At 45.7% G+C, this 478,741-nt stretch overlaps 8 protein-coding genes across 17 annotated transcripts; 6 read left to right on the top strand and 2 right to left on the bottom strand.

Moving 5' to 3' along the window:
* Positions 1-18,210: 18,210 nt before the first annotated feature.
* On the top strand, positions 18,211-20,863 carry NEU2 (neuraminidase 2; the record flags this gene model as incomplete). The annotated part of the gene is made up of 2 exons (XM_081096338.1): positions 18,211-18,411; positions 19,925-20,863. 2 exons carry the CDS (start codon positions 18,211-18,213, stop codon positions 20,861-20,863), a joined length of 1,140 nt encoding a protein of 379 aa, XP_080952464.1.
* A 17,808-nt stretch (positions 20,864-38,671) lies between these two features.
* INPP5D (inositol polyphosphate-5-phosphatase D) lies at positions 38,672-133,349 on the top strand. The gene is made up of 27 exons (XM_081095252.1): positions 38,672-38,945; positions 48,988-49,051; positions 80,847-80,997; positions 83,289-83,460; positions 87,355-87,495; positions 89,963-90,050; positions 93,967-94,047; positions 94,208-94,279; positions 95,279-95,402; positions 99,567-99,673; positions 101,521-101,623; positions 103,154-103,350; positions 103,799-103,916; positions 106,744-106,840; positions 107,282-107,420; positions 109,020-109,128; positions 109,299-109,387; positions 112,437-112,518; positions 113,305-113,394; positions 115,684-115,797; positions 117,111-117,193; positions 119,661-119,748; positions 123,588-123,737; positions 124,579-124,675; positions 125,869-126,135; positions 130,076-130,688; positions 132,235-133,349. The coding sequence occupies exons 1-27, from the start codon at positions 38,812-38,814 to the stop codon at positions 132,235-132,237; spliced, it is 3,573 nt and encodes a 1,190-aa protein (XP_080951378.1). The 5' UTR covers positions 38,672-38,811; the 3' UTR covers positions 132,238-133,349.
* Positions 133,350-147,666: 14,317 nt separating this feature from the next.
* ATG16L1 (autophagy related 16 like 1) lies at positions 147,667-180,982 on the top strand. 2 transcript variants are annotated; one of them, XM_081095566.1, is made up of 19 exons: positions 147,667-147,950; positions 151,473-151,566; positions 156,045-156,150; positions 157,614-157,687; positions 158,577-158,828; positions 159,829-159,894; positions 162,639-162,725; positions 163,533-163,589; positions 163,812-163,862; positions 164,480-164,582; positions 167,329-167,434; positions 169,649-169,719; positions 170,405-170,476; positions 175,283-175,403; positions 175,661-175,766; positions 177,676-177,825; positions 177,949-177,996; positions 178,741-178,842; positions 179,526-180,982. In XM_081095566.1, exons 1-19 carry the CDS (start codon positions 147,836-147,838, stop codon positions 179,617-179,619), a joined length of 1,875 nt encoding a protein of 624 aa, XP_080951692.1. In that variant the 5' UTR covers positions 147,667-147,835; the 3' UTR covers positions 179,620-180,982. The 2 variants fall into 2 exon arrangements, with proteins under 2 accessions (XP_080951692.1, XP_080951693.1); XM_081095567.1 differs by lacking the exons at positions 163,533-163,589; positions 163,812-163,862 and having other exon boundaries at positions 147,669-147,950.
* Positions 180,983-185,533: 4,551 nt separating this feature from the next.
* SAG (S-antigen visual arrestin) lies at positions 185,534-213,982 on the top strand (the record flags this gene model as incomplete). 2 transcript variants are annotated; one of them, XM_081095568.1, is made up of 15 exons in its annotated part: positions 185,534-187,627; positions 191,496-191,556; positions 195,294-195,338; positions 196,948-197,141; positions 198,644-198,703; positions 200,390-200,466; positions 201,654-201,789; positions 202,733-202,817; positions 204,829-204,901; positions 207,570-207,707; positions 207,992-208,069; positions 209,361-209,384; positions 210,870-210,925; positions 213,459-213,474; positions 213,874-213,982. In XM_081095568.1, the coding sequence occupies exons 1-15, from the start codon at positions 187,553-187,555 to the stop codon at positions 213,980-213,982; spliced, it is 1,227 nt and encodes a 408-aa protein (XP_080951694.1). In that variant the 5' UTR covers positions 185,534-187,552. The 2 variants fall into 2 exon arrangements, with proteins under 2 accessions (XP_080951694.1, XP_080951695.1); XM_081095569.1 differs by lacking the exon at positions 213,459-213,474 and having other exon boundaries at positions 187,526-187,627; positions 213,874-213,923.
* Positions 213,983-219,956: 5,974 nt separating this feature from the next.
* DGKD (diacylglycerol kinase delta) lies at positions 219,957-334,126 on the top strand (the record flags this gene model as incomplete). Its single annotated transcript, XM_081095372.1, has 30 exons — positions 219,957-220,112; positions 253,759-253,869; positions 255,491-255,571; positions 301,659-301,763; positions 302,023-302,155; positions 303,454-303,560; positions 303,877-304,002; positions 304,128-304,230; positions 304,994-305,156; positions 307,970-308,078; positions 311,141-311,280; positions 312,101-312,188; positions 313,286-313,380; positions 313,512-313,611; positions 313,689-313,962; positions 315,354-315,503; positions 316,271-316,384; positions 317,374-317,470; positions 319,479-319,589; positions 320,350-320,446; positions 320,606-320,713; positions 321,739-321,852; positions 322,847-322,981; positions 323,268-323,419; positions 323,758-323,869; positions 323,954-324,046; positions 324,877-324,996; positions 329,818-329,932; positions 331,190-331,320; positions 332,105-334,126. The coding sequence occupies 30 exons, from the start codon at positions 219,957-219,959 to the stop codon at positions 332,192-332,194; spliced, it is 3,630 nt and encodes a 1,209-aa protein (XP_080951498.1). The 3' UTR covers positions 332,195-334,126.
* Positions 334,127-336,617: 2,491 nt separating this feature from the next.
* On the bottom strand, positions 336,618-411,975 carry USP40 (ubiquitin specific peptidase 40). 2 transcript variants are annotated; one of them, XM_081095374.1, is made up of 32 exons: positions 411,712-411,975; positions 411,051-411,270; positions 408,497-408,564; positions 407,045-407,158; positions 405,982-406,146; positions 404,152-404,298; positions 401,272-401,415; positions 399,026-399,154; positions 396,940-397,035; positions 394,862-394,969; positions 385,755-386,055; positions 381,873-381,954; positions 380,242-380,413; positions 376,753-376,837; positions 375,572-375,642; positions 374,571-374,887; positions 372,069-372,192; positions 370,489-370,546; positions 367,558-367,611; positions 366,612-366,700; positions 363,334-363,420; positions 358,363-358,399; positions 355,842-355,906; positions 353,513-353,587; positions 351,038-351,164; positions 349,193-349,287; positions 347,829-347,947; positions 344,319-344,384; positions 342,090-342,297; positions 341,882-341,977; positions 338,826-338,911; positions 336,618-338,151 (listed from the first exon to the last, which is right to left on the bottom strand). In XM_081095374.1, exons 2-32 carry the CDS (start codon positions 411,250-411,252, stop codon positions 337,923-337,925), a joined length of 3,816 nt encoding a protein of 1,271 aa, XP_080951500.1. In that variant the 5' UTR covers positions 411,253-411,270; positions 411,712-411,975; the 3' UTR covers positions 336,618-337,922. The 2 variants fall into 2 exon arrangements, with proteins under 2 accessions (XP_080951500.1, XP_080951499.1); XM_081095373.1 differs by lacking the exon at positions 411,712-411,975 and having other exon boundaries at positions 336,618-338,155; positions 411,051-411,661.
* Positions 411,976-418,199: 6,224 nt separating this feature from the next.
* On the top strand, positions 418,200-476,008 carry LOC308522453 (UDP-glucuronosyltransferase 1A6-like; the record flags this gene model as incomplete). Of its 7 annotated transcripts, none has more annotated exons than XM_081095942.1 (6): positions 453,768-454,564; positions 467,544-467,610; positions 471,738-471,869; positions 472,443-472,530; positions 472,809-473,028; positions 475,711-476,008. In XM_081095942.1, 6 exons carry the CDS (start codon positions 453,768-453,770, stop codon positions 476,006-476,008), a joined length of 1,602 nt encoding a protein of 533 aa, XP_080952068.1. The 7 variants fall into 7 exon arrangements, with proteins under 7 accessions (XP_080952071.1, XP_080952072.1, XP_080952070.1 ...); XM_081095943.1 differs by having other exon boundaries at positions 453,768-454,351; positions 467,331-467,610; XM_081095945.1 differs by lacking the exons at positions 453,768-454,564; positions 467,544-467,610 and adding an exon at positions 418,200-419,054.
* LOC308522352 (dnaJ homolog subfamily B member 3-like) lies at positions 459,812-460,519 on the bottom strand (the record flags this gene model as incomplete). Its single annotated transcript, XM_081095715.1, has 1 exon — positions 459,812-460,519. One exon carries the CDS (start codon positions 460,517-460,519, stop codon positions 459,812-459,814), a length of 708 nt encoding a protein of 235 aa, XP_080951841.1.
* Positions 476,009-478,741: the final 2,733 nt, after the last annotated feature.

Genomic DNA, 478,741 nt, shown 5'->3' on the forward strand with positions numbered 1-478,741 from the left:
TACACCCGACCTGCTCAACCAGGTGCCCTGGGGAGGGGGTGGCGGTGACTCCTTGTCACAAGGCCAGCAGGGGTTTTGATGACTCACTGCTCCACTCAGCTTTCTGGAACTGACCTCAGTGAGTCTGAAAATCTTCTGAAATTGTGTGCAGGGTGCGTGCTTGCTTTCACCACAGCCGAAGAGGGTCAAGGCCACTGCTCGGTAAGGTGCCTGCCATCCCATTTCTTGTGTTCACAAGTCCATGTGCTTTTAATTATAAATTAACCCAAACCTTGCCAGGTGGTTGGCAGGGCATATTCAACAGGTATGAAATAGCAGTGGTGGGTGTTTGAGGCCTGCCCCACCAAGGACAACCTCCAGGAGGCAGCTGGGCCTTCCCCACGAGGCTGCCGAACCCAAAGACAGCAGCACGGGGTGTTCTCTCCCCAGGGCTGGATCCCTGCCTCTGACCCTTTCTGACCTGAGCAGGCTCCCCTCTAGGCTTCTCCTGCTGTCCCCACTGACCGGGCTCTGGCCAGGGCTTTGAGCTTACACCAGCTCTTGAGCTTGTACCCATGGCCCTGCCTGGTGCCACCCTGCCCAGTCCCCTATTTCTCCAGGCCTATCTTCTAAGGGCCCACTTGTTCCTGGGTTCTAGAAGCCCGTCCACGCACAGCCCACCCACCCAGGTGCATGGACTTCTGTCCATCCATCGACCCCTTTCTCTCTCTGGCTATGCTGCCAGCTGTGACAATGAGGGAATAGGCCACAAGGCTAGGACTATCAACGGCCCCTGGAAGCTGAAAGCAAAGAAGCACTCTCCCCCAGAGGCTCCAGAGGAAGGCAGTCCTGCCGACACCTGGGTGTTGGCCCAGCAAGACCTGTGTGGAACTTCTGTCTTCCAGAACTGTAAGATGACAATTTGTGTTGTTTTAAGCTACTAGGGGCCTGGTCATTTGTCACAACAGCCACAGAAAGCTAAACTCACTCTTCCACAGATGGGACCCGAAATCTGTGTGGTTGGTCCACCACTAATTTCCTCAAATTGTTTCCACACTAGCATTTGCCAAATTCGATTTTTTTAAAAAATTTGAAGCACCAGCTAAATTTGCCAAAAAAAAAAAAAAAAATGCCTTCTTAACTAGAAATATTATTCACTAGAGGACTGATGCACAAAATTTGTGCAAAGGGCTCGGCCCTTGCAGCCACAGCTTCGTCCGGACGGTTATCTGGAAGGACATCTGGAAGGTCATTAGCATATTATGATCATTAGCATATTAGCATTAGACATCCGGTCTAATTAGTATATCATGCTTTTATTATTATAGATTGGAGGGAAGTGATCATCAGGTCCCCTGAGGCAACACCTAGAGGGTGGACAATCTTGCTGGTGGACATCAGGCCTGAATGGCCCATCGAGAGGAGTTTCTCAGAGTCGGCTGCTCAGAGCACTTAGGACAGGTGAATGCTTCAATAGAGTTTTCTGGCCCTGCCAGCATGGCTCAGTGGTTGAACATCGACTTATGAACCAGGAGGTCATGGTTCGATTCCCAGTCAGGGCACATGCCCGGGTTTCGGGCTCAGGTTGCAGGCTCAATCCCGTTGGGGGTGTGCAGGAGGCAGCCGATCAATGATTCTCTCTAATCATTGGTGTTTCTATCTCTTTCTTTCCCTCTCCCTTCCTCTCTGAAATCAATCAAGAAATACATATTTTTTAAGAGAGTTCTCTGCATATTAATACACTCCTATAGGTGCTAAATAATTGATGTAAAATGATAAATTCTCTCCCTGCTGCTCAAAGTCAACGTTTGTGTTGAAAAGAAGGATCTGTTTTATTTCTCAAGGCCTACTGGGATAACAATAGCTGAAGCTGAGTGTGAGCACCTTAGAATCGTCACCTCATGGAATACTCGGGCGATCCTATATGAATGGTTACGGTCCTGTCCCGTTTCCCCCATTTTTACAGAGGAGGACACGGAGATTCAGAGAGGTTAACTGACTCAGCCAGGGTCACACAGCCAGCCAGTGGCGGAGGCAGCCTGGCTGTGGCCGAGCGGTTAAGAGCATGACTGCTAAGCTATTTCGCACCCCCTTTAATTCAGAACATCCTGACCCACGGTAAACAGCCTTTCCTGAGAACACAGTCTTATAAGATCATGGAGATTCAGGGAGGAATAAAAGCAGACAGAAACAGCCTGGGTCTAAGCAGTAACAGGGGGGCCACCTTAGCCTCCACAGGCTGTGCCCGTGGTTAAAAGATGTTCCTTTATTTTGGCAATTTCTGTGATATTTCTCCAGTGAATACACACATCGGTGATGATAATGTTTCTCCAAACATTAGCCGGGTCTGTTTATCCTAGGCTGAACATCAGATGGCTTCATTCTAACCCCAAGTTAGAATCTCTCCATGTCTTAACCCTGACTTGGAACCCAAGTTAGCCGACAGCAAGTGGCTTTGATTTTGACACTGAACTGGTTCCAAAGAGGCCAGAAAACTGTAGAAAGAAAGTCCCAGGCTCTGATATCTGAGGCACTAGGGAAAATTGTCCATGTGCCAGATGCCTTTTTAATCCAGAAACAAAGAACCTTAATATTATTTCAAAGTTCACAGCTAACTTCTTTACAAAGGTACTCAACAGGAAATAAGTCTTTCCTCCAGCGTTCAAGGACTCACCAAAGAAGGTTTTTATCACTCAGATGAGAGCAGAAACTGTTTATAGATGTATTCCCTTTCTCAAGTGGATTTATGTCTATAGAGCATCATGGATGGGCCCATTATGCCAGCGTTTTGTCATCTTAAAAAACTTGGAAGTTGTTGTTTTTTTAAATCTTCACCCAAGGATATGTTGTTGTGTGTTTTTTTGTTTGTTTTTAATCCTCACCCAAGGATATTTTTCTATTGATTTTTAGAGAGAGTGGAAGAGAGAGAAATATCTATGTGAGAAACCATAGATATTTGGTTACTCTACTTATCTGGGCAGCAGCAAAGAGGGCAAGGGAGCTCAGGGGCTGGAATGAAGGTGGGGGGCTTGAGGGGGGGACAGCGAGATCATCCATCTTGTCACATCTTATCACTGCTGGCTCAGAGCAAGTGTGCAGCGAATGAGGTGCTGAATGAGGTGTGGCTGAATGAGGTGTTCTCTAAGCAGCCAGTCTGCAAGGAGCCCATGGTCATGGTGGGTTGAACTACCGAGACAGCAGGTCATATTGTATGTGAACTGAGCAACCCTCCCACCAGCCACTCAGGACTGACTCTTGCCACTTCCAGGCAGAACCTGGGGGCCAAGGTCCTCCGGCCCAGCTTGTCTTTCTTCCTTGTCCCTGCCCCAGTGGCTCCCAAGCTCCTCCAAGCCTTTTAAGCTGCTCATCCTCTGAGAACCTATGTTTTGAAGGGTCTGTCTCTGGTAGAAAACTTAGTCGTTAATTAATAACAAATCAGCACCCCATTTTACAACTCATCAAAGACCTAGATAATTGATGGTCAGAGCTGTGGCAGACACCAATGCTTGAGCTTAAACCTCAGCCAGGAGTGAAAAGGGAAGGGAGAATCTGAGGCAAAGCCAGCGGGCACTGGAGTACAGAAGTGAAGGGCAGTGTGCCCCATGAGACACGTTGGCCATACAGTGTGATCTCTGGGAGCCTTTGGGGTCCCATGCACTTTCCACCTTGTTAAAACCCTGCTGCCCCTTTCCTGTGCAAGTGTGCTATTTAAAGAACTTTCAACATCCAATTAGGGTGTGAAAAATTACTATCTCATTTTCAAGTTACAGAACCTTACTTTATATAAAGCCATATCCCTCAGCCTTCTCCTCTTGCAAAAGAATTAGTAAGTGATGTAAGATCATTTAATAATGTCTAGCTCAAAGGTCACCTCCTCCATGCTGGCCTCCCTGCTATTTCTTTGATGATCCCCCACTCATTTGAACATGTGATTTTATTTTTCCATTCCAAAAGTATGGTGAGTAGAAGTAGAAAGATTGAGAGATGGCTGACCCAGGTTCCCAGATGCCCAGGTCCTTAACGAAGGGTATTCTCAGAAAAAGCCCCCTTTTTAGTGCTCAAAATCTTTGCCCAGACCCAGTGCAGACTTCCCCAGAGCGAGGCCTCAAGGACTGCTGTCAACCAAGGAAAGGAATGCCAGTTCTTTGGCTTCTCTGGGCATTTCCTCAAGGTCCAGAAGCAGAGCTCTGCCTACTGAGGAAGTGGCGAAAGGTGACCAGAAAGAAAATTCCTTCCGAGGCCCAGGCTACCCTGGCCCAACAACCCCCAAAGATGCCAAGGGGAGTTCTGAATAAGACAGCCCAGAGTCTCAGAGATGTACCTCCTGCTCAGTCAGTCAAAATGCCTCTCAGTACCATAACCTTCTTTGGATGAGGAGGGTGTCCTGGGCCCCTTCATGAAGAAAGGGCCTCTAGCCTGGCCTCTGGCTTCTGCCTCTCCCACCTGTGTCCCAGCCCCTTTTCAAAGCCTCACCTGCCAGGGTGCTCAGCAATGATTTTTTTTTGGGTGGGGGAGGGGGGCAATGATTACATAAAGTAGTAAAGGAAGGAATCTATGCCATTTTAGGGTGGTGCTGGTGGTAACCTCAGAGAGTCAGAGCTGACCCTTTACTGGGGAGGCACTGGGTTCATGGAGAGGGGAAAGGACCCCTTCCTGGGAGATGGGGTGTCTGGTCTAGGGCTGTTGAGACCAATTATGACTCCGGTGTCCCCGGTGGAGCCAGCAGGTGGGCAGAGCCAGCAGTGGGCGGTTAGATTTGGCCTCCTCTGCTGAGTCTCCATGCTGTTTTGACCACTGGTGCAGGTTTCCTGGGCTGCCCCTGCCTGGGCCAGTTCCATAGGCAAACACTTATCTCCCTCAGCCTCTGGCTGCTGGGGTCACCTCGTCTCTCCTGTGGGGAGCCCCTCCAACGGTGGGTTTTCAAGACAATTTGGACTCCAGTAAGGAGTCAAGGGAAGTGGTTATTGTCAGCTTTCAAGGACCGGAAAGTTTAAGACACCCATAGAGACACTGGTCTCTACTAAGGCCAAGCGATGCCGGGGCAGCTGGAGATGTGGTGGGAGAGAAGCGGAAAGGGAAAACCTGGGCAGAAAGTGGAGAGGGAGAAGGGAAGGGGGACAAAGGGGACAGGGAGACTGGCACGTTCCCACCAGTGGTCTTACGACATTAGCAGAAGCACTTGCCAAAAGCCAAACCTGTGTTGGTCATCAGAGTAGGGCGGAACTGTCCGAAGGACAGGAGCCACAGCCCAGGTCTGTTCAGCCAGTGACTGTGAGCCTCCCAGACTTTACATCAACACAGAACAGAGGAGCCTACCCCACCACATCCGAGAAAGCCGTGTCCCCAGACGTGGAGTCGCACCAGGCTTTGGCTTGATGCCAGACAGGTGCACAGTCCAGAAGGTTCAGAGGGGCGGAGCCTTTTGTTCTCTTGAGGTGGGACCCTGAGCGGCAGAGGCCAATGTAGTAGGGTGGCCTTGCAGGGAGCTGTCACCTCATGGCTCCCAAAGACATCCCTCTGCGCACCTTCAGAGCCAAGTTCCACAGGTGTGCTTCCTGACCCTGAGAATGGAGCAGGCGCTCGTAGCAATCACAGTTTGTTTGTCACTTCACAGTTTACATGCAGGAGGTTTATAATTAGGGCTGGCGACATGGTTTGCGGCCTGCACGGTTGCACAGGGCCCTGCTCTTAGAAGAGCCAATCACTTGATTTAAGGCTCTGATGTTGCCATTCTTAATTTTAAAATTCTTAATTCTTGAAATTCAGAATAACTTTTGAACAAGGGGCCCCACATAGTCCCTTTGCTCAGGGCGCTGCAAATTATGTAGCCAGTCCTGCTTATTGTCTCACTTCCCCCCACAGCCATCACAGGAGAGGAGCCGGAGGGAAACACTACCCCAGTTCAAAGATGGTGAAATTGAGTGCTGGCAGGAAGCGGGGTGCATGAAGCCAAGACGAGACTGGACCTGGGGAGGGAAGTCTGGGCTGTTCTGTCTTGGAGCTGCCTCTCAATGAGCAGCGGTGGGATGGTCTCCTCTCCCTCACACACCCGCCTGGGGTCTTTCCAGTCCTGTCCTGGCCGCAACCTCCATTCCATCTCTCATTTCATCCCATTCCATTTTAAAAGTACGGAAACTATTTACTCACCTGCCAGTGAGGAGCTCCTGGGGCTGGGCCTCCCCGACGGCCCTTCCTTCCTGTCCTCTGTCCTGTCCACTGGCCTGTCCCCAGCAAGATCCACACGCCCTCCGCTCTGTCGCCGAGAGCCCGCAACAGACACTTTGTCCTCTCCTGCAAAGGCTCCCTGGGAAGCATTCCTGACCTTCAGACCTGCCTCGGCCCAGAGCTGGCCCCATGCCCGTGGCAATCACTTCCTGGCTGGGTGTTTACCTTCCTGGGCCCCATGGACCCAGCTAGGGTGGTGGCCACATACCTGACCCAGAGGCTGTGCGTGAGGGAAGGCATCACCCTTGCTGGAGGCTGGCGACAGCTGGTACTGTTCCCTGGTGCAAGGTAACTCTGATGGTCCCTCAGCACACCTGACCGCCCCGCCCCTTGGCCTTGGCCAGGCGGACACACAGCTCTTGAATCCGAGGCTTGGGAAAGGGCTTGGGGTCCTCTAGGGCTCCTTTCACTTCCTGCAGGTGGCCATCATGCCTCAGCTTGGTCACTTCCAGGAATGGGACACTTGCTGCTTTGGGAGGGAACTTACTCTATTATTATTATTATTATTATTATTTTCTAATATCTACCTTCTATTCAGTGACAGGTACTGGGCTTAGTATTTTATATAATCACTTCATGTAATCCTTTCGTAATCTCTATGAGAAGAGAATTATGCCCATTTTAAAGATGCAGAAACAGAGGCTCAGAAGTTGATGATCTTGCCAAAGCCGCACAGCTAGGAAGTTGGGGGTTCAAAATTCAAACTCAGGCCAATTGGTACCAAATCCTAGGCTCTTAACCACTACCGTCATTTGCCGAGTTTAATGGCCAAAATGTCCATTTTTATGTCAAACTCAAATCAGCCACTGTATTAGCCACTGATTGCTGGCGACAAATTAACACAAAAACAGTGGCTTCAAACAACACACATTTGTTTCCCACAGTTCCTGTGATCAGGAACCTGGCACAGCTAACTGGGTTGTCTGCCCAGGGTCCCTCACAGGCCAAAGTCAAGGTGCCGGGAGGGCTGGGGCCGAGTCTCAGAGCTCCACTGGGGAAGGATCTCCTTCCATACAAGGTTGTTGGCAACATTCAGTTCCTTGAGTGCCATAGGACTTAGCTCCTCACTGGCTGTTGGCCTAAGGCTGCCACAGAGGCCTCTCCACTATGCAGCCTGTCACCAAGGTGAGCAACAGAGAGAGAGTCCAGGAAGACAGAAACCAGTGTCTTTTGTAATCTTCTCGCAGAAGTTACATCCCATCACTTTTGCTGTCTTCTACTCATTAGGAGGAAATCATCAGGTACAGCCAACACTCAGAGGTAGAGGATTACACACAGATGTGAACACCAGGAGGTAGGATTGCTGAGGGCCATCTTTGAAAGCTGTCCATCACAGCCACCTGATTGATAAAACAATGGTTTCAATTTTGCCTCTGAAAGCCAGATAGAGGTAGTCTTTTATCCACCCATCCATCCATTAGTTCATCCATTCATTGATCCATCCATCTGTCCATTCATCCATCCATCCATCCATCCATCCATCCATCCAATAAACATTTGAGCAGGACATTATCAGCCAGACCCCACATAAGGCTCTGAAGATACCATTAACTTACTCTCCCTATCCCCAAAGACTTCCAGTTGAGCCTTCACATATGAAGGTTTGAGGTGGTGGTCACTGAATGCTCTGTTCTTCAGGGGCATTAGTTCTCTTTCTTCCAACCAGTCTTCATATGTCACACTCCTGAAATTCCTTTTCCTCCTGCTCACTCCCCTGTCTTTGTCTAATTCTTTAAAACAGCGGTCGCCAACCTTTCAGACTTCACGGACCACCGGTTGGCGACCGCTGCAAAAACCTATTTTAAGCACCTCCTAAGTGCAAGGTGTGTGCATGTTTGTAGGGTTAGATCTGATTTTTTGGGTTGATTTTCTCCCTTTCTCATTAGTAATTTTCCTGTCTCCCTTTAGCTCCTGAGGGAAGCAGGGCCACAGCTTTTTGGAGACACCCATCTTGCCATGTGCAAACAGGACCAGCTCAGAGTTGTGCCTGCAATTCTCTCACTCCAGACTCACCCTCCTGTGGATCCCATTTGCTGACTCTGCACAGGTCCTGGGCTGGGTGAGTGAACTCTGAGAAGAAGGTGACAAGGTCTGTGGAATTTGGCTCTTAAGATGCGCAGCGGGATGTCTTTGGGAACTGGAATTGTAAGTCTTTATATGGGAGACCATTCATTTCATGCGTTTGTTGAGCACCTAGAAGGTGTAGATATTGTGCTAGGCCCTGAGGGTACCACTGGGAGCACCTTGAAAGTGAATCTCATTTCTTTTTTTCTCCTCCACTCCATCTCTGCTTCAGAACATGCCCCCTCAGCTCTACCTGGACCAGTGGTCGGCAAACTCATTAGTCAACAGAGCCAAATATCAACAGTACAACGATTGAAATTTCTTTTGAGAGCCAAATTTTTTAAACTTAAACTATATAGGTAGGGACATTGTTATTAACTTAATTAAGGTACTCCTAAGGCTTAGGAAGAGCCACACTCAAGGGGTCAAAGAGCCGCATGTGGCTCGCGAGCCACAGTTTGCTGACCATCGACCTAGACCATTGCAATGTCTTTAATGGTCTCCTGGGTTCATTCTCTCCCAATTGCTTCCAGTCCTTCCCACCCCATCCCACTCAATATGCCATGTGAACATGCTGACACAGTCCTGAACCTGTCACTTTCTTCTCAAAAACATCTTATGTAACCTCTGTTAACAGTTTCCTGAGTATTCTAGAAATGTTCTCTCTACATCCTCTCTCTCACCCCCTGCACCCCCCTCTTACACACCTACATCCTTTTGTTTTATTTAGGCAGAACCACAGCATGTATGTACTATTCTGTATCTATTGTCTTGGTACTTTTCCAATTCAGCACACCTTAAAGTCCTTCCCTCTTTAATAATGGTCGATAGTTCTGCTATAGGAATATTCTGGGGTGATACTGAGTGCAGTAGACTGAGTGTTAGTGTTCCCTCAGAATTTAATGTTGAGACCTAACTCCCAAGGTGATGTATTAGGAAGTGGGGCCTGTGGGAGGTGATTAGGGCATGAAGGCGGACTCCTCATGAATAGGTTAGTGCCTTATAAGGGAGACCCCAGAGAGCTCCCTTGCCCTTCCACTAGAGGGAAGACGGCCACCTATGAACAAGGAAGCGGGCTCTCACCAGATACTGAATCTGCCAGTGCCTTGATCTTGGACTTCCCAGCCTCCAGAACTGTGAGAAATAAATTTCTGTTGTTTATAAGCCCCCCAGTCTGAGGTATTTTGTTACAGCAGCCTTAATGGACAAGACATGAGAAATCATTTCAACACCTGAGATGCCCTTGACCAGAAGCTTTTGTGATGTTTTCTGGGTGATAATTTCTGATAGATCATTAATGAACTTAATAATCATAAACCAGCTATTTTAAGGTGATTATTCCAATTGCACATTGGCGGGAATTGAGTGGTCAGGTATAATAAGCTTAATTCCTTATAAGAGATTTAAAAAAAGATTTTCTACTAACTTCCATGTAAAGTTTACTGTTGGGAGTGGGAAGAGGAGAGAAATGTAAATGTTTAAAATGTAAATGTTTTAGAAATTGCATTTTTATTTTTAAAAATACATTTGAAATACATAAAGACAAGGGACCAGGTTTGGTCAAGAAAAAGAACTGAGCAGAAGCTAGGATAGTTGCCATACATCTATTGACAACCTTTGGGCCAGGCTGTATTCTAAGCACTTTACATGAATTAACTTGTTTAATCATCACTACAGTCTTATGTTGAAGAAGCCAGACATACAGAGATTAAACAGCTTGCCCAGCGTCACATGAAATTTCCTGAACATACAGAAATGCTGAATGTAGACATATATGTATATATATGTCATATGTATGTATTATAAATATATATTTGATTTCAAGAGCAAGGAAGATAAATCTCTAGATGCCATAAGTTAATAGGTAATTCTATATCTACCCTGGTGAGTTAATGCTTCAGGAACTATTACCCACATGGCCAGGGATATATTTGTTTTAAGTTAACAGTTGTGGGGGAACAAAAATCAAAGCCTTTGAACTTGAACACAACAGGAAATTGGGAGAGAAATTACAGCGCAGAGGTTAAAAATTGTCCTAGGCAATTTCTATGAGTAGAAATAGGATTACTTACAAGAAAATAGAAAAGCTGGGTTTGCACATGAGGTTTAAACCTTCACCACTCATGAAGTACAAAGACTCTAAGATAGAAACAGAGGAAGAAACTTGAGAAATCGTGAGCCCTTAACACTGAGGCAGAGGCAACTTTGGGGAGGTTTCCACAATCTGGGGCACTCGTGGGAACACCTCCACCTCCACCACCTCTGAGAAATAATTTCCATAGAGGATGAGCTCACACACAGAAATTGTAAAACATTTGAGGAAGACCAATATGAAGAATATAAACAATTATGAATTATTAAAATAGATTATAACAAGTTATACAGCATTTGAGGAAATCCAATTGAAGAAAAGCATCCCAAAAAAATGGGGAAATAGAAACAATGGAGTAATATAAAAAGAGACTTAAAAATAAGTATATTTGAGGTGTTTAAAAAGATAAAGGAGTAAAAATCTGTAAAAACAAAAATAGGAAATCATTTTTTTAGAATTTAAAACCACTTTTTTAGAGTAGTTTTAGGTTCATAGCCAGATTGAGGAGAAGGTACAGCGACTTCCCATATACACCCTGTCCCCACATATGTATAGCCTCCCCCATTACCAACATTCCCACCAGAGCAGTATACCTATAATAATAAAAGGGTAATATGCTAATTAGACCAGACATCCTTCCGGACATCATTCTGGACAAAGCCAGGGTCAGAGGGAAGCCTGGATCCCGGGTGCCAGAGGGAAGCTGGTGCCGGCAGCTGGGAGAAGGAAGGCCTACTCTTGCATGAATTTTGTGCATTGGGCCTCTAGTTTGTTATAATTTATGAAACTACATTGATACATCATTATCACCCAAATCCATAGTTTACATTAGGGTTCAGGCAGTGTTGTATGTTTGGACAGATGTATAATGATATGTATCCATAGGATATTATACAGAGAGTATTTTCACTGCCCTAAAATTTATCTATATTTCTCCTATTCACCCTCCCATCTCAACCCCTAGAAATCACTGACTTTTCACTCTCTCAGCAGAATGTCATAGAGTTGGAATCATGCAGTGTGCAGCCTTAGCAGTTGGCTTCTTTCACTTTATAGTATGCTTTTAAGGTTTCTCCATGTCTTTTCATGGCTTAATAGTGCATTGCTTTTTAATGCTGAGGAATTTAGTTTTTTTTTTTAAAAAGTAAATTCAAAGAGGAACTAAGTAGAAATTGTAGAAATAAAAAACAGCAACATTGCGTTAGAAAACAACAACAACACCTCTTAGGTAGACACAACTCTAGATTTAGTGATTTGGAAGATATATCGGGTAAAGGACCCAGAATGAAGCATCAGGAGGCAAAGAGATGGGAAACATGAAAAATAAGTCAAAAGACATCTGAAGAACAAACCAAGTATACATTGGAGAGGCTGTTCTAAAGGAGAGAGGGGCGGAGAGGCAATGTTCAAGCATTAATGACTGAGCAATTTTCACAATTGAAGAAAGACTTATCCTCTGAGTTTGGAAAAGCATGCTGAGTCCACAAGGTAAATAAAAATGAATGCACACCTGGACAACCCATAGTGGGACTGCAGAGCATCAAAGGTAAGGAAAAATCATAAAGGTAAGGAGAGAAAATAGATTACTATCAAAATAATGATGATCCTAACCAGCCAGCACTATCCTGCTTCCTTGCTTCCTCAGACTCAAACTTTGCACCCACTACATGCTGCTGAAATGTTCTACCTCTGCTTCTGTAAATTTTACTTTTCTTCCTGGTCTAGCTCAGGTCATAAGCCTTCGTCCAGGACGTCTTCCTGACTACCCCTGTTCCCACTTCCTCTTGTTCTTAATCACTGTCACCATTACAGTCCGCCCCCAACTCCTGGGTGACTGGCTTCTGTTTCTTGGATGTTTGTCTTTCTCCCACACACAAATAATAAACACGGGGAGCTCTGGGACCTTATCCAGGATCTTTCTCTCCTCCTTCCAAGTTAGTATGGTGTTGGCTACATGTATGTGTTCTGTGAATACATACATATTTTAATATGTTTTTTATTGATTTTAGAGAGAGAGGAAAGGAGAAGGAGAGACAGCAACATCGATCGGCTGCCTCCTGCATGCTTCCTACTGGTTATTGAGCCTGAAACCTGGACATGTTCCCTGATGGGGAATTAAACCGGTGACCTTCTGGTCAACCAACTGAGCCATACCAGGCAGAGCTCAGTGAACATTTTTGAACACAATAAATTTATTATCCTTTGGAGTCAAATATAAGTTAAATTTTCATGCTGAGACAAGGTCATTTTTATAAGCTCGTTGGGCCCTTTTGAAAGCCCTTTTGATGGTCTGGCCAGGATAAAGTGAGTAGGCATTCTTAGGCCACATATTATTACTTATCATCATTTTAAAAATAATGTTTTGTTTTGTTTTCTTTTGTTGCCTGGCTGGTGTGGCTCAGTAGTTGTGTATCAACCTATGAACCAGGAGGTCACAGTTTGAGCCCTGGTCAGGGCACATGCCCTGGTTGTGAGCTCAGTTCCCAGTAGGGGGCATGCAGGAGGCAGCTGATCAATGATTCTCATCATTGATGTTTATATCTTCCTCTCTGAAATCAATAAAAAAATATTTTTTAAAAATGTCTTTTTAAACTAATAATTAAATCATATGTGCCTGGAAGAGTACAGGAAGTAAATAAATATCATTTGTAATCCCACTAGTTAAAACTGACTACCGATAGTATTTATTTATTCATTCTATATTCACTGGATATTTGCTAAGTATCTATTTTGTTCCAGGCACTGTGCTAAGTTTCAGGGGATACAGCAATACATATTTGGTATAATTTTTGTTTATTTTTAATATATAATATGCAGATTTACAAAAGTGGGATCCTAGTTTATATGTTATCTTGTATCCCAACATTTTCATGCATTATCTTTAAAACATGGTTTTAATTAATCAGCTGCCTAATACTCCATTTTATGGATGTGTTATGATTTCTTTAATGAGTCACCACCCTACACTTACCTCACTTTTAAAATACCCCTTCTATGGCCCATTGAATATAAAAGCATCAACTTCAAGGTGATTCCTGGACCTCCAGGGGATGTGAGTCAGAGCTGGGGTCTGGGTTTACTAGGGTGTTCACATGGACTTTCAAACATAAATTCCAAGGTCAGACCATGACCCTTTCTCTGCAAACTGATGAGAGGGTTAGACAAGAGCAGGAACAAGGGGACCCAGAACTGGCCATCCCGGGGTCACTCCGACCTGGGGGGCAGCCAAGGAGAGCTGAACTTGGCTCTGAGCCACAGGAGCCACCTAGAGCTGAAGATAATCATGGGAGAACTATGTCCAGTGGAGGGAAGGGAAATAAGTTAGGGAGGCCTCCTGCATCCCTCAGTTCTAGACTAAGCCAAGAAGTGCACTTTGAAGTGAATGGACTGCCTTCAGGTTTTTCCAGCTCCTGAGGCCTCACCCACACTGGCGGTGGACTGGGTGAGCTGGGTTATATTTTCTGACGGTGTGCCAGCTCCTGACTCCTCCTACTGAGAATGAACTTGGGGCCCATGGATGGTGCTGTTTAGACATGTTGTGATGGATCCAGAAGAAAAGGGCTTGTTGCCATGGCAGTCCTTACCATGAGCTGATGCTGCGTTAACAGATTTAGACAGGTTATCTAAATCCTCACAAATATCAGCCCTGCCTGGAAAGGCAGCCTCATCCATTCATTCACTGAATTGATGAGTATGGATAGAGCACTGATGATTGTCTGAAACGCCATAGGTACTGGGTTATAGTAACAGGTGAGTCATATAGTCTGCTCCAGGCAGCTTGGTCTACTGTGAGGTTTTTGTTCCCATTTTTCAGCAGAGGAAACTGAGGTCTCAAGAGATCAAGAAGGTTGCCCTGCTCACCTAGCTGGCCCAGGCAGATCCCAAAGAGGAGTTGCATCCTGGGTGGCTCCAGGTCCTCCTGCACGTCCACACCCTCCCAGGCCCTGGAGGTCTGTTCCCTGAAATGCACACACTTTGCCCACTGCATCCGTTTAAGAGGCAAGCCTGACTCAAGTGGCCTGAGGTTCATCCTGATTCAGCATGACTTATAGATAAGTCCTTCCCTGGATGATGAGAGGCAGTGCCCTCCAGGGCTGGGCTTGTACACTGACACTGCCTGGGGCCTCCCTCAGGTGTTTATAGGCACAGGCCCAGTAGTGGAGCCGTGAGACTCGGGGTGAAGCCAGGTGAACACAGGAGCTGCGCTGACCTTCTCAAAGCTGGTTCCCACTGCCTCTTCTCGCACGCTCTGACGTCCAATCCAGGCCCCAGGATCCAACCTGGAACACTCCCTGAGGTAAAGCTTCTCTTGGAATTGACCCACCTGTTCCTTTGTTGATATAAACAAGAGTTCTCCGGTATCAGGTAATTACAGGATGATGGTGCCACACTTGGGAATGCCTCAGACAGTGGCCATTTTTTTAAGTGTACTCATGGCCCCTCAACCCCCGATATGGTGCTCACTCTGTTTTGGGGGTATCCAGGGGACATGTTGGATGGGAAATGTGGAAGAAGGCTCAGATCAGCCAGTCCAGGAAAACTCTTCATTCTGCCCCCAAGTTATTGCTAGTCTGAGCTTCCAGAAGGCTGCTCAGGCTCCTGTCCTGGCGTGGGAGTTGGGAGAGCTCCTCTCAGCTTGGGGTGTGAATCCCAGCCCCGGGCCCAAGCTGCATTGAGCCCATGGATGGGGTTTTCTTGGAGGAGAGCGCTTTGGGCTTGCTGCCCCACACGCTTGCTTTCCTGGAACTGAGGGCAGACCACATGCGGGCCCCTGTCTGCTCTTTGGAGAGATGGCATTATTTCAATGTGGTAGCCAACAGGCCAACATTCCATCCAAAGTTGGCCCCAAGAACAAGGGCTATTCCTCTGGGGAAAGCTGCAAAGTGCACCTCTTTCTTACTCCCAGAAGCACTGGCTGTCACTTAATGTGGGCTTTGAAAGGGCAGGGACCAGGGTGGTGTGTTTACCTGTTTCCAGGTTCATGGAAGGTGTTCCATACAGATCTGAGTTGGCAAAGACGCCTCCTGAAGCAGGTGAGGGAATGCCAGCAGCCAGGGTGCTCCCAACAGGAGAGAGAAAGGAAGTGGGCAGGGGCCCTCCACCGCTCGCCTTTGGTTAGGAAGCATTCAGACCTCAGGGTCCCAGTTGTGGGTTTGTGGCAGGAGAATCCAGTGGTTAGGGGCATGTGTTCTGAAATAAGGCAGATCCAGGCTCAAATCCACCCACCTTCACTGACTTAAGGAAGTCATCCACCGCCTCCCTGACTCACTTCTCGGTTTCCCCATATCTGAGATGGAAGCACGAGAGCTGGCCTTGTAGGCAGAGTGAGGAGAAGTAAGATGCGTTGCTCCAGATTTGGTGCCCACAGACTACAAGCCATGTCAGTTGCTGGTAGCCTTAGGTGGGACCATCTGGAATCATCACTATTCAATCATTTTTGACCTACCAAATGGCAGTTTTTCATGGTGCAAACTGACATTATCATCTCTCTGGTTGCCTTTGTGCTGCTGTGTGGGACTGGGTTGTGCCAGGGCCCCTGCCCAGCCTCCCTGAAGGAGTCAGGACCTAACTCGGTGCCTGCTCTGGAGATGAAGGGGCCTATGCAATCACCTTCTTCAGCCCCTTTCTTGCCCGGTGGGGAGATGGACCTCCAAGAGGAAGGTTCTTGCCCAAAGATATACAACTTGCTGGACATGAACTTAGGCCCAGAATCTGATTCCTAATTCAGTTTTCTTTCCACTACCTTGGCCTGAAGCTGCTGCCACATTTGGAGCTAGGGCTGGGGCCAAGTGGGCCAGCTAGCTACCTGCATGCAGTGCTAAGGCATCGTGTGACAAGGTGCAGGAAAATGGCGCCTTCCAGAACTGCCCTGAGAGGCAGGCTGTGTGGGTCAGAAGAGTCTGTAGTCCCAGCTCTGACACTGAAGGGCTGGGTGGGCTTAATTTCCTCATCTGTACAATGGGCAATGTTAGCATCAACTTCATGGGGGTGTTGTGGGGATGAAATGAGTACATATTTGTGAATCATATTGTTAAATAATATAATTTGTAAATATAACTTCCAAAAAAACTTTTTTTAAAAAAATATTATAGAGCACTTAAAGAGTGCCCAGCATTTGGTAAGGGTCACTTTTGTGTTTGCTATTACTATTCTAAAGACATTTGGGGATTGGTATTGCCAGTAAGTGTGTGAGTTTGGACTGGTGCTGAGTTACTGAGAATAGAGAAGAGCTCTCTAGAATGGACCCCAAGACCCCCTTTTCCTCTACCCCATCCCCTCCTGCATCAGCTGTGGCTCTAAATCTTTAAGAGACAAATACTTATATTAGCAGCCTGTGGGGACTGGGGTTAGTTGTCTTACTCATAAAGTATCCCAAGTTCCTAAACAATGTAGGGCACAGAGTAAAAGCATAGATTTCTCAAACATGTTAAATAAGTTTTAAGTAGATAATAATGTACACAGTGGGGGGGAAATGCAGGCAATGGAAACAGGTATACAGAGGAGAGGTGGTGTGCCTCCTAGGGCAGCTGCAGTTGCCCTGGACCTGTGCTGGCCCTCAGAGATCCAGATAGGTCATGGGGCCAGGTCTTCAGGTTCTGGGCAGGCTGGCCATCAGATGCAGCCTTTCCTGGGGATGAGCAGGAGGAGGTTATTCGATGACAATCTCGTCCCTCCTGCTCAGCTGAGAGCCATCTGCTCTGCAGCCAGCACTCCCTGCAGCTGGGGGTTCATCCCCCTGAAGGGGACCCCAGGTGGCCTAGCATGGAGACCACTGTCACACACAGTCACCAAGTTACCTCGGGCCTCCCTACCCTCTTTGATCAAATGCTTTTTTTTTTTCCTTCTGGAAAGCAGCCATGTATAAAAATTATTTTTATTGTCATTATATCTCCAATAGCCCAACAGATTGCCAAACTTCCAAAAGCTGAAGGAATTGAGTCATCTGCTAGTCCAAGCTCAGTCTTCAGTCCCTTCAGAATCACTTCTCTCTTGGACATCTTTAACCTGCTGATATATTTCCATCTGACCAAGCATTTTTCTAGGCTGCGAGGTAAGTGAATAGAGCAATGCTTTCTATCTGGTCATCCCCCCTTGACTGTGTTTCAATGTCCCCAAGTTTGATTAACAGAACAGGGAAGTTGCCCTGAACTGAACTCAACACTATGGAAGCTTATTTTTAATTTTAATTTTATTTTTTTGTACCTCTGGAGGACCCTCCCAGCCCGAGTGAGCTGTTGGGAGCTTCTCTCTTCCCTTCCAGATGCTTCTCCCTCCCCCAGGGGTGGAGCCCCCACACTGGAGGTGGCTAGGAAGTCAGCCTCAGGCAGCCTGGAGAGCAAGCCTGCAAAATCAAGGCTCCCCGTCCCCCCCCTCTCCCGCCCCCCCCCCACACTTTTTTCCTTTTTTCTAAGGTGACTTCCAGGCCTGCAGTTATAAAAAGTTCTTATGTGTCCTTTTCTGGCAGTTGGACAGCTGCAGAATGCCACTTGGCAAACACTCTTATCCAACCCAAGGCTTGGCATTTGGTAGGAAAAGCAGCTGAAGGTTATCACAGATTTGTCCTAGCAAGGTTTAAAATTCAACACAAAATGTGCTTTTCCAAATACCCTTTCCCTGAAGTGTCATGGACAGAGCACTGCATAGCTCCATGGCAGGCATGTGTAGCATCATACACAGGCTCTTGGGAGGTAATAAGGGGGTCGAACCCCATGGGGAAGGAGGACAGGTCACCAATCTCAGCCTCCTCGCCCTTGGAGTGGGCACCCCCTGCCTGGGAGGATAGCTCAGCCCCATCTCAGGATGTGACTTCAGGGAACTCATCTTCTCTTTCTGCGCCTCCCCCAGGCCCCATGGCATCCCTCCCCGTCCTGCAGAAGGAGAGAGTGTTCAAGTCAGGAGCACAGGCCTACAGAATCCCTGCTCTGCTCTACCTGCCGCAGCAGAAGACTCTGCTAGCCTTCGCAGAAAGGCGCAAGAGCAAGAAGGATGAGGATGCAGAGCTGATTGTCCTGCGCAGGGGAAGCTATGATGAGTCCACCCACCGGGTCCAGGTAAGGCAAGATGAGGCTACACTAGCTCTGCCGGGAATACGGGGACCATGCCATTCTTAGATGGCTGGGGTCTGGGGGACAGAGGGAAAGGAGACATCGAAACCCAGGAGGGATTCAGGGCCTTACCATGGATGGGGCAGAGAAAGTGCCCCAAAGTGGTCACCCAGAAAATGTGGGTTCCCTGGGACCAAGTCCAGTTGGCCTGGCGGTATCAGCTTCAGTGCATGATGGGACAAGTCCAGGGAAACTAATGCTCAGAAAGGTTGTCCTGTGTGATTGAGAACCTGAGGGAGGACTAGTTTAGAATTCCATAACTGGGGTTGTAGCCTTTGAGTAAAATTAACCTGGGGAGTGGGACCTGGTTGGAGTGATTGCTGTGTTCTAAAGTCCCAGCATGTAGATCAAGTAATTGATTTTGACAAAGACATCCAAGGCTGGCGTATCACATATTACTATTAGTATTATCATTACTTTGTGGCCATTATTACATAGCAGCTGTTCAGAGCATGGGGTTTGAAGCAGATGGACCTGGGTTCAAGTCCTGGCTCTATCAATTAGAGGTATGGCCTTGGGCAACTCACCTTCCTTATCTAAGCCTTCCATTCTCCAGACATAAGTTGGAGATAGCCGAAACTGGTTTGGCTCAGTGGATAGAGCGTCGGCCTGCGGACTGAAAGGTCCCAGGTTCGATTCCGGTCAAGGGCATGTACCTGGGTTGCAGGCACATCCCCAGTAGGAGATGTGCAGGAGGCAGCTGATCGATGTTTCTCTCTCATCGATGTTTCTGACTCTCTATCTCTCTCCCTTCCTCTCTGTAAAAAATCAATAAAATATATATAAAAAAAAAGTTGGAGATAATGACACCTGTTCCCCAGGAGTTTAGGGGTTAGGCTCTTGGCACAGTGTCTGCCTTTAGAAGGCTCACTGGGGGACAGGCGTTAATGAATGGGGGTAGATGGCAGAACTGTTGCATATATGACATAGACTTTGGGATTATGGAAACTCCATGCAAGTTCTAGTGTCATGTAGCAGCCCCTCCCAGGCTGCATTAATAGAGTATGATTAATAGAAGATGGGAAGTCATTGTTATATTCTGTCCCACACAGGTCAGACTATTGTGTTACTACTAGGGCTTTACTTTTCAAGAATGGAAAGTTGGACTGGGCTGGTAGGTTGAGGGAACCAGAATGAAGCTGGAAATGGCTCGTGCCCAAAGGACCTCTGCATCTGAGGTCTAACCCACCATAGGTGCTCTGATACATGTTGGTGGGAATGGAGGCAGCAGACATTCAGGAGGAGTGGGCTGCTGTGCAGGGGGTGAGGTGAAGCCTGGCTCCCACAGCTCTGGGAGGTGATGTGAGTTGAGCGAGTGGTGGATGAACACTTTCTCCATGACCTTTGACCTAACCCCATGAGACGCCCCCCACTCCCACACCCCGCCCCACTGAGAGTACAGCTCTGTCACTGGTCATTTCAAGGCAGTGCTTGTCTTTCTTCCTCTCCTCACATTCAGTGGCATGCTCAGGAAGAGGTGGCCCAAGCCCAGTTGGAGGGCCACCGGTCCATGAATCCAAGTCCCTTGTATGACGAGAAAACGGGGACCCTCTTCCTCTTCTTCATTGCCATCCCCAGGCAAGTCTCTGAGCAACACCAACTCCACACCAAGATCAATGTGACACGGCTGTGCCAAGTCACCAGCACCAACCACGGCAAGTCCTGGAGCCCCACCAGAGACCTCACTGACTCTGCCATTGGCTCAGCCCACGGGGAATGGGCCACCTTTGCGGTGGGCCCGGGGCACTGTCTGCAGCTGCACAATGAGGCACAGAGCCTGGTGGTGCCAGCCTACGCCTACCGGAAACTCCGTGCCCACGTGTGGCCCAGCCCCTCCGCTTTCTGCTTCATCAGTCACAACCACGGGCTCACGTGGGAAAGAGGCAACTTTGTGGCCCCGGAAACCGTGGAATGCCAAGTGGCTGAGGTCGGGGGTGCAAAACAGAGGATGATATATCTCAATGCTAGAAGCCCCCGTGGGGCCAGGATTCAGGCCGAGAGTGTCAACGACGGGCTTGATTTCAGGGGGGCCCAACTGGTCCAGAAGCTTGTGGAGCCTCCCCATGGCTGCCATGGGAGTGTGATCGCCTTCCCCAGCCCCAGAGCGGGGCCTGGCTCCTCAGACAAGTGGCTGCTCTACACTCACCCTACTGACCCCCGGCAGAGAACCAACCTAGGTGCCTACCTCAATACACGGCCCCCAGCCTCTAACGCCTGGTCCCACCCGGCCCTGCTGGCTGAGGGCAGCTGCGCCTACTCAGACCTTCAGAGCCTGGGTGTCGGTCCCGATGGCTCACCCCAGTTTGGGTGTCTGTACGAACATGATAACTACGAGGAGATCATCTTCCTCATGTTCACCCTGAAACAAGTCTTCCCAACTGAATTTCCAGCTCAATGAGCTGGCCATGTGCTACCCCCTATTCTTGTCCCCCTGCTCATGCAAATACCCTATGACCCAGCAATTCCACTCGGAAGTATACATCCAAGAGAAATGCACGCATATAGCTGCCAAATACACGGATGAGGGTATTTACAGCAGCTTCATTCATAAGAGTCCTAAACTGGAAACAACCCAAATGTCAATTGAAAACAGAATGGGTAACTAAACTGGGGACTATTGATGCAATGGAATATTACCCAATAATAAGAGAATCAACTACTGCTATACATAATAGTATGGTTGATTTTTCAGATGATATGTTGAGTGAAAGAAGCCAGACTCAAAAGAATACATTCTTTATAATTCTATGTACATGAAGTTCAAGAACAGGCAAAACCCAGTCTATGGTATATACAACAAGACACTGGTGGAGGAATACTGTTCACTGCGAAGGGTCCTGGGAACATTCTAATGTTTGACCTGGTGCTGATCAGGAGGGTGCATCTGTATGTAAACATTCAATGAGTTGTACACACATGATTTGTGTACCTTACTGTATGCATGTTATACCTCAATAAAATATAAAAGTTGAACTGAATAGTGGATTTGCCAATTAAACCTCCAAATCAATATGTTACATTGGATTGTAAAACTTTGGAACAGAATTTTTTAAATAAACTTTTTTGGAGGAATAATGATAGATTTACAGAAAACTTGCAAAAATAGTATGGAGTGTTGCCATACATCCCACACCGAGTTTCTCCCAATGTTAGCATCTTACATAACTGGTGTATTAGTCAAAACTAAGAGATTAACATTGCTCCATTACTATTAACTGAACTCCAGAGTTTATTCAGATTTCACCAGTTTTTCCACTAATGTCCTAGGATCCAATCCAGGATATATTTAGTGCATTGAGTAAAACTGAATTTTTACTATACTTTGTGTCCATAGAGATACACACATACCCAGAGATTGGTGCACAGCTACAACAGGCCCCTCCCCTTCACCCACCTTCCCCTAAAAACTACTTGTTGAACAAATAAATAAGCAAGCAAATGCCAAGAACATGTACTTCAGGCCTGGACTGCTGGACTGCAAATGTCAGAAGTTCAGCCTCTAAAGCAGCGGTTCTCAACCTGTGGGTCGCGACCCCTTTGGCGGTCGAACGACCCTTTCACAGGGGTTGCCTAAGACCATCCTGCATATCAGATATTTACATTATGATTCATAACAGTAGCAACATTACAGTTATGAAGTAGCAACGAAAATAATTTTATGGTTGGGTCACAACATGAGGAACTGTATTTAAAGGTCCAGAAGGTTGAGAACCACTGCTCTAAAGACTCAAAAAGGTAACCCCCAGGTCAGTTACACCAGAGCTCCAGGTCTAGGCTGTGGCACATTGTCAGGGGGACTTGTCAGTTTTGAGCCCAAAGCTAACTAAACATTTTCCTTTATGCCATTGCCTGGGACATAGAGGACTGGTTTGGAAAGTGTGTGTGTGTGGTACATGGTCATTGTTCTTGCACTGCCCAAGTGAGAGGGAGTCTGGTAGAGCAGCTGTGGTTAATATTCTGCCTGGCGACCTGACAAGCAGGGCACAGACTCAGCAGGGAGCCTGATCTCACCAGTGTACTCCCCTTAGAGCAGAGCTCCAGGTTTGGGGAGCCCCCCTTGGTCCTGGTCCTTGCAGATATTTGACTCAGGGCTGCTATCAGCATGGAGGAGTTGGAGCTCTTATCACCATTAGGAACCCCCAGGGCCAGGTTCAACATTTCCACCATGTCCCCATTCATTTCTCCTCTGTGCTCAGTCAAGGCATCTAATGGCTCATTAAATGATAGTGGAGTATTAAGAGCTTCATGCTGAGGTCTCACCTATTGCCTCAAGTATTATAAAGACTTTGCAGAGCTAGTCCACTAAGGACCCTGGGAATAGATCGGGGTCCACACCACCCACTGCAGACACCAAGAGTTCAGTTTGTTCCCCCGGGGTGGCTGAAGGCCACCATTCCACAACGTTTGTGCATTGAGTGTCATTAAGAGACCAGATGTTGTTCTAGGAGATGAGGATTCAACAGTGACAAGACACCCTCAAGAAACCCTCTCTCATGGAATAAAGTGGACAATAAACACATAAACAACTAAGTAGGAAATGCAACTCTACTAATTAGTGATTAAAAAGAATATAGAAGGGAACAATATGACCAAGAGCAGTGGCTGCTGTACCTGGATCATCAGAGACCGCATCTCTGAGGAAGTAACATCTTAACAGAGGCCCAGGAGAGACAATACACTTGATTGTTCTCCTCAAGGAGCCATCACCATGGACCGAGGACCTGGGCAGGGTCTAGCTGGATATGGGCCCACGGACATATTCTCCTACCTTTCCCTAGGGTTGCCCTTGGAGCCCACTCACTGGGTTTCTACCTGTACTTAGAGTGGCCCCTGGAGCACAGCATCACTGGGGAAGTTGTGAGAAATGCAAGTCCTTGGGTCGTCCTGAGTCCTACAGACCCTTTGAATCTGAAACTCGGGGCCTAGCAATCTGTCTTAACAAGCCTTCCAGGTGATTCTGGTGTGTGCAAGATTTGAGAACCTGGAGAAACCCTGGGGTAAACCCCAACCTGGCCAGGACTTTGTTCAAGATGCAGTACGCTCCTCCCAGGTCTGTAAGACCACCTTGACCACCCTGGTGGTCTTACTGATACAATGGCTGCCTGTGGGGCTCAAGGCCTAGAATCTCCGGGGACCTCAGGTGAAGGTGGTTGATGACTGGGCTAGGAGTAAGAGGCTAACAAAGCTCTCTCTCTCTCTGCCAGCAGCACATGTAGATGGAGCAGGAAGAATGTACTGCTGGGGACATCCTTCTAATTTGGTCAAAAGCATTAGAAGAGGATGTGCTCTGGGCCTGGAATAAAGATCCTTGGGAACTTCCCTTGGTAACAGCGGGTGTGCATACCTCTCGTTTTCCGCTGGTCTTTTACTGCCTTGCTGCACCCCCATCCTCCGTAAGATGTGGTCCACCCCTGACCTGGCCCTTTCTCTGTCATACATCTATGCAATGAACTACAATATCAGTGGGCTCTTGGAAGGTATATCTGGCCCCTTCTTGGCCATTCTGTAACAAACATATGTTTCTAATTGACATAACTCAATAGGAAGGCTGGTAATGACTTTTTACATGATTCCAAAGTCGTAAAACTACACAAAGAACTTCTGCAGCCTTTGTGTGTTCAGGGCCCTCAGCTGGGGCCACCCCTGTCTGTTCTTGGAAAGTCCACCACCTGCCTTTGTTCCACTGACAGATGCATGTGCCAGGTGTGTGATGACCACGGGACATAAGCATACACAAAATCAGCCATTGGACAGGCTGTCCCATGACAGTGGAAACTGTCTGAAGTTTGCCAATTGATAATGAAAAAGTCATATTCAATTGACAAATTTGAAGAGTCATCTTTATCTGTGGTCGGCAAACTGTGGCTCGCGAGCCACATGTGGCTCTTTGGCCCCTTGAGTGTGGCTCTTCCACAAAATACCACGTGCGGGCGCACACATACAGTGCGATTGAAACTTCGTGGCCCATGTGCAGAAGTCAGTATTTTGTGGAAGAGCCACACTCAAGGGGCCAAAGAGCCGCACGTGGCTTTCGAGCCGCAGTTTGCCAATCACTGGACTAGGTCCACTATAGCCATATCAGATCCTGTCTCCTCCCCTAAGAATTGTAACCATGCCAAAGCCACACACACATGTGCACATGTATGCATATACTCACATAGAGTTTCTGCTCCTCTCCTCTCCTCCTCCAGGGACCAGCTTGTCATGTTGATTTATGCTGCAAAAGACTGTGCCTCCTAAACAGATGCCCTGGATGGATGCCAAGATGGCCTGCAATTCCTCCCAGGAGACACCCTCCTCTGCATTGGACACCTAGGATAGGGTGATGGTGGAGGTCAAGAAGGCCCCTGCCAGAAGTGCGTGCGAGGCTTAGGAGAGGAGAGAGAGGGCTGGGGCCTTGTTCAGGGTGCTCACCTTAGAAGGCCCAGAGCCTGCCCCTGTGAAGAGACTGGCGGGGTGGGGGTGGGGGGGTGCTCTGCTAAACCCAGTGGTGCTGATAGGAAGGGTCTGCCTCTCTCAGGACAGACCCTCTCTCTGCACAGCTGAGATTAATTGGGACAACATGTGGCCAAATAGACTACCTGAAGCGTGTCCATTCTTAGAAGTAAGGCCACACATAGCAACAAGACACAGATTAGACCTTTAGAGATGAAAGTGACCTTGAATCAAGTCCATCCGAAGTTTGGTGACTTCCTGAAGACCATATAGCCAGGTAGAAGCAGGGCCAGGAGAGCAATTGGGTTTTCTGAGCCCAGACCAATGTTCCTGCCTCTCTTCAAAGTTGTCTCTATTGTCTGTGCCTGAACATTCAAGAAGTGCAGGGTCCGTGTGTCCAGGTTCTGGGATGCAGAGTTCTGCTTGGTCTGTCTCCAGAGCCTGTGCCCTTAGCTCCTGGGCACAGTGCCACCTTCCCTGGCATTCTTTCATGGCTTTGCCAGAATGGGCAAGGAGATGGCAGCTTGGATGGCAGCCCTGGTCTGAGGACTTGCCAGTGCAGGGTATCTAAAAGGGCAGCGATTCATGCCCAGCCAGGAAGAGTGAAGAGCCCAGCGCTCCAAGGCCCTATTCAATGTCGTGAGGTTTCCATGCTGGAGCCAGATTGCCCCCCACCCCCACCATGTGAAGAAGAAAGGAAGGGATCCAGTATTTAAATGCGATACTTGCATCACACTGCTCAAAGAGGTGAGAAAGCTGACTGTACTTTTGGCAAAGTGTTACTTCTTCAAATTCCATTTTTGTACTGTTTTTAGGGGAGGGTTTCAAAGTACTAGATGCTGAACATTTGGAAGTGCAAAGAAGCAGGAAAAATTTCCCACAAATCCCACTAACCAGAGGCACATTTTCTTCTGGTCTTTCATCTGTGAACTTTTTTCCCTCTGGAACTGAGATTATGAAGCAGAGACAATGCAGGATGGTACTTTTTCTCCCCACTTGATATTATATATCATAAATATTTCCTCCATGTTATTTTCTTGCAAAAGACACATACCATGGATAATTTAACCATTCCTTGAGTATTAGAAATTGAAGTTACTTTAATTTTTTTCTATTATAAGTACACTGAGATGAACATCTTTGTGAGCAAGTCTTGGTGCTCATCTGTGATTATTTCTGCACATTGAATCCTCTAAAAGGAATTATCGAGTCAGAGATGAACATTTGAAATCTCCTGAAATGTGTTGCTTGTAGATGTAAAGTATAACTCCCATTGTGAGTTAAATTCTCCTGTCCTGAAATGGCTTTCTTCTTTTGTACTTTTAGACACCTGAGCTCTGAGCTCTGAGCGTTTGTTCTTTAGTTCATGTCATGGTCCTTGCTTCTCCCTGATGTCATCTATAATCTAGGAATATAATATAGAAAGTTCTAGAATCTGTAGAAGGGCCCTGAATATTCTTTGGTCTAACTTTGTTCATTTGATCAGAGTTTAACTCAGGCCTAGGGAGGTGAGTGGCTTGCTCAAAGTCATACAGTCCTGGCCTAGATGGTATCAGGTCCCTGCAGGCACCCCCGCTTCTCCACCTCTGCCTTAGACCAGAAGATCAAGATTCCCAGCAAACGCAGATGGAATCCCAACCATTGTCACCTCCTTTTCTTTTCCTTCACACCTGAAATGTCATTGGTTGAGTTGTCAGGCCCTCCTCCCTTCTGCACAAGGAGCCTCTGGGTCAGAGGGTACTCAGCTGGCCATTGTCATCTGAACATGTTACTCCCATGCATGGAGCATGTTCTTTCTTTTTAGATCTTTCAATGGCATTCCCAGTGTGGTTTTATAACATCAGGGCCACTTGGAATTCAGTGAGAACATAATTTCTAATGTGCTAACCACTTACACTTTTGTTGTTGCTGTTGTTAATCCTCACCCAAGGATATTTTTTCCATTGATTTTTAGAGAGAGTGGAAGGCAGGGGGAGAGACAGAGAGAGAAACATCAATGTGAGAGAGACACATTGATTGGTTCCTCCCGCACTTACCCAACTGAGGCAGGGGATCGAGACAGCAACCGTGGTAGGTGCCCTTGACCAGAATCAAACCTGTGGCCCTTCATTCCTCAGGCCAATGCTCTCACCACTGAGAAAACTGGCCAGGGCTACTTACACTTTTTTATTCTTTGATCCAACCAGAAAACATTTATTGAATACTCATTATGTGTTAAGTACTGAACTGAGGGTATTAAAAAAAAAGTCTTTCGGGACCTGACTGTGAACTGTCAGGCATAATCCTAAACCCTTTGTGTGTGTTCACTCTTAATCCTCACAACAACCCTATGAGACAGGCTACTATTATCATTCCCACTTTACAGAGGGAGAAACTGAGACACAGAAAGATTAAGCCACTTGACCATGATTTTACAAGCTGGTAAATGACCAAGCCAGGCAGTCAGGTTCCCATGCCTGCCCTTTCCCCCCTGGCTATGGAGGAGTTAGACTGAAGACAATTGCCGCAGCACAGGACAGAAGTTCCCACATGAGGTGTAAGCTCTGGAGGGCAGAGCGGTTTGTTCCCTGCTATCTCCCTGGAGTCTAGGACAGTGGCTGGGCACATGGTAGGCTCTTAGGCAACATTTGTTGAATGAATGAATGAATGAATGAATGGACACAGGCAAGGTACTGATTTAGTGGTATTGGAACCCAGAGTGAGTGTGGGAGAAGATCAGGAAAGACGGGCAAAGTGAAGGGCTTGGTGTGACCTGCCAGGGAGCTTGCATTTCATCCTACCATAGAGGGAAGGAGTGGCAGACTCAGATTTGCATTTTAGAAAGAGAGCCCTGGTACAAATGGGAGGACAGAGAGATGTGGGTGGGGTGGGGTGATGCCTGACAGAGGACAAGCTCATGAAAGTCCCCTTGAAAAGTCTGGGGGATGAATGATGCAAGGGTGGAACACAACCAGGGCTAATGCATCAAAGGGAGTGGATTCTAGAGGTTCCTATAGATCCGAGATCAATCAGATGTGGGCGGGGATAAAGATGTCATCTGAGTTCTGGCTTGGGAGACTGGGTGGATCAGTGGCAGGAATCTAGATGGGCAGAGCACGTAGAACAGGTTTTCGGTGTAAAGGTGGGATGTACAGATGAGGTGGGGCTTAAGTGTTGATTGGGTATTCATGGAGACAGCAGGAACTGTGGGTTGGAGCTCTGGAAGGTCAAGGCTAGAAATGAGATTTAGAAGTCATAGGGGGAAAGTGCCCTGGGGAGAGCAAAGGTTAGATCAAAGAGAAGCCAAGAACAAAAGCCAGGGAAACACCAATAGGGCAGAGGGTGGGGCTGAGACTGGATGGTCAGTCAGGAGAAGATGGGGAACTGGAGGGAGCAGTCAGAAGAATGTGGGGAGGCCACAGAGGGTAGAAAGATGTTGGGAGAAGGAAATAGTTGGAGATCTTTAATATATTTATATATGACTGATTTCAGAGAGAGGAATGGAGAGGGAGAGAGATAGAAACATCAATGATGAGAGGTAATCATTGATTGACTGCCTCATGCCCGCTCTCTACTGGGGATAGAAATCGGGCATGTGCACTGACTGGGAATCAAACCTGGTAGACCCTCAACCGCTGAGTCACAACAGCCAGGCTCATTAGAGATCTTGATGAGATTTCAGTGGGGCAGGGGGAAGGTGAAGACAGGCTGTAGTGGGAGGAGATGACACTGTGACGGTGAGAGAGGACAGTTTATCCAAAGGTCATCAGTTTAGGGCAAGGGTGGGGAACATCCGGCCTTCGGGCCATATAAGGCCTGGGGAAATCATTTGGTCTGGCCCTGCCAAGCCAACTGCAGGTTGGACTAAAAATTTAATAAATCTAGGAGCTTTTTTCATAGCAACATAAATTTATACTAAGTGAATGATATTAAGCAAATGATGTTATAAATATCCAAATGTCCCTTGGCAGAAAAAAGGTTCCCTGCCCCTGGTTTAGGATGAAGATATGGGACAATCCTCGAGCAAGAAGGAAGCAAGTGGGAGCTGGTTCTTAGTCTTGGCCACCCTCTGGACAAACCAAGGTATGCCAGGCCCCACCCAAGAGACTTCTGTTTAATTGACCTGGCCTGAGACCTTTCAGATGCACAGCCGGGGCAGAAAGCCTTTCGCAGGGAGTGTCTTTGTCATTGTTGTTGTTGTGCTGGTTGTTTTTAAGGTAGAAAAATCATAAGTTTGCTTATAGGTGAGGGGACAGAGAGGGAGACAGTCCGGGAGGGCCTGGGTGCTCTGGGTGCTGTCCAGTGTTGTGAGTGAACCTGCAGAAGTAGGGGAATGACAGGCAGATGTGGGTGCATTTTTTAAAAAAATATATGTTTATTGATTTCAGAGAGGAAGGGAGAGGGAGAGAGAGATAGAAACATCAATGATGAGAGAGAATCATTGATCAGCTGCCTCCTGCACGTCCCCTACTGGGGATTGAGCCCACAAACCAGGCATGTTCGCTTGACCAGAATCGAACCTGGGACCCTTCAGTCTGCAGGTTGACGCTCTATCCACTGAGCCAAACAGGCTAGGACTGTGGATGCATTTGAAGGTGGCCTTGGCACATCTATTTGTGGGCACAAAAGGGAGGGATTTCTTTTTTGATGGCTTCTAGAAGTGAGCTGCTCTGCAGAGAAAGAGGAGGTGAGGTAGGGAAACAAGATCGACCAGGAAAACACAGGCTTGAGAGTGGGAACCACTGAAGAAGGCAGATGGATGTTTGGAAGACCTTGGCCACTTCACTGGCTGGGAACTGTGGTTTGTCCTGGTCCTAGGCTGCCCGGCAGGGGATTTCTCTGGCAAGGTCAGTCGCCCTGTCAAGAGGGAAGAGTTTGGCTGGAGGTTTCCAGGGAGATGTGATGGGAAGAGTGGGGCTGAAGGTCCTGAGAGAGGAGTCCAGGGTGTGAATGCTGTGTGTGAGAGAGGCTGAGTGTTGTAAGCGGGGATGGAGCAGGACGGGGTGGGTTCGAGAACTGGGGCTTGTGAGAGGTGGAGGGAAGAAGACTGGTCTGAGGGGGTGGAGTGAGAGCCTGAGGTCAGGGTTCAAATTGCACATGTTCCAAGGGCTGTAGCTACAATGGGCAGAAATGGAAGTAGATGCCGATCCAGACACAAAGTAAGGAGGACTCCTGCCAAGTCCCCAGGACTTGGGATATAAGAAGAGAAGGCAGGTGGTGACCAAGTTAGAGAGTCTTTGCAAGTAAATAATTTGGGGCTTTGTCCTATGGGCAGTAAGAAGCCACTCAAAGATTTTCAGTACAGGAGTGGCAAGTCCTGGGAAGATGAACCTGGACATTCTTTGCAGTGTGGCTACAAAACAGAAACTGTAGATCTACGAGATTAAATAGGTCACGGCTGCATTGCGAATAAGGTCCTCCAGGTGGGAAGGGATTTGTAGTTTGACAGGTTCGACAACCAGCCAAGGCCCTGTCCTCTCTACTACACCTCAACCAGGTGGTCATCAAGACATGCTTGAGCCCAGCCAGTGTGGCTCAGTGGTTGAGCATCGACCTATAAAAAGGTCATGGTTTGATTCCCGGTCAGGGTTCATGCCCAGATTGCGGGCTTACTCCCCAGTGTGGGGCATGCAGGAGGCAGCCAATCAATGATTCTCTCTCATCATTGATGTTCCTATCTCTCTCCCTCTCCCTTCCTCTCTGAAAGCAATAAAAATGTATTTTAAAGAATATATATTTGAGTTTACGATAAAAACAGCAATAACTAGAATAGGGTGAGACCCATACTTCTTTCCCACCAGGAACCTATTCTAGTTCTGCAGTCCACACACATCTCCAGTGACCCTTAAAATGGTCATCCAAAACTCTTGTATGCAGGGGACCAGCACTCTATGCCTGGAACTCAGCTACTCCTTCATCTGTGCTACTCCAACAATGGTCTAGGTGTCACATGGGTGCCCAAGAGGATGCTGGTAAGAATTTAGGTGAATGGGGCAAAGGGTCTGGCCTAAGAATTTCGGAGTTCAGCACAGAATCTCAGGCTTATCTAGCTCAAAATATGTACTATGCATGGTGGCTATGAGATCAAACAGACATGAGCGAGAATCTCATATCTGCCACTAACTTGCCAATGAATTATTTAACCTCAATGGTTCTCAGTTTTTCTGCCAGTAAAATGGAGATAACAATAAGATCACCTTTGAAGTATCACGAGGATTGAGTGAGGCAACGCATGCTGAGTGGTTAGCACAGTGTTTCGCACATAGTAGCTGATAGAGACGAGCTGTTGTGACACTTTAGCAGATATTTACTGGACTGAAATGATTCCCTTCCTAATGCACATGTTGAAGTCCTAACCCTCAATGTGACTGGATTTGGAAATAGGGTGTCTAGGAGGTAATCTAGGTTAAATGAGTTCATAAGGATGGGGTCCTAATCCTTACAGAAGAGGAAGATCTCTCTCTCTCCTCCCCCCCCCCCTCTCTCTCTCTCTCTCTCTCTCTCCTCATACAGGGAGTGAAGAAAGGTCACATGAGGACACAGCGAGAAGGCCATCTGCAAGCCAGGAAGAGGGTCCTCACTAGAACCTGACCACTCTGGCACACTGAGTTTGGGCTTCCAGCTCCAGAGCTGTGAGAAATCAATGTGTGCTGTTGAAGCCCCCCAGTCTGTGCTGTTTTGTTATGGCAGCCCAAGCTGACTGAGATTCCTACTGCATGGCAATGCGGGTGGAAGCTGCAGCCTCAAGGGATGAACCAGACACAGGTGGACTCAGAGAGATGCATACAAAATAATGCAAGTTGTGATAGTGAAGTGCTCTGAGCGGAGAGCAGGCAAAGCTGGACAGGCTGGGGGCTTGCAGAGGAGGGGGTGCTCAGCAGAAGTGTAGTCAGAAAAGACTACAAGGCAGATGGACACAGACAATAGGGTGGCGAAGGCCTGCGGCGGGGGGTGGGGGTAGGCTGGGGGGGGTCAGTGGGGAAAAAAGGAGGAAATATGTAATACTTTCAACAATAAAGATTAAAAAGAAAAGAAAGGGGGGAAAAAAGAAAAGAAAAAACTAAAAGGCAGGAACAGCCCAGGGAAGAGGTGATGCGGGGAGCGGGCGGTGGGGGGGGGGGGGGGAGGCGGGGGGAGGCGGCAGGAAGGGTAGTGCAGGGCACCACAGAGGTGACTTTCATGTGGCTTTGAGAGCAGATCAATGGGTACAGATGCAGTTAGGAAAACCCCAGGCTTCCTGAGACCCAGGGTGGCCACACAAGAGGAACAGAACAGGAGACAACACTGGGCAGAGGTTCTGATGGGAATGAGGCTGGAACCAGCAGGGAGGTATGTTTCTTATTTTGGTGCATTGGTCAGAGGCACTGCTGACAGCACAGAAGAAGAAGCAGAATATGAAGCTGCAAAGGAGCTGATACGTAATCACTGCGGAAAGTGAGTGGCTATTGGCAGAAAATGCGTTTAGGAAATGCAGTCATAGGCCCTGCCAAGGAGGGTTGTCATGATTCAGGCTTGGGAAGTGCTCAGGACCGGAACAGAGGTTGGAGGCTGCACAGGGGCCTGGGCAGTGGCCGCCCAGCATGGGACAGCGGCAGCCAGGCAGGCTGACCAGTGCAGGCAATGGCTTGGCTCAGGACCAGAGAGTTGCTATCTCCACAGTTTGGCAAATCTGACCTGGGGGTAGAGAACTAGGAGAGGACAGTTGCTATGGCAACATGGCACCTTGGGGAGATCACTGGGGTGTTTTGCTTTACACCCCAGGTGTGGGCCTTGGCCACAAAGATGCAAAGTTACCAGGACCTTCAAGTTTATTGAGCTAGTACCTTCATATTTTCCATGTTCAGCCCAGGAAACATCCAGGCAGCTTTCTTGGAAAGGAAATTTATACATTTTTTGTAAAAATTCAAATCATATCATAGATACAGGGGACAGCTCATTTTTAAATGAAGACTGTGATGAAAGTCAAGAATCCTTTTTGAAAAAAGTCACCAGGGCCTGTTTCTTAAAATCTGTTTCATAAGTAGGATTTTCATGCAAGTCACTTACTTAAAGTGGTTGCTCCAGAATTGCCCCTCTGGGCTGATTCTCATAGATGGTGGGTATGGCAGCTGGTGCAACCACTTTATTTTATTTTTTTAAATATATTTTTATTGATTTCAGAGAGAGGCAGGAAGAGGGAGGAAGGGAGAGATAGAAACATCAATGATGAGAAAGAATCATTGATCAGCTGTCTCCTGCACTCCCCACAATGGGGATCGAGCCCACAATCCAGGCATATGCCTTGACCGGGAATCAAACCATGACTCCTGGTTCATAAGTCAACACTCAACCATTGAGTCACGCCAGCCAGGAGGTGCAACCATTTTAGAATATAATACTGTATAGTCCTAGCTGGTTTGGCTCAGTGGATAAAGTGTTGGCCTGCAGACTGAAGCATCCGGGTTTGCTTCCGGTCAAGGGCATATACCTGGTTGTGGGCTCGATCCCCAGTAGGGGGTGAGCAGGAGGCAGCCAATCAATGATTCTCATCATTGATGTTTGTATCTCCTCTCCCTCTCCCTTTCTCTCTGAAATCAATAAAAATATATTTTTTAAAAATGAAGACAATACAGCATAATCCATCAAAACTGAAAGTATGCTCTGCCTTTGAACCTGGGTTGCTCTTCTGGGGAGTTACCTAGCAGGCACCCTGACTGCACAGTATGCAGAGATCTGGCCACAGGTGTGCACTGTGGCGTGGTTCGTGATAGCAAACGTCGGAAACCCTCTGCGTGTCCAACAGCAGATTGGTACCATGAATTATGCTATGGCACAGAATGGTATGCTGGCTTTAAAAAAAAAGCGTGACCAACACAAAAACCTCCATGAAATGTTCAGAATATTGTTAAGTGAAAAGAGCAAGGTGCCTCTGGGCAAGCAGGAGAACTTACTTTTCACTGTGCTAGTTGAATTTTTAGTGTGAGCATGTGTTACTTTTTAATTTTAAAAAGATTAAAGAAAAAGGTCAGTCTCTTTATGAATCCTGCGGGATGTGTGTCTCTGGGGACTCCACCAGCAGTTCACATGAAGCCAAGCTCTCCCGGAGGATTTCACACACACTTCAGGTACCAGAGTTGTCTTTATTCATTTAATTGTATTATTACAAAAAGTAGTGTGTGGTCGTGAAGGAAACCTGGAAACGTAGAAGGAAGGAAAAAAAAAAAGTGCTTGTAGAGTTGTCACCTGAGCACTCTTCAAAATCAGTGATTTCCTGAAATAAAGTTTTTCCATCATTAGAATCAATCTCTTTCATTGGTTTCCTGATTTTTTTTAACTTACCATTGTACTATTATGAATACTTCCCCACGTCCTTAACAACCCTGGCAGAAGACCCAAGTGATTTTTGTGGATGTGATTTTTCCCAGAGTCAAACTCCTTATTGCTGTTCACCAGTTTGATTTTCCGGAATGTTCAGTGAAAGGACAGAGCAGCTCACTGCCAGGCCTTTGGTATTCATGGATGTCCTTGAGCACAATTAGGACTCTATTGGCCTTTGCACCTCTTGAGAAATCACCTCCATCCCTGTTGACATTGTTCCTATGGGAACATGAGAGTTGGGGCTCTACAGAACATCACACCTGAACTCTTGGATGGGGCTAGAGTTTCCCCCAGATGGCGGAAATCACTAGGCTCAGAACCTGACCCAATTAGGTTATTTTTAGTTGCAGATAAAGGGCACTTGATAGGATCCCATCCTCTTTCAAACCTGGGTTGGTAAGCCAATGGTGCATGTCACTGATACTGGTTGCAGGTTGGAGCCAACCCAGGCTCTGCCCTCCAGGCATCGATCAGGAGGGCCACCTCAAGACCTGCCTTGTTGTGAGCACCTACTTTGCACCAGGCACTTTCCATAATTGCACAGAGGCGCAAACTGAGATTCAGATGCTAGATATTTGTAGCAGAGCCAGGACTCAGACCCTGGCCTCACCTGTGTATGATTCCAGGGTCTGATTTACAGCTCAGAAACAGTTACCAGAGCCATGGGGAGCAGAGGGTTGACAGGACTGTGGACTGAGACCTCACCTGCCTACTCTTCAGGATGCTCCAGGCCCCAAGAGGCCCCAAGCTCAGGCACTGTTGAACCAAATTGGCACCAAATTTGTGTCTGCAGGGGTCCAGAAGAGGCTCTGGAAAGGCCTACTTGAAGATGCCAGTAGCAGAAGTGAAATTGAGCTCCTTGTGAGGAGAAGGAAGACAGGGGACACTACCACATAAGCTCACTTCTTCAACACTGAGGTTTCATCTCTTCTTCCTAGAGCTTCGAATCTAGACCAAGTGCCCGTGCCCTGGTGCCTGCCAGACCACCCTGATGCTGCTCACTTCCCTGACTTCCTAGAGATGTTCCAAGTCCCCTTCCAGCACCTGGGACTGGCCAGGGCAGGCAATGCAGCTGGGTCAAGTGCTCTGGTCTGAATCTGGGCCCACATGACCCCTGATCCTACTTTTTCCCTGTCAGGTGCTTTTCAACTCTCTCCCCTACATGTAGGATTGACCAGATGCTCCAAGGAGCTCTGAGACTCAAGCCTATGGGATCTTTCTGGACCCCCATGGCTAGGTGTGACTCAAGAGGACAGCCTTGGGCGCAGGGTAGTATTTCCTGTGTGTGATGGCACGAGATTGGGTGACTTAGAATGGTGCTGAGACACTGATTTGGGGTGACTCTTACATCAGACATAAGACACGTTTAGGGTTCTGGGCAACTAATGGTTCATAGGCCTTGAATTGCATATGTGCTCACAGGTCACCACTCACCTGCAGCGTTCCACCCATGGCGCTTCCTCCATCCAATAGCAATGAGGATGGCAGGGAGAGTGGCAGGTATTTGTTGCCCTCTGCACACCTGCCAACAGCACTTGGGCAGTCACTCTGCCCGCTCTAGAGGTCCCTGTCCAGGTGTCAGGCAGCAGCATCTCCTCTAATGGCTTTTGAAACCATTGCTCTTCTCTGCCTGTGGGCTCCTCCAATCAGCTGACATTGAGCTCTCCAGGTTGATCTTAATCATGCCTGGTGGGCATGGACATTCCTTGAGAATGGGACTGCTCTCCTGTGTGCAAGGCAGGGATGTTGTCATCAGTGAAAGAGATCACCATGTTGATTATGGCCTCCAAATTCAAGAGAAGCTGGTTAGAAGATGTGTTGTTCTATGTTTATGCTATAAGAAAAGGAGCTTTAACATGACCAGAAAATAAATTATTGTTAATAATTTCTTGCATGCTCTGGGCAAGACATGCATCTGTGTTTATCTATGAAGCAAAAAACAACCTCAGAAGGAATTCCTGGAAGCTGGTATTCACACTGGCACCATGGGTGAAGCAGCACCATGGGTGAAGCAGCATCATGGGTAATGAAGCACCCAGCAATAGATAAATGGTGCTAGGAAACGCAGAGGCAAGATCGTTGTCATCTCAAAATGGACAGGCTCACACCGCTACCTTCATCTCGCTGTAGGAGATACACAAACAGCCAAATGATGTTTGTCAGTAGGAAACTAAACCTGAACTAGAAAAGAGGACCTGACATCATGAAGACGCTTCATGTACACTGATTAGACATCAAATATACACAACTTACCTCCTCTCTGTCCACTATTCTAGATCTTCTTTGATAAATCACTACCTCAGTGGGTCCATTAATTTCATAATACAGATTTTTAGTACGTTGTTTATGTAGATGAGGCCCTGCAAAAAATGTTTACCCAGGCCTCACCCACTAAGGGCAGCCCTAATCTAGATGCTGGGATTTTCTGAGGGGGGAGGAGGGGAGAGATAAAAACAGAGGGACAAGGAAGCTGACCATGTCAGATAGCTTAGGCAATTGGGTTGGGAAGGAAGTGAAGATGGGACGGGCCTTACAAATTAGGGAAACGTGTGTCATGTATGTGTCAAGCAGGTGTCATGTGTGTGTCAAAGGAAAACCACATGAGTCAAATGGCAAGGATAGGCCCACTGGCCAACAAGTCTGTTGAGATGTAGGACTCAGTGGGAACAGAGGCATGAGAGAGGGAGGGTGGGAAGCTGGAAAGTGGGCGGGGGGGGGGGTGATGGTTATAGGTAAATAGTGATGGAGGGACTCTAGGAATGTGTTGGTCAAGGCACCAAGGAACCAGGACTTTGGATGGAGCCTTCTTTTGATGGACCCTAGAGTGACCCAGGGGCTTTGAGTCTGAGAGCAGGGTGGAAGGTGGTGCATTTCAGCAGGGAAGGGAGAACATGGTGGGAGCATCAAGGTGGGGTAGAGCTGAGGTGGGGATGAGGGAAGGAGAGGCTTCCACCAGTGACTGCTGGAGAGTTGGCAGACCCAGGGCCCAGCTGTCTTCAGAAAGGCCAGAGCATGAAGGCCAACTCTCATCTCCACTGAGTCTCCACGCCCACTCAGGGCCTGCCCAGAGGGCCCCTGATACGGGCTTGCTGAAGGTTCAGTGGGAGGAGCTAGGGAGGGGTGTTGGGGGAAACTGCTTGGGGAGGTGGGGGTGAGGATGGGAGTTCTCTGGACTCGAGTTTCCAAAAAGAACTTTGCCTGGAACCCAGAAGTGGGCAGGGGGCGGAACACACTTGCTCTGGGCCTCAGAATCAGAATGGGGTCAGTCCACCTGGATGAGAGCACTTTGCTCACTTGAAATCTCCTGCTGTGTGTGCTGCTGTGGGTTGCAGGGACTCTGTGGCACACATGAGCTCCTTTAGGGCTACTTTCCTCAAGGTAGAGGTCTGGCTCAGGCCCTGGAGGGGATTCTCTTGACATGTCCTGTGGGGAAGGCCTAAGTTTGGAGTTGGGGGGCTCCCTTGTGCAATAGGTCAGCACTTGCCCCTTCATCCTGGTGGGTCTGACCCAAGGATTGAGGGCAACCGTCTGGGGACCAAGGAGTGGATGCCACTTTGGAGTCCTCAATCTGCTGGTCCTGGATGGTGGCCCCGTGGAGGCAGCTTCCCTTGGAGCTGTGGGCAAAGACAGCCATGCCTGGCCACCCCTGATATAGAATGCAGGAAGGAGCATCATTGTTGGCCAGGTGACCAGCTTACCCCTGGGGATGTGTGGGTTTCCTGGGTGTTCTGGAAAGAACCATAGGTGAAAACCCAGCCTGCATTTATGTTGCCATGGAGAACAGGTTGACCCAGGTCCTTCACACTCACCAGCCCCTGAGGATGAGTGTAAATGTGTCACAGAGCGGCCACCTGGGCCCTTGGAGCCATCACGTGGTGTCACCCAAGGTCCCTCCAGTACCCAGGGCTGTATGGTGTCTGAATGACCGCGAGCCCCCGATAAGGGGAGGAGGGCTTGACGGTATCCCTCCACTCAATTTAGTTCAGCCCCGCGCGGCTGAGACCCAGCTGAGGAGCCCTGCCCTGGGAGCCTCCGTTCCTTTGGGTATGTTGCGGGTTAGAGGGTCAGTGAGTCGAAAAGCCCTGGGGGAGGGAAGAAGGCTGAGAGATCTGTCCAGGGTGTGGCCACCCCGCGCGGACAGAGGGACAGGTTTCTGAATGGCCCCCTGCTTTGGCATGTCCACGCCTGTCAGGTCCTGCTTCTGCAGAAGCCAGCTGAGCCTCCTGACACCAAAGGAGCTGCCAGTTCCCCCAGGACATCAGCTGGCCTTTGACCCTCTGAGGACGGAGTCCCATCCAGGAGAAAAAGGGCGGGCGGGTGGGGTGGGAAGGTGGAGGACCGGGCTCCTGCTTGGTCTCTGCAATGAGGAAGTTCTCTGCAGCTCGTTTCCTTTCCCTCGCAAAGCGCCTGAAACAGGAAGTCGTCGGTCAGTGAGCTGGTGGCAGCAGCCGGGGCAACAGAGAGGGGACAAGAGGGGGTGGCAGCACAGGGGCCTCCGCTCCCCTTGGTGGTGTGTTGGTCGTGGGGGAGGCTGCCGGCCCCGCCCGGCCTGGCCGAGGAGGCCCCCGCCCCGCCATGGTCCCCTGCTGGAACCATGGCAACATCACCCGCTCCAAGGCGGAGGAGCTGCTCTCCAGGACCGGCAAGGACGGCAGCTTCCTCGTGCGCGCCAGCGAGTCCATCTCCCGGGCCTACGCGCTCTGTGTGCTGTGAGTACAACGCTCGTCCCCGCCTGTGCCCTCCCTCCGCCCGGCCTGGCCTCCCGTGCCCCGGGCACAGAGCGGCGGAGGTGCTGCTCAGAGAGGGGAAACCAGCTGGGGGCTCAGCCAGGGCCCGGCACTGAGTCGGGGTCTCTAGGTCATGGCCTGGAGTGGTCCTGCGTGCACACTGCCCAGGTTTGTCGGGGCTGCCGAGGCCTGAGGTGCACCGCTGTCCCCGGAGTTCAGGCTTGGCAGCGCTGGACCCCTCCAGAACCACCCCGAGGCCTGGTCACACACCGCAGCTGCCCGGGCCGGCGGGCGGGTGGGCAGGCGGCTCCTCGGGGCTCCAGGGGCAGGAGAGGGGTGCGGGCTCCGTGAGGTTGGCGGAAGCTCAGGGCTCCATGGGGGTGGGTGTGTCAGAGCTCGGTCAGCTGAGGGGCTGCTCGCAGATGCCCGGTGCGGAAACGTCATGGAGAACAGATGTGGCAAGGCGGCCCTCCCATGCCCAGGCTCCAGGCCCCTGGAGAAAACCGTTATCAGGGGAACCACGAGAATGGGGTGGGTTCACTCCAGAAAGGACTTTCAGTTCACCCAGAAGTGGCATTTGGGGCCCTGCGCACAGAGGAAGTCACCGACACAGCAGCTACAGCCTCTTTCCTCCTTGTCTCGGCGCTTGGGGCCTCTCTGCTGCGTGAACTTCCCCGCTCCTCCACTCTAGATGTTGCTGAATGGGCCAGTTGTCCTAACAACTGAGGAACCAGACACTTGCTGAAGGTTCCTTTTTAAAATACCCTTCTTGACCCCTATCTACAGGAGGCCCTCGCCCCCGCAGCCCTGTGGTCCAACCATCCAGCTGGGGCCTCAGGCAGCATCAGGGCCCGGTGGGTGAAGGGTGTGTCCACAGGCACCTCTCAGCAGTGGCCCTGGGCTTGCAGAAAGGCCGCTCTGAGCTGGCAGGGCCCTGCCCTTCTCCAGGCAGGAGCGAAAGTGGGTCACTGAACATGGACCTGTTTCGAGCATCGTGTCTAAGCATTTGTGCATTATCCCATTTCATCCTCACGACAACCTGAAGTACGGGTCCTGTTCTCACCCACTTTGCAGATGAAGAAACTGAGGCTCAGACAGGTTAAATGCACGACCATTGTCAAAGCCAAGGCCATCTGCCCCCAGTGGCTGCCCCAGACAATCAGACTTCTGTCCTTGTCAAGCCAGGTGTGAGGATAGGTCCCAGGTAACAGCCAGGGAGCTCAGAGTGTTTACAAGGGCCAGCTGGGAGTACTTAGAAAATAACCCAGGCTCACAGCGGCCTGACCTACCAAGGCCAGCTTCCTGAGCCCCACCCCCTCCGCCTCCTCTCATACTCCGGGCAAGAGTCTCAGGCCCAGACTTCCCCGCAGACACTGCTCCTGTGGGGACCCACCAATGGGGCCTTGGAACCGGTAAGGTAATTCTTATGGGACTCCACTGGCCCATGTGGATTTGTCCTCTGTCCCAGCAGGATCGTGGTCAGGGCTGATTCCTTAGGTGTCCCTGTGTGCCAGCCTTCTGCAGGGAGATGGCTTCCGCTCCCTTGACGGGCTGCACATGTGCTCAGGCTGCACATGTGGAATGCCGGTATCTCTCACTCCAGACTGGGAGTGTCATGCCAGCCAGAGCTGGGGCCAGACGCCTCGAGAATCTCTGGTCCGAAGGCCCCTGACTTTGCAGGTGAGCAGATGGAGCTCGGAGGGCTTGAGGCCTTTGTCTAGGCTGCCCTGCTAGCTGGTGGCAAACTAGGGTCCAGGCCTGGTTTCCCGTGTTCATTCTTCCACCTCTCCTCCCTCCACTCCCCTCGCACGGATCGAGTTCCTCTCAGGCCCACAGCAGATGTTCAGGGTCTGCACCTTAGGGAAGGGGCCCATGGTGCCCTGCCCACAGATGTCCACCTCCCTCTTAGCCCAAGTCTGGACTTGTCCGCCTCCCATCCCCAAAGCCCCAGACACCAGGGCTGGAGGCCTCCCTGGGAGCCCCGCCCCTTGGCCAGGTTTCACCCCCCAGGCCCAGGGCTCCCCTTTCTCCTCTTTTTGTGGGGAAAGCCACCTTCCTGCAGGGTCAGGAGCCACTGGGGGCTGGGGGATACCATGGACTCCAAATTTCCCCCAAAGCTGGGAGACCTCATTTTGCTGTTACCCTTAATTTTGCCAATTAAAGAGATTTAAAAACTAACTAAATGAAGGACAGCTGCCACCTCCCAACAGCTCATTTCATGAAAGAAAGCGTCCTTTAACACCAAAGAAGCAGGAAGAACACACTCTTTAAGACAAAAATTTAAAAAGCCAATCCTTTAAATCAATAGGTTTAATTTCCTGAAAAATAACCCACCATCCTGTTTTCTCTGTTCCCCACGTTCGGTGAAAAGCTGGTCCCACACCATCCTGGCCCCGGCCTGCTGTTGGGGACCCTGCTGGGGGAAGAGCAGCTGGGCTTTCCTCAGCTCAGAAGTGACGCTCACCCCTCCGCTGTCAGGAAGTCAGCGAGGGTGCAGGGCCCTGCGTGGTGCAGCTGTGAGGTCAGGGCCTCGTAGTAACCCTGCTCTAGAAGTGAGCCAGGGCGGCTGGAGGAAGCCACATCTCCTGCTCTAGAAATACCCACATGGAAAAGACCTTACAGGCCAGGGTGCCCTCACCTCATCCTCCTGTGCCCTGCCATGTGGCCAGAGCTTCTTCCTGGTGCCCCCTTGTGAGGGGGCAGTGGGGGTCCAACTGCTGATTTAGGCAGTGTGTTCGAGCTCCAGGAACTGAGTGTAGCTCCCCAGAAGTGGCCTTCATGCTCAGAAAAGAGGACAGGATTTGACTATTTAAATGGAACTGGGGGCGGAGGGCAGGGGACACCAAAGATAAGGCTGTAATTCAGTGCTGCCCGCGTGACCTGAGAGTCACATTCACCCCAGGCCTAGCGAACCTGCACTTCCTCTGGGGAGGTCAGCCCTGCCAGCTGCCACCTGCCAGTGGCAGGAAAGCCCAGCTCTCTCCTTAGCAACTCAGAAAGCTCTGGTTTAGGGATACCCTGGGGACCCATCTTTGGGTACAGAGAGCTGGAGGGGGAAGATCCCAGGCTGCTGACCACATGGTTTGGGTCTAGCTCTGTCATCTATGATGAGGGTGTTGAGAACATGAGTGACAGTGGGCTCTCCTGGGTAAGGTCTATGTCAGCGTTACTTGGCCCCACTCAAAGCTGCCAGCAGAGTTGGTCCCACTGCAGGGAGTCTACAGGGCACTTGGGGCTGCCCAGCCTGTCCTGGATGAAGGATGCCAAGAGGCCGTCAAGGTCATGCCCTCCTCTCCTGCCAGGATTGTATTTCCACGCAGGACCCAGTGCACCTGTCAGTTGTGTTGTGCTGCAGAGAAGAAATAAGCCTTTGGGAACGGGGGGCAGGGTCCATCAATGTAAGGGCCAGCCAGGGACGGCCTCCTCTTGCCCGGGCTGCACAGGCAGAATGAGAACAATGGTCCAGGGTTGTTGGAATTACAACCTGCCCACCCTTTAAGAGCATCCTGGGCCCCCAGAGCTAGGACTGGGTTCATCCTCCAATATGGAGCTGCCTAGTTGGGCGGTGTTCCCACCAAACCACACTGGTGAGAGTTGGCCCCCCTGCTGGGGGAGGGGCATGCACTGCTGCCTTTGGCTCAGAAGCCGCAGCCTGGTCCAGCAGCTGTGGCAGGGAGGCAGCCTTGGTTTTCCTCAGCACACGGCCTGCCCAGTCTCCTTCCCAGAGACACTGTGCCAGGCAGCCTGGACTTGGTGGCCTTATTGGCAGAGCCAGAAAGATGAAAAAGCACAAGAAGGACACAGCCATCAAAGTACCCTAGAGAGGGCATTCTACTTGTTTTGGGAAGAAGAGTGTGACAGCCCCTTGAGAAAGAGCAGGCTCCAAACCTTGCTCCACTAACAAAAGGTGTTTAGTAACCCGTTCTGCCTAGAAATGACAGCAAAAGACTCATAAAGGGTGTAATGTGTGCCAGGCTCTATTCTGGGCTCCTTCTGTGTATCGCCAGACAAAGTAGACAAAGTGCTATTATTATTCCCACTTGACAGATGCAGAAACTGAGGGAGATTAGGTGACAAGCCATGTTTACAGGATTAATAAATGGAAGGGCCAGGACTTGAACTCATGCTGTTCTTGGGGAGGAGCCAGCAAGCCTGGTTATGGGTGGGGTTGTGGGAGGGAGGCCTGGAGGAGAGACCCCTGGTGAAAGAACCACAGAGAGGGGCTTGGGAGGGCAGAAAGGTCCAGGAGAGGTATGAAGGCGTTTCCCCTGGTGTGAATGGTTGTGATAGAATCCTCTTTCCTTCAATCCCCTTTCAAAGACCTGGTAAAGCTGACACTGCTCATTAATTACTTTTGTGCAAATGCAAAGAAAAATGCTGTTTTTTTGTACCTGATATTGGCAGAAAGCAGGGGAAATGCTGGCACAGACAGTGGCCAGTAGCAGAGCTGGAGGACCACAGGCTCCTGAAGTCTGGTTTGCATAAGAGTCTTTCCAAGGACAACTCCACTGAGTTTTCCCTCTGTGTGCAAGCCCAGGAGGGAAGGGAGGCCACAAAGGCCTGGGATCGTCTATGGGCAGTGACTTGGAACAACTGTGGTCAAGTCGAGTGTCTGTGCCCATGCCCAGCATCCGAGAGCCATCCTTCCATCCAGTGTGGACTCTGGGTTTGGTGCATTTTGCAAGTTTGCCTACCTAACAGGTTAAACTCATCTGTGCACAGACATCAGCTCTTCTGCATTGAATGGTCCCATCTCCTGGAGCGTGAACCCACGCATGGTGATGAGATGTGCTCCTCCCAGCCAGGGCTTCCTCCCCACCCAGTGATGGAGGTCTGCTCTCTCCCTAATTCATGCCATGTGGCACAGTCCTTATGAGGGAGCCCTCTGTGGTTGCTCTGATGTGAATTCTAGCCTTTGTGAGATGCTAGCCTCCCTATGCTCTCCCAGCATCCTCATTGGTGATATGCCCACTCATGGGGTTAATTTTTCTACTGGGATAGAATTTACATCCCATAAGATCACCCTCTGTACAGTGTACAATTCCGTGGTGTTTAGTCATTCATAATGTTGTGAACCATCACCACTTTCTAATTCCAGAATATTTTCATCATATCATCCCCCAAAGAAACCCTGTACCCTTAGCAGTCATTCCCTGTGCCCCCTCCTCCCAGCCACTGGCAACCACTAGTCTAATTTCTGTCTCTAACCATTTGCCTCTTCTGGGTATTTCATAGAAATGGAATCAGACAATATGTGGCCTTTTGCGTCTGGTTTTTTTCACTTAGCATAATGTTTTCAAGGTCCATCCATGTTGCAGCACAAATCCTTCCTTTTCATAGCTAAATAATAACCTGTTGTGTGGAGACTTATCTGTTCATCAGCTGACAGACATTAGGTATTTCTACTTCGTGGATACTGTGAATAATGCTGCAGTGAACATTGACATACAAGTTTTTGTGTGGATATATGATTTTTATTGTCTTGGGTGAACTGCTGGGTTATGGGAATTCTCTGTTTAACTTCCTGAGGACCTGCCATGCTGTTTCCACAGCAACTGCACTGTTTTACATCCCCACCAGCAGTGGAGGAGGGTTCCAATCTCTCCACATCCTCACCAACACTTACTATTATCTTTTTGATAATAACCATCCTCGTGGGTGTGAAGTGGCATCTCATTGTGACTTTGATTTGCATTTCCCTGATGATTAACCATGTCGAGCGGCTTTTCACGTGCTTCTTGGTCATTTGTATCTTATCTCTTCTTTGAAGAAATGTCTATTCATATCCTTTGCCCATTTCAAACATTGGGCTATGTGTCTTTCTGTGGTGGTCATTGGATTACTCAGAGGATAGAATGGGGGAATGTGGTAACACGTATAACCCAAGGCCAGCACATGGTAAGCACCTACTGAACGTGGCCGCTCTTGTTTATAAGCTATAATGTGAATGTGACATCTCAGGAGTACAGGGCCCATCTGTGAAGAGAATTCAGAAAGAAGGAGCAGAGCGGAGGCAGTGTGTCACTTCTGTAACTTCCTGGAGGCCCGAGGAGCCTCCGGGAGACACCGAGCTGTCTTGTGGGGCCTCCTCAGAGGAAGTGCTCAAAGAGATGACGCAGGAAGAGGACTTGAGTGACACACTGTGGCGGTGGCTGCTGGGACCAGGGTTCAGTGCCTGGAAACCTGAGGGAGAAAGTGGCCTGTGCGTGGGAGGTGAGGTCAGTGCTGGTGGCCGCAGCGGGCCTGGGCCCCATGGGAGGTGGCGAGAACAAGCGTCAGCAGACCAGGTCCCTCCTCCCTGGCCTGCTCATTGTACATTCCCCTGCCCGTTAATTAGAAAAACATTGTATTCCCATGTACCGGGACCCAAATGGTTTAGGTTCAATTATGTATTACAAATAACACCTCTTCTGGTGTTTAATGCTGACTCTGGGACTCCAGGTTACCCTTCTAATTAGATTTCCTCCTCTCACGTTGCTCAGTCTTCACAGTTGATTTTTCCAGACAGCAATGGGTATGTTGTCTGGATTATGTTTTAGAGTAGTAGTTATAAAAGATGATTTAACTCTAAATATTTTCCATGTAAGAGTCTCTCTGTGTGTGAATACACACACACACACACACACACACATACACACACACTAGAGGCCCGGTGCACAAAATTTGTGCACAGGTAGGGTCCTTAGGCCTGACCAGTGATCAGGGCAGATCTGTGGGGCGACCAGTGGGGCAATGTGGTGGTGGGGGGCCACTGGCACCTGCCTTGGCTGGCCTGGGGCCTGTGGGCTGGGAGCAGCTCCTGCATTGAGCATCTGCCCCCTGATGGTGAGTGCACATCATAGTGACCAGTTGTTCCACCAGTCATTCTGCCATTTGGTCGATTTGCATATTAGGCTTTTATTATATAGGATATATATAGTATCTGTGTGTGTGTGTGTGTGTGTGTGTGTGTATATGTATATATATATATATATATATATATATATATATATATATATATATATGCATTCTGTGTATAGGCATGTACATGTGTATGCATATAGGACCAGACTGAAATGCAGCTGCTGGTGGAAGAAGCTGGGGAGTGCCCCCTCCACTTCCCTGTGAGCCCCCAGCACCCCATGGTATGCAGTCTGGAATGACTGCTCCCCTGTGGGTTGTGTGCGTGTGCGTCAGTTTCCCTTGAAGATCTAAACTGATTTGGCCCCAGGAACACGGTATCTGCCCCAGGCACTGGGGCGGCTGAGATGTGACTGTCCAGGGCAAAGTGTCCCTCTTCCTCTTGTACTTGCTTTTGATCTATTTACGTCATGTGGAGCTGCTTCATTGTTTCAGTGTTTCTGGAACATCTTTGAAAAAGTCATAAAGGGCCTTCCTGTTCTGTGCGGCTGTCTCTGTCCCTCTCCTTGTGACTATGTTCTTCCTTTCTGCCTACAAGCTAATGTTTTGGCCCTGCTCAACCTCTTCCACAAATTAGCTGCCCTCAGCCGCTTAAGAGGCGGTTCTTGTCCTGCCCTCATTTGCGTGTTCCCAGGAAGAAGTGTCATTAGAACTAGAGGTGAAAGATAAAAGCACAGTAGGGTTCCAGCTATTTGGCATTAGTCTGGCAGGCTCTGAGGAGGAGTGGAGGCTGGAGGTGATGGGGCTGGGGCAGACATACCAATAGCAAAACATATGAAAAAAAGAAATACCGATAGCAAAACATATGAGAACATGTTCAACCTTTCTCATAAAGCAAGCTATCACCTCTCAGATTTGCAAAGATTGAAATGTCTGATAACAGTCAGTTGGCAGGGTGTGGGGAAATAGACACTTTCATATCCGGTTAGCGGAACAAAGAGTGACACCATCTCATTGGGAGGCGATTGCTAGTTTCTATCAGAATAGAGCCCTATCCTTTAGCTCAGCTGTTCTTCCCAGTGATTAGTCCAGGATCACCAGGAATCTCAGCGTGGAGTATTTAGTGTGGTCAGGAAGGAGGTGGGAGTGCTATTCTAAATGTTTTTCTTATATCAATTCACTAGTCTGCACGACAACAGTAGATCCCATTGTTGACCCTGGGTTTACTGATGGGGAAACTGAACTTTGAACTCACCAATATACACAAGGTATAGGAACAGATATGTTCGCGGCAGCATTATTTACAATAATAAAAAGCATGGTCTAGTCAAGTAAATGATTGTATAGTCTAAAGGTGGAACATAACTTGGGAAGACTTCTAAGATTTTTTGTTTTGTTTTTTTTTGGTGAAAAAAAGTATGGTTTTGGCACTGGTCAGTGTGGCTCAGTTGGTTGGAGTGTTGACCCGTGCACGGAAAGGTTAAGGCTCAATTCCTGGTCAGGGCACACATGGGAAGAGGCCAATCACTGTTTCTCTCATACATTGATCTCTCTCTCTCTCTTTCTTTGTCTTTCTCTCTCTCTCTATTCTCTTCTCTCTAAAATGAGTAAAACATATTCTCTGCTGAAGATTAAAAAGAAAAAAGCACACTTCTGAACAACAAATATTGTATAGTATTATTTGCATTTAAAAAGACATGCATCTACCCCAGCTGGCATGGCTCAGTGATTGAGCTTTGACCTATGAACCAGATCATCATGGTTCGAATCCCAGTCAGGGCATATGCCCAGGTTGCGGGCTCAGTCCCAGTGTGGGGCATGCAGGAGGCAGCCGATCAATGATTCTCTCTCATCATTGATGTTTCTGTCTCTCTCTCTCCCTCTCTCTTCCCCTCTGAAATAAATAAAAACATATTTAAAAATAAAAAAACAAAAAGTTTGTGTGCATGTTTAAAAGTTCTGGAATGATTTACAAAAGGGGGCGGTAAATCTAAGAAGCTGGACTTACAGGAGAAGGGGTAGGAGACATTTGCTTTTTATTTTTTATCTTTCTATATGGTCTTAAAATTTTAAGACAAGTGTATAATTTTAAAAATCTAGTTAGACAGTAACACATATGAAAGCTTAGTGAAGTGCCAGGCACACAAGCAAGGCTAAATAAGTGAAAATCCAGGCGCATAAGCAAGGCTAAATAAGTGAAATTTTTGTAATGAGGTATTTATTCATTGTCTTGATCCCAGAAATAAAATGAGTTTCTGTGAGTTGGAGTGTGGTCCCCACCTAGAGGTTCAGCAGGAGTGAGTGGTTCAAGGTTCTTGAGAATCTCAAGTGGAGGAAATGGGGGGAGATTATGGTGGATGAGAACAGACCAGCAGTTTCAACTAAGTGTTCCCTGAAACTCCCCACGCCTCTGGCCCAGCTGGACCACCCCCAATGTGTTCTCCCAAGATGCTCAGACTTGACAACTTATCTTACTCTCAAAGGTATTAGGAAAGTAAAAAGTATCTCCTCCTCATCATCATCCTTTCCCTCACATTGGGGACTCCTGAACAAAAGGAAAGTGGAGCTTCTAGAAAGAGAAGAGAATCCAGGGCCCCTGACTCTTCCGCATTAGAAGCAATCCTAAGGCTCACTCACCAGCTGTTGAGGAAAATCCAGGTCGCTGATGGGATGGTGGCTAACCTTTGGGAGTATGAACTTATGGGGCCAACTGTCCAGGGACAGGCCACAGGGTGGGAGGGTAGCTCAGGAGGAGGGAGGTGCTCCACCCAGAGCCTCTCCTTGGTCATTGTGGTCCTCTCTGTGGCTGTGTCTGACACCATTCAGCATGTCCCCACCTTGTTTAGCCCCATGGAGTCTTATTTACATTTGAAACATCCCATCTGGCTCTGTTCTTTGGCCAACATGACAGCTCCAAGGTTGTGGAAACCCTTCCAGCTGGTGGATGGCTTTAGCTCAGACCACGGAGCTGTCAAGCACCAATGTAAATCATGCCCCAACGACCCCCCTGCCTTTTCCTCACGCTCCACTGGATGTCAGGGCTGATCACCCCTCAGAACAGTCAGCTCCAAAGTTCAGAGACTTCACATTCAGACTCCTCGAGCCATGTCAGGAATTCTTGTCATTTCAGGTACCAGAAAAATGTTCCTGCGTGGGTTCTAATAAGGTCTTTGGTCTATTTCAGGTATCGGAATTGCGTTTACACTTACAGGATTCTGCCCAACGAAGATGATAAATTCACTGTTCAGGTAAGCCCGTAATAAACCTAGAAATCTGAGCTGATTAGAGCCTATGTTGGTGGAGAAAGAGTGAAAAAGAGGGAGAAGAGAAGGGGCCCCAGGTAGCCTAGACAGGAGGGCCTGGCTGAGCCTGTCTTCCTCCTAGAACTCCATGGGTGGGAGTGGCTTAGCAGGGGAACTGTGACCCTGCTCTGTGACATGACGGAGCAGGCATAATAGACATTATTTGCATTCATGGGTGTGAAGGGGAAACAATGGTAAAGAAGGACCCAGAAGTGAAGGAAAGTTAGCTGCTGTGGCTCCTGCATTATTTTCTTCTGTGGCTGAAAGGAGTGAGAGTCAGTGGACCAGGAAGGAGAAAAGGAGGGGAACTTGCAGGAGAATAGACCGCCCTTTCCAAGGGGCTAGAAGGTTGCCCAGAGGATTAGCATGAAACAGCACCTGAAAAAGTACTTTCCATTTGTAGAGGTCTGTCTTGTCAAAGGTTGACGGATGCTCGTGGCATCAGATGCACCATGTAAAGTCCGAGTGTGTAAAACTGGCTGTGAGATGTCAGAGAAAAACCAGTGGGCGCCAGTCCAAGTCGGGAGGACCACCCTACTCTCAGTTTGTGTGACAAACAGCAGGGCTTTGTGTGACCACAGTGCATGACAACTGAATGATGTGGAGGCCAGGGGAGCTATTTTTATCTGGCTGCATGAAGAGAGCAGGGGGTGGGCAGAATGAAGGTGGTGACACTCTCAGTGTCCTCAGTGGGGGAAGAGGAGTCACTCCTGGCTCATTGGACTAAGGCCAAGTGCACCCACATGGCAGCCAGAGCAGCCAGGATAGACAAGAGTTGGGACACTGTGTCATGGAGGAGCAGTGACAGGGTCTGCGGGGTTTAGTTAAAAAGAAAATGGAAGTGGAAGGGAAACAACCCCTGATTCCAGAATGGTAAGGGGATGGTGCATTTTGTGCAGGACTAAGATGCAGTAATACAAACAGAGCTGGCCTCAAGGGCAGGACCCTGTCACTGTTGAATAGAATGCCTCTAAGGAGGCTAGTTCTGTGGATCAGAGGAATCGCTTGGATCAATGAGCCATTTGGGACCGAGAGTGAGACCTGGAGAGTCATGCTTGAGCCACACAGGTAGTCATGAAGCTGTCTTCTCAGTAGTCAGGAGCTGTTTGCTGCACAACTTCCATGGGAGATGCAAGTTTGGGCTCAAGCGGAATTGCTCCACCTGATCAAGGTCAGGCTGAGCATTGCTTCTGGCTTCTGCCTCCCTCCTATCTGTGCATCTGCACCAGTATCTAAAGAGTATCCATTTCAATGTCTTAGCTAGTCTGGGACACCCATATGTCTTGGCCTGCTCCCCAGAAACAAATGTTGGCACGCCTGGTACACGACCATCCTTTCAAGTACTTGCTGGCGTTAAAACAGTCATCTCCCACATGGGCTTCACCTTCCAGGGATGTGGCCAGCGAGGGGAGGGCTGCATGGGGCAGGCAGTGTGCCTCGATGGCCTCTTGGCTGGGTGGCATCCTTGATAGGTGCTTTGATGAAAGGAGTCTAAACTCTCTTAAGTTAAAAGTTGGTTGATGTGTTTGATCTTTTTCCCCTTGTGGTTTGTTCTATTCCTTCAAAGTAAAGAAGACTTTAATTATGACTAGGCCTTAAGCTGGAAAAGACGTGACTTTGCACCCAGGGCTTGTAAATGTTAGACTCTGTCTAGCATCTGTTTCCTCTCATCTCCACGCATTGTGTGTTCCTGTGAATTGCTGCCAGTCCTGCAGCAGCTTCAGGATCAGGGGGCCTCACTAGGTTTTGGGGGTTGCAAAGAACAAAGACTCGGTTTGGCTAACTCATGTAAGGGGTGGGAGGCCTTTGCGGGGGATGCACAGAGCAAGGAGGGAGAAGGCCTGGGACCAGAAGGGTTTGGGGCCCCACACCGCACATGCTACCTGCCACAACTCAGCCCTTCTCTGTGGGTCTGCTCTTCTCCCACTAATAGGCTCACTTCTCAGTTCCCAGTCCCAAGAGGGACTATGGTTCGATTTTCTATGTGGGCCACTCAGAGGCCACAAGTCTGTGCAAAAATCAGTTGTCTTGAAGCAGGTGCCCACCCACCACTCTGAGATGGAGGTAGAGTTGTGGGGGCAGAGTGTGGTTACCTGAGGCCCACACTCGGTCAGGGTGATGGGCAGGCAGGTTTCCTAGGAGAGCTGTGGCTCTGCTGGACATGTCTGCTCCTGGCCCCAGCACTGGGCCTGTGACCTCCTTGGTGGCCAACACCGACTAACCAGGGGACAGCGAGCTGTGGGGGCTAGATGGCCCAAGGAAGTGCCCACCCCTAAGATACACCTTCCTATAAAAAGACAACACCTTACTAAAATAATAGGAGTATATGCCTCCTGGGAGCGAATTAAGGCAGGCATGCAATTAGGCGGAGTCCCATGTTAACGTAAAAACATTCAAACCTGTAAAGAATATTTGTGAGTTTATTTGAGCCAAATTGTCGACAATTGCCGGGAAGCAGTATCTCAACAGATTGGGATAATGCTCCAGAGAATGGTGGTTTTTCATATATTTTTTATACATTGCAATCAAAGGAGGGTGGGTTACATGACGTAGGTGGGTTACATGAAATCCACTGGTGATAGATAAGAGAGGAGGGAGAAAGCAAAACAGGGGGAAACCCTTGGGATTGAATAAAAAGTAAAATGATAGACACATACTTAGGTGGGTGCAGGATAGTTAACAGTCAACAATTAACATGATAACAATAACAATGAAGGAATTTGTGTTATCTGTCCTGGCACCCAAGCACCTTAGGTTGTGCCCCAAGGGGTCTGGAAAAAGGAAAGTTACAAGTTACCCAGACATTTCAAGGATGTGTTATCATAGATGTAAAAAGACAGATAGGCTCAGTTACGGTAAAGGTTGACCTTGTCAGTGAAGATACCAGCCTAGGACGTAACTGCCCACCATAACTGCTCTTAAAGTTTATTTCAGGCCATCCTTTGTGGTTCCTTTAGGTCTCTGAGTTTGCAAGCCCACCTGCAGGCCTTCCCTGAGCTTGTCAGGTTCGCATGCGGCCCCTTTCATCCACACCCAGCTCTGGTGGCGCTTCAGCAGGATCACTGCTTATTTTAACTCGAGTTCCTCTTTTCATGTGGAGGCAAAACCTCATACTCTTTTCTGAGCTTAGCCACAGTTTCTAAACAACTCATTCCTTACACCTGAGTCTGCATGGGCCACCAAATAAAACAAGGCTCCCAAGGTATGAATCTGGCCTGAAACATTGCCAAGTGTGGCACCAAAGGCTCCCATCGCTTTCTTATGTTAATTACCTTAGCTCTTCTCAAGGGGCTGCCCTCTTTCTGTGAAAGCCAGCGCCCCTGCATCTTCATTCTCTGCAGGGCGACCTGGAGAAGTGGGACCACGCACTGTGGCCCATGACAGCCCCATTTCAGACAGGAAGAAGAAGAACCTGACACTGGTGACTTTAGTCTCACTCCACCTTTGCAGACTTATGGAAAATCAGAGCTGGGTGGAAAAGATTAAGCTACTAGTAACTTCACTGGGACCCTTGTTTAAGTACGTTCAGAGCTGAGAGGGCAGGAGGTGGAGGTCACAGCAGCAAGTGTATCCAAACCTGGCTGGGCGTGGGATGCCCTGGGGTAGGATGGACTTGGCCCCAGGAGGACAGGGAGGCAGGCGATGTAGCTTCTCAAGGAGCGAGGCCTCTTTCCCTTCCCACGGTGGAGGTAACCTTTGATCACAAGTGGCGTTTGGTCTTGTGGTGAATCGGAGAGGGACCTGGAGCCAAGATCGGCCCCTCTGTTCCCAGCTGGTTCAATTCCAGATTTTGCCAGTCATGTGGCCGTGGGTGAGGATGTAATCCACTGGAAAGTGGAAGTCACACACACGTGCCTCTCTGAGCATGGGTAAAACACCCAGCCCAGGTGGGTTGGCATGGGGAGCTGCCGCCGCCACCGTGACTGCCTCTATTTGTTGTGAGAGGGAGCCGACATCCAACAAACGATCTCGTCTGCTAACCAGCATAAGTCAGGTCTGTCTCCTGTTCAGGTGAAGAGAGGAAGGGAAATGAGGAGAGAGAGGGAGAAAGAGAATGGGGAGAGGAGAGAAGTAAAGAACAAATGAAAAGAAAAAAGGAGAGGGAAAGAGAAAAGGAAGAAAAGGTGAAGGAAGAAAGAGGGAGGAGTAGAGTGCATGAGGGTTAGGGGCAGTTTTGACAGAAGAGATGGAAATAGGTGTTGGGGCAAAGGCTGGCAGAGAAGGGGGAGGTGGAGGGGAAGGGAGACAGGTGGTATTCTAGAAGATTCTAGGCAGCACCTGGGTGGCAGATTCTGTGGCCAGCAGCTCTGCACCTTGGAGGTCTGTGTTAAGTAGTTATTCAACAACCCCTGTGACCCTCAGACCCAGAGAACCTTCTGGACTAGAGCCTGAGCCGCTGGTCCTCGGGGGTGGGCATCGCTGAGGGCAGGGGAGGCCAGAGGAAGGCAGGGCAGCTCAGCCCCTTAGGCCCGAGTTCCCTGCACCAAGAGTGGGTTTCTTGTAAAACCCAAACTCCTTCCCTGACTGGAAAGGGAAGTGACCTGCTCTTGGAGTCTGGGTCCAGTACAAGCTGCTAGGCTCCCACTGCCTTTTAAAATGACTTCCTGCCCTAGCCGGTTTGGCTCAGTGGATAGAGCGTAGCTTGTGGACTGAAGGGTCCTGGGTTCGATTCTGGTAAAGGGCACATGCCTGGGTTGCAGGCTCAACCCCCAGGAGGGGGTGTGCAGGAGGCAGCCATCAATGATACTCTCTCATCATTGATATTTCTTTCTCTCCCTCTCCCTTCCTCTCTGAAATCAATAAAAATAAATTAATTAAAATAAATAAAATAAAATGACTTCCTCCCTGGGAGACCGAGGACAAATGAGTTTGAGGCAGTACAGCGTCCTGATGGGCCAGCTGGAGCGTGAGTGAGGGGCGGCCACAGGGTTCATGAAGTGGCCTTCAGGTTTGTCACCTAACTGGCTACCCCAAACCCAAAGCCACAAAGTTCATGGGGCCCCTTGAGAAATGAGGCCTCAAAATAATGGAGGCTCTATTCCTACAACCCTGCCCCCCTGGCTTTTTTTTCTGACACCTTTCCTACCAAGAAGAAGAAACAGCAGAAAATAAAAACCAGCCCTAGTCCCCAGTCACGTCAGTATTTGCTGTGAACTTCCTGTCGTTTCTCATTTGAGATCTTATCCAGTATACTAAGTCAAGACGAGAACACACACAGCTTGTGATGCAAGCGTAGGTGAAGAAGGAATTTGAAACTATCAGACGCTTTCGGTATTCTTTCCCAATATAGAAGAAAAGCCAGTGGCTGGAGCCCTGCGTGAGACTCATGACTCAGTTCCTGGTCCCTGATGGCCCCGGGGGCGGGGGGGGGGGGGCTGTCATGTTGCTCTGGGCAGTATGGCTTTCGGAAAGAGACAACAAAACAACTTTCTAAAAGCCGTTCCATCACAAGTGTCCGGGTGGGTAAACGGTTTAGCCATTGTTATTAAACTCAGGAAGAGGGTGGCAGCTGTTATTGTTCTGCGTGGTCACCGAGTGAAGTAAAGATTCCGTACGAGCCCCCGGTGAAGGATGTGGCTCTAACGCACACTTCCTGACATTGCACAAGAGGGGGCAGAAAAGATGCCGGCAACTGCGCCAGGCAGGCAGGCCTCCGAGGAGGCAGGTGGCCCAGCGGGGGTCCCCAGTGGCCAAGCAGTCCCTTTATGCCTTGACTGCCATTTCTGGAAGCCTGCATTTTTATTTGATTTTATTCTATTATTTTGTCAGGTTCTGTTTTCCAAGCTTCTGGATATCTCAAAACATCTTCCAGTTGCCTTCCCATTCAAAAGGGGAATTTGGTGGACAGAAAATCCTTGGGAACCAAGTTATCCCTCAAAATGCCATCCTGGTGCTCCACTGCCTTGAGAAATGTAGTAACATAAATAGCCGCAAAGGCAAAATCCAATGCATCGCAGGGAGCCAGGTTTTTTCCTGCCCTGAAGCTGGTGGGGGTTCCTTTCCATCCCTGTCATTTTCCCTGTCATTGCTAGTTCCTGGAATGTGTTGAGCCTGTTTGCTTTGCAAACTTGGGTCTGGCTTTGGCTCAGAGGACTTTCCTTCTGTCTGGTCTTTGTGTACATTTCTATTCCAGTCCTTCTGCTTTCCATTTGCCATCCTACCTACAAACGACGGTCTTTACTCCCCCGTCCCCACCCCCCGCCATCTTGTCCCTGCTTCTCAGGCTCCGAGCCTCTGGCTCACCTCACTCCAGGACCTGGACCCATTTCCTCTTTGTTGCCCAAAACAGATCTCACCCGGCGCCCACGCCAGCTGTGGTTGGTGGGTTTAGGCACAGGATTAGGATGCAGTTGTAACCAATGAGATGTGAAGGGAAAGTTCTGCAGGGCTTCTGGTAAAGGTTGATTTGTCTCAGGTGAAACGGTCCCTTTTCTCCCTCTGGAAGCCGTCACAGGAGGTGATGGCTGGGGCTGCCGCTGCCGTCTTGCAAGCACAAGGGCAGGGGCTTGGAGAGTGAGGCAATAAGCAGAGGGCAGAGCAGAAAGATGAAATGAGCCTGAGTCCTCAATGATGCCACTGAATTAATGGAACAGAATTCGCCAGCCTGGCCGCTGCCCTGCCTCCAGACTTCCTGTTTGTGAGATAATGGATTCCTTTTTTGTTCAAGTAGCCAAATTAGGGTTTTCTGTTACCTGCTGCTAAAAGTATCCTAAGGCACAAAGGCTTGGATTATCCTATGGGAATTTCAGAGCAGAAAATGAAAATTTAAATTGGACATCAAGTGTCACTGCACCACAAGTCATGGTCTGGCACCCATAGTTCCTGACTTTCTTCTCTCCGAGGCTGTGGCCTGCACCATGCTGCCGGGACCATTGCCACCTCCCGGATATTCCCTCCGATGTGTCTGATGTGTCTCTAGGCCAAACATTCTGGGGGGGTGAGGGGGAGGGGGTTAATATTCCTTTCTCCAACTCTAGCCAGAAAAAGCTCAAAAAACAATAAATATTTTAGCGATTACTTATTGCAGAATGGTTTAACATCTCCTGTCAAGGTCACCCTTCAAGATCAGGTTCTGGGGCCCTAGCCAGTTTGGCTCAGTGGGTAGAGCATTGGCCTGTGGACTCAAGGGTCCTGGGTTTGATGCCAGTCTAGGGCACATGCCCGGGTTGCGGGCTCGATCCCCAGTAGGGGACGTGCAGGAAGCAGCCAATTAATGATTCTCTCTCATCACTGATGTGTGTGTTTTTTTCTCTCTCTCCCTTCCTCTCTGAAATCAATATATATATTTTTTAAATTAAAAAAAAAGATCAGGTTCTGGGCCTTGGCCAGGTAGCTTAATTGGTTAGAGTATCATCCCAATACACCAAGATTGTGGGCTTGATCCCTGGTCAGGGCGCATACAAGAAGCAACCGATGAATGCATAAATAAGTGGAACAACAAACCAATGTTTCTCTCCCCCACGCTCTTTCTCTCTCTTCCTCCCTCTCTCTTTCTAAAATCAATTTTTAAAAAAATCAGGTTCTGGGTCTAAACTTCAGATATGCAAGAGGCTGCTTAAAGTTGCCCAACAGAAGAGAATCTTTCCTCTAAGAAAAGACCTCACCCGAGAGGCCTTCCCTGTCCCTCCCTAACCCCTCACCTGCTCTCTCTTCTTCATGGCACTTGTAACTACCTAATTTATATACTTAGTACTTGATGTGTTTATTGTCTGCCCTAGAACTGCTCCTGATATAGGGTGGCACTCTGTAAATATTTACTGAATGAATTAATTCTGCTGCCCCCTTAAGAATTTAGAAAAATCTGCATGTTTCATTCAACGTTATGACTTGTTTTCCCTTGTTTCGTTTATCATTCTTTTGTTGTTGTTAATTCTCACTGGAGGATAGTTTTCCATTTATTTATTTATTTATTTATTTATTTATTTATTTATTTGAGAGAGTAGAAGGGAAGGGGAGAGACAGAGAGAGAGAAACATCCATGTGAGAAAGATACATCAATTGGTTGCCCCTGGCCAGGTCTGGGGATTGAGCCTGCAACTGAGGTACCTGCCCTTGACTGGAATCGAACCCATGACCCTCCAGTCCATGGGCTGGCACTCTACCCATTGAGCCAAACCAATCACCAAAGTGTCCGCCGCATCTGTCGCCTTGTTGCTCTTGTTTCTCGTGCCTTGGTTGGTTTCCTCTGCATTCTGGGCTCAGTGCTCTGGTCCAAAGTCTCGCTTGTGCTCTCACTCCCTCCGACGTGGGTTTTGATTTTGACGTTGAGCTTTTCATTTTGGTGCCAGCCTGCCTTATGTGGCCAACGCCCTCTGTAACTGGCCCTGCTGTCTGTCATCTTTCCTGTGGGTTTTTAGTCCTGGGTATTAAAGGCTTTGCCTTTTCACATCCACACGAGGATGTCAGCTGCTTCCCAGCATGTTTTACTAGTTCCTGCGCAGCATTTTCAGAGAAGGCTTTCTCCGGTCTCATTCTCCCTGGCCTCCGTTTCCTCCTCTGAAATATTGGGGTAATGGTAGTGCTTCTCATGTAGGGAGGTTCCCAGGACCAAAGCCAGGGTTTACGTGAAGCACATAGTGCAGTGCCTGACACATGACTCAATGAATCATTGTTGAGTAATCAATGAATATGCCTGCTCATTGGGTCTATGTCATCCCATCTTTGAAGGACTGGGGAAGACAGAGGCAGGGGACAGGGTAGGGGTTGGTGCCAGGGGTCTCAGTAGGCAGCAGTAAGAGAGACCCTTGAGGATACCCAGGGGTTCAGAGGTAGGATCCCAAAGCTCTCAGGGGGGGCCCACCTCATTATCCCTTTTCATCATTGCTCTCACTTATTGAGCCCTCTTTATTAGGAGCCAGACACTTGCTCCTAATATACACTCTTTAACTGAATACTGTGAAGGAGGTATTATCATTATTCTCATTTTAAATACAAGGGAACTCAGGCTCAGATGGGCAAACACTGTTTGCTTGGTTCATAAAACAAGCCAGTGACCTGCCATGTTATGGCCAAGGGTCAGACCACTGTCCCCCTCCTTGGCTTGGCCCTTGATCATTGAGGTGCCACAGCTGGAAGGTGAATGCCAGATTGGGTCTGGTGCCGCTCTCACATGTGGCTGCTGGCCTTTGGTACCCGAGCCACAGAAGGCTGGGGCCAGCTGTGGAAGCAGCTGTGAGCTGTATGGTATTTGAGCCATTAGCCTTCTTGAATGAGGCTCAAGATGGCCCTACTCTTAAGCTGAGTCCAGTCAGGGTATAGCTGCATCTCCTGACCATATTCCTTGAGGGTTAGCATGACTTAGCTCCGAGATTCCCCGGAGCTACCTGTCATCTGCTCATTCATTCAGAAAATATTAGTTGGGCACTGGTGATACGATAACCTTATAGACACAGTTCTTGCCCTCAAGGGACATTCAGCTGAGAAACTGAAGACAAGTAATTATCAAGATCATCCCCTAAGCCCTAGCCAGTTTTACTCAGTGGATAGAGCGTTGGCCTGTGAACCAAAGGGTCCTGGGTTCGATTCAGGTCAAGGGCACATACCTTGGTTACAGGCCCCTCCACAGACGCATGCAGGAGGCAATCAATTGATGTGTTTCTCTCACATTGATATTTCTCTCTGTCTTTCCCTCTCTCTTCCACTCTTTCTAAAAATCAATAGAAAAATATCCTTGGGAGAGGATTAAAAAAAAAAAGATTATCCCCTGAACCCCAGATCTATATAGCTTGAAGTAGAGGTGATCAGTTAGTCATTTTTACAAAGAGATTCACCATAAGAGACTAGGAAGTTCCCAAAGTCCCTTCATTTTCGGCTGTTCTCTGGGAGGCTGACGGCCCATCCGAGTGTCTGCCTGTCTGTCCACCATAATTTGGCTCCCTCATGACTTGGGAGAAAGGGTTCTGAAATCTTGAAATGAAGAAATGTGCTTTCTAAAATCCAATGTCTCTAGCAAATGTACACTCTTAAGTCTCTAAGAAGAGGCCTTAGCACCTGATATTGGGACAAGGACAGGACATGAGGACATAGTCCTGGGCTTTAAAGAGGGAAACCAGACATCAAACAAGTAGATTAAAGGTTACTCAGAAATCTGCAGGAAAGACCACTTGTTGCTCAGGAAACCAGACAATAGAATGGTTCTCTCCTCCTGGGAAGACATTGAGGAGATAGTTACCCCCATGAACAGAAATTCCTCCCTGCCCAGGGATCTTAGCATTTGCTCTGACCTCTGCCTAGAACTATGACCCCCAGATCACCATGTGCCTGACTGCCCTGATGTTACTCCCAGGTCTCCCCATATAAAGTCATGCCCTGCCCCGAATATCATTCTCCATTATACACCTATTTATTTTTCTTCCTAGTCCTTAACACTGTCTGCATCAGTATTAGTTTCCTGTTGCCACTGTAGCAAATTACCACACAGGTAGTGGTTTAAAAACAGCACAAGTGTATTATCTTAGTTCTGGGGACTGAAAGTTGGAAATGGGTCATACTGGGCTAAATCAGGTGTTGGCAAGACTGAGCCTTTCTGGAGGCTCAGGGGCAGATTTGTTTTCTTGCCTTTTCCAGTTTCTAGGGGCCACCTGCACTCCTTGGCTCGTGACCCCTTTCTCCACCTTCCAAGCCAGGCCATCTCCCTGGTTCTGCAGCTCCTGCAAGAGCATCTGGCACATAGCAGGTGCTCAATAAATATTGGCTGAATGGTTGAATGAAGGGGTAAATTTGTAATGTGAGCAAGGGAGGAAAGGTCTCCATTTCTTCACTTCTAAAAGGAAGGCAGTGGACTGGAGACCTCAAAGGCCTCATGCTCTGAATGGCTGTGATTCCTCCTGTAACAATGACATCAACAAAGACTTACGAGGGTGCCTGTTTCATAATCTGCTCTGCGGCTTCGGGCACAGTGACTGCCATAGGGATAGGGTCTGGGGTGAAGTGAGGGCAGCAGGAGAGTGTGGGGGTGAGCTGCAGAGTTCATTAAGGGGCCGCGCCAGGCTTCAGCTCCCCCGAGGCAGCTCCTCCCCAGGCTGACTCCCAGGAGAGGACTCAGAGCTTGTCTGCCAGCTGTCACTTCTGTCTGCCAGAGTACCTAGAGAGTTTCACAAAAAGAAAAGAAGCAAGCATCTTGGGGATATGTAGCTAAGGATGAAAATATTCCTCTAGGCTCCTGCAGCAGGGAAATGGAGAATGCTCCTATTCTGGGACCATTGGGACCAGGGCGGCTTCCGAAAGATGACCTGTCCGGATCTTTCGTATCGATGAGCCTGTGCAATGATAAACACCATCTACATCCCACAGGCCTGTCGGTGTGAGGGTCAGTCTTGAAGGAAAGGTGCTTCAACCATGCAGCCTCTTAAATAATGGCCCTTTGCTTTGGGTCATTATTTAAGAGAAAAGGGGAAATGGAAACAGTGATGAAGATGAGCTTCCTTCCTCACATGTGTCAGAGGGAAATGGCTCTCTTAAAGGCAAATGTTGAATATTGGAGGGGGAGGAGGACTTAGAGACTCCCAACCGCACCCCTTCCTCCCCCCATTTCCCACACTCTCTTCAGTCTTTAGACGGATTGCCAGGCCTCGGAGTCGAGGCCCATGACTGTCTCTGGCCCCCAGGTGCCCAGGGATAACTCCTCTGGTCCCTCATCTCCACCTTGCACCCAGCCCTCTGTGCCCCTCGGCCCCACCCCGTGCTTTGACCTGCTGATGTGGGTAAACACATTTTGACCCCGTGGTGAAAATGGTTGCACAGGAAGAAGCAGAAAGATCAAATAGCAAGTCCTGAGAGAAATGGGGAAGTAGCCGACTTCCGATCTGTGTGCTGCCCACGTCTTGCTCTCTATACAGCCTGCCTTGGACCTTGGAGTTACTCTCAGGCTAACTTTTCTTTTCTTTTTATATGAAGAAGGATTACTGCAGATCAACATGTGTTATCTCTGCTTTGTCTCTTAGGAAGGTAGCCTGTGAGGGTGCGGAAGTTCAAACTGAAAATACAAAATAGAGCTAAAATCCCCCAATGCTGAAACAGGCCTTGCTTCTTGGGACCCTGTCAATGCAAATACATTTCTCTAAAATTTAATTTTACCAGACCCAGTAATGTTTTTGGCATCTTGAAAAATGGTCACAAATACTTTATGTAAAGCACTTGGATGCTCACCGAGGCATTCTTTAAATGTTGACAGTCCTCTGATATTTGGGGGAGAGAAGATTTGCAATAATTTGGCAATAATAGCATCATACCTAGTCAACTAGAACAAACTTTGAAAAATTTCAAGTATGCTATGATTCCCTTTCAAAATTAGTGGATGGCCTGGCCAATGTGGCTCAGTCGGTGGGCGTCATCAGTGCATCACCCGTTCCATTCCTGGTCAGGGCACGTGCCCAGGTTGCAGGCTCAATCCCCAGTAGGGGCCTGCAGGAGGCAGCCGATTGAGGTTTCTCTCCACCTCCCTTTCTCTCTCTCTAAAATCAATAAAAACATGTTTAATAAAATAAAATAAAAATCACTGGGAGAAGGTAGTCAAAAGATACAAACTTCAAGTTATAAAATAAAATATCCTGGGGGTGTGACACACAGCATGGCAACTCTAGTGAATAATATGGTATTGTTCAAATATGGTATTTGAAAGTTGTGGAGAGAGTAGATCTTAAAAGTTCTCATCCCAAGGAATAAAAGTCACTGGGTGGTGATGGATGCCAACTAGACTTGCTGTGGTGATTATTTCACTATATATATAAATAGCGAATCATTATGTTGTTCACCCGAAGCTAATAGAATGCTATATGTCAATTATAGCTCCACTTTTTAAAATGTAAGAAACAGTTATTGGGAACATTGCCTAGGAACAGATAGTAGTAATCATATTAATAATAACATCATGGCTTGGAGTCCTTATGCCAGACACAGCTCCCTCCACTGTCAGTCCCATGGTGGCTACAGGCAGAACCCAAGAGATGCTCTAGGGCAGGGCAATGGGTTCAAACAAAACAAGCACAGAGAGCAGAAAGTGAAAGCAGGCCCTCGCCATCCCCACCCTTCTCTCCTCCAAGGGGGTATGGCATTTCCAGTTTTGTGCATTTAAATAGAGATACGAGCCTATACGAATAAATATACATATACATATAAATATACATATAAATATAAATAGGATGAGTTGTACATATTGCCCGAAATTTTCTTTCTGCCCATAACAATATGCCTTTCAGATCTCTCCAAGGCAGTTCACATACCTCTGTGCTTTTGGGGGTGGGGCAGGGGAGGGTATTTTATTTTCTTTTTTCATGAGATGTAATCAACACATAACACTGTATTCATTTTGGGTCTATAACCTAATGACTTGATATTTGTATATGTTGTGAAATGATCGCCACAGTAGGTTTAGTTAACATCCATCACTACACAGAGTTCTGAATTTTTTTCTTGTGATGAGAACTTTTAAGATCTGCTCTTGTAGCAACTTCCAAATAAACAACACAGTATTGTTAACTATAATTTTTTAGCTATTGTGTTTTAACTTTATGCTTAGCTGTCATGCAGTACGGTTCACCATCCTCCCACGGGTAGACATTTAGACAATTTCCTCTTTTTTCCTCTGGTTATTAGTACAATAAGCAAGGCTTGTGTGTGCCTCTGTTTCCTTCAAGATGAAATATTACTAGGTTGTAGGAATGCATATTTTTACTGTAGATACAGCAACGTCACCCTGCCAGAGCTTCTTCCAACGAGCCAGCACCCGTCTGGTGTCACGTGATGTCTACCATGTCCCCACCTCCTCTCATTCCCGGATATTAACAGTCTCTGCGATTTTCACCAAACAGTGGGTGAAACATGCAACCTCAATATTTTATTTTGTATTTCCCTCATTAGAAATGAGGAGAAGCACATTTTCATACCTGGATTGGCCGTTTTATATTTCTTTACTCGTGACCTGCCTATTTATATTCTTTGCCAGTCTTTCCCTTTTTTAAAAACCTGACTTTAAAAAAAGCTCTTCATATGTTTTGCATAATAAGTTTTGGTTACGTATGCTGTCAATAATTTCTCCCAGTCTGTCACTTCTAAAAATATTTCCTTTTAGTTCATTTGTGATACGGAAGTTTACAGCTTTTCTATAGTCAAATGTTTTCATTTATGGACTCTGGGTTTCATGAGTCACTCATTTCAATATTATTTATCCAGGGAAAATGTCATTTTTCCTAGCACTTTGGTAACATGCTTTTATGTCTAGCTCTTTATTTATTTTTACATTTAACCTGAGATAGGGACTATAACACTGTCCTCCAAAATGGATAGCCATACCATATATTAAACAGTCCATCCTTTTCCATTGATTCAAAATGCTGTCATACCACATGCTACATTCCCCCATAGTCCTAATCTGACTTTGGTCTCATTCTGTTTCACTGGCTGGTAAACCTTCCCTGCCCCAGTTCCTACAGTTTCATTCCTGTGGCTTTACTGTGTGTGTGCCCAACCATCCAACCAAATGCTTATTTATTGTTCTCTTTACTCCTTGGTGGTCCCCATGTATGTCCTTTTCCAGGGGAATTTTATAATCAGCTTGCAAAGTTCCCTAAAAGTTACAGTTGGGATTTTTATGTAATTGCATTGAATGTATGGGTTAATAGGAAGGCCACTCAGATCCTTGTAGCACTGAGCTCTCCTATTAGCGAACATGGCATGTCTCTCCATTTATTCAGATGTTCTTTTGTATTTGGTTTATGTTTGCTACATATAGTTCCTTTTTTATTTGTAAAGATTTTTTATTGATTTTTACAGAGAGAGGAAGGGAGAGGGGGAGAGAGAGAAACATCAATGTGAGAGCACTACATAGATCCCCTGCCTCCTACACACTCCCTACCAGGGATGGAGCCCACAACCTGGGCATGTGCCCTGACCAGGAATTGAACCAGCAACTTTTCAGTGCATAGGGGCAATGCCCAACCAACTGAGCCACACCGGCCAGGGCTCTATATTGTTCTTACATCTTCCCTGTTACTGGGTGTAAAGTATTTTTAGTGACTTTGGCAAACAGAAAACACGACATTTTCTGATTGGGTTTTATTGATGTCTAGGAAAGTTATGGTTTTCGGTGGGTGTTCTTACCTGTATTTCTGAATTAGCTCACCAGTTTTAATCATTTTTGTTGTTGTTTTTTAAATATGTTGTTATTGATTTCAGAGAGGAAGGGAGAGGGAGAGAGAGATAGAAACATCAATGAGAAGAGAGAATCATTGATCAGCTGCCTCCTGCACACCCTGCACTGGAGATTAAGCCTGAAATGTGGGCATGTGCCCTGGCCAGGAATCGAACCATAACCTCCTGATTCAGGTCGACACTCAACCACTGAGCCATGCTGGTGGGGCTTAATCTTTTTTTTTTTTAATGTATTTTTTTTGGCTTCTCTGGGTACATGATCTTGTGATCTGCAAATAATGATCGATTTGTTTCTTCTTTTCAATATGGTTAATTTGGGGAAAGGAGAGTCGTTTGGGTTTGTTTCACTCTGGCTGGACCTGCAGTGCTGTGAGGCAGGTCAGTGGCAATGGCATTCATCATTGTCTTGTTTCTGATGGCCGAGATGTTTCTGCTCTGGAAGGAGGATGCCAATCAAAGACAAGGAGTAAAATGAGAGTGCCAAGAGGAGGGCATCCACCAAACCATGCCCACCTTGGGATGGAGGAAGGATGGGAAGCTGCTAAGTACTGCCCAGTGGTCGGTGCCCAACGGGACCTTGTCTCTGACCTAGCCCATTGCTCCAGACCACTGAGCTCTGTTTCATCTTGGTTCTGCCTGTCACCCAGCATATTTGAGATGGCCCCTAGCTTGGGCCACCTCCTAGATCCTAATCTGAATCACTGATGGAAATGAGAGAGAGAACCTAACAGTACCAGAAACCTATATCCAGTCTGACATTGGTGTAGTCCAGCCGTGGGCAAACTACGGCCCGCGGGCCGGATCCGACCCGTTTGAAATGAATAAAACTAAAAAAAAAAGACCGTACCCTTTTATATAATGATGTTTGCTTTGAATTTATATTAGTTCACACAAACACTCCATCCATGCTTTTGTTCCGGCCCTCCGGTCCAGTTTAAGAACCCATTGTGGCCCTCGAGTCAAAAAGTTTGCCCACCCCTGGTGTAGTCTCATCCTAGCCCACATTCCTTCAAAAATCACAGATGAATATCACAAAATGCTCTATGGAAATCTATATATATTATGTCAAAGAGCACAAATTCATAGCCCAACTTCTGTTGGGTTTGGTGTTATTTGCCTGACATATGTTTTTAGAAATTATGAGCTAGTTAAAAGCATTTCTTAGAGTTCAATGATTTTATATAATAGTCTGAATTTTCAGCCTCCCTTGAAAAATTTGAACATCTGGTAACCTTAGACCTATATTACCCCCTCGGGGATGTAACAGAGTATAGTGGAAGCATCCCCTTTTCAATGAGGTATTTCTCTTCAATGTGCCACAGTCCCCACCTCTCCCTACTGCCTCACTTCCATACTGTTCCACTGGTTTACATAATCTGCCTGGCCTCTGTCGGCAATTGAACTGTAATCTCTATCAGATGCAACAAATGATCCAATTCATTAGGCTAGCAAACATACATTGACCTGCTATTATGTAAATAAAATAAGAAAAACAAGTTCACTTGACTTGTTCTGTTCCCAGTGAACTCCTGCTGGTTCTTAGGATCACTCCTTGCTTTGGCACATCTTACAAACCCTACTCGTAGTAATCTGATCTAGATTCATCTCTGGGGTGGACATAATGCTCACTCAATTATAAACTACAGAAGAGCCGTCTTACCTATTGTGAAAACCACAGCTTTGCTGGCCTGCCTTCAGCCAGCTGGTCCCCTCCTCTTCACTCTCTGCCAGTTGCGAGCACCCGTGGTTGAGCTCTCTCACCCAGACTTCTCGTCCTCCCCTGGGATGAGGCTTGGATTTTGTAGAGCAGGTATAGTGGCATTCCCCTTTTCTGTCTGGGACTTCGGTCCCATGACAGGAGTGCCTTATCACTTCCTCAGAGCAGCAGGAGCCTGCAAACGGTGACTTTCAGTTCCTCTGCCGGGCACATGTTTACCAGAATCGGCCTGTCTACTCTGATCACCTACACAGAGCCTCCCTCCCCAAAGGTCTAGAGTGAGCCCTGCTGGGGAGCTGGAGGATTCACATTTGTCACTCCATCTTACCAACACTTTGCTATCATCCCTTTCCAGTTTCTCCCAGTCTCAGACAATCCTACCTACCCATGAAGGCAGACTGGAAGCTTCCCATTTTCTAGGCTCTTGCCATCTTTAAGTGAAAAAGTATTTTTCCTAACTGAACAGTAACCCCCTCCATTACCCATCTTGTGTCGACAATATTTTTTCCTGACCCAGTATTTCTTCTAGGGGCCATGCCGACAGAAAGGTCCATGTGCAGAAAGGTCAGGCTGGGGCCTGTAAGAATTGAAGGGATGATTTTGCCTAAGTAGTCCATGTCACTGGGCTACCTGCAGTGGCAAACATTTGACAACCAGTTCCCCAGGGAAGAAAACAAAGCCTGATTTGCAGTGGTTGCCAATTTCTGCGGTGTAAATACTCTCACCATGGTGGCCACATTTAACAACCAGCTCTTGGTGTTCTGGAAAAATTGGGTTTTGAGCCAGCACAGGTTGGCACAAGCTGGCATAAGCCAGCAGCAGCTCACACCAGCCTGGGTATTGTAAACGCATACCTGCTGCTGTCCTGGTGAAGTCTGCATGCTGCTGGGACTGTAGGTGTCTTTATTAGAGACTCTGGTGGCTCATTAGCAGGTTAATAATCACTTCTGCCTCACTTGGAGCCCATTAAATCCCCAAACCCTTGCTTATAAGTTATTTTCTTCCATTTTTCCCATCCTTTTTTATCACATTTGGGGAGGAGATATATATGTAATATATTTTATTGATTTTTTACAGATAGGAAGAGAGAGATATAGAGAGTTAGAAACACTGATCAGCTGCCTCCTGCACACTCCCTACTGGGGATGTGCCCGCAACTGAGGTACATGCCCTTGACCAGAATCGAACCTGGGACCCTTGAGTCCACAGGCTAACGCTCTATCCACTGAGCCAAACCAGTTAGGGTGAGGATATATTTTTTATACCTGACTCTTCTACTTAATTTTCCACTCCTCTGAGCATCAGTGGTTTTTTTTATCTGAAAAATAAGAGCTGATCATATATCAGCATATTCAACACACAGCAGGGACACAGCAGGTGCTCCATGGTGATAATGACTCTTCCTGACTGAGAGCCTTGCCCTGGATTTATATGAGCTTTTTAAATCATCACCCAAGTTATGCTTTTACTGATTTTAGGGAGAGTGGAAGGGAGAGGGAGAGAGAGAGAGAAACATCAATGTGAGAGGGAAACATTGATCAGTTACCTCCCGTCCATACCCCGAACAGAAATCAAACCCACAACCTGGGTGTATGCCCTGACTGGGAATGGAACCCACAACCTTTTGGTGTACAGGATGACACTCAAACCAACTGAGCCACACTGGCCAGGGATATATGAGCTCAATTAAATATATGGTTGAGTAGGACTTAGAATCTTCATTCATGGATGAGGAAATTGGCTGAGCCTTAGAGAGTTAAATATCATATTCCAGGTCACACAGCTTGTTAGTGGTGAGGTTAGGATCTGAATTTGTAGCTCACATGGTGTTTTTAAAAAGTTAGGTACAAGCATTTAAAAATCTGAGATTTTATCTAAGAATCTGGATTTTTACCTTCGCTTGAATATTCTGAAATTCTAACAACTCTAGGCCTATGTTACCCCATGGGGATAAAACTGGAGCTAAGTGGAAGCCAATCCCTTAAAAGGACATTTCTTCAATGTGCCACAGTCCCCAGCTCTCCCTACTGTCTTACACCCTGCCTGCTTCACTCGTGTCAGGCTTCAGATTTTGTGCTCCTACTTATGGACCACACTGCTTTCTAACTAAATGTTATTTCCCCTTGCCAAGTCCTTCCTCCATACTTGACCAAGGTAGAAACAGACACAGAAGATTTTGGTAATTCAAGTCCAATCAGAAAGGTCACAACAAAGTGAAGAACCCATCTTTCGTAACTGGGCCTCATGAGCAAAACTGCTGTGCGGCAGTGCAATCTCACTGTAAAGCAAGGTCTTTACCACTGGTTTGATCCTTCTATCCCCATAGTGCACTTACATAACCCTTCCTTTAACAGGCAACTGTTTGAGTGGGTGTCTTTATTTGAATGTGTTCTTTTAAAGTGTTTTTTGCTGTTTTGTGTACATGCATTTTTAATTCACTGAGGTGATTTCATAGCTTTTATTCTGATTTCTACTTTCTTCATTTAAGGATCTTTTAAAGAGCTTCCATGTGGCTGCGTATACATTTAATCTTTGTTTCTGACTGCTGCCTAGCACCCTATGTCCTCCTTGAGCACACCTTACCTGTCTGCTGTCCCAATCGTGGGCACCCAGTTTCCCTCCAGGTCTCTGCCACTGCAAATTTGTGATGACCCTCCATATAGATGGCCCAACGTGAGCCAGGGGTGAGATCACTGCGTCATAGGGTATAAACATATTTAATTTGTCTACGTTGTGTCTGATGGCTCAGCAGAATGGCTGCACTGGTCTGCACTCCTGGGATTCTCTATAAAACACAGACTTTAAGGGAGGAATGACAGGAGAGAGGACTTTAAAATATATAACATCCATTAGTTCAAAATAGCTTGCTTGCCTCATACCCGGGTGCCAGAACACAGGCAGAGAAATGGGAGAATGGCAACCTTTCGGAATCCAGGAGCACAGAACTTACAGTGAAGGACCCAAAGTCCTGGTGCTGTCACCTATAGGGAAAGCCACTGGGCCCTTCTGAGCCTCAGAGTCTTTATCTGTAAAATGGGAAGACCACCAGAAACTTAAGTCAGGTTGTTTGGATACTCAAAAAATATTCATCTTTTCATTCGTTCATTCTCAACATGCAGGTAAATACATGAGGCATTTTGTAGATGTTGGGTTTTGTGTGTGCCCAGTCTCATCTAGGGCATCTTTTTTCCTTTGTCACTGGCTAAAGGATTCACAGGGCCAGAGGCCCAGCTACATGGTGGGCTTGGAACTGGTCTGTGCAGAAGCTAAGGCAGGATGTGTGTTAACCCCGGGGCAGGGGTGGGACCGGGGGGAGGTGGGAGTATTGGTCCTCACAGGTAGCCATGTTTGGGAAGGAAGCTAAGGAGTACAAATCTGATCAATTCCTCCATAAAGTGGGGAGGAGTTCCCGATTCTTTGCTCTTGGAGAAAGGCCTGAGGATAAATCCTCGGATCAGCTGTTGAGGGAGGGCTTGAAATAGGCAAGTAAAAGGACTGATTTGAGAGTTGACCATCATAGGTCAAGTTCTCCCAGAAGCTGACCCTGAGCTTGGGTACCAGTAATTCACTAAAGAATGGCTTTCAGGAGAACCAGTAAGAGCGAGAAGGATTCAGGACAGTGGAGAGAGGCCAAGCAAAGGTGCATTTTCAGGTGAAGCCTCAGGCCTGCCTAATCCCACAAGGAGCTCCGAAGTGTGGATGTACCTGAGGATTTGTCCTGCATTGAGGCAGAGCTGGGCTTTTGCACATTCACTCCAGGCACATGTTGGCTACCTGCGGTGGGCCCAGGGAACATAGAGCTCCCCAGTTTCTTCTCAATGTCCCTAGGAATGAGGTTGCCCCAGTGCCCGAGGATAATCATTTCAGGTTACAGGTTGAAGCCTTTAGTAGTGAAGCACAGAGCCCCCAGAAGAGGGAGGTTGGGAGCACAGAGCAGTAAGGGATCTAGAGGAACAGTGTAGGACACCAAAAGCATTCGCTGAAGGACCTAACTATAGCCACAGATTTATATGAACACCCAGACTTGGCACAAGCTGCTCCCTTGCTCTTTGTCTAGACAACTGCTACCATCCTTTGCATCTCAGCGTAAGTGTTGCCTCTTTAACAAATAATTTCCTGACCCACTCGGCTAAGTCCCCTTGTAATAATAACCTCCCAAAGTGTTGTCTTGCCCACACAGCCTCTGCACCTTGTAATTATTTACTTCATTGTTTATTGTCTCATGTCTTTTTTCTGGGTCTGTGTGGATCCCTGCTGAATGCCCATGGCCGAGCCCCAGGTGGGGCAGATGGTAAGAGGTTAATAACTAGGTATGGGCTGCCTGTGGCTAGATGAGCCGCCAGGCTCTGGTTTATTCCAGCCCTGCTCAGGTGCAGGAGGTGGACTGGGGACCTGATCCTTAGTCACAGAGAGGGCCTACACAGGGAGTGGAGGGTGACATGGGGCAGGTCCCTGGTGGCCACAATGGGGTTCAGGCTTGTCAGAAAGATGATGGGGCCCACAGAGGTCTGAAGGCCTACACAGAGAAGGAGATTGAAGAATGGGGGCCTCTAGGAGACTACACGCTGGGAATGAGGACACAGAACTTGAAGATTTGTCCCTTGTGGGGGTGAAGTCCTGCTAATGAAACAAGTTGTATGACACTAAACAAGTTACCAAATCTCTTGAAGTTTCAGCTTCTTTGTGGATAAATGGAGATAATTTATGTCATAAAGTTTCAATAAGAGGAAGACTCAGGAAAAGTCCATTCTTCCCTTCAAATTTGTATTTATCAGTGTTTGCTTTGTAACAAACACTCAAAATCTCAGTAGTTAATAAACATTTATTTTCCTCCCCTGGGTCTGCAGGTCAGCTGTGGCTGGCTGATCTGAGCTGGGCTCTCCTGGACTCAGCTGGACTCCAGGTTTCCAGTCAGGTCCAGGTCTGCTCCTCATGTCTTTATTCTTGGCCCACACTGAAGGGCCGAAGGGTCTCGGGGACAGATCACCGGGGCCCAGGAGGGGCAAGCAGAAACCCACAATACCGGAGAAGCCCAAAGTTTAGAACTGGCACTTTTGCCCACATTGCCTTGGCCAAAGCAAGCCGCATAGTCAAGCCCAACCTCAGTGGAACAAAGACATGAATTCTTGAGTGCAAGATGTCGCAAGGTGCCATGATGAGGATGTGGCTGCAAAGTTCTATAGCAGGAAAGACGCACTCTGCCACTGCCTCCTTCCTCCTCTCCGGGCTTCTGTTTATGTGAGCTCTTGGAGAAAGCACAGCAACCTTTTCCATAGTTAGCTGTCAACCTGACTGTGATGCTAGGTATGAGGCATACATTCGATTGTGATTCTACTGACAGAGAGTTCATCCTCTCCCGGCATCTTCACTGTGGGCTCAAGGTCCCCAGATGAGAGTTCCACTGTCTACACACCCAGACGACAGTGCTGCCAGAGAGCATTGTCGTGCCCTACCCCCTTACAACGACTGTGGTGACACCACCAACCTCAGAGGACACATCTCAGCGCTGTCATTTCAGTACCAGCCGAGGTGTGAATTTCCCAGCCTGTAGCTCCTTTGATGTCAGAGGTTCAAAGCACTTTGTAAGACACTCAGGTCTTTGAGGAAAGCTCAGCACTTACTCCCATGCACAGGTATCTGGGAGTGAAAGGCAGAGATTTGGGGCTCCCAGGGGGATCCCAGCTGACAGGTGACAAAGCGAACAGCCTATGGGAGCTGACCTAGCATTGAGGTTTCCCCATTGGGAGAGTGTAGTGGGCAGGGCTGCTGTGGCTGCCGGCTCTGTTGGGGCCTCGTGAGGGATTACAAGTCCAAGGAAGGGGTTAGCTCTGAGAATCTGGGAGGGATATAAATTTCAAAGTGAGTACAAAGCCTATGCCAAGTTGTTCTGGGAAGTCTGCCCAAAACAAAGCAAGAGAGAAGCTGAAGAGCCCAGCTTCTGAAAGTGGGGGCTGGAGGCAACGTGGTAGGTGGGAGATGCGCCTGCCAGCTGAGTGTAAGACAGAACCCACCCGAGTTCCAAGCCCACCAATCCTGGTGGAAAGGGTCCTGTGGGCAGCCTGCTAGGAGCAGAGAGCAGCGATGTTCCACTGGCGACAGCTGGTGGGTGGGGCTGGGCAGGCTTGGCAGTTTCCACTTTCTTCCTTTAAGCTTCATGCCTCCTCCCAGAGCCTTCGAATCGCTCCCTTGTGCACAAAAAGGACTTCGAATGAGCCTGGTGTCATCTGTCACCCTCTCCAAGCCCTAGACATGTGGTTTTGGGGACCCTGCCATGGGGCAGGCCAGTGGAGACAGGATTGTGCACAGACAGCAAATGCCAGCCTCTGCACCATCTCCACCAGCCATCACCGCCTGGAGGGCAGGCCTGCTGCCTCCCAAGATACAAGCTTCTCCCACATGCCGGGTTTCACACCACCCAACCCACCCCTGAGCTGGAGGCTTGAGTCTTTGGGAGAATCTCTAACTGCCTGGTTCCACCCGAGCTGGCAGCTCCTACACCCCCTCCTGTCTAACTAGCAAGTCGTGGATGCCCACCCACAGCCTCTCTTTTTTTTTTTTATCTTGAAATGTCCCCTGAGTTTCTGCTCTTTTGACAATGTCTCTGACCACCCAGGCAAGTTGTAGATGTCTCTGAGACTCAGTTTCCTCATCTATACACTGGAGCTATGGTAGCCACCTGTAATATTAGATAGAATATAAATTAGATAACATACCCAGCACACCTGGCCCAGTTCCAGTTTCTTCCATTTGTGTGTGTGGGGGGGGGGTCCTCATCAGAGAAGAGCCAAAGAGGAGACCCTTCAGATGGACCTTCCCCTGCCCCAACACAGGACACGACAAGAACTGTGTGCTTGCCACCATGACCTACATTGTGTCCTAAGTGACTGATTCAGGGGACCCGTCACTGTTTCAAAACAAGACCTGAGGAAAGGTGGAGACCCCACTCCCCTAGACCTGGAAAGACCTCATTCCCCACCCACCTCCTCTGCCCATCAATGCCATTCCAGCCCACAGCCTTCCAGCCCACGGGCCTACCCCAGGCCATTTCCAAAACGTGGCAGCTCCAGCGCTCTGCGGTCTGACTGCCAAAAAGCGGCCCCCTCAGGAGGTTCCAAGAATAGCTCTAGGCCATCCTGGAAGACCCCTCATGTGCCTTCCACTGGCCGGCCAGCTGCAGGAGCCACATGGCGTTGTCCCTCTCTCCATCAGCTGCTGCTTGTGTGGCAAGACACTTGAAGAAACTCCACACAGCCCCTGTGCACCATGAGAACCCCAGGGTCCCTTTCCCTGCCTGGGGCTCTGTGCCAGGTGCCTAAAGCTCTGTCCACCAGTCTGCCAGCTTTGGCTCCCCAGAAGTCCATATCTAGCACACCTGGCCCAGTCCTCTGCCTACCCCCACCCTGTCAGTCTCTCGCTTTTCCTAGTTATAAAACAGAACCTGACCTGCTTGTCCACGAATGGGACCGTTGCAGGAGCCCAGCTCAGCCACACAGTGCCCAGGGCACCTGATTTCCGCCCCAGCCCGCAAAACCTGTGTGATCAAAGCAGGTGCTGCCCCTCCCCTCTGGTCAGTGGCAAGAGCTCTCACATCCACCCAGAGGCTGCACCCACCACGTGGTTGGTTGTGGGGCTGTGGCTACTACTTCACCTCCGTCCACATGTACCGGGAGATTCTGTGATTGTCTTTCCGTTTTTGGTATGTGAATGTTATTATGGTTATCTGAGCCTCAAAGATGTTTCCAAGATATTATTTTTGTACAGAAACCTCTGGAAGGATATGGACCAGGAATAAAATTTAAAACAAACAAACAAAAACAGCCCTAACTGGTTTAGCTCAGTGGATAGAGCGTAGGCCTGGTGACTGAAGGGTCCTGGGTTCAGTTCCGGTCAAGGGCATATGCCTGGGTTGTGGGCTCGATCCCCAGTAGGGGGCATGCAGGAGGCAACCGATCAATGATTCTCTCTCATTATTGATGTTTCTATCTCTCCCTTCCTCTCTGAAATCAATAAAAATATATTAAACAACAACAACAAAAAAAAACAACCTGATGCTTTTCGACAAAATGCCTTTTAAACCCATCTAACCTTTGGGCGCGCGCGCGAGTGTATGTTCACACATAATTAAATGAGCTAGGTTACAGGAGCTACATGTTTATTGAACTTATTGGGGTGACATTGGTTAATAAAATTATATAGATTTCAGGTGTACAATTCTATATACATCATCTATATATTGTATTGTGTGTTCATCACCCCAAGTCAAGTCTCCTTCCATCACCATTTATTTCCCTGTACCCTCTTCTACCTCCCCACCCCCTACCCCTCTGGTAATCACCATACTGTTGTCTGTGTCTATGAGTGTTTTTTACGTGTGTTTTTTAATCCACCTTTTTCATCCAGACCTGAAACTCCCATCCCCTCTGACAGCTGTCAATCTGTTCTCTATCTATAAGTTTGTTTCTATTGTGTTTCTTAGTTTATTTTGTTCATATGGTAGCTCTGTTTTTAATTTTTTGAGGTAACTTTATACTGTTCTCCATAGTAACTACACCAGTCTGCATTCCCACCAACAGTGCACAAGGGTTCCCTTTTTTCCACATCCTCACCAACAGTTGTTGTTTGTTGACAGGTGTGAGGTGATATCTCATTGTGGCTTTAATTTGCACTTCTCTGATGATTACTGACATTGAGCATCTTTTCATATATCTATTGGCCATCTGTATGTCCTCTTTGGAGAAGTGTCTATTCAGGTTCTTTGGCCATTTTTTTAATTGGATTGTTTGATGTGTGTGTGTGTGTGTATGTGTGTGTGTAGTTACATAAGTTCTTTGTAAATTTTGGATATTAACCCCTTGTCACATGCATCATTGGCAGATATGTTCTCCCATACAGTGGGCTGTCTTTTCAACCAGAGCGCCCACGGAGGTTCACCCTTGCCCTCTGCCCTCCATGCTCACTCTCCTGCAGGGGCCTCGGCTGCTTCTGCCCAAGCCGGCTTCACTGTGGCAGCCAGGACTGTGGGTTGATCAGGTCCTAAAGACAATCTTAGAGTTAAACTCTCATCTTGCAGTCAGTCTCCCTTGGGGGTGTGAGAACAGCTCTTTGTGTCCTGCAGCACTCGCAGACGGTTAACGTGCGGACTCGTCTTCCATCTTCAGAGGGCGCTCCTGGTTCTCGTCTTACCCACTCAACTCTTCACCTCTGGGTGCACACTTCTGAGAGGGCCGGCCTCCTCCTCCGCCTGTTCCTACTTGACCTCCATCCACCCCGCATTCTCTGGAGCCATCCTGTTTTTATTACAGCGTATAGCTCAGAAAGGTGTCCCCGTTGGCCCAGCCAGAGAGGTCTGAAGGCCTACACAGAGGAGGAGATTGAAGAATGGGGGCCTCTAGGAGACTGGGGGCCTCTAGCTGACATGTAATCACTGTTCAGGTTAAGATATAGATAATTTCCAACCTCTGACAGTGAGAGGTGGATGGGAAGGTGGTGCCCAGCCCCCACTGAGCTGATCTCTGCATGGAGGACACACTGCCGGGCCTCGGCTGAGAGCCTCAGGGGCAAGAGTGATGCTCAGGGCACAGGCTGGGCGCCTCTCTGCCCCATCCGTGCGATGCCTCCCTGGATGGGTGGGAGCCCCGGGTCTGGGGGGTCTGAGCCTGAAACCAGCTCTGCCCTCCCCATTGCCCCCGAGGCCTCCAACACCTTTCCCACCTCCACAGAAAAATAGAAAAGAATGGCATCAGCTACCCACAACCACCCTTGCCATTCTCTCCACAGCAGCCAAATGGTATTGTCACCCTGCTTAAGACCTTTCTAGTGGCTTTCTTATTGAATGTGGAAAAATGCTTTGCCACAGTGGGATAATGATACTTAATAGTTTTCAATCATTTGTAAAATTTCCACAGTGCTTGTATATGCTTGTTAATTTAAAGCAAAGGCTGGCAGAACCTTGAGGAGGGTGTTGTGCAGTGCCCCTCGGCTCCCACCCGCTCCTGTGCGGGCTTCCCCCTGCGAGGTGCCTCTTTCGGTTCCCATTTAGGACAGCGGACAGTGCTGGAAGTAAAATTACCCCCTGGGAGAGCTCAGCCTTCCAGCCTCCCTGCCCCTCCCCCACCTTTGCAGGGTGTCTGAAAGTCACAGGCCAACAGCTGTCTCTAGAAACATCATTTCTCAGAATTCACAGCCCAGGGCCTCCAACAGACTGGATGTTAGCTGTCCTTTGTTCTGAAGACCCCAGAGGTGGTCTCTTCTCCAACCCAGGGCTGGAGGTGGCCCTCTCCCCTTCCCCTGTACCTTCCCCAGGAGTATTGGCTCAGGGGTGAAGCCATCAGGAGAAGGGGCCCCTCCCTACAGGACCCCGCTTGGAATCCACCTCTCTGTCTCCTGCAACTTTTCAACCATCAGGTCCGTTTTATGCAACGTGCCCATCTCCCCAGACAGCCACGGGGCCTGTCAGGACCCCTGCTAGGGGTCTGGGGGACTAGATGAGGCTGGGCTGAGCAGGGTCTCATTCCTTCCAGGATTTCTAAGCTTGTGGGGATGCAGGCCCAGCCGGGCTTGGTGGGGCGCTGTCTGCAGGGCCTTTGTGGAAATGACCGTGCTGGAAAGATTTTAATGGGAGGCAGGAGAAGAGATGGGTATTTTGTTTCACCATCTGAGCTAACCCCTATCACATTGTGTTCTGTGTGACTTTGGTGATGAACATAAATAAATTCATGTCCATTCTGTTGATCTCATAAACCCCGAAGGGACGTCTGCTCTGTGCCTTGCACATCGCAAGTTGTTAACAAGCCGACTGAACTAGGAAATGCTGCTCTTTGCTGTTCAAAATGGCGCCTTGGTTATGTGCTCCTGGTACCTGCCGAAGACAAGGAGTTCGTTCCGGTGCCGGGAGAGTTGTCGCAGAGCAGAAATGCAGTCACCCGTAGGCACTGCCCTGGGAGTGTCTGTCCCTGTGCTGGGCTCACGTTCACAGCGAACGGCTAGGGTGTCAGGGTTTCCTTCTCTGTTTCAAAATGACTTGATAAATCTCTTCAGGAAGCCAGTGGCTATGGAATGAGGAACAAAGTCTGGAGGCCTTGACCGTTAAGGATCAAGGGCCACCCCCTCCCTGGCAGCAAATGTGGTTCCCCTCCTGGTGTGAGCACTGACTGTGCTTGCAGGACAAACAGGCTCTTCTCCCATGGACTTGCCGTGCTGAGTGGCGGCTGTTTGTCCGGGCCCCTCCTTTCCAGCTGGGCTTGGCCGGGGGCGGGGGCACAGTCAGGTGCTGAGAAGGTGGAGGTCATCCTGCCCGGCTCCAGCTCCAGGGGGGTGCAGCACCTGCAAGGCCGCCCTCTCCAGTTCCCATGCCTCCCCCTCCCCTGTGGCCTGTCCCAGGGTGGTAACTGCTCCCTGGTGCTAGCTCTGGGTGTGGCACCCCTCTTATTGGTATCCCTACACCCTGTCCACTAAATTCTCCCCAAACTCCCCAGTTTCATGTGACATCTGCTTCCTGCCAGGACTTGACTGATATACATGATACTTCTTTTGGACATTTTGCATTTTAAATGATTGAAAAGCAGTGGTGAGGGGAGAGTTGCTCCCTGCTATCTACCTTCCCCCGTGCCCTTTCTCTGCATGCCCAGTCCCTGACCTGCCTGGGGTACAATCACCCCATCTCTCCTGGCTCCAAATGCAGCAAGTCCATCCAACCATTGATTGCTGAGCACCTCCAACTGCCGGGTGCTGCAGCACCATCTGGGGTACATCAGGCGACAGGTGCACAGTCAGGTGGACATGCACTGGATCATCCCCACGGAGCCCCGTGCTCCCACCAGCCCATGGTCAATGCACTATTCACCAGAAGGCCCAACTCCCTCCTCTCGCTTTGACTGGCCGGTTTGTTAGGCCACGCCCAGGTGAAGCTGCCCTTTCTGCAGACCCAGAGTCTCACTGGCCCCCTCCCTGCCCTCTTGGCCATCCTGCCTTGACAGAGGGTCTTTCTAGGCCCCGCTTAGGAATAAGAATTCCTTGACTGGCTGCTCCTGTCTGTGCAGGGCCTGTGGAGCCCCCATCACCGGTCTAGACTGTACTCCTCACCCACCCACCCCCAGTCTGGGCCTCTGGGTCCTTGTACCTCATTGTATTTGTAGGGGTTAGATTAATTTTATTTGGGGGGTTTGGTTAACTTTAGAGTGTTCTATTATTCTGCATGCTTAGTACACTGCATATTTCATCAGTTCTAGAACCTTTATCTTTCCATGTCTCTGAAATAAAATGTGGCCACAATTGACGGTGTATGGTAGTTTGCATGTTAGCGTTTTAGCAGTATGTAAAGCAATGTCTTAGCACCAGCACCTTAAATTCCCACATCCTATGTGCTTTCTCAAACACCTATTCCCCGGCTGAGAACCCTCTTCCAGACTCACACACCCTGCGTTTCACTTTGACTTTCTCTGATATTTTCAAATCCTTTCCCCACACGCCTAAAGGCCTGTCATCACTAGCTGCCCATTCTTTGGCAGGATGATGCTTTTATCACGACTGCTTTAATGAAGTCAAGCTCATTGATCTTGCGTCATGGCAAATTATTTTTGTTATTCTGCTCATTTTTGGTGCCGAACCTATTTAAGTTACTTTCTAGAAGGCCTGGCTGCCCCTACTCAGATATTTCTGGTTCAATAATGCCTGAAGGAGATTGCTTATCAGGGGGCTTTGTGAAAACAAGAGAATTTATTAAAAAGAACTTTTTAAAACCCTTTTGTTAAACTTTCTACAAATGTACTGAATAACTTGAGTTGTACACTCAAGCACGCACACTCAAGCACACACACACCTTTCCTGCACAGACTTAGACACGCGTGCTGTGTATATGCACATACAAACACACTTGGAGAGAGAAAGAGATGCCAAAGGGAAAGCCCTGGGTTAAGCTGAGAGGTTGAGCTGGGTTCGTTGAAGGCAAATGTACCCTCAGTGCAACGTGGGGTTAACCACCAGGAATAAGGAAGGGCTGGGGACAGGTTTGAGTCCTGGTCCATTCCCCGAGGTCTGGGTCTGGGTCATCCATCCTAGTCTTCTTTCCCAATGCCTCTTACCTGTAGCCCTGAAGACCCTCACACCAGAGCACCGCCCCATCCTCCCTGCTGGGCCCAGTCATGCTAGAGCAGGAGGTACCCGGCTTAAAGGTGAATGAGTCACGACGACCCAGCCACACACAGCCCTAGACCCTGCTGGTTCACCAGGGTGGACTTTCCACCCCCTCCCTTTCTGCCTATTGGCCTCCTTTCCCACCAGCGATGGGACCCAGTCCCTTCAGTAAGAAGGCAGCTGGCAGTCCCTAGGGGAGAGTTGGACCCCTGACCTCCAACTCCAAAGATGGCACCTTCTCAACTCATTTTAAAATCGCATGACTGTCTTTGACCTGATGGTGGTTATGATAACAAGGGTGAATCACAGGCACTCAGTGTTGGGACCAAGGGTGCTGTGCCCCTTCGAGGCCAAGGAAGCCCCATTAGAGAGGGGTACCTCCTTGGTACTCATCCCTGTGTCCAGGCCCCTCTCTGGAGCCCAGCTGCATCTTCCTCCCCTACCCAAGGCTGCAGCCCTGCTCAGCATCTCCCTGGCTGGACCAGGGACACCCTGCCTCACTGTCTACCTTTGCCCTTTGTGCCAGAGGGAGGGGAAGTCCAAGATGCCTCTGGATTTCTGGCTAGGCCAATGGGGAGATGACAGTGCCACTCTTCGAGACAGGGGATGCCAGGCAAGGAACTGGACAGGGAGGCTCGATAGGACACTGGGACCTGTTGGGTAAGGAGCTATAGGGTACAGCATTGATGAGAATGTAAGTCTTCTGCTGGGAGTTGTCCCATCCACCCTGCTGCCTGATAACCCCTCAGGGGGAACCAATAGGGGTGGGGCCTGGGGTGGGGTCTCAGCTAAGCAGAGCCTCAGTAAGAGGAGCTGACTGCCCCTGGACCTCCTGGAATTTCCTGCTGAAGTCACAGAACTGGAGGAAGAACTGGCCCCAGGGCATTTGAACAGCCCTGGGGAATTGTCATCTGGCTCCTCTGTCATCAGCAACAGAGATACAAATCAGGGAAGATTTTTGTGCTAACTCATCTTCTGGGCTTTGATAAAACAGAAGTATGATAAATGAAACAATATAGGAATAAAAGCCAAATAATTGCTAGAATAGATTTTACCTGAGTTTAAAAATAAGTGATTTTTTTCAGAGGGGTGGAGGGATAACTTCTCCGCCAAACACACACACACACACACACACACACACACACACACAGAGACAGAGAGAGAGAGAGAGAGAGAGAGAGAGAGAGAGAGACTAAAAAAACATTCTAAACTATTGAAAAGTTCTCTCAAGGTTGTGGGATTACAGGTGATTTCTATTTTTACCAAAAAAAAATCTGTATCTTCACACAGACAAGAGGGTGCTGAAGGCCTGGGGTGGAGGAGGAGGGGATAAGCTGGAGGGGGTCAATGGGGGAGGGGGGGAAGGGGACATATGTAATACTTTCAACAATAAAAAATTATTTTTAAAAATTCTGTATTTTCTAATTTTGCCATAATGAAAATATATTACTTGTATAATAAAACACTTTTTAAAATAAAAGGGGTTTTTTTTAACTAAAAGAAAAAATTTTTTCCAACTGTCCTATTTGTGCCTTTTGCAGACTGGCTCTTGGGGGCTGCTGGTCACAGGATGTGAGGGTGTGGGCGTGGCAGGCAGGCATGCCCAGGGCTTTTTCTGGATCGTGGTCGCCCCCTGGTCTCTGCTGCAGGTGGCCTCAGCCTCCTGGTCTCTGCTGCAGGTGGCCTTTGTGGTTGGGTGATGTCCCAGCCAGTCAACCATGCTTTTGTTTGGGGTTCTGTGCTCAGGCATCTGAAGGTGTCCCCATGAGGTTCTTCACCAAGCTGGACCAGCTCATCGAGTTCTACAAGAAGGAAAACATGGGTCTGGTCACCCACCTGCAGTATCCCGTGCCACTGGAGGAAGAGGACACCGGCGATGAGCCAGAGGAGGAGATAGGTAGGAAGGAACACCGGGCAGAGGTGGCGTGTTTCTCTCACTACAAGCGTTCATAGATGAGGTGGGTCTGATTATCAGGGGGAAGAGAGTGTGACACAGTGGTTAAGGACAAGTAAGGACACAGGCTCTGGAGCAAGATAGTCCTGGGTTGGGCTTCCTACTCTTCAGCCTCTTAGCAGTGTGACCTTGGGTGAATTACTTAACCTCTCTGAACCACAAACTTCTCTTAAAGAGACAGTAAAAATAATATCTACCTCTCAGGGTGTCATCAAATGAGTCACTAAACATAGAGCCCAGAGCCTAGTACATAGTAAGTGCTCAATAAATGCAGGTGCCATCATCATCAAAATAATTAGCTGCATTTCACTGGGAAAAAAGTGAAGGAGGGGAAATCCTTGCTGCTAACTGGAAAGGAAAGAAAGGTGTTTCTTTTTGTCATCATTAAAATAAAATAAAATGTGCAGACCCTTAAAAGCATGGGTGAATCTGCCCTGCCCTGTAAGCCGCAGAGGGACAGACAGAACAGAACAAGACCTGGCAGAGAAGGCCCTGCAGTTGGCAGCACATCTGGGTGGCATCCTTCTCTTCTGTTCCCCCTAAAAGTTTACTTCCTAAAAGAAAACCCTGAGATACTGAATTGAACCCTTCAATTTAGAAGGTCAGGGCTCTTTCTAAATTCCAGGGCCTGGAAACAACCAGGCCCCCCAGGGTAGCCCCCAAGGGAGGGCAGATTAGAGCAGAGATGCTGAGGTCCCTGGCTGTCTCCCCTCCTGTCCCTGGCAGGCTGCTGCCAGCCATGTACTAGACACCCTTCTCATCCCACTGCCATGGGCTGGCTTGTGGGTCCCCACCCACCTTCTTCCCTGCTTCCTGGCGACCCACTTTGAGTGGCTACACAGCTCACCCACTGTCTCTGAGGGTGAACTCTCAAGGCGGCCTTATCAGCTCAGTGGAGAGGGCAGGGCCAGGCAAAGGGTTTCCAAAAGACCACAGCCGTGGAGGCTGAGGGGGACCTGGGCAGGCCACGTCTCTTCTCCCTCCCTCAGCCCAGTAAGAGGTGCCCTCAGTTGTTCAGAGTTGACCTGTCCACGTGTGAGTGCAGGGTCACTCACCAGGGCTGTGCCACAGCAAATGTCCCCCAGACGTCCCCCAGATGTGCTTGCCCTTGGCCTTGGCACTGAGCGACCATCCTGCAGAAATGCCCTCCACACGAGTGTCCTCACTTGCCTTGCAGCCCCAGCCCAGCTTTTCTGCCCCTCTGGGGGTGGCCATCTGGGAAAGTCCCGAGACCTGTCAGAGCCAGAAGGAGAACCAGTGTCTGCCAACTGCAGGCTTTACTTCCCCAAATGAAGCCCAGGTCTCAAGGCGCTGCAGTCCCCGTGGGGCTCATAACAGATTCAACCCTCTAAACAGCCAGAGAGCCCTGCGGGAGAGAAAGTGAGGGCTGATCCTTCCAAGAGGTGGCTCTGTGGCCAAGGCCGTGGGGCAGCCATTTGGTGTGCGGAGAGGCTCAGGCAGAGGTCCTGGATGCAGGGGCTCAGGACCCTCGCCCATGTGCGGTGTGGAGGGTGGAAGTCCTCCTAAAGGTGAATGGGCAGGAGTTTCACTTCCCAGGCCAGTTCAAGTCATTTGTGTCATATTTCAGTTCCCTTGTGAAGGAAGACCCCTCAGTTGCTTTGTTTTATTTATTTATTTATTTATTTATTTATTTATTTATTTATTTATCTCTGAGGGCCTGGGGTTCAGGGGAGAAGGAGGGCAGAGGCTGGAGAGAAAGCAGAGAAAGGGGGCAAGGTAGGAGAGGGATGAGCTGGTGTCGGCCTGCCTGCTCCCCACCCTGCTCCTCCTGTTCTGGGAATGGGTCCTCTCTCTGCCTGGTTCAGGGCCTGCTTCAGCCTGGAAAGCTGGCCATTCTGCTGAGCTGCCTAGGGCTGCGGGCTCCACCTGCCCAAAGCCAGGCGCTCTGCCTGGCATGGCCATTGGACTCCAAATGTCAAGTGTTTGCTGGGTGCCTCAATGGGACAAACCATGCTAGGCCCCCCTAGCCAAAGACCACTAAGACTAGACCCCTGGCCTCAGTGGGCTCCCCGTCCAGTCAGGGAGGCAGTGAGGGGATGGGGATGACAGGGGCAGTGTGGGCACAGATGGGTTTTGCATTTGGGTGCAGTGGCCTGCGAGGTCACTGCTCAGAGGACATAGTGCATCAGCTACGTGGCCCTCTCTGTAGGCGAGTGATCCAGAGAGAAGCTAAAGCTTAATCCGAATGACATTTCTGCTCTTCTCTTGGGTAGAAGGTGTTCCATCTCCACCTGAACTGCCACCGAGAAACATCCCTTTATCTGCCGGGCCATGTGAGGCCAAGGAGGTGCCCCTCTTGAGTGAGAATCTGAGAGCCACCGAGGTCAGCCGGCCATGCCTCTCTGAGACCTTGTTTCAACGACTACAGAGCATGGACACCAGTGGGTGAGTCTCTACCTGGTGGGTCCCCCCAGAGGCCAGCCTCAGAGCCACAGCCTCCAGGCAGCCCCGTCAGAACTCACTCCTGGAGGTACCCCTTCCACCCCAGGACAGGTGGTTGTAGAGCCCACTGGCCCGCCAGAGGGCATGGTGTGTCTGAGGGAGCCCAGCTCACCTGGTGGCTCTACTGCATGGGCACTGGTGGCCTTACTCAGAGGCTCCGTCGCACAGCCCAGCAGTGTGGCGGGAGCTGGCTCTGGAATGACATATATCTGCTGACGTCGGTGTGGTCCAGACTTTAGGGACCTGTGCTGAGACTCCCTTACTGGGACTTGCCATAAACTACACCCAGCATCTTTCCATCACACTGCCTCTAGAACAGTGGTGGCGAACCTATGACACGCGTGTCAGAGGTGACATGTGAACTCATTTTTTTGGTTGCTTTTTCTTTGTTAAATGGCATTTAAATATATAAAATAAATATCAAAAATATAAGTCTTTGTTCTACTATGGTTGCAAATGTCAAAAAATTTCTATATGTGACACGGCACCAGAGTTAAGTTAGAGTTTTTCAAAATGCTGACACGCCGAGCTCAAAAGGTTCGCCATCACTGCCCGAGAACAGTGGTCGGCGAACTCTTTAGTCAACAGAGCCAAATATCAACAGTACAACGATTGAAATTTCTTTTGAGAGCCAAATTTTTTAAACTTAAACTACATAGGTAGGTACATTGTTATTAACTTAATTAGGGTACTCCTAAGGCTTAGGAAGAGCCACACTCAAGGGGCCAATGAGCCGCATGTGGCTCGCAAGCCGCAGTTTGCCGACCACGGGTCTAGAACCACCCCATCTACTGAGTGAGATGGCCCAAGAGAAGGAGCTGCCTGCCCTGCAGCCTGGACCAGCCGCACAGCCTTTCCTGCTCCGGGCCCCGCTCAAAGGGGGCCCCCTTCCTTGTCAACAGTAAATGGGTGAGAGCAATAGTTCCATGTGTGGTACGGACTGTGAGGTCTGCACAGCATGGCGCTCCTTCCTTTGTGATGGAGGGTGTGAGATGCTTTCATTCCAATACTCTAAGTCTTACTTGCTCTGATCCAGGGTTCTCAGCATACTGGCTGGTCCACAATGATGAGGTGCGGGGCTCCTTTGCCCTGTGGTCCCTCTCTTAGCAGGCCCAGCACTTGCAAATCAGAGGCCCTGACTTCCAGGCCCTGGGAACGGCTTCAATAGGAAGGAAGCTCCATGAGGATCTTGTCCCCAGTGCCCAGCATGTTGCCTCGTGTATGAATTAGTTCGTACCAGTAACTTCCCTGCATTAATAATTTAGAAACATTTTTGTTTCTTTGTGAGAAAAGGGGCCCCCAAAGAATATCCCAGGGGCAGGCTGCTGCAACATCTCCAACTTGAAAGATCAACTTGAGCTGCTGAGGCTGCTCACTTACCACCCAATCTGACAAAATACAAAGGAAATGCCTGCAGGTACATACGAGCCCCCGGTTGCTAAGATACCTGGTGTTTCCTGTTTCCACCCCGACACATCCCCTGATTCTTCTCCAGGCCCACCATGCTCTGCACACTCTGAGTTACCTGTACTTTTTATCAACGGGCTACACATCCAATGCTTTGAATATGTTCATACATTATCCTGATTATCCTGATATATGCATCTAAATAACAAATGCTTATTAAAATATTTCATGCAGAGCCCATTGTTGATTTCCTTGAGTTTGCATTTCTCTCCAGGTTTAGATGCCAAATGCAGTGACTTCCTTGAGGAAATAGGCAAGGAGCCCAGTGGTGCCACCATCTCCCCAATCTTCCCGCCTCTCCCACATCTACTGACTCCATCTCCTCTCCAGTGCCTCCTCTCTAGGGACAGGTGTTCTCTAGGGCCCAGTGGAGCAGGACAGTGTATGCAGCGGAGCCTCTGGGCAGCCTCCTGAGGAGCCTGGGGGCGGCCTAGGGCTTGTGAGCAGGGGGAGGCATGCTCTCTCTGGTTTTGCTTCTCAGTTAACATGCGGCAGTAGAACCTTCCTAAAACTTCTGCGCGGAGCTGGGGATGAGTACATGGCGCATGGTGGAGGGACCTTGGTGACACAGTGCTGGCCCTCTCTTCTCTTCTGGGTCATGGAAAGCTGACATTCTTCCTTGTGTTTGGAAGTTAATCAATTTTGCTGGTAAAATAGCTCTGTACACAGAGGACTGCCTTTAGGTTATTGTTAATTATAAGACGACCTGCACAGTCTTATGTGCAAGTGAATTAGATCTAATCAGTTAGGTGTTGGTTAACATAAGACCGCTGAGTAAAATTAACCTCTGAACAGCAGTTTCCATCTTACGTCAACACGTTTCTAACGACAAACATTTGAACAAATATCGCTTCCTATAGCAAGGCTTCTTGGTCTCCAAGTTGTAAATCAGTAGTCATTAGAATGACTAAAAATACACATCTTAATATATATGGAGATCTTTATGATGTCAAGACTCAGAACAAGTATAGATTAAACTTAAATGTTCTGACAACTGGTATGTAAATAGTTGCTGATTTCTCAAACTAGAGAAGTAGCTAGTTCACTTCTCTCTAATCTTAAGAGCAACAACTTTTCATTCTTTCAAGGATCCTCAAAAGAAGCCCCAAAAACCTGTGACCTCCAGTTTGAATTTGATTACCTGTCAAGGCTGGAACAAAGACTTTTAAGGCTTGCAATAATTTTCTTTTCACACGGGTATATCACCATCCTTGAATCTCAGCTTCCTCGTTTGTGAAACAGGAATAATAATACCTGCCTCATAACATTGATTTGGGGATTAAAGGGCAAAATGAGCATAAAGTGCTTAGCAGAGTGACTGGGGTGTTAGACTCAGGAAATATTTGCTGTTATTAATGTTTAATTATAGGAGCCAAGATTCAAAAGTTATCTAGAGCCCTGTCTGGTGTAGCTAAGTGGTTAGAGCATCGGCCCATGCATTGCAGGGTCCCAGGTTTGATGCCCAGTCAAGAACACATTGCAGATTCAATCCCCAGCCCTAGTCAGGGCACGTGTGGGAGGCAACCAATCAATGTGTCTCTGTCACATCGATGTTCCTCTCTCTCTCTCTCTCTCTCTCCCTTTCCCTCTCTCCCTCCTCCCGCTCCCTCCCTTCCACTCTCTCTAAAAAAATCAATAGAAAAAAATATCCTTGGGTGAGGATTAACAACAACAAAAAAGTTATCTGGGAAAAAAAGGTGCTGGGACATAGAGTAAAGGTGTGATCAGATATGGCCTGGGCTCTCCTCTGCTGGGCCGTGGTGTTCAATGAGCAAGTCTGACCTGCAGTCCATGAAGGGGCTGGACCAGAACTGGGAGGGAGGCCCAGGGCAGGGCACCTGGGCTGTCACTACCACATTCCCAGCCCCATCTCTCATCACAGAGACTTCATTTCCCACGGAGCCTAGAATGACTTGGAACTTCCCAACACCGGGCTCCAGGTGGCCGTTGGCTGTGAATTTGCAGTTGGCATGTGAGCTGGAACCACTTGCCATCACTCAGCCCTCAGATTCCACGCTTAGGAGTAGATGAAGTAGTGAAACAACTCCACAGGACAGTCTCCAAACTGTTTTATCTTCTTTTTAGAGGATAAACATTTCTGAGCATCACTACCTTCCAAGTGCTGGCTTGGGCAAAAGCCTTTATGGGTAGGTTACCAGACCCCCTCCCTTGCCCAACCCTTTAATCTTGCTACAACCTATTTTTCTAGCCCTGGTGAGCCCCAGGAAACCAAACAGATGGAGATGATCCCCTGAAGGACCTTGTCTCAGCAGGAGACTCAGAATGCAGATTTCTTCTCCTTTTTGCTGGTGTCTGTGGCCAGGGGAACAGGACAAGCATGTTTTTATTTGTGTGTGTTTTTTCCCTCAGGCTTCCAGAAGAGCATCTGAAAGCCATCCAGGATTATTTAAGCACTCAGCTCACCCTGGATGCTGATTTTGTGAAGACGGGCTCCAGCAGTCTCCCTCATCTGAGGAAACTGACCGTGCTGCTGTGCAAGGAACTCTATGGGTAACAAGCCGGTGGGGCAGAGGGCGGGGTCCTGGGCAAGAGAGTCAGCTATTAGGGTGACCCAGGGCTCCCCTGGCTGCTCAAATACCTCTGCTGTACTAGGAATAATCAGACAATTGGTGGGGCTTAGAAATCTTCATGGTTGTTTCAGGTTTGTTTGTATGGTATTTGAATTGTAGTGCCTTTTTTTTTTTTTTAAACTGAAGTTCCTTGGAGGCCAGTTGCTATGGGAAGTGGTGGGCAGGAGGTTCTCCATTGGAGATATTTTTCCATTTGATGCTGTTGTTATCATTCATTTATCACCAAGGAAAACATATACACATGATACTCTCTTTTTAACAAACAATTTCATGATGACTAGTAACAAGCTTTTTTTTCTGCTCTAATGGAAATCCCACTCTTTGCTCCTTCCTTGTCCAGAAGAAAATATACCTTTAAGTCTCTCCACTAAGCTTCTCCAATATCTTCAGCACATGGGCAATGTTCCCCGGCAGCGGATTGCTACCTGGATCTGGGTCATTCAAGGTCATAGAATTAATCACATGCCTCTACTTCAAAAAGGATCCAAGACCTTGTTTTCCCCCAAATTTTTGAGTGCCGGTGATCCTAAAACTAAGAACCCAGCAGTTTACTGAGCAGCTAGATATGAATACACTCAAAGCAAAAGTGTTCATCCTGTACTCCCAGAACACAATATGATGAAAACAGAAATAACTAACAGAGCTAGCCATAACCACTCAACCATCTAAACCTTTTTAGATGGTTTCCTAAATCACAGCTGAGTTTAGGAAGAAACTGGCACAGTGATAGGCCACCTGGTGTAGGTGAGGGAGACTGAGTGCAGCAGGTCCACAAAAGACCCGTAAAAAACATAACTTTTAAAAAGGTGAGAGACCACCCTGGCTGGTGTGGCTTCATTGGTTGAGTGTCATCCCATGCACCCAAAGTTCACCAGTTTGAATCCTAGTGGGGACACATGCCTGGGTTACGGGCTCAATACTCAGTTGGGGGCGGCTGATCAATATTTCTCTATCACATAGATGTTTCTCTCTCTCATTCTAGCTCTCTCTAAAAATCAATAAAGACATATTTTAAAAAATAAAAGAGTGAGAGACCAATTTAAAATGAGCAAGTAATTGCTCACTAGTAAATACTGATGATAAAGTGTTGACTAAGGTAAGCAAAAACATTTTACCAAGGAAAAGATGAAAAATGGAACAGTAAGAAATTACAGATCACTTTATAATGAAATCCAGCCCACCGAGGATGAAAATAGCAGAATGGAAAACAACAACATCTAGATTAAATAAAAAGCAAAGCAATATATGAAGTTTATACCAAAATTCCCAATAGAAAACTAAAAAAGGACATCAACAGTTTGTACAAAGAGAAGTACAGTTGCAACCAACCTTGTAAAAAAAATACTTAATGACATTAGAAATTAAAGATATGTCAATCAATTCACCAGCATTGAAATGCAGCGCTGAGAGAGAGAAAAGAAAAGTAATTGAAGGAATTCGGACAGCACATCTGGCTTGGACAATGCTGATGACCTTATAGTTGATACTATTACTCAAAGGCTTAGAAATATTGACCAAGCGCTGTAATCTCTGGTTATCCTTAAATTGCAATTGAGAATAAGAAAGGAAAAGCTATATGAACAAAGCTGTTCAGAGAAGCCTTTATTTATGATCCCCAAGATCTTAAAATAATCTAAATATCTACAACAATTTGGGCACATTTAGCCCATAGATTATTTGGAAACCACTAGAATGTCAAATTTGTAAAAACATTAACAGTTTTTGGTGAAGTAAGTGAAAAGTAGAACTCAAAATTGTCTGCCCACCATGCTGACAACAATTGAGAAAGATGAGAAGGGAAGGAAGAATCCATAAAGCTCTAGTATTGGCTCATCAAGGATCAGGCCAAGGAAAGTCTCTCTGGGCATCCATCTGAGCTTGGAGGACGGGACTTGAACCAGGAAGCACAGATTTCCAGCACAGGGAGCCCTGGGGCACATATTTAAAATGCAGATTCCGGACCAAATCAGGTTGGGACCCAGAAATTTGCATTTTTAACACAGGTATATGTGTGTGACTGTGTGTGTGTGTGTGTGTGTGTGTGTGTGTGTGTGTGTGTGATTCTTAGTAACAGTAAATGTTGGAACCATGGGTTACTAAATGATTTCAAAGTAGTTTTGAGATTCTAGATCAAAATTTTCTACAGGCCTTGTATGACTAAGCACAGGTAAATCAGGTCTACAAATCACAACTCCAGTTTGGTCCGCCGCTGGGTGTGGGATGGGAAGGAGTGGAGGTCTGGGGGATGGGCAGGCCTGCATCTTTGCAGGGGCTTGTTCTTCTGGGTAGGATTCTTGCCTTTGCCAAATGGGGCTCAGATGGAGCCAGAGTCTCCTACACTGGAGTCCTTACTAATCCTTGACCTTCACCTTGTCCCCTGCCCCCAGAGAAGTCACCCGGACCCTTCCCTCCCTGGAGTCTCTGCAGAGGTTGTTTGACCAGCAGCTCTCCCCGGGCCTCCGTCCACGGCCTCAGGTAAGGCTCTGTAGGTTGGAAAGATGAGTTTGATAAACTGGGGTTGGGGGTGGGTTATCGAGGTTGCCAGAGTCCAGATGGCTGGACTGTCAGAGTATGCTGTGGGTGAAGGGTGAGAGCCACAGAACTCTGCCCATCCCCCCCCCACGCCACCCCCCTAAGGCATTTCCCACTGCCTGATTTTGATTTGAGAAATAAAGATTTTAAATTATGCACCCATCAGCAAAAGAACTTATTAGTACTAAATAAGGTGGCAGGGCCTCTTCCCAACATTTTCTTCAGAAACCTAAAGAAACACATGAGGTGCCTAAATTCTTGATCCTGCCTTTGCCCCAGGAAGAGCAAGGAGTACATGCACCTCCCTCCCACCACAGTCACCTGCTCCCGGCCTAGCTGGGGGCCAAGACCAGGTGTCCTTTGAGCAAAGATCTGTGTGACAAGAAGTGCCATCTGCAGAATTAAAAACAAGGAAACTAGTATCTCAGAGAAAGTACTTGCAGCCAAGATAAGAGACAAAGGATTAACGTGTATTTTTTTTCAAGTCTATAAATAATTCAGTCAAAACAACCCACTTTTTAAAATGGAGAAAGGATATAAGGAAGACTGTTTTACTGAAGAACTTGGAATGGCCAACATACACATGAAAAGATGTTCGACCGTACCTCGTTAGTAACCAGAAAATGACATTCAAAACGAGGAATGTGTGTTCTTGCATATCAGATACGCAAAGAGCTGATTGGTGAAGTCAGGGTTTGGCTGTGTGGGGACCAGGAACTCACGAGGGCTCACCTGTCCACACCGCTGGAAGGGAAATGGATTTTCTGAGAGACTAGTTGGCCATGTGCATTATTAGGGAAGGGAGAGCATTCACTCCCTTAGACCCTTCTTTAGTTTTTAACTGCTGGACTAGTAATAAAATAATACAATTGACACAAGACTAGATTAACAGGAGAAAAAACAATTTGGCACATGCATATGGGAAAGCCACAGTGAGATGCTCAGGTTATAAAACGAGGCTCAAAGAAATGATCAAATGAGGCACCTTTTTATAGTTTTTAGAAAAACACATTTGTGAGAAACTGACAAGACAGAGAAAGTCACTGCTTATTAAAAGGAATATATGCATGCATATAAGCATAACCAATGGACACAAAACACTGCGGGGTAGGGGAGGCTGGGGGAAAGTCAAGGGGGGAAAAAAGGAGACATATGTACTACTCTTTGAATACTTTAAGCAATAAAATAAAATGAATGTAAGCAGGGCTTGGGCTCAGGTGAGATAGGCTTGTTGACACAGCTCTCTCATTCCGGATTCCCAGATATGATAAGGTTTGTCTCAGCCTTCAGGAGCAGGGAGGACACCTGTCCCTCCAGGGAGAGCTATCTCCTACTTTTGGGGGCACAGAGGAGCATAGGACTCCTTCAAGTAAGTGGTGGAACAGTATATACAGTATGTTGTGGAAATTGGACCAGAAAGATTTACACCCACAAAGCGCTAAGTGAAATTGCACATGTGAGCCATCTGAGTGTGCTGGACTCTTACCAACATGAGACCCTTGCTTTTAGGTGGACAAGACTCCTGGACCCCTGTGTAGAATTTATTTGAGACTGCCTGGGGGATACAAAATGTAACATTATTAAAATGACTGCTGGCCTGAAGGTTGAGGAAAGACCCGAGTCTGCCCTATGTGAGAAAGAAGAGTCATTGACTTTGGAGCCCACACCCTCCTTTAAAAAGTCAGCTGAAAAGCAAAGTGAAATAACTCGTCAATTTATGTAAACCCACAGGTGGTACTCAGACCAATTCACCCACTTCTAGGCAGAGCTGTGAATTATGTCCTCAACACCCAGGCTAGTGACATTTTGGCTGGATCATTCTTTACTGTGGGGGACTATGCTGTGGCATTATTGGTTGTTAACACATCCTACCCACTAGACACCATTAGCATACCCTAGTTGCAACAACCCCAGTGTCTCCAGACTTGTCAAATGTCCCCTGGGGGGCAAAATTGCCACCACTGAGTTAGATCTGCATTCAAATCTCTGGGGGACACTAGCTGTGTGACCTTGGACAAGGTGACTCATCACTTTGACTCAACTTCCCCACCTGCAGAATAAGGATTATAAGAATAAATATACATGCAGATTAGATGAGTGAATATGTTCAAATTAAGATGGATTTGAACAGTGTTGTAAGAACTCATTGGATCCTCCTGTGTGTTCCACTGAATAAGACTCAGACCTATGGACAAAGCTCTAGCATCATTCTCACACCTTCCAGTCCAAGAACTCACCCCCGGTTTGTCAGGAACTTCATTTATAGTCTGTGAGTTTTTGCCAAGCCTGCTCCAAAAGACACAGATTCAGCAAGAGAGTGAAAAACACCAGCCTAAAACTGTTACTTAGAGGGAAGAAAAAATGACAGCCAGGTGACTATCCCAGGTAGCAAGCAGGTAATTCCAAGTGTCCAAGAGGAAGGATAAGGGGGTTAAAATCTGTTCTCTTTTCAATCCTTTATGGGAAAACCCTTAAAACAAGGGGATCCTAAACTGTCTCATTGATTGACCAAAGCAGTCAGAGAAAGTGTTGGTAGGTGTGATGATGATGGTGATAGTTGTGGTGGGGGTGTGGCTACTGGTTGGAGGTGGTTGTGATGGTGCTGATGGAGATGACAGTGGTCATGGTGGGGAGGGGAGTGATGGTGATGCTGCAGATGGTGGTGCTGGAGTGATGGTTGATTACTGATGGCAGAAGTAGTATATAACGTGGCTGGGTGGGAAATTGAGGTCAAAAGCAAAGGGTGGGGTCAAAAGGCATCACTTGGTTGGAGATAACCCTGGTTCTGTTCTGCTTGGTATTCAATTAATCATGCATATGTTTGACTCTCATTCTACTTCCGGGGGGCGGGCGGGGGGGAGCAGGGGTGTCTTATTAACTCTGTACCTGCAGCACTGGCAGTGTGTCTGGCACAGAATAGATGCTTTAGAAAAGTTTGTTCTGGGAATAAATGCTTGAGACTGTGGATTTGGTGCCAGGTCAACAGGATTCAAGTCCTGCTGTGCCATTCACTAGCTGTGCGACTTCCAACAAGTAACTTCAGCTCTCTGGGCCTCAAGTACACCTTGAACAATTGTATTGAGCATCTTCCCTGGGCAGGCACTGTTCCAAGCCCCAAGGTTGCAGCACTGAACAGAGCACTCTGGTCCCAATTCTCATGGAGCTTGCTTCCTAGCAGGGGAAACAGTGAACAAATAAATGATTGTGGTGATTGATATGCAACAAAGCAGGGTGATTTGGTAGAGATGACTGTGGCTGGCTACTTTAGCGTGGTCAGGGAAGACCTCTTTGTGGACCTGAGACCTGAGTGATAGGGGATGGCCTTCCCAGATGAAATTCATGTCTCTGGGGATTCCTCAGAAAATGTAGCTTAAGGCAATGGGAAGATCAGAAGTGAGGCTGAGAGTGTCTGGGCATGGAGGATTAGATTATATGGTCTCTGGGGGCAGGGTAAGCAGTTTCCCTGTGGTGGGAAGCAACTAGTCAAGGGCTTTCAGCAGTAGGGTGGCTCTATTTTGGGAGAAGAGCAGGAGCAGCGATGCAGTAGACGTAGGAAGAGGAAGGTAATAGTCAAGGCCAATCCTAGAGTTTTGTTTAAGCAAATTAGTGGATGAGGTGTGAAACTCTGGGGAGAAGCAGATTTAGAGGGAAGGAAAAATGACTTATTTTTTGGCCATGATACATGTAGGTGATTAGAAATATCCTTGATTTCTTCATCTGCAAAGGGGGATAATAACAGTACTCCTGGGGTTGTTAGGGGATGAAATGAGATGAGGCCTGGAAAGCGCTGAGTGTTACACCCCTCAGTGACAGGTCCTCTGTGACTGTGTCCGTCTTTGCTTGTTTCCTCATCTCCCAGGTGCCTGGTGAGGCTAATCCGATCAACATGGTGACCAAGCTCAGCCAACTGACAAGTCTACTGTCCTCTATTGAAGATAAGGTACTTGGGGAGGGGAGAGGGGTTCCTACAGCTTCTCTTGGCATCTCGTTGGTCCCCTCTTTGCTCAGAGAATGCAGACTGTGCTCCCTTTGACTGCCCCAAAGATGCTGCCTTCCCTTCGCCTCCCAGCCTCAATGGCTTTGTACATTTATGCCCACAGGTCAAGGCCTTGCTGCATGAGGGACCCGAGTCTTCCCACCGGCGTTCCCTCATCCCTCCAGTCACCTTTGAGGTAAGTGGCTGTGCCCTTGTGCTTTGCAGTTGGAGGCTGAGGGACATTCTCTTTCCTGTGGAAGGAGGGCTTTGGGCTCACCTGTACAAGGTCAAGGAGCCCAGCAACTGAGATAAGCCATCAGTGGAGCCACCTGTGAAGATGTTTCAGCTTTAGAATGGGTGCCATATGAATCTGTGGAATCTCCTTCATGGGGAGGCTCCTCAGGAAAGATTCTCTTGGCCCAAGATGACTTAAACTTTGTCCTCAACAGGGGTAGTGAGTGACATCAAGTGGGACCTTCAAACTGGCTGCATAGTGCCTTAAGGGAGGATTAGGGGGAAAATGCATATCCCATGATTTCCCCAGGAGTGAGTGAGTTAAAAGCCACAGGCTCCGCCCAGAAATTTGTTTTTCTTAATTATCCCCAGAGATTCTGATGCATCCATTGCAGCCCTGGTCCCATATTCAGAAGCACAGAACAAGAGGTCCCAAGATGTCCCTCCCCACAACATCCTTTCTAATCCTGATGATAATTCTATCTTCTGAGCATGGCAATTGTATTTTTCCTAATTGTTATCAATCAATGTTCAGTTATTAGTTGTAACAAGGCTCAGGAGCTTAATTCTATTAGTAAAATCCTTCCTGGAAGTAGACGACATCAAATTAATGAGTGTTGTCAGACTAGGCAGTGAATGAATAATTTTCCAGTAGTTCATCTGTTTCCTCCACCAAACCTGTTGGTAGAAGAACTAATGTGCACACAGCAGACTGGCCACATTTTAGCAATTCTTGGGAGCTGCCAGTGGAAACCTGGGTGCATGACCCTGGGCAAGGGAGGCTTAGAAATAGAAACCAGGTGGCCCAATATGGGACACCGAGGCTGAATTGGCCAAGGGCTGCCCAGCCATATGGATGAGGAGCTCATGAAAGCCTGGACAGAGAAGAGATAACCTACATCTCTCCCCACTCTTCTTCCCCTCCCCTAACCCCTCCTTTCTCTTCTCCTCCTCTTCATAGGTGAAGTCAGAGTCTCTGGCGCTTCCTCAGAAATTGCAGCTCAAAGTTGATGTTGAGACTGGGAAACTGATCATTAAGAAGTCCAAGGATGGTTCTGAGGACAAGTTCTACAGCCACAAGAAAAGTAAGACCCTCACACCCATAATGCTCTCATCTGTTAGTGCTCTTACTGATGACTGGTCAGCAACAGGCGGCTGAGGATGCACGTCCTGCCAGGCACATGCCACCCCTATGCTAGGATACCCTCTGCCCCATCCTGCCTGTGGAACCCCCCACCCAGCTCTAGGACCCACCTCTCAGGGCCCCTCCTTCCTGAGGCCTTCCCTGTCCATTCTGCCTCCTTCCTCTGAATCCTGGGGACATGTGGCAGCTCTGTGATGCATTCCTCCCCAGTGGGGGCCAGGTTGATGCATACAGTCACCTCCCAGGGCCTGGTCCAGAGCCCTGCATGCGTAAGGGCTCTGGCCTGAATCAGGCGGCATCTTTACTGTAACAGAGACTGAGAGACAGTTTCAAGTACAGGGGCTCTGAAACCAAACTGTTCAAATTCACATCCCAGCTCTGCCTCTTAGCAGCTGTGTGACCTTAGACAATTTAACTGCACTGGACTTCAATTTCCTCATCTGTGAAATAGGTTGAAAAGGATTAACTGAATTATCTGCATGTAAGGCTCCTTAGGAGTCTAGCATATTGGAGCCACTCACAACACCCGAGGCTTTCTACCATCAAGTAAACTCATCAGTACAATGGGAAATGTTCACATACCAGATGATTATAGGCAAGTTACTGTGGGCCAAGCACTGGGGATCCAAGGCCTCTACCCACACGGAACTTACATTCCAGAGTGTTGAGTGACCATAAATACTCAAAATACAGGGTGGGGCAAAGTAGGTTTACAGTTGTTCATATTAAATACAATACAATAATTAATGAACAATAATAATACAAGATTAAACTCTATTTTGCATACTCACAAGTGTAAACCTACTTTTGCCCATCCTGTCTCTCAACACAATGATGTCAGCTATTGACTAAGTGCTGTGAAGGAAAACATCCAGGGTAGTTGTGAGGAAGGCAGAATAGAGCAGCGAAGATGGATCAGGAATGAAGTCCTTAGACATGACTGTGACAGGCCGTCATACTCACGCAGAGTTGAGATCACAGTGTTTGGCAGGACCACTCTGTCCACTGCCGAGTTGGGCAGGAGAGATGGGGATTTATTGAGCGTTTGAGCAGGAGGGGACTGTGTTGAAAGTGATCAGCTTAAACCCATACTTTCCTCTTACCTGTCACAGAAAGTGAGTTAAAACTGAAAGGGCGGTCCCAACTCTGAGAAGAGGAAGGAGAAACCTACCATGAGTGAAGAGATTATCAAAGAGTGCCTGATTGTTCTAAAAAAAAAAAAAAAACCTTGAGGTTTCTGGGTTGAAAGAAATACCTCCCAGGATTCTGAAAAGCACTGTGAAGTCTTGTCAGCTTAATTCAAAGACTTTTTTTTCTGAACATCTTCCAAAGGCCAGATCTGACTTATAGACTTTCCTTCAAAGCATTAGCAATTTCAAGGTAGAAGCTGACATGTGAGCTTGTTTTAGAATGTATGTCAGAGGCAGGGTTGGCCTGGCAGGAGGATTGATTAGCTCAGCTGTTGGGTGGTGCAAGGAGGCTTCATACCACAGAGATAGCTCTGTCTGGGCTTTGAAGAATTACTTCACCAAGCATGAGGCAGGGAGGGCACTTGGACTAAGACACTGGCATGTGCAAAGAATAGAGCAGGCTATTAGGGGAATTGCATGTTACTTGTGGCCCTAAAGAGAGGAGCAGAAAGAAATGGGGTCCCAGATGTGGGGCAGGGCCTTGAATGCCAAAGTCAGGGCTGGAGATGTTGTCTTGTGGGCACTGACCTATTTACCACCAGTTTAGAACAGTGTTTAGCACAGAGTAAGTGATCAATAGATATATACTGAGTGAATGAATGAGTGAGCTCTAGACCAGTGAAATGCCACAGTTCATGTGGCCGTGTGTTTAGGTGGCTTTTGTAACTGGCAGTGTGGCTGGCTCCGTTGGTTGAGCACTGTGCGATTCCTGATCAGAGCACAGGCCCAGATTTCGGGCTCGATCCCCAGTATGGGGCATGCAGGAGACAGCCAATCTCATTGATGTTTTTTTCTCTCTCTCTCCCTCCCTCTCTCTAAAATCAATAAAAGCATATTTTTTAAAAAAAACTTGAAGGTGGAAAGATAAAGTTGAGGAAAGCTCCCAGAAAGTAGAACAAATGGACAAAGTGAGGGAATAATAGAAAAGATTTTTTAAAATTAGAAGACCACTTAGTAGGTTCATTATCAAAATAACGTGTCAATAAGAGAAAATGGAGAGTGAGAAAATTTATTAAAGAAATAATTTAAGAAAAATCTCAGTACTGAACAACACCAGTTTCCAGATGGATGGGAACGGTCCATCAAGTGCCCAGCACAACAAAGGAAATTGTTCTACCCTGATACACACACAACATTGGGAATGCTTACAGCACTGCATTCAAAGAAAAGATCCTGAAAACTTACACGCAGAAGATAGAATTACAGACTGTGTTTGGGGTCCCCAAGGTCACCTCCAGGTTCAGTGATTCTCAGGAGTCTGCTCCTGGTGCAGTCCCATGGGACACACAGTTGCTCCAGCAATGAGGTGTGAACACACATGTGAAGAGCTGTCTACCAGGGAAAGTCATAAGAGATTCAGGTCCAGGACTTTTACTGGAGCTGGTCATGTAGACGCTCTCTTGCCTGGCACTTACCCAAATTTCAGACTCCTAGGAGGAGAGCAGGGGTTCAGGCTAAACTATGTTCTTCGTACCACGTAGGCACCGTGAGCTACTTTTAGCAGCTCAGCAAATGCTGGGACCCCTCCCCAAATCCAAGTTCCAGATGCCAGCCCAGGGCCACCTGGAAAGCAAGCTTTCCAAGGATAGCAGTCAGGCCTACTGTGTGAACTCACGCACACAGGCAGATCAGAACAACACTGAGTTGCTCAATAGCAATGCTATAAGCTAGAGATGATGAGACAAGGCCTCCAGGGTCTGAGGAAAATTATTTCAGGCTTAGGGTTCTGTTAGTGAAGCGTGAGGGTAAAGTTTTCAGACATGCGAGGCCTCCAAACATTTATCACCTATTCCCCCTTTCTTGGGAAGCTACTAGAGATGTTGCTCTACCAAAATGAGGGCATAAACCAAGAAAGAGGAAGACACGAGATCCAAAAAAATGGGATGTAATACAAGAGAGACAGGTGAATGGGTTCTTAGATGATGAATAAGGAAGGCCTAAGGTAATGACTATGTGTCCAGAGATCACCTTTCTAGGGAAGAGAAGGCCCAGAGGCTCGGGGAGAGGCTCCCCCAGGATGATAAAACTGATAAAAAGTGCTTGATCATGTGGAAAAGAGAGTTACAAAGTTAGGACCAATGAAAAAACATGGCGATCATTAATTCCAGGAAAAAACAAAAATCTGTGTAGAGAAACAATCAGGACTTCTCTGTCGGTAGCATTTTTATAGTCACAATACAAAACACTGACTAGTTACCCAGCCATAATTATGATATAATTATTGGAAAGATGATAGGGGGACCGGCATTATGAATTGGTGGGGGCAGGGGGATGGCGAGAGGGGGGACAGGCTGTATGTGTGAAAGAGAGCTAAACAGTCATCTTCCATAGTGTGAAGTCAATATGCAAAGGAAATATTGAAATATTTTAATCTGAAACACCAGGAAATATCAATATAGACATGTTATTTAGAGATGGAGTAAAATTCCAAAAGAACCCATTAAGAGAATTGAAAGTGGTTGTTTCTAGGAAGCAGAACATTAAAGGGAGGTGAGATGGAGGGGTACTATTATATGTACAAATCTTATAGAACAACTTGAGTCTTTTAATCATTGATAGAAATAAAACATGTTAATTTAGTTATAAATTAAAAGCAAAGCAAAAGTAGGAAAGGAGACAGGGAGGAGGATAAAGAAATAAAGAAAGGGGGAAAAGGGAGGAAGACGAGAAAACGATAGTCACGGTCTCTCTGCTCCGACCAGGCCACCTCTTGCCACTCATTCTAAGCATGAGTTTCTCCCTGGAAGAGCAGCCAGGGACAAAGGGACCTGGGAAACTAGGCACACATTTGGTGCTCTGCCTGAGGATGGGAGAGTCAGGGCTGTGGATGGTCAGATGCCAGAATGTAGTGGACACTCTGTACATAGCGGGTGATGAGTAGGTGAATGAATAAGTGAACTTGCATTTCTCTTAAGTCCTGCAGCTCATCAAGTCTCAGAAGTTTCTGAACAAGTTGGTGATTTTGGTGGAAACAGAGAAGGAGAAGACCGTGCGGAAGGAATATGTTTTTGCTGACTCCAAAGTAAGTGATGATTACTAAGATAGCCGAGAGGGGAATGAGGGATGCATGTTTTCCAAGGCCGGCTCTGTGCCTAGAAGTTCGTACCGAGAGCTCACTCAGTTCTCACAACCCATTTTCCACCTGGGAAAGCTGAGCCCAGCTGGGATTTGAGCAGTCACAGCCCCATTGTCTTTCCCCTCCTTCACACTGTCTGCCCAAGAGGATGCATCTTTTATTACTGTGTTTACCCAGGCCCACTGGGAGGCCGTTAGCTTCCCTGAGCTGTACTAGGAAGTGTTCTGGGGCACCTCCTATTTAAACCTGAGTCCCAACCTGTGCTCTTTTCATTTCTACACACGGCCTCCTGGAAGTGCGAATTGATTTGTGTGCCTCTCAGTTTTCCAGAAGTAAGGTGCCTGTTAGGACTGGCTCTTGGAGTGAGAGGTAATGCAGGCCAATGGGGATATGCGGGGACTTCGGACATCGCCTGGGCAGGGTTCTCTGTGACCTGATCTCACCTCTGACATACCAACCAGGGGCCGAAACCCACCATTGTAGCCTATGAGGCAGGACACAAAGGGCTCCCAGGGCATCCGGTGTCAGCTGGTCACACGTTGGCACTGTGGTAAGGCTCAGGGACAAGGGCTCCCAGTACAGGTTCACAGTGCCCTCTGGGTGACATGGCAGGGTTGGGCTGGTGGGAAGCCAGTGGGGGGCGGGATCTGAGGGTGCCCAAAACTGGCCAAGAGGATGGGGAGGACTATGGGGAATGATAGGGAAGGGGCTGGGAGAAACAAAAAAGTGGGGCCAGACAGATGATGGAAGGCCTGGCTGGGCATCCTTCTGGGCACAGGGACATAGGTCCTAAAACCAGTGCTACCCAATGCTGCAAGCTCAGAAGGGTTGAGACATAGCAGTAAACTGAGGCTCTAAATTTTGAGTATCCCAAACTAAAGGCAGGTTTCCGGGATAACAACATAAAGACTACTAAGGAGGCTCTGACAGCCTTCCTGTGTTCTATTCAATTAGTTTCTTCACTTTAAATTATCTTCGTTACATAAGTCATCTAGTCTCATTAGTGGAAAAGTTACAAATAAGCAAGAAATTTAAAATAGAAATGCCTGTCTACCACTAGTAAACCTTGGACAATATATTTCAGGATGGGTTTTGTGTTTTTTTATTAAAATGTAATGATGCTGCCCTAGCTGGTTTAGCTCAATGGATAGAGCATCGGCCTGTGGACTGAAGGGTCCCGGGTTTGATTCCGGTCAAGGGCACATGCCCAAGTTGCAGGCTCAACCCCCGGTAGGGAGCAGGCAGGAGGCGATGGTTCTCTTTCATCATTGATGTTTCTATCTCTCTCTCTCCCTCTCCCTTCTTCTCTGAAATCAATAAAATATATTTTTTAATGATGCTACTCATATTGTTTTGTCAACAGGCTTTTTATACTTAACAATATATTTGCCCATCTATCCTTCTTGACAAAGTATTTCTGCACCACAATTTTTGAACCCTATAGTATTCTAGTGTGTGGATGACCCAGAATACCATTATGAATTCATTTCCTAAGATTGGACATTAAGGTTGTTTCTCATTTTTTCCATATTGAAACACATGCTATAGTTCCTCGACATGGTGGGGCCCTTGTCCAGTTCCTGAATATTCTCCTGGAGTCTGGTCCCTGCCGCGGCACGGCTGGTCACAGAACAGCCACTTTCTTAGTCTTGGGATCCATTTCCCCATTGCCCGCCTGGAAGTGCGGATTGATTTGTGTGCCTCCCAGTTTTCCTGAAGCTGGCCAAACACTGTGAGAGTGTAATGTGCGGGTGCAGAGGCCCTTCTGAGTCTGTCTGCCCTTCAATCCCTAGAAGAGAGAAGGCTTCTGCCAGCTCCTGCAGCAGATGAAAAACAAGCACTCGGAGCAGCCGGAGCCCGATATGATCACCATCTTCATCGGCACCTGGAACATGGGTAGGTCCAGCTGCCTCCCCTCCCTCCTGTCGCCTCCCCGTGGGTTCTGCTTCCTGCATCCAGCATCCTCAAAAGCGGGGGTGGGGAACCCGTCTCCCCGACCCCAGCCCACCTGCACAGCCTCCCTTCTAGCATTTTCTTGAGACAATAGGTAAGGGGGCGAGTCCTGGGACTTTTACCCCAAGAGCCACTGCAGTGGGTTACATTGTGTATCTAAGTTGGAGAATATTAGGTAAAGAATCTTCATGTGTAGCTGAAGGGGCTTTCGGACACCTGCCAGTCTTAGGCAGCCCAGCCCGCCAAGGGGCCCCAGACCCGAAGAAAGAAAGAACTTCCTTGAGTAGCATTGCCAGAGAGAGAGAGAGAGACAGCGAGAGAAGAGAGAGAAGATGCCCAATTAAATTTGAATTTCATGTAAATAACAAATAATTTTTTGGTATAGGTGTTTACCTAGAAATGCATACATACTAGTACAGGGTGTCCCAGAAAAAATGTATACACACTTTGAATAATTATAAAGGCAGTATTTATTAAAACATATTTCATTTTCAAAATGTAGTAGAATCTACAGACCTAGTATGTATACATTTTTTGGGACACCCTATATATACTAACTATATATTTCACTAAATGTATATATTTATACATAAATATATATTATATACCAAATATATAAATATTATATGCTGAATGTAAATTTTACTAAATATTTAGTATAACTCTGCAGCTAGAAATACGTTCTAGATATATACTAGCTATGTACTATATACTTATATACTAATATATATTTATATACTAACTGTAAATTATATATTTAATGTGAGTATTCAGCTCAAAATGAAAATTAAGTAGATATAGGATGCCAAATTAAATTTGAATTTCAGACAAACAGATATTGCATAGGATATACTTATTCTGAAGATTATCTGTTGTTTATCTGAAATTCTAACTTAACTGGGTGTCTATCTCCCCAACCTGGTCAGGAACAGAGTCAGGCCCACCCTGTCCTGAAGCAGTGGATAGTCACCCAGCAGCATCGGGAAAGGAGGGAGTGAAGGGGCGTCTACACACTCCTCCTGATTCTCTGGCTAACACCCTCACATCAGACCTTGGCTGAGATCTCTCTTTTGCAAGGAAGCCATTGTTGTCTCCCAACCGTGGGCTAGAAGCCCCATCCCAAACCTGTCAGCCTTCGGGGTCATCTTGACAACAGAATGTATATTCCTCAAGGACTGTTTCTCAGTTCCCAATGTGGCTTCAAAGACCAGCTGGTGTTTGACCTCATGTGCAACTAGTTCAAGACACCATGTGGAAGCTTCTATGTTTCTAGTCCTTTAAACTTCACATTATCTTTAAAAAGAAATGTATCTGGGGATGATAGTGCCTAGTTCTCCATCTAAGGTATTTTGTTGGGTGGCCTGAATGGTTTTCATGTCTGTGTGACTCCCCCACCCCAATCCTTCCCCCACCTCTGTTTGAATTCTTCTGATGTACCTGTGACTCACTTGGTGTTGGGTTTTGCTGTTGAAGGTAACGCCCCCCCTCCCAAGAAGATCACGTCCTGGTTTCTCTCCAAGGGGCAGGGGAAGACGCGGGATGACTCTGCTGATTACATCCCCCACGACATCTACGTGATTGGCACCCAGGAGGACCCCCTGGGGGAGAAGGAGTGGCTAGAGATACTCAAAAACTCCCTGCAAGAAATCACCAGCATTACTTTTAAAATGGTGAGCAGCTGGCCACGGCCCCAGCTGGGAATCTAGGGGAGCGGGCTTTGCAAGGCCAGCCAGGACATCTTAGAGGCAATGGTGGGCTCAGCATGTCAACTCTCAACTTACAAAGTTGCCCGGGTGCTCAGTGGTTCTCCCCTACCTTCCAGGGCCAGAGAAGGGAACCTGTATTCAGAAATTGATGGGGCCCATGGGTGTTGCTGAAAGTGACAGGTTCCTCCCTCTGCCCTACCTGTGCTTTACTTCATTGAAACTTCGTCAGTCCCGGCTCTCATCTTTAAGATACTTTGTGTCACCTGTGGGACATCCTCAGGTGTCTCCCAAAGTTTAGGGCTTACAGACAGGGAACTCCACACCTGGGAGGTGAGGACTAGGTGTGAATCTCTTGCTCCGGGGTCAAGCAGTACGCCCTGGCCGAGAGTCACACCATTGTCCTCCCCACCAGATCGCCATCCACACCCTCTGGAACATTCGCATTGTGGTGCTGGCCAAGCCTGAGCACGAGAACCGGATCAGCCACATCTGCACCGACAACGTGAAGACGGGCATCGCCAACACTCTGGGTGAGCAGAGAGGGCCATCTTATTCATAGCAGGCTCCTGCCAACATGCCCATCCATCCTGTCTGGCCCCACTGGGACGTCCCCAGATTAAAAATGGAGTCTCAGATCCTGAGACCCCCTGGTCCTGGGCAAACTCATCTGGGTCGACACCAGCACTCCAGGGATCTGGCTGACATGCAGGTTCTGACTTAGCAGGTCAGGTGGGGCCTGACTTCCTGTGTTTCCAACCAGGTAGTGTCAGTGCTGATCCATAGGCCCCACCTTGAGTGTCAGGGACCTAGGAGGGGGTCAGCACATTTACTGTGAAGGACCAGAGAGTAAATAATTGAGGATTTGTGGGCCATATGTAACTCCTCGTCCCCACTGCTGTCACACAAAAACAAACACAGATGCATGAAATGAATGGGAGGAGCTGTTCTATAAACTTTATTCATAACACAAGCTGTGGGCTGGAGTTGGCCACAGGTGTAGGTTGCCGACCCCAATCTGGATCTAGACCAGCCGTGGACAAACTACAACCCGTGGGCCAGATCCGGCCCGTTTGAAATGAATAAAACTAAAAAAAAAAAGACTGTACCCTTTTACGTAATGATGTTTACTTTGAATTTATATTAGTTCACACAAACACTCCATCCATGCTTTTGTTCCGGCCCTCCGGTCCAGTTTAAGAACCCATTGTGGCCCTCGAGTCAAAAAGTTTGCCCACCCCTGATCTAGACTGACTCGGGTGGGATGTGACTCTGAGCTGGTAGGACTCATTGGGGTGCTTCAGAGAATCGAAATAAGAGCAGAGGACCCCATGAGTGTGAGTCTGTGAGTGTATAAGTGAGTGTACACATGAATCTTTCTGTGTGATTCTGTCTGTGAGTGTGTGTGGCAGGTGCCTCACGTGGGTGAGGGCAGAGGTGAGGGTGAGGCCAGTGGTTTCTGGGGTTGGAGTCAGGGACAGGACAGTCTCAGAAAGAACAGGAAATAGAAGAATTGTTGCAATCCATCTTGACAAGCTCTCTCAAGTTTTCTGCTGACAAACCACACCTGCCTGGGTCCACACCCCCTCTTGCCTCCTTCCTTCCTGTCTCAGTAGCTGCCCTTTCGTGAAGCCCACGCCCTTCCACTGCCCAGGAACCTCTTTCTAGTGCTTGCTCCGTCTCTGCTGGGCCACCCCCCTCCCCCACCTGCCCCTTCCCAAAGAGATGGTCCCGGCTTATCCCCAAGGCCCTTTCAAAGCTCATGCTCTGCCCAGGGCTGTCCAGCCCAGACAGAAGGGGAGCCATGTGGGGGGTTTAAATTTTCTCTTAGCTACATTAAAGAAAGCAGGCAAAATCAATTTTTTAAAGGTATATATTTTTATTCATTTCAGAGAGAAAGGAAATGGGAGAGAGAGATAGAAAGAGATATTTTAGGCTCTGCAGGTCATGCAGTGTCTGTTGCACCCACTCAGCTCTGTCTATGGGTGTGGCCATGTTCCAATGAAATGTTGTTTATTGATTCCGAAACTTAAATTTCATATCACTTCAATGATGAGAGAGAATCATTGATCGGCTGCCTCCTGCATGCCCCTTGCTGGGGATCAAGCCCACACCCTGGGCATGTGCCCTTGACCAGAATCGAACCCAGACCCTTCAGTCCACAGGCCAAGGCTCTATCCACTGAGCCAAACCAGCTAGGGTCAAAGTCAGTTTTAATAATAAAGTTTATCAAGCCTCATACATTCAAAAGATTGCCATTTCAATAGGCATTCAATAAAGAAAATTATTAGAGTTTCCACTCTGTTTTTCTGATGTGTCATTGACACTCAGGGCTCATCTCAGTTTGGATCAGCCACGTTTCAAGGGCTCTGTACGTAGGCTCATCGCTGCTGTATTGGGCAGACCAGGTTCTCAGACTTCATGTATCAAAATCACCTAGAACAGAGGTTGGCAGACTTTCTCTAAAAGGTCAGATCATGAATATTTTAGGCTCTGCAGGTCTCTGTTGCACCCACTCAGCTCTGTCTATGGGTGTGGCCACGTTCCAATAAAATGTTGTTTATGGATTCTGAAATTTAAATTTCATATCATTTTAATGTGTCACAAAATATTCTTCTTTTGATTTCTTCCAATTCTCTAAAAATGTAAAAACCATTTTTAGCTGGCGGTGGACCAGTGTTCATCTACCCCTGACCTAGAGGACTCGGCAAACCCAGAGCACTGCGCCCCACCCCAGATCCAGCCGGTCCAGGGCAGGGCCTGAGAATGTGTACTTCCCACACATTTCCGGGTGATGCTGATGCTGCGGGGCCAGGGAACACACTTTGAGAACCGCTGGTCTAGAAGAGAGTAAAGCTGATAGAAAAAGAGGTGGTTTAGGTGCAGGTTTTGGTCTCACGGGAACCTGGAGTTAGCTGGGTAGAAGGTCACCCCCCACCCCGCCACACCCGCACCCCTGGCTCCTCCTCCTCCTGAGTCTTCTTCCCACGGCTTCTGTCTGCTTTTCGCATCCTGCCTACATGGCCTGTGTGGTGACTGAGAGCCCCTACTGGGGAGATGCCAGGATGGGTTACACTGGCAACCTCCTCCCTCGGCCCTTCAGAGAACCCAAGGCTGCTGACCATCCCCTTGCTTTCTTACTCCCCTGGCAGAGTCTCATCCTCTAGGCTGTCACCTGTCGCATCCCCCGCCCTCCCGCCCCCACCCCCGACCCCTCCCCACACACACACAGGAAGCTGTTTTGCTTCCTTCTCTTCCACTTTCCCACACCTGCTTCTGCCCCTCTTTCTTCACCTTGATGTCCTGGTAAGCGGCAGGTTTGCCTGTTTGACATTCTGACTTCTTTCTCCCTCTCTTCAGGGAACAAGGGAGCCGTGGGGGTGTCGTTCATGTTCAATGGAACCTCCTTGGGGTTTGTCAACAGCCACTTGACTTCCGGAAGCGAGAAGAAACTCAGGTAATAAATAGCATTTGTTCCCGAGAGCCTGTGTCAGGTTTCCTGCCCAGACAGACCTCACGCCTCTGATAATGGCTTTCCCTGTGGTCTCTTCAGAGGCAACTGCAGCTCAGTAGTGACCCCCCGTGTGGAGGAGGGCAGAGCAGACATTTCTTGTGTCATTAACCGAATAGACACCTGAAAACCACTTCTTTCTAAAGGGGAGAACCTCACCTGGGGCACACTGACAGATGCCAGTGGGTCGTGAAGATAGCCATCTAGAACATTCCCATTGAGCACATGCTCCCAGGGCCCAGGCTGTGGTCTCCTGCAACAGTGCCAGAAATTCAAGTCTCGGTCCTGCCACCCCCCCCCACCCCCCACCCCCCGTGCTCCTCTGATGTCTCACCACGGTGGAGTAGGGAGCCCTGTGCTAAGATGGCTGTTTTGTCATTTAATCAGGCGAAACCAAAACTATACGAACATTCTCCGGTTTCTGACTCTGGGAGACAAGAAACTGAGTCCCTTTAACATTACTCACCGCTTCACCCACCTCTTCTGGCTCGGGGACCTCAACTACCGTGTGGAGCTACCCACCTGGGTAAGGAGCTCCTTACCCACTGGGGCTGGGGCTGCGCATCTGGGTGAGGAGCTGTCTGCCTGGGCCTGGGGCTGCCCACCTGGGCGGGGAGCTTTCCATCTGGGTGAGGGGCTTCCACCTGGATGACCAGTGTCTGACGGGCTGGCCTGCATGGGACAGAGGCTCCCTTGCATTGTCTCAGGGCAGAGGACTATGGAGACACACAGACCGAGCTGGGCCAAGGCAGCTACTCCACCTCTGGGACTCAAAGCTATTCCCATTGCGGAGTGTCCGCCTTTCTTATGGGTTGCCTGTGCTCATGCCTAGTTCCCACATGCCTGTCCCTGCTGCCTCTCTTCACCCCCTCTCTGCCACTCTGTCCTCCCACTGGCGGGGCACACCCCTCAGCCTGCAAGTCCTAGGTTTCCAGGAGAGGCTGAAGTCTGACTCGGTCAGCTTAATTTTCTCCACAAATCACAGGTCACTGCCCAGCCTAGGGAAGCCATTCTCTAAGTTGGATGCCCACCCCTGGTCCAGTGAGCAGTGGTCAGAGGGCCACGTGGCACAGATGCAGCCTTGCACCCTCGGGGAGGGAAGGGGGTGGACAGGCATGGCCATTGGCTGCATCTAGAACCAGATGAGGTTGTTTCCGTGTTCCTGGAAGGAAGATGGAGCAGTAGCCAGACCTAGGAGCAGAACCGAGCCCATCTGCCCAGAGACCTTGGTTAACTGCCTGTTGTATCCGTGTCTAGCTGCCATCCTTTGAGGGGTGGCAGGGGTGGCCAAAAGTGACCTACTTTTACAGAGCAGAGAGAGCCCTGGGGCACAGACAGGCCAAGGAAATGGCCTTGGGCCTGTTACCCATCACTGACAAAGCTGGAATTGAACCTGGACCTTCCCACTGTCCCACATCCCTCAGCCGCCTCCGCCTCCCACTGCCACAGCGGCTCTGCAGAGACTGAGCAGCTTGGGGTCCACCGTGATTCCCTGGCCACTCCCTCTCCCCTCTCAAGGTGCTTCCCATGGCCCCTTTCCTCCTACTGAGCAGGCAGATGGGAGAGGGGTGGATATCTCAGTCTAAGTGGCTGTCACAGCCATTCACACCCCAGGAGAGGACCAAGTGCATTGGCCAGAGCAGAGGTAACAAGTCTTGGGAGAGAGGACTGCTGGTTTCCAAGGCCAGCACATCCCCTGGATGTCACACCGACTCCCTGGGGTCCCAGCCCAGATCACAGAGGCCCAATGGGATTTCACATCCTTTCATGGCCTTACAACAGGCTGGCTCAGTTCCCAAAGAGAGAGCAATAGAGACATACCTACCTACCTAATGAAGTGTTAATAAGATGATATTAAAAGACAGTATGAAAAAATAAAATGCCCCTCAGCAAACTTGGAATAACCAGGAACTTACATTATCAGGTTGATATTTCACTATTGCAGGATTTTCCCTGTAAAAATGGTTGAGCTAAGCAGCACCAACCTAGCATCCCCAGGTGGGGGCTAGGGTCTGGTGCAGCACCAGGGTTCTGGGGTCTGGTGCAGTGGGCAGCGGGCAATGGCGTGCCTCCTGAGCATGTTGGTGAAGAGGGGTTTCTCACAGTGGCCATGTCCTTGCTCCAGGAGGCAGAACCCATGATCCAGAAGATCAAGCAGCAGCAGTACTCAGAACTCCTGTGCCACGACCAGCTGCTCATGGAGAGGAAGGAGCAGAAGGTTTTCCTGCACTTCGGTAAGAACTGCCATCCTCCCCGGGACCCTCTCAGCCATCTTTCTGTCTCCCCTTCTCCCCAAATATCCTCACGGGGCAGGGAAGGGAAGGGGAGGATTATGCCTGGAGGAGAAGGAAACTTGGCCAGATGTGAAACGTGGGAATGAAACCAGGGTTTTGTTTGGTTTCAGAGGAGGAAGAAATCACATTCGCGCCCACCTACCGTTTTGAAAGACTGACTCGGGACAAATATGCCTACATTAAGCAGAAAGCCACGGGGGTGAGTCCTCATAGACCCCTCCCCTGCCCTCCACCTCCACACTCCTTGTACATTTCACCGCTCTGTTCCTATAAAGGTGAACAGATGGATGAATGTCCTTTTCCATTAGGCAACAAGAAAGAGAAGAAAATTGGAAATCTCATGTAGATTATGTCACAGAGCAAAAACCTCTAAGGAGAGGCTGGGCAGCCAGATTTAGACACTGTGAAGAGTTAGACTAATAAATCCTACAGTATTTACCTTTTATCCAGGTACTTGAAGATTCTGAAAGGACTTAAAGTGTTATTTCTTTAACTGGGTTCTGAAGCTCACTTAGCAAATATATATGCTAATCTGCCAAGTGATTCATCATTAAACAAACTTCTTGCTGTGGGACTTATTGGAGCCTTTGTGGACTTATGAACATTGTATTTCTCCATGTGGAAATTCAGTGCCAAACTTGATTGGTTATGGAATACCAATTAACATCATATGAGACCACTTGTGTTCCAAATAACTGTGTTTGGGGAAAGCTACAATAAAGCATTTATTTATTTTTGTTTGACAGATATTTACTGATGACCTGTAATGGACTGGGTACTCTGCTAGGTGATGGGAGATCAAAGAGGAGTGGGGTGTCTGTCCCCTAAGAGTTTAGAGTGAGAAAGACAAAACAAGATAAATAAACTATATGACTGTGACAATGATGGATGCAGATCAGATTGCCATGTATTAAAAACCAGAAAATCAGAAGGCAGAGCTGGCTTAAAGGGATAAAATAGAGCTTATTTTTTAGACTTATTATACAATATTTGTGGAAAATCTCAGAAAACATCCAGAAGGCAGTTAAAATACTAGATTGGTGCTAAAGAGAGATGCCAGGGCTGGGTCATAGATTTGAGAGTTGTTGGCAGAGAAGACAAGGCGTGAGCAGAAATTAGTATAGAAGAGCTAGGGACAGATCTGAGGGCCATCTATCTTCAGAAATGAGAGAAAGAAGCAGACAACAAAGGAGATGGAAAAAGTATGCTTGGTAGGTGGTGGGAAGACCGACTGCACAGCTCAGCCTCACAGACTTAGTGGTAACCATTATGAAATGTGAGTCGAGAATGTGTGCCGTTCACATGACCCTGCCTGAAGAGCAGGACTTGTGGCTCAGAGTTTTCGGTAGACGTTAAAAGAACAGTGTGCACAGAGTCTTAGAGATGAAATCCGGGCTGCAGGAGGACAGGGTAGCTCTTCACCAAGGCTGTGCAGATGAGTCACTGGTGGAGTTTTTCAGAAATGCAGTTGTCTGGGACTCATCCCCACAGATTGTGATGCAGCAGATCTGGAGTGGAGCCCCACTTTCCATGTCTTTGTGAAGCTCCACCAGTACTTCGCTGGGTGGCCAATGCTGAGAACTGTAAGGTTAAAGAAATGACAGTTTGGCAGAATCTATGAAACTACATATGCATCTACCCCATGATTCGGTTGTTCCGCTTTGGTTTATACACAAGAGAGATCAGTACATTTGTTCACTGAAAGACAAATACAAGAATGATTAAAACAGCTTTGTTTACAATGTCCGAAAACTGAAAACAATCCTACTTCCATTAACAGTAGAATGGACAAATGTGGTGTACACATACAATGCAATACAACCACAGTAATTATGTGAAAGAACATCTATATGCAACAACACGAGTGAAAGAAGCCAGACAAAAAGAGTATGTAATTGTCCCTTGAACAACACAGGGGTTAGGGCGCTGACCCCCATTCAATAGGAAATCCATATATAACTTTTAACTCCCCAAAAACCTAACTACTCATAGCCTACTATTGACCAGAATCCTTAACCATAACATAAACAATCGATTAACACATATTTTGTATGTTATATGTGTTATATATTATATTCTTACAATAAAGTAAACTGGAGAAAAGAAAATGTTATCAAGAAAATTAAAAAGGAAAAGAAAATAGATTTATAGTACTGTGCGTATTTATTGAAAAAAATCCACGTGTAAGGGACCTGCGCAGTCAATCTGTATTCTTTGAGGGTTGACTGTATATTGGATGAGTCCATGTTCAAGAGTAGGCAAAATTAATCAGTGGAGACATTATTCATAATAGTGTTCACCTCGAGGAGGTGATAGTATTGACAAGGAAGGGACAGGGAACCTTTTGTGGTGACGGAAATTTTCTAAACCTTGATCTGGGTAGTGATAAAATGGATGTATACTAATGTAAAAATTCCTCAAGATATACATTTAAGATTAGTACACTTTATTGTATGTAAGTTGTACCTCAAGTTTTTAAAAAAAAACACCCACAAATGGTCAGTCCAAAAGTAGAGGTAAAAATAGAACATTCTTGAAAGAAAATTGGTAAAATAAGAAAAGAAAAATATTGAAGGATGTGGCAAGGGTAGGTTCTTTTAGGATGAGTACCTTTACATTCTTAGGCAGAGGAGAAAGAGCTGGAACTTAAGGAGATAAGAATATTGATTAAAGAGGATTATTATCATTGCCAGGTTGCCTTGTTTACCATATCCAATAGTAGTCTTGCTCACCAGTATAGTCTTAAGAGGGCTTGTACACATTGTGTGAATGATTGGATGGGTAGCTGGATGTGTGGGTGGGTGGGTGGGTGGATGGATGGATGAATAAGTAGATAGGTGGATGTATGTGTGAATGGGTGGATCAGGTGTACTGGCCGGAGTATGTTATTAAAGGAAGTAGCTGGAGAAGATAAGCAGAGACTAGGTTGAAAATACTGGCAGAGAGGTTTATCTGAGTTAGAAAAAAATAAGAAAATATAAAAATACATGAGATTCCGAAATAATGAGGAGAATAAGTAAGGGAGCACAGCCAGGTGAATCATTCTTTGTTCTAAAGCTGGAGTCCAGGGAGTCTGAGAGTGTGGGGCATGGCAGTGGAATTGGGACTTGCAGCAAGCAAAAAGGGTTTAAAGCCACCTACGGGTAATTCCATAAAGAACCAACAGCAGATGAAGCCAAGGGTTATGAAGGCCACAAGTTCTTTTAAAGTTGCAGGCATTTTACATAGCTTGTGACTTTGATTTGCAGATGAAATACAACTTGCCCTCCTGGTGTGACCGAGTCCTCTGGAAGTCGTATCCCCTGGTGCACGTGGTGTGTCAGTCCTATGGTGAGTGGCATGCTGGGATCTGTCCATCTGTAAAATGGGAGAGCTCCCTGTAGCCCTAGTCAGGTTGGTCACCTGAAGAAGTGGGTGTATCCTCAGTATTTCTAGAACTGTGTTTTCTCTCTTGCCCACTCCAAACTGCTCTACTGCCTTTCCCCTGGCTCCTTAAAAGAGTTGTCTACCCTCTGTGTCTACACTTCATCACCTCCACCCTCTCCTGATCCTGCCAGTCATTGTGGGATGGGGGGGAAGTGTCATCTCTTTTACCAATGAGCTCAGTGACCTTAAACCCCCAGCCCATTCTGGGCCATGAGCTTCTCACCAATACAACAGAGTGCTTAGACCAGGGGTGGGCAAACTTTTTGACTCGAGGGCCACAATGGGTTCTTAAACTGGACCGGAGGGCCGGAACAAAAGCATGGATGGAGTGTTTGTGTGAACTAATATAAATTCAAAGTAAACATCATTACATAAAAGGGTATGGTCTTTTTTTTCAATGGTTTTATTCATTTCAAATGGGCCGGACCTGGCCCGCGGGCCGTAGTTTGCCCACGGCTGGCTTAGACCATGAAAATGTAGCATAGGCACATTTTAGCTATGGAGGAGACAGTGTCACACACAGTTACTGAGACTTTTGAGTGTAGTTGTGCAAGGTCAGTGAAATGACAGGTACAAAACTTCTGGAGGCTTCCATCAGTGTGAGTTGATTTCTGCTATGGGTTTGCCATCCTTGGTTTGACCAGAAGGGTTTCTCTTTCCCTGCTCAGAAATGCCTTCCCTCCCCTGCAGGCAGCACCAGTGACATCATGACAAGTGACCACAGCCCTGTTTTTGCCACATTTGAGGCAGGAGTCACCTCGCAGTTTGTCTCCAAAAACGGTAAGTGGTGGGCAATGTCCATCCCTTCATATTCCACAAAGACAGAGGCCTTGGGCACTCGTCTTCTGGTAGCAAGAGTCAATTGTCTGCATTAGATGAAGGCCCCTTCTTCCAGCAAATCCACGGTCTGTTTATATGGTTTCTTCATGTCAAAGCCACATCATGATTTCAGCCCAAAGCATTTTCTTGCTCTCTGTGGCAAATACATCAGCCTTTTAAGTCTTGGGTCTAACACAGTCTTTAAACTTGGGTAAATGAGTGTTTTCTAAGTTGTGGCATGTCTACCATCAAAGACAATCCTATATGGGTCCTTGACACCATTTATTAGTAATGCATTTATCTTAATACGTTTTAAGTTTATCTCTTCTGTGTAAGGCAAGCAACTCTGATTTTCCATTTAGTCTTGTGATGGATATTCTTAAATACATTTATGAAATTTTAAAAAGTGAGGCTAAAGAAAATTTAAGTCGATATTAGTGCAGCTTAATGGTAGGCAGAGATAATAAAAATGTTAAAGTGGGATGCAATGACTGAATAAATAATACTTAGATTTACAGGTAAGTTTTCAAAAAACCAGCTCAGCCCTGGTCACCGGGCCAACCTCATCCTAACAGGGGCTGGTGTTCTCTCTGGCATGTCAAGCCCTGGGCCTAGGTGACTAGGGAGCCATGTTATCACGTTCTCTGCCAACCCCCACTTCTGTGGGCAGCAGACAATCCAGACTCATTTATGAAGGCTGAGCAGGGGGCTCAACACAGGTTGGAAAAGCCTGTATCACTGTGTCCTTTGCACTGTGATGGATGTAGATGAGGCTGCAGCAGTCTTCCTGGGATGCTTCTCCATGCTGTTGGGTCTAACATTCCTGGCCCCAGCGATGTGGCCTCCCCTCTCCATGCAACCATGACCCACCATCCTGTCTCCCTCCTAGCTCTGGCCACTGTGGCTTTCCAGAACCTTCCACCTCTTCCCCACCTCCCACCCATCTCCCCTTTCTCTGAGTTCCCGCAGCATTGATGGGTGGCCTCTGCCATTGCACCCTCAATGAGGACCCTCATCGCATCCTCAGTGTCAGGCTTGCCTTCCACTGGGACTCAGCCACTATACATGCTCATAAGCCCCCATGACCTGCATTGAGTGTTGGTTGAACATCTACCTAAGCAGAGCCTGGCCTATATGCTGTGGGCTTAAAAAAAGAAAGGAAAGCTAAGCAAAATAAGCCAGACAAAAGCACAAGTACTGCATGGAATCACTTATGTGTGGAAACTTTTTTAGAAAGCAGATTTCATAGATCATGGAAACAGAACAGGATGGTGGTTGCTGGGGGGTTGGGGGGGGGGTGAGGGAAATAGAGAGATGTAGGTCAAAGGGTACAAACTTCCAGTTATAAGATAAAGAAGTTCTGGGGCCCTATTCAGCCTGGTGACTATAGGTAATAATACAGTATGACAGTATTGTATACTTGAAATTTACTGAGAGAAGATCTTGAGTGTTCTCACCACACCAGAAACGCCCTCAAAACAGGTAACTGTATGTGGTGATGGAGGTGTTCATTATCTTGGTCTTGGCAATCATTTCACGATGTGTATGTGTATAAAATCATCATGTCATACGTTTTAAATATGCACAATTATGTTTGTCAATAACTCCTCAATAAAGCTGAGGAAAAGAAAAAAAAAAACAGAAAAGAAGGAAGGATGGGAAAGACAGAGGAAGGGAATGTCTGTCCTTGCTCTCAGGTGGCTCAGAATTTATATGGAAGGAGAGAACACATGTTCAAAACCAGCCTAAGGATGTTTGCAAACGCATCTTCTAAATGAATAGCTTTGAGAGCAAGTTCTCAGCATGAGTGAGTGGAAGAGCTCGGAGGTCACGGTGCCTGAGGAAGGAAGAGCAGGGATCCCTCACAACCTGAACTTAGAAACGAGCTGGATTTGGGTATTCAGCCGCTGAGCCATCAGACAAGCTCTCTCAAATAGGGAGACTGAGGCAATGAGCTCCAGGGCATTACCTGAGGCCATGCAGCTCTAGTAGCAAAGCTGAGAGCAGCTCTGATCCTGGAATTCTTGGCGGTTCTCACTCCGTCCCCACCAGTTTGTGATTCATCACAGAGGCTGTTACCACCATGGGGATACTCAGTGTGGGTGGTGGGACTTCAGGGAAAACCTCTCTTCCCCCTGGACTCTCACCTTCCTGGACCTCAAGAAAACATGTTGGGGGTCTGGGGCTGATTTGAAATGCTCTATCTCCAGGCACACTGTGGAACCCAATCTCTGTTCTCACCTGTTCCAGGCCCCGGGACTGTCGACAGCCAAGGGCAGATCGAGTTTCTCAGATGCTTCGCCACCCTGAAGACCAAGTCCCAGACCAAATTCTACCTGGAGTTCCACTCGAGCTGTTTAGAGAGTAAGGGGTCGTTGGGCTTCCTTTGGTTGTGGCAGGCACGACTCCGAGTCATAATGATACTTTGCCCCATTTCTTCCCTCTGGGATGGGCTCAAGGGGGATCCGAGAAGCAAGGCTGTAGATGGAGGATACAAAGGGACCCCTATTATGTAGCCTGTGTCTAGTGGCCCCAATATTTCTGAATGGATTTCAGTTCCCATAATGGATCGTGGAAGAGATCTAGAGGTCACCTTGGCTTTACAAAGAAGGAAACTGAAGCAGACCACTGCTGCTTCAGGGACAGGGCAGTCACTGATACACTGATCCCTCAGCCTTGTAGGCAACTGGGCAGCTGGATTCTTCCCTTGCCCCTCAGGGCAAAGTATAGCCCACTTGAGGGTCCCCCCAATCCAGGTTCTGACTCAACCAGAGTGTCCTGAGTGAAGGTCCAGAGGTACTGGAGGCCAGCACCGGCCCCGAGCTGCCTATTCTCTGTCCTATACCACGGGCACTTTCCCAGGTGATCTACAGCATCTGAGAGCAAGCTGGACATGACCAGCCTCCTCTCTGCCAGCAGTTAGCACAAAACACTCTTTCCAGGTGGCACTTCTAGGCATGTTATCTAAAGCTGTTCTGTGTGAAAAGACCTATGTGGTGTCTAGCTCTCCTTGCTGAGATGGTCCGGGTAGTGGTGGTGGTAGCAGGGGTAGAATCAACTCCATCAGAAGAGGTGACAGGATGATGGAAGCTTCCAGAAATCGGGAAGAAGACCTGAGCCCCAAGCTGCAGGCTGTTCCACCCCCGACTCACCTCGGCCCAGTCCTGGTGAAAGGCCCACCTTCTCCACAAACTCTCTAGGTCCCAGTTCACCAAGCAGGGCCAAAGCTCTTCCAAAAATTATGAGGATTTTCATGTGGGTGTTTTTAATAAACTATCGAGACATTTGCATGCATTTCTATGGAAACAGCATATTCTATGGAAGCTTAAATTAGCTTTTTAAAAGGCTGCTATCTTGAGTGGCGTGGGAGAGCTGTCATGTTTCCTAACCTCCTTGTCTGAGAAGTGATGATTTCTAGTTGCCTGGTTTGTTGCACAGAGGAGCCAAAACAGAGGGAAATCTGATTTTCCTAAAAATAACTAGAGCCCGTTGGCAAATGACCATCCCCTACACCAAAACAGAATCCCCAACAAGCCCGACTCCTAAACGATGCTGTGGCCCCTGTAGAGATAAGAGGCAGACAGTATCTGCATTGATCCAGTGGGCCGGCCCTGGGAGTCTGTTCTGTCTGGTTCTTATTTTGTCCTCTGAGAACCAGCCGTCTTGTCCTCCAACAGGTTTCGTCAAGAGTCAGGAAGGAGAAAATGAAGAAGGAAGCGAAGGGGAGTTGGTGGTGAAGTTTGGTGAGACCCTTCCAAAGGTAATTCAAGGAGAGCACATTCCCAGGGAGGATTTTGCAGTTACCCAGCCAGCAGGGTATTTGCTGGGTATTGCTCTGGGGGATATGACCACAAGAAATGGGCATCCCAGGGGACAAATGTGGAAGAGGCTCCACAGACCTACCCACCTCTGGGCCAGCTCCCTTTTAAGGTGGTCTGTGGCTCGCTTTCAGCGATGGTTAAACACGAGCCTGTGTCTAGTGGCCCCAATATTTCTGAATGGATTTCAATTTCCATAATGGATTGTGGAAGAGATCTAGAGGTCACCTTGGCTTTACAAAGAAGGAAAGTGAAGCAGATCCCAGAGAGGTTTGTTCACGGTCACATGATTTCAGCGACAGACCCCTGAGGCCCAAACTCCCCTGCAATACTTCTTGGCCTGGTCAGCACCAGCTCAGAGGGTCAAGTGAAGGTGTAGAAAGGAGTCCATTGGCTCCTATGCAAAGACTGAATGCAGAGAGAACTTGCTACGACCATGACCCGTGTGAGCGGAGGGTTATAATTAAAAACATGTAGGGAAAATTTAGTGGGAATACATTCATATTTATTGCAGAAAAAAAAATGGTTTTCTAACTGAAACCTAGGACTGTTTTTCTGATGTGAAATTTATGGTGGACACATCTGGATGTTCATGCTGGGTGCACAATGGAGAAGGACCTGCTTCTTTGTCCCATAACCAGGGAGGGGTACATCGAGGGAAGGTACAAAGCTGGGGAAATCACGTGGGTGGGAGTCTCAGGCTTCCCCTGGAAGTTCCTCAGAGGTGCCACTGGAGATGAGGTTTGAAGGATGGCCTTTAACAGGTAGAAGGAGCCATTCTCTCCCAAGGCTCAGGTTTCAAGGGCTGGGCTGGGCTGCCCACACTGACATTAACTGTTGATTGGAACCAACTTTTGGCCACAAACACAAAGGCCATATCATCTCAGGAGCAGAGGCCAATGCCTGAATCACAGTCTCCTAATTCAGGTACACTCTGATCGGGGTCCTCCATGAGGCGGGAGTGAACTGTCAGGGTCCTGGGCTGTTTTCAGGTACTGAGTCCTGGTGCTCTTGGCTCCACGGTGATATCCTGCCTTATCCACCCTCCCCACCCTCCTGCGTCTTCTCCCAGCTGCTCCCATGCAGCACCCAAATGGCTTCTTTTTGCCTTTGTCGGGAAGGATATCAGCATCCCAGTCCCTGCAGCACACTGTCCAATTCCGAGACCTGATGCTCCTCCTGTCTCTATCCCTTCTTCTCTACCCACCGCCACCTCCCCAGGGTCTCCATCCCTCCTTTCTTCTTGCTAAAGCATCCTGATTCCTGATGAATCTTTCTGGAATGCCCACCTCAGCCTGGCATACCCTTCTTTATCCTGTCCATTCCCTGCTGTCACATGGGATGAGCCCAAGCTCCTCGGCGTGGCTCCCAGCCCCTCCGCCATCTCCAGCCTCATCTGCTCCCCCAGCACCTTGGGGCCTCACTCCCTCCTGCTCCCTGAACCCTGCCACCCACCTCTCTCACCTCCTCGCTCTTCATCCTCTAAAACCCCTCAGGACGCCTTGACACTCTCTCTTGCCTCCCTTCCCGCCCCCACCATGGTGAGTGTGCACCCACAGACATTCCTCAGACACCAGCCCCTTGCTCCCGCTGCTGCCTGAGAGGGCAGGGTCTTCCTGCATCTGCTGCACTGGCCCAGGGTCAAACTTTGAGCTGGCCATCATGACAAGTCAGTGAACGGAGTGGTTGGTGTGGCTCTGGAACCCCAGAATGCCTCAGAGCCCCACTGCAACATTTGTTCTGGAACTTTCTGTCATCAACATGGCACCAGGCCTGCACCAGGGGTCTCTGTGTATCTGTGGGTGGGAAGGAAGGGGACAGCCTGGAGCAAGATATTCGGGGACTGGGGACCTGTGCCTGTCATCCTTCAACTAGCTACAGGACACTCCAGACCCACCCGGGGGCTCTGCGTGGGTGGACACAGAGGCCCCCTCTGCCCAGATGGGCACAGCCTTGTGGTGCCACCTTCCCTGCAGCCTCCATCCTGGGAGGGGCTGAGGGAGAATTGTGCCCTGCTGGGGAGCCTGCAGTGGGAGTGGGTGCATTCAGACTTGGTTTCTGGTCCTGTCCCATTTTCTCATCAGCCTGGCCCCACTCCCAGGATCCTGGGGACTGCAAAGGAGGGAAGGGAGACAGAAGGTGGGGCATTCTTGGGGTTAGGCCCTGTCCCTGGGGCCCGGAGTGCAGTGTGATGGAAGGGGACAGGAAAGGAAGCTAATCCCGCCTGGCTGTGTAGGGGGTACCCATGGGCTCCTTCCTGCCCTCTGGGCATGAAAAGCAGAGATTCAAATTTGTGTAATGACAACATCTACAGGCCTGTTTTCTCCAGCATCCCCTCCTCTGGCCTGGCAACCCTCACCCGCCTATCCCCAACTTGTCACCTCTAATCCCATGACCTTCTCTTTGCAGCTGAAGCCCATTATCTCTGACCCCGAGTACCTGCTGGACCAGCACATCCTGATTAGCATTAAATCCTCCGACAGCGACGAATCCTATGGTAAGGGTCCCACAGGTGCCATAGGTGCCACACCTGCTGTTGACTGGTGGCCTCTGATGTAACGGGGCATCTCCATCACAGAAAGCCCACCTGCCTTTCCCCATCCTACTCTCCTGCTGATTCTTTCTCCATCTCAGGGCCGCAGGCGGACAATAACTCCTAAGTCATCCTTCTAGCTCCCTTGGGCTTCTGAAAGTAACGACTAGTAGCCACAGCCCCTCCCATTTACTGAGACTTTCCTGTGTCAGAGTCTATGCCCAGGGCTTTGCAGGAATTTTAAAATTTAATTCTGACAAGACCTTAGGAAGCAGACACTATTCTCCCAATTAGTCGATGAGAAAACTGGGGCTCAGAGAGGTTAAGTGACTTGCCCACATCACATGGTAGGAACTGGCTGAGCCCTTATTGGAACCCAGGCCTGCCCAGCATTGCTCAGTGCTCAGGCTGGTGGCCCCGCCAACTGTCCTACTGGAGAGACTGTCTTCTGTAACGTCTTCAGCCTGCCCATGGCTCCTGCCCAATGTCAGGTTCGCCCTTACACTTGGTACATTCAGGGTGGCTACAGCATGGAGTGAGAGGGGTAATGGCCAGAGGGAGGAAGGTAGGAGCCAGATCAAGCAGCTCCCTACAAGCCAGGCTAAGGGCAAACACTTTATCCTGGGAGCAGTAGGAAGTCATCAGAGTCAAACAACTCAGTAATGTGATCAGCTTTCCATCTTACAAGTATGTGTTTGCAGTGATCAAGATGAGAGACGAGCCCTGGCCGATGTGACTCAGCAGTTAGAGCAGGGGTCCTCAAACTACGGCCCACGGGCCACATGCAAATACAAATATTGTATTTGTTCCCGTTTTGTTTTTTTACTTCAAAATAAGATATGTGCAGTGTGCATAGGAATTTGTTCATAGTTTTTTTTTAAACTATAGTCTGGCCCTCCAACGGTCTGAGGGACAGTGAACTGGCCCCCTGTTTAAAAAGTTTGAGGACCCCTGGGTTAGAGTGTCGGCCCATGCACCGAAGGGTCATGGGTTTGATTCCTGGTCAAGGGCACATACCTGGGTTGCAGGTTCAATCACTGGCCCTAATCAGGGAACGTGCAGGAGGCAACCAATCAATGTCTCTCTCACATCGATGTTTCTCTCTCTCTCTCTCTCTCTCTCTCTCTCTCTCTCTCTCCCTCCCTCCCTCCCTCCCTCCCTCCCTCTCTCCCTCTCTCACTCCCTCACTCCCTCCCTCCTTCCCTCCTTCCCTCTCTCTCTCTCCTGATACCGCCCTGCTTTCCACTCTGAAAGGAATGGGGAAAACATCCTCCAGTGCGTATTAGCAACAACAAAGTCACAAAAAGATGAGAGATGAGGGGGCCAGAGTGAAAGCAGTGACAGTAAAAATGAAGAGACGGGATAAATTTGAGAGGTGTTAAGAAGGGAAATGGTTGCCCAACTGGCATGGCTCAATGCTTAAACATTAACCTATGAACCAGGAGGTCACGGTTCAATTCCTGCCCTGGCTATGGGCTCCATCCCCAGTGTGGGGCATGCAGGAGGCAGCTGATCAATGATTCTCTCTCATCATTGATGTTTCTATCTCTCTCTCCCTCTCCTTTCCTCTCTGAAATCAATTTTTAAAAAATTTTTTTAAATAAAGAAAAGAAGGGAAATGGCTTGGCCTTGGGAACTGAGGCAAGTGGGTTGTTGAGGATGACATCCCCACACCTCTGGTTTGAGCAGCTGGGTTAATGTCTCATTTCCTGATCCGGGTCAGCTGTGGTTTGGAACAGGCACAGGAGGTTGACAAGGCACAGCCAGAGAAGTGGGAGGACAGGCTGTGGCGCTGGGGACACTGTCAGAGTTGGTTTGCGAAGAAGGCAAGGTTATAATAGCGGATGTGCCGAGAGACCCAACGAAATAAAAACCAAACAGCGGTCCTTAGACAGAGTGACTCCGGGACCATCCGCATACTTGGAGAGGCCGTGTTCACAGGCAGTTAGGTGAGAACGGTGGCGAGGAAGCAGAGGGTGTGAGGCAGGCAAGAAAGTGAACCTGGTCCAGGAAGGGGGTTGTTTTCAGTGGAGGAATTCGAAGGTGCTCAGTGCTGATGGTGGAAGTCAGGAAACAGAAACAGGCAGAGACACGAAGGGTGCCTGTGGGTGTTGGTCGCCCACTGTTCAGGCTCTGCCAAAGCCCTGGGATTTAGGTACAGTCACTGCCCTTGTTTGCAGAGGTGAGGACTTGAAGTGACTTGTTCAAGGTCATGTAGCTACTGCGTGACTTTGACAAGCTACTGTGTGACCTTGGACTGGAACCTAGGCAGCCCAGCTCCAGAATCATTCCTTTTACCCCTTCCTAGTGTAGCACTAGAAAGAGGGTCCCTGAGCCAAAGCAGGGGCAGGCAGAGCCTGGGGAGTGTTCTGGCTCCAGATCTGAATCTCCTGTCCTTCTCAACGGGGCAAAGAGAAAAAGGATCCATGTGGATGCCGGAATGTTTGAAGGTTCAGTGGCAGGAAACAGGAACTCAGGTCCGATGGTTCCATTTCCTTGACCAAATACTGTATTCTTCCTTTGTTTGCTCTTTTTGATATTCCTACTCACAAACAGCAAATCAGGAGAATAACAAGGGAAAAAATCGACCAGCAGTCTCATTCCCCTCTACAGAAATCCTTTTTATTTTGGTTTCACACTTCTATCCTCATCCATAGGCATAGGTCCTAGATTTCTAGATTTCTAATCATCACAAAGATACCATTTATATTCTGCTTTCCTCGCCTCGTATTAGATAAGACCCATTTTCCACAACCCTCCTACATGGTCTTTGTGATTGTGGCTTTTCATGGCTTCGTAGTATTCCCTGGATTTGCTGTAGCCTCATTTTTCACAGTCGTCTTTATTACTGTTATTGGGGCTCTGCCAGTTACTTTTATTAGTGTTACCAATAATGCTGAGATGATCTCTTTGGGGGATATTTTTTTGTTCTCCTGAAGCTACATTTTTTTATTCTTTTGGATCATCATCTTAGGATGAGATCCATATTTGCTGGTCAAAGGGTATACATATGCCCGTGATTCTTGGCCCTTGTTATCGAACCAGTTGCCCGAAAGGCTGTCTTGCCATGTGGACCTTGCCACGTCCCAAGGTCCAGGCTTCCCTGAGCCTCGCTGGCGCTGGGTATTTTTCTTCCTTCTGTTTTGTGCTAAGTTCATGTCTGTGAGAGAGTCTCTTTGTGCTGCTTCATTTGCATTTGTGATGGCTTTTGAGGCTGAATGAATTTCCATTTATTGAAACTAACCAGCTACAGTTCTCTTTTGTGTGAAATGACTGTTTGGGTGATCTGCCTATTTATCTGCTGGGGATTTAATTTTGAGGAGTTCCTCCTGAGTTCAGATAAAATCCCTGCTTTGTGAAGCTGACTGCAGAGAATGGTCCCAGTCAATCATCTCAATTTCCTGTGGTTTTTTCCCCCTCTGTGTAGAAGTTTTAAACTTTTATATTCTCTTACCTGTCAGTCTTATTTTGTCATTTCTGACATAGCTTCAAGCCTTAGAAAGTTGTCATTCCCTCCAGCTAGGAGATTAGTGTTTAATTCTGTTTTTCTGCTGGATTACCTATGATCTAACTTTTTTTCACAGCAGCTCATCTCCTTGGAGTTCATTTGCTATAAATTTTGAGATGTTTTCCCAGATTGCTGAGGGGTTGTTCTAAAACGTTTATTTGATGATCCCTGCCTTAGCCATCATCTTGAATGACTGTCTTTGGTGGTAGAACTAACTCTCCAGGCCAAATTCATGGTGTTTCTCCTGCAAAATGGCAGGGTCTTGACATTACTGTTGTCCCCTCCATGTCCCCAGGTGAGGGCTGCATTGCTCTGCGGTTAGAGGCCACGGAAACACAGCTCCCCATCTACACGCCTCTCACCCACCACGGAGAGATGACAGGACACTTCCGGGGGGAGATCAAGCTGCAAACCTCCCAGGGCAAGATGAGGGAGAAGCTGTATGGTAAGTGGCCATGACCCCCCACCCCCAGCCCTCGTCAGCGCTGCGGGGTTAGACAGGAGTGAGGGTTCTCTCAGCAAAGCTGTTGAATATTCTCTCTGAGAGCCAGGCATCATCCTTGTTTGGTAGATGGGGAAACTGAGGCACAGAGAGTTTAAGTAATTGACTGAAGGTCATATACCAAGAAAGCAGCCAGCCCAAGGTGAAGTGCAGGTTCACCCAGTGCTAAGCTGAGATTGTAAATGAGATGGGGTTCTGCCTCACGTGGACAGTGAGACAGCAGGGCTCCCTACATGTGGACCCTCTGGCACCCTCGGCTCCTCAGAGGGTGCTGGGCCATCAGGGGTGCTGCCTCCCATGGATGTGGCCCCCCTTCCGCCCTGTGGGAGCTCCTTTCTCTAGCAGGACTGTGGGTTGGAATGAGGAGGTGTCGGCACCTCTGCAACCACACGTCAGTCAGAAATGAAGACAGGGTCCCAGCTGTCCACAAAGAGGTTGGCTTTGGTACTGGAAGCTCTGCTGGAGCCGCCTTCTTCTATTTGTTTTATTTGGATCTGCCCAGAACAACTGGCTTGTTTTGTCCTTTGCCAACACCAACAGGTGGGAAATGTCACATTAAATGACCCCTCTGGGTCACACGTGTCAATTCTCCTCCCTCTGAAGCTGACAGGCATAACTAATCAATCCCTGAACTCGCAGGAGGTGTCAGAATCTTGCTTAGCCCGCCTCCCCAGGCAGCAGTATTCACCGTCTGGCTCTGGCATGTCAATGGGAACCTCTGCCATCCTGGCCCAGACCTGCACGCTGGGCCCTCACATGCTTCTTCCTGGCCCTTTCCTTGCAGACTTTGTGAAGACTGAGCGGGATGAGTCCAGCGGGCCCAAGTGTCTGAAGAGCCTCACCAGCCACGACCCCCTGAAGCAGTGGGAACCTGCCTCCAGGTAGGGCAGGGGGGTTGCCAGGGCTTCACAGACTAGCTGGCCTCTCCAGCCCGTTCCTTCGTCTATGTCCAACCTCTGAGGGCTGTAGCCATGGATGCTAAAGTATTCCCTCTCCATCTTTTTCTCCCACTGTTACCCATCAATGAAAGCATCATAGCTCTCACATGTCTGCTCTGCTCCAGAGTCAGGATCAGTGTAGGTCTACAAATTATTTTCCTTTTGACTAGTATTAGAATTAATATTTGTTAAGCAGGCACTGACGGCTGAGAGTGAGCTGTGCACAGAACCCGGCTGGCTGAGCAGAAGGGAGCTGGGAGGCTTCATTATAAACTGAATACTCAGAACTCTGCCTGTTTGTTCTCATGACAGCCCTGTCTTACAAGGATAGCACTTCTGTCACCAAGAGGCAGCACAGTGTTGGTGTCTCAGGTCTCCTCACCCGGGTCTGGGCCATCCCCTTGGCAGCTTTCAGCTGACTTCCCATATTTGAGACTCCAGCCTTGACCTTTGTCCTCTCATCTTCAAATGCCCACATGGCCACTTCCATTCTCACGCCTCACACACAAACGCTGATGTGTCTCAGGTGGAGCTCTCCATTTCCCCCTCCCCAGCCTGCCCTCCCCCATGGTCACTCACCCCACCAGCCTCAACAGCTTCTCATTCTGTTCTCCCCACTTGCTCATAGGCCCTCCGATGGTTCCTGGAACAGTTAAGGGCCATTGCAATTGCTCTTACCACTGTCTCCCCCGCTTCCTTCTTACCTGCCTCCTCAGTTAGGCCTTCCCTGGCTACCCTATGCCCAGTGGGTCCCAACGCTCCGGCAGTCTATCCCTGCCCCTTTTGTGGCTCTCATTCAGACTTCGGCACTGTATAAACCCCATGTGTCTCAGTCACTGAGTTTTGTTTGTCTCCCCGACCAGATGAGATCCATGAGAACAGAGACTACGGCTGCCTTACTCACAGCCATATTCCCTCTGCCTGGCCCAGGGCCTAGTGCACACTGGGCACTCAGAAACTATTTGTTGTATGAATGAATGAATGAATGAATGAATGAATGAATGAATGAACGAACGAACAAATCCACTGCCCAAAAAGTGAAGGAGTTGAGGAGATCCTGAGGGGTCCTGCAGAAGAGCAGAAGGCACCGTCCTCAGGCTGGGACTGACTTGTGACTTTATATGTCTCCCCCACAGGGTCCCTCTCTGCAGTGGCTCCAGCATCACAGAAATCATCAATCCCAATTACATGGGGGTGGGATCCTTTGGGTACATAAAACAGACCCTGTCCCCTGACCAGCAGCCCACAGCCTGGAGCTATGACCAGCCACTCAAGGACTCCTCCCTGGCATCTGGAAGGGGAGAGACCCCTCCAACACCACCCTCCCAACCGCCCATATCACCCAAGAAATTTTCATCCTCCACAGCAACCCGGGTCCCCTGCCCCAGGACGCAGGAGTCAAGGTGAGTGTTCTCTTCACTAAGACCTCTCCCTTCCCTACGTTTTCACTGCTGGGAAATGCAGCCCTAGAACGGAAGCTGCATGAGGGCAGGGGTGTGGGTCCACTTTAGTCTCTGACTCATCCTTGGGACCTGGACCACAGTAGACATTCAAGAAATACTTGTGGAATCTCCAGTCCTACTCTATTAGTGTAAACTTGATTTTTTTAAATAGAAAATTTTAAAGATATGGTCAAGAAAAATACCCTCCTATAAAAACCACATTTGTTGAAAAATACATTTCTATAACCAGTGAACCCTTTAGGCAGTCTCTCATTCCCTCGAGGCCCTGGGGCACAGAGCTGGGAATTTCCATGGAAAAGTCCCTCTCCAACACCAAGTTCCCTTCTCTCTTCTTAGCCACGAGGTGCCTGTCCCCAGGGGCAGCTTTCCCGTCTCTCCTGTTAAGGATCGTCAGCAAAAGCCACAGCTGAGCCTGGGGATGCCAAAGGGAGAGAGCAGCTAGCCTGCAGAGGGAGGGGCTTTGGCCGTGAAACTTCAGCAAAACTTCAGCAAAGGCCAGGAGGTTAGAGAAAGATGACTCAGACAGCCTGTGTCAGGAGGAGGGAGCCAGGGACAAGCCCAGGCCAGGTAGCCAAAGCCACAGCCACCTCTTGGACGTGCCACCGTAATCAAGCAAACCATTCATAAGCATCTCATGGAAACATAAGATAGGGAGTCATGCAAGTTTCTAGTAACCATGGATGACAGATGGAAATGGAAAGTGCAGAGCCCAATTAACAATGATCAAAGATACACAGATTATCATTCACATCATCTTTCCTTGGTGGCTTCTTTCTTGTTTATAATGACTTCTGGGCGCTGCTCTCTTTTGTGAGCGCTTACGTTTCTCAGTGGTGTTTTCTGTCACTTCCTAGTATCCAGGGAAGGCAGTGCTGTCAAACAGTATTCTCCCTCATCTCACCACTTTCCCACCTTTTTGAGGGGCAGTTTACAGTTTTATTCTTTAAGCTTTTTATCTAAAAAAAATTTTTAATATATTTTGTTGATTTTTTACAGAGAGGAAGGGAGAGGGATAGAGAGTTAGAAAAATCAATGAGAGAGAAACATCGATCAGCTGCCTCCTGCACACCTCCCACTAGGGATGTGCCCACAACCAAGGTACATGCCCTTGACCGGAATCGAACCTGGGACCTTTCAGTCCACAGGCCGACACTCTATCCACTGAGCCAAACCTGTTAGGGCTAAAAAAAAATTTTTTTTTAGTGGATAAATGAATGGAAGGAAGGAAGGAATAGAGGATGTGGCAGGTGGGACAGGAGAGGACAGGACAGGATAAGTGTGTGGGAAATGTGTTCCCTCCAGTTTCATGGACAGTGACAGCTTCGGAACAGGGACATCTGTAGGCAAGGGGCCCCCAGGGTGGCAGTCTAAGCTCACTGCTCACCAAGGAGGTGATTAGAGGCAAGAAGCCAGCAGCTCCCACCCCTGCTTACAGCCCTCTTAACTGCTCTCAATCCCTGGCTCAGCCTGAGCAAAGGCTGTGGAAAAGGGGGTGTCACCGGCATCCTCTATGTCACCTCACCATTGCTCTACACCCAAAGTAGGATGACCAGCCATCCCAGTTTGCCCAAGACTGTCCCTTTTTTGCACTAAGAATCCCACATCCTGGGAGCCCCTTGAATCCTGGGAAAACCTGAACAGCTGTTCACCCACCGAAGTCATGTGGTTAGGAAGATGGCTCTTCTCAGCCCCTGCTCGGTGCTTCACTGCTTTAGAAAAGAATCGACTCCAGAATGGATCTGTGAAGTGGAGTCCTTTTGCCACAGGAGTTAACTCTGTGCCATGGATATTGGTCGGTTTGCTTACTCCACAACCGTGGCCCACTATGGGAATTGGTTTCCTGTCACCTTTGGTCACGGAAATAAGACTTTTACATTTTTGTTGTGATTTTCCCAGTCTCCCCTTCCCCAACCAAGCTTTCCCCTCTGCAAGAATGACAGCAGCCCCTCCCAAAGGCAGAAGTTGAGTTGCATCGTCTCTGCTCTTGTCGTTGGGGAGTGAGCTTTGGAATTAAAAAAAGGCTCACATCCAGGGTCCTGCCCCTGATTCTCAGAGGCAAGTCTCTCCTCCTGCTCAGCCACAGAGAGTGGGCTGTAAGGTGTCAGATGTTGAGTTTTTCTCTTCTCCTTGCCTCTTTATTAGAAGCTGATGGTCAGTGCCGCTTGTACCTTCCCACACCTTCCTTCCTGGGGCTAACTCATAGCAAAGGTCTTCGAGGTTCCAGACGGGGACAGAGGGTGGCCTGTGGTGGAGAGGCAGCTTTCCAAAGACTTCCTTTAAGGCTCCAACATTCCTAGTTATACAACTGCTTCCAGGTCTTTCCAAAGAGGAAAGAGCCAAAAACTGAGTTGACAGTCAAGCCCCCATTGGCATGTCCCCGAGGCTAGTCTCCCTGACACCCCCTGTCATCTTGTCTCATTGGCACCTGGGCAAGGATGACATCTCGCCCCGCCCCCTGAGCCCACACCTTACTCCCCAAAGAGCCTGTTCGCCATGGCTTCTGAGCAGTGTTTCAGCCCATCCCATCAGTGAGAAGTGCCATGGCTGAACAGTCCGTGGGTTCCCAGGGACCCACATTTTCTTCACGACAGCCTCCTTTTTGCAGAAAGTAGATACCAAAGACTCTCCAGGAGATTATGCCATTGGCCAGAAAGTAACATGTGGTCCCATTCCTGATTCTCATAATTTGCTCTGCAGGAAATCGCCTCAAGTAAGAGCCATAGAAGCCAGGAAACAGACGGAGGCAGCGCTTACCTGCTTTGGCCTATGATAGGCGCTCCCTCTCTGGCCACAAGTCAGCAGGCCCACTTGCTTGCTGCTGGCCTGTTTCCCCATCGCTCCAGGTTCCCTCTGATTTCCAGCGTGACCACTGTGCTTTCCTTCCCACCCTACATGAGGCCATGAAGGAAACTGTGGTCACTAGGAGCTCTCCAGGGAGAGTCTGTGCCTTAGGAAGAGAACTGTGTTAATTGGAAACATCAGCCCCTGAGCCCAGATTTTGTCCTGTTCACTGCTGACTCCTGGGCCTGGGGCACACAGTGGCTCATACATATCTGTTAAATGGCACTCCTTGACCTGGGACTCTCAGGTAGCACAGATGGTGGCTGAGGGTGTCTAGTCACCTGCAAGGCTTTCATTCCCCGGAGGGTCAGAGCAGAATTTGCTAGAGACAGCAGAAAGGCTGTGGGATCCTTGCGGGGAGCCAGGAAGATGGATCTGTTAGCAGTAGTGAGGGGCAGGCTGTGGAAGGCAGGCCCCTCTGATGAGGACTGAGGGGCCGGTTTTGATATTGGCAGTGCCATGTAAGGCCTCTTCCTCTTCCTACAAATCCTTCAGCAAACTCCCCTTGCTCACCAAGGCTCTGGTGGCAAATGTCCAGGCGACAACTGAGATTACCTATGTGAGCATCAACATATGACTAACACAGTTCCTTTTCCTTTCATTTTTAATATTTTTAATTTATTTCAGAGAGAGGAAGATAGAAGGAGAGAGGAATGGAAACATCAATGATGACAGAGAATCATTGATTGACTGCCTCCTGCATGCCCCCTACTGGGGATCGAGCCTGCAACCCAGGCATGTGCCCTGACAGGGAATCACACCATGACCTCCTGGTTCATAGGTCGATGCTCAACCACTGAACCACACCGGCCAGGTTCCTTTCATTTTTAATTTTGTTTTTAATTGAGGTGAAACTCACGTAGTATAAATTACCCGTTTGAAAGTGAACAATTCAGTGGCATTCAGTATTTCACAATGTTGTGCCACCATCGCCTCCATCTAGTTCCAAACATCTTTATCACTCCCCAAGGAAAACCCATAGGCTTCAGGCAGTCATTCCCCATGTGTTTTCCCCATGTGTCCTCTTCTCACGTTCCAGGCCCAGTGACTTGGGGAAGAACGCGGTGGAGCCTTTGCCTCAGGAGGACCCCAAGCTGACCAAGCCTGAGATGTTTGAGAACCCACTCTATGGATCTGTGTGTTCTTTCTCTAAGCTGGTTCCCAGGAAAGAGCAGGAGTCTCCCAAAATGCTGAAGAAGGAGCTCCCACCCTGCCCAGACCCAGGAAGCTTGTCTCCCAATATCCTGCTCTCCAAAGCCCAGGAGGCTGAGGGCAACAAGGGGACAGGCAAGCCGGTGCCTACACCTGCACCCACACCCTTCATCAGTCCCACGCCTCGGCTCCGCTCCTTCACTTGCTCGTCTCCTGCCGAGGGCCGGCCGGCCGCAGGGGACAAGAGCCAGGGGAAGCCCAAGGCCCCTGCCAGCTCCCCAGTCCCAGTGCCAGCCAAGAGGCCCATCAAGCCTTCCAGGTCAGAGCTGAGCCAGCAGGCCCCGCCAACCCCGGCCCAGCGTCCTCCCCTCCCACTCAAGAGCCCAGCTGTCCTACACCTGCAGCACTCCAAAGGCCGAGACTACCGTGAGAATGCCGAGCTCCCCCACCACGGCAAGCACCGGCCCGATGACACACCGCTCAGCAGGACTGCCATGCAGGTGCCCTGTGGGGGTTCATGTGTGTGTGCGTGTGCGTGACACAATCGCCATGCTAAGGAGTGCATGCACATGAGCCACGTGCACATATGTGGCACAACCACCATGCCCAGGAGTGTGTTCAGATGCACAAGCAAGTGGGTGTGCGTGTGCACATGATACAACTACTGTGCCTAGGAGTAGTGGGCCTGTGAGCTCATGTGCATGTACCTGCGTGTGTATGATATAACCTGTCAGGACCAGGAGTGTGCTCAGGTGCACATGGGCTGGCATGTGTGCATGTGAGTATGAATGTGCATGATCCGACCATCCAGCCTAGGAGTGGGTTCTAATAAACAGTGGCTCTGGGAGCTGTTCTGTGAGGAAGGGGTGGAGACGGGATTTGAACCCAGGCCTCCTGTGTCTTAGGAATAAGGTTCTAGACATACGAAGAGCCCAGCCCTAGCTGGATTGGCTCAGTGGATAGAGCACCGGCCTGCAGACTGAAAGGTCCCAGGTTTGATTCCGGTCAAGGGCACATGCCCAGGTTGTGGGCTTGATCCCCAGCAGGGGACGTGCAGGAGGCAGCTGATCAATGATTCTCTCATCATTGATGTTTCTATCTCTCACTCCCTCTCCCTTACTCTCTGATTAAGAAAATAATTAAAAACAAACAAACAAAAACAAAGAGCCCAGATCATGTACATTTCATTCTTATCATCATTAGTATTAGTACTTAAAAATTTCCCAGTGCCCTTCCTTTTCATAAAATAGATTTCTTTTTTAGCAGAACTAATAATGCTTAGAACAGATTGTGGGGCCAGAGTGTCTTAGGTTTGAATCCCTGTTCTCCAGCTTCCTGGCTCTGTGCCTTGAGCCTCAGTTGACTCATCTGTAAAAAGGGGGCTATTAGTGGAACCTGCCTCATAGGCTTATAAGGAGGCTTAAATTTTATTATATACTAGAGGCCTGGAGCATGGATTCATGCACTGGTGGAGTCCCTCAGCCTGGCCTGCTCCCTCTCACAATCCGGGACCCCTCAGGGGATGTCTGAGAGCTGGTTTTGGCCTGATCCCTACAGGCCAGGCTGAGGGACTCCACCGGTGCACGAATCAGTGCACTGGGCCTCTGGTATGCATATAAGATCTCTGGTTAATCTTTTCCTGCCCTCCCCCCTCCCCCCTCCTCCCTTCCCTCTGAGATTCATCAATCTGTTCCATGCCTGTGGTTTCTGCTCCTGCACTGAGCATCTGACCCCTGGTGGTCAGTGCACATCATAGCTACTGGCTGGTCGGCCAGTCACTTAGACTTTTATATATATAGATTATTGCTATATGTTATCGTGTACATCTAAATTATGTATTTACATGCTATATAGTCCTATAACATAAGCATAGAACTATATAACATATATTTAAGGTACTTAGGCCTTTACTAAGTGTTGGCTCTTTTCAGCACTCTGTTAAAGGAATCCTGACCTAGACCACAGCGTGCGGGGACATAGGGACCTTTGGTTAAATGTGGCCTGGTGAGAATGCAATGCTGACAGTCTTCTGTCCTTGGCCCACAGTGAAGGCCCTGGTGAGCTTCGGTGAGATGTGAGCCCAGAGGAGCAGCACAAAGCCACTTGGACCCTCCTCTCCTGGGACTTCCTGCTGGCCTCTCCTACCCAGCTTCCTGTGCAGGGCTTCGGACTTTTCAGGAGAGGCCAGCTTCTGCATGGTCGGCAGAGTGTGTTGGCTTCGAAACTTGGCCCCGAGTGCTGAGGTTGGAAGGAAAAGCACACCCGAAGGGCAACAAACAACTCGGGCACCTGGGCCCCCAGCTTGATCTTGGTACTTGGGACCCAAGAGCCTTGTTCCGATTATCATTTTGAAGAAAGGAACTAAAGCGCTGATTTCCAGGTGGAAATATAAATAATAATAATATCAATAATAATAATGGCTGCATGTACCACATGCCAGGTACCTGCTAAGTGATTTACAAACATTATGAGTTGAGTCTTCTTCAGCCCACCAAAACCACGTTCCCAGATCCCCCAGTTCAACACAGTATGTTCTGAGTGGTTTGGACAAAGCATTAAGCATTAAGGACAGTGCCTTCCTGGAGTGAGACAGGGCTCGGCCTGCAGGGAGCTGGAGAGTCAGTATTAATTTAGGGTACAAGAAACCTGACCTGGACACAAACTGCATTAGCTAAAGCCCCCAGGAATTCGGGCAGAGCTGGTGCCGAGATCAGGGGTCTCTCTGGGTCCTCTCAGTTCTTTATTCTGAAAAAGGACAATCAGCTCTTCCTCTCCGTGGGAAGTGCAGCTTCAGCCTGGGCTAGAGATGCCCAGGCCTGAGCCAGGTCCCCCATGCTCTCCCTAATGTGGGCAGCCACCACCAGGCCAGCCCCCAACACTCCTCCCATCATGCGAATACCTGGCTGCCTGGAGGGTGAGCCTCTTGGTGCCCAGCTCTCAAAACTGTACAGCCTTTTCTTTGAACTCTCATGGCTTTTGGCCCTGCTTCCTTGGTTACTAGCATAGATCGGTGGCGTCTTTCCTTGTTTTGCTTTTTCACATAACAGAATTAATGCAAGAAACCAAATCCAGAAAAGTGTGTGAGTGCCTGAGACTGGATAAGCACCCACATCCCCTTGTGTGCAGTCTGTGTGATCAATAAATTGTGCCTCTCTCACTCAGCTCTCACCCGTGTGGCCTTTTTTCCTAATATTCAGCCGCAAACAATGCTTCTAGGCTGTTGGGGATGTAGAGCAGCAGCGAAGGAAGGGGAGGATGTTGAGGTTAACAGTGGCGATGGGCAATCTGGTTAGAACCAGTTTGAAGTTGGTCCTGGACCAGGAACAGCAGAAGATGTCACACATCTTCGAGGAATTCCAGGCACCTGCAACCGCCCAACTTCCACCAGAGTCATCCCCACAACCACCACCTGCTGTCCTGCACTCACAAGTTCCTCCTGGCTTTTGTAAGTGTTCATTGCTAAGCTGCAGAGACAATAGACACTCCCCAGGTCGTGGGCCTTCAGCTCCCTGCATTTGGGGACAGTGTGCACTGCCCACGGGTCAGGGAGTGGCCCCCGTGCAGAGAGCCAGAATGGGTGCTGCTTGGCCTCACCTCCAGGGTACTTTGGCCTGGGCTGCTGTTCCCACCACCTCTGGCTACTCAGCCTCTGCTCTGTTTCAGACCGTAAGGGAGTGGTGTTCTTGGCAGCCACGGAGCAAACCATTCACTGGCCTTCAGCAATGGCCTGTGGAGGCTGCCAAGGTGCACTGGCATGCTGGGAGTGAGAACAAAGAGCTTGAGCTCCCACCTTCACTGAGAATGAACATCCAGACCCTCACCACCATTTTTGAAGGTTCCCAGGAGAAGCAAGTTGAGCAGCAGTGTGGGGTGCACCTTGGACTCCTGGTCATCTTTTGCTCTGAGTTCTGGTGGCCTGAGCAAGCCCAGGGCCCGTTATGCCTCTCGCCAAAGCTCCGACACAGATGTAACTGTGCAGGAACCTTATTTTCTTTAGCCTTTGTTTTGATTTTCTTTTGCCTTTGACTCAAATTGGCTTTACCCAGCACCTTGACTCACCCACCTCCCTCTCCCTTGCTTAATCATTAAACCCTCAGGACAACTGGTTCTGGTCAGCATCCACTGGTCTTAGGAACAAGGTCCTGGATCTGTTGATTGTAGAGACAGAGTTTTCAATCAAATTGAAGACAATATCTTGGCCTCAGTTGTGTTTTAGCTCTTGACCCAGGAAAGCGGAACAATCTCACAGAACAAATCCTTGTGAAGCTGGACAGACCAACTCCAAGGCTGAAATCAGGACAGATGCAATGATCCATTACCCCCTACCCTAGCGCCAACCAATTAGTAGAGACCAGGACCCTAACTCCTTTAGTTGCCATGATTAATGATTTTTTTCTCCTCTATAATCCATGCCCCAGTCTTTGAGCATGAGCTATCTGCAACTCCGGGCATGGTGTCATTTCCTTAATAAGTCCTTACTTTCTTGGCTATAAACTCCTGTTCATACCTTATTGGGCATTGATGCGAGCAGGCAAACAGACCCTTTCTTTTGGGTAACACAGGCTGTGTGAGCACCAACCAGGCTTTGTCTATAAGCTGGTGGACAGCAGAGCCCACTACAATGACTGGAGCCGAAACGCCGTGAAATTGAAAAACTTTTATCCTTGTGCCTTTAACCGCTCAGCCCCACACCCAATCCTCGAGATCCCTCACCACCTATGTCCCTGAGTTCTGGTCATCACCATCTATTGCGGGCCCCTATAGCCAGATTTCTCTGTCATCTCTGCCTTGCTCCCAATCCTAGGCCTCCCAAACACTCCTACAGCAGGATGAGAAGGGACCCCATAAATTCCTACCACTTCATCACCTAAGTAATTTATAGACAGTCTCTGATTTGGGGTGGTTCGGTGGTTCAACTTACGATTTTTTGACTTTACAAAGGTGTGGAAATGATACACACTCAGTAGAAACTGGACTTCGAATTCTGAATTTTGATCTTTTCCCAGGCCAGTGATATGCAGTACCATACTCTCTCGTGATGTGGCTGCTAGCCATAGCTCCCAGCCAGGCACTCCATCTCCAGGGTAAGCAGTCAATATTGTGTTGTTAGTGGTTTTTGGATATAGTTTTCTGAGCACCTTTAAGGTAGGTTGGGTGAAGCTATGATGTTTAGTAGGTGAGGGGTATTAAATGCATTTTCAAATTACGATATTTCCCATTTGCAAAGGGTTTATGGGGTTGTAACCCCGTCATAGGTGGAGGAGAATCTGTATTTTATGTAAGCTTTTCTTCACCAAGTTCCCAAACCAAGCAGGCGGGCTCATGAGAAAGCTTCCTCACCAAAGTGCCCCACACCCAGATAAATTCTGCAGTCTTTTGAGATTGCGGAGGCTGCTACAGTCACTTTTTTTTTTTAAAGAAGCAAATTTTTCCTTCTTTGCATGATTATATGAATGCTGGTTGAAATCAGCAGATTTTTGTGCCAACAGAAAGGTGCTGTTATACAGTGGATATTCTCTAATAGCCCCTGGATGGGCACTGGGCACCCTGCTCGGCCTGGAGGCCAGCAGCTGCCCCGTTTCCTAGGGACTAACAACCTTCGGACTCCTCCTCCTTCCTGGGTTTTGGTTCTCTTCCATCCTGATAGGAGGGAAATTAGTCTTTCAGAAAAGCTCTCTCCCACAGCTACCTCCCCTAACTCTAGCCTATAGGTTCTCTCTTCTCTTGTCCTTAAAATAGCTGCCTTCTCTACGCAAGCTAATTTCCATGGAGATCCAGCTATCTGGGGGCCTAGAAGCTTTCTGCAAGGCAGCAAACCCAGCTCTCAGCCTTCACTCCAACAGAAAGAGACCCTTAGTAATACAAATGCCTGGTCTCACCCGCACAGACACTCCCCCAACCCCCAATGGGCGCGCGCGCACACACACACACACACACACACACACACACACACACACACGCACTCCAAGGTCCCTTTCTGGGAAACCTGCACTATGTCGGAACAACACTGGCAGGTAAAGTCCAGGACAGTTGAAGAACTTTCATCCTTGTCCTTTTAACCACTCCTCAAGGTCCCTGATCACCTTTGTCCCTGAGTTCTGGTTGTCGCCATCTATTGGGGCCCCCTCCAACACACACATTATTGTATGAACAGATTTTCATGCCTCTCATTTTCTGTTTGAGTAACTAATCTTCACTGGTCAGTTCTCTCTCAGGTCATAGTCTGGGCTTCTCCGTGAGCACTTTTATCCCCACCATGTATGGCTGGCAATCTTCTTCATTCCCTCAACCACATACATGTTGATGGAATGTGATTGGCCTTGGGAGTCAACACATTTATTAAGGGGACCACGAGTGGTGGGGGAAAGGGTGGTACATCCTGGGCTGTGGGGTCAGACATAATGGAGTTTAAATATCTTATTTTTCATTTCCTAAAAGTATGATCTCATACTGGGCACTTAGGTCTTCTGAGTCTCAGTCTCCCCCTCTTTAAAATGGGGAGACGGGTGCCTAGTGCATGGTGTGGTTGTGTGGATTCCTGAGCTCTGGGGAAACTCACCCTGCCTTTTTAGACATTCATGGACACACATTAACTCTAGCCCCGCCCTCTCCCTGAAGACAAGATTGGGAGGGAAAAGATCCAGGCAGCCAGGAGGGAGGCAGCTGAGCAGGCACTGTAGGAATGTCCTGGAAGAGGTAGGTAAAGGTGAGAGGTAGGTGTAGGCAAGAGCATGAAACAAGTCAGGCAAGAAATCAAGGGGAAGGTTGAGACTGGGAAAGCCTTGAAGACAAAGGGCAATGAGAGGCTAATTGAGGCCAAGGAGGAGTTAATTGAGGCCAGGTGGACTAATTGAAGCCAAGAAGATGCTAGTTAATTGAGCCCAGATGAACTAGTTTAGGTCAGGGAGACTGGTTAAGACCAGGGGGACTAGGTTAGGCTTGAGTAGGGGATAGCTGAGGTAGGGCAGGGGTGAGGGGCCAGTTGGATAGCTACACATATCAGAGCTGCTCAGATTCCCTGAGCCAAAGGGAGTGCACCTCAGGGACTCATAGGAAGTCCTTTTGCAGGTGCCCAGCCATGCTTCTCGGGGCAGAGCTGGCCAGTGCTCCTTGCCGTTTGGATGTGTTGGCAGTTCCAGTCACCACACAGCAGTTCTGTGCCCTTGGCAGTTCTGGATCAGCCTGTTCCTGTGAGACTCAGCTCCAGCACTCCTGTTTCTCCCTCCTCGGGCTTCTTCCTCCTTCCCTTACCACATAAGTGACTCCTGGCCCATGCTTCATCCTGCAGGGACTGGAGCAGTGACAGGAGGTGAGTGAGGTGCCAGATGCAAAAGGTAAGTGGCACTCACTCTCAGGCGCCCACCTGAGCTTGCACTGTCTTAAATGTAGTGCCCGATGCCTCACTTGCTTCACCCCAGCCCTGGCCTGCAGAGAAGGTGGGAGGAGGGAGCACTGGATTCCTGGAGGAGCTGAATTCCTGTGAAATGACAGGGTGCAGGCTCTGCAGCACTGGCAGGGCCCGGGAAGGAGGGGGAGGGGCAAAGGGGCATATGGGAGAGCCTTCCTTTGCATTATGTAGAATCCTGTTTTTGTGCATCGGATAGAAACTGAATTTTCATGCCCAATTTTGAGCATATCCCCAGAAATTGTCTTGCTTCAGTTATTTTAAAAGAGCCTTCAGGTTAGGTAGTGACCAACAGCCCAGACTCTGGAGCCTGTAATCTGGGCATGTGCCCTGATTAGGAATTGAACCACAAACTCCTGGTGCATGGGTGGACGATCAACCACTGAGCCACACTAGTGGCTATTATACTGCCGCACCCACCTGGTGTCTCCCCACCCCCACCCCCCAGTGTGGCTTATTATTTGCTCATCCAAAATATAAATATATTAAGCCCTTCTGTGTGCTTGTCATAATATTATATATATAACACCCTGACAAGGTTTTTTTCAGACAATAAAAAGTATTCTCTCCAGATCATCTTATTACTAATAAACACTGGCCCACCCTAAGGCCGGCTTAAGAAACCCGTATTTTCTGATATGAAAAGATGTTAAATGTCACTAATTAGAGAAATGCAAATTAAAACCACAATGAGATATCACCTCAGCCGTGTCAGAATGGCTATCATCGATAAAACAACAAACAAGTGCTCATGAGCATGTGGGGAAAAGGGACCCCTCCTGTACTGTCGGTGGGAATGCAGATTGGTGCAGCCACTGTGGAAAGCACTATGGAGTTTCCTCAAAAAATTAAAAATGGGACTGCCTTATGACCCAGTGATTCCACTTCTGGAAACCCCAAACACTAATTTGAAAGAATATATGCTCCCCTAGGTTCATTGCAGCATTGTTTACAATAGCCAAGATATGGAAGCGTTCTAAGTGTCCCCTGATAGACAACTAGATAAAGAAAATGTGGTACATATATACAATGGACTATTACTCAGTCATAAAAAGGAATGAAATTTTACCATTTGCAACAACATGAATGGACCTAGAGGGTATTGTGCTAAGTGAAATAAGTCAGACAGAGAAAGGCAAATATCACATGATTTCACTTACGTGTTGAATTTAAAAATAAAAATAAATGAATAAACAAAACAGAAACAAACTCTTAGATACAGAGGAAAACTGATGGTTGCCATGCCCTAACCGGTTTGGCTCAGTGGATAGAGGATCAGCCTGCGGACTGAAGGGTCCCAGGTTCGATTCCGGTCAAGGGCATGTACCTTGGTTGCGGGCACATCCCCGGTAGGAGGTATGCAGGAGGCAGCTAATCGATGTTTCTCTCTCATCGATGTTTCTAACTCTCTATCCCTCTCCCTTCCTTTCTGTAAAAAATCAATAAAAATATTAAAAAAACAAAAACAAAAAACTGATGGTTGCCAGATGAGAAAGGGACTGGGGCATGGGTAAAAAAGGTAAAAAGATTAAGAAGTACAAATTGGTAGTTACAAAATAATCATGGGGTTGTAAAGTACAGCATAGAGAATGTAGTCAAGAATATTATAATAACTAAAAAAAAAAAATGAAAGAAAAGAAACCCAAGTCTGAATTTAAAGCATTTTTGCTGTCATCTATTGTTACATAACAAACCACCCCAAAACTTGGTGGCTTAAAACAACAGCGACACTTACTTTGCTCACAAATCTGCAATTTGGGCAAGGCTTGGCCCAGCTCCACTCACGATCACTGCGTGGGCTCGAACCATCTGAAGGTTCATTCATTCACAGGTCTGATGGTGGATGCTGGCTGCCAACGGGAACACCTGTGGCCTCACCACTGAAGTCACGCAGAATCACTTCTGCTGTCTCTTACTTAAAGAAAGCCCACATTCCAGGGAAAGAGAAGTAGAGTTCACCTTTCAATGGGAAATGGGTCAAAGAACCTGCAGACATGTTTTAAACCCCACATCCTTGAAGAGAAATGCTGATCATAACTGATGGGTAGCCAGGAGAGGAGTCACACTATATGATACACGGGAAACTTCTTTAAAATTCTCCTTATCACTGTAACCGGTTTGGTTCAGTGGATAGAGCATTGGCCTGCGGACTGAAGGGTCCCAGGTTCAATTCCGGTCAAGGGCATGTACCTTGGTTGCGGGCACATCCCCAGTGGGGAGTGTGCAGGAGGCAGCTGGTCGATGTTTCTCTCTCATCGATGTTTCTGACTCTCTATCTCTCTCCTTTCCTCTCTGTAAAAACTCAATAAAATATATTTTAAAAATATATATATATTTTTTAAAAAATTCTCTTTATCATCTCTCTCCCAAGGAACCATGCATCCACACTGTGTGGAAGCCCTCAGCTCCTCTACTTTCTCAGTCTCCCACCCTCCCCTCTCCATCCAGCTCTACTGTCCTCTCTCTATCTTAGCTCATGCAATCTCCACACCCGCTTTTTTAATGTTAAATTTAGACTTTCACGTTTTCCCTTTCCCCATGGTTCGTCTTCATCAATTTCCTCAAAAAAAACCTGCAATAAGTCTTTCCTTCTAAGGAAGATAGGAGGGATAGGTTGTTGTTCTTTAATATTTTCATGTATGTATATGTGTATGCATTTGTGTATGTATATAGTTTCATACTAGTATTAATCCAGTACTTGAGATAGACTAGAGATCTTTGTTTGCACATAACCCATGAATATAAATAGATGCGCCTGAATGTATAGGAAACAGGGCACATTCAAGGGAGACCTTAATTAGAAGGTTATTTACAGAGATGCTGGCAGACACGTGAGAATTACCCAAGGATGCTGAGGCATCCAGGGACTAGCAATAGAAGGGAGCCATCATCTCCCTTAGATCTGAAGGGTCCAAGGGTGGTATTACCAAAGGCAGTGAAGAGCTGGCGCCATAAAAAAAAACAAGAATAGTAGGGAGACAGAAAAGGTGTGAGTTAAAGATACCTTGACCTCCCTCTTCTCCTGACCTTTTATTCCTATTGTCCAAACCCAACCAGAGGCCAGAGGGCAAGGGAGCCCTGGTGGTGGTACTGTCATAGGGGTTAGCCTTCAGACTGAGAAGGGCAGAGAATGGATGGGGAGGACAGTGCAAAAGGAGAAAACCCAAGGCAGCTCATTGCAGAAATGAGTAAGATCACCTTTTGATGGCAACACTTTCAAACTACACATACATTGGGAGGAAAAGATGTTGGGGGGACCACATGTCTAAACAATTAAGAAAAACAGACATTGATAGCAATTGGCATGACAGCCATTCTTAATTGCATGAGCTAATGAAGTGGGATCCCTGGCATGACTTACTCCAGAGTAATTTATACTTGGCTTAAAAAGCAAATGGTTTTTATAACAGATTTTTCTCTAATTATGTTTCACTTATGTTAATATGAGGCTTTGATTCCTCGAATAAATACCACAAAGCAAGATGGCTTGAAAGTACACTGAGCACCAGGTGGAAGCCAGACTGGGGTTTGCCCTTCGCTGCACACCGTGCAAAAGTAAATGGAAGTTTTTGCTTTGGCTTCATGGGGCCTGCTCTCTGCAACTAGTTTGTAAAGGCATGAAGGGCCACTGCTGTATCTCATGCTTCTTCTGGATCCCTCTAAAATAATAACACTCAGACTTTACCGCGTGTGAGTATCTCCCACAGAACTTGTGGGAGTGCAGGTTCCCAGGCCCACCGGTGTGGTGGATTCCCTTGGTCTGGGCAGGGCCCAGGAATCTGAATTTCAACAAGCATTCCAGCTCATTCTGCTGGAGGTTAGTGCATTACATTTGGGGGAATGCTGTTCAAAGGCTGGCCACACGATTCATACACAGAGGAGGCAAAGTGGTGTGATAGATGGAGTGGGGAAATGATTTGGGGTCAGAGCTGGGTTCAAATGCCAACTTCACCACTGGTGAGTTGAGGCCACTTACCTTCTTTGTCATCTGCAAGAAGAGCATAATGCATGTACACTTGGAGGTAATAACTGAAGATCGAAAACAATGATTAATACACAGTGGCACTCACTGTTTGTACCCAGAAGCTTCTTGAGCAACCCTTTCTCAGGATGATACGGTTCTGGGAGTCCTACCTTGAAGACCCATGAGAACCATCCTGAGATACTGTATTCCAGTGATGGCGAACCTATGACACGCGTGTCAGAGGTGACATGCGAACTCATTTTTTTGGTTGATTTTTCTTTGTTAAATGGCATTTAAATATATAAAATAACAAAAATATAAATCTTTGTTTTACTATGGTTGCAAAGATCAAAAAATTTTTGTATGTGACACGGCACCAGAGTTAAGTTAGGGTTTTTCAAATACTGACACACCGAGCTCAAAAGGTTCGCCATCACTGCTGTATTTCATACATTTCAGAGTTTTTGAGGCTCACTCTTTTCTTGTTACACTCAGGAAATTACTGTTCATCCTGCAGCATATGGATAACAGGTTTCCTACCCATTCTCTCTTGCTGTTGGCATCATATCATTCGACAATATGATGTTAACAAAAAATATTAAAACTAGCCGTGTTAAATTTTTGGTTCTGGTTCATCTTGTAGCATGATGAGAAGGAAAATCTTTTGCACAGCCCTAGTGGTGCAGAAATGTTAAGAAATTATTCTAAATATAGACTCCAAAGACAGAGGGACTGTTTTATGTCATTCTGTGATTTCTTTTTCACAGTGTGTTCTGTGTGCTGGAATACAGATTTTTAATGAAGCCAGAATGCTAAATGTAAGTGAACCTTTGCTCTCTGTTCATTGCAAAAGGCATTTGTTACATTTCATTGTCTGTGCATCTTAGCATCAGCAAAGCAAAAATCAGACCTCATAATGCAACAGCCTTGATTACGCCCAGAATCTAACTACCACTGTGGGTCTTTCCTAATCTACTTAACTGACCTTCAGTGAATACATGTACAAAGAGTTTCTAATTGTTCATCTTAAATCACCCTAATTGGACATGAGTAGGTGATAATATGTGACTTGAGGAATATTTTACATAATATAATTACTAATCCTAGATGATACATAATAAGCTTCCATTTTTTCTGCCAATAAATAGCCTACGAATTCTGCTTGTTATGGGAAATAAATTTGAACTGCAAGCTGTTCCAAGCAAGCCGTTCAAAACATTTACTTAAAACTTAGGTACAAAGTCTAGTAGCCTGTTAGTGACTACAAAATCTGAACAAGCTCTAGATCCATGCTTCTCAAACTTGGGTATCCACAGACTCACCCAAGGGGCCCCCTTGGCAATGCAGGTTCTGGGGCCACTCACAGGGTTTCTGATTCCGTAGTTCTGAGGGCGGAGTGAGGTGAAACCTGGAACAAGCGTGTTAAAGAACTATGCAGGTGATGCTGATGTAGCTAGCTGGGGACCAACTAGTCCATATTTCCTGGAGCTGTTCCTTCTCTCTTATATGTACCTGCCCATCCCCTTACCTGTGAGCAGGTTCCCGACCCAGGCAACCTCTTCAGCACTGGCCGGGAAGCAGGTATATATCTAAGATTAAGGAATATTCTTTGAGCTTTTCAACTTTTCTTGACCTGATCATGACAATTCATCACAAACAAGGTAAATTCTTGAAAATCCAGCAGGTTACCTATCTCAGGGATTGTTCAGAGAAGGACTAATACCGAATGCTTTTGTGCCAAATGAAAGTTCATTGTCATATGTGTTCTGTGCTCGATCCTCACTGCTCCATAGGCTGGGCCTTAAGTGTATTTTATAGAGGAAGAATCTAAGGCTCAGGGAGGTTGAGGCACTTGGCAAAAGTCACACAAGAAAGGCGGAGAACCACGTCTCCTAACCGTGCCTCCAATCTCCAAAGCTATTCTTTCTAACAGCATGTTATGAGTTTGGTTACAGCCCTGGCTGGTGTTGCTAAGTGGTTAGAGTGTCGGCCCGCACACCAAAGGGTCAAGGGTTCAATTCCCGGTCAAAGGCACATGACTGGGTTGGAGATTTGATCCTCAGCCACTTTTGGGGCACATGCAGGGGGCAACCAATTGATGTGTCTCTCTCATACTGATGTTTCTCTCTCTCCTCACACTCTCTCCATTGCCCTCCCCACTCCCTTCCACTCTATCTAAACATCAATGGGAAAAATATCCTCAAGTGAGGATTAACAAAAACAAAATTTAAAAAAAAAAAAGAGTTTGGTTACATTGCCAGGATATTTAAAGGTGGGTTAAGCATTTTACATTAAAAATGGGGGAGGGAGGAATTACTTCTTGGAATTAATTTACATATAAGAGAAAATTACTTATGTATTCTTCTGCAAAGAAAATGATTAAAACTCTAAGAGAAGTCTCCCTCAGTCTCTATTTTCAGACCTTTTACAATGCTTTCATACCTATTACGGGTAGGTATGAAATAGAAAAATAAGTTGAATCCTGATTTGCCCTTGGTTTTCTAGTCCTTTGGCACTGCCCAAGGACATGCTGAGTTGGCTCCCTGGAGCTGAGCTGGGCATTTCAGGAACTGTTTCCCCCATGGGATCAGAAACATGATTTCACAAACCTAACTTTGTAGAACTTTCTAAACTGACATTTGTAGTTTGGATGGTTTTGTAGTCTTGATGGTCTGCTCAGAGCTCAGTTTCTGATGAGAGCCCACTTCCTGGTTCACAGATGACCATTTTCTGGGGGTCTTCACAAGGCAGGGAAAGAGGGTCTCTCTTACTCCTCTTAGGAAGGGATACCAAGCATCCTATCGGATTAGGGCCCCACCCTTATGACCTCATTGAACTTTATCTCCTAAAAGCCCTATTTCCAAATACAGTCACATTGGGGTTTAGGGATTCAACACATGGATTTGGGGACAGTGGGGGCAGGGGGAGAGGGGTGTGACACAATACAGGCCGTAGCAGATGGAGTCAGTAATTTTCCAGGAAAGATGCAAATGGACAGCTTTCCTACCAAAGACAGAAAGTTCTGTCTGAGAAAGTAGCCTTTCAACACTTTTATGGCGAAATGGCCGGTGGATCAAGAAGTCAACGTGTGGCATTACCAGTCCTTATGTGGGCACCCCAGAAGATGCTGTGGCTGCTGACTCTGGCTCCCCAATGTCTTAAACAGAATTATATGCAAATCAATCCATAGGTGAACACTTCCTGGCAGGCATGCTTTAGTCAATGGCTTCCCTGCTGGGTTTTGGGCAAATCAGGTAAGCTCTGGCCTTAGGGCTGCCTTAGGCTGGGTTCCCTAAAAGCTGAGCCTGAGACTGGGGTCCTTGTACAAGAGATTTGTTGGAGAAATACTCTCAATCTGGGCATCAGGCTAAGCCAGAGGAGGTAGGATAGGCCAGGGGAGGAAGTTAGGCAGAACTGTAGTTTTAGGAGAAATCTCACCTCAGCCTGCCCTGTGGGGACCTCCAGACATACTCTACACAACAGAGAGTGTCCCCTGCAGAGGCAAGGGCACAGGGTACCTTTGCCCACTCCCAACTGTCATTTGCTTGGTTTAGAAATTATATTCTCTATTCATTCAAAAAATGTTCCCGATGAGGAGCCAGGGACACATTTATTTTACATAAATTGGATTTATACCACATACTGCTTTTATTATAAACATTTTTAACAATATATAATAGTCATTTACCTCTTATTGTTGAAAACATAGTTTTCAACATCTCCATTTTTTTTCCCCCAAGGTTCTCTATATATGGACATTAATCCAAATATTTCTTGGCATCAATTTCTACAAGTGGAATCACTGGTTCTGCAAATTTGTTAACATATTTTCATCATAACATTGTCTGGAAAATTAGTATATTCAGCTGTCAAGATCTGATGCTATGTTATGCTATGATCTTTTGAGGTTGGTATGGCTGTTACATTTGAAGGCATTCTTGGAGATTTTCAGAACCTGCTTCTTAATTTTCTTCAGTGTGTGAGGAAGTCCCTTCTGTTTCTGATCTCCATGGGTCCTTCCTTCAAGTTCAGATCACTCCGTACTGGCGGTCAACAAAATATCCTTTTCAACAGCTCTGGAAGCATGACTGTCCTAGTCCTGGGCTCCATAGAAGAGGAAGGGCTTCCATATCTGCTGCTGAAGGATCTTTCTCTGGACTAAGATACACTGGAAGATAAGCCAGTTTCTGATATTCCTTTCTTCTCCTCTGGTCCCTTACTTTGTCCAGTTCCATGTTCATGTACTAAATTCACCAACTTGTGAAAGGCAGGTGAAGTTCAGATGATTTGATTCCAGACTGAGGTTTTCTATTCTACAGAGTTGATAGATGCCATTTCCTCCTGAGTCTGTCTCTCCCACCTCCCCTTTCAATATCTAGCAAATGGTCCTTTTTCTATTTCAAAGTCCTGTTTATATCTTTTGTTACCAGAAAGGGACCAGGCCCGGAGCGGGTCTGCCTCAGGCAGGCCTGTAGTGTGGGGGTTCTTACCTTCATGCAGGAAAGATTTTACAACATGAGTCCAGATGATTTTGAGAGCACGTTTATGAAACCTGGGGACAGGGCCCTGGTCAATGTGGCTAAGTGGTTAGAGCATCAGCCTGCCCACCAAAGGATCTGAGGTATGATTCCCAGTCAAGGGCATGTAACTGGTTTGCAGGTTTGATCCCTGGCACCAGTCAGGGCGCATGCTGGAGGCAACCAATCAATGTGCCTTTCTTATATGATGTTTCTCTCTCTGTCCTTCCCTCCTTCCCACCCTCTCTAAAAAAAATTAATGGAAAAAATATCTTAAGGTGAGGACTAACAAAACAAAACAAAAAATTAAAGCTGGGTAAAGTGAAATAAGGACAGAAGAAGCAATGAGAGAAAGCCTAGGAGGGGCTGCTTTGGCTCACTGAGAAGTCAGAGACAAGGGGGCCTTGAAGACAGACAGGTTCAGCTGCAAATCTCATGGGGATCCTTAGAGTTTAGGAGATGCACGCTGGGGGATGAAAAGGAGAAGGAAAGGAATGACACTGCTCCCAGGAGGAATTTAAAGACTGGGCTTTGCGGGAGGTCTTAGAAAAGGATCTCAATAGAATATTCATCAGTTTTATGCTGATGTGCCAAATGAGATTTATTCCCTTAACTCCATCTGTCCTTGGGTGTGGTTGGCAAATGGCACTAGTTGGATTTCTGCTACCTATTTCCCCAAGTAGAGTATTTAAGCTATTTACGCTCTGACTGGGGAGAAGTGTAAACCACTTACTCTTAAGTGCCCTTGGTAGGGAAGATAGGACTTCACCACTTACTGATGGCTGAACACTGCTTGGACGTTTCCCCGTCTGTCTCAGTTTCCCTATTCCACTTGTCCTGGCTTACTGGCCTGTCTCATCTTGACCCTCAGATTACCTTCCAACCCAAGGACCCATTTACCGTTAGGCCATAATTGCTAGGTTTCTAATGATTAACGTAGCCAATCTATTCACACCTTTAACTATTCTTTGCATTTTTCTTCTTTGTAAAAAACAAACAAACCTGTTTACAAGGTCAGGGGGATGCTCTCTAAAGCAGCCAGACTTTGGGCAGGCCTTGGAAGGATGCTGGGTGTCTAGGGAAAGTTAGGCTTACCATGGGCCCGGCACAGTGCTAACTGCATTATATAGGGCCTATATAAAAGAAAGAACCTATAATATAGGTTCCTTTAAACCTCAAGACAACCCTGTGAGGTAGGTATCATTACGATCCCCATTTTACAGATTCGAGGCTTAGGGAGGTTGTCATTCATCCACAGTTCACAGCTACTATGCGGACCCCACTTCTGCTTGTAAACTAAGGCGATGAAGAAAAGGGAGGCAGGCCAAGAAGTAAAATATAAAACGGAGTAAGAAGCAGAGGAAACGTAGGCAGGCGAGCGGATGCAGCCTCTTTCCGGTCTCCTTTCCAGCCAGGGCTGAGCCAACACGATGCCCCAACGCCTCCCAGCGGCCGCCTCTCTCCCCGCAGTGCTTCCGGCCACGGGAGGGTGTCATTGACGAGCGCGACTGCGTCGGCGCAGACCACGTGCGTGCGTGTGGCGTAAGACGTCGTCGAGGAGGCGGGTCTTCCGGTCCTGGCCCAAACTATTTCCGACAGGAGCCGGAAGACCATCCCGGATGGCGCCGGGGGTGGCCTGCTGGTGGAGGTGAGCGTGGGGCCGCCCGCCTTCCCGCGCCCGCGGGTCGCCTCATGCTGCGGGCCGCGGCCGCCAGTCCCCGCTCGGATCGGCGGTGCTGAGGCGCCCGGGCCGCGTGCACCATGTCGTCGGGTCTCCGCGCGGCCGACTTCCCCCGCTGGAAGCGCCACATCTCGGAGGAGCTGAGGCGCCGGGACCGGCTGCAGAGGCAGGCGTTCGAGGAGATCATCCTGCAGTGTGAGCGGCGGGCGGGCCCCGGGAGCGGGCGGACGGACGGGCCTGCAGAGGCACGTGGGGCGCCGGCGGGGACCGCGGGGACCGGAGTCCGAGCTCCCGGCGCTGCCCGTGCCTCGGACGGCCCAGACCATTTTTTTTTTTAGACCTTCTCTTTCATTTTATCCTTGGGTGTGACTGTGGAGGGGTTCCTTTACTAAGTCGTGCGCTCTTCGGAGGCTGGCGCCGTGCACGCTGGCGTTTGTAAATCCCCGCAGCTCACGCAGCGCTTGCTCCAGAAACGTCCTGTTTCTCGGGCATCCGTGTTTTTGAAACGGGCACTGACTTTAAGCATTAACTCGCGCAATTAACATCTTCTGAGTGTCATGAAATGTTTAGCCTTTCATCCTTTAGACCTTCCTTATTCCAACTTGATATTCTTTGACGATTGAATATTTTGAGGCTTAATATACTTTAAATTTGGGGCAACATAGTTTTTGCTATTACTGAAAACTTCAATATAAGAAAGGTAGTTAGTTTCGCCTTAGCCGATTTGACTCAGTGGATAGCGTTGGCCTGCGGGCTGAGGGGTCCCAGGTTCGATTCTGGCCAAGGGCACATGCCTGGGTTGCGGGCTGGATCCCCAATGGGGGTCATGCAGGAGGCAGCCGGTCAATGATTCTCTCTCATCATTGATGTTTCTATCTCTCTATCCCTCTCCCTTCCTTTCTAAAATCAATAAAAATATATTTTTTTAAAAAAAGAAAGGTAGTTTCCTTCCACCACCGGTGCAATATGAGTAGAAAAATGTACCCTTAAATGCGTTCTAATGAGCACTTCCTAGCTCCCCCCTTCTTCAATGTTACCATAACTGATGACACATTTAGGGTAAGAAATGGGCAGTGTTCAGTCCTGTGGTTTCATCTACCCCCTTGAAGCCTGACAAGTCTCTCCATTTATATTGATTGATGAGATTTGTAATACTAGTAGTTGACCTGTGTTGAGTTCTGATTGCACTAAATCAGTGGTTCCCAAACCTACCTGTATGTCAGAATCACCTGGGGATCTTATAAAATGTGCCGACAAGTTTGAGTACTGTAGTCAACATTTGGCATTTATCATTTCACTTAATCTTCCTGAAAATCCTACGAAGCAGGTCCTGGTGTCCATTTTACACGAGGTGGAGAGAGGTTAAGTAATCTGTCTGGAAAGGTACAGCAGGTTAACCGTGGGGGCCTAGAATTGAAGGTAGATTTGATGGCTCCCAACTTGGATTTGCTGTTCTCCCTTGGTCCCCCAAGAAATGGCCCTTAGATGGGAAAGAAAGGGAGATGGTGGAGCCCTGTTATGGCTTGTACTCAAAGGCCCTGGCAGACCAGTATCATTTCAAAAAGCCAGCGGCACAGGCAGCCCTCTTACTCAAATGTGATTCCTTAGCAGGTCATCAGGTATTTACTGAATGCTTGTTCTTCAAGAGCTAATGCACATTGTAAGTCAAATTGGGTTGGAGATTGGACTCCACTCCTTACTAACCATTTTTTACACTTGCCTTTCTGAGTCTGGTTTGCTGCATCTATAAAATGGGGGTGACGCCTGCTCTGCCTGCTTCATAAAAACAAGGCTGTGCATGTAAGTGCTTTGGAAGCCATGTCCATAAGTCTATAAATGAAAGGTGCTTGTAATCACATTGGCACAATTTGAATGTTTTTCTGCACTTTAAAAATGGGCATCTTGATGGGGTGTGAGGATGTAGAAAAGTCAGGAGAGATCCGTCCTGGAAAGGGAACATATCTTTTAATGAGCTGTGGTGGGCAGAGAATATCTGAGGGGCTAGAAGCGGGTGGGAGAGCAAGACCACCTTTCTTTACGCTGAGGATTGACATTGGGGAGATCACTTCTAGTTTGACCTTGAAACGGCCCCACTCCTCCTTCCAGCCTTCCCAGTCAAGTTCTGACTGTCCATCAGCCCAGAATCTCATGTTCAGTTCCTGCCTCTGAGCCTGAAGAGAAAGATGAAAAGAGACTGTGGGAGCAGTGGGCATCTTCATCCATATCTCTCTCTTTCTATTTTTTTAATAATTGGTGTGGGGTTTTTTATTGATTTCAGAGAGGAATGGAGAGGGAGAGAGAGATAGAAACATCAGTGATGAGAGTCATTGATTGGCTGCCTCCTGCAGGCCCTGCACTGGAGAGCAAGTCCACAACCTGGGCATGTGCCCTGACTGGGAATCAAACCGTGACCTCCTGGTACATAGGTTGATGCTCAACTACTGAGCCACCCAGGCTGGGCCTTCCTTCTCTTTAGTGAGAGGAACTTTAGGAAGGATGCCTCAATATCGCATGTCCTTTGAAAGACCTATTATTATCACAGGGCACCCAGCTCTGCTGTAACATTTGAAAGATCTTCTTAGAGCCCTTTGACACTGGTGAATATCTGAAGTTGGAGCCACTTCCCTGTTCTGACTAGTTCATTAAATTAATGTAGATGAAGCGAGTGTTTCTTTTTCTGCCAGTAATTCCATTTTCAGATATCAAGAAGAAATAGAACTCAAGACTCTTATTTACTTATCCTCATTGGAGGATGTGCTTATTGATTTTGGAGTGAGAGGAAGGAAGAGAGAGAGAAACATCAATCGTATGCATCCTGGGGATAGAACCCACAACCTAGGTATGTGCCCTGACCAGGAATCAGACCTGGGACCTTTCAGATGCAGGGTTCAATGCTCCAACCAACTGAGCCACACCAGCCAGAGCTGAACTCAAGGGCTTGAGAACCTTTAAGAAAATAAAAAAGCTCTTCTAACAGGAATGGTCACTAGCATAAACCCTATCAAAATTTTGTTCTTAAGCAGTTATAATCTTGGACTTTTAGGGTATGCAACAACCCCCATCAAATGTAGCTATTCTGCAAATTCCCCATGGTCACTCTCTTGTTCTGGTTAAACCCCCCCCCCGGCCCCCCCCAAATCTGATCTTCCTGGGCCCCATGTGCCTGTCATTACTAACTACAAGTCCATTTCTAGCTCGGACCTTTCTTTTGAATTCCTGCACTGTGTTGCTTGTCACATTTGCTAAGTTCAGAAAGGGAACTCATTTTCTCCCTTAAGCTCTCCACTCATGTGTTCTCTGATACAATAGCATCTTCCACGCAGTTTCCTGAGCAAGAAATCTCAAAATGATCTTTGACTTCTTAGTTTTTACTCCAGGGTAGAAATGGGTAACTGTGGGAGTAGAAAGCATTTTCCATGGCCTTTAATAGGGTGAACATGGGTCCCTTGACTGGGTTGCCCTTGCTTAGGCCAAGCAGCATCTAAGGAGTGTATGTTCCTGAATTTTGGATAATTGCTCTAATTGGTGACAAAGTACAGTACCTAATACTTTGATACTTAATAAAAGTGAAACCATTTATTTAGGTCCAAGTCTTTGTGTGTGTGTGTGTGTGTGTGTGTGTGTGTGTGTGGTCCAAGTCTTTATATGACATTAAGTAGTAAACACACGTATGTAGGTTATAATAAATAACTTGATTTTCTCTCTTTTGGGGGGTAGATAACAGGTTGCTGGAAAAGTCAGATATTCATTCAGTGCTGGCCCAGAAGCTACAAGCAGAAAAGCCGGACATACCCAACAGGCATGAGATAAGGTATTTTGAAACTATCCTGTATAATTTGTACCTCTCATGAACTGAAATTAGTCTCAGTTCATTTCTCTAATTTAGAAGCAAACCAAGTACTGTTTCTGCGCTCTAGTTTTTGTCAGCTCTTTTTAGGTAAGATTCTGAAGCCAGATAACTAAAATATTTTTTAGAGGTTCTCCCACCTACCCACCTTGAAGGGTTATTGGTAAGATGTTAGCTAGAGAAATTGCTTAAGGCGGTACTTGGCCAGTTCCTTCTCCAGCCAGTCAGGGTTCACGTTTTCTAAATAATCAGACAAGTAAGCATTCCTGAGCAGATTTACATAGATCTTGTTTAATACAGATTGCCATAAGTTGCTTTTTCTACAAAACAGGTCTATTTGATCCTTTTTATTCATTGTTTTTTCAACATATTTTAGTAGATTGTGAAATTAACAGGTTGCAACAAGTCTTTTTCTTTTAAGAAAGATTAGGGGAAAGGTCTGCATTTCTATAGGAAGGATGAGTATTGTCTTGTTAAATATGCATATATGAGTTCATGATGAGGATCTGATGTGTTTACTTGGGTCATTTATGTAAACTATATTTCTTTCTGAGGGTGACGGTCCAAAAACCTGAAAGCCAGTCTTCAAAGCAGGGTAATTGGAATCATTCTAGAGTCTTACTGTCTTTTTCCATATGCTCATGTTGCCATATTAAATTTGATGGTTTGTATGAGAACGGTAGCCATTATTGCTCTGAAATTCCATTCTTATTTGCATATTAGTTAACAGTTTTAAGAACAAGGTTAATGGTAATTTGGGGTTTTTAAAAATCCCACAAATGCTAGATGTAGCTTAAGACGTATCTTTACTGCTGTAGCTGAATGGGCTGTGTAACTGCCATGCATGTTTCCACATCTGGCCAGATGGGAAAGATGAACAAATGGGCTGGCCCAGGTTCCATCCTTGCTAACAACAGTTCAGCAGAGTGTGCCTGGCTGGACCCTGTTGGGAGTCTTCTGTAGCATTGAAAATACTCGGTTCAGTCTTCTAGTCAATTTCAGGTATAGAGAATACCATTTCACCTTTTCATCTAAAATCAATCGATTGAAAACTTGAAGCATTTTATTTCTACCAGGCTAGACTCTTGGTGACTATATTTCTGTATATATTTTTTTTTCTGATAAACTCATTTGCTTGGAAAGGTACTATAAGTAAATGTAAAAACAATTATTTTGGCTGAATATCACAGGGGTGGTAATTTGATTGGGGGTCTTTCCTTCCCCACAAACGTGTGTCCATAATCAGGCCTCTCCTGACTGCCTGGTTCTTTATTTTCCATGAGTCATCTATGGTTCCTTTTTCCTTCACTGACCTGCCCCTCCACATATAGTCAGTTCCCTGGGCCTGTTGGTTCCTCCCACAGTCTCGAGTGCATCTGTCCTTTATTTTTTTTATTTTTTTTTTTTATTTTTTTGCTGTGCCCCTCTCCCCTTCATTTGTTACCTGCCCTTCCATTCCTGCACTGTGACACCTTCTGCACTCAGACATTGTGTGACTGTAGTGTGAGCCAGGTATTAGGGATATGGAGGCGAATAAGTCAGTGCCCATTTTTAAGGAAGTGGGTCTAATGGGGGTCACCAGTTCAAGGGGTGTTTGCTAGTGTGATAAGTTATGCACAGAATATGGCTACCTGGGTGATTATGTTTTTAAAAAAATTCAATAGTAAATTTGGAGAACTAATGGGATTTATTAAACAATTTGTGAATCTGGCAGCATCCCATCTAGCAACTGGAAGTTGTATAAAATAGGAAGTTTTTATAGGAAGGGTGGAGCAAGGGATTACAAACAAAAGAAAAGAAAGAATTATTATCCCAAGGATTTTTATCATGCAGATAGCCTCTTTCTTTGAGGAGGGAGGAAATGGAAAGGGTCCACCTGACAGGTTACCTCTAGTTGTTGATCAGAAACTTTTAAACTGGCTGACTCATATGAGAGAGATTGAAACTGCAGTTAGATCAGATATTAAATGTAGGTTTGGGATTATAGGCTTTTAGCACAAGTGATCCCATTTTGGGCCTTTTGTTTTTTAAGTTTCCTTTCTCCCTCCTGTCTCCTTAAGTCCTGTGCATCTTGTCCTTATTAATCTTAAAAGAATTGTACAATTGAAACCTATTTAATTTTATTAACCTGGGTCTCTCCAATAAATTTAATAAAATTCAAAAATACTATCAATTATCTGACTTCCCTCGTCAGTGTTTTAATCCCCTTGCTTACTAAATAGATTAAAATTAAACTCTTCAGCCTGAATATCATGGATTCCAGTAATTTTCCAAGTATGCTTCCTGAACAGCAGCATCTGGGAAATTGTTAGAAATGGAAAGCCTTGGGTCCTTCCCCAAACCTATTCTTTCAGAAACTCTGAGAGTGGGGCCCCATTAATCTGTTTTAAGAAGCCCTTTAGGTGATCCTGATAACCTCTAACTGTTGAGAACCACTGTGTTAGTCCCTGGCTACTCAGGAGTCCTTGTGAATCAGCCAGTGGACGTAAGGATTATCAGCTCTATCTCAGACCTGTATCAGTCTGGGGTGGGGCTCGGGAGTGTTTAAACATGCCTTCTAGGTGACTCTTACCTACCTAGTGAAGCACTGTTGATGGACTATTGTTAGAAGTTTGACTTTTATTTTGAGTAAAATTGGAAGTAGTAGGAGGCTTTGAAGTGGCATGAGTGACCTGTATCCTTGCCCTAGTCTCCAGCTCTTCTTTAGAATGCCAACTCCTTTTAAGAGGGCTTTTACATTTTGCATAGTCCCCATTGCTCTGCATTAACATAAGGAGATTTGATAAAGATAATTTCTAATCCACATATGCAGTTAATCACCCAGGCCTGTTGATGATTTCTCATAAGATTGGGGAAGCACTAGGTCGCCTCAGAAGATGAAGCATTGTGTGCTTCAACTTGTGATAAAACTTTAGAGATGGAGATGGGAATTGGAGGGAGCATCGTGCTCTCCCCCCTCCCACTTTCCCCTCTGTATTTCCTTATCAGTGGTGGAGGAGGCAGTTCTCCCCTCCGTTCAGGTGGTGGTATCCCAGCTTTCTTCCTTTCCTCCATTCATGTACATACCCTGGGCGATGGTCTGATAATTCACATCTGTAGCTCCAGCTGAGACCCCTTGCCTGCTGCTGTTTCTGAGATACTGTGCAAACACCTGCAGAGTTCCCAGAACCCCATTGGTCCTTGAAGCAGTCTGAACTCAGTTGCTACATGTCAGCCTCCAGCTAGAACCTCTTTACTTGAAGTTCAGACTCCAATTTCCACTTGGTTGGTGGACATACCTACTTGGTTATCCCCACCAAACTCTTCAGTCCTCCGCCAAACCTGCTTCTCCCATTGTCCCTCCCATCTTAGTAGGTGATGCCTACATTCTATCAGTTGCTCAGTCCAAAACCCTGGGAGTCATTCTTTATTCCTATCTCTGATACCCCACATCCAATTTAAGGGCACATACTGTCATCTCTCTTCAGAATGGATCTAGCTGGGATCTGACCACATCTCACCCCCTCACTGCTACCACCTTCATCTGAGCTGCACTATCTTAACCCAGACTGTGGGCTGTATAATAGCTCTAACTGGTCACTCTGTTTTTACCCTTGTCCCCTGCATGCTGCTCTCCACCCAGCAACCATAGTGATCCTTTTAAAACCAAAGTCTCTCCTCTGCTCAAAACCCTCCAATGGCTTGCAGTCATACCCAGTAAAAGCCACAGTCCTCCGGCCTGTGAGGCTCTGCCTGACCTCCTCGCTCCTCCCCAACTGGCTCTAGTCACACTGTCCCTGGAGAACGCCATCTGTGTCCCTCGTCTAGGCCTTTCCAACACTTGCTGTTCCCTCTGCTTAGAAGGGCCCCCACGGACCACAAAGCTTGTACCTCACCTCTTTCCCGTCTCCATTCTTGTATGACCTTTCAGAGAAGCCTTCTTTAATCACCCTGCATAGAACAGGACCCCTGTCACTCTGTACCCGACTAAGTTTTTCTCAGTACATCGGACCACCTGCCTTTATGTAGTTACTTATTGTCTGTCTGCTCTTAACTTCTTGTCAGTCGCATGAGAGCAGAGCTCTGTGCACTGCTTTCGTCAAGCTGTAGGAGCAGTGCCTGGCACAGAATTGGTGCTCACATACTTGCCTGGTGAGCAGCCTGCTTGTCTCTTCCATAGTTACCTAACCTTTATTCTGGAACCTACCCTTTATTCCTGAAAGCACGTGGTGGTTTGGGTAGTGGTTGGTCTCCTGCTTTCTCCATCAGGTTTATGTGGTGTATAACTACACTGGCCTGGAGAGACTGGCCTGCTTTATTGGCTTTGTTGTCATGTTCATGGTTGAAATTCTGGAGTTATTGTTCCACTACCTGATTGAAAAGGGTCTGATTCCCCCCCCCCACCACCACCCTTTTTTTTTTTTTTTGCACATTCTCTTCATCTGCCTGGTTTGGGAATTCAGTCCCGGACATGATGGTGCATGGAATGATGGCCAGCTACAGGAAATGGCCCACCTGAAGATGAAACACCAGGAAGAACTGACTGAGTTGCACAAGAAACGTGGGGAGGTAAAGATAGCTGCTCTCCTTGTCTGTTTTCTGCTCTCTGTGGGTCTTTTAGTGGGAGGATGGGCAGGCTGGCTTCGTGTGGCATCACCAGCTCTATCTGGGGGAATGAAACAACGGGAAAGGTGTGAGGGCCTTGTTTCCATCAGCAAGAGGGCAAGCCATTGAGATAACTGCCCAGTTGTCATGCTCTAAGATAGCATGGAAGGTACAAGTGGAGAAATTTGAAAGGAAAGAAGTTTTCTGCTTGGTCCACTGAAGATCTAAAGCTTTTTAGAAGCAGATAGTCGATGGGTGGTTACCAGAGACAAAAGGAGGGGGTTAAGGGTGAAACAGGTAAAGAGGTCACTTATATGGTGATGGATGGAAACTAGACTTTCGGTCGAATTATATATAACAGTGATGGCAAACCTTTTGAGCTCGGTGCGTCAGCATTTTGAAAAACCCGAACTTAACTCTGGTGCCGTGTCACATATAGAAATTTTTTGATATTTACAATCGTAGTAAAACAAAGATTTATATTTTTGATATTTATTTTATATATTTAACACATTGTATGCGGGAACGTATTTATACATTGTACGTTGACTGGTAGTAGAGCGCGGGACACGTATTAATACGTTTTTTTATAGACTAGCGGTAGAATGCGGGTAACGTATAAATACGTTTGTTTTTATACTTTTTTATTGCTCTAAAGGGATGCTAACATGCAGATATACGAATTCCAAAGGACAATATTTGGGTCTCTAACACATACAATGGTGAATTATATATGTACTTCCAGGTATAACGGTTATCAATTTATTCAACTGCAAAAATGGCCCGTGCCACCTGTTAGCACGTGATAAAAACTACCTGCAAATAATGTGTTAAATGCCATTTAACAAAGAAAAATCAACCAAAAAAATGAGTTCGCATGTCACCTTTGACACGCGTGTCATAGGTTCGCCATCATTGATATATAATGTTGCACACCTAAAACTTCTATAATATTATAAACCAGTGTTATGTCAATAAAGAAAATAATTTTTTTAAAAATCTTTTGAGAGTGAATCCTGAAATTTCAGAAAGAATCGTTAGAATTAAATCCTGAGCTATGTTAACTCTCAATGGTATTGTGATGACACATTATGAAAAAGTACAATAAAATTTACAAATTAACTGAAGAGTCTGAAAAGATAGCTGGGGTGCAGGGGTGGACAGAGTCCTCAGCAGGAACCTATCAGTCACCTAGAGCTCTTCTCACCCATCCGAGCCTGCCTTCAACAGGGACCAGCCCCCACCATTCCCATGAGCATCCTTATGGGCCCTTCAGCTCCTCTCCACCACCCAGCTCGTTTCTTCCTGCCTTGGCTCAACCCACAGGCACCTTTTCTTTCTTAAAAATAATTTAACCCACTGTTATTTAGTTTTCAACGAGGCTCTAAAATCTCTTATTTATTAAAGTATTCTTCTTTACCCCCCAGTTAGCTCAGTTGGTGATTGACCTGAATAACCAAATGCAGCAGAAGGACAGGGAGATGCAGATGAATGAAGCAAAGTGAGTAGAGACAACACCTACTTTGGGACTGGTTGTGGGATCATGCCCCTGTTTTATCTACTGTACTCTTGTGAGCAGGGCCAGTGGTGATCAGTGGCAAATGGTAGCCACGTTGGACTCAGCAAGAGTTTCATTTTTGTGCAAGTATAGCTTGGGATCTTTTTTCCTGCTCTAAGGATGGAAAAGGCCAGGACAGAGCCCTCAATCTTCCAGGTTCCCAACACACTCCTGGGAAGTACCTTCGGCCCTTGCAAATGTCCTTGGGGCATTCACAGTTCTCCCCATGGCCGCTGGGTATGGGAGCTGGTGTCTTCTGTGGTGGAAATGGCCCAAGATAAAGAGTGTGTGGTCCTTGAGAGCAGGGATGAGTTTGTGGGCAGGATTATTCTTGATTGGAGAGAAGCCTGGCAGATAAGATAAACAGACTCAAGCCTGAGTCATTGTGCCTTTTTCCTTAACGTGCAGAGAGGGATATCTAGAGGCTTAGGAAATGGGGGACTTCCTCAGGCATTCTCAGTCAGTGAATGATAGAGCTGATGGAATACACAGGATTTCCAGCCTCTTAAGACCCTGTTGACCGCTCACATTAAGCACCAGAAGCTTCCTCTCTTCAAATTTTGCTTTTCTGAAAAATGCTATGATAGTCATTCATTATCTGGATGAATTTGACCCCAGATGCTTCCTCTCCTAATGGGGTTGTCCTGTAAACCATTGGGACTGGACTCTAAGTGAGGTGTAATAACAATGAAGTCTCCTGCATGGTGCCTGATGTGATGGCTGAGGTCACTGCTGGTGCCCGAGCTCATACAGCTCCAGCACCTGGCCAGGTCCTCTGGCCCCCAGCGGGGCTCCTGCAAAGTGCCATTTCTTCCCTGTGTTGTGCTTTCAGAATTGCAGAATGCTTGCAGACTATCTCTGATCTGGAGACAGAGTGCCAAGAACTACGCAGTAAACTACAGGACCTGGAGAGAGCCAACCAGACCCTGAAGGATGAATATGATGCCCTGCAGATCACTTTTACTGCCTTGGAGGAGAAACTGAGGAAAACTTCGGAGGAGAACCAGGAGCTGGTCACCAGGTGGATGGCCGAGAAAGCGCAGGAAGCCAATCGCCTCAATGCAGAGAATGAAAAGGATTCAAGGTAGGAGATGTAGCCATAGTTAATAGGTTTCTTTTTTGCCAAAGTGGAACCTAGGTCTTTGAAAAGAAGGAAACAAACCTGGCAGCTCCTACCACAGGGTGGGGGAAAACATTAATAAAAATAATTTTGAGAGTGGATGCAACTGTTGACAGCATTAAGATTTTGCCACAGGCGAGGCTTCTGTGTTCAGCCCTAATCTCATTTGTAAAATGGGAATAATGGCGCTTAACCTCAAAGCATTGTTATGAGGATTAAATGAGTTAAAAACTGTAAAGTAATAAAACTCAGCTAGGAACAAGTAAATTGTAAGTGAAGCTTAACTATTATTGTTCATGCTCTTGGTATGTCGGTGTGAGGCTGTTTGCTGTAGAAACTAAGTTGCAGCCATGACTAACCCTGTATACACTTTTCTGTCCTGAGAGGCCCTGGGTCCCAACAGGCTTCTCCCTTGCTGGTTCACTGCTTTTTCTAATAACACTAGAGGCCCGTTGCAGGAAGATTCCTGCAAGAATAGGGCTTCCTACGGCTGGAGCGAAGCAGAGAAGGGAGCAAAACCCGCTGAGGCGGGCTTCGCTCCCATCTCCGTCGCCCGGCTTCTTTCGCTCCTGCCTCCACCTCCCGGCTTGTTTTCAGCCGCCTGGCTTGCTTCGCTCCCAGCCGGTGTATGCAAGGTAACCGCCATCTTTCTTGGCGGTTAATTTGCATATCGTGCTGATTAGCCAATGGGGGGGCATAGCGAAGGTACAGTCAATCACCATGTTTGTCTATTATTAGATAGGACAATCCTCCCTCCAGGCTTTGCTCTGACATCCTTTATAACAGCATCTTTACCAGTGTTACCAGTATGGATTTGGGACTTTGGAGTCTTTGCTCAGGGCAGTTGTTATTTTGAATGCACTGAATATTTAGATATATTATTAGAGCTAGTTTATTGAGAGCCAAAGCCCCATGCATTTTTTAAGCAAACATAAGTAGTGGGCTTTCTTTTCTTTTTTAATAGGCGGCGGCAAGCCCGACTGCAAAAAGAGCTTGCAGAAGCAGCGAAAGAACCTCTACCAGTTGAACAGTAAGTAGAGATAAGCAATCAAAACTGCTCTGAATAATTTGATTCTCTCTTTTTAATATATTTTTAATTTCTATAAAACCATTTTATGGATTGCTGAAAGAAATGTAAAAGATTTAAGGAAGAAAAGAACCCTCATTACCTTCCAGAAAATTGTTCCTCTTTACATCCCTCATGTGCTGTGAGTTCTAACTACCTGCACCTCTAACTCATGACAACCTCCCTGTTTTCCTGTTGCTACTGACCCACTTTCTCCCCCTGCTTGGGGCAGTGTTATGCTGGGCAGGGTTCTTTTGCTCTTGGTTTGTGGCTTTAAATGGATGTTTGGGCAAATCCTTGAAGCATAAGTGAAGACTAGGATCTGTTGGAACAAAAGGAATTGAATCAGTTGGAGTTTTTCCTAATCTGGAGACAGGGTGGAGAATCTTCCCTGAGACCCAAAGCTTTGTTTTGAGGTGGTGGGAGCTTTCATGACTGAATTCCTTTTGTCTCTAATTCAGAATGTGTTCTTTTCCTGTTGAATTATATTCTGGAATATGGCATTAGAATTATGATCTGGTTTTTAAAAAGTTGCTTGCATATAAATGAAGGGGGGGTGGTTGAAATTCATTTAGGAGTCACCTAGCAGACAAAGGTCTTATTTTATAGGGAAACAAGAAGGTTCTCATACCAAGCCTTTGCTGTAGATGCAGAATGGACATTTCTTCTGTAATTGTAGAGGTGGAAAATGAACCTGACAAAACTGCAATGTAAATAAATTAATTGACCTGGAAATGAGGTTTGATTTCTTAAAAATTACAGCTTTGTTATTTTTGTCCACCAAAGCATTGATTGTCCATCTATTTGCCAGCATAAGTGGGTGACTAGGTGTGACATGATGTAGACAGATGGAGCATCCTGCCCAAGATCACCCAGAAAGGGGCTGAGCTGGGATGCAAAGCCAGGGGTGTCTGTCAAGGCCTGTTCTTAGTCTCTGTGCTTCCCTAAGAGAGGAGTTTCTGGAGGGAAGGACATTTGCATCTTTGAAGGGTTTTGATAACCAATTGCCAAACCCTTGTATTTTCTGATGGCCCTGGGCCATCAGAGTTCAGAGTTCAGAGTACCTTTATGGCTTTAAAATTCTACTTTAAAGCATTTACATGATCTCAACTCATTTTTGCTACTCTTGCCATCTCTGCTGGTCTGTTGTCACCCTTGTGTGAACACAAGTGACTTCCAGAACCACAACCTAGAAGAAAAGAAAGCCCAGCCTTGTTCTCTTCTTCAGACCTACCTTTGTTTCCCTGTACATCCTGGCCCAGGCTGGGTTCAGTTACACGGAACCCTAGATGCAATAGCCAAGGAAAATAAGTTTTCTTTGACTTGGTTTAACTTGCTTGATAACAGGTCCTTACGTATATACTTACCTAATCCAGATAATCATGGAAAAAATCTTGCTTTCAAGCTTCTATGAATCCAAAAATTAGTTGATACAGTCTTGGGTTATTACATTTTATCATTTTACTTCTCCGTGAAGATTGAAACTCGGTAGGAGGTCATTAAGACCAAAATAATTACTTGACTTCCCCCTACCAGGAAAATGGGGGGGAGGGCGGTGGATTCCAGAGGCGCTCTTGCATCCATAGGATGAGCAATAGCAAAGGAGTGTGTTCCTGTGACTTGATGGCGTTGGACTCTCCAAATGTCAAGAGCACCAAGGACTTAATTTTTTCTTCTTCTTCTTAATCCTCACCAGAGAATATTTTGATTGATTTGAGTGGGGGGCTGGGGGGGACATCCATGTGAAAGAGAAATCAGGAATTGAACCTGAAACCTTTTGGTGTACTGGATGACACTCCAACCAACTGACACCCGGCCGGGGCAGGAGCACTGAGTAGTTTAAACATGAACTACCCAGAGTGTAAGTGAATTATGTTTAAATTTTGCTTTCCTGTTTTTTATATTATTAAAGTAATATTTAAAACAGTTGTTAAGGCAACTATTGATTTCATTGCCCTTTTATGGGTCCCTTTGCTTATTCAACAGGACCTTCTCCCTTTACTTGTTTTCTTATACTTTGTAGCTGCCCCTATCTATCTGTGTCCCTTCCCTGTCTCAGGGAACTATTTATTGGTGAGTACAGTCCAGTTGTTCAAGGGCAGGAGGCCTTCAGCTGCTCGCCAGACTTCTGATGGCAAGAAGTTATGTGCTGGTTATGTGGTTCTGGGATTAATAAACCATTATTTGCTTTCTAAGTGGGATCTGAAAAGATCAAAAGCTCACTTTTAAGGTTGTCTTCAGCTGAATTCTGGATATGATTTAGGCAGGTTAAATGTTTCTTTTAGTATTGTTCAGAGCATGACAGCTCCTTTTTCTCCAGAGAACCCTTAAACATTGATGTCGTAGCAAAGTCACATAAGTGGTATGTTACTGGGAAATGTTGTTGGCATTTGCACAGCAGACTCATCATAAAGATCCTGTTGAGCCCAGCCTGTGTGGCTCAGTGGTTGAGTGTCAACCCATGAACCAGAAGGTCACAGTATGATTCTTGGTCAGGGCACATGCCCTGATTTCTGGCTCGATTCCCAGTAGGGGGCATGCAGGAGGCAGCAATCAAAGATTCTCTCTCATCAATGTTTCTATTCCTCTCTCTCTCTCTCTCCCCCTTCCTCTCTCTGAAGTCAGTAAAAACATTAAAAAAAAAAGAAAAATCCTGTTGGTCCAGATTGAGCAGAATCAAAGACTCTACTTCTTGCCCTTCTTTCCAGAGATGATGACATTGAAGTCATTGTGGATGAGACCTCTGATCACACTGAAGAGACCTCTCCCATGCGAGCCATCAGCAGAGCAGCCACGTAAGTAGATGGGTTTGGCCAGGAAAGGAGAATGCAGGTGCAGTTTCACAGAGCACATTTGTGGCCACGACAGCAATCTGATGCACCCAAACCTCTGTGCTGGGGCACCGTTCCTCTTGCACAACCACAGAGATCAGTAGGCTCCTCAGTGACCCCATCTTGCAGTCTACTTAATGGAGGCAAGCCGTCCCCTAATGTTGCCACCTGCTGTGAAGGGAAGCAGAAAAAGTTCAATGGTTCCTAAAAAATGACAGTTCCACCTTATTAGGCAGGGTGATTGTTTAGATCAGCGGTCGCCAACCGGTGGTCCTCGGACCACTGGTGGTCTGTGAGGTCCGAAAGGTTGGTGACCACCTGTTTAAGGAAACCTTTGGAGCAGCGGTCGCCAACCAGTGGTCTGTGAGGTTGGAAAGGTTGGTGACTGCTGGCTTAGATCATACTGTTTAATTCTTATTGGGATCCAGGATTCTTTTATTTGGTTAAGCAGGACTGAAAGAATGGGGATTGGATATTAATAGCCAGAAATTATTAGGTCAGTTAGACAGTTTCATTGTCAAAAGCATTATTGCCAAGGAAGTTAATTTAATTCTAGAGAGTCTTGTTTCTTTTAAAACTTTGAGGCTGGGTTTCCCTCCAACCTTCCCACTGCTGTCTTGTGGTTTGTACTGCGATGGGTTTCTCAGCTGGGGTTTGGGAACTTGTGGGAAACATACTCCCAGGTAACCTATTTTTGTGGACTGTTTTTATTGATTGATTATTTGGGCAAAATGTTCCTAAGGTTTAAACCTATCCTCCCCTCCTCTTTAGTAAGCGACTCTCGCAGCCTGCTGGAGGCCTTCTGGATTCTATCACTAATATCTTTGGGTAGGTTAGAAACCTTCACCTTTCCTGTTGATATGTATGTAAATATACCAAAGTATATATGTACATGATTTATTATCTTTTTTTTTTTAATGTACACCAGAATGTCAGTGGTACAGAATATACAGATGCCTTAATTTCAGCTTTTCATTTAGCTTCTTTCTTTTTCCTCAACTTCCTTTCTCTTAATCTTGCTGCGTGCTGATCTCTGGCCTTATCCTTTAGTCTGTCCGACTCTCCCATTTTGGGACATCACTCTTCTTCTGATGCTGCCAGGTGAAAATATTATCTACTCTTATCCCAGCATGTGGGTGTGGGTCATTGATAATTGAGCTGATCAACGCTTCACTGCCCTCCATCATCTATGTCCATGTTCTAACCAAGATGCTTTGCATGTTCCTAGGAATGCCGGCAGCCCTCTGAGTGGGGGCGATTAGGTTGAGCTCTGTACAGCAGCCACGCTCTCGCCGCTCTTTCTTGGCATGTGTTCAACTTGCCTTGACCACAGTGTATGCTGAGGATGACTGACTAGGCATAGAAACGTCTTTAAATTGTTTTACAAAAATACTGAGCTCTTTCTGAGCTCGCACTTAGATTATGTTCAGAAAGTCTTCAGTAGTTTATGGACTGGGAAGCAGTAGTTCAGGACTCTTCTCAATGTTGAGTTTTGGAATCCATGAGTTAGCAAACAGGGGAGTACAAGTATGTGCTGCCTATTTTCCCAGTTATCCTTGAGTGAGGGTGTTTCTGATTTGGCCAGTCATTTTGTAGTTTGAAGGGTCTAAAAGGGAAAAGAAGTTATTGATAAAAAGGTCTTTGACTCCCTTCTGAGGTTGATGGACAAGTAGCCTTGTGCTGTCTTTTCTAACGTTCTCCTTTATGTTACTTCTTAGGAGGCGCTCTGTCTCTTCCTTTCCGGTACCTCATGAAAATGCAGATACTCATCCTGGTTCTAGTAAAGAAGTGAGAGTCCCAACAACTGCAGTGTGTGTCTTTGTAAGTATGGTTTCTCCCCAAACCCACACCAAGCCTAGTATGGTAACAGTGTGACAATTAAAGGGTCCTTTCTCCTGCTGCAGCTAATAAACTCTTGCTTTATTTATATCAGGCCTTTGCCCCTGTCTCTGTGTGATGAAAGGGATTAATACATTTTGCTTAGCTTCAGAGGATAGAATTTATTACAGCCACCCTCCGTAATACAGGACTGACTAAGAGAGGATTGGAAGCATGAGGGATGGGGCATGGGCAAATAATTAGAGATGTGAGAAATTAGTAACTCATGTGATCGCTATCACCAGTTGGCTCCAATTTAGAGTAAGAGTCTAGTCCATGGTCTGTTTGGAAGGGTCAATAGGGTGACTATTGGCTTCATGATTCCCACCTCTATCTGTGGGACTTCTGACCGTTAGGAGCACATGGTTGGAAGCAGTTCTTGGCAGAAGCCATTGTGGTATCAGGTACTGTCAGCTGGAGTTCAGAGCTGGGTCCTAGTACCAAAGGATAGTGTGGTCCCTGCTGGGGAGGCTGAGCAGACACTGAAACAGCATGGAAACAGGAGAGTGCCTGGCTCAGGGCTCAAGTGAAGGGGGGGGGTGGGGGCGGGCAGACAGGAAGAGCAGATCCCAGTCAGTTGGGCTGACACTTGCAGTGAGGTAGAGGAGCCAGCTTTCAGGGAGAGAAAGACTTGTTATAAAAATGAGATGGGATTTATATGGGGGAGCTTTCCGTTCTAGGCATCAGGAGAAACTTTAGTAATTGGATATTTGCACACAGTGAACTACCTTAGATGTAAAGAAAGTCCCACTGTACTCCTGTGGTTCCCTGGCAGGCCTGGCACCTCACAGAGGTCAATGATGATTGGTAAAAGGTCTGATTGCACTTAATGTCACAGTCCCTTCCTTGCCCTCAGCTCCCAGCAGCCCATTTTTTTCCTCCTATCACATTTAAGTCATGTGCATGGGATAATGGAGCAGCTGATAATTGGGATTCTGTCAGTGTGTGTTTCTGAGAGTGGTCAGTTCACAGCTGACAACTATCCAACAGAACCAGCCTTCAGGAGCGTGACGAGGGCAGCATGGGTGTGATGGTGCATGATCTCAAGTTTTCAATCTGAGACCTCTTCAATAGAAAGACATATTCTTTTTAAAAGACAAGGAAGGGAATTACAGGAGCTAAAAAGTTTGGTCTCCTGTCATACAGCTTTTTAGCAGTGGATACAGGAGGGACAGGAAATCAGATCACCAAGGAAGGAAATAATAAAGTGATGTTTATATTCAGTTATGCTCGAAATAGTATGTTAAGTAAGCATCTTTTTCAGTCCCAGGCAAATGTGAAGATCAGATTTTGTCTTCCCCAAATAACCTTTTGGGCAAATGATTGATGACCTAATGATCTAATGTTTATAATCCATTTTTTCATGGTCTTGGTTTTTTTTCCATTTTATTGTGGAAATTTTCAATCATCAGAGTGGAGAGTAAAAAGAACGTTGGGGTACCATCATCCAGTCTGGCAGCTTCATTTAGCCACGTTTCTCCATCTTACTGTCTCTCCCCTGCACATTCTTGTTGGAGCAGAGTCCCAGACATTGTTTTATCCATAGATATTTTAGTATCCATGGTCTTTTTTAAAAAATATGTTTTTATTGATATTTTTAGAGAGAGAGAGGGAGAGGGAAAGAGAGAAACATGAGTCGGCTGCCCCCTGCACAACCCCTACTGCGGATCAAGCGACCTCTTGGTGCATGGGTTGATGTTCAACCAACTAAGCCACACCAGCCTAGCCACGGTCTTTAAAATAATTTATTTTATTTTATTTTATGTTTTAATTACAGCTGATATCCAATAATAATTTTATTCCGTATCCAGGGTCTTAAAGAGAAGAGATTATAGCAACAACTTCTGGCATTTTCTCCTCTCAGTCTAGGATGGGATGCTTTTTGCTTGGTTTCCTTTATTATCCTGACCACAGATGCCATTTTGTCATATCATGTGTTCCAGTGTGGAAGCCAGTCTTAGTAATTTCCCTATGATGAACTTAAATTCTCCCAACTAACACCTGTTAACTTTTGTTGAAGGTCTTGTAGTCAGGCACAGTCCTAGGTCACAAGACTTCTGGAAGTCCTTTTTTATAGATGAGCAAACTGAGGCTTCAGGAAGGTAAGGAACTTGCCAGAAGTCACACTGCTCATACATGTTAGTGCCCGCATAGAATCTCACTCTAACACTGCTGTGCCTCAGTAGCACTGGCATCTGCTCATATTGGGACTCCATGTTAGAATATCCTTGTTAGGAAAGCCATAAAAGCTTTCTTTATCATGAGAAGTCATGCTGTATGTTAATTAGATACATAAATGTGATGTGTATTCATGCAATCTGGACCAAAAGGAAAGCAGGTAATCACACTCTTACTCTAAAGCTATTGAGATCATACAAGAATATAAATTGAAATTTCTTATTCTTAAAAGAAATAAGATTAATGTGACAACAAACTTGAAGCAGTTTACACAGATTTTGAATCCTGAAAGGTTGCACTGTATTTAAATAAGTGGAACTGTTAGCTATAAGAATAAAATGATAGAATCTTAGGAAAGCCTGTGCTAGGAACCCGATGTAGTTTATGATGAGATTCTTCTCATTAGGGATGAATGTTCAACCTCGTGAGACATTCAGAGGGCTCACTTGTATTGGGCTGTCTCTTCCTGGGTATGGCAGTGATTGGGTCTGAAAGGGTGCTTGTCTTGCAGGATGCTCATGACGGGGAAGTCAACGCTGTGCAGTTCAGTCCCGGATCCCGGCTGTTGGCCACGGGTGGCATGGATCGGAGGGTTAAGCTTTGGGAAGTGTCCGGAGGTGAGATCTCAGAGTGTACAAAAGGAAGCTGTGACATCTGATTGACTTGGTTTCAGGCAACCTTTGAATTGTTCATCTTCTCAAAGCACAGTTTGTGTAAGGATCCTGACCAGAGCATCATTACTGTCTCAGTTGCACTTTATAGCTGATGATGTTTTCTCTGCGTTTCCAAGCAGTGACTGGAAAATACTGTAAAGTTATGGATATGTTTGTGTCTTACAAATATATACTAATCAGAACACCTTCCAAGAAAGTGCAGGTTTTTAAAGGAAAATTAAAAGCAGCTTATCAGACAAGGACCCTAAGATCAAGACACGGTCTTTGATTAGACCTTGTTTCAGAATTGATCTCAGAGCTCTCAGAAATGGGATGGCATTTTGAAAGATGGGAGTTAATGAACCCATCTCTTAAAATGCTGAAGCTACAACATAGCCCACTTTCAACATTTTGAGATTCAGTTAAATATACATATATCTTTAATAAAGCAAGGTCAAAGAATAGGCTGAAGGTTTTTGTAGGAACCACTTTGTCAAGTTTCGAGTCCCTTGTTTTCTCCATGACAGCCTCCCCTAAGCTGTAGAGTTGCTGAAGAACACTGTAGATCACTGTGGTTACAGAAGAGCAATCTGTCTGTTAGAACAGGTGGTCAGTAAAGCCCCAAGTGTGTCTGCCCTGGCATTTGATTTTCAGGAAAGTGGCTCATTAGTTAAATCCCTGTCAGTTACAACTAGTTGAAGCCCATTAGAATTAGTCCACAACAGCCTGTTCAGTCTGCAGTTTTGTTCCTCTTGGCTAATATTTACTGAACCTTGGAAGGTACAAAGTCCAAGAGACTGTTTATGAAATAGTTTGGGGTGTCCTGTTTTTACTCTTTTAAAATATCAGAAGAATGGCACTCTCCACCCAGTAGGAACACCCATCCTTGCTCTTTCTATCAAAGCAGAGGCTCCATTGGTAATTACTTCTATAAACAGCGTTAACATAACCTCCCTTGGTGCCTTCTAGATAAAAGAGCTTTTGACTTTTAACAAGGTGTTTGGTCTTTTGAGATCAGTCTCTTGTGTGGAATAGCATTTATCAATCACTTCTTGCATTTTGGCTGCCAAACAAGTAGACGACTATTTTGGGCATAAGTCAGAGAGCTGTTTCTTAGAATTTGCAGTAATAATTTGGTCTGTAAAGGTGTAATCTAAATAAAGACCTTAATTAGTGGATGTTGGCCCTTTTTTACTTTGGAAAATCTAATGAAAGCTAAGATCCAGGAAGAGGCATATAATGTGCTATATTTTTCAGTTAAGTATAGAGGTGGAGTTCATAGACCAGGTTAGTAATCCCAGCCCTAAATCTGTTTGACAGCTCCAAACCAGTGTTCATATTGCTATTATTTAGAAGTGCTGGGCAAGAGATAACATTGGAATGTTTCTCGTCCTGCGCTCCCCTTTTATGAACTTGATTTAGAATGGGTCCCTAATTGTTTTCCTAGCTTGTCTATATAGGTCACCCTTAAGCCACCCTATAAAAAAGGAATATAATCACTTCATCATCGAGACTTGTAATCCTGTAAGCTTATGTCTGCATAATTGAAGTTTCCGTGTGTGGGGCCAGCTCTGTGAAAGCGGGACCCAGGAGCGGTAGCTGAGTCTGTTGGTGAGGGAGGGAACACTGGCAGGCAGCTGGGTTGCCAGAGTCTTGGGGTTCATGGAAAGAGTAAGTGCAAGGACAAACTCCAGAAATTTCAAACTAGCTAACTGGAATTCTAATGACTAGTCATTTACACCTAACTAAGCAGAAGCTCTTTTCAGACATTCCTGAAGTGATCACACCTGGATTCTGAAAAGTTGATGGTTCAGAGTTAAGTTGGTCCAAACACGGATCAAACCCAAAGATGTGTTTATGATGTAAGTTAGAAAATTTTACTGAGAAATAACAACTAAATGAAACTCAGTCTCTAAGTCGATTGACATGGCCTATATACACTAAATTTCTCTAAAAGGACAGCTTAACACACATGCAAAATGCTAGGCTCTGCATCCACATATACCTTCGTTGCTCTTAGAAATCTCTCATATTCTGTCTGTCCTGCTGGTTGATTCTGTGATGGTGCAGGAATGCTGTTTTGACAATATCGTTGGCTTCCAGTGTTTCAGGTGCCCCATTTTAACTTACATAATGGCTTTACCTTCTTGTCTTTTCTCCATCTTTCTTTTTATCCAGACAAGTGTGAGTTCAAGGGTTCCCTCTCTGGCAGTAACGCAGGAATTACAAGCATTGAATTTGATAGTGCTGTAAGTATCTAACACCCAGGGAAATAGGTGCGTTCAGAGGTGTTTAGAAACAAGACATCTGGTTTTCAAAATTTAAAAATAACTCACCTGGTTTGCTACTTATCTTGAGTAAAATCGGTATTAAAGAAAGATGCAGGTAGATTACAAATTCTGTGTTGATCATGACTGGGTTGGGGAGGCAGGTCTGCATTAACCCAGCTGATCTCTGCAGACTTGATAAAAGTCCCAGTTTGGGCTGAGGTGTTGTGGGTGGAGAGGAGGGCATCCAGCTAGACCTGCACCAGAGATGAGCAGATCTCCGAGGGGGTAGCTGGGAGGTGAGACAAGGGGAGAGTCAGTTCCTGTGGGCTTTCTGGCTGGAGCAGCGTGTAGAGAATTAGTATTTGCTATTACTGAAGGCGGGCAGCGGAGGGAAGTGAATGCAGGAGGCCAAGTTCCATTTTGAGCTGGAGGGTCTTCAACCTTCAGGCAAGATTGAGCGAGCTTAATAGAAAGGTCTGAACGTAACGGGGTGGGTGAGTTGACAGACACTGGTGGTAATAGTTGGTATTTGGATCAGGTATATAGTTTTAGACATCTAGACCTTCTTGGACTTGATTATTGGGGAGTTTGTATTGTGTGAACTAAATTCCTCTATTTTGGCTGAAATTTGTGTCTCACCCTCCCTCTCCCTTTATTTCAATAGGGATCTTACCTCTTAGCAGCTTCAAACGATTTTGCAAGCCGAATCTGGACCGTGGATGATTATCGGTTACGGGTAAGACCCAGTTAGGAAAATTAGTATAATCTCCTAACTTCTCATGGTTATCAAAGGCACAACAATGGTAGGCAATAGCAGGTCCATTTAATCTGCAATAGGAAACCTTCACTTTTCCATGAAAGACTCAGAACATTCCTATTCATAAGAGGAGGTACTTCCATAGATACCAGTCTTAGCTTAATTTCAGTGATCTTGATGACAGCATATAAACTGACTTAGTAATTACCTCCCAGAGTATAGCTGGAAAGTAGGATATATAGACATACATATGGATGCACTGTGATTGAGAGAAAACAACTGGTGCTAGGAGTCAGATGGAAGGGGCAGGGGGAGGGAGTGTAATGGGATCAGATGTGGAGGAAGCCTGTATCTGAACCCAGACTTGCCGAGAAGGCCTGTGGATTCCAAGACAAAGACCAAAACGTGAGGGTTATATTGCCTTTGTTCTAATGAAAAACACATCATTTGATTTGGAGCCTGGCTTTTCTCCTTAAGCTTGAAGGAGTCTTCCCATGAGCTCGTTAAATAAGGGCTACTGAAAGCTAAGATGGAGGGCGAACTTGACATTGGTAGGCATTTTACCAAAAGACTTTGACAGCAGCTCTGTGTGTCAGCCCACACAGAAAACGGCATGATATCAAGATGAACTTATTAAAGGTAGATGCAGGGAGGTGGGAGCTGCGCTGGGTGGTGTACGGTGGTCTGTTTTGGTGACGCAAGAGTGCAGCTAGAAGATTCATTAAAAACACAGTGAATGGATCCCTTAGACTTTCCATTTTCTTGAAGGTGCTGTGAAAAATGATCACAGTGGTAATTCTTGACTCTTAGTTGAAAGAAGATCCAGGGCTGCACATATAAAGTCTAAGGCTTGAAGATGACAGATTATGTTCTCTGAAAGCTGAAGAGCCTGCCTGGGTTCTTGTCTGAGTGAAGGAGTGGAAGTGGACTGCTGGCACCCTCAGGCAGCGCTAGGCTCGCCTCAAGCAGCAGTTCACGTCTGTTCAAATATTTGAGCGAGTTTTCAGCTTAAAGCGTGAGAGTTCACGCTAAACATGGAAAGATACCTAGCCTGTTCTCGTAGCAGTTTTTTAATTCGTTCTGTGGTCTGCCATGTTCTGTATAACTGCCGTGTAAGACAGTTGTATGCGTCTACAATCATTAACTTACCTAAAGGAAGGTGGCTTTTCTTGAGTGGCCTCTGTATTAGACCCAGTACCGAGGGTGTTATGTGCATTACTGCTGTTGTCCCCAGGGAGGCTCCGATTTGCCCGAGGTCACATAGTTAACAAACAGGTGAGAACTGGAATTGAGGCCTGTGCTCTTTCCTGTGTTGGATTGGCCTGGATTATTCTAGACTGGGAAGCAGCTGAAGTGTTTAATTGAGGGACATACAGCTTTCCTTACATTTGCGGCCCTTGGAGGGAGGACCCAGGCAGGCAGTTGATTCAGTCAGTTGTGCAGGATGTGTTTTTCGTTGGTAGAGTTCTTTACAGGTGGGCATCACCTTTGGGTCTGACATAAGAGGAAGAGGATCTGCAGGTGAGGTAGCTCTGGAAGACAGGTCATACTGTTGGGAAACTTTTCTCAAGTGCACTAGTTTGCAGAGTTTTATCAGAGAGGGTTCTGCAGGGTTCTGCAAGCTGGGCTCGTGTTGGGACCATCGTCTCCTTTGCTGGACTAGCTGGCTCTGTGGCCTCAGGTCTTCTCACAGCCATGTCCTGTCCCTCAGTAAATGTGGGAAGAGATCCAGGAGGCCTTTTTCATACATCACACCCTTACCAAGGCCCGGAACTAAGTGGGCTTCCTGTTTTAGGGGCTGTGGCTCCCACTTAGACCCTCTTTACAGAGGATGAATGGACACCTATGGTCTAAAACTCAGATCCAAGCTCTGGTCAGTATCTCTTTAACTTTGATGATAAGTGAATAGTGTTGGGAGAGATTAGAGCAAGAAGCAGCTGGGTGAGTGCTTGCTTTAAAACCCTTTCAGTAAAGGGCCCCTAGAAACAGCCTGGCATTGAAAGGGGCCCATGACAGGACTCCTTCAATACCAGGTGTGTTAGACTCCCTTAAAAATCTAAAGTCAGTGCCAACTGGCCCGGCCACTCTCTGAGCTGTGACTTGAGGAACTGGATTGAAGAACCCACCCTGTTCAGTTCTCTGGCAGTGACATGGAGAGGTGGCCAGAGGCAGGACTGGCTTTCAGGTGGTGGTTATTATTTCAGAAACTTCCTCATCAAGTTCTGCATTTCTCTGGCATCAGTGGTCTTCGGTTGATATTAACAGTAGCTGCCTGCATGGTGGGCAGCCCTCAGGGTCTGCCCCGGAACACGCAAGTCTGGGCAGAGCGCTAGAGAAGAATGCCAAACCTCCCTCCCATGTGGGGCTCGAGCTGCTGCAACAGCCGAACCCACTGTGGCATGTCTAGTGAGTCCTTGTTGAAAAGACTAAGGTAAAACTTAAAAGTAGTATTAAAATTAAATATTATAAGTGATTACAAAAAACTGAGTGAATGATAAAATTTTTAATCTGATCCACTTAGAATAAGCACTTTTTTTTTTTTTTTTTTTTTTAGAATAAGCACTTTTTAAATGGTAAAAGTGAGTGCTTGTAGGAGGCTCAATTCCTTGCCGTTGAGAACATGGAGATGGAGCTAGTCAGCCTCAGGCAGATCCATCTGGGTTTCCACCAAGAGCAAGATTCGCAGAAGTCCAGACTTTAAAAAGCAAGCTAACAATACATATGAAGGGCCAACCAATAAAAACATTCCTTTTCTTTAGTCCATTAGTCCAGCGGTTCTCAACCTGTGGGTCGCGACCCCTTTGGCGGTCAAAAGACCCTTTCACAGGGGTCACCTAAGACCATCCTGCATATCAGATATTTACATTACGATTCATAACAGTAGCAACATTACAGTTATGAAGTAGCAACGAAATAATTTTATGGTTGGGAGTCACAACATGAGGAACTGTTTTACAGGGCCAGAGGTTGAGAACCACTGCATTAGTCCAATAGTTCATTCCAGGAAATAAGTCAAGAAAAAAGCTGTGTGCTCATAGTGTTCATTGCAGCATTATTTGTCATCATGAAACTTTTAAAGCAACTTACGTGTCTGCTGGCCAAGGAAATTTCAGCTAAATTGTCACCTCACCACATACAGATTATTCAGCTATTGAAGTATTTATGAAGACTTAAGTGTGAGTGTGCAAACAGGAAAAGAGTTAGTGCTGTCCACATGTGCCTACTTCATACTGCTAAACCAGCGCGAGAAAGAGATTTGTCTTCCTCAGTTTAACTTAGAGGCCCAGGCTGTGTAGAGCCACATCAGTGTGACCCCAAGCCCATGTGTTTTCAGCTATCACATGAAAACCTGCTTATACTATAATGTTAAAAATAACAAGAAATATACAGAAATGTGAAAGTGTGCAAGAGTGAGTGCGTTCGCATAGCCCATTCATGAGCGATGTCATTTTCTCCCTATGTTGGTGAAATGTGATTACAGACAGTGCATATACACAGAACTAAGGACTTAATTTACATTGCATGAGAAGTACCTACCCAGACTCCTGTCTCTTCTGACTTGTACAGATTGGATGAGTTGTACTGAGTGGACTCACGTTCCTGTACTGTGTGGAATGTCAGCTTTGGTGTTGGAGTTGCTTTCGCCAGCAGGATTGGTGGCAGCTTTCACACTGCTACAGCCCAGCCGCCACCTGCTGGCACACTGTAAGATCAGTCCCAGTCTCAGAGAGGTGTCGGGTGAGGGATGTGAGAGAAGCCGAGCAGACTTCTTAGGAAGGGAGAAGTACGCGTGCCCTAAGTTTCTGTTCCTGTACTAAATGCAGTCCCTCCACTCAGTGTAGCAGAGAGACGGGACTCTAAAATTTCAACACTGAGAACTTTACACGAAACTCTGAGGTCTCATCTTTGGGAGTGAGGTTGAAAGCCATCATTACCAGTGGAGTAAGTATACTAGGGTCTTTTAAAAAGGCTTGTTTTTATTAGAAAGAAAACATCAGTGAATACCTTTTGAGCCTTGGAGGTTTTGCAAATATAAAAGAGGTCAATGATGACTAGTAAAAGGGCTGACTCCCCAGGTCCCCTCCCTGCATCCTCACCATCCCCAGCCGCCTTGCTCCCATCAGGCTCCAGTAGTGCTTTGATGAGTAAAGGGGCAGCTGACACTCTGTGATGTCCCAGGTCTGTGTTCCTTGGCGAGCCCAGGGAGGACACGTGGTTGACATCCCACAGCCAGTCTCGAAGGGATGTGATTACTCGGAGTGTGGTACCTGTGGTTCTGATCTGACTTTCAAGCTGAGACCTCTCTTTGAAAAACCCCCCAGGGCTTTTAATTGTTTATTTAATGAGGCCTGATGTTTCCTTTTGTAAATTGTGTCTATTCTGACTTTTAGAGGCACTGTCTAAACCCAAGGCTTTTAAAATGTTGTGATTTGATATAATACAGTCTTATAAAAAGGTGCAAGAATAGTGCAGTGTTTCAAAAAAGTCCTCTGGTTGCCCTTGCTGGTTTTGAGGATGGGACACGTGAACTTTGTACTGGTGATGTTTTTGTTTTTTGGTTTTGGGGGTTTTTTTTATGTTATTGTGGTCAGAGATTTATCCTATTCCTCTAATATACCTCACCTCTGGGCAGTACCCGTAGATAGATAGGCTTTTTGGGTGTTTCCCTAGCTACTGGTCCTTCTGCCTCTGATGTTCCTGACCAACCGTTGGGTGTTTGGAGAAGCTGGCTCTCTCGCAGTGTGCTGCCCGCAGGCTTATCCCGCTGTATTTTCTCTCTCCTAGCACACACTCACGGGACACAGTGGCAAAGTGCTCTCTGCCAAGTTCCTGCTGGACAATGCGCGTATTGTTTCTGGAAGTCATGACCGGACCCTCAAACTCTGGGATCTGCGCAGCAAAGTCTGTGAGGAAATTCAGTCTCTCTGTTTATATGTGGGATTAGACATTAACTGCGGAGGTGTTTGTTTCTACATCAAAGCCTGCATTTAGTGTGATACAGTTTGAATGCAAGTGAGAATGGTGCTGAGGTGGTGGCAGTTTTCCATGTTTGAAGCTTCATGTGAATGAGGAGTTCTCTTGGCTTGGGGTCTGAGGGAGTGAGGTTATGTGGACAGCCACAGAGGAGCTCTGCTTGATGACTGATGTCCGGCTTTCTTTCAGGCATAAAGACAGTGTTTGCGGGATCCAGCTGCAACGATATTGTCTGCACAGAGCAGTGTGTAATGAGTGGACATTTTGACAAGAAAATTCGTTTCTGGGACATCCGGTATGATACCCAAGAGCTCCCTCGGTGGGGAGGCATGTGAGAGGGTCTGTACGTGGTAGAACTGTGAATATTTATATATCGGTTTTTTTAAATCCCTGGAAATGCAGAGATAAGCTCCAGTCCACATTTACTTTAACAGTTTGATATTCTTTACCATGAAGTCGACAGTTGTGGTCAACAACCATGGATTTGCACTGTGTACTCACCGGTGCATGATCAGCAGAGATGAACACCTGGGTGGGTGGGTAATTAAATGCAGTAGGTGGGACAGACACACAGGTCTGCCCTGAGTGCTGAGGCATTCAGAACCAGCCCCTTTGTTCAGGGATGTTAGACTCATCTTGAGAGGAGAGCAGGCTTCTTATTGCAGAAAAGCCCCCGAGAGACATTCTGGGCAGGTGAGACTGATACTGTGTGTTGGGACCAGATGACCAGGGCCTTTATAGGCCATTTTGTAAAAGACTTGATCTTAGAAGCCATTGGATGTTCAGCAAAGGATTGCTTCCCAGGAGTCTAGTAGATTGTGTGGGTGGCACTTTTAGAGGGAAATCAGTAGAGTTGATGAGGATCTGAACTCCAAGCAGTGGAGGAAGAAGGTGGGCATCCACTTGAGTGAGAATTCTGGCAGGATTTGGTGACAAGTTGAATGTGAAGGTAGGAAGGAGAAAACTAAAGCAAGACAATAAATGACAAGTTTAGGAAGAGGGTGCAGAGAATGTGTTCAGCTAAGGACATTAGTTTGTGGTTTCTAATAGGCATTTGGGAAAACAAAAGCAGAATTTTTGAAAGAGGTTGGAAGTCCTCAGGAGAGGACTTTGGAGGCATGAGAACAGATTACTCAGACACACGTAAAGCAGTAAGAAGATAGCACTTAGGGGTCCGTCTGAGGAGGAGGAACTAGAAAGGGCAAGAGAACCAGAGTCCTGTGGATGGGCCACGGCTAAGGGAGTAACGGGGTCAGGTGGCAGGAGGGGTCCAGTTGGATGAGGCTGGTTTGATAGGAGGTGGTTGGTGATCCGATTGAGTGAAGGGAGGGCAACTGGGGCAGAAGCCCAGTTGTTGAGCAGTTGTGGACAGAATGGGGAGTGAAGAGCCTTGGCTATAGATGAGGCTTTGAAAGGCCTGGGATGATGCTCCTGACTCCTAGATATAACTTCAAGTTTTACTGCTGTAGCCCCTAATTTAAGAGATGAAGACCCCGAGTTCCAAGGCAGTGAAGTGTCTTGCCTCCAGCCACATACTTACCAACACTAAGATAAAACGCTCTTACTTAGTTATGGTTTGTGGTAGGAAATCATCTCCTTAATCGCTTGCTAGTGCACCAGAATGCCTGCAGAAGGGTCTGCACCTCCTTCACCTGCATCAGCAACAGGGTCCTGCCCAGGATTTCTGTTCACAGGCCTGGCTATGGACGGGCCCAGGTGAGAATCTAGAGAGTGAAAGAGAGAGGGCCTTGCAGAGTGTGGTGACTGCCCCGGAGTCCCAGTTTCACATCTAGCATCACCAAGAAGTTGGGGGCCCCTGAGCTGAACTTAGTGTGGCAGGGAGACTGTGAGAAAGCACAGCTTTCTCCATATTTGGATAGGAGCCCTGGTTGGTACATGCTGATCAGAAGCTCCGATTGGCATTTATCGTATGGTTCCAAAAGTGGGCAGGGAAATGAATCCTTACCAGATTTAGAGTTCTAGTTCTCAAAATTATTACCATAGAGTCTGTTGATGGAAAGATAATAAAAGCAACACTGGTTATTTTTATAAGGCTGGGAACACATTCACTGCCTGGAAGAGCTTTGCATTCTGGTTGACTTACCTTTTCCCCTTCTCTGCTCCATGGCATGCCATCCTGATTCAGATGGGGAAGTCTGACATTTCTGTGGTACATTTTCTCAGACTTTCCATCTCTTTGGTAGGTCAGAGACTATCATCCGAGAGATGGAGCTTTTGGGGAAGATTACTGCCCTGGACTTAAACCCAGAAAGAACTGAACTCCTAAGCTGCTCCCGTGATGACCTGCTAAAAATTATCGATCTCCGAATAAATGCTGTCAGACAGACATTTAGGTAACTAAAGCCACGCTGGTTTGGGGCTCCTGAGGGTTGCATGAAGACCAGAGGCCCTGGTTTGCTCTCAGACCCTGAGTACTCTGAGCTCTCGGGGTGACGGTGCCCTCTTGTTTGTTTCAGTGCTCCTGGGTTCAAGTGTGGCTCTGACTGGACGAGAGTCGTGTTCAGGTTAGTGGTGATGCTCCTTCTTTCCCACCTCACCCCCAAGCTTGGTTCACCACAAAGGTTAGGCATGGGCATTTTCCCGCTGAGAAAGTGAGCCAGATTTATACAGTGTCTCAGCTGAGCATCCAGGAGTGAACCTGTAGATTCAGTGCTAGAGGTCACTATCATGTCCTTCCTCCCTCCTGTTCCTTCGTGATTGCACCAAAATGAACTGGTTGCCCACTTGGTTCTTGCTGGGCACGGCAGGTTCGCATCTCCATGCATTTAGAGAAGAGCTGTTTGAGAGCTTTTAGGCAAGTGTGGGAAAGTCTAGTGAAAAGTTCCAGCATCGCAGAGAAACTTCTCCACAGTTAATGCTTCTCTTTCCTCTTCCCTCTTTCCTACTTTCACTGAGCCATGTGACCAGGCAGTCTGCCAGACAAAAGAAACCCTTTGCCATTCAGGGGTTGACTTGATCTCCCTGTGTGTGCTGAGCTGGAGTCTGAGGTAGTGAGGGACTGTGGCCTCAAGAAGTAACATAGTGGCACTGTTCTTCATTGGGTGGGTGAGGCCAAGATAACAGGGTGAAATAGCTTTGGTGTAACAGTCGTGAGTGTCAAGTTCTGATTTTTTGGGTATACAGGCCCAGCCCTGTGTTTGTCTCATAAATGAAGACTAAACATTGCTTCTTGCCGGGAGGTCCATGAGGATACTGGGGGGGCTGGGGGGGGGGGGGTGACACCATTTCCTGTCTTCTGTGTTCTCCAGCCCTGATGGCAGTTATGTGGCAGCAGGCTCTGCGGAGGGCTCTCTCTACGTCTGGAGTGTGCTCTCTGGGAAAGTGGAGAAGGTCCTTTCAAAGCATCATGGGTAAGATGACCCCTGGGAGCCCCTCTGAGGTTGTGAGCAGGTCCTGTGACTTCATCCCAGGAGTCATGCTCTCTTCAGGCATGGACCTGAGTCTGCCCCACGAGGGCAGTGTGCACTCATGTGCTCTGCTGTGAGCTAGGTTAGTGGAGAGAAGCAGCCAGTCCCCCCAGTGCAGCCTGCTGCAGTGCTCTGCTGGTATGTTTATACAGAATCTTCCAGTTCGAGCCATCAGAATAGTGGCTGTTGGAGAAAAGAGTAGAGAAACATTCTCTTGTCTCCCCCTAGGCTCCTTTTTTTCTTAGCTTTGCTCCATCCACCCAGGCCCAACTGCTAGTTAGAACACAGTCCCAGGGTTCCTCCACAACCACCTCTCTCTGTGCCTCAAAAGCAGTGACAATTTCTACTCCTCAGTCAGTCGTCCTGTCTCTCTCTGCTTCATTCACCCAGAGCTGTTCGCTTAGGGTAGACTTGATCGGGCCTGCTCCTTTCATTCCCAAACTGCTTCCTAAAACACAGTGCAGGGTTCCTTCTGCATTCTTCTGCTCTTTACTAAGTGCCTGCCTGTGAGCGGGAGCAGCCGGGTGAGTAAAACAGCTGTGGAGAAGGCACAACCCCCAGGAGCGAGGGAGCCTGGTGCCGAGCTCACTGAGGCCTCACAGATGTTCTGACCTCTCCCTTTGAAGCTCGTCCATCAATGCGGTGGCATGGTCTCCCTCCGGCTCCCACATCGTCAGTGTGGACAAGGGAAGCAAAGCTGTGCTGTGGTCAGAATACTGACGGTGTCTCCTCAGGAGAGAGCAGATCCGAAGCCGGAGAAGCACTCAGGCCGCAGCTCTGTCCTGGCAGGTGGCGTGTGGGGTGTAGCTTTGACCTCCAGAGAAGAGCCAGCCAGGCGACTTTCCTTTGAGCAGGACTTCTGAGGATTTGGGCTGCAGTCTCTAATGACCTGGAGGAATGACGCTGCCTCTGCAGCTACTTAGCAGAGGTGGGTCGCTGCCTCCATTCTGTGGGAAACACTACTAGCTCTGACCATCCATACCTCAGCGGGGCAGGCAGCACACGCAGTGCCAACAGCACCCCACATGTGTGTGGGGGGGGGGGGGGGTCCTCCCGCTTATTTCTTCCTTCAGAGTCAGTTCTGGCCAACGCATGTCCTGTCGCCTTGGATCATTTTCCTGGTGAACTTGCTTTAATCATTGGATTAACAGATACCCAAACAGGATTACCCCTGTCCTCAGGTAGCCCGCAGGGACTGCCCTGGTTTCCAAGGAGACATGGGACTGCCGTCCTCCCTGCTGGTTCGTATCATTATTCCGAAGCTCTTAGTGTGATCTCCTGATTACGGTTGGCATTTTCTTAGGTCTCCTAAACAATTCTTGGGAAGTAACTGTTCTTCAAAGCTCCTGATTCTACATATCTATTTATTGGTCAAAACTTAAATCTCAACTTGGTTACAAAATATTTTTTTGAGAGGAAGTGCAAAAACCTTTTTTTCCAGAGAAGTGTGTGTGTGCTGCAGGAGTAGGTGTCTTCCTAGACCCATCTGTCCCTTCCAAGAAAGTGGGTGCATGCCACGGTCTTTGGGTACAGCTGCTGGGACTCGGGTGTATCTCTGGAGCCAGCAGCTCCAGGTCACTGCCACTGTGCCAAGCCCATGTGCAGTGCCCTCAGTGCTGGAGCACAGGAAGCCCATTCCAGGAGGCGGGAAATGAATATCACCTTCCATTTCAGGAGCTATGATTGAGGTCAGGGAAACTGGCCTGGGGCATTTTTTTTTAAGCATTTCCCATTTTCCTTGTGTATAAAATTTTGGTTCCTCGAGTGACTGAAACACCAATAGTTTTATCACTTTCTAATTTGCACTTTATTTGTTTCCTCCCATACTTGCTCTCTGGACAGATGTTGGTGTGAGTGCTGGAGCCTGGTGAGGGGTGGGGGATAAGGGGTGCCTTTCCTCCTACAGGGCAGAACTCCCCTTCCCTCTTGCCCACCTTCATATTCTCTTTTCTGTTCAGAGAGCTCGAGTTGAGGGGAGTTGAAATTTATAGGCCAGGGCACATCTTTTATTTATTTAACTGTGTTGCCCAACAGAACTTGATTGTAAATAAAAAAGAAATCTGTTATATACTTTTCAAACTCCATGTCTCTTGGTGGTTCTTTTATTCTCCTTTATCCTGGGGGGGGGGGGGGTGCTCTTTTATTTATTTTCCTGGCTTTTATTCATTTGTAAGTAATGGAAATACTTTCCTGGTGTCTTTTTCTCCTTGTTCATTTAAGTCCAGGTTGTCACTGCCTATAAATATGAACGTCCCAGCTTCCTGTCATTTGCAATTCTTAAACAGGAAAAGGGTGTCTTCAGAACTTGGGGAGTTGTGTTCTGAGAGCCCCATGCACTTCTGTCACCCCTGCAGTTGGCTCCACAGGCAGCAGGACACGCTCCTGGGCCCTGCACTGGAGACTTTGTCCACAGGATTGATCATGAACTCTCCGTGTCTCCAGGCTCCTCTTTGTTGAAGGGGCATGAATTACCTCATTGAGGAGTGACTTTTAAATGGCAGCTCAGATACCTAGCAAGCATCCTTCTGCATTAACAATTAGGATCTCCCTGGAATCCCCCCTTAAGCCAGTTGCATCACAACACTGTGTTTACCAAGGAGTTGGCCAAACATCTGCTCAGCCCAGCAGCTTGAGTCAAGATAACATCAAGATCTGACATCTCAGGCAGCACTCTCCAGAAAGCTGAAGAAACCCTTTGCAAGTGGGAGTCTTTTTTTTTTTTTTTTAATGTTTTTACTGACTTCAGAGAGGATGAGTGAGAATCTTCAATTGGTTGCCTTCTGCCCGCCCCCTGTTGGAGATCAAGCCCAAAACCCTGGCACGTGCCTTGGCTGGGAATTCGACCATGACCTGGTTCATGGATCAATGCTCACCCACCAAGCCACACCAATCAGGCAAGGGAGTCATTTTTAAAGGAGACCCAAAGTAAGCATTGCAGTAGCCTTTGATTATCCTATTTTCTTTGAACTTGGAGGGGAGCATTCCTGCTGTCTCTGCTTTTTAAAAAAGTTTCAATTAGAGGTTCATCCACACTGAAGCTTTTCAAGTCACCTGGCCACCAAGATTGAGTTGATGGTGTAGACTCACTGCAGTGGAGTATGGCTTCCATCCAACTCATGGTCTTCACCCTGACACCTTTGAGGTTATCGGGGACCCTACCTGTGCTACTGGTTTCGTTGGAGGGTGGGAGGTGGGCAAAGGACTCTTGGGTGGTTATAGCTAGTGAGCTCCCTTATCAGTGTTGATGCATGCGTTAACATGTCAGAAGTTGAGAATTTTAAAACATCTTAACTATTTCCTAAGTCGTTGCCCACGATAGTGTAGTAAATCAAGTGTGATGTCTTACTAAAGCACAGACTACGCATACTTGCCTTTATCCTAAGAGTCTTGTAAAGCCCCTCTGATCTTCACATGATGGCACACGGGACATTTTGTGTGGACATGGGGAAACGGAGTGGCCCAGAGTGGGTGGGTGGGGAAGTTCCAGATCACGGAGTGTGCCAAGGTGCGCAGAGCTGCCTGTGTCTTCACAACTGTGTTCTTGGGGAACTGGACATTTTAAAATGTAGACTTGAAACTCATCACCTATGGGGCATCCAGAGAGGAGAGTGGCCATGATAAAGCACCCCATGCAAGACTGCTGGGCTGCAGAAACCAAGTGTTTCTGGCCTGGCCAGTGTAGCTCAGTGGTTGAGCATTGACCTATAAACCAGGAGGTCATGGTTCAATTCCGCTCAGGGCACATGCCCAGGTTGCACCTCAATCCCCAGTGAGGGACATGCAAGAGGCAGCCCATGAATGATTTTCATCATTGATGTTTCTCTCCTCTCAAATCAATAAAAATGTATTTTAAAAAATGAAATTATAAATGGTATCTCAAGTGGGCAGAGTCCCTTGAAAAGCATTTAGTCTACACCCCATTCCTTGCTTGGATCTCTTCTATAATAGCCACAAGAAGTTGTTGAATGCTTTCAGGGATGGGGAAATCACTACCACCTTTCTTTGAAAAAGCATGAAGTGTGAGAAAACCAAACCAGCCTCCACTCTACTTCTCTCTGTTGCTCCAAGTTAATCTAATTTCCTCCAGAAGTGACTATTATAATTAGAACACAGGTGCTTATTTTTCATGGGCACTGAAACCCTTTTGCCACCCTGGGGTCCTACCGCAAGACAGATTTCAAATGTCCATCTTGAGGCAACTTGCCGAGAATGTACATGATGCTCCTGTTCTCCTTGCAGCAGGAGCATGTTGTACAAACAGCCCCAGACTGGAGTCCTGGGTTCTGAGGCTCACTGATTTCAGGTATAAGTAGCCCAACCCATAACAGCCCTCTATTCCCCAGGTCCATTGACTAAGATCATCTTGAAATTAAGGTGGCTTTTAAAAGCTCCCATTCTCTGGCACTTTTCATAAATAGAGTTGCCTCAAACTTCTCAAGCACTCTGCTTCAGTAAAACGAAGGCCCTGAAGAACAAGGCTTTCATTCTGTAGCTGATGGTCAGCAGAGTGTACCAGCTTTCCTCATGCATGTGCCCTAATGAACCCCTGGATGATAACCTTGCCCCAAAGCCCATAAGCTTCTTAGCTGAACATCCCCACCCCCACAAGCCAGGGCTGGGGTTGGTGGCAGGAGAGGAAACCCAGGGCATGTTAGCTTCATCTCACAGGACGGCCAACTCCAGAGAAACAAGTATTGCTAGAGCCCATGGTGGCCAGACTTTGAGAATTCACAGACCAGTAAATTTCCAAAAGAATTGTAGGAGAAGGATAGCAACTTTAAAAATTTTTTATCCTCACCTGAGGCTGTTTATTGATTTGAGAAAGAAGGGGGGAGAAAGAGAGAGACAATCAGTTGCCTCCCGTACTCACCCTGATCAGGGATCAAACCTGCAACCTAGGTATGTGCCCTGGGCAGAAATCAAACCCAAAACCTTTTGGTGTACTGGACAGTGCTTCATCCAACTGAACCACCTGCCAGGGCAGGTTGGCAACTCTTCTCTACTATTTTAAAGTTCATAAATAATAGGAAATGCAAAACTAATGACAGAGGCAAATCAGTGTTTTCCTGGGTTGTGGGGAGGGGGGTGGCAGAGGAGGTTGGTGGAGGAGTTGACTAAAATGGGGCCAGGGAACTTTGGGGTGATGGAAGTGTTCTGTGTCTCGATCATAGTGGTGAACTCGTCAGACTGTATATTGAAAGTGAGTAAATTTTGTTGTATGTCAAGTATACCTCAATAAAGAAGGGGGAAGAAACACAATATTTTAATAACAAAAATTAGAACCTGCCCTGGCCAATGTGCTCAGTGGTTAGAGTGTCAGTCCACACACTGAAGGGTCATGGGTTTGATTCCTGGTCAAGGGCATGTACCTAGGTTGCATGTTTGGGAGGCAAGCAATTGATGTGCAATGTGTCTCTTATCCCTCTCCCTTTCACTCTAAAAATCAAAGGGAAAGTATTCTCAGGTGAGGATTAACAGAAAAAAAAAAGTTGATAACCTTGCAAGGAAGGTTTGCCAGTTTGATTCCCCTCGGGGCATATGCCCAGGTTTCAGGTTTGGTTATCAGTCAGGGGTGCACACAGGAGGCAACCGATTGATGTTTCTCTCTCACATTGATATTTCTCTCCCTCTCCCTCTCTCTCAAATCAATAAAAATATATATTTTTAAAAAGTCATAATTAATATAATCAGTTGGTCAAATAATGTTTTTCTAATTTTATCATTTGTTTTCCATTTATTAGCTGACATTCCTCTATTTAAAAAGAAGTTTTCTCCCTTAGAAATTAAAAAAAAAAAGGTTCCACCCTAACCGGTTTGGCTCAGTGGATAGAGCGTTGGCCTGCGGACTGAAGGGTCCCAGGTTCTATCCCGGTCAGGGGCATGTACCTTGGTTGCAGGCACATCCCCAGTAGGAGGTGTGCAGGAGGCAGCTGATCAATGTCTCTCTCTCATCAATGTTTCTAACCCTCTATCCCTCTCCCTTCCTCTCTGTAAAAAAATCAATAAAATATATTTTTTTTAAAAAAAAAAGGTTCCCCCAAGTTTATTGCCAGCTATTACACTGTTGCAATCCAATGGCTCATTGATTCACTCAAAGAATATTAAGGTCCCTATTCTAAATGCTGGAGATAGGATAAGTAAAAACATTTTTTAAAAGCTCTAAACTCTTGGAACTTATATTCTAATAATGAAGTGTAGGGGGGCAGACAATAAACAAGATTAAGAAAGTAAATTCTCTTGTATGTTAGATGACAATGATTGATATGGAGAGGAGGATAAAAGATTTGGGAAAGGGTATAAAATAGGATGTAAATGAATAGGGTGACATTAAAGTGAAGACCCAAAGGAATGAAGGGCTATCGGTGGGAAGAGTGAGTGTTCAGAAGAGGGAACAGTGAGTTCAAAAGGCCCTGAGGCAGGTTTGAAGAAAAGCAAAGAGGCCAGTGGACGAGCTGAGTGGGTGAGACGGTGAGAAATAATGTCTGACAGCAGGAAAGCCAGGTCCTGCAGGACCTCGCAGAAATTACCACCTTAGGCGGGAAGCCACTGGCATGTTTTGATAGATGCTCACACCCCAAACAAGCTTTCTACATATGCTCCCTTCATTCCCAGACATCAGGTAAAGTCCAGCATATGAGTAAATGGGTTAGTGGCCATGTCGTGCCATCCATTCGCTCCCTGGGTGTTCTTGGGAGCAGCTGTTCTGGGAACTGGGATCCAAAGGTGGAAATGCAGCGGCTTGAGTGCCTGCCCTGGTAGAGCCTAGAGCAAGTGTCACGTGCACTGTGCCTCTAACCTAGTCCTGGAGGATGGGTAAGGCTCCCCTGAGGAAGGGCTCTTGAGCTGGAACCTGAAGAGGGACTGAGTCAGGGAGGTGAAGAGAGGAGAGAATTGTTCCAGCACAGAGAACAGTAGGACTGGGGTTCAGGACCATGCAGAGAGGTGGGAGAGTTTTAAAGATGTGTGCCTGTGTCCTGAGAGCAATGGGACATGGTAAGCAGGGGGGTGCAGAGCAGGGCTTGGAAGGGCCTGGAGGGTCGAGGTAGATGGTGCAGTCAGACACCACAGGGAAGCAAGGTGGCTGCTGTGGACTCTGGGGGAGGCTCTGGGCCCAGAGAGCTGTGGACAGATTCCAGAGACACTGGGGACTCAGGAACTAGTCCATAGGACAACAGGCTGGAAGAGAGGGACCTGTCTAGTTTGGCTTGCCTAGCACAGGGGTTCATCTTGAGGTTGACATTTCTCCTTGACCTTTTTGTTTATATCCCTGCCCCCAAGGTTGTATTAGCTGCCTACTGAGTTTAATCAAGTGTGTTGAGCACTTGAAAATCCCCTGTCCTTTGCAGGGATAATCAGTCTATTTCCAGAACCCAAAGAGGGTTAGGATAAAAAGCCGCTTTCTTTGAGCCACTGTGCCTCCCTCTAGGCCCTCCCCACTCAATTGGGGGTGGGGGGGCGGGGCTCCTGCATCTGAGCCCCTCTGGACAGAGACCCTGGCCTAATGCCTAGAACTGCTGAAACGGCCAGTTCACCCATCTGGACACTAATCCAATTTTCACCCTGATCCTTACATGGGATTTGACTTTGAGACACTGAGACCTGGGTGCTGGGCCCCACTCCAGATCCCCTACAAATTCCCCATACACGTCAGCCAGGGGCCTCTCTGGGGTTATCTGGTTAGACAGCGAGGGCTGGCTGCTATCCCGAGGCCACAGAGACCTCCTCCCCTGGGCCCAGCCACTGGTTGCACAAGGTATGTGACTGCCCTTGCACAAGCCTTCTCAGACATTTGGGGCAGGCACAGGGAAGAGCCAGGGCCAGGATGACAGGAGTCAGGTTTTCATGGAGTCAGCCTGTCCCCATTTCGCCTGTTCCGTGTAGCTTCCATGGACTTTGCTTGTTGGGGAGACTTGGAAGGCATTGAGCTCCAGAAGCTAAGACGGCCTCTTCATGGTGCAGCTGGGCAGGGGGGAGGAGGAACAGGAAAGCACCACCAGCTACAAACGGCTGCACAGAACTTTTGGGGGGATTCAGTGCATTTGAAAAGGGTATTTGTGAAGGGGCTCTGTTGTGCTTTTCCGGAAACTTTTCTATTTTAATTGCCATAAGACGGAAAACCTTAGGACAGAAAACCTTCTCATTGGAAGCCAGCTAGACTTCCTGGAGAGGTCTACTCAGAGGTCTCTGGCCCTAGCCAGTTTTGCTCAATGACTAAAGGGTCCTGGGATTGATTCCAGTCAAGGACACATGCCCAGGTTTCAAGCTCCATCCTAGTGTGGGGTGTGCAAGGGGCAGCCGATCAATGATTCTCTCTCATCATTGATGTTTCTATCTCTCCTTTCCTCTCTGAAATCAATAAAAATATTTTTTTTAAAAAAAGAAACGTTTGAGGCTTAGCAATAAAAATAAAAACACAGCTTTAAAAAGTAGCACACTGCCGGGCAACACAAATTAGACAAAGACCCTATTTATAAATCAAACATGGAGATTGCGGCAGTAGCAGGAAACGTCTGATGGATGTACAGCATCTCACAAGTAGGTTTTCTACCCAGAATGCTCTTGGCTTTATATTCAGGATTGATTTTACCGTTCTCTAGCCCCCTAATACCCAACGTACATCCCAAGGTGGAAGAAGCTGCCAGAGACAGATAATATGGCTGCCAACGTCAAGACCAGTAAGTCTACACCACACCATGTTATCTTCAAGAAGATCTCCCGGGACAAATCGGTAAGTGGCACAGAAGTGAGTGGCTTGTGGAAATGTTTGTTTGTTTGCTTATTTGTTTTTTAAAGGAGCCTTTTCAAGAATAGATATGATCGACATCAAGACCCTGTGAGGCCAAAGGAAGCTCTATGTCTATTTTCTATCTCTGCCTGAGATGGACGATAAGTGAGATATAAGTGAATAAGTGAATTGCAGAAACACAACTTCTCTTCAGTTGCAGCAAGACTTTAGTCCTGAGACCCTTAATTTTTTTCTAATCACTCATTCTCCAACCAACCTCCAGTTTTACTTCTTTTCCTAACCCAACCCCCAATTTTATTTCTCTTCGTAGCCAGCCTTGATCCCATGACTTACCATTTCAAACACTGTTTTGCCAATCACTGTATTTGGCCTTTTGTCTATCACCTGCCCAGGGAAAGCCCTAATGCTGCTTTGACACAACTCTCTACTCCTGTGCACCTGCAATGCTCTCAACCTCGCTGGGCCTTCAGGGCTACGGGGTAAGGGAACATGACGGGCCACTCCCTTTCCACCATGCTGCCCTGTGGCTGCGTGGCCACCAATATCCCGGCAAACAGCATACTAGACACAGATAACACCACTGTTGGCTCCCTCAGAGGCACATTAGCTGGTCTAGTTGTGCCTATGAACCTCCTGGCAGGGGAGACCGGGGAAGGTCCACCCCAAAGCCTCTGTGGATGGCGTCTCCTTGCTCCATTCAATGGCTTCTTAGGGGCCAACGATCTCACTCAGCACCATCAATTTTAAATTTTCTAATAGCTGCATTGAAAAAGTAAGAAGAAACAGGTGGAATTCATTGTAATATTAAGTTTAATTAACCCAATATATCAACAAACTGTCATTTTAGCATGTAAATGATATAAATATTATTGAAAACATATATGACATGCACTTTCTGGTGTGCAGTCTACATTTATAGCACACGTCCATTTGGAATGGCTGTATTATACCTATAAGTCATCACCTGTAAATAGTACCTACCATATTCGACAGTGTAGCTCTAGGTCCTTCTTCCAGTTGACTTCTGAAGCCTATATGGGGCCATCCAAAAAACTCTCTGATCTTTATGGTATTACATGAGGGAATCGGGCTTTGTAGTCTCTCTCTACCCTCCTTTCCTTGCTGAGGAACTCCATCATTTTCATCAAGTGCTCTGATTCTTTGGGGTGATACGTTGGGTGCTCCTCAACCTTTCACTCTTCAAATTCTTTTCCAACTTGTGTCTTTCCAGCATGCTTTATCTTGGCTTCTGGCAGAAGTAGAGAGAAACCACTCCTGCTGGGCCATATCATTTATCTACTCTTTTGTTCCCCACACCTAAATATGCATCCTTTGAACCAAGACATTTAGAATTTTTTGTAAATGTAAAAAATAATTCGTCAATTGATGTCTCACAGATTAGGATCACTCCAACTGCAACCTCTGTATGGGTCCTGGCATGGAGTGCCAGGGCTCAGGGGTCACTTCTCTGTGATTCTGTCCACTCGGCCCTCTTTCGTCATCTTCACCCTCCAGCTGGTGGCTGCCCCAGCTCCATGTGTCTCTCCCTCTCTTCCAAGAAAAGGAAGAGGCTGTTGCTTCCTGGGGTCTCTTTTTAAGAGAAATAGGCCCTGGGCCTGTGTGGCTCAGTTGGTTGGGCATGGTCCCCTGCACCCAGAGGTTGCTGGTTCCATTCCAGGTCAGGGCATGGGATGCAGGCTTGATCCCCAGTAAGGGACATGCAGGAGGCAGCCGATTGATGTTATGTTCTCACATCATGTTTCTCTCTTTCTCTTAAAAATCAATGAACTATTCTTTAGAAAAAGAAGAAAAAAGTGAGGCAATATTTTCCCAGCAGAATTCTGTCCTATATCGTTGGTCAAAACTGGGCCACATTCCCTCCCTAAGCCAATCCTGAGCCGTAGGAATTGGATGATCATAATTGGATCCAGCCAGTCAAAAATCATCCTCTGGGGCTGGTCTCCTCTTAGCACAGGACCACATTGGGGATGGTGGACCCTGCCATAGTTGGTGACTTTCATCCAGGAAGAAGGAGCATGTGGCTATTGGATAGGCAAGCAGCAGGTTGGCTACAGTCTCACATTCAGTTCCACTTCTCTACCTGTCCCTGTCCTTTCCCTTCCCCTTCTATTCCCACGGAAGAGGTGCCTTTGCTCCCATCTGAGGTTCACATCTCTCATACCCTGCGTCTCATGGTCCACCACCTCCTTAGAGTCCTCCATCATCAGCCTCCCTCCTGGGCTATATCTGCAGCCTCTCCTTCTCTACCAGGACTTTGCCTGAGCAGCAAAACAAGTATTGACCGTATGCACCTTAAAAACACCACCCACTCCCCTTGACGCTTGTTCCCTTTCTAGCTCGCTGACCTTCACAGCCAAAGCATGAAAATGGAGATAACTCCCACTCCTGTCACCAGCCCTCTCCCCTCCCACTCACTCTTCAGTCCTCCCCTTCCTGACTATCTCAGCTGCCTAACTGGCCCTCTTTCCAAACCTGCCAGTTCATTCTCCATTTTTCTGTTGACGTGATCACAATCTGTATTCTCCTCTGTAAAACGGGGTTTATTCCCATCTCAGAGAGTTGTTGTGAGGATTAAATGAAATAATGTAGCCACAAGGCTTAGCTTGGTGCCTGGTACAAGATAAACACTCTAAATGCTATTTAATTGCAAATTTTTCATCCAGCTACAAATGCTTCACTATCTTCCTTCCTAGATTCTTTAGGGTCAGTTCCCCTAAGACGCTTTCTGGCATCAGTCTGCATCCCCATTCAGTGACCATTCACCTGCAGATGAAAGCATCCTTTTGGCTGTGGGCTTCGTACACACAATTGTTTTGCCCAAAAAGCATCCCCCACCACCCAACCTCTCATCCCCCATCTGGTCACCTGCCCATGCTATTCTCAGGTGCTTTAACATCAATCACACAAATAACCTAAGACTTGGGGATTCACTCCAGGACATCTGATGGGAGAGGGTAGATCTAGGAGATGATTTAAAGTCAACAAAAATGATTTGGGAGTTTATGGAAATAAAAATATGAATTTAAGAGGCTTAGGGAAGAAGGGGGTTAGCCATTCACTGGTGCACTTAGCAAATGTTGATTGAATTCCTGTTACGTAGCAGGTACTGTTGTAGGTACTGTGATGGCTGAAGGACAGAATTCTTGCCATCGAGGCACTCAGTACCTCAAGTTAAAGTGGTGACTGGTGGTGAACCAACCTGTGCTCTCCCACAGAGGGTGATGGTAAAGAGACCTTTGCTGCCAGGGGCGTGGAGGTGGACAGGATGAGGGCTGAGGCAATGATCCTCTCCCTTGCACCCAGTTCCACCCTCCCCTATCCCTCAGAGCACAGGTTCAGGTTTACCTGTAAGGAAGCTCACCTGGTAGGATTTCAGAGCCTTCTCCGAATTCCCAGCTCTTTGCTCAGACTAGAATTTCTTTTAACGAGGAGAATCTTTTCGCTCATAGCTAGACATTAAAGGATTAACATGCAAATGTGTGGGAGAAGCCTCATTTGCATAGATGTAACTTTCTACTAAAGTATTATCAGTTAATTCAACCAGTTGAACTGGTCGATATCAGACCTGGGCTTGATGGGTAAAGGTGGAGAGAACAGGGTGCACCCAAACCGGTGGGAAGGATTCCTCGGAGCAGATTTATGAGGCGGAGGCAAGTCCATCAGTCCATCATTTCTGTCCACAGCCACACAGGGGGAGAGTGGGCTGAGAACCCAAGTGGCTCCTCTTCTCAAAACTCATTAAAAGGTTTGGTTCTTGCTGATTATTAAGATGAATGCCTTAGGTTACTGTACTTTGGCCATTTAGAATCCATACCTGTTCTTCCCACAGGTGACCATCTACCTGGGGAAGAGGGACTATATAGACCATGTTGACCAAGTAGAGCCTGTGGGTAAGTTGAGTTTAGAGTAAAATTTCCATGCTGATGTTCCTTTAAGTTATCAGACAACTACTTGTTTTGTATTTATAAAAATCAGCTTGCTAATAATCTAACCAAAGAAATGCAGATTAAAGCATCAGTGAGGTGCCACTGCCTGATTAGAAATAATTTTAAAGAACATGGAGGAGGAGGAAACCAAGATGGCAGCATAGGTAAACACTGGAAATTGCTGCCTCCCACAACAACTTCAAAAATACAACGAAAAGACAAAACGGACATCATCCAGAACTACAGGAAGGCTGGCTGAGTGGAAATTCTACAACTAGAAGGAAGGAGAAAAGCACACTGAGACTCAGAGGAGCTGCGGAAGTAAAGTGCAGAGGCTGGTACCTGAGGACGCGGCTTTCTTTTTGAATCAGGAGGGAATCACAAGCTCCTGACTGCTCTGAACTCCAGTTCCGGGAAGTCTATGGGGATCCAGGACTCATACGGGGAGAAACTGGACTGTCTGGCAGTGGGCAGAACTCAGAACTTGAGGGCGGCTTTCCCTCAGAGGTGCTTGCAGCGATTACTGGGACACTGAGACGCGAGGCCCCTTAGGGCAGGGCTGAGGATCAGCCATAGCTGCTTGCTCCACCCTGTTGATTCCCTGAAACCCACTCCACCCAGGCTGCGGCAGAGGCTTTTGCATATGAAAGGCCTGGCCCTTTGCAATCTGAAAATTACCTCATGGATTGCAACTGGGCCAGACAGACCCAGAACTTCCAAGAGAAGGCCCGGGGCCCCACGGCAGCTTGCATTGCTTCACAGCTGGGCCTCATCTGGGCACTTCCAAACCCCCCAAAAAAGAAGGGGAATCTGCAGATCTCTTCGTAGCTCCTGCTGGGTAGCCTCAGGCAGAGGCTAAATTAGTGCCTCCTTAGATCCAAGAGCTAGTGTGCCCAGTGGTCAGAGTGGGACCATCCAGATTGCAACTCCTCAGATCCATAAGGGTCACACTCAGGGGGCAGACTCAGTGAGCACCAAAGCCCCACTGAAGCAAGTCTTGCCCCATATGGGTGTCTTCAGCACAGAAGTTGTCCCACTGCAGACGCAGCTGATTCTCACAGCCAACTGGCCTGGAGGTCAATTCCTCCCAGCGATACCTACAACAATTAAGGCTTAACTACAACAAGACGTGCACAAAGCCCACAAGGGGGTGAACCAAGAGTGTCCACCTCAGCTAATTGGGGAGACTGAGCCACTGGGCCCTATAGGACATCTAGCACAGAAAGCCACTCTATCAACACAGGGAAGCAGCCAAAATGCGGAGACAAAGAAACAGGACACAAATGACAGAAATGGAGGAAAGCAAACTATTGGATATAGAGTTCAAAACCACACTTTTAAGGTTTTTCAAGAACTTTCTAGAAACCACCAACAAATTTAGTAAGACCCTCAAAAAGATGGGTGAGACCGCTGATAAATGTAGTGAGATCCTCAAGAAATCTTGAGTGAGGCCCGAGGGCAGGGTGGGAACCGGGTGGAGGGGAGCTATGGGGGGGGGAGGGGGGGAGAGAAACAACTGTAATAATCTGAACAATAAATATTTAATTATTTTTTAAAAATAAAATAAATAAAAAGATTATGGAGGAGACAAAAGACTCATCTCTAGACTATACAAAGAACACTCAAAACTCAACAGTAAAAGGAAAATAAAATCTAATTAGAAAATAGATAAAAGACATGAGGCATTTCATCAAAGAAGACATGGATATCAAATTAGCACATGGGAAAATGTTTGACATCATTAGTCAATAGAAAAATGCCAATTGAAACCACAATGAAATATCATTATATGCCTGTCAGAATGGCTACAATTAAAAATACTGACACCACCAAATGTTGGTGAGGATGCAGAGACACTGGTTCATTCACGCATGGCTGGTGGGAATGCAAAATGGAAGTCACTCTAGAAAATAACTTGGCAGTTTCTTAAGAAATTAAACATACACTCACCGATGACCCAGCAATTGTATCCCTGGGCATTGATTTTCCCCAGAGAAGTGAAAACTATGTCCACGCGGAGACCTGTACACATTTGTTCACAGCAGCTTTGTCCGTAATAGCCCCAAACTGGAAAGAACCAAATGTTTCTCCATGGATGAAGATGGTTAAGCAATCTGTGGTGTATCCTAGCATGAGATTCTGCTCAGCGATAAAAAAAGAAGGAATGGCCCTAGCCAGTTTGGCTCAGTGGATAGATCGTTGGCCTGTGGACTGAAGGGTCCCAGGTTCGATTCTGGTCAAGGGCATGTACCTTGGTTGCGGGCACATCCCCAGTGGGGAGTGTGCAGCAGGCAGCTGATTGATGTTTCTCTCTCATTGATGTTTCTAACTCTCTATCCCTCTCCCTTCCTCTCTGTAAAAAAATCAAAAAATGTATGTTTAAAAGAAAGAAGGAATGGCTGACTCATACAACCGCTTAAGGATCTCCAGGGTGTTACGCTGAGTAGAAAAAGCCAGTCTCAAAAGGCCATGTACTGTAGATTCCATTTATATAGCATTCTGGAGATGAGAAAAATTATAGAAATGGGAAACTGACCAGCAGTTACCAGGGGCTAGAGGGGTAGGGGTGTGGCTCTAAAGCAGCAGTTCTCAACCTGTGGGTCGCGACCCCTTTGGCGGTCGAAAGACCCTTTCACAGGGGTCGCCTAAGACCATCCTGCATATCAGATATTTACATTATGATTCATAACAGTAGCAACATTACAGTAATGAAGTAGCAACGAAAATAATTTTATGGTTGGGTCACAACATGAGGAACTGTATTTAAAGAGCCAGAAGGTTGAGAACCACTGCTGTAAAGGAAGCACCTGAGGAAGAGCCTGGCTCGAGGGAGCAGAGCTGTCCCCAGGCTGGAGTGGTGGACACACAGCTCTGCACGGGCGATGAAATGACAGAACTGTGCACACATTGTACCCATGTCAGCTTCCTGGTGGTGATATTATGCTATAATTATCTAAGATGTAACCACTGGGAGAAACTGGATGGCGGATGCACAGGGACTTCTCTGTACTATCTTTGCTACTTTCTGTGATTCTATAATTATTTTAACTCAAATAGTTATTGAAAGAGAAAAAAGGAGTGTACAAAACAGGCATTTTTAGGCACTGAGGATGAGCGCGTCTCTCAGCATAACGTCTCTGGAAGGTGGTTTGGCAGTGTGTTATCGAAGGCCAACCCAGGTCTACCATGGGTGCCGACGAAGGTGTCTATGAGGATGCTCATTGCAATATTCATTACAATGGAGAACACTGGAAGCAGCCTAACTCCCCTAACAAGAGGGGGGTAATTAAAAATTTATGCTACATTTAGTCTTTGGAGCAATGTGTAGCCATTGAAATGATGAGGATACAGTGTGTGTGTGTGTGTGTGTGTGTGTGTGCGCGCGCGCGCGCGTGCGCATGTGTATAGATGTTTGCAATATTGTTGAGTGAGGAAAGCAGTTACTGAATAGTATGTGTAGTAGGATCTCTTTTTCTTTAAAACATCCATGTAAGTGCATATACATCTGGGAAAAAATTCTGTACCAATGTCTTGACCATGGATATCTCTGTGGAGTGGAAATTTAGGTGACTTTTTTCTCTTTGCCTAATTTTCCTATGATGAACATAGTTTACAAATGCAAGTAAAGATCTCTGTCTATAGAGAAGGCCGCTGGTCTCTCTTGTCTCCCCCAGCCTCACTGTTCTCTCTCTTTGCTGCAGATGGTGTTGTGCTGGTGGATCCTGAGCTTGTGAAGGGAAAGAGAGGTGAGAAGCTCTCTTCCTCTGGGAACAGTGGTCTGGGCTGGGCTGGCGCTGGGAAGGGGTGTTTGTGTGGCAGGAGGGCTGGGCGCTGCGGGGGCTCTCCTGCACACCGTGCTGCCCTCCCTGGTATCATCCTCAGGAGCCGGTCCTGCTCACAGCAGAGCTCACTGTCCCCATTTCTCAGATGAAGCTGAGGACTCAGGGAAGCCAGGTGACTGAGGTGGCAGGAGAAGTAAATGGTGACAGGGCCGGAGCCCAGGTCTGTCGGCTCCATCAACTCTGCACGTGTCCCCATGTCACGTAGTTCTATGCCACAGCCAACCGCAGGCGGGCTCCTTGGTGGGTTTCTCCAAAAGGGGGAGCTGGAGCCTGCAGGAAGGCAGGGTTGGCCTGCTGCTCAAGGTGGTGATTCTGAACCACAGCATCACAACTGCCTTGAAGATTCTGGCAGTTAGGAAGTGTGGCAGGTAATTTGGCACAAATAACAGTTCGGAAACTAAATTAGAACAGATTTGAATTATCCTTGTGACAATGTCACAGACTCAGTTCCATTCTGAAGATGCCTTTTTAACTAGTTGCTACTGGCAACCATGAGGCATTGTTCCTAACCCTGGATGTGCCCCGGGAACTATGTCAGATGTGGGGCCATCAGCAGCGAGGGGGCCTGGCAGAAATGGGGCTGAACATCGCCACCCCTGCTGTCTGCTCCCTCCTCATGGTGCCCTCGCCAGGGAAGGGCTCCTGCTCCGAGGTAATACCACGTCACCTCAAGCGATCCGTGTCTCTTATCCTTGGGACAGACACAGACAAAATCCTCAACTAACTCCCTAGGCCCATGGGGGACCACTTTTGTATGCTTTATGTTCTAGAACAATGTGTGGTTTTATTTACCACATTAAAGACAGTGGCAACTGTGTAGGTTCGTGTAATTCTTTGGTCCACTGGGCACAATTTACATCATTCAATCACATTGAGTCTCCAGCAGTGGCCACTGCAAGCATGTCAAACTCAAAGGCTAACACAGACCAAATAAACAAGGCATGCGGCCCGTGGGCTGTGAGTTTGACATGCTTGACTTACTAGTAGAGCATGCTGGTTTCCCAGCAGTGTGGGAAGAGGGGTTTCTTCCTGCATTTGACTCCATCTCTTCACTTGGTCCAAAAGCCTCTCTAGTTCCTCTCGCAGACCCACATCCAGCTCTGGCACAGACCTGTTTGATCCCTGGCACAGCTTCCCTCTGCTTCTTACCTTTGTCCTCAGCTCCATCTAGACATCCTCCTCTCAGAACCCAAGCGATCTGCACTGTTTAAAAGCCTCCTGAGGTCACTGAGCTGGGGGTCAAGAGGAGGGGGTGGTGAGAGATGGAGGAAACGGTGCGGTCAGGTGACAAAGTAACAGGTTTCTTGGGAGGTGCCCCCAGTCCCCTGGCATGCCCCTGTACAGTAATTAACACACACCCTGGGAAAGGTGTGTGGGCCAGCTAGGTGGTGTGGTTCTCAAACCCCATCCCCTCCAGAAGCTAAAGGTTGGATGCCGTTACTGATGGTGTCAGTGGTCGCCCATGCTCACTCAGCCGACGGGCAAGCCCACCCTTCTCTTGCCTGCCTTCCAGTGTATGTCTCCGTGACGTGCGCCTTCCGCTACGGCCAGGAAGACATCGACGTGATGGGCCTGAGCTTCCGCAGGGACCTGTACTTCTCTCGGGTCCAGGTGTTCCCTCCTGTGGGGGCTGTGAGTGCCCCCACAAAACTGCAGGAGAGCCTGATCAAGAAGCTGGGGGCCAACACGTACCCCTTTGTACTCACGGTGGGTGACCCCTACTATGTGCACACCCCTGCCCTGGTTCCTTCACCCGCAGCACCTTGTAATGTGACCCAGAGCAAAGGAAAGGGGACAGGAGTGACTTCACATTTGTGGGCCTTCAAATTGCACCCTTGGAGGAAATTCTAGATTGCACGGGCTGTGGTTGTCTTTTTTTAAGCCCTTGAAAATAGCCTGTCAGCCTTTGAAGGCACCATTTGAACCAACGGCTTAAATATTTCCCTTCATCCGACTACCTAATTACATGCGCATGTTATTCCTTAACTTGCCCAGCTATAAAAAGAAAGACGTGCCCCTCCATTGGTCCCGAGAAATTCTAAACTGAAGAGTTACTTATGGGACAGGAGATCTCAGTGAAATAAGAAGCCTTGTCTATAGCTCTGTGAGTCATGTCAGAGAAATCGCCTCACCTCTCGAGGCTGCATCCCCCCTGGGAGCACCTGGCTCCCCAAGGGCCAGTCTGCCTGCCCTTGAGACTTGGCGTGAACTCTGCTAGTGTGTCTTATGATTATATGCTCCTCCAAAGTTACATGGTTCAGCCTAAAAAAAGGAAAGAAATTCTGATACACGCTACAACATTATGCAAAGTGAAAGAAGCCAGACAAATAGTATGTGATGGTTCTCATAGGAGGTCCCTAGAGTGGTCAGACCCATAGATTCCGAAAGCAGAATAGAGGTTGCCAGGGGCAGGGGAGAGGGAATGGGGAGTGAGTGATAATGGGGACAGAGCTTCGGTGTGGGATGATGCAAAGGTTCTGGAGGTGATGGTGAGGATTGTGCAGAACAGTGTGAATATACTGAATGCCACTGGACTGCGCCCGTAAAATGATAAGTTTCATGTTGTGTATATTTTATCACAGTGCTTTTTAAGGAAGTCACTTTAACAGTGTTTCCTGGTCCTGGGTGGTCCCATGCACTGGTGCTGGGAGCCTGAAGTGACATTACCTTTTGGAGATAACATGTCAACGTGTATCAGAACCTGAAAAGTGTGATTTTGACCTGACAGTTCCCTTCCCAGCAGAGTAGTCTCTGGAATTGATTGACACTGTGCTGAGGGGGATGAGGAAGGGTACTTACCGCGACATTGCTGGTTATGGCAAAAAAGTCAAGACCAGCCAACGAAGGTGTCTCGGGAGCCCTAGCAGAGGTGGCGCAGAGCCATGACTCGTGGCGGGAACATTGTCCTAGCACAAGCCCATCCTGAGGAGTAGGATCAGGGTCAGTGACATGAGCAAGCCAGATGGCAGAACACCCGCATCACATGGTCCCATGTCTGAAATCTCCCCGCCCCATGCATATTTGTGTGTTCGGTGTACACAAGACTCTCGGGCGGTTTTGTTCACGGCGTCCTTCTGGGAATTGGGGTCGTGCATGAACATGTGTTTCCTTTTCCCTGCTCCTCACCCTCGTTTTCTAGGTTTTGTGCGATGTGCATACTTTCCCCATGGAATCACCTCTGAAAGAAGTGATCTATTGTTTCTTTCCAGTTTCCTGACTACTTGCCCTGTTCAGTGATGTTGCAGCCAGCTCCGCAGGATACGGGCAAGGTGGGTTCAAGAAGAAATGCCATGGATTCGTTCCTTCAAAAGACTTTCAAAAATGGCTTTTTTTTTAAATGGAAAATTTCAAAAATACACAGAGAGACAGTCTAATGAGCCTGTAGCTTGTCTTCAGCAAGTATTAACCATGAGTAATCCTGTGGACAAAATGGTAGAGTCCCTCCCCTCGTAGGTCTCACAGGTTGATGGAGAGAAACAGGCAAGAAGCAAGTAACAAATACCTATGGTGCATTCGAGGATGCCGGGCGCTCTGGAGAGCAGGAGACTGTGAGAAGCAAAGGGAGCCTGGAGGGTGCTTGTTCAGGATGTTTAAGGACGGCCTCTCTAATGGGGTAAAGGAGACGCCATTCCCTCCTAGGGGACAGCCTTCCAGGCAGAGGAGATGCTGCGTGGTGTGTGCTGGAGCGGGAGGAGCAGAGGTGAAATGTGGGACCAGGTCAGAGAGGTATGGGAGGTCTGGCCAGATCGTGAAAGGCCTCAGGAACCGTGGTGTAGACTCGGACTTTTTCTGAGTGAGATGGAAGCCCCTGGTGGGCTCTGGACTTAGGTTTCCAAAGGATCGCTCTGGCCACTCAGTGAGAATGGGGTTGGAGTGGCCAAACCTGAGCTGCGAACCGACAGAGAAGCAAAGGGGCTGAATCTGTGCAGGGGAGCAGTGGCCATGGTGGACCAGGGACTCCAGGCAAGGAAGGAGGACAGGGGACAGGAGGAGGGAATGGAAGGTGCTGGGACCCAGGGTTACTGGTGAAAGAGTCATTGGCATCTGGGGTACCTGGGGGAGGGAGCTAGACACATGCCAGGTGAGGGCAGAGTGGCAGGTCTACACCTGGATGGAGGGTACAGTGACAGGCAGTGAGGGGTACAGGGCAATGCTCTCCAATGTGGGTGTTCTGCCTCCGTGTTAGAGGTTGTGAAATCAGTGCCATGGGCCCGCAGTGGCATTTAAGAAAAGTGGAATGGAATGAAACAGAAGAGAGCGGGAAATCTCAGTGTCTCACATGCAGCAAAGCTCAGGGATATTTTATGGGAGTTGTTTCACATGCACGTGTCTGTTTGCTGGGCCACACTATAAACTTGACTTCTTACCATGGTGGTGAGACATTTGAAAGCCACTGGTCTAGAAAACCGGGGGTGGGCAGCCCAGATAGAGGAAGATGAGGTCACTAAATCAGACTGGGGGACACTGTAACAGCCAAAGTGCCACCTGTCAGTCCATCCTGGGAGAGGAAGTATCAGAGCTCAGTGTGAACTGAGGCCAGCAAGGCCCAGGAGAGGGGGCGTCTGCATGCCTGGGGGGGTCCCAGGGCCGTACAGCTGAGGAGACCTTTGTGCTGGGGCTTGGAGAATACACAGGAGTTTGTCAAATATGAACAAGAGAGAAAGAGGAGCGTTAAGCATTTCAGAAGAAGGAATCGTGTGTGCCCACCGTAGACTGGTGAAAGACGTGGCTTGTGTAGGAAACGCACACGGTGGGAGGGCAGGGGGGCCAGAAGCGAGGCGTTGCATGGCTAAGAATGCCGGGGTGATGGTGGGTAATGACATTTTTATGGCGAACCCTGAAAAGGATAAGGCTGAGACCAAAACAGAAGGTGCAAGTGACACTCCCAAGTGCCATATAACCTATCCAAGAAGGGTGGTCCTGACCTTGATCTTGTCTGCTCTCTGTCCCTGCAGTGCTGTGGAGTCGACTTCGAGGTCAAAGCATTCGCTACAGACAGCACCAATGATGAAGAGGACAAAATTCCCAAGAAGTAAGTTGTGGGAGTTGGTGAGGGGCCAGGGTGGGAGGTGGTAAGAGACCACCCTTCAATTTGTGTCTATGGCAGAACTCTTCCCAGGGGGCCTGCACGTTGAGGATAATGGAGCCTCCCTAGCCCAGGGCAGTTGGGACAACCTCTACCCAGGCTCCGAAGGATCAGTGACTGATCATTTGGGGGAAAAACCAAGAGAGAATGTCGGGAGTTAGCAACCTCAAGGGCTCCTGTAAGGCCCTGAAAGCCTCCAGATTCCTTCTTTCGTTTTCTTCTTCTTTTGCCATTTTTTTCATGTGGTAAAACATATATATCACGAAGTTTACCATTTTAACCATTTTCAAATGTACAGTTCAGTGGCATTAAGTATATTCACTATGTTGTGTAACCATAGTTACACACAAAATGTCTCATTACTCCAAGCAGAAACTCTGCTCATTGAGCAATACCTCAAATCTCTCCTATCTTCTCAGGCCTGGTCTCCCGTTTTCTTTAAAAAAATATATATATACATATATATTTTTTTTTATTTTGTTTGTTTTTAGAAAGAGAGAGGAAGGGAGAGGGATAGAGAGATAGAAACATCAATGAGAGAGAAACATCATTCATTGGCTGCTTCCTGCACGCCCCCTACTGGGCATTGAGCCCACAGCCCAGGCTTGTGCCCTGACTGGGAATCAAAACAGTGACCTCTTGGTTCTTGGGTTGACACTCAACCACTGAGCCACTCCAGCCGGACTTGTTTTCTTCTTCTTCTTCTTTTTTTCCTGTTTTCTTCTTATACCTGAACACAGTTTCCAACTCCGTCACCAACGCTTTCTCCTCATACTCAGCACACACCTATTGCTGCCATAGTAATGAGTAGCAGTGATGGAGCACACATTTGAAGCATGTCATGTAAAGCACATGACATGAGTTCCCACATCAGCCTCCCCCAGAGGAGGCGGCCCAGAGCCCTAACCCAGGATGTGAGAGTGACCCCCGGGAGAGCGGATGGGCCCCACACCACCCAGCTGGTGAAATCACAGAGAAAGGCCTGGAAACCAGGTCCCCGGGCCCCTTCTCCATCCCTCATTGGGTTCAGCTGTTTGTTGGTTCCCAGGGTGACTATGGGAGAGAGACCTGGGGGCCGTCCTGAAGAGGCCCGAGCACTAAATGCAGGACTGTCTGTGACTTCCCGTCCACAGGAGCTCTGTGCGTTTACTGATCCGTAAGGTACAGCACGCACCGTCCAAGATGGGTCCCCAGCCCCGGGCTGAGGCCGCCTGGCAGTTCTTCATGTCCGACAAGCCCCTGCACCTCGCAGTCTCCCTGAACAAAGAGGTAACCCATAGGCACTACTGTGCTCTGTGTGGGAGCAGGTCTGGGGGTGGGCTCCGCCCAGTGCCCTAATGGCTGTGGGCGTGTTTCTAGGGACAGTTTAAGTACCAACCTTTGAGAACGATTGGCTCTTTTTCTTCATTTGGAGCTAGTAAAGGTGACCATTAGAATAAGGTCACACTGACTTGCACTCCACTCATTGTCAGTCCTGACCAACTGGCCATGGGAGGGGCAGAATGTCACACCCTGACTCCAGGCTATCTTTACCCCTCTCTGCCCTCATTTATTAGTGTGGCATAAATGTGTGTGGTATTGCAAACTGTTTACTTCCCTGGAAAATTCAACCATGGGGGGGCGGCCATGACATAGGTTAATGTCATCTATGAGGTGTGTCATAGACAAAAAAGGTGAGGCTGTCTCTGGCCCTTCTGGTCACCAAGAGTCACACACACGTTGGCAAGAGCCTAAATACTCTGTGTGCACATGGGTGTGTGCCTGCATGTGCATGTGTGCACGTGCAAGCATGTGTATTCACACATGTGCAAGGGCTTGCCTGCCTGGACCCAGGTTACACAGGCACCTCCACTGAGGAGAGCTCTACCCCACTGATTTCATTCCATTTCATCGTTCTGCCCCAAATAACCTTATGGTTCCACCCAGAATCCCAGGGCTAACTCTGCAGTGAGTCTCAGGACTTGGATATTCCGGTCAATTCACTCTGTTCCACATTAGTCACATTTTCCGTCTCAGCACCCACAGATGGGCAGAGCGTGTTCCAGCCCCTCCTCTAGAGTAGACACATGGCTGTCACTTTATCTTCCTTGAAAGTATGGGGATCCAGCCACTCATTCTAGTTAAAGAATGGAGATGAATTTAGAAAACCACGAGATTAAAGATACCACCACACTCTGTCCCACTTTTCTGATTTATCTGTTAACGTTTTCAGGTCTACTTCCATGGGGAACCCATTTCTGTGACCGTGACTGTGACCAACAACACAGAGAAGACAGTCAAGAAGATTAAAGCATTAGGTAGGACCTGCTGCTCAAAGCTGGAGGGTGGAGTCTTCTGGAATTTCTCAACCTAGTCCTATTCCCGAGGGTCTCTCCTCTGGTCAGATAAGGCCCTCCTGGGTCCTTGGAACTACCTGTTTGCCTCTGTTGTCATGGACAGTAGGGCCTCACAGGGAGGAAAGCCCTTTGATGTCATCTCAGCTTAAGGCTGACTTTGGTCTGGGGACAATTTCCTGACAGGTGATCTTCCTGAAGGGGCCCAGGGCCAGGTCTCAGGACAGCCTGGACAGGAGTTTTCTTCCTGGGATCAGTGATGAGTTGTGTTGACAGATCAGCACAGCATGGTGGGAAGACACTGGCCTGAGGACACTGGCTTCCTGTGGGCTCTGCTGTGTGCATCCTCTCCAAGTCCCACTGGCGTTCATGGCAGGGGCTCCTGGTCTACCTCCCTGGGTTTTGTGAGGGCCTTTGTAAATGGTAAAGTGCTACTGTTGCTGGTCATGTTGAATCCCCACAAGGTGATGGCTAAGCCCCACCAATACTAGAGGAGAGGCACCACCCACTTGCTGTTCCGACACTTCCTCAGCTCAAAGGGCATCCACATGCAGGAGATGTCTTATATAATGGTCTTATATGGGCTACATAAAAAAAGACACGACAGAATAACATAGGTGGGACACCTCCAAATTCGCTTCCAACTCAAACATTGGATGACTAAGACAAAGGTAGACTTTGTGTGTTAGGGTGATTTACCATTCCAGGACTTTCAGGCTAAAACGAGGCCAGCCCCAGGCAGACCAAGATGGGTCACCCTATGTGTCATTGATAAGGTTCAGGAATTTTGCTGCATGAATACTAAAGAATTCTAGGTATTTCCTGATGCTAATATGAATGTTTAATTTATGGCTTGTTTTATATTGGTTTAGTTCATATGCCTTTAATTCCTTATAGAACCTGACTTATTTATATAGTGTTCAATACAAAGTAACATGATTGTGAAAGTATCATTTGATACTTTGATTTCAAATTATTTCTCAAAGTTTTATAAATGCTAACATTAACACCATTAATTTTTTAAAGAAGCTATTAAATTTTCGGCTCTGTGCTGAGTGCGTCAAACAAATTATTTCTTTTAATCCTCAATTTTTATTATTATTATTATTTTATATATATATGTATATGTATATATATATGTATATTATTGATTTCAGAGAGGAAGGGATAGGGAGAGAGAGATAGATATATCAATGATGAGAGAGAATCATTGATCAGCTATTTCCTGCACACCCCAGATTGGGAATCAAGCCTGCAACCCGGGCATGTGCCCTGACCGGGAATCAAACCCTGACCTCCTGGTTCATAGGTCAACGCTCAACCACTGAGTCACACCAACTGGGCTCAATTTTTATTTTAGTGGAGATTAAAATCATCTTTTTAATCATCACAACACCCATATGAGTTTGATGCATTTATCACTCCCATTTTGCTGATGGGCAAATTGAGGCTTAGAGGTGCTAAGTAACTCACAGCTGACAGCTAAGCTGGGATTTGAACTCAAGTAGTCTGGTTCTAGAGACCACCCTCCTGTCCACCATGTGCACCCACAAGCCCATCCTGAGGGGCCTCCAGATGGTTTCTGGCTTGGACACCTGGAAGGAGATGCTCCTTCAGTAAGACAGAGAATGCTGGAAGGGGTGGGCTTGGAGGAGAAGAGCAAGTGGTGAGTTATTTGATGCTGGAAGATTGTGTGCCTTGGGAGGACACCCAGAGGCACATCAGAGGCTCAGCAGAGAGGAGGGGCCTCCCAGGAGGTGCAGTTTTAGGAGACTTGCTCATGGGTAGGAGTTGTGACAAAGCAAGTTATATTGGTGAACAGAAGTGGCTTTAGAAATCTCAGCCTTTAAGCTTTGAGCTGAGAAAGCTAAGCCTGAGAAGCATGAGAGAAGGAAGACCAACCGCATCCCCAGAAGGCCAGGCACCTGCATGAAGGACCCCACATGAATCGCCCACCCCTGTCCTCCCTCTGCAGTGGAACAAGTGGCCAATGTGGTTCTCTACTCGAGCGACTATTACGTCAAGCCGGTGGCCCAGGAGGAAGCACAGTGAGTAACTGTTGGGTTTCTATTTCCTGGGCGGCCCAGGCTTCTTTGTCAAGTTCCCCTTTTGTCCATCTTGACAAGGGAAGTGAATGCTCAGCTAGCTTGCCAGCTCTTCACTTCCTTCCCTTTTCTCACTTCAAGGGCTGCAAAGAAGGTTAGCGTCTTCATTCCATTCTCACTCCCAAGAGTCCTGAGAGATCGGTCAAGCTAAGACTTGACGGAGAGGAGAGAAATAAACCTAGAAATGTCACAATGGGAACAGCTGGACCTTGTATGTATCCTTGGAAGACATTGCTAGAGACTTGATACTATTCCTTACCGCCCTCCCCGCAGCAGATATTCAAACAGTCTGTCAGCCCAGGGAGGGCTCTCTATCTTTTGATCTTCTCCTCAATTTGAAAATCTCATACCAATTGGATTAGCATGCTGGTTCAAGTCTCAGCCCCTTATCACGAATGACTTTTCTTCCTTTATTAGAACCAAAACCAAGAATCAACACTGCGATAGCTTCTTGGTGGAGGGAGAGGCCTGCCCATTCTTGCTTTGTGCTAGGCAGGCAGATAGAGACATTAAACACACATGCCCCAGGGAGGACCCTTGGGAAGGTCTTTGTCTAGCTGGCATGTTCTAAGTACTGATGTATGCAAACAGTATTACCACGGTTAGAGGAAGGGGTGGTGAGGAAAGACAAAATGATTCGGCAAGATAATATTACCCAATATTTAAAAGGTAACTTTGGGATAAACTATTACCCAAAGCAGATCCAGTTATGCAGGAAAGAAGCATAGCTCACCAACCAAGCCTAAGGTCTCTTTTAGGAGCATCTTTGCACACTGTGACCTAGGAGTCTTCATGGCTCACCTTTAGGCATATGCTCAACAGTGATAGGAGGGAACGGTCCTCAGCTGAGTTTCCACTAATATACCCCATAATCTGGTTCTCTTTTCAGCTCTCGGTACATTTTTCGACCAAATGATTCTCAGGAAACTAGGAACCAATCTAGGGCCCCCTAGAAGTGGCAGGGAGACTGAAAGCTAGGTGGGAATGTGCTAATGGGTCTCAGACCAGAAGCCACTCAGAAGGCAAGGGCAGCAGAGCATGGCCCTCGTCCTGGAACCCTGGGGCTCCCTGGGCTCTAGTGGGTGGTCCTCCATCACTCATTCAGGAGTACTGCCCACCATTCAACCCCAGGTCCTAAGGGCCTGAGAAGTGCCTTGCTGGCCATCCCTCTTCCTGTTACCTTCCCCTTAGGATATAATTTCTGCGTTTGTCATTTGTGGCTCAAACCAAACAAGTTAAGAGAGGTTCCTGCCCGGCCAGCATGGCTCAGTGTTTGTGTCAACCTATGAACCAGCAGGTCACAGTTCAATTCCCGGTCAGGGCACATGCCTGGGTTGCGGTCTTGACCCCCAGTGGGGCATGCAGGAGTAGCCAATCAATAATTCTCTCTCATCATTGATGTTTCTATCTCTCTCTCTGTCTCCCTACTTCTCTAAGATCAATTAAAATATATATATATATATATATATATATATATATATATAGAGAGAGAGAGAGAGAGAGAGAGAGAGAGAGAGAGAGAGAGAGAGAGAGGTTCCCACAGGGCCCAGATGGGAAGGTGGGGGCCATCTCGTGCTCCAGCAGAATTCTGTAATGAGCATGCCCAGGAGCTTCCCGTACACACTGCAGGTGAGAGAAGCCACAGCTGCTTGAAACTCCACAGGGGGCTCAAATAGGGAAACCATTCTGAGTGTGGTAGTTCAGACTCCCAGCCTGTCTCAGGGCAGGCTAAGGAAAGAGTTAAGGCCCACTCCTGGGCACTGTTTTTAGGGCCCAGCCCCGCCTACCCCTGGCCAGATACAGGGGTAGGGGGTGGGGGTGCCCGGCATGCTTCCCTGGTTGCAAAGTGGAGATCCTGCGAGTGCCTACTCATTCATAAGGTTGGCAGGGAAGTGGTACAAGGCCACTCTGATGGCTCAGTGTGGCCTGGTGTCAGTGTGCAGATGTGTGGCAGAGCCACTGGGATCAGTGAGCTGGGTCCTGCTGGCCTGGAGAAACATGCTGCTGTGTTCCAAGCTCCATTTCAAATCTACGCTTTGATACCAGTCTCCTTTGTCTGTCAGATGGTGGGAACACCTCCGTCCGACTGACCATGGAAAAGATCTGGGAGCATGCACTGCTCTGAACCCAAACCAGTGCAGTCTCTGGTTCACAAATGGAGAACCTTGCCTTCCCCTTTTCAATCACCCACCACCATGGGACATGCTGACCCCCCACTTTGCCCCCCCAGAGTGACAGTTTTTGGCAACAGGTGGCCTTGCAGCCAACTGTGTGGTTCACAGTCTCAAGAGGAGATCGGTGTGGTCCTTGACCCTTGGGCCAGTCGGTATCATTTAACCCCACAGAACATTCTAGAATTCAGTGATTAGAGCAGACCAAGGGACTCGAGGAAATGTCGTACTGTTGCTGGCAGCCTATTTTGACTTGTCAGTAATACTCCTCTGCCTCTCGTAAGGCAAATGCACAGGTACCTGAACTACATTTTCAATGAATCGCAGGGAGCTAAGATCTGGAACATGCTTGATGGCACACAGGGGCTCCTGGGATGGATGGTGGCTTTATGGCTGTGAGAGCAATTAGCCAAATCGCCTCTCTGATTATCTTCCTACAGAGAAAAAGTGCTGCCAAACAGTACTCTGACCACAACACTGACGCTGGTGCCCTTGCTGGCCAACAACCGAGAACGGAGGGGCATCGCCCTGGATGGGAAAATCAAGCACGAGGACACGAATCTTGCCTCCAGCACAATGTGAGTCCTCACAGCTCAGGAGATGACTCAGTGTAAGGCAGAGCAGGGAGAACCAGGAAGCACACCCTGTCCTTGAACTTCCAGAGGGGAAACACCAAGCTACAAGCAGGAGAAGAATCCCTCTGCCCCAAGTATAGAAAGTTCTAGGACTTTGACAGCTTGGTTGAGTTCACCAGTTCCTTGAGAAGACGCCCCCATGATGGTGGAGATGAGGGGTTGGTTTCCCAGTCCTTGCTTTCTGTTGCTCCCCTGCAGTCTTTTACTTTTCCTTCCTGTTTGTGCAGCATCAAGGAGGGCATAGACCGGACCGTCCTGGGGATTCTGGTGTCTTACCAGATCAAGGTGAAGCTCACAGTGTCAGGGTGAGTGTCCAAGTCCCACCACTCTGTTGGCCCTGTCTTGGCCTTTGATTAAATTGTTTCCTTCCTGAATGATGAGACAGAAAGCACAGGAAGGGCCACAAATTCTACCGATTACCGAGTAGAGTTTTGGAAAGACTCTGTTGATTTAGTTTCATATTTCTGTCTGATAGAACAGCACATGGAAAAGGGTAGAAAAGTGGATGATGAAATATGTGTACTGTTAGTACCACATGACAAGAGGGGTGTGCCTATGCTCATGTGGTAGAAGTTGACATGCAAAAAAGGATGATGAGTTCAGTGTGGTGCTGAACCTCAGGAAGGAATGGTGGCTATCAAGGGAGCTCTCTTAGACCTCAGGGAGGCATCCGTCCATAAGGAAGAGATCTTTCCTTCCCTTCCTAATGTGTAATCACAGGATTTGGGAGTTTCCTTGTTATTCAAGAGCACAGATATCTCAGAATTCCAAGGAAATGGTTTTATCTTTTTTAGTAAAATGAATTTCATCCATTTTTAAAAACCTTTTCCAAAAGAGAAAAACTTGAGCCCTGGCCGATGTGACTCAGTTGGTTGGAGCATTGTCCCATGCACAAAAGGTTGCTGGTTCAAATTCCTGGTCAGGGCACATGTCGGGGTTATGGCCTTGAGCCCCAGTAGGAGGCATGCAGGAGGCAGCTCCTCCCTCTTCCTTCTGATCTCTCTAAAATTAATTTTAAGAACATATTTTAACAAAGGGAAAACTTTGAATTCTCATTTTCCTTTTCAAATTCCATTGCCAATGGCTCTGGCCTCTAACCTATATGAGCCTTGGTTAGTTCAACCATCAAAGACAAGTCCAGGCATAGATTCCGTAATTCTGAGTAGATAAAGAGTTGCCCAAATTTTGGTTGGGACAACAAAGTAGAACATAGGTTGATTTTGCAAATTTTGTTAACAGTGTTTGTGTTCGTTGTGTGTTTTTCAAGATGTACAGTGTTTTCTTTCATTTTCTCAAAGAGGATATAAAGCAGAGTAGAGTTTCTCTTACAATAATCTTTGTGGCCAAGAGAGAAATTCTGATCTGTGGTTTACTCTTAAAACAGTAGGGCTTGAACCTAAGTGCCTCCTCATTTGAACTAATCCACTTGAGAAATCACAAATGGAGAGGAATAGTGGAATATTCAGGGACACAAAGGTCCTAAAAGTTGTGAGTGAAGGACAGGACTGGGACACGTCCCTCCTCTAAGTAATGGGAAATGAGGCCATGCTACCATGGTGGGCAGTCACCACAGCCCTGTCTGCTTTTGTTTCCTAGCTTTCTGGGAGAGTTCACCTCCAGGTAAGCCTTGTCACCTTCCTTCTCGCTTGATTCCAGGGTATCAAAGGAACAAACCTGGGGTTCATAACAGTCACTGTGGAGCCTGGTTTCCTGGCAGCTGTGCTCAGAGCCGTTATGAAACCATGCCCTCTGCCTTTCGGGTGCATCATGCAAAACTTGGCCAAGAGCTGGGGATGTTTCTTTGAGACCACAGCTGAGCCTACACCTGGGCAAGGACACAAACACACACACTCAGGAAACCGGCACACTCCATACAGCTGCCTTGGTTTGGCTGTGTGTTTGATAAAATGTACATAACATGAGGTTTACCATTTTAATCCTTGAAACTGTACGATTCAGTGGTGTTGGGTGTGTTTACAGTTGTTGTGTGATTGTCACCGCCACTGAGCTCCTGTACATTTTTACCATCCCAAGAGAAAACCTATATTCTCTCCCTGGTCCCTGGCAACCTCTAATCTGCTTTCTATTTCCAAAAGTTTGCCTATTCTGGACATTTCCTGTACACAGAAGTAGACAATATTTGTCCATTGGTGTCTGGCTTCGTTCGCCCAGCATAGTGTTTTCAAGGTTCATCGTGTTGTAGCGTGTGTCAGTGCTTCATTCCTTGTATGGCCAAATAATACTCCATTGTATGGATATGCCACATTTTGTGGTCCTTTCATCTTTTGGTGGACATTTGGGTTGTTTCCACCTTTTGGCTATTGTGAATAGTGACAGCTGCCTTTCATACCATGTGCAAAGAGGCAGTCTCACATGTTGGAGACAGGCACTGAACTTACATACTCCTTCATCCTGACTCTTACCATCTCATTCCCTCACGAACCAGGGTATGCATCTTCTTCTAGACCCCATCTGTATGTCTGTACTGGGGTGTGGTGACAACGGCCTTGTAAACATGTGCTTTGACCAAAGTGGTAACTGTGGGGCGGGAGGTAGTGGGTCCTAGGTGAAGCACATGCTCTCACACACACAGACGCCCACACACCCTTGCCATTCTCCCTTTGTCTAGATTTCCCTTCTGTTTCCTTCCTGACTCCTTTCCTTCCTTCTTTTTATATAAATTCCAATCTGCCCCAAAGCCCTTTAGCCTCTGGAATTTGGCGATCTCTGTTCATCTTTATTCTGCTCTCTATTCAAGAGACTGTGTCCCCAGTCCCCAACCCACCAACCTTACATAGAAGATGTAACACATACAAATTGTGTACATTTTTGCAAAGGATATTTTTCAAAACTATTCTCCCTCCACCTGTCCTCCACCACAGTATGGTGTCACTGAAACTAATAACCAGGAGGAAAGGGATCTGAAAATCCTAGACGGCTTGGCCGTGAGTATGTGAAGTTTCTGGACCACCGGCCAGGGAATACATTTAAAATTCTTACTTGATCACTTCTTGACATCTGGTTTGTTTTGCTCTGAATCTCACTGGGTCCTGTGCAATTTATAACTGTGTATGTGAGAACAATCTGCTTTCTTCTCTTCTGTAGTGAAGTGGCCACTGAAGTGCCGTTCCGCCTCATGCACCCGCAGCCCGAGGACCCAGGTCAGTCCGCAGTGCCCTGACTTTCTCTGTCATTCACAACTTTCAGATTGATTACAAATTCACTGCTAGTCTTTCCTGACCACACCTGTGAGCACGGGCGGGCATGGCCATGTCATCTTCAAGGTTCCCGGCCCTGGAAAGGCATGCTCACATGCTCAGTCCTGAGTCAGGTGCTTGTCCACCCTCCGTGAGCATGTGGAGGACGTAGCAACCCTGGGCTCAGACTTGGGCAATCTTGTTAGGTTTTGTCAGGAATGATTTAAAAGCATAGGTTCTCCTGTTGAACAGACCTAGGTTTAGATGTAAAGAAAGTTTAAGGTGAAAAATAATTTTGAGAGCCTGTGTATGGCCATTTCATTTGAAAACATTAGCAGGCCTTTGGAAGATGAGTGTTTTGACAGTGGAGATTGTGATGAGAAGATAGAAAATACCAGGAAAGAGGGTCAGGCTGGGGTCCTGACACCGTGGCTCCTGTGAATTGTAACTCTATTGGCTCTCATACAGGTGTTAAAAGTAAATGAAGCAATGCCTATACGACTCTGAATGTTCTAAAAACTGTTGGCCTATACACGTGAATGGTGAATTGTATGCTATGTGAATTGGATCTCAACAGAGCTCTCTTAAAAAAGATGGATGAAGCAGCAAAAATAATACAGGTGCCATCTGGGAAATTCTGAGAAAAATTCTCCACTGAGTGTTCAGTGGCTTAGTTGTCAGGACAGAGGAATGGGCCTGCCCGAAAGGGAATCTCGCAGTTACAGCAGTAAGGAACATTGGGAGTAAAAGTGGTGTAAGCAAGCAGGATTTCTTTTTTCCTTATACTTTATATCTAGCTTTTATGAAATGGATAATGAAATGACATCTGAACAGTAGAAGGGGCCCCAGATTCATTTGGGTTTGTCTCAAAAATATTTTGTCTCCAAGCATCTTTTCCAAATAGTTTGGATTCAAATGCTCAGTGTGCTTTGCCAAAACCTTCCCCCGGGGGAAACATACAGTGTAGTCATGTTTATTTTATTCACTTATGCTTGTGTCATTAAAATACTATTTTGAACTATGTGAGATTGAGATGCATTCTGGTCTCTTTCAAGGACATTTTCAAAGGTTATTTTTAAACTGTGGCCTGAGGAGATGTCACAGTTTATGTGAAATTGTTTTCTGCAGCTGTGAACAGACGTTATGGCTGAGCTGGGGGGAAGTGGCATTATTCCTTTTCTGGGTATGACATTTCCATGTTCCAGTCATTCTGGTCCTTACATTGAACATATCACACATCTGGACTCACCAATGATCTTTTTGTATACTATGAGATTTCAGGGGAAAAGGACAAGTCACCCTATGGCCTTGAAATTCTGATTTCCAGAGATTTATGAGTCACTCAGTTTTATTCATGGATGCATGCTCACGTCTCACCTGCCTAGGTCCCTGCTTCCTGGCCTGGATGACAGACTCCAAGCAGAGGAAGCGTTAGGTTGCGGCTGGGAAACTCTGCCAGGGCCAGGGGCCAAGTAATTTGCATGTAGTAAGTGCTGTAGAAATGCTACCAAGCTTTTATTGTCCCCTGTCAAGAGCATCCACGAGGACCGAGGAACGCAGGGTGTTGATTGGATTCTCTTCTGGGCTGATGGTCCCACTTAGTATAATTTTATGCTCAGCACTGAGGGGGTCCTGGAGGCTTCTTGCCCAGGGGATGTTTTGATGAGTCAGTCTCTCCATAGGCTTCCTGTGGTTAGCAGCCCACACAGGCACTTCCCTCTCAGGGCTGGCTTCCAGGTGGGCACGAGGCACAAGAGCAGTGGCTTGCCATCAGCATGGGGTTCCCGAAAAACCATCTGGAGTTGTTTAGCATCACTTCCCTCTTCCTGGCTCACCACTGAGGGTTGCACCAGTGCTTTACTAGGAAGACAGAAAGCTAAAAAAGAACAAAAAAACACCCCAAATGAATAGCAATTAACTGGGGCTGCAAAACATACATGAGAATATAACCCAACAAAATGAAGATCAATATGCTAACAGAGAAATAGAGAGGGGCCAGAGGTAGTTCTCAAGGTCTAATGCCCACCCCAACTGCTGGGGATGCTGGGTAAGCATGAGGCCTAGGACTCACCCCTCAAGAGCTGAACGTGTGGATGGTTTGAAGTGGGTAGGCTTGGGTCCTGACAGCACCTGGGGACTCTGATCTGGAATGGTCCTAGGGACACGGAGGGAGAGACGCTTTCAAAGAGAAGTGTGACATCAGAGAGAGTGAGGCCAACCAAGGACAGGGTTCTGGAGGTGAGATTGTGGCTTGGTCCCCTTGAGCAGGTGAGGGTTGTGGCATTTTAAAAAGAAGCGATGGCTAAAAATGCAGGGAGAAGGCTCTCTGAGCAGGAAGAGGCAAAGAAGAAGGAATTACATGCCATTATCATGAAATGTATGTATCTAGACCTTTTATTCCCCCAACTATAAATCACTAAACAAGGAAGACATTTTCCAGGTGCAGCCAGTATACAGAATTTATGCTACTCTCTCTCTTTTTCATTCCATGCCGCAGCTATGGCAAAGGAAAGGTGAGCCACTGCCCACTGTTGCCCTGTGTTCTGTGACTTTCTCATCTGGCACCACCATTTTTAGGGTCATTTTGTACACACCTCATACTCTTGACACAGGTTTGGACCCTGGTTTTCCTTTTGTTTCCTAGTACTAAGACACACAAACAAACACATGCACATACATGACACATGCATGCACGGATATAGTGGGTGTGTAGTCTGCTCTTGGGTTTTCACTCTTTTTTTGCCTGTTAAAGAGATTTTCCATGAACAGCTATGAGAAGGGTGGGGTCCTGTGTTCATCATGCAGGAAACTCTCCATCGGTTCCTTTGTTGCAAAAAGATCTGTTTTGCTCGAAGATTTCATTGTAAGCCTCATAGTGTGCCATGATCAAAATGTTCTTTGTTTAATTTTAGTTTTCAGGATGAAAATTTGGTTTTTGAGGATTTTGCTCGTCAAAATCTGAAAGACTCAGGAGATCCTGAGGAAGGGAAGAAGGACCAGGAGACAGCTGCAGATGAGTGAAGATCGTGACTGAGGACCGGAAATGGGATATTCGCAGTCCATGAGCAAAGCTCCACAGTTAGCCCTTTAGTTATGCTAAATACCAAAGTGTGAGTCTCTTCACAGAAATAAACTTTGCCTGTTCTGTTGGGTCCTCAGTCAGGCTTGCTTGCTGGGGAGGCTGAGTGATGTCACCAACAGAAGCTGCAGCCTTTAGGGTACCTGAGTTTGGGATGGGGAGGGCAGCATCTAAAAAAGAGGACAACCTTCCCTGCAGCGGCTCAGCTCTGGCTCTTCAAGGTGAGAAGGCAGCTGAAATGGATGTGCTCACCTGTGGGGCCCAGTGTGTCCTGGGCTTTCTCCTAGGGTCCTGTGTAAGCCATTTCCCTGGAAATATATAGGGGAGGGGCAGTGTTTCTGATCACTTTGACCAATTCTAGCTCCAGGACCACAAAAGAACCTCCTGAGATCAACTGGACAGAGGACAAATGTGGGCCAAACACACTTCACTGATTCAACGCTGGGGGCCAAGTCCCTGTTTGAGCTCAGGGTTGTTGGCTAAGTTTCTATTGAATGCAAGCAATAAACTCAGATTTGGCTGGTGTAAGGTGGGAAAGGAATGCATTGAAGGACCTTGGAGTGGCTCAGAGAACTGAATTAAAGGAAGAACCTGAGCTGCCATTTCTGGGTTGGGCAGAAATTGGAGAGGCTCCAGGGGTCCTGCCATTTACCCAGAGCTGTGGCTCAGCACCAGAAGCTCCTGGTCTCGGTCAGGTGGATCAGTGCCCTGTGGCCCACTATGGCAGAGCCAACCCTAAGACCGTGTTGCCCTAGAAGAGGGGCTTCATTGCAAGCCTGACAGGCTTCTTGGTTAGAGTATCTTTATGGAGATCCGGCTTAGAAGGGGTGGGGCAGAGAGAGTGCTTTGTGTCAGGGAAAAAGGAGGAGCTGCAGGGGGAGGAGGGAAAACCAAGGTGATGCCAGGGCCCTGTCCTTCATGGAGTACCCTCCTGGCCTGTGGTACCCAGCCTGGGGGCCTGCTAATGATGCAGAGAGAGCTCTCTTGGTGGCCTGGAGGGACTTGAGGGATGGGTAGCTATAGTCCATGCTCCATGAGCAGGATAAAAGGGGTTTAGAGAGTTCTGCACAGTTCAACCCACTCACAGGAGGTTGGAGGGTGAATGGGAGGGGGTCGTGTAAGGAGTGACACTTGGGGTCAGGTCTCCAGCACCAAGAGCAGTGGCAGAGGGCTGGATAGCAGTGTGGGGTCCATGCACACGAAGGTGCCCAGAGCTGGGGTGGTTCTGCCAGATGCCAGGCTGGTCTGTGTCTTGGGAACTGGGATTTAGACCAGAGGTTCCACCTGGGACTTTGGACAGGAGTCCACATACACAAAGCGAGGTTTTAACTCTTGTGTTGAGTTTGAGGCACTCATATTGACAGGGATGAATATTCATTCATTTCTAGAGGAATAATAATAATAATAATAATAATGATAACAGGAAGATTGGGCCTTTGGCTTGTGGGTTTGCAAGGTCAGACACAATTTCTTCTTCCTTATTTTTCCCATCCTAAGAGGACACAGCATATGACCCCCTCCGGCCTGGGCCTCTCTCCCCGTATACTCAGGAAAGGGATGATCAGGGTGGCAGACTCCTCTGGGGATCTGAGCCCTTCCCCTGCTGCCACCCCTCCCCCAAAGTCCAGAAGCCAGCGTAGTTGGCTCACACCGAGATCTTGGGTAAGCCAGGGACCTGGGATTCTTCCCTGGAGTGCCTGCTGAGAGAACCAGCTTGCTGGTTCCTGCATTGCTTGACCCCAGGACATCCTAAGTTAGGGTGGATGTTATTAGGCCTGACCTTTGCAACTGTGTGGGTGGGAGAGACGGAGAGAAGAGTGAGCAGGCCAATTCCTGGAGACCAGAGGTCAGAACAGCCCTTGCCCTCCAGGTTATTCTGGTACCAAAATGGCTGACTTTCGGATTTCCAGGTGCTGGTTAGTTTATGGCCTGCAGTTGGCCACTGGGGAGGGCGTGGGGGCGGGAGCAGGAAGTGAATGGCTGGCCAGCCCAAAAGGGATGTGGAACTTGGCTGGGCCTGCACATGCATGGTGTTGTGTCTGCTGGCGTAGTCCCTGCTGACAGGATGTCCGTGTGTAGGTCGGATGTGTGACCCAGGGTTTTCCAGGTGAGCGCAGTGCAAGAAATAGGGTACAAAGGAGTTGAGGGTGCTGCATGGAGCAAGTGGTGGGTGGGAACTTGGGACAATGTTCTGCAACCACAACCAAAGGGCTAGAGAAGTAGGGATCCCTGCTATGTATTGAGCACCTACCTCGTGCTGGCCATTTTCCATATTACATCTAATCATTCCACAAATGCTTGCAAATTGGTACTGTCATTCCATTTGTTGGATGAGGAAATTGCAGTTCAGAGAGATCATGTACCTTACCCAAGGTCATATAGCTAGTGAGAGTCAGAGTCAAGATTTGAACTCTGGATTCCCTGACTGTATAACCAGACCTTCGTTCACCTTCTGATGCTGAAGTGGATGAGAGTTTGGAGGGTCAGAGGGGGAGATTAGCATTTGTGACTTTACAATGGCTGCCCTTAAGTTCTTTTCTTAAATTGCAAATTTTATTTATTGAGATAATTGTAGATTACATGTAGTTATCTGTCCCCCAAGGGGTAACATTCTGCAGAACGATAGTACCTATCCCAACCAGGATATTGACATTGGTACAATCCACCCATCTTACTCAGATTTCCCCAGTTTGACTTATACGTGTGTGTATGTGTGTGTGTGTGTGTGTGTGTGTGTGTGTATTTAGTTCACTACCGTTTTATCACATGTGCAGTTAATTTCTTTTTAGAATGTCTGTTTTCCTACTCCTTCAACATGTTTCATCACTTCCCTCCCAATCTATTGTCACATCCCTAATGGTTTAGTTTACTGAATCTTGTGGGTGGGATAGATGGGGAGTTGGACACATTTGGAAATGTATGGGGGTGGTTCAGGTTGCCACCATGCCTGGGGGCCAGGGAAACTGTATACCACACCCAGTGAATAAATGTCCCGCTCCACATGTCAATCATAACCCTAGTTCAGGGGAGAATGAGACCATCCCCCCGTTTTCAAGTGCATTGTTTTTCTCCTCTAACGGGAAGCGGTTCTTTTTGACAGGAGGTGCGCTTCTACATTGACAGGTCGAGAAGAAAGATTAGGTTGGATGTGAAGTGTGTTATTACTGCCACCTTGATATGCCCTTAAGGTGGGGTAAACATAGGGAGCAGCGTGTTGTCAGAGATGATTCACAGCATGACTCAGACCATAAAGCGGCACTGGGGAGAATGTGCCCTTACAGGCCTGCCACTCCGGGGAGATCTCCAAGGGAACAGCCATTACAGTGAACATAAAGGCTTCTTTGCTCATCGGGGAAACATCCTTATAAGCTTTTAAAGATTACACATTTTATTTTCAAATAGTTTTAGATTTCCAGAAAAGTTGACAAATAGTACAGAGAATCCCCCCATACCGTTTTCTCTATTATTAACATTGGAGGCTACGTTTGCCACACTTAATGACTCAACACTGACATTTTATTATTAAGCTAAAGCCCATTCTTTACACAGATTTTCTTAGTTTTTTACCCAATGTCTTTTTTTTTCTGTTCCAGGATCTCACATGACATTTAGTTGTCATATCTCCTTAGGTTCCTCTTGGCTGTAACAATTTCTAGTACTTTTTCATAATTGCAAATCTACTTCCATCCAGCCACAATATCTACCTGCCAACTCTGACTTGCACTCACATTCATGCCCATGGCTTTTTCACCTCTAAAATGATGGTTTCTAGGGCCCAGATGTCCCCTGAGCTTCTGACATGTGCAGGCAACAGCACACCCAGGGACTGCAAACTCAGTTTGTTCAAAATCAAGTTCATCTCTTTCATCTCCTCTAGGGCTGCTCATGCTCAGTGGGGCTTCATCCCCTGGAGCATCACAAGTAGTCCTGATCCCTCATCTCCTAATAAGAAGCAGTTGGTCCAGGTTATACGTCCTCTTGCACTCCTTTGGAGTGGTATCTAAGCCTCTAGAACAGCGGTTCCCAACCTGTGGGTTGCGACCCCTTTGGCGGTTGAACAACCCTTTCACAGGGGTCGCCTAAGACCATCCTGCATATCAGATATTTACATTACGATTCATAACAGTAGCAACATTACAGTTATGAAGTAGCAATGAAAATAATTTTATGGTTGGGTCACAACATGAGGAACTGTATTTAAAGGGCCAGAAGGTTGAGAACCACTGCTCTAGAATGAGACCATCGAGCTTATCTGCGGGGCTTGTGTGAAGACTAGACTTGCTGGTCAAGTGTTTGGCATGTCCCCGGTGGTCAGCACAAGGGCACTGTGTGCGACAACAGAAATGTTCTATATCTGTGCTGTCTATGTGGTAGCTTCTAAGCCACATGTGGCTACTGAGCACTTGAAATGTGGCTAGTATCACTGAGGAACTGAAAATTTAATTTTAATTAATTGAAATTGAAGTAGCCACCTGTAGTTAGTGATTATAGTATTGGGCATTGCAGCTCAGTATACCAGGGGCCCTTGGCTTGTCCCAGAGTGTTTCTGAATTAGACCCTTACATGCTCTGCCATGGATATGAGTCCATTCCCCTGGCCATGTCCCCATGCTGGATGCTACTCTGTGGCCTCTTGGGGTCTTCATTTGTTTTGCTCTAGAAAGCATTGCCAAGTGCAGTAGGGGCCAGAGAAGGCTGTCAGGTGGGCAGGCCAGGGTCAGCTGAGTTTCCAGCAGTCCTTTGAAAGAGGATGGGGACACTTATTTGTGCAGTCCCCTAAAGATCTTCTCCTCTTGGATGGCACCACGCTCCTGTCAACTGGATGTCCCAAGGGCAGCAGAAGCTCAACTGATTTCATCTGCAACTGTAGGCCCCCAGGTGAAGGGCCCCACCAACCTACCCTGCAGCTCAGCCCAGGGCCTCTGCTTCTGCCTACAGATCCCTCCCATCCTGAGTCCACTTCTCTGTGTTGGCAGCCACTCCCAATAATCCAGGGTAGCTACCTGCCCTGATTACCTCATAGCCTGATCACAAGTCCCAGTTTTGTGACCCAGCCCCGCCCAGCTTCCAGTTGCCCTCAGGACTCAGCAGAACAGACTTACCCCATTATCAGGTTCACAGAGTCTTGTCTGACCTGCCTGACCTAGGCTTATCTCCTCCTGTTATTTTCCTTCCTGAGGCTACAGCTGCTTCTTCTTCGTTTTTTTTCTTCTTTTTTTTGAAGACTTGTTCTTTCTTGTCTCCAGGCCTTTGCACAATCTGGTCTCTGCCTAGAGCACAGATCCTGGGGTTCTCTTACCATTAGTTAGAGATAACTCCTGCTGGCATTTCCCTTAAACATCATTTTCTCCAGGAGCTTTCTCAGATGGCATCGTGTTCTGGCATCCCAGAGGTCCGTCCAAGTAACTTCTTTCTCTCCTGCATTCATCCACTGCCCAACTGTTTATCGTGCAAGTAACTACAAAAACCAGACTCTGCTTTAGATGCTGGCGGCACAATGCAGGTCCGGGGTCTCCTTAAGGTCACTTATATTCTTTAAAAAAATTAAAAAAAAATATTATTGTTGGTAATATTACAGATGTCTCCCCCTTCCCCTTTACCACGCTCCTCCCAGCCCCTACCCACCCGGTCACTTACATTCTTGAAGGGGAAGGTTAAAGATTAAGAAAAAGTGAGCATAGATACAAAAAACAAAACAAAACAGAAATTGTGTCCTAGGAAGACAAACAAATGCTAAGATCAGGGCCCCGGACACCAATGGTGGGGGTCCGGTCCAAAGCACTACTTGCAAGGGACACAGAGGGCCGGAGCGGGAGGTCCGCCTAGGCCCGGCCCCGCCCCCCGCCAGGACAGGCCCCGCCCTCCAGGCCCCGCCCCCGTCCGCCCCCAGCCGCCGTGCGCGCGCTGGCCGGGCAGCATGGCGGCGGCGGCGGGCGCCCCTTCGCCGGGTTCGCCGCAGCAGCCTCCGCCGCCGCCGCCCGAGGAGTCGTCGGACAGCGAGCCCGAGGCGGAGCCCGGCTCTCCGCAGAAACTCATCCGCAAGGTGTCCACGTCGGGCCAGATCCGCCAGAAGGTGAGACGCGGCAGCGGCCCGGGAGCGCGCCCCTCACGCCGAGGCAGCCCCGTGAGGCCCGCAGCTCGGCCGGAGCGGCCGCCCAGGCCCGGCCCAGGGTCCAGCTGCCGGGGCGGAGCGCGCTCCGCGGGGTAACGGGCTGGGCTCCCGGGCCGAGCGCGCCTCCGGGCGGGGCGGCGGCGGGGACCCCGGGCCGGGGCGCAGGTGGGCTCTGCGCGGGGCGGTGGGCGGAGAGGAAGCCCCGCGTCGCAAGGTCTGGGAGGGAGGAAACTGGGGCCTAGAGGCGGGGTCGGGGGGTCGAGCGCGCCAGAAATGGGGGCGCTTGGTTGCGCCGCAGGCGTGCACTCCCGGAGCCTGGGGTTCTGCCCATTTCTGATAACTGGTCGGGTCATTTCCCGCTGCCTGCTCTGCAGACCCTCACCTGTGGTCTCCTTATAAATCCAGTGGATACCGGGGTGGAGGCTCGTCCCTGCACTCGACTGCGTTTTCGTGCCCGAAAGGGAAAGGATGCCCGTTTGGTGACCGTCTCTCCCCCTCTCCTCGGGGAAGCGGAGACGGGGTTTCCCCTGGCTGTGCACCTGCTTGGCACCTAGAGCTCCGTGGAGAACTCTAGACGCCAACTATTAGCTGCAGAAAGACGCATTTCCTTTCTGCACGAGGAAAGTTGCACCTTTCGTTTTCCCATTGCGGTTCCCGTGGAAAACTGATTACGGTTTTTGCAGTAGGTGAGCCCTCCCTGTTAGAATTCGGCTTCCTCAGGCAGGTGGCCGGACAGGTGGCCGGACAGGTGGCCGAGGGCAGGCCGGTCTGTGGGCAGCCTCGGCAGATCCAGCTGGCACCGACTTTCTCATCCTGCTGCAGTGCGCTTTTCCTCGGGCCGGTTAAGTTCAGCTGTTACTTTTACCGTGGGAGCCATTTCTCTCATTATCTTCTGCTGGCTTTTGATACCCGTGGTGGGTTAGCCCTTAGCCCCGACATGCTACGAAGCGGGTTTATTGTGATGCGCTCCCGTTATCCAGCAAATAGGTATTGAACACCTGTTCCATGTGGAACAGTGATAACTAGTGATAGCAAGTCTTCAGTGCTTGCTATGTGTGCCAGGCACTTTTCTTGGGTTAACTTTACAGCACGTGACGTGGGTTAGCTCATTTAGTACTGGTGATAGCTCGTGGAGTTGGGTGTTACCTATCATCCCCATCTTATGGAATTGGAAATCCAGGTAGAGAACTTAAGGGACGTGCACAGGGTATCACAGGTAGTAAGTGTGGACCTGGATGTGAGCCGTGGTCAGAATACCAAGGTGGAAGGCCGTTTCTCCACCCAGGGGTTCCCAGTCTGTAGGAAATGGACACCTGTGTACTTGACTGTGTGGCATAGTAAGTGCTGTGGAAGCTCATAGGACTGAGAATCCAATTATCCTGGGAGACAGGGATAGAGAGGTGCCTTTTAAGACAGGATCTTGAGGGAAAGGATTTGCCAGGCTAAGTGGGAAGGGAGGGCTTTCCACATAGTTTACTGTCTAAGGTTTAAGCACACCTGGGAATGGTGAGAAGGTGAATACATCAGGTTGAGAGGAATTAGGGAGAGGAGATGGGAAAGGTAGATTTCGAAGGGCTAGCCTGGGCTTGGGTTTTTGGCCTTGGGCAAGAGTGAGCCCCAGAGGGTTATTCAGAGTATGGGAGTGACCAGGTCAGATGTGTTTTTAGGAAGATCTCCAAGCGACCTTAATCGTCACTGATAGGAGTTGCTTTCTCCTGTTGATGGGTCCTCCAGCATGTTATGTTCCTAGTGTAGGGTAGATCATGTGATTTACAAGTGTGATTAAGATTTGATCTCTCAGAGATTCCAGTGTTTGACCAGAATTCTGTTCTTTGGAGATGGGTCTCCTCCTCCCCAAAACAACAACAACAAAACAATAGTAGCTGCTATACCAGCTGTTCTGATTGAGGAGTGATGGGGAGAGTGTTAAAAATACACTCTGAGGCCTTGAGTTTCTGAATACAGTTACATCTCCTGTACAAATAGCTTAAGACTGATTTTTCTTTTTGGTAGTTAGTGATTGTCAGAATGTGGGAAATCTGAGGTTTACTGTGTGTGCAATAGCCCCTCCTCCCCCTTTTAAGCCAGTAAGCTTAAAGAAAATTCTCTGCTGAGAATTCTTAAGTGGTGCATAAGAGAACTATTTAAAATGTATGGAGTATCATTCTGGGCCCAAAAAGGAAAACAGAATCCACTTTAAGTATTTAGAACAGAGGGAATTTAATGTAGGGCATGCTTGCATAGGTGATGAAGAATTGAGAATGCAGACAGTGGGCAGTGAGGCAACCCTGAGATGAGGCAACAAACAGGAAACTACTGCTACCCCGGCTGACTCCCCCGAGGCTGGGACCACCCTAAGTTGTCTGGATGGGGCTGGAGCCTTGGGGAAGACACAGCTGCTGCTGGGGACTCACCCATCCCTTTCCTGCATGGGAAACTCAGCCTGCAAACATCAACCCCTCCACCCCTTGGAATACAGCAGATGAGGAATGGAACTGAGGACACGCTGGCCCAGGACCAGAGCTGTATGTATGTCAAGTTTTGAAATATTAGTCCAGCAGCTAGAGCTATCTTAATGGAAAAAGAAAAGGGAGTGTCTTAGGACAGTACTTCTCAAATTTGAATGTGCAGCAGACACATCCCTTGGGGATCTTGTTGAAATGCAGAATCTGGCTGAGTAGGTCTGGGGTGGGGTCTGAGATTCTGCATTTCTAATCAGCTCCCAGGAGATGCTGCTGCTGCTGGTTCAGGGACCTTATGACATGTGTAAGGAGAGGCCGTACCAAACTCCAGATCTTTAGTTTATGGGTTTCTTTTAAGACTTCCCCAGGTCTTCAGCATACTGAAAATTCGATGTGTGTAGATTGGGGATGGTTATTTGTTAATTTAGCATTTCATTCATGTCTGATATTTTTATATGTTCCAGTTTCCCCAGCAAACAATTCATTTGTATTTCCTAACCATAATACACAATAATGATTCTATAGGACTGCATAGCTAGAGTGGAAAAAAGAAAATGGAGCTAATACACTGGTAAATTAATTCACCAGTACATTATAGGGTATGATGAAATTTGAGTAAAAGTAGTGTGATCTGTGGAGCTTATCAGTTAAGGTAGAGTTTAATTTATTTAAAAGCTTTTTAAAAGTTAACATTTTTGGCTTTGTGCATAAAAGGGCTTAAATTCATGATTTCAAATTTAAACAAAGCACTTTTCCATTGAAATGAAGACTACTAGAAATTAGGTAAAAGCTTAAAGTTATAGAAGTCTTAAAAAATGACATCTTTATTAAGATATAATTCACACACCACACAGTTCACTCATTTAAAGTGTATAGTTCAGTAGTTTTTAGTATCTTCACAGTAGTGTAACCATCACCACAGTCAATTTTAGAACATTTCATCACCCCAAAAAGAAACCCCACAACCATTAACTCCCCATTTCCTCCCAACTCTCTCAACCTTAGGCGACTGCTAACCTACTTTCTGTTTTTTGGGTTTGCCGATTCTGGACATTTCATATACTAGTAAGTAGAAACATGCAGTACATACCTTTAGTGCCTGGCTTTGGCTTCTCTTATTTATTTATAATTTTTTGAAAAATTTAAATAAGTCCTCACCTAAGGATATTTTTCCATTGATTTTTTTTTTAATATATTTTATTGATTTTTCACAGAGAGGAAGGGAGAGAGATAGAGAGTTGGAAACATCGATGAGAGAGAAACATCGATCAGCTGCCTCCTGCACATCCCCCACCGGGGATGTGCCCGCAACCCAGGTACATGCCCTTGACCGGAATGGAACCTGGGACCTTTCAGTCCGCAGGCTGACGCTCTATCCACTGAGCCAAACCGGTTTCGGCACCATTGATTTTTTTTTTTAGAGACAGTGGAAGGGAGGGGAGAGACAGAGAGAGGGAAACATTGATGTGAGAGACACATCGATTGGTTGACCCCTGTGTGTCTCTGGTGGGGAACTCAGGTGTGTGTCCTTGACTGAATCAAACCTGGGACCCTTCAGTTTGGGGGCTGACGATCTATCCACTGAGCCAAACTGGCTAGGGCTGGCTTCTTCATTTAGAATAATGTGTTTGAAGTTCATCCATGTTGTAGCATGTGCCAGTACTCTTCCCCTTTTTATTCTTGAATAATATTCCATTGTATGGCTATACTACATTTTACATTTATCAATTGATGGGGATTGGGGTTATTTCCATTTTTTGGCTGTTCTGGATAATGCTGCTATGAACAATTGTTGTACACGGTTTTTGTGGATATATGTTTTGTTTCTCTTGGGCATCTACCTAGGAGTAGATTTGCTGGGTCATATGGTAACTCTGCTTAACTTTTGAGAAACTGCCAGATTTTTCCACAGTAGCTGTACTATTTTACATTCCTACCAGCAATGTATGAAGGTTCCAGTTTCTTCATGTCCTCAGTTACTGTCTTTTTGATGATAGCCATCCTAGTGGGTGTGAAGCGGTATAAAAGGTTTTCAAAGCTAGTGTTCAGTAGCATTTAATATCCTGAACTTTGGTGTCAAATCAAGTTGATTCACATCCTGCTCTTCTGCTTATAAGACGTGATCACAGACAAGTTTCTAAATTTCTCTTAAGACTTGGTTTCCTTATCTGTAAATAGGGTAAATATTAGTTCTTGGGTTGGCAGCAGTGACAATAAATATTAGCTGTTTATTTCTGAGTCTTAATTTCCATATCTGCAAAATGGAATGATAATCATAGTTTTCAGATCTGTAAAATAGAAAGGAGGATAACTCAGGGTTAAATGGAATAATCCATGTATAACACTTAGCATAGTGCGTCACACATTGTAAGCATGCAGTAAATGGTTGCTTTTATGATTATTTCTGTCTTTCTAATTATTCACTTTTTGTACCTCATATAGTAGCCATCTCCCTAAACCTGTCCTTCCCTAGCTCAGGCTGATCTGGGTGAGTCTCCATTTCTGTCAGCTGGAAGAGCAAATAAAAATGAGTCTGGCAGATAATTAGCAATGAAGATCTTTTAAAAAAATTGCTAATTTCTTGAATACTAGTGGAAATACATGGGCCAGGCATTATTTTCCTTTTTTCACAGATTCAATTTAACTCAGCAAACATTGGAGATCTTAGGCCCTGGTCGGGTAGCTCAGTTGGTTAGAGCATTGCTTGGCTATGCCAAGGTTGTGGGTTCAACCTTCGGTCAGGGCACATACAAGAATCAACCAATGAATGCATAAATAAGTGGAACAACAAATTGATCTCTCTCCCCCCCCCCTTCCTCTCCCTCTCCCCCCACCCTTTCCCCCTCTTTCCCCATCTCATCCTCTCACCTTCCCTCCAGCTCTCCCTCCATCTCTCCCCCTCTTTCTCTCCCCCCCCCCCCTCGCTCCCTTCCTCCCTCTCTCTAAAATAAATTAAAAAAAAATTGGAGATCTTAAAATTATTAAGTGTGCTAGGCACTTGGGGTACCTTACTGAACAACAACAAAAACACTCCTAGAGCTAATAGTCTGAAAACAAGACAGACATTATTAAGATAATCACATTTAATGTGCTGTTGTTGACAGCAGTGAGTGCTAAACAGGAGAGGGCTGGAGTGCTCTGGGAGGCTACAGTAGATGAATTTGACTTGATACTCAGGGAGGTATGGAAAGGGCTCCTTGAGGAAGGGACTGTTTAGTTTAATCTGAAAGGTGGGTAGGAAAAGGTGACTTCTGGTAATGGTGGGCCAAGCAGCTGACTAAGCCATTCTTCTGGGCACTGTCAGCTACAGTGATGGCGAACCTATTGACACGCGTGTCAGAGGTGACACGCGAACTCATTTTTTTGGTTGATTTTTCTTTGTTAAATGGCATTTAAATATATAAAATAAATATCAAAAATATAAGTCTTGGTTTCACTATGGTTGCAAATATTAAAAAATTTCTATATGTGACACGGCACCAGAGTTAAGTTAGGGTTTTTCAAAATGCTGACACACTGAGCTCAAAAGGTTCGCCATCACTGAGGAGAGAGCTAAGATAATGTAGAATTACGAGGTTGGGATTTGGGGAGGATGTAATTTGAGGAAGTGAGCATGACACTTGGGGCTGCTTTTTACCATGGGATCAATAGTGGGGTCTATAGTGGGAATAGTGTTCCCTCAAAATTCACCCGGAACCTCAGAATGTAACCTTGTTTGGAAATAGAGGCTTTGCAGATATAATTAGTTAAGAATCTTGAGATGAATCATCTTGGATTTAGGGTGGACTCTAAATGTAGTGTCTGGTGTCTTTATAAGAGAAAGGGGAGGGGGAGTTGGACACAGGAAACACAGAAGAAAAGAGCATGTGAAAGAAAACAGAGATTGGAGTTCTGTTACCACAAACTGAGGCCTGATGGGGCTACTGGAAGGAGTTAATGAATGGAATCTCCCTGGATCCTTTAGGCCTTGTTGACACCTTTATTTTATTTTATTTTATTTTTTAAAAAATAATTCTTTATTGTTGAAAGTATTACATATGTCCCCTTTTCCCCCATTGACCCCCTCCAGTCCGCCCCCACTACCCCCTCCCTGCCCCAGGCCTTCAGCACCCTAATGTCTGTGTCCATGGCTTATGCATGCTGACACCTTGATTTTAGACTTCTAGCCATCTGTGTCACAAGGCTACACATTTCTGTTGGTTAGGCCTCCCAGTCTGTGGTACTTGGTTACTGGGCAGCCACAGGAAATTCAAATAGGGCCATATACTGACTCTGAAGGGGAAACTGAGAGGCGGAGCTCTGCGAGGCTGTCAAATGCTTTGGGGGAAGGAGGAAGCTGAGGTAGCAAGGTCTGCCAAAGGGCAGCAGTTCTGGGTGAACTCCCTTAATTTGGGTTGGGATCCCAAAAGCCACTTCCAAGATATGAGGATGAACCAGAAGTAGGACTTCCTAAGGACTGCAGTCCTGCTTCACATTGTGTCCTGTCTCTGAAATTAATCTTTTGTAGAAGCGATAATACCATACAATCCTTCAGTCATTTTCACAAGCCCTGTTGTAAATTCAGTGTCTGGCTACAATAAAAAATAGACAAACAGGGAGGCAAGGCTACTTGAGTTAAAACAAATACAAACAATAGACTATGAAGACGGTTTAATAGGGGCTCCAGATATCAGATGCAGACTTTCAAACAACTATGCATCTCAAAATCCTTGACTGATTATGTTGCAAAGACCCCATTTCCAAATAAAGAGGAGATAAAGACCAGATTGAGAATTTTGGCAGAGACTTAGAAACTAAAAAAGAACCAAATGAAAAATTTAAAACTGAAAAATGTAATAATCAAAGCTAAATTCTCAAAGGAAGGGTAAATTAGACACAGCTGAAGAAAGAATTTAATGGCCAACAGATAGCTCAACATACCCACAAGAAAGCCTGGAGACATGGAAAATTTAGGTGACAGGGTAGGAGATAGAGATAATATGAGAAGTCTAACGTGTGTTCAGTTGTCATCTCAGAAAGAGAGGAGAGAGAAAATTGGGCTGAAACAGTATTTGAAAAGATAATGCTTGAGAATTTCCCACAACTGTTTAAGGTACTTACGTCCACAGAAACGATAACCCCATGAACACAAAGAAAACCACAGCCAGTCACTTCATGATATAACTGCTGAAAACCATAGATGAGAAGGAGTCTTGCAAGCATCTGGAGACAGATTACCTTCACAAGAGCAACAGTTAGATCAACAGCTGTGTTCTGAACTGAAACCATGGAAAACAAGTCGACTGAAATTTAAGTGAAAGAAACTGACTGTGAACACGGAATTCTTTACTCACCAAAGAAATCCTTCATAGAGACATTTCAAATAAATAAAAACAATTTTTTGGTGAGCAGACCCACGTTAAAGGAAACACTAAGGTATTTTTTTCTTTGTTTTTGGCTGAAGGAAAATGATCTCTGGTGAAAGGTTAGAGTTGCAGGAAGAAATGAAGAGCAACAAAAAGTGTATTTATGTGGAAAAGACCAAGTGATTATTGACTGTAAAAATTAATTATGTCTTTGGGTTTAAAATATCTATAGATTAAAATGTACAACAATGGAGTATAAGTCAGAAAGGAGATAAATGGAATAAAACTATTTTAAAGTCCTTGCATTTCCAGGAAAAAGAACCATTAATGTTAGACAAGTCTCAGATACATGTAATCTGTGTGGCAGCCACTAAATTGTGAAAGACTATATTATATTAAAGCTAAAAGGCAAGTAAAAAATTGAATAATTTCTAAATTTGAAAGAAGGCAGGAAAGGAGAGAAAAGGGAACATTGAGCAAGCAGAACAAATAGAAAGCAAACAGTGAATTGATAGACTTAAATCTTTATGTATCAGTCATCACATTCAATGTAAATGGATTCTAATGCTCCAATGAAAAGACAGATTGTTAGGTAAGAAAACAAAACCTGACTAGGGCTATTTAAAGAGACATTTAAAATAAAAGTACATCAAAAGATTGAAAGTAAAAGAATGGAAAAAAATACTACGCACACACTAACCAAAAGAAAGTTGATGTAGCTATTTTAATATCAGACAAAATAGGCTTTGAAGGCAAAATATATTAGAGATAAAGATATACTGATAAATGTTAAATGGTTTATTTCAGGTATAATTAAAATCCTCATGCACTTCAAAAATCAATACAACTGTAATAGAAATAAATCCGCAATCAGTGGGGTTTTTTTGGTTAATCCTCACTGGGAGAATATTTTTTCCATTGATTTTAGAGTAGAAGGGAGGGAGGAGGGGGAGAGAGAGCCACATCAATTGGTTGTCTCCCGCACTCCCCCAAATGGGACAGGGAACCTGCAACCCAGGTGAATGCCCTTCACTGGACTCAAACCCATGGCCCTTTGGTTCTCAGGCTGACACTCCAACCACTGAGCAACGCTGGCCAGGGCCATAGTGGGATATTATAACATAACTGTCTCAGCTGCTGTTATGATAAGCAGTTAAAACGTTTGTAAAAATGTAGAAGAATTGAGCAGCATAAGTATTAAACTTACCTAGTGGACATATATAGAGCACTGTATCTAGCAATTGCAGAATCAAATTATTTTCTTTTTTCTTTCTTTTTTTTTTTTAACATATATTTTATTGATTTTTTACAGAGAGGAAGGGAGAGAGATAGAGAGTTAGAAACATCGATGAGAGAGAAACATTGATCAGCTGCCTCCTGCACATCTCCTACTGGGGATATGCCCGCAACCCAGGTACATGCCCTTGACCGGAATGGAACCTGGGACCTTTCAGTCCGCAGGCCGACGCTCTATCCACTGAGCCAAACTGGTTTTGGCTCAAATTATTTTCTTAAAAAATATATATATTTTGCCCTAGCTGGTTTGGCTCAGTGGATAGAGTTTCCACCTGTGGACCAAAGGGTCCCAGGTTCGATTCTGGTCAAGGGCACATGCCTTGGTTGCAGGCTCCTCCTGGCCCAGGCCCTGGTGGGTGCATGCAGGAGGCAACCAATGATGTTTCTCTCACATTGATATTTCTCTCTGTCTTTCTCTTTCTCTTCCACTCTCCCTGAAAATCAATGGTAAGTGTGTGTGTGTGTGTGTGTGTGTGTGTGTGTGTGTATATATATATATATATATATATATATATTTTTTTTTTTTTTCAGAGAAGGGAGAGGGAAAGAGAGATAGAAACATCAGTGATGAGAGAGAATCAGTGACTGGCTGTCTACTGTATCCTGTATGCCCCCTACTGGGAATTGAGCCTGCAACCTGGGCATGTGCCCTGACCATGACCTCCTGGTTCATAGGTTGACCCTTAACCACCAAGCCATACTGGCTGGGCAGAATAAAATTATTTTCAAATGCACATAAAAGTGCATTTATGCAGTATAAAAGGCACATTATGCTGGCCACAAGGCAATTCTCAACAAATATGAAGTGATTGAAATTATATAGACTGTTCTCTAACAACAATGGAATTAAGCTAGAAACCAATAAAATGAAAATTCCCATTTAGAAATTTAGAAATCTATTTTTAATTAACTTATGAGTCAAAGAAAGCTAGAAAATATTTTGAGTTGAATAATAGCAAAATATCTATCTATCTATCTTTCTATCTATCTATCTAAAAGCCTAAGCAACCGTTCAACCGGTAGCTATGATGCACACTGACCACCAGGGGGCAGACACTCAGCGCCATTCAGCTGATCAACAGGTGCCAGACACAGGGCTCATGACTGGCAAGTGCAGCTGTAGTGGCCTGGGCCTCCCCCTGCGCGCCCCTCCCCCATCCAGACTGGGACCAGCATCAGGACTAGCGGCCCCTTCTTGGTCATGGGCGTGGCAGTATCGCCCTAGGACTGGGCGCACCAGAGACCGCAGCTGAGTGGCGGCAGCAGGCGTAGTGGGGCCCGGATGAGCGGGAGCAGCTAGTATCATATATAACTAATGGAATACAGCTGAAGTCATCTTTAGAGGGAAGTTTATGCCTTTAAATGCATTTATATTGGAAAATAAGACATGCTGAAAATCCATGAACTAGGTATATATGTATCAGGTAGTTAGAAGAATAACAACACATTAAATTCAGAGAAAATAGCATGGAGGAAATAGCGAACAGTATTTAATGAAATGGAAAACATTAGAGAGGATCAACAAAGGCAAAAATTGATTAGAAAAATCTGATAAAATTGACAAACTCCAGCAGGAATAATGTTAGAAATGAAAAGGGACATCATAGAAGGTCCTACAGACAATTAGAAAGAATTAAAATGTATTACAAGTACTTTTACAACTAAAATGAAAATTTAGAAAAAGTGGACAGATTCCTAGAAAAACACAACTTAAAACTGACACAAGCAATAGAAATTGCATATTGTTTTATAACTATTAAAGATATTGAATCCATAATTTAAAATCTTCCAGTAGATCCAGATGACTTTTCCAGTGAATTCTAAGTATGTAAGAAAGAAATAACAACAGTGTTACATAGTAAACACTTCCAGGAAATGGTAAAAGAGGGAACACTCTATATCTTTTTATGAGACCAACAAAACTTGAATAGTAATGTTAACGTAAGAAACATTCAAACTTGTAAAGAATTTTTGTGAGTTTATTTGAGCCAAACTGTCGACAGTCCCCGGGAAACCAGAGGGTGGTGGTTGTATAAATTATCATCAAAGGAGGAGACGTAAGTGGGTTACATGAAATCCATTGGTGATAGATTAGGGAGGTGGGAGAAAGTTGATTTTCCTCAGGGAAGATACTGGCCTAAGATATGATTGACTACCCACTACAAACTGCTTTTTAATTAAAACAGTTTAAATTTCAGACCATCCTTTGTGGTTACTTTAGGTCTCTGAGTTTGTAAGGCCTCCGCATAGGCCTTTCCTGATTTAGTCAGGTTAGTATGTGGCCCCTTTCATCCACAGTATAAAACTTGATATGGTCATTACAAGAAAGGAAGAATTTAGACCAATATAACAATGAACATAGGTGAAAATTTCCTAAACAGAATGTATGATCATCTCAATAGATGCAAAAAACCACAAACATTTTGAGAAAATTCAACATTCATATTCAAATTGGAATAGGGAGAGTGTCTGTAAAGGGTCAGAGAGTAAATATTTAAAGCATTGTGGAATATATACATTTCCTGTGGCAACTATTTAGCTCTGCTTTGTAGTGTAAAGCAACCATAGACAATATGGGCATGGCTGTGTTTTTTACAAAAAAGGAGGATGCGCTGGGTTTGCTCATGGACTGCTTTGCCCTCTTCTGGAATAGGGAAACCCCCATAATCTAATCAGGAGTGTCTACAAAAGCAGCAAACCTCAAGCCTAGTGATAAATGTTGATAGCTTTCCTCATGAGATGGGAACAAGAAATGGATGTCCACCATCACTATTTCAATTCAACATTTGCAGTAATGCAAGAAAAATAAATAAAGGTATGAGGATTGGAAAGGAAGAAAATAGCATCATTATTTGCAGATGATAGAAACATTGCCTTAGGTCTACAAGTATACAGATAAGTTATAATAAATAAATGAATATAGCAGGGTTGCTGGATTCAAGGACAGTGTACAAAAATCTGTATTTCTGTGTGGTATAATAAATATATTTGCTCTTTGTCCCTGGTTCCTGACACAGAGCTCCTTGGTGATAGGAGTGTCTTTCCCTATTCATAACGAGCCCCTTTTGACTATATTTGACTTTATGCTAATGAGTTGACTCAGCGTAGGGACCCCTTCAGGATGGGAGCTGGTCACCAGAAAGACCAAACAAGTGATTAGAGGTATGAACTTTCAGCTTTACCTCCTCATCTTCCCCGTAGCAGAGGCGGGTTGGAGATTGAGTTGTAAAAACTCTCAAACCGGAGAGATTGAGGGTTGGTGAACACATTAATGTGCTGGGAGGGTGGCATATGCAAAGAGGGCATGGAAGCTCGGTCTATGCCTATACCTTTCCCTATGCATCTCTTCCGTTTGGTGTCTCTTCCAGGTATTGGTAAGGATGTGGAGCAGTGATGGCGAACCTTTTGAGCTCTGCGTGTCCGCATTTTGAAAAACCCTAACTTAACTCTGGTGCTGTGTCACATATAGAAATTTTTTGATATTTGCAACCATAGTAAAACAAAGATTTATAGTTTTGATATTTATTTTATATATTTAAATGCCATTTAACAAAGAAAAATCAACCAAAAAAAGAGTTCACATGTCACTTCTGACACACGTGTCATAGGTTCGCCATCACTGATTGTGGAGCAAAGCATGTCAAACTTGCGGTCGGCAGACCACATGCCTCGTTTATTTAAATGTGGCCCTGTGGCTGAATGGAGCAAGGGACCACTCATCTATTAAATTGGTAACACCACTTTAGAAGACATTCTGGCAATTTTACTTGCAAGTATATATCTAACAGCTTATATAAGCAAGTGTACTCCAAGGGGCATGCACAAGAATATAATTAGTGTTAGTAGTTGTAATAGCTCAAAAGTGGAAGCAACTCAAATGTCTACCTATAGTAGAACAGATAAATGATGGCATGTCCTTATAAGAGAACACTACACATCAATGGAAATAAATTGCTACTTGCTGATTTAAGGATTAATCACTGCATTAAAGTTGTCTGGCCAAAAAAGCTAGACATGAAAGAATATGTTCTGTATGATTTCATTTATATCCAGGTCAGAACAGAGAGGATACTAAGGGGTTTAGGCTTGCCTGCTTGTGTATTTAAGCTTATGTGCAAGGAAATGATTACCAGCGAATTCCTGATGGTGGGAAAGACGGGTAGCGATTGGATGGTCCATGGTAGAAGGAGCTTGTGGAGTGCTGGTAGTGTTCTGTTTCTTTTTCTTTTTTTTTTTTTTTATTATTAGTTAAGGTATTACAAATGTGTCCTCATCCCCCCCCCCATTAACCCCCAACCTCCCCCTCGCCCCCCCCCCCCCCCGTTCTGTTTCTTGACCTAGTCCTAGGTGGTGGTTAGTTGGGCTATCAATTTGTGATAATTATACATTTTTGTTTTGTGGACTTATGTTTATATGTGCTATTTTATAATGAAAAAATTTTGTTTTTAAGGATTAATAAATGAATGAAAAGGTGGTAGCTGGTCAGAGTCATGCAAAGGCCCTGTGGCCAGAAAGAGCTTCGGGAAATCTAGGGACTAAAAGAAAGCTGGTGTGGATAGAGTTAGCAAGCGTCAAGGAGACCTTGATTGTGCTGTGAGGCTGGGAGCTGGGTAGGAGAACCATGTTAGTAGTAGTGGGCTGCTATTGCTTTAAGATTTTAATACACAGACATAACCCGATCCAGGTTGAACAGATTGCTCCGGCTGTGTTGTGGCTGCTTGAGGGATGGTGGTAAGAGATGATGGTAGCTTGGACCAGGGTTGTGGTGGTGGAGAGAATTGGTTGGATTTGACATGGTCAGAACTTGGTGATGGTTTTGGTGTGGATGTTGGGGAAGAGAAGGCTTGTGGTTTACATAACTAGCTGGGTAATGGAGCTCTTTTCTAAGATAAGGAACTGTAGTTGAGAACTATTTAGGACCATCTTGGATTTTGTTCTCTCTGAGCTCTGCTGCCTGGTATCCTGGGTCCTGTTATGCTCAACTACCCTAATTTCACAGTGAGGGATATAGACTTGGAGCAGTTAGGTGACTTGCCAGTATGCCAAGTCTCATAGATTCCAGGTTGTACCTCTTCCTACGGTAACCTCCAGCCCCTCACAGTTTTGTCCAGTTCCTCTGAGCCTGAGTAAGAACAGTGAGCCAGTGGCAGAGGGCCTGGTCAGGCTCTGGTTGTTGGCGTTTAGGAAGTGGGCGGGGAAGAGGACCAGTCAGAGTAGGAGTGGGGAGATGGAGTGATGGGTAGGAAGGTAAGCCGCTGATCTCAGCACCCAGAGCTCCACCAGCACTATCGTTATGACTTTTGTATTTCCTTCTCCACTCTTTTCTGGATATGTATAATTTAATTGAAATGAAACTGTGTAAGTTTTTACTTAAATGTTGTAAGCATTTCTCCATGTTATTAAAATCTCTTTATTCTTATCCTTTGTAATAGTTGCACCAGTCTGTGAAGACTGTCTTTACAAAGAAAGCCCTTTAAAAAATTTTTTATTATGAAAAATGTAAAAATAATAATAGTAGTATACACCCAATATACCTACTACCAAGATTTAATAATTAATGTCTCCAAATAATGTTACCCATAGGTATTGAATATAATAATAGTAAATTCAGTGGTTATAATAAAAATTTGCTAAACCTTTTGAAGGTGATTTGTAGACATCAGGACAATATACCCTTAAACAGCTCAGCATGCATATCTTAAAAATGACATATTCCTATACACCATTATTACAACTAAACTCCTAAAAATAAGGACTTTTGCCTTGACTGGTATGGCTCGGTTGGTTTGAGCATCAGCCTATGCACCAGAACAGTGGTTCTCAACCTTCTGGCCCTTTAAATACAGTTCCTCATGTTGTGACCCCAACCATAAAATTATTTTCGTTGCTGCTTCATAACTGTAATTTTGCTACTGTTATGAATCGTAATGTAAATATCTGATATGCAGGATGGTCTTAGGAGACCCCTGTGAAAGGGTTGTTCGACCGCCAAAGGGGTCGCGACCCACAGGTTGAGAATCGCTGCACCAAAAGGTGGCAGGTTTGATTTCCGATCAGGGCACATACCCAGGTTGCAGGTTCGATCCCCAGTAGCAGTGCATGTGGGAAGTAACCGATTGATGTTTCACACTGATATTTCTTTCTCTCTGAAATCAATTAGAAATAATAAAAATAAGGACACTTAAAAATAAGGAATTTTTCTATATAGTATTATACCTAGACAGTTAATTGTAATTTTCTAATATCCACATAGTTTTTAGATTTCCCCAACTGAACCAAAAAATGTCTTTCATAGCCTGACTTTTGGGAACCTCATACCTGTCAAAATTTATGCATTGTATTTACTTGTATCTCTTAGTCTTTTAACTAAGAACAGCTCTCCCCACAAACCTTCTCCCTGCCCTCCCCTCTATGACACTGACTTTGAAGAGAGGAGGGCAGTTGTCTTGTAAAGTCTGTTTCTGGATTTGTCTGATTGCTTCCTTGTGGTTTCTTTTTCATTGTTCTTTCATCCTCTGTGTTTGCTGTAAACCGAAAGTAAGAGGTTTGAAGACTGCTTATATTCAGGTTGATGTGTGTTCATTGGGTTTATGTGCAGATGCTAGACATTTCCTTTGGACATGTGGATCTCCCTCTTGGCAGTTAGGAAGTAATCTATGAGGTGATAACTGTACACTGTGAAAATATCCTTTTGTCCAACAACTGATAACCAAATGTTTTTCAGCATTCATACATGATACTTGCCTGAGTCAGTTTTATTGAGAGAGTAGGCAAAATGGAGATCCCCACCATGCTGTTTCTTCCATTGCTTCCACATTTATCTGTTGGTTTTCTTCTGGAAATTCTTCCACTTAACTGGAGAAGCTAAAAAGTCAGGATAATTGCCAATCCTATCTAATAAAAGAGAAACTTGGTAATTAGCGTACGACCGCTACCCTTCCCATTGGCTAATCAGGGCGATATGCAAATTAACTGCCAGCCAAGATGGCAGCCGGAAGCCAGGCAGCTTGAAGCTAACATGAGGCTTGCTTGCTTCAGTGACGGAGGACTCCAACGATCCCCGCCTGCCTTGCCGGCCTCTGAGCTTGCAGTTTGAAACATAGTTACAAATATAGAAGCTAAACAAAACCCCAGCTGGGCTTTCAGCCAGCCGGGATCTCAGAGCTGGAGTTGATACAGTGTTTCGATTATAGAAAGCAAACAAACCAGATACCTGCTTTCAGCAGCAGAGGCCTCAGAGCTGGAGCCAGAGCTAAAGCTGGCCCAGAATAAAAAGAAAAAGAAAAAAGGGAGCAGTTGGGAGCTTCAGTCACCCCCAGCCTGAAAACAGCCCTCATCCCCTCACCCAGACTGGCCAGGCACCCCAGTGGGGAGCCCCACCCATCCAGGACACCCTTCAGGGCAAACGAGCCAGCCCCCACCTGTGCACCAGGCCTCTATCCTATATAGTAAAAGGGTAATATGCCTCCCGGCACCGGGATCAGTGTGACAGGGGGCAGTGCCCAAACCCCCTGATCGCCCTGCAGCTCTGTGTGTGACAAGGGGCGAGGCCACAACCTCCCTATCCGCCCTGCTCTGTTCGTGACAGGGGAAGGCGTCCCAACCCCCTGATCAGCCCTGCTCTGTGCCTGATGGGGGGGGGCTCCCCAACCCCCTGATCGCCCTGCGGCTCTGTGTGTGACAGGGTGCTGCGCCACACCCCCCACCCCCCCACGGGCCCTGCTCTGTGTGTGATGGGGTAGAGCCATAACCTCCCCATCGGCCCTGCCCTGAGTGTGAGAGTGGCGGTGCCCCAACCCCCTGATCGGCCCTGCTCTGTGGGTGATAGAGCGTGGCGCCCCAACCGCCCCCCACGGGCCCTGCTCTGTGTGTGACGGGGTAGAGCCATAACCTCCCCATCAGCCCTGCCCTGAGTGTGACAGTGGTGGCGCCCCAACCCCCTGATCCTCCCTGCTCTGTGTGTGACGGGGGTGGTGCCCCAACTCCCCTATTGGCCCTACTCTGTGAGTGACAGGGGGGAGCTCCCCAACCCCCTGATGGGCCCTGCTCTGTGCGTGACGGGGCAGCGCCCCAACCCCCTGATTGGCCCTGCTCTGTGCGTGACAGTGGGTGGCGCCGCAACCTCCCCATCGACCCTGCCTTGAGTGTGACCGGGGGCGGTGCCCCAACCCCCCAATTGGCCCTACCCTGAGCGTGACTGAGGGTGGCATCACAACCTCCCGATCCGCCCTGCTCTGTGCATGACGGGGCGGCGCCCCAATTCCCCAATCAGCCCTGCTCTGAGCCCGACCAGGGGCTGCACCTAGGGATTGGGCCTGCCCTCTGCCACCCGGGAGCAGGCCTAAGCCAGCAGGTCGTTATCTCCCGAGGGGTGCCAGACTGCGAGAGGGTACAGGCCGGGCTGAGGGACCCCCCTCCCCCCCGAGTGCACAAATTTTTGTGCACCGGGCCTCTAGTTTGATATATAATTACCAATTTTCAAAGCAAGGATTTGGTACAATAGTCATCCCCAATGGAGGCAAATGTCAATTTCCCTCTCCTCCTCTCTCTCTCTCACTCTCCCCCCTCTCCTCTCTAGGGTGTGTATGTGTGCCACTGTGGATTCATGGCTGTTTTTATTCAGTGTTTGACTGTCAGTCATTCTTTCTGATGCTCACAACATTATCCCCATTTGCCCAAGAGAGCCTCCTCAGGCTGGCTCTTTGGTCTTTGAATGTTTGCTTACTGTAACACAACCTGTCTTTTAATTTTCTGGATGTAAACCAGAGGTGGGGTTGCGGGGCAGAGTGGACAGCTTTTGCCCTGTGGCTGAGGTGGCTGGCCCAGGGGCCACGTGTGCCACTGCCCGTCTCTCCCCTATGCCTGGGATAGACAGTGCCCTGTGATTTCAGCACATGAGCTCTTTGCTTTTCATTTTTTGGTTGTATTAAAATGAATTGGAGAGTTTTTGTCTTCTCTATCTCTGATTTTTGAATCTTTATTTATTTTGTATTTCTTTTAGTTGGTTCTTTATTACTGTTGGTTAGGCAGTCTGTCCCTTCACCAGGAGCTTTTCTCATCTCTGCTCTGTCCTACAACATTCTGTGAGCATCTCCATTTTGCTCTGTACACCACCAATGACATTTTTTTCAGTGTACACTTTTCCCTTTTGCCCCTTCCATGTGGATTTTAATTCTGCTGAGGTGTGATGATTTGCTTCCTTTTCTAATCATGGCCTTTATCTTAGCTTGTTTCCTTTAAATTCATCCTGTTCTTATTTTGTTTGTCCCTATATTTAAAAAGAATTAACTTAAATTTGTTAATAGAGGCACTAATCTTCATGTAATCTTACAAGAACATATTGCCCGGCTGGTGTGGCCTAATGGTTGAGTGTTGACCTATGAACCAGGAAGTCATGGTTCAATTCCTGGTCAGGGGTTATGCTGGGGTTTTCGGGCTTGATCCCCAGTAAAGGGTGTGGAGGAGGCAGCCAATCAATGATTCTCATTGATGTTTCTATTTCTCTTCCTCTTCCTTCCTCTCTGAAGTCAATTAGAAAATCTACTTACATAAAAACCCTGGGTGTAACATCATGTCCCGAAGCTCGACCAACCAGAAGGAAGTTAGCTTGCAGGGGTCGTCTTGAAAATGGCTGCGCCTTCCCCCAGCGAGGTTTCAGGCAGGAGCCCGCCCTCAGAGCGGAGCGTGGAAGTACTTAGTCTGGCCTTCAAACCAGACCTTGACAGTAGGGAGGAGGCAGCCCATTCCTCACAGAATCTGCTGTTGGATAACTTGCTGTCAGTGGCCTGCCAGCCAGGAACCCCATTCACCTGCACCCCGGACCCTGACAGGAGGGAGGAGGGAGCCCCATTCCTCACAGAATCGGCAGGTGGCCAGCTTGCTGTCAGGGGCCTGCCAGCTAGGAATCCTGTTTACCTGCATATCTGTATAAAGTTTTAATACATTATATTAGAGGTCGTGGTGGTACTGTTTTACCCACAGTGTCTATAGGAATTGTTGCAAATTTACTTCTCGGTGGAAGCACCTTTCATTCCGAATTTAAATTACTGATTCCATTAAATGAAACTTCAATTTCTAGACTCAATATAAAGAGTGAAGTTGCTAAAACCATTAAAAAGGCCCAACTCATTATTGATGAATGCACTATGGGATCCAGTCATGCTATAAACGCCATAGACAGATTTCTAGGAGAAATTATGAGTTTGAATGTTGTATTTGGTGGGAAAGTTCTCCTTCTTGGAGGGGATTTTCGACAATGTCTCAGTATTGAACTGCATGCTATGGAATCGGTCATAGTACAAATGAGTTTAAAGTACTGCAATGTTTGGGGATGTTTCAGAAAGTTGTCTCTTACAAAAAATATGAGATCAAAGAGGATTCTGCTTATAGTGGATGGTTAGTAAAACTTGGAGATGGCAAACTTGATAGTTTTCATTTAGGAATGGATATTATTGAAATCCCCTGTGAAATGATTTGTAATGGATCTATTATTGAAGCTACCTTTGGAAATAATATATCTATAGATAATATTAAAAATATATCTAAATGTGCAATTCTTTGTCCAAAAAATGAGCATGTTCAAAAATTAAATGAAGACATTTTGGATATACTCGATGGAGGTTTTCACACATATTTGAGTGATGGTTCCATTGATTCCACAGATGATGCTGAAAAGGGAAATTTTCCCATCGAATTTCTTAATAGTATTACTCCTTCGGGAATGCCGTGTAATAAATTAAAATTGAAAGTGGGTGCAATCATCATGCTATTGAGAAATCTCAATAGTAAGTGGGGTCTTTGTAATGGTACCAGATTTATTATCAAAAGGTTACGACCTAACATTATTGAAGCTGAAGTATTAACAGGATCTGCAGAGGAAGAGGTTGTTCTGATTCCAAGAATTAATTTGTCCCCATCTGACACTGGCCTCCCATTTAAATTGATTCGATGACGGTTTCCCGTGATGCCAGCATTTGTGATGACTATTAATAAATCACAAGGACAAACTCTAGACAGAGTAGGCATATTCCTACCTGAACCCGTTTTTGCACATGGTCAGTTATATGTTGCTTCCTCTCGAGTTTGAAGAGCATGTGATGTTACAGTTAAAGTTCTAAATACTTCATCATGAGGGAAATTAGTCAAGCACTTTGAAAGTGTTTTCACTCTTAATGTGGTGTACAGGGAGATATTAGAATAAGTTTAATCACTTTATCAGTCATTGTTTGCATCACTGTTGTTTTTATATCATGTTTTTGTTGTTTTCATATCATGTTTTTGTCATTTTTATATCATGCCTCTGTTATATCCTTTTGTTACTGTTTATTTATTAATAAATTTATATATTATTTTCATATACATTTTACTAATTTCCTTTCATCTCTCACACTTCTATTATAGAGAAAGGGCAAATAGCAATATTAAAATATCTCCGCTAATTAATTCTCTTTTAATGTGCACGAATTTCGTGCACCGGGCTACTAGTATATATCCTATCTAATAAAAGAGAAACATGGTAATTGGCGTACGACCGCTACCCTTCCCATTGGCTAATCAGGGCAATATGCAAATTAACTGCCAGCCAAGATGGCGGCCGGCAGCAAGGCAGCTTGAAACTAACATGAGGCTTGCTTGCTTCAGTGATGGAGGACTCCAGTGTTCCCCGCCTGCCGCTGCAGGCCTCTGAGCTGCAACTCTAAGCAACTATGTAGCAAATATAGAAGCTAAACAAAACCCCAGAAACCTGCTTTAGTCCGCTGGGCTTCAGCCAGCAGGATCGCAACATTGTAAGCAAAGGCCAGAAACCTACTTTCAGCAGCGGAGGCCTAAGAGCTGGAGCCAAGCCTCAAAGCTAAAGCTGGCCCAGAATAAAAAAAAGAAAAAGAAAAAAAGGAGCGGTTGGGAGCTTCAGTCACCCCCAGCCTGAAAACAGCCCTCAGCCCCTCACCCAGACTGGCCAGGCACCCCAGTGGGGACCCCCACCCTGAAGGGTGTGTGACCAGCTGCAAACAGCCATCATCCCCTCACCCAGGCTGGCCAGGCACCCCAGTGGGGACCCCCACCGTGATCCAGGACACCCTTCAGGGCAAACCAGCCGGCACCCACCCGTGCACCAGGCCTGTACCCTATATAGTAAAAGGGTAATATGCCTCCCAGCACCGGGATCAGCAGAGCCTCGAGGCCTCCCGGCACCGGGATCAGCATGACAGGGGGCAGCGCCCAAACCCCCTGATCGCCCAGCGGCTCTGTGTGTGACAGAGGGCGGGGCCACAACCTCCCTATCCACCCTGCTCTGTTCGTGACAGGGGAAGGTGCACCAACCCCCTGATCAGCCCTGCTCTGTGCCTGATAGGGGGGAGCTCCCCAACCCCCTGATCGCCCTGCGGCTCTGTGTGTGACGGAGTAGAGCCATAACCTCCCCATCGGCCCTGCCCTGAGTGTGAGAGTGGCGGCGCCCCAACCCCCTGATGGGCCCTGCTCTGTGCGTGACAGGGGGCAGCGCCCCAACCCCCTGATTGGCCCTGCTCTGTGCATGACAGGGTACAGAACCCCAACCCCCCTGATGGGCCCTGCTCTGTGAGTGACAGGGGGAAGTGCCCCAACACCCTGATTTGCCCTGCTCTGTGAGTGACAGGGGGTGGCACCGCAACCTCCCCATCGACCCTGCCTTGAGTGTAACGGGGGATGGTTCCCCAACCCCCCAATCAGCCCTACCCTGAGCGTGACTGAGGGTGGCATCACAACCTCCCGATCGCCCTGCTCTGTGCATGACAGGGGGCGGTGCCCCAACTCCCAATCGGCCCCGCTCTGAGCTCGACCAGGGGCTGCACCTAGGGATTGGGCCTGCCCTGTGCCACCCGGGAGCAGGCCTAAGCCAGCAGGTCGTTATCTCCCGAGGAGTCCCAGACTGCGAGGGGTCCCAGACTGCGAGAGGGCACAGGCCGGGCTGAGGGACACCCCCCCCCCCCCCCCGAGTGCACAAATTTTTGTGCACCGGGCCTCTAGTATATATATAAAAGCACATATTTTCTAAAGTCTTCCATTTTCTATAATAATTCATTTCAGATTTCTGTATGTGCTTTATGGTATATCTCCAACCACCCACCCTTCCACTTTTTTGTTCTGATTTATTATCCTTGAATGGTGTTTGCTAGTCTGTGGGTTTGAACTGCCGTTAGCTGTTTGCTTGGCTGCCCCATCTGAGACTGGCCACAGTGCTGACCACTATTGCTCTGAGCAGGCTTCCCTGCCCCTTTGGTCTGAGTAGTGGGTTGTTTTGGGTCACCTGCCACCTCCTTCTGGCTGGCTCTGCGTTTCTGCATAGAAGGTGAAGGGTGCCTATGTTGGTGGTTTTCCTAAACCTACTTCCTCTGGCCCCATTAGGGTGAGGCACAGCGCAGGCTCCAGGATGAACAGTGATTTGTCCTGTGGCAAGAAGAGGGCCACTCTCTTTTTCTTTTTTTAAAATTTACAATTTTAACCATTGCAAATTTACAGTTCAGCGGCATTAAGTATATTAACAATGTGTGCAGCTATCACTGCTATTTAGTTCCCTACATAGGAACCCCTTCCCCATTAAGTAGTCAGTCCCCATTCTCCCCTCTGTCCCAGGCCACCACCAATCTGCTCTCCATCTCTATGGATTTGTCTGTTCTGGACATTTAATAAAAATGGAGTTATCCAATATGTGTCCTTTTGTGTCTGCATCTTTCCCTTAGCATAGTAGCATGTGTCAGTGCTTCATTCCTTTTTTAACAAAAATACATTTTTATTGATTTCAGAAAGGAAGAGAGAGATAGAAACATCAATGATGAGAGAGAATCATTGATTGGCTGCCTCCTGCACACCCCCTACTGGGGATTGAGCCTACAACTTGGGCATGTGCCCCAACTGGGAATCGAACCAGTGAACGCTTGGTTCATGGGTCACTGCTCAGTCCATTGAAACACGCTGATGGGCAGTACTTAATTCCTTTTATGGCCGAATAATATTCCGTTGTATAGATAGGCCACATTTTATTTTTCTGTTCCCCTGTTGATCTATCTTAGAAATGCTTTTACCCTTTGGCTGTTGTGAATAGAGCTGCTGTGAACAAGTTATTATTTGGATGTTTCCTTTCCGTTCTTTTGGGTATATGCTCAGAGAGTGGAATTGCTGGGTAATTCTGTGCTTACTTTATTGAGGAAGCTTCAAACTGTCTTCCACAATAGCTGCACCATTTTACAGCAATGTTAAAGTGTTCCAGTTTCTCTGCACTTTGCTAACAACACTTGTTGTCTGTTTTTTGTGTTTTTGAATTAATGGCCATCCTGATGGGTATAAAGTGGTATCTCATGGTATTTATTAATTTTCACTTCCTTAATGACTAATGATGCTGAGCATCTTTTCATGTGCTAGTTGGTCATTTGTATATTGTCTTTGAAGAAATGTCTATTCCAGTGCTTTGCCCATTTATTTTAAAATATATTTTTATTGATTTCAGAGAGGGAGAGGGAAATAGAAACATCTATAATGAGAGAGAATCACCGATCGGCTGCCTCCTGCATGCCCCCCATGGAGGATTGAGCATGCAATCCAGGCATGTGAACCAGGAATTGAACTGTGATCTCCTGGTTCATAGTTTGACACTCAACCACTGGGCCACACTGGCCAGACAAATTTACTGCACCTTTAAATATAAAAAGGTGAAAATCCAGAAACACTCCAGTTTAGGACTCAGTGAGTTAATGACAATAGGGTGACACCTGTTGTGTGCTGGTCCTGCACTGTGCACCATGCAGAGTGGTCTGACTTCACCTTCATGACTGCTTGACCATCGATTGCCATGAGGTGGCTGAGGCTCCCAGCAACCCCAGGTCACATAACTGGGGAATGGTGGAGTGTGGTGCTGTTCCTGTGCCTAATGAAGCCATGCAGGTGATTGAGGAAGGCAGTAGGGTGTACGGTACTTGGAGATGTTGGGGAAACAGAGAGGCATTGTGTCACAGGATACCATTCAGCTGTGTACAAAGCACGTGCAGGGGAAGGAAGACAAAGGAAGTGTGCAAACTGATCTCAGGGATTGTGCTGGGTGGTGCAATTGAGATTTCTTTTATTTCTATTTTCCTTCATTTTCTAAAATGAGCATTATTATTTTATATAAAACACAAGCATGGCATGCTACCCTTGAAGTGAAGATTCCTGATGGTGGCATGGTGACATGATGGTTTAGAATGCTGTGCTCTTGTAGCAGAAGATGGAGAAGAGTCTGCCCTCAGTCTCCTCTCTCGAATGTCCTAAAACACAGTTGGAACGGTTCCAAATGTTGGATCAAAACAGATTAAATTTAAGGAACCAGATATACAAAAGGGCATGACTTGTAAAAACAGGATTTACATTTCATAGCATCCTAATAAACGTATACAGTTTATGGAACATCTTAGCTATGTTTTCCTTTGCCTCAATTTTTAACTCCTATGTTGAAAATAAATCTAAACAGGGAGTTCAAGGACTTGATATAAATTAGCCTGACACTGAAATGATTTTTTAAGAAATCCTCACCAAGTATATCCTTAGAGAGAGGAAGGGGAGGGGGCATTGATGTGAGAGAGAAACATCCATCACTTGCCCCCTGTACATGACTGGGGATCCAACCTGAAACCTAGATATGTGCCCTGACAGGGAATTGAACCGGCAACATTTCTGTGCAAAGGACAGTGCTCAACCAACTGAGCCACCTGGCCAGGCAACACTGAAAGTATTTGATGTACGAAACATCAGTTTCTTAGATATGTTCATAATTATGCCAGGATACATTTGAATAAATTAAGTAGAAATAGGCTGTAGAGAACAAAACAAAATAAAAGCAGAACAACATATGGTTTGGGAAAGCAGCTTATTAAATAATTTGTGTGTTCTGTAACCCACTTTTTTAATACACTGAAAACATACTGGAAGGATCTTACTTCAGGTTGTAGTGGTGGGTGTTAGCAGTGACTGGACTCTTGAGTGTTCTCAAGTAAAGTAATCGCCATCCAGTATGCACAGTGGCCTGGCCTCGGGCTGTTTAACAAGGGACTTTATTTCCACCTGATATTAGAAAACAGCAGGAAATAGTGGACCGAGCGTGCGCCCAGGGAGGAGGATAGTGATAGTTATGATCTTGCCGTGCATTTATTTGTGCAGCGTTTGGTTGGATATGAGTGTTTCCTGCTCTATACAGCACCCCCTGAGGTGGGAGGGGCAGATCGGGAAACTGGAGTGTAGGAGAGTGGCTGCTTTCAGCTCAAGTAGTTCCAGTTTCATGCCTTGAATTCCAGCCTTGGTGTGTTTCATTCACTTCTGAGTTACCAGAGCATCCTGTCTGTACCTCTGTAATGGAAATTTCCTAACTTACACAAAAGTAGGGAGAGAAGTTGGATTAATCACCCAGTCTAAACAGTCGTCAGTGCGCTGTGTCTTGTTTCATCTGTCCCCACCTCCCAACCCTACTTTTTTCTGTTATTTAAAGCAAATTCTTATGGTACTTTTTACTTTGTAAAAGTATCTCTCTATCAGCATGCAATTCCTTAAAGGTCAAGGGTCCCCGTCTCTTTCATCATATTCCCAGCAGTGCTAGCACTTAAGTGTTTAATAAATATTTGTTGAAACAAAGAGTGCATTTCATTCTACTATCCATAAGGAGGCAGATTTTCCTTTGTAGGCTCAAAGATTCCGGTGAATCTTTGGTGCCTTAACTGAACCCCACTGCGTGTATTGTGTGTATTTGGGATGTTGCACCTGCTACTGGTGACTCAGGTTGGCCCACTTCCTGTGTGGAGAACTTGGGTTGTGCCTTGATACATGCACACTTATCCATACTTTTACCCCAGAAAAATGGGAGGAGTTATGACTATAGTTAGTCTTGCTTACTGGTAACTTGTAAAAACAAAACAAAACAAAAAAACACAAAAAAAATCTTTGCTCAAGCACATATTTTTTTCACTTGATAATGAATCTTAGAATTGAAATCAGACAGACCTGGGTTTGAGCCCGACCTCTGTCCCTTCTCTATTGATACAGGTTCTCTCTGACCCTCAGTTTCTTCATAAGTGAAATGGGGTGGTAACTGTTCGCAGGGTGGTGAAGATTAAATAAAATGCTGATGATAACTAAGTTCCTGGTATAGAGTAGACACTCTACAAATACTGACCCTGTCTCGCATCTCCTTGCCCATGTTTCTGTGAAATTGGATGTTTACCATACCTCCCTTAGGATGGTGTGTAGATAAAGTGGGATCATCTGTGGAAAGCTCTTAAACCCTGGAACACCAGCATTAGTGATCATAGTGGCCACTGATGGTGACCCAACTGAGCTAGCTCAGCCTACCCACCTTTATTAGACAGGAATGCATTTAGCAGATCGATGACACCGGTAGGATCCAGATTATTTCTGCTTTACTACCAGCATTAGACTGTTGCTTGCCACCTCTTGATCTCAACATGGCTGCTATAGCTCTATACACAGTGACTACATTCAAGGCAAGAAAGAAGGGGGAGTTGAAGCCACGTGTGTTCCCAGGTATTAATGAAGCAACTCCTATGCAGGATTTCTGTGTAGGTCTGTTTGACCAAGACTGAGCTATGTGGCCAGAACTGAGGAAGTGGGATTAGGACTGTGATGATGGGCAACATTTGGTACAACCAGTCCACTTAGAACTGAGAACGTGTTAGCAAAGAGGGGAGGGAGACAGTAAAAGATGTGCCCTCAGATGTAGGGAAAGAGGCTGTGGACTCCAAATGAAGGGCAGATCTGTGAGCAGCCCTTTTGGGGACTTGGGGATTACATTTTGGGCTACTTTTAGGCTCTTCTGCTTGTCCTTCGTCATATAGTGGGGACAGGAATGAGGCCTTTCCCTTCCTCTCAGTGGAACCTCTAATGCAGGGGTCCTCAAACTACGGCCCGTGGGCCACATGCAAATACAAATATTGTATTTGTTCCCATTTTGGTTTTTTACTTCAAAATAAGATATGTGCAGTGTGCATAGGAATTTGTTCATAGTTTTTTTTTTTAATCTATAGTCTGGCCTTCCAATGGTCTGAGGGACAGTGAACTGGCCCCCTGTTTAAAAAGTTTGAGAACCCCTGCTCTAATGACATAGGGGCTTTGGGATGTGGTAGCTTTAATCTTGGTGGCACTGCATTGAAGGAGGCAAACCAGTGGGAAAAGGGAAATTATGTTCTCTTGATTAGTAAGAAAAGAAAGGCAGTCTTTTTTTTGGGTTTTGTTTTAATTTTTATTTATTGATTTGAGAGAGAAACAAACATCGATTTGTTGTTCCACCCATTCATGCATTCACTAGATGATCCCCTTTTGTACCCCGACTGGGCATCAAACCCATCCGGATGACGTTTCAATCAACTAAGTTACCTGGCCAGGGCAAGGCAGTCCTTTTTCTCTAAGTTATTATTTTGGGTCTTTAGGAAAAACCTAATGTGGGGTGCTTTTGAATCAGATTGGCAGCATTCGATGTAGAACCTGGCTCTGAAAGTTGAGAGGAATTCTCCAGCAGAGCAGTTACCTACGTGTCTCTCCTGCTGGTTGTTGGTGCCACGCAGACACAAATATGTGCAGCATTTGGTGTGGCCCTTTGTGTGCAAACATCCTCAGCTTCTGATAGGCTGTGATAAGACCACATGGTAGGTAGGTTGTCAATAAGTTGCAGGTAGTTCGGAATCAGGATGAACTAGTGGGTGGTGTTTTGAATAGGTAAAGGAATTTACCTTTGCCTAATTGAATTAAATCAGATTTATCAGTAGACTTTTATGCTGGTTTCATTTTGCCAACAAATAGTTTTGGTCTGGTTGTGCAGGTCTTCCATTTACTGTCTGTGTGGCCTTGCATGAGTTAATTCTTCTGTTTCCTAATATGTAAAATGAGAACAAATCTCCAGAGCTGGTATGAAGGTTAAAAGGTAAAAATGGCTCATCTGTATGTAGTAAATGTGATGAGTACTTAATGTTTAAAATAACCTGTAATTCTTTGAATATGTTGTACATGCTTTATGCTTTTTGAACAGATTATTTTTTATTGTTTCCTGTTTATGAATTATGGTGTTCATAAACTATAAACCATAGAAGAAGGTTCGAAATAAGAGTAAGGAGGCCTGACATTTCTTTTGTGGTCTGTTATGAGCTGTTTAACCTTGAACATATTACTCAGTCTCTTGGTAACCAGTTCTCTTATTTGTGAATTGGAATATTAGTGTCCGTTTTGTAGACCATAAGTGTTGTATTAAGAAGGCAAATAGATATGAAGATGCTCATGAAAAGTGCTCTGCACATTTAAGGTAATAAGTTTTTCTAGCTTCTTTCCATTGAAATATTTTAATAGTCCTTTTGTATATTAATGTTTTATGCTAACATTCCTACTTTTTTTGGACTTGGTGAATTTGGATGGTATTGTCTAACATAGTTAGTTCCATACCATTTTTTTGTTGAAGGACTAAAAACATTTAAGGACAAGTAGATGATTGAAGTGAACATTTGCTTAAATTTTCACTCCTTTTATTTTATCTCTATTCCCCCTTCTATTACCTGGCTTGCCTGCAGCCTGTCTCCTCCCTCAGGCAGGTAGTGGTCAGGAAAATGGGGAAATTTCACACTTGCATGCATGAGACACTGATAGCATCAGCAAAGCTCTGCCTGGAGTTGTACTTCTATCCTTTTATTGATTAACTTTGTTTTTCCTTTTTTTAATTTTTTTTAACAACAGACAACATAAATTGTAATGTATGTAAATAAGCTGTACACACATGCACCCACGCACCCAACAGAGCACTAGGATGTCACCCTCAGGGCTCCTTTTTGTCAGGCCCATGATTCAACATCTTTTAGTCACCATTCTGCTGACTCCAGGTCATGCCTTTTGCCAGTTTTCCTTCTAATAGTTTCTTTTTCTTTGTTACTGTTGTTTTTGCAGAAGTTATTAGAATATTCTGGATGCTGGCTCTCACGTATCTTCTCCCAGAAAGTGGCTTCTCTCTTCTCTTTTTTTGTTAAGGTTCTGATGAGCAGAATTTCTCATTTGAAATATAGTTGGCTTTAGTAGTCTTATAGTATAGTATTTTTAAAAATCCTGTTTAAGAAGCTTTTCCTAGTCCCAAAGTCGTAAAGAAATTTTCCGATATCATTTGCTGAAACTTTTAAAGTTTTGCCTTTTGCATTGGATCTGTAGTCTGTCTGGAAGTGACTTGTCTGTGGTTTGTGAGGGAAGGGACCATTGTGTTTTGTCCTTCAACAGCCCATGTTTCAGCCCCATTCACTGACTTGTCTCTCTGCTCCTCTAACCTGTGATGCTGCTGCTGTCAGTTTCAGGCCTATTTCTGGGCTATCTTTGATCCCCCAATTCTACTTCTAGTAATTTGCTCTGAGGAATAGCCCAAGACAGTGTATGCATTTCGTTATAGCAGTATTCTTTGAAGTATTGTTGATGGTGCTGAGCAGGAAGTATTCTAAATGTTCTAGCAGTGGAGTGAGACACATCTGCACAGTGAAATATATACTCTGTAGCTGTTAAAAATATGTTTACTAATATGAAAGGGTGCTGACATTATAGCACGACAGAAAAAATAGGAAGTTCAAGTACGGTATGTACAGTCTGATTCCATGCTTATAAATAGTTAACGTGCATGTTAATAAAACAACCCTTTCAGTGCACTTTGATCTGGCTTCCCCCTGGCAGGTCCTCCTCTGACTTCTCCCATTGCCACCGTATTTGACATCCACGAGGTCTTCCCAGTGCTTTCTCATCTGCTCCCTGGTTTTTTGCTCACTCTTCTCATCCTGTTTTGGATTCCCGCCTCCTCCCTGCACCAGTGTTGGTGTCCTGGGGTTCCTGGTTGGGTCCCTGGACTTCCTCTCATTCCATTCCTTATCCATAAGGGACTGCCTTTAGGTTTCTCTCCCATAAACTTTCTCTTATACCCCCCACCATATATCACTCAGCTGGCCCAGCATTCTCAAGGCTCCTAGAGTCAGGATGTCCAGAGGGAAGCCCACATCCTCCCCATGAGGACCCTCGGAATCATTCTGGTTTTCTGGCCTGCCTCCTTGCCTCTGTCTGTGGTGGGTCTTCTTCCCTAACATGCATGACTATGTCATGTCTCTTCCTCCCAGACGCTTGTTGCTGGCTGCTCTTTTACAAGAGTTTCTGGAGTATTCTTCCTGCCTCTAGGTTTTATGCCTTCTCTCTTTGCTCCACACTGTGGCCAGAATCATCATTCAAAAGTGTATATATACCCCTTGACCTGTGGCTCACAGGCCTGGCTGTCAGTGATCTAGGCCTGTTCCTCACCTTCCTGGCCATTGTCCCTGCCTTCCTGACCCTCTCAGGCTCTGTGCAACCAGTGCTGTGACTGTGGTGGGAGTGAAGGACTGATGAGGGAGGGGCTTCCACTTCCTTACTAGAGAGGGGCATCCTCACCCTGTGACTGGGAACATGCGTTCCCTCAGAGACAGAGGAAATCTGGTGGGCAGGTGGGTTTGACCAGGTCTCACCCGGTCTGTTTTTGCATTTCTCTGCCTCCTGGTTGAAGCCTCTTTTAAGGACATTTCCAGAGCTGCCTTCCTCAGTTCTTTCTTTGTTTCTGAGCTTCCCCTGCAGCAGGTGACTAAGCAGTCTCGCTGTGGCCAGGCACATGTCTGTCTGGGCAGTGGGTGGCTTAGGCTCAGGCTGAGTGCTCTGCTGGGTTTCACCTCTGGAGTCCAGCTGGGGATTTGCTTCCTCTCTGTCTGGATGTGGGCCAGTGCTCACATTCTCACTTGCTACTCCATCTGATTTTCAGTGCCTGTGTGTGTACTTTTCTCGTCTCTGGTGGTAACGAAAGTGTCCTGGATTGCTTGTAGGACAGAGTCAGCCCTCTTGTTTGTGCAAAGAACGTGACAGGATGATTCTGAGAGCCTGGCTGCCCAACATGCCCTGAGCCAGCTGCAGTTGAGATCTGGGTGTTTGAATCTGGCTCTTTGCTCTGTGGGGTGTAAGGAGGAGCCCTGCCAGCCCTGCAGTTTCCTGTGGGTGCTCGTTACAGGCTGCCTGATGCAAAACATAGCGGATTATTCAGAGGTGTTATTTTCTTGACCACTTTTGGTTCATTGCTTTTGACCGAGTGTTTAAAAATACTCTGCAACACATCTATAGTATTCACAAGCAGTGAATCAGGAGAAGAAATGTAGTTTCTGAGAAAGCTTCAAAGAAATACCGACTTTATCTCTTCCCCAGCCTTTTCCGCTGAAACCCACCAGTCTTTTTCTGAGCATTCTTGTTCTATAAATAGAACAGCAGCTCTCCTTGGGTAGCCCACGATCAGTTCTCATTCGGTCTCTGAAAGATGTGTGTGTGTGTGTGTGTGTGTGTGTGTTGGATTGTGTTTTAATTTTGCTTTTCTTATGTGTGATATGTGTAGCCGGAGATGCAAGAAAAAATATTCAAGTGTTTATCCTTTAAAAATAACTCAGAACTTTTCTGGGTCTGTGCTTGTTTTTTTTGTTTTGTTTTTTTAAATTTGCATTTAAGAAAGAGATGGAAGAGAGTCCTTCCCCTGCAGAGGTAAGGAAAACTCATGGGCGAGGAGAGGTGCTTGCTCCTGTGAGCAAGTCCTGTGGGGTCAAGAGGAAAGGCTCTCCTGCTGTGGGGTGCAGGCGTCTGAGGTTCTGAGCTACTGTGCACACTAGCTGGCCTGTGTCTTTGAAGAGCACATTGAAATGAACATCACCATGTAAAGAAGGGGTCTGCAAAGAAGGTCAGGAAACTCCCTGGGATTGGAGGTTGGGCTGTCTCGCAGCCTGGGTTCTGTCAGGTTCTGGTTTAGCATATGTTCCCGCGCTTCCAAAAAGCCAGGCCTTTGTTCAGTTAAGGATGGAGGTTTCAGATTCTGACTGTAGTTGGTGTGTCTCTCCTTTTGATCACTGGGTGATGTTGTGTTCCTCTCTCTGGAGCAATTACCTGGGAGAGCAGGTGGGCGACCTTCTTACAAGTAAAGGTGCAGGTATACATCACAGAGTGAGTAGGTAGATTCCTCAGTAGATTTTCTCCTGGGTTGGTTCTCTTGGGAGTTGAGAGCAGCTTCCATCATACCTGGCCTGTGGTTGTGAGCCGGCATGTGCCTAGGAAGTTCATAGAAGGGACGTCCTGTAGCGGGGTAGGAGAAGAGCATGCTGTCTGCATTCCCAGGACACCCTGGACTGCTGTGCTGCTTAGGTGGGGGTTCTGCTGCACAGCCAGGTGTGTGTGGTGTGTGTGTGGGACAGGGGCTTTCTTCATTGTCATCATCTGGGGGCAGGTAACATTGCATCCTGAGTTCTGCTCCCTCCCTGGTTAGGAGTAGGCCGATGGAGGGAACAGATGACTAGTGCTCTGCTCTTACCTTCTGATGTATTTGGGGCACAGGAAGTTTCTATGTCTGGTTTTTTCTTATGTCATCTGAGGTGGACCCAGATACCCAGATGCTTCTTACAAATACTTTTTAAAAAGTTACTTAAAATTACTATGGGATTAGGTGATTAAACAAAAGCTTATTTGAACCAATATTCTTGTCCTTTAACAGAATTTTTGTACATTCTGCCTCCATTCCGTGATGAGACTCTATGTAGAATGGACATTTCTGTTAGGTGGGGTAAACCATACCCTGCAGACTCTGAGAGCCAGGCTCTTGTTCATGCATCTTGTGTATTAGTTTTGACCTGTGTTAGTGGCTCCTAGTGGTTCCATGTGTCAATGACCGGGTAGACTCTGGAGCATTTAACTTCTGAGTGATCCGCTGGGCTCTCTCAGCCCACTAGGTGTCCAGCCCATGGGATGCAATGTGAGGGGAACAGCTCCAGGATAAGCCATGCCCGATCTTAGCTTTCATTGAGACGAGGTGAGTAGACTGCCGTCCACCTCTTGATTCTCTTAACAAAACTCCTCAGATTTACAGGATGAGATAAATTTTAATGACTTCGGCTATCCACTTATCTCTTACCGTGTGGACAGACACATGTGCCTGGCCTGTGAATATGGGTGAGGGCTGAATGGGGCGCAGGTCTGGAGCCGCACTGAACCCCACAGCAACCTACGTCGACAGTTTTGGCAACAGGATCCTGAGAAATGGCAGGAGGCCAAAGAGCATGGAGACGAGGCCAAGAATAACTAAAAAAATACCAGATGCTGAAGTTGGAGAAGGCGCTGGCCCAGGCCGCTTGCTGTGGTCCTTCTAACCTTCTGTCCATTTTTGCTGCACCCCAGGCATGTCCAGGGCACACCTTCGGCCTCTGAAACCCCCACTACTTAGGCATGCCATCGCCCCACAGAGAATTGTGTTAGCCCTCCCCCAGCAGTGCGCTCGGCCTGTCCATAGGTCAAGGTCTGGGGAGAGTGTGAGAAATATTTCTGTTAGGCTGTCAGCAGTTAGAGACGCGCATGTACCAGACCGTCAGTGTGCAGCTTGGGTGGATGAGTGCAGTGGTGCTGTGAAAACGCGTGCTCATGAGTTCGTTTCTGTGCTTTCAGACTGTCATCAAAGAGGGAATGCTCACCAAACAGAACAATTCATTCCAACGATCCAAAAGGAGGTACTTCAAGCTGCGAGGTCGAACACTGTACTATGCAAAGACTGCAAAGGTAAGGAGAAGTACCGGAAACTTCATGGGAGGAAATATCCGGGGACCTGCAGGGTGCTGGGTCTTCATCTGGGAAGAAATCTTCGATTTTTAGAGCTGTGTTTTCTAGAGAAAATACTCTAGGGTTCTAGATTTTATTTGTTTCCGTGGAGATCTAGGTGCTTATAAACATTGAGTTTTATTTATTTTATGTTGTATGTCACCAACGGGGAAGGAGAAATGTCACAGAAATAACCATATTACAGCTGGATATCTTTCCTGCAGGAAGATTAGGGGTCACAGACTTATATATCTTTTATGGATTAGAGTGTATTTTTAAAAAGTACTTTGAGGTATAATTGGCATACAGAAAGCTATAGATATTTTTTAATGTATACATTTTGATGAGTTTGGAGATAAGTATACACTGATGAAACCAGCACAAAGTATTTTTGAAATGTAACGGGCTTCTTGGTGTGTGAACAGCAGTTCCTTATCCCTGGGCTCTCTAGCCAGGGTACTTCCTGCCGGGTGTCATGTTGCACGGAAGACTGAAAGCTAGAATCACCGGGCAGATGCTGGGAAAGAGGAGGAGACGGTGGGAGTCACTGAGTTACCGCCATGTTTAAACAATTGTGGTCTTATACTTTTCAGATATTTGTGTGTTTGTAAAACTAGTTTTTGGTATTCTGAACACTAGTATTTTTGTATCATGTTGCTGTCAATACTGATATTTTGGTGTTAAGAAAAATCCGAAATCTGAATCATTTGCATTTTGAGGTGTATCCTTAGAGAGTTAGTACATTAAAATTTGAAATTGAACAGAGCACCTTGTTATAAAGGGTTCTGACCATGTCCCTCATTTAAAAAAAACAACCTTACAGTTATTTTAGTTCTATGGGCATTAGGGGTTGGGGAGAGGTTATTTAAAAGGCCAAGCCTCTTTTCTGGGTTATTATTATTTCCTCCAGGGGTTCCCTATGGAGTCCTCGTAGAGGGGCCAGTAAGTTTAACAGGAGGTGGGGACTGTGATGGTAGGTTTGAGGGTAGAGGAGAGGAAAATGGGGCCTGTTCCCAGGCCTAGATTCCATACCTTTTTCTGGAGCCTTTCTCTCTCCAGGACTAGATACTTTCCACTTTGCTCCCTCGTTTTCTTTCACAGCCCAATGTCTTCTCTTTGGGTCAGTCTCTCTTCACTAGAATTTATTTTAGTGGGGACCTTTCTTCCAAATGTGCTTACTGGAGAAGCTAGAGCCAGGAGGACAGAGGATCCTCAGTCCAGACCCCTGCTCTCTCAGGTAGATCCTGTCTGAGGACATATTTCCCATTTAAAATGAAATGCTGATATTACAGAAAATAAATAACAGAATTATATTATTACCATTATTTTTTCTACTAATGCAATCACTAGTGAACTCACTGTTTAAAAATAAAAAATCACGGAGCCATGCCTGTGGCTAGATGGGGGGATGTTGTCAGCGCTTAGTTAGGCAGCAAGCCTCCAATTTCAGGGTCCTTGCCATCTATGGATGCTTGACCTGGATTGAGGAGAGTGGTGGGCAGCATTGGGCCAGGGTTTAGGAACGTGCCCACCTCAGAGGTGCCTTAGCTTCATGCTGACTGTGGTCCCTGTGTCTCTCCAGTCGATCATATTTGATGAAGTAGACCTGACAGATGCCAGTGTGGCTGAATCCAGCACCAAAAATGTCAACAACAGTTTTACGGTAAGACTCTGGACACACATCTTTCCTGATTCTTCACCATATCTGGTTTCCCTTTTTAATTTGAACAAATGTGTGAGCATTTCAGACTTTTTCATCCTTTTCACTCTGATGGGAACGATTCCTGGTAAATATTGAATTTAAGGCTTAAAATAATACTGTGGTTGGTGAATAACGGAGAATTTGGCACTTGTAAGCACAAAAGCTTGGTACAAATGAAAATTTTTAACATGTTGTAGTTTATATTTCTCTAACAGTTTTACATAGAAGTTTGTTTTTCATTATTGTAGAAAATTTGGAAAATACAGGCAAGTATGTTGAAGCAATGTAAAAATAGCCATAATTAGGCCACCTCAAAACAGAATGTTGATATTTTGGTGTATTTTTCTTTTTTTAGTTTTAAACTACCCCCCTCCCTCCCATTTATAAAAGTTTTGTGCTTTCTGCAAAAGTTCTAAGTGCATAAAATCATATGACCCCCCCCACCCCCCCCCACGACAAAGGTAGCAACTGTGCACTCGAGTGTTTATCTTTATTTCTAAACTAGAGGCCTGATGCACAAAATTCATGCAAGAGTAGGCCTTTGCAGATAGGGAAAGTTTTCTGTCATTTTTGTCTTCAAATAGGTTTTCAATATCTTGCTCCCTTCTCCTTCTGACACCTCCATAATGCAAATGTTGGTGTGGTTGAAGTTGTCCCAGATGTTCCTTATAATATGTTCATATTAAAAAAATATATATATACACACACACACACATATAAATACATACACATACATATATATATACACATACATACATACTAGAAGCCCAGTGCACAAAAATTTGTGCACTCGGGGCGTCCCTTAGCCTCGCCTGTGCCCTCTCGCAGTCTGGGACCCCTTGGGGGATGTCCACCTGCTGGCTTAGGCCCGCTTCCTGGGGGGATTGGGCCTAAGCTGGCAGTCAGACATCCCTTTGGCAGCCCGGGAGCCCTCGGGGGAAGTCCACTTTGCCAGTGGGGAGCAGGCCTAAGCTGCATTCGGACATCCTTAGCGCTGCTGAGGAGGCGGGAGAGGCTCCTGCCACCACCGCTGTACTGGCAGCCGTCAGCCTGGCTTGTGGCTGAGCAGAGCTCCCCCTGTGGGAGCTCACTGACCACCAGGGGGCAGATCCTGTATTGAGTGTCTGCCCCCTGGTGGTCAGTGTGTGTCATAGTGACCAGTTATTCCCAGTCGTTCTGCTGTTAGGGTCAATTTGCATATTACCCTTTTATTATATAGGATAGAGGCCTGGTGCATAGGTGGGGGCCGGCTGGTTTGTCCTGATGGGTGTCCCGGATCAGGGTGGGGGTCCCGCTGGGGTGCCTGGCCAGCGTGGGTGAGGGGCTGAGGGCCGTTTTCAGGCTGCCCACACCCCCTTCAGGGTGGGGGTCCCCGCTTGGATGCCTGGCCAGTCTGGGTGAGGGGCTGATGGCTGTTTGCAGACTGGCCACAGCCCCTTCAGGGTGGGAGTCCCCACTGGGGTTCCTGGCCACCCTGGGTGAGGGGCTGATGGCTGTTTGCAGCCTGGCCAAGCCCCCCAGCGGGGACCCTCACCCCATGAGGGTGTGGCCATCCTGGGTGAGGGGCTGATGGCTGTTTGCAGGCTGGCCACAGCCCCCAGCCACCCAAGCTCCCAGTGGAGGCTGGCTGGAAGCAGGTATCGGATTTATTTGTCTTCTGTAATTGAAACTTTGTTGCTTTAAGCGGAGCCCACAGCCCAGGGCAGGCGGGAAGCTTGGCTTCCTCCATCGCTGGGGCAACCAAGCTTGCTCCAGCTCCGTAGCTGCTGGCCGCCATCTTGGTTGGGTTAATTTGCATATAATCGCTCTGGTTGGCTGGTGGGCGTGGCTTGTAAGTGTAGCGAAGGTATGGTCAATTTGCATGTTTCTCTTTTCTTAGATAAGATGTATATAAATATATATTAATTTCAGAGAGGAAGAGAGGGAGAGAGAGATAGAAACATTAAAGATGAGAGAATCAAAACATCAAAGATGAGAGAGAATCTTTGATTGGCTGCCTCCTGCATGCTCCACATGGGGGATCGAGTCTGCAATCTGGACATGTGCCTTAACTGGAACCTAACCAGGATCTCCTGGTTCATAGGGCAATGCTCAATCACCAAGCCACGCTGGCCAAGCTGTCCTCATATTTTTTTATTCTTTTTTCTTTTTGCTCTTCTGATTGGGTGTTTTTTGCTTCCTCATATTCCAAATCATTGATTTGATTCTCAGAATCCTCTACTCTACTGTTGAATCCCTGTAAATTATTCTTTATTTCAGTTAGTGTATGCTTAATTTCTGACTGGTCCTTTTTCATGTTTTTGATGTTCTCACTAAGGTTCTTGTAATTCTCACTAAGATCCTTAAAATTCTCACTAAGACCCTTGAAGCTCTTATTAAGTTCCTTGAGCAGTTTTATAACCATTGTTTTGAACTCTGTATGTAGTAGTTTGCTTTTGTCCATTTCATTTAGTTCTTTTTCTGGAGATTTCTTCTGTTCTTTCATTTGTGATTGTTTTTTTGTCTGCATTTTGGTTGCTTCCCTGTGTTTGTTTCTACGTATTAGGTAGAGCTGCTATGTCTCCTGGAATTGGTAGAATGACCTTGTGTAGTAGGTGTCCTATAGGGCCCAGTGGCTCAGACTCCCCAGTCACCTGAGCTGGCACTCTAGGTGCACCACTGTGTATATTGTGTGTACTGTCTTGTAGTTGAGCCTTGGTTGATGTTGGCATCACTGGGAGGAATTGACCTTCAGGCCAATTGGCTGTGAGGACCAGCTGCCACCACAGTGGAAGAGCTGCTGTGCAGGAGACACCAATATGGAGCAGGACTTGCTTCAGTAGGGCTTAAGGTGCTCACAAAGTCTGCCCCTTGAGTGTGTTGCTCATGGATGTGTAAAGTTGTAAGTTGGTATGATCTGAAGCTGTCCACCTGGTGCACTGGCTCTGGGGCCTCTTGGGAGGTGCAAAGTCAGTCACTGCCTAGGTCCACCTGCCAAGAGCTACAGAGAGATCTGTAGATGGCTGCTACTTGTATTGGGCTTGGAAGTGCCCAGGTGAGGCCAAGCTCTCTTGGGCCTCTTAGTGATAGGTATGTGGCATGCTGACTCCAGCTGCTGCTTGTTTGGGAGATTTTAGGAAAAACTGAAGCCTAAACTAGGACAGGCCATTCATAAGGAGAAGCTGCTGTAAAAAGCTTGGGTGGGGGCTCAACGAATCACCAGGGTGGAGCAAACAGTGTGAGCCAGGCTGATGAAAACTCAGATATGGCTTCCAGTCAGCTCTGCGATGGGAAAGGTCTCAGCATAGGAAAAATGACCCCTGCAAGCACCTCTGTCAGGGAGAAAGCTGCCCCTGAGTTCTTGCTCCAATGTCAGACAATTCAGTTCTTCCCCATATGTCCCTGAATCCCCCCTCTCCCCCAGCCTTTGCCCCAGTGCTGGAGTTCAGAGGGAGTGTCCGAGTAAGTTCATGTGCCGGCCCTTTAAGAGGAACCGCCTGGGACTCCAGGTGCCTCCGGGTTACTCAGTCACAATCCCTGCTGGTTTTTACAGCCCGAAATTACTGGGACTTCTCTTCCTAGCACTGGTACCCTGGGCTGAGGGGTCTGGTCTGGGGCTGGGACCCTTTGCTCCTCACAGGAGCTTTCTGCAGCCTAAATATCCCTTCTGATTAAAAAACATGCCACAAGTAGGTGTCAGACCAGCCTGTTCAGCACCTCCATCCCTTCTACCAGTCTTGATGTGTTTTCTTCTTTATTTCTCTAGTTGTAGAACTAGCTTTGTTTTTCTTGTCTGATTTTTTTAAACCCTGTCTTTTTTAATTTTTAAGAGAACCAGTTATTGGATTATTGATCAATCCTGTTTACTCATTACCTAATTCAATTTCTGTGAATATTTATTGTCCTTTCTTGTTTTTCACAACTTTATTTAAAACAACTTGTTGATTGGCTTATTTTCATATACATAATGTCATATATATATATAACATAAAAACATGAGGGACTGAATTTAACTGAGTGCCGTTTTGTTCATATGCCCAAAGTTGTTTTTTTCCCAGTAGAAAAATGTTATTAAAGACAAATTATTTTTTGTTGATCATTGAAGTTATTGAAGAAAACTTTGAAGTATCTACACTAATAAAAGAGAAAAATGGTAATTGGTGTACGGCAATACCGTTTTCATTGGCTTATCAGGGCTATATGCAAATTAACTGCCAACTAAGATTGGCAGTTAACTGCCAACAAGATGGCGGCTAATTTGCATATGTAGGCACAATGCAGGGAGGCGAAAGGGAAAGCAGGAAGAAGACCCCTGCCACTGATAGTGATCTGAAACCCAGGGGGGAGCTAAGAGGTGGGGGGCAGGGCAAAGGCGGCCCTGGGGCCGCCTTTGCCCTGCCCCCCAGCCATGATCGGAGAATCAGGCGCCTTTGCCGCCCTGGCCAGTGATAGCAGGAAGTAGGGGTGGAGCCAGCGATGGGAGCTGGGCACGGTCAAAGCTGGCAGTCCCGGGAGCTAGGGATCCCTTGCCTGGGCCTAAAGCGGAGCCCACGATTGCGGGGCCGCTGCCACTGAGGTCCCCGCTGCCTGGGCCGGACGCCTAGGCCAGAGGCGTTAGGCCTGGGCAGGGGCGGAGCCTGCAACCGCGGGGAGCTGGGGGTCCCCTGCCCAGGCCTGACACCTCTGCCAGAGGCCTCAGGCCTGGTCAAGGGGCTGATCCGGTGATTGGTGATCGGAGGGTGATGAGGGTCAACTCCTCTGGCTGAGGCATCAGGCCTGGGGGGGGGGGCGGAGCCGGGGAATGGGGGGATATGATGGTCCCCTTGCCCAGGCCTGAAGCCTGGGTCAGAGGCGTCAGGCTTGGGCGGGGGGTGGAGCAAGCGATCAGAGGGAGATGGGGGTCCCCTGCCCAGGCATGATTCCTGGGCCAGAGGCCTCAGGCCTGGGCGGGGGCCAGAGCCAGTGATCGGGGGGAGATGGGGGTCCCCTGTCCAAGCCTGACACCTCTGGCGGAGACGTCAGGCCTGTGCAAGGGGCCGATCAGGCGATCGGAGGGTGATGGGGGTCAACGCCTGAGGGCTCCCTGTATGTGAGAGGGGGCAGGCTGGGCTGAGGGACACTCCTCCCCCCCCCCCCCACACCCAGTGCACAAATTTCGTGCACCGGGCCCCTAGTATAACTATAAATAGGAAATTTGAAACCATCCGTATTGCTATTACCCAAATATACCCAGTAATATATTTTGGTTTATGTCCCACCAAATACATTTTATAAAATGCAATTTTTAACTTTCTTCACGTAACAGTGAGCTTTTTCTCTTGTAATATCCTTTAAAATCTTATTGATATTTTTAGTATTCCATCATATAAATGTATAAGTTTATGTATTCAGTCTATATTAAACATTTCAATATTGTGATGTACATTTGCACACAAATCCTTTTGTGCATTTCTGATTATTTCCATAGTATAAATTATTGGAAATGGAATTACATTTGAAGTAGAAAACATAAACTTTTAAAAAGCTTTTGAAAAATAAATGCGGTACTGATGCTTGTTACAACTTGAATGAGCCTTGAAAATAACTAAGTGTAAGAAGCCAGACACAAATGGCCACATATTTTATGATTCCATTTATATGAAATGTCCGCAATAGGCAAATCTGTAGAGACAGGAAGTAGATTAGTGGCTTTGAAGGGGCTGAAGAGGAAGAATTGCCTGCTAAAGTGTGCAGGATTTTTTTTTTTTTTTTGAGGGTGACAAACTTCTAAAATTAGATATGGGAACTGGTTGCACAACTTTGTGAATATGCTGGAAACCACTAAACTGAATACTTCTAAAGGGCGAATTGTATGGAAATTTTATCTCAATAAAAATGTGATGGAAATAGTATGCATTTTGGGACTATACTTGTTACTATGGAGCTGTCAGTCTCATCTGAGAATGAAGCCTGACTTATATTTCATCTCTGTGGGAAAATTTGTGCAGAGGACCAAATGCTCAGCTTCCAGATGTAGAGCTTGTTCTATGTTGGAGCCTTTGGAACTCCATTTCTGGCTGGTAGTCATGGGTGATTCCCAGCCCTCAGGGAAGAGGCACCTATTCTTTCACATTTATTTCCTATTTTGTTACTGCTCTAACACTGCCTTTTCATCTGAGGATGTGTGGAAGGACAAGAGAAAGAAAGATTCATACTGAGTTCCCCAGAAACATTCCAATATAAGGAAGCTCATCCCTTGAATAATCTGTGATGGTGCATGGAATATGGAGATAAATGGGGAATGTTTGGTGCCCAGTCCCCTAGTCACGCTTCCATAGAGTCAGTAAGTTCTGGGCACTGGGGCTTTAGGTGATACAAATATTTTCTTTGCTTAAAATTCACTTTTAGTGATCTGGCCCAGTTCTCACCCCCTGCGATATTTACTGTCTGACCTCTGAACCTGTCACTTACCATGCAATGAATGCAGGAGTCGTGTGCAGGTGTCTCTTCCATTGGCTGTGCCCATCTGGAAGGCAGCACACGTGCTCAGGGAGTGAGTGCAGAATGAATCAGTGGATTCACCCAGAAGCTACTGCACTTTCTGGAATATCTCATTTGGTTTTCCAGCTATTCCAGTAGTGATTTCCAAGCTCTACAACTGCTACTAAAATTTGATGCCTGGTACAAACTACCAGTCAACAAGAACTACTGTTACCATGAATCAACCAACAGATAGAAACGTCTAAGGGAGATGGGCGGAGGTACTTGTAGGAGAGGAGAGGTTTTGAGACAGGCTTGATGGAAGAAATGGCATGAATGAGCTTCATGTAATTGGACAAGGGTCTGCCTCTTGTTCTTTAAGGACAGTGAGTCGGGATGAAGCTAAAAACATAGAGATTGCCTTTAGATTTCTGATAGGCAGAGCGGTGGCACTGGGTGCTTTCAGAAGGTCGGGGAGTAGAGCAGACAGTGGGACCAGCCCCTTACAAGGCCAAAAACACAGCAACATGACGAGAAAGAAAAGGGGCTTTACCAGCTGCATGTCTCAGCCTCTGCAATAACATCAAATTCTATGCTTTTGATGATTAAACATGTTAATGCTTTTCTATGAAGACTAAAAGACTTGGTATATTATTGCCAAATTCCCTTAGAAATATCAGTAAGACTTCATGAAAATGCTTATTTTTCTATCCTTTTACAAATACCATGTGTTCACATTTTAGAATATCTTTGCCACTTTGATAGTTTAAAAATGGTAATTTTCTTCTTCAATGATTAAAGTGAGTTGAGCTCAAACATTCCTTGCTGTCCATTGGCCATCTGTATTTCTCTTTATGAAATGATTTTTTTTCATGTGCTTTTAGATAGTAGTGTATTTGTAGGGTTCAAAGTTACCTTTTTCTCTCACTCTTTGCCCTCATGGGCTATAATAGTTTTAGTGCCTTTTTTTTTTTTTTTTTTTTTTTACCTAGATTTCATACACTAACAGTGTGCTGACGTTACCAGGTAAAATGTTTTTCATTATCTAACATCTATTTATTTATTTTATTTATTATTTTTAATTGATTAGTTAATTCTGTTATTTTTTTCTCAATTTTCATCTGAGGATATGTTTTTATTGATTTTTAGAGAGAGAGGGAGGGGAAGAGAGAGAGGAACATTGATCCAACCAGGGAATTGAACCTGTAACCTTAGATATTTGTCCAGACCAGGAATGGAGTCTGTAGCCTTTTGTTGCACCGGACGACACTCCTACCAACTGAGCCACCCGGCCAGGGCCTAACACATTTTAAAATTATTTTCAGCTTTAGGATCACAAAATTTACAGATTTGTGCTGACGGTATATTTTTACTATCATAATTTTTCAAAGGAGTTTGTTAAAGCAGCATTTCTGTTTTATTGAAACTATATATTTTAAATAAATTTTTATATTGAAATGTGACTTCCAGCCTGGCTGGGGTGGCTCAGCAGTTGAGCATTGACCCAGGAACCAAGAGGTCTCCAGTTCGATTCCTGGTCAGGGCACATGCCCAGGTTGTGGGCCCAATCCTTACTGAGGTTGGGTGCAGGAGGCAGCCTGTTCCTCTCTCATCGATGTTTCTATCTTTCTATCCCCCTTCCTTCCTCTTTTTCTAAAAATCAATTTAAAAAATTTAAAAAAACCAAATATGACTTCCATACCAAAAAGTGCATAAATATGAATACAGAGTTTGTTGTGTAACCACTATGCAGATCAGGTGATGCAATGTATCCAGTTCCCCGGAAGCTCCCCTTCCCACATGTAACAACTGTCCTGACTTCTGATACTGTAGATGAGTTTTGATTGTTTTAGGTATTTGATGTAAATTGACTCATAATGTATATTCTTTTGTGTCTGTTTCTGATGTAATTCCTGATTTAATGGCATGTGGGGAATTTTTCTAGTTGTATTATTACTGATCTGTAGCTTAATTTTACTGTGATCAGAGAATAGAGTCTGTGATTCTAATCTTTTGAAATTATCGAGACTTGAATACCTGTTGGTTTTTATAAATGTTCCATGTGCATTTGAGCAGAACTTGGATAGTAGTTCTTTATCTTTTTTTTAAAAATAGCATTTAGCCCTGACTGGTTTGGCTCAGTGGATAGAGCGTCGGCCTGCGGACTGAAGGGTCCCAGGTTCGATTCCAGTCAAGGGCATGTACCTTGGTTGCGGGCACATCCCCAGTAGGGAGTGTGCAGGAAGCAGCTGCATGATGTTTCTCTCATCGATATTCCTAGCTCTCTAACCATCTCCTTCTCCCTTCCTCTCTGTAAAAAAATCAATAAAATATATTTTTTAAAAATAGCATTTAAAAAATCAAATGTTTTTAGAGAGAGAAAGGAAGGGAGAGGGAGAGAGAAATAGAAACAAAAATGAGAAACATCTTCATTGATTGCCTGCCTCCTGTGCGCCCCCTATTGGGGATCCAGCCCACAATCCAGGTATGTGCTCTGACGGGGATTGAACCAGTGATCTCTTGGTGCATGGTTCAGTGCTCAACCATTGAGCCACAACGGCCCAGCAGATTCTTTATTTTGTTGATTAGGACACAAGTTTAGACATTTTTCTCAAATCTTTTATAATCTACTGATTTATTTTCTGCTTGTCCTATTAGTTATTGAGATATATTAAAATATCCTATTGTGATTGTAGACTTATCTCTTTTTGTTTTCTTTCTGTTAATTTTTGCTTTATATATTTGGAGGGTTATTATTGAGTCCATACAGATTTAGAATTTATATTCTTACTAGATTGACCCTTTTATTATGAAATAACCATTGTTATCAATCTTAATGTTTTTTGCCTTAAAGTTTACTTTGATGTTATTATAGCTACAATAGCTTTATTTTGGCTAGTAATTGCATTACAAGTAATGGTATATAATTTTCCATCCTTTTACTTTCAACATCTTTGTTTTTATTTAATGTGTGATTCTTGTAAGCAGCATATAGTTTTGTGATTTTAATATTATTGTATATTTAATTTGATTATGTCTTCAACTAGATTATGTTTAATCTATACTTAATTTAGATACTCTTGTACTTGGGTATAAATTTAACACATATTATTACTTGTTTTCTCTGTCTCACATTTTGTTTTTTTCACACCTTTATTTTTTTAATCCTCACCCAAGGATATTTTTTCCATTGATTTTTTTTCTTCTTTTTTTAGAGAGAGTATAAGGGAGGGAGGGATGAGGGGGGAGGAGAGAGAGAGAGAAAGAAAAAGAGAGAAATATCGATGAGAGAGGGACACATCTATTGGTTGTCTCCCACACCCACATGCCCTTGACTGGGAATCGAGCCTGAGACCCTTCAGTGCTTGGGCAGGTGCTCTAACCACTGTGATACCACCAAAAGCAGTGCTTTCATCACTTTTAACCTAAGTCCTATTTTATTTTTATTTATTTATTTATTTTTGATTAATTAAATCTTTATTGTTCAGATTATTACATTTGTTCCTCTTTTTTCCCCCCATAACTCCCCTCCACCCAGTTCCCACCCCACCCTCCTCCCTCACTCCCCACCCACTGTCCTCATTCCATAGGTGCACGATTTTTGTCCAGTCTCTTCCCGCATCCCCCTCCACCCTTCCCCCCCCAAGAATAGTCAGTCCACTCCCTTTCTATGCCCCTGATTCTATTATAATCACCAGTTCATTCTGTTCATCAGATTATTCACTTGATTTTCAGATTCACTTGTTGATAGATGTGTATTTGTTGTTCATAATTTGTATCTTTACCTTTTTCTTCTTCTTCCTCTTCTTAAAGGATACCTTTCAGCATTTCATATAATACTGGTTTGGTGGTGATGAACTCCTTTAGCTTTTCCTTATCTGTGAAGCTCTTTATCTGACCTTCAATTCTGAATGATAGCTTTGCTGGATAAAGTAATCTTGGTTGTAGGTTCTTGGCATTCATCACTTTCAATATTTCTTGCCACTCCCTTCTGGCCTGCAAAGTTTCTGTTGAGAAATCAGCCGACAGTCGTATGGGTACTCCCTTGTAGGTAACTGCCTTTCTTTCTCTTGCTGCTTTTAAGATTCTCTCTTTGTCTTTTGCTCTTGGCATTTTAATTATGATGTGTCTTGGTGTGGTCCCCTTTGGATTCCTTTTGTTTGGGGTTCTCTGCGCTTCCTGGAGTTGTAAGTCTATTTCTTTCACCAGGTAGGGGAAGTTTTCTGTCATTATTTCTTCAAATAGGTTTTCAATGTCTTGCTCTCATCTTCTGTCACCCCTATAATTCGGATGTTGGTACGCTTGAAGCTGTCCCAGAGGCTCCTTACACTATCTTCGTATTTTTGGATTCTTTTTTCATTTTGCTTTTCCGGTTGGGTGTTTTTTGCTTCTTCATATTTCAAATCTTTGACTTGATTCTTGCGATCCTCTAGTCTGCTGTTGGGAGTCTGTATAATATTCTTTATTTCAGTCAGTGTATGCTTAATTTCTAGTTGGTCCTTTATCACAACCTCGAGGGTCTCATTAGATTTCTTATAGGTCTCATTAAGTTTATCGGCAGTTTCTAGAAAATTCTTGAAAAACCTTAAAAGTGTGGTTTTGAACTCTATATCCAGTAGTTTGCTTTCCTCCATTTCTGTCATTTGTGTCCTTTTTCTTTGTCTCCGCATTTTTTATGCTTCCCTGTGTTGATAAAGTGGTTTTCTGTGCTAAGTGTCCTCTAGGGCCCAGTGGTTCAGCCTCCCCAATTACCTGAGGTAGACACTCTTGGTGCACCCCCTTGTGGTCTTTGTGCACAGTCTTGTTGTAGTTAAGCCTTGATTGTTGTTGGTATCACTGGGAGGAATTGACCTCCAGGCCAATTGGCTGTGAGAATCAGCTGTTTCTGCAGTGGGAGAACTTCTTTGCTGGAGACACCCCTCCGGGGCAAGACTTGCTTCAATGGGGCTTTGGTGCTCACTGAGTATGCTCCCTGAGTGTGTCCTTTATGGTTCCACGAAGCTGCAAACTGGATCCTAAGTCCTATTTTTTTTTTTTAAATATATTTTATTGATTTTTTACAGAGAGGAAGGGAGAGGGACAGAGAGTTGGAAACATCGATGAGAGAGAAACATCGACCAGCTGCCTTCTGCACATCTCCTACTGGGGATGTGCCCGCAACCCAGGTACATGCCCTTGACCGGGATCAAACCCGGGACCTTTCAGTCCGCAGGCCGACGCTCTATCCACTGAGCCAAACCGGTTTCGGCCTAAGTCCTATTTTAATAAAGACTTGATGAAATGTCATCACCTCCTTTACTGTTACTTAAAGTTTCAAAATGTAGCAAAAACAAAAGTGGTGGGGTACACCATACCTCTGTTCTCACAGTGCCCCCCCACCCCTGGCATCTCTCCGAGAGTCATCACTGAGTCCATTTGGCTTATTTTGTTTTGTTATAATGCTGTCATGGATGCTGCATGAGAGCAAGGATTTTTGTCTGTTTTTTTTCACAGCTTTCCCCAAGTGCCAGCACAAAGTAGGTGCTCATAAGTACTTGTTGAAGAGTGACTTCGTCAGCACTAGTTTCAGGATGATGTGGGCCCTGTTCTTGTCACTGATGTCACTCAGCACAATGCTTTCAGTGGCCCAGGCTTTTCTTGATGCAGCATACAGTGCCACAGGGGCGGCAGGTAGTGCCGATGCAGGAACAACAGGCCATCAAGGAGAGCTTGGCTGCAGTGGGGGTGCGGGGTCAGGGAAGACCTTCTGGGCTAAGGAGGATTATGGCTAGTGATGCCAAGTGTCTTAGGTGCAAGTGGTTCCTGTCAGAGGGAACAGGTGTGTGAGGTAGGCAGAAGTCAGGGGTGTAGTACTTTCTTGGCTTTGGGGGGATTAAGACTTTTTTTTTCTAAATGTATTGGGAAGCCATTAAGATTTTTAAAGCTAGGAGTGGTATTTGTTCTGATTCTGGCTGCTGCTAGAGACTAGATCTGCAGAGAAGAGGTAGCCAGAATGCGTGTGAGGAGGTCAGCCGGGTCCTTTACTGTGGCCAGGCAAGGGATGTGGAAGTTTGGCTGGAGCCATGAGGTGGGACACAAGGGGCTGGGTGCAGAGCAGGGCAGTGCAAGCAGTTAAACTGTTCTCCTTGTTACCAGTGCCATTCTTTGTTTTGCATGACTTGGGAATTCAATAACCGTATTGAAGAACACTGGGGAATTGAGCAATCCATGGTAGATGGCTTCCTAGAAAGCATCTGGTCACATTGCACATGGCGAGACTCAGGCGGCTCCGTACTCTCCCTTTACCAGGAACCCATTGCTGGCCCCTTCCAGTTTCAGAAACTAGACCTCTTCACCTCAGAGACTGACTACCTGGTGGCTGGTGTCCAAGGCTCTGTTCTTTTTGAGGAGGCAGAATTAGTGGAATTCAATTTCGTGAAGTTTTTCTAAACTTAGTATGACAAGGAGCTCGCCATCGGAGGTAGAGAGGTGCTCCTGAGGGATTGCAGGAAGCAGGTCAAAGGCTGAGGGCAGGTGGGTGTAGGCTGCAGCCTGGCCTGTGTCCCTTGAAGGGCAAGGAGCCTGGAGCATGTGGGGATTGTCAGACATTCATGCCCACAATGTGGGCAGAGGATGGCCCACATTGCCTGACAGAGGACAGTGGCTTTTTTTTTCTCCTTCATTTATTTTTAGAGAGAGAGGAAGGGAGAGGGATAGAGCGATAGAAACGTGGATCAGCTGCCTTCTGCACACCCTCTACTGGGGATTGAGCCCACAACTTGGCATGTGCCCTGACCAGGAATTAAACCAGTGACCTCTTGGTTCCTGGTTCAATGCTCAACCTCTGAGCCACACTGGCTAGGTGAAGATTGTGGCTCTTGATGGAAGTTTCACTCCTTGGAGCTCTTCACTTCATTCAGTGTGGCCCTCTCCACTTGCTGTCATACCACCACCCACTTGTTGCTCTATGCCGTGGGGGACTTGCCTGAGCCTTCTGCCTCAGACCCCTCAGGTTGTGGTGCTGGCGTTGGGCGACACATTGGCCCTGGGTTTGGCTGAGGCACACATTGGTTGGGGATTGGACACCCTCCCACAGGGGCCTCTAGATCCATCACAGTCACAGTTGACTGAGCAGCATGATTATAGGCACTCTATCTATTCAATGAGTTAATTGAAAGCAATTACCAAATAATTTATTATGTCATTTGGTACTTAATTGGAAATTTTTATTTTAGTTTGGTTTACTTATATTACTTAAATGAAATATCACATACTTTTTCTGTTTGTTGAATAATAACTTTTAATTAAACAAGTCACTGTGGATTACTCCAGATTTCACTGGGCCTAGTGCAGCTGATGTTCACTTTTACCCTTTGGGTCATGGCAGCAACTGCAGTTGAGTTGGACCTTAAAGAGAAAAGACAAGTTTTATTGGAATATATCTAAAATACAAAACCATTAAAAAGAATCATTCTGCTCATTGTTAAAAGCACTAACTCATCCGGTGCCTCCTCATTTCTTACCTAATGCAGTCCAGGGATCTGTGCTCCCATCCTCCTACCCTCCTGCCCAACATGGACCTGCTCTAGCCAAGCCTGCCCTTTGTAGAGAATGACTGCCCTGTGTACAAGTCACCTGGTCTTCATGGGGCCCCTCCATCTGGAGCCCTCTCCCCAGTTCTCTCTATAGATCTGTCCATTCTTCAAAGGTAGGGCAAAAATTTTCTCTTTGGTAAGATCTCCCTGTTCACACCGTGGCCTCTGCTCCTTTGGGGCAGTGGTTCCCAAACTTGGCTGTGCCTGAGCACTCTATGGTACTTAAAAATGGTTCCTGGCACCATCCCCAGAGATTCTGGTGCTGTTTTACACATGGATGATTTGTTTAAGTTTTCCATGATTTTAAAAACATATTTTTACTGATTTTGGAGAAGGGGGGGGGGTGGAGAGAGAGAGAAACATGATGTGAGAGAGAACCATCAATTGGCTGCCTCCTGTATGCACCTTGACTGGGGATTGAACCCACAACTCAGGCATGTGCCTGACACCCTTTGGTATATGAGATGGCGCTCAACTAACTGGCCAGGATCACTTTCCATGATTTTGAAGTGTAGCCACCTTTGGGACACTTAGGTGACACTGCATGAGCACAGGCTCCAAGTGATCTGTGCACTTGGTCACACACACCTACTTCCATCTTGCCTTTCACACTTGCCGTCCCCTGTGCAAGATACACGCTGCTGTGCCAGTCAGTGGGAGCTCGAAGTCACTTCCTTGCTCATTTCTGTTCGGAGAGGATGTTGAGTCGTTTCTTCTTTGCAAAGCCCTGCGGGAGAAATGTTCATTATTGTGGCAGATCCTGTGGACCAGCCCCATAGATTAGCTGTACCCACTTACCCACACCTTGAGTGCCGGAGTGAGCAGGACCCAGGAGCTTCTCTGACTGGGGATTGAACCCGTGGGAGGAGCCGGCTCCCTACTGTGTGTGTGTGTGTGTGTGTGTGTGTGTTTCCAACAGGTTTGACAGTTTGAAAACTTCTTTACCCCTGGAGAATATAGGAATATGGGACAACAATTATGGCTCTACCCTGGCAACCTAATTGCTAAAATCAAACACAGAAACCAACTGGAAAAAATGCATGATGTAGAAAGACTAGTTGTTCCTTCTTTTAACAATACTGTGTTGTGGCAAACCCTGGGTGCCTGAGGGTGGACAGAGGTGGATAAATACTTTCCCTGTGATTAGGGACTTCACAGCCTGTTGGACATGAAAAGAAATAATTATAGTCCCTGTGACAAGAAGAAGTTTCAAAATAGAGAGGGGATGGGGAGGTGGGGCTGGGGAATGGAAGCTTCCCAGAAGGGGACATGTGAGCTGGACCTGAGAGGAGACTGTCTCTTGCAGAACAGCGTGGGAAGAGCCAGCAGGTGCCTCGAGTTCAGAGATCCGACAGACTAGCAGTGTGTCCCAGGTACCCGAGGCCGCTAATTTATTTCCTGAAGTGTTCAAATAATAAGTAATGATTTTAGAGAAGATTTAAATAGGGAAAAAAAAAAAGATCCCACAGTAGCTCAGCAGCTGCTTCTTTTTTCCAAGTTCCCTTCAGACTTTTTATTTTATAGGCAAACACTAAGTGATACATATTGTAATGCACACGTCATGTATGTACCTGTATAATTTATATTTTTGCTTTATTATTTCATCATAAATGTTTCTACCTCAGGAGTCTGTAATGATCGTTTTTATAGTTGCAGATAATTCATTGTGTAGATAGATGTGTCATAAATGATCAAACTTCTCAAAGTATTTAGGGACTAGGTATGGTTTTCATTTTTCCTGTTGAAACTCTTCCTAGAGTGAGCATCTTACTAGTAGGTCCCAGGAAGGACATTTGGGAAAATGCATGTAGTCTCCCCAGCAGAGCAGCTCTGATGCTGAGCCCCCTTCCCAGGAAGGTGGCAGTTTTCCCTGAGAGGACGGCCTGTGCTCCATCTTTTCACCTCTGTCACCTGCCCTTGAAGTTGAGAAGATAAAACTTTTTTTGCTCTCTTTGATTTGGGTTTGGTTGTGGCTTATAGCTTCACTTTTGGGCATGAGTACTTTTGTATTCCTACTTCTACTTACATTGCTTTAGATGGATCATGATTGGATCTTTCGTGTTTCTAACCCCCCAGAATCTCTGGTGAGTATGTCGCCTGTGATAAAGGAATAGAGGAGACCGGGCTGGGTTTGATGATGAGAAAGTGGACAGATCAAGGGGCCCTGGCATTAAGTGACCGAGCTGGTGGAGGAAGAAACGTGAACAGAAAGCTGGATGAACATCTGCTGTCCAGGCAGTGTGGCCCAGAGAATGGTGGTGGAGGAGTTGGAATGTGCTGGGGTGAAGGGTGAGGGGGTGGTTGAAGGGGACGGAAGGAGCCTGGGCAGAGGGCGGAAAGTGAGGACTGAATACTTGTTGGTGTCATAGGAGAACAAAATGGAGAGAAATACATGCCCCAGGTTTATTTTTAAATTTCAGGAAAATGGATTGGTCAAATAAAGGAGATTGAAAATAAAGAGGGTTTTCAGTATAAACTGAATGAGAATTAAGTCTAATATCTACATGTTAGAAGGTTGCTTCTGCATAACTTTATATTTAACACTGCATACACAAAAGGGAATTTATGTTTAATTCTTAGCAGTTAATGTTTAGAAAATCATAAATATGTGTTTATTAGAAATAGGTCCTGCTGCCCTGTTAATTTCCTAGGGCTGCCATAACAAGTTGCCATATGGCTTATGCAACAGAAGTGTATTCCCTCACACCTCTGGAGGCTAGAAGTCTGAAACCCAGGTGTCAGCAAGGCTGCACTCCCTCCTGACGTCCTAGGGGAGATCCTGTTGCTCACCTCCTCCAGCGTCTGGTGGCTCCAGGTGTTCCTTGACTTGTGGCCACATCACTCTACCAGTGGTCCTCAACCTTCCTAATGCCGCGACCCTTTAATACAGTTCCTCATGTTGTGGTGACCCCCAACCATAAAATTATTTTCGTTGCTACTTCATAACTGTAATTTTGCTACTGTTATGAATCGTAATGTAAATATCTGACATGCAGGATGTATTTTCATGGTTCGCGACCCACAGGTTGAGAACTGCTGCCTAGTCTCTCCTCCATCTTCACATGGCTGTCTCCTCTTTCCCCTGTGTCTTCTCTTATCATTGACACTAGTCATTGATTTAGGGCCCACCCAGATAATCCAGGATGATTTTATCTCAAGATCCTTAATTACATTTGCAAAGATTCTTCCAAATAAGCTCATAGGCACAGGTTCTGGGAATTACAGCATCATGGACATATCTTTTGGGAGGCCATCATTCAACCCACTGCATCTGCTTGTAGGAAAAAATGCCAAGATAAGAATGGTGTAAACATGCGAAGTTCATTCTTCCATGCAAAAAGAAGGTAGTTCTTGTTCACTATGGCAGTCCTCCAGGGCATCTGGGTCCTCCCAGAATTTGATTCTCCTGGTTCAAGATGCTGCAGAGTGCCAGTCACCCCCATGTCCCCTTTTGGGAGATGGGAGACAGGGAGGAGAGAAGACTGTAGCCTAGCAGGGGTTTGTAGCTTAGGTTCATGGGTTTCCCCAGTTTCTAAAGAGTCTGTGGATATGACTATATTTTATTAAAATTAGTTTCCATTGCAGTCCTAAGTATTTTATTTTCTATATTTAGAGACATTCTGAGAAGGTTTGTATAGGCTTTATCAGACTGCCAAAAGGGGTCATGGCACAAAAATATGTTTTTTTATATATGCACACACACAAGTATAACGTATAAGTTTCAATGTAAATTGAATGAGAGTTATATTCTTATGTAGGATATACAGGTTTAGAAGGCTGGCTTCTGCAAAATACCAGGTTGAAATCTTGCATGACTTCATAAGGCTGTTGGGATGGGGATCTAGCAGGCTTCACTCCTAGCATCATCCTAGTGATTGCCTTGCAATGACCATGTCAGAATGACCATGTCGTACAAAGAGAGGACTGGTCTTTCATGCCTGTGTTATAACTTCCTTTTCCCCAAGTGATATTGTTGAAGTATTTTATGGTACCCAGAAGTTTTGTGAGATATTATAAACGTGTTCTTTGTTAACTGTGTGACTTAGGGTAAGACGCTTCATCTTTTAAGGCTTCGTTTTCTCATCTGTGAACTGGGGATAATACTGATCCATCTCACAGGTCATTTTATTAGGTTTGCAAAAAGTGCACTCTAAATATTTCCGGCTTTTATCTCCACCACCACTCATCACTACTAATAGGAATGTGATAGGTTCAACTTGCTAACACAGCAGTTATTCTGATTTAAAGGGATTCCAAAGGATTTCAGATGAAGTCAGTTTTCTAGACTTCTAAAAAAACAGCATCTGCAGTTGCAGAGTAGATATCCGGAAAGAATTGTTATCCTTAAGAGTTCGTAGGCTGCACTACTGTAAACAGGAAAAATGAAATATAGAGAAAACCAAGTGTGATTAAAAATATAAGATGCCTTTATTTAATTACCTTACATTTTAATTGCATTTGGTTTTCCTTGTATTTTCCCTGTTTTTTATTACTCTAAATAAAAAGGAAGCTATGTGATAGTTTAAGTAATATTTCTAGTTTTTAAAATCTTGCCTACTTGGCAATCATGTTTGTTGAATGAATGAAAGTTCCTTATTAAGCCTGCATAGGGTGAAACTGCAGACCTGTTTCTCACGCTGTTTCCAGCAGATGTCAGTCTGTGGGGTGGTCAGGGCTGCTCCTTTGGTGAGGATCCATGACCTTTACCCAGATTTCAACATCAGTTTTCCCTCTCAGCTTGTTTGGAGCTCAGGTACTTCCTGGGCAAAACCCCTGGGCTGGTCATTTTGGCTTGGAGAGAGGAAATGCTATATATATAATTGGCAAATTTCCTTGCATGGAAAAACTCTTCCTAATTTTTTTGACTGCCGGCCAGGATCTGGGATGGGAGAGTTGGACTTGTGGGTTGGACTGTCTCATAAGTCCTCTGAGGCCAGAAGCCCTGCCAGATGGGAAGCTCTACCTTAGGGAAGCAGCACCTGCCGCCTAGGCTCCCTGCCATGGGTGAGCCCACCCGGTTCCTGGTCACGTGGAGGGCTCCAGGAGAGCCTGACCTCACGTCCTTGCTGTGCCAGCTGTCAGCTGTGGGATCTCAGTTCTTAACACCTGTTGCTTCATCCTCCCATTAGCACAGTGGGGGCAGTACTACCTTGCCCATGGTGGTGGGGCAAGCACCAGGCACATAGTAGGTGCTTAGTGAATTAAATGCTGTGATTGTTAAAACACATCTTGGACAGTAGAGCGGGACTGAAAGGGCAACTGCAGAAGGAAGTTAATCCAGCAAATTCTATGCTTTATAATCTACTGTGTTCTCAGTTTCAAGAAGCAGGAAGAAGCAGGCATCGAGCCCAGTTGGTGGCTGTGTGTTTGCTAAGTGTGGGGTTTTGCTGAAGCAGCACCTGCTCTGTGGCACAGATGGTCTGAAGAGCCAGGGACTCCACGTGAGCACTTGGGATTCAGTTCTTACAATTGTTCCAAGCAGGCAGAGAGAGAAGACACCGTCTTCTGCTGACAGCCTGGCTGGTGAGCAGTGGAACCAATTGTGGTGTCTATTAAGTGGATTCAGAGTTGGGGGTGGGAGAAGAGGAGTTGTCTGGGTTGTGTGTTATTGGCAAGTAGGGAAATTTGTGAAGTCCAAGCTATTTTCACAATACTGTTTTTGTGTGTGCGCATGTATGTGTTATATATGTGTGTGTATATGTCTGCATGTGTGTTAATTATTAATACTTCTAATTGTCTTTATTTACTAATGACAGGAAACCCAAACCTCAAAAAATAGATAGTTGACAGACCATAATTTGACTATTGTACTTTTGTAAAGCAAAGAGTTCTTTAAGGAAAAAAAAATGGAGAAAGTACATGGATTTGATTAAAGTTTTTTCTTTGTGTTTCTAGGAAATTAATAATTTTAGTCTTTCTTTACCCAGTATTCTTTGACAAATACGCCAGGGATTTGACTGGGCCAAGTCCTGTTTGGCTGTGTTTTTCCTTGAAAGTTGGGAAAATGATATCATTCTGTACCAGAATGAGCTGGTATTTCAGAGCATGTTGAGTGGTGAGATCTTTTTATTTCCTTGAAACAGTTTATTAAATTAAGATAATTCCCTGCTCTGTGGTGGGGAGGCTGTACTATTATTTATTGACTCAGTAATTCCTCCCCTCCAAAGCTAAAGCACCTGGTTTGAAATGTAAAATCAAAAATAAAACATGGGATTTTTCGCCCACCCCCTGCCTTTTCCCCCCTCCAGATGGTGGAGGACTGTAGGAGCTGTACTAGTTCTGTACAGGATATTTAGCTAAACCTTAAGACCTCCGCCCAGTGTGGAGGTGCTCAGATAAGGCGCCCTACTCAGGGCGACTCCATGGCTACTCCCAGGCTCACCTCCATCCCTGGACGTGTATTAGAAAAGCTGGTTAGTGTCAGGGTGCCTTCTTCTCTATAGCCTTCACTGGCTGCAAAGGTCTAAAGACAGTGGGTCAGAGTAATTAGACATTTGGAAAATGGGCATGGGGGTGGTCCCCACCGCATCATTGGAATGGCTGTAGGGACACTGATTTTGAGGCAGGAGCCGTGGTGTCTGTTCTGTCGCTGACACTGGAAAGCAGGACCACTTCCTTGCCTGGAAAATAAGGGCTCAGGCATAGCTGAGCCTAGAGGCTATTGCCAGCTCTGGTTCTGTCTTCTGAGAAATGAACTTTATGGTTCGCTTTATCAAGCAGTATCTAATCACACCAAGGAATAGAGTGGGTATTTGTTGTTCTCAGAGTCATAGTGCTGGTTTGTCCAGGGCACTGCCTGTTCACACACCCTGTTGTAGATGAGTTAACACCTGTTCATGATTCTTAGCACCCCTTTGACTTGCAGAAGTTTCCTGGCTTGAGTGATAAATTATGTGGTCACTTTAGTCATTCAGAAAAAGGTTCACCCTGTCTTTTAAAGAATATTCCAGTACACTAAGATATGTAAACATTAAAAATATTTTATAACTTGGTTGAGGCATAATTGCTGTACAGTGACCTGCACTATTTGAAATGTACAGCTTGATGAGTCCACACACAAACACACCACCTATTGAAACTGTAATCGCAGTAAGGATAACAAGCATTCAGTCCCCCAAATTTCCTTATAATCTTTCCCTCTCTACCCCTCGATCCACAAGCAAACATTTCTGTTTTTGCAGATCAGTTTGTATTTTTTAGAGTTCTGTGTAAGTTGAATAATGGTAGTATGTTCTTTTTAAAAAATGTCTGGTTGCTTTGGCTCAGTATAACGATTTTGAAATTTTCCTTATCAGGCATATCAATAATATGTTCCTTTTCCATAATTTGTTGATCCATTTACCTGTTGGTGGGTGTTTGAGCTGTTTCTAGTTTAGAGCTATTGCAAATAAAGCTGTTCATGAACATTCATATAATAGTATATGCCTGTGTGTGGAGGTATCTTTTCATTTCCCTTGGGTAAATACTTAGTAGCAGAATTGCTGGGTCATATAGTAGGTGTATGTTTAACTTTTTAAGAAACTGCTCAACTGTTTCCCAAAATGCTTGGAACATAACATTCCCACCTGTAGTTCCAGTTGCTCCACACCAACTCTTGGTGTGGTTGGTCTTTTTATTTCACACTAGAGGCCTGGTGCATGAAAATTTGTGCACTGGTGGGGGGGGGGGCGGTCCCCAGCCCGACCTGCCCCCTTTCACAGTTTGGGAGCCCTCAGGGGATGTCCTACTGACGGCTTAGGCCCAATCCCTTGGGGAGCAGGCCTAAGCTGCAGTCTGGCCTCCCTCTGTGGGAGGCAACAGGGCCGATCAGGGAAAGGGGCCGCCCCCATCACTATGCTGCCGCTGCTGCTGTAGCCACTGCCGCCTCTGCCACCGCTGCTGCCGGCCCTCAGCCCTCGCTTCTTAGCGCTGGCCCTGCCCCCTCTGCCCACTGGGGGGTGAGGGGTGATCTGGGGCCAGGCCGGCTGGGGAGGGGGCTGTGGTAGGTTGAAGCACAGCAGGTTGCACCCTGTCCAGCCTCTGTGGAGGCATGGTGCCAGGACCGGGCCCGAGCTGCTGCCTCTGTGGCTATCTCTGTGGAAGGGGCAGCACGGGGACTGAGACCATGTAACCTCCACTCCCACTGCCTCTGTGGAAGGGGCCGTGGTGCTGGACCGGCCTGCGCTGATACCTCTCCCGTGCCACCAGCCCTTGGCCCTCGCAGTTGCTGTGGCTTTGTCTGGAAGACGTCCGGGCTATCTGATCTGATTAGCATATTACCCTTTTATTAGTATAGACTAGAGGCCCAGTGCACAAAAATTTGTGCACTCGGCGGGGAGGGGGAGTCCCTCAGCCCGGCCTATGCCCTCTCGCAGGAGATGACCACCTGTTGGCTTAGGCCCGCTTTCTGGGGGGATTGGGCCTAAGATGGCAATCAGACATCCCTCTGGCAGCCCGGCAGCCCTCGGGGGATGTCCACTTGCCAGCGGGGAGCAGTCCTAAACTGCAGTCGGATATTCTTAGCGCTGCTGAGGAGGCAGGAGAGGCTCCCACCACCACCGCTCTACTGGCAGCCATCAGCCTGGCTTGTGGCTGAGCAGAACTCCTCCCATGTGAGAGCGCCCTGACCACCAGAGGGCAGCTCCTGCATTGAGCGTCTGCCCCCTGGTGGTCAGTGTGTGTCATAGTGACCAGTCATTCCCAGTCCTTATGCTGTTAGGGTCAGTTTGCATATTATCCTGTTACTATATAGGATAGAGGCCTGGTGCATGGGTGGGGGCCAGCTGGTTTGCCCTGAAGGGTGATCTGGATCAGGGTGGGGGTCCCGCTTGGGTGCCTGGCCAGCCTGGATGAGGGGATGATGGCTGTTTGCAGCTGGTCACACACCCTTCAGGGTGGGGGTCCCCACTGGGGTGCCTGGCCAGTCTGGGTGAGGGGCTGAGGGCCGTTTTCAGGCTGGCGGGTGACTGAAGCTCCCAACCTCTCCTTTTTTTCTTTTTTTTTTTTATTCTGGGATTTATTTACCTTCTATGGCTGCCACTGGAGCTGAGAGCCAGCTTTAGCTCTGAGGCCCGGCTCCAGCTCTGAGGCTGCGGCTGGCTGAAAGCAGGTTTCTGGGCTTTGTTTAGCTTCTGTAATTGAAACACTGTTGCAGCTCCAGCTCGAGGCCGGCTGGCTGAAAGCAGGTTTCTGGGGATTGTTTAGCTTCTATAATTGCAACATTGTTTCTTAGAGTGCAGCAGCTCAGAGGCTGGCAGCGGCAGGCGGGGAACCTTGGCTTCCTCCATCACTGGAGCAAGCAAGCCTCCTGTTCACTTCAGCTGCCTGGCTGCTGGCCGCCATCTTGGTTGGCAGTTAATTTGCATATTGCCCTGATTAGCCAATGGGAAGGGTAGCGAAGTTACGGTAAATTACCATGTTTGCCTATTATTCGATAGGATGTTCTAATATATATGTAGTGGTATCTCATTGTGGTTTTAATTTTCATTTGCATTTCCATGGTGACATATTACATCAACATCTTTTCATGTGTTTATTGGCCATTTGTCTGTCTTTTGTGAAGTGTATGGTAGAATCACTTGCCCATTTTTCTGTTGAACTGTTTATCTTATTATTGAGTTGTAAGAGTTCTTCACACATTCTAGATATAAGTGTTTTGTTGGATATATGTTTTGCCAGTGGTTTTCCAAATCTGTGGCTTGCCTTTTTTAAAATGATATCTGCAGATGAATAGTGTCTTTCTTTTTGGTGACATTGAATTTATAAGGTTTTTTTTTTTCTTTATGGTTCATGCTTCTTGTGTTCTGTTCAAGAAACCTTTTTGTACCTGAGCTTTTTCTAGAAGTTTTGCAGTTTTAGGTTTTACAGTTAGGACTATGATTGATGTACAGTTAATTTTTAAAAAAATATATTTTATTGATTTTTTACAGAGAGGAAGGGAGAGGGATAGAGAGTCAGAAACATCGATGAGAGAGAAACATCCCCCTACTGGGGATGTGCCTGCAACCAAGGTACATGCCCTTGACCGGAATCGAACCTGGGACCTTTCAGTCCGCAGGCCGACGCTCTATCCACTGAGCAAGACCGGTTACGGCTGTACAGTTAATTTTTGTGTAATGTGAGCTAAGAGTTAATATTCATTTTTTTTCATATGATCGATTTTTCCAGCAGCATTTGTTGAAGCGACTTTCCTTTCCCCATTGAATTACCTTGATACCTTTGATACAGGACAGTTGACCATGTATTTGTGAGTGTATTTCCAGATTTTCTCTTCTGTTCCATTGATCTATATGTCTACACTTACCCTAATGCCACATTTTATTGATTACTGTAAATTTACAATATATGTTGAAATAACACAGGGCAATTTCTCTAACTTTGTTCTTTCTTTTTTACTTTATCTCTCTCTTTTTTAACTTTGTTCTTTCTTAAACTTGCTTTTGTTATTTTAAGTCCTTTGCATTTTCATGTGACTTTTAATATTAATTTGTCAATTTCTAAAAAATAAGTCCTCCTGGAATCTTGATTGAGATTGCATTGACTCTATAAATCAGTTTGTGGAGAATGGTATCTTAATAACAGTGAGGTTTCTCTTGAATGTGAGAAAAAATTCTCTCAGAAAGTTTTATAGTTGTCATGTAGACATCTTTAACATCTTTTGTTAGATTCATTTCTATGTAGTTTATTTTTGCTTCTATTAAATGAAATTTAAAAAATTATTTTCCAGGTGTTTACTGCAAAAATATAAGAATATAATGGATTTTGTGACCTTGGAAAATAACTTATCAGCTCTAGTAGTTGTTTTGTAGATCTCCTAGATATTTCTATGTAGACAGTCAGCATGTGCAAGTAGGGACAGTCTTACTTCCTCTGACCAGATGCCTTTTATTTCATTCTCTTGCCTCATTGCCAAGGCTGCCAGTACAATGTTGAAGTAGTGAAGCAGTAGTCCTTTCCTTTCTTCCAATCTAAACAGGAAAGAATTCAGCTTTTCAGTGTTAAGTATCATGTTAGTTGTAGGCTTTTTTTTAAATCCTCACCTGAGGACATGCCGAGAGAGAGAGAGAGAGAGAGAGAGAGAGAGAGAGAGAGAGAGAGAGAGAGAGAGAGAGAGAGAGGCGGGGAAGAGAAACATCGATTGGTTGCTTTCTATATCCTCCCCAGCTGGGGATCAAAACCAGAACCCAGGTATGTGCCCTGCCCAGGAATTGAGCTGGAAACCTTTCAGTACATGGGACAATACTCAACCAACTGAGCCACTTGTAGGTTTTTTTATAGGCACTGTTTATCAGTTTGAGGATTTTCTTGTTTGCTTATAATTTTAATTATGGTGTATGTTGAATTTTGTCAAATACTTTTTTGGAAATATAAAAGTAATCATGTTTTTTCCCTCCTTTATTTTTTTAAAAGGGCAAATTAAATTGATTGATTTTCGAATGTTAGACCAACCTTGCATTCCTGAGATAAACCCTATTTCTTCATGTTGTATTATTCTTTTATTTATTATTGGCTTCAGTTTGCTGTTATTTTGTTAAGGATTGTTTTTTGTTTGTTTGTTTTATTAATCCTCACCTGAGAATATTTTTTCCATTGATTTTTAGAGAGAGTGGAAGGGAGAGGGAGAGATAGAGAAACATGTGAGAGAGAGACACCAATTGGTTGCCTCCTGTACGTGCCCAACCGGCACTGGGGATTGAGCCTGCAACCAGCGTACGTGCCCTTGACCTGAGTTGAACCCATGACTCTTAAGTCCGCTGGCCAGTGCTCTAACCAACCAGCCAGGACTGTTAAAGATTTTTGCATCTATATCCATGAAAGATAGTGATCTTCAAATTTTTCTTTCTTTTCCTTGCCTTTATTAGGTTTTGGCACTTAGGTTAAGCTGGCTTTATAAAACATAAACTAGCATCATAAAATGAGGATCATTGTTCTGATAAAGTATGGTGTTATTCCTTTCTTAAATTTTGGCTATAATTTACCAGTGGAACTGACTGAGTGTGGAGTGTTTTGGGGTAAAGTTTTTGATAGTACCTTTGAAATTTTTTGATAATGAATTAAAATTTTTAATGGATGTAGGCCCGTCAGGTTTTTTGTTTCTAATGTCTATATAGACATTTTATGTATCGATTTTTGTTTGTTGGAGGAAGAGATAATAAACTTCCTGAGAGAAAGAATGTCCTGGGAATAGTCTTGGGTTAATTGGTTTGTTGTTGCTGTGTGTCTATCCCTTGGCTTTTCTGTCTGGGAAGCTTTTGTGTCTGCTCCATCCACATGGGACTGTCACAGCTGTGCCATGACAAAGGGAGGTGCCTACTAAGTCAGGCCAGCTGGCCTCGGCTGACCCCATGCCATGGCTCCCCCTGTGGCTGTTCAGATATCTGTGATTTGTCCACAGCCCTGGGAGACAGATCATCTGGGTCAGAGCTTGCTGAAGGGAAAAAATTACAACATTTTTCAGTTTTAGTTTTTTAAAATGTTAAATCCTTTGGTTGGAGTGAAGTTTTTGAAATATATTTGAAATACCAGAGGGAATACAGGAAATTTGGTCAGAGGAAAGGGGTAAACTGGCTGAAGCTTGGGAAGGGGGTTATAGATGAGAAGGGTTATCCTGAAAGGTGGTGACTTTGCATGTGATCTACCTGCCTGCTGGGAATGTGCTCTGAGATACTCTTTCCTGGATCACTTACAAATAAAAGCCCCCGACTGAGTATATTAGTCACTTGGGGAGTTCAAGGCAGGCTGATTTGGACTGGACATCTCTGAGAGGACATGACTGCTGTGGCTGTGTCCTCCATTTAGGCCCCCAACATCTGGAGGGGGTCTAGTGCCCACTCCCCCATTGCATCTCAGGGGCTGGTTCTTTGTGCACCTGCAATAGCTCCAGAGGTTGGGTGTGGGAGCCAGGGCTCCCTCATCAGGGCTTGGGGCAAAGGACAAGAGGACAACCATGCTCCTCATGGTCCTATCTCCTTTCTGGGTCGAGATTCGAAGGACACAGGCCCCCATGCGAATTAGAGTGCTGTGTGCATGTGCTGGCACTCATGGCTCCCCAGGCCATGTGTGTCATTGGGTGGGCACTCCATCCCTTGAGGAGGGAGCTCCATGGGCCACTATGTTCCCTGGATGTGATGATTTGGCCAAATCTCTTCTGGCCCTAGATATGTCCTACCAGCAGGGTGGCCTTGAGGAGTCCCCTGTCCTCTCTGGGCTTTTATTTTCCAATGTGAGAAAAGGGGTTAGAATAAATGGTCATCCAGTTAACAGGCATATGCACTAGTCTGTGACCTCACCTTCCAGCTAAACCTGACCATGTGACAGTCATCAGCTGTGAAGAGAACTGGCTCAGATCCAGCCATCCTTGCTTGTCTCCTCCTACAGCTTTGTTCCACAAGCATCACATTTGAATACCATGTTGTGGTGTTTTTTTTTTGTTTTCTTATGTGAAAGTAACATGTCTGTAGACATTTTTCTTAGACTTAGTTCTGGGGGAGAGGAGATGACTTCCCCCTTTGTCTTGCATGGTGGATCACCTGGGAGGGGTGAGGCCATTTCATGGCCAGGTTCCCACTTGAGGACTCTGCTCCTGCTGGCCTTGTTCTTTACCTAGAGCAAAGCTTGAGAGCATCCTCACACAGGTAGCAGTGTGGCCTCAGCATGGGGTGTGGCCTTCGTCCCAGACAGTTAAGCTTCCAGGCTGAATCGCAGTCAAGTCCACAGGCTAAAACTACATAGAAATGTTCCTGAGAAACCGGTGTGTTAGGGGAGTTATGCTGAAGTATTTATCAGTGTAGTGTTTTTCACTTTGTGAGGCCTTTCACTTTAAATTGCTTACTAAATGTAAGTACACATACACAGTTTTCATAGGTGACTCTGTAAGTGGGAAGTGTTCAATTCTATGAGTTTTTATTGAGCACGTATTACCTGCCGGGCACTCAGGGATTCCTCTGGGAACGGCACTGAGACCCCCTCCTTTGTGGAGCCAGAGGCAGAAGGGACAAGGTACAAGTTCCATCTCTTATGCAGCAGATTGCATTTTACACCTTCACTTCTAATTATCTTTATGCCCTTCCTAAGGTATATTGTTGTAATGTACCCCGCGAATCACAGAAGGACGCCTCAAGAAGTCGAATTAAAGAGTCACACTTATTGCAATCAAGGACTATGAGGTGGCATATTGCTCTCCCAAATCTCATAGTAATAAGATGGTCGCAAAACCAGACTTATATAGGCAAAGATCACAAAGGTATTAATTACATCCCAGGGTTTGGAATGAGGAACCTGGTTCACAAAAAAGCAGTTTGCAGAAGCAGATCAGCATGTTATCTAAATTATAGCTTGGGGGTCTCAGGATCACTGAATTGGCAGAAACACATTATCTAGAGCCCTCGGCTCTGGAATGAGGAGCCTGGTCAGACTTAAGCATGTGATCTAAATTACAGTTTTGGGTCTCCGGGACACTGAGTCAACAGGGACACGTTAACTGGAGCCTCTGACCTTGGGATAATTGTGCTGTCCTTCCCAGGCAAAGGAACATGTGCTTTCTAAGGCCAGTATGACCACAACCAATGAGATATTCACAGTACAATCAATAGGGTATTCAATCGAATGAGGTGATTTTTATAATTCAGAAAATCAAAATAACTTTTCTATTATTTTAGCGAACAAATAAGTACAGAAACCAAACAGCAGGGTTAAAGTTAAACTATAGTTTCTACCCGAGATGATTGCTACCATACTTCATTATGGGACCAATAATTTACATCAGAGGTTAGTGATAAACTTTTATAGAGAGCCATGTATTTTCAGGCTTTGAGGGCTGTAGGGTCTCGGGCTATATGTAGCAGCCAAAACAATGTCAATAAGTGGGTGGTGGCTTCGTTTCAGTAACTTTGTTTAAAGAAGAGGGGACAGGCTGGAATTTGCCCAGCCCTGACTTGAGTCCTCAGATTTGGTCTGTGGGGTTGTTATTTCAGCCTTACTGGTATTCTCTGTTAAATCAGGCTTCCTTAGTGTTGCTGCCCATTTGAGTTGAGAGTTTTGTTTTTTGTTTTTTTAAAAGAATATAGTTTATTGATTTTTTACAGAGAGGAAGGGAGAAGGATAGAGAGTTAGAAACATCGAGAGAGAAACATCGATCAGCTGCCTCCTGCACACCCCCTACTGGGGATGTGCCCACAACCAAGGTACATGCCCTTGACCGGAATCGAACCTGGGACCCTTCAGTCTGCAGGCTGATGCTCTCTGTCCACTGAGCCAAACTGGTTAGGGCTGAGGTGAGAGTTTTGAGTTCTTATGAAGTAAATTAAGCTATTTACCTGGAAGATAAGGAAAACTCAAGTTCTGTGCCTCAGCTTTCTCTTCTATGAGGTGAGGGGCGTGGTGCCTCAATTCAGATGAGGTTTTGGATGTTTAACAGAAAACACAGGTAATAGTGGTTTGAGTAAGGTAGAGGCTTGTTTTTCTATTTTTGAAAAAACCAGGGCCAGAGACCAGGCTTTCCCTCTCGGTTCCCTCATGGCAGATGCCACAGGAGATGCCACAGGGAGACAGGGAGGAGGTAGCCCCGGACAGGAATGGCTGCCGCTGCTTCCCCCAATGATGGCCCTAGCTGCAGAGTGGTGGGAAATGTGCTGTTAGCTAGGCCAACAGAGGCCACCAGGCACAGCAGGGTCAGTTTGGAGCAAAGAAGAGGAAAATGCTTGTAGTTTTTGTCCCAGATGTTGATTTTGTAGGAAAAAAGAAAAAGATAGGTATATTTTAAAACACTTTTTTACTGTAGAAAATGTAGAAAATACAGAAAACCAGAAGGAAAAGAAAAAATAATCCCTTAACCCCAGTACCTGAAAGGTCAGTTTCCAGTTTTCCAGGCTGTGTGTCTTGCCCTTTAATCAGCCTCCCTCCCTCCATCCTTTGTTAGGCAGTACTATAATATAAAGATGCCTTCTCAAACATTCCTTGTAAACCTGGCTTTCCCCTTTGGCAGTTCGTTTGTTTTCTGGCTGCATAGCATGTTGCCTGGTTTACTTAGCTCATCAATAAAGGCATGCATAAGATTGTTCCAAGGGTGGCCTCCTGGTGAGTCAGCTCTTGCAGCATTTTTTCCTTGGGCCTGGGATATCTTACTGCCTAATCAGATTGACCTTTGGTGGTCAGTAAAGTGCTTGGCTGACCTTGGACTGCAGAGGTTGCTTATGAACCCCTCCCCTCCCATTCCCTCCCCTGCCCTCCCCTCCCCTCTCTTTCCCTACTACCAGTTACTGTAACATTACTTGGGTGTAAGCAGATCTACCATCAAACCATCCCAGAGAAAAACAGATACATTATGACAGCATTGTGGTGGCAAGATTTAAAATTGCCAAAGCCTTTCTACCCTCCTCCCTCCATCCCCATGATCCACTGTTAGGGTACTTTGAATTAGATTTCATGACCACTGGATCAATATTAGTTTGAGCTAATGACTTGGAGCTCATTGCTCCCTCTGTGCAGTAGCCAAGAGGGAGATGCACTTAGTCCTTTTTGCGGGGTGTGTTTCTCCAACAAAAAGTGCACTGGCCCAGTTGTGATCATTAGATGCAGGAGGAGGCCGGCCAAAGGGGAGCACAGTTCTGGGGCTCCCCGCCTTCAGGCCCTGCCTTGGAATTGCTTATTGTGTCTTAGATCTTTGTTCATTTTGCTCATAACTCCACAACTCAGCTGCAGCAACTCTCACTTCTTTTTAAAAAGGTAAAGTTCTATATTTACTGTAGCATTTTCTTATGCACTAGTATTTTTATTAGGATTGCTGTTATTTGTTAATGCTTGGTTACAAAATTGCACAGGTTTTGAGTGCTCTGCCCCATCTCATCCTTTCCCATGAGACTTGTTTTTATTGTGCCTTTTTATAGAGTGTGAGGGTTTACCGCATTGCCTTATAGCAGTGATTTTCAACCCGTGAGAGAGAATTTTTAAAACGTGCAATACTGACTATTTCATCAGGGGCACTGAACTCTTTTCCCATAGATTGTCAAATAAAAAAATGACAGTGGCCAACAAAACAATATCTGCTTGGTGTGAATGAAGTATAATTATACCAATTTTTTTTTTGGTCAGATTGGCAAAATAATATATTTTTTGGTGTGTCACAGAATTTTAGTAATTTGTGTGTCATAAGATGAAAAGGTTGAAAATATCTGCACTATAGCAAAAACACTTGTAATGTTTTACCAATGCTAGGATTGTTTTTTATTCACCTTTATATACAAACTAGAGGCCTGGTGCACAACATTCATACACTTTGGGGGGGGGGGTGTCCCTCAGTCTGGCCTGCACCCTTTAGCAGTCCAGGAGCCCTTGGGGGATGTCCAACTGATGGCTTAGGCCTGCTCCCCGTGGGGAGCTGTCATTTGGACATCCTTAGTGCTGCTGCGGAGGCAAGAGAGGCTCCCGCCACCACTGCTGCGCTCGCCAGCCATCAGCCTGGCTTGTGGCTGAGTGGCGCTCCCCCTATGGGAGCACACTGACCACCAGGGGGCAGCTCCTGCATTGAGCCTCTGCCCCCTGGTGGTCAGTGTGCATCATAGTGACAGGTCGTTCTGCTATTTGGCTGATTTGCATATTGCCCTTTTATTATATAGGATACTAGAGGCCTAGTGCACGGGTTTGTGCACTGGTGGGGAGGGGGCATGGCCTGCGGGGATCTGCCTGCTGTGGGAGCACTGCTCATCCTGGTCAGCTGAGAGGCTGTGGACCTGCCCTCTGAGTGGCTGCTCGATGAGGAAATTAGTCTGAGCTGATATTTCGGGCTAATGTCTTGGGTAAAGGTGTGTTCTGTGTCCTGGAGGTACTTGGCGGAGAGCTTTGCACCCCAAAGTCACTCGGTGAATGTCCTTGATATGTGATGCCAGGTTGGTTACACCATTGGGGATGTTCAAGGCAGATGTGCTCCAAGATCCTCAGCCATCAGGACAGCCTCCCGGGGGAGTCCACAGTCACGCGCCCTCTTGCCATCCGCTATGCCAGCTCCCCACGCTCTTTCTAGAACACACCTTGGAGGGGCTGCATTAGCTGGTGGGGTCAGGCCAGAGATTGTCTCAGGTACTTGATAGGTGCAGAGACTCGGCCTCGCCCTGGGCCTGCTGGCAGCTGCTCCCGCTGTGGGATCACACTGACCACTAGGGGGCAGCTCCTGTGTTGAGCGTCTGCCCCCTGGTGGTTAGTGTGCGTCATAGCGACTGGTTAACCAGTTGTTCTGCCATTCGGTTCCTGGGCTTTTATATATATAGATGAGTAAGTAAGTGCCATAACCCAAACAAACAAAAGGACTCCCAGGTCTTATCACTGAGATTCTAGATTTAAACACTATTATAGAGACCATGGTTCTCAAACATGGGTGGGATAGGGGGTGAGGGAGTGTGATCAGCCCACAGAGGACTTTAGTAGTCAGAGACATTTTGGGTTGTGATAACTTTGGGATGGGGAGTATGTCCAGGATTGCTGCTCAGCATCATACAATGTTGTGGGGGACAACAGAGAATTAATTGGCCTCAAATATCAGTAGTACAGAGATTTAAAAACCCTAACATAGACATATAGTTTTTTAGGTGTTTCCTATGAATATCAATACATATGCAATAGTTTCACAAACAGTGGGATCAGTGATACACATACTAATTTGTAACTCACTTTTTAAATTTCTGTGCCTCATCATCCTTTTAACAATTGGCTGTAAGGTATTCTGTTGTATGATCGAGTCATCATTTATTTCACCACTCCCTAGTTTTGGAGATTTAGGTTATTTCTAGTGTTTTGCTGTTGGAAACATGCTAGATTTTTTTGGTTTGTATTTTGCCTTCTTTGTGCCTGTTTCCTGTTTCCTACCTGCTATTGGGGAAGTGCCTTGTGGGGCACCACCTCCATACCTGGTGCCCTTCCTGTGGTGGTGCCCCAGGGGCTCTCTGCCTCCACCACCCATGCTCAAGGTGGGCTCTGCTCTATCTCTGAGGTTTCCCACACATCAAACACATTGCAAGGCTTCATGAAGCACTGTTGAAATATTGAATAGATGAATAACCCCAAATAGGTTTTTCATGTTTCAGTTTTAGGTATTACTTCTTGCTTCATTTTACTTTTTGTTCCTTTTTAAAAATCTGTCTTCTGATAGATTACATGTGATTTTTAACCTCTGGCCCAATTGGCTGTGCTGCCTGCCTGGGCGTCATGCATTCCTGGGTGCTGGTGTCCTCAGGAAGGCTGTGAGGTGGGGCAGAGCCAGGAGGAGGGTGCTTGGCCTTGACTGTCTGCTCCGGGCCCCTGGGCAGGTCAGTTGCTGTGGTGGTGGTGACCCCATCACCACTTTGCCCCCAGAGATTGGAAGTGAGGTGCGGATTCAGGGAGGAAAGTGTTCCATCAGCAGTTCATGCCTGGCTCCTCTCTGGGGCTCAGGCAGCAGGCAGAGCTGAATGCCTGGAGGTCTGGACCTGCCTTCTGGGGCTTCTTTTGCACGGGGACCTTCAGGAACTTGTTTGCGTGTGTCTATTTTTGTGTTTCGTACGGCTCTCCGTGAGGAAGTGCGTTGTCTACGCACATCCAACTGTTTTGAATAGTCTGTGTCTCAGGGGGCTTTAAGGTAGGATTTGTGTGCACCATTCCAGGATTTTGGGCAGCATCTGAACATCAGGATGTGAGTAACAGGAAGTGACAGAAATTACCGAGTGTGTCAGATGCTTATTCTCAGCCACTTTTTCAAGCCCTGCAGACCGGGGAGCTATATTTAGGAGAGCGTTTCCAGGCTTCTGGTCCTGTCCCAGTACTGTCGCTTTTCCCCTCTTCTGGTCAGTGCTGACCTGCGTGGGGCTGCTTTGTTACTCTGGCGTCTCTTCTCCTCTTTGGTGGTCCACGGGTTCGTCTTGTCCATTGATGTTAAAACTCAGTTTTTGATTTGCTGGACCACTCTAATTCTGATCCATTTTGAGCAGTTGGATAATGTTCTGAAAGAGAGGAGAGCAGCAGGTAAGAGTTCCAGATGATGGTGGGCAACATGGGAAGCTGTGTGGGAAAGAAGTTACACTGTAAGGATTTAAATGAAGTGAGTTGTGGGCTCAATCCCTGGTGAGAGGTGGATCAATGATTCCCTTTCATCATAGATGTTTCTATCTCTCCCTCTTGAAAATCAATAAAAATATATTTAAAAAAATAAAATGAAGTGAGTGGAAAGAATTAATAGATTATTGGGTCTCTGGAGGGTTGACTTTTGTATTTCTTATAAGAGGAAGGCTGGGATTTTTAAAGCCATTGGCTTGGTATATGACTTCACCTATATGTGAGAAACAGCCTTTAGTCCCTATCTGACCAGACAGAAAGCCTGCAGGACAGGTAAGCTTTTCTGTGATGAATTCCTGTTGTCTGAGCTTTGTCACAGGAGAAATTTCACCCTTGATCTTCAAAACAAGCACGGTGGAGCCCTGGAAGTCACCTGCCTAGGTGGAGCGCCCACTCCTTACTCGTACTGCTGTAGATGTGGGCGATCTTTGCCCAGTGGTGTTGGACGGTGCTTTAGGCAGGTGCTGACCAGATGCCCACATGGGTTGCTCGGTATCCCCTAAGCCCAGGTGTCTGCTGTGGCTGTCCTCGCTGCAGGAGTAGCTGGGGAGCCAACCATTTGCTCTTATGCATCGTCTTATATGCCCTGACCTGTGCTGGGCCTCATTATGGCTCCTGTTGATAGCAGCAATAATGTTCTATCTCCTTCCCTTTGGAGTGATCTGAGGGCCAGGCACCGGTACTCATTTTGCAGGTTAAGAAGTTGAGAACTAGAGAGACAAGTCATTTGCACCAGTGACTCTGACATTTTAGTCTATGTAACTTTTGCAGTATTGCTCCTGTGCCACACACCAGTAACCCTCACCGAAGCTTATTGAGCTGACTTGTCCTTTAAGCTGCAGGACACATATCTCTGTGCTTTGAGGATCCTGAAAAAGGAGTTTCCAGGGTTCAGTGTTAGCTTCCAATGGCTGCCACCCTAATGATTCATGGAAGATGGGTTATGTTGGGAGAGAAGGCTTTTTATTGGTCTCTAAAAGCTTCCTTCTGAGGGGTCCCACCAGTACCTCCCTCTTCCTCCTTTTATAAAGCATGCCCCTTACTTTCACACACTCAGCCAGCTCTATAAGATTAAGGATTCTACTCCAGGATGAGATATTTGAGAGGCAAGTTAGGCACAGTAGTGTCTGCCATGAAATGTATGGCAGCCAGTGGTGCCTGTCTGGTGTGAAACTGCCAGAGAATGCCTGGTGACGGTATTAACTATGGTGAGAATGCAGGTATGGAAACCAAGTTCCAGCGCTGGAGAGTTCCCCAGTTTCACCAGCAGAATCTGTCTGCAGGCATGGCTTCAGGCTGACCCATTCCCTTTTGTAATGTTAAACTATACGCTTATATAGTATAACTAGAGGCCTGGTGCATGAAATTCGTGCATGGGAGGGAGGTGTCCCTCAACCGGCCTGTACCCTCTCCAATCTGGGACCACTTGGGGGATGTCCAACTGCCGGTTTAAGCCGGCACTACCCTCCCCTGCAGGCCTGGTCACCCCCAACTGCTCTCCTCTGCCAGCCTGGTTGCCCCCAACTGCCCTCCCCTGCTGGCCATCTTGTGACGATGTTGTGCAAGGGCATCGTGCTATGCCACCTAGGCTTTTATTATATAGGATAAACTATGTGAACTGTATATGTGTGTATATATACATAAACATAAATACTGTAAACTACAAATACAAGACATGCTGTATGTGTCACCAGCTCTGGCTTGGGTATTTCAGCTTATTTTTGTGCCAAAATGTTTAACATTTTAAAAATCATTAAATATTTTAGACATTCAAAAAGTAATATAATGGCCTGGCCAGAGTGGCTCAGTTGGTTGAGCATCGTCCTGTGTACCAAAAGGTTGCTGATTTGGTTCCGGGTCAGAGCACATACCTGGGTTGCAGGTTTGATCTCCGTTGAGGGCCTATAAGGAAGGCAACCAATCGATCATTCTCTCTCACATTGGTGGTTCTCTCTCCCTCTCCCTCTCCCTCTCCCTCTCCCTCTCCCTCTCCCTCTCCCTCTCCCTCTCCCTCTCCCTCTCCCTCTCCCTCTCCCTCTCCCTCTCCCTCTCCCTCTCCCTCTCCCTCTCCCTCTCCCCCTCCCTCTCCCCCTCCCTCCCTCCCTCCCTCCCTCCCTCCCTCCCTCCCTCCCTCCTTCCCTCCCTCCTTCCCTTCCTCCCTCTTCCTCTCTCTCCCTCTCCCCCTTCCTCTCTCTAAGTATGTCCTCAGGTGAGGATTAAAAAAAAAAAAAAAAGAAAGTAACATACTGAACAACTGTGTACATTTCCTGGCCTGAGAAAGAAGCATTATGGATGTGCTCAACATATATGATGAAAGGGAATCATTGACCCACCTTGCAGTCCTTTGTCATCCCTTTCCTGCCCTCCTGCCCTTCCTCCCCAGAGTTCACCCCATGCTGAGTTTGGTGTCTATCACTTGTTTGCATGTTTTTAATACTTGCTCTACTCATATATGTAGGTACAAACAATATGTAGCATTTTTCACCAGTTTCAAATTTTTGAGTAAATGGTGCAACCTGCTTTTTCCACCCAGCATTGTTTCTGAGATTTATTCATGTGGCCACATCCATCTCTAATTAAGTAGTTCAAAGTTTAAAACAACTGATTCCTGGGGAGTGGGGAGTGGGATGTGAATCTCACAGTTACAAGCGTAGCCCACGTTGAGGACCACAACGCTTAATTGTTAGTGTTTATGGCTTATGTATACAGTGTCCTACTGTTGACTTGGGTTTCCCCAGTTTCACACTATAAACAGCACTACTGTGAAGTCATACTTGTCTTCCTGGGCACTTGGGCACAAGTTTCTCTGGAGTGTGTTTCTGATGGTAGAATTGCCAGGTGTGTATGTCTTCTGCTTGACGAAATATTGTCAGATTGCTCTTCTAAACGTCACTTTTTAAACTACTGGCAGCAGTGGTAATTTATAAGGGATCTCCTTTCTTGTTTTAATGTAGCCAAGCTGCTGGCAAGGTAAAGAGCTCATGGGTGAGATGACATTCTGGTAAGACACCTCAACATGTCCGAAATGGAACTACTGGTCCCCACCCCACAGCTGCAGAGCCTGTTCACAGCTTTCTGTCCCAGATAGTGGCTCCTTTTCCAGCTGTTCAGGTGTTGCTGTTGGCTCCTCTGCCTCACAGCCAGCCAGCCAGCCGTCTATCCGTCCGTCCATCCATCCATCCATCCATCCAGTCAGTCTGTCAGGAGATCCTGTTGCCCTCAGCATACTTCAGAATGCACCTTCCCTTTATCTCTTGATGGGATCTCTGAGCTCCTTCCAAAGGGTTTCCTGACTTCTGTCCTGGCCCTTACACTCAGTTCAATAAAGCAGCCAGAATGGATGTTTTTAAACCTAAGTCAGATGCCAGACTTTTGCACAAAAGCTCTGTGGTTCCCATTCCACTCAGGAGTAAAAGCCCAAGTTCCTAAGGTACCGGCATGGCTCTCTGTGTCCCGTTGTTTCTCCAGGCTCTCTCCTGCTCCAGGCCTTTGCTCACCTCTTCCTGCCGTGCCCTTTCAGCCTTTTCCAGTGAGGCCTACCTTGGCTCCAACCTCGTTTTTCTGATCTTTTTTCTATAGACTTATCGCCAGCTACTATTCCATACTGTATAATTTCTGTTTGTTTTTTTGTTAATCCTCATCTAAGGATATTTTTCCATTGGTTTTTAGAGAGAGAGGAAGGAAGAGGGAGGGAGAGACAGAGAGAAACATCGATGTGAGAGAGACACATTGATTGGTTGCCTCCTGCACGCATCCCGACCAGGGCTGGGGAGCCTGCAACAAAGATATGTGCCCTTGGCCGGAATCAAACCCAGAACACTTCAGTTCACAGGCTGGTGCTCTATCCACTGAGCCAGACTGTCTAGGGCTATAGTTTATTTCTTTATTATGTTATTTATTCCCTGCCTGCATTTGAGCAGGGATCTTGTCTGTTTGTTTAAATGAATTTATTTCTTAGAAAAAAGGAAGAATTTGGAGCTTGAGGCCTCCCAGCTGGGTTGGGGTGGAGAGTAGTCAGCCTGAGGACATGTCTAGGTATGTGAGAGGGGCCCCTGATGGTTCTGTCTGTTGGGCAGTGGGATCTATGGGTTTGGAGCTGGGGAGGCAGCTTGTCTTGGTGGCATTTCTGGTAGTTTCCAGAGTGCACCTGCTGTCGATGGGGTTCACCCCCCAAGGAAGCACAGTGCTGTGTGAGGCAGGACCTGTGGTTCACGACTGGTGTGAAGCACAGCCTGACTGATTTCTCAGGCACTGCTGGTGTAGAAACGAGGCCTGCTATTTCCGGGGCTCTGCCCTTCACAGGCCACGTGTCGCAGCCAGCGGCAGCACCATGGCCCTCCTGTGTACTCGGGCACAGGCATATGCAGAGGATGTGGTTTTCTTTGGGAATGTGTGCCAAAGGTGTGTCGCATAATGTTTCCTTGGCAAGTCAGATGTTTCATGAGCTTGCACTGCCTACAAATAGGGACTTTAATAAGATAAGATTACACTTTTAATTTGTGCTGAGAACACAGATCTCCTTGTCCTTAAGAAAGATGGCATTGTTCTGGAGTTACTCCCAGTTTTCCCACCTTAAACATGTTAGATGTTAGAAAATGTTGTTGATTGGGGTTACTTATTTTTGGTGTATAGGATGATGCTCCAACCGAGCCACCTGGCCAGGGCGTGGTTGCTTATTTTTAATTAAACCTTTTATTTGGAGAGCAATGTAGATTTACACGGAATTGAAATAATACAGAGATCCTTTGTGTCCTTCACCCAGTTTCCCCAGGAGTAAGGTCTTGCAAAGCTATAGCAAACTTCACAACCAGGATGTTGACATAGACACAGTTAAGATCCAGAACATCTTCATCTCCACCGGGATCCTCTGGTTTCCTTTAATAGCCACACACCCTTAACCCTCCACAACCACTAATCTGTCATTTCTATACTTTTGTCATCTCAAAAGTGTTCATGGGACCCCACAGTATGTAACCTTTAGGGACCCGCACTTTTCACTCCGGGACGCTGCTGGGGGTGGGTGGGGGGAGGGGTCAGCAGTCAGGCCTGGAGCCAACCTGCTTGGTGTCTGGCCCCTCCTTCATTAGCTCTGGGACTCTGGGCAGGTGACTCGGTGGGCCTCAGCGTTCTCTCGAAAGCTACTTCGTTAGGTTGCAGAGAAGATGAAACAAGCAAATACCTATAAACACCCAGACATCCCCTGGGCTACTAAGTGCCCACCATGGTAGCTGCACTGTCATTTGGCACCTTTGTCATACCAGCTAGTGTCTTTATAATTCAGGAGTCCGCCTTCTCATCCAATTACACATCACATCTGTATTCTTCCAGCATGTCTCCTTTTTCTCCTTGATTTCTCGAAGAAATCAAGGCTTAATAATCTTGGCTAATTCTTCCCAGGACCTTGGAAGATATTTGTCAGGCTTCAGTGTCATAGACTCATTTGGAGTCTCCAGATATTTTATATTTCCTGGAAGTTCATTTTTTGGAAGCAGAAGTTCTTGTTTCAAATAGAACTTTTAAAGTTCTTTTTTTGGTATTTAGCATGTAATTCTAAACTTAAGAATATAAGAATATGATATGGCTGTATAGTATTCCACTATAGCAACGGTTCTCAACCTGTGGGTTGTGACCCCTTTGGGGGGTCGAACGACCCTTTCACAGGGGTTGCCTAAGACCATTGGAAAACACATATATAATTACATATTGTTTTTGTGATTAATCACTATGCTTTAATTATGTTCAATTTGTAACAATGAAATTGGGAGTCAACACAACATGAGGAACTGTATTTTTAAAAAATATATATTTTATTCATTTTTTACAGAGAGGAAAGGAGAGGGATAGAGAGTTGGAAACATCAATGAGAGAGAAACATCGATCAGCTGCCTCCTGCACACCTCCCACTGGGGATGTGCCCGCAACCAAGGTACATACCCTTGACCGGAATCGAACCCGGGACCCTTCAGTCTGCAGGCTGACGCTCTACCCACTGAGCCAAACCGGTCAGGGCGAGGAACTGTATTAAAGGGTCTTGGCATTAGGAAGGTTGAGAACCACTGCACTATAGGAATGCTCCATAATTTATGCACCAGTTGCCTACAGATCTTTTTTTTTTTTTTTAATTCTCACCCTTGATGATATGCTTTCCTTGATTTTAGAGAGAGAGGAAGGGAGAGGGAGAGAGAAACACCGTTTGGTGGCCTCCTGTACACACCCTGACCAGGGACCAAACCTGAAATTTGGGTATATGCCCTTATTGGAAATGAACCCATACGGTGTATAGGACGATGCTCCAACCAATTGAACTACACTGGCCAGGGCATACCGGTTTTATCTTGATCAATATTTGAGTCATTTCCAATCTTTTATTTTTACTATGAATATTGCCATGAAAAACTGTGTATATATATTGTATGTCACTTCGCATGAGGCATATTTGTAGTGTAAATTTATAGAAGCACTGTTGATAAGACAAAGATTTGTATTTTAAAGTTCGCTAGATTTCACCCTGTGTTCTCCATAGGAGGTGTATTAATTCATGCCCCCAATATAGCAGGTTACCAGACTAGTCTCTCTCTGGGAGATTAAAAATAAAGGTGTGCCCCAGCTGGTTTTGCTCAGTGAATAGAGAGCGTCTGCCTGTGGACTGAAGGGTTCCGGGTTCCATTCTGGTCAAGGGTACATGCCTGGGTTGCAGGCTTGATCACCAGTAGCGGGTGTGCAGGAAGCGGCCGATCAATGGTTCTCTGTTATCATTGATGTTTCTGTCTCTCTCTCCTCTCTTCCTCTCTGAAATCAATAAAAATATATTTAAAGAAGAAAAAAAAGTGTCTCATAATTTTAATTTGCATTTATTTTGTAAGATTGAGCATTTCTCATGTATTCAAGATCCATTTCTAACACTTTAATATTTAATTTCTAACATTAAAAAAATAGCTCTGCCAGTCTCTCATATTCATTTATACTTCTGTCTTCTTTTGCTTCAGCATAGTAGAATTCATCATGTTACTGCGGTAGCCGTGGTGGGTCATTCTCGTCCTGTACTAATCTGAATATCACTGTGTTTCAGTGTGTCCACTTCACAGTGCTGAGTGTTTGGGTGTGTGCAGTGCAGGCCTGTGAAGAGTAGTGCTGCTGTATTTGATGAGGATGGCACATTTGTATTGCTGTTGTGTATGTGGATGGAGTTCCCGAGCCATGGGGTGAATATAAAGTCAGCTTTACTGTTTTCCACAGTAATTGCAACAAAGCGCCTTCCCACCAGCATGTGAGAGTTCAGGGTGTTCCGCATCCTCACCAATCCTGGATATCTGTCTTGTTAGTGTGCCACCTTGTGAACATGCCGGGTTTTAATTTTCATTTTCCAGATGACGTGTGAAGTGGAGCACCTTTCCATGTGCCTTTCTGGCCATTTGTGAAACAACTGTGATGAAATAATGGTTCAAGTTTTTGTTCATTTTTTTTCTTAGTTGGTCTGCTTTTTTTCTTACTGATTTTTAAATGCTTTTACATCAGGATTCCAGCAGGAGTAAGAATTAAAGTCCACTAACTGCTCTTCTAGCTTGCCTCAGGGAATTATGTGAGAAATGCTTTTTACCATTTCTCTCTTTCCCCTTCCTTTCTGTTTCCCTCTGTCTCTTGTCCTTCCAGCTTCAAGGCCTGGGGTGTGCTTTCTCTCAAGCTTGTGGGTTTCCATGTAGCTGTCTTGCTCTGTGGTACTACTCTGCTCCTTCCCTTGGTATCAAGTCTGCTTATTCCAGCCATGGACCCTGGCCCGCTGAGTCTGGGATGTCACTGACTTGTCCTGTCACATTCACGGTATTACCCTGGTTTTAATTTGCATTTAAATTTTAAGTTGATTTAGTTATGTGAGCCATTTTTTTACGTTACAACTTTGCTTGAAAAATATAGACCAAAAACATTCTTTGGTCTGCAAAGCTTTTCCTGTGTGAAAGCTCGATTTTAGGGATAGTCCTAGCTTTCTCGTACCATCTTTAGTTTCTAGGAGTTATGGTATTGGCTGCAGTCCAAACGAAGGGACACTCTTATTATTCCTTAGAGTGTCTCCTCTAAATCCTGCCTTCTTTTGGTGATGTGGTGAGCAGCCAGGAGGGAATCACCTGAAGGTCTCTTCCAGCACCTGCTTCTCTCCTGGGTCCTGTCCTGGCTGCTCTGTTCCCAAATCAAGGGACTGAATAGGGAGCCCTGCCCAAGACATCTCTCTTAGAAAGCCTCTCACTTCCCTTTCCTTCCGAGGAGGCCCTCCCAGCCTACCTGTCTCACTCTCAGTCCTGGGTATCTGAGGTGTGCAGACTGCTCCCTGGTGTCTGGGAGGCTTCTCATGGGCTGGAAGGCGATTAGGGATAAGGAGAGGAGTCATGCCTGGTCCGTGGGTGGCTAAGAACTATGAATTCTGTCTCAGGTGGCAGAGTGTGACCAGACAGAGGCAGAGACTGATTTGTGTGTGTGTGTGAATCCTCTCCTGAGGATATTTTTTCCGTTGCTTTTCAGAGAGTGTAGAGGAGGAGGGGGACGGGGAGGGGGGGAGGGAGAGAGAGAAACAGAGAAACATCAGTGTGAGAGACACATCGACTGGTTGCCTTCCACACACACCCTGCTGAAACTGATTTTTATTTAGTGGGTGGGAGTCTTCTCTGATGATTCTCGTAATCTGGGAGGTGGACTCTTGGCCCCAGAATGGCCTCAGAAAGGTGGGTCCACAGGGAAGAGCCTGAAATAGCACTGAGAGTGACAGTGGGACGTGCTTACACGTGAGTACTGTTCTCAGCACTTCCGGGTTCCCGCCTAGAACCTCACAACAGCCTGGTATGTGTCCTCACCATTAGTAGCCCCAGTTTTCAGATGAGCAGATGGAGGCACAGAGAGGGGAAGCACCTGTTCCAAGTTGCACAGCTTGTGAGGGCTTTGGACTCAGGATGTGTCCTGAACACTGTGTGTTGGGTCCCATGCTTGGTTCTGTCCACATTTGGTTCCATTTAATCTCATAACAGCCCTGTCAGTTAGCTTTTATCACCCCCATTTCCAGAAGAGAAAATAAGACAGTCTTCCCACGTGTCCTAGCCAGTCAGTGGCCAGGTCTGAGGCTTCCATCAGGCACAAGTGTTTCTTGAAATAGCTGAAAACCAGGTTCTTAGACATTTATCTGTTGGTCAGTGTTTACTCCCTGTAAATAACTGCACAGATTGAGGAAATGACATCATTTATCATTTGTTCCATTAAGTCACCATCTTTAAACATAACAGTTTGTCTGTAACTTGCTGTCCAGTGGTGCTAGTGCCCACGAAGCTATTCCAGTAACCCCCCTCCTTCCTTCGGCATGTGGGCGAGGGAGGGCCCAAAGGTCCACCTGCTCCGACCACAGAGCTGAGTTCTGGAATAACATGCACACTTGATCTTGTACAGGTTGTCACGGGAGTAGTGGAAATAAGGCTTAAAATAGAACAGGACATGAAAAATCTCATTGTTCTCTTCTGTAAATACCTTATTGCATAACCCCCAATAAAATCCCCAAGTTATGCAAAATAAATTGTATTATCTTTTTGAAATTGTATTTATTATACTGATAAAAATGTTCAAATATTAAAACTCACCCCGGAGTGAGTAAAAAGAAGTGTTTGCTGAGATTTTATAGTTACTGATGAAAAGTCCTGAAGCACTGACCCAAGGCCTTGTCTATTGCCCAGCTGTCTTATGGCCTTTTCTGACCACCCTCCAAAGCACCCATCAGCCCCATTCCCATGATCTGCTTTGTCCTCATGGCACATGTCAGTTTCTGAAATGTCGTTTTTGCCTGGGGTGAGTTCTTTGTGAACAGGAACCTTGGCTTGTCATGGTCTTTGAGACACTCAGCAGGAGTTTGCTGGGTGGATGGGTAGGTTCAGTGCTGGGATATAGGCTATATGTGGTGCTTTTGAAGCTTCAGAGACAGTGGCTCCCCCCCCCCCCCCCGCCCCCCGGAGGGCACTCACTTCTCCAGTCTTCTGTTTTCTGTCTTTCAGGCTCCCTTCACCTTCCTCTAGCTTCGCCTCTTTCTACACCCAGCCTGGCCCCCTTCGTGTAGTTATCCCAGTTACCCTGGTTACCTAAAAGAATCAACAGTACCCTGCATCTGTGACTCACTTCTGATTATCCTCTTCTCTGGTTAAGCTTTGTGGGTAGTTTATGGAAATCACAGAAGAGATAATCTACAAAACAGCAGAAATCCAGAAGTTAAATAACATACTTCATTGGTGAGCCCCTGGGAAAGCTGCCATTTCTCTAATACTTCAGATGGGAATGCAGAATGGCACAGCCCCTGCAGAAGGGAATTTGGCAATAGCTACAAAATTACATATGCATTTACTCTGTCACCCAATACACTGGTACATATGAAAAGATCTGTGTAAAGGCTGTGCATTTCGGCACTTTTGACATGCCAAAGGCTTTTCAACAACATAATACCCATTAATAGGGAACGGGTTGAACAGACTGGGTACGGCTACAAGAAAGACCAAGGAAACACTGCATGCTGCTGAGGAGTGAGGGCGGGGCCTTATACTCAGAGGGAAAAGCAGAGGAGAAGGGCGTCTGTGGTGTGCTACTGCTTCTGAAGGGAATTGTGCTCACACATGTATTAGCACATACCTTACACATGGAATGATAAACCGTAGTTTCGTTTATTTATTTTTAGGGCTCCTTTGGCATAGGGAGGGAACCAGGATGGAAGGAACAGATACAAAGCTAGACTTTTGAATGTACTGTATTTTGTAGATTTGACTTTGGAACCATGTAGATACTTTACGTCATTATAAAACAAAATTAAGTGAAAGGCTGTAACTTTAAAAAATTTTAATAGACATGGCCAGTTTTTCTTTTCCCACCCTTTTTTAAAAATAATTTTTTAAAACTGTATTTTTATTTATTTCAGAGAGGAAGGGAGAAGGAGGGGAGAGAGAAAAACATCAGTGATAAGAGAGAATCATTGATTGGCTGCCTCCTCCATGCCCCATACTGGGGATCGAGCCCACAAACTGGGCATGCGCCCCTGATCGGAATTGAACCTGGGACCCTTCAGTCCATAAGCTGACATCTATCGGCCAAACCAGCTAGGGCCAGTTTTTCTCTATAAAGTTTATATGCTGTTTACCTCCTGTCAGTGCTTCAGGAGAACTCTTCCTCCCCCCCCCCCCCCCCCCCCACACACACACCCCATATCTTTGAAAACACTGGATTATCATCTTTTAAAACTTTGCCAATTAGGTGAAAATAATTTGTTATTTTCATTTGCATCCCCTGATGGCTAGAGTGGTTAATCAAGCATCTTTTTATTTGTTTATTAGCCATTTTGTATTTCTTCTGTGAAATGTAAATTTATAGCCTTTTTTTCTGTAAGAAAGATTTATTCTGTTGGTATATAAAGACTATTTTATATGTTGTGGATATAATTTCTAGTTGTTGATTATTACCAGGTTCAGTTATGTTGCTCAGGCCCTGCATGCAGTAGCTGGCTGTTATTCCATTGTCATGTATTCAAAGGTTTTGTGTGAGAACACTTACATGTGGTACATATGAAATGCCCACCCTGTTCTTTGAGTAACTTGGACCAGACTGTCCCTGAACTATGTCAGTGCAGGATGTCACCCCATGAGCGATTTAGAACAATAACAGCTGTTTCTATTCCTTTAAAAATTTTTTCCTATGGCTTATTACTGTGCCTGAGTAGTAAGTAGATCATAAGTGTCCACTTAAGTTGATTTTTAGTGAATGTATAACCTAAATATGATTGTCTTTTGGTTTGAGATTGTTCTTGTTTTTCAGTGATTCATGATAACCATTTTTATGCTCTGTTCAATTGAGTATTTGAATGAAGCAGTTATTTTTCACTAAAATATATATGGTGAAAGTAGGCTTTTAAGATGTTTCTATAGTTGTTAGCATTTGTATTTTGTTCATAGATTTGTTGAATATGTTCCTTTCTTTAGGTTATCACTCCATGTAGGAAACTCATCCTGTGTGCTGACAACAGGAAGGAAATGGAAGATTGGATCGCAGCGCTGAAGACTGTCCAGAACAGGGAGCATTTTGAGGTAGAAAGGAACTCTTCTTGTTGCCCTTTCCTTAGTTGCTGCTGTCTGGGTGTCCCTCACGTGTGGGTCGTACAGCTCTGGACTTGCGTTCTCAGCATGGTCCTTGTAAACTAAGGTCGCCCCATCGTACTGCGACCCTGTCTTTTATAACCTTCCTCCTCTCCTCCTCTGGATACTTTATTGATTCCTGTTTAAGTTACCACATTTAAGAATGTCAGAGGTTCACCTTCTCTTTGCTGCCTTTATTTTCTTCTTCCAGCCGACCCAGTACAGCATGGACCACTTCTCAGGGATGCACAATTGGTACGCCTGTTCCCACGCGAGGCCGACCTATTGCAACGTGTGCCGTGAGGCTCTATCTGGGGTCACGTCCCATGGACTGTCCTGTGAAGGTGTGGACGATGTGTTATCTGCTTGGAAAGGTGGTCTGACCCTGAGGTCCAACTGTAGTCACCCCACATCTTTAGGAGTGAAGTGATTGCTGTGACCCCATGCTTATTTATTGTGCCTACTGAGGAGTCTTTGATAAGTTCTTTTTTATAGTAATGGGTCAAAGGAAAGAAGGGAGGCAGTAATAAGGAGACATGGAGAAGAAAGTAGAGGCCACGGAAGGAAAGAGTTGAAACTGTCAGCCCCAGTGTAGTTAAACCCCCTCTTGGGGTGAATTGGGCTGTGGATAAATGGATTGAAAGTTGTCTTCTAGATCTAGAGGGCAGGGTTCCAGTGTTTGGGCAGGATCAGAGAAAGGCAAACTGTCTTCCTCGGGCCAGATCCCACCTGTCCCCTGTTTCTGTGCAGCTTGCGAGATTAAAAAGGGTTTTACATTTAAAAAAGAATGTTTTTACTGATTTTAGAGAGTAAGGGAGAGGGATAGAGAAATAGAAACATTGATGAGAGAGAAACATAATTTGTCCACCTCTCACATGCCCCCCACTAGGAATCCAGCCGGCAACTCGGGCATCTTCCCTGACTAGGAATCAAACCCACAGTCTCTTGGTTTGTGGGTCAACATTCAACCAACTGAGCCACCACTGACTGGGCTGGTTTTACATTTTTATTTTTATTTTTATTATTTTTAAAGATATATTTTATTGATATTTTACAGAGAGGAAGGGAGAGGGATAGAGAGTTAGAAACATCAATGAGAGAGAAACATAGATCAGTGGCCTCCTGCACACCTCCCACTGGGGATGTGCCCGCAACCAAGGTACATGCCCTTGACCGGAATCGAACCTGGGACCTTTCAGTCCGCAGGCCGACGCTCTATCCACTGAACCAAACCGGTTAGGGCTGGTTTTACATTTTTAAATGGTTGGAAAAAGTCAAAAGAAGATGACTATTTTGTGACGCAGGAAGTCATGGAATGGACATTTCAGTGTCCATATGTGAAGCATGGTTCATGGTGGTCCTTGGGCTGCAGGGGCAGGGTGAGCAGTTGGGATAGAGACTGAACTGGTTACTCTCTGGCCCTTTCCAGAAGGTCTGCCGACTCCTGGCTATACTGGGTGTCTAGTCTCACCGAGATCAGTCCCTATCTATGTCTCAGTAGTTAGATCATAACACAGGGAGTGCTGTCTGTTTGTTCCAACTGTCCAGGAGGCTTGGGCATTTCCACTGGACCAACTCCTCAAGCACAGGAAGCAGCTGCCATGATTGAGGCTTGAAGGTTCATGTGTTCATTCTCTCACAGTGTGCAAGTTCAAGGCCCACAAACGGTGTGCTGTGCGTGCAACCAATAACTGCAAGTGGACCACACTGGCCTCCATCGGGAAGGACATCATTGAGGATGAGGACGGGGTACGCAAAGGGGCACTGGTCAAACTATTGTGGCTCTCCTCTCCCTCAGTTCTCTTCCTTGAGGTTTTGAGTTGCTCCCACTCTGCATTTGGGGGCTCACTGTGGGCTTTTGTGCTGCCGAGTTCTGTCCAGTCCCTGTGAGTCATGCTGTGCCCGGGGTAGGAGTGTGGGTGGGACAACCCTGTTCTCCCTCTGCTTGTGGTGAGAAAAGTGTCTTGGTTGAAGTCATTTTGGAGCATCTTTGCCCAAGGTCTTCTGTGCCCCTGTGTGGGGTGCTGGGACATGTCCCTAGTGCATGTCTCTGCTTGGTCTGCAGATCGCCATGCCTCACCAGTGGCTCGAAGGAAATCTACCTGTGAGTGCCAAGTGCACGGTGTGTGACAAGACCTGTGGCAGCGTGCTGCGTCTGCAGGACTGGCGCTGCCTGTGGTGCAAGGCCATGGTGAGTGAGCGTGGCCCTCCTGAACCCTGTCAGTTCCTCAGTGGGAACAGCCCATTCCTCCTGCAACTGTAGGCCGTATTTGAAGGAGGCTGTGACCCCTTGTGATGCATGGATTCTTGTTCCAGGTACACACGGCGTGTAAGGAATCCTTAGTGACCAAGTGCCCCCTGGGCCTGTGTAAAGTGTCGGTCATCCCTCCCACAGCTCTCAACAGCATCGATTCCGATGGTGGGTACAAGGCTCTCTCCTGGCCTGCCCCGTTCCTCATGCTCTCCCTCGTGCATTCTCCTTCCTCACTCTAAAAGGCTCTGTTGGTGATTTTGAGATGTGGTGGGGAAGAGGTCAGACCCAGCCATCAGGGGAGAGGACTTATGTACAAAGGTGGTAAATGGTGTCCTGATGGCCACTGGGCAGGCTTAGAACTCAAGGCTGGTACCTTGGTTAAAGGTGATGGATCCAGGAGGCTGTGAGTAGACACCAAGTCAAAGACTTGTGTCTGTCTCTGCTGTGAGCCATTGAAATCATGTGCTACGTCAGCTGGTCTCCATCTAGCAGCAGGTATTAAGTAGCACGTGATTCCATGCTGTTGGCACTTGTCCAGAGCATGTTTGATGATGCATATTAGTGAGTCAAGCATGGCAAACCCTCTGGCCACGAGTTTGACATGCTTGTAGTAGTGTTTGTTGGAAAGGTGGGAAACGGGCCTATATCCGGGAGGAAATCAGCTCTTCAGAATAAGAGCAAGAGTGAAAGAGCAGTGCGGTGCCCCTTCTTTCTGAAATTTAGAATCCTTGTAAATATGAAGTCAGACTGGATGGGCACTCACTCTCTTCTGTAGGGATAGTGGCGATGTGGACATATGCTGATTAACTCTTGCTGGTTCTGTGTAAGTTACAGGGCCCTCGGGTGATTACTTCTTACAGGATCAGGCATGCCCATCTGTCTTTCATGGCTTTGAGTCTTCCTCTGCCCTTTTCCGTTCTCAATCCAGGCTTCTGGAAGGCCACATGTCCTCCGTCCTGCACAAGCCCCTTGTTAGTCTTCGTCAATTCAAAAAGTGGGGACAACCAGGGCGTGAAGTTCCTCAGAAGATTCAAACAGCTGCTGAACCCTGCCCAGGTTTTTGACCTCATGAACGGAGGGCCACACCTCGGGTAAGCTTGTAAAATAGATCTTTCTTGGAGTTAAAACGTTTTTTGAAGATAATGCATGTTTATTACTAAGAGATTCAAACATACATTTTTAAATAGGAAATAAAGGCCGTGTTTCTTGAATCACCCCCTCGTTCCCCAAATTCTACTCGCAGAGGTACCCACTCAATAGTTAATAGAGTTGGGTGTCCTTCCAATTTTCAAATGTGTATTTCAGGCGTGCACACACACTTTTGAACTGAATGTGGTGCGTTGTTGCCTGGCATTGTGCAGTATACTGTTTAAGGGTGTCAGCATGCAATAGGGTGGGCGTTTTCTGATGTCAGTGGTTACAGACTTGCTTTGTGGCTTTCAGTGGCTGCTTAGTATTGGGGAGGCATTCCTCCAAGGAGGCCAAACAAGAGAGTTTTCATTTTGGAGGCACAAGAAGATGCTCACCTTGCAGGTGCAGTGACACATGCAGACGTGCGAGGGCCCAAGTAGCTGGAGAGCTGATGTGTCTTCTTCCTAGTTTTGTGCATACTATAGGTTTGTAAAAACATTTGCTTCTGTGAATTTTGTCGTTTGAACTAACTCCTTCCTCATTTGGAAGCAGCAGTTCAAGGTCGGCGCCCTAAGCCTCCTAGCTTGTGAGGGGATGGATCATCCAGAGTATTTGTAGTGGGAATTGCTTGGGGGCCTGTTCTCTGGTTTGTGTTTTCTGGGAGGGTGCTGTGTTTGGAGCAGGGGCTGATGTAACAGGAGCTTCGGGGAGGGGAGAGGATGTGCACATACCCCCAGGGCCTGATGTGGGGGTGTTCCCATGGCAGCTGCTGCTGGAGAAAAGTCCCATGGCAACTTTCTAGCCTGCTCCCTCCAGGCAGCACTCCCGAGATGTAGATAGGCGGACTCAGTTAACTGAATGACGCAGGAGCATATTCACCCCTGGGTTTAGAAAGGAGTCTTTTTAGTTAAAAAATGGGGCCAGTGCTCTGGCCGGGTGGCTCAGTCAATTGGAGCATTGTCCCATACACCAAAAAAGGTTGTGGGTTCAATCCCCGGTCAGGGAACATACCTAGGTTTTGGGTTTGATCCCTGGTTGGGGTGCATATGGGAGGCAACCTATTGATGTTTCTCTCTTTCTCTCTCTCTGAAAGCAATAGACATATCCTCAGGTGAGGATTAAAAAATAGGGGGGGGGGGGGAAGGCGGGACAGTGAAGGGATCAGACAGCCCTTGTCCTGATATACTAAACAGGTAGCGAGGCACCGAGAGTGTTGGACGAATGCTGTGGAATGGCTTTGGACAGGGAACTTGAGAGGAACCAAATATTCCTTGGCTGCATGCAGACCCGTGTTTGGGGTGGTGTTGTGTAGGAGATGGGGCCCCACAAAGGCACAGGGGCAGTTGTTTTAGAAAACTCTTATTTCTGGGAAGCAGCTTCTATCTCACATTTTATAAATAAACTTAGGCACACTGTTTCATTTTCTTGATTCCTGCCCTTGATGTGTCACCTGTCCTTGGAGAGCAGGAGGCCTGGGAGAGGTCAGTGTTCTCAGAGAAGCACCCTGACAGTCAGAGGCAGCCTTGCTGCTTCAGAACCTCACCTATGTTTATTCCCTAAGTCACGTGCATCCCTCATTCCCTTTTGTCTTTCCAGGATGTCCTCTGGCTCAGATTCAGCTAGATGGAAGGCCTACTAAGGTGGGCCCCTGCCTGCCGGGAGTGCAGCACATGGACACATAGTCAAGGTTACATGACAGCGTGTCTGTCACCATGACAGGGAGGCATGCAGATGCTGTGGGAACCCACAGGAGGAGTTTATAAATCAAATTGGGGTTTCTCAGTTTCTCCCTGAGCCAGTGTTTGAGGAGAATTGGTGTCATGGGGGGAGGGAGGTTTGGAGCCTGTTGGGCAGAAGGTACTGTGTGTGCCAAGAGGTGAGAAGACAGTGGGATGTCAGCTGCTGGCCAGGGAGGGTTGTGGGTGCTGGCCGAGAGGTTGGAACCTTTCCTGTAAACAAGTGGCAACTAGTTAAAGTGAGACACTGGACAAGACTTGTTTTGGGAAGATCATACTGGTAGCAGTCAGGTATTCGCAGGAGACGTGAGCTAGGAAGAAGGCTCTTGTAGTGATTATGAGAGACGCAATGGTGGACGGGACAGCGGGGTCTGGTCTGGTGACTGTTTTGATGGTAGCTCTGCTCTTTTCCCAGGAGGGGAACCTAGGACACCCGAGTGACTCTTTTGGTAGACAAGTGCAAGTGTTGTCCTTCAGGAAAGCCTGGAGGTCATGGTTTAGGGTCACTCAGGGTCATCGGCATATGTGTGGTCTCTGAAGCCAAAACTTGGATCAGGCCACTCAGGAAGTGGGTGAGGAGTGAGCAGAGGGGGACACTGCATGCGAGGGGCAGGTGACCATGAGGAGCTCGGGAAGCAGATGGAGGTGGGTTACGTGGGGAGGAGGGATGGGTCACATCACCTGGGAGGATGCAGTGGCCCAGCGGGAAGGTAAAGTGGACATAATTGTGCTTCTTGGGCTCCTCAGCTGCCCATGCAGGTTCTGGCTGCGTGTGAGGACTAGGCAAGTGGGGCGTGGGGACTAGGCGAGGGGGTAATGGGCACAGAGGCCTTGGGTGGGTGGCTTTTGCTCTCAGGTGCCCAGTGGCCCCAGCAGGCTGAGTCTGAGCACCTGGGCTCTGCCTCTGACAGACTTAATCACAGGGAAGGTGCAAGGTCGGCCTGAGGGCCACAGAAGGGGCCCTCGCCCAGGACTAACTGGCCATCATTTGTCATTTAGAATGCACCTCATCTCATTACATTCTCTTTTCTTTGCAGCTTACGCTTATTCCAGAAGTTTGATACATTCCGGATTCTGGTTTGTGGTGGGGATGGCAGTGTTGGCTGGGTCCTCTCCGAAATCGACAGCCTCAATCTTCACAAACAGGTGCCTGAATGTGGAGGAGCCCAGCCCTGGGAATGGGGCGGTGGGGGGGTGATGTCACAGTTAGAGAGAAGCTGGGCTGTCTTGGTGACACTCCATGTCCCCTTGGAGTACTGTTCTCAGGCAGGGGTCAGCTAAGGTCTGGAAGGGAAGAGCTGGTAGCTCGATAGCATCATGGGGCCGGGGGCTGGGGCTGGGGCTGGGCTGTGACAGGGGAACAGGAACTTCACAGTTAGAAGTAAAGGTATGACCTTTTTGTCTACTTAGTTGGGCAAAACGAATAAGATGAACAATGGACAGGTGTGGGAAAGGACACTTTTGTGGCATCAGGAAATGAGATTGTGCAGTCTGGAAGGACAGCAGTGTGGCAGTACAGATCAGAGTCTAAAGGTTGGATGCTCTTTGAAAGAGCATAGTTGGGAAAGGGTCTCTATGATTTTCACCAGTAGTCGTTATGAATGCCCAGGTAGGGGATCATCAGTGGGGTGAGTGAGCTAGCTCAGCGCAGAGCTTTGACAGGTGGAAACCACCCGCAGATCTCCACTTACTGCCAGGGGGCGAGTGCAAGATGCCACAACATGCTGATTTAGAAAGTGCAGGCACGGAACAGCATGGGTGATACGAGTCTGTTGTTGATAGAGCGAGGTCCAAGGAAGCCTAACTGTGACTTGCAGTTCCAGTAAGTCTATTTCTGTCCCTTCCTGCTCTCCCGGGTATGTCTTATTTTTATTTCTTCACTACTGGTGAAATCAAACATCTCAACCGTGAATTTTTTTTTCTTTTTCTTTTTTCAATATGTTTTTATTGATTTCAGAGAGGAAGAGAGAGGGAGAGAGAGAGATAGAAACATCAATGATGAGGGAATCATTGATTGGTTGCCTCCTGTGCGCCCAACCTGGGCATATGCCATGACCAGGAATCAAACCATCACCTCCTGGTTCACAGGTCGATGCTCAACCACTGAGCCTTGCCATTTGGGCTAACCATGACTTTTTAAGTGAGTTACCTGTTTATGTTCCTTGCCTACATTTCAATTGGGGTATTTGCCTTTTAAAAAATTAAAAATATTTTAATTTTTAAGGATTATTGTCATTAGGGATGTAAACTCTTTGTTGGTGACATTTTTTCCGTTTGTCATTTGCTTTCAACATACTTTTTTCCAGATCTTCGACCTGACTCTCAGGTGGGGTGGACTGTTTTTAGGCATTTTTTAGCCTCGGGCACTAAAATTTTGTTGGAAGTTGGACAGTGAACTCTCCAGCAAGGCCACTTGCTCAGGAAAGAGAATGCTGCCCTCTAGTGGTAAAGTTAGAGCACTACACTTAGGTCCTGTGTTCTGTTGACTTCCAGGATGATCTACAAGTTTGTCACTAATCAGGAAGGCAGGTTTCATCCACTCAGCTGAGTTCAGTGAACACTATCTCCTTTGGCTTCTCTGTGGCACTTGATTCTCTGGTCAGCCACCTTTCCCCTAGCTTTCCTCGGTGTTTCTCGTCTTCCTGGCTGCCCCTTCCCACCTCAAGCCCAACATTTCCAGCACTGAGCATACCACTCAGCCCTGCCCGCCCCCCTTTCTTTCCTTAGAGTCTGAAAATTATCATCCACCAGACGTCCAAGCCGGAGATTTGGCAGTTGGTCATTCTTGATTCTTCCCTTGCCCTCCCTCCTCATTTCTACTTAGTTGCTAGACTCAGTCCTGCCACCCCAGAGTGTCTAAGCTAGCCCCTGTGTGCTGCTGCCCACCCTCCCCGGACTTTCACCATGGGCAGTTCTTTGGTGGCCCCTTGTCTTTAGGACAAAGTCCAGACTTCGTAACACAGCTTGCTAGGGTCCCAGTTGGGCTCCCTCTTCCTTTTCTGCTTCTCTGGTTCACAGGTTGACACTCAACCATGGAGCCATGCTGGCTGGCTCTTCTCTGCTTCTCTGACTTTTTCCTCACTACCCTCCTCTTGATGGCACTCTGACGTGGCAGGGGCCACCTCTCGAGCTGGACCATTACTGTCACCGCCACTGCTTGTGCCTTTTCTTTCAGGTCCCAGGGAGCCAGTGCCAGGACCTCTCCACCTAGTGCCTGGGCTCCCGGTCCTCACCCTCCAGCTTGCTGTCCCCGCAGGGTGGCAGGGCCTCCCTTGTGCTGGAGCAGGTGACCACTGGCCACCCTGCACCCTGCATGCAGACCATGGAGGTGGAGAGGTCTCGCAGCCAGTGTCTAGGGAGCTTCCTGAGGACTGACTGCCTGTGGTGGGAGCTCTGGGGTGGGAATTCCAAGGGGAGGGTTGAGACCTGAGCAGTGCAGGGGGGGGTGGTCTCTCTGGGGAATAGCATGTAGAGGTATGTTGGCTGAGCACTGGGTGTGCTTGAGTTTTGTGACCGGATGTCCTGGTGCCTGTTCTGATGGGACTTAGAAGCCACTGCCGATGTTTTTAGAGGACTAAGATGACACTAGTGGTGTCTTTAGAAGATGAGCTTGGCTTCAGTGAGTCAGATTTAGTGGATGGAGGGACAGGCGGCGGGAGTTACAGAATCATTCTTCAGGGGTTCAGACACTCAACAGTCAGAGACAGGACTGTGGCCATAGCTGTAAAATGGGAGGGGAAGGGATTTGGGAAATGTAGATCAGAGAGGTACTAGAGCAGCGGTTCTCAACCTGTGGGTCGCGACCCCTTTGGTGGTCGAACAACCCTTTCATAGGGGTCGCCTAAGACCATCCTGCATATCAGATATTTACATGACGATTCATAACAGTAGCAACATTACAGTTATGAAGTAGCAACGAAAATTATTTTATGGTTGGGGGTCACCACAGCATGAGGAACTGTATTTAAAGGGCCAGAAGGTTGAGAACCACTGTACTAGAGGGTAGTCAAAATGTAGCAACATGTGAGATGCAGCTTGTGGGAGAGGGAGGACTTTTCTGTGGGATTAGAAAGGCCTTGGGCTCTGTGGCTCTGCCTGGGATGGAAGCCCCACCCCTTTTGGAGCAGGTCTCTTCCACTGAGTTCAGCCACCATTGTCAGCAAAGAGGAGGGGGCTCAATACTGTATCTTCCCACTGTGTTCTGCCAGTGTCAGCTGGGAGTGCTGCCCCTGGGCACAGGGAATGACCTGGCTCGCGTGTTAGGCTGGGGCTCGGCCTGTGACGATGACACCCAGCTCCCGCAGATCCTGGAGAAGCTGGAAAGAGCCAGCACCAAGATGCTGGACAGGTGAGTGGGGCGCATTCTCGTGCTGCACCACAGGAGCTGGTTGGAGACAGGTCACCTCGACCAGCTGTTCTTACCTGGGGTCCCTGCGAACCATAGGCCTTTTACAAATAGTTGTAAAAATTTGACCTGAGCCGGAATTCGTTTTTCCTGGGAGTTAAGTTTTGACCAGGGTTATGAAAAAGATAACAGACAGGTTATGAACTGAGTGCTGAGGGCTTCTCTTGAGGCCAAGCCTGATCCACTGGGCTGTTAAAGAAGGTGGCTCTGTCCCCTTGAGCCATTGCAGCCGTCATCTGGTGCCTATCAGTAGAGTGCTCATTATCCATAATTGAGCAACCCCATTTTCTCATGTTCTGTTCCCAGAAGGAACCTAAGTATTGGATACATAGTCTCTGTGTGTTTAATAATCCTTTGGCATCCTTCTTGGGTGAACTGCTTTGAGTTCTGACTCATGTCTGAAATCCTGCTAACCAGAGCCTGTGGTGGATTGATGTCATTGAAAATGCTCATGCTCTTCACGATCCTGTGGTTGCCATGAGCAGGTTTGATCACGCGTCCACTCAGCTGCCCCTCCCATGTTGTGCATTTGATGAAGAGCTGGCTGCTGGCTTTCTCTTCCATCACTGGAGCCATAGTGACTAAGTGGTGTAGCATTTTTTCTTAGCTATGGGAGGAGCCAAGTTAGGGACACAAGCCAAGATAAAGGACTTACAGATGAAGTTAGAATTGTTGTAAGGTCAGGTCTCCAGGACACAAGGAGGGAGGTGTAGGGCCTGCCTGGGAGGTGGAGCATCCTCCTGGGAGCTGCCTTTGTGTGCAGGTGGAGTGTCATGGCCTACGAGACTAAACTGCCCCGGCAGGCCTCCTCTTCTACCGTCGTCACCGAGGACTTCAGCGAGGGTTCCGAGGTATTTTCCAGTTACCTCCCGTCCCCTCCCCTCCCCGGCACCCCAGTGCTCTCATGCCCAGCCCTAGGTTAGACCAGGAGTTCAGGGTCAGCTCAAGGTTGAGGTGGAGCCACATGGACTCTGACCTCCCCAGGCTTTGGGTCATCTGGAGGCTTCCCAGTTGTCATCAGGATTTGGGGCCTTCGTGGTGACACTTCCCTAGGACTTCCCACCCTCCCTGCACCTGCTGCTGCCCCACCATCCTCTTCGTTGCCTCCCTTTGCAGCTAGCTGTGCCAGTTCAACCATTCACTCTTCTTTTTGTTTTAGGGCTGTTATGTCTTAATAGTTCATAAGGGCCTAAACTTTGCCTTCCTTATTTTATATCCTGCAGTAGTGCAGTCCTGGCACATAGCTGTGCTCATCCCCACTGGGCAAGTTGCTGCTGGCTGAGCAGGAGAGAGAACTCTGCCAGGGGCCGTCTGCTCGCCAGCAGGGTCAAGGACAGTGGGCTAGATCAGCGGTAGGCAAACTGGCCCCCAGGCCACATCTTCCTGGGCCTGCTTTGACATGGCCTGTGAGCAGAGAATGGTCTGTACCTTTTAAGAGAGGAAGACTATGTGTACAGTCTAGCTGATAGTAAAGTTTGTTGGCCCTGGGCTAGGGACTAGGGATTACACAGCATCAGATCTCCCATTTCAGCAGGCAGAGATGAGTGAGGAAGGGGGAACTTACATTGAGAGAAGGAGGTGGGCCAGGCCACATTCCCAACCAGGTAGACAGATGTGTTGTCTGCTGTGAATGGAACCTGAGTTAAGGAGTGTTGCCTATGGGAACAGGATAGAAGATCCTAGTTCCTAGCACAGGCTGCTGGTGGTGAATCTCAGGCTAAAGGACAAAGAAGCATGAGATACTTGTAAGTCTTTATCAATATGCTCTTTTTTGTTAAGGCCCTTCTGTCCACATCTGGATGAAGCCTTTGACATCTTTCAGATAACACTGGCAGGTCTCAGATTGTTGAAGGAAGTGAGCTGAGGCCCGACTAGTGGGCACAGTGGGTGAGGAGTTCACTGGGTGAACTTCCTACAATGATCCCACCCTGTTTTGGGGTAATTGTAGGTGCAGCAAATTCTCTTCTATGAAGATTCGGTCGCGGCCCATCTTTCCAAAATCCTGACTTCCGACCAGCACTCGGTGGTGATCTCATCAGCGAAGTGAGTGCCAGCTGCCTCGGGGAGTGGGGGGCGGGGGTGGGGGGGGGGCAGGGGCGCCCACACGGGGCCAGTCCGCAGCCAGGACTGTGTCTAGAAGCGATTTTCTGCGCTTTCTCTGCGCTTTCTCCCAGAGTGCTTTGCGAGACGGTGAAGGACTTTGTGGCTCGAGTGGGAAAGGCCTACGAGAAGACGACCGAGAGCTCGGAGGAGTCTGAGGTCATGGCCAAGAAGGTCTGTTCCCTGAGCCCCTGACTGGGAGGGTGTCAGGATGAGAGGCACTCCATTCCACTCCATTTGTTCCCGTCCAGTGCTCTGTCCTGAAAGAGAAGCTGGATTCTCTCCTCAAGACCTTGGACGACGAGTCCCAGGCCTCGTCCTCTCTGCCCACCCCGCCGCCCACCATTGCTGAGGAGGCAGAAGATGGAGACGGAACGGGCAGCAGCTGTGGCTCAGCTGTGGACCGCTCGATGGGGTCAGCGTGCCCAGCCCGGCCGCAGATATTCAGGCCTCGGGAACAGCTCATGCTGAGAGCCAACAGCCTGAAGAAGGCGATTCGTCAGATCATAGAACACACAGAAAAAGGTAGCTGGTCTCTTAATGACAAAGGGAGCTTTCTTCAGGCAAGTGCTGGGCACGCCCGGTTTCCTCCGAACATGGTGCTGGAAAGGCATCCACCACGCAGGCCAAAGCCTGATAGCCCGAGGTCACTTCTGGCTTAGCGGTTTATCCCTAGGCTGCCTGACAGGAGGCAGCACCTCCTACCTGAGTGCATGCCTGCAGCGTTTCTCCCTGCTCACCTACTTGGTCTGATGTAAAGACTGTGGAAAGAGCACCCAGGAATCCAGAAAGTGGAAGGCAGAGCTGGAGGGCGCCCCTGGCTGGTGAAAAGGTGCCTCATGGGCATACGCAGGGGGCTCCTTGGAGAAACTGATCCCTGAATAGGGGGCCCACTCCCTAGAATGGAGCTAACCTGTGGGAACTCTGCCCAACCAACCTCGGGTGCAGCCCTGCAGGATGTGTGTCCTCCAGTTGGAGGAGGGGCTGCCCTGGGGGAGTGTGTTCTGAGAGAGCCGTGGTGCTTAGAACTGAGGTGCTCTTAGGACACCTGGAAAGGTGGGCCCCATCCATCAAGTCAGTGGACAGAGAGAGGCTGGAGGTTGGGGGAGCCCAGGGAGGTGGTCAGAGAAGTGGGGGGACCATGTGCACCATGGTGTCTGAGTCAGGACTGCTGCAGTGGTGGAGGGTGCCCAGGGCCTGGGCAGGTCATTGGCCTGGCGTGCTGACTGCCCGCCATCAGCCTGGGGCCTGGGAGAGGTAGATAGACCACAGAGGATAAAGATTCGCCTGGCTAGTCACTCCCTTTCTCCAGACTCGGTTTGCTAAGCTTAGGTGAGAATGCTGAAAAACCACACTGACCTGTGAACTTCATTGCCTCCAACCTTGCCGGGACCCCCAGATCCCTCCTCGGCAAGTTTTTTCTTGTCTTGGGTCTGTCTTGTCTGTCATTACCCTCGGAAACGATTTCACACGTCCACACCCCTCAGATGCTTTCCTAGCCCTCACCTTTTCACTCTGAGCAGATCAGCCTGCTTCTTGCTTCCGTGAGAAGAATAAGTCGTGACCTCCTACCTACATACTGGTGGATGCACGAGGTGGAGCCCTCACCACATCTCCCAGGGCTGCTCTAGGCTCTCAATCTTTCACTCACCTTCTTCCCACATCTTCAGCCTCTGGGCCCTCCTCCCAGCCAGCTGGCACGGATTCCCGGTGCCCATGGTACTTGCAGTGTGCTAGGCCCAGGGGGACAGTGGGGATGAGGTGGGAGCTTCAGGTCTAAGCTCTAGCCAAGAGGACATTTGAAGGAAAATCAAACTGGTAGATGAAGAGGGGAGTCTGTTCAGCAGACCTCCATCAGGCTGGCCTTGCCTACAGTAATGTCCTTGGGCTGACCTGTGGACATTCTTTCCATGCAGCTGTCGATGAGCAGAATGCCCAGACCCAAGAACAGGAGATGATTGTCTTAGGTCTCTCTGAGTCAGAGGAGAAAAAGGACCTGAAGTCAGAGGACACCATGTGCCACAGTGAGAGCTGCGGGGTTGCCAAGCATAGAAGTCTCCGCAAAGGTATAGCCGCCAGCCTGGGTGACCCTCAGTCCTGCCATCGGCCTGTGACACTCAGAAAGCTTAACACATGGCCTTTCCCTGTACCACCTGCTGTGCGTCGTTTGTCTGGGGGCAGGTGGGAGGGGGTGCTGGGGAGGGGGGAGCCTTGCTGCTGAGGCTCCCTGTGCCCCAGACCCAATAGGGCTCAGAACCTCCCTGTGCCCCAGACCCAGTAGATCTCAGAACCTCCTGGTTGCAGCCAGCCACATGCCATGAACATAGGAAATTTGTTCCAGCCAGAGCCAGCCTGGCCTGGCATTTAGGTCAGGGCATCGCCCAGCCCCACGGGTCCTCTTCCTGTGCCCCTTATCTGTCCTGGAACGGCTCAGGCTCCAGGTGTGGAGAATGTCCCTGCCCCCCCGGCTGTTCATGGCCCCTCCCTTGTACCCAGACAGGCCAATAAGAGGTACCTGTCTCGGAGTTCACTCCATGGTCGTGACCACTTAGAGCACTTGGCATGCGCCCCCAGTGTGCGGAGGGTCCAGCCCCCCCGGGCCCCGCCCCAGCCTCACCTTCTTGAAGGCATTCAGACCCACTTGCCTCTGGTCCCCTCTTTGTCTCTCTCTGGGCCTCTTTCTTGACCTCCCCAGCTCCAATGGGCTGACCAGTGGCTTGGAAGCTCCTCCCTTCCCCCGGGCCCTCCACCTGGCATTTCCCTAGTGAACTTTCCCAGTAGTCAGTCATGGTTTGTTGTGAACAGTCTGGGGCTTTGTGTCCTGTTTTTATAGTGTCCAAGTCCCCATGTGAGAAGCTGATCAGCAAAGGGAGTTCTGCCTCTCTTCCTCCCCAGCCAGGAAGCCGGGATGGCCTGCCAGCGCTGAACACGAAGATCCTCTTCCCGAGTGAGTGTTCCCACCACCAGGTGGGCACAGTGGGGAGCTGTCTGTGGGAGGGTGTCTCGCCCGTCGCTTTGCCCGGCACTGGGTCTGTGGGAATAAACGAGACCGGGTCTCTGTCCTCCAAGAGTCTATAGGTCCTTGGGAAAGTAGATAGAATTCAGAGTTAGGTCACGGTATGACAGTGCTCTTATTCATTACAAAGGGCAGATGGCACCTAGATCACCTTGGGGGTGGGGATATGGGGGTGGGGCTCCAGGAAGGCATGTGAAGCAGGCAAAATAGTTGTTCTGAGTGAACAAGGAGGGTGGCAGGCTGTGGGTGGGACTGTGGAGTCGTGCCTCTGTTTCTAGCATGACTGCAGCAGGAGCAGGTAGCCGCCGGGAGGGCTGGCCCAGTCCTCTTCCCTGCCCTTGCTCTCATTTGCTGGGATGAAGTGCAGGCAGCTCCGGGGCAGTGGTGACAGACCTTATCTTCATAGGAAGGAATGCCACAAGGGGTTGAAATTGCCAGCAAAGCTCCCTTAACCAGCTTCAGGTAGAGTCCGGAGGCCTCCTAGCCACACCGTGTACTCCTATAAGTGATTTGTCAATTTCTAGTGAATCTCCACTAAATAAAAAGAAAATTCCAGAAACCCTTGGGAAGTGAGCCCTCGGAAATGAGGAGCATTTGGGTAGCCAGTGATAAAGATATTACTGGAGGCATGGATGGGCAGAATATTCAAAAATAGGTTTCATCTCTGCCTTAATGTGTGATTTAAAGATTTTAAATAGATGCAGGCGGCTTGAAGGTGTTTATTTCTCATGACTGTAGCCTTCCAAAGCTGGATGACTGGGCTCTAAGATGAGTCGTATGAAGAGCTCATTCTGGCGGAGCTTTGTACATTTAATGAGGACTGTCTTCACAAGCCATTTTTGTACGTGTCGCACAGGTGTTGATTTCTATCACCAGTATGTTTGCTTTTGTTTCATGAATATGGGTTGTCTCCCTCACAGATGTTCGTGCGGGGATGTCTGGTTCCTTGCCTGGCGGTTCAGTTATCAGTCGCTTATTAATTAATGCTGATCCCTTCAACTCCGAACCAGAAAACCTGTGAGTGTGGCATGAACCAAGGGGGCATGTTTGTAAAAGAATGCCGGAGCCTAGAAAAGTGATTTGGCATTAACTGGAGTAATTTGTGAGCAGTTGACTAGGAGACCCCCTTCCAGCTGGTGTCAGCTGGTAAGGAAACCCCAGAAATGGGACGATGGGACGATGGGATGTAGCCTGTCCTGGCTCATTTCCGATGGTCATGAGGCAGCGTCTTCTGAATATATGTAATGTTCTGAGTTTTTGGCAGGTTCAGAAACTCCAGTTGGGAACTAACTTTCCACTTGTTCTTCATTATCACTGTTTGGTAACCTCGGCTGACCCTGTGCTGGCGCCTCTTCCTGGCTACTTCCTCCCCACCCCCCTGCTGTTCTGCTGCTTTCTCCTATGGGGTCTGCTCCCGTTAGAGCTGCAGTCACAGATCCCTGGGCTGGAAGCTCCTGGTGGTCCCCAGGGAGACACTGTCCTGGGCTGAGATGTGTGGGGAGGAGAGTTCCAGAGCTGCTTGGTGCTCCCGCACTGTGTCCTCTGCCCCTGGCCTGAGGCAGTGAGCAGTGAGTACAGCAGTTCAGTTGCATCTGTTCCTGTGTGTACATGCCATTGCAGACACAGATGGTGTTTGAAAACCCATTCTTCTAGGTTTTCCTTTCTGCTGGCTGATAGCAAATTCTGGGCAGTTAGCGACAGGTGGTAGTGATTGGTTAGAAGTTGCCAACCATGTGTTTGGTGTGGTTGGGGAGAGCCGATGAGAAATGTGCGGTTACAGAGACTCTGGGTTTTGGGAAGGTGAAGCTGGAAGTACGCAGAGTGGCAGTCCTGCCAGGCCAGTTGCCAGGGAGCCGCCTCTGTTCAGACACCTGTTGCCATGTGCTGGCCTGCCCAGTGCTTGGGCATCCCATCTAGGACCTGCCACTGCCACCTACAGGCCTGTCTGCTCCTCACTCCAGGCCCCTCCCGGGGTTGCCTGGGCTCTTGTTTGGACCCTTCCTGACATTGTTTCCTCGAAAAGGCCAGAGCTATTGTCCTGTGAGCAGTGTCCTGCCCCCCCTACCCCCACAACTCCATATTTTGTTTGTTTTCTTAATCTGAGATCTCTGAGGTTCCAAGTCTGGCTGCCACAGCCATTGGTCTATCTTTGATCTCTCCTCTTCAGACTGGGGAGACTTCTCCTTCACCTAGGGAGACCAAAGCTTCTTTCCTCCTCCACCCAGGCTGGGGACCAGGCCGCCGCCCGTCACCCCAGGACCTGGTCATTCTGTCTGTGCTGCCATGGCCTTCTGTGGCCTGCCTGTCCACTTCCCAGGCCCCCGAAGCCCTGCTTCCTCCAGGCCCTGAGCCCTGGGAACACTGTTCAGTGAAGGGAGCCAGACGCAAGAGCCCCATGTTTTGGGACCCCATTTCTATGAAACATTCAGAGGAGGCAGATCCATAGAGATAAGAAGTAGATTAGTGGTTGTCAGGGGCTGGGGAGGGGTTGAGAGTGCTGGCTAACGGTGTGAGCTTTCTTTTTGGGGTGATCCGGTAATTCTGAAATGGATTGTAGTGATGGTTACATGACTCTGTGATTGCATCAAAATTGTGTTGTAGTCCTAGCTGGTTTGGCTCAGTTTTCAGATGGTCGGACCCATGGACTCAAGGGTCTCAGGTTCCATTCTGGTCAAGGGCATATACCTCAGTTGCAGGCTCTATCTGCGGTCCTGGTCGGGGTTTGTGTGGGAGGCAACTAATCGATGTGTCTCTTACATTGATGTTTCTCTCTCTTTCCCCCTCTCCCTTCCACTCTCTAAATATCAATGGAAAAGTATCCTTGGGTGAGGATTAAGAAAACAAAATGAAAAACAGCCCCCCAAAATTTCATTGTACATTTTAAGTGAGTAAACTATATGGTATATGCATTATTTCTCAACACTGTTACAAAAGAAAAAAAGAGTTTTGCCTTCAGGAAGAACTGCTAGAGGTTAGGAAGCTGCTAAACAGGGTTGTTTTAATTGCTCTGAAACCCCTTTTGCAGAGAGTATTACACAGAGAAATGTGTCATGAACAATTATTTTGGCATTGGCCTGGATGCGAAGATATCCCTGGACTTCAACAACAAGCGTGATGAGCACCCGGAGAAGTGCAGGTGGGTGACACCTGTGTGCACACCTGTCCTCGAGTCTTCCTCATTTCTCCTGGTCAGTAAGGTAATTTTTGGAGTCAGCAGATAAAAGGATGTGCAGTGTGCTACCTGAATGCCTTGTGTCTGCAAATGGAGGGGCTTTCAAAGGTGGGTGGAAGCAGGTGAAAGTCCAGGAGGCCAGCTCAGAGGAGGCTTCCCCGAGGGTTGTCCAGGTTTGGGCAGATTCAGCATAAGAAAGCGAGGGACCCCAGTCAGTGCGAAGAGGACTGAGTCTCTTAGGAGACTCCTAAGGCTGTGAGGTTCCTCGCCAGGGGCAGGCAGCACAAAGTGTGCTAAGAAGTGGACAGTGCGTCAGGAGATGGCAGGCTGGTTATTCCACCTGTAAATCGCACACCCAGAAAAGACAGAAACCCCCGGCAGCATTGATCACCAGCACTTACAGATGTGCTTTCCAATTGTCGGGTGGTACACATAATTTTATAGTCAGAAAAGCTCATGGTTATAAAATTTTTGTGAAGTTTCACCTTTCAGGGTATGATTACTTTCTTGAGAAATACTACTTTTCCAGTCCATAAACATATCTCTGTGCCTTCCCTTCATAGACACTAACAGGAATATGTCCTTCCTGAGGGGTCACTGCCACAGGGAATCGCTGAGTCGCACCCTTTTGTGATCAGATGCCACCCCCACACTTTTTAGCAATGACTGTAGTTAACTAGAAAGAAAGCCATGACCTACGCCCGTTCTGTTATTCCTTCTCTAGGAGCCGAACCAAGAACATGATGTGGTATGGGGTGCTGGGGACCAAAGAGCTGCTGCACAGGACCTATAAGAACCTGGAGCAGAAGGTCCTGCTGGAGGTGAGCTGGAGGGCTTCCTGTGAGCACTGCTCCCTGTGGACCCCTCGGTGGGAGCCCCCCACAGCGGGGCCTCCTCGGCCCTGGGGCGGGTTGCCTGTGAGGAAGGACTGGTTGATGCCCGAATCTCTCCTTTCCTTGTCCTGCTTCTCCACCGCGCAGTGTGATGGGCGGCCCATCCCGCTTCCCAGTCTCCAAGGAATTGCTGTCCTCAATATTCCCAGTTATGCCGGAGGGACCAACTTCTGGGGGGGCACCAAGGAAGATGATGTACGTACAGGGGTTCTGGTTAGCATGGGCCTGAGCTTGGGGTCAGGGAGGCGGTGACCAGAGAGGCAGCCCCTTCAAGGAGCATAGGCCACTTGGGGCCCTGATAGAGCATCAGCACTCGGGGTGCTCTGTCAGTGATGCAGGGGATGGATGCACACCACCTTTCTTGTACTGGCAGTGGGGGCACAGTGGAGAGCAAGACAGGTGGTGTCCCCTGCTCATGAGAAGGGAGGCTGACTAGAACAGATGTGCTCAGAGGCACAGGTGTGACGCAGAAGCCAGGCCCAACCCTGACTGGTGGCGATCTGGGAAGGCTTCTAGGAGGAGGGGACATCTATGTTGAGTCCTGAAGGATGATTTGGGGTCAGCCAGGTCAGGTGGAGTGTTGGGGGAGGGAAGAAGAGGAGGAGGCTGTTCCAGGCAGAGGGAGCAGCAGATGGAAGGCTTAGTGGCTAAACAGTGACATGGGGCAGAAGTTGTCTGATGGCACTGTGCTGGCGGGGGGGTGGGGGGGTGCAGAGAAGTTAGAATTCACATGGGGTTGTATAAGCCAGGGGAGAACTTCGGAATTTATGCTGAGGACTCTGGGAGGCAGTGGTAGTTTTTAACCAGGGGCATGGCTTCCTTTGTACATAAGAGCTAATAAAAATCGTTAACACTAATTGGACACTAATATGTGCTGGTCACTCTTCTGAGACTGTGCACATAGTCCTCATAACAACCCCTTGAGGCATGTACCAGTATTTATCCTACTTTACAGATGAGGAAACTGAGGAACAGGGTAATGAAGTGACTTGCCCGGGTCACAAGGCTAGTAAGTGGCAGATCCGGGATTTGATCCTAGGCAGCTTGGTTTCAGGATCTTAGTAACAGGTTCATACTGTAGCTGCTCCTTCAGTTAGGACGCATCACCTCCTTGTAGGGGCCTGTCTGCTTTCACCAGAGCAACAGCCCTAACAGGGAGAAGTATGTGGCGTGTGTTCAGGGAAGTGGGAGCCCAGGTCAGCTCTGCCTCCACCTTTCAGACCTTCGCAGCTCCGTCCTTTGATGATAAGATCCTGGAGGTGGTCGCTGTGTTTGGCAGTATGCAGATGGCTGTCTCTCGGGTCATTAAGTTGCAGCATCACCGGATTGCCCAGGTACTGGCTGTGGTCCTGGAGGCAGGGAGGGCCTGGGAGGCCGTCTCTGGGAGAGCAGGACCTGGCCCAGAACCACAGTCTCGACACTGCACTCTCCCCAATAAATGCGTCCTGGTGCAGAGCCCAGAAGAGTGGGTGCTCAAAATTGGGACCAATTAGCACCCAGCCTGAGCTCCCTGCCCTGACTTTTTCTGGGGGTGCCCCCTGTCTACCCCTCTTGCTGAGGTGGGATGAGATGAGACAGGCCTGGCCTGGATTTGGACCATGCCTGCAGCTTTCAGAAGTGGCAACTTGTGCTTAGGAACAGAGGCTGAGCATATATGTCCGGTGGAGAAAGTGGCCTCGCCTAGCTACTCTGAGGCCCAGTGCGGGAGGGGATGTAGCGCCTGCGCCCCGTCCCCCGCCCCTCCCCGTTACTTATTTCTGGTGTTGGTTTGGGAAGGGTCTGTCAATCTGTGGGGTGGGGGAGGGTGGTGCTTTATGCCCAGAAACCTGGGTGGGAGCTGACACACCAGCTGACTTGAGCCGCAGCCTGTGTTGCCCCGCCTGTTCCCAAAGGAGGCTGCTGGGATTTCACTGTTTTAGGTCTTTGACTGCATTTTTTGTTGCAGAGAGGAGCAGTGCATTCTTTCCTACTTGTGGGCTGTTGGCTCTGTTCGGTGTTGCATGTGCTCAGGGACCCAGTGGCTCTTGGAAGCCATGCGCCCCGACCCTGGGCCTGGTGTTTGTGTCTGATCACTGAGATTTCCTCTGCGATCACAGAGGCAGTTCTGGGCGAGGGGACAGTGGGGCTAGGGCACAGACCCTAAGGCTCCCTGAGCTTCGACCTGGACAGGGATGCTCTGACTGCAGGGTTGGCTGTGGGTGTGGTGCCTGCTGCTCCGGAGGGCAGCTGCCTGTGCAGGGTGCAGGGCAGGAAGGTTCCTGTAGTGCTCAGCGGCTGTGAGGCTCCTTGGTGAGCTCTGTGCAGAGTAATGCTGTGATGTTTGCTCAGTGTCGCACGGTGAAGATTTCCATCCTGGGTGAGGAGGGCGTGCCTGTGCAGGTGGACGGAGAGGCCTGGGTCCAACCTCCGGGATACATTCGGATTATCCACAAGAACCGGGCCCAGATGCTCACCCGAGACAGGGTAAGAGGCTGCCTTTGGGGCCAGGGCTCACCTGCAGGCACACCTGTGCTGCTTCTATAAGAAGACTCGGGGGTTTTTAATGTTTAGTTCTAGGAAATTATTCTTTTTTAGATGCCAGTATTAAGCCAATGGTGTAGGAATTCCTAGGACCGTTTCTCTTCCCCAGGGTAGAAGAGTCTGCCTCTCCCTCTCTGGGAGCCTAGCATGTCAGGTGTGCTTGTCATTGGTAGAGACATGCTCACCCAGAGGGCAGTAGAAAGTGTAACTCTGGGTTCTCGTGCCCTAGGCATTTGAGAACACGCTAAAGTCGTGGGAAGACAAGCAGAAGTGCGAACTGCCTCGCCCGCCGTCTTTCTCCCTGCACCTGGGGATCCTGTCCGAGGAAGAGGCCACCCAGATGGACCAGTTTGGGCAGGCGGCGGGAGCCCTCATCCACAGGTCAGTTTCCGCTCACTGGAGCGCCAGGGCTCCACTGGCATGCATGCTCAGCTGGCATGCATGGGCTGAGTTCCTCCTCCCAAACCCTTGGTGCTGGTTGGCCGCCTTCACGCAGCCCCGCAGGGTTTCTGCTTGCCCTTGGCTTTGCTTTATTTCCACCGATCCTCTTTGGAGCTACTCAGTTTACGTAGATGGAAGTTTAAAATCTACGGGTGTTTTCAGAGCCAGCTCACAGATCTGCACACCTGTCCTGGATTCCTAGGAACAGTGCACTTACAGCTTCCACTTTAGACCACCCTTCGTCTGCTCTGATGTGTGGTGTTTCTCGTTTTCTCTAGCATCCGAGAGATAGCCCAGTCCCATCGAGACATGGAGCAAGAACTTGCCCACGCCGTCAACGCCAGCTCCAAGTCCATGGACCGTGTGTACAGCAAGCCCAGAACCACGGAGGTACCTGCCCGTTTCCGGTCTTGCTCCTCTGGGCATGTGTAGCCCTCGGGCCTCCTCCATGGTGTCTATCCTGGTTGTTCTCAGGGGCTGAGCTGCAGCTTTGTCCTGGAGCTGGTGAACAACATGAAGGCCCTGCGCAGCGAGACAGAGCTGCTGCTGTCCGGGAAGATGGCCCTGGTGAGCTGAGGAGCCGGGCTCTCGTGGGATGTGGCCATTGTCGCACATTTCAGTCCAGATTTTCTGGCTTTAAGAATCTAGACTCATTGCTGGGAGGGGCCTCAGAGCTCCTGTGACCTGACTGTGTGGTTGGAGCGCCCACTTCTGGCCACACCTCCCCACGCCATCCCTAGCGTGTCAGATTCCTGCAGACGTGACCGCCTTTGTCATCGTAGACAGAATTCTCCCTTAGACGTCTGTAGGTCGGCAGCCATCCTCCTGGGCCCTGGTAGGCACACGAGCTCACTGCCCATCCTCACTCAGCCCTGCAGACCTGGCTGAAGCCGCGGCTCTGGGGAAGCACTCGGGGTGGGGAGGTTACTGGGTCACAGGAGCTGAAATAGGGAAAGGCCGAGAGACGGCCTGACCAACCTTCTCGTTTTAAAAAATGAGGACTTGGAAGGCCGTGGAGGCGAAACAACTTGCTAAAAGTCACACAGCCGGAGAATGGCCCCAAAAGTCTAGTTTTAATACCCTCTGCTCTTCCCTCCAATGTGCCGCGCTGTCCTGGAATGGAACGGCATTTCCTGCAGCTGGTGCCGGCGGGCTGGTCTGTCCCTTTTGACAGAGGGCCCACGGCACAGGGAGGCAGGTGAAGCGTCAGCCCTGAGTGTGACTGTCCGGCAGGCGTGGTTTCCTCCACTGTTTATGGAGGAGAGCTTAGTTCGCTCCCCCAGCACTCCTCAGAAGGGGAGGTTAGAGGACCTCTGAGTGAGCTCAGCCCTGGGGACTGCGTGGCCCCAGCTCCACTGCTAATAACCAGCGCGTCTCTCTTCCCCACGCGGGAGCAGCAGTTGGACCCCCCTCAGAAGGAGCGGCTGGGGGCTGCTCTTGCCGAGATGGACCGACAGCTCAGGAAGCTGGTGGACACCCCCTGGCTGTGCCAGCCCATGGAGCCCAGTGATGAAGAGGTATGTGGGCACAGGCCTTCAGCGTGGGCACCCTCGGTGCAGGTATTGAGTGTGCTCTGTACAGCTTTGGGGTTAAGACAGGGGTGGGCAAACTTTTTGACTCGAGGGCCACAATGGGCTCTTAAACTGGACCGGAGGGCCGGAACAAAAGCATGGATGGAGTGTTTGTGTGAACTAATATAAATTCAAAGTAAACATCATTACATAAAAGGGTACGGTCTTTTTTTTTTTTTAGTTTTATTCATTTCAAACGGGCCGGATCCGGCCCGCGGGCAGTAGTTTGCCCACGGCTGGGTTAAGATGATGTCAGTCTTGTAGCCCCTGATATGGCTTCTCGAGTCTTCTTTAGTCAGATGCTGTGGAGAGAGGCTGGCGGGAGGAAGGAGTTGGGGGGTGGTATCGAGAAGGACCGTTGGTAACTGGGCATGTGTTGCCCTTGGAAGCAGAACTGCTTGCTGACCCGGGAGTGGGTAGAAAGAAGGCTGAGCCCAACCTACTGTTTCCCCTCCTGTGGACAAACATTGGTCGGTTAAATGGCAGCTTTTTGGAAGTTTGTTTTTGACAGGGACAGAGTTGGTGTGTTTGACACTTACTCACACTTTTCTTCTTCACACATTAGAGACCCCCCACTTGGCACAGGTTCTAGAGTTGGACAGACAGGACCCCAGGCACATTGCACCCTGGGATGCAGTCACCTCCTGTCGCGGAGAGCAGGCAGAAGAGCCCAGACAGGTGCTTGCCAAAGGGTCGTTTTTGTGGGCAGCGTCTGGATAAAGGCAAACCCTAGGCTGCCTTCCTCTCAGGGATAGCGAGCAGAGTGGGCCAGGAGGAAGTTCACCCTGGGTGACACATCCCACAAGGTAACTGCTGGGCACCAACATTGAGCAGCACAGTCCTCAGCACAAGGAAGCCTCAGATGCTAACTCAGAGTGGAAATTGTGCTCCTACGTCCGGCCCTGAGCACGTCGGGGCTCCTCCCTCCACACAGATTTCCTCTGAAGATGGAGAATGGAGGGCTAGGCTTGTCTTCAGCTCATGGGCAGAGGAGCAGCTGCAGCCATGGGAGGCTCGCAGCCTGGTGCATGGCTGCAGGGTCACCGACCCACCCTGTGTGTTTGGGACTGTCTGGTCTTGGTACTAAAAGCCCATGTCACAGGGATTATAGCTCCAATGCTTCAAACCTAAGAATGTTTTCAAAACAAATATCACCAAGTGCTGTGCAGCCGCCACAGAAACAAACACAAACCACCACAGGTCGTCCCTGGGGTGATCCTAGAAGCATGTCTAGAGCCACTGGTTTCTAGGTTCCCGGACATGGGCTCAAGGGATAGTGCAGGTGTTAGTTCTTGCAGGAGTCGGTGGGAAATAGTACAGGTAGGTGGAGCCTAAGAGCAGGTTTAGTTACAAACCAGAAACGCTCTGCACTCAGGGAGGGCAGCATGCAACGCAGGGAGGGGCTGGGGCACTGCCCTCATCTGATGGAACCTGAGGCCAGAAATTGCAGCCAGATGTCCTCGGAGCAGCACTGGGCCCTGGGCTTCCTGCGGCTCCCCTGCTGGCCGCCTGACCACTCAGTGCTCCCTCCACCGGGCTCCGGTCAGTCTCCCTTGCGAGGGAGGAGATGGGGGTGAAGTGCAGAGGCCCCAAGGAACCCTGGAGGGGATGGTGGCATTTCTACTAACAAAAATAGGAAAGTCATTTACTTGAAAGAAAAAAAATAAGGCAAATCTATGAGCTGGGTTTTTGGGAAAGTAAAATAAGTCAAACCACTCTCTGGCAAATATAATCAAAGGAAAAATGAACAGAATGCAGTGTTGAAGGGAATGTAACAAAACACAAGAAAATAAAGCAAGTTAGAGTAAAAGAAATGGTAATAAATTTTAAAATCTTGATGAAACTGTTGATTTTTCAGGAAAAATTTAAACTATACAAATTGAAATCTGAAGACATTTAAAAAAGAAAAGCCACAGAACAACTTGCAAAATAATCCAAGTAAATACAGCTTCCAAAGGCAAACTGCCAAGGAATGTGTACTTCCACATGTAAGAAGCAGCATTAAGCTGGAAAAAGACGGACATTGTCCCAGCTCATTTTTTTAAATTGTGGGGAGAAACATAAAAGGTGCCAGTCTCTGTCCTGTCTAACCTTAGTGTTAAGTGCATTCACAGTATTGTGAAACAGGTGTCCAGAACTTTCAGTTTACTTTTTAAAATTAGCACATTGATTCCAAAATTCAGTGTTATCAGTAGATCCGTACAAGTCATTTCTTTAAATCAAATAATTGATGAAAGAGCTGATTTTTAAAAGAACTCTAGCTGGAAAGTGCAGCGGGATTAAAAGGTCACTTTGTGTCCCCTGAGAAATACTGGCATAGGCAGGTCATTGGTGGGGAAGGGAGGGGTGGGCTAGCCAGTGACCTCCTCTTGCCCAAAAGTGTCCATGTCCTGAGCAGCCTTGCGCTGCAGGGAGGAGCAGGGAGCCATCAGCTCTTACAGGACAGACAGCTGGTTTGTTGGTGGGTGAAGCGGGGCGGGGGGTGTGGGGGGAGAGACTGAGGTTGCTTGGGGACCTGGTCAGGGCCCTGGTTCAGATCAGCGCACTGAGGACAGACTGACCTTGAAGCAGTTGGGGAGCTCGGGCACAAGAAGAATTCATTAGCTATACATGGATTGCTGGTGGTGGTTTTGCGTGATAATGGTGCTGTGATTGTGTTTAAAAAAGAGAGGATTGTCTCTTAGAGTTGCTTATGAAGTAGTCTTGGTGGAATAATTTATCTGAAATGTGTGTATTTTAAAAGCCTGGGGAGTGCTCCCTTTGGCAGCACATATACTAAAATTGGAACCATACAGAGAAGATTAGCATGACCCCTGCGCAAGGATGACATGCAAATTTGTGAAGCGTTCCATATATATATATATATATATATTTTTTTTTTTAATAAAAAATAAAAGGCTGGGGAGACAAAGTACGATAACATGTTGATAGTCAGCCTCATTCTACTGGTCTCCTGTCATGAATGGATGAACATATCCACATTAAAAGTTAGAAATAAATGTAATGCCCATTTACATTAATAAAAATTATATAAACTCAGGAACAGGATTTTGTTTGGCTCCTGCAGGAAGCGCTGCGAAGTGCAAGGTGGGTGCCAGCCTGTGTGGGGGACCCATGAGCCGGGCTGATCGCCTGGGAGCTGAAGGTATAGCAGAGCAGCTGTTAGAATCAGTGATGGACAGTTTTGCTGAGTATAAGGAATTTGTAACTGTAAGTTTCTTGAGTGGTCGGTGAGAAAATATCTTGGTGAGATCTCTTTCATAGTAGAGGACTTAAAACTTAGAATGCCTATGATAGGAAGTCCATGAAGGCGACCCTGAAGGGCGTGCAGGGAGATTAGAGCGAGCGGCTCCACAGCACATTCCCACTATGAGGTACTTGTCATTTCCAAACTCTAGGTTTGGTGCAGCGCCAGTGAACATCCCTGTGCAGTTTTTTCAGTGTGACCCAGTGTCCCTATCATAAGCTGCCTGGTCTAACCGTGAGGGTCAGTGTGGGGATGTAGCGGGCTGGGTCCTGGCGTGGATTCCAAGCCGGCGAGGGCAGGAAAAAAGGGGCGCAGCTGGGGAATAGGGAACGTGGCTTTATTTGCAAGTGCAGCCAGTGACACACGCTCAGCTTGAAACACAGGTATCTGTGTGCACGGAAGACAGGCTACCAGGGCGGAAGGAAAGTCGAGTGAGGGATGCTGGGCAGTTGGAGTGCGCTATGGAGCTGTGGCTGTCCAGTGGGGGTCAGGGTCACGCTTGCTCCCCTTCTTGACAGTCTGCCTCCAGGAGTAGATCCAAGGGAAGAGTGCAAAGTGCAGGAAAAGCTTTATTTAGGAAGTTGTGCATGACACGGTTGGGAAAGCAAGGCAGTTCTGTAGCTGCAGACAGATGACTCCTGCAGGCCACAGTGGCGGGGGGTGTGGGTGGGGGGTATGGAGGGTAGAGGGGGGGCATCAGCCTGGGAAAGCACTAGAAGATTGGCTAAATAACCTATTTAATAATCTCCTTATAATGGTACTGATGTCTATACTAATAAAAGGGTAATATGCTAATTATACCAGGTCAACCAAACATCCTTCTGGACAAAACCATGATGGTGGGGGCTGAGGCAGAGGCAGTTAGGGCCAAGATCAGGCTGGCAGGGAAGAGCATTTAGGGCTGAGATCAGGCTGGCAGGGGAGAGAATTTAGGGGCGAGATCAGGCTGGCAGGGGGTTAGGGGCTATCAGGCCAGCAGGGGAGGGCAGTTGAGGGTGAATTGGCCTGCAGGGGAGGGCAATTGGGGGCAACCAGGCCGGCAGGGGAGGGCCGTTGGGGGCGACCATGTCAGCAGGGGAGAGCAGTTGGGGGCATTAGACAGGCAGGCAGGTGAGTGGTTAGGAGCCAGTGGTCCTGGATTGCAGGAGGGATGTCTGAGGGGTCCCAGATTGCAGAGGGTGCAGGCCAGGCTGAGGGACAACCCCCACCCCCCCACCCCTGTGCATGAATTTCATGCACCGGGCCTCTAGTTTAAATAATATTTACAAAGCTTTTTAATCACATGGGAAATGCATGGTGTAAAATGAAAAGTGAAATGTGAAAATACAGCGATCACTGTGAAACCACTTCTAAAAGGCATTAGAAATTAACAAACACTAGACTAAAAATAAAGGAAAAACACAAGAATAAGTAAATTTGGAACAAAGCATCTTTAGGCCCCGCTGCCTCTCTGATCCAGGTGTGACTTGGGGCTCGGTGCCCTGGTGTCTGATTCTCAGTGTTTCTTGCTTTCCACACAGAACGTGATGGATCTTTCCAAACGCAGCCGCAGTGGAAAATTCCGCCTGGTGACCAAGTTTAAGAAGGAGAAGAGCAGCAAGAACAGAGATACCCACAGCAGCCTGGGAGCCCCGGGTACCTGCCTCCTTCCTCTGGCCGTGTGCGCCGCTGTGTGCGCCTCCCAGCCTCCCCTTCCTCCCCTGGTCCTGTGGCTCTTCCCGAGTCGCCTGTCTGCAGCTACAGAACTGTGCCTTGCTTTCCCCTCTGTGTTGGGTGCTGACCGTTGTCATTTCCTGCCCTGAACTTGTTCCCCATGTAGACTAGGTGACTGGCCACTGCGCCACCTGCCTGCCTGGATTGGGGGTTTGGGGTGGGAGGACAGCAGAGGTGACGAGACAGAGACACAGAGCTCCCACTCAGACCTGCTTCCTCTGTGGGGCTGCTGATTACCTTTCAGCTGGTTCACTGATCAAGGCCCCTGCCCCTCGGGGACCTGGGCCACCAGCTCTTGTGGGCGGTGAAATCAATAGAAAATGATACTAAAGGAAATTTTTCGTTTGGGTCAGCAAATTGGTGCTTAAAGTCTCTGTCTGAAGAGTTGGCCCTGAGCACTGCTGTCCCCAGCGCCCTCGTGTGCCAGGGCCCAGCCTGGGCTTGGGTGGCATTGGTGCCCACTGGGGCAGTGCCCTTTGATTATTCTTTTTCGCATGTTTGTCCAGAAATTGGGTTTCTTTTAATGATCGTGGCTCTGACTACATGAACTTTCTGCGTGTCTCCCTTCCTGCCGTGGCTCAAACTGAACTGAACCCTCTTACAACAGCGATTTTCAACCAGTGTGCTGCGGAATGTTTGAAAAACGCAGTGCCTGACCTCTTTCCCTTAGATTGTCCAATTAAAAAATAATCATAGCAGCCATCAAAACAATAGCCATCCGAAATGAATAAATCAAAATTATGCCTATATTTTTTGTCAGATCGGCAAAAAATATACTTTTTGGTGTGACGCAGAAGTTTATGTGCCAGGAGGTGAACGGCTGAAACTGCTTGAGGTGGAGGGAAAGCTGGCTTTAGCTGCACAGCCAGACCCACTTTCCCTCCATTTGGTGCCTCTGACTCCTCTGGGGACACGGGGACAGGGCTGCAGGGACAGACACCAGCTCCTGCCGCAGCTGCACCCCTTTCTGCACAGCTCAGGGCAGTGCCAGTTGCTGGGGCATCGTGGGTGCTGGCTGCTGTGGTGCTGGGGTGCCTGTTGGGGTGTCGTGGGTGCTGGCTACTGTGGTGTTTCAGGGTGCCTGCCGCTGGGGTGTCTGGGGCACCTCGGTGCCTGCTGCTGCCTGCCTGGTGCTGGGCGCTGGCACTCACTGCTCTCCTGCTTTTCCATCTCTGACAGTTCACCTCTGGGGGACAGAGGAGGTTGCTGCTTGGCTGGAGCACCTCAGTCTCTGTGAGTATAAGGACATCTTCACTCGGCACGACATCCGGGGCTCCGAGCTCCTGCACCTGGAGCGGAGAGACCTCAAGGTACTTCCACACCTGGGCTTGCCTGCGGCTCCGTCTGTCCCCTCCCTCTGACCTGGCCATGTCCCAGATCAGGATTCTCTACGTTTCTTCTCGGCCCTTTGTGTACAACGCGGGGTGACGCATGCCACTCGGGGTGACGTGTACGACTCGGGGTGACGTGTGCGGGGCTCTGGGCAGTGATGTCTCTACCCGCCATACCCAGAAGGAGCCAGAGCAGACAGGCGGGGGGCGGGGGGACTTGGCTCTGCTGAGCCTGGTTGGATGGGAACTGTTGTCACGGAAGAGCTCCCTGTGGTGGACTCGGAACACAAGAGGTTCCTCTGTCGGTGACACAGTCAATTAGAGTCAGGGAGACCCTGTGGCTGCTGGGGGCCTGGCAGCTTCTCCAGTGCAGCCCTTCTCACCTGTGTCCATGCGCACGGGCTTACATTGCAGGCTGGGCGCCTCGCCTCATCTCAGGGGACAGGAGAGGGGGCGCCTGACCCAGCTCAGGGGTGTGGTCTCGGAGCCATGTCCTGGGCAGTGGTGCTTGGGGAGGGAGGGTTTTACTTGCTGCCGGTTGTGTGTGGTCTTTGTCTTGGGTGGTGTTCCCTCAGCAGCATTGGTGACTGGGTCACAGGAGGGGTGTGGAGGCAGCTGCACACTTGTCACTTCTTAAGCCGTTCCTGTCCATCTGGTGTCACCATCACTTCCCTCATTTGTGTGCAGAGTTGCTGGGCAGCTCATGGTGGCGCCCGGGGCCTGGCTTGCTGCCTGGCATCAGGGTGCTGTGCTCTCGTTGCAGGACCTCGGCGTGACCAAGGTGGGCCACATGAAGAGGATCCTGTGTGGCATCAAGGAGCTGAGCCGCAGCCCCCCTGCCACCGAGGCCTAGCCTCCGCCCTCTCGGCCTGCGTCCTCCGTTCCTCCTGCGACTGAGGCGGGGCCCGTCCTGGGCCCTTCTCATGGTGCTATTTCTACGCCCTGTGCTCGTGACAGGAAGCCTCTCGGACACTGTTCCTGGCCAGCTCCAGGGCCTCGGGCACACCAACATGGCTACCTTTGGACACGCACCATTCTAACCCAGTGGTGTACGTGGTGACCGTGCCACCACCTCTCTGCTCGCTGACCTACGTCCTGGGCCAGGTCTGGCCTCCCTGGCCCCCGGCATCCCAGCAGAAACAGCCTGGCAGGGCTGCACACAAGTGTCCCAGGGCTCCTCTCTGCCCTTTCATAGCGCGTTGTCAGGCACCGTCTCCCGCCAGCCACTCATGGTTCTCCACGGAGCCCTACGAGGCCGCCACCCACTGCAGATGTCCCTGCTCATTATGAGGTCCTGCCTTCCCTGGTTCGTAGGCACCGTGGCTGCGTTTCCAGTCCTGTTCATTCAAATGTGACGTGAAAAGAAAGGAACACTTGCTCCTCCTGGAGCTGGTAAACAGGTAGCCACGTTCTAGGGCTGATAAAGCCCTGCCCCGTCTGTCTCGGGTCCCTCCTGAGCTGCGGCGGGGGACTTGGTCCTGTGTGTCCAGGATGCAGTAGCCTCGGTGCTGCCCGGGGCCGGGAGCACCCGATGGCCAGTGGCCTCCCTGCAACGGAGGCTGTGTGTTGCGCGGGGTCAGTATTTCTCTGGAGACAGCATGTCCATCCTGTGGGACAACAGGCTGCTGCCCGGGCTGTCCTGAGAGCCTCTGACCTGTGGGTGGCTTCTCGTCTGGTGCTGCCAGGCCCCAGGTTCCTGGAGGTGTCGGTGCCTGTGTAGCTCTGCAAGCCGTCACTGCCTTTGACTTTGCCCCTTGCTGCCCTTCCAGAGACAGTCACACCTTACAGGGCTCTCTTCCACCCTGGAAAGGGGGTTCTACGACCCCCACCCCTGGGTGCCAGTATCCCGCATCCCAAAGGGGAGGGCTGACCTTGTGAGGGGACTGGGCAGGAGGCCTCAGGGCGCTGTCCAGAGTCACCCATAGGGGCCCCTTGGGGACTCACAGCTGAACAGCATTTACCTGCCACTCACTTTGCAGACCCCTCTGACCAGCGTGCCCAGTGGGTCCTCCCTGGGCCTGGCCAGGCACCCGTCTCTGGTTTGGGGGTGCTCCCACTGGTGGTTCTTCTGGGTGCCCACTCCCTGTGCTCACGTGTGGCATTGTGGCGGGGTTTGGAGAGCCCCGTGTTCTGCACATACCTTCATTGGAGGTGAGGCCAGGTAGCTGTGTCTGCCTTCCCTGCCTCGTGATTCTCTTCCCCATCAGAACAGCTGAAGGTGAAGAAAGGCACTGCCCTGTTCGAGGTGGGCACCTGGATTCTGAGGTTCCCAGGGCGTCTGGATGGGACGGGACAGGCTGGAGCTTGGGGAGTTGCGGGGGGAGTTAGGTTTGGGTCGTGTGTGGTATTTAAAGTTAACACTTTGTCAGTGATGAAAGCAGCACTGTTTACATAAAAGCCATTTTTAAAAATCTCGTCAGTTAGAAGCAAAGGAATGAACGTCAGTTTTGCATGAAGGTGCGTCAGTGAAGGGCGGGTGTCCGTGCCTTGTGGTGTCTTTGTGGTTGCACGTGGGGCTGTACCTCTGCCCGCTCCAGCACCCCTGCTGTGTCCTAGGGTGGGGTGCCTGTCAGTGTGGGGGCAGGAAGGATCCCTGGAGAGTCTTGGAGAAAAGGTTTTGTGTTCTTGGGTGGACTCACCCTCATATTTATGATCTTAATTTATACAGCACTCACCGTGGAGCATATGCCTGCTGTGTTGCTATGTACATAGTCCACGTCAGGGGTTGTAAATAAGTGGTTGTGTGTGTAAATAAAAGAAGCCTGTTTTGGATCTCTCATTGTCTGATTTCTTGTCCTCATTCCTTGTACTTTGACATAAAATGTCGGTTGCCAAAATCCTTCCAAACTGCATCAGAATGACATTTTTCAGCTGCTCTAAAAACAAGTTGAATTTGTTCATCATAGGCTTTTCTGCATTAACTTTGATTTCCAAAAGTATTGTCTTGAAAATGATTTAGCTTGCTTACTGAGTTTTTGGGTGCCTTTACATTTTGTGCCCAAGGTCTCGCCGTACCCTAGTGCTGGCCCCGTGCTGTGTAATCTAATTTTGAGCATTTCTAAGATTCTTAGCTTTTGTGGAAGCCACTGCTTGATGCCTGCAAACACCAGGTCTCCTTTCCTTCCTGCACCGTAGTGGGGAGAGGGCTGCGCCCAAATATGCCCTGCTGCTGTGACCATGTGTCCTCTGCAGCTTGACTGATGTGACTTAATTTTGGTCAAAAAGATTCAGTATTTACTGGGATTTCCAGAAAGTTTCCTTAAAAACCTGGGAGCATGCCTTTCTTTCCTCCTGCTGCTGGCCTGGAGGGTGGACTTGATGGCTGGTCCTCCAGCAGCTAGCTTGGGCCATGGATGGCTTGAGAATGGAGGCAAGTATTGAGGTTGATGATTCTGATTGGGAAAAGCAAAAGCTTTTTTTAGAGACATGAGTTACAGTGATTTTGCAGGTGTGGGGCCAGGGCCCCTACAAGAGATGGGTGAACTGGTGCAGAGAAAGCTGAGCAGACTGGGCACATCTGAGCAGATGGTTGTGGTGTGAAGGCCTCAATGGAGGCGTGGTCTGAGCACTGAGGTGGGCTGCACAGGGGAGCTGCTGGGGGGGGGGGGGCGGTGGGTGGAGGGGCAGCTCTGACTGTACCAGCCCCGCCAGGGTGCTGGCCTTAGAACCTGTCTGTATCAGGCAGAAGCGAGTGCTCAGCCTCCTCAGTTTGGATCACAAAAGCATGAACGGGTTGTAGACACATGGAAGGTGAGCACTGGCGGGGAGGTAAAGGCTCCCTGGCTCATGTTGTTCAGAGGTAGATTCAACCATAAGTCTCTGAGCCATTAAGGAAATGGTGTTGCCAGCCAAACTCCAAGCTGGCAGACGAAAGCCTGTGCTCACTTGGTCCCCAGGCACCTCAGCCCCTAGGCCTCCAGGATGAGCCGCCTCGGGAAGGCAGTGCCCAAGTGTGAGGTTCTCCCAACACCCATGGAAGGTGTACCCACAGGGACCATGGGTGTGCGAGCCTTTCTGGAGAACAGGGTGGCCAGCGCAGAGGGCAGGGGCTCACCGCACAAGTGGGCAGGGAGTTCGTGCCATCGTGTAGCAGCTTGGGCTGTGACTGCTGCACTGGGCGTCTTGTGTTTCTCGGAAGAGAGGTTTCATTGTGGTCATACCACTCATTGTGTACTTGGTTCCAGGCTGGGCTTCACATGTCATTTAGCTGTAGATTGAACCTTGAGGTGTTACATCCCAGAGGACCTTGTTGTCCTCCCCCGAGATGGTGGGGAGCAGGAGCTGCCTGTGGAGGGGGACGTGTGGTCTGCTGGTAGGTGGACTAGCTGTTAACATCAAGTTGGGTGCTGTCACATTTGATGTTTCTGTTTGGGGTCTCTTGTGGGCAACCCCACCTGCCTTGCTCTCCCTCCGCTTTTATTTGAATGGAGTGACAGCAAGGTGGGCAGGGCACCCACTTTGAGCCCATGGGTGTCAGGCCCAGGACTTTTACAGGCCCTAGAGTGAGGCAGAGTCTGAGAGGATGCCAGTGTAGTGCTGTTGGTGGCATCTCGCCACCTGGGGGAAACCTCTGGGAGGTGGAAACCAGCAGAGAAAGGCACTAGCGCCTGGAACAGCTGCCGCAGCTCTGCTGTGAGCTCTGAGGTTCATGAGCCAGGAGTCCTCAGGCCAGCCAGGCTGAGGGCTGGGTCAGCGCCACAGGGTGCCTGGGTGGGAGGGGTGAGCACTGGAGGGAATGTAGACATTTCTCCCTCCCGACCTGTGTGAATTTCACTGCTTCACTTTCCTCTTTGAAAGGTAGTGAGTCCCCAGAACACAAAATGAGTTTGTTGTGTACCTGACTCGCATTACTGCCCTGCTTTAGATGTGACACAAGAACAGAATCAGATGAGCTGCCGTGCCCCTCCCCGATGGGGTGAACGGCCTGTAATACTGCACAGTCAAGTCCGTTCTAGAGGGAAACGTGCCTGTGAAGCCATAGTTATGGATTACTGGAATTCTTGTAACCCCTTTTGGCAGAAAAATGTCAGGGCGAGTAACCGTCTTCTGCACCCTGTGCCAGTTCTGTTCCCTAGAAGGAAAAGGCCACTGCAGTTTCTTCACAGTTTTTCCCAGGAATCTGAACTTATTTAAAACCAAAACATGCTTCTGTTGTTTCTACTGTGGTCCCGATACAGTATTTCCAAATATAAACCATGCTTATTTAGCATCTGACATGCACTCGGGAAAAAAGTCCAAGTGGAACATGAAGCAGTCAGCTTAAAATGGAACGTGAAGACACTTTATTTGTTCTTTATTAAATTGTACAGCTCTCTCTGCAGCCCCAGTGCATCGCAACTTTAAGAAAAAAGGGAGCTGGAGGCCCCAGCCGCTCATTGCGGACGCTAAGGCACACCCACCCATCCCATCCCCCCCCTCCCCCCGCCCCCCTCTTGGTGAGTCACATCCAGTGAGGTGTCTGGCTTCTCAACAGCAAAGCTTTCAGTTATTACATTACTTCATTACCTTACAATGACACGAAGGGTGCAGCAGAAGACATGTCAGTCACAGTAAAAGGAACAGGAGAGTTTGCACGGAGGGCTGGGCTCCCAGCCACCCCGAGCTCACAGTCCGGGATCTTCACAAACATGCTGCCACCCCAAGTGCGCATCCTGAGACGGGCTGAGTGTTGAGAACATGGGGGCAGCTTGCTAGTGAAAGTCCAACTTCTTACAAATTAGCAGTTTAGACCCAACAACCTCAGACAAATAGGAAGGAGACTGAGGGTTCCAGCTGGTTCTGATGAGGCTGGAAGCGGGACAGGAGGCAAAAGCGGGCTCCTCCAACCCAATGTCCACTTCCTCTCTCAGCGAGCGGGACAGGAGACCTCGTCCGTCCACCTCTGAACATGGAAGTGCTATCTTAATGTCGGTGACGAAGGGCTGATGAGAGATTTGTGTGACGTTGTAACCGGACTTCGCCTTGTTGGAGGCATAAAAGTGAAGAATTTACTTTCTTTTCAGGAATCCCACTTCTGACGGAGTTAAGTGAATCGTCTGTGTCCTAAGTGTCAGTCGGCTCGTAACACAGATGCAGCATTTGTCATAAATGCAGTGACACCTTGTACATCCAAGCTGGCCATGCTGAAGGGAGAGGAAAAGGAGCTTGTGCACGTTTCCCTTGTTTGTTTCAGGAGAGGTTTCTCGGACCATTAGCTCAGCGCACAGGCTTCCGGAACGTTCTGATCATGGACGACACACTTTGAACTAGAACAGACTCCCTGTGTGTCCTGCACCAGCCTGGCCAGCCCATCCGCGTGCTGAGCTCTCAGAGGCTCTGAGTGCAGACACTACGTTGTCTGGTCAGTGAAGGGAGGAGAGTGGACTGTGTGCACTTCACTGGCCAACATGCTATGCGAGCCTGGAGTCGATGCAGAACTAGGAATGTTCTTGTAACTGTGGTGGCTGGGTCCAGTGCAGTCTAACTGGCACCTGTGAGACAGCCCAGCTGGGAGTCCCTCGGTGGCCATGCTGTGCAGGCCGGTGAGAAAGTGCACTTGCCTGGCCTGAGACCAAACGTCCCTTTAATAAAGTGGAAGCAGCCTACAAGCCTGCTCTCACGGAACCACAAGCAAAGTTGGCAGGGGCGGAGTCCACTGCTGGCCAGGCCCTGGTACCAGTTCCGACTGGACCTGAGCCCACAGGGACCTCAGCGGTGCCGGCGCTATCTGAAACTCCCCACGTGGATGGACAGAGAAGCTTCTGGTCTGTGGGGCCGGCCAGGTGTCTCTGCACTGGAGAGAAGGCCGTTGCTCTGCACGCGAAGTGCTTCCTGGCTGCGGGAGACAGAGGCTGTCACCAACTCACAGTCACAGACACGGGGTCCACCCAGGTCGGGTGTGGAATGACTTCAGGAGACCAAAGTGGGGAGTGAGTAAGGAGGACGGGCACCCCTGGTGTGGCCTGCATGGAGGTGACGACGCAGTGGTGAGCTGGGTCTGGGCACTGGGGTTTGAAGCGTGCGTTTCAGAGGATGTTTGGAGGTCCTGGGAGGTACAGGTGGCCCAGAGGCCAGGGGAGCAAGCCCACTGTACACAGAAGAGGAAACAGGGAGAGCAGGGGGACTTAACCCCGGAGGAGCCTGGCAGGAAGAGGTCAGTGAGGTGAGGCAGCTCTGGAGCAGCCACTGGGGGCAGGTGACAGCTGGTGGACTTGTGATGGGGAATGCCCATTTTCAGGTGACTGAGACCTCTGTGTCTGAAGGAAAGACCCAGAAAGTTAAGGGGGAGGAGGGAGGAGATGAAACTGTGTGGCTGCGTCCTCGAGGTGAGGCTGTGAGCATCTTTGTCCCAAGCTCACAGGCCTGGTTCATGTTCTAAAGGACACGAAGTTTCTCCAAAGTGCTCAGCCCTGTAATGAGACCTGAGGCTTCGGCCAGAGCTCTGAGTAAGAGCGAGCCGTCCAGAGGCCTCGGCGTCCATGAGACAGTGAGAAACCTCACGTTACCTTTTCCTTTTTCCCAGAGCAGGGTCCTCCCTCCCAATGTCATCTCGGACTGTGCTGAAGTCATCGTCCTCTTCCACCAGGAGATTCTGCATTTCAAAATAAGGAAGGAGCCACGTATTCAGACATCGTTTTAGTCTACGTTGGAATAAAGTTTGTAAATTTATGTGAAAATTACCTAAACCAACGTAAGGATATATCCACCTTTACGTAAACTGGATTAATAACTGACAGGAAACACTCTAGTGCCTGATGACAGACTGACTGGCAGGCAGAGCAGAAGTGACTTTGGAGCCACCCAACCTTTGCTTGTGACTAAAAACGCTGTCCCTGGAGTGAGTCCCGCACAGGCCCCATCAGAAAGACAGGGAGAGGCAGAAACACACTGTGGTCTGGGGGCAGCCATGTCCACCTGGCACCTCCAGCTCCATTGGAGCTGCTGAAAGGCGCACCCGTCTGACTTCCTGGGAACCTCCTGGAAGTGTCTGGCAGTGCGTTATAGACGCAGGACGCTCAGCATGGCCTCCTGAGGGACGAGCGCTCTCCTAGTGCTTGCCGTCAGTTTTACATCTGAATTTATTTACCATAAATACTGGCCACCCGCAGTGTGAACCAATCAGAATGTTAACCTGAAGGAAGATAACCCCGAAGGACAGCACAGGTCAGAGGACCAGATGGCTCTGGGGAGCTGACTGGGTCACCTCGGCTGGGACCTACACAACTGCAGGGCTGCCTGCTTCTGCTCTCGGGAGGAACTACCCAACAAATACTGTCATCTCCAGTCCAGGAACTTGTACATGATGTGCTTTTGTGAAATCATGAAAATACAGAGATAATGGGACAGACACCATGTCCCAGGGTAGTGAGGGCTGGGCATGGCCCTGCAGTTAGCTCCCTCCTTCCCCTGGCTGCCATGAGGAAACCCGAGTAAATGTGTACATGGCCTATAATAGAATTATCAGTGAAAGTTAGCAATTAGTGCTAAACTTTCACCATATTTGCTTCATTTTAGTATTTTCCAAGGAAAAGACAGACTCGGTTGATGCCCACCCCTGCTCCAGGTAAGCCCATCAACTGGGTGCTAGTGTCCTGTCTGCATTGTCATTCGATGGCAGCACAGGAGGCGGACTCAGCATTTACATGGCTTAGACTTTCTGTGAAAAACAAACATCCTGGGACATCATTTTCTATACCAGATATGTTCACCTGGATGCACAAAGCTCTGGTTTATAAATTTTAACTGCTGTGTTCTATACCTGTTTCAGTATTTTTCCCCATTGTATCCCCTTTCTGAGGGTCATTTAAGTTCTTCCCAGTCTACGCTGTCACTCAGTGGACATTTTTGTGTCTCCTCGCTCCCAGTGTGAGTTTTTCTGGGGTGATGACTGAGTGGAATTACCTTTCCTGAGTGCTGCCGACCGCTTCCAGAGCGGCTAGACCAGGGGTGGGCAAACTTTGTGACTCGAGGGCCACAATGGGCTCTTAAACTGGACCGGAGGGCCGGAACAAAAGCATGGATGGAGTGTTTGTGTGAACTAATATAAATTCAAAGTAAACATCATTACATAAAAGGGTACGGTCTTTTTTTTTTTTAGTTTTATTCATTTCAAACGGGCCGTAGTTTGCCCACGGCTGGGCTAGACGCAGTGCTGGGGGTCTGGCCACAAATCACTGCTGACTCGCAGCTCCCTGGCTACCGGAAGATGCCCACCTTTTCATCTGCTTGTTGGCCATTTAGTTGTCTGAGAATTGCCAGGTATTATTCATCTTTGCCTATTTCTCCCCGATTGTATTTTTTTGAAACTGATTGGTAGAAGTATTTTACATTTGGATAATGATCCTTATTAATTCTATTGTTGCATATATCTTTTCCTATTTGTGGCTTGGCTTCTGATGACGGTTTCTTTTGATATATGTTTTTCCTTTTAATGTAGTCAATTTAATTAATACTTTGAGTTGTGCATTTTGTTTCTTATTTTAAGAAATCCCAAGTCAAATATTTTCTTCCATCTATTCTTCTGAAGATTGGAAAGCACTGCTTTTCACATGTAAGCCTTTACACTGGCTGCTGTGCTTGGTGTGCGTCGAGGTGCACAGATGTTATGGGACCTGGGGCTAATGTAAGCTTGAGGGCCCTCTTTATGAAAACCAAAATGACTGCATTTTTTTCTACATGGAACCAATTTCCCCAGAACCACTTACTGACTAATCATTTTTAATGTGGATCTGAAATACCTGTCAGTTCCCTGTCTGCGGGGGTCGGTTTGGGGGCTGTAGCATCCGTCCTAATGCTGACCAGGCAAGGACGCTGGCCGAGCTCTCCCACGTTTATCCTCTTTACTGTAACCCGTCTGGGTTCCCGGGACGACACCGTTACTGAGAGGCTTCCTTCTGAGAACATGGTACAAACTGAAGCGTTAGCGCCACTCAATGTCTGTGGTCCTCTCCAGAGAGGCCTCAGAGGCTTCTTGTTGGATGTATTCCTAGTTACCTTAGAATGTTATGGATGTTGATCTTGTGGTCTCTTGAATGTCCTATGCAGAAACATGGCAGGTAAACAGCCTTATTTACTTTTTAGGGAAGAGGGTCAATTGTCTAATACAGTGTTGACTAGAAGTGGTGATTAAGGGATTAAATCAATTTATTATCAGTAAATAGTTCACTTAAGAATTAAAGAATTAAAAAGTATTGGCAACAAACTAGGTTTGTCGGAGGAATGTAAGAATGGCCCATGTCAAGGACGCGTTTCTCAGTGACACTGATTTTAATGATTTACAACAAAGAAAGCCAGCTAGGAATGGAAGGAAGTGTAACCTAATGCAGGGACCTCCTCAGACCTACAGCAGCATTTTACTCAGGTCAGACCCACAGTTAGGGTTTTGGTGCTGAGGCCCCACTGGCCACACGAAGAGCTGTCTGCTCTCCCTTTTCAGGTTCTGTGCTCTGAACAATTTATATACAAAAGACTCTGTGCCTTGAAGATTTCATAAATCATTTCTACGAAACCATCTAATCCTGGTGTTTTGTCAAAGTGGGAAGGTTGCTGTTAAAAAACTTACCTTAATACCAATAATATCTCCATCTTTCAAGTAATAAGGTGCACCCTGCAAATTATCTTGCTTTTTCTTCTTTTTCCTCTTGGTAATTTGCTGGTTCTATAGAAAAATCAAGCATCTTGAATAAAGAAACAACCTCGCATTCTTACTAAATTCCCTCTGTGAAAACTTGCAGGGAAGCTGTTGTTATGCAGGAAGCCCCACACTTTACCCAGCTGGACACTGGAAGCCACTCAAACTTGTCAGGAAAGTATTTGGCAATTTCAATCTTCTCTACAGGAAGGGAATAGAAGTCAGCCACTCGCTGCCGCAGGGAGCTGGCAGTGCCCCGGGCAGCGTCCCACACCACGTCCACGGGCAGGGCATATGCCCGTTCGCCAGGGAGGCGCATCTGTGTCCTCAGCAACATGTCCTGAGGGCTGCACCAGAAAACAGTAAAACATCAGCTTTGAAGTAAAATGAGGAACACACGATAGATACGAGGGAGGTGATGTGTGAAGCTTCCCCTCCAGCTCTTCTCATTTTTTAAGAGGTTGCCACTAAACCCTCATTTCCTTTCATCCCGACCCAGGATGGAGTGAAGCTCCTCCCAGATGAGAGGTTCCCAGCCACAGTGGCTGCCTGGGCAGCGCTAAACATCTGACTGCTGTGGGGTAGCCAGGGAGGAGGGAAAGAACAGTCAGAAAGATGGGAGTAAAAGATCTATGGAAGCTGTTATGTACATGAAGTAAAAACTGCAGGCAAGACTGGAAGCTGGAGGGGGAGAAATGAAAACTACTCTTTCACTTGTTTTTAGGATGGTGTGACAATGAGTGATTTTAAAGATTACTTCTGTTATATTGGTGTTTTTACCAAAGGAAAGAGTGATGCAATGGGAGAAAAGGAGTAATTGGAGGAGACCGAACCTTCTCCATGAGGGAGTGGAGGGTCAGCACAGATGCTGGGGTGAAGAGGGCGATGAGGAACCAGAAGCTGGTTAGGGGTCTAAGTAAGTGGAGAGCACAGGCTTCAAGGGGATACTGCTTATTGAAAACAAAAGATCCTGCTTAAAACAGACATGCAGAAAGAGCTCACACACGTTAGACCCCATTAGAACAGGCAAAATGTATGAAAGAATTCACAAACTACAAATGGCTCACAAGCCTTTGAAAAAAATGCCCAATCTTAGTAGCAATCAAAGCAATGAAGCAAACCTTTAAACAATGACAATATTCAATGTTGATCTGAGGATGAGGTGAAGTAAATACTCAGAAACACTGTGTGAACATAAATTGATATAACTTATCTGGAAAGGAATAATTTATTTTAAAAGGTTTAAAATGTCCATATCATTTGATCCAGAAATCCCCCCGAGAAGCTACTGGTAACACAATTTGTATTAAGACAGTCACATCACATGAAGGTCAGTGTGGCTGAAAGAGCGCGATCAAAGTTACTGGATGTCAGGTGAAGGAATCTTAACACTCGGTGATGCTAACAAGACGGCTTATTCAGTTAACTGCCACGCGTCCAAAATGGAAACCATCCCCACACGCCATGACATTTTGAATTTAATTTAAAAAATCAATTTGCAATGAATATTATAAATATAAATATATTACAATTCACGTGTTCTTGAATATTCTCAGCTGAAAATTCTCATGAAAAATGATTTTAAAGTTGGTCAGGGCTGCCACTTAGGGAAGACATTTTTTTTTAACAGACACATGTGGGGAAGGTCTGCCACTGCGTCTACAGACGCTTATGGCGTACAATATAAAAGATTCTTCTAGCCCTACCCAGTTTGGCTCAGCGGATGGAGCGTCGGCCTGCGGACTGAAGAGTCCCAGGTTCGATTTCGGTCAAGGGCATGTACCTTGGTTGCGGGCACATCCCCAGTAGAGGGTGTGCAGGAGGCAGCTGATCGATGTTTCCCTCTCATGGATGTTTCTAACTATCTCCCTTCCTCTCTGTAAAAAATCAATAAAATATTAAAAAAATAAAAATTAAAAGACTCTTCTATAGTGAAAAAATAACAGAAAGAAACTTTGGGGTGCTTCTTTATTCAAAAAATACTTTGACTATGACAAAGGCACTGTTCTAGATATTGGTGATACAGCCATGACCAAAAAACAAAGTACTTGCTCTCGCAAAGATTACATCCTAGTCGTGGGAGACATAATATGTCAGGTTTGATATTAGGATGAAAAAAGTAGAATGAAGGGCCAGAGTGAGAGGTGCTATAAGGCAGTTTGACTTCAGACTCTCCACCTGCATCAACAGAGCGGAACACAGCATCCTGCTTGTCTTTCAAGACTGAGTGGCCTTAGTGTGCACTTGGACTTACTGAACAAGTCTAATTGCTATGGAAAATGGGTTCCATGTTACACAGAACAAAATCTGTTTTAATCTGCCACACTACTGAGAAGCCACCCACTGTGATAAGACATGGAATTCTTACCCTAAGTGTTCTTCTTTCTGAAGGGGTTCTAAGCAGATCTCAGTTCTCCTCCCCAACTTATATTCCCTGATAATAAAATAATAGTGACATTTAATTTTTTAAAACATTCTTTTGTCAATTTTAAGTTGTCTTAATAAGCAAAGTATTATACATTTAAGGCGACTATGGCCCTAGCTGGTTTGGCTCAGTGGATAGAGTGTCGGTGTGTGGACTGAAGGGTTCTGGGTTCGATTCTGGCCAAGGGCATATGCCCGGGTTGCAGGCTCAATCCCAAGTAGGGGGCGTGCAAGAGGCAGACGATCAATGATTCTCTCTCATCATTGATTTTTCTATCTCTCCCTCTCCCTTCCTCTCTGAAATCAATAATATATATATATATATATATATATATATATATATATATATATAGAACTTTAATACTACTATGAACAATTATACTCCAACAAAATGGAAAACTTAGGAGAAATGGGTAAATTCCTAGGAACATGTAACCTACAAGGATGAATCATGAAGAAATAGAAAATACAAATTATTACTAAGGAAATTGAATAAAAAATCACAAATCTCCCAACCAAGAAAAGTCTAGGACCAGATGGTTTTCACTGATGAATTCTACCAGACGTTTAAAAAAGAATAGTAATCCTTCTCAAACTCTTTCAAACTTATTTTATGAGGGCAGCACTACACTGATATCAAAGCCAGACAAGGACACTTTAAGAAAAGAAAATTACAGGCTAATATCCCTGAGGAGCATAGATACAAAAATCCTCAAATTAGCAAACTGAATTCAATAATACACTACAAGGATCATATACCATGATCAAATGGGAGTTATGCTAGAGATGGCTAGGTTGTGTCAAATATCTGCAAATCAACTAGTGTGACATACCACATTAACAGAATGAAGGATAAAATCTGATCACCTCAATAGATGCAGGAAAATACATTTGACTAAATTCAACATCTTTTCATGTTAAAAACTCAACAAACTGGATATAGAGGAAATTACATGAGAAAGGTCATATATGACAAGCCCACAGTTAACATACTCAGTGGTGAAAAGCTGAAAGATTTTCTCCTATGATCAAGAACAAGACAAGATATTTGCTCTTGCCACTGTTATTCCGTAGTACTGGAAGTTCTAGTCAGAGCAATTACGTAAGAGGAAGAAGTTAAACTTTCTATTTGCAGATGACATGGTTATATTTAGAAAAACTTAAACCCTATACCAAAAAAACCTAAAACTAATAAATAAACTTGCAGGATACAAAATCAATATACAAAAGTCAGCTAGCTACATTTCATACACTCTCAGCTATCAGAAAGAGAAAGTTCCATTTTACAACAGCATCCAAAAGAATAAAATACTTAGGAATACATTTAACCAAGGAGGTGAAAGGTCTGTCGACTGAAAACTGTAAGACATAGATGAAGGAAATTGATCAAAACACAAATGGAAAGATATCCCGTATTCATGCACTAGAAGAATACTGTTAAAATGTTCATACTACCCAAAGAGTTCCACAAGTAAAATACAAACCCTATTAAAATGTCAATGGCATTTTTCACAGAAATAGAAAAATCAATCCTAAAATTTGTATGGAATTTGTATGAAATTATATTATGAAGCTATAATAATCAAAACATTATGGTACTGGCATAAAAACAGACACCTAGATCTATTATGGAATACAACAGAGACCCCAGAAATAAATCCACATATATGCTTAATTAACTTACAACAAAGGCACCAAGAAAATACAATGGGGAAAGAATACTCTCTTCTATAAATGGTGCTGGGAAAAGTGGACCACTATCTTACTACACCATACACAAAATCTACTCAAAATAGATTAAAAACTTGAACCTAAGACTGGAAACTATAAAACTCCTAGAAAAATAACAGAGCTCCTAAGTTCCTTGACATTGGTCTTGGCAATGATTCTTTGGATTTCACTAAGAGCAAAGGCAACAAAAGTGAAAATAAACAAGTGGACTACATTAAACTAAAAAGCTTCTGCACAGCAAAGGAAACCAACAAAATAAAAAGGCAACCTATGAACTGGGAGAAAGTATTTGCAAATCATAAATCTGATAAGGGGTTAATACCCAAAATATATAAAAAATCCATACAACTCAATAGCAAAAACCCCAATTTGATTAAAAAAAAATAGAGGAAATGAACAGACATTTTTCTAAAGAATACATACTAACAGCCAATAGGTACATGAAAAGGCGCTCAACATCCTACACTAGTCATCAGGAAAATGCAAATCAAAACCACTAGTTTTCACCTCACACCTATTAGAATGGTTATTATCCTATATAATAAAAGCCTAGGTGGCATCACGCCCTCACGTGATGTCACCACAAGATGGCCAGCAGGGGAGGGCAGCTGGGGGCCATCGCCGGCAGGGGAGTGGTTAGGTGTCAATCAGGCTGGCAGGGGAGCGGTTAGGGGCAATGAGGCAGGCAGGCAGGTGAACAGTTAGGAGCCAGCAGTGCCAGACTGTGAGAGGGATGTCCCAGATTGGAGAGGATGCAGACTGGGCTGAGGGACACCCTTCCCACTACCTCCCCCCCACCCCATGCACGAATTTCATGCACTGGGCCTCTAGCAAACAAATAAAAAAAAAACCCAAGAGATAAGTACTGGTGAGGATGTGGAAGACAGGGAACCTTTGTGTACTATTGGTGGGAATGTAAATTGATACATCCATTGTGAAAAAACAGTATGAAGGTTCCTCAAAAAATTAAAAATAGAACTACCATACCAAATGATCCAGCAATCCTACTTTTTCAGGATATCAATGAGAAAGGAAATGAAAACAGGCTATCAAAGAAATCCCTGCACTCCCATGTTCATTGCAGCATTATTCACAACAGCTAAGATATGGAAGCAACCTAAATGTCCACCAACAAACAAATGCATGGATAAAGATGACGTGTGTACACACAAACACACACGGCTATTTTCAGCCACAAGAAAGAAAGACATGCTGTTGTTTGTGACAACATGGATGGACCCTCAGGGCACTATAATAAGATTAAGTCAGACAGAGAAAGACAAATACTGTATAATATTTATTTATTATAGAATCTGAAAAAGCCAAACCCATAGCAGTAGGCACCAGAACGGTAGTTACCAGGGGCTGAGAGAATAGATATTAAATGTTCTCACCACGAAAAAGAAATTATGTGATGTGATACAGGCGTCAGCTAATGCTATGGTGGTGCTAGTTTTACAATGTATGTGTATCAAATCAACATGCTGTATGCCTTAACTTACACAATGTTATATCAGTTACAGCTTAATAAAGCTAGAAAAAACACACTCAGAATTCTGTTCACAGCCTCTGGAACATAGTAAACTTACATGAAGCTACATTTTATACTTAATATGGAAACTGAAGCTGTTCCAGAGTTTGATTTATGGTAAGAAGCGTCACCCAGTTGACATGTGGAATTGCCAGGGTCGGGCTTTGTTACTGAATTCAACAAGGAACCCACCTGAGCTGCTGCTGGTTTTTTCGTAAAAGCCTCCCGGGGCGCTTACTGTCCACGGTCCAGGCTCTGAGGAAGGCAGGGGACGGGATGAAAAACTCCGACAAGGAGGGCAAGGTCATAGCCTAGAAAAGAAACAGGCATATGTAGAAATTTGCCCGAGGGTTTGGAAAGGCACTCTTAAAAAGATACTGCTTTAGGAAGAAATGAAGCACTCTACAAGAACATCTGAGGGAAAGAGTATCTTGAGTAATGGTACTATCTACTGAAACATTCCCAGAGCTAACTCAGACTAATCAGCTGAGAGAGAAGTGAGTTTTCGATTTCTAAATCTGAGCCCAAAACTCTTTTTTGATCAGAATGTTTTAGAAAATGAAACTTTAAAATTAATTTTTAGATGAGTCTAACTCACAAGAGCAGAGGTCACTGTAGAGGAAGCAAGGGCCTCGTCTACATCCATCCTGTGATTCTCCAGCAGGGTCTGCATGGCCCAAGAAGTATCTTTTGATTCTGAAATATTTCAGTATCTTTGGATCCTACTGCTAGCCCCAAACTGATGCACTAATTCTAGAGGAGTAGGCAATTATTTATATTATTTAGGTTGCAGTATATAAAATGGCCAATATTCATCCATTTTAACCTAAAAACAGCAACTTTGTATCTTTCAATCCAGTATGAGGAAAACAGGTCTCTTCCTACTTGGCCTCATGATAATTAAACCATCTGCTTTTTTTGAGGACACAGGTCAAACGTTAGTGACTGATACTCTTATTGTCTGCCCCCACATTTTTCCCAGAGGAAGAAGGGATGCTCACTTCAGTCCAACAATAGTAAGATGCTTCTGAAACATTTAGTGTTGTATTCAATTTAGTCTTTCCATTTGGACAAAACACTCTTTCTCTATGAATATTAACACACAAGAAGACACTATAATCTGACATAAAGCTGATATTCTGACCTGGGAAATGGATACTGTCTCTTTAACAACATATAACACATGGATCACAATGATACAAAAACAATGTAAAGGTTAAACTGAATGTTTTACAAATGTTTCAATAAATCATGTTTACCTAAAAGGTAAAAATAAACATAAGCTGCAAGTCACTGAGGGTATATTTGAATGAAAGCACAGCATGCCTGTCAGAGGAGGAGGAATGAGAGCCGCAAGGGCAGCTGGCGGAAAAGAAGACCAGGGAGCTGAGCCGTGTGCGTGTCGCCTGCTGGGTACTTACCACTGAACATGGCATGTAACACATGCCATATCAGAACAGACTGTAAGTGAGGGAAGAGGAGATAGAAGAATAGATTAATATCTCACTGGAAGCAGCCAGACCCCCACTCAGGTACGCTGCAGGAAGAAGTCTGACCTGAGCCTTCAGCTCCCCTAAGGTGGCATCTTCTGAGATTTTGACGTCTCCCAGGTAGCGGAGGGGAACATCCGCATGCACATCACCAGCAGCACCTGCAGAGGACAGAACCAGATGTTAGAAAGGAGCTTAAATGCATTTATTTCATATTTTTAAAATATATGCCATGTTTTGATGTTGTAAATACTTTTAATACAATTCCATTCATGTAACTCAGAATCAGTTCCTCCAATTCAGGCCTCCTGCCTTTGGAGGGGAGGAAACTATTGGCACAGGACCATGGCTTTCTCACTGGTGGGGGTTTGAGGAATTTCACACATGTGTCTACTAGAACGTTCTTTTTGATACTCCTTCCTTAAAGAGTACTTTGCCCTTATTCTTTGTATCACCTTCCTGTTTCTTTCTCATATCACACCTATCCCACCTGTTTCTGTCTGTTTTCTTGCGCGTGTATAAAGACTGCGACAGTCAGGGAGGGCAGACCTGCATGCTCACTGTCTGTCAAGTATGTGGCAGGGTGGGTGTCATGTGGTTGATGTTTATGACAGAGTCCTTGAGAGTAAGAAGGCCTTCTACATTTGTTATAAAAAGGGGGAAATAAAACGCTATCTCATCTAAAATCCTGGGTATAAAAGTTTGGCAACTAAATTTAAAATTCAGAATAATTTAACTCATTTTTGCTTTAATTAAATCTCTTAGTTTATTGTTGGGCACACTGCTAATATACAACAAAATTAGATTGTAAATAAGTTAAAACAAAAAGCTTCATGAATGGTTTTTCTTGTATCTCAAGGACACCAAATGCTAACAGATACTTTTTGGAAACTCCAGATTTAAAAATGTTTCTCATGTATTGTTATATAAAGAAGGACTATCAAACAATGATCCTGTTTCTTCACTTTCATGGAAAAACTCACTGATTAAACACACTTTTTATGTTTGTAGCCAACTCTACATGTAACTATTATTCTATTACCATAGCATTTTTAGAATTAGTTAACACATCTAATATGACCCAACCAAAAAATAACTTAATGCTAATTTCATAGCTAATTCAACATGAAATTATTTTATTGGTCTAAACATGTATTCTTAACTTCAAAGAGTAAGGAGAGAAGAACTTGATTCATTTTTAGTAGTTTCAATACTGAGGTTTAAAAGATAAAAAATAAATATAAGTATATAATACTTTACCCCCCCCCCCAAAAAACAAAGCTAAATAACTAAATAAAGCATGATTAACAATATATAAAGAGTTGATCCTAATAATATATCTACAGTTACAAAGGAGACTGATTGGTGTTTTCTTTATAACAAAATGGAAATCCACTGTTGACAATGGAAAATCAAACTCGCTACCTGTGATTTCTTGCTCATCGTGACATGTGCTGAATTCTGTCTGTGGAGAAACCACTTAGAAGCAAAGCAGAGCATATATACTGTTCAGAAGGCAGTGAGGGTGTGGAATGCCCTGCAGGCAGTTCGGGGGGGAAGGGGGGAGCGGTGAAGGGTACAGGGTGCAGGGGACAGACTCCAGCCCTGCCTCTGTCCCAGCTGCCTCCATATCCTAGTCTACCAGGAGAACCCTGAGAGAGGGCATAAAAATTCCTTGAAAAAATATACTGACATAAAGACTTTAACAAATTGTACCTTATAGTGAATGGTTGGTTTTAAAGCACTGCATAAAAGGATGGTGTTACTGCTTTGGAGTGACTTGTGGAATAAATAGGTTGATTTTCAACCGTACATTTAAAAAAAGAAATAAATGTCATTTGCCCTCAGAGCAGAAGCAGTCGTTCTATTTTCTTTAGGACACGTAGGCCACTGCGATTCTGCTGGTCTCACCTGGGGTGGAAGTAGCTCTCCAGACCCCGCCTTGAGAAGGGGTACAGTTCGTCTGGTCCAGGTGTCTCTTCCCCTGACTCTTGGGCCCCAGAGGCTGGTACCACCAGATGGGCACGTTCAGGAGACCCTGGAGAAGGGAGCATTTCTCACTGCTATGAGGTACACAGATTAAGTGAACTTCCATTGCTACTTCCATAAAGAGGAACATCTTGACAAAAAGTGTTCCCAAACTTATTGTTTTTCCTTTCAGATGTATAACTGCTATATATTACACTTTTGTTTTTACAATCAAAAAGTTTAAGTGATAAAAATAAGACTAAATGTTCATTGTTTAGAAGTAGCTCACTAGTTACAGACATGAACAGTATAAACAAAATAGAAAATGTTTGACAGAACCAACTATATGAATATATTCAGGCCCCGTGAGAGCAGCAAGGACCCAGGTCCGGCTGTTTTCATTCATTCGAGTTCCCAGGGGAACTTGAGAGAATCAACAGCCTAATGGTCTAAGCTGGATTCCTGTACACACACTACAGGAAATAAGCACATTTCCTTAAACCTGTCTTGTAATTTTAGTTTTACTAATGTAACTGGTTCTTCACTAACCTTTTTTGTCTGTTAGTAAAGAACTTTAATAGTTTTATTAGGGATTAAAGATGTTACAGAAGATGAGAATGTGAAAAAACCATGTAAAATATTTTAAATATATATTTCAAGAAATGCATATTAAAATAACTTGTTTATTAAGTAGGTGAAGATTAATAAACACTCAACCTCCATTCAATGAAATAAATAAGTATAAATCAGAAAAACAAAATTCTATTTTTTTACGTATCAGACTGTCAAAAACCAGAAAGTTTAATAATATTCTATATGTTGTTGAAAGTATGGGTAAATTGGTGGCAGAAGTATAAACTTGTAGGAGAGTTTTTGGAGAGTAATTTGAAATTGTCATAATTTAAATGCCACGCCCTAGACCTGCCATCCATGGTGAGAATTTGCCTTCTGATGGACGAGCCCTGAGACAAAGTCACAGGTACAAAGACAGTCACTGCCAATTTTTGATGGCAGCAGAATAGAGTGGTAGGTCTAGGAATTTATTCTGTAGATAAATGGACATTTATATTTTTTGCAGTGTCATTTATATTAACAAAAGACTGTAAGCAACCGAAATCTTCTTTGAAAGAGATTGGTTAAATTATAGTACCTCCATACAATGGGAGATATAGATACCACCTATAGAATGAGATGACTTGATGTGTATTGCTACACATCAAGGTGGGTGGGCAAAGGTGGGTTTACAGTTGCAATGCAAACAATAAATTAGTAAATAATAATACAAGAATAATTTTGTATTTCATGTACTCATAATTGTAAACCTACTTTTATCCACCCCTATATATGGATAACAAATATGTATATATGCACTATGTACACACACAGACTTACTTGTGTGTTGACACAGAGGCATCTGGCTACCTCTGGAGGGACACACTGAGTGGCTGGGGGGCAGGGAGGATAGTTATTTTTCCTGGTTCAGCTTTTTATACACTTTGAATTTTGTATCATGAGTATTACCAATTCAAATATTAACTTTAAAGAGCATGTATGTAAAATACCACAGAATTTCATGAAGTCATGGAAAAGAATAAGGTAGGTCTGTATGTGCTGAAAAAACCAACAGATATAAAACACTGTATGGAATATGATCCCCTGTATGGAAACTTTAAATATATATGCATATATTTACACTCAGCATACAAACAGGTATCACTTTTCTTCTTGAAAGGACAAGTAAGTTAATTGTGGCTCTTTCTGGGGAGAAAGACAGAAGAAACTTTTGTTTTCCATTTTATATAGCCTTCTAGGCTGTGTGAATTTTCTAATCATAAGCTAATGGATATCAGAGTGCTGGAGTTTGGGGTCAACTTTTAAAAAAAAATCTTTACATGTGTACACATTAAAAATACAAATAAGTAATTAATGGGTTTAGAAAATGGGAACATGCAGTGTTTATGAAAGAGGAGGGAAAGGAGCCCTCATATCTGCTGGTAAGACTGTAAATCTAGTACAACTCTCTGGGAAAACAATTTGGCAACATACATTCTCAAGTCTTTAAAAAGTTCATGCCCTTTGACTTGTTAATTCCACTTTAGAACTATCTGAAGACGATTTCGTTTTTAAGTACTATAAGAAAAAATTTAAAATAAGATAAATTTCCAACAATGAAGATAAAAAGTGAATTAAACTGTGATAAGTCATACATTGTAACTGTTTCAGGTTCACAAATTAAATAGAAAAGGTAGAAAATAAAACTGTATATACAACTGATTTTATAGGAAGGAAATACCTAACATGTAAAATATGATGGCTGTGTCTGGTAGACTTTGGGGTAAGTTCTTTGTTCTCTTTCTGACTGTCGACAGAGACAACAATAACCATTATTCACAGTGTCTATTGGAAGCAAAGTCTTACCGGAGAAGGAAGTTTTCCTTCAGTTAAAAGCAGAGTGTCTCCAGAACATAGCATAAGCTCTTTCAGTGTTGCATCCTGGGAATATGGAAATTCGTTTTTGTTACTTGTGACTTCTGCAAGGAACAAACAGACCACTGGACTTTTGTTTGTGAACCCTATGCCTCTATTACCCTTGAAATAAATAAATGAATAAATGATAAAGCAGATGTTGAATAGAAAATAGGCTTATAAAACAGTCTATTATTATATATCAAATTATGAGTAGGAACTATAAGTATCATAGAAGATTAGAGGAAAGGGAGAGGTGAGAAATAATGAGACTGATTTACAGAAGATGACATTTTAGTTAAATAATGAGACTGATTTACAGAAAATGACGTTTTAGTCCAACCTAAAAAGATTCGTTGGATTTGGAAAGGTGAATGAAACAAGAGAAGAAATTTCTCATGAAAAAATGAACAAAGTCAAGGTCATGTCAAGAATAAGTATGGGCCTTAGCCGGCTTGGCTCAGTGGATAGAGTGTCAGCCTGCGGACTGAAAGGTCCCAGGTTCGATTCCGGCCAAGGGCACAAGCCTGGGTTGCGGGCTCAATCCCCAGTGCGGGGCATGCAGGAAGCAGCCGATCAATGATTCTCTCTCATCATTGATGTTTCTAGCTCTCTCTCTCATTCTCCCTTCCTCTCTGAAATCAATCAATAAATATATTTTTTTAAAAAAGAATAAGTATGGCTATGTTAGGGAAGAGCTTAGACTAGACTGATTAGAGTGGACAGTATCAGAGTAACGGGGGGGGGGAGGGGGTTGGATGGAAAGGGTGGTCACAGATCAAAGGGATGTGGAATAGAAAAAAGGGAGCTTTTAGTTCCTTTGTAAACAGCCACTCAAGACTTCTGAGGAGGAGTTTTTGAAAATCAATCTGGCTGCTACATGCATAACACACTGAAGTGGGGAACACCTGGGCTCAGGGAGGCCAGTTGCAATAATTTAGGTAAAAGGAAAAATAAATGGCTTGAACCAGGAGGCCAGCAGTGGACTCAGGAAGGAGTGGAAAAACTGACAGGCCTTTGAAGGCCGAGCCCAAATAAGAATGTGGCAGGTAAGTTGGATTGGCCACATTTCAGGCTGAAAAAGATCAGGATGGGAAAGACAGGCAGGAAATCGGGAAGAGAGCAATTTTGAGGGTAATGAGTTTGCTCTAGACAGTTTTAGAACTGTTTGATACCAATTTGGGACTTAACAGAGAAGAAAATCTGGAAACTATGTGACTACATATTACTCTTGACATCCAAACTATACTAGTATGTCCCGAAGATTCTTTTTTTTAAATATTTTTATTGATCTGAGAGAGGAAGAGAGAGATAGAAACATCAACGATGAGAGAGACTCATTGATCGACTGCCTCCTGCACGTCCCCTACTGGGGATTGAGCCTGCAACCAGGCATGTGCCTTTGACCGGAATAGAACTCAGGACCTTTTAGTTCACAGGCTGACACTCTATCCACTGAGCCAAATCGGCTAGGGCCTGAAGATTCTTTAGGTCCACTTCTTACTCTGGGCAGTCAAATCCCTGTCCAAGATTCAAGAGGGTCCTCTCTCCATACTGTTATTGACCACGACACAGCAAAGAGTGTTTGAGGGATGACCCCAGTACACCTGCTTCAATCAACCTCTGTTGATGTTCACTGCCACTGTATATTACTGAACAGAAGCAGGCAGATAGGGGAGGGGTGGCTGACCATGTTTCACTGTCTAAACATTCTCACAAAGCTTCATTTTGGGTCTACTTCTAATGCCGTGAGGTTGGATGCTATTTGGGTAAGATTAACCAGACCCCACCTATCCTGTGATATAACCGTTCCTGAGGCTACCCTAAGAGTTTGGCTGGATCTAGAGATGTAGTTAAGATCAGAGCCTAAGTAATTGGTTGGTAAGATGAATTCTGCCATCAACTCAGAGATTAAAATATTCAGGTTTCAAAATTCAGAGTGTATCTCCAAATTCTTTCATTAGTTCAAATGTCTTCTGTTCGCTAAAGTTCTCTGCTTCCTAATGAAGAACCACCATTCCCAGGAACACACTCTCTTACCAAAAGAGGACTTAACACAGATGTCAGAAATAGTCCCACTTGGCTGAGACCTTCTCTCTGAATGCTCTCAAATAACTACAGGAAGGGAAGAGTAAAGGTAGATGCATGTATACATTTTTGAATCCTAAACAAATTAAATCTTTCTCTAGAATTTATTCATGAGTTAGGATGAGTATCCTGTATGAAAATACCATATAAACACAATCATTTTAAAGAGTGAAATATATAAAAATAACCTTACTTCTTCACACAAAGGCTCCCCAGCTTCATAGCACCAATCCATTTTCCTTAAGTGCCACGTATCACCTGTGAAAGAAGCAGAATCAGAATGAAAAAAAATTCACAAGAATGTGTTTTAAGAGTTTGTCAGGAATGACCCTTCTGGGTAAATGAAAATTGAATGGGATTTGATCTAATAATTAACTAATTTTTTAAAAAAAATTCCCTCGCCTGGCTGGTGTGCCTCAGTGGTTGAATGACAACCTATGAACCAGGTGGTCACAGTTTGATTCCCAGTCAGGGCACATGCCTGGGTTGTGGGCTTGATCCCAGTGTAGGGCAGGAAGCAGCCGATCAATGATTCTCTCTCATCATGATGTTTCTATCTCTCCCTCTCCTTTCCTCTCTGAAATCAATAAAAATATATTTTAAAAAATGAAATCAATAAAAATATATATTTAAAATAACATTCTCTCTTCCAGAGCATGAAAAGTTGTTTCCCCAATTTGGTTAATCTCCTATTCCACCAAGAATAGATGTATAACTGTGTATCCTATACAATAAGGAGGTAATATGCAAATTTACTGTCACACCCTTGCACACACGATGGCCACCCCTATGTGGTCACAAGATGGCCATGCCCATGTCATCACAAGATGGCCGGCAGGGGAGGGCAGTTGGGGGCGACTGGGCCAGCAGGGGAGGGCAGTTGGGGGCAATCGGGCTGGCAGGGGAGGGCAGTTGGGGGCAATCGGGCTGGCAGAGTGGTTAGAGGGTGATCAGGCTGGTAGGCAGAAGTGGTTAGGGATTATTAGGCAGGCATGCAGGCGAACGGTTAAGAGCCAGCAGTCCCGGATTGTGATCGGGCCTAAACTGGCAGTCGGACATCCCCTGAGGGGTCCCAGATTGGAGAGGGTGCAGGCTGGGCTGAGGGACACCCCCTCCAGTGCACTAATTCCACACCGGCCTCTAGTAATTATATATTTGCAAATGAAAACACTTGCTACTATTACATGATGGCTATGTTACGCCTTTGTTTACATGTATACACATATCACACATGAGTATAAATATATGTACATATACATATAAGTACAGAAGTTAAGTTTCATTTCACTGTCTTGGCTGAAAGTATATGCTAACATTGCTCAGCAACTGATAATGTGTTCAGCAAAACTGGTGCTATCCAATTAGCGGTTAATCTAACAAAAAATAGTACTTTTGGAATACATTTACTAAAGTTGGTATAACAACACTTATAAATGTAAACAGTCTAATTAAATTTCTGTTTTTCACATGCTTGCTGCACTGAGGAAATGGGAAGAAAATTTTTTGAAGGGAGCCGAGTCGAGCAGAAATTGGAAATCCTGGTTATTAAGTTAAACAGCAACATCTTAAAAATAGTCAATTCCCCCACCCACTGAAAGAAACTACAGCCAGAGGAATAAACCTAGATCTCATATTCATCCTGCATAGGCCATAGGTTTTGAATCCCAATACTCTTCTTTGCAGACCCTTTTTGTCATTAATTCTAGTTTTAAATACATTTAAGGCCGAAACTGGTTTGGCTCAGTGGATAGAGCATCAGCCTGCGGACTGAAGGGTCCCAGGTTCGATTCCGGTCAAGGGCATGTACCTTGGTTGCGGGCACATCCCCAGTAGGAGATGTGCAGGAGGCAGCTGATTGATGTTTCTCTCTCTCATCGATGTTTCTAACTATCTCTCTCCCTTCCTCTCTGTAAAAAATCAATAAAATATATTTAAAAAAAATACAGTTAAGATTTACAAGAATATTTAACTTAATCTAAGTATATGTATTTTTTGCAAACACACCAGTAAGTTAAAAGTGAACACCATTACTTCATAGCACAGCAAGATGGAAAGAACTCGGGTTCTGAAATCAGAGAGGCTGTGTAAATTACACTTGCTGTGTGACTCTGGGCAAGCCATTTAACCATTCTCAGCCTGTCCCATCCTCTGTAAAATGGGAACAGGGATGATCCCTGCTGGGAACACTGTTGTCAAGATGAAATGGGACAACGCATAGAAGCTCCAGAGCACATTACCTTCCCTTCCAGACAACGAATGCAGTCAGAGAGTGGCAAAGCACTCCAATGAAAGCAGTGTGATGCTCACTGGCTGGGTTCCCTGGTAGCTACTTCAGACATCCTGCATTTGTGTGTTCATTCATATGACATTCCCTAATCTATACTAAAACACACAGGTATGAAGCACAATCACCAACATTCTGAATCAATGAGGTTTAAACAGAACCAGCGAAAGATTGGAGTGATTCCACAAGGTAATCTTAACTTCATCTCTTTTATGTTTTTGTTGGATCCTCAGTGGTCAGCTAATTTACAACTAGTGTTCTTCCAGCTTGCAAACAGAATCAGGAGAACTTATTATGTACACACAGATATAAAGTGTAACAGATAACCCTGAGAAAAAAAGGGCTGAAACATTTTCATTAGGCTTGTAAGTACTTTCTTATAAGTCAAGGATGTGGATAAGATTCTACATCATCATGGCCTGTAACTTACCTGGTAGGCCAAATTTCTCCAGCATTATCTTCAAACACTGTAAAAAAAAAAAAAAAAGAAAAAGTATGTTCATTAGTTTCCTGTTTCAGAGTTACAGTATTGAAAGAAACAACCTCTTTGGATCCTGGGGCCTATTTAAGTCTGATCAAACAGATAATACACATAGTTAAGAAGATGACCGAATAAGCTCTCCTTCCTAAGAGCTGGAGGGAAAAACCCCAGTTACGTTTTGAGAGAAGACCAGGAATGCTGTTGTGGGTGTGCTGTAATTTGGGATGACAATCAAACAACCATGTAGCAGCTGGTTATGTAAGCCTGGAATTTTGAGGTGAGATCCAGTCTAAGAATTGAACCCTAAGGTGCTCATAGCTGGAGAGAAGAGGAAGTAGCAAACTGAGAAGGGGTAGGAAGGGAAATCTGAAGAGCTGCAAGGCACAGTCATCACACATAGACCATGCTGCCGAGAGAGAGGGAGCGAGATGAAGACTGAGAACCGCCCGCTGCACTTGGTAAGAGCTGTTTCGGTGGTGTGGTGGGAACAAGTTTGCCTGCGATGAGAACAGAAAGATACACACATCGCTCCTTTGTAAAGATTTGTGATTTTCTTTCTTTGAAATTAAAAACAAACACAACACTCAAATTCAAGAGAGAATCCACAAGTGAAAATGAAAAACTCAAAATGAAAAACTCCAAAAATATTTTCAGCATGTAACAAGACTAAAGGAACTTACTAAAAAGGTGTTTTCTCATGGAACTCTTTAACCACATGCAGAGGATCGTAAAATGACGCTCAAGTCTCAATTGCTGCTGCAGCCATTCGTGTTTGTCAGTACCCCAACCCACTTCTTGTCTTGTATCCCAGATTCTTTTTTTTTTAATTAAATCTTTATTGTTCATATTATTACAGTTGTTCTTTCTTCCCCCCATAGCTCCCCTTCACCCGGATCCCACCCCACCCTCTGCCCTTACCCCCACCCCCCCCCACTGTCCTTACCCATAGGTGTACGATTTTTGTCCAGTCTCTTCCCGCACCCCCCATACCCTTTCCCCCGCCCCAAGAATAGTCAGTGCACTCCCTTTCTATGCCCCTGATTCTATTATAATCATCAATTTATTCAGTTCATCGGATTATTTACTTTTTAGATTCACTTGTTGATAAATGTGTGTTTGTTGTTCATAATTTGTATCTTTACCTTTTCTTCTTCTTCCTCTTTTTTTTTAAAATATATTTTATTGATTTTTTACAGAGAGGAAGGGAGAGAGATAGAGAGTTAGAAACATCGATGGGAGAGAAACATCGATCAGCCGCCTCCTGCACATCTCCTACTGGGAGATGTGCCCGCAACCCAGGTACATGCCCTTGACTGGAATCGAACCTGGGACCTTTCAGTCCGCAGGCTGACGCTCTATCCACTGAGCCAAACCGGTTTCGGCCTTCTTCCTCTTCTTAAAGGATATCTTTCAGCATTTCATATAATACTGGTTTGGTGGTGATGAACTCCTTTAGCTTTTCCTTATCTGTGAAGCTCTTTATCTGACCTTCAATTCTGAATAAAAGCTTTGCTGGATAAAGTAATCTTGGTTGTAGATTCTTGGCATTCATCACTGAATATTTCTTGCCACTCCCTTCTGGCCTGCAGAGTTTCTGTTGAGAAATCAGCCAACAGTCGTATGGGTACTCCCTAGTAGGTAACTGCCTTTCTTTCTCTTGCTGCTTTTAAGATTCTCTCTTTGTCTTTTGCTCTTGGCATTTTAATTATGATGTGTCTTGGTGTGGTCCTCTTTGGATTCCTTTTGTTTGGGGTTCTCTGCGCTTCCTGGACTTGTAAGTCTATTTCTTTCACCAGGTAGGGGAAGTTTTCTGTCATGATTTCTTCTAATAGGTTTTCAATATCTTGCTCTCTCTCTTCTTCTGGCACCCCCATAATTCGGATGTTGGTACGCTTGAAGCTGTCCCAGAGGCTCCTTACACTATCTTCATATTTTTGGATTCTTTTTTCTTTTTGTTTTTCCGGTTGGGTGTTTTTTGCTTCTTATTTCAAATCTTTGACTTGATTCTTGCGATCCTCTAGTCCAGGGGTGGGCAAACTTTTTGACTCGAGGGCCACAATGGGCTCTTAAACTGGACCGGAGGGCCGGAACAAAAGCATGGATGGAGTGTTTGTGTGAACTAATATAAATTCAAAGTAAACATCATTACATAAAAGGGTACGGTCTTTTTTTTTTTTTTAGTTTTATTCATTTCAAATGGGCCGGATCCGGCCTGCGGGCTGTAGTTTGCCCACGGCTGCTCTAGTCTGCTGTTGGAACTCTGTATAATGTTCTTTATTTCAGTCAGTGTATGCTTAATTTCTAGTTGGTCATTTTTCATAACCTTGAGGGTCTCACTAGATTTATTAAGAGTCTCACTAAATCTATCGGCGGTTTCTAGAAAATTCTTGAAAAACCTTATAACCGTGGTTTTGAACTCTGTATCCAGTAGTTGGCTTTCCTCCATTTCTGTCATTTGTGACCTGTTTCTTTGTCTCCACATTTTTTATGCTTCCCTGTGTTGATAGAGTGGCTTTCTGTGCTCAGTGTCCTATAGGGCCCAGTGGCTCAGCCACCTCATTACCTGAGGTGGACACTCTTGGTGCACCCCTTTGTGGGCTGTGTGCTCAGTCTTGTTGTATTTAAGCCTTGATTGTAGTTGGTATCACTGGGAGGAACTGAACTCCAGGCCAATTGTCTGTGAGAATCAGCTGTGGTTATGGTGGGAGAACTTCTGTGCTGGAGACACCCTTCTGGGGCAAGACTTGCTTCAGTGGGGCTTTGGTGCTCACTGAGTCTGCCCCCTGAGTGTGTCCTTTATGGATCTGAGGAGTTGTAATCTGGATGGTCCCACTCTGACCACTGGGTATCCTGCTCTTGGATCTCTAACGAGGTGCTAATTTAGCCTCTGCCTGAGGCTACCTAGCAGGAGCTACAGAGAGATCTGCAGATTCCTCTTCTTTGTTTGGGGTTTGGAGGTGCCCAGATGAGGCCCAGCTGTGAAGCAATGCAAGCTGCTATGGGGCCTTGGGCCTTCTTTTGGATGTTCTGGGTCTCTCTGACCCAGCTGCAGTTTGTTAGGTAATTTCAGATTGCACAGGGCCAGGCCATTCATATGCAAAAGCCTCTACGAACAGCTTGAGTGGAGCGGGGTCTCAGGGAATCAACAAGGTGGAGCAAACAGCTATAGCTGATCCTCAGCTCTGCCCTAAGAGGCCCCGGGTCTCAGTGTCCCGGTAATCGCTGCAAGCACCTCTGAGAGAAAGCCGCCTTCGAGTTCCTACCGATGCCAGACAGTCCAGTTTCTCCCCATATGAGTCTGGGTCCCCAGAGACCTGCCCGGAACTGGCGTTCAGAGCAGTCGGGAGCTTGTGTCTCCCTCCCAATTGAAAAAAACAACCGCGTCCTCAGTTGCCAGCCCTTTCCACGTGCACCTCCGTACGTGCACTTTACTTCCGCACCTCCTCTGAGTCTCAGTGTGCTTTTCTCTTTCCTTCTAGTTGTAGAATTTCCACTCAGCCAGCCTTCCTGTGGTTCTGGATGATGTCCGTTTTGTCTTTTAGTTGTATTTTTGAAGTGGTTATGTGAGGCAGCAATTTCCGGTGTTTACCTATGCCGCCATCTTGGTTTCTCCTAACCCAGATTCTTTTGAAGCAAATGTCAGCTATCATATAATATCATTTATTAATATTTACATAAAGATAAACATCCTTAAAAAAATAACCCTAAAACAATGACATTTAAAAAAAAATAAGAATTCTTTAATAACAATTATCTAGTCAGTGTTCAAATTTCCCTACTTTCTTCCAAACTATTATTAGTTCTTCTGATTTGAATTAAGGGCCAAATGAAGTCCACACCCTGCCCTGCTTGCTGTTTCTCCTAAGACAAGATCTTTTAACCTACAGGCCCTCTCCCCTGTAGCCGATTTCTTGAAGAGTTTTCCACTTTTGGACTGGGCTAACTGTACTTCTAGGTTTGATCAGACTCAGGCTGTTTGGGGGTTTTGGGGGGCAAAAAAAGGATGGGTAGTGTTAAACTTCTATAATGCCTGAGTGTTGTCCTTTTTGGGTTGTGCGCAGGCTTTCAGGATCACTGCCTTCAGGCGTCATTCGGAGTTGAAAAACTGAGAGTTTAAAATTCTTTCTTTTTATTGGTTGGGATTGTTTATTTAAAAACCTGTTATCATTCTAGTTGCCCTGCAGTATAGTCTGTAAAACAAAAACAGGACAAATGCTCGATACTTTCCTTCATGGTTCCCAAGCATCCACTTGGTTACCCATCGGTACCTAATGAAGATGGCATTTTTAGGGTCATATGAACTCAGACTATATATACCAGTCAACTTTCATGACCATTCCCACTGAGGTCCAAGCTGTCTCATCTTTGACCAGAGGCAGCCTCTTCAAGTTGGCTTCTGTGTTTCTTTGCCGACGCCAGTCATCTTTGCTGGCTTCTTTGCTTTCTGTTCTGACAAGATGCGCGCGCGCTCTCTCTCTCTCTCTCTCTCTCTCTCTCTCTCTCTCTCTCTCTCACACACACACACACACACACACACACACACACTCACATTTCTACCTCTGTGTATGTAACTGTGTGTGTATATAAAGTAAAAACAAAGGAAATATGCCACAATGTTCATATTATGGGATAAGATATGATGAGGGGTTTTAATGTTTTTTAAAAATCTATTTCTACATATCCCAAAGTTCTATGATCAACATTATTGATAATAATAAAAAATAATCTAATGTAAAATTCCAGTTTGCTCACCAATTTTCAAGCTCCCAAAACTACTCCTTTAGTGGATACACAGAATTATTTAAAGTATATTATGTAAACCCCTAGCCTTAGGACATCAAAATCCTAATACAGGTTATTCCTGTTCCCCATATCAGACACCCACAGACTCCCCTCCTCCCCCCAAGTAAAATAACTTACTTCTCTCACAGAGATTGTTTCTTCTACTATGATTTCCATCTCTGACCCAGGCTGGATATCACTTCCCATAGCGAAAAACAGGAACAGCTAAGATTGAGACATAGTGTGAATGCAACTCAGTCTAAATTTTAAAATTCTACAAATGTATTATTTACTCCCAAAAAAGAAAAGTTTCATGTAACCCATGAAACTTTAATAAAAATATCAAATTATGTAAAACAAAACTATGTTGGGTAATATAATGTTACAATTTAAATAATAATCTCAACTACCTAAAAATGTAAGATGCTTCATCACCAATGTTTTTACTCCTAAAAACCTCTCTCATAGATATTCTTTATTCTTCCATGATCTCCATCTTTCTTGGTCATTCCTCAAAGGGACTTGCAATTACTATACACTATAAGCGTAACTGTGTTTTTCTCTGAATCATTTGGTTTCTGTCCATATACTATGATTCCCAAGACTCTACAGGAAAAATGTGAGTCTGATCTCTTGTCAACTCAGCTGCTTAGAGCCCTATTTTCCTTACCCTTTTAAAAAATATGTCTTTATTGATTTCAGAAAGGAAAGAAAGCGAGAGAGTGAGAGAGAGAGAGAAATGTCAATGGTGAGAGAATCATCGATCGGCTGTCTCCTGCATGCCCCCTATGCTGGATCAGGCCCGAAACCCAGGCATGTGCCCTGACAGGGAATCGAACCATGACCTCATGATTTATAGGTGGACGCTCAACCACTGAGCAACACTGGCCGGGCCTACTTTTCTTTGTAACTCAACTTCACATGTCACGTTTTCCTTCTCCAGCTTGTTCAGGGAAGAAGAAATTAAAGAGAGGTGGCTGGAAAACGAATGAAGTGGATCCAGACAGAGGGTTCCTGATATGAACCAGCTAACCTCGACACAGTCTTAACAATAAGGACATAAATATGACTTTGGGACTGTAATGAAAGTTTACTAAGTAGGTAGGGCTTCTGGCAAAGTCAAACAGATGGTATTTATACAGGAAATGAATACTGATAAAGACCAAGCTGTTGTGAGATATTATTGCAGAGAAATTACAACCAGAATTAATATTCTGTATTTCATTAAATCTAAAATTTAATTAGCTATTACTCATTGCTTTATGTACCACGAAAAAAGAAAACACAGTGCTGGCTATAACTGTAGGATGCCATGGACAAAAGATGCAGCCTAATCTCACAGATGTTAAAAGTTGGGGGGAAAAGGGCACATTTCAGAATTTCTGAAATATGGTTGAAACTGGTAGCCATAACATTCCCCTTAACCAGTTTCCACAGAAAAAGAACCTTATGACTATGCTTTGACATAGTATTTTTTATTTACAATCTTTTATTCTCACTCGAGGACATACTTAGAGAGAGGAAGGAAGAGAGAAACATGGATGTGTGAGAGATATATTGATCTTCCGCATGCGCCCTGACCTGGAAATCGAACCCAGCTATATGCCCTCACAGGGAATCTAACTGGCGACCTTTTGGTGCACTAGACGACACTCAACCAACTGAGCAACACTGGCCGGGCTAGTATTTTTTATTTAAACACAATATTCCTAAAATAAAAGGTTATCATTTAAGGAAAATAAAATGTTTAAGAATTACAGTTTTACTGGAATAGTTAAGGTATCCTAACTAATAAAAGAGAAACATGGTAATTGGCGTACGACCGCTACCCTTCCCATTGGCTAATCAGGGCAATATGCAAATTAACTGCCAGCCAAGATGGCGGCCGGCAGCCAGGCAGCTTGAAACTAACATGAGGCTTGCTTGCTTCAGTGACGGAGGACTCCAACTTTCCCCGCCTGACTTGCCGGCCTCTCAGCTGCAACTCTAAGCAACTATGTTGCAAATATAGAAGCTAAACAAAACCCCAGAAACCTGCTTTACTCAGCCGGGCTTCAGCCAGCCGGACTGCAACATTGTACCAAATACAGACGGTAAACAAAGGCCAGAAACCTGTTTTCAGCATCCGAGGCCTCAGAGCTAAAGCTGGCCCAGAATAAAAAGAAAAAAAGGAGTGGTTGGGAGCTTCAGTCACCCGTCAGCCTGAAAACGGCCCTCAGCCCCTCGGCCAGACTGGCCAGGCACCCCAGTGGGGACTCCCACCCTGATCCAGGACACCCTTCAGGGCAAACCAGCCAGCCCCCACCCGTGCACCAGGCCTCTATTCTATATAGTAAAAGGGTAATATGCCTCCCGGCACCGGGATCAGCAGAGCCACGAGGCCTCCCGGCACTGGGATCAGCATGACAGGGGGCAGCGCCCAAACCCCCTGATCGCCCTGCGGCTCTGTGTGTGACAGGGTGCAGTGCCCTAATCCCCTGATCGGCCCTGCTCTGTGCATGACAGGGGGGAGCTCCCCAACCCCGTGATCGACCGTGCTCTGTGTGTGACAGGGGGTGGCACCGCAACTTCCCTATCGACCCTGCCTTGAGTGTGACAGGGGGCGGTGCCCCAATCCCCCAATCGGCTGTACCCTAGCGTGACTAGGGGTGGCATCGCAACCTCCAGATCCGCCCTGCTCTGTGCATGACAGGGGGCGGCGCCCCAACTCCCCAATCGGCCCTGCTCTGAGCCCGACCAGGGGCTGCACCTAGGGATTAGGCCTGCCCTCTGCCACCCGGGAGCAGGTCGTTATCTCCTGAGGGGTCCCAGACTGTGAGAGGGCACAGGCCGGGCTGAAGGACCCCCTCTCCCCGCCCCCCCCAGTGCACAAATTTTTGTGCACCGGGCCTCTAGTCCTATATAATAAAAGCCTAATATGCTAAGTGTCCAGTCATCCCTTCAACCCATCAAAGCATAATATGCTAATAATATGCTAAGGCCACTCAACCGCTCCCTAGGACGTACACTGACCACCAGGGGGCAGACACTCAAAAGGTCAACCAGTTGCTAGGATGTGCACTGACCACCAGGGGGCAGACGCTCTGACCAGTAGGTTAGCTTGCTGCTGGGGTCCAGCCGATCGGGACTGAGTGAGACGGCCAGATATGCCCTGGAGCCCTCTCATGGTCCCTCCCCGCTGGCCAACCTCCTGCGTCCCTCCCTGGCCCCGATCGTGCACTGGTGGGGTCCCTCGGCCTGGCCTGCACCCTCTCACAATCCAGGACCCCTCAGAGAGCCAGTTTCGGCCTGATCGCGCAGGCCAGGACGAGAGACCCCACTGGTGCACGAATTGGTGCACTGGGCCTCTAGTGAATTATAAAGTGAAGAACTGACTGTGGGCAGGTGGGTGTGGTGGCCAGGCGATCTCATGTTACCTGAGAGGAAGTTGGTGCTCTTCCAGGACAGAGTCCCAGTGAACTCCCCATCTTCAGTTCTGCTTCCTTCAACGTGTAACTGTCTGGCACTACAAAAATTTTTTGTAACAGAATGAATATTATTCATTCCTACCTTTCTGGGCAAAATACTATACTTAAATCAATTTTTCTTTTGAAAATCAAGAATGTCAAGAAAGACAAAGTTACACTCCATGAAAAAGGGTTATATATATTATTGTTATGTTTGATTTTCTATTTCCAAATGCTAGAATATATTATTCCTGTTATCTGTACAACAATGCTAAGATATGAGGTGACTATGAATATTCTAGAGCAGGGGTGGGCAAACTTTTTGACTCGAGGGCCACAATGGGTTCTTAAACTGGACCGGAGGGCCAGAACAAAAGCATGAATGGAGTGTTTGTGTGAACTAATATAAATTCAAATTAAACATCATTACATAAAAGGGTACGGTCTTTTTTTTTTTTTAGTTTTATTCATTTCAAACGGGCCGGATCCGGCCCGCGGGCCGTAGTTTGCCCACGGCTGTTCTAGAGTCTACTGTCAATAATTAGACTCAATTACATCTAATGACAAGTATTACAGAGGTTAGAAGACTCTATTCCACAATAGATATCTCAATAAAGTTAGCAAATTAAAAAACTGACAATAAATCTATAAGGATAAAAGTAGATCAAAAACCCATGACTAAAATGAGGATCAGCTAATCGGAAAGACAGCTGTTTCAAAACAGAAGTGTCTGAATTTTGGTTAAGATATTCTGTAACATATGAGTAAGACACCTGGATGAAAGTATGTCCTATAAATCAATTTCTAAAAGGTAATTAAAGAATATTAGGTATTGGAAGCCATCATTTAAGGTAAAAGTGTTAAGAAAGTTAGCATGAATATGTGTCAGCTTTTGAAAGCTACCACAAAGATTTACCTGGACAAAGAAGCTTCCCATTTCTATCAATAGGTCTCAAACAGCTGTTCTCAGCTACAAGTAAGAAGAAGCTGGTCAGTGCATCAAAGAAAGGAAACTCAAGAGCCTCTACTGTGTTAATTAGCAGGAAGCTATGATAAGCTAAAACAAAAACAATCCCTTCTTCCCCCAACAACCAGAGAACAAGTACAGGCAGTCTTCACCTTGTACTGCAGTAGCACAGGACTGTAAGAATGCCTTGCAAGCTGAAACGGTGCAAAGCAATCTAAACAGTGAGAAAAATTACAATTTTCTTGCCCTTTAGAAGATACTGTCTTATTTCTTTGAATAAAACATGTCAACAGTGTAAACAGGGCTTGCTTTCTTCAGCTCCTCATATGACATGCTACACAGTGAGCATCTTTTCATTTCACAGCGAACTGTCATACTCAGATTTCTAAGTTTGGATCAGCTTCCAATATTTTACATTTTGTGCTTTCACTCATAAAATATGCCCAAGAGCCCCTTTAATGTGAACTGTTTTTTTTTTTTGCTAGCATCACTTCTCCTGGGACAGCTTCATTCTATCTGTCACAACCACGGTCCTCACTTCTATGGATAAGTGCCCATTCATAAGTTCCTCCACCTGCGTGGCTAGTCTCTTGAATGACTGCACGTCAACACCTCCATGTCAGCTACTACTTCTATCACTCCACGTGCTTTGTTTCTTTGCAGCACTTTTCTCTTGGTTAGCAAGTTTGATGACCTGTCCTTATAAAATGTCACATGGGTTTACCACTGGGAGAAAAGGAGGCAATGAACTATACACACTCTACTGTCTGTGTGGTGAAATTAATGATCAGACATGCAGTGATGTACGTTTGTTATTTCTGTAGTGATCTGTGGACTGAAGCTGGGAGCCACGTTTGCGCTTTACGCAATTACGCAGTTAAATCCAGTGGTAGCTGGAATTTGAACTGTGTTTCTAGGTCACTGTTACATAATAAACTGTGATAACTGAAACTTGTGCACATAGGAACTTTGCAGAGACTGTCTCTTTAAAATGTTAGGTGATTTTTTTATGCCCATTAAATGGATTAGGGCAGGTGTGCCCTATTTTTGAGGATGCAAATTCCTGTTTTGTGGGAAGGAGTACACCAGGTTTGGTCCAATCAGAATTCTTACAAAGTTGGACATGAAGTGGGGAGGTTGGGAGGATGGAGCCTTCTGAGAGGGAAAGCATGGCATGGGTCTTAGAAGTCCTAATTTTATTAGATGTTGGCAGAATCTCCTTTCTGAGATTCTTGAGTTCTGTATCCTATACTATAGTCATATGAAACTAGCATATAATTCTAATACAATATTTTTTATTGTTAATCCTCACCCAAGGATAATTTTCAATTTATTCTCCCCCGTCCAACCCAAAAAACCACCTTCTAGGATTTTGAGTGAGATTGCATAGGATCTACAAATTAATTTTGAGAGAATTAGCCTCAGCAATATTGTCTTCTGACCCAAGAACATGGGACATCTCTCCATTTATTCAGGTTGTTTTTATTTTTCACAGCAATGTTCTCTAGTTTTCAGTGTACAGGTCTTGCACACATTTTGTTAAATTTATCCCCAAGTATTTTATGATATCTTATTCTAAGTGTTTTCTTAATTTCATCTTCCATTTGTTTTTTGTTACTAGTAGGTAAGCATACAATGGACTTTTGTATATGATTTGAATTCCTAATAAACTCACTTATTATTTCTAGTAGCTTTTTAATAGAATTCTTAGGATATACAAATGGACCATAGCACATCAACAGTGCTCACCATCACTGCATAAGGAAAATACAATAGAACACACCATGATCTACCAATTCATATTCACTAGAATGGCTATAATAAAAAATACAGTGCAACTAGTGCCCTGACATATTACTGGTTCAGCCACTTTGGAAAATAGTATGGCAGCTTCTTATAAAGCTAAACATAAATTTGCCATTTGACCCAGCAATTCTAATCCTGCATAAAACAGGATGTCCACACAAAGACAGTGTTTATAGCAGCGGTCGCCAACCAGTGATCCTCGGACCACTGGTGGTCCATGAGGTCCAAAAGGTTGGCAACTGCTGGTTTATATCACACTATTCATAAAAGCCAAAAAGTGAGTGAATCAATCAACTGGTAAATGAATAAACAAAATGTAACATATCATAGAATGGGATACTAGGAAAAGGAACAAATTACTGATACACAGTAAATCATGGATGAATCAAAAAATGGAGTGCTAAGTAAAAGAAGCCAGACATAAAAAAACAACTTATTATATGGTTCCATTTACATGAAATGTCCAGAAAAGCAAATCTAGACAGATAGAAAGTTAGGTGAGTGGTCATCAGGGGCTCAGAATGTGAAAAGGAATGAGGGATTGTTTTGGAGTGATGGAAATGTTCTAAAACTCAATTACAGTAAAACTATATACCTCAACTAATAATCACTTAATTAGGCTTCCAACAGGTATTTGATATATAAACTGTGGTATATAAACTGTACCTCAATAAAAGACTATTAAAGAAAACCCAATGCTAGGTGAATAGTGAATTTATAGAATGCTATACTCAGTATCTTAATTTATGTAAGTGTAAAAACACAATATACACATACACATATATAAGGGAACATAATATATACAATACGAGTCCACAGACTAGACACACACCCAAATCAGATATAGTGGTTGCAACTGGGGAGGGAGAGAGAGTAGGTCTGAGGAGGACACAGAGGGCTTTGTAATGTTTCAAACAAAAACAAACACATGCCAAAATGTTAACATCTGTCCATTTTGGGTGGTACGTGCATGAGTTTTCCCTAAATTATTTTGTGTACTCTCCCATAATTTTTTCAATTAAAAATCAAAACTAAAATTAAACCCCAAAGCCAAAAGCAAACATAAACGATTACCTAGTTCCTTCATTAATTTTAATTCCTTTATGGCTTTAATTCGAATATCAAACACCACCTAAAATAGAGAAATAAACTAATGACTGTGTATAAGTTGAAAACAGTGGGAGGAGAAGAAAATGGAGATTGTCAGTGAGTGCATGTACAGATTGAATTATTAATTACCTGATATTTGGTAGTTTTTGCCTACTTAAAAAAAATTATTTTCATCCCTGAAATTCCTTTTCTCTCTTCTACAAAGTCAAAATAAAAAACTTAGATTTTAATGGTCAAGTTTTTACCAAACTGATGTTAACTGGAACAGAACTCCTATAGAGAATCAGAGAAACAATTCTAGCTAGAAAAAACAAAAACTGACAAACCAGTAACCTTTTTGATGAGCGGAAACAAAAGAAATTTCAGGTCATCACCTTCCTTTATGTTAAGAATGATATATTCAGTGCCAATAAGCATAAATTATATAAAAACATATAATACTAACCCAAGGGCACTATTTAAAATGTTTAAATTACTTTATTTTAGAACTGTTTTCATTTTAGTTTAGGCTAACTGCCTCTAGGGCAGCGGTCGCCAACCGTTTGGACCTCACAGACCACCAGTGGTCCACGGACCACCGGTTGGCAACTGCTGTTCTAGGGCATAAAATTGTGAAAATTTAGGTGTAAAACTGATGTCAGAGATCCACTCTACCCTCACACATTGTGCTAAGAATGTTCAGGGATTTCACCAAAGTCTTCCACTTAGGGTCAGGGTGGTAGGTCTTAAACTTTCCCCTTTACTATACCAACAAATATTAATGCACCTTAAGAAATCATAATACTCACAGAAAAGAAATCATTCTAATGGTTCTTTTAATGCTATAGAAAAAAAGCAATGAACTGAGACTACATAAATAAAAAAAGATGTTTTCTGAAATAATGTTTAAGGAAACTAGTATCACAGTCTTCAAATGAAAGACTGGAGGACACCCTTTTAAAGAGAGGATGGCTTTATATAGAGCGGTGGTCGCCAACCTTTCAGACCTGACGGACCACCAATGTCCACGGACCACCGGTTGTTGACCACTGCTCCAAAGGTTTCCTTAAACCAGCAGTCACCAACCTTTCAGACCTCACAGACCACTGGTTGGCGACCGCTGATATAGAGCACAGAGTATAATGTAGAGCAATTTCAGTTAAACTTAAAAAACAACACAACACAAAACATATATACCTGTTTTAAAAATTACCAAAATGACCCTTGAAAACAGCATTTCACATTTTGATAAAGATAAATATACGTTCATATTTTGATACAGCATTACATATTTGACAACAAAGCCAGAGGATTCCATTCCAGTTACATAGCTAACTCCCACTTTCTAATTCTAGGCTTTGGAGGGGGAAAAAAGGCACATATTTTCTTGAGATATGCCAAGGACTAATAATAAGTAAACAAGCAATAATCAAATATTAAAAATAAAATATTGATTTCTTAGGATTTATAAGTCTGAAACTTTTCTGAAAGAGTAAGGTATTGCTTTCTAAATAAAATTGTTAACTAAAACACTGTCAACTAAACTTTAATTATAATCTACTCACTGCGTTAACAGTTGCTGATATTTTAACTTGCTCCTCTTCAGATTCTAATTGACATAAATTATTAACTTGGACCCAGTCAACCTCATTCACAGTAGTGATCCATTTCCCTTGTTTGGTCAACAAACTGTAGGTAAAAGATGTTTTAAAAAAAAGTGTCTTTACAAAGCACTTTTATGGATTAGGAAGAATCAGAAAATCAATAGTGTTTCTCTGGCACCACTTCTAAAATCTGCCTTAATGTGACTCACTGAAGGTGACCAACTTCTACTGAGCTGGCTTTATGAAAGTTGACTATCTTTTTAGGACAGTGTCAGGCAGTACTCTATAGAGTTTATACTCTAAGGAATCTGTATTAATGACTCAGATATTCTTTGACTTAGACAAATAATTTGTTGCTACACTTTTCAAAGAGAACTGTTGTAATTGAATAATCAGCTGTTGACTCTGCCTGCACACTTATAACAGTAGGAGGGCTTTAAGAGCAGCTTGCGCAAGGCCCACCCACAGGACTCCGATTTAATAACAGGACAGCCATGTACAGTTGTGCAGACCGACACTGCATCAAAGTGCCACAGCTAAGGGGTATCACTTATATCATACTCACTGAATACTTATATTTTTATTATAGAGTGCTATTTTATGATAGCAGATAGCAGTAGAGTGTCTTGTTCTAACAAGCCTTTCCTACAGGTAGTAGTAAAGGATCTTAAGAAAGAAGTGACTTCTTTCTCATTCACATGGAGGCACTGAATGGCTAGTGGAAGTCCTCTTTGGGAGTGCGTATCAGAGCCCTGAAATACAATCCTACTCTTTATTTCAGTTATTCCTATTTGGACCCCACGTGAAGTTAGCAATCCTAAATACAGCAAAGTTTTAAGCACAAAGATGTTCCCTGAAGAAACCCTTAAAATAGTGAAAAGCTGATGATGGCAATGATGATGATGCTAAAATATTCAGCACTCACTATGTGCACACTCTGTAAGCACTTAACTCTTTCAATACTTACACCTTTATGAAGTTGGTACTAATTATTATTTAACTTCTTTAAGTAGGCAGAGAGAAATGAAGTAACTTGCCCATGGTCACACTGTTAGGAGGTGATAAAGCTGGAAACAGATCCAGGCAGCTGGTTCCAGAGCCCTTGTCCTTACCCACTACCTGTACTGCCTCCCACAGGAGCAGCTGGGTATACTGTAACATCAACACTGATTCTTATGTAGAATGAGTTTTATGAAGAGTCTACAAACATGGGGAAAGCAAAATATTGCTATCTGCAAAATAACTGGCAGGTTCAAAAAGAAACATTTTCAAAACAAAAAACCAATGATCCTAGCTCAGACAAACAGGAAAGCTAACAATGACTGACATGCTTGGGAGGTGCAGTGACACTGTTTGTTGCCAGTCTCCAGTCTTCAGTTCTGTATTTCCCAAGTCCTAATAAGTGTATTATTTTTAAAAAAGAAATATATAATAAACTTTTTAATTAGATACATATGGTGGGGAAGTAAATGTCTGGGAAACACCCAAAAGAATAATAATGATAAATCTTACACAAAATTAGCATAATCACAAATGCTCCTCTGTGTCGCAGCCACTAAATAATACAGAGGCTCTGTAATCTAAGTATATTCACAGCACTGATGAAGCAGGGAACTGCCTAGGCTTGTAACTAAAGTCTCCTATATGTGGAATTTGGGGGGAGGGAGGTGTTACAGTATGTGACACAATGACTACAGAAACTGACACTCTACAGCAGTGGTTCTCAACCTTCCGGCCCTTTAAATACAGTTCCTCATGTTGGGACCCAACCATAACATTATTTTCGTTGCTACTTCATAACTGTAATGTTGCTACTGTTATGAATCGTCATGTAAGTATCTGATATGCAGGATGGTCTTAGGCGACCCCTGTGAAAGGGTCATTCGACCCCCAAAGGGGTCGCGACCCACAGGTTGAGAACCGCTCTCTACAGTGTCAAGACATGGATAACAAAAATGAAGAGAAGCAGTGTTTCTGGGTTCCAAATGCAACTTATGGAAACAAGGGCATAGTTCCCCATATAACTGCCCTATGTGGGCAGCTGGGAGGAGCTCAAGAGTCATAAAAAGGATGAAAAACTGAATTGCTGTACGAGATTTTTGTGACAAAATAGTCAGGTAAATTTAGCTATGATCTTAATATAATTCTCATAAAAAATTTCAGGAACTTTGTGAGACTATGTCTTCAATTTTATAAGGAGCGCTAATCAGAATTCCTCAGATAGGATTCTGCTTTATAGCCATCTAATCTTGACTGTATCTTGTTTACATCTATATTACGTAGTTATCACATTACAGTATCATTTTTCTCCAACTTGCCTAACCTAGAACATTCCTACTTACAAAACACAGAACATAATGTCTAGAAATAAAAAGAAACATTTAACTCTTAGTAAAATAAAGCTTTAGAGTTCTAAAAGATAGTGCTCTAATTTAAATAACTTAAAATATTTTTTCGAGTTACCTGTTATTATCATTACTGGAATCCTGAATCAGAATCGAGCTTCCATTTCTGAGGCCTTGTTCTCTGAATGTCTTCTTCAAGTCCTCCTTGGGAATGGCAGTCCAGCTCTCTCCACCTACAGATGCAGTATTGCTGGTGAAGATGACACCTCCTGGAATTGCTAAGGCTGTGAATACTGTGCCCACTTCTGCATTAGCTGGGAAGACCTGTGGAGATTCTACCAACTGCCGACACTCTTCACTGCCTGTTGCCGGATGAAGAACATTTAAAAGCAGAGGTTCACAGTCGCTACCAGTGGGAATCTGGATTCCGCCAACCTACAATAATGCCAAGACAACCATTAGTATAGTTTACATTTGCCAACATGAAGTCAACACAGTAACAAAAGACTCCTCTTGCAAAATAATTCTCATGTTTTTTCTTTTCAAGTGAAGTTCTCACAAATGTCTTTTAAGTATCAGAAAAATAACTTTAGATATTTCATTTGAAACTTTCTCTTAGCCGTCTTTTATTTTTTAGGAGAGAAATCTGGAGTGGGGACAAAGATGATGAGTCCTCGGTGGTGGTAGTGAAGCCTCGGGAATAAGTGCGAGGGAGACTTCACTGAGTGGCTGAGATGTTCCTCGCCCTTTTCCTGACTTAGAAATAGAAAGTTCACTCTCCTCTTACAAGTCACCTCTACTCCCTAATTCAATAGAGCTATAAGCCCCCTTCTGAGTTCCCACAGGGAATATGCACAGACACCCCCTCTCCCCAGCAGTTAGTGCAGTTACACCATAAAACCTGAATCTTTGTATTTAGCTTCTGACACCTAGCCTGGCAGAGAGGAGGTGCTCAATAAATATCTCTTTAACACATAACTACTACTAACTGTACCTAAAACTTATTAAATATTTCAGTAGTTTTCTAATACCTAATTGCCTTCACATATGCTGAATAAAATTTCATTACGACTTAAAAAATCCAAAACTATCATGAATATTTCTTCAATATTTTCTTACCTCCACTCCATTCCATACAAAGATGTCTTCCTCATCAGCAATTTCAATGTCACACAGTGTCAGATCGTCTCCTAGGACGAGGAGGTAGTCAGTGAGACCATTCATCTAAAGAAAGAGCTGAGACACTTAAATATGTTTTTTTGAAAAATCTTTCCCATTAAGAAAAATTAAGAAGGTAGTAACTATATTTATTATATCACTTTTATCTTTATTTCTCCCAACACACCCTTTAGTTTTTTTCCTTATGTAAGCATTTCCCCATGTTGCTGCATAAGTTTTGTGAGCATGACAGCAGGAAAAGAGTATAATATAAAGTCAACTGTACTTAACCCTGTGAACAGAAGTAAGAATTAGGCATCAAATGGTCCAGCTCCACTACTAATTAGCTGTTATGTCCTTGTGTACTTCAAGTCTCTACACTTCAATGTTCTCATGTATAAAATGGGGATAAAGGAATTTTGTAACAATCAAATGAGATAATTTATATAAAACACTTATCTTAGTATTTGGCAGAGTGAAGGCCAAAATAACTGTTACCACTGTGACTGCGATTATTACTGTTTTGTTGTTATTTAAAGAAAGTAAATACTTTCAAGCTCTCAAAGTACATTTGTTTGTTTTACTACAAAATGTGAAGCTAAGAGTTGGGTTAAAAAATCATGCTACATAGCCCTGGTCGGGTGATTCAGTTGATTGGAGCACTGTCCTGTACACCAAAGGTTACAGGTTCAATTAATTAACAAATTAATTTGGTACAGAGGCAGCCTTAAATTTCAGAAAATATAAAATGTTTCCATGTTAGCAAAATTTTACATGTTACATAAATTGGACACATTATAAACTGGATAAATTACATAGTTAACCTCGATGAGGGGGTGGGGGGATGAGAAGAGATAAACCAAAGAACTTACATATTTATATGCATAGCCCATTGACATGGGCATTAGGGTAGTGAAGAAGGGGGAGGGGGAGGGGCTTAGAGAAAGGGGGGAAAGGGGAGGAAATGGGAGATACTGTAATACTATCAACAATAAAAAAAATTTAAAAGTAAATTGAAAAAAAAAAAAAAAAAGAAAGTAGTAGGTAGCGGGGAAGACTGACCAGGAGTAGAAAATCATATATGAGCCCCACAAAAATATAAATATATAAAATGAACTGCTGTGTCTTAATATTTATCTTACCATCAAGTGTCTGATAGATGTGAAGTCCTGCTGGTACAAACTTTGCAACACTAAGGACCATGTCTCCTTCCCAAAATTCTAACAGCTACAGAATATTTGTAAAAGAAAAAGAGAACAAGAAAAATAACATATATCACATTTCCAGATTAAATAAGACAGGTAATGTGCCAATATACATATGTGGAAGATACAGAGAGCAAACAAATGAATACCCCCATCCCACCCAAAAGGGAAAGTAAGGAAAGAAGATATCACTCATTGTTACATCAGAGATGTTAATCTCCCCCATTAGTGATGGAAAAATCTTGGCTTACACAAAGGGCACAACAACCATCTAAACAATTCTATGTAACTTATGGGAAGACACTTTTATCAGAGGCAAACTGACCAACATGCCAGCCCAGGAATCTGTCCAAAAGAGCAAAATGATTTAATCAGTCCTGTTCAGAAAAAGCGGCACTGACTCTAACACCTGAAAGGAATGCTTCCCACTATAAATTTAAACCGTGTAACAGATTATCGGGGGTTTGTTTTATAAGTTTGTAGATCCAAGACTCTGGGGACTGTGGTAACCTCTACAAAATAACATCACCCATAAAGATTAGTTCTATTTAGTCTCTCTCCACAATACCACAAAACAGTTCTCTTGAGAAGAAATTTCATATTTATAAGCGATTAGTTAACTGTCAATCTCACAGCCTCTTGCCAGTGGCTGGCTTCTAAGATAACAGACCTGCACTTAAAGGTCCTTTTCATTTATCACCTAATGTCATCTTAGGGTCAGATCCCCAACTCCACTTCATCAACACTGCCAGGACTGGCTCCGAAATAAACTTTTAATGCAAAAGTTCAGAAATATTAGACAATTTTTGAAATCCTGATGCTGATCCAACATTTAAATATAATTCAAATCAACTAAAGTTAAAAAAAAACTGGCCTGCTTTTCTTTGTACAATAGGAAAGTCAAAAAAGGGCTAATAATTTTAGTAATTGATAGTTTTTCAGAAAATTCAATTATTTCCGGAAAAGAAAAAAAAAAGCTTACATTTTCTGTTTCTCTTTTCCTAGATCAGGAAGTACAGTGGGGAGAAGAAAAAGTAGAAAGACCAGGACAGGAATCCTAGTTCCACCACTAACTAGATGTCTGACCTCAGACAATCACAAATAAATCACAATCTCTTCATCTTAGGGTTAGCTTGTCCCAGGAGGTTAAAGAACCAAATGACATAATTAATATGAAAGCCCTGGGGGTAAAATAAAGAGCAGTCTTGTTATTGTCATTAAAATACAACTGGATAAATTATTTGGAAAAAATGATTACAACAATGTTTGACTATAAACCAGTAGGTATTTTCCTTCACTTAGCAATCCTATTAATAAACTAGAGGCCCAGTGCACAAAATTTGTGCACAGGTAGGGTCCCTAAGCCAGGCCAGTGATCAGGGCTGGCCAGGGCCTTCCTTCATTCCGCACCACCCCCTGATGATCACTGCACATCATAGCGGGCGGTCAACTCCCAAGGGGACAATTTGCATATTAGCCTTTTATTATATGGGATGCTATTCTGTACTGAAAGGTAGAAGTGAGCTGCTTTTATTTGTTCAGTAGTTCTTAGTTTTAGACAATATGCTTATTTTTATCTCTTCATTACATTTAAACACACTTTTTTAAAAAATATATATATATATATTTTATTGATTTTTTTACAGAGAGGAAGGGAGAGGGATAGAGAGTTAGAAACATCAATGAGAGAGAAACATCAATTAGCTGCCTCCTGCACATACCCCACTGGGGATGTGCCCGCAACCAAGGTACATGACCTTGACTGGAAATGAACCTGGGACCCTTGAGTCTGCAGGCCGATGCTCTATCCACTGAGTCAAACCGGTCAGGGCTAAACACACTTTTTACATTAATTTTTCAAAAAAGAGACAACTTGGTACTCTCACCCCAAAATAAAATATGCCAGTTTGATTCTGCCCCTGCAAAGCTCCTGCAGGACTATGCCTTGACTGGCAGAGAAGCCTCTCTCTAAAAGACTGACCAGTGAGGGGAGAACACCTGAGCCATCCCTCTATGGAACTGGCCGATTTTCCTAGACAGCTTTGAAAAATAGTCATATCCTATCTAATAAAAGAGAAACATGGTAATTGGCGTACGACCGCTACCCTTCCCATTGGCTAATCAGGGCAATATGCAAATTAACTGCCAGCCAAGATGGCGGCCGGCAGCCAGGCAGCTTGAAACTAACATGAGGCTTGCTTGCTTCAGTGACGGAGGACTCCAACATTCCCCGCCTGCCGCTGCAGGCCTCTAAGCTGCAAGCAACTATGTAACAAACACAGAAGCTAAACAAAACCCCAGAAACCTGCCGGGCTTCAGCCAGCAGGATCGCAACATTGTAAGCAAAGGCCAGAAACCTACTTTCAGCAGAGGCCTAAGAGCTGGAGCCAAGCCTCAAAGCTAAAGCTGGTCCAGAATAAAAAAAAAAAAAAAAGAAAAAAAAGGAGCAGTTGGGAGCTTCAGTCACCCCTAGCCTGAAAACAGCCCTCAGCTCCTTACCCAGACTGGCCAGGCACCCCAGTGGGGACCCCCACCCTGAAGGGTGAGTGACCAGCTGCAAACAGCCATCATCCCCTCACCCAGGCTGGTCAGGCACCCCAGTGGGGACCCCCACCCTGATCCAGGACACCCTTCAGGGCAAACCAGCTGGCCCCCACCCATGCACCAGGCCTCTATCCTATATAGTAAAAGGGTAATATGCCTCCCAGCACCGGGATCAGCGGAGCCGCAAGGCCTCCCGGTACTGGGATCAGCGTGACAGGGGGCAGCGCCCAAACCCCCTGACCGCCCTGTGGCTCTGTGTGTGACAGGGTGTGGCGCCCCAACCCCCTGATCGGCACCCCAACCCCCTGCCCTGAGTGTGAGAGTGGCGGCACCCAACCCCCTGATCGGCCCTGCTCTGTGCGTGACAGGGTGCTGCGCCCCAACCCCCTGATTGGCCCTGCTCTGTGCGTGACAGGGGGAAATGCCCCAACCACTTGATTGGCCCTGCTCTGTGCATGACAGCGGTGGCGCCACAACCTCCCCATCCACCCTGCCTTGAGTGTGACAGGGGATGGTGCCCCAACCCCCCAATCGGCCCTACCCTGAGCGTGGAATCACAACCTCCGGATCGCCCTGCTCTGTGTATGACAGTGGGCGGCGCCCCAACTCCCCAATCGGCCCTGCTCTGAGCCCAACCAGGGGCTGCACCTAGGGATTGGGCCTGCCCTCTGCCACCCGGGAGCAGGCCTAAGCCAGCAGGTCGTTATCTCCCGAGGGGTCCCAGACTGCGAGAGGGCACAGGCCGGGCTGAGGGACCCCCCTCCCCGCGAATGCACAAATTTTTGTGCACCAGGCCTCTAGTCTTAAATAGGATTTTTGAAAAGAAATCCAGCTTGAGATGGACCTTAATGTCTAAATTAAGAGGAAGTGCAGCTAAATTACCTGAAATATTGATTGTCGAAGATCTCCCAAAGTTTTTCTTTTATCAAAGGTTAAATCCCACACACTTTCTGTTTGAGAGACTACTGGGTGCAGGGCTCCATTGGAGAAATGATAATGAGGGCCCAGGTGGAGATGCACTTCAAAGATATTGTTTGTAGAATCATATTCTGTCCTTTAAAGAGGCATAAAAAGTATATAAATGCTATGTTTTTACAACAAACAGGTTCATTTCAAACCAAAAATATTTGATTTACAATATAAATAAGTTCTCCATTCCACCTAAGTTAATTATAATTAACATCATTTTTCCATGCTCCAAAATGACTCATTTCAGCTTCTCAATAGCAAAATTTCAGCTCTGCCACCATGCATTCCAAGGAAAATGTATTTTAACGTACATTGTACAATGTTACTCTGAATACTGACACTCAAACTCTTCCAATCCTGAGATTATAAACAAAATGCTAGAAACTTGCTCCTAATAACTGTAAGTGTCAGATTTACAAACTTTTAATTCATCCTGACTTCCACTAGCTCCATAGAGTTTCCCTTGGAATATCTGAGGTTGAACTAATAATCCTCCTGAGTCTACTCCCTCCAGGCCCAATGTCCTCAGCAGCAGCCTTGAAGCATGGTGCCCAACACTCTACTCCAGGCAGTTGGGCCAATGGAGAGTGGAGGAAACTTTTGCCACCATCCAGGTACTTCTGACAAAGTCTATTAATGTGGTCAAAGACAGCATCAGCTTTTTTGATGACCACATGACTAAAATCTCTTGGTGTTCTTTTGTTTGTTTGTTTAATACCATCTGCTAAGCCACACCACTCATGCAGGTTATTTTTCATCCTTAAGATATCTTACTCTTTTAAGTTTTTAAATTTTTAGTGTCTTGATTCTTGAGATTTCCTTTCATCTTGGCTTGCCATTCAATCTACCTGCTATTTTCTCCCCAGGTTCAAGGCAATGATAAAAATGTTGAACACACACACCCCTGCTACATAAGCAGCCACCTCGGTCCACGAAAAGACCATGGGACTTCCATTTCTCTAACCCAATACCCCACAGACTATGTCAGAGAGCAAATAAAGAACCAATTCTTCAGGGGCCAAGATTAGACATCCAAAGAAAATAATGCTGAGACCATTAAGTTATCACAAAACACCCCCTTAATAATCCATTACAAGTTTTTGACCAAGACTGACAGTAAGCCCCATAGTTTGTAGAATCTACATTTCCTTCCTTTGCCCACTTCTGTTCTTCTGCCAGTTCTCCACAACTACTTAAATATGAGGGGTGATTTTCACAGCAGGTTCTCTTTGTACCAAAGGAATAACCTGACAGGCTAGGATACAATTCATTTAGCTAACTATGTGCTCACAGATTTCTCTAGTCTTAGGCTTCAATTCTTACTTAGCAATGGCCATTTACATGTCATTATTTCGTTCACTCTCACACAATAAGGATAATTTCAAAGTCAAAGATAATCTCACTATACAGATTCAGCTGAAAACAAATATTGGCATTAACTAGATGACTTTTTTCTTTCTTAATTTTCATTATTAAATACTTAAGACCTAATTTAGATTAATTCTCCAGAAAAACCATTCAATCTCTAAAAGTAAGTTAGTTACCTTTTTGTTTGCAGTTCAATGTTGGCTGCATCCATTTCATTCAGCAAATGACATGGAACCCTGTATCTTGGATTAGCTCGAGCTGTGGACAAAATTTTTCATTAACTTGTGCTGACTAAATGAAAACTGGTTGCTGAAAATTAGCAAGGAAAACTAGAAAGCTTTATCTGTGTGAACAACCATTTTCTCTGAATCTCAGTTTTCCATCTGAAAAATTAAAACATTAGAACAAATGACAGGTACACAGTTCCTTAGGTCAAGTTAGAAGAATTCCACTTTTTCAACTCTCCTTAAATATACCTTTTAAAATGAACACCAACTATTTTCTTTTTGATAATAATTGTAATAATCTGTCACTGTAAAAATTCTGAAAATCATTTAAAAATTGATATTACCTATAATCTCATTCCCAAAAGATACCGCTAAAATATATGCTTTTGGTCTTTTTTTCTATACTACACAGTGTCTTGTACACACACACACACACACACACACACACACACACTTATTTAAAGCAATTAAATTTGTTACAAAATGGAATTATTTTCAACGAATTTGTAACTTGCTTTTTCATTGCATATACTGTTGAGTATTTTTCCAAAGCTTTAAATGACTGCAGAGTTGTCCATTCTTTAAATAGCATAATTAATCTAACCAATCTTTCTGTTAGACATTAAGGTGATTTCCATTAGTCATTATTACAAAACAATGGGGTTAACAAACATCTTTGAACATAAACAGTTATACACAGCTCTGATTATTTCAAGACAAATTTGTAGAAGTAGCATTAATTTAAGGGTTTTAAACACATACAACCAAATTGGCTATATTACTTTATATGCCTACTAGCTGCAGAGGAAATGCCAACCGTTGAGCATCAGAATCTTAGAAATATTTGACTTGGTAGGAAGAGTGTCGTTATATCAATGCTGTGTTGTTGTTATTTAAACCTCACCTGAGGATATTTTTTCCATTGATTTCTCTCTAGAAATCAATGGAGAGGGAATGGGGGAGAGAGAGAAACATCTATGAGAGACACATTGATTGGTTGCCTCCCCTACACACCCCTACCTTTGGTTCCCAGGCTGATGCTCTAACCATTGAGCAAAACCCAGCCAGGGCCGAAGCCGGTTTGGCTCAGTGGATGGAGCATTGGCCTGCGGACTGAGGGGTCCCGGGTTCGATTCCAGTCAAGGGCGTGTGCCTGGGTTGCGAGCACGTCCCCAGTGGGAGATGTGCAGGAGGCAGCTGATCGATGTTTCTCTCTCATTGATGTTTCTAACTCTCTCCCTTCCTCTCTGTAAAAAATCAATAAAGTATATTTTTTAAAAAAAACAGCCAGGACTCAATGCTGTTTGGATTCACATTTTTTATTATGAGTTAGGCTGATTTTTTAAAAATTTTCTTTCTTTTTACTAATTTCTTTTTTATTGTTTAAAGTATTACATATGTCTCCCTTTTCCCCCATTGACCCCTCCCCGGCCACTCCCACCCCCCAGGACAAGCCCCCACTGCCCCAGTGTCCATGTCCATTGGTTATGCTAACATGCATGCATAGAAGTCCTTTGGTTGATCTCTTATATCCCACCCGCTCTCCCCTGCCTTCCCTCCAAGGTCTGACAGTCCATTTGGTATTTCTGTCTCTGAATCTATTTTTGTTCATCAGTTCATTATATTCCACTAATGAGATCATGTGATACTTATCTTTCTCTGACTGGCTTATTTCGCTTAGCTTAATGCTCTCCAGGTTCATCCATGCTGTTGCAAATAATAAAAGTTCCTTCTTTTTACAGCAACATAGTATTCCACTGTATAGATGTACCACTATTTTTGAATCCACTCATCTGCTGATGGGCACTTAGGCTGTTTCCGAATCTTAGCTATTGTACATTGTGCTGCTATGAACACAGAGGTGCATATATCCTTTCTGATTGGTGTTTCTGATTTCTTGGATATATTCCCAGAAGTAGGATTACTGGGCCGACCGGGAATTCTTTTTTAATATTTTGAGGAAACTCCATACTGTTCTCCACAGTGGCTGCACCAGTCTGCATTCCCACCAGCAGTGCACGAGTGTTCCTTCTTCTCTGCATCCTCGCCAGCTCTTGCCCTTTGTTAATCTGTTGATGGTAGCCACTCTGACAGGTGTGAGATGGTACCTCATTGTCGTTTTTATTTGCATCCCTCAGATGATTAGTGACTTTGAGCATGTTTTTATATGTCTCTTGGCCTTCTGTATGTTCTCTTTCAGAAAGTGTCTAAGTCCTTTGCTCATTTTTTGATTGGATTGTTTATCTTCCTTTTGTTAAGTTGTATGAGTTCCCTATAAATTTTGGAGATTAAACCCTTATCGGAGATAACATTGGCAAATATGTTCTCCCATGCAGTGGGCTTTCTTGTTTTTGTAATTTTTTTATTTGCAGTTTATTGGTTGTTTCTACTTTTTTATTTTGCATATTGCTTATTTATAAATATACTTTTCCCAATTTACTACTAACGACAATGGAATATATATAAAAGCACTCTACAGATAGCAAAATATGTGACAAATGTATTTCCTCTATTTTCCATAGCTTAATATTGTTGGTTTATATCACTTTTCCTTAAATTTTTTCCTTTCTTTGCTTTTAAGCTTAAAAAGGTCTTTACCTTAAGATTAGAAATATTATTTCTATTTATACATCTTAAGTTACTTTTTGCATAAACATTAAAAGAACTATAATTTAATTCAAGTGATTACTATAATCATAGCTTTATGTTTTTACTGAGAGCAAATTTTCCTTCAATAGTCCATTTTTCAATTTTCATTAATTTATCTCTACGTAAATTTCAGAAGCACTTTGTCAAGTTCCATTCCTTCATTCCCCAGAAAAGTCCATCAAAATTTTGGCTGGACCTTTATTCAATTCCCAAGCTAATTAGAAAACTGTCATTTAGTACATATTTCAATTATGTACTAAACTTCATTTTAGTGAAAAAGACAACACTCCATCTGAAGATAGTCTTTTTCTGTTAATATGTTTTTATAACTGTGACTTCTGCTCCACGATATATTTATGAGAATCATTATCATATCTTTTTTCCCCTTAGAAAAGTACAAAGCCCTTTCTGGTCAATAGAATAGTTATGTAACTGTTTCAGATCCAGAAAGTTAATTTCTTTTCACTGACATGCAAATTATTTATTCTTTGTTCTTATTCTTTATAAAAAATGATCACCTTTCTCATTTTCTAACAACAGTATCCTCATCTCTAATCATATCTTTAATCTAAAGAGCTTTCTAGTTAGGATGTTTTACTTTTGAGTAGATCTTAGGAAGTGATCAAGTCTTACACACTGATTTAATACGTTAGTGCCTTAAATTAAAAAAATTATCACTGTGTGTCTCAATGTTTAACCTCTTGGTTCAAGCTCTCTTAGATGGTTCAACAACGAGTACATCAAAGATACTTTAATTGCTCAGAAAATATTACCTTGAAGGAAAGATACAAGAAAGGAAAATAAAAGGGAATATATGAAAATGCGACCAAAGCCACTAACAACTAAAAGGCAACACATGGGCAGATGACAGAGTCACACCTGAGGACAGGGCAACAACACTCAAATCTGCTCACAGTATGTGATCCAAGAAAACCCAATTCTGAAAATCTGACTATGGCCTCATATTAGAGAAAAAAAATAATTAGAAATATAGGTTCTTAAAATGTGACAGATGGTTGGATTTCTTTCAGCAACATATATTTCTTACTATTAGCTTAAAAATATTTTTAAGTGTTTCAAGAGTAAACCTCCTTTTAAAAGGGTAACAATACAAATAGAATTTAATATTTATCTTTTTAAACTCATCAACTTAAACAAACAGGAACATTTTTCTTTCCATACCTTCAGGTGGTCTCTGCAACTGGGATTTCCGGTAAAACAACATATAGGCGCTCTCTTTGCCCTGAAATTGCTGTTTAATATCCTTTTCCTCAATGGGTTGGACCTTGGAATCATTTATATCAAACCAGTGGGAACAGGAGGTTCTATCATTTAATCCTGGGGATTCTGAAGTAAGTGTCTTGAAAATTTGTTGATCCTTCCTTTGCAAATCAGACTCAGCCTGCAGAGAAGAGTTCTTCAATAGACTGACTTTACTTTGATCTGAACTGAGTAGAAAGATCTGAGAATGAAGCTGTAAGAACTAGACAGAAACAAACAAAAATACTAGGTTAACAAAAAAAATTTTTAAGATTGGAAGTGATTTTTTAAAAAACCTTCATCTTCTTTTCTGATATCAGATATTTTAACTTCCCTTTTATTTTTGGCCTGATCAGCTATGAGGGAAAAAACAGCCATTTCAGCCATAATAAAAACATTTAATAAAAATCAAAGTTCTCTCTGTTAATCTAATAGATGTATCAAGTAAGTTGTCATGCCACAATCTAAAAAATATTTTCATTACACCTCAATAATGCTGTTTTAAAACGTACTTTATGGAAACAGATTAGGAAGAACAAGCAGTTTTGAAGTATTTAAAGCAACGGAAACAAAGGACAAAACAAAGGCAATCACATGGTGAAGCCTCAGAGAAGATAATTTCAAGACTAGTGACTCAGACTAATTCTGCTGGCATAAATTAGAAATTGCAAGCCTAAATTATTGCTTCACATTAACTAAACTGAATGTTTTCTGTCCAGGAAGCTGACAGGCTAGACTAGCTCAGGAAATCAAAACATAAAAAGGCTTGTCATAATCCCAAAGACCATTTCTCAGGTGCCTCTAGCTCAGTGGTTCTCAACCTTCCTAATGCCGTGACCCTTTAATACAGTTCCTCATGTTGTGGTGACCCCCAACCATAAAATTATTTTTGTTGCTACTTCATAACTGTAATTTTGCTACTGTTATGAATCATAATGTAAATATCTGATATGCAGGATGTATTTTCATTGTTACAAATTGAACATAATTAAAGCATAGTGATTAATCACAAAACAATATGTAATTATATATGTGTTTTCCGATGGTCTTAGGCGAATCCGGTGAAAGAAAGGGTCGTTTGATCCCCAAAGGGGTCGCGACCCACAGGTTGAGAACCACTGTTCTAGCTAAAGGATTAGGAAGAACACTGTTCTCTCTCCACTGCCTATCCCACTGCTTCCTCCCCTACTCCTCTTCTCTCATTCCCTAATCTCTGTGCTGCCTTGCATCTCCTTTTCTCTCAGTACAAAGTTATCTTATATAGGAAATCACTTGGCAGGTATACGTAACATTCACTGAACTCATCAATCATTATGGAAAAGTGAAAAGCTTCTCTTGCAAAGAAATAATCTATGATAATGACAACTCTCAAATCTGAAGTATTATTTTATTACAAATAGAAGGGCATATGGTATATGACAAAATATTGTTAACACTGCGTGTAACTGTTGATAAAACAGGTTTGTAGCTAACTTGTTTTAGGTACAATAAAATATCAAACATTTGAAACCTCTGAGTAATGAGCTTTTTGAAAAGTTAATTTTTTCTTTGCTTGATAGTTGAGATTAACTCTTTTAAGATTCAAACTTCACTGAAGTCAGCTCCCAGTAGAAGCAGAGAACTTTTACTGAACTAACCCTCCTAATAAAAATAATAAACTCTAGATAAAAGAATGAAAACTTCTGTTTGCAGAGTAACCAAAAGCAGGCACAAAGTGGAAGAAACATAATCCTTCAAATAACAGACACAAACTAGACGAGTTTTACATTAATAAACCACTTTTTGGTTTGTATCAGTGCATGGCAGAGGAGAGTTCAAGCAAAGTCTCAATAAATTTAAAAGAACTAAAATCATAGCATGTCCTCAAAGCAAAAGGGAATTAATTAGAAATAAATTTCTAGATATAACAAAGATAACTCAGACATCCCCCAAATATTTGGAAATTAAGCAACACACTTCCAAAATACTCATGCATCAAGGAAAGAATCAAGAGGAAATTACAAAATATTTTGAACTAAATTATAATGAAAACATCAAATTTAGCTACAGCTAAATTAGTGATTAGAAGGTAATTGATAGCTTTAAAAGCATGTGTTGAACCACAAAAACCCCTTGTTCTAAACTCTGATGGGACTGCAAGTGGAGCCTACTTTCCATAAGAACTTATCACTTTGTTCTTCAAGGAAGGTGAATTCCCCGACACCAGAAACCTCAATTTACTTTATGAATAAAACCCAGAAATGAAGATGGGCTTTAGCCTACTGCACTTGATGGATGACTAGGGAGTCTATACATTCATTCAGCTTTCTCAATACCTATATAGAGTATTATACTGTATATTGTGTTATGTAAAGGAAGTAACTAATTAAGTGCCAGATATGTAGACCCAACTTACTGGGTTCTCATAGTATTATCTCCATCCATCCCCAATTAGTATCACTTACTCTTCCGAAGCACTGATCAAGAATATAGACTTCACAAAAGTTTTATCAACAAACTTTAATGAAAACAAGAATTATTGTGATAACTGCAGTAGTGACATTTATATCACATTGTATTTTTATTTTTTTTTAATTTTGAAATGTTTTATTTGGAAATGTCGTAATTACCTTTATTTTTTTATTTTAATTAAATCTTTATTGTTCAGATTATTACAGTTGTTCCTCTTTTTTTCCCCCATAGCTCCCCTCCACCCGGTTCCCATCTCACCCTCCACCCTCACTCCCCACCCACTGTCCTCATCCATAGGTGTATGATTTTTGTCCAGTCTCTTCCCGCACCCCCCACACCCTTTCCACCCTGAGAATTGTCAGTCCACTCCCTTTCTATGCCCCTGATTCTATTATATTCACATTTATTCTGTTCATCAGATTATTTATTCACTTGATTTTTAGATTCATTTGTTTGATAGATATGTATTTGTTGTTCATAATTTTTATCTTTACCTTTTTCTTCTTCTTCCTGTTCTTAAAGGATACCTTTCAGCATTTCATATAATACTGGTTTGGTGGTGATGAACTCCTTTAGCTTTTCCTTATCTGTGAAGCTCTTTATCTGACCTTTAATTCTGAATGATAGCTTTGCTGGATAAAGTAATCTTGGTTGTAGGTTCTTGCTATTCATCACTTTGAATATTTCTTGCCACTCCCTTCTGGCCTGCATAGTTTTTGTTGAGAAATCAGCTGACAGCTGTATGGGTACTCCCTTGTAGGTAACTGCCTTTCTTTCTCTTGCTGCTTTTAAGATTCTTTGTTTTTTGCTCTTGGCATTTTAATTATGATGTGTCTTTTTTTTTTTTTGCATTTTTTTTCTTTTAATTAAATCTTTATTGTTCAGATTATTACATTTGTTCCTCTTTTTTCCCCCCCATAACTCCCCTCCTCCCAGTTCCCACCCCACCCTCCGCCCTCACTCCCCACCCACTGTCCTCATCCATAGGTGCACGATTTTTGTCCAGTCTCTTCCCGCATCTCCCACACCCCTTTCCCCCCCAAGAATAGTCAGTCCATTCCCTTTCTATGTCCCTGATTCTATTATAATCAACAGTTCATTCTGTTCATCAGATTATTTATTCACTTGATTCTTAGATTCACTTGTTGATAGATGCATATTTGTTGTTCATAATTTGTATCTTTACCTTTTTCTTCCTCTTACTCTTCTTAAAGGATACCTTTCAGCATTTCATATAATCCTGGTTTGGTGGTGATGAACTCCTTTAGCTTTTCCTTATCTGTGAAGCACTTTATCTGACCTTCAATTCTGAATGATAGCTTTGCTGGATAAAGTAATCTTGGTTGTAGGTTCTTGGTATTCATCACTTTGAATATTTCTTGCCACTCCCTTCTGGCCTGCAAAGTTTCTGTTGAGAAATCAGCTGACAGTCGTATGGGTATTCCCTTGTAGGTAACTGAGTTTCTTTCTCTTGCTGTTTTTAAGATTCTCTCTTTGTCTTTTGCTCTTGGCATTTTAATTATAATGTGTCTTGGTGTGGTCCTCTTTGGATTCCTTTTGTTTGGGGTTCTCCGCGCTTCTTGGACCTGTAAGTCCATTTCTTTCACCAGGTGGGGGAAGTTTTCTGTCATTATTTCTTCAAATAGGTTTTCAATATCTTGCTCTCTCTCATCTTCTGGCACCCCTATAATTCTGATGTTGGTACGCTTGAAGCTGTCCCAGAGGCTCCTTACACTATCCTCGCATTTTTGGATTCTTTTTTCATTTTGCTTTTCCGGTTGGGTGTTTTTTGCTTCCTCGCATTTCAAATCATTGACTTGATTCTTGCGCTCCTCTGGTCTGCTGTCGGGAGTCTGTATAATATTCGTTATTTCAGTCCGTGTATGCTTAATTTCTAGGTGGTTCCCCAATATACGATCGAGGGTCTCATTAGTTTTCTTGTAGATCTCGTTAAGTTTATCGGCGGCTTCTAAACAGTTCTTGAGAGACCTTAAAAGTGTGGTTCTGAACTCTATATCTTCCATTGACAATTTTGTCCTGTTTCTTTGTCTCCGCATTTTGTTATGCTTCCTTGGTGCACCCCCTAGTGGTCTTTGTGCGCAGTCTTATAAACCTTGATTGTTGTAGCTAATACCAGGGAGGGTTTGACCTCCAGGCCAAGTGGCTATGAGAATCAGCTGTGCCTGCAGTGAGAGAACGTCTGTCCTCTAGGGAGGTGCTAATCTAGCCTTTGCCTGAGGCTATCCGGCAAATGCCTCTGTGCAGGGCTTGGGCGGGGCGGGTCGCACAGTATCAATAGGGTGGGCCGGAGAGAGCAGTGATGGCGGCTCTCAGTCCTGTCCCCAGGGGCTCTGCCTCTCTGAGTCCCAGCAATGGCTGCAAACCTCGGAGAGAAAGCTGCACTCGCTCTGACCGAAGCCAGACAGTCCCGCTTCTCCCGTTTGAGTCTGGGTCCCTAAAGACTCGCCTGGATCTGGAGCTCAGAGTCTGCGACTCCCTCCCGATTGAAAACGCCAACCACGCCCTCGGCCGCCAGCCCGCTCCACGCACTCCGCACCTCAGAATTTGACTTCAGCACTGCGCCTCCTCTGAGTGTCCGTATGCGTTTCTCTTTCCTCCTAGTTGTAGGACTTCCACTCAGCCAGCGTTCCTGTGGTTCTGGGTGATGTCCCTTCCGTTTTTTGGTTTCACTTTTGAAGTAGTTGTTCAAGGCAGCAAACTCCGGCGTTAACCTATGCCGCCATCTTGGTTCCCCAATTATGATGTGTCTTGGTGTGGTCCTCTTTGGATTCTTTTTGTTTGGGGCTCTCTGAGCTTCCTGGACTTGTAAGTCTATTTCTTCTACCAGGTAGGGGAAGTTTTCTGTTATTATTTCTTCAAATAGGTTTTCAATATCTTGCTCTCTCTCTTCTTCTGGCACCCCCTATAATTTGGATGTTAGTACGCTTGAAGCTGTCTCAGAGGCTCCTTACACTATCTTAATATTTTTGGATTCTTTTTTTTGTTTCTCGGGGTGGGCGTTTTTTGCTTCTTCGTATTTCAAATTTTTGACTTGATTTTGGGATCCTCTAGTCTGCTGTTGGGTCTCTGTATAATATTTTTTATTTCAGTCAGTGTATGCTTAATTTCTAGTTGGTCCTTTTTCATATCCTTGAGGGTCTCAGTAAATTTATCGGTGGTTTCTAGAAAATTCTTGAAAAACCTTATAAGCGTGGTTTTAAACTCTGTATCCAGTAGTTGGCTTTCCTCCATTTCTGTCATTTGTGACCTGTTTCTTTGTCTCTGCATTTTTTATGTTGGTAGAGTGGCTTTGTGTGCTAGGTGTCCTATAGGACCCAGTAGCTCAGCCTCCCGAATTACCGAGGTTGACACTCTTGGTACACCCCTTTGTGGGCTTTGTGCACAGTCTTCTTGTAGTTAAGCCTTGATTGTTGTGTCACTGAAAGGAATTGACCTCCAGGCCAATTGTCTGTGAGAATCAGCTGTGGTTATGGTGGGAGAACTTCTGTGCTGGAGACACCCTTCTGGGGCAAGACTTGCTTCAGTGGGGCTTTGGTGGTCACTGAGTCTGCCCCCTGAATGTGTCCCTTATGGATCTGAGGAGTTGTAATCTAGATGGTCCCACTATGACCATTGGGTATCCTGCTCTTGGATCTCTAAGGAGGTGCTAATTTAGCTTCTGCCTGAGGCTACCCAGCAGGAGCTACAGAGAGATCTGCAGATTCCTCTTCTTTGTTTGGGGTTTGGAGGTACCCAGATGAGGCCCAGCTGTGAAGCAATGCAAGCTGCTATGGGGCCTTGGGCCTTCTTTTGGATGTTCTGGGTCTCTCTGACCCAGCTTCAGTTTGTTAGGTAATTTCAGATTGCAAAGGGCCGGGGCATTCATATGCAAAAGCCTCTGCCCACAGCTTGAGTGGGACGGGGTCTCAGGGAATCAACAGGGCGGAGCAAACAGCTATAGCTGATCCTCAGCCCTGCCCTAAGAGGCCCTAGGTCTCACTGTTCCTCGGTAATCGCTGCAAGCACCTCTGAGAGAAAGCCGCCTTCGAGTTCCTACCGATGCCAGACAGTCCAGTTTCTCCCCGTATGAGTCTGGGTCCCCAGAGACGCACCCGGAACTGGAGTTCAGAGCAGTCGGGAGCTTGTGTCTCCCTCCCGATTGAAAAAGACAGCCGCGTCCTCAGTTGCCAGCCCTTTCCACGTGCGCCTCCGTACCTCTGCACTTTACTTCCGCACTGCACCTCCTCTGAGTCTCAGTGTGCTTTTCTCTTTCCTTCTAGTTGTAGAATTTCCACTCGACCAGCCTGTGGTTCTGGATGATGTCCGTTTTGTCTTTTAGTTGTATTTTTGAAGTAGTTGTGTGAGGCAGTAATTTCCAGTGTTTACCTATGCCGCCATCTTGGTTTTTCCCTGTATTTTGAATATTCTTTATTATGTATTATTTTGAGTAAGTCAATAAACATTTCTTCACACACACACACACAAAAGCATATATTAAAAGGTTTAAAAACAACTGAGACACCAACTCAAGAACCTATAAAAAAGATGTTCGAGTTAAATCCCAGAGTTGACAGGAAATAATTAAAGAGCAGAAATCAATGAAACACAGAAGAGATGAGCAGTAGAGAAAAATCAAAGGAAAAAGTTTGTTTTTGAAAAAGTTTAATACATTTGATAGGCCCCTAGCAAGACTGATGAAAAAAAAAAGAAGACACAAATTATTAATATTGGGAATGAAAAGATACACTAAAAAAGATAACTTTGAACAATTTTATACCAATAAATTTGAAACCACAGATAAAAGGACAAATTCCTTTAAAAATATAATTTTCCCAAATGAGAAAATAGAAAACTTAAATGACTACAATCAAGGAAATTAAAAATATAATTTAAAAAGCATACTACAAACAAGTCCCAGGTCTAAATAGCTTCACTAAACAGTTAGAAATAATCAATCTTATGTAAATTCTTTTCCAGAATATAAAAAAGGGAGTATTTCCCAACTTGCTTTATAAATCCTACATAACCCTGATACTAAATCTGACAGACTTTACAAAAAAAATAATATTAAAGATGGGTATTTCTCATAGACACAAAAGTCCTTAATTCATATGACTCAAACAAATATAGCCACACATAAAAATATATTATGACCAAGTGATTTAACCCAGAAATGTAAGATTTTATAAACATTAAGAAGATCAGTCAATAGACCATATCTATACTAATAATAGAGGAATATGCAAACTGTTCAGGACACGGTCACAGTAACAGTAACAACCAAATAGCAGGCTGTGTGGGGCGACAAGGCCGGCAGGGGGGGAGGGGAGGGGAGGAGGCAGTTGGGGGCAACCAGGCTGGAAGGGGGGCAATAAGGGGCGATCAGGCCGGTGAGGGGGCAGTTAGGGGCGATCAGGCTGGCAGAGAGAGGCAGTTGGGGGCAACCAAGCTGGCAGGTGGGGCAGTAAGGGGCAACCAGGCTGGCGGGGGAGGGGGGGGGCGGGGAGGGCGGGGGGGCAGTTGGGGCGACCAGGCTGGAAGTGGGGGCAGTTAGGGGCGATGAGGCCGGCAGGCAGAGGTGGTTAGGGGTGGTCAGGCTGGCAGGGGGGCAGTTAGGGGCAATCAGGCAGGCAGGCAGGTGAGCAGTTAGGAGCCAGCAGTCCCGGATTGTGAGAGAGATGTCAGACTGCTGGTTTAGGCCTGATCCCTGGGATCAGCAGTCAGACATCCCCCGAGGGTTCCCGGATTGGAGAGGGTGCAGGCTGGGCTGAGGGATCCCCTCCCCACGCACAAATTTCGTGCACCAGGCCTCTAGATAACAGAATAAAAGAGTAAAACTATGTGATCATATCAATAGATGAAAAACAAACAGCATTTGAAAAAATCCAACCCCGAGATGAAACTATCAATCAAGTCTGAATGAAAGCTAACTTCCTCAAACTTATAAAGGTTATTTACTAGTATATATGTTTTTAAAACCTGCATAGCTAATATACTTAAAAATGAATACTGAAACATTGATCCAACCATTTTAACCTTCTATGAACTCAGGGCCATTAAACATTTATTTATCAACTGTGATCTAATTAAAGGATGCACTTAAACACTTATTGAAGTAAGCGCTTTGCTTCTGTAAGAAATAGCTCCCAAATATTTACTGTGTGTTCTGTTGCTGTGCTTGTTTCCTGTTGAGTTATCTCATTTCTGGCAGTACAGTTTTTACATCTGATTGTACAGCCTAGGAAACCAGATCACCAAGTTTACTAGAAGTGTGTGTAAAAGAAAGGTAAAGTGAAATTTGGGTGAATATCTGAAGACACTTCTATAAGTAAAATGATAAGTTTTAGGGTATGAACTTTGTGACATTATTTGGCTGTTTTGGTTGAAACCTCCTCCCCTTTGCTTACTTCTATGATAAATTATTTAACTTAGTAATAAGTAACTTAATGGAATTTTAACCATTAAACAAAAATATTGATTTTATTTTCACCTAATTTAAATTTTCTTCAAATAATTCTTATTGTGGGATCATAAGATTTCATGAGAAAAGGACTTTCTATAAGAATGTCATATATTACCTTTCGCAGTGGTCCATACTGTTTTCTGTACTTCTTGTTCCAAGATATTCCCATCTTTTTCAAAAATTTCTGGCCCAGAAGATCAACAAGAATCAGATTACTCTCCTCCTTATGAAAGAAACACAAAGTCATTTAAGAATATCTGTGCCAATTACCTACCAATGGTAAGAAGTGACCATTACAGGATGCAACGTGACCTGCACCTACACCAAAATTCCATGTTGAATTCCTAACCTTCAAAATTTCAACTGTGGCTATTTTTGGATAGGGCCTTTAAAGAAGTTAAAACAAGGCCATTAGGGTGGGTCCTAATGCAATCTGACTGGTGTCCCTACGTGGAAATCTAGGCACACACAGAGACACCAGGGATGCACATGTACAGGAAAGGCCTATGGGTGCTGGAGGCTAAGTCCAGCAGGTCGTAATAAATGTAATAAATGCGAGAAGTCCTCAAAAGGTTGAATGGACTCTTTGAGCAGAGCTGAAAATCTGCACGTTATTACCTGCTGCTGGAACAGCTGAAGGCAATTCCCCCAACTTGATGGTACTTTATTGTTTACCAAACCTTACCTTTGATATGTATATCCACTTTGCTATAGGGCAAAATGTGTGAATAAAAAGCCCTGGGTGCGGAGATTCAGAGAGTTTAGTTACTGAAGCTAAGCCTCCCCTGGCTCCCCCAAAATGCCTCCCAAATATATATTTCATGTCTAGTCTCTTTATTAATTTATATCGCAGCCCCTTCTCCAGATTCCTGAACCCTAGCAGATTCAGGGAAAGACCCCAGCATATGGGACACAAAGAGGAGGCAGAATCTACAACCGACAAGGAGAGAAGCTGCAAGAGAAACCAAACTTTGATTGATCTTGGACTCCCAGCTTCCAGAACTATGAGAAAATAAATTTCTATTGATTTAAGCCACCCAGTCTGTGATATTTTGTTATGACAACCCTAGTAGACTAATATGGTGACCATCAAGGACTGAGCCTAAGTCCCCAGTAAACAATTATAAAAAACTGTTTACAAATGAATGAATAAATGAAAGGAGACATACCACTTATTACAACAGGGTGAAAGGCCAAAGCAGACACATACTCCCCTCCCTCTCCCCTATCTTGCCTTGTAGGGCTGGGCCCTCAGCCCAAGCCCCCTCTTTTTCTGAGTGACCACAAGAATGCCGGTATTGACCTAACTCCCCCAACCACCACCTGAGGGGACCAATAAAGCTCCAAGAATGCAGCTAAGGTCCTGATAAGGCTATAGTGGGGGACGGCCCAAGCCTCAGAATGTGCTGGTCACTTCCTGACCTTCGTGCTGTAAGACCCTGATGAAAAACCCTGACCTAAATGACCAATCTCTGTAACCCACATCACCCCCTAAGCCCACCCAAATAACTAGCCCTATATAACCTTTGTTCTCTTGGAACTCGGGGCTCTCTCTTGCATCCAGTAATGGAGGCGGGGGGGGGGGGTGGCGGGGGGGACCAAGCGAGCTTGTATTAAAGACTCTCTGATTTTGCATCGGAAGAGGCTCCCTGGTGGTGGATTATGGGGGCCCCCCGAACTCTGGGCATAACAAGGGTACTAAGCAAACATTAAAAGTCATCTGTATGAGGTATTACCAATATTAGGAATGAAAAAGGAGACATAACTTCAGATCCTACAAATACTAAAAGACAATATAGGAAACAGTAAATTCTAAAACAGTATGTAAAGTGAATCCCAATTCTATTTAAAATGACAATAGTAATACCAAAGAAACCCATAAACCAATCCCAATATAAGTGTGTAAACACAAAGAAAACAGAATGTAAAGAATATAGTCAAAGTGTTAACAATGACTGAGCATTTGGTTTATTTACACTTATTATTTTTTTATATTTTTTCTAGGTGTTTTTTCTCTCTCAAGTTTTCTACTATGGATATGTATTTCTTTTAAAAGCAGAAAGTTTCCAATAAAAATAAAAGTTCAAAAAAAGATATAACGTCCAAAGGAAAAAAATAGTATCAAATCTACCTAATCAACCTCATTTACATATATCTAATACAGATACACACAAATATAAGCACACTCTCTACCTGTGATAAGATTGTTTTTAGAATCATCAGTGGATCATCAATCTCTTCTTCATTCTGAAGATCTTTCAAATTCACATCTGGTTTACTTTTTTCCTCCTAAAAAAGAAAACAATAAAAAAGTTTCTATCACGGGAGAAACACTTTGTAAAGTACATGATTGTCTAACCACTATGATGTACATCTGGAACTAATACAAAGTAATATTAATATAAACTGGAAAAAAAAATTTTTTTTTAATATAAAAAATCTCCAATTCCTTAAAAGGTAACTAACAAAATAGGAATGTTTATGTTATGGAGGTTTCAAGATGGAGAAATGACAATAAGAACAATATAATTTGTATATGGTTTTGAATTCCAGCTTTGCTTGAATAATCCTGGACAAATTATTTTCATCTCTCTGACCTCATCTATAAATTAGGATTGTGAGATAAGTAAAGCTTCTAGCACAATACAGTGTTACAACATTTTCTCACTCAGCACTAACAGAAGCCACATTACTACATGTGGAGCAACTATTCATTAATAACATAATTATTTGATAATCAAGAAGATATGTTTTTAAGTATTCTACATCCTAATTAACATAATGATTTGTATCTTACATTTTGACATTTTATTGTGTTTTAGTTACATTTAAAAAATTGGTGGAGAGTTTGGGGTTGATGGGTAATGCATCATAATTTTGTCCATTGGAAATAATTGGAACTAGAATCTCAGTTCAGGCTTTTCCTCAGAACATCTGGAAGTTCTTTTCTTGAGACTATTCAAAACTTTTTCATAAAATGTTAAAGAAGCACTAAAAAATGAAAAGATATATCGTTTTCATATGTAGATTAAAAACCCCACTAAGCATCTAAGAGAATAGCTGATTCTAGAAATGCTCAAAGAAGCATAAAGAGCAGGGATAGGCACAACCCTCCTGAAGAATAACAGAGAGGGAGACCTCGCCCTACCACATGGCATGCCTGCTTTTAAAGCTCAGAAATGAACAATGTGGTGTTTGCCTAGGAATGGAAAAGAAGTATGGAGCAGAAAAGCATGTCCCAAAATGGAGTCACACATACATAAACAATTGATATAACAGGATTGGCATTCTAGATTGGTGGGTAAAATTGATTATTGAATAAATGGTAATGGGCAGTTGGGTACCCAAATGAAAAAAAAAAAACAATACCACAACATTCACAGATCATTCCAGGAAGAAGGAAATTTTAAATGTAAATGAAAAACAAACTTTTAACTGGGATAAGAACATACAATACAATATGCAGATGATGCATTATAGAACTGTACACATGAAACCTATACAATTTTATCAACCAATGTCAGCCCAATAAATGTAAAATAAAGGTTTTTAAAAATAAATAAAAATCCAAAAACCCCAAACCTAAAAAAAATCCCACAAACTTTTAGAAGACAACATAGGAAGAAAATCTTCATCATCTTTGGTTGGTGCCATGAAAGACAGAAGAAAAGCTAAGGAATTACTGATTAAAGGACTTAAGCAATATGCTAACTAAATGTAGTTCGTGATCCTGGACTTGATACTAGAGTGGGAAAGAAAATGCTATAAAGGATTTGGATCAGACAAATGGTGAAATCTAAATATAAATTAAATGTTAGCTAAAAAGATGGTATCAGTGCTGAAGTTCCTTATTTTGATCTCTGCTTATGTAAGGGAATGTCTTCATTTTCACGAGATAAGCACTGACATATTTAGGGATAAACTTAACTTCAAATGGTTCAGCACTAATAATCATAATGTTAACTCTGTGTGTATGTGCGCGCACACGTGTGCATGTGTGTGTACAAAGAGTGTGTGCTTGCACAAATGTGGCAAAATGTTAATTGGAGAATCTAGGTGAAGAGTATACAGGACGTGTTTGTACTCTGCTGGTTATGTTTCTGTAAGTATGAAATTGTTTAGAAATAAAAATTTTAAACTATCTATACTCACTTTCGGTGCCTATAAAAGTATTCCACAGAGTGAATACATAATAAATGGCAAAAGATTATCTTCATCAAATAGGACTAAAAAAGGAAAAATATTTCAAAGATACTTCTAAACTAATGTCCATGCTCACCTGAAGTTGCCAGTTTCCCAAATGATCGACATCTTTAATATACACATGATAGTGCCCTCCGTAGCAACCACCTTTGTGTATAATAACTGAGAAGAGGTCATACATGTATTCCAAGTCATCCAGTTGACTCTACAAAAGAACATAAGCATGGATATAGTTTACACAAAGTGGGAAGATACATAACCAAAGGGCAAAAGAATTTTAACTACTGAAATAAAAATTTCACTGTTTATTATTGTTCTCTAAGGGTAAATTAAGATAAATTTGAACTGACTTTAAATTTTTAAATTCTTAATTCTTAGAAGATTATCTATCATTGATCCAATACCAAACACACTACACCAATCACATTCTGTGTCTTGCTTAAATATGAAAACACATACCCAAACAAGATGTTACTTTTATGTACTTTGGCTAAGATCATGTAAACCAATGTGATAACAAAACACACTTGCCTATCAGTGCGTCTGTGATCTTGGCAAGCCCATCTTTGTTATGATACCTATTTTGCCACTTTATAAATGTGGTCTTTAGCTGGTAAATTTTTCCTGTGTTCCAACTAGATTTGTCACGTGCCTCAAAGTCAAAGCCGTATCTGTCACCGCTCCTGACATGTTGGTCCTCTGAATATAAGAGGAATTTAGCAATTATGAATACTAGCTGGGCTTGTGAGGCAGTTTAGTGGAATGAAAAAGTTTTTTGTTAATTTATTAATTCTATGATCAAACTTTTCTGTAATTAATGCGCTCTATAATATGACTGACCCAACAGATGAATACCTACACTGGCATTTAAAAGAAAAATCTACTTTAGGTTAAGAGATACTTTGCATATGGGTGCTATTTGAAGGGATCCCAATTATTTGAGAAAATGTATTTGCTTAAAAAATTATACTATTAAAGTAAGCAGCATTCTTTTTTTAAATGTCTGGTTCAGGCAAAAGACAAGAGAGATATAAACAAAGATGAGAAGTGGTAATTATTTTTCATTAACACAGATATCAAAAAGAAATATTGCAAATTCCTTGGATAAGTGCTCAATGTTCTACTTATTTCAGTTTTGTTATTTCAAAGTATGTTAAAAATCATTTGACAAACTGCTGTTTATAAAAGGACAAAACTTTTCCTATATGAGATAATGGATGTTAACTAAGCCTATTGTGGCAATTATTTCATCTACATGAAAATCAAGCTATCATGCTGTATTACCTTAAACTTATAAACTGATGCATGTCAATTATTTCTCAATAAAACTGGAAAAAATAATTAACTCAATTATCCTGAAAAACAGTTTTTATGTGTGTGTGTGTTTTTTTCAGGCAGTAAATGGAGGGAAAAGTCCACCAACACCGGAAAAACTATTTATTCTGTGTGTCCTATAACAAACTCAGGGCCAACCCAAATTACAACCTTTGAATGTTAATTCATATAATAAAACAACCAAAAAGCTCAGTAATTACGCCTGAAGTAGAGGAAGACCCATCTAAATTTAAGAATATTTTTAAAAATTACTTTCATGCATAGAAATTCAATAGCAAGCTAATAAATGTTCTGGTTTTAATAAACATATAAAGAATGATTTGTAACAAGAAATACATCAGTCTTGTCATTGTGATCTTGACATATATAACAATTACATAGAAAATATTTTTAAATGGCTTATAAAGTAGGTTGATTATGCAATTAATTTGTTTTCAAACTTTCTCTTGCCCAAGTCTTAAGTACTACAAATCCCAGGCTAGTGAAGTTGCAGCTACCTGTTCACTTTCTAGATGTGTAATTCATTACTGCATTTAAAGTAAACTAAATCCAAATAGCAAAGTGCCAATTTAAGGTAACTTCTTTTAATGTGAGGTGACTTCTAATTTTGCTCTTAAATTTCATATCAAAGCTTTTTCAAGAGAGTTTAATAAAAAGAACTGAGAACAAATCCATACTTTGGAAATTCAAAAGGACTGTAATAAACCAGGAGTTCTCAGCTGGGAGTGATTTTACCAATTCCCCTTCCTGCAGGAGACATGGACATTTGACAAGGTCTGAATACATTTTTGTCACTAGTGGAGAGGAGGGGGAGGTTGCTGCTATCATCAGGTAGCAACCAGGAATGTTGCCTCACATCCTACAATGCATGGGACAGCATAGTGCCATGGCTGAGATTCTGCAATAAGCCAACTGAAAACAAGGTCAGTTAAGAATTCAATATTGAGAGGGAGAAAAAAAAGAATTTAAAAATAAAAGAGTTCAAACCTGTTCACAAAAAGGCTTGAGATTGATCCGAAGAGGGAATGTGTAACAGCTAGTTTCCTTGTATCGTTCACACTTCACAAAATCAAAATTAAATCTTAATAATGAAACAGTAAGAAAGGGAGGCAGCTTACGTAATTTGGCCGACTGTTAAAAGAAAAATTTTTTAAGTTTTTAAAAAGCAGTTGCATAAAGAATACATGTTTCTTAACATATAAAAAAGCAAATTATGACATAATTTTAAGAGGAATATGTCCTTAAATCACAAACTCATCACGATGAACTGAATATAGCCCTTGATATAAACTCATCTATTTTACAGGACTAAAAGTGGTATCACTCATTTATGCTTACAACTCAAATTTACAACCCAATTTTATGTTTTTAGTGTTCATACCCTAAAATCAAGGCTATCTGATGAGCATGTTATAACTGGATAGTCCCCTCCCTAACAATGTTTCTTTCCTGCCCAAGTCCTAGCCTTTCATCTTCTTCCTTTTATTTACTAAGAACTGGAGCTCTTAATCTGGGATCTCCAGACCTCTTTCAATGGATCTGGGCCCTTGAAATATCAAATTTGTACATGTTCATGTATTTTTCTGAGGAGAAGATCCATAGCTTTCATTAGACTTTCAAAAGTGCTCTAACTCCCCAAACATTAAGATCTACTGATTGGGGTTTTATAGTTATTGTTCTTACAAGCAGGTAAGAAGTTTTTAAAAAATTTCTTGCTTTAAAACAAACCACATAATTAAGCTATTTTTTTTTTTTAAGTCATCAGCTTTTAGCCCTGGCCAGGTAGCTGATTTGGTTAGCGTGTCATCCTGACATGCCATGGTTGTGGGTTTGGTCTCTGATCAGGGCACGTACAAGAGGCAACCAATGAATGCATAAATATGTGGAACAACAAACTGATGTTTCTCTCTCTCTCCCTAAAATCAATTTTTTAAAAAAGTCATCAGCTTTTCCCAACCCTCTTACACTAATGGCATGTAAGGGGGGCAAAACATCCTTCCCCACATATAAAATTATCCAAAATTATAAATATTAAACATTCCTAAAAATGTATGTAAAACAATCCTAAAAATCAAGTGGATAATAAAAAAAAGTTAAATGATAAAACAGCAATTTAACCACATGGTAGATTTTTAAACAAGCTCAAAAAATAAGTCTAAAAAACTAAACTACGATGTGGCTGAGAAAAGAAAGACTGCTCAAAACAAGAAAATATGTATTAATTTAGGTAGTACAACCTAAATTTAGAATGCAATAAATCTAATGCAACTATAACTGAATGTAATTTTAAAAGTATCAAGATAAGCTCAGCTGATGTGGCTCAGCAGTTGAATGTCAATCCATGAACCAGGAAGTCATGGTTCAATTCCGGGTCAGGGCACATGCTTGGGTTGCGGGCTCCATCCCCAGTAGGGGGCGTGCAGGAGGCAGCTGATCAATGATTCTCACACTGGTGTCTTGGTTTTTTTTTACTTTTTAAAAAAATTTTATTGTTCAACAATATTACAAACTGTTGAAAAAAATTAGAGGCAAAGAAGAATCGAACAGACTGTCACACTGATGTTTCTATCCCTTTCTCCCTCTCTCTTCCTCTCTGAAATCAATAAAAACGTATTTTAAAAAAGTATCAAGATCAAAATATTTCCACTGAAAAAGAATTAAACCAATGATATACAAGATGTATAAAGGAACTGCTTTTGTTTAACAAAAGGTTTTTGTTTTACTAATGTGCCAATTAAGCCCAAGTAAAACTAAAAATGTATTTAAGTATCTTTCAAAACTTTTTATCCTCTGAATTTTATATTTATTTTATTAGATTGTAGTCGTAATGCCAAAGATGAGATACAAACTAAATAAGAAAACAATAAACCTCTCTATTTAGGTTTCCTAAAGGGATAAAGGCTGGATAGAAGTATGGACTAAACAGTATAATATTTACCCTGGTTCAAATCCTATTGTGAAAGCTACAGGCATGAGTTTATTGTTTTTATTACATTTTCACCTACAATGACCAGGATCCAAATCAATATCGTGTGTTATCTAAATCATTCCTCATTTTCTTTGTTAGAAAAGTCAGTCATTATCAGCTGTAGGAATAGTGTTATCTTGTTGTAACAGAATAACTGCAAAGATATGTCTTTTGTGGTTGTTCTTTCAGTGAGTACTCAATAACCACCGAGTGACTCGAGCTCCAGTTCATCATGCTAGGAAGAGCCTATGATACCATCCACCAGCAGTGGAATAGTGACCACTGTGGATAACAATGACAGCAGCGGAGTTGATGCCACACTGCAGAAAAAACCATTGCTTATATCCTACCCTCCTTTCATCCTGTGTTTTGCTTTGCTATACAAAAAGCAACCTAGAAGTACTGTCAAGCCCTTTTATTAGGGCTTATTAGATCTGCTGGAGTTGGGAAGGGGATATGTACATATATCGAAACTGTAAAATAAGTGCATATACAGAAAGTAAAGAAAGCATCTATTTTCATAGTGGTAGACAAAGAAAGGAAAGCTCAACAAGCATCTTGGCTGGCAGAAATAAAAACATATTGCCTTCTTTGTAATGGTAATTTGCAAAAAGCAGTGGTGGTGAGGAGTTTATCAACAGAAGGTGTATTTAAGAAACACAGAGGTACAAATAAATTTTTTCCTGAGAAAGAAAGAAGTTGAGAAAATTATTGAGTTGAAAGCTTAAAAAAGCCTTTACTGTAATAATTAAACTACAGATATATAACATGTAAATGTGTTTTCGATCCTTAGTATTAATTAACAGCTTCAGTTTCAAACAAGCTGACTTCACTTGATAGACCTTCTTGCTAAAGTACTAAGTGGGCAACCTAAGAAAAGGCAGAGTGTCTGTCTTTACCTTTGCTGCTTTCACCAGACGGTCACAAGATCCACAGTGGTATAAGTTGTCACAATCAAACACTTCCTCTTCTACATACATGTTCCAGAGTGCATCTTCCAGACCTGTTACGTTTTTGACCGCTACTGTTAGATCTAAGAAGTCTTCCTAAAATACACATAAACATAAAACTGAAAAAACACTTTCACAGTTCACATATATATCATACACATAATGAAAATAATCAGATATATTTTTTCTAAAATACTTTACATATGAAGGTATAGATCTCCTGATCCGATATGGTGAAATTCATAACCAAATTATCTTTTCTAAAAAAAAAGACTGAGCTTAAAATATATCAGGAACGAGTTCATTGTAGATATAATAAAACCTATTTTATCAGGAGTTAAGACAAATGACAAATATACATCTGAATTGAGAAGTGTGTACATGTAGGGCTTATTAGTGTCGAGTCCCTAGACTAGAACAGCAAGGGGAGAGCTGAATACTCAAATGAAATTCTGCTTACTCATCTGCTTCTGCCAGGGTTGGTTTAACACATACTGAAGAAGTTAAAAGAAAAACATAATTTTGAGCCAAGATACAAAACTATTCTTAATGAAAATTAAGAGGATATTTTGCAAAATGGGAGTCTATAAATTATACTGTAACTACATTTGAATTACAACATGTTTTTAGTAATAAAAACTTAGAAAATCTGACAAGTTTATAGAGTATTTAGTTTTAATAGCATTAAAGGCATTATTGGGATTATAAAATAACAGTGCTAAGTTCATGATAGAAATCTAAAGTAATACAAGTAACATTTAGATATGGTCTGTAATATATGAATGTGAAAAGTTAATTTCTGTAATTTATCATGTGCCTTAATATACAAAATGGTTTGAAATTTGTTTGTGATGTATTATTATAGATGTCATTATATAGTAATTCAAAGACACACAACACCTGAATATTTCCAAATTAGGCTGGCCAAACCTATTAGCACAGACAAAAAGAATCAAAAAGTATCTTTTATCCCCAGTACTCATAAAAAAATAGAAAGAGAAGAAAATATCTGTGCGAAAAAAGCAATTAATGCAACATTTAGAAAATGGCATTTAATTTTTTACTCATACTATCAAATACAGAAACTTTCTATAACTCTTGCCATAACAAAAGATTTTTATGAAAGGACAGCTGTTCAGATTAAATCATTTGCTGTCAAAGATAGGTAGAGTAAGTGGAGATTATTATATTTACATGAACAAATTTCCAATTATATTGAATGGACAATCTGTGTCATGACAAAGTATTGTAGGTTATACTGGATTAAACATGATTATAATGGCTTTATATATGTTTATATGTAATAAACATATATTTTAAAGCATATAACATGTAAATATAAGCATAAATGTACAAATGAACCTTCTTAAAGACAGTAATAAACTAAATCCAATATTTAATTACAAATATTTGTCAATACCCTATTTTTATTACTTCCCTAATTAACTTGATAATATTCCACCACTAACCATGATGAAGTCACTTTCTTTATTTGGCCACAGATCTCTACTTGCAAACATCTCCCAACTCTATTTTCTAACTATCAGAGTAAGGAATAAAACATTAAAACTATGTTTTAAGATATTTGCTTCTTTCAGTTTACATGAAGAAATCTGGATTATAAACTTATGACTTAGGTGTAGTGAGAGTAAAAGAAAAAAAACCAATAAAATGATTTCCAGAAATAAACAGTTTAATCCTCACATGGTACATCACAAATTTAACTGTATGAATTATTCTTAACAATATAACTTATTACTAAAACACTTGCATATTCACCTGCTTTTCACTGACATTCTTACATTCTTTACAAACAATCTGGTTAACAATGGTCCCATGATATAGACGATTGATGAGATCATGGCCGGAGGTCCCAACTAAAGAAGTTTCCAAAGCACTAAAGAGAATTCGATTCAGTTCCTGCACATCATGTTGCCTCATTTCCTATAAAACAGGTAACTTTTATATATGATTTTGTGCTTCACATTTTTAAAAACAGATTTTTAAAGTGATGTTAAAAAAAAAACAACCCACAAGATTTATCAAATCCAAAGGTAAGCCTCGATCAAACATAAGGATGACTAATCTAAACGGGCTGAGAACAGGTTAAGAGACCACCACCTATTTTCAGTTTTATTACAAAACAAAAATATGAACAGGCAGAGCAGCACATCTATTTCATAAAAAAAAAAAAATCATACTTGGTTTTATTTTATACAACTAACAGCTTATTTACTTGTTGCTGTCAAATGTTCTGTGTTTGTACACAGTGCCATACCCTTAGGGACACAAAGAGAACAAGGAAAGAAAGTCTTACAATAGGACACAGGAAGACAATGAAGAGAGACAGGAGAAAGGCCAGGAAAGGAAAGTGAAAAGACCTGCCAAGGATGACTTTATAGTTTTGCTTGAAGCATATGTTCAAATCAGAAACTCGGATTCAAAACCAAGAGCACGTCACAGAGGCAGACAGAATTATTGCTAGGAGGCTTTTTAAGCTGATCAAGCAGTTTGCTATATAAATGGTAAGCTCTTTGTAATAGGTGTTCTACCTCAACTAGTCCATATAAAGATTCTCAGGGTATAAATTGTAAAAATAAACTCCTATACTTCTCTCTGTATCCACAACCTTCTCCCCACCCCCAAATCACAACTGCTCATAAAACCCTGCAAACAAGTGTCCAAAAATATAGTTCTGGCTTGTAATTATTTAACAACAAGAGAGTAAATATTTAAATAGTATATTGAGACCCTAAAACAAAATTAAAGAAGTTAGATAACATTAAACCAGTGTTTACTCGTCACTGCCGGCAATGTTTCTTAGAGAAGCTGACCTCCGTACCTCATTGCTTGTCCACCCAAAGCTGTCAGTGAGGTCTGCTGTGGAGGCAGCTTCCTGGTCTAAGAGCAGGAGCTGAGCAAACAAGCGCTGTAACTGTAAAGGTATGATTCGAACCTGAATGAGAACAAATGCATTTCTAAATAAGTCTTTTCAATGTGGTTTGGGGATTTTAAAAGAACTGCATACTAATTTTCTTATATCTCCTAATTCACTCAGTTCACTCAGAAGAAAATTTACAAATCTTATTACAAAGGGTGATCGTTTTTCATCAAAAATTCAATCCAGCCCTAACCAGTTTGGCTCAGTGGATAGAGCGTCAGCCTGCGGACTGAAGGGTCCCAGGTTCGATTCTGGCCAAGGGCATGTACCTTGGTTGCGGGCACATCCCCACTAGGAGGTGTGCAGGAGGCAGCTGATCGACTTGTCTCTCTCATCGATGTTTCTAACTCTCTATCCCTCTCCCTTCCTCTCTGTAAAAACAATCAATTAAAAAAAAACCCAATCCAAAGTGTTTTAGCTATCTGGAGTTTTCTACCTAGACATAGTTCAGATCAATACTAAAACCCAAAGAAGCCTTAAAAAACTACCTCATTGATTACAGACGGATAGTAATTTAAGTCTCTAATAGTTCATTCTTTCTCTAAAATGCCTCAGATACAGACATACTCTCATGAGGAATTTTCCAGTCATAGACGGGCTGCACCTGCCTCACTTTCTTCCCGTAGGTTCCAAGCCTGTTCCTGTCTTATTTGGGCTGGAAGGCTGGGCTGACAGAGAAGCTGGTCAGAGCCTAGTTTGCAGACCAAATTTAAGCAGCTAAAGTGAGAATCAGCCTTTTGAAACTTTTATGGCAATCTGACATTGTCATGACATCTTTATTATATCCCACAGAAGTATAATCTGCAACAGATTGGGAATTTTTAAAAATACACAAAAACTGGCCCTTTGCTGCACAGGTGGCCTGAGAAGCACTGGGCTGGATCATGAAAGACTCCTCGTAAGAAGTACTGATTTTAGCCTGAAAGCGACAAACTTCTGAATGATGTTTAAGCAGGGGAGGAACATCATTAGATCTGCACTTATGATAAACCAATTCCTCATTCAATTTATTTCCAGAATACCAAAGTGAATGAATACTGGTTATTTGTTGTTATTACAAATAAGTGCATTAAATAGAGTTTGTTAGGCTAGTGTGGACCATTTGCAAATATTTCCTTCACCAGAAGAAAGAATAAACACAGTCGCAGCAGCAGCAGAGACATTACATTTGAAAAATCAATTGTTCCATTGTCAGTAGGGTATAAGCTAAGTCACTTTCTGAAAATAATAATCATATTTGGTAATTAATTAATAAAATTATTGATTTCTATAAGAAATTTAATTTCTTCCTTAAAAAACACTCCCTCAGTACTCCAAAACAACAACCACCCCTGTAAATCATAGATTTAATACCTTTGCATCAGGATTATCCTTTTCCTCTAAAGAACCAAGCTCTTCTGGGCCAAGAGAAAATAAAGCTTCTAGACAAAAAAAGTAGAATCAGAGATGTAAGTGACATTATTTCATTTTAGAAAACCAAGGCCACCAATAAATAAAATCAGTTAACAATTCAGCAATATGATTGCAGCAATGTTTATACCTTTACACATTTTACTTTCTAGTAATATTATTTTTAACCATTGACTATAAAGGGCATGCTAAGGTTTCAGCATGAAAGGTCTAGAAAAGGAAAATTATTCATATAAAACTAAGAGCAGAAACATCAGAAATCTGTGATGGCCATAGGCAGTAGTTCCCTAGAGCTACCTACCTAAGGAGTATCAGGAAATACAACAAATAATATTTCTGTATATGATCAATAGCAAGCCATCCTTTCCTGAGAAGGACCACCTTTAACTCTGAGATTATACCCTTCCTTTTTGGGGCATGTAAATATTTTTCCTGGGTTGAGGGTGATAACAGGTGTTAGTGGTCTTACCTAGAAAAGTAAGTTGGTAACCCAAGCCAGTTCCCGGAATTTTTTAAATACAGCATCTCGCTATGCCACCCAATGAGGAAATATATGAATCTTTTGGGAAGTCTGTATTCAAACCTAGATAGGAACTCCTACTGGGAACTTTGATATACTCCAGGGAGAGAAGGGATGGGATGGGTGTTGTTCCTTACTGGCAACCACTCCTGCCTAGTGATTACTATTATGAATGTTATACTCCCTCCGTAATTCCTGGGGGGAACTGGGAAAAAATGAACTACAAGGACTTTTACAATCATCTCCCACTACTCTCAGCAACACTAAACTGGGAGTACAGTGAAACCCAATCTAGCCTAACTCCATAAAATGATTCCAAGAAGCTCCAACACTTTTCTCCCCCAGTCCTTACTCTTTCCCAATTATACTTCCCCTTCAATAAGCACTGGGATTCATGCCAGGCCTTACAAGGAGTTCACAATCCCCACTAAGATATCAACCCACGTGCTTGGCTGGTGATCCCCTTTGCTAAGAAGATGTCCTGGGACTCTCAGCCCTATTCTTGCTTAGGGGTTCTCATCATGACCTGCTCCACCCCAAACACCTGCCTCAGTCTCTTTTTAAGGCCACTTTTCTACTTTAAGTTGCCCTTTAACTTCAACAATATTAAAACTTGGAAAAGTTCTATCTCCGCCCCCCCCCCCCCCCCAAGGGATCTACTTATTCCGACAGAAAATTTCTTATGGTGGAATTACTGAATGCAACAGGGAGAGATTTTTACGGTGGGGATGGAGTCAAGAACAGAGGCCCCACTCTTAAATGCCATATGCAGTCCAACCCACTAGAATGGCCCTCGGAAGGGGACATGGTAAATATTTACTAAATCTCTGGAGGGAGGAAGTCTTTCTTAAGCTCAGAAGCAACAGAGAATGTTACAAAGATTTGATAAACGTGCAGTGGTGGTAAGGGGAATGTGGCAGTAGACACCGAATGAACCAGGTTGTCCGTCCTCAGAAAACAGACACTGTGGAGAGCTAAACTACAAAACCACACAGAGCTGGGGGCCCCAGTCAGGGTCATGTGAAGGCAAAATAACGTTCACACTGAAATCAAGACAACGCGGAGGTGAAGACTCCTGTGGAGGAAGCTAGTCTGCAGAGATGGGAATGGGATAAACATGCAGAGAGAAACAGGAGCAAGAAATGAGGGCCCGAAAAGGTTGGGCTGGCTTCCTGTAGGTCATTTCTGGGATATTTCCTTACATTCTTATAATAAATTCCCTTTGAAATTTAGTTAATTTGAGTGGGTTTCTGTTCCTTGCACACAATCTCTTTGTCTAACATCTTTCTTGGGTTTTTGAAATTCACTATTTCCAGATTTTAGAAAGATAATATGAGGAAAAGGTTAACATGATGTTAACTTTACACCCTCAGCAGGGTCTGGGACAAACAGTATCTGTTAATCAAGAAGATTAATATTCCTGTCACAAATGAATGAATATTCACCCAAGTGAATATTATAACTAGACTATAAAAGGCTTCACATCAGGTCAGGTTCTAACACTCAAACAAATTTAGATCATATCAGGTGTCAGAGTTTTCTGAATTGCAGAACTGCAGATTATGAACTGTTTAAATAACGTGACACCCCTCCCGACTCCAAATGATATCATTGCTTTGGGTAACTCTGGCTTATGTGTTTATTACTTTGGAGAAATTTTAACACTCAAAAATACAAATAGTATAACAATAATGAAGGCCAGTACTCATGACAAAACTGTCTTTATGTTGTCTTTTCAAGGATAAGAATTAGAAACGTAATACTGCCTTTCTAAATTTTGTTACTAAATATTACAGGGGTTGCATAGAATATACTTAAGATAACTTAAGCTCCACATTACCACTTTGTGTGTCACAATAACAATAAACACAGGCTGTAGAATACACCTTTAAGATGCTTTGTCTCTCCGTGATCTTGCACAATGGCATGGGGATGAGGGTTACAGGCTACTAAGCAAATGCACGTAATACAGCATACCTCTGAATTCAGGTGTAAAATGAAGAGTCTGAAGGAGGGAATTGAGGTAGCAAGTTCCACCCTGATTCCTGATTCCGCTTAAATTGGTAAACTCTCTAGGAGCAGGTGGCTCCAATGGTTTGGCCTTTAATTTTTTTCCTTTTCCATACTGATTAGTATTTGATACACTGGAATAATCCTCTTCAAATAGGTCCCCAAACATTGTGAAACTAAATATTACCTTTAAGAAAGAGGACAGGTTATAAAATGCTTTTATTTTTACAACAGACTCTCTCCCCGTCGCCCTCTCTGATCCCTGGGAGTCTCTATTTCCACGTCTTCCCCGGCCAGTGACTGAGCCTGTGTTCCTTCCCCGTAACATGGGACCCCACCTAGCACACGGGGTCACCTAAACCACCAAGCGACGGTTAGAGAAAGGCGCGGAGTGCACCGGGGCTGGCTCACAACGGGCCGCCGCCGTCCTGAAAAAGGCATCCTGGCCTCGCGAAGGAAAACACAGGAAACCCGTCGCCACAGCCGACCTACTGCCGGCGGCGGAGGCCAGCCTGGGCCCCGAGAGCCGACCGGGACCCGGGGCGGTCAGTCCCTCCCTAAAATCTCTGCTTCGCATACTCCTCCTACCGGATTATGACACTGGAATGAATTCAGCGGCGCTAATTACCCTTTACCGCAGCTAAGTGCGTGGCCCCCAGGCTGGAGAGTCGCGAGGTTCACGACCATGAAAATTACGGAGCAAAAGGCCGCCTAGTCGGTGCCCGGCGGTCCTGACGTCGGCCCCAGGGATCCAGGCCACCCGCTCCGGGCCTCCCGTGAGTGCGGCGCGGCGGAGGGCCGCCTGGAAACGAGAAATGCAAAGCTCCCTGCACAGCGCCTAAGGGACGGGAAACGCTGAAATGCACTGATTTTCCTGTTCCACGCTTTCCTCAAAAGAGAAGCACAAGGAGTGGAACTCAGAAGTCCGACCTCGAGCTCGTGGCCGGGACTCCCGCCTCTCCCACTCCCGGCCTAGGCCAGGCCCTCGGGCCCTCCCAGTCACCCCGTGCCCGGGGCGCGAGGAGGCCGAAGTCCTCCTGCCGAGGACCACTGACCCGACGCCAGAACTCCGCGTCCCCGGGCCGGCCCGGAAGTCCCTCGCCTCTCCCTCCTCAGGCCGTGCCGCCCACACGGTCCCTACGCCCCCCAGGTCCCTCCCCAGAACCCCGGCCGCCAGCTCCACTTACTGCCTAAAGCCCAGACCCCCGCCCCGGCCCAAACCCGTAGCGAACAGATGCGCCCCGAATAGGCGCCGCCATGTTGGCGCAGGCGTGTCTCCGGCAGCTTCCAGCGTGAGCAACTTGTGGAACCCGGACTACGCGACCCAGGATGCCCCGCGGGAGCTCCGGCCTTATGGGCAATGTAGTTCTTTTGTCCCGGGCGTTTGGGAGTCGGGGTGGGAGGGGAGCGCTTGCTTTCCCCAGTCAGTTCGTCAGTTCGTCCGTTCCCGGGTCCGCAGGCCCTATAGGTCAGGTGGTCGCTCATTCAATCACACTTAAAATTTATACTTATTGCTGTTGGCAGTCCGCACTAGTTGCAGTGGAATACCCAAAGATCACTTGTCTTTTGCGTTGGCTAATTCCCAAATTACCTAAACAAAGGAAACATTTGTGTAAGCCTTCAGCTTGGCTATGCACTTTCAAAGACATTCTCCAGTGTATCTCTAGTAAAAAATGTACCACGTAGCCTTGAACCTTTATAATAACCTCAATGTTTGTTTTGTCTGCACCAACTCTAAATACACAAGAATACACTAAAAATACCTCGAAAGTATCCTCTCTTGCTGACTTGAATACCTTTAGTGGACTGTGTCAGCAGCTTATGTATGTAGGCCTGACTTCTGGCATCTCCCCAATCCAATCCAGCTTCCACCCTGGAATGAATGAGGAAGACAGGGAGAAAATCCTCTGGACTTCAGCTAAAGGCTGGAGAAGTCGAGAATAGCTGCAAGGCAGGAGTCCTAGTGAATGCCAGACTAAGAGATTTGTAGAAGGAATACTTGAGGGAGACTTCTGTAGCTGGAGTGTTCCAAAGTATTGGTAGGGAAAGGCCTGGAGGCAGCGCACCAGTTAAGAGGTCAAAGTTCTAGGAAACTGCAGTGGGGGAAGTCTGTTCTCAGTTCTCATTAGTCTTCACTTGGCCACACTGCCCCTTGGCTTCAAGACTCTCCTCCCTGGCCCCATGGCAGACTATCCTATTGCTTCCCTTTCTGCACTTTGCTTCTCTTTTACCGGCTGTGCTTCATTCCCCTCTTCCAAATTGTAGATATTCCTCAAACTTCCATTCCCTGATCAAGAATGAGCACCAGAAGGTTAGCTCCACCAGGACACGGGCTGTTAAAACCAGAACGATTGTTGGCATGGAGACTGAGATGTCTCTGAAATGAGTGCATCTGCCCAATTCCAGAAAGTGATCATGAGATGGACTATGAGGAGCCAGACAGGTCAGCAGGTGATGAAAAACCTGCTCTGTAAAAGAAAAAGACCAGAGAAGTGTGGAGAAACACGGGACTTGGTTGGAAAGTCTGTAAGGAGGATTCTCCGAAAGGTCAGTGGCCTCTAGGGGAACCTTGCTGAAGGCGGCAGCCCCTGCCTTGACTTTTCCAAACAAGTCCGAGCCCCCGGGTGTTTTGCTGGAATCTTGCCGGGGTCCAACCCCAGCAGGTCCAGGGGTCCCCAAAGGTGTGGACGGAGTCGGCGAAGAAGGAATGACACGGAGATAGCGTTCAGTTGATCAGCAGCCTAGCCAGGATCTCTAGCCAAGTTCTGGTTAGGATCTGTAGCCAAGTTATGGTTCAGTTCTCTCACTAGGTTCTCCAGCCAGGTTCTCCAGGTTCTCCAGCCAGGTTCGGTCGCCAGATTCTGTAGCCAGGTTCTTCAGCCAGGTTCTGTCTAGGTTCTCCAACCAAGTTCTGTAGCCAGTTTCTGTCCAGGATCTTTTGCCATGTTCTCTCGCTAGGTTCTGTCTCTAGGTTCTGTCTCCAGTTTCTGTCCAGGATCTTTTGCCATGTTCTCTCCAGCAAAGTTCTTCTGTCTCTAGGTTCTCTGTAGGCTCTGTGTCTAGGTTCTGTGTGTAGGTTCTGTCTCCAGTTTCTGTGTCCTGTTGTCTTGTTACATCTGTATTTATACCAGTTGATTCCAATCCTATCAATCTCTATTCCAAAGGTTAGGGCGTTTCTTATCGACATTCCAGGGAGTAAAGATTATGTAGCTTAAGCATGATTGTTTGTAGTTAAAGTGATTAATTACCCGCCTGGCACTTAGTTAAGGGGTTTTATTCCCTCCCTAACTTCAGGGGAAAATCCCTACCTGGGGAAACAACCTTTCTCAGAGAGGTGACCTTGGTTAAAACACATAGTGCCAAGAAGGTGAGCAAACATATTAAGAACAGTATGCCATATATGCCAGGTCCCTTGAAACAGCAAGGATGGACCGGCTCCTGGCAGAATCTCTATGTTTAGTCTTTAAACCCGACCTTGTAGAAGCATGTGCTTTCTCAAGGATACTTACCCTGCTGATTGTATCTAGAGGTTAATTTTAGTTCAAGCTGTTGTTACAATAAAAGTCTAAGGAGGCAGGCACTCAGGGCTGTTTTGGTGCCTCCTGCCAAGCAGCCCCTTAGCCTCTCTTTCACAGAAATGTGTGTTAGAGTAATCCATTCATCCATCCCTCAGGGTCTGCTGGCCAGTCCCAGCAGAGAAGGTTGGATCAATCACTCAGGCTGAGGTTTAGTGGTTCCCTGGCAAGGAGCCATAATGAGTTGCTTTTTTATGTTTTCATTCATTCATTTATTCGTTCATCCATTCTTTAATAAATATTTAGTAAACATCTTTATTTAATAAGCATCTACTAAGTGGCAGGCACAGGGCTAGAAGTTTGAGATTTAATATTTATCTGACTGATATAGGCCCCTAAATTCATAGAGCTCACTTTATAGTGAACGAAACTAAGAAAAAGCTACATGATAGCTGTAGTGATAAGTAACTTGGGGGAAATAACAGAGGAATGTGACAGTAAATGGCAAGGATGGGGGCTGTTTCTGATACTGGCCTCAGAGCAGACTTCTTAAAGGAGAGCTTCCCAATGAGGAGGCACAGGAAGAGCTCAGGAAAGACCCTTCCAGGCTGAGAGAACAGCAAATACATAGGTCCTGAGGTGGGAAACTGTCCTGTTCCAGACATAGAAAGGAGGCCTTGAAAGGTGGAGAAAGCAAATGGCAACTGGTTAAAGAGGTGGACTCACCCACCATTTGGCCAAGGCAAGGATGTTTTCTAATTGCAGTGGGAAGCCATTCGATGGTGTTACGCAAAGGATAGCATAGTGATTGATGTTTGAACAAACCCCGCTGACTTCTGACTTCAGGTCAAAAAGGAAAGCAGAAAAACTAATTTATGAGGCAGTTCTTGGAGTTCAAGTAAGAGACGATGGTGGAATGATGTCCAGGCACTAGATAGCGGGGTAGATGTGAGATCTACTTTGGAGGTAGGACGAGACATGGTCATGCGGTGGCTTTGTAATGTATCAACTGGGCTAAGCTGAATTTTGTTTCCCAGAATTCCCTTCCTATTTCTGATTAGGGTTAGTCACAGAGACATTTTTACCTGAAATTGCAGGAGCAATTTTTGTTTTCTTACATGCAGAAGTATGGGACAGGCACTTCTGTAGCTCATACATGTTGTCACCTCTCTGCAGACTCACCTCATTGGCATGAAGCAGCAATTGTACCTGCACCTGCACTTCCTTGCCCTGACTCCTCCTTCAGCTTCTCCCACACCTAGGCTAGGTGTGTGTTTAGCTCGGTGAGGAAGAGCACCAGCTTGTCCTGCAGGACCCCCACATCATCAAGGTTGGAGGTAGTAAGAACACTTCAAGATTCTAGTCCTTTCTTGTAGATCCAAGTTCATTCCTGGGGATCCAAGCTTATTGATTCCTTCCAGAAGACCCACCCTGGTGTCCTTAAACTCTAGCATCAGAGGCAAAGACTGTTTACAGAGATACATTCAACCAGTTCCCACATGAGTCAAATCCCTATGACAAATCCCTGACTATTGGTAGTGTTGGTGGTTCTGCTTCTCTGATTGAACCTTGACTGACACAGCTTGAATGGAGGGGCTGTGGGAGAGTGATGCCTTGTACATTATTTTACTTAAAACACCAGGTAGATGAAAATAGCGTTTACTGAGCCAAACTGGGAGAGGAGGAAAGCTCTGGTAGGGAACTCAAAAGTGGTGTTTTGGATATATTAACTCTTAGAAGCTAGTGAGGTAAAATTGGAATGCTATTACAATGTGATTTGTATGGCCAGAACAAATAAATTAGGATGGGGGGGGGGAACAATTTTTGAATTGTTATTATAAGGAAGAGCTTCCCCAAAGTCTGGGACGTCTACAGATAAAATAGCTTACTTCAGAGGTGGGCTAAAGAATGACCATGTGGCCCTTGCCAGTTTGGCTCAGTGGATAGAGCATTGGTCTGTTGACTGAAGGGTCCCGGGTTCAATTCCGGTCAAGGACATGTGCCTGGGTTGCGGGCTGTGCAGGAGGCAGCTGATCAATGATTCTCTCTCATCGTTGATGTTTCTATCTCTCTCTCCCTCTCCCTTCCTCTCTGAAATCAATTTTTTAAAAAAATTTTTTTTGAGGAAAGAATGGCCATGTTGACAGGAGAGGAGATCCAGGCAATGGATGGGTACAAAAGTGTACTTAATTTTGAATAGCCTTCTAAAAATGTTTTTCACTAAAACTTTGACTAGGCCTCCTGCATTAAAGAGAAGCACACCACATCTACAGTGACCCCCAGATGCCTGTGGGCCCCACCCCTGCAAGCAGTAATAATTTGGGGCCAACTCGTTTAAGGTTCATGATTACTCTTACAAAAATTAGGATTTTGACCCAAGTGGTTGGCAAAGGTAAAAAACCATGAACCTGGCCTGAAAAACTTGCAATTTTATTGGCATTTTTGTTTCCTTATCTCTGCTGTTACTTAATCTATTTGTTATGCAATCTGTACCCAAATGCTATAAACAAGAACGTTCTAAACTGAAGGACATGTGTTATTAGTGGATTATCAAATTTATTGAGAAGGATTGTGATTAGCATTTAAAGAGAAGAGAGAGAGAGAGAGAGAGAGAGAGAGAGAGAGAGAGAGAGAAGAAAAAAGGGGGAAAGAAATACAATAGTGAAATTACACAACATGGACTCTTCTGTCTGGCTTAGTTTATTCTGCAGAATTATTTTGAAATTCATCCTTGCTATTCAAGTATCAGAACAAAAAACAAACAAAAAACCCAAAACCAGTCATTGCCAGTAATTTACTCATATGAAAATATTGAATGATATATTTTCCTGATAAGAATAGTTTTCTTGCCGAAACCGGTTTGGTTCAGTGGATAGAGCGTCGGCCTGCGGACTGAAAGGTCCCAGGTTCGATTCCGGTCAAGGGCATGTACCTGAGTTGCGGGCATATCCCCGGTGGGAGATGTGCAGGAGGCAGCTGATCGATGTTTCTCTCTCATCGATGTTTCTAACTCTCTATCTCTCTCCCTTCTTCTCTGTAAAAAAATCAATAAAATATATTAAATAAAAAAAAAAAAAGAATAGTTTTCTCAACGGTTAAAGGGTTGGCCCACAGACTGAAGGGTCCGGAGTTCAGTTCCAGTCAAGGGCATGTACCTTGTTGACAGGCTCATCCCCACCTCTCGGGGTGGGTGCGGGAGGCAACCAATCGGTGTGTCTCTTTCACATCCATGTTTCCCTCTGTCTCTCCCCCTCCCTTCCACTCTGAAAATGAGTGGAAACAAATATTCTCAGGTGAAGATTAACAACATCAGCAACAACAAAAAAATAGTTTTGATCTTTACCTGGGCAAAGATAGTGCCATGACTTCAATGCTGGTTTACAAAGGGAACTATTAAGCAATGATTTTTGGACCCTGTGTACTCAGAAAGGTCAAAAAGAAAGTAAGTTTCAATAAAGCTTGCATTTCTGGAATTTGTCCCAAAGGAAATATTGGATTTTATCCTCAGGCTACTCTTGGGGCAGGTTTTGTGCCTGTACTTCTTCCGTGGACTGTATCACACAAGCTTGACAGCTGGGCTGCTCCAGGCTGCCGCTATCCAATGGCTCCTGCGGTGTTGACTGGCCTCCTTCCTCTGTGTGTGTGTCTCCTGCTGGCACCTGGCTTTGCCCAGGCAGGCAAGCTGCTGGTCATCCCCATGGATGGGAGCCACTGGTTTACCATGCGATCCGTTGTGGAGAAACTCAGCCACAGAGGGCATGAGGTGGTCGTGGTCAGGCCAGAGGTGAGTTGGCGCCTGGGACAGTCATCCAATTATACTGTAAAGACTTATTCCACGTCTTACACTCTGGAGGATCTGAATGGTCAGTTCCGGATTTTTGTTGACTCTCAGTGGAAAACTCGGGATCAAAGTGTATTTTCCCTGATAATGAATCCATCAAACAGTGTTTTTAAATACTTTTTTTCAAATTGTAGGAATTTGTTTAATGACAAAAAATTAGTAAAATACATAGAAGATAGTTCTTTTGATGCGGTGTTTCTAGACCCTTTTGACATGTGTGGCTTAATTGTAGCCAAATATTTTTCACTCCCGTCTGTGGTCTTCACCAGAGGATTATTTTGCCACTATCTTGAAGAAGGTGCACAGTGCCCCAGTCCGCTTTCTTATGTTCCGAGGTTTCTCTTAGGGTTCTCTAATGCCATGACCTTCAGGGAGAAAGTGCGGAATTTCATCTTCCACCTAGAGGAACATTTACTTTGTGGCTATTTTCTCAAAACTGGTTTAGAAGTTGCCTCTGAGATTCTCCAGACAACTGTCACAGCATATGACCTATACAGCCAACCATCCATTTGGTTGTTACGAACTGACTTTGTTTTGGACTATCCAAGACCTGTGATGCCCAACATGATCTTCATTGGGGGCATTAACTGCCACCCGGGAAAGCCATTGTCACAGGTGAGTTACTTCTAGTTTTCCATGCTCAGAATAGTGTGGCTTGGACAGGAAAGAAAACAAACATGTCTTACTGAACCATAATTTGTAATTTACATTAGTTGCATTTGGAATTCCTTCCCAGTTTAATGAATTATTTTGTGTCAATTCATTTAATTCTGTGTTAGCAAATTTTATAGAGTTGTCCCCTTTGATACTTATTTGTATACAATTGAAGACATTGTATACCAAAATACTGAAAAACACAATAAGAAATAAAACCTCTGTTTTTGTTTTTTTAATTAAATCTTTATTGTTCAGATTATTACAGTTGTTCCTCTTCCCCCCCCCCCCCATAACTCCCCTCCACCCAGTTCCCACCCCGCCCTCTGCCCTCACTCCCCACCCACTGTCCTCATCCATAGATGCAGGATTTTTGTCCAGTCTCTTCCCATATCCCCCACACCCCTTTCCCCCCGAAGAATAGTCAGTCCATTCCCTTTCTATGCCCCTGATTCTATTATAATCACCAGTTCATTCTGTTCATCAGATTGTTTATTCACTTGATTTTTAGATTCACTTGTTTTTTTGTTTTTTTTTTTAAAAAACTTTTTTTAATGTTAACATTAGAGGTGTTTCCCCATCCCCCCCCCCCCCCTTTGACCACTTCCACCCTCCCTCCCTTGGCCTTCACCAAACTATTGTCCATGTCCATGAGATATGCATACATGATCTTTTTAAACCATAGAGGCAATTTCCAAGACACAGTCCAACATAGGACTGTACTTCTTTTTGAGGTATGAGGGTTTGGTCTTTTCCTCTTGTAGGGATACCAGTTTAGTCTCCTGTTTTCTCTTTTTTAAAAAATTAAATTAGTGGGGTGACAATGGTTAATAAGACTATATTAGTTTCAAGTGTACAATATTATAATACATCATCTGTATATTGCACTGTGTGCTCATCACCCAAAGTTTAGTCTTTCTGTCACCATATATTTGACCCCCGCTTCCTCTCTGGGAACCTCTCTATTGGTTTTCAAGTTTTATTGTGAAATGGGCTAAGCCAAGGGCTGCATTTAAAATCCTTCAGGAATTCTGGACAGCAGAACACAGATTAAACTTTGGAGAAATGACCACTCAGAGGGGCCTTCAAAATCCTCCACCTGGGAAAACCTTCTGTAGCAACCATTTACTTGATTATAATACTCTTTGCAGTATTCATGTGATTTGGTTTCATACAGCTTGATTTTGGACCAATCAGATTTAATAAGGTTTAGCTTCTTTATCACATTCAATATTCTGGTGCCAAAGGTAGAGGAAACTGTACTCCATGGTCACATAATTATCTTTGATAAGTAGAATGTATATGTTATTTATTTACTAGAGTCCCAATGCACAAAATCCGTTCATGGGGGGGAGGGTTGTTCCCTCAGCCCAGCCTGTGCCCTCTTGCAATCTGGGGCCCCTCAGGGGGTGTCTGATTGGGCCTAAACTGGCAGTTGGACATCACTCTCACAAACCATGACCCCTTCCTCCTAACTACCCACCTGTTTGCCCCTTACTGCCCACCTGCTCACTCCTTACCACTTGGCTCACCACTCCTTAGCACTGCTGTGGAGGCGGCAGAAGCTCCCACCACTGCCATTGCATTCACCAGCTGTGAGCCCCACTTCTGGCTGAGCAGTGCTCCTGCTGTGGGAACGCACTGACCACCAGGGGCAGCTTCTGTGTTGAGCATCTGCCCCCTGGTAGTCAGTGAGTCTCATAGTGACCCATTGTTCTGGTTGTTCCAATCATTCTGCCATAATGGTCGCTGGGCTTTTATATATATAAATTTGTGCATCCCATTTTCTCGTTCTCCACTCCCATTTCCAACCCTCTCCCTCCATAGGCAGGTATTCTGATGTGCTTATTGTGATTATCTTTGATTCTATATGTTCAGTCAGTTGTACATATTATTTGGTTTGAAAATTGTGTTTCTGTTAAAATTTTAAATGCACTGAACATATGGAACAGTTTCTAAAACTTGTACAGTTTAAGGAAGAATAATAAAATTCCCATCTACCTGCCAACCATGCTAAGAACTAGAACATTAAAGTATTTTAGAACCCTCCTGTTTCCCTTCACATACCTCTTCCCCTGCCCCAGAGGAAACCATTATCCTGACCTTGATGTTCTCTCTCTCTCTCTTACTCTCTCTCTTTTTTTTTTTTTTTTTGCTTTTCTTGAAAGTTTTGCTTCCTGTGTAAGTATCCCTAAATAATATATGTTTTTGTTTTGAAAACCTGAGTGGCGAGCACACACCCCACTGGTTACTGAAGTCACTCCTGGGTGAAGCTGCCCAGAAGAAGAGGAGCTGAACAGAACCTCTCAGTCACTGTCTGGCTTCTGCTTCCCGAAGAGGTTACAAGAGCCCCTTCTGGGGAAGTCAGTGGGTGAGGTCACACGGGAGTCCAGGGAACTAAACACGTGGCTCCCCTCAGTCAGTGCACCGGTGGGGTTGTTGTGTGGACCAGAATGAATTGTCTGATAACAATATGGGTTGACGGAGTGGGCCCATCTATCTTCTTCTAATCTCCCCATAATCCCCTTTGCCCCCCAAGAGTAGGTGACAGCAGATCACTTCTGTGGGGTGGAATGCCTGTCCGCTCCAGAGCTGGGCTGCTGCTGTGCTTGGAGGGAGGGCTTGCAGGAGCTTTGGCAGCACGTGGTCAAGGTTAGCTAAGTACAGGTACTGTGAGTCAGGCTCACCTGGGCATTCTGTCCTCGGGTTAACAGATGACAGGTGGTGTTGTTTTCTCCTTAGCGAAGAGCAGATACTAAAGGATGAATGTCATGGAGTGGGTGACCTAGTCGCAGTCTGGGGTCGCAGGGGCCCTCGCCCTCCCTTTGCTACCTGCGGGATCCTCCGCAACCCGCTGACCGGACAACCTCCGCCGTACAAGCCACGTGTGAGCAGATTCCAAGATCCCAGGAACCGAGAGCTGGATCTCGAGAATACCCAGGAGGTATCCCTCCCGCAGGCTGAAGCGCGAGCAGGATCGCTAGCCCACTTGTTGATAGATGTGTATTTGTTGTTCATAATTTCTATCTTTACCTTTTTCTTCTTCCTCCTCTTCTTAAAGGATACCTTTCAGCATTTCATATAATACTGGTTTGGTGGTGATGAACTCCTTTAGCTTTTTCTTATCTGTGAAGCTCTTTATCTGACCTTCAATTCTGAATGATAGCTTTGCTGGATAAAGTTATCTTGGGTGTAGGTTCTTGGCATTCATCACTTTGAATATTTCTTGCCACTCCCTTCTGGCCTGCAAAGTTTCTGTTGAGAAATCAGCTGACAGTCGTATGGGTACTCCCTTGTAGGTAACTGCCTTTCTTTCTCTTGCTGCTTTAAGATTCTCTCTTTGTCTTTTGCTCTTGGCATTTTAATTATGATGTGTCTTGGTGTGGTCCTCTTTGGGTTCCTTTTCTTTGGAGTTCTCTGCGCTTCCTGGACTTGTAAGTCTATTTCTTTCAATAGGTAGGGGAAGTTTTCTGTCATGATTTCTTCTAATAGGTTTTCAATATCTTGCTCTCTCTCCTCTTCTGGCACCCCTACAATTCGGATGTTGGTGCGCTTGAAGCTGTCCCAGAGGGTCCTTACACTATCTTCATATTTTTGGATTCTTTTTTCATTTTGCTTTTCCAGTTGGGTGTTTTTTGCTTCTTCGTATTTCAAATCTTTGACTTGATTCTTGCGATCCTCTAGTTTGCTGTTGGGAGTCTGTATAATATCCTCTATTTCAGTCAGTGTATGCTTAATATCTAGTTGGTCCTTTATCATAACCTCGAGGGTCTGACTAGATTTCTTGAGGATCTCACTACATTTATCGGCAGTCTCACCAGTCTTTTCGAGGGTCTTACTAAATTTATCGGCGGCTTCTAGAAAGTTCTTGAAAAATCTTAATAGTGTGGTTTTGAACTCTATATCCAGTAGTTTGCTTTCCTCCATTTCTGTCATTTGTGTCCTGTTTCTTTCTCTCTGCATTTTTTTATGCTTCCCTGTGTTGATAAAGTGGCTTTCTGTGCTAAGTGTCCTCTAGGGCCCAGTGGTTCAGCCTCCCCAATTACCTGAGGAGGACACTCTTGGTGCACCCCCTTGTGGTCTTTGTGCACAGTCTTGTTGTAGTTAAGCCTTGATGTTTGTAGGTATCACTGGGAGGAATTGACCTCCAGGCCAATTGGCTGTGAGAATCAGCTATGTCTGCAGTGGGAGAACTTCTGTGCTGGAGACACCCCACCGAGGCAAGACTTGCTTCAATGGGGCTTTGGTGCTCACTGAGTCTGCCCCCTGAGTGTGTCCTTTAAGGGTCCAAGGAGGTGCAAACTGGATGGTCCCACTCTGACCACTGGGCACACTCGCTCCTGGTTCTCTAGGGAGGTGCTAATCTAGCCTTTGCCTGAGGCTATCCAGCAAAAGCCTGCCTGCAGGGCTTGGGCAGGGCGGGACTTGTGGGATCAACAGGGCAGGGCTAGCAGTTATGGCTGCTCTCAGTCCTGCCCTTAGAGGCTCCGCTTCTCAATGTCCCGGTAATCACTGCAAGCACCTCCCAGAGAAAGCTGCCCTTGAGTTCCGACCGATGCCAGACAGTCCCGCTTCTTCTGTATGAGTCTGGGTTCCCAAAGACTCGCCTGGAACTGGAGCTCAGAGCCTGAGACTCCCTCCCAATTGCAAAAGAAAACCATGCCCTCAGCCACCAGCGTTCTCCGCTTGCGCCTCTGTACTTTAGTATTTTACTTCTGCACCGCTCCTCCTCTGAGTCTCGGTAAGCTTTTCCCTTTCCTTCTAGTTGTAGAATTTCCACTCAGCCAGCCTTCCTGTGCTTCTGGATGATGTCTGTTCTATCTTTTAGTTGTATTTTTGAAGTTGTTGTGCGAGGCAGCAAACTCTGGTGTTTACCTATGCCATCATCTTGGTTTCTCCTCCACATCTGTTTTTGTTAATCCAGTGCTACACAATAGGAAAATGCTCTTAGCAGTTTTGTGTACATCTTTTTCTGAAGTTATTTTACATATATGCATATAGCTAATATAAATTCTCACACTCATTTTATGAAAACAAAGTCTAGTATCAGACTGGACATATTGTTCTTTACCTTTTACACTTGCCTGTAAATCATGGACCTTTTTACTGCTGTTACATACGAATGTGTGACATTCTTTTTAAGAGTTGCATAAGATTCTTTACTTTGTGTGTACTGTAGTTTATTCAAGTAAGCAATATTGATTGATAGTTAAGCTTTTTTTCTTACTTTTTCTATTTATAAGTAAGACTGTACTAAACATTTTAAAATAAGTTCTTTACATTCACACATTTCCATAATCTTGCTTATTCTAATGGGCCAGACTGCTGGGGAATAGGGTTGCTGGGTCTAATGCTATGCACATATTACACACTTGACAAATGGCTTTCAAAATTTTATTTATTTGTTTATTTATTTATTTATTTATTTAATTGACCATCACCATTTATCCCTACTTTGCCCTCTTCCACCTCCACCCACCTTCCCTGCCCCACGAGCTTCCAAAATATTGAACAGCCTTACACTTTGGTTAACAGTGCATGAGAGTTCTAGGTTTTCCATATCATCTCCAGCTTCAGCTGGGTTACAACTTTTAAAATTTTTGGTAAAAAAATTCTACATAGCTGCTTCAATTTTCATAGATATATTAGTCATTTGCATTTTTTGTAAATTATGTATTCGCATATTTCCATCATCTTTTGTAGGAATATTTTTCTTTCTTTATTTATTTCTTTATTTATTTTTATTATTATTATTATTTTTATTGCTTAAAGTAATACAAAGGGTATTACTTATGTGTCCATTTTATCCCCCCCGCCCTAGACAGTCCCCTAGCCTCCCCTATCCCCCAGTGTCTTATGTCCATTGGTTATGCTTATATGCATGCATACAAGTCCTTTGGTTGATCTCTTACCCCCCTACCTCCTGCCCCCCAACCCTCCCCGGCCTTCCCGCTGCAGTTTGACAATCTGTTTGAGGCAGCTCTGCCTCTGTATCTATTATTGTTCAAAAGTTTATAATGGTCTCTATTATCCATGAATGAGTGAGATCATGTGGTATTTTTCCTTCATTGACTGGCTTATTTCACTTAGCATAATGCTCTCCAGTTCCATCCATGCTGTTGCAAATGGTAAGAGTTCCTTCCTTTTTAGAGCAGCATAGTATTCCATCGTGTAGATGTACCACAGTTTTCTAATCCATTCATCTACTGGTGGGTACTTAGGCTGTTTCCAGATCTTAGCTATGGTGAATTGTGCTGCTATGAACATAGGGGTGCATATATCCTTTCTGATTGGTGTTTCTGGTTTCTTGGGATATATTCCTAGAAGTGGGATCACAGGGTCAAATGGGAGTTCCATTTGTAGTTTTTTGAGGAAACTCCATACTGTCTTCCATAGTGGTTGCACCAGTCTGCATCCCCACCAGCAGTGCACAAGTGTTCCTTTTTCTCCACATCCTCTCCAGCACTTGTCGTTTGTTGATTTGTTGATGATAGCCATTCTGACAGGTGTGAGATGGTACCTCATTGTTGTTTTGATTTGCATCTCTCGGATGATTAGTGACTTTGAGCATGTTTTCATAAGTCTCTTGGCTTTCTGAATGTCCTCTTTTGAAAGGTGTCTATTTAGGTCCTTTGCCCATTTTTTTGATTGGATCGTATATCTTCCTTTTGTTAAGTTGTATGAGTTCCCTATAAATTTTGGAGATTATGTAGGAATATTTTTCTTTGTAGAGCTAATTTCTATGTCTCTTGCATATTGGGAATATTAACACTTGGCTTTTTATTTATGCTGCAAATATTTTTTCCTGGGCTTTTCTTTCTTATTTGTCATACAGGTTTTTCATTTTTGAGTAGTCAATCTGGTTAACTTTTTCTGTAATGGTTTCTGGATTTCAACTTGTTTAGGTTTTTCCAAGCCCACGATATATAAACATATTTTCCATACTGTGTCTTAATTTCTTTAAGTCCTCTGATATTAATAATTTTTTTTGCAATGAGATTTTTTTAATATAAAATAAGAAACTAACTTATTATTTTTCTGATTGGAGAGTCCATTGTCCTATCATAATTTAATACAAAATCCATTCTTCATCCATTGAATTGAAATGCATCTTTATAATATTTAAAACTTCCATATTTATTTACATCTGCTCTTGCACTTCTAGTTTTGTCCCACTGATTTATTTACCTATTCATGTGCCAGTCTCATACTTTGATTAGAGTAACTTTGCAGTAAGTTTTAAAATTTGGTAAGACATGCCTCATACTCACTTTCTTTTTTTTCTGATAGGCGTGAGAGTTTGAAAATACTCAAAAGGACTATATTTTTACTATCTCTTTTGTGCTTTATGTTTTTGACATTATATTTCAGATCTTTTTGTTTTGTGTATCTGCTTAGCAATTATTATAGTGACTAGAGGCCCGGTGCACAAAAATTTGTGCACTCGTGGGGGAGAGGAGGTCCCTCAGCCCGGCCTGTGCCCTCTCGCAGTCTGGGACCCCTCAGGAGATAATGACCTGCTGGCTTAGGCCTGCTCCTGGGTGGCAGAGGGAAGGCCCAATCCCTAGGGGCAGCCCCTGGTCGGGCTCAGAGCAGGGCCGATTGGGGAGTTGGGGTGCCATCCCCTGTCACGCACAGAGCAGGGAGGATTGGGAGGTTGTGATGCCACCCCTAGTCACGCTCGGGGTAGGGCCGATTGGGGGGTTGGGACACCGTCCCCTGTCACACTCAAGGCAGGGTCGATGGGGAGGTTGCGGCACCACCCCCTGTCATGCACAGAGCAGGGCGGATCAGGGGGTTGGGGCGCCGCCCTCTATCACCCACAGAGCAGGGCTGATCAGGGGGTTGGGGCGCTGCCACTGTAACACTCAGGGCAGGGCCGATGGGGAGGTTATGGCTCTACCCCATCACACACAGAGCAGGGCCCGTGGGGTGGGGGGGCGGGGGTGCCGCACCCTGTCACACAGAGCCACAGGGCGATCAGGAGGTTGGGGAGCTCCCCCCTATCAGGCACAGAGCAGGGCCAATCAGGGGGTTGGGGCGCCTTCCCCTGTCAGGAACAGAGCAGGGCTGATAGGGAGGTTGTGGCCCCGCCCCCTGTCACACACAGAGCCACAGGACGATCAGGTGGTTTGGGCGCTGCCCCCTGTCACGCTGATCCCAGTGCCGGTGCCGGGAGGCCTCGCGGCTCCGCTGATCCCGGTGCTGGGAGGCATATTACCCTTTTACTATATAGGATAGAAACCTGGTACATGGGGGGGGGGGTGCTGCCTGGTTTGCCCTGAAGGGTGTCCTGAATCAGGGTGGGGGTCCCCACTGGGGTGCCTGGCCAGCCTGGATGAGGGGATGATGGCTGTTTGCAGCTGGTCACACACCCTTCAGGGTGGGGGTCCCCACTGGGGTGCCTGGCCAGTCTGGGGGAGGGGCTGAGGGCTGTTTTCAGGCTGGCGGGTGACGGGAGCTCCCAACTGCTCCTTTTTTTCTTTTTCTTTTTTTTATTCCGGGCCAGCTTTAGCTCTGAGGCTCCAGCTCTTAGGCCTCCGCTCCTGAAAGCAGGTATCTGGTTTGTTTCGGTTCTATAATCGAAACAATGTATAACTCCAGTTCTGAGATCCCGGGCTCGCTGAAAGCAGGTTTCTGGGGTTTTGTTTAGTTTCTATATTTGTTACAATGTTTCTTAAACTGCAGGCTCAGAGGCCGGCAATGCAGGCGGGGAACATTGGAATCCTCCGTCACTGAAGCAAGCAAGCCTCATGTTAGTTTCAAGCTGCCTGGCTGCCGGCCGCCATCTTGGCTGGCAGTTAATTTGCATATCTCGCTGATTAGCCAATGGGAAGGGTAGCGGTTGTATGCTAATTACCATGTTTCTCTTTTATTAGATAGGATAGTTAAGTTTGCTACTTTTGTCTCATGACCTTCATAGTAGTTTTTAAAAGGCTGATGTGTTTTGTTTATTAAATATTTGCCTTTATATAAGATTTTTCCTTTTACATATTTTTATTTCTGATTATGGGTTTTTCTTTTTTGCTTAAAGAAGACCTTTTAATATTTATTGTAAATCTGGCTCACTGGTGATGAACTTCTTTAGTTTTTGCACATTCAGGAAACACTTTATTTCTCCTTCAATTCAGAACTATAACCTTGCTGAGTAGAGTATTCTAGGTTGTATATTCTTCTTTCAGCACTTTAAATATGTCTTACCAATCCCTTCTGGCCAGAAAGTTGCTGCTGAAAAATCAGCTGATACCCTTAGGGGGTTCTTCTTGTATGTGACATGTGCCTAGTTGTTTTCTTCTTGCTACCTTCAAGATAGTTTCTTTATCTTTAACTTTTGCTGTTTTAATTACAATATGTCTTGGTGTGGGTCTTGGGGTTCATCTTGTTTGGAACTCTCTGTCCATCTTGGACCTGGATGTCTATTTCCTCTCCCAGGTTAGGCAATTTTTCACAATTATTTCCTGAAATAAACTTCTTATTCATTTTTCTCTCTTCTTCTTGGATCCATATAACATGAATGTTGGTGTGCTTGATGTTGTCCCAGAGGTCCCTTAAATTCTCCTCATTTAAAAAAAATATTTTTTCTAGGGAGGTGAGGGCATGTGCTGGGTGCGGGGGCAGGAGCAGGTGGGGAGAGGTCAGTTAGGGGGGGAAAGGAAACATATGTAATACTTTCAACAATAAAGAATTCAAAAAGAATTAGTTTTTCTTTGTGTTGCTGTAATTGGTTGATTGCCAATTATCTGACTTCCAGTTCATGGATTTATTCTCCTATATTATCTAATTTTCTGTTTATTCCTCCTAGTTTATTTTTTATTTTTGTTATTATATTGTTAAGCTCTGCTTGGTTCTTTATTATACTTTCCAACTCTTGGTTCTTTATTATACTTTCCAACTTCCAATTCAGGAAGTTTAAGTTCTTCCTGAATTCCTCTATTCTACTCTCCTGTTTGGTGAGCATCCTTTTGACCATTACTTTGAATTCTTTATCAGGAAAATTATTTATTCTGTTTTGTTCTTTGGTGGAAATTTTTCTTGTTTCTTCATTTGAGACATATTCTTCTGTCTTTTCATTTTGTTTGACTTTGCTTGTTGGTGCTTGTTTGTATGAAGTAGACAAAATTGCTATCTCTCCTAGTCTTGAAAAAGTAGTCTATGTAGAAAAGACATCTGTGAAGGCTGTGTGTGCTGGATGGTTTTAGCAGTTGAGTTGGAGCTGGGCAGATGCTTGTGGCTCCTTGAGCGCTGGCTCGCTAGGCTGGAGTGGCTCGAGAAAGGAGGCCTAGAGTGTGTTATGATGCTCTGTTGATTTGATTTCCTTCCTCTGTTCAAAGCTGAAAGGGGCTCTGAGCTGTGCAGCTGGGAAAATACTGCAGCAACCATGCAGGTAGCACAGATTGCTTGGAAAGAGTTACCACCTGCCCTCTAGATCCCAGAGAATTCCTGCAGATTCTGGAGAGCTCCCTCAGTTCCCCAAGCCTTCTGTATGTGGTCAGTCTCTCACTTGTTCTGCAGAAGCTGTTCAATCAATCCTCAATTGTTCCTCAAAAGGAATTGCTCTCTATATAGGTGCACATTTCAGTGTGCTTTTCGGAAAAGGTGAGTTCAGGATCCTCCTGTGCAGCAGCCATCTTGGAACTCCCCTTTTGATTTTTAAATGTGACTACTAATAAACTTTAAACTAACGCAGCTTGCATTCTATTTCTCAGGGATAGCACTGGGAAAGATGGTAGTGCCCAGGCTTTTTCATGGACACTTCTGATCAGGCAATAGGTTTGAATCTTAATTGCTATTATTAGACAGAGCAGAGAAAGGAGAAAGAAAGGGATTTTGATGCTAGGGGATGAGGAATTTGTACTCAATGAACAAAACAAACAAACTAAAAATCCCATGTTAGTTTACCTTAATGCCCTACCCCAAGATTGCTGCTTATGGACTGGGTGGAAGTTTCTCTTCTATTGTCCACATTAGTCTCAGTTGCTGCCCACTGCCTTCTGCTTACAGAACAACACCAACCCAGAGGACCACCTCAGTTGGAAATTCCACAGAGGCCCCACAGAGATCTGTGGGCCCCACTCCAGAAACCAGTAATTATTTGGGGACAATTCCAAGCTCATGATTACTTTTGCAAAAATTGGGATTTTGATCCAAATGGTTGGATCAAAGTAACAATCATGATCCTTGCCTGAAAAACTTGCATTTTATGTGGTGGTTGTTTTTTTTCTTGTTTTTTTTTTTTCTTATCTATGCTGTTACTTAATCTACTTGTTATACAATCTGTACCCAATGTTATAAACAAAAATATTTCAAAGTGAAGATCATGTCTTATTAGTGGGTTATCGAATTTGTTGAAAGGGATTGTAATCAGTATTTAAAAAGAAAGAGAGAAAAATGAAAAAGAAATAGAATTAAATTGAATGGGATAAAAAAATATCTCAGTTCTGAGGATAAAGATAGTTATGTGGAACATTACTTGTGTACAGCATTTCCATGTTATATGTAAAGTATTGCTGTGGGTCCTGAACCAAATTGTTTGAAAGCCACTGTCTCAACCCCATATTGACCTTGTGCCAGCAACCATATAAAAAAAAAGTCCATACTGTATAATTCCATTTGTATAAAATTCTAGAAAATGCAAACTAATCTATAGTGACAAAAAGCAGGTCAGTGGTGGGTTGCAAACATTTCAGAATATAATGTGGGCCAGTGGTCGCCAAAGTGGGGAGGACAGGACAATGTTTTGGAATACTAGAATGAAAGAGTACAACTTGTGTTGCTATGTGTCACTGCACTGAAGTTTAACAGTATTATTGAGGTAAATTGCATATGATAAAGTGCATACACATGACACATAGAAGTTCGTAAGTTCTGATATATGTAAGACGCCACTGAAGTTGTCACTGCAACCCAGATCACAATTGCCCCTGTATTCATTTCCTGGTGCTCCTTTAACAAAAGATGAAAAACTGGGCGGCTTTAAAACCCAGAACTTTGTCGTCTCCTAGTTCTGGAGACCAGAAGTCTTAAATAAAGGTGCTGGCAGGGCCTCATTGCCTGTGAAAATGGAGGGGGAGAATCTCTTCTAGTCTCTTCCTGGGTTCTAGTCTCTTCCTCTGCCTTTGGCCTCACTTGGCCTTCTCTCGTGAGCTCCTGCCTTCATGGGGCCGTCTTCCTATAAGGGCACCACTCATGTTGGAACAGGGGTCCACCCTACAGGTATGGTCCCATCTTAACTAATCACATCTGCAATGACCCTATTTCCAAATATGGTCATATCCTGAGGTACTGGGGGTTAGGACTTCAACATACCTTTCTTGAGGGAGGACACAATTTAACTCATAACAACCTTCAAAAGTTTCCCTGTGCCCATTTGTAATCCTTCCAGCTCTATCCTCCCTGAACCATCCCCTTTTCCACCCTTTCTCACCTTCCAGCAACCCACCACTGACCTGCTTTTTGTCACTATAGATTAGTTTGCATTTTCTAGAATTTTATACAAATGGAATTATACAGTATGGACTTTTTTTTTATGTGACATATTTTATTCATCAAAATTATATTGAAATTTATCATTGTTATTCATTTATCAGAAGTTCACTCTTCTTTATTGCTGAGAAGTATTCAACTGGATGGATAAACCACAACTTGTTTATCCATTCACCTGTGGATGGATATTGGTGCTGTTTCCAGTTGTTTATATTACATATAAGGTTGCTATGGATGTTCATACACGAGTTTTTATATGGAAGTATTCTGTATCCGTTCATATGGTGGTCCGTTAAGTGTGGCCACAAGAGGAGACACAGGAGAGGCTCCAGAAAACAAAGTTTATTACAGTCATAGGTCCTCAAGACACAAGAGATGACACGCCATGCAGAGCTACAAATGGAAGCCCCAGGGTTGGTCAGAAGGCAGAAGGTGCAGGAGCCAGCGAGATCCTAGGGCAGGACCTTGATTGGAGTTTTGTGGAAAGGCCTGGCAGGGCAGGACAAACAGCCTAGGGCTGGTTAGTTAGAACATTTTAGCAGGCTGTCAGCTATAGGGGTGTCTCCTACTTGCTTGGTTCCTGGCCCTGGGATGATTAAGGCTGAGGAACGTGTCCCACAGTGGCTTCAGATTGGTTAGTTTGCATGTCAAAGGCATGCACTGTGCTGGGTCCTTTGCTGTCTCTAATAGCCATGTGTATGATAGGTCCATGTTTACCTTTTTAAGAAACCACCAAACCACTGTACATCCCCCAACAGTACCTGAGCTTTAAGACAGCCTTTTCTTGCATTTGTGAAAGAATTCTACTTGGTATGAGGTATTACCTTTTTCACTTTACATATTACATATGTTGTATTTGCTTATCCTATATCATAAAGAGGTAATATGCAAATGAACCCTCACTCCATCACGCCATCACAAGTCAGTTGCATCACAGTGGAGGCAGGGTTCCTGTAATGAGCGGTAATGAGCAATCAGTAGGGACCTGAGGCTGTGTGGCGCTGGGCCTGGGCGGGGGACCTGAGGCTGCGCCCCCAGCTAGGTGGGGCTTGACGTGGGACCTCAGCACCCCCCACCCCCCCGCCCCAGTGCTGGTTCGGGAGACCTGAGGCCACGACTCCAATCTGGGGGGCTTGACGGGGAACCTCAGGTCTCACCCCCCACTCCAGAGCCGGACTGGGGGACCTCAGGCCATGGCCCCATTCCCAGCGCCAGGCCAGGGGACCTGAGGGTGTACTGGGAGACCTGAGGCTGCACACCCCACCCAGCGGGGTTTGATGGGGGACCTGAGGCTGCGCCCCTATCCCCGGCACTGGGCCAGGGGACCTAAGGATGCACCGGGGGACCTGAGGCTGCACACCCCACCCAGCGGGGCTTGATGGGGGACCTGAGGCTGTGGCCCTCACCTGGTGGGACTTGATTGGGGCCCTGAGGCTGCACCCCGCACCCGGTAGGTTGACAGGGGACCTGAGCCTGTACTCCCTGCCCGGTGGGAGTTGATGGGGGTGGGGCCAGCCAGGTCTGAATCTCGCTCAATGGGGTGGGGCTGGCCTGGTCTGGGTCTCATGTAATTTTGAGTTACACATGGGTGGGCGGGGACTTGACTCTGGGTCCCATGGCGTGCCCCAGACTCTGACAGGAGGAATATTTTCATATAAATTTTACTAATTTTCTTTGAGCTCTGACACTTCTATTATAGAGAAAGGGCATATAGCAATATTAAAATATTTCCTCTAATTAATTCCCTTTTAATGTGCATGAATTTCATGCATTGGGCCACTAGTATATTTATATTATTGAATTTGATTTGCTAAGATTTTGTTTCGCATATTTGCATATATGCTCACAAAGAGTATTGGTCTGTAGTTTTATCTTCTTGCAATCTCTTTATCTAGTTTTGGTATGTGGTAATGCTGGTCTCATAGACCCATTCTATTGTCATAGAATGAATTAGGATGCTCCTTATTGCTTCTATTGGAATGTATTATATTTGCATTCTAGAATATATTCTGAAATCATAATATGTATTATTTTTTCCTCTAGTATTTGGTAGCATTTATCAGCTAAACCACCTGAGATTGAAGTTTTATTTGTGGGAAAGTTTGGATTACAAATTAAATTTTAATTTAAAAATATATGTGTTATTTCCATTCAGATTATTTATTTATTCTTGATTAAAATTTAGAACTTCAGAAGAAGGGGTCAATGGGTAAAAACAGGGAACATCTGTAATACTTTCAACAATAAAGATAAATAATAACAGAATTTGTCCCTTTGATCTGAGCTATAGAACATATTGGCATAAATTTCTCCATGATATTCCCTTAGTTTTCTTTTAATAGCTTTAGAATCTGTAATGAGGCCATCTCTCCCATTCCTGATATTGGTAGTATTTTTTCTCCTCTTTGGTAGTCTGAGGATAAAATCCAATTTTTCCTTTGGGACAAATTAATAAAATGCCAGCTTTATTAGAATTTACTTTCCTTTTTCTCTTTCTGAGTAATCAGGGTCCAAAGATCATTGCTTAATAATTCTCTTTGTAAACTGACATAGGGCATGATCTCTGCCCAGGCAAAGATCAAGACTAATCTTACCTGAAAGTGTGCCAGGAGGTACCTCGGTAAATGCTTTCACTCATTATATTCTGATGAGTAAATCATTGGCAATCAGTTGCCTGTGTGCTTTTATGAATATATTAACACACACCCTCCCTTGGGGCAGGTTTTGTGCCTGTACTTCTTCCGTGGACTGTATCACACTAGCTTGACAGCTGGGCTGCTCCAGGCTGCCGCTATCCAATGGCTCCTGCGGGGTTGACTGGCCTCCTTCCTCTATGTGTGTGTCTCCTGCTGGCACCTGGCTTTGCCCAGGCAGGCAAGCTGCTGGTCATCCCCATGGATGGGAGCCACTGGTTTACCATGCGATCCGTTGTGGAGAAACTCAGCCACAGAGGGCATGAGGTGGTCGTGGTCAGGCCAGAGGTGAGTTGGCGCCTGGGACAATCATCCAATTATACTATAAAGACTTATTCCACGTCTTACACTCTGGAGGATCTGAATGGTCAGTTCCGGACTTTTGCTGACTCTCAGTGGAAAACTCGGGCACAGTATTTACATTCTATGCTAATGAGTTCATCCAACAGTGTTTTTGAATACTTTTTTTCAAATTGTAGAAGTTTATTTAATGACAAAAAATTAGTAAAATACATAGAAGATAGTTCTTTTGATGCGGTGTTTCTAGACCCTTTTGACATGTGTGGCTTTATTGTAGCCAAATATTTTTCACTCCCATCTGTGGTCTTCACCAGAGGATTATTTTGCCACTATCTTGAAGAAGGTGCACAGTGCCCCAGTCCTCTTTCTTATGTTCCAAGAGGTCTCTTTTCGTTATCTGATACCATGACCTTCAGGCAGAGAGTGTGGAATCACATTATCCACTTGGAGGAACATTTATTTTGTGGCTATTTTCTCAAAACTGCTTTAGAAGTTGCCTCTGAGATTCTCCAGACAACTGTCACAGCATATGACCTGGTCAGCCAACCATCCATTTGGTTGTTACGAAATGACTTTGTTTTGGACTATCCAAGACCTGTGATGCCCAACATGATCTTCATTGGCGGCATCAACTGCCACCCGGCAAAGCCATTGTCACAGGTGAGTTACCTCTAGCTTCCCATGCTCAGAATAGTGTGGCTTGGACAGGAAAGAAAACAAAGTTTACTTACTGCACCATGATTTGTAATTTATATTAGTTACATTTGGAATTCCTTTCTGGTGCAATGAATTATTTTATGTCAATTCTTTTAATTGTGTGATAGCAAATTTGATATTGATTAAGGTATTACAAATGTGTCCTTATTCCCCTATTGTTTCCTCCCCCCCCCCAAGTCCTGCCCTCACCCTCACCCCCTATTGTCTGCATCCATCGCTTATGCTTATATGTATGCATACAAGTCCTTTGGTTAATCTCTCCCTCTTACCCCCACCCTCCCTTACCTTCCCTCTGAGGTTTGAGCATCTGATTGATGCTTCTCTATCTCTAAATCTGTTTTTGTTCATTGGTTTATATTGCTCACTATAATCCACAATGAGTGAGATAGTGTGATATTTATCTTTCTCTGACTGTCTTTACCTTTTTTCTTGCCTATAAATCATGGACCTTTTAACAGCCATTACATACAAATGTATAACATTCTTTTTAAGAGTTGCATAAGATTCTTTACTTTGGATGCCCTGTTGTTTATTCAAGTAAACAATATTGATTGATGGTTATGCTTTTCTTCTTACTTTTTCCTTTTATAAGTAAGACTGTACTAAACATTTTAAAAAAAGTTCTTTAGATTCACACATTTCCATATCTTGCTCTTACTGTTGTAGGTCAAGAGTCCTTAGGAGTAGTGTTGCTAGGTCTAATGCTATGCACATATTACACATGCAACAAATGGCCTTCAAATGGCCTTGAACAACCTTACACTTTGGTCAACAGTATATGAAAGTTCTAGTTTTTTCCATACCATCTCCAGCTTCAGATGTGTTCCAACTTTTAAAGTTTTTGGTAAAAAAATTCTACATAGCTGCTTCTATTTTCATAGATATAGTGGTCATTTGCATTTCCTCTTCAGTGAATTATGTATTCAGATTTTTTTTGTATTTGTATTCACATTCTTTAGCCATGTTTTTGAGGGCTATTTGTCTTTTTTTTTTAATTAAATCTTTATTGTTCAGATGATTACATTTGTTCCTCTTTTTCCCCCCATAACTCCCCTCCTCCCAGTTCCCACCCCACCCTCCGCCCTCACTCCCCACCCACTGTCCTCATCCATAGGTGCACAATTTTTGTCCAGTCTCTTCCCACATCTCCCACACCCCTTTCCCCCCCAAGAATAGTCAGTCCATTCCCTTTCTATGTCCCTAATTCTATTATAATCACCATTCATTCTGTTCATCAGATTATTTATTCACTTGATTCTTAGATTCACTTGTAGATAGATGCGTATTTGTTGTTCATAATTTGTATCTTTACCTTTTCTTCTTCTTCCTCTTCTTAAAGGATACCTTTCAGCATTTCATATAATACTGGTTTGGTGGTGATGAACTCCTTTAGGTTTTCCTTATCTGTGAAGCTCTTTATCTGACCTTCAATTCTGAATGATAGCTTTGCTGGATAAAGTAATCTTGGTTGCAGGTTCTTGGTATTCATCACTTTGAATATTTCTTGCCACTCCCTTCTGGCCTGCATAGTTTCTGTTGAGAAATCAGCTGACAGTCGTATGGGTATTCCCTTGTAGTTAACTGAGTTTCTTTCTCTTGCTGCTTTTAAGATTCTCTCTTTGTCTTTTGCTCTTGGCATTTTAATTATGATGTGTCTTGGTGTGGTCCTCTTTGGATTCCTTTTGTTTGGAGTTCTCTGCGCTTCCTGGACTTGTAAGTATATTTCTTTCACCAGGTAGGGGAAGTTTTCTGTCATGATTTCTTCTAATAGGTTTTCAATATCTTGCTCTCTCTCATCTTCTGGCACCCGTATAATTCGGATGTTTGTACACTTGACGCTGTCCCAGAGGCTCCTTACACTATCTTCGTATTTTCGGATTCTTTTTTTATTTTGCTTTTCCGGTTGGGTGTTTTTTGCTTTTTCGCATTTCAAATCTTTAACTTGATTCTTGTGCTCCTCTGGTCTGCTGTTGGGAGTCTGTATATTATTATTTATTTCAGTCAGTGTATGCTTAATTTCTAGTTGGTTCTTTATCACAACATCGAGGGTCTCATTAGATTTCTTGAGGATCTCACTATATTTATCGGCGGTCTCACCAGTCTTTTCGAAGGCCTTACTAAGTTTATCGGTGGCTTCTAGACAGTTCTTGAGAGACCTTAAAATTGCGGTTTTGAACTCTATATCCTCCATTTCTGTCCTGTTTCTTTGTCTCCGCATTTTTTATGCTTTCTTGGTACACCCCCTTGTGGTCTTTGTGTGCAGTCTTGTTGTAGGTAAGCCTTGATTGTTGTAGGTAATACTGGGGGGGATTTGACCTCCAGGCCAACTGGCTGTGAGAATCAGCTGTGTCTGCAGTGGGAGAACTGTCCGCTAGGGAGGTGCTAATCTAGCCTTTGCCCAAGGCTATCCCGCAAATGCCTCAGTGCAAGGCTTGGGCAGAGTGGGTCCCAGGGGATCAACAGGGCGGGCGGAGTGAGCAGTTATGGCTGCTCTCAGTCCTGTCCCCAGAGGCTCTGCCTCTCAGAGTCCCAGCAACCGCTGCAAACCTCGGAGAGAAGGCTGCCCTCGAGTTCCGACTGATGCCAGACAGTCCCGCTTCTCCCGTTTGAGTCTGGGTCCTCAGAGACTCATCCAGAACTGGAGCTCAGAGCCTGAGACTCCCTCTGTATTGAAACAATCGCGCCCTCAGTCGCCAGCCCGCTCCGCACGCACCTCTGCACCTTTGTATTTTCTGCACTGCATCTCCTCTGAGTCTTGGTATGCTTTTCTCTTTCCTTCTAGTTGTAGAATTTCCCCTTAGCCAGCCTTCCTGTGGTTCTGGGTGATGTCCGTTCCGTCTTTTAGTTGTATTTTTGAAGTGGTTGTGTGAGGCAGCAATCTCCGGTGTTTACCTATGCCGCCATCTTGGTTTCCCGGTTATAGTGACTTTTAAAGCTTATTCAGTTTAGCCATAAGCGTTACCTGATTACAATCCAGCATGCTTCTTGCCACAAATCTGGGGTGATTTCATCATCATCCTCATCATATTGCATATCCTCGTCTGCGTCATACAAGTGGTCCACAAACTCCTAACGCTGGAAATCACAGACAAAAATGCCCGCAGCAACCACGCTATTTGTCTTTTTATAGCAAATTATTACAAGTTTCTTTAGTATTAGGAACATTAATGCTTAGCTCTTTATGTATGTTGCAAACATTTTTTCCTGGGCTCTTCTTCCTCCTTTGTCATACAGGATTTTCATTTTGGAGTAGTCAATCTGGTTAACTTTTCCTTTAATGGTTTCTGGATATTAATTGTTTAAGTTTTTCCAAATCTGGGATATATAAATGTATTTTCCATACTGTCTCTTAATGTTTTTAATTCCTCTAATGTGAATAGTTAACTTTTTTTTTTTTTTAACAATGAGAATCTTACACAGAAGTATACAGATCTAACTTTATTATTTTTCTAAATGGATTGTCTATTGTCCTAACATAGTTTCACAAAATATTCCACTCTACATCTGTTGAATTGAAAGGCATCTTTATTATATTTTGAATTTCCATATTTATTTGCATCTGCTTTTGAACTCTCAGTTTAGAGAGAAGAGAATGGTCTGTGAGGAATCCTGTGACAAGTGACTAAGAGGACTTTTAGGAATAAGAAGGTCCATTGTTTGGTTTTGAGTTTTTTTCTCTGTGCTGCGTTGAGACATCTCCTACCTTAGGGGCCCTTGATTTTCATAAAAGTTTTGCTACATGAAACAGCCTGGCCTTTGCATATTCCAGCACAATTATTTCTAACCATCACAATATTAACATTAACCACTAGTGGCCCGATGCATGAAATTCATACACATTAAAAGAGAATTAATGAGAAGAAATATTTTAATATTGCTATTTGCCCTTTCTCTATAATAGAAGTGTCAGAGATGAAAGAAAATTAGTAAAATGTATATCAAATCTTCCTCCTGTCCGAGTCTGGAGCGTGCCGTGGGACCTAGAGTCAAATCCCTGCCCACCACCCTCACACACTTCGAAAACACAGGAGGCCCAGACCCGGCTGGCCCCACCCCCTTGGGTGAGACCTAGACCCGGCTGGCCCCACCCCCATCAAGCCCCTCCGGGTGGGGGGCACAGCCTCAGGTCCCCTGTCAAGCCCCGCTGGGCTGGGGGTGTGGTCTGAGGTCCCCCATCAAGCCCTGCAGGTAGGGGGCATGGCCTGAGGTCTCCCAGCCAGGAGCCAGGGCAGGGGGCAAGGCCTTAGGTGCCCCCTCAAGCCCAGGCCCACCCCTCCTTTCCCGCAGCGTCATACCAGTGCTGAATGGGGATGCACACAGGCAGTGCGAAGTTAGTGCTGGGGGCGAAAGTCCCCGCCCCTGGCCCTGCCCACAGACTGGTCGTGACTTTGACACCATAATGGACAAATTAGCATATTTCCTCTTTATTATATAGAAGATAGGATCGGGCTCTTTAAAAAACACACACATCAATTGGTTGCCTCCTGCACACCACACCCCCTTCTGGATTGAGCCCAAAACTGAGGAATGTGCCCTGCTGGGGAATCGAAACAGCAACTCTTCAGTGCACAGGATAATGCCCAACTGACTGAGCCATGTGGGCCGGGGCAGACATTCTTTTTTTAAAAAAATTGAGCTATAAGTCATATCATAACTTTCATCCTTTATAAACATACAATGCAGTGGTCTTTAGTATATTCATGAACACGAGCAGCCATCACCATTCTCTAACTCCAGAGCATTTTCCCCACTCCAAAATGAAATCCCATGCCCACTAGCAGTCACCCCCCCCCCCTGACAATCTCAAATCTACTTTCTGTCTCTGTGTATTTGCCTGTTCGGATATTTCACACAAATGGAATCAGGTGATATATACGGTCCTTTGTGACCGACTTCTTTCACTTAGTGTTCACAGTCTATCTTTTTGTAGCTTGTATAAGCCTTTCATTCTTTTTTATGGCTGAGGAATATTCCATGGCTAAATTATAGTTTGTTTATCTGTTCATCAGTCCACGCACATTAGGTTGTTTTTACTCTTCGGCTATGAGGCATATGCTGCTGTGAACGTTCTTGCACAACGAGCTCAACATCCTGACTTTAGGACCCTTGTGCCTAACCTGTACACTTGACTGTCCCCCTCTGTGCACTGGAGACTTCTCAGGAAATGTCCTGCCTGTGGAATTTGCCGAGGTTGTTTGACTTACATCAATGGCCTCTAATCACTCAGCGGACATGGCATTTGCTGATTTTGCAGTGTTACAGAATAACGTACAGTTGACCCTTTTTGTTGTTGTTTCACATCAAAGGTTCGTCATTGAACAAAGATCGATTGAGAGCCTTCTGTGTGCATGGCTTGCAATCCAATGGGGAGACACACATTAGTCAGTTACAAATTATGAAACATAACGTTGGCCGTCCAGATGCATTGTTCTTAGAAAGAGCCTGCTGGGCTGTGCTTGCCCTGGAGGAGCGGACCTGCATTGTGCTCCCTTTGTGACCATCTGGGAGTCTTATTTTCGTTTAGATGGACCCAAACCAGAATGCTGCCACCTTCTTGCCCTGATCACTCCCCTGGAGGCTGCAATGAAAGTTTGCTTCTTGTGACTGCCATTCTGGTAGGTGTGAGGTGACACCTCATTGTAGTTTAATTTGGCTGCAATGAATTTGCATCTTGGCTGTGTTCTTGGGCCCAGCCTTGTGCTTGGGTGATCCTTCCTATCCTGTTCCTCAGGCTTTTCCTCCCTTCCCTATCCCAGCACGCCTCCTGTGCCAACAGGCATGGGTTAGGAGAGGACTTTGCGTGCCAGTTCAGCTGTGCGTGACTAGCTGTGGGCGAGTCTGTTCTAGCCACACTGGAAACCGCCTCTCCCTTGGACAGCCTGGTTCCCTCGCCCTCTTGGACCTCCCTCAGCAATGTGCCAAATCAGGCAGGACAAACATGACCCTCTCCCTAGGTCTCAGTTGAAAAACCTGAAGATCAGGAGGTGGGTCCCACCCCGGGCAGGTGGAAGAGCTGGAAGGAGACACGGGCTTTCCGACTCCTACCTCAGGCTCCCACTGCATGCTGTTTAGACTTATACTTCTCAGATTTTAATTTCCTAACGGCAAGGGGAAGACTCCACGCTCATAGTGTCATTGACCAGCTTTTCTAAAAAAAAAAAAAAAAAAGCTAATGGTTCTTTAAATGTTCTATTTCTTGGATGAATCCTCACAACTAAAAAAAAAACAAAAGAGAAATTGAAATGTGAGACTAAAATAAACAGGCAAATCAAAAGCAAGTTCATTCGTTCAGCAAACTTGGATTGAGTGCCTGTTGTATGCTGGCACTGTTCTGGACACTGGGCATACAGCGTCCTTAAAGTGCTCATGTTCTAGGTAGGGGAGGCGCATAGCAAATAAGTAACAGGTTAGGTGATGGCGAAAGGGGTGAAGCGAAATGAGGAGGGAGATGGGGCTTCAGAGTGATGGGCTGGGCCCTGTGATAATGGGGTCATCAGAGAAGCTTTCTTTGAGATGACACTGAGTGAATCTGGAATGAAGGGAAGGAGCGGCATGTGGATTTGCAGGGAAGAGTCAACACCTTGGCTTTTATCACTGTCTGGAACTGAGGTTGTCCAACTGCAGCCCACAGGCGGAACCTCACCCGCTTCCTGTTCTCATGAACAAGAGTGATGGGAACAGAGTGTCCATTTGTTTAGTGTTGCCTATGGTTGTTCTCCTGGTACAACAGCAGAACTAAATCATTGCCAAGGAGAACAGCTGGCCCACAACATCCAAACTGTGTACTATTTATGGCTCTGAAGAAAAGTAATTGTCCACCCCTGATCTAGAACAGTGATTCTCAAAGGGTGTTTTGGAAACCTTGTGGATCCCCGAGACCCTTTCAGGGGTCTGCAAGGTCAAGCTGTTTCCTTAATAGTACTAAGACTATTAAGTTTTAGTTTGCTTTTTCCACTCTCATTTTCTCGTGGTGGTCCTGGGGAGTTTTCCCAAGACTTCACAACGTGCAAAACCATGGCAGAGCAAGTGCACATGCTGATCGGAGAGTCCCTCTACTCCAGTCAGACATTAAAGGGACTTGCAAAAAAGGTAAAGCGACATCAGTCTTTTGACTACTTTTTTTGTTTGTTTTGGGAAATTTACAGTTACTTTCTCAGAAAAGATGTCAGCTTGTAATGGGTTTAATCTTGTTATCTCAAATTCACAAGGAAGTACTTTTTAAATGTGTCAGTTTCAATTTCTAAAACAGTTTATTTGAATACATGTTACCCACATAAACAAATGTTTCGGGGGTCTTCATGCATTGAGAGTAAAAAGGAGTCCTGAGGCCAAAAGGTTGAGAAAGGCTGATCTAGAAGTAGCCAATTCTATTTTTTCTTCTGAAGCTGCACAAGTTACCCAAAAATGTCCTTTCGTAGGCAGCAAGCCTCCGTTTCTCATCGGTAGAACGATGGTCAGCTTGGGCTTTGTATTGCATGAGTTGAAGGGTGAGTGATAGGGTTGAATTGTGTCCCCCAAAAAGTTTTATTCAAGTCCTAACGCCCAATACCTTACAATGTGACCTTATTTGGAAATACAGTCTTTGCAGCTGTAATTAGTTAAATTGAATGAGGTCATTAGGGTGGGTGGGCCTTAGTCCACCATGACTGGTATCTTTATATGAAGGGGAAATTTGGACACAGACAGGGACACAAGCAGAAATGGCCTGATGTTCTACAAACTCAGGAACAACAAAGGTAGCCTGCAAACCACCAGGAGCCGGAGCAAGGCTGGAACGGATCCCCCACCCAGGCCTCAGAAGGAACCAGTCCTGCTGACACCTTGACCTCAGACTGCCAGCCTGCAGACTATGGGAATACAGCTCTGTTTTTCAGGCCACCACAGTGTGGTGCTTTGTTACAGTGGCCCTAAGAAATGAAGACAATGGGAAATTGTTTTAGAAACTGAACATGTTGGGAAGCCCTGTGTTGGAGCCACCTTCTTCCAACTGCTGGTGGACCAGTCACCTCCATCAAGTGCCCTGCCACCTGACACTTTCCCACCATTTCACATCTCTACATTTTCTTCTCTTCTTCATTTCTGCCTCCTCTTCTGTTCCCTTCGCTCCTCCTATGGTTATTGTATTCACAGTGCAGGTCATGCAGGGTCACTTTTTGACCCCGAGATTGTCCGACCAAACCCAGAGGGAGCCCTTTCAAGGGAACTGCACTCAGCTCATTCTCACTGCCCCTCAGGGGAGGGGCTGATGTAACCCCCAGCTGGCAGGTGCAGCAATGCAGGGGAAGGGTGGTGAGGTCGCACAGCTTGGTAGGGGCAGGCTGGCTCCAGCATTTGTGCTCTTAACCGCAAAGTGAGATGTGTGGTGTCAGGGCACATATGTTAGGATTAGATTCTATCTTCTGCTATAACAAAACTCCCCAATAACAGTGGTATAGCTGGGAGCAGGGGGCGGTGGGAAGTTCTATTAGACTTCTCTGTGCCTTCCTTTTAATCCGGCCACTGCTGTGGTAACCAGGATTTGGAGTGAGCAGTTCCATTGTGTTGTTCAAATCATGAATTTACATCTGTTCATGCTTCCTTTCCACTGTGAGGAGGGTTGACAAGGAAGCAGAGCATCACGGACAGCTATTCATCTGTGAACATGGTCATCACTGATGTTGTGGAGCCCTGGTGCTCAGGAGAGAAGGCGGGGCTGCAGTGGGCCTCCTGGGGCCTGTCCAGGTTGTCCTCCAACCGGAGAGACAGGTTGGTGCAGACAAAGAGAAGAACTAAACCCAGAAGCTCAGGCAAGAGCTAAGAAGCATGGTTGGCTCAAGTTACCTGTGTTCTTAGAAATAGTTAAATATTAATGTAGGTTCTTGCATATCAGAGGGCAAAGTTCAGAGCACAGAGAGGTAGGCCAGGTCTGTGAAGAGGGGCAGGTAGGGGCAGTGTAGGGGACATAGCCAGGAGCCATCGGAGTCAGGCAGTGTAACCCATTTACTCTTGCTGCTACCTGCACTCCATGGGGATGGCCTGCCTCCCCTGTGCAGTCCGGGGTGTTTCTGCAGGGATTTTCCTCTTAGGGCTTTGGGGTGTGGCTCTCGGTGACAAGCTGCTGGTGGTCCCCCAGGATGGAAGCCACTGGCTCAGTATGAAGGGCATAATTGAGGTGCTTAGTGACAGGGGCCATGACATCGTAGTGCTGGTGCCAGAAGTCAATTTGCTTCTGAAAGAGTCCAAACACTACACCAGGAAAATCTATGCGGTGCCCTACGACCAGAAAGAGCTACAGAGACGCTTCCGAACCTTTGGGAACCTGCACTTCGAGGAGAGATCGCTCCTGACTGCCCCCCTGGTGGAGTACAGGAATAACATGGTCGTGGTTGACCTGTGCTTCATCAACTGCCAGAGCCTCCTGAGGGACTCAGCCACTCTGAGCTTCCTCCGGGAGAGCAAGTTCGACGCCCTGTTCACAGACCCGGCCATGCCCTGCGGGGTGATCCTGGCCGAGTTCCTGGGCCTGCCCTCCGTGTACCTCTTCAGGGGCTTCCCGTTTGCCCTGGAGCATACGTTCAGCCGAAGCCCGAACCCCGTGTCCTACATCCCCAGGTGCTACACCCAGTTCTCAGACAGGATGACTTTCTCCCAGCGGGTGGTCAACTTCCTTGTTAATCATTTGGAGAACCTCGTATTTCACTGTCTGTTTTCAAAGTACAAAGACCTCGCATCAGACCTCCTCAAGAGACAGGTACACTTACCCACCTTATATCAGAAGGGCTCCATTTGGCTCTTGAGATATGACTTTGTGTTCGAGTATCCCAGACCAGTCTTGCCCAACATGGTCTTCATTGGAGGGACCAACTGTAAGAAGAAAGGGGTCCTGTCTCAGGTGGGTGGCTTTATTTCTTTGTGATTGCCCCGTTTCTTCACTCTCTGCTTCCCTCACCTGTCTGGCTCCTCCTCTGATTGTCACCTGGGAGGGCCACCTGACGGAAGGGATGCCAGGCTAGGAGGAGCGGGTGGAGGAGACCTGACTGAGGCTGAGGGTTTGAACTGATGCAAAGACTTTGAATGAGATAGCACTCATGCCTGGCAACAGCAGCAGTTATCTTTAACTGGGTACCCTGGGGACAGTCATGGAAGGAGCCTTAACATTTTCCAAGCCAAATCCTGCACTTACCTGTTGAAGAAACAGGTGAAGCCTTGACCAAGAGACACAGCTAAGAGGGTAGTCCAGGTCAAAACCCATTCTCCCAACTCTGTGCCATGCTTTTTCCCTGGTCCCTAAACCAGGGGTTAACAAACTATAGTTGGTGAACCAAATGGACTTCAGCCCACAGGCCTGTTGCTATATGGTCCAGAGCTAAGAATGGTTTTTATGTTTTAAAAAGAACGTTAGAAACAATCAGAACTATGAGACAGAGGGGTACGTGGCACACTCAGTCTAGATAGTTACTATCTAACCCTTTACAGAGAGAGAGCGTGTTGACCTCTGACCTAAGGCAAGGGTTTGTAGATTCCCTCTGACAGATGAGGAAAGAGGGCTTTGAAAAATAAAAACTTGTGAGTTTGTTTTTTAAAAAATATTATTTGAATTTTTACACCTTTGAAAAGCTTCAGATCACATAAACTTTCAGACCAGAATTCTCTTTTTCAATGCATTGTTTTTTCATCAGAAAGAAAGCCTCAAAGAGGTCCCAAAGACCTTTACCAACCTTCTTTAATATCTGCCAATATCTCTGTTAAATACGGTCAACAGTAGCTACAGGGGTGATGAGCATAATTGGACAAACTCCAGGAAGCACAGGGCATAGAAACCTCATATGTCAATAACATTTAATTAAGAAGTTAATAAGCAAAAGTGTAAAAATAATCATTTGCTATAAGAAGGAAGGAAAAATATCATTTTTGATACCTTGGTACCAATCATATATTTTTGCAAAAAAAAAAGTTGTATTTACTCACATTGAAAAAAACAGGCTGTAGTGAGTGTGCTTTTTGGGCCTTGAAGCTTTGCCTGTGCTTGGCTTTCATCTGTGTCTCAGTTGGCAGTCCCTGCGTGTCACCACAGAGAGAATTCTGCGTCAACTTGTATGTGTAATTATTAGAAATTAAGTTGCAGTGATCAAAATCAGTTTCACTGGTCAAACAATTGAACCATTTCAGCACTATGAAAAAGTGTGCACTTTGGAATAATGAGAATGGGAGTCATGTAGACATGGCGGGGGCACAACGTCGTGAAGGGACTAAATGCCACTGAATTGTTCACATTAACATAATTTGTTTTGTTATATGGCCTCATCCAATAAATATTTTAAAAAAGAAGATACATCATCAAACAGAAAAAATTAATGCCTGATTTATAGCTAAAAAAAACCCAAAAACTCGACACTCCTTAGTAGGCAAATATCATGATCAGGCAATACATAAACAACAGAAATGGCCAATAAAAGTTTGAAAACACATTTAACTTCAGAAATAACCCGAGAACTTCAAATTAATAAACGATGAAAGTCGATTTCACATATCAAGTCAGCAAGCCTGTTGTATAGGTAACTATTGGCCTGATTTCAAACGCATACTCATATTTCTTTCAAATATGTGCAAAGCCTTTAGGGAACCAGTGCTTGGCGAACAATCCTTGCATAACACTGAGTCACAATCAAGGGTGCTTATCCTCAGGGCAGCCTGTGCGCTCCCAGCCTCGCCTGTGTGGGAGAGCATGAGATCTCTTCCCACTTACGCCCAGGTTAGTGTGACTCTGACCACAGCCCCACCAGCCTCCTCTGCCCAAGGAGGGACTCAGCCTCCTCCAGATGATGTCTTGGAGAAGCCCCTGAGGCACCCAGCAGGTGGTTCCCGCTGGGAGACCCTCAGAGGCTAGGCCCTGGGCAGCCCTGGATGTTCTGAAGCCACTTATCCCACCCAGGACCTCCTCCCCAGCCTCATGCACCTTATCATCCGCCCCCTAAGCAGTTCTACTTGTGCCACATTCTCTGCCTCCAGGAGCTCCAGGCCAGGCCAGATCCTGGGACACTCAATACAGGCTGAGACTTTCTGTGAAGTGATAAAAACAATGTGGTTTTCTTGCAGCATTCTTTGGGAAGCATCTTCCCAGAAAACTATATCCAAATTTCTCAGTACTAGCTCTTTTGTTCCCAAGTTTTCTCCTCTTGTGTTCTGGGATCATCTAGATCAGGGGTGGGGAACCTTTTTTCTGCTAAGGGCCATTTGAATATTTATAACATAATTCAAGGGCCATACAAAATTATCAACTTAAAAATCAGCCTGCTATATTTGGTCAAACATTTAATTCACTCACCGATAATGTCTTGGCAGGGCCAGACCAAAGATTTCTCGGGCCTTATACAGCCTGTGATTGGAAGTTCCCTGCCCCTAATCTAAATAGTGGTCCTGAAATGGGGGCGAATTTTGACCCTTGCGGGATAATGTCTAGAGACATTTTTGGTGTCACAATTGGGGGTGACACTGTCAACTAACTAGTAGGTAAAGTCCGGGATGCTGTTAGAAATCCTACAAAGCACAAGAAATACCCACCCACTTATTCCCAACAAAGAATTACCTGGCCAAAATGTCAATAGTGCTGAAATTGAGCAATGCTGGTCTGAACAAATTCTAAGTGAGTATCAGTAACTTCTACCCAGCAGGGCCTGGAGCTGGGTGGGGAGGGGGCAGCAAGCATCCTTTGCCCACCCCTGAGCTAACCTCTGCCCCCTACAGGGGTCTCTGCAAGCAATAAGCACTCAGGCTGCAACTTCAACATTTACTGGTTGAGCTGAGGATTGAATTCTAAGCAAGTAAGGGGAACCAAACCCTAAAATGCCGAGTCATTCTTAATAGACACTTTTAGAAAATACATGACTTAGGCCAATGTCTACAATTCCTAGAATGTTTTGCTTCTCTTTCCAAACCCGTGTTTACCTTTATGACTGGTTATCTTGGAGATGAACAGACCTGTGGAACATTTTGACAGCACTATTTCTGTCAGTGAGTAATTATCCATAGAATGGCTAAATGCTAGAATGAGTCAAGGTTTAAAAAACAATATTCAACATGAGTCTCTGAAAAGCTAGAAACTTGGTTGGATAATAATTTAGATAATTTGAGAAGAATGTAATTAAGTGGTTTATTTTATATTGAGATGTAATTCACATACTACACAGTGCATTTAAAGTTTACAATTCAATGATTTTTAATATATTCACAGAGCTGTGCAACCATCACCACAATCCGTTTTAGAACATTTTCAATCACCCACAAAAACACACACCTGTAATTATCAGTTACTCCCCATTTCCTCCTCTCCTCAGCCTCTGGCAACTACTAATCAACTTTCTGTCTCCATGGATTTACCTATTCTGATCATTTCATACAAACTGAATCATATAATAATGTAATTGACTTTTTTCACTTAGCATAATGTTTTTCATAAGGTTCATTCATGCATTATTTTTTATTGCTGAATGATATTTTGTTCCATTAGCATAATAACTTCATGTAGCTACTCATTCGTTGATGAACATTTTAGTTATTTCCAGTCCCCAGTGCCCCTGCAGCTTTGATTCAGGTCCTTGCCTCTCACAAACAAGCTCCAAGTAGGACTCCCAGGGTCCAGGCTGACCCCTCTAAACCATTCTCTACTTCTTCACAAGAGGAACATTTTAAGAACACAAAGCCAAACATAGCACGCCATCCTAGGTGGCTGCCCCAGTCTTTAGGAGAAATCTCAGGTCTGTGGAATTGAGACCCCCTCAAAAAAGAGAAGTTGAAGTCCTAAGCCCCAGCATCTCAGAATGTGAGCATCACCCCAGCTGGTGAGGCTCAGTGGTTGAGCGTTGACTTATGAACCAGGAGGTCATGGTTTGATTCCCTGTCAGGGCATATGCGTGGGTTATGGGTTTGATCCCCAGTGTGGGGTGTGCCGGAGGCAGCCAATCAATGATTCTCTCTCATCATTGATGTTTCTATCTCTCTCTCCCTCTCCTTTCCTCTCTAAAATCAATAAAAAAAATCTATTAAAAAAAAGAGAAAAGAATGTGAGCTTCTTTGGAAACAATCTTGGCAGAGATCATCAAGTTAACATGAGGTCATTAGGGTGGCCCCTGATCTAATATTACTGGTGTCCTTATAAAAAGGGAAATTTGGATACAGACATATACAGAAGGAAGACAATGTGCAGGGAGAAGATGGACACGTGATTGGAGTGATACATCTGTAAGCCAAGGAAGACCAGGGATTGCAGGCAAACCCCAGGAGCTGGGAGAGGCAAAGAAAGACCCTCCCTACAGCCTTCAGAGGGAGCATGGCTCTGATTTGGTTCTGCCCTCCGGAGTGTGAGACAACACGATAATACATTTCTCTTGTTCTAAGTTCCCCAGGTTGGGCTCTTGGTTTCAGCGGTCCCGGGAAGGGAATGCACCCGTTTTCTTCCGCCTCCTGCTCCCTGCTCTTGCACACTCTGCAGGTTTCCTGGGTCATTTAGTTCTCTTACCGCCCAGAATGCCTCCTGCATTCCCATGCCTCTGTGCAGGAGTAGGTGGGAAACACCAAAGCATTTGAGAATGAGTTTTAGGGGCATGATGTGGCATCAACTGTGACTTCGCGTCATGCAAAGAGCCATTAAAATGGGTGTTGGGAAAGGCAGAATCACTCGTGCAGTCTTTTGGCCCCATTCGCCTCATAAGATCCAGAGACAGAGAAGCATTGATCAGGCCATCAAACCTCAGAAGGTAGGCAGGGGAGGGTGGGGGGGAGGGGGAGAGAGCAACCAAAGGACTTGTATGCATACATATAAGCATAACCAATGAACACAGACACTAGGGGGATGAGAGCATGAGTGGGGGGTTGGGGGACACTGGGGGGATAAGGACACATGTGTAATACCTTAATCAATAAAGAATAATAATAAAAAAAGAATGGGCCTGGGCTTGCAAGTCTTTCCCACCACAAGCCTGTGCCGCCTTATCACCTTGTGTGGGAATGTCTTTTTGTTTCAGGCTCAAAGAATGCTCTTTTTTCTTTTCTTTTTTTGAAGCGTGTGGGTCCATGACACTTGGCCAACCCACTGTTATATTTGTACTCCAAGGGGAGGGGACAGGGTCTTTCTACTGCTGCACAGTAGGAATGCATGTGGGTGAACTGCTCTGTGTGCGCTGTCATAGGGACCTGCTGGCCATGGGGGATCACTATTGGGATTGATTCACTCTGTCTCTTCCCCATGTAACTAAAGCATGCTGGGTGACTATGGTGTGTTCTTGGCAACTCCAATAGCAAGATGCAATGGGCAGAGGTGTTGGGCCTTCTGTCACTGATGGCTGGCATAGTGATGGTCTTCACTATCTGCCAGGAAGTTGGAGTCCCCTATTGGAGTTGGTATCTGGTACCCTGTAATCTGCTTTGACAGTTTGGAACTGTGAGCAGAGTCACCAAGGAAACATACCATGGCATGGAGGATAGGTGTAGGCTTCTCAGCCCTACAGTCCCAGGGTGGTGCTTGCTCCCTGGAGCGATAGGCTGACTGAGGTGCTGGCCACCCTCTGGCCACATGGAGACAAATGAGTTGTAGATAATCTCCTTGTTAACAGGGAGCAAGCGCCACCCTGAGGCTTTAGGTGTAATGGGTAAGGACAGACATACCAGAGGTGACTGCTAAGAAGAGCAAGGAAACTCTACCCAGGCCTTGTCATCTGTTGTCTCCTTCTCTTTCCGCCTGTTTTTGTTTTCTCTCTAGTGCCTTCAGACAGCTGTAAAAAGTTTTTTTGGTAAGAATTTATAATCATTACCTGTGAGAGCATTGGTCTGATAGGAACTACTCCTGTATTACCAGAAGTCAAAAAATGCTTCTAGGTGAATTAAAATTTTTTTTTCTCTCCTGTTAAAAATCCCAATGAGATTTTGTTTGGCCTTGCATTAAATCTATAGCTTAATTTGGGATAAAATCAAGAGTGTTACAACGTTAAGTCTTCCCTTCCAGGACATCTGTGCCTCTTCATTTATTTGATCTAGATTTATTTATATCTCCAATTGGAGCAGAGAAAACACCACCACTATGACTAATTCCCTAGGTAAACCCATTTCTTACTTGGCTTATAACATCTTGTCAGGTTGGGTTATAACCACAAGGCAGATGACCACAGTGATGAAAGCTAGAGAGGTGGCCCTGGTATATATACTCTCCTACAAGTGTCCAGTGCAGTTACAGCCGTACAAGGAACAGGGACTACCAAGTTATTAACAGAGTGAAGAGGAGTCAACTCTGGTGACTTGCTGCTTCTGCCATTGATATGGTGGTGACAAGAATCCTTAATGGTAGCTTCTCTTGTTAATGATAATAACAGCAGATGCAGCACCAATAACAAACTTGAAGTTGTACCTTCCTAGCTATTGGCTCCATTTGCCCTCACACTTTTAATGTAGGACATGAGCAGCCTCAAGCCTACATACTCAAGAGATTTTGAATGGCTTTTTGTAGGAGTGAATGGAGGACAGAAATGATAGGATTTAACCTGTGAGTAGAAGACAGAAATGGAGTCTTGGGGAAAAAATAGAGTTATGTCTTGGACAGAAAGAGGATCTGCAAAAGAGAGTAGAGAACTTGCTGTTGGAGAGGAGAAGGGAACCAGGATCCTGGACACACAGCCTACAAGGAAGAGTTAAACCAAACACTGCCTGCACAGTGGTGGCTGGTGTTCCATGGGAAGTGTCTTGGTGTGCACACATTTGTCCAATGATGAAATCTGTTATCACTGTGAATCTTTCATGGGGTCATTTCCTCCCAAAGGGAAGCCTCAGCCTTGCTAGTCATGGTGGCCTGGGCCTGCAGGTTGGTATGGCAGAAGCCAAGGATGCCGAAGAGCACACTCAGTGAGAAAGTGGGACTCCACAAGGAGCCCACCCACATCATCGCCAGGGTGAACAGGACAAGGAGATGGCAGCTGAGCACAGATGGGAGTCACTTTCTGGAGCAGGCCTGGCCTCATGGGCATGTGACTCATGAGGCTGCTCAGGGCTCCACCCTCAGAAGGAGTGCACAAATTATGCAGCTCATCCTGTTCTGGAAGAATCTGTTCTTATGAGGACTTAGGAGTATAAATGACCTGAACATAAACCACAGGATATATTAAAGGAAGGCCCTGATTAAGGTACACCCTAGTCCCGAAGCAGAGTAGCACAAGACTGGAACTTTCAGCATGCAAGAGAAGAGGAATTCAGACAGAGACTGGTCCAAAGCCAGGTGACAGCTCCCTCCTGTTTTGTGGTGAGCAGGGGCACCAGACCAAGGATGGTGCTCTCTGACCCCACTGTGTCATTGCCCATAATGGCAACTCTTATCCCATGGAGTAGGTATAGGCATCTCAACAACCCCTGTGTTGTTTTCATCAAGTCTAGAATTCAGAGTTTCTCCAGATATTTCCACATTTGACAGCTGCTTCAAGTAGACTCTTCCCTGAACATTGCATGAGGTGTGTCCTTGTGCAAAAGAGGAACAGAACCAGAGAGCCAGCATCCACCTCCTGTTAGAGAAAGCCGTCTTAGCAATTGTTATGTCCAGATTTCAAGATCCCCAAGAAACCACACCAGGGAGCCAGCCGTGTCTGATGCAAAAGCAGAGAGTCTTTATTCAAACTAGTTTGGGCCCCCATCAGCCACACTCGCCGACGCAGTGGCAAGGGGTGGAGAGAACTCGAGAGCCCTGTGGGAAGACGGGTTTAATAGGGGGGTTGGAGTAAGGGGAGGAGAGAGGACTGTGGGCCCTGCCGATTGGCCAGGTGCAAGTCGGTGTCTCGTTACACAGGATGTGGTCATATCTATGGCGCGCACTTCCCTTGATTGTCATTGGTTAGTTTAAAGAAGTTTTGGGTGTGGCTAGCAGAGGCTTGGGCTTCCGGGAAGAAGCCTTGCCGAGCACATGGCTGCCCAAAAATGGAGGATTGGGGGCAAGATGGAGAGCGTAGCCCTCGCCCTTTCAGCAATGTTATATGTATTTTTCTGGATGTGCTTAATATTGCCCAAATGGGAGGAAAGAGTTTTAAGAGTTATCAAATAAGGTCACATCCAGCAGAGAGGTTTTGGTTGTGGACTAGCATTGGTGACTTGGAGTTCAGTCACAACCCTGTAAAACATGGTTAACAGAGGAGTGGGTGGGGAAGAGAATGAATGGGCATCCACAGCCTCATTTTGGGAATGGAATGAAAAACAAGAGCATGAACTAAACAGTTCCTCTGAGAGAGCAGTGGACTCAGATGAATTTCTCCAAAGTCAGGGAGATCGATCTCTCCCTTGGGGAAGCAAAAGGGTAAAAGGCTAGTGGTGAAGGACAGGGGCAGGTTCATTCTGTAATGATTAATGTAAGTAGTGCACCCTGCCCTCCAGTGATGTGCCAGTCTGTGAATTGGCTTGATGATATGATAAGACAAAGAAAATAAGTGTATAAGGCACACTGTGATCTGGGGAGTCAGCTGCTTTTGCATCTACCGAGATGGCTACAGGACTCCAGCTTCCCCCACCGCTGCTCATGGGATGGCTGCTCTTCCTGTGTGTCGGGCCCTGGACTGAGTGCGGGAAGGTACTGGTGGTCCCCATGGAGGGCAGCCACTGGCTCAGCATGCGGGAGGTCGTGAAGGAGCTCCATGCCAGAGGCCACCAAGCAGTAGTCCTCTCACCAGAGGCAACTTTGCATGTCAAGGAGGAGGACTATTTCACCCTGAAAACCTATGCCATTCCATTCACCCAGGAGGAATTCCAGTATCTCATGATGGGCCATATTGACCTGGTTTTTGAAAGAGCACATTTTCTAAAAACATTCTTGAAATCTACTGTAATTCTGAAAAATGTGTCTTCGGTCTTTCAGAAGTCTTGTGAGGAGCTGGTGCATAACCAGGACCTGATCAGGCATCTGAATGCCAGTGCCTTTGACGTGGTTTTAACAGATCCTGTCTACCCCTGTGGGGCAGTGCTGGCTCAGTACCTGTCGCTTCCTGCTGTGTTTTTTTTGCGTGCCATTCCCTGTGACTTTGATTCGGAGGGCACACAGTGCCCAAATCCTTCCTCATATATTCCTAGGTTATTAACAAGGAATTCGGACCACATGACATTCCTGCAAAGGGTCAAGAACATGCTCTACCCTCTGGCCCTGAAGTACATTTGCCATGTTTCTTTGTCTCCTTATGCACGGCTGGCCTCTGAGCTTCTGCAGAGAGAGATGTCACTGGTGGATGTTTTTGGCTATGCATCTGTGTGGCTGTTCAGAGGAGACTTTGTGTTGGACTACCCCAGGCCGATCATGCCCAACATGGTCTTCATTGGGGGCATAAACTGTGCCAACAGGAAGCCATTGTCTCAGGTCTGTATTAGTGCTTATATCCGCTCAGTGTGCCAGGCAGAACACATTTTATTTTTTAAAACTAATTCCAAGTGCTTACTTACCTACCAATCTTTCTGTTAATTTCTACCTCTTGTTCTCTAACAGTCTTGATGACATAAATTGTTCAAGTGTCTCAAGCAGTGTGGTTAAGTTTGCAATGGTCATTTAAAAAATGAGAGAGAGGGATGAAGTTCTGTAATAGGATTTACACTGGTGTGATTCAATCAAGATTGTCCTTTTGTTATGGTATCATCTTCAGGGTTGTGCAATTTTCTTCAGCTGTGTAGGAGCAGACAAATTGAGCTGCAAACTTATTTATCAGGGAGTTTTTGCTTGTGGGTGTTCAGTGGAAGGATAAAGGAACTAGTAAATCGCATTTATTTACATGATCATTTATAGTGGTCCTGTTTCAGAAGATACTGAGGAGAAATATAATGAAAGCCACATGTATCATTTAAAATTTTTAGTAGGCATGTTTAAAAAAAGCAAAAATATTATTTTTAATATACTTTATTCAACCAAATAGACCCAAAATATTTTTCTTTCAACATATCCTCAATATACAGTTATTAATGAGATATTTTACTCTTTTCTGTCCAACACTAAGTTTTCAAAATTTGGTATGTATTTTATACTTACAGCATATTTCAATTTGGATTAGCCACATTTGAAATGTTCAATAGTTATGTATTACCAATGGCTACTATATCAGACTAGGGGCCCAGTGCACGAATTCGTGCACCTTGAAAGGAACTGTGGGCCGCGAGGTTGTTGTGGGCACAGGGGTGGGTCTCAGCCCATCCTCTGTTCCTGCACCTGCCCCCTCCCGCCACAGCCCCTGGTGCCCTGTCTGCAGGCAGCCCTGTTCCTGCCGCCGCCACTCCCACATGCTGATGGTGCCAGCCCCACTCACACCTGCTGATAGTGAGGAGCAATGGGGGCCACTGCCAGCAGTGGGTGCTAGTGGTGCCTGCTGCCCCAACTGCCCCTCAGGAGCTGGGGAGGTGGAAAAGCCCTCAGGGGTGATTGGGGCCAGCAGCTGCTGCTCGCACCACTGATGGTACTGAGAGATCGGGACTGGCACTGGGCGCTAGCAGCAGGTGCAAGTGTGTGTCTGCTGGGGGCCTGCCCCCAGTCACACCATGGAGGGTTGGAGCAGGAGCCCCTCTGTGTTGATCTCTCAGGCTCCTGGCCTCCACTGCATGTTGTACTCTCCCTTGAGCTATGGCCAGGATGGGGGGGCTGCTTGCAAGCCAGGCTTTCATGCTCCCGGATCGCCATGGCGACCAGGGAGCAGGCCCAGCTGGGGACTGCCCGCAGGCTGGGCTTTCCTGCTTCTGTATCAGGCCCAGCTTGGGGCTTCCCGCAGGCCAGGCTTGCTTTCCTGCTCCCGGATCCTCATGGTGACCAGGGAGAAGGCGCAGCTGGGGGCTGCCCGCAGGCCAGGCTTGCTTTCCTGCTCCTGGATCAGGCACAGCTGGGGGCTGCCTACAGGCTGCACTTTTCTACTTACCGATGGCCGGATCACCACAGCGACCCAGGGCCCAGCAGCACTTTCCTGCTCTCCAATAGTCATAGGGTCCCGGCTGGGGGCGGGGCTTAGCCGTGCAGAGCTTAGGTGGCACGGGGGTCCTGGCTGGGGACTCAGGTGGCACACAGGGGTCCCAGCTAGGGGCGGGGCTTATACCCCACTGCCCAGGGCTGCACATGGGGCCCGGATGGCAGCTCGCGCTGTCCCACCCTGCCTGAAGTATAGAATAGAGGCCTGGTGCATGGGTGGGGGCCGGCTGGTTTGCCCTGAAAGTGTCCCAGATCAGGGTGGGGGTCCCGCTTGTGTGCCTGGCCAGCCTGGATGAAGGGCTAAAGGCTGTTTGCAGCTGGTCACACCCCCTCAGGGTGGGGGTCCCCACTGGGGTGCCTGGCCAGTCTGGGTGAGGGCCTGAGAGCCGTTTTCAGGCTGGAGGACAACTTAAGCTCCCAGCCTTTCCTTTTTTCTTTTTTTTTTTAATTCTGGGATTTATTTAACTTCTATAGCTGTCACTGGAGCTGAGAGCCGGCTCTAGCTCTGAGGGCTGAAAGCAGGTTTCTGGGTCTGTTTGGCTTCTATAATTGAAACTCTGTTGCCATCACAGCAGCTCTAAGCTCTGAGGCCGAAGCTGGCTGAAAGCAGGTCTCTGGAGCTTGTTTAGCTTCTATAATTGCAACATAGTTGCTTAGAGTGCAGCTCAGAGGCTGGCAGCGGCAGGCCGGGAATGTTGGCTTCCTCCGTCACTGGAGCAAGCAAGCCTCCTGTTTGCTTCAGCTGTGTGGCTGCCGGCCACCATCTTGGTTGGCAGTTAATTTGCATATCCTGCTGATTAGCCAATGGGAAGGGTGTCAGGGTTATGGTCAATTTGCATGTTTCTCTTTTATTAGATAGGATAGATAGTATATGATCAATATTTGTAAATGCTCCATAGAAACACCTAAAATTTATATTTTTAATTTTCCTATTAAAAAAACCCTCAACATGCCCAATTCTGAAAAAGATGTCTTAAACTATTCCCTATTTAACTAAATTTTGCTCAGTTTCTATTTGGAATTTTAATAGTTTTAATAGTTATTCTATAGTTACAAGATTGGTACACATAGTGTTATTACTGTTTATTTTCTTCATAGTTGGCCTTTACAATTTTTTAAATTGTGGTAAAATATACCTAAGATAAGATTTACCATCTTAACCATTTTAAAGTGTACAGTGTAGTACTGCTAAGCACTTCACATAGTTGTACAACTAATCTCTAGAACTCCTTTCATTTGGAAAACTGAAGCTCTATGCCCATTAAACAACTCCCCATTTCCCTCTCTTCCCAGTCCCAGGTAAACACCATTCTTCTACTTTATGTCTATGTGAAATTGACTATTTTAGGTACCTCATTCAGCATGTGGATATCCACTTTTCCCAGAAATATTTGCTGAGACTGTCTTTTCCCCATTGAACGGTTTTGCCACCCTTGCCAAAAATCATATGATCATATATGTGAAGTCACCTTTTTAACTTAAAAACATTATAAAAAGTTTGCTTAAAGAGTTTTTGATAACATTTCCCCTCTTCTGATAGTTTCTTTTGATGTAAGAATTTCTATCATTCACACAATATACTAGTGTATATACACACACACACACACACACACACACAGGCAGTTCTCGGGTTACGTCGGACTTGACTTACGTCGTTTCATGGTTACGTCGCCATCTCCCATTTACAGTATTTATATAAAAAAAAGTTCCATCATTTCGACATATGTACATATGTGCTTTATGTTTTTTATTATTTATTTACCACAAGTAAAGGTCAGAAATTATCTTTCTTTAAATTTTTTTTTACTGTTTCACTTCATTACTGCTGTGTATGTGCTCCATGTGAGCGACGTAGGTGCTTATGTAGGTGGATTCTGACTTATGTCGAAAATCGAGTTACATCGCGTCATAGGAACGGATCTCCAACATAACCCGAGGACTGTATGTATATGTGTGTGTGTGTGTGTGTGTGTGTGTGTGTGTGTGTATGATTTTATTCTTTCCATTTAGTGTAAATTCATTTTTTTTGCATTGTTTCCTTTTTTAAAACAAGTGTTTGTTGTTACTTTGGGAATTCTCTGTCACTTTTCCATTTCCATGTAAATGCAGTGTAGCATCTTCAAATCTCTGCTCTCCTACCTCCCTCTTTCACTTATAGGCACCCTTGTGATTACATTTTTACCCAGATAATCCAAGATAATTGCCCTATCTCAAGATCATTGACTTAATCATACATGCAAAGTCCTTCTACCATGTCAGGTGACTCATTTGCAGGTAACAGGGATTAGAAGTGGACAGATTTACAGGGCCATTTTTGTGCCTACTATGTATGGTAAGTCTAAAGTTAAAACCAGATCTTATTGAAAACTTTCAAGTTTTTCTCTAAATATTGAAATATTTGTTCTGGTTTCTTTGGGAATGCCTGTCATCCACAGATTTATATTTTCCATTCTCTGTCACTATCATCTTTTTAAAAAATATATATTTTTTATTTTTTACAGAGATGAAGGGAGAGGGATAGAGAGTTAGAAACATCGATGAGAGAGAAACATCGATCAGCTGCCTCCTGCACACCCCCTACTGGGGATGTGCCCGCAACCAAGGTACATGCCCTTGACCTGAATTGAACCTGGGACCCTTGAGTCCGCAGGCCGACGCTCTATCCACTGAGCCAAATCAGTTAGGGCTGTCACTATCATCTTACTCTTTAAGTTTATCTCCTCTATTTTTCTGATGCATCATAGGAGAGTATCTCTGAAAGAGTATGTTTGTATCACTGATTTTACTTTCTCCATTATCAATTGTTTGGTTTTTTGCTTTTGATGTGCATTTAAAAATGTTATTTTTTGCTTACTTCAAGTCAGCTACTGTCCCCCCACAATGATATGAATGTACTTATTTTCAACAAATATTTTTTTCATAAAGCTCCAAGGTAAAGAATTCCTCTGAATTTTGTCAAATGTAGATATGTCAAATGAAGCACTCTCCCTGGTCTTACAGAAATATTCTTATCCTCTAAGACAGTGGTTCTCAACCTTCCTAATGCCGCGACCCTTTAATACAGTTCCTCATGTTGTGGTGACCCCCCAACCATAAGATTATTTTTGTTGCTACTTCATAACTGTAATTTTGCTACTGTTGTGAATCGTTATGTAAATATCTGATATGCAGGATGTATTTTCATTGTTACAAATTGAACATAATTAAAGCATAGTGATTAATCACAAAAACAATATGTAATTATATATGTGTTTTCCGATGGTCTTAGGCGACCCCTGTGAAAGGGTCCTTTGACCCCCAAAGGGGTCGCGACCCACAGGTTGAGAACCGCTGTCTTAAAGTGACATTAAAACCGTCAGCCTCAAGACTATGTTTAATAAGTAGGAAAGTGTACGCAGACATTTGCAACAGTTTTAAAGAGAAACAAAGAGAAGTCCTATTAGCGTGGTCCTAATAAGAAGAACAAACAGGCATAGGCATTGAACCGTTTATAAAGTGCCCAGTAGTTATTTTGAAAGTAGAGCTCACTTGCAATCTCCAAAAAAATGTCCTGCTATTCCTCCCCGTGTGCTTTAAGCGAAACGTGGGGTGGGCTGGAGTTACTTGGTGTCAATGTGCAGCAACTGCTCTCTGCCGTTTATGATCAGGGACTTCAACTCGCCGTCTTGCTCCACTTCCACCCTTTCTTGGCCATTCTCGACAATTCTCTTGGTGGTGGTTTTCTTGCCATTAATGATTTCGGTGGAAGTTGACACGGACTTGAAGTTACCCATCCCGCCGCCACTACCACAAGACGTGGAGAAGGAAGAGAGGCCCCCATTCCCCAGAGAAGCGAAGGAATGAAATCCTGTATCGAAAGAAGAAAACCCACCAAAGGCTGGGAACTCACTGAAGGTGGGGAACAGGGGCGAGGCCCCTCTGCTCCTGCTTCTCCGACCTCCCAAAATGTTATCAAACGGGTCTCTGAACAAGTCGAACGAAAATGGGTCCCGGCCGCCAAAAAACTCCCTGAAGACCTCGACCGGGTCGCGGAAGGTAAAGACACACTCGAAGGGGTCCTCGAAGGGCCCGCTGCCGCCGCCGGCCTCCACGCCCGCCTCGCCGTAGCGGTCGTAGACGGCTCTCTTCTTGGAGTCCGACAGCACCTCGTATGCCTGGGCCACTTGTTTGAACCTCCCCTCCGCCTCCTCCTTGTTCTCAGGGTTTTTGTCCGGGTGCCACCTGAGCGCCAGCTTGCGGTAGGCCTTCTTGATGGCGTCGGAGGAGGCCTGGCGGGGCACGCCCAGCACCTCGTAGTAGTCCACCATGTTGGACGGCCGGCCACGGCCCACGGGCCACGGGCCACGGGCCACGGGCCACGGGCCACGGGCCAAACAGGCAGCGGCGCGCGCCTGGTGTCCCAGGGCGCCCGCCCGGTGCCCAGTAAGGCCGTCCGGGAGGTGTGCCCCCTGTGACGTAGCCCGCATCTGATTGGTCGAGGACACAGAAGGTGGTGCTAGGCCTCTCCCACGTCCTACAAGGCGCTCTGTGACGTCTTTCCTGTGGTGCCAAGGCCCCGCCCACTTAGGCTCCTCCCACTGGGCCCTCAGTTGAGCTGTGATCTCCAAATAGGGCACAAAAGAGAGGAACTTAGCTTGTGGAATATACCTTTGTTAAAGTTGGAGTAAATTAAGTCTGACCCTGGGCTAAAGAACCGTCATAGAGTTTGCCTAGACATCCATTCAACCTTTTGGCCTCAGGACCCATTGGCTTTTGTTTATGTGGGTTCAATCTAGCGACACTCCTTTAGAAAGTAAAACAATAAAAAAATCCATTAATCAACTTAATAGCCATAAACCCATTACACGGTATCATAAATCATATTTTTATAGGAAAAAATACTTCTTCAAAACAAGATTTAGTGAAGAATGGTGTCATTTTACATTTTATTTTTTGCATCTCCTCCGGCTTAGTCAAAGAGAGCTTGATTCTTTTATCTGCTTCCGCATTCAATCTTTTGCTGTATCACATGTACAGGGAACTCCCCTGTACACTTGAGAATGAGAGTGGAAAAGTACAATATCATAATTATGGAAACAGTTTAACTTTGCAAAATTCCCCTGAAAATTTTTTGGGGATTCCCATAGTGCCCTGGCCCATAGCAATATCAAAATGATTGAAGCTTGCTGGCTTCATTTATAGTGATGTGTCTAAACTTGGCATGCAGTGATTATTTCCACTAAAATGCTATAACACAACCATGATTTTATTTTTGGCCTTTCTTGACATCTGATTTCTCTCCACTTTCTCATTCTCTCTCTGACCCTATATTTTTTTGCTTTGATAAATGGTGAGGCAACACCAATAGGTCACTTAGTTCTAAGAGGAAAATGATTAACCAATGAACTCTCTAATACCCTAGATCAGTGGTTGGCAAACTGTGGCTCGTGAGCCACATGCAACTCTTTGGCCTCTTGAGTGTGGGTCTTCCACGAAATACCATGTGCGGGTGCACATGTACAGTGCGATTGAAACTTTGTGGCCCATGCGCAGAAGTCAGTATTTTGTGGAAGAGCCACACTCAAGGGGCCAAAGAGCTGCATGTGGCTCGCGAGCCGCAGTTTGCCTACCACTGCCCTAGATAATAAAAGGCTAATATGCAAATTGACCAAATGGCTGAATGACTGGTCGCTATGACACACACTGACCACCAGGGGGAGACATTCAACGCAGGAGCTGCCTCCTTGTGGTCAGTGCATTCCCACAGGGGGAGCACTACTCAGCCAGAAGCCTTGGCAAGCATAGCAGCAATGGCAGGAGCCTCTCCCGTCTCCACAGCAGCACTAAAGATGTCCAACTTATGGCTTAGGCTCGCTCCCACATCCGGAGGGACTGCGAGATGGCACAGGCTAGGCTGAGGGAACCCTGCCCCCCCCCCCCCAATGAATCTCATGCACTGGGCCTCTAGTTTCATCATAAAGGGTACTAGATTCAAAAGGGTGTGTGTGCTATATCACCAGAACAAACTGCTAACTTTGAAAAGCTAAATATAAAGCCTGGACCTGGCACTTAGTAAGCATATGAAATGAACAGTAATAAGAAGCTGATTGGGAGTAGAAGTCATTGTGAACAAAGCAATGTGGGAAGTTACAAAGCATATTTGTGGAAGAGTGAGTGATCCAGAATGGCTGCAGGGAAAGAGGCAGAGGGAGAGGTCAAGTGGAAGAGCTTGAGAGGAGCAATGAGCTTGGACAGGTGGGCTGGGTCCATTCCCAGTTCTGAGGCCAAGGCTGAGGAGTGTAAATTTTATTCTGGGCCCTGAAGCTGTTGACCACGGTTTCAGAGGTGGTGGTGGGGTGTGACCATGCAAAAGCAGCTGATACCCAGAATCAGAAGGCACAGATAGGTCCTGAAGCCCTGAAACAGGACCATTGCAGCTGGGTCTGAGAGGCAGTTGCAGAATTATCTGGATTCAGTACTTTCTTACTTGGATATGGGGCCTAGAGAAAAGGGAGAAGGGAAGTCACACCTACCCAGAAACATTTACTGAGTGCTGAAGGTCTGGAAAACCATAGACTGGCACCTGAGCAAGAGAGTCAATCTAAAGCTGATGCTGAAATCCTACCTGTAAGCAATATAGATGTATACATAGGTAGGCACATACACAAGTAGCAGAGAAAGATATGGAAACTGCTAAAGGATACAAGGCAGAATAAAAAAATGCTACAGAGATTCAAGGAAGACCAATTTGCTTCCCCGGGAGGGTCTCATAGACTATTTAGAGGGCAATGGACTTGTTTATGCAGCTCCTTTACTTTAGGAGCTTCAACAAACAGCTCCAATCTGATTCCATTAAAAGAGCTAGGAGTGGGTGACTGGCTTCAGCTTAAAGAGAAATCATCTTCTAGTGGATTCCAGGAACTCTCTCGCAGACAACCTATTCTGCAAGAGCAAGACAAGCCCTGACCGGTTTGGCTCAGTGGATAGAGCGTCGGCCTGTGGACTGAAGGGTCACGGGTTCGATTCTGGTCAAGGGCATGTACCTTGGTTGCGTGCACATCCCCAGTAGGAGGTGTGCAGGAGGCAGCTGATCGAAGTTTCTCTATCATCAATGTTTCTGACTCTCTATCCCTCTCCCTTCCTCTCTGTAAAAAATCAACAAAATATATTTCAAATAAATAAATAAATAAATAAATAATTGATTTGTTGTTCCATTTACTTATTTTTTTTTTAAAAAAATCGCAAGACCACATCTCTGCCCTGCTCTATGTTTCCTTGGCCACTCATGCTCCCCCACCAGAGCACAGCTCACCTTGCCCTGTAATTGCCTGGTTGTTTGTGCACTGAAGTCCTCCTCATAGGCACCAACTATTTCTACCTTGGTTTTCTGGCGCCAGTTCCTAGCATAGTGCCCATAGGGCCAACACTTCGCATAAATATTCGATGAATGGGAGAACTAGCAATGGATTTGTATGTCAGGTCTGCTCAGGTTCTAGGGCAGAGGCTTTACTGGATTGTTTTGTTGTGGTTCTTGGTTGTAATTCTTGAGAGTGAATGTGGATTGCCTGCTATTCATATTAGTAAACAAGATGCCCTAGTCATGGGCAGAGTTGGGCCCCAAACCATCTAGGTACACAGAGGCCCCCAAAAGTTCAGAGGTGCTTCATGATGCAGGGAAGTTATAAAATCATTACAGTGGTGACTGTGTTCACCGCCCTTTGGCTCCATGTAATCTCTGATGAACTCTCATGACATTGAGACCTCGGGAGAATTATTGCTCTTAATGTTGAAACTGGAGTACACATTTCAGAATTGCAGATAAAGGCACACCAATGAGCCAAGGCATTGCTCCCTCTTTTCTCCTCACCCAGAATCTCGGTCCCAGAGATGGAGAGGGCTTGAGGAACAGAGGAGCTTCAGAGTGCATGTGCATGTGGGTATACAAACACGTGCACATACAAACATACAAACATAAGCACATACAAAACTGGAAGTTTGTGGAGGAAGGATGGTGGTACACGGAAAAGGGATTCTAAGTACCTACTCTAAATACCAGAATGAGAACATGCCCCACACGACCCCAGTGCTTTAAAGTTACACGTTTATGACTCTTCTAACAGATCCCTCAAGGATGGGTGGCCACTGCTGTCCATGGTCAAAATTTTGGGTCCTGTGCTTTCATGCTTGGATTGCATAGAACAGCAATGGATCCCCAAAGGAAAGAGTGAGATACTCAGTTCTGTCTGCACTCCAACTTGCCCTTTTGTAGAAGGGGCATTTCTAGTAGGCAATGGCCAGATTTGTTCCCTGACCCTTCACCTGTTGCTTTGGGGCACCAGCTAGTACTGGGTGTTGCTGTGTGAGCACATTCTACTTGGTCCCAAAGTCCTGCCTTCTGCCTTCTCTCCATTTATATCAATTGGGTTATTGAGTGTGGGGATCACAGCTTTACTTCTGACTTCTGATTGGTTGTAAAGTTCAATCATGGCCTTACATACTAATATCTGGGTATTAAAGGAGGTTAGTGGGAATTGTGGTTAAGAGCAGGGTCTCTACATACATGTAAGTGAACATTTCCAGGTAAATATATTTATTTCTGGATGATATGAGCCCAATGACACACATATTTGCACTTTACATTGTTGATGTATATGCAAAACAAATGTGTGCATTCAGTGATCTTTACGTGTTTTATCTTCTAAATTTCATTTTGTATTTGTTAAACTATTTCTGACCAGAAAACAATTTAATAGTCTATATGTTGTAGTGTCTATACTTTTCTTTACCCAGGTAAAAAGAGAGAAATATTATTATAATTTCCATATTTCTTGAGTACACAAAAATCTTACTCTTCATTGAATGTTGGTATTTCTGGAGATAGAATCACATGTACTTATAAACACTTCTTTAAATGAAATGATTCAAATATATTTCTTGTCAGGAATTCTATAACTAACAATATAAATAGTCATCAAAATAGAGCTTTGTGGCGTGCATAATAACTCACTGATATTTTATGATGGAGACCTTTTAACAATCATTCAATAATTATTATGGCCCAGCTGGCGTGTCTCAGTGGTTGACTGTCGACCTATGAACCAGGTCACGGTTTGATTCCAGGTCAGGGCATATGCCCAGTTGCGGGCTTGATCCCCAGTGTGTGGTGTGCAGGAGGCAGCCAATCAATGATTCTCTCTCATCATTGATGTTTCTAGCTCCCTCCCCCTCCCCCTCCCCCTCCCCCTCCCCCTCCCCCTCCCCCTCCCCCCTCCCCCTCCCCCTCCCCCCTCCCCCTCTCCCTCTCCCTCTCCCTCTCCCTCTCCCTCTCCCTCTCCTTTTCCCTTCCTCTCTGAAATCAATAAGAAATATATTAAAAAGAATTATTATGATCTCCATTTGATAGGGTAAAACTAAGTTATGAAATATTAATAAATATACGGTATATAGTTCTAATCTAAAAAAGAAAAAGAGCAGGTCTCTAGGCTCTGCCGCTTAGGAAATGCAGGATTCTGGCAAGTCACTTTGTCTCTCTGAGTCTCAGTGCCTTTGTTTATAAAACGGGAAAAATAGTATCTGCCTTTACAGGACAATTCTAGAGGATTACAGGTGTGTTGTAAAGTGCTTGGCCTCCTACATGGCACATGGTACATGCTCAATAAATACATATTATTTTTGTTCACCTCTCCCCTTTGCTTCAATAAGGTCATCAGAATTTCCCAAAGTATCTTCCTTTCCCTCATCCCTGGGCCTGTGTGATGAGTATAATTTCAGTTTTATTTTATCTATATTAGCCTTTTATATACAGAGTTGTTCTCACTGCCTCTCCAAATGAATACAGATCTGTTCTGCAACAGGCCTTCTGTGCCCACGTACTCAAGGGGCTCTCCTTTCCTGCCATCCTCTACCCCATCAGCATTGGACTCCTCCTTAGTCTTTTCACAACCTCTCATGTGTCTGTTTATCTGTTTAAATTGTTCATCTGTCGCTCTTGACAGAGGAAGCGGGAGACTCATGTTTGGGGATCTCTGCTGCAGCCTCCAGGCCCAGCGCTGTGCTGGACTCAATAAATACTTTTTGGATGAATGAATCAAAGATGATTGAGCTTTCTTAAAGGTTTCCATGGGCCAAAGGTGGGCTTGCAACATCATTTTCTTTTCTTGCTGAAAGCCATAGTCAGCTTCCTCTTTCACTTCAGGAGAGGAGTCTCCTTTTCACTGCATGGCATTTTTCCTCCCAGGCAACACTCGCTCAGTCCTGGGAAATGCCCTTTGAATGGGGTAAAAGGTGCTGGAGACGCTTCACTTTCTCTGTTCACTCCAGAATGTGATCTGAGCGGTTGATAAGAATTTCAGCCAGTTATAAAACTGTTGTTGCCTATTAAGAAAACTTTTTATTGCTCAAATTAAATTTCCTGCTATCTTTCACTGACGACAGCTCTAGTCATGGAACAAAAATCAAACATTAACTGGCTGTATAGATTGGTTCTTGGAACCTGTAAGTGGGAGAGGACAAACCTCAGGCAGACACCAGTCTTGGTAGCAAAGGCAGGCGCACCATGGCGGCAGGGTCCCGGGGCCCAGGTCCGCTTGTCCTGGGCCTGCTGCTGTGTGCGCTCAGCTTGGCTGTGTCCCAGGCTGGGAAGCTGTTGTTGGTACCCATGGATGGCAGCCACTGGCTAAGCTTTAGCAACGTCATCCAGCAGCTGCAGCAGAGGGGGCATGACATCGTGGTCTTGGCGCCTGAAGCCTCGATACACATTAGAGAAGGAGCGTTTTACACCTTGAAGACCTACCCCGTGCCATACCGAAGGGAGGACTTGGTAGCATCTTTTATCGACGTTGGGCATAATGCATTTGAGAAGCAGCCTTTCTTGCAGCGTCTGATCAAAACTTACAAGAAGGTCAAAGAGGACTCGGCCCTGTTATTGTCGGGGTGCTCCCATCTACTGCACAACAAGGAGCTGATGACCTCCCTGGCCGAAAGCGGCTTCGATGCTGTGTTGACAGACCCTTTTCTTCCTTGCGGCCCTATCGTGGCCCAGTACCTGGCTCTGCCTGTTGTGTTTTTCTTGAATGCACTGCCATGCAGTCTGGACTATCAGGGTACCCAGTGCCCCAACCCACCGTCCTACGTGCCCAGGAGTCTGTCATTTAACTCAGATCACATGACCTTCCTGCAACGGGTGAAGAACATGCTCATCGCCTTGACAGAGAACTTTATGTGCAATGTGGTTTATTCACCGTATGAGCTACTGGCTTCGGAAGTCCTTCAGAAAGACGTGACTGTCGAGGACCTTATGAGCTCTGCATCTATCTGGCTTTTCAGAACGGACTTTGTAAAGCTTCCCCCCAGGCCCATCATGCCCAATATGGTTTTTATTGGTGGGATCAACTGCGCTAACAAAAAACCATTATCCCAGGTGTGTAATTTGAGTGGGAACTTTACAAGCCTATAATCTCACAAGTACTTGGGGTAGATGAACTTGTCACAGATCGATCCTGAATGCCTAGTTTCAAATGCCCTCTTGTTTAACTTCTAGCTTGCAAGTTTCCTAGGTTGAGTTGTAATTTATATCTGTCTTTGGAGTCATCTTCTCGGTTTTTTCTTTGGGCCTGAGGCTTTAGGAAAGTATACCTGAGGCATTTTATTCTGTGGGCTCCAGTGGATTGTCATCAATGAGAGGCAATAAGGGTTAAATGCCATATGCCCAGAGCACTGGGTTCAGGGTTCCTTTGCAGAGAACAAAAGTGTATAGGACTACCTGGCCTTTAATTGGGGCAGTGCCAACAGCTCACTTGTGATACAGCATGGCTGTGGAACAGCACAGCTGTGGAGTAGCTCAATAGTGTTACAGCTCAATTAGGAAACAGCAGGGCTACAAGGAGGACCTAGGGTAAGGCACTTCTCTAGCTGGACAGTTCTACTCTGCTCTCTCTGCCCTGTTCGCCTGCTCGCTTCTGGGGAGAAGTCTTTGGGAGGGGGTGGGGAAGAGACGCAGTCTGGCTTTTTCAGTTTTTGGTGGAAAGGGAAAATGCATTTTCTGAGCCAGAGAAGTCCTGCACCTGGTCCCAGATTGGTCTGTCCTCATGCAAATGAGGAATCCAAATCCTTGCAGTTTGAATAGTCCAAAAATGACTGTCCTGATTGGTCAGAATGGAGCCGCCCCGTAGGTGAAGATGTTGACGAGGGGCATATATTTATGGAGCTTCAATTGGACAGGGAAAGTCTCAGTTTCATCGGTTGAAATAGGGTTCCAGAAACACTGCAAGCAGGCAGTTCAGTGTGGGAGGCAGGCAGCTTAGTGCAGGCTTCTTCCTGAATCAAGGTTTGCATGAGAGGGCCCTGTTTAGAAACAGCTGGGCTCTTTGTAAATTTGAGCCCCGTTAGCCACCTGGAGCCTTTCTCAGTAGGTATTGTCTTTCTTAGGGTCTACATACCCTACACTTCCATTCCTTTAGAGCAGTGGTTCTCAACCTTCCTAATGCCGCGACCCTTTAATACAGTTCCTCATGTTGTGGTGACCCCCAACCATAAAATTATTTTCGTTGCTACTTCATAACTGTAATTTTGCTACTGTTATGAATCGTAATGTGAATATCTGATATGCAGGATGTATTTAGGCGACCCCTGTGAAAGGGTCGTTCGACCCCCAAAGGGGTCGTGACCCACAGGTTGAGAACCGCTGCTCTAGAGGATATTGTCTTAATCTCAATGCTCTTGATAAAAGTCCTGAGCTTCAAGAGTAAAGATAAAATCTTTGTTCTATAAAGAGAGTCCTCAGAGAAAGTACAGCCTGGCACTGGACATACTTTTGGAATGTCTGAAAGACAAAAGATGGTAGAACAGCATTGAGAGCAAATGAATAGAATGCAAGAATTCCAAGATGTCATTCCCCTATCAGGGTGAGGACTGTCTTTATGGACATGTAGAGATTCAGAGATGATATTCATACATATATTTTGGGTCTGGGGAAAATAACTAAACAGAAAATCAGTAAGAATAGAGACTCGAAGATGGTGAGGAGAAGAAAAACTGGTATTTGCTGGTGAGTCTGAATGAATAATGATAAAGTGACATGTTTCCAACATGCTAAGTGCTTATAAGGGTTCTTATAAAACAAAAGACATTTTGGAAGGGGAAAATCTAATAAAAGCCTGGAACTAGAAATACTAAACCCTCAGCCAAAGTAAGGAACTAGTTTAAAGGCCCCATTGGAGCCAGTAGGTACTTTCACTTCAGCAGTGGCCCCGTTTTTTTGAAAGGTGATCGGGGGTGAGGGAATCAAGGGTTATTTTCAGTTAACAAACACGTTGCTCCACTCTTTGGCTATTCCAGAGCCTGTGAAATTGCAGCAAGGTTTAGGGGAAGTTTTGCCAAGTACGGGGTGGACCTCACCATTATCGCATCCCATAAAAGCTGGTCTAGGATAGACTTGGCCATGCTAACACAATCTGCGTAGTTGGCCTTTGTGACCTGTCAATGAACTTCCAGGCCATTTAACTATGGCCAGTGCTGATATTTAACTTTGGGTGTTCATGGCCCTAGGGTTCCATTAATGCAAGCACACCCCGCTGGTTGCAGAGTGAGTGTGCAAGCGTTTGCAAGGAGGGGAAATTAGATTAGTCTCTTTCTAGACAATAGTGGTTTCACTCAGGAGTGGAGGTAATGGTTGCTTGGAGCTGAGCTGTATCTCCACAGGAATGAGGGCTGTGGTACATTTCTTAAGGAGAAAGGACCTTGGAAAAAGCATCTTCAGGATATTCTTGCTGCAAAGCAAAAATACAGCCTGGTGGTGGAGAGGATGATGCTGGCCTCCTTGACTTGTCAGATGAGACCAGTGGCCAAGTCTGAGACAAAGCGTTTGGAGCCAGAGGCCTGGAACAGAGTCTGGGGACTAGACAGTGGGTGTCCTTGGAGGAAGGCTGCTCAGTGTTTGTCCTGGTCATGCTCTGAATCAGGCTTGGCAGGAGCCTCTGAACACTGTGTGTGCTGAGCCCTGTCAGAAGGCTCCTCCATCTCACATCCAGGGTGCCCAATGTCCTGGTCTAACCAGGACTGTCAGGTTTTAACACCAGAAGTCCCATGCCTGAGGAAACCCCTCAGTTTTGGGAAAACCCTGCTACATTGTACAATCTCACTAATGCCCTTGGCATTCTTTGGAGACATACACTAGTAAAACCATTTGGAGATTCTCAGGGGGTTGATTAAATCATTAATAACCTACAGTTGGGGGAGGGGGATTACCTTATTTATGCCTTATTTATAAATAAGGATTACCTTATTTATAAATTCTAAATGAATTTCCACTGTGAGTATGGCATGTGTAGCCTTTCATGTATGTGGGTGTAGGTGTGTGCTGTGTATGTGTGCATGTGCGTGTGTATGTTTGCTGAAGGCTGGAGTTGGCTTTGAAGGTCGGGCACAGGGCAATGTGAGTGAAGATTGTTGCCAAGGGTTGAATCTAGGGGCTTCCTTACTCTCTTTCTGGAGACAGGGCCACCATTCTTAATTTTGCCATTCTTCTGACTGTTGCATCCTTTCAGAGCTTTTGTTTGACACCCATCTCTAAAATTTGTTCCATATTATTTCAGGGATTGGTCTTTGATAGGTCATAATCTGTCATCAATTTACTAGTTGGGAACATCTGCCATCATTGTTCCTCACCCCTATACACACAGACAGTTTCCTTTGCTGGAGATAGTTGAGTGACCTTCTAGATGTGACCTTCCTTTGATGACAGTGATGGACACGTTGTTATAAGGAATCAGCTTCTGGAACAGGACATGAGCAGTCAATGAGAATCTTTTGCTGGGTGGGTTGGGACTTAGTGCCTGTTCATCCTTCCCACGGTGGCTTTGGTAACCAAGGTTTACACTTATGCCCTTGATATTTTTTGAACTGCACAGTAGGGGCTCAGATCATTGGTGGACAATTGGTCAGGGTTCCTGTCCCTCACTTTGTATCTCTCAGACCTACAGAGGAGCTTATAGCAAAGATAGGGTCCAACATATTTCTGCATATTCTTCTTGCTAAAGCAGGAAAGTTGATTTGCACTCTTTAGAAAGCTCTTCTCCAGGAAAGGTGGGAAAATGCAAGGCTGGCTGGTTACATTTCAGCACTGAGTTGACATGAATATGATATTTAATCATCCAAACGACTGGCTTCCGTGTGGAAGACTCTGCTATAGACTGTGGGTAGCAAGCATCGTTAAAGGTTGTCTTCTGTTTGTATTTTCCTTGTAAGCCTAATCCTTAGCACTCTGTAGCTTTGTGCTTTTGCTCTATTCATTCTTCCTCCATACAAAGAATATTCCAGAAGCCTTGAAAAACACTACAGACCTTTACTATAGACCTTCTTAAAGGGGAAGTGCAAGAGTTTTAGAGTCCATAGAAAGCTTACACACACACACACACACACACACACACACACACACACACACCTTTCATCACATTCTTAGGAGGAAGATATCCGAGTCACAGCTTAATGTATGCAGTCACCCAAACAATACAAGAAAACATTAACTGGGCATTTCTCTTTTGCCTCCAGGAGTATGAAGCCTATGTAAATGCCTCTGGAGAACATGGAATTGTGGTTTTCTCTTTGGGCTCAATGGTCTCGGATATTCCAGAGAAGAAAGCCATGGAAATTGCTGATGCTTTGGGCAAAATACCTCAGACAGTAAGGAGATGCTAAACTTTTCTATCTTCATAAGAGCTGTAACCCCAGGCCTCCAGCTCTGAATTGATTCTCTGAGTTGGACTTTAGACTCGGGTTTCCCCTGCCACTCCCCAATTATGAATCCCAAGTTCTTCTTTTTTTTGCAATTCCACTCTTAACTACTCTGTTAAACTATGGCCCACTTCGCTTGGAAGTCTCATTGTCTCTAAGAGACTCAAGGAGACTCTATTAAAAATAAAATAAATAGGATATTGTTTCTTCATATTAAATAAGAATATTTCTCCAAAAAGCTGTTAGTTAGGACAATGGTGTATAATTATATTTCTGCATCCACTCATCTATTAAGTAGACTGTCCCTTGGAGTGCAGAAAAGTGCAAAAATCATAAATATATAGCTTGATGAATTTTCATAAATTCACAAAATGTTAGTAGCCCCCAGAGCCTTCTTAGTCACTACCTCCCTCACCCTCGCCCCCTGGTTATGCTCTTTCTGAAGACTCTACTTTCTAGCTACTAGAGCAATCTTTATAAAAAATCATATTCTGGTCTTTAAACCCTCTTCTCGTCTGTAAGGTGCTGTGGCGGTACACTGGGACTCGACCATCGAATCTTGCGAAGAATACAATCCTGGTCAAGTGGCTGCCACAAAATGATCTGCTCGGTATGTGGAGAGGATTTAATGCGTAGGTCAAACCAAGGTTAAATTAAGACAGTGGGTTAGTAGTTAGGCACGGCCATTTAGCTGGAAAATGTTATGGCCAGCATATCCCACACTGCTTTTTACCCAGCAGGGCATCTCAACCACATTCTCTCCTGCAGACTTCTATAAGGATGGCTGTGGACGGCACTGAGTGCGTGGAGTGCTTTCACAACCTAGTGATGCCAGAATGTGACACTCAGAGACCTGACCACCGGCATCCCTCCCTCTCTGCTTCCCAGGTCACCCGAAGACTCGTGCCTTCATCACACATTCTGGCTCCCATGGTATCTATGAAGGAATATGCAACGGCGTTCCCATGGTGATGATGCCTCTGTTTGGCGATCAGATGGACAATGCAAAGCGCATGGAGACCCGGGGAGCAGGAGTGTCCTTGAACGTCCTGGAAATGACTTCTGAAGATTTAGAAAATGCCCTCAAAACTGTCATCAATGACAAAAGGTAAGAGAGAAGGTATGGAGGAATGCTGCTTGTGTTTTGCCCATTCCATTCACAGTAATTATTCAAACAAATACATGAAAATCTATTTATAAGTAAGATCATTTGGGATTATTATTCATTTTATAAAAGCATGCTTGATTCCTATAGAACCATGGGAATGATTTTAAATATTATTTTCTCTCATAAATTTATAACTTAATTAAAAAAATAATGTCACCATAATAGATGCCTGCTCTATAAGTTCATGCAAAGAGAGAAATATTCCATTACAGGAAGCATAGTGTCCATAAAATAGAAACAAACCAGGTGCTTCAAAGTACAGCTTTCCCCAGCACTGAAATCTGTGAGAAATTTTGTTCTTGGGGATTTATAAATGGGGGCTCATGTGAAATCACTTATAATGAAAGGCAAATAATGAAAAATGCTCACTCATTTATAGATAATAAAGACCATTATAAACTGATGAACAAAAATAGGTACAGAGGCAGAGCAGCATTGAACAGACTGTCAAACTACAGCGGGAAGGCCGGGGAGGGTTGGGGGTGGGGTAAGAGATCAACCGAAGGACTTGTATGCATGCATATAAGCATAACCAATGAACACAAGATACTGGGGGACAGGGGAGGCGGGGGAAGGTCAAGGGGAAAAAGGAGACATATTTAATACTCTTTGTAATACTTTAAGTAATGAAACAAAATTTTAAAACAATAAAAATGTGAAAAAAAATAATGAAAAATGAAGACAGGTTTGTTCAAATGTGGCTGAAGATGATTCCAACGGCAAAAGCCATCAGATCAAATGGTCTCTACATGAAATTTATTGTCAAGCTCACTAGTAATAGGCTGATTAAAACCTTATGGAAATAAGTGATACCCAGAGGTAGATTTCATCCAACAGTTAATAATGTGTATGCAACTACATTTCTGCATGTGTGGATGCATGCATGTGTGTGTGTGTGCATGCCTGCCCATGAGAGTGTCAAGAGTTTCACCTGTAATTGCTTCATTTCAGAAAAGACATCAGGCAAGAGGGCAGATGTGAAACCTGGGAGTGTGTTCAGATAGGAGGAGATAGGACACGGACACACACTGAGCCTGGACAAGGGAAAAAGGAGGGGAGATGATAGGGCTTTCACGTGTGCGTGTGTGTGTGTGTGTGTGTGTGTGTGTGTGTGTGTAATGCCAGTGGATAAAAAAGAAACATCCACGGAACCCCAGGGCAAAGTGCCCAGTGCGTTGGGTGACAACCTACCCAGAGCAGTTAGTGTGGTTGGTATCCCTTCATTACAATTGGCTGCTTCATGGAGAGAAGCCAACTTCTCCCCATGTGCTCATGAAATTTATTTTCTATGTTCACACTAGTAATATAATTTTGATCTTTTGTTCAGTGGTATAGATACCTATTTGAAACCGAAAAATGACTTGGTAGAAGTTGTTTAGTACTTGATTATTTTTTCAAAACACTAATCCATCAGCTCAAGTTATTAATTATCTTTATCTATTCATTGTTGAGCCATCTATCTGGTTGCAAATCTCCATATTTCCAACACTCTAAGCTTAGAGGATACCTACATGATATAAAGAAAATTGGAAAAAGTTTAAAGAGCAGATTATGCAACCAGGCCATAACAGGTACTCAATAAATATTGAATGAATGAATGAAAGTCCAAGGAAATCTGTCTTAAGAGAAATTTTATATATAAGAAAGATGTTTAACCGAACTTATGGAACAATATTAATATTACATTATAGTAATATATCCAAATAAAATGACAGACATGTTTAAGGACAGCAATTATCATAATTGCTTCTGAATAGAAGTGCTTTTTTATCTTTCCTCTCTTTTTTCCTTCCCTTTTCCTTTTGTTTCCCTTCCTTCTCTTCCTCCTCCTTCTCTTTCTTCTCCTGGTGCATGTGTACTAAGCATTGAAATATCTAACCCATTTTGAATTTGGATGTTCTGATTCAGCTATCAACACTGCCAAATTCACAGGAATCCATTTTGCTTTAACAGGCTGCATAGACACAACCTCATGCAAAATTTAGATCAGTTAGGTTGACAGTTTACCATTGTTTTGGAGATGGCACTTAAAAATGGCTTTTACTTTGGCTAGGTGTGATTGCTTACACATTTGAACAAGAAATCATTCATAATTTCTGACATGACCTTTTCTTTATTCCTTTATCTTACTATAAATAACATATAATTAATTTCCTACAAAAATATCACTGAAAAGAAAAGAAGAAAAGTAACATGCAGGTTTCAAACAATTTAAAATTGTAATTTTTTGGCTTCCAGTACCCTCCCCTCCTCTCCCTTCTCCTCCTCTCCCCTCCCCTCCTTTCCCTTCCCCTCCCTTCCCCTCCTCCTTCCCCTCCCTCTCTTTCTTCTTTCTTTCTTTCTTTCTTTCTTCTTTCTTTCTTTCTTTCTTTCTTTCTTTCTTTCTTTCTTTCTTTCTCTCTCTCTCTCTCTCTCTCTCTCTCTCTCTCTCTCTCTCTCAATAAAGAACATTGTGTGTGTGTGTGTGTGTGTGTATTTGCTATTTATAATAGAGATATATTTTCTCTACCAAGTTTGGAAAAACCAGATGTGCTCCTCACTGGAAGCAAGCATACAAGCATAAGTGGAGGTTAGTTCACTGCCTTCGATGTTCCAGGCGTTAACATAACTGTCTGTGTTTAGCTATAAGGAAAACATCATGCGCCTCTCCAGCCTCCACAAGGACCGCCCCATTGAGCCACTGGACCTGGCTGTGTTCTGGGTGGAGTTCGTGATGAGGCACAAGGGAGCCCCGCATCTGCGCCCCGCGGCCCACCTCCTCACCTGGTACCAGTACCATTCTTTGGACGTGATTGGCTTCCTCTTGGCCATTGTGCTGGGAGTTGCCTTTGTTGTCTATAAATGCTGTGCCTTCGGCTACAGAAAATGCTTTGGGAAAAAAAGGCGAGTTAAGAAATCTAACAAATCCAAGGCACACTGAGAAATGGGTGAAAAATGAGGTGATCCAAATTTGCAGTCAGTGTGAAATACATGTCATGCTCATTGAAGAAAACTTTACTGTAAGTTAGACACCCAGAGTGTTTTTTTAAAATAAAAATAATTTAATTGCTAGTCACACCTCCAGTTAGAAATATTTGAAAATGTTTTCTGCCCCCTTCAATACCTTTCATCTGGACTATATTTTCTACCGTTCAAAGGACTTGCCAAGAGGTTTGGACAGGTCCCTCCTTCACTCTGCATTACTTTCCTTACTCAGAAATGGGGCCTGTTTGGGAACCACTGCTGTCCCCGCCTGAGATGACAGTTTTAACATCATCTGGCTTCTATAGACTGTTGTGATCAATTCCTTCAGAAGTAATGGCAGGTCCTAATTTATTCCTATACTTCACAGATATCACTTTGCATATTTAAAGAAGAAAACCGTTATTCCTTTAAAGCCTAGTGCCTTGTACTTGAATGAATGAATGGCACAGAGCCGTTGGAGAACAAAGTATGATTTCTTTCTTTGGGGGAAAAGAGTAATGTATGAAATTGATAGGTAATGTGTTTGAAAGGATAACCATTGCTTGTGCCAAATGGATCTGAATTTGATAAAAGCCCAAAGTGTAATGTCTGGCTAGTATATTTTTCTCTGATGTGTGTTTCCCACAACTAAAAACATATCAATAAATTTATATAAATTATATTTCTTAGATATTCTTTTTTTTCATTGATGTTGCTTTTTATTTATTGTTAAATTACATGTTCCCATTACAAAAGTAATGTATGATTATGGCAGAAAACTTGAAAAATACAGAATTGTACACACACACACACACACACACACACACAATAAAAATCACCTGAGATCCTCAGAAATAATTACAGTTGCTATTTTGGCAAGTGCACATAAAATATTGCAGCTATGCCCTATATTTGCAGCGTTGTTTACCATTCTTTCCCCACTTCATACTATCACAAACTTTCTCCCAGGTCTTATAGAAACATTTCATTTGTTTTTAATAGCCAAGGACTATTCTATTGCATGGATATACCAGGATGTATTTAACCACAACTTCTGGGTGGATCCACTTTTACTAAAAAAAAAAAAAAAAAAAAAAAAAAAAAAAAAAAAAGCTAGGTCTGAGCCTATAGTTCTGACTATTTCCGTAGGAAAGACTTTACAACTAATCAGTGGTTGTCTCAGTTCGGGTTTCTCTGCAGTGATGGTTCAGGTCAAGTAGTTTATTTGGGAACTGAAGGTGCGTGGGCAGTGGGCTGGGGCGTGATAGCCACCAAGAAGCTGGCTCTCCCTGGGTGACAGAGCTGAACCCCCCTGGTGGATGCTGGGAGCCAGCGCACAAAATGCAGCCAACTTACGCTGGGGAGAAGCAAGGCCCTTGGGTATCTGAACACTTGCCTTGCCAGTGACCGGCTGTTCCCAACTGGTTACTAATTTCCTGCACTTCCAGTCAGCATGGTGCCTCTGGAAGCCAGAGAGCCCCCACTTCCAGTCAGCATGGTGCCTCTGGAAGACAGAGAGCCCCACTTCCAGTCAGCATGGTGCCTCTGGAAGCCAGAGAGCCCCCACTTCCAGTCAGCATGGTGCCTCTGGAAGACAGAGAGCCCCACTTCCAGTCAGCATGGTGTCTCTGGAAGCCAGAGAGCCCCACTTCCAGTCAGCATGGTGCCTCTGGAAGCCAGAGAGCCCCCACTTCCAGTCAGCATGGTGCCTCTGGAAGCCAGAGAGCCCCACTTCCAGTCAGCATGGTGCCTCTGGAAGCCAGAGAGCCCCCACTTCCAGTCAGCATGGTGCCTCTGGAAGCCAGAGAGCCCCACTTCCAGTCAGCATGGTGTCTCTGGAAGACAGAGAGCCCCACTTCCAGTCAGCATGGTGCCTCTGGAAGCCAGAGAGCCCCACTTCCAGTCAGCATGGTGCCTCTGGAAGCCAGAGAGCCCCACTTCCAGTCAGCATGGTGCCTCTGGAAGACAGAGAGCCCCACTTCCAGTCAGCATGGTGCCTCTGGAAGCCAGAGAGCCCCCACTTCCAGTCAGCATGGTGCCTCTGGAAGCCAGAGAGCCCCACTTCCAGTCAGCATGGTGCCTCTGGAAGCCAGAGAGCCCCACTTCCAGTCAGCATGGTGTCTCTGGAAGCCAGAGAGCCCCACTTCCAGTCAGCATGGTGCCTCTGGAAGCCAGAGAGCCCCACTTCCAGTCAGCATGGTGCCTCTGGAAGACAGAGAGCCCCCGGGGAGGGAAACGCTGTGCGGTGTTGGAGGTGGCTTTGTGCACTAAAGGGAGAAGAGCACAGGACGTCTGGGTGGGGCACTGCCGCTTCTCATTGCAAGTGGTTTGAAATATTCCCAAACTGCATCCTGGGATGGTGTGAGAAAGCCAGGTTCCCACACCTCTGCAATACAAAGTCATATATTGCCAAAACAACAACAACATCAGTTTGTTAAGAGAAACGTGGGAACTTGTTTTAAATTTGCTCCTATTTTATTATTACTATTAAAAGTTGAATTTTTTACAAGCTTATGAGCCATTTGTATTTCTGTTTCATTCCTTTGCCTATGTTCCTCTGGGGTGTATTGCCCTGAGGGTTGGCTAAGAGAGCTTTCTGCCCTAGTGAGAATATTCTCTGCCATGTCCTGGAAGTATTTTCTCTGCTTAATTATTTTTGCCTTTAATTTTTTTTCTCACACCTCTGCTTGCTGCTTTGTGTTATTTGCAA

This window comes from Myotis nattereri, assembly GCF_964212035.1.
Source record: "Myotis nattereri genome assembly, chromosome: 7".
NCBI lineage: Eukaryota > Metazoa > Chordata > Mammalia > Chiroptera > Vespertilionidae > Myotis > Myotis nattereri.

Coding starts and splice junctions, on each gene's coding strand:
- INPP5D (XM_081095252.1), top strand. CDS start 38,812: ATGGTCCCCTGCTGGAACCATGGCAACATCACCCGCTCCAAGGCGGAG. Junction 99,674..101,520: donor ATGTTTTTGCTGACTCCAAA/GTAAGTGATGAT, acceptor TTCAATCCCTAG/AAGAGAGAAGGCTTCTGCCA. Junction 106,841..107,281: donor GGAAGCGAGAAGAAACTCAG/GTAATAAATAGC, acceptor TCATTTAATCAG/GCGAAACCAAAACTATACGA.
- ATG16L1 (XM_081095566.1), top strand. CDS start 147,836: ATGTCGTCGGGTCTCCGCGCGGCCGACTTCCCCCGCTGGAAGCGCCAC. Junction 147,951..151,472: donor CGAGGAGATCATCCTGCAGT/GTGAGCGGCGGG, acceptor TTTGGGGGGTAG/ATAACAGGTTGCTGGAAAAG. Junction 156,151..157,613: donor TGCACAAGAAACGTGGGGAG/GTAAAGATAGCT, acceptor TTTACCCCCCAG/TTAGCTCAGTTGGTGATTGA.
- USP40 (XM_081095373.1), bottom strand. CDS start 411,411: ATGTTACGGGGAAGGAACACAGGCTCAGTCACTGGCCGGGGAAGACGT. Junction 358,400..363,333: donor AAACAATCTCTGTGAGAGAA/GTAAGTTATTTT, acceptor TTTTTTTTACAG/TGTTTGAAGATAATGCTGGA. Junction 341,978..342,089: donor GGCTTCCAGTGTCCAGCTGG/GTAAAGTGTGGG, acceptor ATTTTTCTATAG/AACCAGCAAATTACCAAGAG.